Raw genomic sequence first — 461,759 nt, 5'->3', positions numbered from 1 at the left:
TCCCATTTAAGATTTTAAAGTAACCCCCCACCCCACCTCCGTGGGGGGTCATGTTTGGTGCCATTCGATAGATTTTTCAAAAATATTGAACAAGTGTATTTTTCAGTCTTTCGATCTGATGTTCATTTCCCGAAATATCGCGGGATTCGTATTTAAAATATTAAATTTACCCCCACCCCTCTCCGTGGGAAGTTGTGTTTAGTATCATTCGATAGATTTTTGAAAAATATTAAGTAAGTATTTTTTAGTTGTTTTTCGATCTGTCATTCATTTCGCGAAATATTAGCTTTTTCCTTGTGCAACTTTGGGACTCACCCATTTCCTTACGCCCCGCTCAAATCGTCCGATTTTTGAAATATACACTGTTTTGCATATACTTAACTTACCTTATCTTAATCTGACGATTTCGAGGTTTTCTATGGATAGATTTGTTTTTTCGGCCCTCCCTTAACGAACTCCTTGCATTAAGAACCAATATATGGTAGAGATAAATTTTCAGGGTACAAGGTTTCTCCCCATGTAATATTCTGACGCGCTCGAGTAACTGCAAAAATCCCCGCTTAAGCTCCCCCACCACAATGAAGTTTGGGGGGAGGAAATAAAAGGACGTAGACTTCTCAACTAGACATAGTAGGTGACGTAATAATCATAGATGGCGTTAGAGGGCCACTGTAATCGATAATATTAAATGGAATCTTATGGCATGTGATATTATCTCATTTGAAAGGTATTGAAAATACCTATGGTTTGTATTTACACCAGGAGGAGTAAATTAAAAAGATAGTTTCACATCCAAGAAAGTCACTAGAAAAATCACCATATACATCTTCTTTTTTGGTTAACCATATCGGCTTTCTACAGTCATCTATAAATATTATGTTATACGAATACGTTGCTAAAGCGTTCTAAAAACAACTTTTTATATAAAAGCAGAGTAAAAATCTAAGAATTAAAGGAATATCGCAGAAAACACAAAAAATCGCTGATTAACTTAATTAACCTATGAAATGCCAAAAGTGTCAAAATTTCATAAATGTCATTAGTGTCAAAATTTTATAACAGTGTAGTAAACTTGCCTGCGGTTGGACCAATTACAAACAAGCATTGCGGCGCAGTAAATTTGAATCACTCCTGGTTTAAAAACAAATCATATGTATTCAATAATAGTAATTTTGTGTGGGATTAATGTTTTGATGAATAAATTAAATCAATGCTAAAATTGTAGTTTCGCATTTCATTAAAAAGATCTATGAACTAGTTCTTATATTAAGTGTTCAAAATGTGCTCGATCTACTTCCTGACAGTAATGCCTTCTACTGCTAAACTCTTCTCGTACTCGTTCAAATATATCGGGGGTATTGCCCTATATTCTTCAAAAAGTCGTTGTTTCAAATGTCATTATTGTCGGGTGCTGTAGCGTAAACATTAGTTTTTAAGTACCTCTACAGAAAAAAATCTAATGGTGTGAGATCTGGTGACCGAGCTGGTCATTCTACCGAACCTCGTCGTCCAATCCACCTACAACGATATGTCTCGTCTATATAACGTCTGACTGCACCATAATAGTGTACACCTGCACCATTTTGTTGAAACGTTATTTAAAAGTTACCGAATTCATTCATCCGATTCTGGCTCAATTGCGTTTTGTAACATCTCCAGATACACTTCACAGTTAGCATTAAGAAAAATAGACCCAACTATGTGGCGCAAAATACCTGTCCAAAACATTTAATAATTATTGTTTTGGAAAGTCTTTCAAGAAAGGCATCAGAATTAATTTGTGTCATTTTGAAAAAGTACTTTCGCCACTAAAACAAATTGATTTTATGTAATCTGGCTATTGGTTAATTTGATTGGACATAATCTCATAGAATTCTAGTCTTCGGTCACGGTCGTCATCTGAAAGTTATTGCACAATTTTCAGTTTGAATAGATGAAATTTTTTTGTAGCCAACACTCGGTGTAATATCCTTTGACTAATTCCAAAAATGCACCAACTCCAAAACTCCAGATGCACCTTGGGTTGTAGAAGAGGTACGATATTGTTGGTCGACCTAATCGTTTGGCATCTTGAACACTACCTGTTTCCTGTTTCTTCAAACTTCCGAAGAAGCTCCTTTAAATAAGTACTCTATAAAAAACTTTCAGGTACCCCTCTTTAAAGAGACTTTGAATCCGTAAATGAAAAAGGAAAGTATAATCAGAGCTAGTGAAGTTTGACGTGGACAAAATATCGTACGGAGTGCAGGATTTGGTATACACGAGGGTTTTTAGTATGATTGTAGTTAGGGATGACACTCTTGATGTCTCTGTATGTCATAGTTTTGTTTGTGAATCTACGGATCAAGCTAGAAGAATCACGTACGCTTTTACAGCAGCTTTTCAAGATTATGGTACGAAGGTTAAGTCCGAGAATGGGGAAAGGACTGTTGAAAAGTTTACTATCGATTTACGAACGCCGGAAGAACAGGCTACTGCTTCTGATGGAGAAACTGACGTTTGATATTTCCTATTTTGTATTATGACAAAGCTGTTTTTGATATTTTTAGAACTTAATGTTTTCCTTGTTTCAAATATTAAATATAGTTTAGAATTTGGCGTTTCACTTCAAAGAAATCTATAATTATCATATCTCCAAGGATTAACAACTTTGGGATTCGCCCATTTCCTTACGCCCCGATCAAATTGTCAGATTTTTGAAATACACACTGTTCTTCATGTACAGGGTTATTCACTATATTTTGACTCCCTGTAAACCGCTTTATTTACAGAATTAGAAAAAAATGTAGAATACAAAAGTTATTCGATTTTTAAAATATGGTTTTTTGACAACATACTAGTGAGGTCATCCATCTGGGCGTGATGACGTAATCGACTATTTTTTTAAATGAGAATAGGGGTCGTTGCTAGCTCATTTTAAAGATAATTTTATTCTCTATTCAGTAATATAAAAATTAAGATAAATATTTATAAAGGGTGTCCAAAAAAATTTTTTTTAATTAAATTAATTGACACAAAGAGGAGAATGTATGTAATTTATTTAATTTCAAATACATTTTACTGCTGTTAAAAAACAGAAATAAAAGTTTATTGCACAAATAAACATTGATTTTTGCTTAAATTCAATATTCAAACTGCCAAGAGGCAGATGGGTGGCAGCTTGAACATTGAATTTAAGGGAAAAGTGATGTTTATTTGTTCAATAAACATTTATTTTTATTTTCTGACAGCAGTAGAATGTATTTTTAATTAAATAAATTACATACATTCTTCTTTTTGTGTCAATCAATTTAATTAAAATTTTTTTTGGACACCCTGTATAATTAATTATGTTAATGTTTACATTACTATATAGGGAATTGAATAACCTTTCAAATGAGCTAGCACTCGACAGCTATTCCCATTTAAAAAAAATAGTCGATTACGTCATCACGCCCAAATGGATGACGTCACTAGTACGATATAGATGTCAAAAAATCATAATTTAAAAATCAAATAACTTTTGTATTTTACATTTTTTTTTAAATTCTGTAAATAAAGCAGTTTACAGGGGGGTCAAAATATAGTGAATAACCCTGTACTTAAAGGCACCCAAAGTCCCATTTAACAACAATGTTAACATTATGCCACATATCTCTGTAACCAAAGCACTTAGAGACCTAATTCTTTTTTACTTTAAAAGTACATGCATCTTTTAGTGCCGTGTAGATTTTTGTTAAGTTGGAGTAAAAGAAACAGTTATTTTAAAAATTTTTAAAATACCCCTACAAAAAAAACCCAAAAAAGTTTAGGTTTTATTATTTGTTTTACTTGTTTTTGTACATTTTTCAATAAAACTTTACGCGGCACTTTATATTGTCTATCTACAACTACTGTAAAAATTTGGACCTTCTACCTTCTAACGATCCAGAGATATTTGACATCAAAAGTTAAAAACCTAGTATTCGGGAAATCATACAAATATAAAACACTTTACTAGGCTATAAAGCTACCGGTATACGGTAAGTTGAATGCAGACGTTCAGAAAACAAATAGTTTTGTAACCATTGATATTATATACTATAATGTGTTATATATCGTTAGAAAGAGAAGATTTCAGAGAATAATTTTCCATCATAACCCAAAAAAGTAAAAAATTCAATTTTCGGACTTTGGGTGCCCTTAACTTACCTTGTCTCAATCCGACACGCTCGAGTTTTTTAAGGATAGATTTTTTTTAATAATTTGACGGACTTCCCCTTAATCAGGTAGTCCAGAAAGCCACTGCGCATCCGCTAGGAAAAATATTCTAATTCGGATTTTTTGTACAATCTTACTCAAAAAGGACCCCTTTTAACAAATTTGCATGTTGCCAGGACCAAAAGTTGGTCAAAAATTTTTGAAACGTTTTTTTTTCCTAAAATTATTTTTTTTGCATGGAAAAATTTTTTTTAGATTTTTTGGATCATTCCAAACAGAAAAGCTCTTTAGTGACTTTTCTCTAAAGTTGATAGTTTTTGACATATAAGCGATTAAAAATTGAAAAATTGCGAAATCGGCCATTTTTAACCCTCAAAAACTATGTGAAAAACTGAAAATTTGAATGTTACCAAGGTAGGTAGATATTCTTTAAACATCGATTGATGAAATCACGAAGAGTTTTTTGCAATAAAATATCAAAAACCCCTTTGTTTTTTAATTGCCAATCAAGTGTGCGCGACACTATTTTCCACTGTTGCATGTGTATGCAGTATGGTGCAAATGAAAGGAATAAATTCGTTATTTCGTAAACCGGCGACTTTAAGGAAAATCCCGAAACAGGTCGATTTTTATTTAGAAGTTATGATATTGTGACATATATGGTATACTAGTGACGTCATCCATCTGGGCGTGATGACGTAATCGATGATTTTTTTAAATGAGAATAGTGGTCGTGTGCCAGCTCATTTGAAAGGTTCTTCAATTCTCTATTCAGTAATATAAATATTTACATAATTATTTATACAGGGTGTCCAAAAATTTAATTTTTTTGTCAATTTGCCAAATGATTTAATTTAATAAAAATTTTTTGGACACCCTGTATAAATAATTATGTACATGTTTATATTACTGAATAGAGAATTGAAGAATCTTTCAAATGAGCCAGCACACGACCCGTATTCTCATTTAAAAAAATCATCGATTACGTCATCACGCCCAGATGGATGACGTCACTAGTATACCATATATGTCACAATATCATAACTTAAAAATAAAAATCGACCTGTTTCGGGATTTTTGCTTAAGGTCGCCGGTTTACGAAATAACGAATTTATTCCTTTCATTTGCACCATACTGCATACACATGCAATGGTGGAAAATAGTGTCGCGCACGCTTGATTGGCAATTAAAAAACAAAGAGGTTGTTGATATTGTATTGCAAAAAACTCTTCGGAATTTCATCAATCGATGTTTAAAGAATATCCACCTACCTTGGCAACATTAAAATTTTCAGTTTTTCACATAGTTTTTTAGGGTTAAAAATGGCCGATTTCGCAAATTTTCAATTTTTAATCGCTTATATGTCAAAAACTATCAACTTTAGAGAAAAGTCACTAAAGGGCTTTTCTGTTTGGAATGATCCAAAAAACCTAAAAAAATTTTGTTCCATGCAATAAAAATAATTTTAGGAAAAAAACAAAAAAAAAACGTTTAAAAAATTTTTGACCAACTTTTGGTCCTGGCAACATGCAAATTTGTTAGAGTAAGATTGTGCAAAAAATCCGAATTAGAATATTTTTGCTAGCGGATGCGCAGTGGCTTTCTGGACTAAGGCCCTTGTATTAAAGGTCCATATGATATATTAAAAAATTATGGTAGAGGCAAATTTCCGGGTACAAGGTTTCTCCCATTGTGATTTTCTGACGCGTTCGAGTAATATGCAAAATCCCCTCTTGGGCTCCCCTAAGACAACGATAGCCAGAAGGTATGTATGTATGTAGGAGAATCGGATAAACGAAAGACATTGGGTAAAGTTATGTTCTAACGGAGGGTTTTACTACGATGTCCTAATATGAGAGGGGTCGGATTCAGCTGATCCGGCCACACCAAAGTTACGGAGGACAAGGAGGTCGGACTCAGGGTCAAGCTAATCCACGTTATTCTGAAGTGGTCTTCTTTTAGTTGAGGAACCCAGCACTAAAGGAAATGTTTACCTCTGGCAGGGCCCCCGTAAGGGTTACTGGCGCCTGTGTGCAAAAAAGGATTTTGGTACCCCTTAACGGCCGGTTTCACAAAGTAAAGTTAACATTTGGTTAAGAGATAACCGAAGGTTACCCCAAAATATGCGTTTTAGTCTCAGGTCAACGACAAAGTATGGTTAACTCACAGAATTTTTAACCAGAGGTTGGAGTGGGTTACCCTTATGGGTATACCCAGAAAGGTAACAATTATTTTGAAACTGAAACGCATATTTTGGGGTAATCTTGGGTTATCTCTTAACCACAAGTTAACTTTACTTTGTGAAACCGGCCGTAAGGCATTTTGGATGAACTTTTGAAGTTTTTATTATAAACATTAGAAGTCATATTTATTTTATAGTCCATTCGCTCACGGTAAAATATTACAAAATTTACGAATTTTAAAGAACCGCTTGGATCGACATGAAATTTGACATACACATCATAGCTAACATGAAGAAAAAAGTGATATTGTTCCGATTTTGCTTTTGCCTTAAATATGAGTTTAACCCCTTCTCGCGCGGGGGTGAAAAACATACGTCCAAAAAAGTCCGGAATTGGATAAATTGTCTAATTTTAAGCGCCTTTTGTTCTACAGAGTTTTTTCACTAAGTCAATAGTTTTCGATTTATTTGCAAATAAATATGTTCATTTTTCACCAAGAAAAAAACAGCTTCGACGGTTTTTCGCAAATAGCTCAAAAAGTAAGAACTTTATCGAAAAACATATTCTTCGCAAAAATATAGCTCATAAAAAAGTGAAAGAAATGTACAATATGAAGTCTGTATATCCAGTAGAAAGCAGAGCTGAATCTAATGAAAAGTATCCATAAATAAGCTTCATTTTTGTTTTTTTTTATGTTTATAACATTAAAAATAAGTACGTTACTCTCAAAATAATGTTGGTCCTTTTTTGGTAAAAAAATCGTGAAAATCACCCCCTAATTAGCATCCCAAACTACAAGTTACTTTACTTATGTATTGTTTATATGGATTAAAGTTTTATGGGTTCAAAATGTGTATTTTTGAAAAGGCTGTAGTTAAAAGGACTTGAACGAGTCACTAATCACAAGTGTATGCAAATTTCGAACAGCCATATCTTATCCAATTTTTGTCTTATAGGAAAACAAAAAATTCAACATATTCAGAAAAGCCAACCCTACATTTTTTACTTTTTGAAACTTTTGAATAATAATTTTTAAGTTTCTTTTAAATGGAATTTTTTTCAAAATTAAAAAGTAATTCTTTAAAACCAAATTTTTTCAAAAATGACCTCTTCGAATCGATGAAACTTTGAACCGATGAAACTAAGATCATATAAATAATACATATAATATAAATTAAATGTTAAAGCGATAATGATTAATTTTATTTGGAATGTTTCCCCTTCATTATGGGTGATTTTACGGTATTTTTTATCAAAAAGGGGACCAACTTTATTTTGAGCGTTGAACTTACTTACTTTTGATGCTAGAAACTTTTTAAAAAAAATAAAATACAGCTTTTTTAAACACTTTAAAGAAGTTGTAATTTTTTTTTCGATAAAATACTTACTTTTTGAGTTATTTGCGAAAAATCGTGTAAAAACGTGGTTCTTTTGTTGAAAAATGAACATATTTACTCGAAAATAAATCGAAAAGTATTGAATTGGTGAAAAACTCGATCGAACCAAAACTGCTTAGAATTAGTCAGTTCATCCAATTCCGGAATTATTTTGAATGTATATTTTTTCACCCCCAAGAAGGGGTTAAACTCACTCTCAGGCAAAACCCCTGGCACATCAGCACAATATCACTTTTTTCTTTGACATGTTAGCTATGTGTATGCCAAATTCCATGTCAATACAAGCAATTCTTCAAAATTCACAGCAAAAGCCGTGAGTACATGGACTATTATTTGAAGACTAAAATATCAAAATGAAATAAACAGAATAAAATCATAACAAAATAAATTAAAATGCCTGACTTCTGACATGTTGTCGCAAATGGGAATCGGCAGTAACTGGATGATAATATGCTAATAAAATTGCGTGTGTATTTATACCTTCTTCTTCTTTAGGTGTCGTGTCCATGAAAATTTCTTTCGACCAATCCATCTCTTTCCCTACACTTTTCCTTGTATTATAAGGAGAAGTAGATGGTATTTAGGTTCTCTAATTATATCGCCAAAGTATTCTATTTTTCTACTTGTTTTCTCCTGTTTATACTTAGCCTATTTATATTCCTCAACTATTATTTAAAAATTAATTTTTGTTTTTTGTGCAATTTGTGACCCCGGGTTTTGGCGCCCCTAAAGGATGGCGCCCGTGTGCATTGCACACTTTGCACATATGGTAGCGGGGGCCCTGACCTCTGGCATCAATTTGTAGATTTACTCCAGGGTAATAAGCTAGAAATAGACCATGTTCGGGACACTCAAAGATCCAGGTAGCTGACTACTTTTTTAGTTATTATATACCTATAGGATGAAAACCTACCTGTTTCCTGCCTAGAGTTCGCATCCGTTTTTTATTTATTAACAATATAGTGCAAAAATCGCGATTTTTTCGATTTTTTTCACCCCATTCAAAAGCTAAATATTTGATAAATAAAATTAAAAAATTTAATTCCTTAGAAAATTAAAAAACCTTCAAATGCCGATTTTTGAAAGTTAAAAAGTTAATTTGTTGCTACGCAAACTGCAAAATAAGTGAAAATTGTTATTTGTTAATAACTTTCACTAAAACTACCTTAGAAATTTAGTGTTTCGCCCAAAGTTGGGTATTGGGGTACTTAACAAACCCTTAAAATTTGAGACCGATCCATTAATTAGTTTAAGAGTTATTCTAATTGTTTTTTCCCAAAGACCTTTATTTTGCAATAACATAAGACAGAAAATAAAGAAGATAGGGCAATTCTGCGTATGCCAAATGAAAGTAGAAAACTGAAGTTATCAAAATGTGCTAAAAAAAGATAAAAAAAAATATCTAATATAGTAAAAAAATAATGCCAAGTTTGTGAAATTTTGTAGTTTATAAACATTTAGAATATCTTTAAAAATGTTATCCGTAGAAAAAATCATTTTACATATTAGAAAAGCTGGTATTTTACACGAATTTTTACAAATGTAGTTCAATTGGTGACTGTTATGTATCGAATAAGGCACAGAGTGACAAACGTAACTATTTATTTATTATAAAGACAACTACAAACAAATACATTTTAACAATAGCCGCGTGGACCGTTCAAGCTGCCTCGCGACATGACATAACCTCACTGACTCAACGTTGTGTCTACTATCCCGATGCCGGGTTCATATACAACATCTCCTCCCTCGATAGAGATCAAGCTTGATGGGAGCTTTTACTAATCTCCCTGCACGTGTTCTAATGTTGCCATCAGTGGATGTGTCATCTCTAGCTGGAGGTGGACTTGGTTCTTCTTGTGATGAACTTGGGATGGGCTCCTTTGGTTCTAATTCAACCGGTTCGTGTCTCACAGTTTGATTCACTGGTAATTCACTTGTAACACTGTCACGTATTACTGGCATATTACTACACACTATCGGAGTTTCTGACTTTTGAGTCTCGTTAGAATCTAGGATTCTATCTTCCTCTCTGTCTTTTTTCATATCATTTGCATGTGTAAATTTTATTACGCCATTACTACAAACTAAATAAGTACAGTAACTTAAAATTTTCATCACCTTACCTTTCTGCCATAATTTTGTTTGTTTGTTTTTAATATAAACACATTCATTTACTTTATACAAGGTATGCCCATTATTGATTGGGATTGTTGACTGATTACTATTATGGCAAGAAGGTTTCAACAGATTAAATCTATTTCTAGGACGAACTTTAAAAATACTTTCACTGGGAGAAATCCCTGTAGCAGTTGAAGGAGTTGTTCTGTAAGAGAATAGAAAGTTTTGAATTTTCTGAATAACCAATTTTGTTTATTAATTTCCTCTCTCTTAATAGTCAACAGGGCTTTTTCCAAGTTTTTCTTTACTATTTGAACACTACGCTCCGCAGCACCATTACTTTGAGGGTGATACGGAGGTGTCTTCACTGGTTTTATTCCATTTGCTTGACAAAATGCCACAAATTCACTGGAATTGAAAGGAGGTCCATTATCTGAGACTAATTCAACTGGAAGACCAATTATAGTAAACATATCTCTTAACTTTGATATTGTCTCTGATGCATCTGTGCCATTTGACATTAATTTAACATCTAACCATTTTGACTTCTGATCAATTAAAATCAAAAATGTGTATTTAAATTTAAAGAAAAAATCTATATATACTCTATAAAAGTTGTGTGGTGCTGATGGCCACGGACATAATTCCTTGTCTGAATTTGTGAAATTTTGACATTGTTGACATACACTACAACACGATATCATGCCCCGCGCACTCTAATAAAAAACATGTAATCGTATTTATTTTCCTTCCATTTTGTCAGAGGCGCTGATGTCGGCATTGTGATTGGTGGAACATGACTTTTGCCAAATCCTGCGCTATCTGTGAATCGCTGTTCAGTGTTCGTGTTTGTTCGTTCGTTGTCGTTCAGTTATTTTATATGGTCGGTTATGTGATGTGTTTGTGTCACCATAAAAAGCTGATAATAGAGAGATATTGCAAATTTAACACAGCCTACGTTGCGCTATTTACACCGCGCTAGTTTGACATAACTGACATTTCTCAGACGTGTCATAAATACAGATATTGCTCAACATTTTGGTGGCGGTATTTTTACAGCTCAATTAAGTTTAGTTGTTTGTCTAACTTGTATGCAATTTTGGATCAAGGTTTAGTTAGAAGCTCTCATTTTGGCCAATGCTAATGATGAAGACATCTAGTTTATCATCTTGCATAACATTCTGAAAGATGAACATACAACATACACCGATTACATGCTAAAAATAAATAATTTGATTTAAATGGAAGGAAGGTTTGAATTCTCTTCCAAATATCGGGCATGAGAAACAAAATTGATCCTTGAGTGTTCTTAAAATAAAAAAATTTCCTGTTGTACACTTCATGTTTTCCTAAACTAACGTCCAATTTTCTGAATAAGTCAATTGATTTTGACCTAAAACTTATTTTAATAAACACAAATCGTCATCAGATGTAAATCTTTCGTTTGCTACTGACTGAGGTGCTCATTTTAGAAAATTATTACAAATGAACTTGGTTTAAATGAAAGACAAACAACAAACATAACCTGAAAATAAAATAGCGCAACGAATACCGCACAGCGTAACCACTCCCCTAATAACCATCCTAATAACGGCAGGCACTATTTTCAATAATGCAGCGTAAGCCAAATGTCACATCTGCGCATGCTCTACTGTCAAAATAACGCGTGCTGTAATACAGCAAGTGCAAAAGTGACTATGCAATATATCTCTATTCAGTCGTGTTTTTGATATTTTTGTTATTTTGTAATCGAGTACTTTTTAAGTAAGTTTTTCTGATTGTAAGGTAGAGATTTTCTGATTGTAGGTACTGTTTATCCAACAGTTTTAAAATCCAAATTTTATTTCGCGTTTTGTTGTTAGGTCTAATGGCTCCCATCAGGTGTTCTGTGCAGACGGTGGAAAATTCAACGAGTAAACATATATTTAATCCAAATTAAATACTCATATTTCTATGTAAAATGTCACATTATTGTATAAATAAATAATTAAGAAACAAAAGTTGTTTGTGTTATACCTTTATTGTCCACTTGAATAAAATATTAAATATTGGAAGTACTGTATGGAGGCTATGATGTACCTAGCATGGAGGCTAGATTACGCCACTCTTCCTATCCAATCAACAACAAGAACGTTTAAAATTTCACACCTATCATGTCGAAGCTACAGACCACTTATGTGGAGGCCAGATTTGTAGTACCCTTCCATTTAACCAGGTGCTGCGATGGCGCTGAAATACGTGACATATTTTTTAAAGAGTAAGATCGCATTCTACCAAATCACACAACACTTTTTTCTATGCACGATATAAATTTTTCAATATGTTCATTTACATTTGGCCACCAACAATATGAACGTAACAACATTTTAGTACGAACAATACCATTATGTTGTTCATGAAATAAGCCTAATACCTCCTCTTGTAATTTTTTTGGAATAACTACTCTATTTCCTAACAGGATGCAATTTTGTTCCATTGACAATTCATTTCTACGTTTAAAGTAAGGTTTCAAAGATTCATCACTCATATCCCTGGGCCAACCCGACAAAATAAAATCTTTCACTTTCAATAACAACAAGTCCTTATTAGTTTCATTCGCAATATGACAAGTATTTAAAGGTATTTGATCTACCAAACTAAAAGAATACAAATAATCTGAAATTTTTGTATCATCACCGCAGGGTAGACGTGATTAACCATCAGCATTATTAATTGCTGAACCTTTTTTATACTGAATATCGTATTGATAACCTGACAGAGTAATAGCCCATCTTGTGATTCTTGCAGCCGCGGAAACTGGAATTTCTTTATTTTTTCCAAAGATAAACTGTAGTGGCTAATGATCTGTAATTAGCGTAAATTTGCGACCATAAAGATATTTATGAAATTTATTTAGAACAAACATAATAGCTACGGCTTCCCTTTCTAAATTACTATAATTTTTTTCCGTATTAGATAGTGTACTTGATGTAAACATGACAGGTTTCTCTATAAGACCAATTTTATGACTTAGGACACATCCGACACCATAACTGCTTGCATCACATGTAACATAAATTGGAAGAGACGGATTGTAATGTGTAATGACTAGGGAGCGGATTTATATGCGATCAATTTTGATGAAATATGCGCATATATATGCAGTAAAAAATTACGAAATATGCGCAAGATATGCACAAAAATTCAAAAAATGCGCATTTCGAGAAACCACAAATTGTTTGTTCTATTCTATTTAGGGGGGCTCTTTTATAGTGGGGCGGCAATTTTATTTATTATCTTTCAAATAAAATCATTATTTTTTATATATGCAATTTATTCACATTTTTTACAAAAACTGTAACCAATAGTTACCTATTTAAAATAAAACAACAATATCACTATATATATCTTCGATTATAATTCACTACAATGTGTTTTTCCAAATTTTTTACGAGGAAAGATTTTCTTTCATCAGATAAAATATTTTTATAACTTAAAAAACTCCTTTCAACATCAACAGAAGTAATTGGGGCGTATTTAAAATAACTTGAAAGCCGAAAATTCTGCACCAAAATCAATTACAAAATTTCCATTAAACATTTCGCATATTATGTCCTCCAAAGTTTTAAAGCCATTTAAAGACGGGATCTGATCTAAAGCATGAATATTTCAATTTCCGTTAGAAAATCGTAAAACTATGGTTAAAGGTGTAATTCTCTTAACAATAGGGGATTTAAAAGAACCACCAGAATTATAGGTACCTACTAAATTGGGATACAAATTGTACTAAATATAATAAAAGTAAATAAAATTCGGATTTCCCGGTAAACCATCCTTCATCATTTTAACATCCTACAATCATTTTATAACGGCGTACTATAGGCACTAAAGTACTTTGTGTAAAGATCCATGGTACACAGAGAATCATGTGGTAAAGATCGGGTATTTTCTAAGAAAAAATAAAAAGGCAGTGAAGGAACCGTCTGTCTTCAGGTAGTTCTCGAATTAATAGATACGACAGCCTGTGCGGGGAAATATTTTGTGTCGAATTAAAAAATTTAATTTTTTTTTGGACTTAAATGTTTTTAAATATGCACAAAATATGCATGTTTCTTTAAAAATATGCAAAATTTAGTAAAGTTCTCAAATATGCGAAATATGCATGCAATATGCATTTAGCATAAAATCCGCTCCCTAGTAATGACACTTTTGGATGTTAACCACTTCTTACTTTCTTGAAATACTTTTTCACATTCAGATGACCAACTATTATTGAAATCAATATTATTGTGACAAAGTTCATATAATGGTTTTAATTTGGAAGACAACATTGGAATAAACTTACCATAGTAATTGAGCAAACCTAAATATGACTTTAATTCAGTTACATTCTTTGGTGTTGGAGCAGAATTAATTGCTACGATTTTTTCTTCAGTAGGATGTATCCCCTTGGCATCTATAATATGACCCAAACATTCTACTTTAGTTTCGAAAAACTTACACTTATTTATATTAATCTTTACATCATAGTCATGTAAACGTTTTAACACTTTTCTGACATTCTCATAACAATCTTTAAGTGACTCACCATATACCAAAATATCATCTAAGTAACATTTAGTATCTTGTAAACCTGCCAAAATGCTATCCATCACCGACTGAAAAATACCTGGTGCCGAGCTGATATCATACGTTAGTCTAGTGAAAGCAAACAAGCCTATATGGGTGTTTATTACTTATAATTTTTGTGTATTTTTACTGACCTTTTGCTGCTGGTAAGCACCTTTTAAATCTAAAACAGTAAAATATTTATGTCCGCTTAGACATGCAAAGATATTTTCTGGTAGGGGTAAAGCACAATGATCACTATCTAAGACTTTGTTTAATGTTTTTTTAAAATCTACACAAATTCTTAGTTCCTCAGACGATTTTTTTGGAACTACTACTATAGGACTGGCCCAATTACTGTAACTAACTTTTTGTAAAATTCCTAACTCAACCAGTTTTTTTAATTCCTGTTCAACTTTATCTTTTAGGGCAAAAGGCATATCATAAGCTCTATGAAAAATGGGTTGTACATTTTCTTTTAAATTTAGATCAATTTCAAAATGTTTAATGAATGAATTACTATTCTCATCAAAATCAGATTCAAATTCTTTTTTTATTTCTGTTATTAAACTTGCAGTTTCAAGGTTTTCCAATTCCAGCTGACTAACAAATTCACTCTGTGAAAAATTGACTTTTTGTCTCCATTTAGGATGTAATACATTTAACCAGTTTCTACCTAACAGAGGAGTAAAATTATACTTACTTTCTAAAATGACTATAGGTAATTTTACAAAATTGTTTTTATATTTTACTAATACATCAGTTTCTCCCATAATTTTTACTCCCTGGCCGGTTAATACCTTTAAACAGTAATTAACAGAATAAATATTTAATTCTGACAAAAACTTTTTAAAATCATGTATATGAATTACTGTGCGACAGGCACCAGTATCAATGTCAAATAAAATTGAGTTACCTTCTACCTCTAATATTATTTTCTCTGGAGCTGAATTTTCTGGTTCCAATGAAGACAACAATCCCAGAAATAATGAATCTTCCTCCTTCACTTCACCTTGTATATCACCTTCTTCTAATAAACTAACTTTCGAACGACAGACCGTGCTAGTGTGGCCGACTCTCTTACAAAAAAAAACATTGCCATGCTTTGGCTGGACATTTTGACGAATCATGGCTTTTACCACATCTAAAGCATGACTTACGTTGGACATAACTTCTACCAGCTTCATGACCACCATCTTTCTTAATTGTAGCTTCCTGCTTTCTGAACATGACTTTATCTAACTTTTCTTCGATGGCTGCTACATTTTCTGGTTCCATTCTTCTTACTTGACCTTCTGTAAGTTCTATTGACAATGCTATCTCATATGCTTTATCAAAGGAAATATCGTCTTCTGCCAGGAGTTTGCATTTTATTGTGACTGACCTTACACCACAGACAAGTCTGTCTCTGAGACATTCTTTCAAAAACTGACCAAATTTACAATATTGAGCAACACTTTTTAGTTTTGCCACAAAACTTTTAACATCCTCTGTAGGTTCTTGACTTGTGTTGTAAAATTTATACCTTTCAGCGATAACTAACCGCTTTGGACTATAATATTCCGATAGAACTTCTTTTAACTCTTCAAATGTTTTTGAACTTGGTGGATGTGGAGCTATTAAGTCTTAAGACACTGTAAACTTCTCCACCAATTAACGTAATCAATAAAGGAACTTCCTTGACTTTTTCCACTCCATTACATAAAAACAACTGCTCAAGTCTCTCCAAATAAGACGTGATATCACTTTTAGCAGGATCAAATTGCTCGATGGCCCCAATTAACGACATTTTTGGACTTTTGCGTGGATTCTTTCTGTGACTCGTCGTCAATTATGTTATGTATCGAATAAGGCACAGAGTGACAAACGTAACTATTTATCTATTATAAAGACAACTACAAACAAATACATTTTAACAATAGCCGCGTGGACCGTTCAAGCTGCCTCGCGACATGACATAACCTCACTGACTCAACGTTGTGTCTACTATCCCGATGCTGGGTTCATATACAACAGTGACTAGTCGTGGTAAGTGACGGGGGAAGTTGGCAGCCGACAAATGCACGAGTTTAAAAACTAATAAAGGCAACTTAAAACTACTATCATTTTCTATATCTCGAGATATACTGAATATATTTTGATCGTTCTTTTCTTAATTTGCATGTAATTTTTCTGTACATTACAAATATGCAATTTGTCTAGACATTTATTAATTAATAAATAGTCTGATTTGTTTAAACAATTTTTGAAAAAATATTTCCCCAAAATTTTTTCCCAAAAATCCATGATTTTAATCATACTATCGTTATTAATCATATAAACAGTTAAGGTATAGTTTAATAAATAAATTATCTTCAATAAATAATTATCTAATTTATTTATTAAAGTGTAGTTTAACTTTTTCTATCATCATTAATGATACTATGATCAAAAAAATAGATTTTTGTAAAAAATTATTTTTTAAAGAATTGTTTAAACAAATTAGACTGTTTATTAATTAATAAATTTATAAACAAATTGCATATGTGTAATGTACGGAGAAATAATTACATACAAATTAAAAAAAGAAAGATCAAAATCCATTGAGTGGATCCGGAGATACAGAAAATTATATTCGATTGAAATTGCTTTTTCGGTATTTTAACTCGGTGGATTTGTAGGTTCCCCTAGTAATCGTTTGAACTAGATGTTTGAAAAATCGTAGAGGGTGCTGTGAAGGTACAATGTTTGTGCAAATTTTTTAGAAAAAACACGAATCCCATTCTTTAAAATGGCTTTAATAAAATTCCTTAATCATTATAAACAAATTAGCTGTGAATTAAAAAAAAACACATGGCTAACTTTTTTCCCAAATGAACCCAGGCAAAATTTTTTTATTTGAAAATTCGTGTTAAAATACTATCTTTTCGAGTATATTTAAAAATAGTGTTTCTACGGATAAAATTTTTAAAGTTATTATAAATGTTGATAAACTACAAAATTTCAAAAATGTGGCATTAGGATTTTCTAATTTCATTTGGCATACTCAGAATTGCCCATAATCTTCATTATTTTCTGTCTTATGTTCTTGCAAAATAAAGGTCTCTGGATAAACAATTAGAATAACTCTTAAACAACTAATCAATGGATCGGTCTCAAATTTTGAGGGTTTGTTAAGTACCCCAATTTTTGAACATTTTAGAATATTAAAGTTCTAAGGTAATTTAAAATTACCTTAGAACTTTAGTGTTTCACCCAACTTTGGGTAAAACTGTAAAACACTAAAGTTCTAAGGTAATTTTAGTAAAAGTTATTAACAAATAACGATTTTCAGTTATTTTGCAGTTTGCGTAGCAACAAATTAACTTTTTAACTTTCAAAAATCGGCATTTTGAAGGGTTTTCAATGTTCTAAAAAACTGAATGTTCTAACTTTATGCCAACTATTTAGATTTTGAATGGGGTGCAAAAAATCGAAAAAATCGCGATTTTTGCACTAAATTGTTTATAAATAGAAAACGGACGCGAACTCTAGGCAGAAAACAGTTAGGTTGTCTTCCTATAGGTCTACAATAACTAAAAAAGTAGTCAGTTACCTGGATATATGAGTGTCCCGAGAAAATCCTTATTACTCTGGACTAATTTGAAATAATGATTTTTTCTCTGATTACAAAATATGACTTTCTGTTAAATGAAGCCTTCTTTGAGTTTTCCCTAGTTTATAATAAAAATCTTAATCTTTACATTATTTGCATCTATAGATCACCTGACTCTCCTGTGGAACTATTTTTTCAGAACCTGCTAAATTTGTTAGATGACTTGCCTCATAGAAGCAGAAAAATTCTATGCGGGGACTTCAACATTAATTATGATGCTGCTTGTGCTACCCAAATGTCCTTGGTCAACATATTTGAATCATATGGTCTCTCAATGCACGTTAATTCTCCTACAAGGATTACAAAAAATTCATCTACCATAATTGACTATATTGTCTCAGATTTCTCACCCCTTGATGTCTGCTCTACAATTATTAATGCGGGATTATCAGATCATGAAGCAGTATTTACGAAGTTTAACATCTTCAGCAAACCCTCCTCGAAAACCCGACGTTTAGGTAGGATTTTTTCCGCTCGGAATTTTCATAAATTTCAAAATTTATGCTTAACTTCTGAGTGGCATTTTCCTTCTGCGTACGTGGACTATAATTTCAACGATTTTATAGAAAAGCTTGTCTCTATCTTCAATAAGGCATTTCCTTTAATTTCAATTAAGCCAAAACATCACAAACCCTGGGCTACCAAAGATATCCGCATATCAGCCAAAAATATTCGCTCACAATTGTATATCAAGAAATTTGCTACCAACGTCTCTGTCACTCAATATATCACCAAGTACAGGGTAACCTACCTAAAACTCATCGAATCAGCTAAAAAAGCCTACTATCAAAATCGTATGGAAAGCTCTAAAAGTGTTGCAAAAGAAACTTGGTCCATAATAAACGATCTTCGAAATAGAACTCACGCAGTTCAAATATTTGCCCTTCCAGACCCGGAAAATCTAAACGAATATTTCGTTAATGTGAGTAAAAATATAACTTCTACTATTTTGCCACAAAAAGATCTCATTTCCTATCTCCCCAATTCAGGAGTGTTCTCGAATTCATTCTTTTTAAGACCAATCGATACATCTGAACTGATCCAAACTATCAATAGTATCAAAAGCAAATCATCCTGTAGTACTGATGGACTATCCATAGAAATCTTCTCAAATCTCACAGAAAATGTGTTGGAAATCCTCGTCTCACTAATTAATGATTCCTTTGAAAGAGGCAAATTCCCAGTGCCTAAAGATAGCCATTATTATTCCCCTTCATAAGGGTGGTGAAAAATCTAATGCTTGCAACTATAGACCCATTGCCTTACTACCGGTACTTTCAAAAATTATTGAGAGACTCATAAAAACCCGTCTTATGTCCTTTCTCATTGATAACAACATCTTATCCCAAAATCAGTTCGGCTTTTTAACTAATAAATGTACCACTGATGCCTTGTTTTCTGTGCTTCATGAGGTTTACCAAGCACTAAACAATAATATTTATACCGCCACTGTTTTCTGTGACTATGCCAAAGCTTTTGATTGTGTAAATCACGACATTTTGATTAAAAAACTAAATTTCTATGGGATTCGAGGTATTTCTTTGAATTGGTTCCAATCTTACTTGAATAATAGGGAACAACTAGTTAGAGCAAATGATACTGACTCTAGTCTCAAAAACATTGTATGTGGAGTCCCACAAGGTTCAGTATTGGGTCCTCTACTGTTCCTTATCTTTATAAATGACATCACTAACTTAAAAATCTATGGAAAAATTTTTCTTTTTGCTGATGATACCAGTATCACTTGGAGCAACTCAACTATTGCATCTCTTCATGCAACTATAACTTCTGATTAGCTTACGATAAAAACCTGGTCTGACTCTAATTAACTCTCTTTTAACGTGGATAAGACAGTAGCATTATCCTATAAAAGTGCCCTTCAACCCCTGCTTGTTAATAACAGCCAGATCTCTACCGTTGATTCTGTAACATTTCTTGGTATTTTTTTAGACAGCAACCTCAAATGGTCCCTTCATATCGATTTGTTAAGTAAGAAACTCGCCTCAGCCTGCTATGCTATAAGATCTGTTTCGAAAGAACTCAATTTAGCATCTTCTAAACTAACATATTTTTATCTTGAATGGGTTAACATATTTTTCCTTGTTCGAGTCTCATCTTCGATATGGTCTTCCTTTTTGGGGTTCTAGTACAGCTGCCCAATTAGATGTTATTTTTAAATTACAAAAAAGAGCAATAAGTTATCTGTTTGGCCTCAGAAGAACAACACATTGCAGAAGTTACTTCAAAGATCACGGCATTTTAACCCTTACATCTTTATATATTTTAGAATCTGTTTGCTTAATTCGTAAACACATGCATGTCTTTCCAGCAAGGCCTGGTCATGACTACTCCACCAGAAATTCAAATTTTGATGTCTATTTACCGATCCCGTCCTCTGAGTTAGTAAAGAAATCTATATTATATTCCGCAAAAAAACTATACAACCATCTTCCTTTACAACTCAAATCTGCAACATCTTTCCCCAAGTTCCGTAAAATGACAAAAGCTCATCTATCTAAAAGACCATATTATTCAGTAGAAGAGTTTCTTAATGACTAACTAAGAAATTACAGTAATGTACAAGGTACAAGTAACCAAACTTATCTATATTTGGGTGTCACATGCAGCAGCTTAAACTTATTAGTTCCTATGTCTATAAATAGTTTACTTTGTTGTATGTTCACTTTGCAATTTCTATAAATTGTTGAAATATATCGATTTTGTTTTTTTTTTTACTTTATTAACTTATATTTTGTATTTATGTATATTTTTTTTATATTGACGATTTATCAAATTTCAGAAAATTGTATTTGTTATTGTTATTGTTAGATATTATTTATTTATTTTTTCTGACTTTAATTAAGCTTTGTCCATAAAATTTGTATAATTTTCAATGACAATAAAGCTATTTCTATTCTATTCTATTCTATTCTATTCTACTTCCCCACCTAGGAGTTCGTAGTCTAATTATTAGGATATTTACCTCATCAAGTAGTACTTAAAGCCGGCCACTCACGGTACTGCGGTGGCGTTCGACAAGATCGTCGATGAGTTCAATTCTGAACTACTGCAGCAGACAGGCCAATCTATCTTCGGTCAAATGGTACGATTTAGTTGGATGCACGGTCACACATGCATCCAACGTGCATCCAACGTGCATCCAACGAAATCGTACAATTTGACAGCATATACATAGATTGGCCTGTATGCTGCAGTACTGCAGAATTGATCGACGATTTTGTCGAACGACACCGCAGTACCGTGAGTGTCTGCAGTGACGGCTGGTCACAGGAAGCAAGGGAGGCTTAGCCTCCCCATAAATTTTTTACATATGCTACACTGTTTTGTTTACATTCTGCTTCGCGTTAGAGATATCGGAAAAAGTTATTTGAACAAGTTGTTTCAAATAATGTTCTAACCCCACATACCAAATTTCATCACAAAATTCGCACTTTTAGTTTTTTCATTATTTGTAGTCAGGATCCTAAAATTGGAGCGGAGGCTGCTGGCCGGAAAATCTCACTTGCTAATGCTCCTCGCAGCCCAGCAGCGTTTAAGGACACCCGATCTCCTTAGAGCTGCATTGGACGCGTTCACCAGACCAGTGCGCTGTGTCAGCGCTTTTGAAACTGTTTAAGATTTTTCGGGTGAACGTCAATGTCAATTTAGGCTAAACTTCAACGTGTTGACGAAGCGGTCGCCATTTTATTCAACGTAGGATTTGCATCGCTTCAATATTGAACGTGTTTAAGAAATGTATTGTAATGGCGCGCTTATTTGAAAACATACACTTTTACAATGGTTTTAATTATAAAGTAATTTAAACAGGAGATACATAATTGTATCTGCTCACGAAATTATAAATCTGTGTATTGACAAACAATATTTTCAACATAATTCATATTTCTCGTGACATTATTATTTCATATATCTCGTGACAAGTCCAGCACAGCAGCACTAAAAATTATTTCTTGTTCATTTAATTATCAAACAACAATAAAGGTAGTATTATCCATTTTTGAATTAAATTTGTTTAATACACGTCCAAGTTATCGTTGAACGATATAAATAAACAAAAACAACGAATCTCGTTTTAGGTTAAGTTCATAGAACAGGTGACAACACAAACAAATCCAACTATGAAAGTATCAAACGGAAAAATACCATTCACCAGACTGAACGTAGTTTTAAAGCGCTGAAACACAGCTGTTCAGTTGAAACTTAAACCGATTAATTCTGGTGAACGTAGCCATTACCGCTTAACGCACACGCTGCCTGGAGATTGGGCAAGGGCGCCTGATCGGCCAGCAGCCTCCTCTCCGATTTTAGGATCCTGACTACAAATAATGAAAAAACTAAAAGTGCGAATTTTGTGATGAAATTTGGTATGTGGGATTAGAATAATATTTGGAACAACTTGTTCAAATAATTTTTTTCGATATATGTCATGCAAAGCAAAATATCGGTAATTTACCGTGTTTTTGGGTTCGCAGTAGGCCGCTTTTAGAATTAAAAAAAAATTCAGTTCAGTATCTTAAAAAATGTGAACCTTCGACCTGTATATGGACTGCAAAACTTCAAATCTGTATTTATTTGATATGCATATCTACTTACAGAGATAGAATTGTTAACAAATAAACTACACAAACTTTGGTAATACACTTTTACAATTATTAGACTAACTATTTTTAAAATGATATGATATTATGAAATTATGAATTTGATGATGATATTATAAAATGTAAATAAAAAATGGAGCCTTAGATTAGATTTTTTGGCGGATTTTTTTTGCTAGTGCAAAGGACATCGCACACATCTTATGGAAAATATAATGTCACTCAAATTCAATAAAATTTATACGAATAGATTCGTTTTAAATTAACGGTCAAATCTTATCATTGCGCCAACTCTTAATTATGATTAATTACGGCGCAAATTGCAATTAAAGTTTATCGAAATCACATTTTTGGAGTCAGTAAAAGTGTCACTATTGCTCTGGGTGATATTCAAAAGGAGCTTAAACCCCGCTGGGCCTAAGCGGATTAGTGAAACTAATCCGCTGATTTATGGAGTACCGACAATTTGGGTATTTTAAAATATTTTTTCTCTCTCTAACTTATGTACGTACCCATTTGATTTCAGATTTATTTATATCAATTTCTGCTCTTTTTATTGAAAATATAGAGTTGGCGTAATGATAAGATTTGACCGTTAATTTAAAACGTATCTATTGGTATAAATTTTATTGAATTTGAGTGACATTATATTTTCCATAAGATGTGTGCGATGTCCTTTGTCTAGATATTTTACAGTTAGGTATAGCCTCCCCTATTGTTAAAATCACGTGCCGCCACTGAGTGTCTGGCTTAAGTCAGTTGAAGTTACGTCGAGTGCAATTATTTTGAAGCTACCAATTGAAGCATTTACTCCAGGACTTCGAATTATTTCACAACGTCGAATTATATTCGAATTTATACAGGATGCGTTTGGTTTAAACTAAGATTTCAGCATTTAAGACATTATATTTAATAAATATTCACATTAGATATTTACAATCATAAAAGAAAAGATACTTATCTACATAATTCCCTGAAGCAAAAATCACAGCTACATTAAAATACCGAAGGTAGAGTAATCTTAGTTTACTTTTTTCTTATCGTAATTCTGAAACATAAGTATGTATTTATTAGTTTTATCTTTAAAAGATAAGTTAAGTAGTATCGTTAAAATATCTACTACATGAACACTTTCTGATAACTTTTAAAAGGGAATAGATACAAAACGAGTGAGTCATACAGTTTTAGAATCGAGTATTGACAGTTAGACCGGGCTGTATCGTCGCCCCCCTTAGTGAAATTATTCCGATTCGATTTTTTTGCACAAACTTACTCAAAAAGGGTCCTTATAACACATCCACAGGGTTCCGGGCGGTGACGTGGTCGAAAAATGGTTTAAACAATTAGTAGCTTTTTTTGAGTAAGTTTGTGCAAAAAAACCGAATCGGAATAATTTCACTAACGGGGGCGACGATACATCGTGGACTATAGCACTAATTGTTAATAATTAAAAAAACAGCTTTGTAATAAAATAATGACAAAAATCTCTTCAGGGCCTTGAAGAAGGGGTTTGAAAATTGATATGGTCACTTTTTGAATTTTATAATAATAATTTTTAATCGAGTTATTAAGCCTTGAAAATGGCCATTTTCGCATTTTTCAAATTTATAATCGCATATAACTCGACAACAGAATTTTGCTCAGAATGACCCAAATTATGTAAAAAAAATTGTTCAAAATAAAAAAATTATTATTGTGAATTTGTTTAAAAAAATTGTTTGAACAATTTTTTGACCACGGCACCGCCCGGCACCCTGTGGATATGTTATAAGGACCTCTTTTTGAGTAAGTTTTTGCAAAATATCGAATCGGAATAATTTCTCTAGCGGGGGTGACGATACCGCCCGGTCTAAGTATTGTTCATAACAATTTTAGCATTAATTGAAATATAAAAACTCTTTATTCTAAAAATAGATAGACAGGTAAATATCAAGATTTTTGGATTTTTTAATAAATGAGGTAACTTCCATACATGAATCTTGCTTTCTGCCTTTTCGACTTGAATCGTCAAGGATGGTATAAAGAAGAAATTTTAAAATAAGACCATTTGACCCTGTAAGCTTGTATAATTTTGAACCACACTTATGTTTTTTGTTTTTAATATACTGTCTAAAATTGATTCGTTCTTCATGTAATGTCACTGGAGAGTACTGGGCCCACTGGTATCCTCGCCAGTCGTTCTGTTCGGAATGAACTCTTCGGGATGGTGACCTCTTAGTATTTCCAGTATACCTGAACCCCGTTCGCATCATTTCGTCTTTTTTTCTCGTCCTCAGCTGAATACAATGTCCGAGACTTACGTCTCGCATCTCCGCTCTTTATTTGAGTACACTCTTGCCTTAAAGCCTTCTTCAGTTTATGCACTCGCCTTTCCAGGTTGTTTGCCTGTTTGTGATAAATGGGGCTGAATTCTGCTTGAATCTTGTTTTTTATAAGGATCTTTTTCCAGGAGTCGGCCTTGAATTGGGCTGCGTTGTCCCTGATTATAACTTTCAGACGTTCCCATCTCTTACAGACCTCATCTTGGAGGAAACCTATGACCTATCTTCTCTTTGCTGTTGTTCAGCGAAACTCAACCCATCTGCTAAAACAGTCAGAGTTAAACAATATATGTCGATTACAACTTCCTATGGATTTAGGAAATGATTCCAGGAAATCGAAGGAGACCGTCTCCCACAAGTTCGTTGGTAGTATCGGAGTGACAGGTATATTTAGCTGTCTCACTGAAGCTTTGCTCACATGTTAGGCAGGATCTCACGAAGTTCCTGACATTCTTTTTGGTGGTAGGGCAATAACAGATTTGTTTTATTGCTCTGGCTGTCTTTTCGCATCCCGGGTGTTTGGCTCCCTGGTTGTTACGGTAGGTCTGCAGGACGTATTTTCTTCTGTCCGGGTGTATAACGAGCCTCCGTTCTCATCCAGCTGTGCAGTACACCGTCTCATCAGATACTTCTAATTCGACTATGGGGCTATCCTCCTTCCTTGTCTGAGGTACCCTCTCGGAGATTTGCAACCATCTTTTTTAAGGGCATAGGCGCAAAATGTCGCCTGTCAGAATATTCAATGTGTTTTAAATGTATTAATTTGTTTTGAATTCTGAGAAAACTTTTAAATAAATATTTTTGAAAAATTTAAACACAGAAAGAGAGTTTACATTATTACTGAGAGACGAAAGTCCCTGAAAACTTCTATAATATTTATTTTAACACATACTGAAAGGGGTAAAAATAAGAGAGAGTGTGATTTTAATTGCAAATATTTCATTCAAAAGAAACTTTTTATTTATTCTAAGGGACTTTCGGCCCTTGGTAACGTAATCTTTTATTCTGCGTTTAAATTTATCAAAAATACTTATTACTTTTCTCAGGATTCGAAAAAAATCAATACATTTAAAACGCATTGAAAATTTTAACAGAAGACATTTTGCGCTTTTTTCCTTAAAACGCAGCATGCCATGTCGTACCAGGTGGCTTCTTCGGATACGGTCCTGCGGTGGTATGCTGATTGAACGACAATACTTTGATGTTAAATTTCCGGAGGAGGAGCGTCTACTTTCGGTAAACAGGGTAAACTTTTGCTTCTGTAATAAGTGGTGGAACTTGAGGAGTGTCCATACCCAGGGTCCATACCAGAACGAGGCACTTCTTCTTATTGACGTGGTACTTCTCAGCGAGCCAAAGGTTGAGGAAGCGTATGATACAATCCTTCATTTTCCTGCTGTGCTGACAGTTCTCTGGAAGAGTACTACATCCATTCCCTTCTTCGAGGCGTCGGCGTCGATCTGTTGAACAGCAGGCTGAAGTTTGGTCTTATGAGTTGTAGTATCTCCTGGAGACCGTCTTTATTACCTACTTGGAATGACTGATCAGCTTAGTTGTCCAACTTGAGTTTCTTTATCCTAATAAGTTCCGTCAGTGGAGTAAAAATTCTTGGCCTTGATCCTGCATACCAAAAAAAGTTGATTAATAACAAGCTGAAAATGTGTTAATAGTTTAACGGTGTCTAGTCGAACAAACTTTGATGTATGGAACACTGGAACAGGGGAAGTTTTAATTGTTGAACAGGTTAAAAATTTGGAACGTCAAACTACGAAAACGTCCCATGGATTTTGTCGGACAGAACTTTCAATTAATTTGTTGCCCTTTCATTAAACTCTCATGCAAAAATCAGGCTGGTATTTATCACCAACATAATTCCTGACATTTGACATGTTCTACGTGCCGGACTTATTAAAATGCCCAGTTGATGATAAACACAAGTCTGATTTTTGCATGAGAGTTTAATGAAAGGATAACAAATCAATTGGAAGTTCTGTGCGACAAAATAGATGGGACGCTTTCGTAGTCTGGCCTTCCAAATTTTTAATCTGTTCCACAATTAAAACTTCCCCTGTTCCAGTGTTCCATACATTAAAGTTTGTTCGACTAGACACCGTTAAACTATTAACAAATTTTTAGCTTGTTATTAATCAACTTTTTTGGTACGCGGGATCAAGGCCTATTCATATTCCGAGCCATCTTGGAGACTAAACACGGTCACGGTCATAGACTGTTCGTGAAGAAAAATCTACCAAAACCCGCTATTCAGGTCCAGTGCGGAGAAGATCTTAGCGCTTCTAATCTGCTTGATGCTGGTCTTTTGCCACTCAGGCCCTCTGGTGTTTTGCTATGGGTTTGCCAGTAAAGGAATTTTGTGATAGAACTTCCCACGTGCAGACATCTTCTGAGTATTTTAGCAGAATATAATATGTTTGCTTCAACCGCGAAGAGAGTCATGATTTATAATACATACTACCGAAGCTGACATAGTAATCTGAGGTAATAAAAGCCATACAATCATCAAAAGATGAAATATTCAGCCAACTGAAATATACAAGCTTATAAATGATAGCAATGTTTTAGAGGCTATAACTTCGTTTTTCAATACCATTTATACCAGCGGACAACTTCCTAATGGCTGATCTAATTCACTGTTTATAGCTCTACCTAAGAAGACAACAGCAAAAACCTGTGCTGATTATAGAACCATCAGTTTGTTAAACCATTTATTGAAAATTTTTCTGAAGGTAACACATGGTCGTATCTACGATAAATGCGAGGAATACCTGGATGACACACAGTTTGGTTTCCGTAACGGGTTTGGAACGAGAGAGGCATTGTTTGGAATGAACGTACTTGCTCAAAGATGTCGAGATATATCTGTAGACATATACTGTTGTTTTATTGACTTCCAAAAAGCATTTGATCGTGTTAAGCACTCTATATTGATCGAAGCTCTAAAAGACATAGGCTTGGACGGCAGAGATGTTCGAATAATTGCAAATTTATATTGGAATCAAAAAACATCAGTTTTAGTAGATGGTGTGGAATCACAGGCTCTTAATATTAAATGAGGAGTAGGGCAGGGATGCCTCTTGTCACCACTGCTTTTCAACGTTTACTCCGAAAGAATTTTCAGAAAAGCTCTTTCTGAAAAACAAGAAGGAATACTTGTGAACGGTGTAGTCATCAATAATTTGCGATATGCGGACGATACATTACTCCTAGCTTCTAATCAAGAAGATCTGCAAATACTACTTAATAGTGTCGTTGAGAGTTGTAGGGAGGCAGGTCTGGATCTGAACATACGGAAAACCAAAATACTCGTAATAAGTAAACAGCAGCATATAAAACCGTCTATATATGTAAATAATACCAAACTTGAGCAAGTTAATAAAATCGTTTACCTTGGACAGCAACTAAATTGTAACGCAGAGAGTCACGGCGAAATTAGATCTAGGATAGAGCAGGCTAGAGCCGCTTTTAGAAGGATGTCCAAGGTTTTATCTAACAGAGACCTAAAATTGGCATTGAGGATCCGCCTACTTCGCTGCTACGTGTTCTCGGTCTTACTTTATGGTGTCGAGTCCTGGACTGTGAATAAAATCGATCTAAATCGCCTTGAGGCTTTCGAAATGTGGTGCTATAGAAGAATTTTAAAAGTTTCCTGGGTGGAGAAGATTCGAAACTCCACAATACTAGAACGTCTCAGCAAGACTACTGAGATCATAAAAAGCATCAAGCAGAGAAAGTTGGAGTACTTCGGACATGTAATGAGAGGTCCCAAATATAGGTTGCTACAAAATATTATGCAAGGAAAAATAGCAGGCAAACGCGGTCCAGGATGAAGAAGAACCTCATGGTTGAAGAACTTGCGAGATTGGTATGGTGTTGATACAAGCATGCTATTTAGGGTGGCAGTGAATAATATTAGGATAGCTATGATGGTAACCAACATTCTGAAAGGACATGGTACATAAAGAAGAAGAAGCTGACATTTCTGATTGACATTAAAATATCTTATGTGTATAGAATACGCCTATACTTTTGTTTTGTTAATAATTCTCCCGCATTGTGACTTACGAATGTAAAAAACCATCGGCGATCGTAAGAAAGTCTTCGAACCCTTAAAGTACTCTATATGTGGACGGCTGTAGCTCAGCGGCATGGTACTGGCTTCATAAGCCAGAGCGCAGACGCTAACAAAAACAGAAGTAGATAAATTATTGATGTAGGAACGTAAAACCTTCGAGTGACCTATGATGGTCCTTGCAGAGACAGCGTGACAAACGAATGGAGGCGCAGACATAATAACGCGTAGAGTCTCTCCTCGGATATGAAAATCTAGTCAGATATAATATAAAGGCCAACTGGCCAATAGACTAAGATGGGCAGAGCAAGTGATACGCAGTAGCGGCAATCGTTGTAAGATATGTGATTATAAAAAAGCATTGTGTTATATTATCGTTTATAAATAAAAGCCGTCTGAACCACTTTTAAGATAGATTGATGACTTTCTGCACTCTGCACTTTGCTTACCTCTTTGGCAGTCAGTTCCAAATGTTTAGCTGTAATATCACCAGTAGCATCTACCAAAGTCCTCAAAAGACCATTTTCTGACTGTAGCAAAATATAAGGATGGTCATATTCCTCAACAGTTCCACGATTCATTACCAGAATTCGGTCTGAGTCCATTACCGTATGTAATCTGAAATTTTAAGAGACATGTATAGGGGATTACCACTTTATTAGTTTTAATAGACAATCCTGTAAGTGCATTATTATGATTTTACATTATGCGTCACATTTTTGATATTTGGACAATAAAAGCAAGAAGAGTTGGACAGTTTGCAAATAAATACGTTTATCATGACACGCTTTGCTTCTGAGTTTGGAAATTAATGAGACTTACCATCAACATTGAACTACAATAATTATTAACTCCATGAGCATTAATTTTAGATATGAGGAACTTATACTATTTAAAGACAATCAATTCTTTATTTTGATAAAGTCTTATTAAAAACTATTAAATTAGTACGAAGTTCTAGGCATCATAAATCAGTATGAAGGCATGAAGGCATCCATTGTAGCCATATTAAAATAAGGAAAGGCAAATGATCATCCTCAAAAGTACCAACCGAGTACACTGCTGAGCTGTGTCTATAATAAACTGTTAGGCAAGCCGCACACCAAAGAATCATGAAACGTAAAACATGAAACATGAAACGTAAAACACGTTTCATGAAAATAAAACACAGGTAAACAAATCTTGAAGTCCGCCTACCAATGAAACGAGTGTGATTCATGCTCATAAAACATTTTTATTTTCAGAGAGTTTCATAAATGGCCTTACGTCTCTTTGTTTAGCAGTGTTTTATTTCCATGAAACGTGATTTACGTTTTATGTTTCTTTGATGTTCGGCCTGCCTTAGAATACTTAATCTACCACAGAATTAGTAGAAAGATGTCTTAATTGATACCCATTGAGCAAGCAGGGTTCAGGCCTAATCGTAATTGTACAAATCAGATCCAATCTCTCACAACACTTATTGAAGCGGGTTTTCAAATAAAGCTAAAAATATCCGTTGATTTCATTGACCTATCAGCTGCATCAAATACCGCCTGAAGACAAGGACTAATCTGTAAATTACTCCGTGTCATTCCGTGTAAAAAAAACTAAACTCATTAATAACATGCTCACCAACAGACCCTTTCAAGGCATAATGAACAATTTGGAAAATTGTCTAAATGAAGCTCAAACATGAACTGTCGCAAAGATCTGTTTTTGCACTCTTAAGGTAGAATTCCGCACCAAACGACCGAGACAGGAGACCGCGACAGGCGACAGATAGGTCGCGATAGACGATAGTTGGTCGCTGGTCTCGGTCGCGGGCTGCAGAACTACACTGATATAATTGCATTGAGAGCAGTCGTGGGGAGACCTCGCCTATCTGTCGCCTGTCGCGGTCTCCTGTCTCGGTCGCTTGGTACGGAATTCTACCTTTACTGTTTAATTTATATATCGCGGACCTGCCTAGGACCACTTCTCAAGAATTTGGCTAAGCTGACGACTGGGCCGTTGCAGCAAGAGATAATAACATGGATATTACAGAAACAATACTAACGGATGCCCTTGCCATTATGGGAGAATACTTCCGCAAATGGGGGCTACGACCTCATCAACGAAAACCGAAGTGTGGTATTTCCATCTAAACAATCCCCAAATCAACAAATAACTCTGTGTTCACTATATAAACACACTGCTGCCTCATAACGCCACACCAAAATACCTTGGAGTTTTAGTTTGAAGGAACACCTACAAAGAACGCAGCAAAACTAAAAGTGCGAAATAATACAATCCAAACGCTATGTGGTACCACATGATGTCCTCAACCTCCGTACTTCATCCGCTCCTGGACTTAGATAATAATCGGCAGCTGAATATGCTTCCTCGGTATGGCTCATATTAAAATCCAATTAAACCAGACAATACGAATGATCTTAGATGAAATTAGATAAGCACCGAACTACTGGCTTCCCACCATTCTGAGTCACGTCCCACCGCTGAAACTACGAAGAAGTCATTCTCTTCTCAGAGAATATAGAAAAATCGAGGCTAACCATCAACTACCCATCAACTAGGTGGGGCATAGTCCTCACTCCTGAGTACGACTGTGCAACGACAGACTGTCCGCAACATTGTTGAAGAATGCCCCCGAAGGCGCTTCCCTGGAGTTTTTGATGAGTTTCTGAATGCGACCGGAAATGCCCTAGATTATATTTATACAATAGATGTAGGTTTGTAATATTTTATTTAACGCATTTTATTATTTTTAATTTGTATGCCATCCGGTTAATAAAAAAAATAATTAAACAATTATATCTATATACCTATGAGCTATTGTTATCACCGTACAATCAGCGAACTTCTCTTTGATGGTGGTCTGAATGAATGAATCCGTATGAGGATCAACGCTTGCAGTAGCTTCATCTAACACCAGAATTTTATTATTCTTTATTAAGGCTCTCGCTAAGCATACTAACTGCCTTTGACCAACGCTAAAATTGGTTCCATTTTCTGAAACCATCGTGTTTAAGCCAGACGGAAACTCCTCAAGAACTTCTTTTAATTCTACTTGATCCAGAGCATCCCACAGAATCTCATCACTGTAGTGGTTAAGGGGATCTAGGTTTTGCCGCATTGTACCTAAAAGCTAGCTGTTAGTGATATCAAATTATTTAGTAAACAAGAAAATATTATAGAATAGAATTAAGTCTAAGGAGATTAGATAAAAATAGAAACTCTAAAATGCATAATTATTCATAAACATGCAGCACATCGTCTCCAAACTATCCGTTATATATTAAAAAAAATAGAGCAACAATAGCTGATAAGAGAATCTAGGATTCCCACATAGCCTACCAGCATACACAATACATAAAACGTTGAAACGACTAGGCCTGGATCCCGCGTACCAAAATAAAGTTGATTAACCCTTACTCGGCAACACATTTTACTTACGTAACCGGGCAACTCGGGTCTGTTGGGCCCACCACTGTTCTTTAATGTACTATTCATATTTACCCATATATTATGTCTAATATTCATTTTTGATTTTTTATTAAAGTTAAATTTAAATTATCTAGATTAAAAAAAGGTGCTACTATAGTACCTATGCGGTCTACCTCGAGGGTGCGATCTACCTGAAGAATTTGCACAAAATAATGAAATGCAAAAAAAATTTTGTAGAAAAAATATTTATTTACAAGTAATAAAGATTTGGAGCCAAAGAAAACTTAATTAATAAATAAATAACATCTTTTGTAAATCTAATAGGCCATTTTATTTGAAAAGAGGGATTGGTATTTACGCATACCCTGGAAAAAGATTACGGTGTTGTTGCCTTTCATTATTGTGTGAAAACCCTTCTGAGAAAAGATTATGGTAATTAGCAGCTCATGTATAAAGTACTGACAAAAACAATTTTTACAAAATGAATAAAAGGCATGTCAGAAAAATATTATTATTTGACTTTTACAAATTAATACTTTGTCATATAAATTTACTATTTTATTTAGGATTAAGCCACAAGATTAGCTTATTCCCAACTAGAATAGCAAATTGATTATGACATATTAAATTATTATTAAATACTAGTTGACCCAGCGAACGTTGTACCACCTTAGAAATATATAAAATTTACTAAAGTTCACATGCTTTTTAGTTCCAAAAAATTGCGCTTTGTTTATCGTCATGGTAAAAGCCAAGGACACGGCACATTGTAGATATCTGAAATCAAATGGCAAATCTGTTGAAATCATCGGAATACGCGGGACAAAGACATCCTCTCCTTTGTATTTCTCCTTGGTGATTGTGGCCCAGCAAATTAATAATAAATTTACTTGAGAGTTACATTGAGAAAGTAAACTACCAATTAATCGCCACTACTACTTTCGATACATAAACAACTATATTTCTGTTTACTGAGTAAGAAGTGACACCGTTAGACGCCTCTTGGGATGACCGGTCTTTCAACTGATAATTATTACTGGTCAGTTATCTAACTCGGTTAGAAATTATTGAGTTACTAATCTGGCTATTAACAAATAAGAGTAGGTCATAAAAGGGCAAAAATTCAGTGGTGTATGTATTTTTTAATTATTCTTGTTCCTTTGACACAATAAACCTGGATTGGTTTCTGCCTGTATAAATATGTCCTTGTCCATTGTCGTACATTCATAGTTTTCAAGTCGTCTTCAACGTCAAACAACCATATGGTTCTAGGCCTTCATTTATTTTGTTTTCATGTCGACATCTATTGTAATATTTTCGTTACTGTTTCTGTATCTTCTTGTCTCTAGACATATACCAGCCATAACAGTCTTTCACTTCTCACAAATTTTACAATATCATACCCTCCATTGAATTCATGAATTTCGCCGATTCTCGATACTCGCGGAGTTGGCATCTAGGTTCATGACTTTAATTAAGATCATCATACGATCAAATGCATAGTTTGCGAGTCTGTAAGGAACATACATACATACATACATACATACATACAAACATTCATTTTTATTTATATAGAAGAGGTAATATTTAGATGGCTCTTAAAAAATAACTGTTGGTGATAAAAAAGTGAAAATTTAGGATTGTATGTATCTTTTGATACTATATAATATAAAATTAACAAAAAACAGTTTGTCTAAAAAAATAAAAAATAATTATGGGGGGCAAGCCTCCTTTTTACTTACATTGGTCGTACCAACTCAGAAACCATCCCGGGTTCATGTACAACAACTTTGATTAAGGTCATCATACGATCAAATGCATAGTTTGCGAGTCTATAAGGAACATACATACATACATACATACATACATACATACATACATACAAACATTCATTTTTATTTATATAGATTATTTAAAAAAAAACAATAAAAATAAAAAGGAACCAGAGATAGTCATTTATTTTTCTTTATTGCAATGCTTACAAACTTTTTTAATTGTACAGTGATCGTTACATACATTTCTACTGCATATTTCACAAGTTTGTTTTTGTTTCCTGTCCTTTTTGTTGGGCACATGTGACACCTTTTCCTTGTTAAAACTGGAGGTTTTTCTAGTTTTGCTTTTTATTGTGCGGTTCAACTTCCTGTAAGCATTTTTCAATACACTGTTTTGTTTCCCGTTGTAGTCCCCTTGATTTTCTTCTCAAAATTTGAGGCAACACGAGTTGTTCTGCTGCCGTTGTAAGAAACAATCTTCGCTTTTCATTTTTGTTTTCGTTTCATTTTGGATGTAAATTTTTCCAAGTAGTAAATGAGCCTACCCCAGCCACGTCTAAAATATTCATAAAAAATGCAAAAGGCCAACGGTTGGTTCGTCTTTTGCACATATATTTATGAACCATTTGGTCCACCGTATCGACACCACATTTTGTACAATTGTAATAGAGTATCATATTTGGTTTTTGTCAACATCATCTGCACAGTAAGCATTGTGATGCATGGTAGACAGGACTAGGACACTTCTTTGTTTTTTCGGAACGTAAGAAACAAGAGATGCTTTTGAAGTGAATCTGAAGATTGAAGATTTCTCTAATCGGTTCTTGTTTGTTAGAAATTCCCGAGGAACAAATCTCTTATTTTTTTTCACTGTGCCCACAATTGTTAGTGAATTTGCCAGTAATTCATGTACAAGAGCAAGATCAGTGAAATAATTATCGCAAGTCATATTCATCTTGGAATTATAATAAGGCTCAACGAGTTGCTTTACAACTTGAGATGCAAGACCTTTGACTACTGTATTTCCGTTTTTTCCTGTATATGGTATTCCACCTAAAGGTAATATGTTTCCGAGTCACAGGTCCACCATATTTTCATGCCTTACTTATCTGGCTTGGAAGGAATATACTGCTTGAAAGGACACCTACCCCGATACGGAATAAGTTGCTCATCTACTGTTATGTTTGTTTCTGGTAAATAGTATTTCTCAAAGTTTTGGTTGACTTGATTCCACACATCGCGTATTGCTGCTAATTTGTGGTTTCTTCTTCGTTCAGACCTCGTGTCCATATCGTCAAATCGAACAAATATTAGCAAATTTTTGAATCGTTTTAACGCCATGGTAGCTTTAAATATAGTAGGGCCATAAAACTTACTCCAAAGTATATCTACATTATGATTGATGACATTCAGGTGCCCTGCAGTTAGTAGGAGTCCAATAAATCCATATATCTCTGTAGAGTCGCAATATGTCCAGTTCTCTATCCCCAGGACTTTTTCGGCTTCTTTATTTGTACACTCCACTATTTCGTTCACAATTTTTTCGTCCACAAACAAAAGGAATCAACAGGATCATCCACACTTTGATCAGGGGCTAACATTGCTTTGTGCACTTTGCTTTTTATTATGTCGCAGGATCGCATACGTCCTATCGGTTGTGGTTGACTCTTCCAGTTAGTTCAATCCTTAGTTTCAAAAATTACACACTCTGAAATCTGGGAACTGGTAGCTACACATTCTTCTTCATTATCACTACTCAATACTACTTGCTGATCATCCTCTTCACTTGCTTCCGAAAGATGATCTTCAATTTCAGAGTCACTTTCAATGCCAACTACTTCAGGAGATTCTTTATCATCGGAATCCCATAAATTATTAGCAATATCTTGCAGTTCTGCCGCTGATAATGGTTTTCGGGACATTTTATTAGCACTATCTACTTTCACTGTAATTCAATATAATTTTACTGGCTTAGTAGTTTTCGACCCTAACATCGGTATCAAACGACTGATAGCAGATGCATTATTTATTTCAAAATATGTATAGGTACCAACCTAAAAATACTATTACATTCCAACAATCATTATCAGTTTTTACAATTCATTTAGAATATATATAATACCTATTGTAAGCATCTCTTTGATGTTCACATTAAAGAGATGTTTAAAGTGTTTGTTGCACGTTTAGACTTTATTATTGGATTTCCGGAATCATACAAATCTTTTACATAATCCACAAAAACATTACCTTATTGCCAGATTAACTTCTGTAACAATGATTTAGACTTTAGGTATAAATACAAGTAGTACCCGACAGGCCAGTACTGCCTCTTTACGTGACAAAATTTTTTCGACACAATAATTTTAAAAATGATATTGAATATTTTGAATAGCTCATGACTATATTGAAGGAAACACACTTCTAAACAAATTCAGTGATGCATACAATTCAATAAAAAATTTTTTATCAGTTTATGATAAAAGAATTGGCGTCTCGGGCACCTTGCCCGGATAAGGGTTAATAGCAAGCTAAAAATTTGTTAATAGCTTAACGGTGTCTAGTCGGACAAATGTTGATGTACGGGAACACTGGAACGGGAGAAGTTTTAATTGTGTAACAGTTTAAAAATTTGGAACGTCAGATTACGAAAACGTCACATGTATTTTGTCAGACAGAAAATCCAATTGATTTATGACCCTTTCATTAAACTCTCATGCAAAAATCCAGCATGAATCCTGTCATTTGACATTTTGTTCGTATTCCACTCGTTAAAATGCCCAGTTGGTGATAAACACCAGTCTGATTTTTGCATGACAGTTTAATGAAATGGTAACAAATCAATTGGAAGTTCTGTTTGAGAAAATACATGGAACGATTTCGTAGTCTGACGTTACAAATTTTTAATCTGTTCCACAATTAAAACTTCCCCTGTTCCAGTGTTCCCATACAAAAAGTTTGTCCGACTAGACACCGTTAAGCTATTAACAAATTTTCAGCTTGCTATTAATCAACTTTTTTTGGTACGCAGGATCCAGGTCTAGACCCGAATACTAACCAGCACCGAATGAGAACAAATGCCTAGTTCAAACAGATGTATGGAGCTAGCGACGTAGCTGAAAAGAATTAATCCCAAAGCCATGTCCATAGACTACCTAATAACTACCTTACCAAGTTAATCTGGGATTTAGTCTCCTTAGGCACTTAGGACGTCCACGAATACGATGGAGAGATAACATAAGATCAAAATCAAGAAAACGGGGCTACCCACTGACTCAACTATCATGGACACTGTTTGAGATGGAAGCGAATTGTGCAGTCAGCCATGATCCGCCCCGTGTGGAGCAGATCATGGATCATCACTATGAGAAGAAGAAGAAGTGTTTCGCTTTACTGCATACTTAAATTTTCCTTAAAAATATAAAAGTTGGTACCTGAAAATAAAACTGGCTCTTGCGGAATTATAGAAATCCTCGACCTTATTATATCCACAGGTATTCGTGTAATATCCAGTCCATCTATAAGTATCGATCCATCCAAAGGATATAACTGGAACAAAGCCCCAATGGTTGAAGATTTCCCTGCCCCTGTTCTTCCTACTATCCCCACTTTTTCTCCTGACTTCACCAAGAAATTTAAATCTATAAGGACCCAGGGTTCTGTATCATCGTACTTGAGAAAAACATTTTTAAATTCAATTTCGCCATGTTCAGGCCAGTTGGCTGGTAATTTTGGTGGTTTTGTTCTAACAGGTTCTGTTTCTAGTTTTGTGCAATCCAATATTCTTTCAACTGATGTCATGTTGTTTTCTAGTTCAGTAAATTGTCGCATCCCCCATTGTAGAGAACCCATGAGGCTTAGATATTGAGTGATTACCAAGCCCATATCTCCACCATAAAAACCTGCAAAGAATATATGTAGAGGGTATGTAAATAAACTACTCTTTTTAATTAAAAATCGCACAATTATGTTTTTTATTTGAAAGAAGACTTATTCAGTCTCTATATTAAAAATTTATAAAATACCAGCGTGTTATTGGTAGTTCAAGGTACTTGCTTATTGATCTAAAAGCGCAAGTGTCAGTGAACCGCCAAAAATTCACATCAAAAAGAAGAATGACAAGGTTAATGATAGAAAATAAAAAAAATACGAACAAGCATTCAACAAAGAGATGGGCAAAACCAAAAAAGAAGAAAAGAATCCAGAACAAATGAGAGGAATAATTAAGGGAGGTGTGGTAAAATAAGCCAAAAACAGTAGTGAAGAAAGGACATCGCACACATCTTATGGAAAATATAATGTCACTCAAATTCAATAAAATTTATACGATTAGATTCGTTTTAATATAACGATCAATTCTTATCATTGCGCCAACTCTTAATTATGATTAATTACGGCGCAAATTGCAATTAAAGTTTATCGAAATCACATTTTTGGAGTCCATAAAATGTTAGTTTACAATCATTATTGCTCTGAGTGCTATTCATAACAGCTTAAATCCCGCTGGGCCTAAGCGGATTAGTGAAACTAATCCGCTGATTTATGGAGTACCGAAAATCTGGGTATTTTAAAATATTTTTTCTCTCTCTAACTTATGTACCTACCCATTTGAGTTCAGATTTATTTATATCAATTTCTGCTCTTATTTTTGAAAATAGAGAGTTGGCGCAATGATAAGATTTGATCGTTAATTTAAAACGAATCTATTGGTATAAATTTTATTGAATTTGAGTGACATTATATTTTCCATAAGATGTGTGCGATGTCCTTTAAAAAATGAATAAAACATGGTCCGATGACGAATGTACAAAAGAATTAAAGGAGTGAAGTAAATTAAGACTAAGAATGCTGAAACTAGGATCAAAAGATGCTGAAAAGATAAATAAATAAAAAAATGAAGAGAAAAGAATAGAAGATATAATGAAAAACTCTTGAAAAAATTGAGGATAATTACAAAAATAGATATACAAGGTGTTAGTATATAAGTATGACAAACATTAAGGAGCAATTCTACATGAAAAAATAATGACAGTTTTCTCGATAAACGCATGTCCGCAAATGCTTCGTTTGCGAGATATGGGGTCTTGAAATTTTTATTTCAAACTGCCAATTTATGTATTGCTCTAAGACCGGTTGAGCTATAAAAATGAAATTTGGCGGGTTTTAACAGGTAATTATTGCGCATTTTTTTGCATACAATTAAGAATTTTGTATTCATCATTGGCGCCCATAGGAGTAATGATCTGATTTTTTAAAGAAAAAAAATAGTACGCCACTGAGATATTTCAAATTCAAAATCATTTTTAAATTCCATGTTTAATTTTCCATAAAAACCTCTTTTTCTTATTTTTATGGGGCACCGTTTTTATGCAAAAAAATAAAACATCTTGGCGCGTATTATTCATTTCTTAATTAATATCAAGAACTATCCAAAATAATAATACTAAACTAAAACGATAACAGAAAATATTACTAGTAATATTTTAACTAGGTGCAAATCTACAATAAATGTTCAAAATTACCTCCTTCAGAGGTGACAGAAGAATTTTATATTCATCATTTGCGCGCGTACGGGTAATGGTCTGAATTTTTTAAGAAAAAAATAGTACGCCACCGAGATATGTCAAACTAAAAATCATTTTTGAATTCCTCGTATAATTTGTGACAAAAAATATATCTTGCCTTTTTTCATATGAGGCTCCGTTTTTATACAAAAAAAAAACAAAACATCTTTATTAACGCTTACAAAGTATTCGAGTTAGTTTCCATATGCATTAGAAACTTATTTCAAATACTTGTAAACGTTAAGATATTTTATTTTTTTGCATAAAAACGGCACTGCACATAAAAAAAGGAAAGAAAGATTTTTGTCGTAAATAGAAAGAGGAATTCAAAAATGATTTTTAATTTGAAATATCTCAGTGGCGTACCATTTTTTCTTTAAAAACTTCAGACCATTACCCGTACGCGCGCAAATGATGAATATAAAATTCTTCTGTCACCTCTGAAGGAGGTAATTTTGAACATTTATTGTAGATTTGCACCTAGTTAAAATCTTATTAGTGATATTTTCTGTTATTGTTCTAGTTTAGTATTATTGTATATTGTATTGGATAGTTCTTGATAATGTATTAAGAAATGAAAAATACGCGCCAAGATGTTTTATTTTTTTGCATAAAAACGCTGCATCATATCAAAATAGAGACCAAAGGTTTTTTATCATAAATTAAACGTGCAATTTAAAAATAATTTTTAATTTGACATACCTCAGTGCCGTACTATTTTTTTCTTTAAAAATATACAGACAAATTCGTAGTTGTATGTCAAAAAATGCGGAATAACTACCTCTTACAACCCACTAACTTTCATTTTCATTGCTCAATCAGTCTTTAAGCAATAACTAAATTAGTAGTTTGGAATAAAAATTTCAACACCCCGTATCTCTGAAACGAAGCATTTGCGGTCATATGTTTATGGAGCAAACTGTTATTATTTTTTCATGTAGAATTACCCTTAAAGTTTGTCATATTTATTTACTAACACCCAGTATAACAAATATTTATCGGAGGCAAAAGATGAAAGGAAAGGGTACTGTGTTAAATCTCTATTTATGAGAGACTAAAATGAAAAAAGTCTAATGAATAAAAAAGCCATTTTAAACAGATGGAAGGAATATTTTGAACATTTGCTAATTTGGCAAGAAAATCTGGAAGTAGACTTAGATAACGAGGAATAATATCCGAGTACACAATCAAATCCAAATCATATCGACGAGGTTCCTCCCAATAGGGAAGAAGTTAATAAGTTAACAATATAGAGATCCTAAAAGATATCGAAAGTCCAGGAAACGACCAAATAACATTTGAGATATTCAAATATGGAAGAAATCGCATCCATGAACAAATGCATATATTAATCGAAAAAACATTGAATGGAGAACGATTACCAAAGGAATGGTCAGAACCAATAATGTGTCCCATTCACAAGGTGAATACAGGACAATGCATATTATAAAGAATATACTAAAAAAATGGAAGATACAATTTGTGAATACTAAGCGGGTTTTAGACAGGGAACAAACATAATAGAATAGATTTTCTTGCTGAAAGAGATACTAAAGGAAAGCTATCAATACCAAAAACGGATCATGATATTTATAGACTTTAAAAAAGCATTTGATAAAGTAAAAAGGAAGGAACTGTATACATCACTTGAAGAACTAGAAATAAGCAGAACAATTATTAGAATGATAAAACTAACACTAAATCCATAAACTAATATAGAGTTGGAAAATTACTTACCCCTGTTGATTAGTAAAAGAGTAAATACTACAATAGCTATGAAAAATACACACACCAAGTCCAACCACAATGCAAAACATTTTCCGGATGCTAAGTATATGAACCAAGCTGAACTGTGAATGTCTTGCAGGTCATCGAATTGTTGGATTAACATGTTTTCTGCAGAAAATGCTCTAATTGTGTCCAAACCGTACATCGTAGATGACATGTGGCTGAACATGGGGCTTTTATCTGAAAAGGTAAAGTTTAAATTCTGAGAGTGATTATAACAGTGATACACAAAATTTTAAGATACAGTGAGTGTCGATAATGATTAAAGTAAACAGTGAACCTAAGGCATATCTATGCCATTGAGCGATGCTACGTATCTACTCAACTAAAGCTTCAGCAGTTTACCCATCTAAACCCCTCTCATTTTGTACTCTGGACCGAGTATAGTGTGAAACCAAATAAAAATAGACGATTTCGTTTTGATTCCATTCGAGTCTCTTGTCAACCCGTGACAAGTGTTTCTAGGTTTACCCGTTATCAAAGAGGCTTTGCAAGAAGACTGAACTGAATCAAAACGCACCGACTGGTTCACAGTTTACTTGAATCATTATCGACACTCAATTTATCTTTCCTCGTTAGAGGTCGCTAAAGGCATACGTTGGTAGAATATTTAAATATATTTACAAACCAGTAAGTGCGTTTTAATCCAGTATAGTGTTCTTACAAAGCCTCTTTGATAACGGGTAAACCCAGAAACACGTATCGGATGGTAAGAGACTTGAATTGAATCAAAACTAAACCTAGCTATTATAACGGTTATCGGATATCTGTTATATATATTATGACATGGTTATACTTCCTTTTAGGTTCTTAACACTGATGATGATTTTCTTAAAAATTGAAAACGTTGTGTGATGTAGCCCTTAACTCGGCACCTGCCACGTGGGGTGCTAGTAGCACCATATAGTATGCTAGTAGCACCCCATAACACATTTTTATCAAATATTTGTTATTTCAAGTTTGGTAACCGTGCTGTGCGTCATAGTAACTTTCCATAATATTATATAGCATAGATATGTTAGCGTTTAAAGTGGTTATTTAGTGTCACTCTGAACTTGTAGCTGTAAAGTCAAATTGGGGTGTCATCATCTGGCACTTTAAGTTTTAATTTTTTTTGTATTTTTGATAAACAGGTCAAATTTACATTATTTATTATTGAAATAACTGATTTAAATTATTAACATAGACTCTATACTCACTAAATCTCAATTTTTTTAGAGGGAATTAGAGGGAATTCAAAAACTTACAATTCACGACCCCGTCTGTTCAGCTGGTAAATTCCAACGGAAAATGGACCTAATTACTCAAAGGAGTGAAACTAACATAAAATGAAATAAAAATATATACCATTTTTATTCAGTTACAATGCGAAGGCGAAACTGTCTTATTTTTCACTTAGAACAGAGAGCGCAAACCAGCACTCTAAATCGACGATTTTTGACTCTAATTGGAGACATAATTAGAGAGGCTTAGGTTTCTTGCTCTCTGCCCCAAGTGACGAAACTCCGAGAGCTTATCCCCGCATTGCAACTGACGTTTATGGACTAGGTGTCTAGCGACATATGGCAACTGAAAGTCAAAATTTTCAACCTAATAGAAATATTAAAGATATTGAAAAATATTAAAAATATTCCTAAAATATATTTAGTTGAAAATTTATTGGACCATTTTCCTGCTAACACCTCCATGGCTTCTAAAAATTGCAAGCCAGGTGGATGCTGAAGCATCTGCTCAGCTGACGCATTCATTTGCCAGATGTCGCTAGACACCTACTCCATAAACGTCAGTTGCAATGCGGGAATAAGCTCTCGGAGTTTCGTCACTTAGGACAGAGAGCAGCAAACCTACGCCTCTCTGATGATGACTCCAATTAGAGTCAAAAATCGTCGATTTAGAGTGCTGGTTTGCGCTTTCTGTTCTTAGTGAAAAATAAGACAATTTTGTCTTCGCATTGCAACTGGATAAAAATGGTATACATTTTTATTTCATTTTATTCTAATTATTTATTAAATATTAGTAGTAAATGTTGTTCTGATGCTATTTTCTTGTGGCATTTTTATAATCAAGTACATATATTCAAATGGGAAATAAGCCTCAATTTTACCTAACAATGATTTTATTAACGTTTCGACGCCCAAGTCGGGTGTCGTTGTCAAAATACAAAATAATACTAAATAAACAAAAATGTTGTTGCTTAGTAAAAAATTCTTCTAATAATTTATTTAATCTGACTAATTTATATCGGCAATTCAGACAAGTATTATACATTTTAAAGTAGACGACTTTAAAATGATATTGCCAATATTGATGAGTTGCGTTCCTGGGACGACTTTACTAAAAGATAGTTCATTAGATTACATGAAATCAATCCCAACTCAAGAATATCCGCCACAAAAAATCATAGCATGTGATCTGTCTTTAAAAAGACAATCAAATGCAACGGTGGCACTGAAATTCTCGCGTTAGAGATTCCATAGTAAATCACGAGGGAAAACCAGGAAAAACCTCATGATACTATCCCGACATCGTAAGTATTTGGGTTTACATTTAGTTTACTCTCAAAAATAATACCAAATTCTGACTTGATATTTTAAATTTTAAATAATACTAAAATACTAAATATGTACTAACTCGATATGTTACTGATTTACTAATTGTGGTATTTTCTTTCTATTGACTTCCTCCTTTAATATGGGTAACCACATCCTACTGCATTCTACCGAGGAATTTGCGACACAATTGGTTTCATTTAGCATAATTAGAGCCGCTTCTTTGATTTTTCTCTTTTTACTATCTGCTTCTTTTAGGACTATACTTGAATCTCTCCACTGAACTCTATGTTCATTATCCCATGCGTGTTGACATATTTGAGATCTATCAAATTCTCTATTTTTTATATAAGACTGATGTTCATTTACTCTAACGTCTAATGTTCTTGACGTTTCACCTATATAAAATTGTTCGCATTCACAAGGTATTTTATAAATACAATTCTTTATTCTTTCTTGTTCACTGTTAGGTTTAGTTTTAGATAGAATAGATCTCAATGTGTTTGTTGTTTTGAATGTTGTTGATATGTTGAATTTATTTCCTATTGTTTTAAGTTTCTCGGATAGTCCTTTTACATATGGTATTGATATTTTCCTCGTATTATTTCTTGTGAATGTTGTAGGATCCCGTTCTAAGTTGTTCTGTTCCATTCGATCCAATCTTGGCAATTCCTTATTTATAAACGATATGGGATAATCATTTTTTAATAAAACAGATGTTAACAATTGTTTTTCTTCTAAAAATGAATTTTCGTTAGAACAAGTAATTTTGGCTCTATCATATAAGGATTTAATGATTCCCTTTTTAAGCAATTTCAATTTAAGCATCTCGTGCAATTTCAATTTTGTGTGTAACAGGATCTAGCAGTCTGTATCCGGCAGATGTTTCTGAATACCCAACAAAGACTTTTTCTTTACTTTTCTGGTTGAGTTTCTTCCGCTTTATTTTTGGAACATGAGCATATGCATAACATCCAAAGATACGTAGAATTGTAAGGTCAACTGTGTTTCCAGACCATTTTTCTTCTGGAGTTTTACCTTTCAGTTTCTTGGTTGGTGATCTGTTTAATAAATATATAAATATATAAATATATAAATTTTTTACTAAGCAACAACATTTTTGTTTATTTAGTATTATTTTGTATTTTGACAACGACACCCGACTTGGGAGTCGAAACGTTAATAAAATCATTTTTAGGTAAAATTGTGGCTTATTTCCCATTTGAATACACTTGATTAGTAGTAAAATTAGTATATCAAAATGTTACTTACTTACAGCTTCTAGTCTCTTAACGTTTCGACTGGTCTCTATATAAACCAATCGCATTAGATAAAATACTAGTAACAGACACGCAGATACAATCAGTAAATACGGCTCTACTATGGAAGACAAAGTAAGTACTCCTAGAAGTAACAAACCAATCTGAAATGAAATATGATATATATTACCAAACTGGTGGCCAAACTGTCGCTCGCGAGCTCTGTAAAGGATTATTTGTGGCTCTCAATAAATATACCAAAATTAATTTTAATTTTTGTGTTTCAAAATGTCTTAAATTACTCACAACAAAAATAAAATTAAGCGTTACATCAGAACTTGGACAAGGAGACCTCTTATCACTCTTGCTATTCAATCTGGCCTTAGAATATGTAATAGTAGTAGGGGAGCAAAGTATGCTAAATGTGCAGTCACTCGAGCGTTTTGGGGACCTATTGGGTTGTGAAGAGTAGGTCATAAAACCGAAAAAAAAGTTAAGTAAAGTTTTTCATTTTACTGGGCGCTTGCCATTTTTTTAGTTTAATTTTCCATTTCCAACAATCGCTTTTTCAGATTATAGCGCCATCTATCGATAATTCGAAAAAATGTTTCGAATAAATAAAAGTGGCTTATTTTTACGTAAAGAATCCAAATCTGGAATTAAAAATTTGAGCTCCTATTTACTATTTTAAAGTAAGCCCACACCCCACCTCCGTGGGGGGTCGTGTTTGGTACCATTCGATAGATTTTTCAAAAATACTGATTAAGTGTATTTTGCAGTTTTTCCATCTAATATTTATTTTGCGAAATATCGCGGGATTTGTATTTAAAATTTTAATATTACCCCCCACCCCTCTCCGTGGGGTCATATTTGGGATTATTAGATAGATTAAAAAAAATATTAAACACGCATTTTTTAGTTTTTCTATCTAACGTTCATTTCGCGAATTATTCGCTTTTTTTGTGAAACTTTTTAACTCACCATTTCTTTACGCCCCGCTGAAATCGTCAGATTTTTGAAATATTCACTCTTTTGCTTGTACTTAACTTGCCTTGCCCTAATCTGACAATTTAGAGTATTTTTAAGGATAGATTTTTTTCCGGCCCCCCCTTAACGAACTCCCCTGTGTTAAGAGCCAATATGTGGTAGAGGTACATCTGCAAGGTACCAAGTTTCTCCCCATATGACGCGCTCGAGTAACTGCAAAAATCCCCGCTTGGGCTCCCCTACCATATCAGGGGAAGTAAAATATCATCTGAGCTGACCGGAGGATTTGCGAATCGAGCATCAAAACTATTGTTGGCCTTTGCTGATGATATAGGTGCAGTCGCTCATTTTACAAGAGACGTGAGAGAGATGTTTTCACAACTCGACGAAGAAACAGGTGGTTTGGGCCTTCGAATAAATGAAGAGAAGGCGAAATACATGCTAGTAACCAAAAATCCAAGATAAAGACTATGGCAGAACATAACTATTAATGACCACAACTTCTAAGTAGTGAAAGAGTTTAAATTTCTAGGAGTGGTAATGATAGACTATCATCATTATTAAGATCTAAGCTGCTAAAAAGACAATCGAAATTAAGACTGTCCAGCCAGTTATTTGCCCAATTGTTGCTAAATGTATGCTAAATGTGCAGTTACTCGAGCGCTTTGGGGACCTATTCAATTGTGAAGAGTAGGTTCTAAAACCAAAAAAAGTTAAGTTTTACGTAAGGAATTCGAATCTGCAATAAAAAATGGGGGGTCCTGTTTAAAATTTTAAAGTAACTCCCCACCTCACCTCCGTGGGGAGTCCTGTTTGGTGCCATTCGATAGATTATTTTTTAATTTTTCGATCTGATGTTCATTTTGCGAAATATCGCGGGATTCGTATTTAAAATTTTAAATTTACCACCCACCCCTCTCCGTGGTAAGTCGTGTTTGGTATCAGTCGATAGATTTTTGATAAATATTGGGCACGTATTATTTAGTTTTTAGATCTATCGTTCATTTCGCGAAATATTCGCTTTTTTCTTCTGAAATTTTGTGACTCGTCCATTTCCTTACGCCCCGCCCAAATCGTCCGATTTTTGAAATATACACTGTTTTGCATGTACTTAACTTATCTTATCTTAATCTGACAATTTCAAGTTTTTTTAAGGATAGATTTTTTTTCGGCCTCCCCTTAACGAACTCCCCCGTGTTTAGAGAAAATATATGGTAGAGGTACATCTACAAGGTACCAGGTTTCTCCCCATATTATAATCTGACGCGCTCGAGTTACTGCAAAAATCCCCGCTTGGGCTCCCCTACCATAAGATAAGATAGTCAGGTCATGTGATTTTTGTTTTTTGCGGTGTTTTTTAAGAGACGAAGAAAGGTCAGTAGGCCGTTCCAGAAAAAGATGGAATGATGATGAAGAATCGAAGTACATATTGTGAATTAGTAAAGGCTGCTTGCAGAATTATTTGCATATTTAAAAAATCGATGTGAACCATTTTATTTCACTTTAAAATTCGTGAAATTCGTATTTTCGATTTACCTGTTTACTCTTATTGGAGTATGAAGGGAACCATTCTCGTTGGAACTTTACCGCGCTGAGCAGATGGGACGTGAATTATAAATTGTAAAATTCCCTCATCTTCTTTTGCTAGCAGTTGCCGCTAGGGCATCTATGCCATTTCGTTCGTTGCAATGTGGGACTGCACACCGGGGTTTGTTTTGGTTGGATCAGAGAGAGCAGCATATGTGCCTCCTGATGAGAGACTAATAAGTTTCGAAACCGGTAGAGGTGCTTGCTGCACTCTCTGATTGGACTCGAATATGATGCGGCTGTATTTTCGTTTTGCAACGAAATTGAAAATGGTTATTTATTTTTGATTTACCTGTTTACTCTTATTGGAGTATGAAGGGAACCATTCTCGTTGGAACTTTATCGCGCTGAGCAGATGGACGTGAATTATAAATTGTAAAATTCCCTCATCTTCCTTTAGTCTCAGCATCCGTTATGGCTTGCAAATTGTAGAAGCCTCGGAGGTGTAACCAGAGAAGGTTCCCATTGTTTTCAGTCTGGTGGCATGTAGTATAGCATTATGTTGTTTTATATGCCATTGTGAAAACTTGGTATTTTGCTAGCATTTGCCGCTAGGGCATCTATGCCATTTCGTTCGTTGCAATCCGGGACTGCACGCCGGGGTTTGTTTTGGTTGGATCAGAGAGAGCAGCATATGTGCCTCCTGATGAGAGACTAATAAGTTTCGAAACCGGTAGAGGTGCTTGCTGCACTCTCTGATTGGACTCGAATATGATGCGGTTGTATTTTCGTTTTGCAACGAAATTGAAAATGGTTATTCATTTTCAAAAATGTTAAAAGAAGACGAATGGATGGACAGAAAACGATGGCGGTCGAAATGCGAGAAGCGGCAGAGGTTGTAGGAACCTCGCTTATAGATAGATAAGAAATAGGTTTTGCGAATTTTTCTAGTTCTTTATTTTCTTTACATGCTCGGCCTACCTTCTCAATATAAAGTGCGTCCATAAAGTAACGCATAAATTCATTATTTCATAAACCGGCGATTTTAATGAAAAATCCCGAAATAGGTCGATTTTTGTTTTTAAATTAAGATTTTTTTGCATATATATCATACTATTAATGACGTCATCGATTATTTTTTTTAATAAGAATAGGGGCCATGTGATACCTCATTTGAAAGGGTATTCAATTCTCTATTCACTAATATAAACAATAACATAATTATTTATAAAGGATGTCCAAAAATTTTTGAAGTTATACTTCTTTAGACGCGATGGGAGTGAAATTTAGTATGCACGAATTCATCAAAAACCTTGTTCCCCGGCGCAGACGAATTATACCTTTGCTCTGATTGGGTGTTCAAATGACATGACAATAATTGTTCAATATGGAGGGTATGGATAAACAAATATTGTATATTAGTTTTTATTGTTGTGAGGACACAGACAAAAGCAAGTTTATAATTGTAGTAAATTTTTAAATAGTTTTTAAAAGCAACAGGTACGTACTTAATTGTAAATGTTTCAGTATTGTAATAAAAAATTACATAGGTAGGTACTTACCTATTTGGAAAATGTGCCTATCTATTTATAGTAGGTAATGCTTTGATTTTTATTTACATAATTTGATTACCAACAGAATTTCTACCACTCTTCATCTAATATACCTATTGTTTTATTACTCTATGTTTTGTTGTATTTTAATATTTTAATTCCCTTTGTGAACACACACACAAAAATCAAACTAATTTGATTAAATTCCGAACTGTCAAACAGTAAAACGTTCAGTTAGCCTACCTTCCCACATGACAAGTACGTGTAAGTGGTAAAGACGGGTGTCGTGTGTGTGTAAGTGGATTTCATGTCCAAGCATGCGGGTTCGAATCCCAATGCAAGCTTTTATTTTTTTATTTTTTTTTTTACATTTTATGGTTCTGAATATACATATTTGTTATATAATTTTTTTCAGAAAATGCGTATTTAGTTAAAATTTTTGCCAACAATTATTGTTCAGAAATCATTTCTTTGGTGAATTTTTCAATGTGTTTGTGTGTGTTTTATTCTTTTATTTTTTTTTAATTTTTGGTATCTATTGTTTTAATAAAAATGTTTGGAAAGTAATAAGTATTAAAATTAGTTTAATATTTAAATAAAATATAAATAAACTGTTTCATGTACATATATTAATTTCGTTGGAATCATATAATTGAAGTATAACTTCTTACGTGCGTACAAAGTACACACATTCTTTTTTTTATTAATTAGATTAATTGACACAAAAAGAAGAATGTATGCAATTTATTTAATTCCAAATACATTTTACTGCTGTTAGAAAACAGAAAAAAAATTTGTTTGAAAAATAAACATTGATTTTCGCTTAAACGAAATGTTAAAACTGCCAAGAGGACAAGAGGTAGGTGGTGGCAGCTTTAACAATGATCTTGGTGTATGGTCAGGCGTTGATTTTAAGAAGTGTTGCTGGCTAAATGGGCGCAGTTGCCAAAGGCCGGTGCTATTTAAATGTATTCATTTTTTTTTCGAATCCTAAAAGAACTAATAAATATTTTTGAAAATTCCACACCTGTAATTTTGAACCAATCAAAATACGTTATTTTGACAGATCATCATGGCAACGGAGGTATTTTATCGGAAATTTTTTGCTCGTGGGGTACCCAACAGCGAATTATAGTGGAAATTTTTTGACGTTTACAATAACAGAACATTTTTGACAGACTGGTTTTTATTTGTTTACATAATTTAGTTTTGATTCATTTTCTATCACTTGTAGTTACTCAAAACTTATGTAAAATTGAAGAATATACTATTTTCTATCTTGAAATGGTATTCCCATGCAACTACAATGAGTAGAAATTACGAATTTGAAAGCCTAAATAATTGCTGACAAAGCTATGGCGCGCTATTAATCTGTTCATGCAGCTTTGGATTTTCAAATGCAAATTTGGTGTGGAATTTTCTTACCGAATACCACGCGAAGTCAAATTAATATCCGGAAATTTTTTTTTGATCATGAATATTTTTAGAAAATTTCCCTCGTCTGCGACTCGGGAAATTTTCAAAATATTCATGATCTCAAAAAAATTTCCGGAAATAATTTGACCTCTAGTGGTATTACTAGTGAAAACTTTAAACGCAGAATGAAAGACTACAGTATTACCGAGAGTTGAAAGTCCCTGAAAACTTCTATGACGTTTATTTTAATTTACACGGGTGAAAAAAAAAAACAGAATATTTACAGTGATTTTTAATTTCAAATATCTCATTCAAGAGAAGCTTTTTAGTTATTCTAAGGGACTTTCGGCCCTCGGTAATAATTTAATCGTTCATACTGCGTTTAAATTTTTTAAAAATATTTATTAGTTTTTTCAGGATTCGAAACAAAATGAATACATTTAAATAGCAGTGGAGCCGAAAGTTTGCGCCTATCACCTTGAAAAAGAATGGAGAATTATGTAAAAAAATGTAAAATTTCCTAAATTGTGTGCGTGGCCTGTTTTCTCAGATTCGCAATGTATATTTAAAAGTAAAAGTATAGTTAAATACCTCAATAACATCTACCAAAATTGACGGTAGATATTCATCCACAGTGCCCAAATCCTTGGAAAACCTATTTAGTATCCTCCCAGACGGAATGTTGTCAAAAAAGTTCATGGTAGCGTTGATTATATTTGAAAACATTAAATCATGTAACTTCCTTGCAGCAATGGTTAGAAAGGTCAGAAAATAGACAGATTTAACAACAGCTATTATTATTGTGCCCACTGTCAGCATTGAATAGTATGTAATAATTTTAGGTCTGTCTAATGTTTTATTCAAGTATCTATTACTGGATCCTGATTGCCTTCTTGAAAATTCTTGTTCTAGATTAACCCTAAAAATGAATTCATATTAAAACAAATGATGACATTGGTGCTGGTATGATCATGAAAATATTAGGGTACAAAGAGTCTAATGCTCATAATCTTATTGAAGGTGTTTATTTATGGCAGTTTGCGGGCGACCGGTTTCCATGGCTGAGGCTAAGATATTAGACTTAATTTTTGCCCAATTTTCTTCGACTCCGTCATTTTCTGAACTCTCTATGGATAATTTTACAAAAATACAAAGATTGCGCTAGGCAGATCACCTCATAAGAATTGATAAAAAGAGAATAACTAGTAGAACGCTTAGTCAAACTATAGTAGCTCAGTCGGGATAGCATTTGACGTTGCCATTACGAGCTGCTCCAAATTTTATTTTTTATAATCTTTAGAGGGAGTCAATAGTAGTATAAATTTAAAATTTCGACTGAATTTGACCGTTGAGTTAGCCGCCATCTTGATTTTAAACGAGAACCGTTTTTGCTCAATATCTCCGCCATTTTCCACTTTTCGACAAAAAGTGTAAAAACTGAAATTATTGAAAATGCGATTTTCTATAATTTCATTTATCACAATTTTTTTCATGCGGTCGATATTTTCCGAGTTATGGGGAAAATAGTGACAGTTGGAGCAGAATTGTTGATTTATTGAATTATCTCGTTTATTATTAGTTTTACAACAAAGAATCTATAAAAAAATGAAAAAAATTAAATTTTGTACAATTTTGCTCTCTTTCATTTTTTTCATAAAATCAATATTTACGATAGTACGTATGAGGTAAAGGCGCGAGCCTAAGACCCGATTGATTTTATAGCAATTGTTTTTGTTCAATATTTCCGCCATTTTCAACTTTTAGACAAAAGTTTACGGACTGAAATTGTTGCAATTACGATTTACTACCATTTTTCGAGAGAACCAGTGGCGAGTCTACGAGGGGGGATGGGGAAATTCCCCCAACAGGGTCCAAAATTAAAAAAAAATTGTTGAAATATTAAAATATGTTAGCTGACATGAAACTTAATTATCGACAGACAAATTCAACCAATAAAACCCGCTAGTTAATTAAATTAAGTGAACTTAATTTTAATGCATATTTATTATTTATGTCTTTTGTGTACTTAGTTTGGATGTTGTTTCATTGGAAGTTGCAAAAATTGTATAAAATATAATTCTCTTTATTTTTGTTTAAGTACAATTATGTCGTTAAGTTAATAATAAATGCGACAATTCAATAATTATGCTTCCCCGCCGCTTCCACTATTTTCCCCCTTAACTCGGAGAATATTGATCGCATAAAAAATTGTGAAAAAGAAATTTTAAGTAATTGTGTTTCCAACAATTTTAATTCGAACCTTTTTTGTCGAAAAGTTAAAAATGGCGGAGATATTAAGTAACAACGGTTCTCCTTTAAATTCAATATGGCGGCTAATGCAACCGCGGAATTCAGTCGAGATTTTAAATTTACACTACTATTGATCTCCCCTAAAGGATAGAATTATAAAATTTGGGGCAGCTCAGAAACAAGATTCAATTCAGTAATTATGCTCCCCCACTACTTTTTACTATTTTCCCACTTAACTCGATAAATATCAACCGCATGAAAAAAATTGTTAGAAAGAAATTGTAGGAAATCATATTTGTAACAATTTTAGTTGAAAATGGCGTAGATATTGAACAAAAACAATTGCTACAAAGTCAATCAGGTCTTACGCTCACGCCATTATCGCATACGTACTATTTACCTTAAATTATATTAACTTAAGCAAAAAATGAAAGAGATTAAAATTGTGTAGAATTTAATTCTCTCTATTTTTGTATAGAAAAATTTTTGTTGTAAAACTAATAATACACGAGATAATTCAATAATTATGCTCTAACTGTCATTATTTTCCGCCATAACTCGTTGCTGACGCAACGGCGAAATTCAGTCGAGATTTGAAATTTACACTACTATTGAGTCCCCCTAAAGGTAAGAAAAATAAAATTTGGGGCAGCTCCTAATGCAAGGTTAGGCCTGTTATTCGTCTAACCCGACTGGACTATAGTGGGACGTCGGCCAGTAGGGAGACCAAAGAAGATGTGGATAGATGAAGGAAGATAACCGATGCTAAAGAGATATTGAAGGTGGAAAACTTAAAGAGAACAGCCATGAAAAGGAATACTTGGAGCCGGATGCTGAGGGAGACCAGGGCCCGACTTATATTGTAGCGCAATAGGGGAGAGAGATAGATAAGGAGAAAGAGAGAGAGAGAGAGAGAGATAGTCTAATGTGATTTATTTGTTCGAGGGGAACCTCATCGTTTTTTGGATTTCTGAATAGTAAAACACAATTAATACTGTTCAGAAATCCAAAAAACAATGCGGTTCCCCTCGAACAAATAAATCACATTAGACTCAACGGAGAAAGGCTCGTTTTCTCCCCGTCTGTAACATATCTGGGTGTCGAATTTACCAAGACACTCAATTGGGATAGAGACGTGAAAAACACTCTAAACAGAGTAAGAAACAGAGCCAATATTCTGAAGTGTCTAATGAGACGAGGGAGGACTAGCAAGGTTACTCTCCTACACACCTACAAAACATTTGTTAGACCGCTGATCGAATACAGAGCTGTCCTTTACTCCACACTAAGTCCGAGACTTATGAACTCAGTCTTGGCTACGGAGAGGAAAATCCTAAGAAGGATTATGGGCGTGGAATTTGACCACCCATCGGCAGAAATCCATCAACTAGCAAACATCCCCTCAGTCCGGGATAGAATAAAAGACCTTAGCAAAAGATACGTTCTAAAAACAATAAATAGCCCTAACACCAGAGCTATAATGAGGTGTTAAAAACAAGAGTAGACCGCAGAGGATAAATACTCACCAGAAATCTAGCAACCAAATTTCCTTTCCCGCCTGCTAAACTTCTAGACATAGAAGGCAACGAACTTCCTGATGAGCATTGGAACGTCCTAGAAACAATTCCCCCTATTTTATTGTAGAAAATAACCGTCTACACTCCAATTCCTGAATCAAGAGCCGTCCCTACAAAACCTGAACTTGTATGTTAGTAGCAGCACAAAAAAAAACCCAAAAAAATAAACAAAAACAAAAATCAAAAAAATTAGTAATTAGCATGTCGAACACCTCTCGCTGAAACAACCCAGTCCACTCGTCTAGACAACTAATCAACATGTCAAACATTTAAATCGCACCCAAAACGCAAACAAACTTCTAAATGACCCCCGCAAAAAAAGGGGGTATCTGTCCCTTGAAGAGGCTGCAAAAGCCTAAACGAGGTAAATCAACGAGATCGAGAGAGAGAGATAAAGAGATATCTAAAGTTACCTAGTTTAAAAATATACAATATTGGATTCATACATTGTTAGCTAGTAAAAGATATTAACGAAGACGACTTACCAGTAAGACAAAAAATATTCTCCTCCATTGGCAAATACCTGGCAAATTATAAACAGAAAAATTAGCAACGATATTGTTGCTATATTACCACCAGCCGTAAAATAGGACATGTAGGTTGCCAGCTTAATTTTCCCACTTATCAAAACTTCTTCTTCGATATCTTCATCCTCATAATAAATATCTTCTACTAAGAAACTAGATTGACGGGATCCAATTTTTCTCTTCTCATCAACTACATCTTCAAATTGAATAGTTTCGATCACATTAACAAAATATTGATCACTTTTTTTGAGATCACTATAATTTCCAACCATTTTGATTTCTCCATCTTTAAGGATTATAATTTTATTGGCGGTTTTAAGGAACTGCAGCTGATGTGTTACTAACAAACAGATTTTGTCTGATAAAAATGCCCTGATACATTTATCGTATAGACTTCTAGCAACTTTAGCATCAACTGCCGATAAAGGATCGTCCAAAAGATATATGTCAGCATTTTTGTAGACACATCTCGCTAAGCTGATTCTTGCTCTTTGGCCTCCACTTAAAGCCTTTCCTCTTTCTCCCACTAATGTTCCATCTCCATAAGGTAATAAATTAAAGTCAGAGGTTAAAGAGCACATGTCTACTACAGTCTTATATCTTGTTTCCACGTACTTTTCTCCAAAAAGTATATTTTCTCTAACACTTGAAGCAAATAACCATGGTTCCTGAGGAGCATACGATATGCTTCCGACTACTTCTAATACTCCTGACTTTACAGGTAACTCTCCTAAGATAGTGTTGAAGATGCTGGTTTTCCCACTTCCAACAGGACCTATGATTGTTACCTAAAACAACTATATTTTAATTTATCATGTCTAATGTATCACCTTCAATAAATAATAGCAAAAAAGAATGATAAAATATAGCCAAATGGTTTTTTGCAAGTGTTATAGTAGGTACAGTATATTTTACGAATTTGCGACTGTTTTGAATTATATCGCTAAACGCTTGACAGCCAATGGTCCACTCTACTGTCCAGCATAAGAGGTAAGAAAGTAAATTTATCTGTATTTTATTATATACTTGCAAAAAATATTGTCTATTATAGAGCTTCAAAAAAATAATTGTTTTATGCAAATTGGTGACGTGTTGTAAAATTTGTCTTCTTCTCTATGCCATGTTCCACGTAATTTAGAGCTCTATTAATTTGCCGGTGGTCGTCTCAGTTACTTTTCAAACGTTGTGTACACTGTGTACACTTTGAAGAAGTGTAGTAAATGAATATTTTACAAAATAGATACCTACTTCGCCAGTGAAGACGGTTCATGTAACTTACAGTTTCACGATATTCGATAAAAATATCGATATTGTATTGATATCGTATCGAAAATCAATACGATACCGATACAATACACACCTTAGCAATATTAATGTCGATACGATACTCATTATCTGAAATCAATACAATACTCTTGTATTGTCGATACGCTTGCGTCGATATTATTGAAAATATCGATATCGAGAGAAAAAAAAAATAAAACGCCATAGTTGTTTAATTATATTTCGTGGAAAAGGCATATAGATAAGTGATCTGCAACCCAAGCATCAGCTGTTATAATATTTTACACTTCAGTGCTTGAAATTGAAACTCGTGGGAGTGACTAAATGACTGTGATTACACTGTTTATATCATGTGGCATTTGTGGCAATATTATGGAAGTAAATGATGTGTGTGTGTGTGTGTGTGAAAAAATGGCTTGGATGCGAGTCCGTTAGCCACAGATTTTTATTTTATTTTTACCTCAATTTATTAGTTTTGTTATATTTATACGTATTTCACTTAAATAATTATATTTGTTTCTTTCAAGTAGTTTATGAGTAATTTAAATATTTCCATTTTATGACAACTTAGTAGATATTCTATACTAATTGGAAAATGAACTTGTGTTTGTCGTAAATTGTAATATAATTGATTTATATATCTCTTGTTAATTTTGCATTCCAAGAAAATATGGTTTAAATCTCTAATCGAAACATTATCACAAAAACATACTGATGAATTAATTATTCCTAATTTGTGCAGATGTGCCTCATATTTCCCGTGTCGAGTTTTTAATCTGACGATAGTAGAAATATCTTGCTTTGGCAGGTTATATTTAAATATGTATTCAGGTGGCGGAGGAAGTTCTTGATGTAAAGAAAAATATAAATTTTTTGACATGCTTGTAATATTTTTCCATTCTTTTTTCCATATTTTATTTATTCTAACTTTGACGTCATTTATTGTATCTGTCGATAAGATGTGAGTTAGTATCTCTCATCCACTTTCTCATTACCCAGTATACCGGCATGCCCTTTTGCCCATATAAATACTACTTCCACTTTAGACAAATTATTTTTTATATTACATAAAATTTTTGATTTGTATGAACTAAAATCAGTATTTTCAATTGCATATATTGCAGATCTGGAGTCTGTTATTATCACAGCTTTTTCAATATTATTCTCTTTGATCCATTCTGGAGCTTTTTCGATGGCTATAATCTCAGCTGTAAGAATGATACTAATACTAGATAATTTGTAATTATTATGTTGATGGGTATTTTGCACATACATAGCACATCCTACTCCTGTTTGATTTTTAGAACCGTCTGTATAAATTACTGTGTAATCCACAAAGTCGCTCAGTATAGATTTTACTAAAATATTATTTAAATGATTTGATTCTGTATATTTAGGAATTATGATTCTGGGTTTTTTTATCAAAGTTATACGGAGTTATACGGAAATTTATAAATTGGTAATAATTTACTCTTGTGTAAATCTGTATAATTCCTGGTTTCAATGAATGCATCTGTTAGTGGTGGTGAATTTTTTATTCTCCAATATTTACTAGTTAAGTTTTCCATGTTTAATAAAGCCAGATTTGTTAAAAGGTCTGACTCAGTGTTTCTTAGCTTTATGCAGTATTTTTGAGCTAAAAATTGTCTACGTAAATTTAATGGGATTTCATTACACTCTGCTAGCATAACGTTTATTGGAGTGGATACCATTGCACTTAAACATATTCTCAAGCAACTGTATTGTATCCGATCTAAAATTTTTAAGTTCGTATTGCTTGCTGATCCATATATCCAACACCCATAGTCCACGACTGACCGAATACAAGCATTGTAGAACAATAAAGCTGTTTTGGGATCTGCACCCCATTTTCTGTTGGTAATACACCTTAGTATATTTTTTTTCACACTTACCTTTGATGTATTGAATATGTTTAGTCCACAGAAGTTTATTATCTAGTACTATCCCTAGATACTTATACTGATTCACCACTGGTATAGTACGCCCACTCGAGGTTACGTTTCCCGGTGCGCGCAATCTATGCCTGGTGAAAAACATAATATTGGATTTTTCTGTGGACATTGTCATATTATTTTCATTTGTCCATTGTATAATAATTTCAACTATATGCCTCAATGATCGTAGACAGTCGTCGTAGGTTTTCAGTAAATGATGATGACGCAAAAATAATTTTCAACAAAAATAATGAATTGCGATTTATTCCGAATCTCCGGGATTTCCCTATCTTTTTAAAAGTAGTTTTTAAACAATAGATACAGAATTAGTAAGTATTAGTCGTTTGAAGGAAGCATTCAGCCATACTCAATTTTTATAAGAATTTATAAGTTATAAGAAATATTTGTAATATTTTTAGAATAACGCCCATTTGCCAAGCATGCAAAAGTGGGCATAAAGAGCCTACACAGCTCAGATGTATAATTATTCTTTTTATGTCGATATTTTATCGAGTATTGTATCGATCTCGTATCGAAATCAATATCAATACGATATTTTTATAAGAAAGTATTGCCGATATCGATTCTCGATACGATACTTCATTGGCATCACCAATACAATACTCAATACATAAAAAGCATCGATATTGTATCGTATCGTGAAGCTCTAATGCAGCGTTTCCCAAATGGTGGGTCGCGACCCTGTACCGGGCCACGAAAGCAAAATGCCGGGTCGCCGAACTATTTAAAGACAGTTTTCATGATGTCAATTGGTAGTACAAGAGAAGGTGGAAACTGCAACAAAAAAACTTAATTTGTGGACAGGTGGCACAGAAGAAGGAAATTGCTGGATGAGATTTCAGCGGCTTTCAAGGAACACCTGCTAGGACTGGAGGCAAATCTAAAGGAATAATTTCTCCCCGTCCAGAACAACAAATCATGGATAAAGAATCCATTTACAATGGACGTAGAATCCGAGACAAAACTTCCGGATTTAGATATTGAGTCAGTAAGTGAACTGTCGTGTGATAGGGCAATCAAAGACATATTTGACAAAATACTACTGATACATTTTTGGCTGTCTTTCCGACAGAAGTACCCAGTTTTAGCAGAAAAATAGATAAAGTTTCTGATTCCTTTTGTTACGACCTATAAGGGTGAGGCGGGGTTTTCAACACTGGTTTTCCTCAAAAATAAATATAGGAACCATTTGAAAGTCGAACCAGACCTGATGATAAAATTAACATATTTTCCTCCAAACGTCAAGTTTTTAGTTAACCAGAAATAATTGCATACTTCTCATTAATAAAGTATTTGATTTTTATTTTGTATTATTAAATTTTTGTTTGAGCTAATGATTCTTTATTAGAATATATAAAACTATAATAAATATTTAAATATGTTTTCTTGTACACACACACACCAGAGTATGCAAAAAAATTAGTGGGTCACCAAGGATAAGCACATAAATAACCGGGCCATGGAAAAATAAGTTTGGGAAACGCTGCTCTAATGTAACTTCATAATTGAATCGTTTATTTCAGAAAGGGGTCAAGTGACTAATTTTGACAAAATGAGTTTTTGGTGAAATTTTTTAATTTAAACGTAAATACAGCTTTTGTTGCAGAAAGGAATCAATTGCTGCCATTGGTGTTGCCTTGGCATCGCAGAGAAATTAGCGTTTAGTGCAGAAAGGAGCCATGCAACAACGCAACGCATGACTCCTTGCTTAAACATTGTGTAACCACCAACTTTATTTCAGAAAGGGGCCAAGTGCAAAAAATTATTTATTTTTTTCTTAAACAAATTAACAAGATACATTTTTGAAAAATATAATACTTTTTGGCAATCATTAGTGGTTATTAGTGAGAATTTTTATTTTATATAATAAATAAAATTTTTGTTGAATGTAAACACCAACTTTGTTTCAGAAAGGGGCCAAGTGCAACAAATTATTTATTTTTTTCTTAAACAAATTAACAAGATAAATTTTTAAAAAATACGATTCTTTTTGACAAACACTACAGGTTATTAGTGAGAATTTTTATTTTATATAAATAAAAATTTTGTTGGATGTAAACACGTTTTTTTTTGTTTTTCTCAAAAGCAGGTTTTTGTGACTTGGCCCCTTTCTGAAATCAACGATTCAATTACGAGAGGGATATAGTCAGGGTACTGTCGCCCATTGTCTCCTTATAACGCAGTCTGCAGTCTCACGGGCTTACCGTCGATACCAGGAGACCGTTACAGTCAACGACCAGATTCGGGTCGTCAACTCGTAATGACAGAGAGGGATGATCAATTTATTGTCCTGAGTGCCTTGCGGAATCATCACGTGAAAGGAATTAAGATTCAATAATCCTTGAGAAATGTTAGATGTGTCACCGTCACTCAGTGGATAGTTAGGAGAAGGTTTTGGGCTGCCACTTTGAATCAAAGACGAGCTAACACGTCAAAAACAAGCTCGACTTCAGTTTGTCCGAGAACACGTTAATTGGGTTGGCCAATGATGTAGAGTTTTATGCTCTGACGAGAGTCGAATGTGCTTGTAAGGCAATGACAGAAGACGAGGTTATGATAAAGCCATGCACCCATGATGGGAAAGTCGGCCGAGGAATTAAAATTGGAAAGCAATTGGTTAGGTTCTACTTTTGCTAAACCAATTCCTGTAAGACTAAATAATGTCAATGTTTACCTAATGACCACCAAGAAAGATACAAACGTAGGAACTTCTTTACTAGTGACGTCCATATTTCGTAAGACGACTACATCTGATAATTGCAATGATAAATTCGACCAAATTTTTGCAGTTGTGTGCCAGTCTATAAAGCAGGCAAGGAAAAGAAAATTAACGGAATCAGCGTTACCGTGCCATTTTCATACTGAAAGGAGTAAAGAAAGAACTAGGTACCATTGTCAAGCATAAAATCGATACTGGTAATGCCAAGCCAATTCGTTAAACAGCTCGAAGATTACCACAGGCGATAGAGAGGAAGCTGAAAGGATTGTTTGGAAAATAAAGATAGACGTGGTGTGATAGAGCCCATATATACCAGCCCATGTGCCCTTCTGGTGGTCCCGATCAAGAAGAAAGAGGGAGCTACGTAATTCTGTATGCCCTACCATTTGTTGAGTAATGTTGAGTAATGAGACACGTTAAATATAGTGGCTGAAAGAAAATTATTTTCTACATTGGACTTCCAGTTTGAATATTGGTACGTAGAAATGGACCCAATAGATAAGGAGAAGATAGACTTCATCACAGGATCTGAATTGTGGCAATTTAACATTATGTCATTTGAACACTGTAATGCTCCTGTGATATTTTAGAGGCTGATAGAAAATGTGTTGAGAGTGTTATATTGGAAAACGTGTCTGGTGTACTTAGACGACGTAATCGTCTTGGGGAAGACTTTTCAAGACCATCTGAAGAATTTACATGTTTTTAATCGACTTGTGTGTGTGTGTGTGTGGAGAGAAAGAGATGGCATTAGACAAAGAGTCTTTTTGCCACAGAATTTTGTTATAAATATGTTTAAATTTTTATCTTAGAATCATTTATAAACTTAATTAAGATGTTAAATATAGATTTGTCAGAATAAGATAAAAGATTGCTGATGTTAACTGGAAGGCTAATGTTAAGGTCAATTAAACCTAAATATAAGTTTCGAGTCTGATCCCTATGATTAAGACAATCAAAGAATACCTGGTTCAGATCCCCGATGGACTCATTGTTACACGAACAGAAGGGAGTTTCATAGATTCCAATCCTATGTAGATGCTCTGGAAAAATGCCATGGTTAAGTTTTAGCCGGGTTATTAATGAGGAATGTACTTTTGGGTAATAATGGGTGAATAGAAAAGTAATGATTTCTTGATGTCTGCTGAACATCTTCGTATTTGGACCTCCATCTTTCCCTGCCAACACTTCTGATAATAGAAAATAGGTCTTTGAAGTTGAAAATGTTTGTGATTTCTAGTATCTCGGATGTATTTTTTGCCATTCCATCCACTATTTCCTTTCCAACTACTCCACTATGTCCTTTAACCCACAGTAAAATCACTGTTTTTTTTTGTGGATTTTAGATTATGTAATGTTTTTTTTATATCAAGAATAATGGAGTTTTGGAAATTATCTAATGGATGGCTACAAATAGCTTGTAGTACTGCCTGAGAGTCTGAGACTATTACAACGTTCTCGCAATAATTAGAAGCACACCAAGTTAGTGCTTTCTGTATGGCAGCAGCCTTGGCTGTAAAAATAGAACAACAATCCGGAATTCGGTATTTTTCTGCATAATTTTTGTTTGAAACAAAAAATGCGAAACCAGTACTTTCATCTGTTTTTGATCCATCTGTATAAATTACTGTTAAATTTTTCCCTAATTTGTTTAGTATGGATTTAAATATAAGATTTGTTAAAGTTGGCAAGTATGAATAAGATGGCATTATAATAGTTGGTTTGTCTATCAGAACATCAAAGTCATGTTCGAAAAAAGGAAATTTTGGTAGCTGTAAAATATAAGGTTGGTAAAGATTCGTATCGATAAAAGATTCTGTAAGAGGAGGCGAATGTTTTATCCTCCAGTAAGAATTTGTTAAATTTTCTGTCGAAAGTACACCTATTTTGTGAACCATAGTTGTATTAAACGTTCTGTATTTTATTAGACATTTGTTTGCTAATATTTGCCTACGTATGTATAAAGGTGGTTCTTGAGCTTCTGCTAGAACTGCATGACTTGGTGAGGACATCATAGCTCCTAGACAGATTTTTATAGATTTATACTGTATTCTGTCTAATGTTAAAAGATTTGTTTTGTAAGTAGAACCATAAAGAATACAGCCATAATCTAGAATTGATCGTATGTAGGATCTATAAAACATTAAGGAAATATATTGGTCTGCACCCAACTTTTTTTGGAAACGAAACGCAGAAGGTTAATTCCACGCTCTGAATTTGGTTTCACATATTTTATATGGCTAGACCATAAGAGTTTTTTATCTAGGATCATGCCCAGATACTTATACTCTTCTGCTAAGGGAAAAGCATAATCACCTATATGGCATTTGCCTCTGATTTTTTGTCTACGTCTTGTAAAACATACAATCGAAGACTTCTCTTGTGATATGCTAAATCCTTTAATCGACTTAAAGCTGCAAAATTGATGTTAAATCTCAAGAAGTGCCAGCTATTTCAAAGTAAAGTAAATTATGTGGATCATATAGTCAGTAAAGAAGGATTGACTATGAATAAGGGAAATATCCATTCCTTAAGGAGTGGCCAAAACCGACTGACAAATATCAAGTTAGAAGGTTTCTTGACAAATTTACTTACTATCGATGGTTCATTAAGAAGTTTGCAGATATCGTTAAGCCATTAACGCGACTGACAGTGGAAGTAAAAGGTTACTGCTGGGGTAGAGACTCCCAAACTGCCTTTGAAACCTTAAAGAAGCATAGGGATTGGAGCAGTGCTATCTCAGATTCAAGGAGAATAAAAACGAGTCCTTGGATATTTTAGTAAAGTACTTTCAAAACTTGAGTGAAATTGTTGCGTCACCAGAAGAGAACTTCTAGCAGTAGTGAAATCAGTAAAACTCTTTTATCAATACCTCTATAAAAGTAAGTTTTTTATCCAAAACTACCATGCCGCCCTTAAGTAGTTAACGCAGTTTAAGAATCCAGAGAGTTAGATAGCCAGATGGAGATTGATCGACGCCAAGAATACGATTTCAAGATTGAGCATTGGACCGGAGTTGCCACAGGAACTCAGTTCTGAGTTGCTGAGATTCTCAGCCTCTTTCTAGAATATGTGACTTCTTCAGAGAAGAACAAGAGAAAGTTTCAATTTTACAGAAAATTGGAAAATGGAAAGAATAACATCATCGACCGTCTTGGCAAGAAATATATCAAGCCTATGTCAATAGTGAGACATATTGGGCCCAGTAGGACTCGTTTTTCATGGAAGCCAGCTTGCTTAAAAGAATACTGAAAAATCATGATGGTTCAGCGGAGATAACACAGTTGGTGATTACAAACCGAATAACCGAAGTTCTTCGTTAGTCGCACTACCGGTCATCAGGAGGGCATTTTCGTGTAAAGAAAACCCTTCAGAGAATTCGAGAACAGCTTTATTGGATGAATAGGTGCGATAATGTAAAGGACTGGTATAAGAAATATAGTATCTGTCCTACGAGTAACGGACCTGACTGAGAAAGAAAGGCTCATATCAGACAATAAAGTGTTGGAAGTCCATTTGAAAGAATAGTTGTGTAAATTACTGAGATATTTCCAGAAAGTAAAAATGGTGGTTAGTACATATTGGTCATGATGGATTACTTCATGAAGTTGGTCGAGATCTATGCAATTCTAGACTCGAAGGCGGTCAATATTGCCGATATGTGGATCGAAGAGTACATCAGCCGATTTGGGGTTACTTTAAAGATCCATAGTGACCAAGGAACGAACTTCGAGAGTGATATTTGCAACATAAAAATCTAAAACTTTAAAAAGGGGGTAAACCCTGTAGTTGGCTGTATACCTTCAATATAACAACGTGGAATGAAGTAAACACTTCTGTTGTATGTAGGCATATGAATTTATTAAAAAATCCTTAAAATTTATCCACGAAGGAGTGGAAGTACAAAACGTTTTCGGTCAGACTGACCATCATCAGTGTAAACTGGAAATAAGTAAACCACTAAGATTAAAAAGCAAAAGGGTGAAATTTTGACAGTTGAAAAATTTTAAGAAAATGTGGTTACTTACGTCTAGTGTACAAGTAATTGTAACTAGCCACTTGAATAGGTATAAAAACCTCTAAAATATTAAGTTTATATTTAGTATTTTCTTCGTTAAATATTTTTGTTTTTTATTTATTTTTTGAAATTAGATTAGTACCAGTTTTATTATATAAAATTGTCTAAAAGTATTTAAAAGACCAATGATATTGAAAGCATGGTTGGTTGCATATGTTACAGGAAACTAAGGAAACTAATTATTGATAGAATAAGAACATACTAATTACTATAGTACTACAGAACCTTGATTAGACCCGTAGTAACCTATGCTTGTGAAACCTGGGTAATTACTAAAAAAGATGAAGCCCAACTCAGGATATTCGAGAGAAAGATCGGCACATGGAGAATCAGGAGAAATGACGAGGTTAATGATCTGAATGAAGGGTATGACATTGTAAGATTTGTGAAAAGTCAAAGACTGTCATGGCTGGGACATTTTCAGCGACAAAAAGACACGAAGACGACAAAGAAGATGTTACAGTGGAAGCCGGTAGGAAGGCAGAAAAAGGGAAGGCCCAGGACGAGATGGTTGGATGACGTGGAAGACGACCTGAAAACCATGAATATAAGACAATGGAGGAGAAGGGCCCAAGAGAGATCTGAATGGAAGGACATAGCCGGATAGGCAAAGACCCATCCAGGGTTATGATGCCGAAAGAAGAAGAAGAATTACTATAGTGTAAATTGTGTGAAGTATAGAATGAAATGAGAGCTGAAATCAAAGAGGAAAATATCGTTAAAAGATATGTAAGTGTCTTAAAAAAAATTTATTTTCTTTGATTGTAGAAACCTGAATGTAAAAACTTTTTTAAGCTGCATATTGAGCTATTGAAAGTTATGATTTGAATATTAGGAATATTGATAAATGTTAGGATATTGGAGTAAAATTAATTAAATATTTCTAGCTGAGAATTTATTTAAAAAAAAATAAATGAAATTTTGAAATAGGGTTGGTTGCATATATATCAGGAAATTAATAAAGAAATAAAAGATAACTGTTGAAATCTGTAAATTGTGAGAGGTATAATATAGAAAGAATTAAGAACTGTTATTAAATGAGATATATTGAGTTAATGTAAATGTACACACCTAACCAAAAACACTTGCCAACTGTTGAACTATTAAAAATTTAGATTATAATATTATATTGTTAAATGTTGAGATACTAGAGTAAAATTAATTATTGTTAGCTGAGAAATTATTTATAATTTTAATAGTAATGAAAACAGAGTGGATGAGTGAAAAAAAGGAATTTTTATTGTTGGGCAATCAGCAAAAACTTTTGGTTGATATATTGGGAAGTCATATCTGAAAAGATCAAGGATTGTAGGTTGTGAACTAAATGTAGTGAATAGTAGAATTATATTGAGTAAATACTGAAAGAATGAGATGAAAGAGGTAGAGTATTGTGAGAAGCATAGGACAAAGAAACTAAAAAAATTTTTATTTATTTTGATTAATTAAATTGTTTGGATTTTTATTTAGGTTTGTAGTGGTATGTACAGAAAGGAAAGTCAATGTGAAGGTGAATAGAAATATAGAATTATGGAAATAATTATCTATGAATGGGGGTGAAGTCACGGTTAAGAGATAGTTGACGGTTAACACAGTTTGGACTTGTCCGTATGTCTCTGACAATCTCTAAGTCTTCATATAGATCTAGAAGAAGGGTATTCTTATCTTGGATGTTATGAATCAAAGTCACACCATCTGGGATGTTAAGGTGGTGTTTGTTGACTTTGAGATGGTGAGAGAAAGCAGATGTGCTGTCACGTTTAGTGTGTTCTGCGGCTCTAGTAGATAGTGATACAGTGGAACCTCGATTATCCGTCTCTCCATCAACCGTCACCTCTGTTAACCGTCAGTGTCCGTACATCATCAATTATTCATTTTGTTAGCATTGAGTTTTGAGCATTGCGATGAGCCAAACAAAATACGTTGAAATGTACAGTGATGCTACCATTGCATTTGCACAAAGATTTGTGTAAAGAAACCAGAGAAGGTGCATCGCACATGCAACAATTCATTAAGTGAAATTCTCTACAAGAAAAAGACTATAAAGTAGATTGTATGATCTTACGCGGATTGAGAAATTCTTCGTTGCAAAATTTGAATTAACAGTAAAACAAACAAGATTTCAGAATATTCTAAACCAAATTAATTGGATTGGACGAACACAAATCCCTCTTATATTATTAAACAAAACACAAATAAAATTTGAGAGTTGTACTATGAATTTTTTAACGTTCTGTTAACCGTCTTTTCGATTATCCGTCATACCCTTGGTCCGGTGCCCTGACGGATAATCGAGGTTCCACTGTATATAGGTTCTTCCTACATAAGAGGCATCACAATCAGAACAAGATGGTCTACAAACACCACTACGATTCAGAAAGTGGATTGGATCTTTTGTGTTAGATGAGATTTTGTTCAGAGTGTTATTGACTTTGAATGATATATGGACATTGTCCGAAGAACAAAGAATATGTTTGATCTTCTCAGATATAACTGAATTGTGAAAAAGTAGAGACCTATAGATCGGAGCGATTACAGGATTTGAATTGTAAGCAAGTTGCTGAAGGCGTTTGGATTCTCTTTTTCGGATGAGTGTGTGTTCACAAAGAGGGGATGGCATTAGATAAACTTTTTGCCACAGGTATTTGAAAGTTGAAGATTGAAGATGTCATATTAAATTTTTATTTTAGAATCTTTAAGAAATTGTATGATAATATCATTAATAGTTTTGGTATTGAAGCTTAGTAGATGTGAAATATTCAGCGGTAAACTTACATTCCGCTCCTGAAGTCTAGCAATTAGTGCTTTCGTATGGTTTTTATTAAGTTCACAATTAAAGATTATATGATTTAAATCTGCAGTAGAGTAGTTATCACATGAACAGAGAGAGTTGATACGCATTCCTATTTTAGCTAAATGTGCAGGAAAATTGCCATGGTTTAATCTTAAGCGACTTAGGGATGTGGAATAAAATCAAATAACGTGATAATCAAATATATGTGGGATATTTTGCGGAAGTTGTGGGTGTATGTAAGTGTATGGATTCCTCGAAATTTGTACAAACTTAAGCCAAATAATTTCCCATTTCTTTCTTAAATTTTTATGCAATTCTGGAATGTAATCGCTGGAGATTGTTAAATCTACTATTGGATTTAAAGTTGCTGAATTCTTTGCCATTTCATTCACGCTTATCAATTATATTAGGGTTGTAATCATTGTTAACAGCTATTTGTTTGATTATGTTAAGTTCCTTGTTAAATTCAACTGTGGATAGAGGTAGTGTATGTAATCTGTGGATGAAACTCCTAAAGGCAGAATATTTATGTGATAGTGGATGGTTGGATGAGCAATGAATAACATGGTCAGTTTGAGTAGGTTTACGGTAAATACCAAGTTGAACTGGTTGTTGAGTCTGGTAATAGAAAGGTCAAGAAAATTAATGGCATTAGATGACCAGTTCCATAGTAAATTTGATGTTGCGATGGATTTGATTGATTTTGAATATTGTTGGAGCAGATATTTGCTTTTTAAATTTAGTTTGTACTAAGGAAGGTATCACCTTAATTTCGAATTAGAACTCACATTAAACTTTTTAATACCTGCGTTTTTCAATATACCAATTAAAATTAAATATTAATCTCTTTGTCAAAAATTTTTCGGTTGATAGATGAAAAATCCACCTAACTTCTTTTGACATCTTGTCATACATTTCTGGCACCAAACTGTCTAATCAGTTGGTTCGTAACCTCTCACCTGAACACAAGTAGGTACATACGTTGTGCAATTTTCGAGCAAGGATGCAATAAATTTACATGTGATCTTTAAATCTTAAGATATCGACTTAATGTCGACCACTTTTTAATATAGAATGTAACAATAATATATTTTAGAGGTTTTTATACCTATTGAAGTGGCTAGTTACAGTTACTTGTACACTGGACGTAAGTAACCACATTTTCTTAAATTTTTTCAACTGTCAAAATTTCACCCTTTTGCTTTTTAATCTTAGTGGTTTACTTATTTCCAGGTTTACACTGATGATGGTCAGTCTGACCGAAAACGTTTTGTAATTCCACTCCTTCGTGGATAAATGTTAAGGATTTTTTAATAAATTCATATGCCTACATACAACAGAAATGTTTACTTCATTCCACGTTGTGATAAAAATCTAGTTCATCAAATTTAATCGATGGTTTTTGGAATATAATGATCCTTAGGGTATTAATAGTGGGGATAGGGAAGAATATTTGAAAGCAGTAAAAAAGGTAATGTTTTAAACTTACCAACATACTAGATGATACATCAAAACTTATATCAATCAAAGTATCTTCTGTAGCTTCATCTACCCATTTGGCACAAACACGGTCAAATACTATCCTAGGAGGATGTGTTTCTTTACTATAGATTATACTTTTATCATCCACCACCAGTTCATTATTTTTAGAGTCAATTTCATCAAATTTAAGCACATGGTGTAGTCTAAGTATGGATACATTGATCACCGCTAATGCAGAAACACTTAAGGAAAACAACATCGTGATTATTGGTCGCATACAGTTGTAAATCGCAGTAAGGGCAAACACCCTTTCAGCAGTTACGTAGTTACCAAACATAACGTATCCTAATATGCTGATAAATATTGATGTTCTAGAGATAAATATTTCAAAGGAAAATATTATTCCTATTAGGTAGGAGTGGAACATGATGGCTTTAACTTCATTCCTAAAATTATGATAAAAAGAAGTAATTTATATGACTAGAAAACGTCTAACTAATGGGGCAGTCAATGAGGTTATTTGGCTCCGAATTCCATCCTACTATATCGATTTACTTAATATTTTCACAATAAGTAGAAAATAGCTCAAGAAACAAAGTCTACCCTATGCCGATGTGCGCTTTTATCTTGGGGGTGGTTCCCACCCCTTCTCAGGGGTGTAAAATTTTTTGGTTACAATAACCACGGAAGTGGCTAGAGAACCCAATTCTAAGCAAAAACAGTTCAATATATTTTTTTGAAAACTCAATAATTTTTGAGTTACTCGTGGTTGAAAATTGGCCGTTTTCATTGAAAAATGACACCTTTTCGGGCGGTTTTTTGCGAATATCTTAAAATCTATGGTTGTTTAGAAGAAACTGTTCGCGCTATTCCGAATCGTGAACTCGTCATAATTTTAGGAGATTTTAACGCCAAAGTGGGGTCATCTAATGAAAATATTGAAGGAGTGCTGGGCAAAAATGGACTAGGACAGAGAAATGAGAATGGTGACCGTCTAGTGGAGTTCTGTGTAGAACAACATCTTACAATTACAAACACATTATATCAACATCATCCACGGAGATTATACACATGGCGCAGCCCAGATGGACGAACAAGGAATCAAATAGACTACATCCTAATAAGATCAAGATGGAAATCGTCGTCCATCAACTGTAAAACATATCCTGGCGCAGACTGTGGAAGCGATCATCAACTCTTGGTATTGAACGTTCGACTTCGTTTTAAAGTCCCCAAAAGAAGACCCCAGAGAAAAGTCATGTTTCTAAGTCCATCAAAAATCAATGACTTCCGACAAAACCTAGAAGATGCTCTTTCTTTAGACCAAGTAGATAATGACCCTGAGAGCACTTGGATCTATCTCAAAGATAAGGTAATCGAGGCTGCAAAAGACTGTGAGGCAGCGGTTTCCACTGGCCGTAAGCCATGGATATCCGATAATACGTGGACTGTGATTCAACGCAGAAAAGCACATAAAACTAGATACGGAACAAACGATGAATACAGAGCGTTATCGAGAGAAATCAGAAAACAGTGCCGCAAAGATAAAGCTGATTACATCTCTCAAATATGCAGAGAGATAGAGGAACATGGCTGTCGAAATGAACCGAGTGACTTATTCCAGAAGATCAAACTCCTTACCAGAGAGTTTAAACCTCAAACGTGGTCTGTAATAGATAAGGAAGGTAATTTAAAGACCGATACTGATGAAATATTGGAAACATGGCGAAACTACTGTGGCGAGCTATATAAAAATAACGAGGTATCAGCAGAAAATCAGTGGCCTTCTGACTACCCTAGAGAACCTACTGTCTTACTCGCTGAAGTCAAAGATGCAATTAAATCACTAAAGGGAAATAAATCCCCAGGCATTGATTCAATACCATGTGAAATACTACAGTTACTATGTGACAAAGGATTACATATCATCCATTCTATCTGTGTCGCTGTTTGGAATTCAGGAAAATGGCCATCTGATTGGTGTACCTCAATTTATATCCCACTACACAAAAAAGGAACTACTACCAGATGTGAAAACTACCGCACACTGTCACTAATAACACATGCTAGTAAAATCTTGTTGCATATCATCAAAAACAGATTAAAAACCTATCTACATTACCAAATACCTCAGGAACAAGCGGGGTTTGTAAAGGGTAAAGGTACAAGGGAACAAATCCTGAACCTGAGACAACTCATTGAAAAGTCTAGAGAATTTCAAGTACCTATGATTATATGCTTCGTTGACTACCAAAAGGCATTTGATTGTGTAAGCTGGATAAATCTGTGGTCAATTTTAATAGAAATGGGCGCACCAATGCACCTGGTGACACTTATTAAAAATCTATACCAGTCTAATATAGCGACAGTACGACTAGATCAGAAGTTCTCAAACCAATTCAAGACCGAGAGAGGTGTTAGACAAGGATGCGTGTTGTCACCTGACTTATTTAACATTTATGGTGAACATGTCATGAGGATGGTTTTAGAAGGATGGGCCGGTGGAGTAACAGTAGCTGGTAAGAAAATCTCCAATTTAAGATTTGCTGATGACACTACACTTATAGCAACAAATGAGCAAGAAATGTTTGATCTTCTGCGAAGAGTTGAGTACGAAAGCAAGAGAGTTGGTCTGAAAATCAATAAAGCTAAGACAAAAATAATGGTGGTCGACAGATTTGACACTATTCAACTGACTAACATATTACAGGAATACCAGATAGTAAACACCTTTGTCTATCTCGGGTCTAGTATAACTAACGATGGTAACTGTGAAGCAGAAGTTCGGAGACGTATTGGTATGGCAAAAAATGCGATGAGTCGCCTAACTAAAGTTTGGAAAGACAGATCTATCTCTCAAAATATCAAGATGAGACTGGTGAATGCCCTTGTATTCTCAATATTTCTATACGGAGCAGAGACTTGGACTCTTCGCGCATGCGAGCGCCAAAAAATTGATGCCTTTGAGATGTGGTGCTGGAGAAGAATGCTGCGCATACCTTGGACAGCTCATAGGACAAACGTTTCCATTCTAAACCAACTCAATATTAAAAAAAGGCTGTCCACAATATGTCTGCAACGAATTCTGCAATTCTTTGGTCACGTAGTTCGCAGAGGTGACGACAGTTTGGAGAGATTAATTGTTTCGGGAAACGTTCCGGGGAGAAGATCAAGAGGACGATCACCAACTAGATGGTCTGACCAAATAAAGCATTCAGCTGGAAACTCATTCTGCGCAGCTCTTAGAGCAGCTGAAGATAGAGACCAATGGAGAAACATTGTTAGGAATATTGGAAGAAATCACGATCCTCAGTAATGGGGAAACGACAGGAGAGAGATCTAACGAAAAAAACTATAAAAAACATTTTTGTAGCTTATAAAAAAGCAAAGAGACTCGTTCCTTTATTTATCTTCTAGTTATAATACAAAAAAGATATGGTAGGTGAGAAGAGTTTGTTTTTTTGGTGCATGCTGAAATCAGTGTATTTAACTTGAAATAAAAGAGAAACGGTCGATTTTAGTTGTATAATGATACCAATACCTTTTGTAGTGATTGAAAAAACCTTTAGAATGCGCAACATTAAATGTCGATTACGTTCAAAGTAAGCGAGATATGCTGCAAAAAAATTGATGAATAATGGAATTTAAAAAAAATGTGAAATACATTTAACCTCTCATCAATCAGAATTTAAATGCATCGTTTTCCTTCCACAATACTTTTTATTATAGTCTTATTTCTATGTTCAAAAAGTTGGACGGGTTTAAAATAAATAGTTTTTGAAAAAATAAGATCAAATTATAGAGCGCATTGTTAAATTTTCTTAAGAATCTTCCTTTTTTTCCATGTAACTCAAACATGATAAGAGATACGAAAAAAAGGCACGACACAAAAATGTAGGATTTTGTTGAATAAAAATTTTGTTTTTGGGTTTCATTATTGTATCTCTTATGATTTTCAAGTTACATGTAGAAAAAGAAGATATTTAAGGAAATCTAAAAATGCGCCCTATAAATTGATCTTATTTTTTCAAAAACCATTAATTTTAAACCCGTACAACTTTTTGAACCCATCCATAATACTATAATAAAAGGTATTGTAGAAGTAAAATGATGCATTAAAATTCTGGTGGATAAGAGGTTAAATATATTTCTCATTTTTTCTTAAAATACATTAATCATCAATTTTTTTGCAGCATATCTCGCTTAGGTTGAAGGCAATATATACCTTTAATATTGATCATTCTAAAGATCTTTTTAAGCACTACAAAAGGTGTTGGTAACAATATACACCTAAAGTCGACCGTTTGTCTGTTATTTCAAGTTGAATACAAAGTTTTGAGCCTGCACCAAAAAAAAACAAACTATTTTCACCTACCATATCTCTTTTTATATTATAACTAGAAGATTTATGAAGGAACTAATAGTCCCTTTGGTTTTTTATAAGCTACAAAAATGTTTTATATAGATTTTTCAGTTAGATGCATTGTTTTTAAGACTTAAGATATTTGCAAAAAGCCGTTTGAAAAGGTGTTATGTTTCAATGAAAATGGCCAATTTTCAACCACGCATAACTCAAAAATATTTAGTTTTCAAAAAAAAATATAGAACAGTTTTTGCTTAAGATAAAGTTCTCTAGCCACTTCGGTGGTTATTTTAACCAAGAAATTTTCTACCGCCGAGAAGGGGTGGGAACCACCCCCAAGATAAAAGCGCACATCGGCGTAGGGTAGACTTTGAATTGCAAGGTAAGTAGAGGCTATTCCCAAAATTTCATTAAAATCCATGCAGTAGGATAGACTTCGGAGGTAATATCCTATTTTTGCTCTCATTGACTGGCGTATAAGTGATATATACTATATATATATATCAACTTTTGTGACAAACTTCGTTATACCTATCTGTTACTACAGAAGATATCAAAAAAAATATTTGCACAAACAGGAGTTAGCACTAAGCTTTAGAAGCTTTAAATCATTTACAAATGTTATGATAATATACTCTTATCCTGTAGAGTATGCCTATGTCTTTAATAAAGCATGTTCTTATACCATCTCTGACAGTATAAAAGATTGAACAGAAGTATAGTTAGGGCATTATCTGTGCGTTTAACGGAGAATAACTACCTACATACCCATCGGAACAGGTGATCTGAACGTATTCCGAAGAACGTAGATTTGGTGCGTTGAACGATATTGATACATTCCTATCCTACTCAACGACTACGTGTGCTGAACGCAGTTATCCTACCATATGACGCGTTATCCTATCCTATATATCCTATCCTATACATGACGCGTTAAGTTATATACCTTCTTCCAAATGCATTTATTTTGCGTTGACAAATAAATGCAAAATGAACGATAAGCCGGACCCACTTGCCAGTGGAGAGGCAAAAGAAACATTCGTAGGCCCAGCTTAGTGGGAAGGTTGTACGGTCGAATAATAAAAGAAATAATAGAATCAGTTTACGAAGTGGAAGAACAAAGTGGATTTCGTGCAGGAAGATCATGCACTAATAATATATGAGTGCTGCAGCAGGTAATAGAAAAACGGAAGGCAAGGAATCTATATATCCACTTATTGTTTGTAGATTTAGAGGAGGCATGCGATACTGTACCTTTGAAACTATTTCAAACGAAAACTACGGAAAACTATTTCAAACATTGACGAATGCAGATCTCAGTAGAAAGTATGTGGATGCCATTGCAAATATATACAAAAATGCTAGAAGTCTCGTTAAAGAAGGAAACTTTATATCTGAATCATTTCCAATGCCAAAGGGGCTTAAACAGGGATGTTGTCTTGTCTCCGACTTTATTTAAAATATATTATTGTGTATCATTTTGTCAATCAAAGATAGAGTAAATATTTTTATTTTTTTTAATACAACGCGGGCACATAAATTTGATACACCCTGTATATTGATTTGTAACTATTTATTAGAAGTTAGCTTTTACGCAGTGGATTTATCCTTAATGAGTTTTTCCCTGAAGAATTAAAGACAGCAATAAATAAAGTGAAGTGAATAGACAATTTATTTCGGATTATAATTTTAAAACGATTGTTTTGTTACGGGAAAGGCAAAAGCCACAGGTAATTAGTTTTTAGAAATATAAGGTGAGAAATTTGGAATTTTAAGTCCTTTTGTTTAAGCCCAAAGAATATTTGTAGAATTCCCGAAAAGTAATTATGATGAGTAGAAGTATTTGTTGAAAGAATGCATGGGTTTTTTCGAATGAAAAACGAGGAGGTGGAGAGAGAAATGTTTCTGATTGACAATGGGGAGAGAGAAGTTTGAATGTTCAGACAGTTTGGAAAAGGAGATACTATTATGAGACCGGCATCCGAGAAGGGTAGTCAAAGTTTTCGTGAACAGTTCAGATGCAAGTACTAGTGGTTGTTTGATAGTGGAGAGTAGCTGAAAAGTGGAACGAGAGACAAATCAAATTAAGAAGAAATATTTCTTTGATTCTGTAAAGTCCAAGAGAGTGAGTTACAAGAATTATAGTTATTAAAATTATTTGTGACACCAAGTAAAAAAGATACTTGGGTCTCAGGAGATTATTATTGTGCGAAAGAGAGGAGAGAGTTTTGGAGTTTATTGAACGAGTACTGGTCAAAAGAGGCCTGGCTTGTGTTTTGGAGAAATAGTTGCTGGTATGCTGCTGGATTGATGCTGAGAACGGAGAGGGCTTTGATTGGTAGCCTAACATAATCAACTAGAAAGAGCTGTTTGGGTCAAGAGGAGACATCATTGTGTGGGAATCAAAAAGGTCAGTCAATAACTTATGTGATAGATTTTCTCTATAATCAGAAGTTAAATTATTTTGCGTAAAAGCATATTAATTAAGATTCCAACATTTCAAAAATTTAATAGGAAGTATAAGTAGTTTTGCGAATACCTAAATTTGTTTGTATAGCTTGTTTTATTAATGGTATCAAGAACAAAGCGATAAATATTTGTTTCAATTAGATTAATTATATGGTAAAAGTTTCATTTGGACAGTTACGCCCACAGGATTTAATTGATAAATTTTCAGAGCATTGCTTTTGATAATAAAGGTATTTGTATGTGCTTATTTATGGTATTTCTATTTATTTCCTTTTCCTATTTTATCCCGATAAGGATCAACTAAGAGATACTGAAGCCACGAGAAAGGATAAGTATAACCTAAGATAATTTAGTTATTTTTTTTATGACAAAAAGGCACCCTGAGATTTTTCTTAATATTTTTTTATGTATGATTTGCGTCAATTGAATAATTAATTAAATAAATACTAATTAATATAAAAGTAAGAAAAAGCAGATCATAACAACATGGCGAACCAACGTGGGACATGAAAGTATCTCTAGTTGTGAATTTGAAAGGATAGGAAACGGAAAAACAGGTGATGAAAAATTAATTTGCCCGTCGAAAAAAGTCGATATATTTAAAATTTATGAAATATTTTGAGTTATTTTTTTATCTAGGTACAATTTTACATATTTATTTTATTTTTGATTGATTTGAATTTTGATAAATTTAAAAATTTGTGTGATAAATTGATTATATTTGGGGAGAGAAAAATTTTCGTCTCGAGAGCATACAAGGTATTTTCGAATTTCTTATCAAGCGGGGATAAATTTTAACTACATGCCGATCAGCAGAAGCAAAAGCAAAGAAAACAAAAAACAAGAGGAACATTTAGAACAAGAAGAACATTTGGAACAAGAAAAACATATAGAACAAGAAGATATTTTCGAAACAACAATCATGGCAACAGAAAAACAGGAATTATCAGGAGTGGATAAATTATTACAACTGATTCAACTCCATTCACAAAAAATGGATACAATGCAAGAAAATCAGGAGGAAACAAAACAAGCAATAGAAGAAAACAACAGAAATATAGCGAGTATCAAGAAGGAAATGGTTAAAAAAACTGAAGAAATTGCAGAAAAGAGCGAGAAACAGGAGATCGAGATTAAAGAAATCAAAATGAAGGAGATAAACAATTGCCAGAAAAAGCAACTACAAAATTTGGAAAATGCTATTCAAGTAGACAGAGAAGAAGTGGAAAAAAATAATCACAGAAATAGAAAAAGAAGTCACCGAACACAAGACGCAACAGAATTTCGGAGAAAGAAGGGAAACGATTATCCATAGTACAGAGGATGTAAAAATAAGATTTAGCAGGGATGTAAAAAAATTACACCCAGCAATTTTCAAAAATAATTTAAAAAAGAAAGTACGATACATCGGTAACTTCGAAACAGCCAAAGAAACGATAAGGAACCATCTTAAAGATGAAGCGAGTTTATGGTTTGATAGCAAAGAAGAAGAATTGGACAATTGGCATAAATTCGAACAAAAGTTCCTGAGTTATTTCTGGGGAAAAATACAACAGATAGAAATAAACAAGGAGTTGCAAAATGGGAGGTGCCATGATAGAATGGGTATTTCAGAAAAAACATACGCACTACAATTATACAACAATGCAAAACACCTACATTACAATTATTCGTCCGAACAGCTAGTAGAACTGATAGCCAGACATTTTGAAGATACCTTAGAAGATCACATATCTTTACAAAACTACAAAGATATCGACAGTTTGTGCCAGTTCTTACAAATACGAGAAGCAAAAAGGAGAGAAAGAGAAATAAGAAGATCGCAAGAAAATTATAGACAACGCGAAAATCAAGAATATAGAGATAGAGGAAAAAACTTTAGGAGAGAGTATACAAGAAGAGAATTTATGCCGAGGAGGGAAAACGAAAATAGAGACAACGGAAGAGGAAACTATGAACATAGAAATCGGCAATGGAACGAAGACAGATATCGAGAAAACCAGAATAGAAATAACACCCGCTCATATCAAGAAGATAGAAATGACAATAGAAGGAATGAACAGGAAAATCGTGGAAACTTTACGGGTCCGGCAGACCAAGAGAAAATAGAAGAGCGGTAAACAATACGCAAATAGGTGAATATGAGGATGAGAGACAAAGCGACGGAAGAAGAAGCGAAGAAGAACAGCAAGCGTCTTTTCACGAAGGCGCTCACTAGTCACAAAAAAACAAACAGCGTCAATTTGCGTCAATTGAATAATTAATTAAATAAATACTAATTAATATAAAAGTAAGAGAAAGCAGATCATAACAATATATTCAATCATCGCTAGAGCAGTGGAGGAAACAAGTATCCGGAATGGGAATAGACATAGACGGTAGTAAAAATGTCTAACAACTTTGTTTTTCGCAGTTGATCAAGTAGTCGTAGCGAATGATGAGGAAGACATGGACTACCTGTTTAGAAACCTAAGGAAAGAATATGAAAAATGGGGCCTCAATATGAATGTGTCAAAGACAGAGTATTTTAAAATAGGGGATGATGAAGAAGGTCCAGAGTTAGAAATTAGAACCACAAAAACATGTAAAAAATATAAATATCTTGGATCTATAATATCTAAAGAAGGCACTGCTAAAAGAGACATCGAAAATATAACGCAGCCGAAAAAAGCGGTAAACATTCTAAGCTCTGTACGGTCTAAAGATATATGACAAAAACGAAATTGACAATCTATCGTATCTTGCTACAGCCTTATTATGGCTTATGGGGCAGAAGTTTGGCAGATCACGAAAAAAGATAGAAAAAGGATAGAAGTGGTAGAAATGGAGTATCTAAGAGAACATGTGGTATATCCAAAAAAAGATCACATTAGGAATGAAGATATTAGAAGGAGGACAAATACTGTATATTCCAATGCAGATAGAATTAAAACGAGACAACTATTGTGATATTGTCACATGAAACGAATGAATGAATATAGATGGCCAAAGACAGTTTTAATTTACATACCGCAACAAAGAAAAAGAAGGGGAAGACCTTAAGTTGCTTGGGAAGCAAATGTACGGCACATCATGAAAGATAGAGCCATCAAAGAAGACGAATGGATGGACAGAAAACGATGGCGGTCGAAATGCGGAAAGCGGCAGAGGTTTTAGAAACCTCGCTTGTAGATATAGACAAGGCGAAAACGGCGGGTTCATTGGAAAAAATATTCCCATGAGATTTTTTTGCATCATCACATTCGTGAGACACCCCAGAATAAGGTTCAAGAAGTCGCCCATGCGAAAAGTGGTGAAAATTTTTCTGAATAATTTTTATTTGTTCAAATTGGAAAAATCAATATTTTCGGCGCGGACTAATTTTTTTACGGTTTTTGGACCATTCTGGACAAAAAATATCTCTTATAATTGTTCTCTAAATTTGATATTTTTCGAGTTATAAGCAATTTGAAATTGAAAAAAACGAAAAATGGCGATTTTCAAGGCTTAATAACTCGGTTAAAAGTTATTATCATGAATGTCAGAATGTGATTAAATCAAAGTTTAAAGCACCCCCTACAAGATACTCAAGAAATTTCTGTCATTATTTTATTACTAAGTTGTTATTTATACGTAAAAATAATGAGCGCCATGCACGTACTAGGTGGCCTTCAATTGTGAGTGCGAAAGAGATGCCATTCCGGCAGTCCAATCGTGCATCTTACTCGCACTCACATTTACAGCCGCGTCAATACGATCTTACCTTCTTCTTCTTCTTTAGGTGCCGTGTCTGTATTCAGACGTTGACCGTCATCATGTTTACAATTTCCTGAAATCTCTCTCTATCGGCTGCTGCGCGAAATAATTCTTCTACTGTGCAGCCACACCATTGTCTAATATTACGCAGCCATGAAAGTTTCTTTCGACCAATCAATCTCTTTCCCTCCACTTTTCCTTGTATTATAAGGCGAAGCAGATGGTATTTAGGTCCTCTAATTATATGGCCGAAGTATTCTGTTTTTCCCCTCTTTATGATGCTTATGAGCAGACGTTCCGAATTCATCATTTGAAGAACATCTTCATTGGAAGTGTGCGAAACCCACGATATCTTTAGGATTCGTCGATAGCACCACAATTCGAATGCTTCTATTTTGTTTAGCATTGTGGTTTTTAACGTCCATGTCTCACAACCATACAATAGGATAGACCACACATAACATTTCAGCACCTTCTTTCGAATATTCATCGACAAGTTTCTATTACATAAAACTGGTTTCCAGGTCATAAAAGCCTTCCGTGATATTTCGATCCTAGTTATTATCTCTTCATCAGAGTCACAATTTACATTTAACCAGCTGCCAAGGTACTTGAAATGATTTACCCGTTCTAACTCCTCTCCATCAAGAGAAAGCTGACCTTGATCTATATTAATCTTTCCAACTGCCATCCACTTTGTTTTTGAAATGTTGATTTTAAGGCCTCTCCGATAGCTTGCTTCACTGACTAGATTTAGTAGTGTCTGAAGATCTTGTAAATTTTCACCCGTGTTGAGCTGCCCCCCCCCCACTTGCGAAAATTAAAAAACGAATAGCCCTGATTTATGAGCTATTTATGAGCTCTCATATTCCGCAAACTAAAAATTTTGAGCTCGTTCCACTGAGCAGGAATTTAATACTTTAGTGGGGGGGCTGAGTCAGCCCCCCCACTACTTAAAAATAGGAATATTGAATCGGTTTTTGCGGCAGAATTACGAGCTATTTATGAGCTCTTGAAATTATATAGTTTCGATTTTTGAGCTCATCCCCTTCACCCCCAAACAACCCTTTAATTGATTTAACTTAAGAGAAAAATGCTGAGAAAACTTTAAATATATCGTATTAAGGATATAATTCCTATAGCGTATATACTATAGAGCTACAACCCCTTCGCAAGAAAACCACCCTATCTTCCCGGCTTAAGAGAAAGTTGTACTTAAAATGCATTAAATTAATTATTTGGCGACTACATATCATTTAATAATTTATAAGCTTTCAAATTACGCGCATTTAAATCAGTAAATTGCAATTTATTTTATATAGTGCAGTCACTGAAAGTAAAAATCAACGATTACCTTCAATTTCGGTGAACCTTCATCGATTTTCACGAAAATTGGTCAGTGGTTAGAGGATACCTCAAGAAACAAAGGTGACATGATACCACCTTGCGCCTTTACCCTGAGGGTGGATACCGCCCCTTCTCGGGGGTGAAAAATTATTTTATAAAAAATAACTGCACAAATATATAAAAGAACAAATTATAAGCAATATGTATTATATAAAGTTGTTAAAATAAGTCGATACTTTTTAAGTTATTAAAGATCAAAAATTTTAATTATTCGTGAAAAAAATTCATGTTTTGAAGCGGTTTTTCGTAAATCACTGAAAAACTGTAAGTTTTTACAAAAAAGTTAATAGTAGTTTTATTCGTATAGCTTATATTCTAAGAATAAACTCTTAAATCACGCGCCTTTCGATTATTGAGATACAACCCCTTCGCAAGAAAACCATCCCATATTCCCGGCTTAAGAGAGAGAGAGAGTTGTACTTAAAATAATTAAAAATTAATTATTTGTCGACTAAATATCGTTTAATAATTTATGAGCTCGCAAAATATACGCATCTCAATTATTGAATTGCCATTTTCTTTCTATAGTGCAGTCACTGAAGGTAAAAATCAACTATGACCTTCGATTTCGGTAAATCTGCATTCATTTTCACGAAAATTGGTGAGCGGATTTTGATGCTATCAACTTTTTCTGGAGCTCATTTTGGATAGGTATTTCTAAGTACTTTGATAAGTATTTAGTACCTAAGTGTTATAAAATGCATCTCTTTCCCGTTATTTAAGCTTGAATCCTTAGATTTGAACAGTCGCAGAAAAAAATATACATTTAATTACCAATAACTTACTTTAAATTCACATTAAAGGGTTTTTCAAGTAAGCAATTTATTATATTTTTTATTGGCTTCAATTTTAGTGATAAACACTTTTTTGTAAAAACTTACAGTTTTTGAGTTATTTATGAAAAATCGCTTTAAAACATGCATTTTCTTTCACAAAAATTAAAATATTTGATCTTTAATAACTCAAAAAGTATTAATTTATTTTAATCACATTATATAACAAATTTTGCTTACAATTTGTCCCTCTCTCGATTTGTGGGGTTATTTTTAATAAAGTAATTTTCACCCCCGAGAAGGGGTGACATATACCCCAGGTTAAAACCCCAAGTTGTTATTGTTAATTCGTGAAAATGAATGGAGATTTACCGAAATCGAAGGTCATAGTTGATTTTTACCTTCAGTGACTGCACTATAGAAAGAAAATGGCAATTCAATAATTGACATGCGTATATTTTGCAAGCTCATAAATTATTAAACGATATGTAGTCTCCAAATAATTAATTTAAATTATTTAAGTACATCTCTCTCTTAAGCCGGGAATATGGGATGGTTTTCTTGCGAAGGGGTTGTAACTCTATAATCGAAAGGCGCGTGATTTAAGAGTTTATTCTTAGAATATAAGCTTTACGAAATAAACTACTATTAACTTTTTTGTAAAAACTTACAGTTTTTCAGTGATTTACGAAAAACCGCTTCATAACATGCATTTTTTTCACGAATAATTAAAATCTTTGATCTTTAATAGCTTAAAAAGTATTGACTTATTTTATTAACTTTATATAATAAATTTTGCTTTTAATTTGTTCTTTTATTGATTTATTATTTTTTTTAAAACAGTTATTTTTAATAAAATAATTTTCACCCCCGAGAAGGGGCGGTATCCACCCTCAGAGTAAAGGCGCAAGGTGGTACCACGTCACCTTTGTTTCTTGACGTATCCTCTAACCACTGACCAATTTTCGTGAAAATCGATGAAGGTTCACCGAAATTGAAGATAATTGTTGATTTTTACCTTCAGTGACTGCACTATACAAAATAAATTTTAATTTACTGATCTAAATTCGCGTAATTTCGAAGCTTATAAATTATTCAATGATATGTCGTCGCCAAATAATTAGTTTAATGCATTTTAAGTACAACTTTCTCTTAAGCCGGGATGATAGGGTGGTTTTCTTGCGAAGGGGTTGTAGCTCAATAATCGAAATGCACGTGATTTAATAGTTTATTCTTAAAATATATACGCTATAGGAATTATATCCTCAATACGATATATTTTAAGTTTTCTCAGCATTTTTCTCTTAAGTTAAATCAATTAAAGGGTTGTTTGGGGGTGAAGGGGATGAGCTCAAAAATCGAAACTATATAATTTCAAGAGCTCATAAATAGCTCGTAATTCTGCCGCAAAAACCGATTCAATATTCCTATTTTTAAGTAGTGGGGGGGGGCTGTGTCAGTCCCCCCCACTAAAGTATCAAATTCCTGCTCTGTGGAACGAGCTCAAAATTTTTAGTTTGCGGAATATGAGAGCTCATAAATAGCTCATAAATCAGGGCTATTTGTTTTTTGATTTTTGCAAGTGGGGGGGGGGGGCAGCTCAACACGGGTTAAATTTTCAGCAAGAATGGCTGTATCGTCAGCGTATCTAATATTGTTGATTACTTCTACGATCTTACCGCTCATTATTATTACTTAAAAATGATAGTTTAGTAATAAAATAATAACAAAAATTTGTCCAGGATCTTGTAGCAGGGGCTTTAAACTTTGATTTAGTCACTTTCTGACATTCATAATAATAACTTTTAAGCGATTTATTAAGCCTTGAAAATCGCCATCTTTCGTTTTTTTTTTTTTAATTTTAAATTGCTTATAACTCGAAAACGATCAACTTTAGAGTTGTTTTTTAGTTTTTTTGGACCATTGTGGACAAAATAGATCTCTTATTAAGAGATCCTATTAAAATATCTCTTATTAAGAGATATTTTTTGTCTAGAATGGTCCAAAAAGTCTAAAGAAAATTTGTCCGGGCCAAAAATATTGGTTTTTGCAATTTGAACAAAAAAAAATTGTTAATAAAAATTTGGACCACTTTTTGCGTGGGCGACTTCTTGAACCTAATTCTAGGATGTCTCACGAATGTGATGATGCAAAAAAAATCTCATGGGAATATTTTTTCCAACGAACCCGTAGTTTTCGGCTTGTCTAATAGATAGATAGATAGATCAATCAGATCCCTACGACTTCGTAGAAGTGTCACCTGAGACCATAATAAATTGTGATGAAACAGACTGAGCTGACAGGACAACTTTAAGTTAGATTAATAATCACTTACGATCAAAAAGTTGTAACCGAAAGTGACACATTATAGTCGCGGAAGGTGATACAGGGTGAGTTTTTATTGCGGGATTGGTCGATAATTCCATTACGGTATAGAATATCAAAAAAAGTTATTTAGAAAAAATGTAGGTAATGATATTCTCCATGCTTGGAAAATATGTCCATTTCTACAGGGTGATCAATAACAGCGTGGTATATCAAACATATAATTTTTTAAATGGGACACCCTATATATTTTTCATATTTACATTCCCCTCATAATTCTTGTTCATATAATATAGGGTTTTGCATTACTATACAGAGTATTCAACAAGTTATGACCATTTTTATTTCGAAATCCCTATGAGATTAACACCCTGTACATAAAGAAGTAATTCATAGACAATAATTTGTTTTATGTAGTAAGATAAACAATATACTGTAGTTTTTAAATTAAGTCCAATTGAAATCATTGACGAATGTTTGTATACAGGGTGAACTACAAAACCAAATTACGATTTTCTCTATTTTTTTAAATGGATCACCCTATATTTTATTTTTCAAAAATATTGTATTTATTATACTCTTTCATTTTTATACAGCATTCCCTATATCTAAACTTATTACTTTCGGAGATATTTTTAGTTTTCTTCAACTTTCGGGAATACATCCAATTTTTCTAATAGAAATAAGTTGGTATTGAATGATAATTAAACAAAATTATTTTTATTCAATAAATAACTAACACAAATTATAAACCATAGTAATATGCAATGAATGTATCAATAAATGTGATATTACCGAATTATCATATTTCCCTAATATACAAGAATCATACAATTCCTACAAAAAATATCAAAAGGTATCTTATGTATAATAAAATTACAAGATTATTTTTATTTAATAAACAACTCACACAAAACATAAATCAAAACAATATACAACTAATTTAATAGTTTTTAGATTATTATATTAACAGCATTCTAAGCCAAGAAATTTTTAGTAACACATTCCTAATTGCAGATTGTGACCCGTAGTTATTAATAATATAATTTTCATATTAAATTTCATTAATAGGCATCAAGGAATCCCTACTTTGTTAACACTCAAACTAGGTGATCTATAAATGTTTAAGGTGATATTGTTAGAGATTATGTGATTGGTCCACATTTTTTGACGGTTGAGGTTTTTATACCACGCACGGTGCTCCAGTTCTTCCAAAATTGATTTTTTTTCAAGTGGGGCTCTATAAAAAACCTTGTATACCAGAAGCATCCAACAACGCCTGATGATATAAAAATAGAATAAAAGAAGCTTTTAATAATATTGACTTACAAAAATGTTATAATAAATGTGGCTCGGTCATTTGAATATCGGTTGCAAAATTGCATAGACGTTGAAAGTGGTCATTTTCAACATTTACTTTAGACTTATATCCTTAACATCACATTAATTGGTATATTCATTAAATTTTGTTATGGTTAATTATTTTTTTATTAGTTATTTATTGAATGAAAATATTTGTTATATTATTACATAATACTCATTTGTTAAGTTATTTATATTTATAAGAATTGAATGTATTCCCGGCAAATGAAGAAAACTAAAAATATCTCAGAAAATAATAAGTTTAGGTATAAGAGATGCTATATAAAAATGAAAGAGTAGCATAAATACAATATTTCAAAAAAATAAAATATACGGTAATCTATTAAAAAAAATTGAGAAAATCGTAATTTTGTTTTGTAGTTTAAAGGTGCTTATAAAAATGAAGGTTCTACTAAAAAATTCTTGGCTTAGAATGCTGTTGATATACCAATCTAAAAACTGTTACGTCAGTTGTATATTGTTTTGATTTATGTTTCATGTAAGTTATTTGTTGAATAAAAATAATCTTGTTATATTAATATATACAATACAAAGTTTTTTTGTAGGAATTTTACGATTCTTGTATATTAGGGAAATATGATAATTTCTTAATATCACATTTATTGGTATATTCACTGCATATTGCTATGGTTTATATTTTGTGTTAGTTATTTATCTAATAAAAATAATTTTGTTTAATTATCTCTCGATACTAACTTATTTCTACTAGAAAAATTGAATGTATTCCCGAAATTTGAAGAAAACTAAAAATATCTCGGAAAGTAATCAGTTTAGATATAGGGAATGCTATATAAAAATGAAAGAGTATATTAAATACAATAATGATGAGAAATAAAATATAGGGTGATCTATTTAAAAAAATAGAGAAAATCTTAATTTGGTTTTGTAGTTCACCCTGTTTACAAATAATCGTCAATTATGTGAATTGGACTTAATTTAAAAACTAAAGTATATTGTTTATCCTATTACATAAAACACATTATCGTCTACGAATTACTTCTTTATATACAGGGTGTTAATCTCATAGTGATTTCGAAATAAAAATGGTCATAACTTGTTAAATACTCTGTATAGTAATGCAAAACCATATATTATATGAACAAGAATTATGAGAGGAATATAAATATGAAAAAATATATAGGGTGTCCCATTTAAAAAATTATATGTTTGATATATCACGCAGTTACTGATCACCTTGTAGAAATGGACATATTTTCCAAGCGTGGAGAATATCATTGCCTACATTTTTTTTAAATAACTTCTCGATATTTTATACCATAATGGAGTTATCGACCGATCCCGCACTAAAAACTCACCCTGTATATTAATCGACGCGTATTAAAAAGTCGAGCTCTAATATTTAAATGCGGTTTGATGTCACTTTCGATAAAAAGTTATTATTTTGGTAGTGTGGCAAAAATTATTTAAAAATAGTGAAATTGTATATTAATCGACGGAAAGTTACACAAAAACCAATAAAATTGCTTATTATTATACTAAACTAAAAACATCGCATAGAAATGAATCAGTAACTTACATATAAAAAAATTACCTTCTGGCCAAGTTGATCAGCTTGGAGAAATGTTTTTCCCAGCAGTACATCTTAATAACTCGGATTCCAGAAACAAGTTCATGCATTAATCGGACCCTTTCATCAGTTCTCAAAGCTGTCCTCAAACGAAGAACAGAAATTTTGTGGGCCAGCCAAACTATAAAAATAAATGATTTCTGCTTAATATATTAATCTTTATTTTAATTTATTACATTAACTATATATATTAAGACATATAATTTATATCTATAGTTATTATTTATATTTATTTTCGACATTATAAAACGCGCACCTTGCATCAAAATAATCAATGAGTCTATATCATATCTGGTGGTTCTGGTAAATAATTTCGGCGATTCCTTCTCAGATGTGTAGACGCATCGAAATCTTTCTTGAAGCAGGTAATATAGTCGAACCGGCTTATTAGAATACCGATTATAGGAATATTAGACCGGTCTAGTTAGACTCAAAAAATTTACGCGGGGTCAAAGGTCACCAAATATGGTTTTTAGCGATTTTCAGCGAAACGGTAAGTTTTATCGTAAAATTAGTTCTAACAAAAAATGTAAATTAGATAATGATTATGTATAAAAAATATCTAAATACTTTTTTTCCTAAGAGCCACCGTTTTTGAGATACAACGATTCAAAGAGTTGAAAGACTTCTAATAGTCATAATATAATATAAAAATGGAAGAAAACGATCTTCTGTGGCTTTCCACAGTTGGCTTTCACCTTTCTCTTTGTGAAGACACAGAAATCAACTCAACCACCCACATGCTTGTGGTATAGTCATATGGTGCCTTGAGGTATACCTTTTTAAATTTCAGCCATCGCCAGGGTTTAATAAATAATATGCCAATGTAAGACCTTTGATCGGCATTTTAAGGGTTTTAACCAATGTATTTTTGGTGGCTTAGCATATAGAGCTTGCTTAGAAAACTGATGATGCTCTCTTTAGAGCGAAAACATTCTCTATTTTAATGTAGCCCTTTATTGGGGTTTTCAAACTAATATACCTTTGACACAGAAGATCTTTTTCTTCAATTTTAGTAATTAATGGTATACAGCCAGTTACAGGAAAATTTTTCCTTATTAGTATGATATAATTGATCCAAATAATGGCGTAACCCAGACATCCAAAGTGAAAGTTATCCTCTAACACCAAATTGTTCTATATGGTCCACATAATGTTCAGAAAAAAGTCACACTATTATGAGCGTCGGGTTTGGGGGGAGAGGGGGGAGAAATCGGTAAATTCGTAGTTTTTTAGGTTTTTCGTCAATATCTCTAAAACTATGCGGTTTAGCATGAACAACCTTCTATACAAAAATGTTCTACATTAAATTTGCAATAAAAAAGGTCCTATACATAATCCTTATAAAATGAACGGTTCCAAAGTTACGGAGGTAGTATAGTATAATTTGTCCAAAAAAGGCCTAACCCAGACATATAAAGTAAAAGTTTTCCTCCAACACCAAATTGTTCTATATGGTCTACATATTGTTCAGTAAAAAGTTACATCATTTTGAGCGTCCGGTTTGGGGGAGAGATGGGAGAGAAGTCGGTAAATTTATATTTTTTTTAAGTTTTTCGTCAATATTTCTAAAACTATACTTTAGCGTAAACAATGGTCTATACAAAAATGTTCTACATAAAATTTAAAACAAAAAAGGTCCGATATATAATTGTTATAAAATCAACGGTTCTAGAGTTACGGAGGGTGAAAAGTGGAGGTTTTCGATACTTTTTATATTATCTGGGCAATTGATGATGATTTTGGGTGGTGAGGTTGACGTTTCTTCAAGGGCTTATCACTAACATATTATCGGCCACTGAAATAGCAAATTTTATTTACAAGACACAATCCGAAAATTTCTATAAATTGCCCAAAGAATATAAAAAGTATCGAAAACCTCCACTTTTTACCCTCCGTAACTCTGGAGCCGTTGATTTTATAACAATTATGTGTAAGACCTTTTTTGTTTTAAATTTCACTTAGAACATTTTTGTATAGAACATTGTTTACGTTAAAGCATAGTTTTAGAAATATTGACGAAAAACGTAAAAAAACTACTAATTTACCGACTTTTCCCCCATCTCCCCCCCCCCCAAACCGGACGCTCAAAATGGTGTAACTTTTTACTGAACAATATATGGACCGTATAGAACAATTTGATGTTGAAGGAAAACTTTTACTTTGGATGTCTGGGTTAAGCCTTTTTTGAATCAATTTTATACTATACTACCTCCGTAACTTTTGAACCGTTCATTTTAGAAGGATTATGCATCGGACCTTTTTTATTTAAAATTTCATGTAAAACATTTTTGTATAGAAGGTTATTCATGCTAAACCGCATAGTTTTAGAAATATTAACGAAAAAAACTACGAATTTACCGATTTCTCCCCCCTCTCCCCCCACCAAACCGACGCTACAATTTGGTGTGACTTTTTTCTGAACATTATGTGGACCATATAGAACAATTTTTTGTTGGAGGATAACTTTCACTTTGGATGTCTGGGTTTGAGTCTAATTATACCATACTATATGGAGTATAATATAATATGTATTAGTACACCAGGTATATACATCACTGAAGCTGTAATACAAGTAAACATAATATTCTATCGGTCAACTTAACTTATATTACACATAATAATATAAGATTATAAATATCATAATGTTTCTACTATACAGCTTGCGGTCTAGCTAGGGATGCAATGTATAAGCTGTATTATATTACAGTGCCAACAAAAAAATCTTTACAAAGTGAATGTAACGCAAAAATAATAAGAATTATTTGGATTTTACGACTTAATCCCAACAAAAATAGTAAATTGATATGACAAAGTATTAACTTATGATAATTCTTTTTATTTATGGGCCTTAATTCAATTTGTAAAGATGGGTTTTGTCGGAATAAACACGTTCGTTGGCTAATCTAATCACCCTACCTATTCTTTTCTTAGAAAGGTTTGAACATAATAATGAAAGACAACTTTCTAGGCAAAATGTTTATTGCTAAGTACTAATAAATATTTCAATATACAATAAACTTTATGCAAGTTTAGTTTGTTTACTATTATATTCAAATTACACCGTAATCTTCCTGGGTGGCGAAATCCTTCAGGTAGATGACACCCTCGAGGTATTAATTAGTCTTGAGTACTACTCCGGAGTGAAAATACGTGTTGAACCTATATTTTTTAACCTATTTCGTGTTATTTTCATTGTTACAACAAAAATGTCAGAAAATTGTTTTATTTGCGCTAAAATTTTAACTGAAGGTGAAATTGTTACCGTTGAACGTGGTATAAAAACATTAATCAATGCAAGTACTGAAAAGAGCTGATGAACTTTTATAATTTCTTAAAGAGCAGAAATCTTTGACCATGTGGAATGTCGTAAAAGTTATACTCGAAAGTGCTCTATTGCTGCAGCTATTAAAAGACAACATGAAAAACAAGAAGCCTGTACATCGACCAAAAGTCCTCCTCTTACTAGAGCACGTGTAAGTGAACCAGCCTTTTGTTTTAAACAACAATGCTTAATGCTTATTTTGCGGCCAGGAATGTAATGAAGAGCGTGAAAAAAATCCATTGTTAAAAAAAAACGCGCTAAGTAAACTACCTCAAAGGTGGTGTGGAAACGTGTGCGTATATTATGACGATTACCACTTTTTGAATCGTTATATCTCAAAAACGGTGGCTCTCAGAAAAAAAAACTAATACGGCATTTTTTATAGATAATTATCTAATCTACATTTTTTGTTAGAACTAATTTTATGATAAAACTTAGCGTTTCGCTGAAAATCGCTAAAAACTATCTTTGGTGACTTTTGACCCCGCGTAAATTTTTTAGCTCGGGTCGGATTTCTGAGGACTTTTTAGATTTCATTTGTGATGGTGTTTTGAATAATCCTGCCAATTTTCAGCTTGATGGTAATTTTTTTTACTCGGATGTGTAATTTGACCGGAGTATATCCCGATTTATGGAGTATAAATTTGAGGTCCCTAAACGTTTCAATTTACTACTTAATAAATTTACCCGAAATTAATAGAATATTTTTCAGGCCAACGAATACATTTTTATGTACAATTTTCTAAAAATTTAAATGATGTCTGGTTTATTATGGTTTATCTCCTCTAGTGCTAGAGCAGTGCTCTTTTATAATATATTATTATGGTTTGTCAGGTAATAAATACTTTATTATTTTGTCATGTCTGCAAATTTCTATATAATATACACATTGCCCACCCACTTTGTTGCCCAGTATAAAATTTTTAGAATCAGTTAATTTTGAATTCCCCCAGAGACTATCTGTTCGTTCATCCGTTAATTTGTTTACGAAAAGAGCAACTATAAAAATGGGCATAATTTTAGGTGATTTATAACTTTTGAAACTATGGGTATTCGCTCCGTACATGACTGACGCGACACCTAGCGTAGTCGCTTGACATTTTTGGCGACCACAATTTGACGTTAAACATATGATACACATATGACATATTTGATATTAATATGTAATACTTATTTACCATTTTTGATCAAATTTGTTATACAAACAATAAGTTCGAGTGTTAAATAAACGTCAAATTAAAAAGCGGATCTTTGGCAGTTCTCTGAAGAAAATATCAATTTTAAGGATTTTTCTTCACTTTTTCGTTATAGTTTAGTTGTTGGTGTTAACATTAATTAAGTGTACATCGAAAGCAATTAGGCAGTGTGAATTTTTAGTATCAGATTTTAACATTCCTCCTCCTAAGTGCCTTCTCTATTGAGGTTGGCGATCAATATGTCAAATTTCTCCCTGTTCTGGGCTTAATGGATTAAGTCATTCCCTGTTGTGTGGGTCCAATCTCTGATGTTTCGGAGCCAGGATTTTTTCTTTCTTCCTGTACCCCTTTTACCTTCGATTTTGCCTTTTAATATTACCCGAAGCTGCTCAAATTCCCTATGGCGCATTATGTGTCATAGATATGACGTCTTTCTAATTTTAATTGTATTCACCAGATGAGGACGTTTGTTCATTATTTACAGTACTTCTTCATTTGTAGTTTTGCTGGTCCAGCTTATTCTTATCATTCTGCGGTACATCCACATTTCGAATGAATTCAGTTTGTTGACGTCATATTGTTTTAATGTCCAGGTCTCACAGCCATATAGTAATAGAGACCATACATAACACTTTAGTGTTCTCAATTTTATTGTGACTGATATCTTGGGGTTACAGAGCATTTTACGCATGTTCATGAAGCCAGATCTTGCTATTTCAATGCGTCTTCTAATTTCTTTTGAGTAGTCTAGCTGACTGTTTAGCTCTCTGTCCAGGTATATGAAGCTCTTGGAACTCTGAAGGGTGATACCATTAATTTGTATGTTGGGTGTAATTTGTTCATGGGGGTTCTTGTAGAATACCATGATTTTGGTTTTGGGAAGATTAATATCCAAGCTCAGTTTGTGACTTTCTTTGATAATATGTTCATTAATATTTTTAGTTGGTCTTCTGTTTCGCTAATAATACGGTGTCATCGGCATATCTTACATTGTTAATGATATGATAATTCCATTGACTCTGGCACCTTCAGGGCGATCTCCAAGAGAAGCTCTGATGATATGTTCGGCATAGACGTTAAATAGTAGAGGGGACAGAATGCACCCTTGATGCACTCCTCGTTCTATGTTTACATAGTTAGTATTTCCGTTGTCTGTTCGAACACATCCTGTGTGGTTCCAGTATGTATTGCTTATTATAGCTATGTCGTGTCCGTCCAGCCCTACTTATTTTAGCACCTCGATCAATTTTTCGTGTCTAATGCGGTCGAAGGCCTTTCTATAATCGACAAAGCACACATACAGCTGTTTTTTAACCTCCAGATACCTTTCTGCCATTAGCGTCAATCCCATAATCAAGTATATTCAAATGGGAAATAAGCCACAATTTTACCTAAAAATGATTTTATTAACGTTTCGACGCCCAAGTCGGGTGTCGTTGTCAAAATACAAAATAATACTAAATAAACAAAATGTTGTTGCTTAGTAAAAAATTCTTCTAATAATTTATTTAATCGGAATCATTTATATCGGCAATTCAGATACGTATTATACATTTAAAGTAGACGACTTTAAAATGATATTGCCAATATTGATGAGTTGCGTTCCTGGGACGACTTTACTAAAAGATAGTTCATTCGATTACATGAAATCAATCCCAATTCAAGAATATCCGCCACAAAAAATCATAGCATGTGATCTGTCTTTAAAAAGACAACTAAATGCAACGGTGGCACTGAAATTCTCGCGTTAGAGATTCCATAGTAAATCACGAGGGAAAACCAGGAAAAACCTCGTGATACTATCTCGACATCGTAAGTATTTGGGTTTACATTTAGTTTACTCTCAAAACTAATACCAAATTCTGACTTGATATTTTAAATTTTAAATAATACTAAAATACTAAATATGTACTAACTCGATATGTTACTGATTTACTAATTGTGGTATTTTCTTTCTATTGACTTCCTCCTTTAATATGGGTAACCACATCCTACTGCATTCTACCGAGGAATTTGCGACACAATTGGCTTCATTTAGCATAATTAGAGCCGCTTCTTTGATTTTTCTCTTTTTACTATCTGCTTCTTTTAGGACTATACTTGAATCTCTCCACTGAACTCTATGTTCATTATTCCATGCGTGTTGACATATTTGAGATCGATCAAATTCTCTATTTTTTATATAAGACTGATGTTCATTTACTCTAACGTCTAATGGTCTTGACGTTTCACCTATATAAAATTGTTCGCATTCACAAGGTATTTTATAAATACAATTCTTTGTTCTTTCTTGTTCACTGTTAGGTTTAGTTTTAGATAGAATAGATCTCAATGTGTTTGTTGTTTTGAATATTGTTGATATGTTGAATTTATTTCCTATTGTTTTAAGTTTCTCGGATAGTCCTTTTATATATGGTATTCATATTTTCCTCGTATTATTTCTTGTGAATGTTGTAGGATCTCGTTCTAAGTTGTTCTGTTCCATTCGATCCAATCTTGACAATTCCTTATTTATAAACCATATGGGATAATCATTTTTTAATAAAACAGATGTTAACAATTGTTTTTCTTCTAAAAATGAATTTTCGTTAGAACAAGTAATTTTGTCTCTATCATATAAGGATTTAATGATTCCCTTTTTAACGTTGATGTTATGATTTGATTTGTAATTGAGATATCTGTTGGTGTGTGTTGGTTTTCTATACACTTGAGTCTCATATCCAGTATCCTTCTTTGAGACCAAAACATCGAGGAAAGGTAGGGAGTTATTGTATTCCTTTTCCATTGTAAACTTTATTGTCTCTTCTTGATCGTTTATAATATTCAGGAACGTATCCAACAATTCCGATCTATGAGGCCATATGGAAAACACATCATCTACATATCTCCACCATACTGTGGGTTTTAAATTTTGTTTAGAAATGATATTAGTTTCGAAATCCTCCATAAATATATTAGCCAATAATGGAGATAAAGAAGAGCCCATTGCGAGACCAAAATTTTGTTTATAGAATTAATTATTTAGTTGAAAATAGGTATTATTAGTACATAATGTCAATAACTCCATTATAGCTGATACATTTAGTTTTGTCCTAGTTGTTAATGTATTATCATTTTCTAATTTCGTTTTGATTATGTTTAAAGTTTTATCTAATGGCACATTTGTAAATAAACTGTTTATGTCAAAACTTACTAAAATATTATTTGGATTAAATTCAATATTTGATAATTTGTTTAAAAAATGTTGTGTATTTTTTTATAAATGTGTCATTATTATTTGCAAATGGTTTTATAATATTTAATAAAAATTTTGATAGTTCACTACAAGGAGAATTGATGGTACTACAAATAGGTCTAAGTGGAATATTTGCTTTGTGAATTTTCGGTACTCCATAAAAATATGGTGTCTTACTGTAATCAGGTGTCATTAATTTTCTTTGATAGTACGTTAGGTCATTTTTAAATTTGAATAAAGTTCTATAGATTTTGTTTTCCAGTGTCTTCGTTGGATCCTTCGTTAATTTGGTATAAGGTCCATTTGTAATTAGATCTGTAATTTTGTCCTCATATTGTACTTTATCCATTATTACAGTTGCATTTCCTTTATCCGCTGGTAGGATTGTTATGGAGTCATCATTTTTTAAAGTTTTTAAAGCTTTCATTTCCTCTTTGCTGATGTTCTGTTTAATTTTATTAGATTTTTCCAATTCAAGTTTGCATAGTACCCTATATTGTTCTTTTTCATGAGTTGGCAAACACTGGGATATTTTTTCCACTGCGCTAATTATGTCTAATTTTGGAGTAGATGGATGAGTGACAGCATAGTTTAAACCTTTTGACAATAACAAATTTTCCGTTGCATTTAAATGTCTATTTGATAGATTGACAACTGTCGCTAATAGGTCATTATTTCTATTTAGGTTATCAAAAGTATGTATATTATTTTGTTCTAAAAGAATATTAAATTTATTTAAATGTATATTTCTTTGTTTCTGATATGAATTTTGATAAATTATGTGTAAACTAAAAATAATTCGATCAAAATCAGAATTTGATATCATTCCGTAAAGCAAATCTATACTTACGATGTCTTGTTCAATAAAAAATAAATTTGATCTATGAAATTGTAACCTTTCCCGGATCATTGACACACTGGCTCTATGTAAAATATTTTGGAGTCTTCTGCTTGAGTATGCTGGCCGTAACCTCAAGCCTTTTGGTATTAAATTGTTGTCTCTACATCGTCTTAAAAGTTTAATTGAATTTTGACAGTGTGCCAATTTCTCGTACAAAGTTTCCAATCTCCTAAAATTTTGACAAACGCTAGGCCCATACCGGTTTCTTAATGTTGTTCTGAAGCTATTTTCTTGTGGCATTTTTTAATCAAGTATATTCAAATGGGAAATAAGCCACAATTTTACCTAAAAATGATTTTATTAACGTTTCGACGCCCAAGTCGGGTGTCGTTGTCAAAATACAAAATAATACTAAATAAACAAAATGTTGTTGCGTAGTAAAAAATTCTTCTAATAATTTATTTAATCTGACTCATTTATATCGGCAATTCAGACACGTATTATACATTTTAAAGTAGACGACTTTAAAATGATATTGCCAATATTGATGAGTTGCGTTCCTGGGACGACTTTACTAAAAGATAGTTCATTCGATTACATGAAATCAATCCCAATTCAAGAATATCCGCCACAAAAAATCATAGCATGTGATCTGTCTTTAAAAAGACAACTAAATGCAACGGTGGCACTGAAATTCTCGCGTTAGAGATTCCATAGTAAATCACGAGGGAAAACCAGGAAAAACCTCGTCATACTATCTCGACATCGTAAGTATTTGGGTTTACATTTAGTTTACTCTCAAAACTAATACCAAATTCTGACTTGATATTTTAAATTTTAAATAATACTAAAATACTAAATATGTACTAACTCGATATGTTACTGATTTACTAATTGTAGTATTTTCTTTCTATTGACTTCCTCCTTTAATTTGAATTATTCCATTTGAATATACTTGATTATAAAAATGCCACAAGAAAATAGCTTCAGAACAACGTCAATCCCATAATTGCTTCTCTGGTGCCTGTACCTTTTCTAAAACCTATATGTGGATGTTAGCCAGTCATGTGGTAGAGTGCTATGTTCATAATATAATGTTAAAGAGAAAGGTTAATTTCCTAACAGCATCGTCACTTAGGTTTTTAAAATGTTCGGCTGTTGTTAGATCTTCGCCAGGTGCCTTGTTGTTCTTTGCGTCTTTCTTGCCCACATAACTTCTTCCGTTAGAATATTTAGTTTTCCATCTGTATCTATTTGTGGGGGCTCTTCTTTTCTCTGATCACCAAACAAATCTTTTAAGATATTGTTCCCATATTTCTTCCTGTTTTCAGGGTCTAATTCCATTTGGTTTTTCTTGTTTTTTACAATAGATAAATGTTTGGGTTTCCATATTCCAGCGACTTCTTTAACCTTTTTGTGTAATTACTTTATGCTTCCTTTGCAGATCTTCTACCTCTTTACATTTTTCTTTCATCCACTCTTCCTTAGCTACATTTATCTTTCTCTCAATTCCCCTGTTGAGTTCTTTGTATCTTGTTAGGTTTTTGTTTTTACCATCCGTCTCTTCTCCATAATTTGTAATATTTCGTTTATCATCCATGGTTTTCTTTGTTTACGGTTTTCTTTCTGTCTATTTTGGTTTGCTGCCTCCAGGACAGTATTTTTAATTTTTACCCACATGTCTTCAATGTTTTCTTTTATTGTCTTCTCTTTAGTGGGAACTAATGTTTTAGACTCTAACTGCGTGTCTACCATGTCCTTATACATATGTTTTTGTCCTTGGTCAGCACTACTCCATGCTATTCTCTGACTGCGTTTAGCCTTGTCTACTCTTTTAAGTTTTATTCTGACAATTGCGACTACAGGGTTGTGGTCTGAATTCATGTCACAGCTTGGGTACGTTTTTACATTTAGAATACCATGACGGAACCTTTTGTTAATTGTAATGTAGTCGATTTGGTTCCTCACAATATTTCCTTCGCAATCTTGAGGAGACCTCCACGTATACAGACGTCTTTTAGGTAATTAAAACCATGTGTTAAGAACCACCAGGTTGTTCTCTTGGCAAAATTCAACAATTTTAAGTGTGTATGTGTGTAACATAAAATGGAAATAGATGACGATAGGAATATACCACCAGATCGGGGAAAGAAAGAAAGTCAGTATGAAAATATAAATAATAAAAATCAAAACGGCAATAATAAGGTAAGCGAAGTATCTATTGAAAAAACTAATTATTATTCAATCATTATTCGCCAAAATTGTCATATTTCGCCGCTGCATAGTTTCGTGTATCCCTACCATGGTCACGTACGGAGCGAATATAATGAGAAACATTTTGACATTGACGTTATCTTTATATAATAGCTATTTTTATTACAAGAATTTAAGCTTACTTGTTAAATAAATAACGAAGGCATTTTACACTTACTCTGAAGAGGTACGAAGAGCAGCAAAAAAGAAACTCCACAAAAAGCCCCCATTCCTATTTGTCTATACAGCAGCCCAGTTCCTACAGCTACTTGAATAGGTCCTATCCATGCAAAATGAACTATGTCAAAAACTTCATCAAACTTACTAACGTCATTCGATAACAAGTTCACTAGTTGTCCAACAGTTGTATTGCTTAGAGCAGCATGGCTCATCTTCAGTATTTTTCGGTAGATCAACGAACTGCAAGCAACTCTGATTTTCATGGCTATATGCTGTAGTCCCATATATGCTGAATGGATCAGAAGTGCATCTGTAAACATACAAATCACAAGAATGCCAGCATAAAAGTAGGCGTCTTGTTTTGATAGTCTTGCTGGCGAAGTCTCGAAGAAAGAAACCAGTTTTCCTATGCACAAAGGAATCATGACTCTAAAATAAAAAAAATTGTGGTTAAAAATCCACTTTTAAAAGTCCTTTTGATGATTCTTTTATTATCTGTGATTCATATTAATCTCAAAGATCCTAAACTAGATGATAGGTGACTAAAGCAGTTACCAGAAAATTCAGAAATTATCTTCAACTGGTTAATCTATCAATAATAAAACTAAAATACCGTCAAAGATTCTTCTTCTTTATGTGCCGTGCTTGTTTTGAAGCGTTGGCTATCGTCGTATTAACAAGTTGATGAAATTTTTCTCGGTCATCACCTATATGAAACAAATCCTCGACCATTCGACCTGTCCATTGTCTAATGCAGGGGTGGCCAAACCACCACCGTGTGGCACGGCGGTGTCTTAGAAGTGGCACGCGAGGACTTTTTGGAAAAAAAAATAAAAAAAAATTAAATTAAGTAAAACATTAGAAATTCGTCTTTTATTCTACGCCACTCTTTTATTGTACGCCACTGCCTCGCGCTAGACACGTTCACGTTATTCTCTGCTCAGTTTCAGTTGATTCTCAACTTTTGTGCGAGACGCTTCAACTCTGTTTGCCTTGTGAGATAGTATTTTTACAGTTTATTTCCTTTTAAAACAATTGTTTTCGAAATGACCACGAGTGAGCCATCAACTTCAAAACGTAAATATGAGGAGGATATCGCGATTCGTGAATTTAAAACTGAGTGGAACAATTCTTATTTACTCATCACAACACTTCCAAGCCTTGCTGTTTGATATGTGGAATTTGTGTGGCAGTGCCAAAAAAATTTAATCTGGAGCGCCATTATAAGCAAGTTCATGGCGATTTCACCAACAATTATCCTGTCGGATCACGCCTACGAACCGAATTCATCGCCAAGAAAAAAAAATCTTTAGCCGGGCAACAATCTTTGTTCCAAAAAAGAAGTAATGAAATGGAAACAATGTTGAAGACTTCATATGAACTCTCGCTGTTATTAGCAGGCAAGAAAAAGCCATATTCCGACGGAGAAGAGGTAATTAAAAATAGTTTACTAGAGGTAATTAAAAATTGGCTCAAAATGTCGGTGATTTAAACATAAAATATATGGTGGACCAAATCGCTTTGTCCAGAAACACCGTCATGCGCCAAATTGATGATATGGGCCTGGCTGTTGAAACACAAATTATCGGCGGACTACGAGACTGCAAATATTTTTCACTGGCTTTGGATGAAAGCTGTGAGCATCACAGGTAATGCTCAGTTGAGCATATTTGTACGCTTCGTCACAGATAGTTTCGATATTGTGGAGCTATTAGATTTGCGCCAACTGGTCTCCACAACAGGACAGGATGTCTTGGATCAAGTGAAAAATGTTATTGAAGGTAGCAAAGTGGAGTGGTCGAAATTGGAGTCGGTTTGTACAGATGGAGCGCCTTCCATGGTTGGTCGAATCAAAGGATTTGCAACGCTACTTGAAAACTTTTTAGGAAGAAATGTTTTCAAATTCCATTGTATAATCCACCAAGAAGCGTTATGTGCCAAGAAACTGGATCTATCCTCGGTGATTGAGCCTGTATCGCGGTGTATCAATAAAATACATGCTCGAGCTAGTAATCGACGACGATTCCGAGAACTTTTTCAGTAAGAAACGGAGGAGGCAGGTGAGTTACTCTTTATTGCAGTGTTCGATGGTTGTCCAAAGGGAATGCACTGGCAAGATTTTGGAATTTGAAAGAGTGTGTTTTGAACTTGAAGAGCAGCAGGCAAATCAAGAAGAGATCGGATACCGAACGAGAGAATACGAGAAATGATGGGAGTAACACATACAATAATTGATGACCTAAAAACAAAACAACTGGTATGGTACGGCCATGTACAGAAAATGCCAGATGACAGGATCCCTAAACAGATTTTGGCATGGACACCAAAAGGGAGAAGAAAAATAGGAAGGCCGAGAAGAAGCTGGAGGGAGGAAATTGAAAAAGAACTAGAGGAAAGAGAAATCCCTCCAGGTCTATGGCTAAACAGAGAAGAATGGCGGTTAGGAGTCGGAAGGCGTCGGAGAACGCTGTAAACCGATAGTAGTAGTAGTAGTAGTAGTAGTAGTAGTAGTAGTGTTTTGAAATTTTTGGAGGAGAATGAGGAATTTCCAAACGAGTGCTCTCTGTTGAAAAATGAAGACTGGCTATGGGATTTAGCTTTCCTTGCGGATATAATGGGACATTTGAACATATTAAATTTAAGATTACAAGGAAAATATTGTATTTTTCCAACCTTAGTTAGCCACGTAAGCTCGTTCAAAAACAAAATATCACTTTATATTCAGATTTTAATGAAAAAAACTCACTCATTTTAAATTCATGAAGGAATTAGCCATCAAATTAAGTAATGTTTCAAATTACGATAAGTTTAAAAATTTAATGTCAAGTCTTCAAAGCTCATTTATTACGAGATTTCAGGATTTCCAGGAGGAAAATAAAAATATTCAACCTTTCACAAATCCTTTTTCCATTTCACTTAAAGACATTGAAAATTATCCGCCGGAATTCCAAATGGAAATAATAGATTTGCAAAGTAATATTTTGTTGAAAAATAAACATAACGAGCTTGTTTCAAGTACAAGTAATTCAAATTATATTGAATTTTGGAAATATGTTTCCACAGCTGATTTTCCATATCTCCACAATTTTGCCGCTTTGCGGTATTGTTGTCGTTTTGGTTCGACGTATGTTTGTGAAGAAATGTTTTCAATAATTATGAATGTTATTAAATCACAATATCGTTCAAAATTAACCAATAATCATTTGAAAAATCTAATTTTATTAGCTGTAACAAAAATTGACCCCAACATTCAAGATTTAATTAAGAAAATTCAGATTCACAAGCCACATTAACCACATCAACCATAAACATGTACTGTACTACTAGTAATAAATTAATAAACAATCTCGAGTAGTTGATAATTATATTTTTTTACTATTTAAAATAAAAAAAGGTCGTAGAAAAAGTATAGTATTCTACTCGCATGTAATGGCTATTACTCACTCTGATGAATTACGACACTCGCTTTCGCTCGTGTCGCAAACTTCATCATCGTGAGTAATAGCCATCATTACATGCTCGTGGAATAATATACTATTGTAGCTACATATATTTTTTGTTATTTCATACAAATTCCACCTACCTATTGAATTTTTTGTTAGAAAATTTTTGGTGGCACGACTAACTTTTCATAAACAGATAGTGGCACACTGTTAAGAAAGTTTGGCCACTCATGGTCTAATGTTACGCAGCCAGGGCAATTGTTTTCTTCTAACCCAGCGTTTTCCTTTGATTCTGCCCTCAATGATCAACCGGAGTAAGCGATATTTAGGTGCTCTTATTATATGACCGAAGTAATGAACCTTTCTCATTTTTATGACGTTGACCAATTATTCTCGCTCTTTGTTCATGGTCTCCAGCACAGGTTCGTTGGATGTGTGTGCTGTCCATGAGATTCTGAGCATGCGACGGTAACACCACAACAAGAACGATTCTAATTTGTTGAGATTCTTCACTTTTATTGTCCAAGTTTCACATCCATAGAACAAGACGGACCAGACGTAGCACTTCAATACTCTTAGACGTGTGGTCAAAGAAAGACTTGATTGGATGGTTGTAATATTATACAGGGTGTCCCGAAAAGATTGGTCATAAATTTTACCACAGATTCTGGGGTCAAAACTAGGTTGATTGAACCTCACTTACCTATATACAATAGTGCACACAAATAAAGTTACAGCCCTTTGAAGTTACAAAATTAAAATCGATTTTTTTTCATATATCGAAAACTCTTAGAGATTTTTTATTGGAAATGGACATGTGGCACTCTTATGGTAGCAACATCTTAAAAAAAATTAAAGTTAAATTTGTGCACCCATAAAAATTTTATGGGGGTTTTGTTCCCTTAAACCCCCCCCCAAACTTTGGAGTACGTTCCAATTAAATTATTATTGTGGCACCATTAGTTAAACACAATATTTTTAAAACTTTTTTGCCTCTTGGTACTTTTTCGATAAGCCAGTGTTTATCGAGATATTTTGAATATTTGTCGAATCCACCACATATTTGTATATGGTTAAGTAAATACGATTGTAGCAACCTGTTAATAATCTGAAAATTTATTTATAATTTACATTTTTAGGTATATTTTGAAAAAGAAGCCACATCTCGATAAAAGGTGACTTATCAAAAAAAGACTAAGAGGCAAAAAAGTTTTAAAAATACTGTATTTAACTAATGGTACCACAATAATATTTTATTTAGAACGTACACAAATATTTGGGGGGTTTAAAGGAACAAAACTCCCTTAAAATTTTTATGTAAATATATTAAAAAAGAAGCCGTATCTCGATAACAACTGGCTTATCGAAAAAATACTAAGAGACAAAAAAGTTTTAAAAACGTTGTGTTTAACTAATGGTACCACAATAATGAATTAATTGGAACGTACACCAAAGTTTGGGGTGTTTAAGGGAACAAAACCCCCATAAAATTTTTATGGGGTGGAAAAATCTCACGATAATTTTGTTTTAAGATGTTTCTTCCATAATAATGATACATGTCCATTTTCAACAAAAAATCTCTATCTCTAATAGTTTTCGACTTATTGAAAAAAATCGATTTTCATTTTGTAACTTCAAAGGGCTGTAACTTTTTTTATGAGCACATTTGTACTAAGGTAAGTTAGGTTAAATCGAACTATTTTTGACCCCAGAATGTGTGGTATAATTTATGACCAATCTTTTCGGGACACCCTGTATAAAAAAACTGCTACATTACAAATATAGAATAATCGTGACAGGAAAAGACGAAAGCAAACATCTTCTTCTTCTTCTTCTTCTTCTTCTTCTTCTTCTTCTTCTTCTTCTTCTTCTTCTTCTTCTTCTTCTTTTTATATAGACATTACTCTGTCTATTCTTCAATGTGCCTCCAGTAAGTTGCCATTCCATCTGTTTCGTGGTCTTCCCACTGATCGTCTTCCTATTGGGGAACCGTCTCTCGCCGTCCTTACTACTCTATTTGTTGTCATTCGGCTTATGTGGTCGTTCCATTCTACTCTTCTGCTTTTCACCAAGTTATTAATGTTGTCCACCTTGCATCTCCTTCGTATATCTGCACTTCTAGCTCTATCATACAGCGTCTTACCATCGATTTTTCGCAATGTTTTCATCTCTGCTGTTTCTAGCATTATTTTTGTCCTTTCTGTATCAGGTCGTGTTTCTGCCGTGTATGTCATTATGGGTGTGATGACTGTTTTGTAAATTCTGCCTTTCACTTCTTTTTCGATGTTTTTATTTCTCCATATTGTTTCATTCGGGCAACCTGCGGCTCTGTTTGCTTTATTCACCTGATCTTCCACTTCTGTTTCGAGCTTTCCGTAGCTGCATAGTGTGATGCCTAGATATTTAAACTCCATGACTTGTTCTATTATTTGACCATCCAGCTCTAATTTACACCTTATTAGATCTGCTGTTATAACCATGCATTTAGTCTTTTTTGGGAAAATTAACATGTTTAATTTTCTAGCGGTTATATTAAATTCGTGCAGCATACGTTGTAAATCATCTTCGCTTTGAAGATTAGTATTGCGTCGTCTCCATAGCAGATTATTTTAAGTTGTTTTTCTCCAATTTGGTATCCTTTTTCTGTTCTTACTTTTTTTATTATTTCGTCCATGATCAGGTTGAACAACACAGGACTCAGGGAATCTCCCTGTCTTATCCCATTGCCAGCTTCAATTGGGTCAGTTAGTTCTTCATCTACTTTTACTTTTATTGTGTTGTTCTGGTAGATATTTTCGATCGTTTTAATTATTCCTAGAGGTACCTCTCTTGCGTACAATAAATGGATAACGTCCTTTAATTTGACCCTGTCAAATACCTTTTTAAGGTCCACGAAACATAATTATGCCGGTTTGTTGTATTCTAACGATTTTTCTTGAATCTGTCTCATTATAAATATAGCGACGGTGCATGATCTTCCCGACCTAAAACCTTGTTGTTCTTCTGCTAATGTTATAATTGAAGGCAAACCTAAACAATAACTAACATTCAATCTGATGAAAAATTCCATTCAAAGTTGGCTCTCGAGCCTAATTGGAGCCCAGGCCTTCTTCAGAAAATCCCGGTCTGTAGCCATTCTCCTCCACGATGGACTGCCAAGAAGATTTACTGCGTCCTTATCAACATCCTCCTAACGCTTTCTCGTTCTTTCAATAGGTCTCTTCCCCTGAGTTTACCAATATTTTCCATTATACTCCAGAAGGGATCCCATTTTAGTGAATTGGAAGTCTTTGTAATTGAAAGCAGCACTGTTAAATATCTGCTCATGTGTTCCTTTTCCTGGTACAAGTCCGTATTGTTCTTCGGCTATCTCAGGAAGAAGAAAGTTTTTTAACCATTCATTGATTATAGTAAGTGCAACGGTTCTGTAATTGCTGCAATTGGTTCTTCTTCTTCATGTGCCATATCAGAATTATCAGACGTTAGTTATTACCATTGCGAAGGCTTCTCGGTCTTCTGCAACATGTAATAATCGATTTGGTTCTCTCTCTTTAATCCTGACTCCCCGGAGGAAGTGTAGCGGTCGGCCTGATGTCGTATACATATTACCCGTCTCCAAAGATCTCTGTCTCTTGTAATTTCTTTTAACTCATGCATACCTAGGTCTTTTGCATACCTATTCCCGTAATTTGATCGAACTTGTTGGGGATCTTCCTCGTGATCTTCGGCCTTCCACTTTTCATAATGAGTCTTTTCATGTTTTTTGTGTTTGCCCTCATAAAATGTCCAAAGCATTTTAACTCTTGAAGATGGACTTTACTGGAGAGTCGTTGGCTAACTTTTAGCTCTCTTAAAATTGAATTATTTATCCTATGATCGCTCCAAGGAATTTGTAGCATTCGTCTCCAACAGAACATTTCAGTTGCGTCTATCTTGCTTCTTTCTGATTTTCTTAAGGTCCAAGATCCACATCCGTAGGTCAGTAGTGGGAATATTGGGCAGTTGATTAACCTCACGCTCTTGAAATTTGACAGTCCTTCCATATGGTGGTCATTTTTGCTGTGGAAACTTTTGCTAGATCACATATAGTCCGTCCGCTATAACTTTTCCCATGCGGTACGATTCATTTTCAATCAAATTAAGTCAAAACATAAATTGAAACGAACGTCGATGTGTATATACATTTTGTATACTGTATACTATATACTACACACATCGGCGTACGTTTCACTTTATGTTTTGACTTAATTTGATTGAAAATTAATCGTACCGTATGGGAAAAGTTATAGCGGACGGACTATATATGTTTTATTTCTTCCTGTAGTGACCCTGTGTTTGTGATTATTGATCCCAGATATAAGTATGAGCTCACAACCTCAAACTGATCAATTGTGGTTATGTGTGGATGATTGTTGTGTAGTCTATCCACCATCATGAACTTTGTCTTTGATATGTTTAATTGCAGACCAAATATTTAACTTACGTTTCCAACCAGTCGTATAAGATCAATCAGCTCTTCTATTTCAAAGAAGGGCTGTGTCATCTGCGAAACGTAGGTTGTTTAGGTGCTCTTCTCAGAATATGCTCCCCATATACATATCGCACACCTAGTTCAATTGTGCCACAACTGCAAAAAATTCGAATTTTGGGTTAAGGCTGTAAAATATTGCCTATATAATGGCCCATCTAATGCAATACAGCCTGAACTAAAATATTGTTTTGGATAAGTATAAAGTAAGTTATTTCGGTATTTCACTGTAGGGTTTTTGGAGGTTTTGAAAATGCAATACGGCCATAACTGGGAGATGTGGCGATAATATACACTGCCACAATACAACCGATGTAATTCAATACGTTCAATACGGCCACAACTGCAAAAATCAAGAGAGATGTGGCGATAATATACACTGCCACAATACAACCGCTATAATTCAATACGGCCACAATTGCAAAAATCAATTGATTTGTTCATTATATTGCCGCCGTATCTCCTAAGCATTGTTTTATAAATGACTTTCTTCACAATGCAATATCACCATAACTACCAAAACAATAATAACGTTTTATTTTTAATAAATTGTAATAAGATCCAGACAATAAGTGTATAATTTACTACCTAAATTGTAATTTTGAAGCCAGTCACTCTCAAAATAAATTATTTACAGGGCATAACGCATTTACTACAGAACGCTTTGCTCATTTCTCGAGAATATTGTGTTTTGCACTTGTGGCACTATTGAACTAGGTGTGCGATATATTGACTAATTGTGGAGATAGTATACATCCCTGTCTGACACCCCGTTCTGGATGAAATTCATTTGAAAATGTTTCAAGCAGTTTAACTGATCTAGTAGTATGTTCTTATAGTTTAGCTATAAGCGAAATAAGGTGTTTTGGTACGCCTACTTTTTTTAGTATTCGCCATAAGTGTCTCCACTTGACCCTGTCGAACGCCTTACGACAATCTGTAAAGCATATGTTCAGTGGAACATTGATTTTTCGATTATCTATCTTATATTCAACGGGTCTACCCCAAAATCCAGACAGCCAAAATCCTGACAGCCATAATCCAGAAGGCCAAAATCCCGACACGCCAGAATCCCGACAGGCCAAAATCTCGACAGACCAGAATTCCGACAGCTTTTAAGTTTCTTTTTAACATATAATTACATTTATTTCTTGTTTTTTGTTTATGGCCATCTGTTTTTCAGTTTTTTTTTACTAAACAAAAGTATTTACCATTTAGTATTAACTAATTTTCTAAATTAAATTTCTAAACTGGGGAATATGAATTAAATTATTTTTTTTTGCCAATATATAGTTCAATAATATAATATGTATAATCAAATCCTGAATTCAAGTTTACTTTTATAATATAATAGATATTATCATGTCACTTATAACCTTCCATTTCAGTAAGTATAGCATTTGTATTATAAAATGAAGTGTTTAATTATTTTTCTTTTAGATACATAATATTAGTACCCGTACTTATTAGCAAGTAATTAATTTTTTAATTTCAATACTGTATAAAACGATCAGGTATTGCATTTGAAAAGGAAACAATAAAAATATTCAAAATGTAGTGGTCGGGATTTTTGCTTATGCGAGGATTGTTGCATGTCGGGATTTTGGCCTGTTGGGAATCTGGCGTGTCGGGATTCTGGCGTGTCAGTGTTTTGGCCGTCGGGATTTTGTCTGTCGGGATTTTGGGCGCCACCGATATTCAACAAGTATTCTCGAGTATCTCTACATTTGGTAAATCCAGTTTGGTCTTGTGGAATTTTTTTGAAGGAATGTTTTTAGTCTCTCATTGATTTATATGTAGCACTAGTTTACTGTCATGTGATACAAGAGAAATAATTCTACTATTGTCGCATTTATGGAAGCTGCATTTTTTATGTATTGTCGTTATTGTAGATTTTGTCCAGTTTTCAGGCCATTGTTTGGAATGCCATATTTGGTTAGTAGATGAAGTAATTTTACGCCAGTTTTTTCTGTGGCTTTGAGCATCTCTGCTGCTATCATATCTGGACCTGGTGCTATATTATATTTGAGCTTACTGGTCGCCAGTCTTACTTTATTTTCAAGTATATTAGGTTTTTTTCCACCTTGTCAGGGATTTGGTTAACAAGTTATTGGCGTTGATCATCTTTGTATAGATCCCTGCAATACGATCTCTATGTCTCTGCTATATCTTAGCTGTTTGTTCTCAAAGTTCCAGTGTTGTCTTCAATGGCCCAAGTTCTGGCTTTGAAATCTCTTGTTAGGTAGCGTATTTTTCTAAATAGATCTCTCGGCTGATTACTCTCATCATTTCTCTCAATTTCTTTGCATATACTTGCATCTTCGTTTTATTTCTTGAGATTGAGATTTCTTATTGAGGTTTCTTAAACTAGATTTTTCCCTTTCACTATGCATACCACTAAGAAAGTTTTTTTTCTATTCTCAATGATTTGAAAGGTCTCATCTGTGAAAGTGTTTGCGTTTCCGTTTCACAGGATTATTTACCTTTGGATGATCAATTGGTGTTTTTGCACAATGTTTAACAGTCTCCCATATTTCTTGTGATGTTCTGTTACGAATAGAGGGCATTATTTTAGAGTATACTTCCTGGAGAAGGTCGATCTTCTTTCTTAGTCTCTTTTCTTGATTTTATTATATTAATCTAATTGATTTGATTAGTGATTCTTTTTATCGATGGGGATAAAGATTTATTCGCACCACTCAACAAGCCACTCACTTATGATCTGTATATTGAGTCACATGCTTGTTTCAAGTCTATAAAAATATTATAGCCATCTATGTCATCTTCTCTCTCTATTAAAGTTTTACTTCAAACTTGATTAATCGTGAATAGTTGGTCGCTGGTTGATAAAAATAAATAAGATACACAGAAAATAGAAGAAAAATTCCAATGTGTTGAACCGTTAAGGTACTTAGAGATATGAGCGCCGCGCACTTCGCGCCGTGTGTGCGCCGCGCGTTTGTGGCGCCGACAGAAGTTGGATAGTGCTGCACCGTGTGCGCACCGTTTGTGCCACTTGTTCCATGAAAACACGTACTAATCTAACGAACGCGCTGCGTACACACTGCGCGAAGTTCGCGGGTTGTATATCTATACGTACCTTTACGCTTGACCCATAATTTATATACCGCTGTTTATACTTACATTAACATCAACTGATCTACCAGCTTAATAACACCATATAAGATAAACCTAAATCCAAACATCCTAAACAAAGCTCTGTGCAACGCAGTTCTTTTATGTTTAACGAATTCTTCTTTCCATATTTTTTCTAATTGAGCGCCTAGAATGCTGGAAGTATGTTCTTTCAATGGTCTAAATAGATCTTCATCTATAAATTCATATTGATAAGTTTTCTTAAATATAGGAAACATATATCTGCAACAAAGATTGACATTATATAATTATTAGAATTGCAATAAAATTTAATAATACATTAGCTATATTTCTACAAAAAAAGAATGGCATACGAGACTGCAAGAAGAAATTGAATTGTAAAATCAATTATAATGATGAAAACAAGAGAAATTACAGAAATTAAAAAAATAACCATCACGATAGAAAACTACTACCAAACAAATCAAAAACAAAAACCACCACCAGGTGAACACGAAAGATGACGAAAGTTTAATATTATCATCACGATCTTTACTCTATCTACCGCTGCTCTGAACAGTTTTATGAAACTGCATTTAAACCAGTCCCTTAAAATTTTCAACCATATCCCTCTCCTTCTTCCTATACTCCTTCCTGCTTTTATATTTTCCTGTATTATCAGTCTTAGCATTTCATATCGCTGTCCCTTCATTACATGTCCCAGATATTGTAACTTTCTTGTTTTTATTATTTCGTATTCTTTGCCCATTTCTCGCAAACTTCTGTGTTCATTTTCTTCTGTGTCCATGCTATTGTAAGCATTCTTCCAGTTCCGGCGCTAGGGTATAAGGTAATTACCCGCTTGCAAAACTAGGATAGGCGCACTTCGTATTTTTTTAAATTAGTATTTTATATAACACCAACAGAAAGGAAAAGCTTATTTAGCGCCCCCAAACAAGGGCGACCGCCTTCAGTGCATCGCTTTCAGGCCCGTTATCGCCGGCCCTGCATTCTTCTGTAACACCACATTTCAAATTATTGTAGCTTATTTTGTGTTTTTGCTTTAATGTCCAGCTTTCAAGTCCAAATTTCAGTATCTCAAAGCTCTTACTCTCAGTTCTAATTTAAGGTCTTTGTTGCTAAGATTGTTTTAATTTTTACAAACGCATTTCTTACTCTGACAACATTTACTCCGGCAGAAGTTCGACAACAAATAAAAATGCTAAATCCTCAGAAAGCTCCTGGCTATGATTTGATAACAGGAGAATTACTTCAGAAGCTACCGAGAAAAGCAGTGGTGTTATTAACATTAACTGTAATATACAACAGCATACTACGTCTTCGCTACTTTCCAATACAATGGAAATTAGCTTTAGTTACTATGATTCCGAAACCTGGTAAACCCACAACACAAGCAAATTCATATCACCCTATAAGCCTACTCCCAATAATGTCGAAAGTATTTGAACGGCTACTATTACATAAAATCGAGCAAGTTGTCCCCATAAACGAAATTATACCACAACACCAGTTCGGATTTAGACGTGAACATTCAACCATACAACAATGCTACAGAATAGTAAATATAATTAAAACAACTCTTGAAGAGAAAAAGTTTTGCGCTGGAGTGTTTCTCGATATACCTACAACAGGCATTTGATAGGGTATGGCATCAAGGTCTACTCTATAAACTGAAATTATCCCTAACAGACCAACTATACTTTATTCTAAAATCGTATCTTACTGACCGATACTTCCAAGTCAAAATTGAAGACAACTTCTCAAATTACCACATCATCCAATCTGGCGTACTACAGGGTAGCGTTCTTGGCCCATTTCTGTATCTGATATTTACAGCCGACGTTCCAACCAGAAATCATACCTTCTTAGCTACTTTTGCTGATGATACGGGAATCTTAGCAGTGGTTGTCGACCCTAATGTAGCATCACAAAACGTACAAAATCATTTAGACCAAATTCAAAACTGGCTCACGCGATGGAAAATAAATGTTAATGCCAGCAAATCAGTACAAATTAGTTTTACAACCAGAAAATCTACATATCTTCAAGTTTCTATAAATAATACTCCGATTCCCATCAAACCAGTTTTCAAATACTTGGGAATGCGTCTGGATGAAAAACTCATATGGAAAACGCACATTAAAACTAAACGTAAACAATTACACCTTAAACTAAAAAATATGAATTGGCTACAAGAGGTCTCAGTTATCTCTTGAAAATAAACTTCTTCTGTACAAAGCTATGCTTGTACCAGTTTGGTCATACGGAATATAACTATGGGGCTGCAGTAAACCTTCAAATACGAAGATCCTCCAAACATTCCAGTCCAAAATACTCCGTATGATAAGTAAAGCTCAATGGTATGTATCCAACTAGACACTTCACAATGTTCTGGACATCCCACTAATCAAGGACTTAATAAAAAATCGTTCAATAAAATATAAAAATCGCACCACTGATCACACCAACGAATTGATAAATAATTTATTCACCCACATTTATTCAACCACTTGCTGAAAGAAGACTTAAGACAATATGGCCAGACGATCTACCACAATAATACTTAGAGAACTGTCACTGGATGGTACCTAACTCATGTTAATTGACTTCCATACCATTTACTTATCACTTTTTATATAGAGCAGATTGTATAAATGCAGTGTATCAAATAAAAAAAATTCTTACTATATCTATTCTTCTTTTATACGTATGGTCATAATGTATTTAGGTAACCTAATGCTTCTACTAAGTATGGACGCTGTTTACTTTATTGAAGTTATACTTCTTTACCGGCGATAGAGGGTGATTTTTTTATATGTTAAAACCTATCAGCCCGGCGCATGCGCATTATAACTTTGTTCTGATTGGATGTTCAAATGACATGTCAAAAATTATCCGATATGGCAGCTGTGGTTTGGAGGTAAAGGTAAAGGTAAACAAATGTATAATATATTAGTTTTATTGTTGTGAGGACAGAAACAAAAAAGTTTATAATATTGTAGTGACTTTTAAATAGTTTTTAAAAGCAACAGGTACGTAATAATTGTTAATGTATCATGGGTATAAACCTACCTATTTGATCTGCCAAAATACATAGTATGTAATACTTTTATTTATATAATTTGATTACCATCAAAATTTCTATCAATATTCACCTAATATATTGTTTTTTTACTCTATGTTTTGTTGTATTGGTTCAATTATAAATCATTTCAATTCAAAATTAAAATAATTTGATCAATTTTCAAAATATCAAAATATCACAAGTTTAATCCGTTTAGTTAGTCGATCTTCGTAAATAATGACACATAGTGTCCGTGGCTAAGCGGAGAAGGCGAATGAATTCCAGTACCAACCGCTCTTATCAGCGCTGGTTCGAGTCCCAATAGAAACTTTCTTTTTTGTTTTTTTTAATACATTTTATGATTGTAAGTATATTTATTATATAATTGTATTTTCAGAAAATACGTATTTAGTTAAAAAAAATTTCGACAATTAATGTTCAGACATCATTTGTGGCTTGTTTAATGTGTTTGTGTGTGTTTTATTCTTTTATTATTTTAATTTTTGGCACTGTTCTAATAAAAATGTTTGAGAAGTAGTAAGTATAAATTAGTTTAATATTTAAACAAAATATAAATAAAAAGTATATTAATTTCGTTTAAATCATATAATAGAAGTATAACTTCTTACGTGCGTACAAAGTACACACACATTCTTTTTTTATTCTTACTATAACCTTATATCTACCTTTAACGTCAATTGATAATGACAATAAAACATTAAAACCAAGTTCAAAATCCTCGAAAGTCAAAAAGTAATTACTTACAGAAAAAAAAGTCGAGACAAGGGGTTGGCCTTTTCAACAGGATTACGTTTTTTTATAATCTTGCTTCGTCTTTCCATTATCAGAAAACAATTGTTTCAAATTTTTATTTAGGTACAAGAAAAAATTATTGTTTCTAATAATTATACATATTTTGAGCGGCTTGCAATTTCCATTATTATTATTTCTAGGAATTATATTTTCAGCAGCTTGCGATTCCCATTGTATTCCCCAATACTTAATTGTAACGAAACAGGTCAGATTTAAGATGTGAATATTTACATAAAAGTCAATACCACCATATGATTCTTAACATCTGTCAAAAGGTTGTCAACTTTTTTGTATTACGATATCAAAGACAATGCAGAGAATCTATAGAATCTATAAAAAAGTTTTTTAACTAACAAAATAATAGTAAGTTACCATTTATTGTATTTAAAAAAAATATATCGTATATTAGAAATACTGGTAGATGTAGGTCCCTTAGAAATCAATTTTCCACAACTGATCACAGAAAGGAAATAGACACACTGTAATCTGAAGTCAGGAGAACAGGTGACAATTTTGGAGAATGTGTTTAATGAATAATTAAAGCAGTCAATGGGAGTATTTGGCTCCGAATTCCATCTTACTACATCGATTTACTTGATATTTTCACAGTAAGAAGGGAATAGCTCAGGAAACAAAGTCTACCCTACATCCTATGGCGCTTTTTCTTATGGGGTGGTTCCCACCTCTTCTCGGGTGGAAAATTTTTTGGTTAAAATAACCATGGATGTTGCTAGAGAACCTAATTCTAAGCAAAAACTGTTCTATATATTTTTTTAAAACTCAATACTTTTTGAGTTATTCGTAGTTGAAAACTGGCCATTTTCATTGAAAAATTACACCTTGTCGTACGTTTCTTTGCGAATACCTTAAAAGCTATGCATCTAACGAAAAAACTACACAAAATATTTTTGTAGCTCATAAAAAACAAAGAGACTTGTTTCTTTATAAATCTTCTATAGTGTAGGAAACAGAGGTTGAACCTTGCAAAATGGACACAAGTCCGGTTTAATTTTTTTTTCTGGTTTATTAAGGGGTGCTTATTATAGAACTAACTTTTTCTGAAAAAATTTCGCCCCGGAATCCCCCTTTTCACCCCTTTAAAGGGGGTAATTTGTAGTTTTTGCGGAACGTAGCCCTTCTTGTACATTTTACAAAAAATTTCTTTTATAGAAATATAAAGAGGACTATATTTTCTACGATTTGTTTTTAACAGCATATGTCTACCATCCACCGTTTAGCGGGGGTAGCGCCCCAAAGTTGACAAGTTTTTAAAAAAGATGTTTTAAAAAATATATATTTTTCCCTAACTGTAACGGAAATTAAGAAGAAATCTAACCACAATTATTCACAAATAATTGATTGATTTTTTGGTATAGGTTTCACTTAAGGATAATTGCCCTTTTTTTAATTACAGGGTGTTACATTTTAAAAAACCCCTTTTTATACCATCTGAACCGTTTATGCTAGAGTTTAAAGACTTTCAACGATTACCCATGTACTGGTGCTATTTACAAATTTGTATAATGCACCCCCATTTTTTCCCCGGAACCACCCCAAAAAAAGAAGAATTAATAAATAAAGTGATTTTCTTGGAATCCTTCGCACACAATGCCCTTTATTAATATGCTTCATATATCATTTTGTGCACGTTATTATTACCCATGCATGGACACCAAAAGCGATTTCTTAGTGCAACCCCTGCAGCCAAAAAAATAAATAAAATGGGGGGTTGAAATTTTTTTTTTGTTTTTTGCTTTTTGATCCATATGGGCATATGCTTCATCAATAGTGGTTTTCAAAAATATATATGGTTATTGCAACATCCCTGCGGAAACTACCCCTATCCTTGAAAATATACTGCAAAAACTACCCCTATCCTTTGGCGAGGATGTTTTTACGATTTTCTCATTACCTATGCATTCCTTTTAAACAAAAGTTATACAAGAATAAAGACCACTATTTACTCTAAAAATTAGGTTCTATTCATTTTTTTCGTATAAGCAACCGTTACGGCACAGTGGCGCCGTAAACCTCATATATGCTTTGGCGGGCTCCAGTTTTTGTTTTCTTTTTCGCCATCTGTTTGTTTTATTGATCAAGTACTTATATAAAATAAAACAACACAGTGTAACCTACAACTTATGACCTATGCACATTTTACTGTCTTTGCGCCCCAAAGCCACAGTGGTGGCCCAAAATAAATTTTTGCATATTTTCGCCACCTACACGCATTTTATTGCATTAATGCTACCTTAATAGCACAATATTCACCCTTAAGTGGTCGCTAAGTACTGGCGGATCCAGGAAGGGGTGATGGGGTGATCACCCCCCCTCTCAAACCAAGTGATATTATATTTAAAGATTATAAAAATACTCATTTATTTTTATAGAAATACTTATATTATATTATTATTTTTAAAAAAATGGCGTACTTTTTATGCTTTAGCGACAGTGGCGGATCCAGCATCGTTAAGAGGGGGGTGCCAATTGGTTAAATTTCTATAAAAATAAATGAATATTTTTATAATCTTTAAATATAATATTACTTAGTTTCACAGGGTGGGGGGTGATCGCCCCCATCATCCCTCCCTGGATCCGCCACTGCTTAGCGACCACTTAAGGGTGAATATTGTGCTATTAAGGTAGCATTAATGCAATAAAATGCGTGTAGGTTGCGAAAATATGCAAACATTGATTTTGAGCCACCACTGTGGCTTTGGGGCGCAAAGATTGTAAAATGTGCATAAGTCATAATTTGTAGGTTACACTGTGTTGTTTCATTTTACATAAGTACGTTATCAATAAAACGAACAGATGACGAAAAAAAAAACAAAAACTGGAGCCCGCCAAAGCATATATGAGGTTTACGGCGCCACTGTGCCGTAACGGTTGCTTATACGAAAAAAATGAATAGGACCTAATTTTTAGAGTAAATAGTGGTCTTTAACATTGTATAAGTTTTATTTAAAAATAATGCATAAGTAATGAGAAAATCGTAAAAACATGCTCGCCAAGGGATAGGGGTAGTTTCTGCAGTAAATTTTCAAGGATAGGGGTGGTTTCGGCAGGGAGGTTGCAATAACCATATATATTTTTGAAAAGCACTATTGATGAAGCATATGCCCATGTGGATCAAAAGGCAAAAAACAAAAAAAAATTTCAACCCCCCACTTTATTTATTTTTTTTGGCTACAGGGGTTGCACTAGGAAATCGCTTTTGATGTCCATGTATGGGTAATAATAACGTGCACAAAATGATGTATGAAGCATATTAATAAAGGGCATTGTGTGTGAAGGATTCCAAGAAAATCACTTTATTTATTAATTTTTCTTTTTTTGGGGTGGTTCCGGGGAAAAAATGGGGGTGCATTATACAAATTTGTAAATAGCACCAGTACATGGGTAATTGCTGAAAATCTTTTTACTCTAGCATAAACGGTTCAGATGGTATAAAAAGGAGTTTTTTTAAATGTAACACCCTGTAATTAAAAAACGGGCAATTACCCTTAAGTGAAACCTATACCAAAAAATGAAACAATTATTTGTGAATAATTGTTGTAGGATTTCTTCTTAATTTCCGTTACAGTTAGGGAAAAATATATATTTTTTTAAAACATCTTTTTTTAAAACTTGTCAAATTTGGGGCGCCACCCTCGCTAAACGGTGGATGATAGACATATGCTGTTGGAAATGAATCGTAGAAAATATAGTCTTCTTCATATTTCTATAAAAGAAATTTTTTGTAAAAGGTACAGGAAGGGCTACGTTCCGCAAAAACCACAAATTACCCCCTTTAAGGGGGTGAAAAGGGGGGTTCCGGGGCGAAATTTTTTCAGAAAAAGTTAGTCTTATAATAAGCACCCCTTGATATACCAGAAAAAAAATAAAACCGGACTTATGTCCATTTTGCAAGGTTCAACCTTTGTTTCCTACACTACTAGTTATAATACAAAAAGAGATATGGCGGCGAGAAGAGTTTGTTTTTTGTTTTATGCTCAAATCGATGTTTTAACTTGAAATAACAATCTTTGTAAACAATCCAAATCTCAGTATTCACTGATTCAACCTTCTGTTCCAAATATACACTCACCGGCACAAAATTCCGCCACCCAAAATTTTTGATTAAGTTTGACAATTTATAACTTTATTATTTGTGCTCCTATTTTCAAGATTCTTGCACCAGTTTGTAGGTACATGTATTCATATTGTTTGGTATTATTCCGGTAACAAAAAATTTTGCTTGCATGTCATTGTACCGGGTGTCCCAATAAGAATGGCTCTCGGCCATATCTCAGGAACCGTTTATACTACAGCTTTGGGAAAAAAATTTTATAGCAAAAGTGGCCCCGAGAAAAGCCTGGAAATTATTTTCATAATTGTAAGTCCACGGCTAGAGGGCGTAATTAAATATCAAAAATTAAAAAATCGAAATTTTACAAAATTTGCCTAATGAAAGGGCACTGGAAATCCAATCATCGTATTCTTCATACAATTCTGTGCATATTTTATTTGACAAGTTTAAGTCTACCTGTGCAAATAAGAGGTCGTGGGGGTGAGTGGGAACCTTATTATGAAAAAATCGCTGTAAATCCGGTTCTGCTTAATAGATTTTTACAAACTTGGTCTTGTTGAAAACAGCTCTTTTTCATCAATGTAATAGTTATAATTTGGAAACAGCCTATTACGTAATATGCCGGCTAGAAGGCGCTATTTATTTTTGTTAGAAATCTAGTTTTCTTTGGAAAATATTTAATACAAGTATGTATTTTTTTCCTGTATTACAAAATTAGACCAAATTAGCAATATAATACCGAAAACCGCATGTCGATACCTTTTTTCTATCTCGAGATATTTTAAGAAACGTGTAAATTTTAAACATAACTGTTGCTGTCATATAAGTGGAAATATATAGAAGCACGTAGTGTGCTATGGAAAAAAAAACAAAGGAACATTGTTCAGATGTCACCGTATATAATGAATCAAAACAATAAGACAAATAACACTATAAAATATAATAAAAAAAGAGTGTGTGTACTTTGTACGCGAGTAAAAAGTTATACTTCTATTATTATGATTTTAACGAAATAAATATATTTTAAACAGTTTAATTTTATTTTTATTTAAATATTACACTAATTTTAATACTTAAAATAATACCAAAAAAATAGCGTTAATATGTAAATTTGTATGAATTGTTGCCTCCGCGCATTTGCTTTTCTCTCGATGAATCGTAGAAAATGTAAAAACGTCAGATTTTCTACACAAATTTTTAATTTTAATTTCATTATATTTTAATATCAATTATCCTATTCCCAACTAAGATAAATACATAACTGTTATTGTCACCGGTAAACTAAGTTAAGAAAGTCAAAGTGGAAACAAGTAGTGTGCTATGGAAAAAATAGAACTATAAGAATTATTAACTTCAAGAAGTCATCATGTGTCACATTATATGTCAAATCAGTAAAACATAAAAATTTGTGCATAGATGGTTTGTTGCGTTTTGTTTCTATTAAATTTTATATAAAATTTATACAGAGTGAAATTCAAGATGATTCTTACAAACTAAGAAGCATTTGACATGATAGCCACATTCTTTGTATGCATAAGAAATGCAACTGTTGCGGCTAGAATTTATGCAATGAAATATCCCCAAAGACGTCACCCCAGTAGTAGAGTTTTTCATATTTTGTTTTGATTTAATATATACGGTGACATCTGGAAAATGTTTCTTTGTTTTTTTCCATAGCACACTGCTTGCTTCTATATATTTCCACTTATATGACAGCAACAGTTATGTTTAAAATTTACACGTTTCTTAAGATATCTCGAGATAGAAAAAAGGTATAGACATGCGGTTTTCGGTATTCTGTTGCTAATTTGGTCTAATTTTGTAATACAGGAAAAAAAATACATACTTGTATTTAATATTTTCCAAAGAAAACTAGATTTCTAAAAAGAAAATAAATAGCGCCTCCTAGCCGGCATATTACGTAATAGGCTGTTTCCAAATTATAACTATTACATTGACGAAAAAAGCTGTTTTCAACAAGACAAGTTTGCAAAAATCGATTAAGCAGAACCGGACTTACAGCGATTTTTTCAAAACAAAGTTCCCACTCACCTCCACCTCTTATTTGCACAGGTAGACTTAAACTTGTGAAATAAAATATGCGCAGAATTTTATAAAGAATACGATAATTGGATTTCCAGTGCCCTTTCATTAGGCAAATTTTGTAAAATTTCGATTTTTTAATTTTTGATATTCAATTACGTCCTCTAGCGGTGGACTTACAATTATGAAAATAATTTCCAGGCTTTTCTCGAGGAAACTTTTCTTACAATTTTTTTTTTTCCAAAAGCTGTAGGTACTATAAACGGTTCCTGAGATATGGCCGAGCGCCATCCTTATTGGGACACCCGATACAGTGGTGAAAGGAAGCGTTGTATTTTCTCCTAATTTTAAAAAATTCTGTGGAAAAATGGAATAGCTGATTTTGTTTCATAGTCCTGTGATATTTTCCCGGGGGCATCACCAACATTTTTTTTTTTAATTATCCGAATATCTTTTTTCTTGTAAGAGCTGTACCATTTTTTGTAAATAAAAACACTGATTGACTCATACAATTGAGGTTGGATTGATAAGATTAGATTGGCCCGCATGCTGCCCAGATCTTAATAATAATGAGCATTTATGGGATGAATAAAAAAAGCTATTTGCCGTCATCCTAGGCCTCCAAAAAATTTGGTATAGCTATGGCCCTGGTAGAGGAATATCGGTCTATTCCCCAGGCAAGGAAAACACATCTTTATTAGATGCTAAACAGATTGCGAGCAGTCGTTGTTGCAAGAGGTGGACATAACCGCTATTGAATTGTTTTATTTTGCTGTTAAATTTGTTTTGTTTGGTTAATTTTAGTGCGTTTGATATTTTTAATTAAATAAACCTTCAAAGCAGTGTATTTAAATACAGCTCTTACAAGAAAAGAGATATTCAGATAATTCAAAAAACAAGACCTTAGTGATACCTCCAGGATAATATAAAAGTAGTATGAACCAAAATCAGCCCTCAAATTTTTCCGCAGAATTTTTTAAAGGTAGGAGAAAAAACAACGCTTACATTCACCCCCGTATAATGCCGTCTAAGCAAAAATTTTTGTTATCGTAATAATAGCAATTGACACCAATACATGTACCTACAAACTCGTGCAAGAATCTTGAAAATCGAAGTACAAATAATAAAGTTATAGATTGTCAAACTTAACCAAAAATTTTGGGTGGCGGAATTTTGTGCCGGTGAGTGTATATTGGTTTAAAAATTATGTTGTACTTCGAAGATATATACAGTCGGAAAAATGAAAGAATACCCATGAACGAACATATAAAACACGCTGTATTTTCCTGTCACCGTGCCACAAAGAAAATTGTCCAGTGCAAGTGCATGTAACAATAATTATTACATGTACTTGCGCTGGCCAATTTTTTGTCTGACACGGTGGCAGGAAAATACGGTGTGTTTTATATGTTCGTTCATGGGTATTCTTTCATTTTTCCTACTGTAACAACATTAATCAGAAGAAGTTTGGACATGCATGTTTGCCTCAACATCTAGCAAGAATTAAAGATTTACAAATTACACTAAAATAGCAATTTCGTCAGTGGCGTAAAATTTGAGAAGGGTCAAGCAGCCACTATCCCCTGTCGTACGCCTCTGGTAGTAGGTAGAAACGTTTAATAATCTTAATTTAGTAGAGTGTACAGTACCTACACTTTCTGCCAAGTATAATAAGGATACGCCAAATAGTTTTAAAGTACTGGGTACAAATAATTTTTAAATTTTAATCATATGAATCATATCATAAATTAATCAAAATAACTGTGCCGTTTCATATTTAACTTCAAATATCTCGAAAACTAATGACTTTATCGTTACCAATGTGGATTATATTATTTACGTAGAAAGTATTGGAGAATCTAAAATTGGCACTAAAATAGTAATTCCACCAGTGGCGTAGAATTTGAGAAGGGTGAACCATTCACTATCCCCTGTCGTACGCCTCTGGTAGTAGCTAGAAACGTTCGTTTATCATAATTTAGTAGGGTGTATAGTAGACGCACTTTCTGCCAAGTATGAAAAGGATACGTTGAACAGTTTTAAAATGCTGAGCAAAAATATTTTTTAAATTTTTAGATAAAACACCCTGTAACTCAGTAAGGAACCACATTTTATTTAAGTGTTTTGGGTTAAATCTTCGTATTTCGTGCTAAGGTTTCTCCAGTTGCTATATGGACAATTATTAATGAAACACCCTGTTTATGATTGTTTAATGAAATTTATCTGGGAAACTAAAATTAGCCTCTAAATTTATTAGTCCTGATAATTTGATATATTATGTACATATGAAAAAAGAAGAAGATGAAGATGTATAATGGACAAATGTGGTGAGCAACTTGGATAGTCCATAGCGGCCAGCTGCAGCTTTTGAACTGAGTAGAGAGCTGTGGAAGAGTTTGCTATGGGACTCTAAGGGCCTCATTGCCTTCTTTTATGTATGAATAGAAAACAAAAAAGTTGTGACTGGCCAATTGACACCCAAGTCTATGCCATAAAAAAAACTTGAAATAACAGAGAGACGGTCGATTTTAGGTGTATAATGCTACCACTACCTTTTAGCTTGAAAAGACATTTAAAATGAGCAATATTAAACGTCGATTACATTCAAACTAAGCGAGATATGCTGCAAAATATTTATGACTAATGTATTTAAAAAAAAATGGGAAGTATATTTTTAACCACTCACCCATCAGAATTTAAATACATCGTATTCCTTCTACAATACTTTTTATTATAGTGTTATTTATATGTTTAAAAAGTTGGACAGGATTAAAATGAATGCTTTTTGAAAAAACTAAGATCAAATTATAGAGCGCATTTTAAAATTTTCTTAAAAATCTGCTTTTTCTTCATGTAACTCGAAAATGATAAGAGATACTGACCAAAAATGTAGGTTTTTTTCAGATAAATATTTTGTTTTTGTTTTTCATTACTGTATCTCTTATTGTTTTCAAGTTACAAGGAGAAAAAGGAAGGTTTTTAAGAAAATTTAAAAATGCGCTCTATAAATTTGATCTTATTTTTTTTTTCAAAAACCATTAATTTTAAACCCGTCCAAATTTTTAGAACATAAAAATAACACTATATTAAAAGTTATAGTAGAAGGAAAGCGATGAATTTAAATTCTGGTGGATGAGGGGTTAAAATATACTTCTCATTTAATCTACTAATAATGTAATCATAGAACAGGAAGTAAATCTACTAGTGAGATTGCAAACTCCCGAACAAATAGAAACAGAAACTAATAATCTAATCAACTTACTTCAAAATGCTGCCAAACAGTCTACCCCTGAACCTGGACAAAAAAAAAATTTCAACCAACATTCCTCTTGAAATAAAAAGACTAGTAGCAGAAAAACGAAAAGCCAGATCAATTTGGTAAAGAACTCACAGACCAGACGATAGGACAATTTATAATAACAAAACAAGAAACTTAAAAACAGCTCTAGAACAGATGAGAAACAACTCATTTGAAAACTATGTATCAAACCTTTCGCGTCAAGATAACTCTATCTGGAAACCAATCAAAAACAAAAATAAACCAATAAATACTTCACCTCCAATTCGGAAAAACTCATTACCACCAGGACCATGGGCAAAAAGCAACAAAGAAAAAGCTGATTTATTTGCTGAACATCTAACTGAAGTCTTCAAGCCACACGACAATGACCAAGTACAAGAAGTAGAGCAGGAACTAGCCTTACCAATTAATCAACGAGAGCGACTAACTTTAATTACACCGAAGGAGATCAAAGATGAAATTAATCATTTGAATGAAAAGAAGGCACCAGGCACTGATCTCATAACAGCAACAATGCTAAAACAACTTCCTAAAAAAGGTATAATGAAGTTATTGTACATATTAAATGCAATCTTAAGACTTAATTATTGGCCTATATCACTAAAAATTGCCCAAGTAATTATGATACCGAAACCTGGTAAAGCTTTAACGGATGTTTCATCATACCGCCCAATAAGTCTACTGCCAATAATGTCAAAACTTCTTGAAAAGCTGTTACTCAAAAGAATTATGAGCGACCTAGAATTCCAAAACTGGATCCCAGAACACCAGTTTGGATTCCGGCAAGGTCATTCTACAGTGCAACAATGCCATAGCATATCAAATGTAATTAATAGAGCTTTGGACAATAAACAGTATTGCACAGCAGCCTTTCTGGACATCAGCCAAGCATTTGATAAGGTATGGCACCCAGGATTACTTTATAAAATCAAAAAATCCCTACCCAACAAATACTTTGACTTATTAAAATCATATTTAAATCACAGAGAATTTGAAACTAAAGTGGAGGATGAACTATCAAACCGTAACAAAATTCAATCAGGAGTCCCACAAGGTAGTATATTGGGTCCACTTCTTTATGTACTGTACACATCCGATTTACCAACCTCTCCAAAAACCACCATTGGAACTTTCGCTGATGACACAGCAATATTTGCAACTGAAGAGGATCCGAGAGCTGCAGTATTAAAACTTCAAGAACACCTAGACCAAATTGGACAGTGGTTAAAGAAATGGAAGATAAAAGCTAACGAAACTAAGTCAACACATATAACTTTCACACTAAGGAAACATGCCTTAATCAAGTCAACATACCACAACAGAACATCGTCAAATACCTGGGGCTTCATCTTGATTCTAAATTAAACTGGAAACAACACATTTTAAAGAAGAAGAAACAAATTGAGTTGAGAGTGAAAGAAATTAATTGGCTTATAGGTAGAAAATCTCGACTCTCAATTGAGAACAAACTGCTGATTTATAAAACAGTCATCAAACCTATATGGACGTACGGCATAGAACTATGAAGTTGTGCCAGCAAATCAAACACAAAAATTATCCAAAGAACTCAATCAAAAATTCTACGCACCATCGCAAATGCCCCGTGGTACATTTCCAACCAAACCCTTCATACAGACCTAAACATCCCGTTAGTCAGCACAGTAATTCAAGAAAGAGCCAACAGACATCACGAGAAATTGGAAGACCACCCCAACCAATTAATATTACCATTACTACAGCCACTAAACAACAGAAAATTGCGAAGATTATGGCCCATAGATCTTCGCTGAAACTGAGGTGAAACCGCTGGGTGATGTACCTCATAACGCCATTTTAGTGTACAATAATACATTGATATATGTTATTGTACTTGTTATCAAATTAGCTTATAGAATATGTAATTCTGATTGTTAATAAATGCTTAAAAAAAAAAAAATATCCTAACAAAATTTTTGCCTTCCAAAAAAAAGCGAAAAATCCAAAATATTCATAACAGCAAAAACTAAATTTTTTACTCTTTGTGATTTTTAGTCACATTAATAAATTTTAAGTTATTTAGAAAAAAAATCATTTCTTTTTAAATTAAAAATTAAAACAGATTTAGTTTAAAACCATTTTTTTTTTAAATAAGCCCTTTAAACCGATGATACTTACAGATCATATAAATAATACATGAGCAAAGTAACTTGTGAAGCGGTAATGACTAATTTTATTTAAGATGCTAATTGGGGGTCGACTTTCGAGTTTTTTGACCAAAAAAAAAGAGATCAACTTTATTTTCAGAGTAACTTGCTTACTTTTGATGCTATAAACATTTTTTAAAAACAGATATATTTTTTTAAATACTTTAAAAAATTATTTTTCTCCAAAAAGTGCATGATTTTTTTATTATTTCACGTTAAAATAATTCACTTTGAAATTTGATGGATATTAACCTATTTTTCATTAGCTAGAACTTTGTTTATACTGGGTCTAGAGATTTCATGCATATATCATTTTTAATTTGCTATATAAATACATAATTTTTTTCAATTTTTAATTTGCTATATTTTTGTTGAAACCCATTTTTCCAATAAAACACTTATTTTTTGAGTTATTTGTCAAAAACCGCCTAAAAACGTGTTTTTTATGTTGTTGAAAAATTAAGGTATTTACTCGAAAATAACTCGAAAGGTATTGACTTGGTGAAAAAATGCTATAGAACGAAAAGAGCTTAGAATTACACGTTTTATCAATTTCCAAACTTATTTTGAACATATATTTTTTCACCCCTCATAAGGGGTGAAACTCACCCCCAGGACAAAAGCACACAGATGCCCAATATCATTTTTATTCTTTAACATGTTATATCTGTGTTTGCCAAATTTCATGTCAATCCAAGCGGTGCTTTAAAATTTAAAGGAAAAACCGTGATACAATGCATTATAAGTTGCTAGCCGTCTAAAGGCGGAGACAGATATCCGCGCCACGAACTCCGCGCCGTGTGTGCGCCGCGCGTTCGTGGCGCGGTTAATGTTCGTTAAAATTTTTCATTTTGACGATCCAGAGGAAACTTACGAACGTTTAGTAATTTTGTAGATAATCATGTCTCTGTCCTGTACTTCTACTACATCTTATTTTGGTATTGTTCTAAAACTATTATCTTGTGTCATCTTATGCAATTTACTATTTTATGTGGAATAAGCCACAGTTTGGGAACATTTCGGGAACTACCTTTTTCGCTTCCCGGCAACACAAATATAATGGTAGGGGAGCCCAAGCGGGGATTTTTGCAGTTACTCGAGCGCGTCAGATTATCATATGGGGAGAAACGTGGTACCCTGCAGATGTACCTCCACCATATATTGGCTCTTAACACAGGGGAGTTCGTTCAGGGGGGCCCGAAAAAAAATCTATCCTTAAAAATACTCGAAATTGTCAGATTAAGATAAGGTAAGTTAAGTACATGCAAAAGAGTCTATATTTCAAAAATATGACGATTTGAGCGGGCCGTACGGAAATGGGTGAGTCAAAAAGTTTCACAAAAAAGCGAATATTTCGCGAAATGAACGTCAGATTGAAAAACTAAAAACTACGTGTTCAATATTTTTCAAAAATCTATCGAAACATACCAAACTTGACCCCCCACGGAGAGGGGTGGGGGGTAGATTTAAAATTTTAAATGCAAATCCCGCGATCTTTCGCAAAATAAACATCATATCGAAAAACTGCAAAATACACTTTATCAATATTTTTGAAAAATCTATCGAATGGTTTCAAACACGACCCCCCACGGAGGTGTGGGGGGGGTTACTTTAAAATTTTAAAAGGTAGCCCCCGTTTCTTATTGCAGATTTGGATTGTATAAAAATAAACAACTTTTATTCGAAACATTTTTTTGAATTATGGATAGATGGCGCTATAATCGGAAAAAACATTGTTGGAAATCGAAAATTAAATTAAAAATATGGGAAGTCCCCACTAAAATGGAAAATTTTACTTAACTTTTTTGGTTTTAGGACCTAATAATCACAACCCAATAGGTCCCCAAAGCGCTCGAGTGACTGCACATTTAGCATACTTTGCTCCCCTACCATAATATATCTGCTTGTTCCTACAACCAGAAACAAAATTAGAGAACTATAGGTACTTCCAAGTCATGCGTTACCTTTTTCGTTTTCCGGTGACACAATTGTAATGTATCTGCTTGTTTCAACTGCGTAGCTTCACTAGAAACGAAATTAGAGAACTATAGGTTCTTCCAAGCCCTGTGTTAACTTTTTCGCTTTCCGGTGACCCAATTATAATATATCTACTTGTTCCAACTCAGTTGCTTCACCAGAAGCGAAGTTAGGAAACTATAGGCTCTTCCAAGATGTGCGTTACCTTTTTCGCTTTCCGACGACACACTTATAACATATCTACTTGTTCCAACTCCGTTGCTTCACCAGAAGCGAAGTTAGAAAACTATTGGGTCTTCCAAGTTGTGCGTTACCTTTTTGGCTTTCCGGTGACCCAATTATAATATATCTGCTTGTTTCAACTCAGTTGCTTCACCAGAAGCGAAGTTAGGAAACTATAGGCTCTTCCAAGATGTGCGTTACCTTTTTCGCTTTCCGAAGACACAATTATAACATATCTACTTGTTCCAACTCCGTTGCTTCACCAGAAGCGAAGTTAGGAAACTATAGGCTCTTCCAAGTTGTGCGTTACCTTTTTCGTTTTCCGGTGACCCAATTATAATATATCTACTTGTTCCAACTCCGTTGCTTCAACAGAAGCGAAGTTAGAAAACTATTGGGTCTTCCAAGTTGTGCGTTACCTTTTTGGCTTTCCGGTGACCCAATTATAATATATCTGCTTGTTCCAACTCAATTGCTTCACCAGAAGCGAAGTTAGGAAACTGTAGGCTCTTCCAAGATGTGCGTTACCTTTTTCGCTTTCCGACGACACAATTATAACATATCTACTTGTTCCAACTCCGTTGCTTCACCAGAAGCGAAGTTAGGAAACTATAGGCTCTTCCAAGTTTTGCGTTACCTTTTTGGCTTTCCGGTGAACCAATTATAATATATCTGCTTGTTCCAACTCAGTTGCTTCACCAGAAGCGAAGTTAGGAAACTGTAGGCTTTTCCAAGATGTGCGTTACCTTTTTCGCTTTCCGACGACACAATTATAACATATCTACTTGTTCCAACTCCGTTGCTTCACCAGAAGCGAAGTTAGGCTAGGGCTCCACGGGCTGGAAATTGACGCTAGCAGTAGCCGCAAAACGAACTTAAGGTTCCGCAGAACGGAATAGGAATAGCCGAACTGTACCGACTACAGGACTTGTGCGTAGTCGGTTCAGTTCGGCTACTCCTATTCCGTTCCGTGGAACCTTAAGTTCGTTTTGCGGCTACTGCTAGCGTCAATTTCCAGCCCGTGGAGCCGTAGCCTTAGGAAACTATACGCTCTTCCAAGTTTTGCGTTACCTTTTTTGTTTTCCGGTGACCCAATTATAATATATCTGCTTGTTCCAACTCCGTTGCTTCACGAGAAGCGAAGTTAGAAAATTATTGGGTCTTCCAAGTTGTGCGTTACCTTTTTGGCTTTCCGGTGACCCAATTATAATATATCTGCTTGTTCCAACTCTGTTGCTTCACCAGAGGCGAAGTTAGAAAACTATTGGGTCTTCCAAGTTGTGCCTTACCTTTTTCGCTTTCCGGTGACACAATTATAATATTCCGCTTGTTTCAACTGCGTTGCTTCACCAGACACGAAGTTAGAAAACTATAGGTTCTCCAAGTCGTGCGTTACCTATTTCGCTTTCCGGTGACACATAATATATATTCTGCTTATGAATGTTTTTTTGATATTGATAACTATTTCCGAAGTGAAAGTCGAAAGGCAAGTAAACTTGATTTCAAACTCGAATTGTGGCTTATGCCCAAATAAAATAGTAAATCTTATTTTTAATACATGTTATTTTTAGTACAACAATGAACTAACATTTTTTTTAAAAAGGTCCGCATGTACATTTTTTTATTTCAGCTTCTATTTCCGTTCAGATCGGATTTAAGTTGTTTCTTTAAATTAAATGGTTCTTTATTGAGGATCCCACAATAATGATTTTCCACGGTAAACATCAATAAGTTAGATATTTCCTTCCGAAAGTTCCGACCATTCCATTACTTACAAATATTCAACTCATGCGCGCCAAAACCAACAAACCACTCGCAAACCCGTCCAAATACGTATTGCGAACCATCAAAGCGTTTGTTGAAAAACCGACAGAATTTAGATCGTGGTGCGCCGTGTGCGTGCCGTTTGTGCGTCACTTGAAAACACGTACTAATCTGACGAATACGCTGCGCGCGAGCGGCTCGCACACCGAGCAGAGCGCATATGTATCTCCGCCTTAAGGGCAACCGACATGACACAATAAATCAGTCTAAACGAAAAATAAATCTCCACTACATTTTAAAAATCATTTTTAATAATTAAATGTAACTTTCGGTCAAAATAATTTTTATTTTAAGATAATATCAGTCTTTCTTTAGCGAATGACTGTGAAATAATTTCTTAATTGTTATAAATAAAGTCACTACGATTTAAGAAAACAAAAACAATTATCTCGGCTTCAGTTGGTCGTAGAAAATTTTTATTTGGTTTTAAATCTTTATTTTGTCTTCAGAAACAATAATCTGCAAGTTAAAAACTCATAGGATGTACAGGGGCGGCTTCAGTTCTAAATGTTTATAACGAAATTTGCCCCCTTATTTTCAAACCCGAAATAATAGGTTGAAAAATGTTATACGCATTTATTTACATCAGAATATGAAAATATAAGTCTTTAAAAGGAGAGTGGATCTTGGATTAACTCTGTACGATTTTTTTTTCAAAAAGTTATAACCTTGGACATTTGACCTCTTGGGATAAACAAATTATAATATCTAAACAACAAGTTCACCAATCGGGTACTACAAATTTTTTTTATATTTATTACTGAAAGATCTTTATTTTAAAGCCTTAAAAAATAGATAAAAGTTATTTGTACAATAAATACGGCAATTGCAAAAAACGGCCATTTTGGACATTTCGCAGGCTGTTTTGCAATAACGTATTAACGAAATTAAACTTGCCATATCTCAAATTGTAGGTTTTTTAATTTACTACAATTTTCTATTTAAAATTTTTTCTCTAAAATGAATATCCTAAGCTGCAAGATTAAAAATCTTTAAAAATTGAAAATTTAACAAATGAAAATCGTCATAAATAAAAAACCGCACAAAATTTTTGGTTACATTTTAGTATAAATTATTCCTGGCATCGTCCTTTACAACACCTGATAGGTTTCAAAAATTCCTGAATTATATCACGTTTTTTCACCCACAACCTGGGGTATGTATCCATGTTATTTTAAGCATCCTTCTGTAACACCACATTTCAAATGACTGTAGTTTATTTATGTATTCTTCCTTCAATGTCCAGCTTTCAAGTCCATATTGCAGTATCGAGAACACATAGCATCTCAAAGCTATTACTCTCATTTCTAATCTAAGGTCTTTGTTGCAGAGAATTGTTTTCATTTTTACACTCAGGTCCAAAACTACAAATGGCGATATTGACGTCCAGCCCACGAAACCATACAACATCTTACAGGGAGCTGTCAGGCATTTGCTGCAACTGAATACAAGGAACGGCATGACAGAGGACGGCATGATAGATATGAAGCTGGGACTTCTCCAAACGGACCATCTCCCATATTATCAATACGTCCCTGAGAGTGCTACTTGAGAATGCCAACTGATACAAGCTATACTAGGACCGCACTGTACTTACAGATCAAACAATGGCACATAATATAACAGATCTCATTCTGGTTAATAAATTAACAAGACAAACAAGATTTATTGATATGGAGATACCTAACAACAATATAATCTATATAATCTACATACTACGTTTACTGACAAGATCGCCAAGCACAGAGATCTGTAAATTCAAATACGAAGATAATGCAGAATGCAAAGTGCCTAGACCATACCTATTATTATGTCTACTACTGGAGTCATTCCGAAAAATCTCCTTACCTCCTTGAAAACGTAAAAAAGGGTCTAAATGAACATCTTTATAAGACCATGCAGAAAGCTGCACTACTCGCGACGACCAGATGTGTACGAAAATTTTTGGGAGATGCTGCAGCATACGAAGTCACTAGGACACAATAACACGGAAAGAGTCCCACCAGAGCTCAATCCTTTTGATACCCTAGGTATCTGGGATGAGTCAATTTTCCCCTTAGAGGGAGTGTGAGGCGCATGGCTAAATCTGGACATAAATATAAATGCGTTTCCTCAAAAACAGCCTACTTACTTATTTTAACTATCAACTAAAATCAACGCTAAAATTCTCCGTTGTTAAGTCACTAGATGTCACCGCTCCCCGGTAATATCTTCTTCTTTTTGTATAGACATTATTACGTTTTTCAATGTGCCTCCAGTAAGTTATCGTTTCATCGATTTCGTGGTCTTTCCACAGGGAAACAGTCTCTCGCCGTCTTTACTACTTTAATTTTTGTCATTCGCCTTACATTTATAATCGTTCCATATATTCTACTCTTCTATTTTTACGCAGTATTTGATGCTTTCCACCTTGCAGGGTTTTTGTCTCTGCTGTTTCTAATATTCTTTTTATCTTCTCTGTGTAAGGTCGTGTTTCTGCCGTGTATGTTATTATTGCTCTGATGACTGTTTTTTAAATTTTTACTTTCATTTCTTTCGCCAATATTTTTATTTCTCCTTATTTTTTCATTAAGGCAACCTGCGGCTCTGTTTGCTCTATTTACTTGATCTTCCACTTCTGATTCGAGCCTTCCGTATCTACATAGATAGTATGATATCTACATATTTAAACTCAATCACTTGCTCTATTACTCGACTTTTCAGCTCCTAGTTTACATCTCAGTAGATTTACTGTTATAACCGTGCATTGTCGCTATTGTGGGGAAATTAGCATACGAAATTTTCTTTCCTTTATATTAAATTAGTTCTGAATCTGAAGCATGCGTTGTGAATCATCTTCAATTTGAGAGATTAGTATTATTTTAAGTTGTTTTTCTCATATTTATTATATAAACATGTATTGTGAGAGGGTCATCTTCTTCTTTTGGCATCATAACCCTGAATGGGTCTTTGCCTGTCTGTCTATGTCCTTCCATTCAAATCTCTCTTGTGCCATTCTCCTCCATTGTCGTATATTCATTGTTTTCAGGTCGTCTTCTACGTCATCCACCCATCTCGTTCTAGACCTTCCTTTTTTTCGCCTTCCATGGCAATATTTTCTTTGTTGTTTTCTATCTTCTCTCTGAACACGTCACAGCCATGTTAGTCTTTGACTTTTCACAAATTTGACAATATCATACTGTTTAATTTATTAACCTCATCATTTTTCTTTATTCTCCATCTGCCGTGTTTCTCTCGAATGTCCTGATTTGGGCTTCATCTTTTTTTCGTAATTACCCAGGTTTCTCAACCATAAGTTACTACGGGCCTAAACTAATCAATGTTCTGTAGATAGTCATTTTGGTTCTTTTGTCTAATAATTTCGATGTCATCAATCTTTATTAGCATAGTACCTATATGTACGATTCCCGCTGGAAATACGTATAGGCCCGGATCCCGCGTACCAAAAAAAAGTTGACTAATAGCAAGCTGAAAATTTGTTAATAGCTTAACGGTGTCTTGTCGTACAAATTTGAAACACTGGAACAGGGGAAGTTTTAATTGTGGAACAGTTTAAAAATTTGCAACGTCCGATTACGAAATCGCCCTATGTATTTTGTCGGACAGAACTTCCAATTGATTTGTTACCGTTTCATTAAACTCTCATGCAAAAATCAGACTGCTATTTATCACCAATATAATTCCTGTAATTTGACATGTTCTTCGTGTTCCACTCATTAAAACGCCCAATTGGTGATAAATACCAGTCTGATTTTTGCATGAGAGTTTAAATAAATGGTAACAAATCAATTAGAAGTTCTGTCTGACAAAATACATGAAATGTTTTCGTAGTCTGACGTTCCAAATTTATAACCTGTTCCACAATTCAAACGTCCCCTGTCCCTGTGTTCCCATATGTCAAAGTTTGTCCGACTAGACACCGTTAAGCTATTAAGAGGAAACAGTAGCGATCAACAGGTAGCGAAAACCCGTTCCAAGATTGCGGCTGTAATTTTGAATATTTTTTCGAGATATTTGGCACACGTATTCGTAATATAATAAAGAATGGCGGTACAGAGCCCAATTTGAAAAATATATTAATATGTGGAAATTACTCTGCAATTAAATACAATATTAAAAAAACGAGCCTGTACCGCCATTAAGAAGAACAAAAAAATACGTTTTCTTCAAATAAACTTTGTTATCCGATGCCTAGATTTTGTGTCATTTTGGAACTACTAAAATTTTTTATTTCATTAGTAGTTCCAAAATGACACAAAATCTAGGCATCGGATAAAAAAGTTTATTTGAAGAAAGTGTATTTTTTTGTTCTTCTTAATGGCGGTACAGGCTCGTTTTTTTAATATTGTAGTTAATTACAGAGTAATTTCCACATATTAATATATTTTTTAAATTGGGCTCTGTACCGCCATTCTTTATTATATTACGAATACGTGTGCCAAATATCTCGAAAAAATATTCAAAATTACAGCCGCAATCTTGGAACACGTTTTGGCTACCTGTTGATCGCTACTGTATCACCTTAACACATTTTCAGCTTGCTATTAATCAACTTTTTTTGGTAGGCGGGATCCAGGACTAGTACATTCATTTCGCACAACATTAATAATTTCTGATTGATTTTTGTGCCCAGATAATATGTGAAGGCATCCACACGTTCAATAGTATAGTTGTCTACTGCGATATTATTTTCATTGTGAGGTGTTCTTTTGATAGTCATGTATTTAGTCTTGAACGCTTCTGTAAGAAGGTCACCGCGAAACTAATATCCGATATATCTGGTCACTGGTTACGGTCATCGAAGTTAGCCAGAAGTGGTAGTTACCGGTGATTTCTACATCACCGTGATTAAATCACCGGTGATGGAATCACCTCCCAACTGGAAGGAGACCACGCGGACGCCATCGACTCCGGTGGCGAGATAATATAGCAGGAGACCTAAGCACTATGGGCGTGGAGAATTGGATGGAGTTTGCTCAAGACAGAAAACAGTGGAGGCATGTTGTCGAGTCGGCTAAAACCCACGACGGGTTGTAACGCCACGGAGTAAGTAAGTAAGTAAGTAAGATGGAATCACGTTCATCATTATTTTATACATGTTTCATTCTTCTTCTTTGTCTACTGTGTATACACCTTCACATGTTTCAGCTGCAGCTAAATTGGCTTTATTTTTAGCTTCACTTCCAAATGTTTTTATGTGGTTATTCTGTTTGGTTATTTTAGGTTAAGCAAGAAAAAACAAAAATAAAAAGGAAATAGTTTTATTTTTAAATACTTAATAAGTAGATCTACCTAATAATAAATTGGCAAGTAACAAAAATTATAACTGGTCTAAATACTGTTCTTGAAAAGTATGAAAAGATCACAGCAATCTTAAAATTAATTCCATGAGATAAAATTCTTAAACTCTTTTCTTCTCGTAACTCTAAAACAAAAAAAAAATAATTAAAAAGGATAAAAGTGAAATTAGTGACAATAATAATACGAGAGTAGTTCACGTAATCATTTCTCTAGACAGTAAAAAATGAACTAAATACTTCTCTGCTCTGTATTTAAACTAGAGCAGAATAATGGTTTGATTCTTTAATATAATATTTCTTTGGTACAATATAATGGTTATACAAATACTAAATTGTTTTTCCCATTCTGTCTAGTCTATCTAGTTTATAGTATATTTTAACTCATATAACAACTGTGAAGAGGGACACAAAAAATAAAGAACTGGCCAGAAGGTGCTGTCCACGAGACAGAAGAATAGGCAGCCGCCCATATTGGTGGACGAAGGGGCTTGTTTGAACACCAACACGGGTTTAGGAAAGGGAAATCTGCAATAGACGCACTCAGTAGAATCACAGATTATACTGCCACAGCAGGAGCAAGTGGCTGGTTGCCTTCTTTCTGAGCAAAAAAGATGCCTTCAACTGCGCGAGCGGGGAGTAATAACTGGAAGACTGCAGAAATTGGAAGTACCCTCCATAGCTACAAAAAATATAGAATCACGGATTATACTACCACAGCAGTAGCAAGTGGTTGGTTGCCTTTTTTCTGAGCAAAAAATATGCCTTCGACTGCGCGAGCGGGGAGTAATAACTGGAATACTGTAGAAATTGGAAGTACCCTCCATAGCTACAAAAAATAGTAAAGGAATAAGTACTTCTCAAGTAGGCAGATTAACATAGCGGGTGGGATGTTATGCAGACATCGGCAGGGGTGCCACATGGCTTGGACCTAGGACCGTTGCTCTGAAACATCCTCTACAATGATATACTAAAACAAGATTTAGAAGAAGGGACATAGTTAAAGGCTTTAGCTTACGCGAATGACCTGGTCATTTTAGTGTAGCACAATGAAAATAGGCGTATAATGAACACAGCCAATGCTGCACTGGAAGGGGTAATAAACCCCAGCGCAAACTGATCCTAAGCGAGACACAACCTGCACCGGCGAACTGCGTAGACAGTTTTGCGCATCCTACGATCAGTGCATGCGTTCGCAGGTCTCGCTTGGAACGTTTGTCATCGGCGTACAGTTTTCTTGGGCCGAGGGACGCGTGACTCACCGCCAGATGTTGATTTTTACTTGTTTTTGTTTGCGAGATGGACGTAGGTATCTCAAATGAATACGGATGGCACCTAAGTACAATTTATTATGATAAATAAAAATATTAGCATAGTCAACACCCCCGAGTGAAAACTGCGTTGTCTTTGTCATTAAATTCTGAAACTTTTGGTAGACTAAATAAGCGGCGATACGAAATTAATAATCAAAGTTATGCCTTTACAAAAACACATTATTAGAAAAATAAGGTGAAAAATGATTCATGTTACCTAAAACCGTGATCGATAAAAATATCGTATTACCCTCAAATTCAACTTGTCGGCATATTACATTTTTGTTTATTATATATTACATTTTTGTTTATGCTTAAAAATTAAAAGCGAAATATGCAGATAGTGTTATTTTTATGACCGATCAGTAGCGGAGGGATTATGAATTATTATGACCTGCAGTAATTGCCCAGATAGCACAAGTACGTTTTATGGACATCCAATGGACGTACATCTGTGTACATTGGAACGTCCAATGGACGTCCCGCTAAGGTACAATGGACATCCGATGGACGTCCAACGAACGTCCAGAGTTCACAAAATTGGACGTCCATAGAACGTCCGCTACAAACGTACAGTGTACGTTGTTGAAGCTTTCAGTGTACATTTTATGTACATTCAATGTACATCTGATGTACATTCAATGTACGTCTTATGGACATTTTTGTAGGCCAATTTTCAGAAAGTAATCTAGTGTCCATAATTTTTTGAATACATACATAGCAAAAAGCCTTTAGGTATAGGAAATAGTTCCTATAATACTAAACTTATACTTTAAAATATTACACAAAATACCTTTTTTATTTCTCTTTATTATGTATACTTTATTATAGGAACTTCATTAATGCACGACTGCACTTGCACGATAAACAGCAAACACAAAGATATCACAGGATGCATTATATTTTATGTAATAACTTAATAAAGACTAAATTCAGATAATGGCGCCCTATGATGCATGCACATTAAAAGAGGTTTATTTCTGTTCTGTTCCTTCCAAAGTTCCAAACATTATTTCTTAGAACTTAGAGTCAGTACGGTTGTATATTGCAAGCGGGTTTGCCATTCTGTGAATTATCATAAATAAATCCTCCTTCAGTATTCCACAACAATTACAGCGATAATCCCCTAAAAGTACCTGCCTAGTACTACCTTTTACGACCGATAGCGTGAAGAGCGACAACGTTGTCAAGAAGATTCTCATTTAGTTTGGCGGGAAATTTAACAGTTATGTAACAAAATGCACATTTAAGATTTAAATTGGTAGTGTCTAATTACTGTAAGTTCTATAATTACCGATGCGCGATGTAGCTCCGTTATTCTGAAAAAGTTTACCATCGTTTTATCATCATCTAATATTATATAGGTTTAATTAAAATAATTTTAGTGGTTCAGTGTTTTAATTCGATGATGAAAAAATATGTGACTACATTTATTAGAAGCTTCTTGTATTCTATTAATAATATGGCTTTGATTAAAACAAGAAGCTATATATAATTACTCATAATAATAGTCTTTAATGACTTAATAGTCATAATTTTGTGTAAAATCTTCATGGACCACAAATGGATGTCCAATGTACGTTGAAATCAAACGTCCAATAGACGTCGCGTAATGGACGTACATAGTACGTCCAGTTTTGGTCCATGGACGTTTGGACTTTAAATGTACGTTATATGGACGTCCATCGGACGTTGTGTGCTATATGGGTGTATATGATTGTGATCTGAGCAAAATGAGGAACATGAGTTATGACCGAGCAGTAGGGGAGAAATTATTTTAAATATGTAGGTATTATGTGCAGAAATAAAATACTCAGTGTAAGATATTTTTTATGCACCCGCTTATGATCAAATTCGATGTTATCGAAAATCATACCGCTACGACTACTAGGGACGTGTAAGATATTTTTAAAACGTTACTAGTTATCAGTACGGAAATACCGATTTTAAGTTGCCTACTCAATTCAGTACAAGAATCAGATACATCAGTATTTTGTGATCAGTACCACTGAGAACCGGTATCAAAAGTAACCGTTACATGTCCGCACTGATTTTGCCCGTCTCTATTCGCCACGTCGATAGCCAATGGTTGGGTTGGGTTGTGTTCAATATGCGGCACGCTAGAAAAATAAATGCACGGGTCACCCGTCCCGCCGGCGCAGGCTGTGTCTCGTTTAGGTTCAATTTACGCCGGGCCTAACGCGGCTGGACCGAGAGTTGAGAGTGTGGTGTCGGTACGAGGATTTTATCAAGGGTGCCGACGACGCACGAGTGTCGGCAGTAGTATTACGTTACTAAATGAACCATTACGAGATGGGCACGTCAGTTATACGAGTGATGTTGGAATTCTTCTTCTTCTTCTGATGCCTATTCGTTTCGAATATTGGCGATCATTCTGGCTATAATAATTTTATTAACTGACGCTTTATATAGATTAGTTGTTGTGGAGAACCATTTCCTCAGGTTCTTTAACCATGATATTCTTCTTCTCCCAATTCCTCGCTTTCCGAATACTTTGTATTGAAGTATTACCTTCAGTAATCTGTATTTATATGTTGGACAGTAAATAGATATTTGGCAACAACTTCAAATATGTTGCAAACAAGGTCGAACAGAAAGCAACAGCCTTGGCAATAATGATGCAAATATAGAAGGTCCAAATATGAGAAAAACAAGGATTCTGATGGAAGTGGTACATTCCAAAATTCTACATGCGGCACTAGTGTGGCATGAAGTAAAAAACAAACAAAAGTATACATTTATAGACTTTTAGAGAGAGAAGGCCCAAAGAAAAGCCTTATTAAGGGTCGTATGCGCCGTTACAACGACGTCGATTGAAGCCCTATAAATTACAGCTGGAGTACCACCAATACATCTACAGATAAAAGTGAGAGCCAAAACATACGGCCAGAGCAATCAAGAGAAGACAGAAAAAAAAGAACAGAATCGATCACAAAACGGCAGGAAGAGTGGGTAAACGGGTGGAGGGCCGCATGGACAATGACTCTGATGCCTGTTGTGGAGGAGTGAAAGGAGTGCAAATATAGAAGCATAAACTACCTACTTCTTCGTGTAATTCCTTACCAGACACGGGTCGTTTAGAACATATCCTGAAAGGATAGGGAAGGAATAGCTGTATGGACTGCTGAATAAGCGACACAGCAGAACACTGCGTTCGAATGCATTAAGTTCAATGATGAAAGAGTGGAGCTTTATGCAAAAGTGGGCATCTTAAGAGCACGTATTTTTATGACATATGTGGGTAGGGCATAGGTATTATAAGACAATAATTCGTCCCACAATAACGTATGGAAGCGAGACATGGACTCTGAACCAGCGGGAAACAACAAAATTACTGGTACTTGAAAGAAAGATACTGCGGATATCTATGGGCCTTGCAGAGAAGAGACGACAGGAGAATGGAGAAGAAGACACAATGATGAACTCCAGACAATATATGGAGATGAAAGCATAATACGCTACATCAAAGCAAACCGAATAAGATGGGCGGGTCACGTGCTAAGATCGAGTGACGAAAGACTTCTGAACGCCACATTCTGGGAAAGGCCCGATGGCAGAAGGTCAGTTGGTCGCCCAAGAAAGAGATGGAAGGACGCAGTAACCAGTGATCTACGCAAAATGGGAGTTCATCAATGGGAAATAGCTGCTCAGGACCGACAACAATGGAGGGAAATAGTAAACGCGGCCAAGACTCACATAGAGTTGTAGAGCCAAATGATGATGATGATGATGAGGTGGGTAGGAGGGGGGAATGAGTTTAAAGAAGTGCTACAGGCTGTGACAAAAATAGTTAAAGAAAAGAGATTTTAGCAGGAGAGGGACAGCGGTATACTTAAGTAACATAATAAAGAGCGAAAAAAAAAATAGAAGGGAAAGGGTGGCTGCGCAAAAGAGAAAACAATCTGGAAAGACGTCACACGCCCTTAAATTAAGATTGGTTTCAATTAATAGAGAGGGACGATGAAGGCATCCGAAGCCAATAGGCAAAAGGGAAATATAGCCTTCAGATATATTCCATATTCCCTCTACTGTGAATCCAACTCACTCCAGGTACCTGGTATGGTCTTTAGAAATTTGGTGCCTTCAATCTCATTTCCACTTTTTGTATGACACTAAATTAAGTAAACATAATGATTGATATAAAAATTGATTATATCACCTATTAAATAAAATTATCCTTACTTCTTTGGCTATGTTTTCTAAATTCTTTGCAGTAGAAGGCCCAGTAGCGTCAACCAAATTGTGAAGCACACCATGTACGTTTTGTAGAAGAAGATATGGATGATTAAATTCCTCCACTCTGCCGGAATTCATAACCAATATTTTGTCAGAATCCATTACCGTATGTAGCCTTAAAAATAAAAAAACAAATTATATTAAAATGTAAATTTTTATGACTATTATGACTCAATACGTTAATACACACACCGGCAAAATTAGCCGAACACCTTAAAAATGGGACATGTTTGATGTCTCAAATTTCTTAAACCTGTAGTCCGATTTGAGTGATTCTTTTAGTATATTATATCCTTATTATTTAAGAATATCGGTGTAATAATATTGTTGCTAGACAGGTAAATATCATTTTATACCGAGTGTAACAAGCATACGGTGTTTTTTTCTTAAAGTTCACACCCTGTGGAATATTCTAGATTCTAGCATATATAAAATATTGAAATTAAAACTCGATTATAGCATTAGGCTTTCTTAACATTTCCTTTTTGTGATTCATTTGCTTATGTTGGAAAATAAAAAAGTTATGTGCTTTAACAACTAGCCATGTTTTTCATCAATAAATCCTCATAGTAGGGGAGGACAGTATGCTAAATTTGCAGTTACTCTAGCGTTATGGGGACCTATTGGATTGTGAAGAGTAGGTGCTAAAACCAAAAAAAGTTAAGCTAAGTTTTCCATAAAGTGTGGGACACTTATTTTTTAATTAAATTTTCCATTTCCACCAATCATTTTTTCCGATTATAGCTCCATCTATTCATAATTTGGAAAAAATGTGGCGAATAAAAGTTGCTTATTTTTACGTCAAGAATCCAAATCTGCAATAAAAATTGAAGGCTCCTATTTAAGATTTTAAGTAACCCCCCACCCCACCTCCGTGGGGTGCCATTCGATAGATTTTTGATAAATATTGAATATGTGTATTTTGCAGATGGAATTCATTAAGGAGGGACCGAAAAAAAATCAGATTAAGACAAGGTAAGTTAAGTACATGCAAAATAGTGTATATTTCAAAAATCCGACGATGTGGGCGGGGCCTAAGAAAATGGACGAGTCATAAAGTTTCACAAAAAAAAAGCGAATATCGCTTTCACAGACGAAACGCTGGCAAACACTCAAAGATAACATAATCAACACTGCAACAGAATCACTTGGAGAGAGAAAAGTAATACTCACATATTAAAGAAGAAACCCCCGTGGTTTAGAGAGGAAGTGAAGATAAAATGTGAACAAAAGAAGAAAGCCTTTTTACAATACAGAACAAAACAAACACAACAGGTATACAATCACTACAAACGAATCAGAAACGAAACGAATACTTTAGTGAGACAAATAAAAAGGGAGCACTGGCAGGGTTTCTCAAAACACGACTTCTACGGAAGACAAAAAGAAGTATGGAGAATGATCAGAGGGCAAAGAAAGGAGATGAACGAATTAATAAAAGCGAAACACATTCAGAAGGAAACATGAGCAGACTACTTCCGATCTCTATTTGCTAAAGGCGACGATAATGAACCACCAACACCTGAAGTTACGACAAACGAAGAAATAAACATCGAGGGGGGAGAGGTAAAGGAAGCATTAAGAAAATAAAAAAAAAAATTTAAGCACTCATGGGAGTGCCGACAGAAGTGAAAACTTCTTATAGTATATAAATTACAAGCTCATTGCTTTTCCACATCCAAAAGAAGTGCTATACCTATATTATATAAGCGTTGCGTACGTTCTATTCTATTTTTGTATACATACACATAATATATATTTTATGTACGTACGAAATTTATTTCGGCAAAGTGATGACGGTCGCAAACTCAATATTTTTTCCTAACTAAAAAGTGCACAACGTCCCTACAGAAGTTTTCACTTTAAAAATTTATTTCGTCAAACAATGACGGTCGCTAATTTAATACTTTTTCCCCATCAAAAAGTGCACAACGTCCCTAAGAAGTTTTCATTTGAAAAACTTATTTCGCCGAAGCCATGACGGTCGCTAATACAACACTTATTCCCCATCTAAAAAGTGTGTAACGTCCCTAAAAAAGTTTTCGCTTCAAAAATTTATTTCGTCGAAGCAATGACGGTCGCGATGACGGTCGATAATTCAATACTTTTTCTCCATCTAAAAAGAGCACAACGTACCTAGAGAAGATTTCACTTCAAAAATTTATTTCGTCGAAGCAATAACGGTCGCTAATTCAATACCTCTTTCCCATCCAAAAAGTGCACAACGTCCCTAAGGAAGTTTTCATTTGAAAAATTTATTTCGCCGAAGCGGTGACGATCGCCAATTCAACACTTTTTCTCCATCTAAAAAGTGTATAACATCCCTAAAAAAGGTTTCGCTTCAAAAATTTATTTCGTCGAAGCAATGACGGTCGATAGTTCAATATTTTTCTCCATGTAAAAAGGGCACAACACCCATAAAGATTTCACTTCAAAAATTTATTTTGTCGAAGCAATGACGGTGGCGATGACGGTTGATAATTCAATACTTTTTTCTCCATCTAAAAAGAGCACAACGTACCTAAAGAAGAGTTCACTTTAAAAATTTATTTCGTCGAAGCAATAACGATCGCTAATTCAATACCTCTTTCCCATCCAAAAAGTGCACAACGTCCCTAAGGAAGTTTTCATTTGAAAAATTTATTTCGCCGAAGCGATGACGGTCGTTAATTCAACACTTTTTCGCCATCTAAAAAGTGTTTAACGTCCCTAAGAAAGGTTTCGCTTCAAAAATGTATTTCGTCGAAGCAATGACGGTCGCGATGGCGGTCGATAATTCAATATTTTTCTCTATCTAAAAAGGGAACAACGCCCATAAAGAAGATTTCACTTAAAAAATTTATTTTGTCGAAGCAATGACGGTCGCTAATTTAATACTTTTTCCCATCGAAAAAGTGCAAAACGTCCCTCAAGAAATTTTCACTTCAAATATTTATTTCGTCGAAGCGATGATGGTCGCGATGACGGTCGTTAATTTAATACTTTCGCCCATCCAAAAAGTGCACAACGTCCCTAAAGAAGTTTTCACTTCAAAAATTTATTTCGCCGAAGCGATGACGGTCGCTAATTCAATACTCTTTCCCCATCTTAAAAGTGCACAACCTCCCTAAAAAAGTTTTCACTTCAAAAATTTATTTTGTCGAACAAATACCGGTCGATATTTTAATACTTTTTACCCATCTACAATCTGCACAACGTACCTAAGGAACTTTTCACTTCAAACATTTATTTCGCTGAAATGCTGACGGTCGCTAATTCAATACTTTTTCCCCATCTAAAAAGTGCACAACATCGTTAAAGAAGTGTTCACTTCAAAAATGTATTTCGTCGAAGCAATGACGGTCGCTAATTCAATAATTTTTCCCCATCTAAAAAGACCAAAACGTCCCTAAAGAAGTTTTCACTTCACAACATTATTTCGTCGAAGCAATGACGGTCGCGATGACGGTCGCTAATTCAATATTTTTGCCTATCTAAAAAGTGCACAACGTCGCTAAAGAAGTTTTAACTTCAAAAATTTATTTCGCAGAAGCAATGGCGGTCGCTAATTCAACACTTTTTCCCCATCTAAAAAGTGCACAACGTCCCTAAAAAAGTTTTCACTTCAAAACTTTATTTCGCCAAGGCGATGACGGTCGCTAATTCAATACTTTTTCCCATCTAAAAAGTGGACAACGTCCCTAAAGAAGTTTTCACTTCAATAATATTAGTATTATTATACGTACATTATAATAATACACGTACAAAATCTATTTTGTCGAAGCGATGACGGTCGTGAAATCAATCTTTTTTCCGCATCCCAAAATAGATTTTACATTTATTTTAAATTTAAATACTTTTATACAATTTATGTATACATACTCATAATATAGATACGTACAAAATTTCTTTCGCCGAAGAGATGACGGTCGCGATGACGCATGACGGTCGCGATGACGCATGACGGTCGCGAAATAAATCATTTTTCGCCATCCTAAAATAGGTTTTACATTTATTTTAAATTTAAATACTTCTATACAATTTGCATACAGGGTGTCCCAGACTAATTTAGCCACGCTATATCTCTTAAACGAATAGAGATTTTCGAATGGGACAAAAAGTGGTATATTATACTTATAATACACTTTAATATGGCGTACAAAAAAATCATCCCCTAAATATACATCCCTTAGTTACAACCCCTAACTTAAATTTTTTAATAGCACCCTGTATATTTTTTTATAGTTTTGGATGTCGTCTTTTATCGTCTATTCAACACATTTTTTGAAAATAAAATCGGTTCGTAAATAACCAAGAAACTATCAGTTTATTTTTGTTAATTGTGTGTCCCAGACTAATTTATCCAGGCTATATTTCTTAAACGAATAGAGATTTTCGAATGGGACAAAAACTGATCTATTCCATTTGTAATACACTTTCATATGGCGTAGAAAAAATTCATCCCCTAAATATTGATCTTTAACTTACAGGGTGCTATTTAAAAAAAATAAAGTTAGGGGTTGTAACTAAGGATGAATATTTAGGGGATAATTTTTTTTCTGCGCCATATTAAAGTTTATTACAAATGTAATAGATCAGTTTTTGTCCCATTCGAAAATCTCTATTCGTTTAAGAAATATAGCCTGGATAAATTAGTCTGGGACACATAATTAACAAAACTAAACTGATATTTTCTTGGTTATTTACGAACCGATTTTATTTTCAGAAAATGTGTTGAATAGACGATAGAAGACCACATCCAAAACTATAAAAAAATATACAGGGTGCTATTAAAAAAATTAAAGTTAGGGGCTGTAACTAAGGGATGAATATTTAGGGGATGATTTTTTGTACGCCATATTAAAGTGTATTACAAGTAGAATAAACCACTTTTCGTCTCATCCGAAAATCTCTATTCGTTTAAGAGATATAGCGTGGCTAAATTAGTCTGGGACACCCTGTATATACATACACATAATATACCTATATATGTACAAAATTTATTTCGCCGACGCGATGACGGTCGCGAAATCAATCCTTTTTCCCGATCCTAAAATAGGTTTTACATTTATTTTAAATTTAAGTGCCTCTACACAATTTATATACAGGGTGAGTTTTTAGTGCGGGATCGGTCGATAATTCCATTACGGTATAGAATATCGAAAAAAGTTTTTTTAGAAAAAATGTAGGCAATGATATTCTCCACGCTTGAAAAATATGTCCATTTCTACAGGGTGATCAATAACAGCGTGGTATATTAAACATATAATTTTTTAAATGGGACACCCTATATATTTTTTCATATTTATATTTGTCTCATAATTCTTGTTCATATAATATAGGGTTTTGCATTACTATACAGAGTATTTAACAAGTTATGACCATTTTTATTTCGAAATCCCTATGAGATTAACACCCTGTATATAAAGAAGAAATTCATAGACAATAATTTGTTTTATGTAGTAAGATAAGCAATATACTGTAGTTTTTAAATTAAGTCCAATTGAAATTATTGACGAATGTTTGTATACAGGGTGAACTACAAAACCAAATTACGATTTTCTCTATTTTTTTAAATAGATCACCCTATAATTTAGTTTTCAAAAATATTGCATTTATTATACTCTTTCATTTTTATATAGCATTCCCTATATCTAAACTTATTACTTTCGGAGATATTTTTAGTTTTCTTCAACTTTCGGGAATACATTCAATTTTTCTAGTAGAAATAAGTTGGTATTGAATCATAATTAAACAAAATTATTTTTATTCAATAAATAACTAACACAAAAATATAAACCATAGCAATATGCAATGAATGTATCAATAAATGTGATATTAAGGAATTATCATATTTCCCTAATATACAAGAACCATACAATTCCTACAAAAAAATTATAGGTATCTTGTGTATAATAAAATTACAAGATTATTTTTATTTAATAAACAACTCACACAAAACATAAATCAAAACAATATACAACTAATTTTAATAGTTTTTAGATTATTATATCAACAGCATTCTAAGCCAAGAAGTTTTTAGTAACACATTCCTAATTGCAGATTGTGACCCGCAGTTATTAATAATATAATTTTCATATTAAATTTCATTAGTATGATCAAGAAATCCCTACTTTGTTAACACTCAAACTAGGTGATCTATAAATGTTTAAGGTGATATTGTTACAGATTATTTGATTGGTCCACATTTTTTGACGGTTGAGGTTTTTATACGACGGTGCTCCAGTTCTTCCAAAATTGATTTTTTTCAAGTGGGGATATATAAAAAACCTTGTATACCAGAAGCATCCAACAACGCTTGATGATATGAAAAATAGAATAAAAGAAGCTTTTAATAATATTGACTTACAACAATGTTAGAAATGTGGCTCGGTCATTTGAATATCGGTTACAAAATTGCATAGACGTTGAAAGTGGTCATTTTCAACATTTATTTTAGACTTGTATCCTTAACATCACATTAATTGGTACATTCATTAAATTTTGTTATGGTTTATTATTTTTTTGTTAGTTATTTATTGAATGAAAATATTTGTTATATTATTACATAATACTTATTTGTTATGTAAGTTATTTATATTTATAAGATTTGAATGTATTCCCGGCAAATGAAGAAAACTAAAAATATCTCAGAAACTAATAAGTTTAGGTATAGGAGATGCTATATAAAAATGAAAGAGTATCATAAATACAATATTTCAAAAAAAAATAAAATATAGGGCGATCTATTTAAAAAAAAATTGAGAAAATCTTAATTTTGTTTTGTAGTTTAAAAGTGCTTATAAAAATGAATGTTCTACTAAAAAATTCTTGGCTTAGAATGCTGTTGATATACCAATCTAAAAACTGTTACATCAGTTGTATATTGTTTTGATTTATGTTTCATGTAAGTTATTTATTGAATAAAAATAATCTTATATTATTATATACAATACAAAGTTTTTTTTGTAGGAATTTTACGATTCTTGTCTATTAGGGAAATATGATAATTTCTTAATATCACATTTATTGGTATATTCACTGCATATTGCTATGGTTTATGTTTTGTGTTAGTTATTTATCTAATAAAAATAATTTTGATTAATTATCACTCAATACTAACTTATTTCTACTAGAAAAATTGAAAGTAGTCCCGAAATTTGAAGATAACTAAAAATATCTCGGAAAGTAATCAGTTTAGATATAGGGAATGCTATATAAAAATGAAAGAGTATATTAAATACAATAATTTTGAAAAATAAAATATAGGGTGATCCATTTAAAAAAATTGAGAAAATCATAATTTGGTTTTGTAGTTCACCCTGTATACAAATATTCGTCAATGATGTGAATTGGACTTAATTTAAAAACTACAGTATATTGTTTATCTTATTACATAAAACAAATTATTGTCTAGGAATTACTTCTTTATATACAGGGTGTTAATCTCATAGTGATTTCGAAATAAAAATGGTCATAACTTGTTAAATACTCTGTATAGTAATGCAAATCCATATATTACATGAACAAGAATTATGAGGGGAATATAAATATGAAAAAATATATAGGGTGTCCCATTTAAAAAATTATATGTTTGATATACCACGCAGTTACTGATCACCCTGTAGAAATGGACATATTTTCCAAGCGTGGAGAATATCATTGCCTACATTTTTTTTAAATAACTTTTCTCGATATTTTATACCATAATGGAGTTATCGACCGATCCCGCACTAAAAACTCACCCTGTATACATACACATAATATATAGCATAAGCGATGACGGTCGCTATGACGGTCGCGATGACGGTCGCGATGACGGTCGCAATGACGGTCGCCAATTCATAGCTTTTCCCCTATCCAAAAATCGCACAACGTCCCTAAAGATTAAGGTCGCGATGACGGTCGCGAATTCAATGCTTTTTCCCCTATCCAAAAATCGCACAACGTCTCTAAAGAAGTTTTCACTTCAAAAATAGAAAATCTCCAGGAGAGGACAGAATATCGAACGAACTCCTAAAGTACGGAGGACAAGATCTAACTATAGGTACTAAATTTGTAATCAAGATGCAGTAGAAATAAACAAACCAAGACACGTTAAACGCTACTAAGAGCACTCCCGAATCATAATTTACAATGTATATTATACATTGTCAATCCCAAATCATGATTTCCAAAGTTTTACATTGTAAATTATGATTCGGGAGTGTTCCTAGTAGCATTTAACGTGTCTTGGTTTGTTTATTTCTACTGCATCTTCTTTGCAAATTTAGTATAAGCAAATATTAAAACTAATACAAAAAATAATAGAACAAAACAGAATACCACAAGAATGGAGATCAAGCATCCTAATACCCCTCTTCAAAAAAGGAGACAAATCGGACCCGGAGAATTACAGAGGAATTAACTTTATTAAACACAACATTAAAATTAACAACCAAAGTGATAACCAGACAAAAATGAAATTATACCATTAGCAGAAGAACAACAAGGTTTTAGGTTGGAAAGGTCATGCACTGACGCTATATTTATAATGATTGCCTCAACAGAAATCGTTGAAATACAACAAACCGGCATATTTATGTTTCGTGGACCTTAAGAAAGTATTTGGCAGGGTCACATTAAAGGACGTTATCCATTTGTTATACTCGAGAGAGGTACCCCTAGGAATAATTAAAACGATCGAAAACATTTACCAGAACAACACAATAAAAGTAAAAGTGGAAGATGAACTAACTGACCCAATTGAAGCCAGCAATGGGATAAGACAGGGGGATTCTTTGAGTCCTTTATTGTTCAACCTGATCATGGACGCAATAATAAAAAAGTAAGAACTAAAAAAGGATACCAAATGGGAGAAAAACAACTTAAAATAATCTGCTATGCGGACGATGCAAAAGGTATAATACTAATCTCTCAAAGTGAAGATGATTTACAACGTATGCTGCACCAATTTAACATAACCGCCAGAATATTTAACATGATAATTTCCTCAAAAAAGACAATATGCATGGTTATAACAGCAGATCCAATAAGATGTAAATTGGAGCTGGAAGGTCAGATAACAGAACAAGTGATGGATTTTAAATACTTAGGCATCACACTATCTAGCTACGGAAGGCTCGAAACAGAAGTGGAAGATCAAGTGAAGAGAGAAAACAGAGCCGCAGGTTGCCTGAATGACACAATATGGAGAAATAAAAATATCGGAAAAGAAATGAAAGGCAGAATTTACAAAACAGTCATCAGACCAATAATGACATACGCGGCAGAAACACGACCCGACACAGAGAGGACAAAAAGATTGCTCGAAACAGCGGAGATGAAAACCCTTCGAAAAATCGATGGTAAGACTCTATGGGACAGTTTTAGAAGTACAGATATACAACGGAGATGCAAGGTAACATTAATAACTGGGTAAGAAACAGAAGAATAGAATGGAATGACCACATAAGCCGAATTACAACAAATAAGATAGTCAGAACAGCGAGAGACGGTTCACCAATAGGAAGACGATCAGTGGGAAGACCACGAAAACGATGGAACGACAACTTACTAGAGGTACATTGAAAAAACAGTCAGAGTCATGTCTATACAAAAAGAAGAAGAAGAAGAAGAAGAAGAAGAATTTGTTGATAAAGCGGTAACAGGAATTCTGGTAGATGTTCTTTGCGAAAGAAACACTGGGAGGTTTTGTATTACCACGTACCTATATCTCAATGGAGAGACTCTCTGGATCTTTTAGAGATAGAACTTTCTGTTATTTGTGACATTAGATACTTGATCAAGCCAATTTTTATCTCTCATCAGTTGGTTAAGTTTATTTTTTAATCTATTGAATCTAATAATAAAGCCAGTAGTTTCCAGCAAATGAATCGTACGTTACCTTGAGTTTAAATATAATGACCAAATGGAGAAACGAAAATTTCTCCGAAACAAGACAACGAAAAACAAGAAGCAACTTGCTTTGTTTTAAAACTATTACACCTCTGACGTGGTACTAGGTCTGGTGGCTGAGCTATTGTGCCCTAAGTGCGGGATGTATAATAATATACCATTTTCACTTTATAAATATATTTGAACTTCACAGCGTTCGTTTAAACAATTAAACAACAGTATATATGTAAACAATAACTAAGGTATTATTGCTTCATCGTGACTAATCGATTGATCTGAATGTCTCGTCAATTCTTTGGTTCGTTTATATACAATAAATCATAAGGTCAATACCGGTCAATGCCGAAACATATTTACATTACTATAAACTATACTTATAATATTTTATTCAATGCTAAGGGTTAACGTACTATGTTACATCATCCCCTTTTAGAGAGGAGGGCTTATATCGTCAGATATAAGTCCTCAACTATATTATCACCCTAACTTAACAGAAATCCTATTTTTATCCAAAATATAGCAATAAAATATTTATATTATTCCTTATTCTAATAAATTGGTACCTATTTTATAAGCAGATTAAATCTTATTTACAAATTAAATATATTTTAGTCTTTCTTTCACACTAATTCACTTCTTGTATGAATATAGCCTATTCTTATGAACTTCCTTTATTTTTCCCGGTTTTAACTCAATTTTGCAATTTACTTTACCTATCTCTGATATCCTATATGGACCTTTGTACAATGAATCGAATTTGGTGTTCTCTTCGTTTTTAATTAAGACTAAGTCACCTACTTTGAATTTCTGAGGTGATGCTACGATTTGGCTTTGCCCCTGCCTGTTTATTTTTTGTTGTATTAAAATTTTGCGGGCTCTGGTATGCGCAAACTGAAGTTTATACTTAAGCTCATTATAATATGCGTCTATATTGTAGCATGGTTGGATGTTAGAGGTGAGGTTCTCAGGTATATTTGCTGGCCTCCCATATACTAATTCAAAAGGTGTGTACCCATGGTATGAATTGGGGGTGGTGTTGTAACAGTATGTGAACATTCTACACCACTCATCCCAGTCATCCTTACCTTCGTTGATGAAACACCTGACGTACTCGTTAAGTGTGCGATGTAATTTTTCGCAGCTTCCTATCGATTGAGGGTGGTAAGCTACCGAGAAGTTATGTTGGATGTTGAGCATTTTCGTCAAACTCGACATTATTTCGTTTTTGTATTCCGTCCCTTGATCCGTCCTTATTTGTTTCATTAGCCCGTAGGTGGATATGAAGTTTTCGAATATACCCCTAGCTATTGTATGCGCCTCCTTGTCCTGCACCGGGATACTTACTGCGTATTTCGTCAGTTCGCAGAGCATTGTTATGCAATACCGATTTCCTTCTCTGCTCCGTGGGAATGGGCCTACCGTGTCAATATACACTATATCCCATGGTTTCTCGGAAGTGTCCGTTACTACGAATTCCTCTGTATGGCCTTTCTTTGGTTTGTTTACTTGACATTTGTGGCAATTCTTGATATACAGTCTTACTTCGTTTTCCATATTTTTCCATTTAAAATTGGCTTTTAGTTTCTTTATTAGTCTATTATTCCCTACATGGCCTCCAAACATCGGGTGGTTATGATAGGTCTCTATTAATTCCTTTTTTTCTTTTTTCTCCGTTATTGTTCTAGGTACTTCGCAAATGCATATTTCTATATTTTTTAATACTTTATTTCCTTTCTCTATAAATTCTGTGATTGTGCAGTTTGTGAAAATAACGTCATTCGTATATATTTTTATTCTTTTGATTCCTCTAGCCTCCGCAAGCTTATTAAGCTTTCCCAACGCTTGACCTAAATCAAAGTTGGTAAAATTGGTAGGCAGTCTTTCGCAAACCCGTATCCTGTTTCTGATCCGTATGTTCATCTCGAGAGAAATACGGTTATCTACAAAAGACAGAATTGGTAGCTTATGTGCTTCTAAATTATTTAGTACCTTCCTTACAGCTTTTCCCTGACTGTGAGTGTTAATCTTTGCTTGATTCGGGACGGGCTTTCCGCACTCTACCTTAGACCCCGCATTTCTTTTTGCTTGGGCCCTTGTTATTGCCAAGATATGAGTATTATCAATATATAAGCCTTTCAGCTGATCCACGGATATTCTTGAAATACTATCCGCGTAGTTATTATTTCCTGTGATGTAGTGTATGTCAAAGTTGTATTCCTCCAAATCTAGCCTAATTCTTGTGAGTTTAGATGTAGGTTCTGTCATGGAGAAGAGATGGGTCAATGGTTTGTGATCTGTTTTAATAATAAATTTCGGTGCCCCATATAGATAGCATTTAAAATGATTTATGCCCCAATGTATAGCTAGCAGTTCTTTCATAATTATAGGCTTATTGATTTCACTTTTCTTGAAGGCACGTGATGCATATGCTATGGGTAGATCTATACCATCATAGTTTTGACTCAGAATTGCTGAACATGCTGTATTAGATGCATCCGTTGTCAAAATAAATTGTTTGTTGAAGTCCGGATATTGAAGTATAGGAGGGTTTGTTAATGCCAGTTTTAGCTTCTGAAAAGAATTTTCGCACTCTGTCGACCATTCAAATTTCACTTTTTTCTTTGCCAATCTATTTAGCGGTATACAAATTTCTGCAAATTTCCTAATAAATCGTCTGTAATAATTACAAAAAGCTACAAATCTTTTTGCTTCATCAGCGTTTGTAGGGGTAGGATAATTCTCAATTACCGAATATTTTGCTTTATCTGGTCGTACGCCGTCTTGAGATAAATCATGCCCTAAGTAAGTAACCTCTTTTCGGAAGAATTGGCATTTTTCAGGATTTAGCTTTAGGTTGAATTTCCGGCATGTTTCGAATACCTTTCTTAAGTTAGTTAAGTGATGATTTTCTGATATGCCTATTACAACTATATCGTCCATATATAGGAATGCTTTTTCGGGTGTCAATCCTGAGAATGCTATCGACATCATTCTTGAAAAGCTATTTGGGCTTATGTTTAACCCAAACGGTAATCTTGTGTACTGAAATGATCCTTTCTCTGTACTGAAGGAGGTGTATTTTCTTGAGGCTTTTTCTAGTGGGATTTGGTGGAAACCTGACATTAGGTCCAGGACTGAAAACCACCTAGATCTTCCTAATTGATCTAGAATTGCATCTATGCGCGGTAACGGGAATTTATCTGTGACTAACTTCTTATTAAGTTGTCTAAAATGAATGCACAATCTCCACGCCTTGCTTCCGTCTATTGATTTTTTAGGTACTAAAACTACTGGACTGTTGTATTCCGACGTTGAAGGTTCTACGATACCTTGCTTTAGCATTTTGTTTACCTGCGCGTTGACTTCCGATGTTTGAAAATGTGGGGTATGATAATTTTTAATATATACTGGGGTAGTATCCTTCACCCGTAGCTTCTGTTCGTAAAAATTATTATGTGTTAATATGTCGTCTTTTAATGCAAAGATGTCTGCAAAATCTTCACACAAGGCTACTAGTTTCTCTTTCGCATACTCAGGAACTTCTAGATTCAGTGATTCCTGCAATATTTTCTTCCTGTTTTCCATAACATTCTCCACCTTATATATGTTGAATAGGTTCAGCTCCAATGTTTTGATGTCATTTGTATTGATAATCGCACTCTCATAGTTTGTATTCAAAATTTTGATATATGGGTTTCTCCTTGAAATGATCGATCTTGCTATGAAAACTCCTTGTATAATTTCCTGTTGTTCTACGACTATATTCTCATTTATACCTTTAAATCCATTGATTAATCTATAAATTTCGCATCTCGGTGGAATTGCTATGTTGTTCTGATTTGTGTTATCAAGAATATTAAGACTAATGTAATAATCATCGTCAGTTTTTACGTGTAGTTTCAGGTTGGAATAGTCTAACATACATTGATATTTGGTTATGAAGTCTCTCCCGATTATTCCATCTGTGGGTATCGGAAAGTCTTTCCTAACTACCTGGAAGCTATGAAGAAAAGTTTTTCCATTTATGTTTAGTAAAGTGTCTACTCTCCCTAACGTTTGTAATTCTCCTTGCGTAACTCCCTTTATTTTGACTATTGAGTTTCTTTGTATTGCTTGGCGTGGGAAATCATCCTCAATTTTTAATAAGGAAATATCTGCTCCTGTATCCAGTATAAATGTGTGTATTTTATTCGATATTTTTGTGTAAATTTCTACAAAGTTAGAGAGTGTTAAGTCAAAGTTGTAAATATAATGGCTACTTTCTTTTGTGAGACGGTTGGGATTGACCCTAACCCTATTTCCATTCAAAACCCCAACTGCGTTTCCTCAGGCGAATTTTCGCTTGTACTCTCGCTTTCGCAAGTTCTAATATTGGCATTATTTGCTCTGTTAAAATTTGATCTACTGTTTCCCCTATTATAATATTCCTGATTTCTCCTATATCTTGGGTCTCCTCTATATCTAGTACCGTTGTTATTTCGCCATTCTCCTTGCTGTCTCTCATAATTGTTTCTATTCCAATTTCTGTCCTGACCTCTACTACTGTTTCCTCTAAAGTTGGTCTTATAGTTCAGCACTCTATTCTGCTGCTCATCTGACGTGTCTATTGACAAAAATTTTGTCAACGCCTCCTGTGGTGTGTCAAACTTCCCTGCTTCCATTATTATCCTTACCCTTTCCGAACTTGCATTTCGCGTCAATGTATTGACTGTTGCTTCTGCCGCGTATTTTCTAACCAGGTCTCCGGGCATTCCTTCCGCTATGTACGCTGTTTTCAGTTGTTCTACCAATTCTTCTATTTCTGTAGCGTATGTTGTCGCGTCCCTATGGGCTTGTTTCTTCCTATTCAGCTTGGCTATTACCAATTTAGGACTATCTCCTTTTATATTTTTCTTTAATGTGTCTATAATTTTTTCGATGGAATCCTCTGTCGTGATTAGACTTCTCGCTTTTCCAATAAGCCTTGATTTTACCAGTGTTATTGCTGTATTTTCGTGCCCTTCTTGTATCGATTTTACGAATTCTAATGCATCCACGAATGCTTGCAACTTCCCGATTTCTCCATCGAATTCTCTGGGCAACACCCTACTCGCTGTAGTTAGAAAGTCGTTCATATTTAAGGCCATGTTTTCCTCAGTTTCGCTGTGGTCCTGTGCTTCCACTATATCTTTTCTTATATGTTGTGTAATCGTCTCGGGAACTATTATCCTTGAGTCTAGAGCTTGGAAAGTTCTGATAACCTTATCCCTGATTTTGCAGAAATAATTGCTACAAATAGTACGCTGAGCGTCGTTAAGGATTCCTTCGTTTTTGCTTACCAGTGCAATGAACTCGTTATATGTAGTGATTAGGTTGCTGATTATGTCCAATCGTACTTCTATATTTTTGGGTATTGCTTTTTTCAATGCTCTTTTACTCTGTTTATCACTTTCTTTTAACAGGCTATCTAATTTATTTTCAAAAGTTTCCCAATTAGCCGACATTTAAAGTAAATCTAATCATTGCTCATTATATTAAAAAAAAATGTTATGTTATATTAAGTTAAATCATTAGTAAAATGTCATGTCAATGAATATTAAAGAATATTATATTTTAGAATCCCTATAAAATAATGTCAATACCTTAAACTCGGTCCATCATGATAATAAAAATTTGAAAATAATAATAAAAGTTCGATAAAGGAAGTATAAAAATAGGATAAATTCTTACCTTGTCTCTTTACACCTGGATTGCTTCTTTGGATTGTCCTCTTAAAGTTTCTCCCCTGTGTCGACTTTGGTTCGTTTCTCTATTGGATTGGTTTTACTTCCCATTTCTAGTTTATAACAACTATTTTCTGCGTACTTTCCTTCGGGTCCAAAAGGCTGGAGCTTAGCATGCTTTTCCAATTAGGCAGATGATCGCCATGACGTGGTACTAGGTCTGGTGGCTGAGATATTGTGCCCTAAGTGCGGGATGTATAATAATATACCATTTTCACTTTATAAATATATTTGAACTTCACAGCGTTCGTTTAAACAATTAAACAACAGTATATATGTAAACAATAACTAAGGTATTATTGCTTCATCGTGACTAATCGATTGATCTGAATGTCTCGTCAATTCTTTGGTTCGTTTATATACAATAAATCATAAGGTCAATACCGGTCAATGCCGAAACATATTTACATTACTATAAACTATACTTATAATATTTTATTCAATGCTAAGGGTTAACGTACTATGTTACACCTCTTATAAGTATCTATTTACCTGTGGGCAATTGTCAGCACCGTACAATCCGCAAACTTATCCCTGATGGTTTTCTGAATCAAAGAATCAGTGTGTGGATCCACATTCGCGGTAGCTTCGTCCATGACCAAAATCTTATTATTTCTAATAAGAGCTCTCGCCAGACAAACCAACTGCCTCTGGCCAACACTGAAGTTGTTTCCTCCTTCTGTAACTTCTGTATTGAGGCCTGCTGGCAGTTCGGATATTACATCTTTCAGTTCAACTTGATCTAAGGCGTTCCATAATACGTCATCACTGTAGTTTTCGAAAGGATCCAAGTTTTCACGCATTTTACCTACAAAAAAAAACAATAATGACTAATAAATTAGCAAATGGTGCTACAAAACATAATAATATTTTGTTACGGTTACTGCTATGTTGGGTTAAAATGTTAAATGCCTTTAAATACATTTTTTGTTTTGCTCATCATACAAACAACATTAATAAAATAGGTAATAATTATTTTAAAACAAGAAAGTTGAGGACATAACAAAACAACCAAACACTAAGAATGGAAGATGAGACCGGAGAAGCATATAAATTCCTGAAACAACTCGCAGTTGGGATATACGCTCTGAGCTTCGCTGGTGTCGCTCCTGGCGGATTACTAGTTCAACTTTCACCGGTAATTTTGAAATTTATTATTTAACTGTTATCACTTAATATTTACAACGCTAAAAAGTAATTAAATTGTAATAGATTTTTTTAAGATTTTGCTAATCATTTTGACGTTCTATTGATGAAAAATTAATTTCTTACTTCGCATGCTTTCACAATTATCGTGTAGATGGCGCTAAGATTATTAGAAGAATTGATAATTACATATTACGGAACATTAAAAAAACGTAAATTCAGTATTTAAAACGTAAGTATATTTAAGGTAAAAATATATACCACAGCTTTGACCAACTAATACTTTTTATAATTAATGTTTTTAATTTTAATTTTAAATTATTCACTTTGACATTTATGTCAAATTTCCGGTAAACGTTTACAGACTTGTCACTACTGGCGCTCGCGATTTTATAAATATCCCCTCTACGTACGAGCTCACAGCGTATAAACCACGCACTGATCTTTTTAGAAATAGTGAAAAACAAAATATCAGTGACCATGCAGCAATAGGGCTTTTCATCGATTGTCATTTGTTTCGAGCTTCTGTCATGTGTCACATAATATTAATATATCTACGTCATACGTCTTCGGTTTGTATCATTGGTAATACCAATAACGTACGACGTAGATATATTAATATTATGTGACACATGACAGAAGCTCGAAACAAATGACTGTGAATGAAAAGCCCTATAAAAGCAGCCTGGAAAATCTATCTCAAGTGTCTGATAATAGAACAATTACAAACAAACACAGCCCTGTTCGAGATAACAGAACATTAGAGCCAGAGTAATGAATTTAACATACCCACTCACAAGACAGGAAATAATGGATGCCATTAAAGCACTGAAGAGTAATAAAGACCCAGGATTGACAACATACCAGATGAAATTCTCAAAATTAGAGGACACACGCTGATAGATAGATTTCATATCATTTCAACTAATAGCAGACGTGTGGAACATAGAAGCATTCCAGAAAGAATTCCAGGAGACTGGAAAAAAGCAAGTATATACCCAATTCACAAGAAAGAAGACAAACTCAGCTACAAAAAACTATAGAGGCATATCCTTACTCTGTGTAGCTCTAAGGTGTTGTTATTCTATGTATCTATACTCGAAGTCAAACAATTAGGAATGCACAATTAACGGCAAAAAAATTCAACAAATTTTTATTCATTTATTAGTTTTTTCGCTACCGTCATAAGTTTGACAGGACAGCGCTGTTGCCAAATAAAAAACCATATTTATTTACCAAAGCTGCTGCAGTCTACACTGTTTCTATTTGTCTTTAAGAGTGTGAAACAAAGATAACTATCTTTACTTCTTCTTCTTCAGGTGCGGGAGCACGCCAAATAGAATTCTATTTTAGTGACGTCCCAGCACGCCAAATAGAATTCTATTTTGCTGACGTCACAAAATAGAATTTCATAATGGGAGAATCGACGGTTGCTAGGCAACGTGACGTCACTAAAATAGAATTCTATTTGGCGTGCTCCCACAGCAGGTTCCGTCCCCTATCGGAGGTTGGAAATCATCATCGCTATTTTAATTTTATTGGCCGCACTTCTATACTATAAGTGTCACTATCTTTACGATAAGTGTCAGTGTCAAACTGATTGTCAGATATAAGTTTATATAGAGTGTCCCAAAAGTAGTGGAATGGTCGAATATTTCGCGAACTAACATCGGATCGAAAAACTGAAAAATACGTGTTCAATCATTTTCAAAAATCTATCCAATGACACCAAACACCAATCCCCACTACACCCCCTGGAGGTGGGGTGGGGTTAACTTTAAAATCTTAAATGGAAACCCCCAGTTTTTCTTGCAAATTTGGATTCGTTACGTAAAAGTAGGCAACTTTTATTCAAGACGTTTTTTTGAACTGTGGATAGATGGCGCTATAATTGGGAAAAACAATTTATCCTGATACCATAGGTAAATTATAGAAACGGTCTAATATCTCACGAAATACACTTCCAAATGAGAAACCAAAATACAGATTTTTAATCTTTTTTGAAAACCTATCGAATAACACCAAACATGACCCTCCAACCCACCCCCTGGATGTGGGATGGGGGTAACTTTAAAATATTAAATAGCAACCCCCACTTTTTATTGCAGATTCGGATTCATCATAAAAAATTAAGCAACATTTATTCGAAACATTTTTTAAAATTTCTGATAGATGGCGCTAATAAATCGAATGTTTCCAATTAAGGCGCCATCTATTAACAATTCTAAAAAATGGTTCGAATAAATGTTACTTAATTTTTCATGACAGATCCGAATCTGTAATAAAAAGTGGGGGTTGCTATTTAAGATTTTAAAGTTATCCCCACCTCACATTCAGGGGGTGGGTTGGAGGGTCATGTTTGGTGTTATTCGATAGGTTTTCGAAAAAGATTAAAAATCTGTTTTTTAGTTTCTCATTTGGAAGTGTATTTCGTGAGATATTAGACGGTTTCTATAATTTACCTATGGTATCAGGATAAATCGTTTTTCCCAATTATAGCGCCATCTATCCACAGTTCGAAAAAATGTCTTGAATAAAAGTTGCTTACTTTTATGTAACAAATTAAAATCTGCAAGAAAAACTGGGGGTTTCCATTTGAGATTTTAAAGTTACCCCCCACCCCACCTCCAGGGGGTGTAGTGGGGGTTGGTGTTTGGTGTCATTGGATAGATTTTTGAAAATGATTGAACACGTATTTTTCAGTTTTTCGATCCGATGTTTAGTTTGCGAAATATTCGACCGTTCCCCTACTTTTGGGACACCCTGTATAAGATTTTTGATTTGTTTATTTTTTTTCTTCTTTTTTTATAGCCTTTGTGAGCTGTGCCCATTTAGTCAGCAACATTTCTTAAAATTAACGCCTAATTAAACTTACCACACAACAAGACTATGGAGACCTGTAAGAAGGAGTGGAAACGCAATGCATCGTTTGTGGGCTAACTTTTCAACCTCTAATTCAATTTTCAGCAATCGCCGCTAGAGGCGCAAGTGTTCGAATAGGTGCTACAAATACATTAGCTCTTATGGACTTATTTATTATTTAACTCATTTTATTATTGTTTTTAGCGTAATTAGACATTAATTTATTGGTCGATTGTAGCTGAATATGTTTTATGCCAAAAATAAATTATTTTAACCTTATAACATATCGACGTGTGGTAAAAAGTGTATTCTTTATATACCATTGTAGATGGAGATGTGACATCAAATTTAAATTTGTCATTACTTTAATATGTAGTGTAGGACATCTTATTTTGAAGCGGAAATATTTTGTCACATTATCTAACTGACACATTTATATACCAATGGTATTTCAACTGCAAATTAATTTGTTAATATCTTTGTAAGTGATATCAAAAAGTTTGTTAGTTGAAAAAATTGAACTTAACTGTACGTAATTGTTTTTAAAAAGTTTAAAAAGTTATTTAAATAATTTGAAGTTTATTGATCAATTTTTTTTTAATTATTCTTTTTATCAAAATTTAAAATGCTTTTTCTTTTGAACACTTCATTTATCTATATTCTGAAAGCTTACCTATCAGATGTTTAAATTTAGTTAATAAAAATATATGTAAATTAACTACAGACGACAGTCTGACTTTTATAAAATTAATGTTAATTTTTGTGAAATATTTTGTCTCAAAAAATGCATTGTTTCGACAGAAAAACTTTCAAGATCCTCCTACTATGATCACTTTAATTTTCAGGTTAAAATAAAAACCAATAATAGGTAATACACAAATTTTATTTACACCAAAGGAAATAACACACAAACGAATAGGTATAATCCATGAACGTTATAAATAACATAAAGACAAATCTTTATAAAAAGTCTTTATTAACTTCGTTAAGTTCGCTTTTGAATTTTTATCGGAACGATAACTCGATATAAATCCCGGTACGAAGCAAGTTCTTTTAGTGTAAGCTTTCTTGGCACTCATATTTAAATAATATTAACCACCAAAATTAGTAATCTTATATTAACTACGAATAATTAATTATTTTCGAAATTTTCACATTCACTCCAATGCAAAACTAGCATCTATCTCTACGCCACCGCCGCCCTAGCGAGATACCAAGCAAACAGGCAAAATGGTGTAAACAAATTTCAAGGTCGTCCTATCTCGATTCCTCTCCTCTGTGTAGGTCTCCATAAACAAGACCAATCAAGGATAGAGCAGGGAAAGTGAAGTTGGTGAAAAAATAAACTGTTGTTAAAATATAAACTAAATAAAAATATAATTTGAAAACAATGACTTGACATTATATTTAACCTACAATATTATGACAGACGTCAGTTACTACATAGCATCTGACCAAATATAATATTTACGTCATATATAATCGTCACTACTTCTAGCCAATAACGTGCTCGCTGTAATAGGAATGGCATGGCAAAAAAATCTGATTATTCCTTATATACTTTTTCAAATTTAAAATATAGCAACAAGGGGAAAATTACGTGCATTCCTTATAGGGCTTTTCATCGATTGTCATTTGTATCGAGCTTCTGTCATATGTTGTATAATCTGTGTATAATATAATAATGATATAATATACACGGATTATATGAAATTTGACATAAGCTCGAAACAAATGACTGTAAATAAAAAGCCGTATTGTTTGACTTCGAGTTTATAAGGTTTTAAGCAGAAGATTAAATCACTTCACAGAGTAAAAATAGGAGAATACCAGGCCTGATTCAGACCGGGACCGTCTACTATTAACCAGAGATTCAACGTAAAACAAATATTAGTTAAGATCGTAAGCGCAAAATTTCGGGTCTATGCTAAGCGCAAAATTTCGGGTCTATGCTATTTAAATGCAATTCATTTCAATTCATTTCATTCATGAAAATTATGTAAAAATACAAAGATTACACTGGACAGGTCACCTTATAAGAATGGGGTAATAACAGAACATCTAGTAGAACGCTTAGAAGAACTATAATGGAACGTCAGCCAATAGAAGGACCAAGGAAGAGGTGGATAAACGAAGTCAGAACCCATATTAAAGAGATATCGAGGCTGGATAATTGGAAGAGAGCAACCATGGGAAGTGATACTTGGAGGACAATGCTGGGGGAGGCCACGTCCGACTTGGGTTGTAGCGCCATAGGAGAAAGAAAATAATAATTTATATCCACTTGAAGAGACTGTCACTTAGAGAGTCTATTCATTATGATTTTCAGTTAATGAATTATAATACATGGGGAGCATGGTAACATTGTATATTCGAGAGGTCGATATTTAAAGAATAGAACGACCTGACCAAAGTCAGGATCTTAATTCTATTAAACATCTTTGGTACTAGTCCAGAAAAATAAGATTTTTCTCATGACATATCCCCCTCCAGGGCGAAACCAAACTTTTTGGATATTTTTCCTTATTTCTCTGAACTCAATCACATGTAAAAAACTCTTATTGGGATATACACTACTTTTCTCCAAAGAAATAGGCAGAATATTCTGCTTTAATGCTATTTCGCATAAAAAGTATCATTAGAAATCGATATTTCATTGTGAGTGACATGTCACAATAGCAGCTGATGTGGTTTAGTCATTTCAGTAAAATTCCGGAGGATAGACCGCTCAAAAACGTATACCATCCACCGACAGAAGAACATGAAAATTTAAAAAATACTTGAAGGATATTACGAGAATAGCTCTTAGGTAGCTAGAAATTTTTCATTCTTCTATTGTATTGAATTCTTTGGCAACTTGTAGAAAAGTTATTCGATCATAGATCAGATTTTTACTCTAAGGCAGCTGTTTGAAAAAGCATGGGAATTCTACAGAACTATCCATAATCTCTTCATAGATTTCCAACAGGCATACGACAGCATTAAAAGGGATCACATATGTGGAATGCAATGGCAGAAATTTCAGTAAATGGCTGTAGATCCAGTGTAGGGATAGGTAACAAACTCTCAGAATCGTTTAAAATAAGCAATGGGCTGAAACAAGGAGACGAGCTGTCACCTCTCCTCTTTAATACAATCCTGGAGAAAGTAGTAAGGAACTAAGTCAAAACTACTGACAGTAAATGGACCAAAATTACTTCTGGCATACGCGGATGACATTGACATTGTGGGAAACACAGTCACCAACGTAAAGACAACTGTAAACAAAATAGAGATAGAGGCAAAAAAGACGGTCCAAGGGCCAATGAAGAGAAAACCAAGAATATATGCATTAACAGACAAAAGAGACAAGATGGAATAGGGCAAAATGTAACAATAGACCCATGTAACTTTGAAACATTGGTTTTAAAGATCTCACAGCGACAATCATCGTAGATAACGATATCACAGAAGAGTTAAAAGGGGGAATTCAGACAGCAAAAAGATGTGTGAATAGTGTCCACAACACTATTATAACCAAGAGCCTAACATTATAACGTTTAAGTTTTCTGAATGTAGATTTTAATTCTGTTTTCATATCTTCACGGTTTTTGTCTTAACTGCATGTGTTGCTATCGATAGATGCGATTCCCAGGCAAAGTTTGAGCCTTTAATAGCTTTTTGGGTAAAAGATATCGTCTTTGCCCTCTCATAACTCATTTAAGAGTTAGGGTTGCTAAGCCCTTTAAGAGTGTTAACGAACCTGTTTTTAAATATTTCGCACATAACATCCATAAAAAGAACAAATTCTGAAAAATTGGCGTCATTCTTGTGAGCTGAACTTTGATACAGTGAGTTGAGTTGTCTCAGTCATGTAGTGAACTCTGATATTTTGTGATCTTAAGGCCAGCCTGGATTCGTCTGGTAAGTCTTTAAAAAACTATTTTCTTCATAGAACACTCGCTGTGAATAATTAATTTTGTTCATAGGGCTGGTTCCAGTCCCAAGTTATCACCTACCGCTAATATCTGGGTCCACGTTACGCTGTGGTCCAAATCTATTTGTTGTCGCTCCTATTATTTCGACTTTGCCGCTGGGTATATGGCCTAGCACTCTTTCTTTTTTTTATTGTTTGTAAGTGAACGTTAAGATTTTTAGATTTTATTTAGAACATCACCTTTTTATTTTTTAATTAACTATTCAGTTTATTTTTTTGAGTTAATAAGAGTTATATTCGTTCACTTACATTTCGTATTTTTTTTAGTTCTACTGTATACCCTTTTATATGCAGTAATAATAATAATTACATTCGGTAGTTGTTGTTTCGTCAACATTTTGTTTTACAGATTAAGTGTATACCTATTTTTTTGGTTTCTTAATTATGTTGTTGACGATCTTACACTGCATATATACGTATTGTGTAAATATTGAGCTTTCGTTGAGAATTTTAATAAATGTTTTATTAGAGTGTACGATGTTGCATTTTATTTAATTATTATTTACAGCTCAAGACTAGAACATTGGTGTTATGTCGTAGCAGTGTTGCTAATTCTTCTATTGTTGTTTTATGTTTCGTTAATTATTCCTTTGAGGCTTTAGAGGTAAAATCCCAGGCGCCCAATTTCGTTTGTGTATTCAATATTTCCGTTTTCTTTGAGTCCAAGTGTCAAACCATCAGTTTATGTTATCTAACCATATTTTGTCTATTACCTTTTCAGTAGCCCTATTAGCATATCATTTTATATTCATTTAACATCTTTCATTCAACCCAAAGAACCACGTCCACATCTCTTCCGACTGAGCAACGTGGCCTTTGTTTCGTCAATGTAGGCGATTGGACCTTTCCATTTTCGGTCATTCCTTATTCCATCTAAGAATAATATCGTCTTGATCCTTCTGGTTCAGCCTTCATGACCTCTTGTACATCCGATCGTTATAACATGAACATCAAAAATCAAGATATTTAACACAGTGATTAGTTAGACCAGTGCTCATGTATGGTGTAAGACGTGGACGCTGCAATGGAAAAAATCTCACATGTTTTGAGAGAGAAATCTTCAGAAGGATCTTTGAACTCTATCAAGACCAGAATACTAACCAATACAGGATGATAACAAATGCCGACGTCAAACAGATGTATAGGGCTAGCGAAGTCCTCCAAGAAATTTTAATCCCAACGTGCTAAATTAACCTGGAATAAAACCGCGACAAGAAGAAGGCTCTAACGTCTCCGAATGCTATGGAGAGATAACATATGGTCAGATTTAAGAAAAATGGGGCTACCCACTGACACAACTATTATGGACCATCGTTCGAGATGGAAGCGATTTGGGAAGTCAGCCAAGATCCACCCCAGGTTACAGTGCTACGAGAAGAAAATGAAGAATATTTATTTAAAATTATAAAGCTCTTACCTGAGAAAAGCACTGGTTCTTGTGGTATAATCGAAATATTAGTCCTAACCAAATCCAACGGTATTTGCGTCGTATCTACACCATCGACCACAACAGTTCCTTCAAGTGGATAGAGTTGAAAGAGAGCCGTTATGGTTGACGATTTACCAGCCCCAGTCCTTCCAACTATGCCAATTTTCTCCTTGGGCTGTACTGTAAAGTTCAGTCCCTTAAGTACAGGCGGATCCTGTGGACTGTATCGCAAACTGACGTCTCTGAATTCAACAAGACCCTTCTCCGGCCACGGCTGAGGAATATTTTTAGGTTCTTTCCGTTCAGGTTCTGTTTCCAAACGGGTGTATTCCAAAATTCTTTCTACTGACGTCATGTTGTTTTCTAGTTCGGTCCATTGTCGCATTCCCCACTGGAGTGAGCCCATTAGACCCAGATACTGAGTGATGACTAAACCTAAATCACCTCCATGGATTGCTAAAAATAAAAAGATTGATATTAAAATTTTATATATCACTGACTGAATTTAGATTCGGCGGACTTGAAAGTGTTAAAAAAATAGAATTTTGTCGCGAATGCGTAAATTTATAAACATTTTCTGAACAACGAATTGTCAGAATTATTGGAAGCAGTATCGTTGAACACACGTCAGAGAAGATGCATATTCTATCTAGTTAGTATTCTTCGGTCCATCTCTGGACATAGGTCTCCCCAATCCTTTTCCATTCTTATGTCTGTCGCTACATTCATCCACCTAGAGCCCACTGGCTTCTTGATATAATCTGCCCAGGCACGTAGCCAGAAAATGTGCTTGAGGGAGGTCCAAACACAACTCAAATTTTTCTATCAATTAGACCAGAGGTCGGCAACGCCGCGCCCGCGGGCGCCACTGCGCCCTTCAATAAATTTTAATGCGCTCTCAAACAATGGTTAATTTCGACAAGAAATTCAAAACGCATATTTTTTATACGTTTATATTTATATATTTGTTAGGTCAAAAAATAGTTGGCGCCCGCCATGAATTTTTAATTTAGTATTTCACTCTTTACATTAAAAACGTTGCCGACCTCTGGATTAGACGGTAAGGTACAGCTGGTTCCAAAAAAAAAACTGATACAACTATTAAAGCGTATTTTGTAGAAAATTGAGCAGTGTACTTTCTTCTTCCTCTTCTTTTTGTTTTTGGTCTCGCTGCAAGGCAATTACCAGCACGATTTATAGGCGATCTTGATGTAGTCTGGCTCTAAGGCATATCAAAATCGCTGACTATGTTTTTGTAAAAAGCTTTTGATGAGGTGTGATATAATGAATATGAGTTTAATTATATTTAATTGATTATATTTTGAAGGATAAATACTTATTATTTACATACTGTCACTGTTACTCCCAAATCTTAAAATTGGTCAGATAACTTCAACCTCAAAAAATGGCTGTTTGTTTGTTTATTTTATTATTTGTCTGTCATAATAAATATAATATAATGCCAGACCAATCATACACTGCTCAAAATGATCAAATCTTACTAAGAGTCGTATCAGTTTTTTTAGGAACCAGCTGTACCTATTGAAAAAAATATTCAGAATAAATTTTACGTCCATATGCAAAATTTGAAAAACTATTTTAACCCTAGAATAGTAATACACGTAAAATATAGGACGCCGAATTATTTTCTGCAAAATTTCTCATCAACGGAAAATCTCAACAACTTGGGTTTAACAGTTCTTTAGTACTAGAGTAAACGTTGGTGTATAAACGTCAGTTAAATTTTGTGAGAAAGTGTGTAAAATTAGGTATCCTGTCGTAAATATTACGACGCTATAGTGTTAACGATACGATACTTTAGTGTTAACGATAGGAGAATACAGAACAGCATGGAGATACTGGATTCCATCAAAATAATAAAACTTCAATACTTGGGTCATATAACACGTGGTGACAGATATGAACTCCTAAAATTAATTATGCAGGGAAAGATTCAAGGAAGGCGCAGCATAGGTAGTAGAAAAATGTCCTGGCTGAGAAATCTCAGAGAATGGTTTGGATGCAGCTCAACTGAACTCTTTCGGGCTGTAGTATCAAAAGTGAGAATAGCAATGATGATTGCCAACCTTCGTCGCGGAGATGGCACGTAAAGAAGAAGAAGTGTTAACGATAGTAACATAAGCTGTGTAAGTATAGCATAAACATTGCTATGCTTTGCGATTCATTCTCCAAATATATGATTGATGCCAGTCCCTATCTTGGCAAAAACAGCGATATCGGAGGATTACCTCTTATAAATTTTTATACTAAGGAATTTACAAAATCGGTCCATGGTAGTAACCGTAACATTACCATGGATACTGTGTGTTTTTTATGGATTGATAAACATAAGTACTATAAATTCGTATGTGACATACTGCCATAATTCGCACAAAACAAATACTCTGGGCTAATTAGCAAAATTCATGGAAAAGTTATTTACCAGCAATTTTATTGCTGGAATCGCATTATAAGATCCTATATAATAATAATATAGGTATGCAAAGTCCGCAGATAGTGTGCTACTTTTTTTATAAACAAAATGGCGCCGACAAATCGTATTTTCTTCAATTATTGCTATATAACTCCGAAGATTTTAACTTTACAACAAAAACACTCAAATAAAAATTCACCGCAATTAAATTCTGCATAGAGATATGTTTTTCACGATTTGCTCCGACGAAAATTTTCCTCGGAAAATGCGGGTTTTCCTAACAAAAACTATAATTTTTAAATAAAGTTTTAGGTAAGTAATTATTAATCAATAATTAAATAACTTAGTGACATCAAAGATTTCTTGGTATAGATTGTAATTCCAGAAGCTGGTGAAAATTAAACGAATATTTTAGCAACAATTCAATTGTTAATTAACAAATTACGATCGCAATAATAACCAAAATAATCATGATACATTGATCAAACTTATAAAGAATATAAAGATGAGATGCTTGTTTAATATTTTATCGACAAAATATAAATTTTTCTTTTTTTTTGCATAATCTTTAAATTTAAAAAAAAATAGTTATAATACGTTGGTCTAATTAGTAAAGTACAAAGAAAGGTTATTTACCAGCAATTTTATTGCTTTAATCGAATTATAAGATCCTATATAATATTAATATAGGTATGCAAAGTCCACAGATAGTGTGCTACTTTTTTTATAAACAAAATGGCGCCGACAAATCGTATTTTTTTCAATTATTGCTCTATAACTCCGAAGATTTTAACTTTACACCAAAAATACTCAAAAAAAATTCACCCCAATTTAATTCTACATAGTGGCATGTTTTCCCGATTTGCTCCGACGAAAATTTTCCTCGGAAAACGTGGGTTTTCCCAACAAAATTTCGAATTTTCAAATAAATTTTTTGGGCCAGTAATTATTTATCAATAATTATATAGCTTGGTGAAATAAAAGCTTTCTTGGTATAGATTATAAATTCAGAAGCCGGTTAAAATCAAACGAATATTTTAGCAACAATTCAATTGTTAATTAACAATTTACAGTCGCAATAACAACCAAAATAATCATGAGACATTGATCAAATTTAGAAAGATTATAAAGGTGTGATGTCTATTTAATATTTTGTTGACAAAATATAAATTTTTTATTTTTTTGCATAATCTTTAAATGTTTTAAAAAAATTGTTATAAACAAATTAACATTTCTTAGAAACTGTTTATTATATTCTAATTTTAAAAAATACTTAAAATGCGTATTTCATAGGTCTTGAAAATGAATGCTTTAAGAAAATTTTCCAACCATTTGCAAAAAAGTTGGGAAACAGCAAAATAAATATACGATATCTCCATTGTTTATAATTTGTTTTAATTGTTTCAAAGCTTAAAAGTGAGTCTATGGTACCATCTAATTACTCACAAAAAATGTCAAAAATTAGTGCAACGGTTATATTTTAATCAAAGATTAAAAATACTTTTTTTTGTAATTTTTAGCGCGAAAGTAGGCTTGATACAGAGCCGGAGATAAAATGTTCACTCGAAGCGACTGACACGCTGAAGACGAAACAGTAGCGATCAACAGGTAGCGAAAACGCGTTCCAAGATTGCGGCTGTAATTTTGAATATTTTTTTGAGATATTTGGCACACGTATTCATAATATAATAAAAAATGGCGGTACAGAGCCCAATTTGAAAAATATATTAATATGTGGAAATTACTCTGTAATTAAATACAATATTAAAAAAACGAACCTGTACCGCCATTAACAAGAACAAAATAATACACTTTCTTCAAATAAACTTTTTTATCCGATGTCTAGATTTTGTGTCATTTTGGAACTACTAATGAAATAAAAAATTTTAGTAGTTCCAAAATGACACAAAATCTAGGCATCGGATAAAAAAGTTTATTTGAAGAAAGTGTATTTTTTGTTCTTCTTAATGGCGGTACAGGCTCGTTTTTTTAATATTGTATTTAATTACAGAGTCATTTCCACATATTAATAATTTTTCAAATTGGGCTCTGTACCGCCATTCTTTATTATATTACGAATACGTGTGCCAAATATTTCGAAAAAATATTCAAAATTACAGCCGCAATCTTGGAACGCGTTTTTGCTACCTGTTGATCGCTACTGTATCACCTTAAACTCGCGCGAGTTGTGTATGTGGGCGGGTAGCCACGGTACTGTATTATTCTACTTTCGCGCGTGTAAATTACAAAAAAATATATTTATAATCTTTAATTAAAATATAACCATTAAGCTGATAATCTATATTGTTTTATAAATAATTAGCTTGTACTTTAAACTCACCTCTACGCTTTGAAAGAATTAAAAAAAATTATTAACACCGTAGTAATCGTATGTTTACTTTGCTGTTTCATAACTTTTTTGCAAATGGTTGCAAAAAAGTTTTAAAGCATTCATTTTCAAGATATTTGAAATACGCATTTTAGCTATTTTTTAAAATTATAATATAATAAAAACTTTCTGAGAAACGTTAATTTGTTTATAACTATTTTTTTAAACATTTAAAGATTATGCAAAAAAATAAAAAATTTATGTTTTGTCGACAAAATTTTAAATAGGCATCTCATCTTTATAAGATTTCAAAGTTTGATCAGTGTATCATAATTATTTTGGTTATTATTGCGACCCTAAATTATTAATTAACAATTGAATTGCTGCTAAAATATCCGTTTAATTTTCACCAGCTTCTGGAACTATAATCTAAACCAAGAAGGCTTTTAAGTCACCAAATTATTTAATTATTGGTAAATAATTACTTATCTAAAACTTTATTTGAAAATTAAAGATTTTGTTGGGAAAACCCGCATTTACCGAGGAAAATTTTCGTCGGAGCAGATCGGGAAAAACACGTCTCTATGCAGAATTTAATCACGGTGAATTTTTATTTGAGTGTTTTTGTTGTAAAGTTAAAATCTTCGGAGTTCTAGAGCAATAATTGAAAAAAAACACGATTTTCGGGCGCCATTTTGTTTATAAAAAAAGTAGCACACTATCTGAGGACTTTGCATACCTATATTATTAATATATAGGTTCTTATAATTCGATTCCAGCAATAAAATTGCTGGTAAATAACTTTTCCCAAAAATGGCCTATTCTCCGATAATCAGCCCAGACTAAAATAGGAAGCCAGCTTTCCACTCTCAGTTTATGATTTGGGCAACAGCATTGCTGAGTCATAGAGGCGCAAAAGATTAAACATATCAAATTTACGGCGCCATATTCGACAGGATATGAACGAAATCCTAAATATACAATCAGTTTCTCAACCGAATAATCCTATCGAAAGAAAACGGACAGTATGCTACTTATGCCCTAGCCGTCTATGAAGAATGACAACAAATTTTTGTGTAGAGTGTAAACGAGCAATCTGCGGACAGCACAACAACAATTGCTGTCCAGTATGTCCAAATTATGTGAAAATATAAATTGTTTTAAATGTGTTTTGAATAATGTCGTAAATTTTACGATGCATTAGTATAAAAGGAGATTCAAATCGTATTAGTACTCTAGGGTTAATATTTTAAAAATTGCAATGTGTTATTATTTTCTCATTTAATTAAAAAATATGTTTAAATATAAAATATTTTAACCATGTAAAATTTACATTTTTAAAAATTTTCAAATTACTTTTACTAAGTGCAAGATATTGTAAAAAACGGAATCATACATTTCGTTTGTAGTCACTAACATCATCAGGGACGCTAAACTGATATTAAAGATACAATGGTGAAATTAGGTATTAAAATAACTTACTAGGGTGAGATAAAACATCTACATCACCCTAGTAAGAGCGAGGCCCCATTAGTACGTTGCGCTGCGTTGCGTTGTCGCAGCGTCGTTTTTATATAATTTTTGGCGTGTTCTTTTGTTACTATTGTTACGCCACCGCCGAAATAAACGTATATAGAAACTATAGAAGATTCAGGATATCTCCTTTGATAGCATTAAGACATTGTGAAATTATATGAAAATGATGGACTATCTACAAAAATTTTCTCTAATCTCACAGAAAATGTGTTGGAAATCCTCCTCTCACTAATTAATGATTCCTTCGAAAAAGGTAAATTTCCAGAGTGCCTAAAGACAGCCATTATTATTCCTCTTCATAAGGGTGGCGAAAAATCTGATGCCTGCAAATATAGACCTATTGCCTTACTACCGGTGCTCTCCAAAATTATTGATAGACTCATTAAAACTCGACTTATGTCCTTTATCGTCGATAACAACATTTTATCACAAAATCAGTTCGGCTTTTTAACAAATAAATGTACCACTGATGACATGTTTTCTGTACTACATGAGGTTTACCAAGCACTAAACAATAATCTTTATACTGCCACTGTTTTCTGCGACTATGCCAAAGCTTTTGATTGTGTAAATCACGACATCTTGATTACAAAACTAAATTTCTATGGAATTCGTGGTATTTCTTTGAATTGGTTCCAATCCTACTTGAATAATAGGAAACAACTAGTTAAAGCAAATGATACTGACTCTAGTCTCAAAAACATTGTATGTGGAGTACCACAAGGTTCAGTATTGGGTCCTCTACTGTTCCTTATCTTTATAAATGACATCACTAATTTAAAAATCAATGGGAAAATTTTTCTTTTTGCTGATGTTACCAGTATCACTTGGAGCAACTCAACTATTGCATCTCTTCATGAAACTATAACTTCGGATCTACTGACGATAAAGACCTGGTCTGACTCTAATTTACTCTCTTTTAACGTAAATAAAACAGTAGAATTATCCTATAAAGGAGCTCTTCAACCTTTGCCTCTTAATATCAGCCAGATCAGTACCGTTGATTCTGTAAAATTTCTTGGTATTTTTTTAGACAGCAACCTCAAATGGTCCCTTCATATCGATTCGTTAAGTAAGAAACTCGCCTCAGCTTGCTATACAATAAGATCTGTCTCAAGGGAACTCAATTTAGCATCTTCTAAAATAACATATTTTTCGTTGTTCGAGTCTCATCTTCGATATGGTCTTCCTTTTTGGGGTTCTAGTACAGCTGCTCAATTTGATGTCATTTTTAGATTGTAAAAAAGGGCAATAAGATATCTGTTTGGCCTCAGAAGATCTACACATTGCAGAAGTTACTTCAGAGATCACGAAATTTTAACACTTTCATCTTTATATATTCTAGAAACGGTTTGTTTAATTCGTAAACACATTCATCTCTTTCCATCAAGGCCCAATCATCTTTACTCCACCAGAAATTCAATCTTTGATATTTATTTACCGATTCCATCCACTGAGTTAGTAAAGAAATCTATATTATATTCCGCAAAGAAACTGTACAATCATCTTCCGTTACAACTTAAATCTGCAACATCTTTCCCTAAGTTCCGTAAAATGACAAAAGCCTATTTATCCAAAAGACCATATTATTCAATAGAAGAATTTCTCAATGAATAACTAAGAAAATTGGGTTTCATACGCAGTAGCATAAATTTGTCAGTTCCTTATGTTGTACCTATTTTTTTTTATTTGTTGTATGTTCAATTTGCAATTTATATAAATTTTGCAATAAATTGTTTTGTCTTGGCTTTTATATTTTATACTGTATATTATTGACGATTTATCTAATTTTAGTAAATTGTAGTTGTTATTTATATTATGTTTTTCTTTTGACTGTATGTAAGCTTTGTCCATAAAATTGTAAAAATTTTCAGTGGCAATAAAGCATATTTCTATTCTATTCTATTCTAAAACGACGCTGCGACAACGCAATACCCAATTTCACCATTGTATCTTTAACCCTTAAACGCCCAAGGGTGGGTAAAAAATGTCCACCTATTGCGTATTCCCTTGTAACATATTTATTACGTGTTTAAAATTTTTTAAAAAATTATTTATGTTTAAAAAGACAGCCCTTTATCGAATGTTAATTTGGTTCTACCGATATTTTTGAAAATAAAAGTAGCATCTTGAGTTAAATATGGGTGGGCATAAAAAGTACACCTGGTAAAACTTGTTCCTAAAGGTTTCTATATAATTTCTCGTTGGTAGGAAGATAATCCATATAATTATCGACGTATAATTACATAATCTACATAATTATCCGCCAATGAGGAGGCTGAAAGGAAGAATGTGGAGAAAATCGACAAATCTGAAGTACTGACTTTTACTGGTATGTTAATTTTGATGTACACTTTAATTTTGTTGTAAAGTTTGTAAATTATTTATATTAATATTTTAGAAGATGCTGTGTTTATTAAGCATAAGATTCTAAAGTTTAATCCATTTCCAACAACTCTCAATAAATATATTAGCTATTTTCGAGGTGGACATTTTTTACCCACCCTTGGGCGTACATGGAACCTAAAAAAGGTTGGGCGTTTAAGGGGTAATATCATTTTAGCGTCCGTGATGTTAGTGACTACTAACGAAATATAGGATTCCGTAGAAAAAGTAAGTATGTACCTATACCTGGTCTTCTATAAAAAGTAAAAGGTAAAAGAAATTGAAATTCTGATAGAATGCTTTCGTTCTTGTTAAATATGATGTTTGAATTGGATATAAGTGTATACTGAATAAAAACATAAATAATCCTAGTAAAAAATAATAATAATTTCGTTCACTTTTTCAAAAAAATAATAATAACTTAGGAGTAAACTTCGTGCCTTGGTACCAAAGCCGAGACAGTTTTGGGAGGGGTCCGGACCCCATGGACCCCTCCCTTGGCTACGTGCCTGCATCTGCCCATCTCATTTGGGGCCTTTCTCTGTCTCGTCTATATTCACACGGTCTCCAATTTATAACAATTTTGTTCCATCGGTCTTCTTTTTGTCTTATATTGTGTACATCAGTTGGTAATTTCTTGTATAACATCCCTCACTTTTGTTTTCTCTCTTATCCACTCGTTTCTCTTTTTATCCATTAGTCTTATGTTTGGATTATGATTTTATCCATGTTTACTGTTTTAAACGTCCACGTTTGAAAACCATAAGTGAGAACAGGGAGTACGCATTGATTGTCTTGGTCTTAAGATGTTGTGGATAATTTTTGTTTTTAACACGTTCAGTGCCACATGTATCCAACATGGATACACGCGTCTCACTGATTTAGTGGCCGCGTGTATCCAATGTGGATGCACGTGTATTTTTGTATTTTGAGCCGTGTACATCCGCACCAGATACACACCGTCTAAATATCTTTATGGGTGCTTGTAAGCAGTGGCCTACAAAATCCAAAACTCTGGTTGGCCTGCAGGTACTGCGATGATTTTTGTCTAGACATATTTTTAAACAAAATAAAGGGAAATGAAACAATTTATTTATTTTAACAGAAAAAAAAAATATAATAAAACATTTGTGGGTTAAAAAACAAATTAAAAGATAGTATTTTTCGATACAATGAACGAAATGAAACTGTTAGGTTCATAAAAAATAGGTACATAAAAACGTGTGGCCGGATACATGTGGACGTGTGTATCAAATGCGGATACATACTAAAAATGACGTCATATAACAATTAAATCATGTTTTTACAGGTTTTTCTTAAACTGGCATACTAAGACCATGTTTTATATTTTTTTTTCTTCATTTTGACAACTTCGGCCTGTGGAACCCTATTTTTGTGTTACCATGGTGGCACTCAATGTGTTGAGGATGTAGCTTAGTTTTCCAAATGCCGCCCATGCCAGTTTAACTCGTGTTTTGATCTCTGCTGTTTGGTTTTCCTTGTTAAGTTTTATAATTTTACCCAGATATATTATATAATCGTAAACTTGTTCTATTTCATCTTGTCCGATCCTCGTTGTGATGTCCTCATCTGTATTTGTTATGATTTTGGTCTTGCGGTAATTCATATTAAGGCCCATCTTTCCAGCTGATATGTCCAGTTCTTTCATAATTTCAAACAATTGTTCTTTTTTATCAGTTACAATACGATGTCATCAGCGTACCTTACATGGTTTAAGCGTTGTCCACGTTGGTGTAAAAATTTGTGGACAACGCTTGAAGGTGCATATTACTTAGTCACTTTTATAATATACTAACACCGATATACTTACTGTCTCGGAACAACAAGAGCGAAAATACTGCCACAGCTATGAAGACAATACAGATTATATCTAACCAAAGTCCAAAACATTTACTGGAAGCCAAATATAAGAACCATGCTGCACTGTGGCTATCCTGGTAGTTGTCGAATTCTTCCGTTAACATTTTTTCAGCGTGGAAAGCCCTAACTGTGCTCAATCCATTAACTGAAGCTGTGAGGTGACTCAACATTGGACTTTTTGCTAAAATAAAAAAAAATGTTTAAGTTTTAATAACTTGATAATATTCTGGGAAGTCATTTTAGTTCATTACTTGTGATTAGTGCACAGTCTCCCAAATTAATTGAGGTACATACTTCTGATTTTAGTGAGGATACCACAAATAAAAAACTAAAAAATATTATTGTTCTAAACGTTAATAGCAAAGATCAACAACAAATACACCAGATAAAAGATAAAAATGGAATAAGTATAAACGATAAAAACCAGATAATAAATCTCGTTTTGAAGATTGCTATACATAATTTATACTCTTCCAGCGTATTAAAATCCGAAAACAGCGATATGGTACAAAGAATACTAAATGTAGGATCTGAAACACTACCAGAAAATGGAACAACTCCTGTAGACCACGGGGTAACAAAAGAGATAATTACAGCTAAGCACCTCTTTGGGGGTGCTATTCCAACTTCTTGGCAAAATGCGCAGGTACTTTTACTACACAATAAAGGAGACAAACACAAACACAACTCGAAAATTACAGACAATAAGCCTGTTACCACATCCTTGCGAACTGCTTACCAAAATAATTACCAACAGACTATCAAATAAATTAGGTAGTTACCAGCCTGTTGAACAAAGGGATTCCGCAAAAGTTATAGTACCATAAAATGCCTACAGACAATACAGTCACTTATTAAAAGTGTAACGATGAACTTCTTTATTTGGAATTTGTAGATTACAATAAGACATGAGATTCCTTAGAATTCGGGGCATTACTATAATAAGAAATGAATAACGCAATGATTGATTCCAGATATAGAATACTCCTAAAATACATATACGATAATGCAACTATGAACATAAATGTAGCACAAGGTCTAGCAACAAGCAAAATAAGAACGGAGAAGTTAGAGAGGGAGACACTATCTCTCCAAAATTATTTACGATTGCATTAGAAGCTGTGTTCAAGAAGTTAAATTGAGAATAACGCCGAAATAAAATTGATGGCAGATAACACAAACATATTCCAGAGCAGAGAGAAAAGGTAGAGGTAGACCACCTACACGATGGACAGACGACGTCAAATGGATTGCTGGGAATTGGTTGCAGGAAGCCTATAGAAAATAACTTTCGAATCCGAAGATTGCAGGTTCACAGTAGGCAACGACAACATCAAGCGTCTTCAGTGGCCCTTAGGAAAAGTTATTGAACTTTTATCCGGTAGAGATAATCAGGTGCGGTTAGTTCGTCTTGCGACGGCACAAGGCCAACTTCTGAGACCGTTGCAAAGGCTTTACCCAGTGGAAGTCGTGGAGGCAGTTACTGCTGGCGAGAATATCCAGGGTATTACCCTACGGGATGCGGCTCCAGAGACAGTGCCTCAAGAGAACGGTTGTCAGCTCCAGGCTGAGGAAGAATCAAGTGAAATAAGTGCGGGAGTAACAAAAAGCAGAGCAACCGATTTAAATGAAAGATGTACGCGAAGTGGCCGGGTAGTTAAAACTCCTGTAAGATTAACGTGACATTTTCTTGACTGGATTTTTCATGACTCTGTTTGTTTTTTAATATTTTACTTTTCAGTTTATTTGATATTTTGTTGTAATTTTCCGTGATTCTCTGTATTTTTTAAGAAATTTTGTCAAATTCCCCAAGGTGGGAGAATGTCGAGTCATTATATGGATACGGCAGTGTCCGTGTTTAAAAGATATTTCTGCTTTATACATACGGCGGGCCATATGGTTTGTTTTTCGTTGTTTTAAGGTGAATAGGGATGTTGGGCATATTAGCCCACTTGAGATTGAAACCTTTGATAAGAATGTATTGCAGTTTTAAGGAATGTGTAGATATTGTATATGTTTTTAAAGTCAGTCGAGTTTGTAACATTCTTCAAATAACATCCAAATAAAAACTTTGTTTTAACCACACTTGCGTATTTTTAATAGGGGTAATTTTCTGTAATCGAAAGTTATTTTCTATAATTTAATTTCGAACCTAGGGATCTTTGCGTAAAGTAACTCGTGGACATCCCAACGTAACATTTGGCGACCGTGACAGGACTTTTATACGGGTGTGCTTAAAAGTTAGTTGTTTCCGCTTATTTTAGTGTAAACTTTTTTCCGGCGTATAATTTAAGATCGTTTGTCGTGAGGCTCGGCCGAAGTTATACAAATTAGTGTACAGTGGGAACTTTTACAAGTTAAGTACAATGAGCTTTGTGTCGTGGAAAGTGCGGTATTTGAAGCTATGGTCGAAAAGAATTCCGAAGCAGAATTAATCAGTGAAATGGAGCCAAAGGATAGATACAGCACACGCTACTATGAACTTAAGTACAAATGTGATGACAGACCCAGTTTAGTAAGTTCAGAGTCATGAAATGTAAAAGGTAAGCGCAGTTTTAAATTACCTCCAATCGAATTCAAGAAATATTTTGGAGACTTGATAGATTGGCTTCCATTTTGGTCGCAGTTCAAAGTAGTGCATCATGATCCATCAATTGATTTAAACGACAAAAGAGCTTATTTGAGACAAGCCACTGTAGACGGTAGTAAGGCCAGACGTTAAGTGCAGAGTTTTCCTGCAGTAGTCGATAACTACTTAAAAATTATAAAGAGTTTGAAGTCTAGGTTTGGCAGAGAGGATCTCCAGATTGAAGTATATATTAGGGAGCTCTTAAAGTTAATTTTGAGTCGAGTTTCTAGTAGTTCTTGTAATGTTTCTGCACTATGTGATATGATAGAGAGTCAACTTCGTTCACTTGAGACCTTAGGCATAACTGCTGACAAATATGCGGCAATATTGTATCCCCTTATTGAGTCATGTTTACCGGAGGATATGATGAGACTATGGCATAGATCTTCACAGTTTTTAAGGCCTTCTGGTTCCGTATCCATGCACAATGTCGAAGAATCTGCAGAAGTTACAACTTTGGAGACAAGATTAAGTGGGCTAATGAGTTTTCTACAAAATGAAGTTTAAAATGAAAAAAAATTATTTTAGCAACGGAAGGTTTTGGTTTATCGACTGAAAATAAAAATAAATCCAATAACCTGGTTGAAAAGAAGAATATAAAATTACCAAAGCAAGGAACTGATCAGCCATCAGCGACCGCTGCTGGGTTGATAAATTATGAGGTTGGGAGGTGTATTTTTTGTGAAGGACAGCATGACAGTGCCAATTGTTTTAAAGCACAAAAATTGTCTATGGAACAGAAACGACGAACATTTTCAGAAAAGAAAGCCTTATTTCGATGTTTGAAAGTAGTACATTCTTTGAAGAAATGTAGAGGAAGTTTGAATTGTATTTTGTGTTGTAAATTCCATGTTGTTTTGATGTGTCCTGATTTACCTGTTAACAAAATTGATACATCGACCTCAAGTATTAGCTGCTCGGAAGAAAATAGGACTGAGGATCAGACGCTTGCGAATTTGAATAATACACAGGTTTTTTTACAAACTCTGCGAGTAAACATAAGAAGTGCACATGGTACTAAACAAGTAAGGGCACTTATTGACACTGGATTGCAGAGAACATACTATATTTTACAGCGTACCGCACAAGAAATGGGTTTTTCTGCTAAAGGAACGGAAAATATCGTACATACGTTATTTGGCGGTAAAAGTACTTCTGAACAACGATATAAATTATACAAGGTAACTGCGAGCGAGGGAGCTTACTCATGTTCATTTGATGTCTTAGTCTTAGATCAACCAAAAATTTGTGCAGATGTCTCTCCTGTTTATCACGGCCCTTGGGTTGAGGAACTTAGTGACATGAATATTTCGCTCAGCGATGTCGGACATATAGCACCAATTGAGATTTTGTTTGGAGCTGATGTAGGCAAATTGTATACAGGGAGGAAATATCAGTTACAGTGTGGTCTTGTAGCAGTTGAAACTTTGTTAGGTTGGACTCTTATGGGCAAGGTGCCTGCAGTTGCCTCTAATTTCAGCACATCTATGATGTCGATTGCGTTGTTTGTTGATAGTTCTTCCGTAGCGAAACTCTGGGAGCTTGATATTATTGGGATAACCGATCCTGTAGAAAAATTGACACGAGAGGTGGCGGCCAAGGAGGCTAAGAATTTTTTCTATGAGACTATCCGATGTGACAACGAAGGTAGGTATGAGGTTATGTTACCATGGTTGAACAAGCATCCTTTAATTTCAGATAATTTAGTTGTCGCTACTCTATGATCCCACAATTGTAGATAGTGACGCATACTTTAAATGTGGACCTTTGCGGGTCTGAGGGGAAAGGAAACTGATGAGTCATGGGCGTGCGGATATTTTAAAAAAATAATCAGAATTTTAGAACAAATTAATTGTCATAAACATTGTTTTTTAATTTTTTATAGATGTCTTAAATGAAGAAAACGCTGCTACTGTAGTATGCGGTCTACCCCGAGGATGCGATATACCTATGAATATATTATATTATAGTCTTTTGTGGCTTCTTCCCAACTAAAAAGTAAATTGATATGACAAATTTTTAAAATTAAGATATTTCTACTGATTTATGCGCTTTATTTACTTTGTAAAGATTTTTTGTCGGCACTTTGTACTTATGCCGCTAAACAACACGATACTCTTTTCTCGGAGAAGGGTTTGCACACAATAATGAAAATCTTTACTAAATGAATACATTGCATAAATCAGAAGAATTATTATTTCAATTTTATAAATGAATACTTTGTCATATCAATTTACTATTTTAGTTGGGAATAAGTCATAAGATTGGCTTATTGCAATAACTGCAATTGGCATAAAAATTTTTTTTGCCAGCACTGTAATATAATACAGGTTATACCCTGCATCCCTCGGTAGACCACGAAGTATAGAAGAAATGCGATGATAGACTGAATATTATAGTAGCACCAAGCAAGCAATTTGATTAAAGCCGGCCTGAGAGACTTTTTCACCCCTTAAAATGACATTCGGGTGTAACAATTTATTGGAGCGAGGTGTATTAATTCGTATATAAAACAGGAATCACTCCACCGCTCTCCAATGCTCCAGATCATCCCTTTCCCCCCTATAGCACTCGTGATACGCAATAGGGGCACACCATCAGCCAAATGCTCTTCATGTGGAAGTCCTGGGTAATAGAACTCCAACATTCATAGACCCAGCTCGGAGACTTGGAGCTCAATGGTGCACTTGGGCCCTACGTGCCTGGATTTTTTGTTTTTTTTTTTGTTAATTTTTTTGGTGGCTAGCGTCGGTTTTTTGTTAGTATTTTTTTTATTTGTTTTTTGGTGACCGAAGCCTTTTTTGTGTTTTTTGTAATTTTTTTGGTAAGATGTCTCTGAAAAAGAAAATCTGATTAGTGGGGCCTACACAGTGTTGCGCTATCTACATTGGTACAGCTACGAATTATCCTCTTTTGTTTATTTCACTTTCTCTCTGGAGTATTATTAGCACCAAGAAAACTAATCCTTGTCACATATATTTTTGGGAAAAACCCGCAACCTGCTTAACCCAGGAGCAGTCGCGCTCACTTCTGTAACGTGAACAGTCGCGTGTTAGATTTTATCTCACAATACGAATTTAAATACGAATTTACAACAAATTTTTATTTTATAGTATTTTTATTTACTTGCTATGTTAAAAATATTATTTCTAACAATTATTAAAGCTAATTGGCTCTCCCCAAAGCCATAAGTTCCACAGAAAGAAGAAGAAAAAAATACCTACGCATTACTACACCCTTCCTCGAGGCACTTACGAAATTTTTCATCAAGTTATCGCGAAAAAGGATAAAATGTTAGATTATTTCTAACGGCACGACTGCTCGCGGGTTAAATTAACAAACTTGTGCCTGGTTCAAAGATTAGATTTAATTCCTATTGTCGGAGACAGTACTAGTAATAAATGGGTCACCTTAACTGAATTCTTATTTCCACAAAATATAAAAAATAAAAAACATAAAGTCGCCTGTCTGGTGTATGAAATCCAGATTCTGCAATAATCCACTAATTTGTTTATCAAACATTAATTAAATTTTCTCATTTTGTCAGTATTCTAACAACAGAAATATTTTTTTATAATGGGTAAACGTCTAATTTTACTGGCCTATGAAAAATTCTTAAAACATGACTCACTTTCTACAATTGTGGGATTTGATAGTAGAAGAAGGTTAGATACTACTTTATATAAGTTGAAAAAGTCCAATTTGTTTGAATCGTATAGTTTAATATTCAATGAGTGATTGAACGAGGGTGTGATCGAAATAGTAAATAATCCCGAAGAGAATAATTGTGTGTACTATTTGCTTTACAGGCCCGTTATTAAGAATACTAGCGAAACCACGAAAAACAAACCATATGGCCCGCCGTATGTATAAAGCAGAAATATCTTTTAAACACGGACACTGCCGTGTCCATATAATGACTCGACAAAGCCCTAGATCGACAAAACTGGAAAAAATTAGGGGAGGCCTATGTTCAACTTGGATGCAGAAGCATGGATGATGATGATGAACACAAACATATTCCAGTTGTAACAGCCACAAGAAAATAATTTTATAATATTTACATTTTTATAAGATAACATTCATACTTACTAATTGCTTCAACTCTTTTAACACTTCTACTGGTTTCAGAATACACTATTTTCAATAAATAGAAAATTATCATTAGCACCACTGCAGGTACAGTCAATAAGGGCTCTACTATTGCAGATAGTGTAATAGCTCCAAGAAGAAGTAATGCAATCTAAAAAAAAGTAACAGAGATATCAGTAACAACTTTTGAGCGTAAGTACTTTGAGAAATGTAAACGCATAATTAAAGATTACATTGTTACCGAGAGCCGAACGTCCCTCCACATTTAATAAGTTCCGCGGGTAGGGCGGATGTAATTTCGGCCGGAAAAAGGGCAGGTACTAAAAGCCGGTAGGTAAATTCGGCCGGAGGTTTTAAGTTGCTTCTTAATTACTTCTTATTCGTTTTGAACCGAAATTTTGCTAATTTTAAAAAATTAATATATTATATATATTACACAGTACAATTTTCAAAGGAGGAAGACCTAACGCTTCGTCAAAACCTAACTTTCGGGTATTAGAGTGTAGAGTACCCCAGGAGTGTAATTACCAATATTTTAATCTCATCGTAAACATCAACCCCTCGGCCGAAATTACCCCTGTCATAAATGGTACCCCTTGATTTATGCAGGTAGGCCAAGGGATTACCGGCCGAAATTACGCCCGCCGCCGCGGGAATACCATAACTTCCTAGAGATTTATTATTTTTTAGTTGATTTATAGTGTAGGAAACAAAGGTTGAACCTTGCAAAATGGACACAAGTCCGGTTTTATTTTTTTTCTGGTATATCAAGGGGCGCTTAATATAAGACTAACTTTTTCTGAAAAAATTTCGCCCCGGAACCTACCTTTTCACCCCTTTAAAGGGGGTAATTTGTGGTTTTTGCGGAACGTAGCCATTCCTGTACCTTTTACAAAAAATTTCTTTTATAGAAATATGAAGAGGACTATATTTTCTACGATTTATTTCCCGACAGCATCTGTCTATCATCCACCGTTAAGCGGGGGTGGCGCCCCAAAGTTGACAAGTTTTTAAAAAAGATGTTTTAAAAAAATATATTTTTCCCTAACTGTAACGGAATATAAGAACAAATCCTGCGGCAGTTATTCACAAATAATTAATTGATTTTTTGGTATAGGTTTCACTTAAGGGTAATTGACCTATTTTTAATTACAGGTTGTTACATTTTAAAAAACCCCTTTTTATACCATCTGAACCGTTTATGCTAGAGTAAAAAGACTTTCCGAGATTACCCACGTACTGGTGCTATTTACAAATTTGTATAATGCACCCCCATTTTTTTCCCGGAACTACCCCAAAAAAAGAAGAATTAATAAATAAAGTGATTTTCTTGGAATCCTTCACACACAATGCCCTTTATTAATATGCTTCATATATCATTTTGTGCACGTTATTATACCCATGCATGGACACTAAAAGCGATTTCCTAGTGCAACCCCTGTAGCCAAAAAAAAATAAATAAAATGGAGGGTTGAAATTTTATTTTGTTTTTTGCTTTTTGATCCATATGGGCAAATGCTTCATCAATAGTGCTTTTCAAAAATATATATGGTTATTGCAACATCCCTGCGGAAACCACCCCTATCCTTGAAAATATACTGCAGAAACTACCCCTATCCCTTGGCGAGCATGTTTTTACGATTTTCTCATTGCATATGCATTCTTTTTAAACAAAACTTATACAAGGTTAAAGACCACTATTTACTCTAAAAATTAGGTCCTATTCATTTTTTCGTATAAGCAACCGTAACGGCACAGTGGCGCCGTAAACCTCATATATGCTTTGGCGGGCTCCAGTTTTTGTTTTTTTTTTTTCGTCATCTGTTCGTTTTATTGATAAATTACTTATGTAAAATAGAACAACACAGTGTAACTTACAAATTATGACTTATGCACATTTTACAATCTTTGCGCCCCAAAGCCACAGTGGTGGCCCAAAATAAATTTTTGCATATTTTCGCCACCTACACGCATTTTATTGCATTAATGCTACCTTAATAGCACAATATTTACCCTTAGGTGGTCGCTAAGCAGTGACGGATCCACGGAGGGGTAATGGGGTGATCACCTCCCCCCCCCCTCTCAAACCAAGTGATATTACATTCAAATATAAAAATATTATTTTATTTTTATAGAAATTTAGCCAATTTGCACCCCCCTCTTGACGATGCTGGATCCTCCACTGTCGGTAAAGTATAAAAAGTACGTCATTCTTATAAAAATAATAATATAATATAATTATTTCTATAAAAATAAATGAATATTTTTATAATCTTTAAATATAATATCACTTGGTTTAAGAGGGGGGAGGTGATCACCCCCATCACCCCTCCCTGGATCCGCCACTGCTTAGCGACCACTTAAGGGTAAATATTGTGCTATTAAGGTAGCATTAATGCAATAAAATGCGTGTAGGTGGCGAAAATATGCAAAAATTGATTTTGGGCCACCACTGTGGCTTTGGGGCGCAAAGATTGTAAAATGTGCATAGGTCATAATTTGTAGGTTACACTGTGTTGTTTTATTTTACATAAGTACTTTATCAATAAAACGAACAGATGACGAAAAAAAAAACAAAAACTGGAGCCCGCCAAAGCATATATGAGGTTTACGGCGCCAATGTGCCGTAACGGTTGCTTATACGAAAAAAATGAATGGGGCCTAAATTTTAGAGTAAATAGTGCTCTTTAACCTTGTATAAGTTTTGTTTAAAAAGAATCCATAGGTAATGAGAAAATCGTAAAAACATCCTCGCCAAGGGATAGGGGTAGTTTTTGCAGTATATTTTCAAAGATAGGAGTGGTTTCCGCAGGGACGTTGCAATAACCATATATATTTTTGAAAAGCACTATTGATGAAGCATATGCCTATAAGGATCAAAAAGCAAAAAACAAAAAAAAGATGTCAACCCTCCATTGTATTTATTTTTTTGTGCTACAGGGGTTGCACTAGGAAATCGCTTTTAGTGTCCATGCATGGGTAATAATAACGTGCACAAAATGATATATGAAGCATATTAATAAAGGGCATTGTGTGTGAAGGATTCCAAGAAAATCACTTTATTTATTAATTCTTCTTTTTTTGGGGTAGTTCCGGGAAAAAATGGGGGTGCATTATACAAATTTGTAAATAGCACCAGTACGTGGGTAATCTCTGAAAGTCTTTTTACTCTAGCATAAACGGTTCAGATGGTATAAAAAGGGGTTTTTTAAAATGTAACACCCTGTAATTAAAAATAGGTCAATTACCCTTAAGTGAAACCTATACCAAAAAATCAGTCACTTATTTGTGAATAATTGCCGCAGGATTTGTTCTTAATTTCCGTTACAGTTAGGGAACAATTTTTTTTTAAAACATCTTTTTTAAAAACTTGTCAACTTTGGGGCGCCACCCCCGCTAAACGGTGGATGATAGACATATACTGTCGGGAAATAAATCGTAGAAAATATAGTCCTCTTCATATTTATATAAAAAAATTTTTGTAAAAGGTACAGGAAAGGCTACGTTTCGCCAAAACCACAAATTACCCCCTTTAAAGGGGTGAAAAGGTAGGTTCCGGGGCGAAATTTTTTCAGAAAAAGTTAGTCTTATAATAAGCACCCCTTGATATAACGAAAAAAAAATAAAACCGGACTTGTGTCCATTTTGCAAGGTTCAACCTATGTTTCCTACACTATTATTGCATCCCGTATTTCTTGAATTGATTAAGGCTCTAATGGTGTAGTGCTGCTTGTTCCTGGGGTGGTTGATTTGTATATTCTACTTCGATAGATAGTAAGTTCTTTATAGTGTTCCACCCAACTTTTCAATACTTCTTCTTTTGTATTGAATATATGCATCTCCTTATTTACATAGTCTGAGGTCTGAGCCATGGTTTGAATTCCTTTTTTGTATTTTTAAGAGTTTTACAGAATTTTCATGTTTGATTTTCCTTTTTTAATGCCTCAAGTTCTTTTAATATTCATGAGTTCGCTTTTATAATATATGAATGCACTTCTCTTCTCTTCTGAGATCTTTATATTTTTACTGTTTTTGTCAGGTTCTTCTTTGCTGCATCAGTTTATGTATATGCATCGTTTTTTCTTCTTGTAATGTCCTCACACTCAGCATCGAACCAGTTATTGGGTGGTGATAGTCTTTCTGGTTCTAGAGTATTATTTACTGCGTCTTTAATATTATTTTTACAATTTTCCCATTGTTCACTAATCGTTAGATTCTCATTAATTATGAATTTAAACTACGATCACGATAAAGATGCAGTAGAAATAAACAAACCAAGACACGTTAAATGCTACTAGGAGCACTCCCGAATCATAATTTACAATGTATATTCATTGTAAATCCCAAATAATGATTTACAAAGTTTATATATTGTAAATTATAATTCGGGAGTGCTCCTAGTAACATCTAACGTGCTTTGGTTTGTTTACTGCCGGTGCATCTTTACCATGATTTTAGTATAGTTTCGATATAGCTTTAAAACCTTTCTACCGTTTGCGGATTTTTGAGTTCAATATTAAGGCGCGTTGTTTTGGTGCTTTTTTTCCTTCTTTTAATTTGAGATTCTATCTCGAATTCTTGTGCCAACTAGAAAGTGATCTGAATCAATATTGGCTCCTCGATAAGTGCGGACATCCAATTAGGTAATTAGGTTTGAGAAGTGTCTAGCATCTATGATCACATGATCAATTTGATTGTTTGTTAATCCATCAGGCGATGACATATCCACATATGTATTTTTTGTATAGAAAACATGTGCTTCCTACGATCATGTTCTTTGCGGTTGCGAAGGAGACTGCTCAGTGTCTATTCGAATTGGTATTGTTATGGAGACTATATTTACCGATGTGCGGTATATATGTATTGATGTGATCTTGATTATTGATATGAGATAATATTCTTATATGTTACTTAATTTAATCAATGTATTAATACTAATCCAATTAATTAACCAGATCACATATCAATATGTTTTCAATCTCAGGGCGAATTATAAATTAATTACTTACTTCCGTGGCTTCTAAATATTTCTTAATGGTTCCTAATCGGGATAGAAAAGAAAAGAGTAAAAAAAAATACACATATGGGTCACAATTATAATCAAAATATTTTTTATTTTATTTAAAAGGCAATGAATGCTTAATATTTGCTATTTCTTATTATTCTTAAACATAACATTTACAAATGGGAATCTTATTTCCTTTTGGTTTTCAATTGAAAGTTTTTATTAACATTTAACTATTAGGAGTTATTAGGAACAACTCTATTTAAGTTTGATGAAGCTTTTCTGATATTATTGATTATGTTATTCAATTTTTTATGTGGAATTTAATACGAAAAACCCATACATTCATGTCCAAACAAATGAGACTGACCTTTTCCTGGTGAACTGAAAATGTCCTCACACAAGACCCGTTTCCTGCTATCCTTGGCTGCGATCAAACCTCGTCCTGGCTTCCAGTAATGTTCTCCTTTGAAAAACTAGCTCGAATAGCTCTCGTTCCTGCTTTTGTCGTGATGCTGTGTTCTACCTTTTTCGAAACTGCTATCAGCTACCGGGACACTCTTGGCTCAAGGAGGTTCTTTTACTCTCGACCTGGCCTACTTCTCGTTCCACGATAGATACTCCACACTCACGGAACTACCGGCTTTCTCACTCTCCGTACACTACCGTCTACTACTCGACTTCACTTCTCGACAGCTCAAAACATTCTGCTCTCTATTTTTCATTAATTCCCCTACTTTCTAAATATCCCTTCCAGATTCACAAATCAACCTTCCACCACCAACTCTCATTCGCAGTATTCCTCAAAACCAATTTTTAAACTTTCTAAATATGCTTAATGGATTTCCAAAGAAAATATTAAATTCCCATTCTAAAATACTTTCTAACTATTTACAAATTTTAATGACCTATTCTCTCTTTCAAATGAGTCTTATTTAGCATAGGCTAATGATCGAAACCTTCCGCGAAAAACGATAATGAACTATCATCTATTTCACTGAGTTTTATTTAGCATAGGCTAATGATCGACCTTCCGAGAAGAACGATAATGGTACGCGTCATTCACTTTGTTTATCTAAGCACATTGTTCCGAGTTTCGTACGCTTATTCTAATCACTTCTTAAAATTAAATATAACAATTTGTTGTATACAGGTTGTTCTAAATTTATATGCCCGAGGTTGAGAAAATTAAAAATATTTTATATTAAAGTGAATTTTGTTTATAATTATCAAATTTTAATTTTTATATCAAATAGAAATATAACAAATCCCCGCCTTGTATTCGATAAAATTTATCTGCATTTTTAAATAAATTTTCTCGAGGCAAAACCAACTCCCTGTATATTTCCTTACTTTAATCTACGTCTTATACCCCTTCTTCTTGTCTTACTCTAATTAGTCCCACCTGTAGAGTAATTGTTTCCTTATTTTCAGTGTCCTCATCCTGTGTTAGAGTGTCGGCTATTATGTTGTCTTTCCCTTTTTCCCATATTAATCTTCTGTCTTTTTCCTCAGATTTTTCACATACTTTTATCGTGTATTCTGCATCCTCGTTTTCATATGCCTCCTCTTCAAATGCCACTGTTTCGATCATATCTTTTTCGCTTTCATTTTTTTGCTTTATTTCTTCTTCTCCTGAGCTCGTCTCTTCTTTTGAGGAATCCCAGGTTTCCTTTGTTTCTGATACTCTCAAATTTTCTTCTTCTGGGCTCAACTCTTCTTTTGAGGAGCCACAGGTTTCATTTTCTTTTGTCTTTTTCTGACTTTTTCTCCCTTTTCTTCTTTGTCCTTGCTTCGTTGCCAAATTCATTTCCACTGTTTGTTCTTTAACTGATTCGTCCGTATTTTGTTTCTCCTGTTCCTTGTCCTGTTCTTCTTCTTTTTCTTCTGTTAGATTCATCGTATTATTTTTAAAATCTATCACTACATGTTTTTCTGCCAATTCGTCAACTCCTACTATCATGTCATGTGACATGTTTGGCATTATTACACATTGTAGTGCATACATCTTCTTACCCAGTCGTACCATTACTCGTATGCCTTCATTTATAGTTGCCAATGTCCGTTTGTTTGCGCCCACTAAATTTACCCTAGGTATTTTGTAAATTAAATTTGTTAAGTTAACTTCTTCTATTAGTTTTCTGTTGACCAATGTTATTTCAGATCCAGTGTCTATCATAATTTTAATTGGTTTCTCGTTGATAAATCCATCCACAAATTTTAAATTAACTCCATTTTTCTTTTCGTTGTTTCTTGCCAATTTAATAAACTCCTTGGGGTTACAAAAGATTCCTGTTTGATTTTTGGTTTTTAGTGAGCGCCGTCGTGAAAAAACGCCGGTTGCTCATCGTTGTTTATATTTTCGTCATAATGTCTCTCTCCGTCATATCCATCTGTCTGGGTATTATTTACTTCTCTTCTATTTTCTCTTGGTCTGTCGGATCTGTTTCGGTTTTCTTGATATCCCTGTTCATTTTGTCTACCATTATTTCTGTTTTCTTGATTTGAGCGTGTGGTGTTTCTATTCTGGTATTCTCGATTTCTGTCCTCATTCCATTGCCTATTTCTTTGTTCATAATTTCCTCTTCCGTTGTCTCTATTTTCGTTTTCCCTTCTGGGATTAAAATCTCGTCTTGTATAGTCCGTCCTATTTTGATTTCTATCTCTGTAATCCTGTGTTTCTCGGGGCCTGTAATCTTCTCGCGACCTTCTTGATTTTGTTTCTCTTACACGTAATTCTCTTATTTGTAGGAATTGGCATAAACTATCTATGTCTTTGTAGTTTTGCAATGTGATATGGTCTTCCAGCGTTTCTTCGAAATGTCTTGCAATCAGTTCGACTAATTGTTCCGATGAGTAATTATATTGTAAATGTTTTGCGTTATAGTAAATTTGTAATGCATATGTCCTTTCTGATATACCCATCCTATCATTGTATTTCCCATTTTGCAATTCCTTGTTAATTTCCAATTGTTGCACTTTTCCCCAGAAATAATTCAAAAATTTTTGTTCAAATTGTTGCCAACTGTCAAATTCTTCTTCTTTGCAATCGAACCATAGGCTTGCTTCATTTTTGAGATGGTTTCTGATAGTTTCTTTTGCTGTTTCGAAATTTCCGATGTGCTGTATTTTCTTTTTCAGGCTATTTATGAACGGCACTGGGTGTAATCTTCTTACATCCCCGCCAAACCTTATCTTCACGTCATCTGTGCTATGTATAACCATTTCTCTTCTTTCTCCGACATTTTGTTGCGTCCGGTTTTCGGTGACTTGTTTTTCTATTTCTGTGATTCTTTTTTCCACTTCTTCTCTGTCTACTTGAATAGCATTTTCCAACTTATTTTCCAAATTTTCTAGTTCCTTTTTCTGGCCATTCGTTAACTCCTTTATTTTATCTTGAATTTTCATTTCATACTTTTCTATGCGTTCCTCCAGTTTCTTGTTGTTCTCTTCTATGGCTTGTTTTGTTTCCTTCTGATTTTCTTGCATTATTCTTTTTGTTTCATCCATTTTTTGATCCAATTTTTGTTGTGTTTCATCCATTTTTCGTTGTGTTTCCTCCATTTTTTGATCCACTTTATCCATTTTCTTTGATGTTTCTTCCTGATTTTTCTCCATTGTTTGTTTTGTTTCTCTTTGATTGTCATCCAGTTTTTGTTGTGTTTCATCCATTTTCTGTTCCATTCTTTGTGACTGGAGTTGCATCATTTGTAATAATTTATCTATTCCTGATAATTCTTGCTGTTCTGATGCCATGATTGTCTTGTCTAAAATATCTTCTTGGTCTGAATTATTCTCTTGATTTGAATGTTCTTTTTGTTTTTTGTTGTCTTTGCTTTGGCTTCTTGTCACAGACATTTGTTTTCAAGAAGTACTGTCCCCGCCAAATATGAAATTTTACTAGTATGTTACCAAGACGACTTTTTCTCACCCAAATATTATAAATTGTCAATAAATATATCAAATGTAAATATCGTAAAATAAAATATTAAATCAGTTATGTAAAATTTGTACCTAAAGAGATCTAAAATTTTATGTTATCAAATGTAAGTATCTCACTTTTTACCACAGGCATATAAATTTTCAAATACCGGCTTTACTCTTTCTATCCTTCAAATTTGCCACTAGAAATACTTTACAATGCTTTCCACGTTGGACGACAGTTGATGTGATCTTGATTATTGATATGAGATAATATTCTTATATGTTACTTAATTTAATCAATGTATTAATACTAATCCAATTAATTAACCAGATCACATATCAATATGTTTTCAATCTCAGGGCGAATTATAAATTAATTACTTACTTCCGTGGCTTCTAAATATTTCTTAATGGTTCCTAATCGGGATAGAAAAGAAAAGAGTAAAAAAAATACACATATGGGTCACAATTATAATCAAAATATTTTTTATTTTATTTAAAAGGCAATGAATGCTTAATATTTGCTATTTCTTATTATTCTTAAACATAACATTTACAAATGGGAATCTTATTTCCTTTTGGTTTTCAATTGAAAGTTTTTATTAACATTTAACTATTAGGAGTTATTAGGAACAACTCTATTTAAGTTTGATGAAGCTTTTCTGATATTATTGATTATGTTATTCAATTTTTTATGTGGAATTTAATACGAAAAACCCATACATTCATGTCCAAACAAATGAGACTGACCTTTTCCTGGTGAACTGAAAATGTCCTCACACAAGACCCGTTTCCTGCTATCCTTGGCTGCGATCAAACCTCGTCCTGGCTTCCAGTAATGTTCTCCTTTGAAAAACTAGCTCGAATAGCTCTCGTTCCTGCTTTTGTCGTGATGCTGTGTTCTACCTTTTTCGAAACTGCTATCAGCTACCGGGACACTCTTGGCTCAAGGAGGTTCTTTTACTCTCGACCTGGCCTACTTCTCGTTCCACGATAGATACTCCACACTCACGGAACTACCGGCTTTCTCACTCTCCGTACACTACCGTCTACTACTCGACTTCACTTCTCGACAGCTCAAAACATTCTGCTCTCTATTTTTCATTAATTCCCCTACTTTCTAAATATCCCTTCCAGATTCACAAATCAACCTTCCACCACCAACTCTCATTCGCAGTATTCCTCAAAACCAATTTTTAAACTTTCTAAATATGCTTAATGGATTTCCAAAGAAAATATTAAATTCCCATTCTAAAATACTTTCTAACTATTTACAAATTTTAATGACCTATTCTCTCTTTCAAATGAGTCTTATTTAGCATAGGCTAATGATCGAAACCTTCCGCGAAAAACGATAATGAACTATCATCTATTTCACTGAGTTTTATTTAGCATAGGCTAATGATCGACCTTCCGAGAAGAACGATAATGGTACGCGTCATTCACTTTGTTTATCTAAGCACATTGTTCCGAGTTTCGTACGCTTATTCTAATCACTTCTTAAAATTAAATATAACAATTTGTTGTATACAGGTTGTTCTAAATTTATATGCCCGAGGTTGAGAAAATTAAAAATATTTTATATTAAAGTGAATTTTGTTTATAATTATCAAATTTTAATTTTTATATCAAATAGAAATATAACAGTATATACCGCACATCGGTAAATATAGTCTCCATAACCAGCAGTTCCGTATGACTTTGAACATAAACATACTTTTAAGGTGTTTCAAATTATTAAAAACTCATATTTCTAGGGTGAGTCTAATAAATTGAGCAGGGACTGTATACTTTTTCCCTTCCGATTTTTTCGCTCGGATCTCCGATTACTATTTTAATGTCATTTCTGAGACAACTGTCATATATGTTCTTCCTAATTCATCATAGAATTATTCTTTTTCTTCGTCTTCCTTGTCCTCTGTTGGGGCATGTACATTCAGACTACTATTAAAAAGCTGCCCTTAACCCGCCATTACACGCGCTATGAGGAAATCCCTCACCATATTTGTTTATAACCAATGAAATTGTGTAAACTAATACGATAACCTTAAGCACCCAGGAATGCCTTTAGCATGGTTTATGAGAGGGTATGAAAAAGTTATAGAATATTTCAGGCGGCCAGTGTGCCGTGTGATAGTTGAAAGAAGAGACACCCGTCTTCAAGTGAGGGAATTCCTCACTGCGCGTGCAATCACAGTGAAATCACGTTTCTATTATCTCAAAGAAACTTTTAGGTTTTTATTTAATATTTAGGTAGGTTTAATTAAAATATTATTGTTTGGATTAGGTTAGGAACACTGGCACACCGAGGGGGGTTTGGGGGTTAAAATCCCACCCAGAGCATATAGAAATATATATAAAAGAAAGTAGGAAAATGCAACTTGTCTTTCACAAATAATACAAAAAACTTTCGGTGCCCAAGCAAACCCCCCTCCCTCCCCCCAGAGAAAAATTCTAGGTGCGCCACTGGTTAAGAACCCATTTTTAAATTTACCTATTCTAATTGGGAAATAAGCCACAATTTAACTTGAAAAATTGATTTTATTGACGTTTCGAATTCCACCTCGGACGTCGTTATCAAAATACAAAATATTAATAGTTAATTACATAAATGCCACAAAGAAATAGCTTCAGAACAGTTTTTAATTTTAATTTGTATTTTTAGTAAAATGAATTCGCGTAAAGAACGTTAATTTCTTCAGTGGCTTGCTGAAATTGAAAATTAAGAAAACTTGCTTTTGATCTATATTATTTTTACTTTTGTTTTGTTAAATTAATAAAAAAAATTGGTTTGCGAGACTTTCTATAATATGTAAGTACAACCCATTTTATATTTATATATGTTGACAATCATTCTTCCTCGAAATAAGTCGAATTTATGTAGGTGAGGGCGACGCTCATACGCGTGCAACCACGTCACAATAGAAGACGCGTGTAACGGCGGGTTAAGCAGTGGCTTACTATCTACTTTTTTATGACAACTAAAATTAATAGTTTTGTACCATGGTGAAGGAAATAAAAATCTCTACAAAATGAAAGAAAAAGTAGTTTCTGTTTCTACGATGATCAGACCAAAACAGGGACAAAAACAAATTATAAATGAAACGAAGAAATAATGAATGAAGACCATAGCTCATAGGATTATTAAAGATTAGGCTATAAATACCAATGGTAATTAAAGACCAATGGTAACACGTCAAAGCCAATTGAAATACAACGAGGTGTCAGATAGGGTTGTATGCTATCACCGATACTGTTTAATGTCTACTCTGAGGGAATATTTGCGAATGCTTTATCGCGAATAACTTTATCGCTTTAACTCTTCGGAAGGAATCAGGATAAAAGGTCAAAGAGTAAATAACATCCGCTATGCAGATTATACTGTTTTAATGACTGATGCGGACTATAGTCTCCAGATACTGTTAAATAGGATTACTGAGAAGTGTGAAAAAATTTGGATGAAGGTCAATACAGCGAAAACCAAACTTTTATGAAAATATCAAGGACCAAAAATTTACCCCTTACAATATAGGTATGTAAACCACAAACAGTTTGAATACGTAAACCAATACAAATGTCTTGGCTGCTTGTTCAACAATCAACTTAATTATAAACAAGAAGTAAGAACCAGAATAGAGGTAGTTAGAGGTAGCCTGACAAGGCTTTATCAACATGTCTCATTTATTAAAATGAAAAGCTTATTTTGTAACAGTAGCATTAATATCAGCCTTAGATGTCGTTTTCTGCATTACTATGTATGGTCAATACCTTTTTATGAAACAGAGGCCTGTACTCCCAACATAACGCTGATGAAGAAGTTAGAAACCTTTAAACTCTGGCCTTGTAGAAGATTCTGGAAAATACCTTTGGACAACTCACACCGCCAACGAAAATGTTCTGTATAGGTACTAAATGGGGAGCTACTAAAGATCATGAAAGTTAGAAACGTTAGATATCTGGGACACGTAATGAGGAACGAAAAGTACCGCCTTGCGCAACTGATCATCCAGGGTACGATTGAAGGAAAGCGGGGTCCCGGCAGGCGACAGATTTCATGGCTTATAAATATCATAGACTGGAACGGCCTTGAATCAACATCTTTGTTTAGAACCGCATTGGACAGAAATAGATTTGCCAGTGTAGTCGCTAACCTCCACTACAGGAAACAGCACCACAAGAAGAAGACGTCTATAAAGTGGTTGTGAGAGATAATCAGATATGTAGATAACTTACCTCAATAACATCAATGATAACAGAAGGCAAATATTCATCCACAGTTCCTAGATCCTTCGAAAATCTGTTTAGGATCCTTCCAGATGGATTTGTGTTGTAAAATCTCATTGTCGCTTTGATTAGTTTGTCAAATATATATTTATGTAGATTCTTAGAAGCTATTACGAAAAAAATCATAAAGTACACTGCCTTGACTACCGATATGATTATGTTACCAACGATAAGGGCAGTGTAAGACCACATGATCAGATCCCTGTTTATAGTTTCATTGGGGGCGGTTAAATTCATTCTTTGCTTCTCGCTAAAATCTTGTTCTAAGTTCACCCTGAAAATTTAAATAAAATATAATACAATAAACATTAACTTTAATGGTACTAACTTTAAAATAAGAAGTTCGAATATATTTTTTGTAGAACTGAAAATATTCTCCGTTTGTCTAATATAAAAGGCGCGTCGCTGTTTTACTGGTTGCTTATTATTGACAAAATCAATATTCTTCAAAAAAATTTTTCTTCTATTATTATGTCGACTACAGCATTAATAACAGATATGAAGGCATATATACAAGAATATAGAAATAACTGGAGTGCGACAGAGCGACTATCTATCAATGCCACTATTTTATGTCGCTCTAAAAGGACCATAAAGAGGAAAACTGACAGAGCGTGTTGCGACATTATGAGTGAAATAAAAAAATGTAACAGAAAAAGATAAAAACTGAAGACGCGATTCAACCCAACGTGAAAAAGATTAAACCCAAGAAGAGATGGAGAAATTTCTGTCAAAATTTGGTATTTATGACCCTTAAAATAACACCAATTGCTAAAATTTATTAGCCTGTGGATAGTGTGGATGTCTCGTCAGCCGAGGGTACGATCAGTGGCGTGGTAATTTTATGGTCAAACTACGTTTTGTTCTAATTTTTATCATTGTGAGAATTAAAAAAACCAACTAATATTTTTATCTCCACCACTGAGGACGGTCAACTTTTTGGTTGCCTGTATTCTTCGGGACATATTCGGGACATTTTATCACAAAGTAAATATTACTAATTTTACCGTCTTGTAGGGTATCTGCGTTCTCTTTCTTTTCCACTATTATATATATTATATCTCTCTTTGCCGACGTTTAAATTAGGACCCACTTGAAGCTCGCTTCAACACGCGCCTCGACCTCGTCGTGAGAATTCTCCATAAGAGCTACCCAAATAAAAGGTACAATTTTGCCATCGACTTGTGGTGTACGCTGACGACATAGCATTGATGAGTAGAAAACAGAATAATTTGCGAAAATGTGCAAGGAGGCGTCCAAGATGGATTTATCAATAAACCAAAATAAAACAAAAGACCTAATAGGCTCAAAAAAATAGGTGCAGTTAGTGTTACAAGGTTAAATATCGACGAATAGGAGTTTGAAAAGGAATAACCTTAAATGGTAAGAAATGGAAATAATGGTAGAAGTATAGTAATCAATAAGAGAATCCTGACAGGAAACAAAACCTACTAACCTATTAGAAATGCAACAACTTGCTTAAAGATATGAAGCTTAGAATATAGCTTCAGAATATACTCTGAAAATTTACAGAGCAGCAATCAGACTAGTAATCACATATTATGGTGCTCAAATAATATCGACGGTTGAAAGGCAAAAGTTACCAAACGCCAATTTGGGCGATATTGAGTTATATATCACTGAAATTAGAAAAATTTTCTGCGTCGATTGGTTGTATCCTTATATGACTACGATGAATTGACATTTTTAACAATTTTCGCCGACCAAGCGACTAGAATTTTGTAAATTTAAGAACAACTTCCATTCGGTACCTATTCCAATTTAATCCTTTACAGTTAGTGTTTTTGTTAGATTGTATTTTAAATGTTTGAGCACTTAGTGATTTTTTACAAACAATGTCTAGAGTTTTTAAAATGCTTAAGAAATTTTACCCTATCCAAAAATATTTTTTTATCATTTATTACTTTTTTTCACACATTAATTAAATGCCATTTTTTGTTTAATTAATTATATCTAGATGTAACTGTCTTAAAGAAGATAAATAGTTCTTTCTGTCTACCTAAAATAGGTGGAATTTGTCGCTTAGTAATAATTTACCTGCCGTTTTTTAATGTTTTTGTTGTTTAGATAGATATAATATAAAGGGTGTTTCATTACTAATTGTCCATATAATAACTGGAGAAACCTTAGCACAAAATACGATGATTTAACCTAAAACACTTAAATAAAATGTGGTTCCTTACTGAGTTACAGGGTGTTTTATCTACAAATTTAAAAAGTATTTTTGCTCAGCATTTGAAAACTATTCGACATATTATTTTCATACTTGACAGAAAGTGCGACTACTAGACACCCTATTAAATAATGATAAACAAACGTTTCTAGCTATTACCAGAGGCGTACGACAGGGGATGGTGAATGGTTGGACCTTCTCAAATTCTACGCCACTGAAGGAATAACTATTTTAGTGCCATTTTTAGATTCTCCAATACTTTCCACGTAAATAATATACTCTTCATTTGTAGCGATAAAGTCATTAGTTTTCGAGATATTTTAAGTTAAATATGAAACGGCACAATTATTTTGATTAATTTATGATTATGATTCATATGGTTAAAATTTAAAAATAATTTGTACCCAGTACTTTAAATCTATTTGGCGTATCCTTATCATACTTGGCAGAAAGTGTAGGTACTGTTCGCCCTACTAAATTAAGTTAAATAAACGTTTCTAGCTACTACCAGAGGCGTACGACAGGGGATAGTGGCTGGTTGAACCTTCCCAAATTCTACGCCACTGACGAAATTGCTATTTTAGTGTAATTTTTTGATTTTACAATACTTTTTATGCAAATAATATACTCTTCATTCGTAACGATAAAATGATTAGTTTTAGAGATATATGAAATTAAAAATGAAGCGAACCAATACATTAATCAAAATAACCGTGTCGTTCCATTTTCAACTTCAAAGATCTCGAAAACTAATGACTTAATCGTTACGAATGAAGAGTATATTATTTTCATAGAAAGTATTGGAGAATCCAAAAATTGAACTAAAATAGCAATTTCGCCAGTGGCGTAGAATTTGGAAAGGGTCATCCATTCATTTTCCCCCGTCGTACGCCTCTGGTAATAACCAGAAACGTTTGTTTAACACAATTTAGTAGTTTGTACAGTGCCTATACTTCCTGCCAAGTATGAAAAGGATACGTCGAATAGTTTTAAAACTCAGTAAAGAACCACATTTTATTTAAGTGTTTTAGGTTAAATCTTCGTATTTTGTGCTAAGGTTCACTTACTATATGGACAATTATTAATGAAACACCCTGTATTTCTTTAAAAAAGAAATTTTAAAAGGAAGCTAGCTTATTATTATTGCACGTAGCCTGTTCCACCGTTTAGAACGACTCCAAATCATACACTCCTGGCCAAAAAAATCGGGACACCTTAAAAATGGGTCATTTTTGAAGTCTCGAATCTCCTAAACCTGTTGTCCGATTTTAGTGATTTTTTTAATATGCTATAAACTTATTCTCTAAGAATATGGATGTAGTAAAAGTGTTGCTGAACAGGTAAATGTCATTGTATACCGAGTGTAACAATAATACTGTGGTTAAAAAATATTGAAATTAAAACTCAATTGTAGCCTTAGCCTTTCTTAACATTCTGATTTTTGACTCATTCACTTATGTTGGATAATGAAAAAGTTAGGTACTTTGACAACTATCCATGTTCTTCATCAATACAGGGTGTTTCTAAATGTGCGACAGACTTTAAGTGGTAATTCTGCATGAAAAAATAATGACGGTTTGATTTATAAACATATGTCTGCAAATGCTTCGTTTCGGAGGTACAGGATGTTGAATTTTTTCTTACACACGAACGATTTATTTGTTGCTCTAAAACCGGTCGAGATATGCAAATTAAATTTGGTGGTTTTTAAGAGACAGTTATTGCGCATTTTTTGACATACAACTATGTATTTTATATTCACCATTGGCGTGCATACGGGTCATATCAGCCGGTCATATTACCTGTATGCACGCCAATGGTAAATATAAAATTTTTAGTTGTATCTCAAAAAATGTGAAATAACTACCTCTTAAAACCTACCAAATTTCATTTGCATATTAGTCCATTCATTAACGGTAAAATATTGCAAAACCTCTAAATTTTAAAGAACCGCTTGGATTGACATGAAATTTGGCAAACACCTAGCTAACAAGTCAAAGAAAAAAATGATATTGTGCCGATATGTGCTTTTGCCCTGGGGGTGGTTTTCACCCCCGCTTGGGGGGTGAAAAAATATTCGTCCAAAGAAAGTCAGGAAATCGATAAACTGACTAATTTTAAGTAACTTTTGTTCTATAGAGTTTTTTCACTAAGTCAATACTTTTCGAGTTATTTGGCAGTGAATATGTTCATTTTTTCAACAAAATAACCACGCTTTTAGACGGTTTTTCGCAAGTAACTCAAATAGTAAGCATTTTGTCGAAAAAACATTCTTAGCAAAAATATAGCCTGTAAAAAATTTAAAAGAATGGTGTATATATCACGGCTCTACACCTAGTACAAGCAGAGTTATAGCTAATGAAATATAGGTTCATATTCGTCAAATTCCAAATTATTATTATTATTATTATTATACATAAGCAAGGGCAGAGGGACAAGTCCCTATTATGCCCAAAAACAAAGAAATTACATAACTAACCTACTAGTAGATACAATATAAAACAAAAGAAAAAAGATATAATTTTTGTTTACATAAAAAAAAAATAAAATAGTTCAGCTATAATAAGAAACGGTCAAGTCTGTTTTTAAACGTGTTAGTAGAGGGGGCCGTGACAATGTTATCACTAAGGTTATTCCAACTCTCGAACACTCTATTTGGTAGGAAGTTCTGCCTTGATCTCGTAGAAAAGTTCTCTTTTTTAAGTTTGAACTGGTGACCTCTGAGGCGTTCATCTTGGTTTATAGTAAACATTTCGTCGAGATTTCCGAAACTGAATTTTAATATTTTAAAAGTGGTTATTAAGTCTCCACGTTGTCGACGAAGTTCGAAGGAAGTTAGATTGGCCATACTAAGTCTCTCTGCATAGGAGGGTCTTCTCAGTCCCAATGGAATTCGAGTTGCTTTTCTTTGGACGTTTTCCAACAATGTTTTGTCTCGAACCAAATCAGGATGCCACGTTGGACCAGCGTATTCAAGAATCGGTCTTACGTAAATAGTGTAAAGTTTACAGAATGACTGCATTGAAACTCTCGAAAAACACCTCCGAATAAGATATAGTCTGGAGTTCGCACGTTTACAAATAGAAGTAATGTGGTCGGACCACGTTAGACTGCTGTTTACGATAACACCAAGGTCGTTATACGAGAACACTGAATCTAATGGTCGCCCGTTAACAAAATACGGCACAAGTGGGTTATTTTTACCAATTCTAAGCACTACACATTTTTCCGCGTTTAAGGGTAGTAACCATTGGGAACACCAAGTAAAGATAGAGTCCAAGTCCCTTTGGAGGGTTAACTGGTTTGTCATAGGATTGGCATATATTTTTGTGTCATCAGCATAGAACGATATTTTACTGGAAACATAATAAGGAACATCGCTGGTATAAACCGTAAAAAGCAGAGGTCCGAGGACAGAACCCTGAGGCACTCCACTTTCCACTAACCTGTCCTGTGAGAAAGATTCGCCAACTCTAACTTTGTAATGTCGATCTGTCAGGAAATCATCTATCCAACGAAGTAAAGTACCGCGAACTCCGAAATGTTCTAGCTTATGTAGAAGTCTTCGCTTAGGGACACGGTCAAAGGCTTTAGAGAAGTCTAGATAAACAACGTCGACCGGCTGCGAACTGTTAAGGGATAGCGTCCAGTCGTTAACACAATGTAGGAGATTGGTTAGAGTAGAGCGGCCAGACACAAATCCATGTTGTTGTGTTGGAATGACATGTTCCTGGAGAAGGAATTTAGTCATCTCCTCGGAAATAATGGCTTCCATGACCTTACCAACTACTGACAGCAAGCTAATCGGGCGATAATTGTTGGGATCGAGTTTGTTGCCTTTTTTAAAAATAGGGGTGACGGATGCTAATTTCCAACTAGGGGGTAAGGAATTCTGGATAAAAGAAGTCTGCATAATTAACGTTAAAGGTATTGCAAGCGTGTCTGCGCATCTTTTTAACATTTTTGGTGTTAAACCATCTAAACCAGGTGAAGCGACTGTGCGAAGTTTCATTAAATGTTGTTTGACATGATCCACTGTAAATTCGACTTGCTCTAAGGATGCGCCGACACGGTTACACCTAATAGGAGGTAGATTGCCATCATTCGATTCTTTAGTAAAAACCTGTGAAAATGCTAAGGAGAGAGTTTCGGAAGAATCTGTGTCAGAAGAGCATAAAGTCTGATTAGGTTTTTGTAGTAAAGGTATGGACACTTTAGATGTCAATGAGGATCTTATGTATTTGTAAACTTTTTTAATGTTACCGCTTTCAATAACACTTGTTTCAAAATTACGTCTTAAAGTTTTTAGAAATGTTTGTAAATTATTTGAAAATCTGCGGTGGTTTTGAAAATCGCTGTAAAGCCCGGTCTGTTTAAATTTCCGCCAGAGATGTCGTTTGTGATTAATTTTTTCTGTTGCCGTTTGATTAATCCACGGTTTAAGACTGTTTTTATAAGTCTTACGGATGGTAGTATTTTTAGAAATTATATTGTGGACGGTATCGAGAAATGCAGTCCACATTGATGAAGGGTCGTTTAAGTCAGCAAAAAACAAATTCCAGTTGATTTGAGAGAATTCAGCGTCGACTTCAGAAAAATCTGTTGTGGTGTATGTTACAATATTATTTTTGCGGGGTAGAATTTGATTGAATTGGATGTGAGCCGTTATAACTGCATGATCTGACTTTCCTATAGGAGAGCTGATTTCGAGAGATGAAATCAGCTGTTCGTCGTTAATAAGCACCAGATCTAAAGTAGATGGTTGGTTATTAGTTCTAAATCTGGTAGGTTCTGTAATGAGCTGTATTAAGTTCGAATTTACTACAAAACTTTTAAATAAATTATGAGAGTTTTCGGTGTCAGATAACGAAGTTATTGGCCAGGTGATCTCCGGAAAATTAAAATCTCCAGTAATAATGAGATTATCGAGAGATGATAGTTCTTCAAGTTTAGTAAACATAATATTATCGTGTGCAAGTACTGTAAGAGGTGGACGGTATATACAGACTAAATTAAGGCAAAATGGATTTTTAGTAATAGACACGTGAATAGCATCTATTCCAGGAATATCTAATGGGTTAATGTTAATTTTGAAAGTTGTGGTAATAATATTAGATAAATAAATGCATACACCACCACCGACACGATTTTCTCTGTCTTTACGATAAATTGTATATCCATTGATGTTAACAGAAGAATCAGGGATTGAGGGTTTAAGCCAGGATTCAGCAATACACATAATGTGTGGCTGAAGAAGTTGCACTGTGCATACAAATTCATCAAATTTTGCAGAAAGTGAATCTAAATTCGTATATAGAAATAGCCAATCATTAAATCTATCGGTAGAAAAATTATGAACGAAATTTCGTGATTCTGGGAATGCCATTAATGTATTTAATTGTTAAGTCATGTTCACCGTTATTTTTGCGAATTTCTAGTTCATTTCGGAGTTCTTTTAAGCGTGTTTGTTGGATGGGCGTCTTATCGTCAATTATTGAGAATTTTTCCGTGGCTTTGTTTTCCAAAAGTTTTGCTTTATTTCTCAAAATATCTTTAACGTGGTATTCCGAACTCATTACTACCTTTATCATTCGGGGAAAACGTTGGTTCGCTTTGCCGACTCTGTAGAAAGTGATTTGCTTTTCCTGACAGCCAACAGTTGCCAAGACAAGGTTAATCTTATTTGCGTCGTCATCTTTCTTGCGTTGTGCATCCCCAGAGGAAGATTCTGGAACGCCTCTGATTAGAATATTCTTCGCACGTGTCATGCGATCTACAGCTTCGTTTGCAATATTATCCGTGAATTCGGTAGACTTAAACAAGTCAATTTGGCTGAGCTTGTTATTTAACTCAGTTATTTTACTTTCAAAATCATTAATTTTCGTACGAATTTCCATTTTAAAGTCCAGCAAAAGATCTTTTATTTCCGAAAAATTAGAGATATTTGAGCTGCAAGAATTACATAGGATACTTATCCCACGAATTTTCTGTCGAGTAACGCGATCGTCGGAAGAAAGATCCGTGCATGTGATATGTATTTGTCGCTTACAACCATCGCACTGAAGTTTACGGTCAGCTGTTGCTATGTTTTTGGAGCAGTTAGAACAAACTGAGGTAGAAGGCATGATCGGGTTTTTTACTAGTATGTAATTAGTATAGTTTGTTTTATTATTAATAAATTGTGAAATGGTACTCACAGTTGTTTATGTTCACTGTAATTGCACTTTTTTTACACAAAATTTTTTACAACCACTAATGACTATTGGTATATGGAAACTGGTATGCAAAATTTCTTTGCGAAATTATTATTATTTACAGCGTAATCTTGAAAATTACTAGGAGCACAAAAATGTACGTGTGTCGTTAATCTACTAGCGATAGACTCAAAATAGAGTACTTTAACGTAAAATAACCAAAAATGAAGCACATTTCGGGGAAAACTCATTTCAACTTATTTAAAGTGTTTAATAAAAGCTTCATTTTTGTTTCATAGAAAAAAATTCTAGTATCAAAATTAAACAAGTTACGCTCAAAATAAAGTTAGTCCCTTTTGGTTTTGGTAAAAAAATCGAGAAAATCACCCCCTAATTAGTATCTTAAATGAACTTAATCGTTACGACTTCACAAATTTCTTGACTCGTGTATATATTGTTTATATGATCTGTAAGTTTCATCGGTTCAAAGTCCTTATTATTGAAAGTGCTGTATTTAAAAGGGGTTGAACGAGTCACTGATCACGAATGTATGCAAATTTAGAAACACCAAATCTCAATAAATTTTTGTCTAACAGAAAAACAAAAAAATAAATGATATTCAGAAAAGCAAATCTGACTTTTTTGTTTTTCGAGATTTTTGGTATCTCTAACAAGTTTTAAGTTATTTTGAAAAAAAGCATCTTTTTCAAAATTTAAATTTTTAAAAATTTTACTTTGAAACCAAATTTTTTCAAAAATAAGCACTTTAAATCGATGAAACTTACAGATTATATAAACACAACATAAGTAAAATAATTTGTGGAGCGGTAACGATTAATTTCATTTAAGTTGCTAATTAGGGGGTGGTCTTCCCGATTTTTTTTTGCAAAAACAAAAGGGACCAACTTTATTTTGAGCGTAACTTGCTTAAATTTAAAGCTAGAAACTTTTTGTAAAAACAGAAATAAAGCTTTTTTTAAACACTTTAAAAAATTATAATGGGTTTTTCCCAAAAAGTGCTTAATTTTTTGGATATTTTACGTCGAAATATTCTATTTGAAATTTGGTGAATATGAATCTATTTTTCATTGGCTATAACTCTGGTTCTACGAGATCCAGAGACCCAACGCGTACTCCATTTTTTTTACTTTTTTATAGGCTATATTTTTGCTAGGTACGTTTTTTTCCACAAAATACTTACTTTTTGAGTTATTTGCGAAAAACCGTCTAAAAATGTGGTTATTTTGTTAAAAAATGAACATATTCACTCGCAAATATCTCGAAAAGTGTTGACTTGGCGAAAAAGCTCTATAGAACAAAAGTTACTTAAAATTAGTCAGTTTACCCATTTCCGGACTTATTTTGGACATATATTTTTTCACCCCCAGGAGGGGGTGAAAGTCACCCCCAGGGCAAAAGCACACATCGGCACAACATCACTTTTTTCTTTGACATGTAAGCTATACGTATGCCAAATTTCTTGTCAATCCAAGCGGTTCTTTAAAATTTAGAGCAAAGACCGTGAAAGAATGGACTATATGTCAACCGGTTTTAGAGCAATAAATAAATCGTCAGTTTGTAAGAAAAAATTCAACATCCCGTATCTCGGAAACGAAGCATTTGCGGACATGTGTTTATAAAGCAAACTGTCAATATTTTTTCATGACGAATTAACCGTTAAAGTTTGTCGCACTTATTTAGAAACACCCTGCATTGATGAAGAACATGTCTAGTTGTCAAAGTACCTAACTTTTTCATTATCCAACATATGTGAATGAGTCAAAAAGCAGAATGTTAAGAAAGGCTAAGGCTACAATTGTGTTTTAATTTCAATATTTTTTAAATGCTAGAATATTCCACAGGGTGTTACGAACTTTCAGGAAAAAACACAGTATTATTGTTACATCCGGTATACAATGACATTTACCTGTTCAGCAACACTATTACGACACCGATATTCTTAGAGAATAAAGCTATAACATATTGAAAAAATCATTAAAATCGGACAACAGGTTTAGGAGATTCGAAAAATCAAAAATGACCCATTTTTAATGTGTCCCGATTTTTTTGGCCAGGAGTGTAGTTTGATTTGGAATATCGGTAAGTGTACTCCGAATTGTGGAATAGTCAAAATCTATATTTTTACTATTGGGTATTACTTACAACTCATTTTTGGATCACTGTAATCTTATTGTTTTATTAATATAATAGATAGTAGAAAACGAATACATAATAATAGCTTTGGCAAGCGCATGGGCATCTACAAAAGATTAACTTTTTCTAAGTAGTGTAGCAGTACATATATGCCAAGAAATCAGTACATATTGCAAATAAGAAATTTATACAGTGTGTCAATTTTAAAACTTACAATGGCTATATCTCACGAACAAAAGCTGAAAACGAAAAATGCTTGAAACCGTTTCTAGGATAGTAAGGGGGAACTAAAATGGCATGAAAGAGAACTCACCCCCATCAACCCCCTAGGCCCCATCCACCACAACCCAAAAAGTTTAAATTGCAAACCCCTACTTGTGATACATCATTGAAGAGGCTATAAAAAATGCTATCCAATGGTATAAACAATAATTATACAGGGTGAAACAATAATTGTGAAACATTTTGTTGAATTGCAAATTTGATAAAAATGTCAATTAAAAAAATTTGCAAAGTGGGTTCCGTTGTTTTGTAAACAATAATACAGTCTATTTTCAAATTCTGCACGAAATTTGGCAAATGTTGTTCTAGTAATAGGGAGACCTGCTTGAGTAATTATTTCTCGCAATTTCCCAAGTGACGCAAGTTAAGTTTTATAAACAACTGATTTAAGGTAAAAATAGCAAATTAAGTTTTAATTCAACAAAAAAAAGTTCGAGCGGACATTTACCATTTAAAATAATAGTCCGGGAGATAGCATTACAAATACAAAAGTCATAGTAAGCCAGCTGATATTAACACCCTGTATAATTAATTTTTATACCATTGGATGGTACTTTTTATAGTAGAATAGTATATTACTTTTTTCTATGGGGTTACCTTAAATCAGTTGTTTATAAAACTCAACTTGCATCACTTGGGGGATTGCGAGAAAGAATTACTCAAGCATGTCGCCCTATTACTAGAACATTTGCCAAATTTCGTGCAGAATTTGAAAATAGGCTGTATTATTGTTTACCAAACAACGGAATTCACATTAAATATTTATTTAATTGACATTTTTAATCAATTTGTAATTCAACAAAACCTTGGTAAATTTTTCATTTAAGCCAAAGTTTCACAATTATTGCTTCACCCTGTATAATTATTATTTATACCATTGGATAGCATTTTTTATAGCCTTTTCAACGATGTATCACAAGTAGGGGTTTGCAATTTAAACTTTTTTGGGTGTGATGGGTGGGGCCTAGGGGGTTGATGGGGGTGAGTTCTCTTTCATGTCATTTTAGTTCCCCCTTACTATCCTAGAAACGGTTTCAAGCATTTTTTGATATCAGCTTTTGTTCGTGAGATATAGCCATTGTAAGTTTTTAAATTGACACACTGTATATCTCACTGATCATGCATGTCGTTTGGATAAAGAAGAGACGATTCAAAGGCCTGTTATTAATATGATAATTACTGTATATTATATTTCTTTGATTTCTAGTTCAACCATTTTACCTATTACAAAACATGAATGGTTTTCGGATAGATTATATTTCTTAAAATACAGTCAAAAATTTATCGGGTTTAGTCAATTTTACCAGTTCCGATAATAAAAATCAGTCACCTTCAGTATTTTTCCAGTTGAAGGTAAAAAATATACTCGGTTGGTAACTTTTTCCTGGTTGCGATTTAGCAGAAAATATTACTAACCGACACTATTTCATAAACTATTAAAAAAATACATAGTCTACAAAGGGTAGTTTATAAAGTATCTAAACTGCATTTAAAGTTCGTTGGAATTATGACAATAAAACCAGTAAATCATGTTTTATGATTTTTTTTTTTCAAAATTTCAAACTTTAAACCGCTCTAGTGTAAAGTTAGCCAAATGTCGCTTGGTAATTTTTGCCTTTCAGGCGTCGATATGTTTAACTGTATGTAGACAGATGAGAAAATATTGAGGAACTACGAAGTAAGAGAACTTTTGAAAGGAGAAGACATCATCAGATTTATCAAGGCACAGAGACTTGGGTGGATTGGACATATAGAAAGGAGAAATCCAGAAGCAGTTATCTAGAAAATCATCAAATGGAGACCAGTATCAGGAAGACCCCGAGGAAGAGAGAAAACTGTCAAGTTGAGTTAATGTTTCATGATAATAACGCTGTAAAATAAACATCAAACTTACCAATAAGTAACATAGTATTCTCCGGCATTAGCAACTACTTGACAAATAATAAACAGGAAGCCCAGTGCTAACATCGAACAAATCCCACCGCCTGCTTTTAAGTACAAATAATAAGTAGCTGCCTTAATGGTACCCTTCTCCTGCATTTCCTTCTCCAGAACTTGGTCCTCTTCATCTTCCATTGGCTCATCGTAAATTGACGCTTTTGATTTAATTGACTTCATCCGTTTGTCTTCTTCGGCTTCCTCGTTAAATTCTTCCATAACTTTGGCGAAATCTAGACCGCTCTTCTTTAGTTCTGTGTAGCTTCCAGTCATCTCCATCTTACCATCTTTCATGATAATGATCTTATCGGCGTTTCTTAAGTACTGTAGCTGATGTGTAACCAGAACACATATTTTGTTTGACAAGAACTGTTTGATGCATCTATCGTAGAGATGTTTTCCTACGTTAGCATCAACAGCCGATAGAGGATCGTCTAGAAGATATATGTCGGCTTTTTTGTACACGCATCTAGCCAAATTCACTCTAGCTTTTTGCCCTCCACTTAGAGCTTTTCCTTTCTCTCCAACCAAAGTTTTATCTCCGTGGGGGAATAAGGCAAAATCTGATTTTAAGGCACATACTTCTACAACCAGTTTGTATCTTTCTTCGTCATATTCCTCACCGAACAAGATGTTTTGACGTACGCTCGCAGCAAAAAGCCATGGCTCCTGGGAGGCATAAGACACTTTCCCATCTATTTCTAGCTTTCCTGATTTTACTGGTAGTTCTTTTAGTATCAAGTTTATGATGCTGCTCTTGCCGCTACCAACTGGTCCAATGATCGCGAGCATTTTATTAGGAGGGACATTGAATGTTATGTCACTTAGGTTATTTTCAGGAGACTGTGCTAACCACTTGGCAGAAACTCCAGATAGCATCAATTTAGGCTCTTTGACTTTTTTAATTAATTCAATAGCTGTACCGTTTCCGTTAATACCGTTCTTCATGCCATCTAGTCCGTTCAGTTTAGATTGATAGTTACCATTCATCTTTTCATAACCATCTTCAGAGTCTTGTTCTCGTTCGTCAAATATCATTAGCTTATGTATCCTATCTATAGTAACGTGCATCTCGGCCAATGCTGTTATACTTAGAGAAAATATGATGGTAATGATTGTTCTCATCTGGTTGTAGATGGCGGTAATAGCAAAAACTTTATCGGCTGATACATAATTACCGAGAAGGACGTAGCCTACGATGCTCACAAATATAGCAGTTCTGGACACGAATACTTCGAATGAATAGAGTATTCCTAATAGGCAGGAGTGTGATCTGATTGCACGCATTTCGGATCTGAAAAAAAAAATTAAGTTAAAAATTAAAGTAAAAAAATTAAAAAGTATGCTGTAGATGAAGTAGCAAAAGAATGTAAAGTTACGGTGTTAGTCGAGGAAATGAAGCTGAAAAAATGGCAAAACCTCGCAATTCTTTCGTCCAGCATCGATTTGTACAAAAATTTGGGATTAGGCTCATTTCACCCTCTAGTTCATTTTCTATATTGAGTTGTTGTACGCTTTTGGTTTTTTTAAGGATGAAAACTACCCCTAATTGTAAAAAATTATAAAATAACATTTTAAACTTTAATATTGTCAACATTTGGTTCTTATTAGTTACATAATGATTGTTTTATTCTTTAAGATATACTTTCATAATATTTTAACTCTCAAAACTACCCTTGTTGGAGCTATATATAAAAAATTTACTTATCCTAAAAGAATAATTTCGGCTTACATCGATTTACATAAAAATTTGGGATTAGCATCATCTCACCCTGTACTTCATTTTCTATATCATGCTTAAGGGCATTGATTATTTTTAGGGGTGTAAACTACCCCTTATTGTGAAAAGTTATATAAAAAGATTGTAAACTTTAATATGGGTAAAATTTGGTTTTGATTGGTTAAATAATGATTGTTTTATACTTTAGGATATAATATCATAATATTTCAACCCTGAAAAATCACCCTTAAGGCTATGGGTACATAATTCGCAAATATTTTACGTGTATCCCTACTTTTTCTGTCTTTACACGGCAAATTACGTGTAGTAAAATTCACACTGGTATGGATATGTAAACATTACTAGAATGTCATTCTACTTGAAAATGTCATCATTAATTTAAAGAGATGGGTTTTGAATGTTCTTGGATAACTGTTATTTTTATAATTGCAAATTATTAATTCAGTTAATAAATGTGATAAGTTTTTCACTAACTATGTATTCAGTGAATGTAATAATTTATTTGTACAACAAAGACTAATACTCAATCGGGAAAAGAGGAAAAGTTTTAAAGTGATTTTTTAATAATATATTGTTATGGAACGCTTACAAATTTGAACATCTTTAACAACAAAATACTTAATGTTGTTCTGAAGCTATTTCCTTGTGGCATTTTTATGATTAATTATTTATATGGGAAATAAGCCACAATTAAAATGAAAAAAATAATTTTATTAACGTTTCGACGCCCAAATCGGGTGCCGTTGTCAAAATACAAAATATTACTAAAATAAACTAAAGTGTTGTTGCTAAGCAAAAAAAATTCTTCTAATAATTTATTTAATCTCACTCATTTATATTGGCAATTCAGACATATATTATACATTTTAAAGTAGAAGACTTTAAAATGATATTGCCAATATTTATGAGTTGCGTTCCTGGGACGACTTATTGAAAGATAGTTCATTCGATTACATGAAATTAACCCCAACTCAAGAATATCCGTCATAAAAAATTATAGCATGTGATATGTCTTTAAAAAGACAACCAAATGCAACGACAGTAAAATTCTTGCGTTAGAGACTTCATAGTAAATCACAAGGGAAAACCCTGTGATACTATCCCGACATCGTAAGTATTTGGTCTTACATTAATTTACTCTCAAAAAATAATACCAAATTCTGACTTGTAACATGTTTAAATTATAAATATTATTAATAATACTAGATATATAAGTAATCCTAAAATATAAAATATGTACTAGCTCGATATTATTGACTTACTAATCTTGGTATTTTCTTTCTATTGACTTCCTCTTTTAGTATGGGTAACCACATCCTACTGCATTCTACCGAGGAATTTGCGACACAATTGGTTTCATTTAGTATAATTAGAGCCGCTTCTTTGATTTTTCTCTTTTTACTATCTGATTCTTTCAGGACTATACTTGAATCTCTCCACTGAACTCTATGTTCATTATCCCATGCGTGTTGACATATTTGAGATCTCTCAAATTCTCTATTTTTAATATAAGATTGATGTTCACTTATTCTAACGTCTAATGGTCTTGATGTCTCACCTAAATAAAATTGTTCGCATTCACAAGGTATTTTATAAATGCAATTTTTTGTTCTTTCTTGATCATTGTTAGGTTTAGTTTTAGATAGATTGAGATCTATTCTATCTAAAACTAAACCTAACAATGATCAAGAAAGAACAAAAAATTGCATTTATAAAATACCTTGTGAATGCGAACAATTTTATTTAGGTGAGACATCAAGACCATTAGACGTTAGAATAAGTGAACATCAATCTTATATTAAAAATAGAGAATTTGAGAGATCTCAAATATGTCAACACGCATGGGATAATGAACATAGAGTTCAGTGGAGAGATTCAAGTATAGTCCTGAAAGAATCAGATAGTAAAAAGAGAAAAATCAAAGAAGCGGCTCTAATTATACTAAATGAAACCAATTGTGTCGCAAATTCCTCGGTAGAATGCAGTAGGATGTGGTTACCCATACTGAAAGAGGAAGTCAATAGAAAGAAAATACCAAGATTAGTAAGTCAATAATATCGAGCTAGTACATATTTTATATTTTAGGATTACTTATATATCTAGTATTATTAATAATATTTATAATTTAAACATGTTACAAGTCAGAATTTGGTATTATTTTTTGAGAGTAAATTAATGTAAGACCAAATACTTACGATGTCGGGATAGTATCACAGGGTTTTTCCTGGTTTTCCCTTGTGATTTACTATGAAGTCTCTAACGCAAGAATTTTACTGTCGTTGCATTTGGTTGTCTTTTTAAAGACATATCACATGCTATAATTTTTTATGACGGATATTCTTGAGTTGGGGTTAATTTCATGTAATCGAATGAACTATCTTTCAATAAGTCGTCCCAGGAACGCAACTCATAAATATTGGCAATATCATTTTAAAGTCTTCTACTTTAAAATGTATAATATATGTCTGAATTGCCAATATAAATGAGTTTTTTTTTTTTTATTATCTCCCTTTATTGACAATCAGATATAAAACAAACATCTATAAGTCAATTTGTTGGTCTTACATTAAATTAAATTATTGTAAATGTGGTGACGTGGAGAGGTAAACATCCAGCGATGTTTCCTCAGTTACCTCTTAGGTCGGAGGGCCAGCTTCTTCTTAGTCTTCTATTGTGGACAGGTTGCAGTAGTGGATGAAGTAGTGGATTAGGATGGTCTTCTAGTTTGTTGTGGTGTTTTCTGTTGTTTTCTCGGATGACTTCGGTTACATATGGAATTTTTAGATCTGTGTGTAGAGTTTGGTTTGATACATACCATGGTGCATTAACTATTGCTCGAAGTATCTTGGATTGCTCTCTCTGGATAATCACAGTATTGGATTTGCTAGCACAGCCCCACAGTTCAATGCCATAAGTCCAGATTGGCTTTATCACTGCTTTATATATTAGCAATTTGTTTTCTATTGAAAGATGGGAATTTCTTCCAATGAGCCAGTAAAGTTCTTTGGTTTTTAGGTCAAGTTGCATTCTTTTCTTTGTTATATGGTGTTTCCAGTTGAGTTTATTGTCAAAGTGTAGCCCTAGATATTTGACTTGATTACTTTGTGGTATTTTTATTTGATTGATGGTTACTGGTGGGCAGGTTCCAGTCCGGAGAGTGAATGTTATATGGGATGATTTTGTTTCGTTTACCTTAAACTTCCACTTCTTCAGCCATATTTCAAGTGAGTTTAGATGCTCTTGGAGATTTTGTGTTGCTGCAATAGGATCGTCATGCTTGGCAAAAATAGCAGTGTCGTCTGCAAATGTCCCGATGGTTGTTTTATCATTTGTAGGCAAGTCATATGTATATAGTATGTACAATAATGGTCCTAGTATGCTCCCTTGTGGTACGCCAGAGTGAATAGGCTTGTATTCCGAGACTTCTTCATTAACTTTTACTTTAAACTGCCGTTCGTGTAGGTAGGCTCTCAGTAGGTTGTAGTAACTTGCTGGAAGAATTCTTTTTATTTTGCATAACAAGCCTGGATGCCAGACTTTGTCAAAAGCCTGACTGATGTCTATAAAGGCTGCTGTGCAGTACTGCTGATTTTCAAGTGACTGGTTAATGGCGTTGACTATGCGATGGCATTGTTGTATCGTTGAATGGCTTTGTCGAAATCCGAACTGATGATCTGGGATCCAATTTTGTGGATTTATTTCTGCATTTATTCTGTTTAGGATAAGTCTTTCAAGCAACTTGGAGATTGTTGGTAATAAGCTGATAGGCCTATATGATGAGACATCTAGAGGGTTTTTGCCAGGCTTTGGTATCATAATTATTTGTCCAATTTTGAGTGCTTTGGGCCAGTAGTCACATCTAAGTATTGCATTGAATATGTGCAGTAGTTTAACTATGCCCTTTTTGGGTATTTCTTTTAACATTTTTGCGGTTATCAGATCTTCGCCTGGTGCCTTCTTTGGGTTTAGGGTGGCAATTACGTCTCTAATTTCTTTTGGAGTAAATAGTTTTATTCGGTCCTGTATCTGTAGTGGTTCTTCTAATATTTGGTTCGCTTCTGGTACTTGGTCGTCATTTAGTGGAGTAAAAACTTCTGCTAAATACTCGGCAAATAGGTCAGCCTTTTCTTTATCACTTTTTGCCCATGGTCCTGGTGGTGTTGAATTTTTACGTATTGGAGGTAATGCTGTTATTGGCTTTCTCTTACTTTTTATGGGCTTCCATATAGAGTTGTCTTGTCTTGAAAGATTGGTGATATAATTCGTAAATGACTCATTTTTGACTTCTTGCAGCTTTGATTTTAATTTGTTGCTGATGCGATTGTATCTTGTTCTGCTGTCTGGTGTGTGTGTTCGTTGCCATGCAGATCTGGCCTTTCTTTTTTCAGCTACCAGTTTTTTTATTTCTAAAGGTATATTACTTATGTTTCTGTTGGGACTACTTTGTGGGGTAGCTGATTTAGCTGCATACTGTAGTATGTTTATAAATTTGTTATAGTCCTCTTCTATTTCTTCCGGTTTTTTCAGCCTCGTTGTTATTTCGATAGTATCGTGAATTATTTGTCGGTAAGTGTCCCAGTTTGTTTTATTGTTGTGCAGGTGGAGTTTTGGTTTTTTAGTGATAACTGTTGTACTTACCGTTGCTATTATTGGGCTATGGTCAGTAGTTAGGTCATAGCTTGGTGTTATATCTGTATAAGTTATACCGATACCGTTTGTTATGAAGAAGTCCAATAAATCTGGTTTTTTGTTGGGATCGGTCGGCCAGTATGTTGGTGTTCCCGTTGAGATAAATGAGTAATTCTTATTTTGTATAACATGTGCCAGTTCTCTGCCTTTTGTTGTTATAAGTCGTGACCCCCACAAGGTATGCTTGCTGTTGTAATCTCCCCCAGCAATGAATTTTGGTCCTAAAGTTTGGAAAAATTCTTCATAGTGTTCTCGTTTTAGATTATGGCGAGGAGGGCAGTACACAGCTGTTACGTTGACATTATATGGAAGTGCTTCAACGCTTACTGTCGTTGCTTGTATGTGTTCTTCTTTGTACTTCAGTAGTTCATGATGTTTAATATTTTCTTTGATGAGTATTGCTGTACCTCCGTGGGCTGTGCCGTCAGGATGCTCAGTATGATATAGTTTATATTTAGGTATGTTAAAATAAGTTCTGTTTGTGAAGTGTGTTTCACTAATTAAAAATATGTCAATTTTATTTATGTCTAGAAATATTTTCACTTCTTCTGTATGGCTTGGAAGGCCGTTGGCATTCCATTGGGCTATTCGAAGAAACTTAGCCATTTATTTCATTTTGTTCATAAGCATGGTAAGCATGTTGAGGACCATGCTATTTTGTTGGATTAGTTGGTTGAATAGATTCTTGAATTCTTCCAAAAACTTGTTTAACACAGTGGTTGTATCTTCTGTTTGGTTGCGTTTAGTTACTTCAGCATAGCTCATGCCCTGGGGCAGTGGATTGGATAGTTGTTGTGTGTTTCTTGTGTATATATCATTTGTGTAGATTGCTGATGGGTTTTGATGCTCTCCATTGTTTTTATTGCTTCCTTTGGTAAGTTTCTTATAGTGATCACATCCCTTGTAATTGGCTGGGTGGCCTCCATTGCATAACGCACATATGGCTGGCGTCTCCTTTGACTTTTTGCACGTGGTGGTATTGTGTGAGCCTCCGCATTTTACACAGACGTATGGTTTATTACAATATGATTTGGAATGTCCATATTGTTGGCATCTCATGCACTGTATTATACTGTTTTTTTGAGTTCGTGGAGGTTCTATGTGTACTACTCTGTTCTGTAGGCCTGTTATATTATAGACATCTTTGTTGTTTTGCGCGGGTTCTAAATCTACAAAGAAGAGATTAAGTGGTTCTTTGGTTTTTTGTTGTTTTACATTAACTATGTTTCTCACTTTGTGCCCTAACTGAGATAGCTCACTTTTTATGTCATCAGTATTGGTTGAGTGATGTAAGTATCTGATCACGATTCTGTAGGCTCGTTCTTCTTTTAGTTGGTACGTGTGATGGTATATATTTTTTTCCTTGAACTCCTTAACCAATTTTCGGTATATTTCTGGTGTTTCACAATTTATTTTGACAACGTTGTTTATTAAACTTTTTGTCTGGTATTCTTCTTTTTTGGCTATTTCCTCTAATTGCTTTGTCATCTCTTTGAAATCCTGTACCCCGTGTACAAATATTGGTGGAGGTTTTGGTATTTTGTTGGTTTCGACGTTTCCAATATTTTCTTCTGTTTCTTTCGACAGCGGTTGGAATCGGTTACCTGTTTCAATTTCGCTTGGATTTGGTTTGTTGTTATGTATTTTCTTTCTTTTATTGCTTCCCATGACTTGCCAAGCGTTTTTACTGTTTGTCTGATTTTCTTCTTCATCTTCGCTGGTTGATGTCATATAGTGAGTTTCTCTGTCTTCGATATTTGCACTATTTTTACTTGATGTCGGCATTTGCTGCTGAACTGGTTGAGAGCTGAACTGGTTGGTATTTACTGTCTGTATAGGAGTTGTATGATACTGTTGTTGCATAGTTGGCATATTCATGTTCATTGCATTTTCTGGTTGCTTCATCATTGTTGGCTGCCACTGTAGTTGGTTATTGGTTGCTTGTGGTATTTGTAAATTTATTGGATCACTCTGTATGTTTTGTTGTTGATAAACTGGTTGTCCATTTCTGAACCCAATAAGATTCCCCGAAGGGAACATATTGTTTTGTTTTTCTCACTTATTGCTAATGGGTTTTTTTTTTATTGTTGTTGATAAGATAATTAGAATTCTTAATCACCGGTTTTTCGGAGCGCTTTAACGATGTTTACACCTCGATGGCCCAGCGACGACTATATAAATGAGTGAGATTAAATAAATTATTAGACGAATTTTTTTTGCTTAGCAACAACACTTTAGTTTATTTTAGTAATATTTTGTATTTTGACAACGGCACCCGATTTGGGCGTCGAAACGTTAATAAAATTATTTTTTTCATTTTAATTGTGGCTTATTTCCCATATAAATAATTAATAACAAAATACTTGGATCACGATCACAGAATATATTATCCTGATGTATTCTCTGCTTGGATCTTCCACAAATAATACACAATAAATAACTTTTTATTAAGTTCACGTCTTAAATCAATTATTTATCAAATACACTATACAGTGAGCACGTAAAGGTTGGAATAAATTCATTTTCTCGAGAATGGACAATTTTGGAAAAAAATCCCGAAATAGGTCAATTTTTATTTTTAAATTACGACCTTTTGGTACATATATCATACTAGTGACGTCACCCATCTGGGCGTGATGACGTCATCGATGATTTTTTTAAATGAGAATAGGGGTCGTGCAATAGCTCATTTGAAAGGTAATTCAATTCTCTATTCAGTAATATAAACACTATCATAATTATTTATACAGGGTGTCCAAAAAAATGTTTGGTGAATTAAATTTATTGACATAAAAAGAAAAATGTATGTAATTTATTTAATTCAAAATACATTTTACTACTCTCAGAAAACAGAAAAAAATGTTTATTTAACAAATAAATATTGTTTTTGCTTAAATTACATATTAATGCAGCCACCCACCTGCCTCTTGACAGTTTAAACATTAAATTTAAGCGAGTAGCGATGATTATTTTTCAAATAAACATTTTTTCTGTTTTTTGAGAGCAGTAAAATGTATTTTGAATTAAAAAATTACATACATTCTTCTTTTTATGTCAATAAATTTAATTCAAAAACATTTTTTTTGGACGCCCTGTATAAACACTTATGTTAATGTTTATACTACTGCATAGAGAATTGAATTACCTTTCAAATGAGCTAACACACGACCCCTATTCTCATTTTAAAAAATCATCGATGACGTCATCACGCCCAGATGGGTGACGTCACTAGTATGATATATATGCTAAAAACTCGTAATTTAAAAATAAAAATTGACTTGTTTCGGGATTTTTTTCCAAAATCGTTCATTCTCGAGAAAATTAGTTTATTCCAACCTTTACGTGCTCACTGTATATCAACAATATTTAATCAATAACTCAACATATTCCCGATGCAATGTCAAATATTTAAAATTGTCACTGATTGTCAGTGTCTGACTGACAATATATGCTGACAATATTATATTCAGCTGAGTGCGTTGTAAGACAAAGATAGATTTGGAAAATATTACCACGGGATTGTGTTCATTTTTTTCAAATCCTGAAAAAACCAATAAATATTTTTGAAAAATTTAAACGCAGAATGAAGGGCTAAATTATTACCGAGGGCCGAAAGTCCCTTAGAATAAATAAAAAGTTTATTTTGGGTGATATATTTGAAAATAAAAATCACACTAAACTTTCTCTTAGTTTTTCACCCCTGTAACTTATTAAAATAAACATTATATAAGTTCTCAGGGACTTTCGGCCCTCGCTAATAACGTAATCTTTCATTCTGCGTTTAAATTTTTCAAAAATACTTATTAGTTTTCTCAGGATTCGAAAAAAATGAGTCCCCATTTGAATAGCGTTGCAGCCGAAAATACGTACCGATCATCTTAATAACATTACAGTTTTTATAAGTAAATATTTTAGTAGATTTATACAGAAAAAAAGTAGAATTAAAGAATTACAAAAACATTTATTTACACAAAAATGCGAATCAACAAATATGTACAAATACAAATACAAATAGTTTTTTAGTCATCTTCCAGTATACGAACCGGTTCTGTGGTATTATACATACATTGAAAATTATCCATTTTAAGGCGCGTTTACATGTATCCAGTAACTGGCGCCAGTCGCACTGGAACGACAGTGCTGGCATCATGTAAACGCTTTTTTGTTCCAGTCCAGCGCTGTCTGCCAGCGCTGTCTCGAATAGAAGGCTGGTCTATTTTTCGTGCCAGTGGCACTCGTCCGCGTCCCCTCTAACCCCGTGCCATTGGATGTAGACACGTGTAAACACAGCGTTCCAGTCGCTGGCGCTGTCGTACCTGTGGTTTCAGTGGCTGTATTAGGATTTTTAATAAGAGTGCCAGTGAGATTGGCGCCAGTTACTGGATACGTGTAAACGAACCTGTCCAGCGCTGTCTTAGTCAAGCACTCGCATTCCAGTGAGACTGGCGCCACTTACTGGATACGTGTAAACGTTACTTAAGCAGACTATCCGAATTTTTCGAAAAAAAAATCGTTTTATAAACATATCTCCTTCATTTTTGGCGACAAAAAGTTTATTCAAAAATGAGTTTGTAGGATTTTTGAAGAGTTATAAGACTGTGTAAACTAAATTTCGTAATATCCCTTAGTTTTTAATTAGGTTGGGTTTAAAGGGCTCGAATAAGGGGGTGTTTGCTCGTAAACAGAGGTTTTAAACAGCTATATCTCGCTAAGTGTTTACTGTAATGAAAATCTATGCACAAGAGAATTTTATTTATTAAAAAAGCTACAATTTAGTAATCTATCATTTTTTTCGTATCTCCAGTATTTTCGGAGATATTTTGAAGTAAAAGGTGAAAAATGGGAAATTCCAAAAAAATAATTTTCCTTTAAACTCCAATGTTTCTAAAATTAGGCCTTTTAAATAGGTAAAACATCTTAAGTGTATTGATAATACAAATATAAAAGGAATTACAGAAAGGTGAAGACCAGTTTTTAATTAGGAGGGTAGTTAGTGGGTTGTTTTCACTGATTTTTTCATAGATAAAAGCAGATATCGACCTTTTTTTGATCATAAGTCGCCTAATTTTCAGGCTAGAAACTTTTTATTATTATTTTTTGAGAGGTCCAACTATATGCTTGAAAAAAGATTTTTTAAGTTTTCCTCGAAAAATGCAAAGTTTTTCCGTTATTTTACTTTGAATATTTCAAATTGTGCATTTGACGAAAAAATCTAACTTTTAACATGCCGTATCTCGGTTTGTGTTGGTCTTAAAGATATTACAGAATAAGAGTTTGGTTTGTGTTACTAAAAGGTACAATTTTGATATCTACAGTTTTTTTGATTAAATGCATATTTTTCGAGGTATTCTCAAAAAACCCTCTAAAAAGTCGATTCTTTCATCGAAAAACTGTTACCTTCAAGCCTGAATAACTCAAAAAATATGTTTTACGAAGAAAATGTAAAAAACATTTTTTTCTTAGAATTACCTTTTACATCGATTTACATAGTTAAATTGTAAAAAAAATTCCCGCCCCCGAGATGGGGTGGCAACCACCCCCAAGGTTTTAGCGTACAGCGGCATGATATAGAAAATGATCCTTGGACTATTCCCTACCTTCTGTGAAAATTTCAAGTAAATCCATGCTGGACGAAAAAATTGCGAGCCAAAATGCTTCATTTCCTCGACTATGTTCCGATTACTACTTAATTGCAAACTTATCACATTATTCTTATCGTTCAAATAAAAAGATATGTCGCGAAGAACAATATCAGATATAAGATTGAAAAAAAAGTAAGAACTAAAAAAGGATATCAAATGGGAGAAAAACAACTTAAAGTAATTTGCTATGCAGACGATTCAATACTAATGTCTCAAAGTGAAGATAATTTACAACGTATGCTGCACTATAATAATTTAATATAGCCACCGGAAACTTTAACATGTTAATTTATCCAAAAAAACACAAAATTCCTGGTTATAACAGCAAATCCAATAATATGTAAATTGAAACTAGAGGGTCAGATAATAGAACAACTGATGGAGAAAATATCTAACCATCACACTACGAAAAGCTCGAAACAGAAGTGGAAGATCAAACTGAGCCACAGGTTGCCTGAATGATACAATATGGAGAAATAAAAATATCGGAAAAGAAATGAAGGGCGTATTTACAAAAACCGTCATGAGACCAATAATGACATATGCGGGAGAAACACGATCTGACACAGAGAGGACAAAAAGATTACTCGAAACAGCGGAGATGAAAACCCTTCGAAAAATCGATAGTAAGACACTATGGGACAGAGCTGGAAGTAGGTACAGATATACGACGGAGATGCAAGGTGGAGAACATTGGGTAAAAAACAGAAGAGTAGAAAATACTGACCACATAAGCCGAATGACAACAAATAGAGTAGTAAGGACGGCGTGAGACGGTTCCCCAATAGGAAGACGATCAGTGGGAAGACCACGAAAACGATGAAACAACCACTTACTGGAGGCACATTGAAAAAACAGAGTCTATTTCTCTATAATATCTATTTTTCTGTAATAACGTAAACTTATGTTTTCCACAACTATATCGGACAGTTCTGGTTTAAATCCTTAAGGCATGCTGATTTGCATTTTATATTGTGGGTACTGAAGTTTATCGAAGTGGCCATACTATTTATAAACTCTTCTATAAAAATCTTGAATCTTGAATGGGTCTTCTATAAAACTCAATGCCGGTTTTCACGCTACGTTTTGTACGTTTTATTGGGCATTTTGTCGTATATTCGTACGCATAAGAGAGATTATTTTTTAATGATTTTAACTTCCAATCGTATAGTAAGATATTTGATCACGTGTTTAATTATGTCCAATCAGATTAAAATTATACTGAGAATTATCTACTGTAGAAAATTACCGATATAATTTTTTTAAGTAGATTGTTTCTGTTTAATGGCAACCAGTTTCCTAGTTTTGACAACTGTCACATTTAAGAAAATATCCATAATATACTAAGTATTAAAAAATAATCTTACGAATATCACACGACAGTAAGAATAAATAAGAAAATAATGCTTCATTTTTACTCAAATTTGTTGTCATTGGGCAATAGCCACTCGAGCCCTGCGGGCTCTCGTGTCTATTGCCAGACAACAAATTTTCGAAAAACTGTCGCATTATTTTCAATTTATTCTCACTCTCTTGTGATATTATACCCGAAAATTTTGCCGGCAATATTTTCGACTGGTATGAAAATTTGTTGCCTGGCAATTTTTGCGAATTAAATTTTGACAGCTAAATCACGAGACGTCAGTCGAGTGAGGGGGAAAACGATAAAGAGTGAAAAGACAAGATGGTCAAAGGAGCAGCTTCTGAATAGGATACAGTATTTCGACGTCGTGTTACTAAAAAAACTAAGATACAGATATCGATATTTATAACTTTTCTGCTCTTAACAGTTCTGTGTTTTTATGCCTTTTTATATCGACTATGATAACACAGCACTTTCAACGAGCAGTTCATTTCACTTTAGAAAAATGTCTTGGCACCGAAACAATCTTTCGCCAGTTAATTAACAAATTTCATTTATAAGACAGACTAAGAGCCGCTATAGGTGAAAATTCTTAATCATTTTAGGCACGACGGGACCCTATAACTTAAATAGTAGAACCTAAAAGAAAACGTTTGAACACTGTGCCGTCACTTTTCAGTGGCACATGCGTCTACAGTGGCGCATCAAACTTTCCACTTATGGACGGGATACATAAATTAAAAAATACCCTCCCTAATTACCAGAATTTAATTTTTTTCATTTTTTTAAGTTTTATGTGATCAAGACATAAGATTCATCGTAATTTTAACCCACCACCCCCTTCTCCCTGCCCCCACCATCAAAAACTTTATTTTTCGATTTTATTTTTTTTGGTGGGATGCAATCAATTTTAAAATTTCAAAAAATTTACACGCATAGTTAAGGGTTTTATAAAACACGTCTATTTTTTATAGACCTGTAGGTTGAGTGTACTTAACCTCAAAAAAATTTTAAAATTTTTTTTTGAAAAAAAGTATATAACTTTTTTTTTGGGGATAGCTGCAGATCTAATTTTTTAATAGTCTTGTGTATTTTATCAAACACTATATTTCTAATTTTTTTCAGATTTTTCTGTAACGTTGGTCATCTTCAAAAATCCAAAAAACTGTTTTTTAAGGGGGTTTTGAACGTGTTTTTCTGATTTTTAAATATTCTAAAGAGCTAAGTTACTTCAAGTTACATATAACCTATAAAAACAAAATTGATTTGATATATTATGAAGTCTATAAAATAGGGAAAATTCCCCAAAACCCCCCAAAAAAACGGTTTTTCGGATTTTTGAAGGTGGGGAGACTTACCGAAAAATCCGAAAAAAATTTAAAATATAGTGTTTCATAAAACACACAAGATTAAGAAAAAATTAGACCTGCAGCTATTCCTCAAAAAAAGTTATACGCTTTTTTGAAAAAAAAAATTCTTTTAATTTTTTGAGGTTATGTACACTCTACCTATGGGTCTATAAAAAATAGGCATGTTTTATAAAAGCCTCAACTATGCGTGTGAATTTTTTGAAATTTTAAAATTGATTGCATCCCACCAAAAATGAAGTTTTTGATGGTGGGGGCAGGGGGAAGGGGGTGGTGGGTTAAAATCACGATGAATCCTATGTGTTAGTCACATAGAACTTAAAAAAATAAAAAAAATTAATTCTGTTAGTAAGTTCTGTTAACTTTTAATTTATTTATCCCGTCCATAAGTGGAAAGTTTGATGCGCCACTGTCGACGCATGTGCCACTGAAAAGTGACGGCACAGTGTTCAAACGTTTTCTTTTAGGTTCTACTATTTAAGTTATAGGGTCCCATCGCACAGTGGTTCCAAATGCTGAAAACGTGGTCATGAGGCGAAGGAAAAAGTCCCTATCTAGGGATTTTCATGTTTACAGTTGTTTTCTCATACTATCGTAAAGTCGTAATACGCAGGTATGAGGATCAGACTGGATGTATTGTGGTTCACAGCTCAGGAACAAGTGAGCCATGTCCGAGGTTATTTTGGCCGGCAGAGAAAGTGTAAAAGAACGCGTATATTGAAAACGCTGTAAAACGTTTTGTGGTTTATCAATTTTATCGCTATAAAGCAGATTCTTCTTTTTTAAGTATGTAGTAATGTAAGATGTAAGTTAACTTAAGTTTTAGTAACAATAAATGCCTTAAATTTGTTACTACATAAATAGTGAAAATATACTTGAAATAATCAAAATTTTGTAAAGATACATTCAAAAAGTACAAAATTCTGCATAATTCTGCGACTAATGTTTATTAGTCTTAAAATATATTGTAAGAAGATACAGAATCACTTTGGTCTAGCTGTCTATAACTGCCTATGCATTGCTGGCAGTTATTTGAATGCAAAAGTGGAAAATGACGCATATTACACTATTCTGGCGATTGTGGAGTATTTATGGGTGGTTGTACAAAAGTAATAGGTTCTGAATATTGTACTTCATAATCAAAATGTATTGGTGATCAGCAATTTTAAAAACCCCTTATAATATAAATTTTTAAACACATATGCATTTAAAATAAAATTTTCGAAATTCTTTCGGCTATATTGGATCCGCCATTTTATTTTAATAAAAAGTAATGTTAGATTTGTAATCAATGACCTTAAATTACCAAATTTGACAAAAAAATTTGCGTTTTGATTGATACTTTCAATTTCTTTCCGCCATGTTGGATCTGCCATTTTGTTTTTCAGAAAAAATAATGTCAGATTCGTAATCAGCGATGCAAAAAACCCCTAAGAACGAAAGTAATTCCGAAATGTATAAACAATATACGCTTTTAAAGGTTCATGACTACGTTTTCAGCATTTGGAACCACTGTGCATCGTGCCTAAAATGATTAAGAAATTTCACCTATAGCGGCTCTTAGTCTAAGTAATTATAGTATAGTCCATGTTATGAGGCAGTTTTTTGCGGATTCATGTTCAAAAATGTTACCTTTTAAATAAGTAAGAAGAGTGTTGGACGAAACTTTTGGGCAGAAATCGTATAAACTATTGTTTTCAACAAATTCAAAAAATCACCTTTTTGCTCCGCAAATTCCAAAAATTTTTGTTTGGGTTTTTGAGTAATTTTAAACAAAAAAGATCCTTTGTCATTCTTCTCAAAAGTTGATATAGACGGGACTCTACCGTCGCCTCCGTTAGCGAAATTATTCCGATTCGATTTTTTTGCACAAGCTTACTCAAAGAGGTCTTTATAACAAATCCACAGGTGCCAGGCGGTGCCGTGGTCGAAAAATTGTTTAAACAATTTTTTTTAAACACATTCACAAAAAAAATTTTTTCATTTCGAACACATTTTTTAGGTAAATTGGATCATTTTGAGCAAAAAAGGTCTTTTGTCATTTTTCTCTAAAATTGATTTTTGTCGAGTTATACGCGATTTAAAATTTGAAAAATGCGAAAATGGCCGTTAGCGAAATTATCTTGATTAGATTTGTTTGCACAAACTTACTTAAAAAGAGTACTTATAACAAATCCATAGGGTGCCAGGCGGTACCTTGGTCGAAAAATTGTTTAAACAATTTTTTTTAACAAATTCACAAAAATAACTTTTTTTACATCGATCAAATTTTTTTTAGATAAGTTGGGTCATTCTGGACAAAAAAGGTCTGTTGTGATTTTTCTCTAAGATTGATTGTTGTCGAGTTATACTCGATTTAAAATTTGAAAAATGCGAAAATGGCCATGCAAGGCCTCGATTATAAATAACTCGATTAAAAATAATTATTTCCACCTACCTCTACCGAAAGTATACTTTTCAGGACCTGATTGTAGGGAGCAAAGTTGTACTTTTCTTCCCTAGGGAGGAAAAGTAAAAGTGACGGCATGGTATTTCATTCATGAAATATAACTTATTGACGCCCTGTACAATATCTATTTCTATTACGTAAGTATCTATACATTTTAACGTTTATTTATAAAACACCCTGTCTTTTGCAGAATGGTAAAAAACAGTAAATTGTTATTGTGATTTAACAATGTTTACATTAATAATTTGACTTATATTTGACAGTTGACAGTTATATTGTACCTACTTGTTAGTTTTAGTTTTAATAAATTTTGTTGGTTAGTTACATAAATAAATTAAGTAAGAATGAAAAAATGACTTGTTATTTGAGGAAGGTGGAAAAACCATATGTATAACATGGGAGTAAAGTGCCTTTTCCTCCCTTGAATGATTACTGCCCTCCGCTACGCGTCGGGCAGTAAACTTCATTCTCGGGAGGAAAAGTAGCACTTTCCTCCCTTGTTATACAACTAGCTTTATATAGAGCTTATTGTTAATAAGTAACAATAACAGCTCTGTAATAAAATAATGACAAAAATTTCTTCAGGATCTTGTAGGGAGGCTTTACAATTAAACTTTTGGTCTCTTTCTGACTTTTCTAATAATAATTTTTAACCGAGTTATTAAGCCTTCAAAATGGCTATTTTCGCGTTTTTCAAATTTTAAACCATGTATAATTCGACAACAATAAATTTTAAAGAAAAATCACAAGAGACCTTTTTTGCTCAGAATAAACCAAAGAATCCAAAAAAAAATATTTGCCCGAAGTAAAAAAATTGATTTTTTAAATTTGTTTAAAAAATTTTTTTTAACAATTTTCCGACCGCCGTACCGTCTGGCACACTGTGAATTTGTTATAAAGACCTCTTTTGAGCAAGTTTGTGCAAAAAAAAACAATTCGGAATAATTTACCTAACACGGGCCTGGACGAAATACGTCTAATACGAGAATACAGCCTGGACTAAATGTTTTATTACTTTAGTTTAACGTCATCCTAAATATTCGTCTTTATTGCATCCTCTGGCAACATCTAGATCGTTTGGCGAACGGTTTATAAGAAACACTTAATAAATAACTTTCATATTTACTTACCTCCGTGCCAAATCAATAACATGAGCGAACGGTTTTTCCCAGCAATACATTTTAATCACCTGAATACCGGAGATAATCTCGTTCATTAGTTTGACCCTTTCGTCCGTCCTCAAAGCTGTTTTCAGACGCATCACAGACATTTTTTTGGCTAACCAAACTGAAAATAATAATAAATACTTGATTTTTCTGATAATAAGATGAATAATGGCAGTTTTTTTAGAAAATATTAAAAAACTACCTTGAATAATTATGACACCTTACGCTTCGATTGAATCAAAGCACTGCAATGATTAAACGAAATTTGTGTCTAGTTTTAAATAAAGTCACAAAACCATTATATACCCCATTCCACGAATATACGACTCTCTTGGATTATCGCGACAACGAATATTTTACTGTGCAAAATATAAAGAACAAAAGTAAATTGCAAATTATATTGTTGTTTATTGGAGAAATTATCGGAGCAAAATACTTTCGTACTTCTTCCAAAGAAATCCAAAACAGCCGTATATTCGTGGAATACACCACAGCTGAAATTAATACAAAAAACTGGGGTTTAAATATCTTCGTTTCACCTATATAGTTCAAGTAATGAATCTTAAAATAGGGCAACACCTCGCAATTTTTACAGAATGGATAGATTTGCTTGAAAATTTGAGAATAAGCAGTGAATAGTCCAAGGATCAAAATATATATCATGCCAAAAGGCGCTTTTACGATGGGGGTGGTTGCCACTCCATCTCGGGGGTGGAAATTTTTATTATATTTTGACCGCAAGAGTTGGTAAAAGCATTCATTATAAGCAAAAATTATTCTAGACATTTTTTTGATAAAATTAATAGTTTTCGATTTATTCGCTATCGAAAAAGTTAGTTTTGTATCGAAAAAATCAATGTTTTTAATCAGTTTTCTTCTAATAACTCAAAAAGTTTTCCTTTTATCAAAACAACTTTACTTAACAAAAATGTACCTACCTTTTGAAAAATAAACAGAACCGTTTTTTTTTTAATTTTCTTTAAGACCAATATTACTCGAGCTATACTTTATTATATATGTTGGATCTTCTTCGTCAAATACTAAATATTGTAGTTTCAAAGTCAAAGGACGGGAAAACTATGCATTTTTCGAGAATAACTTGTTGAAACTAATTTAAAGTATTTAAAAATATGTGTCTCCAGAAATAAAAAAAATATCTAGCTAAAAAAATTAAGTGACATAATGAAAAGAATGTCAGTCCCTATTTTTTTCAGCAAAAAAGTGATCGTAAAAAACCCCCTAATCACCACTCTAATTAAAATTTGTCATTGACCTGATTTGGTTTTCTTGATTTATGTATTGTTTATAGGTTCTAGAAGTTTTATCGGCTTAGAATGATTAGTTTTTAAAAAAAGATGGAGTTACAAGCGAATAATGTGTTTTTGTAGGTTGGTAAAAAATGCCCCTTCCTTCATAATAGAAAAAGTAGCATCAGAGATACGACTAAATATTTAAATATGAAATTGTAGCTTATTTAATTCCCAACAACTTGGTTTGCAAAAAATTTTTTAAGACAAAAATTTAGTGAGCTGTTGACAATTAAAACTTGTAATATCATGCAAACACCACCTTTACCAACCCTTTCAATGCCACCTCTGTTTATGACTGAGAATTTTAAAAGGATTTATTATTAAAGCCTACAAAATTCTTTTTTAGAAAACTTTCTAAGATAAAAAATAAAAAGTTACGGTTAAAAGATCAATATACCTACTTTTTGAAAAAAAAAGGAGAAATCCAAGTGGAAGCATAATAATGTAAGTTAGCGACGTTTTTAGTCATTGGCCTTATTTATTCCTTTTTATTTATGTATTATTAATAGATTCTAGAAGTTTGCTGGCTTAGAATGATTAGTTTAAAAAAAAACTAAAGTTTAAGCGAATAAGGAATGTTTGCAATTTGGTAAAAAATGCAATTTTCTTCAGAATAGAAAGATTAGCATTAGAGATACGAAAAAATGTTTAAAAATGAAATTGTTGGTAATTTAATTCCCAAGAACTTGCTTTGATAAAATTTGTTCTACGGCAAAAATTGAGTGAATCGTAAATGAGTATACCATCGAAAAACATTGATTTTTTAGATATAAAACTAACACTTGTGGGTCAGGCCATGGAATTTGGGTGTCTACATTGTAAAAATGGCGTGCACCCATCCTCCATGCTATGGCATGCTGGACGAGCCATAGAGTCTGTAGTCAACACGCCGATGTATGAGCGGGACCACAAAGTGTATCAATACTCATACCTTTATGGAACGCACCTGGCGGATCATAAGGGCCTTCACATTTTACTCTTCTTCAACTTGTCTTGAGTGAAATGTGTTTAATCTTTCCTATCAGCCTCTCTTGGCTAACTCTTGTTTTTTCCGACCCCGAATGGCTATTAGGTTTCCGAGGGCAGACGGGTCACTATATTTCTTTCTGTTACATACTCTTGACTAAGGGAGTAAACCCTAACAGAAAATCCTGGTCCTCCTGGTAGGGGGTTAGGGCGTAGGGCCTGCTCCTCTACACCTGTAAAAAACTAACTGCAAAAAATTCTAAAATCCAGCCTCGGAATACGGACGGAAAAAAACGAAGACGACGTAGCAAACGAACAAGGACTCTGAATATAAACACATGGAATATCCAAGGGTGGAGAACTAAGTAAGACGAAGTCATGGCAGAAGTAAAGAAAATAAAATCAGATATCACAGTTCTCACCGAAACAAAGAAAAAAGGCCAAGGAAGTGAAGATATAGGAGGTTTTATCCATATTTATAGTGGAGTAGAAAAAGACAAGAGAGCACAAGCAGGGGTATCAATATTGATAAAAAAAGACTTAAAAGGAAACCTGAAAAGCTGGGAACAGATCAATGAGAGAATTATTAGAGTATCTATTACGTGGAAAGGGCACGACCTCGAAATCATTGGAATATATGCTCCGTCAGAAAATGCATCAAAAACAGCTAAACAAATATTCTACGAGACCTTATCAGAACTTATAGAAAATATAAATAGCCGCAAAGAAATTGTGCTGTTGGGAGATTTTAATGCTTGGACAGGAAAAAAAATAAATGACAAAGTTGTGGGAAAATACGGTGATGCTAAAACAAATGAAAATGGGGAACATTTAATCGAATCTGCGAACAGCACTCTCTGAAAATTCTAAACGGATTCTACCAACATAAAAACATACATAGGTATACCTGGGTCCAACCAACGAGAAATACCAAGTCAATTATAGATTATGTTATCACCAAACAAGAAACACACATACAAGTTGAAGACGTAAGATTATTAAGAGGACCGGAATGTGGAACTGACCACTTTATGGTAAGATCAAAATGTTTTCTACAGTATCGACCACGACTACTACATCAAAATGACAACCAACCAGCTCAATCAAAATCACTCGAGACGGATCTACGTAAATACAATATTAATGCACTGCAAAACGACTCAACATCATTTTTATATAAGCTGCGGCTTAGCCAAAAATTTTCGAACCTGACCTACTCCTCAGCCCAGAATACATATAACGAGATATTAAATAAAATCAATGAAGCAGCTTATGAAGCGCTCGGCACAGTGGAAAGGAACAAAAAGAATACTCCATTCTGGTGGACAGATGACATTGCTAATGCAGTACATAACAAGAAACAAGCGTATCAAAAATGGCTGCAAACCAGATGACGCAGATGATAGACGAACGTATGCAAGATCAAACAGAGAAGTAAAAAATCTAGTAATGAAAGCAAAAAATAATTCCTGGGAAAGTAAATGCGAAGAGCTCAACAAATATATAGGGTCAACAAGATCAAGAGAAGCATGGAAAACGATAAAAAATCTGAGAACAAACAGAAAAGAGACTAGTAGAAGAAAGATCTTGGATCGAACATTACTCGCAACTTTTGACTGAAACAAGACCGCAATTCACGAACATCAGTACAACAACATATGAAGTAGAATACGATGAAGACGATGAAATAACAGTACAGGAAGTCGAGAATGCAATACGAACTCTAAAAAATCGAAAGTCATGCGGACCACAAGGAATACCGAACGAATTACTAAAACACAGCCCACAAGTATTACGAGAACTACTTGCGTATGTTTTCACCTTATTCTATAAAGGTCATGATTTACCACATGAGTGGACAAAAGCACATATTAACAATATATACAAAAAAGGAGATAGAAAAAATTGTTCAAACTACAGGGGGCTTAGTGTCATAAACTCACTCTCGAGACTCTATGGAAAAATAATAAAAAATAAAATTGAAAAAGAGATGACAGATGTAGAAGAACAAAATGGCTTTCGTGCAGGCAGATCCTGTATGGACAGCATATTTTCTATAAAGCAAGTTATTGAGAAAAGATTAGTCCACAACCTTTCCACCCATATAGTTTTTATTGATCTGACAAAGGCATACGATAGTGTACCACTTTCAATGCTCTGGATAGCAATGGAAAAACAAGGAATAAGCAAAAAAAAATATACAAGCAGTACAACAGCTTTACAAAAATATGACGGTAAACATTAAAACTGGAAACAAATTAACGAGAGAAATTCCTATTAGTAAGGGCCTAAAGCAAGGCTGCTGCATGGCACCTACACTCTTTAAAATATATTTAAATGAGGCACTCTCACTGTGGAGAAGAAAGTGCTGCAATATGGGCATCCCAATCGATGACGATAGATTGTACACAATACACTTCGCTGACGACCAAGCCATTCTAGCTGAAGACGAGAGTGATATAGACTATATGCTCAGAAAACTGGAAAAGGAGTACACTAAGTGGGGCCTTACAATTAATATACAAAAAACCGAGTACTTAGTTGTAGGAGAAACACCAGAACGTCTACAAATTGAAATGGGAACTATAAATCCAACAGAAGTCTTCAAATACTTAGGAGTCCAAATATCTTCAAAAGCAGGGAGTAACGACGAAATACATTCCAGGATTGGCCAAGCAAGATCAGCCACCAGACAGCTACACGGACTATTGTGGAGTAATAAAATAACAAAAGAAAATAAAAGAAGAATGTATAAAACAATAATAGAAAGTATTGGGTTGTACGGCGCTGAACTCTGGGAAATCAACCAAAGAAACAAGTCAAAAATCAAGGCGATGGAAATGAACTATTGGAGACGATGTTGCCGACTCACTAGACTTGATAGGGTGAGAAACGAAGATATTAGGAGACAAATGGAAATCGATCTAGATATAATAGACACAATCGAAGCCAAAAGACTTAACTGGTATGGACACCTTCAGAGAATGCCTGAAAATAGATGGCCGAAAAAAATAGAAAAATGGACTCCACCCACAAGAAGAAAACGAGGTAGACCAAGACGATCCTGGAGAGAAGATGTCGAAGATGCAATGACCGACAGAGACTTAAAAACTGAAGATTGCTTCGACAGAAATCGCTGGAAATTAGGATGCGAGAAGCGGCGACAGCTGTAGAAGACTCGCTTATTATATTATATAACTAACACTTTCGATAGTGAATAAATCAAAAACTATTAATTTTATCAAAAAAATGTATAGAACATTTTTTGCTTAGAATCAATGTTTTTATTACCGTTTGTGGTCAAAATATAATAAAAAATTTCCAACCACGAGATGGGGCGGCAACCACCCCCATGGTAAAAGCGCCTGTCGGCATCATATAGATTTTGATCCATGGACTATCCACTACTTACTCTCACATTTTCAAGCAAATTGATCTATTCTGTAAAAATTGCGAGGTGAAAAATTTCAGTTTCTGGACTACTAATTTTTTACCCGCTTTTGTACTTTCCACATCGACATCATTAAAATAGTTTCTTCTTCACGTGCCATATCAGAATTATCCGATATTGGCGATCACCATTGCGAAGGCTTCTCGATCTTCTGCAATATGGAATAATTGTCCTGCATTTGATATCTGAGTCCATTCACGAATGTTTTTTAACCAAGAAACTTGTTTTCTTCCTACAGGTCTACGGCACTCTATTTTGACTTTAAGGATCAGTTGTAATATTTTATATCGACTTCCCCTCACTATATGTCCCAGATAAGACATTTTTCGATGTTTAACACTCTTTAGCCGTTCTCTATCTTTGTTGGCCCTCTTTAGTACTTCTTCATTAGTTTTTCTTGCTGTCCAGGGTATCTTCAGCATCCGTCTATGAATCCACATTTCCAATGCTTCAATTCTGTTCATGATAGTTACGATACCGTTTTTATCGATTATATCGTTGAACTAATACAAACCAGACTACAAATGCCTTCATTGTGAATATGTACAAATACAAACATTTTTCTAATGTTTTTTAGATGAAACTATTGCTCATCCTAGCGCATTTACTTTTGCTCTAGCATAGTGTAGCTTCAGGTATTTCACGCCAAGTGTGCCAGCCTTATCTTACCCACTAAACATCTCTATCTCTTATGCCGGATTTATACTCAGCATTTGCCACTGTTAATGCCACTGTCAGAAATATTGCCCGAAATACGATATCGACGCGAGTGAAGTGTTCACACCAGTCCTTACCAATGTCGGCAATGTCCACATTCATGACCTCACAAGCAGCGGCAGCGCGAGTGAGCTATTTACAAATTCACGCTGCCCACTTCCCTGTCCAATTCCCTGTCCAACAGGACTGAGTGTAAATCCGGTATTACGGCATACTCGGGACTACTCTTATCGAGTGTAACTTCAAGTACATATGTCGCTTTTGTCTTTATCCTATTTGTTCAGTTGCTTATGTTCTTTTAGCTTTCACTCCGAGTATGTCGCTTTTGTCTCTGTTCTGTATATTATGTTCTTTAGTTTTGCCTATTTTGTTGCATCCTCTAATATTCATTTTATTTTTTATAATTTCCGTGGTACTCTTTACTGTTATGTTAAAGTATTCTGTGCTAGCTATAACTTCCTTCGTTGTGTTTTCAGGTGTGACCCTTCCTATCTTTTTACCAGTTCTTCGCACACACATTATACATCGATCATCAGTGGTCTTTTTAATTCTAATATAGTAGGTCCTATGACCTGTCAAAAATTGTGTGAAATAAAAATTGGTAGTCTAAATTTGCAGTTAATCCAGGTTTCTTTGTTGGGGATGAGCGTCCTCCTCCAATTTGTTTTAGTTCTTTTTACGGACCCCCCTCTCTACTAATGTGTCACACTGTTTTTCTGCTTTCCTTCCTGATCTTCTTTATAACCCTGTTATTTTTATTATATATAGTCACCCTATCATTTACTATTAACTGGATTGGTGCAACTCCTCATATAACTTGTACTGTACTTCTTTGTCCTCAGCATTCTTCTTCTTTCAATGCACGCCTCACCACACTCTTACTTAAGCAGCGTTTAGACGCCGTGATAAATGAGAGCAATTTATTGTGACGGTAAATTGCTACTGTTTATTGATTTTTTTAGAGCTTGTTTAGACGCTGCGATATATTGTAGCGATTGATTATAAATTGAAACAACTCGATCGTTACATTAAATTGCTCGCATTTATAGCGGCGTCTAAACCAGCGATAAATCGCTGCGATGTACCGTTTACACACGACGATAAATTGAAACAACTCGATCGTTACGATAAATTCCTCGCATTTATCGCGGCGCCTAAACGCTGCCTTATCTTTACTTTCAGGCCTTCCTCAACTATTCGATCACATATAGACAACATTATTTTTATCCATTTTTTGTTGAACTTATACATACTAACTTTTCGTTTTACATTATTACCGGTTTCTGCACAATAAAGACAAACGAGCAATACGCCTAACAACTGAAGTTAACAGTTTTCGTGCAACTTCTTTTGATTTTTTCCAATTTGCGCATATATGACTATTTATCTTCATCCAGATTAGGAATATCATTGGTAAGGGTAAAGTACCGGTCCCAATACAGTACCCTGTGGTAGTTCTGTCTTGATCTTTTTTGGTTCTGAGTATGTATCCTCTTGTTTAACTATAAAGAATCTTTTTTAATAACTATTTAAGGTGTAGGATTCTAGTAGTTGAAAATATTGTATTGTAAATATAATTTGTAAATGGAGCCTTCATGTTATTCTATATCAAATGCTTACGCTATATCTAGAAATACTGATGATTTTTTTCTTCCAATGTTTTTTCTGTTAAATGTGTTATTCTACGAACTTGCTGATATTTTGAAGATGTGAGCTACATGCATTATAATTTTAAGTTATTTTTATATTAACACACATATATACAACACATAAATATTGAATGACTACTCTGTATTCCAGTAAAATCGCAGTAGTAGAGCATCGTGAGCGGCCGTGGAGTAACGGCAATACCGCTGGCCTCATACGCCAGTGCACGTGGGTTCAAGCACTGCCAAAGACAAACCATTTTCATTTCCAATAATGACACGAGCCGTCTCACCGTGCCTCGAAGAGCACGTTAAGCCGTCGGTCCCCCTGGGCTAGTGTACATCGGCACTAGTTACTTGAAACAGGGTTAAATATGTAAATGCCGCCGGAACTGTCCGAAAGGATCTCCCCGGCAAAAATGCCATACAATATTATTATTATTATAGTAGAGCTGTGTCTAAACTGTTGGAACGATTAATCTACAACAGAATTAATTAAAACATATTTGGATTGCTACTTATAGAGCAAGCAGGGTTCAGACCTAACACCAGCTACACACATCAGATCTTATCCCTAACAACACATATTGAGGCAGGTTTTCAAAGAAGGCAAAAAACATCCGTTGCTTTCATTGACCCATCAGCTGCATGCGATACCGTCTGGAGACAAGGACTAATCTGCAAACTAATCCGTGCTATCCCGTATCAAAAGGTGACCAAACTCACCGACAGACCTTTTTAGGTCACAATGGGCAGCTTAAAAAGTACCCAAATGAAGCTCAGGAATGATCTGAGACAGGGAACTGTTTTGGCACCCTTACTGTTTAATTTATACATCGTGGACAATTTCGCAGAACTTTGGCTACGCTGATGATTGGGCCGCTGCAGCAAGACATAATAACATGGATGTTACAGAAACAATAATGACGGATGACCTTGCCGTTATGGGTGAATACTTTCGCTAATGCAGGCTACGGCCCAATGCAACGAAAACCGAAGTATGCTGTTTCCATCTGAATAATGCCCAAGCCAATAAAAAACTCTCCGTTCACTTTGAAAACAGACTATTCACTCATAATTCAATACCAAAATATCTTGGAGTGACTCTTGACAGAATTTCAAGTTTTTAAGAACACCTACAAAGAATGGCAGAAAAACTGAAGACGCAAAATAACATAATCCAAAAGCTGTGTGGCACCACATGAGGATCCTCAGTCTCCGTACTCAGGTCATCCGCTCTCGGACTTGTATACTCGGCGGCTGAATATGTTTCCCCGGTATGGCTCAATAGCAAACACACGAAGATTATTGACACCCAATTAAACCAGACAATTCGAATGATCTTAGGTACAATTAGACCAACACCGTACTATTGGTTTCCCATTCAGAGTTACATTCCAGCTCCTAAACTACGAAGAAGTCACTCATTCTCAGAGTATATCGAAAAATCGAGGCTAAGCATCAACTAGCCATCCACCATGATAAGCTTGCTATCGAAATGAACAGACTATGCTCCACATATCCTCCATTGTTGAGGGCCACCTCCTTACATCAGGAACATTTCGACCTCACCAATGCTTGGATAAGACAATGGGAGAGCAACTCACCACAGGAAGCACATCCAATGGCCTGTATCGATCAGAAACTGCTAGGCTTTGAACTGTCCCGCAAAACATGAACAACGCTAAACAGAATAAGAAAAAGCAGACAGCTGACAGCTTACACAGTTGTGGAAAATCCCTTACTCTTGAGTGTGACTGTGGTGCGCAACGACAGATCGTCAGTCACATTGTTGAAGAATGTCCCCGAAGGCGGATTCCCTGGAGTTTTTGATGAGTTCCCGAATGCGACCAAAAGTGTTTTACATAATACTAATGCATTAGATGTTTCTTTGTAATACTCATGTAACGTTTTGTATTGCTTTTTAATTAAATGTTCTTATTGTATGCCATATGATAAAAATAAAATCGCAATAGTATACTTACTTTGAAGCGGGACGAACGCCACTAGGAACGCCATACCAAAAAAGGCACTCACTCCAATCTCTCTATACAATAGCCACGTCCCAAGAGCGACTTGGATTGGCCCTATCCAGGCGTAATGAGTCAAACCAAATAACTGGTCAAATTTGCTTACGTCATTGGATAATAAATTTACTAATTGACCTACAGTAGTGTTTCCTAAAAGAGAAAAATACTTTTTCAGAGTTTTTTTTATGAATATTCATTCAAATTACACGATATGTTTATTAGATTTTAAACAAGTCTAATTTACCAACCCCATGCACGAATACTATATCCACCATTGGGCACCACCCAAGATGGCAGATATAGGAATGCCTCTCAGATATGGGTGGTACCGAGGAAATGAAATACTCGGGGTGGACAGGGAATTTCATGGTAAACGGATAGGTAAGTACGTAGTTTCTTTTTCTTGAAACCAAGACAAAATAGCCACAATTTTGTAAGGACACGGAGTTCACTGATGATGGACTGATAAGTCCGAAAACGTTCCTTCTGAACAATGAATGTAATCCTTTTGGATTTTTAGAATCTTAATTCTTAATTACCTAAATTTTATACCAACTACACCAGTTTACGTTAAGTTATTTAACTAGATGATATACTGCCAACTTCCGGGAACTATCCCGTTTTATTAAAAGTTAAAAGTTGACCATGGTTAAAATAAGCAACAGTGGATGACGGAAGAGACATTGAATTTAATGTATGCAAGAAGAAAATATCTTCTTCTTCTTCTTCATGTGCCTTGTCCGTTGCGGACGTTGGCTATCATCATAGCAATTTTAATTTTGTTTGCGTCGTTTCTAAATAACTCGATCGATGTTAGTCCAAATCATTGGCGTAAGTTTTGAAGCCATGAGTGTCTTCTTCCGGGTCCGCGTTTGCTTTTTATTTTACCCTGTATTATCAGTTGGAGTATATGATATTTATCATGTCTCATAATATGACCGAGGTATTCAAGTTTCCGTTTCTTAATTGTGAAAGAGATTTCTTTTTGTTTTCCCATTCGGCGCAGTACCTCTACGTTGGTGATGTGACTCGTCCAGGATATTTTGAGGATACATCGATACACCCACATTTCGAATGACTCCAGGTTTCTCATTAATGTTTTCGTCAGTATCCATGCCTCTGCGCCACGCAGCAAGACTGGAAATACATAGCACTTTAGCAGCCGCATTTTTAGTGGGAGAGATATGTCGGAATGGGTGAATATATTTTTCATGTTGTTAAATGTTGCTCTGGCTTTCTCAGTTCTAGATCGTATTTCGGTTGTTTGATCCCATTTCGAATTGATGACTGTTCCAAGGTATATACACAAGTAAACGTGTTCAATTAGTTGGTTTTTTATTTTCAATTGTCTGGCAGGTTTTTGAGTTTTCCTGACCAGCATCCATTTTGTTTTATTTATGATGAGGTTAAGTCCTCTTTCTTCACTCGCTCTTTGTACTCTGTCCATAAGATACTGAAGTTCATCGATATTACTGGCAAGGACGACTGTATCGTCCGCATATCGGATGTTATTTGTCAATTCTCCATTGATTTTTATGCCTTCGTTTGCTTCATCCCGTGCTTTTTTAAAAATTTGTTCGGAGTAAATATTAAAAAGGATAGGGGAGAGAACACATCCCTGTCGCACACCTTTTCTGATATCAATGCTCTCTGTGGACGCATTGCCGACTTCTACCCTGGCTGACTGATTCTAGTAGAGACTTGTCACAATTCGGATGTCCTTATCATCAATTCCTATGCTTTGTAGAATTTCAATTGGTTGGTCATGTCTCACATTGTCAAAGGCTTTCGAGTAATCTACAACGCACAAAGCGTTCCTAAAACCAAATTGTGACTCATTGATTTTCGCTTTACACTTGTTGTAGTATGATTTTGGTGAAGACTTTGGTGATATGATTAATTAGGCTTATCAGTCTATGTTGGTCACACAATTTAGTGTTTGGTTTTTTACGAATGGCCACGAAGGTTCATTGTAGCCAATTTTTTCGGAATTCTGCCGCCTAAGAAAATATAAGAATGCTAATCTGACAGAATACAAAAAGTTAAATAGTATTATTCGAAGAAAGATAAGATCAGCTAAGTCAGAGTTGCATAAACAAAAATGTAAAGCGAGCTCCACACTCTAGCCGAAGTCGATCGAGGTTTAACAAGTACGAGAGTGTAGACGGCCACTTTGTACAACTTTGCCTCACTTCGTTCTAATTCCATTCTCTGTCGGTCTGGCGCGTCCGAGTCAAAGGGATCTTGGTCGGTATCGCACCGCTCTTTCTCGGTATCACACTTCCTCGCGAAGTAGAACGAGTGGGTATTGACGGTACTTCGGACTTCGGCCAACTTTGGCGAAGTAACTTCGCGCCGAGAGTGTGGAGCCCGTTTAAAGAAATTGAGAACTACGAGCGTATCTACGACCCATTCAATATGTACAAAAAACTGAAAGAAGTTGCAGGACTAAATAAAAAATGTAAAACTCCACTAATCTCGAAGATAAAAATGGAAAAATTATAATCGATATCGAAGGACAACTAATACGATGGACTGAATATATAAAAGAATTATTCGATGATGAAAGAAGCGAACTGGAAACGCTAAATGACATAAGCTGTCCTCCAATAACTAAGGAAGAAGTGCAATACGCTATAAAGAATGCAAAATGGCAAGGCGATCGAACCACATGGAATTTACGTAGAAACACTAAAGCTTTTAGGTGCCGAGGGCATAAAGATATTTACGAAATTATTCAACGAAAGCGGAAAAATTCCTAAAGACTGGCTTAAATCCTCATTTATTGTTGTACTACCAAAAAACACACAGCAACAAAATGCAGCAACTATCGCACCATTAGCCTAATGAGTCATGTATTGAATTGAAAACTTTTCTCAGAATAATGCATCAAAGAACATATAAAAAAATTGAGGACAGAATCTCAAGTAGGTACTCAATTCGGTTTTCGCTGTGGCCTTGGAACGCGTGATGCACTATTTGCAACCCACGTTTTAATTCAAAGATGCAGAGATGTAAGTCATGACGTTTTCATGTGCGCGATTGATTTTGAGAAGGTTCTTGATAAAGTTCGCCATGAAAAAATATTCTCAAGACTTGCGGTCTGGACGGTAGGGACATTAGAATAATCGCAAATTTGTATTGGGGCCAGAGTCCAGGCTGCATGAGTTAGGGTTGGAAATCAGTGCTCTGAAGAAGTAAAAATCAAGCGTGGAGTTCGACAAGGCTGTAGATTGTCACCAATGCTGTTTAATCTTTACGCTGAAGCAATCTTAAATGAAGTGTTGGAAAACGCAAAAGAGGGCATACTCATTAATGGCGTGCTTATGAACAATATCAGATACGCAGATGACACCTTGTTAGTGACAGGATCAATTGAACATCTTCAAGCGTTATTGAACCAAATGGTGGGTATATATGAACGTAAAATACTGGCGTGATATATTGGACTCAAACTCAACGCAAGAAAAACAAAGTTTATGGTTATTAGTAAACAGGCAGCCGTAAATAATAATAACTATAATGTAACAATTGGTAATGACTCTATTGAACGCGTAAGTTATCTTTTATATCTGGGTACTCATATTAATGAAAGCTGGAACCCTAGTACAGAAATAAAAAGTAGAATTGCCAAAACAAGAACAAGTTTTATGAATTTTAAGAAAATCCGGTGCAGTCATGATCTCCAATTTGGAAATCAGCATAAGAATAGTTCGATGCTATATATTCCCAGTAATATTTTACGGGGTTGAAGAATGGAACTTGACAGAATCGCTTTTAAAAAACCTAGAAACATTTGAGATGTGGGTCTTACCGCCGTATTCTGAAGATCAGTTGGGTAGAAAGAATCACAAACGAAAGGGTTTTGCAACGTTTGAATAAAAGTTGTGAAGTAGTGAACACGGTTAAATGGCGTAAATTGAAATACTTTGGTCATATAATGCGTCACCCAGAAAAATATGATATATTTCACCTTGTCATGCAAGGTAAAATAATGGGAAAAAGAAGTGTGGGCCGCCGTACAACTTCTTGGCTTAAAAAGCTACGCCAATGGTTTGGGAAAACTAGCACTGAATTATTTCGTGCGGCTGTAAATAAGACAATGATTGTCAACATGCTAGGAAATATGAGAGTCAACGATCGGCAAGCGGTCTCGGCACCTTAAGAAGAAGAAGATGGTTAAAATGCAAAGTTTATTATACTTACAGCTTGGATTATAAAAAAAATACCTGGGTATAAACTCATTAAATTGTTTAAAAATGTGTTAAATTTACATTGTTAGTTAAAATTCCAAACGATGGATGAAATTGATAAAGATATGGCCCTTAGTCGGCGAACACAGTGGAAGCGGTTTCCGCTTACGGTTAAACCGCGCGGACCCGCTTTTAAACGTTTTCAAAATGAATGCACATCTTTAAATGTACACGAACATAATCAAAGCAGGTTCGCGCAGGCCAACCGTTTTAAAACGCCTGTAGTCCATTCTTTCACGGTTTTTGCTGTAAATTTTAAAGAACCGCTTGGATTGACATGAAATTTGGCATAATATGCATAGCTAACATGTAAAACAAAAAAAAGTGATATGGTGCCGATGTGTGCTTTTGCCCTGGGGGTGAGTTTCACCCCATCTCGGGGGTGAAAAATTATATGTCCAAGATAAGTCCCGAAATGGATAAACTGACTAATTTTAAGCAACTTTGGTACTATAGAGTTTTTCACCAAATCAATACTTTTCGAGTTATTTGCAAGTGAATATGTTAATTTTTCAACAAAATAACCACGTTTTTGGACGGTTTTTCTCAAATAACTCAAAACGTAAACATTTTGTCGAAAAAAATATTCTTAGCAAAACTATAGCCTATAAAAAAGTGAAAAAACGGTGTATATACTAGGTCCATATACCTAGCAAAAGCAGAGTTATAGCTAATGAAATATAGGTTCATATTTGAAAAATTCCAAATAGAATAATTCAATTTGAAATATCCAGATAATGAAGCATTCTTGGGGAAAACACATTACAACTTTTTTAAAGTGTTAAAAAGCTTTATCTCTGTTTTTATAAAAACAATTTCTAGCATCAAATGTAAGCAAGTTACGCTCAAAATAAAGTTGGTCCCTTTTGTTTTGGCAAAGAAAATCAGGAAGATCGATCACCCCCCAATTAGCAACTTAAATGAAATTAATCGTTATCGCTTCACAAGCTACTTTACTTAGGTATGTTGTTCTTATATTATCTGTAAGTTTCATCGATTCAAAGTGCTTATTTTTTAAAAAATTTGGTTTTAAAGTAAAATTTTTAAAAATTTTAATTTTGAAAAAATTTTTTTTTTCAAAATAACTTAAAAATTGTTAGAGATACCTAAAATCTTAAACAATAAAAAAGTCGGCTTTACTTTTCTGAAAATTTTGTATTTTTTGTTTTTTTGTAAGACAAAATGTGGTTAAGATTTGGTGTTTCCAAACTTGCATACACTCGTGATAAGTGACTCGTTCAAGCCCTTTTAACTACAGCTCTTTCAGAAATAAGGACTTTGCACCGATGAAACTTACAGATCATATGATCAATACATACGCGAGTAAAAAACTTGTGAAGTGGTAACAATTAAGTTCATTTGAAATGCTAATTGGGGGTGATTTTCCCGATTTCTTACCAAAAAAAGGGACCAACTTTATTTAGAGCGTAATTTGTTTACTTTTGATGCTAAAATATTTTTTTAAATAAAAATAAGCATTTTTTAAACACTGAAAAGGTTAAAATGAGTATTTCCCAAAAAAGTGCTTCATTTTTCGTTATGGCACGTTAAAATATTCGATTTGGAATTTGACGAATATGAACCTATTTTTCATTAGCTATAACTCTGCTTCTACTAGATATAGTGACCTAATATATACACCATGTTTTTCACTTTTATACGTGCTATAATTTTGTTAAGAATTTTTTGCGACCAAATACTTACTTTTATGAGTTATTTGACAAAAACCGTCTGAAAACGTGGTTATTTTGTAGAAAAATTAACATATTCACTCGCAAATAACTCGAAAAGTATTAACTTGGTGAAAAAACTTTATAGAACAAAAGTTGCTTAGAATTAGTCATTTTATCCATTTCCGGACTTATTTCGAACATATATTTTTCACCCCCAAAAGGGGGCGAAACTCACCCCTAGGACAAAAGCACACATCGGCACGATATCACTTTTTTTCTTTGACTTGTTAGCTATGTGTATGCCAAATTTCGTGTCTATCCAAGCGGTTCTTTAACATTTAGAGGTTTTGCAATATTTTACTTTTAATGGTAGGGGAGCCCAAGCGGGGATTTTTGCAGTTACTCGAGCGCGTCATATTATCATATGGGGAGAAATGTGGTACCCTGCAGATGTACCTCTGCCATATATTGGCTCTTAACACAGGGGAGTTCGTTTAGGGGGGCCCGAAAAAAAAATCTAGCCTTAAAAATACTCGAAATTGTCAGATTAAGATAAGGTAAGTTAAGTACATGCAAAACAGTGTATATTTAAAAAATCTGACGATTTGAGCGGGGCGTAAGGGAATTGGTGAGTCACAAAGTTTCACAAGAAAACGGCGAATATTTCGCGAAATGAACGTCAGATCGAAAAACTAAAAACGACACGTTCAATATTTTTCAAAAATATATCGATAGATACCAAACACGACACCTCACAGAGAGGGGTGGGGGGTAAATTTAAAATTTTAAATACAAATCCCGCTATATTTAGCAAAATAAACATCAGATCGAAAAACTGCAAAATACACTTATTTAATATTTTTGATAAATATATCGAATCGTTCCAAACGCGACCCACCACGGAGGTGGGGTGGGGGGTTACTTTAAAATATTAAATGGGAGCCCCCATTTTTTATTGCAGATTTGAATTCTCTGCATAAAAATAAGCAACTTTTATTCGAAACATTTTTTCGAATTATGGATAGATGGCGCTATATTCGGAAAAAACGATTAATGGAAATGGAAAATTAAATTAAAAAATGGCAAGCGCCCGCTAAAATGGAAAATTTTACTTAACTTTTTTGGTTTTAGGACCTAATAATCACAACCCAGTAGGTCCCCAAAGCGCTCGAGTGACTGCACATTTAGCATACTTTGCTCCACTACCATAAAGAACGTACTACTGGCCGCTTTTACTCAAATGAGAATTTAATTTATTCTCGCTTTTTGTCGCGCGAGTTCAGTGATTGTACAATGAAAAAGGAGACATTGATTGCTGCAGTTTTTGAACGACCTCCTATTTGGGACAAGAGGGAAAAGTTGCATTGCAACCGGAATGTCATTGATAAATGTTGGAGGGAAATAAGCATTCAAATGAAAGAAGATGGTAAGTGTTTACAGTATTTATTTATATATTTATGTGTAAGATAAAGGATTTTGTGAAAAATACGTTACAAACATATCACGAATGTTTTTTGCTTCATTGAGAGGTCTTCCCGTGATTTGTCTCTCGGTATTTCCCCTGTAATGTTCGACAGATACATCGCTTAGATGTCGTTGAAAACCTTCCTTATCAATATTTATATTATGTAAAATACAAATGCATTTAATAGCCTGCGTATATAAATTACACCAGTTTTTAGTTAAACGATATTCTACTTTCTCCAAAATATAATTAAAAGTCTCTTGATTCATTCTCATATACTGGAAGAATCGTTCATTATCTTCTTTTGATTTTTGAAATAAATGATGATATTCTCCATAAATTAATCTTTCTCGATTAATAGGATGTACAGCAAACCTCTTTCTTTTCAGTTTAGTCTAAACAGAATCTAAAGCAATTATATCGTCATCAGAAGACGAAATTTTGCTATAAGTTATAGACGCGACTGACAAATTTGAACCATTTTTCTCGCTTTTACCCGTCTGCATATTTACAGATGCTTGCTTGTGTACACACCAGGGTGTTGAAATCAGTCAGGGTTTGGAAAAACAGTACATTTACACATGCTAGCGCGTGTTGACACCACGGTGTTGAAATCAGTTAGGGTTTGGAAAAACAGTACGTTTACAGACGCTAGCGTGTGTTGACACTAGGGTGTTGAAATCAGTTAGGGTTTGGAAAAACAGTACAGTTACAAATACTAGCAGATTTGGACACCAGAGTGTTGAATCCAGCTAGCTTTTTTAGTAATTAATATACATGCATAAATGCTAACGGCTATTGACTTTGATTTTATATACCTACTGCTGTGGAAAAATATTTAAGTGATTTAGGTATTAGTAAATAATTAAACGTTGTTGGGATATAAACAATAATATATTAACACAAACGAACAACATAAAAAATAATGTTGCTCTGAAGCTATTTGCTTGTGGAATTTTTATAATTAACTATTTAGATGGGAAAATATGCCACAATTAAATTGAAAAAAATAATTTTATTAACGTTTCGATGCCCAAATCGGGTGTCGTTGTCAAAATAAAAAATACTACTATATTAAACAAAAATGTTGTTGCTTAGTAAAAAATTCTACTAATAATTTTTTTAATCTGACTCATTTATATTGGCAATTCATACATACATTTTAAAGTATTTTTTACTAAACAACAACATTTTTGTTTAATTTAGTAGTATGTATTTTGTATTTTGACAACGACACCCGTTTTGGGCGTCGAAACGTTAATAAAATTATTTTTTTCAATTTAATTGTGGCTTATTTCCCATCTAAATAGTTAATTATAAAAAATAATATTAGATTAATGAGCAGATCCATGCCCTTTAGCGTTAGGTTGGTTCTTTGTGATGTTTCTCATCAGGTTTCTGCTTCTTGTTTTTCTTTTTGTTGCCTCGGTTTTGAAAAAATAGTACGTTTACAGATGCTAGCGTATGTTCACACTAGAGTGTTGAAATCAGTTGGGGTTTGGAAAAACAGTACATTTTACAAATACTAACAGATTTGGACACCAAACTGTTGAAACCAACTAGCTTTTTTAGTGGTTATACATGCATAGATGCTAACGGCTATTGACATTGATTTTATATACCTACTGCTGTGGAAAAATATTTAGTGGTTTAGGTATGAATAAATAAAATTAAACGTTGTTGGGATATAAACAATAATATATTAACACAAAAGAACAACATAAAAATAATATTAGATTAATGAGAGCAGCCCTTTAGCGTTAGGTTGGTTCTCTGTGATGTTTATCATCAGATTTCTGCTTCTTTTTTCCTTTTGTTGTCTCGGTTTTGGAAAAACAGTACGTTTGCAGATGCTAGCGTGTGTTGACACTAGGCATACACGCATATTAGATGTGTGTTGACATACATACATGCATAGGATGCTAACGGCTATTGACACTGCTTTTAAATGCAACTGGCATGGCGGCTATTGCGTTGCTGGTTTGCGAAAAATATTGGGAGAATATAACAGTCTACATAAATTAGTATAAAGAATTAGTTAATAAACAAAGTTAATTACATTAATCAATAAGCGAGATAAAATATTTAGACTTTTATCATTATTACTTAATTTTGTTATTATTAATTAGTATAATACATAATTATTCAACGAGCATACATTGATAGGCAGCTACTACTCACGATGAAGTTTGCGATACGAGCCGAAGGTAAGTGTCGTAATTCATCAGAGTGAGTAATTGCCATTACATGAGAGTAGAATACTATCCTTTGTCTACGATCTCTTTTATTTTAATTAGTAAAAAAAATAATATTGTCAGCTAGGTACTCAAGATCAAAATTATAATATACAAAAATAAATGTTGCTTTATAAAATTAAAAAAGAAACAGCAAATACTGTCTTATGTATTGTAAAAATATGACAAGAAATAGTCAATTCAAATTATACTCGTTTCCGAAAATTTTAAGCACTTTGTACCTATTGTCAACGTAATAAATAAGAAATGGCTATTATTGGTGGACGTATTTTATAAAGCTATAATGTACGTTTTTAAATTTAACTATATAATATAATATAAAATAATAATATAACTATATGTTATAATATATTTAAGACAATATAACTTTATAAAATAAACACAATAAGTATAGGTAAGTTATAAATTATAGCGCACAGCAAATGCGCTAATGTCACTGTCACTAAAAATGGTAAACGTCAAAATTCATACATATTAAACAAGGTATAAACGTAAAAGTATATTCACCCATTGTTACATTTTTTATAATGCTGTATAATTTTAATCTCGAGTAGTTGATAATCATGTTTTTTTACTAATTAAAATAAAAAAAGGTCGTAGAAAAAGTATAGGATTATACTCGCACGTAATGGCTATTATCCATTATTATCGCAAACTTCATCATCGTGAGTAATAGCCATCATTACATGCTCGTTGAATAATATACTATTAATCTGCGGTTTATATAGGGTGAGGCAGATAACTGGCCTATTAGAAATATCTCGAGAACTAAAGGCAACAGAATCATGAAAATTGAAATAAAGGGGTTTTGAAGGATGATCTATTAAATGAAAATATTTTCATCTCTTTGTAACTTCCGGTTTGGTTTTTTTAAATGGGACACCCTGTATATTTTTACATTTTTGGATTCTCTTCGATGTCTTCTTTCTTAAAATATGAGGTTTTGTAATATTATACAGGCTATTTTAAAAGATAATTACGTTTTTTTATTAATTTCGTAGCAACATTCACACCCTGTAGAATTGTAGTAGTTTGACATCTAAAACTCTACTTACGTTCAAATGATTTTTAATATAGTCTACTAAATATTTTATTTTTATTATATATATTTTTTAAACAGCAGTCTACTGTTAAAATATCCCTCACTTAAGGAGCATATTGTTGGACTTTGGGAACGAAAGACTGAATGGTGCTTATGCTTCAGGTCATCTTACTTAACTCGAGGACATAATACTAATAATATGGTGGAAGTATCAATTAGAATATTTAAAGATAATATTTTACAACGATGCAAAGCATTTAATTCTGTATCTACTATTGACTTTGTGTCCAATCAGCTAGAACAACATTATGTAAGGCGTATACGAAAATATGCCCTTAGCCGTGTAACAAAACCCGAATTGTTACACAATAAATTTTGTTTAAAAGCAAAGGACTTAAAAGTAATAAAGTTAACTGATAATATGTACAACGTCACTTCCTCCAATAAATTTTATATATATGTAGTTCATACTGATATTGCAATGTGCGACTGTCCACGAGGTCAAGGGGGTGCATTTTGTAAGCACCTGTGTGCAGTTGAAATAAAAGAACATATATATTTAAGTAATTGTCCTAGACTAACTTTTAATGATAGAGTTTTACTGGCGAAATTGGCAGAGGGACCAGACATTGACGAGACATTTTTTAAAACCATGACCGACTTAACTAACAACGATAACAACATATTATATATGTCAGAACAGCCAATCGCATACAATAACAGCTTCTTCGATACAAATATGGATTTTTCTGTTTAAAATTTACCAAAAGATTCTTCTAATAATGAAAGCCTGTAACGAAGAAATAAAGAATTTCGAGACAAATCTAGACAACGCGCAACGTGAGGAACATAATTACTTCTAATCAAGGTCCTCACATGAAGAAAATGCTAGGGCTACTTAACACTAAGCTAAAGAAAATCGAGAATCCATCAGATTTTTTTGATTTTTGTACGTTGGTCAAAAAACAGCCAGTATTCAAAGGCAGAAAAATTAAGGTTCAACCAACTTCTGTCAGCAGAAGAAAGCCTCGAGAAGGATTGTCTTGCGGATCTCGTAGGATTCAATCTGGACGTCCGTCCAAAACCGAGGCAACAAAAGGAAAAAAGAAGCAGAAACCTCATGAAAAACATAACAGAGAACCAACCTAATGCTAAAGGGCATGGATCTGCTCATTAATATTATGTTATATAATGCTCATTATTTTTTATGTTCTTCTTTTGTGTTAATATATTATTGTTTATATCCCAACAACGTTTAGTTTTTTATTAATACCTAAATCACTTAAACATTTTTTCACAGCAGTAGGTATATAAAATAAATGTCAATAGCCGTTAGCATCTATGCATGTATAACCACTAAAAAAGCTAGCTGGTTTCAACACTTTTGTGTCCAAATCTGTTAGTATTTGTAAAATGTACTGTTTTTCCAAACCCTAACTGATTTCAACACTTTAGTGTGAACACACGCTAGCATCTGTAAACGTACTGTTTTTCCACAACCAAGGCAACAAAAAGAAAAACAAGAAGCAGAAACCTGATGAGAAATATCACAGAGAACCAACCTAACGCATAAGGGCATGGATCTGTTTATTAATCTAATATTATTTTTTATAATTTGACTATATAGATGGGAAACAAGCCACAATTAAATTGAAAAAAATAATTTTATTAACGTTTCGACGTCCAAATCGGGTGTCGTTGTCAAAATACAAAATACATACTACTAAATTAAACAAAAATGTTGTTGCTTAGTAAAAAAATACTTTAAAATGTATAATAATATATTATGTCTGAATTGCCAATATAAATGAGTCAGATTAATAAATTATTAGAAGAATTTTTTACTAAGCAACAACATTTTTGTTTAATTTAGTAGTATTTTGTATTTTGACAACGACATCGGATTTTGGCGTCGAAACGTTAATAAAATTATTTTTTTTTAATTTAATTGTGGCTTATTTCCCATCTAAATAGTTAATTATAAAAAGGCCACAAGCACATAGCTTCAGAACAACATTATTTTTTATGTTGTTTTTTTTTGTGTTAATATATTATTGTTTATATCCCAACAACGTTTAATTATTTATTAATACCTAAATCACTTAAATATTTTTCCACAACAGTAGGTATATAAAATCAAAGTCAATAGCCGTTAGCATCTATGCATGTATAAGCACTAAAAAAGCTAGCTGGTTTCAACACTCTGGTGTCCAAATCTGTTAGTATTTGTAAATGTACTGTTTTTCCAAACCCTAACTGATTTCAACACCCTAGTGTCAACACACGCTAGCGTCTGTAAACGTACTGTTTTTCCAAACCCTAACTGGTTTCAACACCGTGGTGTCATCACGCGCTAGCATCTGTAAATGTACCGTTTCTCCAAACCCTAACTGATTTCAACACCCTGGTGCCCACACACGCAAGCATCTGTAAATATGCTACCCATCTTCACGTGTTAACCATACCCGCGCGCGACAACCGCTCAGACTCGCGCGGTTTGCCCGTAAGCGGAACCCGCTTCCACTATGCGTGCCGCCTTAGGCACCGCATGACTCTCCCATCATGTGGGTTGCTAAACAGGCTGATCTGTCTTTACATTAGGGATGATAGATGACAAATTAGCTGAATCAGCCCCCCCCCCACTAAAATATTAAATTCCTGCCCAGTGTAACGAGCTCAAAATTTGTAACTTGCGGGATATGACAGCTCATAAATAGCTCGTAAATAGGCGGTATTTGTTTAATTTTTGCAAGGGGGGGCAGCTCAACGCCCAGTGTAACGAGTTCAAAATTTGTAATTTGCGGGATATGACAGCTCATAAATAGCTCGTAAATCGGCGGTATTTGTTTATTTATTGCAAGGGGAAGGGCAGCTCAACAAGGCTTATATAATATCGATTCTTACCTAAAGCTTCTCGGCTAAACCTCAAAGTTTTCCTATATATCAAAGACGAGCAAGCCACCCGTATCTTCATGGCGATGTGCTGTAAGCCCATATAGTTTGGTTGTTGCATCACAGCATCTAATAAAAGTGTAATCACAAGTGCAGCTGCATAAATTAACGCCTCATCTTTCGTTATTTTGGTCTGTCCTGCTTCCAAATATGCAACTAGCGTTCGTATACAGTAAGGCATTACAACTCTGAAATGAAAAAAGAAAACAATTGAAAAAAGATATGAAAAAAGTGCCAATCACAAATTAAACCCCTTATTTTGTAATCTCAAATTAGTAATAACTTCCCAATTTCACTGTATTTAACCGTAATAGATAGATATCTATACGAGGTTATGTATCATCATCCGGTTCGAAGGACCAATGTATAAAGTCGATGTATAATATATTTCGAATATGTATGATAGAGAGAATTGAGAAAAATCATGAAAAGAAAATGTAGAAGCAAAAAGAGAAAATACAACGAGAACAAACTGAAAGAAATAGAAGAAAAATTTCAAAAAAAAAAAGAAATAAGATCATTCTACCAGGAAGCAAAAAAAATGGAAAGAAGATATCAAAAAAACAACCCATATATGAGAGATGATAAAGGGATGTTGATAAATGAGCCGGAAAAAATAATGGGAAACTGGCAAAACTATTTCACAGAACTGCTAAATAAAAGCGAAGTACAAAATGAAACAAACCATGAAATTGAAGATGATCAGATAGAAATAGAAATACCCACAGAACAAGAAATAAAAAAGGAAATAAGGAGCTTGAAAAATAACAAAAGCCCAGGAATAACAGAAATATCAGCCGAAATGATAAAATCAGGAGGGAAAAGACTACAGAAAGAGATATATGACCTGACAAAAAGAATATGGGAAGTAGAAAAAATGCCAGAAGAGTGGACCATAGCAAGGATATGCCCTATACATAAAAAAGGTGATAGAATGCTATGCGAAAACTACAGAGGCATCGCACTATTAGAAATAGTTTACAAAATCTTGACACAAAGTATAAGAAAAAGGCTAAGTCAATATTCGGAAAAAATACTGGGAGAATACCAGGCAGGTTTTAGAAACAACAGATCAACGACTGACCAAATATTTGCCTTAAAAGAAATACAGACTACCTGCTACGAACATAAAACAGTACTATATGCTCTGTTTATACACTTTAAGCAGGCTTACGACACAGTAAACAGACAGCAGATGTACGAACTGATGAAATAATTGGGGATACCAAGTAAAATTGTCAGGATGGTAAAGATGACGATGGAAAACATAACAAACGAAATAGCTTGGAAAGGGTATACATCCAAAAAGTTTGAAACCAAGGAAGGATTACGACAAGGAGACCCACTATCAACAAGGGCATTCAATCTAACATTGGAAGGAATAATCAGGAAAAGCAGAATAAACATGCAAGAAACGATATTTAAAAACGGCCACCAATGCATAGCATTTGCAGATGATCTGACGCTATTAGCAACAAGCAAAAAAGAACTACAAAAGTTAATGAAAAACATAATAAGAGAAGGCAAAAAATTCGGACTTAAAATAAATGAAGAGAAGACAAAGTATATGTTAATGGGAGAGATCCAAAAAGAAAAAGAGAATAACATCATAGTACAAATAGATAAAGAAAAAACATACTCGTTCCAAAGAGTCAAAGAAATTATTTACCTGGGAGCCAAAATAGATGAAAATGGTCATGAAGAAGGGGAGATAAAGGCAAGAATAGCCAAAGGAAATAAAAAATATGGAGCATTACGCACATTATTGAAATCCAAATACGTATCAAGAAAAACAAAAATAAGAATTTATAAGACTGTTATCAGACCTACAGTAACATACGCATGCGAAACATGGGTGCTCAAAAAGTCAGAAACAGACCTTTTAGAAAGATGGGAGAGAAAAATGCAAAGAGCAATATATGGAGGTGTGAAAATAGAAGGTCAGTGGAGAAGAAGAACCAATAAAGAATTGGAAGAACTATATCAAGAGCCAACGATCACGAAGGGTGGTCAAAGCACAGAGAATACGATACTTGGTGCACATCAAGAGAATGGAAAGTAAACGAATGCCAAAAATGGTACTTTCACGAAGACCAATACAAAATAGGAGGAAAGGCAGGCCAAGGAAAAGATGGAAGGACAGTGTGTATGAAGACTTGAAGAAAAGTAACATTGAGAGATGGAAAGAACTAGCATTGGACAGAAGGAGATGGAGAGAGGTGGTGAAGGAGTGTATAAAAAGACTGAAGTGTAATTAAACAACATTTATAAGTTTTATAAGTTATGTAAGTTATATTAAGTTATTTATCATATTATTTATGTAATCATAAATGTAAACATTTTAGCCCTAGGCCTACAAGGCCTGTTGCGCTCAATAAATATGTATGATAGAACTCCCAACAATAATTGGCAAGCTAGTAGTGTACACGATAAGGGAAACCAGTTGGTTGAAACTGATGAGCACACCGAACCTCTGACTAGTTGTTCCACTATACACGATAAGTTTAGGTATAATCTGAGATGGTTCTTGATTTGAACATATAATAGATCAAACGAGTTTTATAAAGCTGTCACCAAAATCCATTACAGATACACAAAAAGAAATCGAAGGTGTATAAAGTCATTCTAGCGTCAGCCGCAGAGTTTCCTGGTATTGCGAAAATATCGTGGTGTTGGAGGTCAATAGATATTCACATTCAAAGTAATTCCTCAAAAAGAGACAAAAAAAGGCAGCAACCTAAGACAAAGTTAATAGAAATTTCGAAAATATCATTCTGTACCAATAAGTAAAAAATATCGATTTTGACAACTTTTTTCGTACGTTAAAAAAATCGATAAAAAGTATTAGAAATCGATATAAATTTTCATCTCTATTTTGAAATTAACTATTAAATTGAACTAAGCATTAAAAATCCATCGCGTTTCATCGGTTTTTTAACGTACAAAACTTAGTCAAAATCGATATTTTTAACTTGGGACCTTTTTACTTATCAGTACTAAATTCATATATGGGTCATATTAAATTTTACAGAAAAAAATACAATTCAAATAAAACAGATCTACTTAAAAAACACTACAGTTTTAATTATTACTTTGTTTCTCAGTGTAACTAAATACACTTACCGGCAGGGTTGGCATAGAATTTCCCCATCTTATAAAACCCAGCGGGTTTTTTCGGGTTTTTTCAATTGATAAAACCCACTATTATTGGGTTTTTTAGGGTTTTTTCAAAAATAGCAAATTTTCAGTTGAATGAACGTCATATTTATTTCTGAATAAAAACAAAAACTAACATAAATACCATGAAGTAAGTAGTAGGTGAATACAAAACGAGAGAAACTGAAACTAAACTAATAAAACACTTATTTTAAACATGGTATATAGACAAATAAAAAAACAAACAAGTTTCTTGTTAAACAAAGCATCAGCAAAGCATATTAGTTATCAGGAAAATCAGAATCTGTATTTTTGTCATTCCCAATTCCCATTCGTTATTCGTTAGACTCGGTCGAGGACGAGGGCTCGGTTCTTAAATGATTATATATTTTTACCAAGTTTGCAGCTCTATCGGCACCTAATCTGTTGTGAAGCTTAGTCCATATTAATCCATATGAAGAAAAAATCCGCTCAATAGATGCAGATCAAGCTGGACATGAGAACAAAGATAACATATAAATACAAAATTCATATGGTATTTTATTTGTTTTTTTATTTTTTTATTGATATCAGCTTCCACCATTTCTTTGTTGAGAATTTTTTGACAAGTTCTTCTTTGAAAAGTGTTGCGGGGAACATGTCTGTATCCTTAATCTTGAATGATAACATCACTGCCAAAAACTCATCAGAAAGATTCGATGCAACCCATTGTTCGACTGTTTCCTCTTCTTCCCCTGGAAGTCGTCTTCCCATGTATATGTAATCCATAGTATTTGCAAAAAGGTGAAATGGTTGAATGGCAAAGTCATATCTCTTTTTTATTTCTTGTCTGTATGACTGTAACAAATCATGGTCGAGGGCATCTTTCCATATTTCTACTGCATCAGAAATGTTTACAGAATCACTTTGGAATCTGTCTAGAGCTTTCACAATAACGGCAAGTTGTTTTTGCAAATACAGAGCCTCTCTATATATGGCGACATTATCTAATATTTGGGAGATATTTTTATCAAATTCTTGCTCCTTCTCTGTCCTAATTTCAACATATATGTGATAGTTGCTTATAAATTGCTGACATTGTCAAGTTGCTTTATTTTGTAAGCATATTTTGTTATTTTATTATTTTTGCAATAAAATTCATAATTTTTGTAACTTCTGATAGAGCAGAAACTATATATCAAATCTAAATAAAAAACTGAAAATCCCCAAAAAAACCCGAAAAAACCCTAAAAATCCTAAAAACCCAAAAAAACCCATCGGGTTGGGCTTTTAAAAAAAAACCCGGGTTTTTTCCAACCCTGCTTACCGGCACTAAAAATGGGCACCCCAAAAATTGGTCATTTTTGAAGGCTCGTATTTCCTAAACCTGTTGTCCGATTTAGCTGATTTTTTAATACATTATAGCCTTATTCTTTAACAATATCTCTGTAATAATATTGTTGCTAAACAGGAAATTGTCATTGTATACCGGGTGTACCAATCAAACTGTTTTTTTTTTCTAAATGTTCGGAACAACTTGTGGAATATTCTAGCATGTATAAAATACTGAAATTAAAACCCAACTATAGCCTCAGGTTTTCTTAACATTCTGTTTTTTGATTCATTCGCTTATGTGGGATAATAAAAAAGTTAAGTACTTTAACAACTAGCCCTGTACTTCATCAATTCAGGGTGTTTCTAAATAAGTGCGACAAACTTTAAGAGGTAATTCTGCATGAAAAAATAATGACCGTTTGCTTCATAAACATATTATGTACGCAAATGATTTGTTTCCGAGATACGGGATGTTGAATTTTTGAAGTTATACTTCTTTAGGCACGAGGGTGAATTTTTACATTCCCTGGCGCATGCGCACACCGACAGTATGGTATTAGTCGCTACATCTTTTAAGTTATGTAGCGCAAATAAGGTGTGCGTGAAAAGAATATATTATTAGTGGTTTTAGTAAATATATTTATTATAATTTTTATGTCTGTGGATTTGTCTTCCTCCTTATAAGTATTATTGAAAATGTTTATTTTCAATTAATGTATCTGTCACCGTGATTGTAATTATGTCCGAGAAATGATCGACTGAATACAAAAGCGGTGGTAGCTCATCGGTAGAGCATTCGCCTAGGGTTCGAATCCTGACAGTCATATCCTTTTTTTTTTTAATTTTTGGTATTCTTTTTGTTCTTTCTAAAATTAGTTTAATATTTAAATACAATACAAAAAAACTGTTTAAAGTAGATAGGTATATTGATTTCGTTGAAATCATAATATGAAGTTAGATTATATTATAATAGAAGTATAACTTTTTACGTGCCTACAAAGTACACACACATTCTTTTTTTCTTACAAAATTTATTTATTGCGATTTATTTATTGCTCGAAAACAAGTTGAGGTATGCAAATGAAATTCGTAGGTTTTAAGATAAAGTTATTGCGCATATTTCGACGTACAATTAAAAAAAATTTATTCACCATTGGCGTGCATACGGGTCATACTACCCGGTCATGTTACCCGTATCCACGCCAATGATGAAAATAAATTTTTTAATTGTACGTCAAAAAATGCGCAATAATTCCTTTTAAAACCTACCGAATTTCATTTGCATATCTCAATCGGTTTTAGAGCAATAAATAAATCGTCAGTTTGTAAGGAAAAATTCAACAAACCGTATCTCGGAAACGACGCATTTGCGGACATATGTTTACAAAGCAAACGGTCATTATAGTGTAGGAAACAAAGGTTGAACTTTGCAAAATGGACACAAGTCCGGTTTTTTTTTCTGGTATATCAAGGGGTGCTTATTATAAAACTAACTATTTCTGAAAAAAATTCGCCCCGGAACCCCCCTTTTCACCCCTTTAAATGGGGTAATTTGTGGTTTTTGCGGAACGTAGCCCTTCCTGTACCTTTTACAAAAAAAATTCTTTTATAGAAATATGAAGAGGACTGTATTTTCTACGATTTATTTCCCGACAGCATCTGTCTATCATCTACCGTTTAGCGGGGGTGGCGCCCCAAAGTTGACAAGTTTTTAAAAAAGATGTTTTTAAAAAATATATATTTTTCCCTAAGTGTAACGGAAATTAAGAAGAAATCCTTCGGCAATTATTCACAAATAATTGATTGATTTTTTGGTATAGGTTTTACTTAAGGGTAATTGCCCTTTTTTTAATTACAGGGTGTTACATTTTAAAAAACCCCTTTCCATACCATCTGAACCGTTTATGCTAGAGCAAAAAGACTTTCAGCGATTACCCATGTACTGGTGCTATTTACAAATTTGTATAATGCACCCCCATTTTTTCCCCGGAACCACCCAAAAAAAAAGAAGAATTAATAAATAAAGTGATTTTCTTGGAATCCTTCACACACAATGCACAATGCCCTTTATTAATATGCTTTATATATCATTTTGTGCACGTTATTATTACGCATGCATGGATACCAAAAGCGATTTCCTAGTGCAACCCTTGTAGCCAAACAAAAAAAAAATAAAATGGGGGTTGAAAAGTTTTTTTTGTTTTTTGCTTTTTGATCCATATGGGCATATGTTTCATCAATAGTGCTTTTCAAAAACATAAATTATTATTGCAACATCCCTGCGGAAACCACCCCTATCCTTGAAAATATACTGCAAAAACTACCCCTATCCCTTGGTGAGCATGTTTTTAAGATTTCCTCATTACCTATGCATTCTTTTTAAACAAAACTTATACAAGGTTAAAGATCACTATTTACTCTAAAAATTAGGTCCTATTCATTTTTTTCGTATAAGCAACCGTTACGGCACAGTGGCGCCGTAAACCTCATATATGCTTTGGCGGGCTCCAGTTTTTGTTTTTTTTTTCGTCATCTGTTCGTTTTATTGATAAAGTACTTATGTAAAATAAAACAACACAGTGTAACCTACAAATTATGACTTATGCACATTTTACAATCTTTGCGCCTCAAAGCCACAGTGGTGGCCCAAAATCAATTTTTGCATATTTTCGCCACCTACATGCATTTTATTGCATTAATGCTACCTTAATAGCACAATATTCACCCTTAAGTGGTCGCTAATTAGTGGCGGATTCTAAGAGGGGTGATGGGGGTGATCGCCTCCCCCCTCTCAAACCAAGTGATATTATATTCAAAGATTATAAAAATATTCATTTATTTTTATAGAAATTTAGCCAATTGGCACCCCCCTCTTTACGATGCTGGATCCGCCACTGTCGCTAAAGCATAAAAAGTCATTCTTATAAAAATTATATTAATATGATATAAGTATTTCTATAAAAATAAATTAATAATTTTATAATATTTAAATATATTACCACTTGGTTTGAGAGGGGTGGGGGTGATCGCCCCCATCACCCCTCCCTGGATGTGCCACTGCTTAGCGACCACTTAGGGGTGAATATTGTGCTATTAAGGTAGCATTAATGCAATAAAATGCGTGTAGGTGGCGAAAATATGCAAAAATTGATTTTGGGCCACCACTGTGGCTTTGGGAAGCAAAGAATGTAAAATGTGCATAAGTCATAATTTGTAGGTTACACTGTGTTGTTTTATTTTACATAAGTACTTTATCAATAAAACGAACTGGACGACTGGAAAAACTGGAGCCCGCCAAAGCATATATAAGGTTTACGGCGCCACTGTGCCGTAACGGTTGCTTATACGAAAAAAATGAATAGGACCTAATTTTTAGAGTAAATAGTGGTCTTTAACCTTGTATAAGTTTTGTTTAAAAAGAATGCATAGGTAATGAGACAATCGTAAAAACATCCTCGCCAAGGGATAGGGGTAGTTTCTGCAGTATATTTTCAAGGATAGGGGTGGTTTCCGCAGGGATGTTGCAATCACCATATATATTTTTGAAAATCACTATTGATGAAACATATGCCCATATGGATCAAAAAGCAAAAAACAAAAAAAATTTAACCCCCCATTTTATTTATTTTTTTTTTGCTACAGGGGTTGCATTAAGAAATTGCTTTTGGTATCCATGCATGGGCAATAATAACGTTCACAAAATTATATATGAAGCATATTAATAAAGGGCTTTGTGTGTGAAAGATTCCAAGAAAATCACTTTATTTATTAATTCTTCTTTTTTTTTTGGGTGGTTCCGGGGAAAAAATGGGGGTGCTTTATACAAATTTGTAAATAGAACTAGTACATGGGTAATCGCTGAAAGTCTTTTTACTCTAGCATAAACGGTTCGGATGGTATAAAAAGGGGTTTTTTAAAATGTAACACCATGTAATTAAAAATAGGGCAATTACCCTTAAGTGAAACCTATACCAAAAAATCAGTCACTTATTTGTGAATAACTGCCGCAGGATTTCTTCTTAATTTCCGTTACAGTTAAGGAAAAATATATATTTTTTAAAAATATCTTTTTTAAAAACTTGTCAGCTTTGGGGCGCCACCCCCGCTAAACGGTGGATGATAGACATATGCTGTTGGAAATAAATCGTAGAAAATATAGTCCTCTTCATATTTCTGTAAAAAAAATTTTTGTAAAAGGTACAGGAAGAGCTACGTTCCGCAAAAATCACAAATTACCCCCTTTAAAGGGGTGAAAAGGGGGTTTCGGGGCGAAGTTTTTTCAGAAGAAGTTAGTCTTATAATAAACACCCCTTGATATAACAGAAAAAAAAAATAAAACCGGACTTGTGTCCATTTTGCAAGGTTCAACCTCTGTTTCCTACACTATTATTTTTTCATGTAGGTTCACCCCTTAAAGTTTGTCGCACTTGTTTAGAAACATCCTGTATTGATGAAAAACATGAGTAGTTGTTAAAGTACCTAAATTTTTTATCATCCCACATAAGCGAATGAATCAAAAAGCAAAATGTTAAAAAAACTTGAGGCTATAGTTATGTTTTAATTTCAGAATTTTATAAATGCTAGAATATTCCACAGAGTGTTCCGAACTTTTAGAAAAAAACACAGTTTGATTGGTACACAGGAAATACGAGCCATCACAAATGACCCATTTTGTGGGGTGCCCGTTTTTCGTGCCGGTGAGTGTATTTACTATTGTTTTGAACGAATTCCTCTATTAGTTTTCTTAGTGTAAAATGTATGTGTCCTATCATTCTCCCACTGATATTTCTGTCCTCTGGACATCAAAGGTATTTACCGACAAGGATTTCGCTCCTTGTTGGTTTTGGGATTCTGTGCTTTAACCTTCGGATGACCAAGGGGGTAAATTTGGACCCCAACTTATGTTTTTCTTTAATAAAAGTATTTTCAATTGTTAACTCATTATTTTTTTATTTGACTATAATATAATTCTAGATATCCTCATATTTTGAAATAAAAAAATTCCCTATATTTTACGAATAAAAAATATATTCTGAAGTTGATGTTTAGTAAAATACCGTCTATTATGTGGAATTCCAAGTAGTTTTAGACTGCGCGTTATCAAAATCTATTTTTAGACTGTGGTGCCTGTTATGTAGGAATCGTGACATTCCTGTCTGCTACAGTTAGTCATGATTATTATTTCCTGGCGTATATTATTATAGTTTCTTAGTATGTTGTGTACATATAAGATATGGCCCGCAAATATCTTACTGAGGCTGAGTTACAGGAAATTGTTACTGCTGGCGATTTTTATAATGATATAAAAGATGAAATAGTATCAGAAAACGAGGATGTATTGTTAGATGAAGATTTAAATGCTGAAAACATTCATTCCAGGTCATTTTTGAACTGGGGTCACTTTTTACCCCCGTTGGTCATCCGTGTAACAAAAAAAGGTTGGTCATCGGAAGGTTAACGGTCGGAAGTCGGAGTGTAAGCATTAACAGAAAACCAGAGAATAGTGAGATATTAAGGCACGTATCTATTACGTAGTTGTTCTGTGTAACTGCTTCATTGGAAACGGCATGCACTCCTTGGCATATAAACCGCCACCGATTGGATCGCCGAGGGTGAGCGACCCTCCGGGAGCACCTACGTATCCACTATGTGGAGCAGCTACACGGAGCACGGAGCCCCAACGTAATGGGTACGTGCCTTAATGTTGAAAGTTTATTTTTTGTTGTTAAGCAATAGTTAATTATAAATGAGATAATAAGAGGACACCTTAGGATGGGTTTTTAGAAAATCGGCGATAAAATTATGTTAAAGATAAATAGCTGATTAGTCACTTGATCAAATTGCAAAACATGTACTTTCCCCAGTGCCTCTTATGGGTGTGCAAAACCACGCTTATTTTGTGGTTTTAATAGATTATATGTTTATGTTATTGTTGTGGTTTATGGTTATTTTATTGTATATAAATCGTAATAATCATAACATTTTACATCCACAAAGAGTCAGTAATTATTATAAATAGTTACATAAAAATTCGAATATTTAATACATTATACACATGCTAAATATATTTACACCAAGTAGATAAATAAAAATACTTGCAAAATTAAAAAGTATAATTATTGTGGTTAATTTGGTTTGAACAGACAGATAGTCATGCTACAAATGACTGTGTCAAATTAACATAAAATCCTCCAATTTTCACGCATGTGACTGTACACTAAGTTGTTTATTTATAGGTAACCAGCGAAATATACAGAGTGAGTTTTATGTATGGAACTCTTCAATTATCTCGGATACGGCTTGCATGATTTTTATAGATAGTCTTCTAATGCGGCCACCACTACGGCCGCTATTATAGTGGTATTTACATTGTTGTCAGATCTTCCGATTTTCTGGAAATCTAACGAACTTTATTATTTCAAATGGAAAACCCTGTATATTTTTTGCATTCAACGGCCTTCAAGTCCTTCAGAAATACTGATTATTATTCAAGTAATATTCCCTATACCTTAATGCCGTGATACCTGCAAAATAAGTGAAAACCTTTATTGTTTATAACTTTTACTAAAACTAACTTAGAACTTTAGTGTTTCGCCCAAAGTTGGGTATTGGGGTACTTAACAAACCGTCAAAATTTGGGACCGATCCATTGATTAGTTTAAAAGTTAGTCTATTTGTTTATCCCAGAGACCTTTATTTTGCAATAACATAAGATAGAAAATAATGACGATATGGCAGTTCTGCGCATGCTAAATGAAAGTAGAAAAGTATTACTCTCAAAATGCATTAATAAAAGATAAAAAAATTATCTAATATAGTCAAAAATCCTAATGCCAAATTTTTGAAACTTGGTAGTTTTAGAAACATTTAGAATAACTTTAAAAATGGAGCCGACAAATGTACGAGTTCAAAAATTACAAAAGCAACTTAAACTATTGTTATTTTCTATATCTCGGGATCTACTGAATAGATTTTGATCTTTCTTTTTAATTTGTATGTAATTTTTCAAACAGTCTAATTTGTTTAAACAATTTTTGAGAAAATAATTTTTTCCCAAAAATCCATGTTTTTAATCATACTATCATTATTAATCATAGAAAAAGTTAAGGTTTACTGTAATAAATAAATTATCTTCAATGAATAATTATTATCTAATAAAAATAATTTATTTATTTAAGTATACCTTAACTTTTTCTTTGATTAATATTGATAGTATGATTAAAAACATGGATTTTTGGGAAACAATTATTTTTTCTAAAATTGTTTAAACAAATTAGACCGTTTATTAATTAATAAATTTATAAACAAATTGTATATTTATAATGTAAGTTACGTAGAAATTACATACAAATTAAAAAAAGAAAGATCAAAATCCATTAAGTTGATCCGGAGATACAGAAAATTATAGTAGTTTGAAATTGCTTTTTCGGTATTTGAACTCAGAGGATATGTAGGTTCCCATTAGTAACCATTTGAAATGCATTATTAAAAATTCTTAGAAGGTGCTGTGAAGGTACAATGTTTGTGCAAATTTTTTAAGAAAAAATACAAATTCCTTTCTTTAAAATGGCATCAATGATGCCATTTAATTCTTTAATTATTATAAACAAATTAGCTGTGAATTAAAAAATACACATGGCTAACTTTGTCCCAAATGAACCAAGGCTAAATTTTTTATTTGAAAATTCGTGTTTGTACTAGCATTTCGAATATATAAAAAGATTGTTTCTACGGACAATATTTTTAAAATTCTAATTGTTTATAAACCATTCAATTTAAAAAATTTGGCATTCAGATTTTTGACTATATTAATTAATTATTTTATCTTTTTTTAATACATTTGGAGACTATCACTCTTCTACTTTCATTTGTCATACTCAGAATTGCCCTGTATTCGTTATTTTCTGTATTATGTTGTTGCAAAATATAGGTCTCTGGGATAAACAAATAGAATCACTTTTAAACTAATTATTAATGGATCGGTCTCAAATTTTGAGGGTTTGTTAAGTACCAAAATACCCAACTTTGGCTAAAACCCTAAAATTCTTAGTTACATTTAGTAAAAGTTATTAACAAATATTGATTTTCATTTATTTTGCCATTTGCGAAGCAACAAATTGACTTTTAACATTCAAAATTGGTATTTTGAAGCTTTTTCAATGTTCTAAAATATCAAATTTTGTAATTTTATGTCAACTATAGAGCTTTTTAATGGGGTACAAAAAATAGAAAAATCGCGTTTTTTGCACTTAATTGTTAATAATTAAAAAACGGACACGAATGCAGTAAACAAGTAGTTTTCTTCCTATAGGTCTACAATAACTAAAAAAGTAGTCAGCTACCTGGATATTTGAGTGTACTGAGAAAATCCTTATTTCTCTGGACTATGAGGCTTATATTAAAAGAAAACAGATACTAAACATTAAATGTATCTATTGAATACTCAACCGAGTTGTCAAGGAAACGTAAGTAAGTTCACGTTAACAAACAAGGAATTGTCGTGAAAATTCCACACCTGTAATTTTGAACCAATCAAAATACGTTATTTTGACAGATCACCATGGCAACGGAGGTATTTTATCGGAAATTTTTTGCTCGTGGGGTACCCAACAGCGAATTATAGTGGAAATTTTTTGACGTTTACAATAACAGAACATTTTTGACAGACTGGTTTTTATTTGTTTACATAATTTAGTTTTGATTCATTTTCTATCACTTGTAGTTACTCAAAACTTATGTAAAATTGAAGAATATACTATTTTCTATCTTGAAATGGTATTCCCATGCAACTACAATGAGTAGAAATTACGAATTTGAAAGCCTAAATAATTGCTGACAAAGCTATGGCGCGCTATTAATCTGTTCATGCAGCTTTGGATTTTCAAATGCAAATTTGGTGTGGAATTTTCTTACCGAATACCACGCGAAGTCAAATTAATATCCGGAATTTTTTTTTTGATCATGAATATTTTTAGCAAATTTCCGGAAATAATTTGACCTCTAGTGGTATTACTAGTGAAAATCATTCGGTTTACCATAGCGTAAGTAAAGCATTACGACATAATGTAATTCACACAGTGGGAAATCACAGTTTTTTATGGGATAGAAACCAAACAATTAATCAATAATCTTGAATGGCATCATTGTTCGAAAAAGTGCATGTGCAAATTTTATCATTAAAAATTACCGACAAATCTTTAGTTATATAGATTATTTCATTCATAGGAGATTCTGACCAATAGAAAGCTACATAAATCTAAATTAAATCGATCATTTTTGATAATTTCCCGTCGTCAAGTATATTACGTCAGATGCCCTTCGTTGCTACGAAAAAATACATTCAGTGACATGAATGACAATTAATGTTTTAAAAATTATAAAAGTGATGACTTTCAACCGTCAAATTAATATTTATAACAACTGTGTGTTTAATTATACTAATTTGTACTTAAATAAATAGATTACAATAAAATTTTGGTGTTGAACAGTTTTATCCATGAAATAATCGCAACAAATTGCACTCGATCTCTAAAATTAATATAGAATTTTTGCCCTCGTAACACTTTGACATAATTAAAGACAAAATTAAAACTGTCAAAGTGTCACTCGGAAAATTCAATAATTTTAGAGCTCTTGTGCAATTACTACTAACAATTTATTACTTTATTAGAGGAAAAAACCCGTTTTTGGGAAAAAACTTAGAAAATACATATTTCTATAAATCTTAAAAAGACGGTGACATTTCTATTTCGTTGGAGTATGACCATTTCATCGCATTTAATACGTATTTCGTCGTTTGTCATTTATCAAGGAGGACCTGTGAGGAACTCAAATTGAAAAGAGATGGTCCGTCTCATCATCATCATCATCATCATCTAGCTGTTATCGTCCACTACTGAACATAGGCCTCCTTTAACCGCTTAATGTACGCGCTCGACTCTGACACGAGCGTCCATTAAATTTTAATTTTTCAATTTTTCAAGCAGTTGCGAAGCTGGTATTTGTTTAAAAGCGTATAAATATCTAAATAGCGATAACATCTTTTCTACATTTTTTCTTCTTCTTTTACATCTATACCTTTTTTATAGCCAAGCCAGTGTTATCATTATAAAAGGATGTTTTTTATTGATCTAATAAATTGCAGTAGGAACCATTGAGAATTGATACATTGAATTTTGTAGAATTGTTAAAAATCTGTTTTTATTCGAAGTGTAGTGTACTAAATAGCGGTAGGTACATAAATACCTTTTTTCTACGACCGTTTAATAATATGCTCATTATTCGCTATTTTTTCATAGATAATAGCATTCATTACTGTACCCGTGAGTAATAATTCATTACTCACGGGCTGAAGTTAGAGTCAAGTGACGCATGCCACTTTTAATATTAATCGTATATAAACTGCAAATAAAATTACTTAAAGTTGTTTATTTAATACACTAATTATTGTAATTTATATCAATAATTAATTTCAAAAATTTTTTAAAGGAATTTTAACTGTAGCAATGTCAGTATATTTTTTACGTTTATATCTTGTTTACTAAAAATTTTGACGTTTATCATTTATTTTAGTGACAGTGACATTAGCTCGTTTTATTTATGTTAATTGGAATTTATAACTAATACTGTGTTTATTTTTCAAGTTAAATTGTGTTAAATATGTTATAATATATTATGTATAGTTACATTATTATATTAGATATAGTTAAATGTAAATATACTTACATTATAACTATTGAAATACGTCCACCGACAACAGCCATTTCCTATTTATTAGATTAATTGACAGTAGGTGCAAATTTAAGCTTATAATTTTTCGGAAACGAATAGAACTTTTATTGACTATTTCTAGTTGTATTTTTACAATAAATAATAATTTGGTAATAGTAGGCAACCAATTATTCAGCCACGCACTAGGGTTAAATAGAATTTAGGTATTCTTGTAAATTATTAGGTATAATTTAAATCTTGAGTAGTTGATAATTAAGTTTTTTACTAATTAAAATTAAAAAAGGTCGTAGAAAAAGTATAGTATTCTACTCGCATGTAATGGCTATTACCCACTCTGATGAATTACGACACTCGCCTACGGCTCGTGTCGCAAACTTCATCATCGTGAGTAATAGCAATCATTACATGCTCGTTGAATAATATACTATTATCTACTCTGTCATATTATGTATAAGTTTTTAGTTTGTGAAAACTGTCATTATAGATAGCAGTGCGTGAAGGGTTTAAAGTGTGCGTGAAGTGACAATGTATTTTAAATGGGATTTACTTTTTCGCACACTTTCAATGGGTTTTTTGGCACACTTTCATATAATCAAATATCCTTAACTTTCGCGTTGTCATGGTGATCACAATATGAGCAATGATTTACAACACAATTTTTGACAGTTATGTGGTTTAAAAGTAGTTAGGATTTTTAAATGTCAAAGTTTTAAAAATTGTAGAATAGAAATGAATTCCAGTGACGAATCAAACTATAGAGCGCGATCTATCTGTATACGATACGGTTTGAGTTGATTGCCAAAATGAATTCTGTGAAAGTTGTTCTTAGTGAAAAAGGAAAACAATTGATTGTGTTGAACGGCTTCAAATGTCGTTTTCACAAATCTTTAAAAAATGACGGCATGATGACAAGCGTTGAATTTGTTGTGCTCAGACGAAAGAAAAATATAAAGCATTTTTAAAAACCCAAGGGGACAACGTAGTGACGGAAATTATGGATCACCACAATCATTGTGAATTAAACGAAGATATGCTCAATCGTCAAATGTATGAGATCGGTATGAATACGCACAAGAAGATACCACTGGTCGCAGAGCGTAGCCGCGTCATACTGAAGCTCGTGGAGTCGGTCCCGGCGTCAGGGCATAAGGTCCCGTCTGCAAAATTAGCATAGACGCCCTTCGTTTTTTTAATTAGTACAATATTTTGTTTAACATGTATACAGAACAAAGCTCATTTTGGAGCCCCTCAAATAGGAGCGCCCGCCTGCAATGCATCCATTGCAAGTCCGTTATCGCCGACCCTGTATGGAGCCACTACAAACGAAGATGCGGTGCTATGCATGTTGTAAATTGTCGTTCTCGTGAAGCCAAGATTTTACAGCTGTGATGCTGCCGTAATTTTACCGCTACTGCTAGCGTCAATTTTGCGCACGTGGAGCTGTAGCCTAAGGCTACGGCTCCACGGGCGGGAAATTGTCGCTAGCAGTAGCAGTAAAATGAATTTAAGGTTCCAAGGAACGGAATAGGGATAGCCGAACTGTACCGATTACAGGACTTGTGCGTAGTCGGTACAGTTCGGCTATTCCCATTCCGTTCCGCGGAACCTTAAGTTCATTTTACTGCTACTGCTAGCGTCAATTTCCCGCCCGTGGAGCCGTAGCCTAAGGGTCACTGCTCTTCATTTTTTGCTTAGAAATACATATACAGGGTGTTAGTAAATAAGTATGAAAAATTTTAAGGGCTAATTCTACATGAAAAATTAATGCCAGTTTGCTTTATAAACATATGTCCGCAAATGCTTATTTTCGGAGATACGGGGTGTTGAAATTTTTATTTCAAACTGCCAATTTATTTATTGCTCTAAGACCAGTTGAGCAATAAAAATGAAACTTGGTGAGGTTTAGGAGGTAGTTATTACGAATTTTATGACATACAATTAAGAATTTTGTATTCATCATTGGCGCGCCTACGGGCAATGGTCTGAATTATTTTAAAGAAAAAATAGTACGCCACTGGGATATTTCGAATTAGAAATAATTTTTAGATTCCACGTCTAATTTATGATAAAAAACCTTTCTTGCCTTTTTTTCATATGATGCACCGTTTTTATGCAGCAAAATAAAACATCTTGGCGCATATTTTTCATTTCTTAATACATCATCAAGAACTATCCAATATAATAATACTAAACTAGAACAATAACAGAAAATATTACTAATCCCATTTCAACTAGGTGCAAAGCTGCAAGAAATATTTAAAATGATCTCCTTTATAGGTAACAGAAGAATTTTATATTCATCATTGGCGCGCGTATGGGTAATGGTCTGAATTTTTTGAAGAAAAAAATAGTACGCCACCGAGATATGTCAAACTAAAAATCATGTTTGAATTCCTCGTTCAATTTACGATAAAAAATCTTTCTTGCCTTTTTTTCATATGCGGCGCCGTTTTTATGAAAAAAAATTAAACATCTTAACGTTTACAAAGTATCTGAACTAAGTTTCTATGCACATGGAAACTACCTCAAATACTTGGTAAGCGTTAAGATGTTTTATTTTTTTGTATAAAAACGGCGCCTTGTATGAAAAAAAGATAAGAAAGATTTTTTGTCGTAAATTGAATGAGGAATTTAAAAATGATTTTTAGTTTGACATGTCTCAGTGGCGTACTATTTTTTCTTCAAAAAATTCAGACCATTACCCGTACGCTTGCCAATGATGAAATTCTTCTGTTATCTGTAAAGGAGATCATTTTAAACATTTCTTTCAGCTTTGCACCTAGTTGAAATCTTATTAGTAATATTGTCTGTTATTGTTCTAGTTTAGTATTATTATATTGCATAGTTCTTGATGATGTATTAAGAAATGAAAAATACGCGCCAAGATCTTTTATTTTTCTGCATAAAAACGGTGCATCATATGAAAAAAAGGCAAGAAAGGTTTTTTATCATAAATTAGACGTGGAATTTAAAAATAATTTTTAATTCGAAATATCTCAGTGGCGTACTATTTTTTTCTTTAAAAAAATTCAGACCATTGCCCGTAGGCGCGCCAATGATGAATAAAAAATTCTAAATTGTATGTCGAAAAATTCGTAATAACTACTTCCTAAAACTCACCAAATTTCATTTTCATAGCTCAACTGGTCTTAGAGCCATAAATAAATTGGCAGTTTAAAATAAAAATTTCAACACCCCGTATCTCCGAAACTAAGCATTTGCGGACATTTATGTTTATAGAGCAAACTGGTATTAATTTTTCATGAATAATTAGCCCTTAAAATTTTTCATACTTATTTACTAACACCCTGTATTATTAACCAGAAATTTCAATAATTTATTTCGATAAGTCTGAAAAGTCATTTAGGATAGAAATTATTTGTATGTGTGTAATTAAATAAAAAAAAATTGATACCATTGAATTGAAGCGATAGAATTTCTTTGTATATAATTAAATAAAAAATTCATGATTCATTTGATATTTTTAGTTAAGTTGAAGGAACCGAAAACTTTTAGTTTTGTTTAACAGGTTGTACGCTACTCAATAATTTTTGAGTGACAATTAGTGGTTTATTTAGGTTCAAAATAATCTTTTATTTTGTTTTAATCAAGGACTGAAACTTATTTAGTAATAAGATTTTTTATACACTTAGTATGTGTATAAATTTTAAGAGTATTGAATAAATACATAATATTTTTGAAAGTTGTAAAGCAGGAAAGATTTATGAACGCCCGGCACGGCACAGCCTGGCACGGCACAGCACAGGTCGGCACGTTCAAAAACCCATTTGTAACGGCCGGCACTGCACGGCACCGGAAAAATGATCACTTGCCATGGAGACCTCGTCGGAAGAAGAGGCTATAATAGTAAGTGAAATTTGTGCTGATATTGAAACAGACGAAAATGCACAATTACGGCAGAAACATCGGTTTTGGGTTCACGAAATATTAAAAAAAGAAGAGAATATTATGGCGATTTTCATCATCTTTTCCCGCATAAAGATGATCCAAAATTTCTCAAATATTTTCGAATGCCTCAAACCAAATTTTTTATTTCCATATTTCAAAACAAACAACGCGCTTTTAATTAAAAAATCAACAATATATCTGCTTACTACCAACAATTATGACGCACTGGCGCCGACTGGCCGTTCCGTTTGCGTGAAGGACTGTGCCGGGCCGAGCTGGCCGCTCATGGTTACGTTGCATTTAAAACTATACAAATGAATTTGGACTGTCCTGTGCCGTGCCGGGCTGTGCCGTGCCGAGCGTTCATAATGGGTTTCCTGCTTTACGCACTATGCTTACAAACTAATTCCTTACGCTACGCTTCTGGAGAGAGACTGTAATAATTACGGTCGTCGAGCCCCAACATATGGCTTTTCAAGGGCCCTGTACTTTGTGAAGTGACCTACATATATCCTGTGTGTGGTCTTCTAACGATTGCCTGTATATTTTGCAGATTTGAATAGAGTAACACTAAGACAATCAGTCCTGTGATGGATGACCGAAGTTAAGTTTAACGTTTGAGTTAAAGTTAAGATAACTCTCAGGAATAACGTGCCAATAACTATATAGGTAAAATTTGGTGTGATGTATCGCTCGCAGTTATGAGATAGTTATATCATCAACGTTATATTAGAAAGAAGTTTTGAGGAACAAATTTTGAAGTAACAAAGAGAACCTTATGTACAAATAGTACAAGTTGGAGTGAGCGCATGAGATTGTTCCGAACATACCCGTCGTCGGCTACCGCCGATGACCGAACAGCAAACAGCTGTTTGGGTTCCTTGGTGTTTCTAAGTTGCTTTCAAACGGTAGATAGAAACAGGGTTGCCAGATTGGTGTATTTTCCCAAAATTTTGGGTTAATTTGAAAGCGTCTATTGAAATTTTTCTAAGCAGAAATTGTAGTGGGATTTTTTGGGGGCGGAAAATTATGGATGATTTTAAGGGGTCATGGTAAATTAAATTTGCGAATGTACATAGAACTGTATATTATACTCCCATATAATCGAAGACGATAGGAACTATGAATTATTTCCATGGCCCTCGTTGATATTGTAGTATGAATTTTGCTTTACTGTTCTCTTCATTTGACTAATAATTTATTAAAATGCGGCAACAATTTAAATTTGGGGACTTTGGGGTATTTGAGCTTCAATTTCAGGGAATTTCAGTTTCTAAGTGGGGGATTTATAAAATATCATCTGGCAACTCTGGATAGAAAGCTCAGTAGGTACTTAAAATAAAATTTCAACTTATATCGCTCGATTTGATTTTTGTATAATTTTTAAAATTGTATTACCCTTCTATTCTTAATTATTAAATTACTAGCTTCTAAATTCACTTGATTTCTGTCTAAAAACAAGTCAAAAGATGAACCTAACCTTGCATAACTACAGAGTTATCTCATAACTTGAGGTTTAACGTCGCGTTATAAAGTGACCAGATAACTCAAAAACTGTCAAGAAATAACGCAAATAGTTAAGTATGATTCATCACACCAATTCGATGGTTATAACATAACTACAGGATAACTTTACGTTAACGATAACTTCGGTCATCCATCACAGGGCTGAATATTATGTATTAGCTTTTGCTTTCAGTTGTTCAACCTTTGTATCATAAAGACGAAAATACACGAAAACTCCAAATTTTCATTGTAAACAACCCCAAAAATCTGAGATTAATTACCTGAGTTTACCTTTATATTGGCGCACAACTAGTGGCTTGAAAATTACGGGATAAATCGTATGTTTCGGTAGTTTAAATGAAAAATCACCTCAGAAAAAGCGTGCTTCAGCATAATAATTACTAAATTACTTAGTGTTGGACCCTCTTTCGCCGGCGTTCGCGTGAAAAGTGAGTTTCGATAGCTTAATCGGACTATTTTCACTATAAGCTCGCTAACTCAAATTAAAATAATTAATTGCTTCGCTGATTAAATAATTAAGTGGACCTACTGTTTGTTATGGTAGGGGAACCCAAGCGGGGATTTTTGCAGTTACTCGAGCGCGTCAGATTATCATATGGGGAGAGACCTGGTACCCTGCAGATGTACCTCTACCATATAATGGCTCTTAACACAGGGGAGTTAGTTAAGGGGGGCCCGAAAAAAAAATCTATCCTTAAAAAAACTCGAAATTGTCAGATTAAGATAAGGTAAGTTAAGTACATGCAAAAGAGTGTATATTTCAAAAATCTGACGATTTGAGCCGGGCGTAAGGAAATGGGTGAGTCCCAAAGTTTCACAAGAAAAAAGCGAATATTTCGCGAAATGAATCACAGATCGAAAAACTAAACAATATGTACTCAATATTTTTTAAAAATCTATCGAATGATACCAAACACGACTTCCCAGGGAGAGGGGTGGGGGGTAAATTTATTATTTTAAATACGAATCAAGCGATATTTCGCGAAATGAACATCAGATCGAAAAACTGTAAAATACACTTATTCAATATTTTGGACATATCTATCGAATACATAGGCGTAACCAGGATGATCCTAAGGGGGGGGGTTACAACTACCTGAAAGGGGGGGGGTTACAACTACTGGAAGGTCTCTGAGGGCTATGGTGTTAAGCGTATAGAGCTCAAAGTACATCCCAATGGGGGGGTTACAACCCCCAAAACCCCCCCTGGTTACGCCTATGATCGAATGGCATTAAACACGACCCCCCAAGGAGGTGGGGCGGGGGGTTACTTTAAAATCTTAAATAGGAGCCCCCATTTTTTATTGCAGATTGGGATTCCTTACGTAAAAATAAGTAACTTTTATTCGAAACATTTTTTTGGATTATGGATAGATGGCGTTATAATCGGAAAAAACGATTGTTGGAAATGGAAAATTAAATTAAAAAATGGCAAGCGCCTGCTAAAATGGAAAACTTTACTTAACTTTTTTTGGTTTTAGGACCTACTCTTTACAACCCAATAGGTCCCCATAACGCTGGAGTGACTGCACATTTAGCATACTTTACTCCCCTACCATTAACAAATAACAAAGTGATTCGTTTTAGTTATTCGGGCGCTTTTGTATATTTTTATTATTTATTAGACAATTGACTGCTTTGGTTACGTGTGAAAACCTTCTGTTTTGTCTTTGTCGAACTCGGAAGTGATTTAGTGCTAGTTGTTCCAAGAATCGTACAGGTGGTATGCAGAAAGGTGCTGGAGGTATTCTTTATCCAAGCGTGGACACAGATATTTACTGGCAAGTATTTTCCAATTTTTACATGAGAAATCATCTGTAAAATTTGCGTTCTACGCAAAACATTGAACATTTGAGTGTGATAAAAAATAATTCCGAGTCGGACTATGTTTTTACAAATAGATCTGTGGCTATAAATATTAGGGACATGGCTCAAAACGTAATGTTGACCAATAAACAATTTCAAAAGGTGTTGTCGAGAATGTCGGTACAAAGTGCTCCCGTTTCGGCGTCGTCTTAAAGTGGCAACTTGTCGAAATGCCATTCGCGCTTTTATGGACACAAGGACACCGACGTAAATGCCATTAGCGCTGTAGAAATCTATAAAAATTGCGCATTAGTGTCTGAAGAAAGTGCTTTTCGGGGAATCGCGATACTTTTTGATAATTTCGCGGCGAAATGGTATCAAGGAGTTAAAGATACTATTTCGACATGGAAGGAACTTGTTAGTTTGCTGAGAATTACGTTCGGTACGAAAAAAACGGCATATTATGGTGTGTACCGCGAGTTATTCGCCGAGGAGCAAGACGGAAAAACGACAGTTCACGTCTTTGTTTGCCGCTGCAGGGCTGTCCTCGCGCAACTAGAACCAGGCAGCCTTGCCTGGTTCTAGTAGAATGTTGTTTTTCAATGCTAAAATGAATTAAGACATTCCTCAGAAATACCATGAAGGAAGAACGACTAAGTGCTTTAGGTATGCTGTCTGCAGAAAGACATTTTGTAAATGGCATTGACAATTTTAATAATTAAGTCATTGAAACCTTTCCACCAAAAAAGAAAGAAGGATGGACTTCACATATCGTAAACTTTAACAGTGATATTAAATAACTTTGTGCGTGTGTGTAAATAATAGAATAGTGTTATTTTTATATTTCTAAATAGGCTCTAGAGACCAAATCGTAACAACAAACTTCAAGTACATCAGCAGTGGTAGGAAGAATGAAAGATTGACAGCATAGGATTAAGGGACGTAGTGGTCGGATGAGTGCGAGAGACGGAAGCTGATGCGTGATGACGAGCGACTGAGAATCGGGCAAAAGAAGGACATCGGGGAGAAATCATGCCTTAACGGGCGATTCCACCCTGATGTCCTAGTATGAGAGGGGCGGGGTTTAGCTGGTCCCGGCCACATCGGAGTTACGGAGGGCAGGGAGGTCCGATTTAGGGCCAAACTGGTCGACGTGACACTGATGAGGTTTCAGCTCAGGAACCCAGCACTGTTGGAAATGTTTACTTCCGACGTCTGTTTGCAGATTCCCCACCTAGTGATGAAAAAAAAAGTACATCAGCAGTAAATACTGGTGGTAAGTTGAGTTTTTTTATTGTTAATTACTTAATTTACGGAACTGTTTTGATACATTTTGGTCAGTTTCTTGGCATCCCAAAAATAGTAATATAAGATAAAAATATCTGCACCTATTTTTGAAGATATTCTTCTTTAGCGGCGAATCGATTGAGGGTAAAATTTGATTTATCCGCGCGCATGCGCACACCGACAGTATGGTATTAGTTGTTATACGGGCTCTGATTGGGTGTTGAAATTTTGAAATGATCTGTCAATAATTATTGTTCAATATGGAGGTTATCGGTAAACAAAAATATTGTATATTAGTTTTTATTGATGTGTGGACAGAAATAAAATCAAATTTATAATTATAGTGACTTTTTAAATAGTTTTGAAAAGCCGCAGGTACGTAATTCTAAATGTTTCAGTTGGAAATACCTAATAGTTTCAATACCTATCTATTTGGAAAATGTAAACAAAATAATTTAGTTACCTATTAGTAGGCAATGCTTTAATTTACATAATCTGATTACGAACAAACTTTCTACAAATCTTCATCTCATGTATCGTTTTCTTACTCTATATTTTGTTGTATTTTATTTCGACAAAAATCAAACTAATAATTTTATTAAATTCATATAAATTTACGGTGTAAACGTTTAGTTTGTGTATATTCCCACATGACGTATACGAGAGTTTGGTGCAGTTTGAAATGGCGTCAACTTTCGTACGGCGCGGTGGACGTGAAGTGGGTTCAAGCCCCAAGCAAGTTATTATTTTTTTATTTTTTTTATAGATTTAATGATTGTAAGTATATTATTATATAATTTTTGAAGATATTCTTCTTTTTTGAAAGTGGTAGATAAGAAAGTTAGTTTGATTTTTAAATAAAATAAGTACAAATAACCTTTTAAGTATATTTACTTCGTTTAAATTACTTATTATATAATAGAAGAATATCTTCTTACGTGCGTACAAAGTACACACACACATTCTTTTTTTTTTAATTTCTATTTTATATCCTTTTTGACAATATCGTGAAACCGTCACTAAAAATTTAGGCAGCTGCCCGGATTCTGGCACTACCTTCCTAAAGTTATACAAGCCGCCACTGCACGCAATCTGTAAGTACGCGGGTTTAAAGATCGCGGACTTACTCGGCTCGCCGTCGGTGATACACAGCGGACTTAAAGTACGCGGTTTTAAAGATCGCGGTCGCCGTCGGTGGTTTGTGCTATTTAGGAATTTTATCGTATTATATACTTCGTATCGTATCCTGTCGTGTTATATATTTTTAATACATACTAATAAAAAAGACGAAATCGAAAAGTATGGATAACAAACAAAATATCATAGATAAGAGGGTAATATTTTTATCAGGAGGATAAAACAGCCTATAAATAATTAGGTTTACTCAAAAACAAATAATCAAAAATAATTTAGTATAGCTTAAAATAGTATTTTACGGTTTTCTTAAAACTTATAAAATGTAACTTGTCTCCTTTAAACAATAAACAATTGAATTATTTCTAGACAATTTGCTTAATTAGTGAAAATATAAGTGTAACTTTAAACGCAATAACATATGATGGCTCGAGGCTCGCGGCTCGTGGCAGTGATACACGTACGGGTTACGAGTAAGATTTCAAACTTGTTGGATCGACGGCGTACTTACTCGGCGGACTTAAAGTACGCGTACTAGCTGTGATACACGCGCGAAAAAGGTCGTCGAGCCATAAGTTCGCGTACTTACTCGCCTGTGTATCACCCCTTTAGGGATTCCGTTTCCACTTTTACGGAGCATAGAGGCATAGATACAAATAGACTTCCGAACGGTAAGGTTGTGCCCGAGACGTTCTTATCAACGAGTGGTTAAATTAGTAAATTAAGGATATCATTTATGGTGAGTGATGTCCGACGATCCAATTAAACTGTCGTTATGTTATCGCGAAACCAGAAACCAAAAGTCGATTAATAAGTAAATTTTTACTTTTATTTTTATTAAAAATAAAGGAACAATTATTATTTTAAAATGTTTCCTATTTAGACTCCAACTGAGGCAATATTAGTCCAGGAAAAGAACGTTTTATTTTCAGAAAAGACACAACGTTCGCAAAATGAACAAGCATTATATAATGCATGGGTTCAATCAGAAAATAATGTTAAAAAACTTAATATAGATAATCAGCGGCTAAATCAAATAATTATCGCAATGGAGCAAAGATTAGCAAAGCTTGAGAATACCCAACAAGATATAGGGTCAACAGCAAGCGCCGATAAAACAAAAACCGAAGAAAAAACATGACAAATCTGAATATTTTACCGATAAAGAAGATTTAGTCAACGAAACGGAATGGATAAGACAAGAGAACAGGAAGACCAAAAAGCGCAAAATGGATACTTCATTATCTCCTTCCTCTCCAGAAAAAGCAACAGCAGTAAAACAAATTCAAAAGCCAAAACTGCCACCACCGGTTGTAGTAGAAGGTTTCGAAGATGCTGCCAACTTAAGTAAGACTCTAGTCGATGCTGGTATTAAATCCACCATGAAAATAATAAACAGTGAAATCATAAAAATCAATACACCCGACAGTAATGAGTACAGAAAACTAATAAACACTTTAAACATGAGTAAACTTTCCTATCACATATATGAAAATAAACAAGAAAGACCAATCAGAGTAATGGTTAAGAAACTACATCATACCTAACAGCCAAATGTCATAGTAAAAGAGCTACAAGGAAGAGGATATAAAGCTATAAAAGCTGATAAGAAATTGAAGTTGGGAACTAAAAAACCTCTTGATATGTTCATCCTGACGTTCAGACAAGATGAAGATATAAACAAAATCTTTGGAATAACTGACATTTTGAGCATGAGAGTAGAGATTGAACCACTAAGAAGCTTGAAGCTAGTACCACAGTGCAAAAGATGCCAGGCCTATGGTCATACCTGGAAATATTGTAATAAGGAACCAATATGTGTTAAATGCATCGGTAAGCACCTTACCAAAGATTATCAGAAACCATTAAAAGAGGAACCAAAGTGTATGCATTGTGGTGAAAATCATCCTGCAAGCTACCGAGGATGTTATGTAGAAAAAAAAATACAAAAGCTGAGAAATCAGAGAACAAATAAGGCTAGTCTACCAAAACCACCACAAAGGTTCAATGAGAAGGAAAAGCCAAAAGCACAAAACGTCACTTCAAATAGAAAATACAGTGATGTAGTTAATAATGTGAAACAAACGGAACAAGAATCGGAAACTGAGAATACATTAAAAATAATATTAGAAAAGCTCATCAAGATAGATGATAAAATAACACAAATAGATATACGAGTTACTAGATTGGAACATAGCGCTAAAAGAGCTATAACGAAAATTAGAAATGGCTAAGCAGCTACGAATCGTGGAATGGAATGCCAATGGGCTTCTACAACATATGAATGAACTGCAAGCCATCCTAGATACAGAAGAAGTTGATTTATGTCTCATATCTGAAACACATTTCACGAAACAATCTTTTATAAAGTTTAGAGGATACAGGGTATACCACACTATACATCCTGACAATGCAACAAAAGGAGGCAGCGCACTAATAATAATAATATCGTATGGCATTTTTGCCGGGGAGATCCTTTCGGACAGTTCCGGCGCCATTTACATATTTAACCCTGTTTCAAGTAATTAGTGCCGATGTACACTAGCCCAGGGGGACCGACGGCTTAACGTGCTCTCAGAGGCACGGTGAGACGGCTCGTGTCATTATTGGAAATCAAAATGGTTTGTCTTTGGCAGGGCTCGAACCCACGTGCACTGGCGTATGAGGCCAGCGGTATTGCCGTTACTCACGGCCGCTCACTAATAATAAAAGATAACATTGAACATTATGAGGAGCTAAAATATGAAACAGAACACATACAAGCAACTACGGTATGTGTCAAACTCAAAACTAATTGCGAAGTTAATGTAAGCTCAATTTATAGCCGCACTAGGCATTCCATTAAAAAAGAACAGCATGTAGAATATTTGAAAAGTTTGCGAAAAAGATATATCATTGGAGGTGACTTTAATGCAAAGCACAGCCAATGAGGATCAAGATTAACAACAACTAAAGGAAAAGAATTACTGGCAGCCATAAAGAACAGAAATGTGAAGTAATATCAACACCAACAGTTAGACCGACTTATTGGGCAACAGATAGAAACAAAATAGCGAACTTAATTGATTTCTTTGTTATTAAAAATATTTTATCCAATTATGTAGATATTAATGAAGGTTGGGATATGAATTCAGATCATTCACCCATAATACTTACTGTGAGTGACACGATTATCAGAAAGGATTGTAACCCAATACTAACAAATAAACTAACACACTGGGAAAGTTTTAGATCAATCCTTGAAGATAGAATTGAATTAGCAGTACTATTAAAAAAACCTGAACAACTAGATGATGAAGTTAAGTTGCTTGTACAAAATATACAAAAATCATCATGGGAAAGTACTCCTACTATAAGATCAAAGGTCAAAGGAAACAACTATCCGAAAGAAATTAAAAAGTTAATTAAAGAGAAAAGAAAACTTAGAAGGAAGTGGCAACAAACCAGAGCACCCCAAGATAAAACAAATTTAAACAATGCTAGTCAAAAACTTAAAAGAGAGATTCAAAATATAAAAAATGAGTCAATTAGTTATTACCTGAGAGAGTTGACGGATGATAACAGCACGGAGTACTCTCTATGGAAACCAGCAAAAAGGCTAAAAAGTCCAGTAACCCATTCTCCACCCATTAAACTAGAAGATGGTAACTGGGCTAGAAGTAATGAGCAAAAGGCAGAGAGATTTGCCACATATTTAGAAAATACATTAAAACCGCATGATGACCAAAATAATGAGCAAATATCGATAGAGCCTAATCAGACATAGGAGAGAATCAGACCAACATTCCCGAAGGAAGTAGTTGATGAAATAAAAGATAGTATAAATCCTAAAAAGGCACCAGGATATGATCCAGTTACTGGAGAATTACTAAAAAACCTGCCTCGTAAAGCCATAGTCAAATTGACCAACATCATCAATGCTGCATTTAGATTGATATATGTTCCAAATTTATGGAAAATAGCTGAGGTTATAATGATACCAAAACCAGGAAAATCGCCAAATGAAGTGTCTTCATATACATAGACCATTATCACTTTTACCAGTCATGTCGAAGCTTTTTGAGAAACTTCTGCTAAAAAGAATGAAACCAATAATAGAAGAGAAAAAAATTATTTCAAACCACCAATTTGGCTTCACAAATAAGCATTCTACGATTGATCAGGTACACAGAATTACTAACATAATTGAGAAATCATTAGAAAAAAAAAGAAAGTCTGTTCTACAATCTTTTTAGACGTAGCTCAGGCCTTCGACAAAGTTTGGCATGAAGGTTTAGTCTACAAACTCAAAAATCTTATGCCTACACAATATTCAGAAATTATTATATCTGACAGATATTTCAGAATTAAGCAAGAAGACGTGTACACTGATCTAAAAGAAATCAGAATAGGAGTCCCTCAAGGATGCGTATTAGGTCCTGTTCTCTACCTGTTATACACATACGATATACCTGAAATGGAAAATGATGCTATAGTCACATTTGCAGATGACACCGCTATCTTAGCAGTAGGTGATACCAACGAAGAAGCAGCAGAAAAATTACAGTTGGCAATAAATAAAATACACAACTGGACTAAAAAATGGAAAATCAAATTAAATGAATCTAAATCTATTCATGTTAATTTTACAAATAAAAAAATCTAAAACATTCCAATTAGAATAAATGATGCCCAAATACCATATGCATCTTCTGCAAAATATTTAGGTATCACAGTTGATGCAAGGTTTCGCTGGAAAGTCCACATTAAAAAGAAAAGGGAAGAATTAGGTATCTGTTACAAAAAAATGGATTGACTGATGGGAAGAAACTCTGCATTGTCCACATATATAACAAAATATTTCTATACCAACAAATACTTAGACCAGCATGGATGTATGGTTGCCAACTCTGGGGCTGTGCCAATTCAAATAATATCCAGATTATACAGAGATTCCAGAATAAAGTATTAAGGAACATCGTTGATGCTCCTTGGTATATCCGAAATGTCGACCTCCACAAGGATCTTGAGATGGAAGATGTAGACAAAGTTATCAAGAAGATGGCAGGTAGTCACCAACAACGGCTCCATAGTCATATAAACATCGAGGCCATCCAGCTGCTCGATCATACTGGGTTAGAAAGAAGGATCAAACGAAGAAAAACATTTGAGTTAGTGTAAAGTGTTAGTGTAAAAGCAGAGCATAGTGTTGTATTGTGTGTTAGTTTTAGTTATAAAATGCATACTTGTTAAAAAAATAAGAGGATACAGCAATAAAAAATTTATTGCTGTAATTTATTGCTCATTATGTCATCACCATGACAACGCGACAGTTAAGGATATTTGATTATATGAAAGTGTGTCAAAAACAGTGCGAAAAAGTAAATCCCATTTAAAATATATTGTTACTTCACGCACACTTTAAACCCTTCACGCACTGCTATCTATAATGACAGTTTTCACAAACTAAAAACTTATAATATGACATAGAGTAGATAATAGCTATTTATGAAACAGTTCGTGAAGTATGCTTTTTGCGAACGCACGCGATGTTTAGAGCACAAGCGACAACGTAGCGAGTGCTATACATCGCGTAAGTTCGCAAAAAGTACTTCACGCACAATTTCATACAATATTTTATCTACGATAAACAAATAAAAAAACTGTAACTCTTCGCCACTGGAATTCATTTCTATTCTACTATTTTTAGAACTTTGACATTGAAAAATCCTAATTTCTTTCAAACCACAAAACTGTCAAAATTTTTGTTGTAATTTATTGCTAATTTTGTCATCACCATGACAACGCGAAAGTTAAGGATATTTGATTATACGAAAGTGTGTCAAAAACAATGCGAAAAAGTAAATCACATTTAAAATACATTGTTACTTCACGCACTGCTATCTATAATGACAGTTTTCACAAACTAAAAACTTATACATAATATGACATAGAGTAGATAAAATTTTTTTATAATATCACGTTTTTTTTTAGTTACATATGATATTATATAAAATTATAAACTATTTTGTTGTTTCAATTCCTCTGTCATGAAAGAATTTTGTAATCGATTTTAAACAAATATAAATCAAAGAAATTGTTTAAAATGGTTAAAATGGTAAAAAACTAATGAATCATGTTTCGAAAGAATAATTGTAATGTACGTTAATATATCTAATTAAACTAAACTAAATAAAAAATAGGAAACACTCCGGTTTGAACCGGGGACCTCTCAATCTGCAGTCGAACGCTCTACCACTGAGCTATATAAGCTATTGACTAACGTACTTTACAACGGGATCTTAATGTCATTGCATTATTTGCATTTAAAATGACTAAAATTTAAAATCAAACTCAATACATCCATGTAAAAGCTGTTGAATATTGCATTGTCATCGAGTTCTGAGCTATTCTGAAAATTTCAGATGTCTAGCTAGTCGGAAAATATGTTTAAAATCGATAACAAGATTTTTCTCGACACAGTGACAAAGAACAAGTGAGGTATACGAAAACGTTTTAAAAATACTTACATTAACAAGAGTTCGTCGAACAATCTGATTAACCCTAAGACCGTATATCTAAGTCCAAATATCCTAAATAAAGCCCTATGTAGTGCAGTCTTTTTGTGTATCCTATATTCTTCTTTCCATGCTTTTTCTAATTTTGATCCTAGTCTACTAGATGTGTGCTCCTTCAACGGAGAAAATAGTTCTTCTTCTGTTAATTTGTACTTGTACGTTTTTTTGAAGATAGGGAACATGTAGCTGAAACAATAAAGCAGGTTAAGTATTTGGTTATTTCGGAAAATGTCTTTTTTTTTCAATTAATATATAAATATAAACATATTTAATTAATATTATAACTATAAACATATGTAATTAATAATATTTTACGTGCTGTAAAAAAGTTGGGACAAGAAAGTGTTAACATTGGTACGGATCTATTTATAATTAAAAAACTTACTAAGGAAGTAAAACTTCGCTTGTAGGTAAATGGTATATAAATTTTTATTAAAATTTTATCTAAAATAATCCAAATTGGATAAAAGTGGGTACATCTATAGTACAAAATCACACAAACGTTTTCGGACCAATCAGTCCATCATCGGGTGGTAGAAACTTTAGATCCAAAGTAGTTGGAACTAGCTACATAGATAGGTCAACAGACCTTCATTTTACAATAATTATGCCATTTCGGCTCTTCGACAGACTCTGTCAGTTTGAAGCCAAGATGAAGACCACATTATAATAACGCTGCATTTTTAAATCCTTTTAACATCGACTTATTGTCGACATTGTTGTAGCCGAAATGGCATAATTATTGTAAAATGAAGGTCTTTTGACCTATCTATGTAGCTAGTTCCAACTACTTTGGATCTAAAGTTTCTACCACCTGATGATGGACTGATTGGTCCGAAAACGTTTGTGTGATTTTGTACTATAGATGTACCCACTTTTATCCAATTTGGATCATTTTAGATAAAATTTTAATAAAAATTTATATACCATTTACCGACAAGCGAAGTTTTACTTCCTTAGTAAGTTTTTTATTATGGTATACAGCCAATGAGAGGAATCTTTTCCTTTTTATTTTATAATTAAAAATTAACGGATACTAAATGGCATTATAAAAACTTTGTTGTCAGACTTTTTCTTAACAATGTATAAAAATATGAAATTTGTTTAGGCATATAGTAAGTATAACTTCTTATTCTAGCGTTACTATTATGTCGTAAGGCCGGATAGCTCAGGATGTCTGACTTCCATGCAGAAGGCCAGGGATCGAATCTAAGCGCACGCGCTGGTGAGGCAAACTCTGGGCTAATTAGCAAAATACAAGGAAAAGTTATTTACCAGCAATTTTATTGCTGGAATCGAATCTTATGATTCTATATATTAATAATATAGGTATGCAAATTTCGCAGATAGCGTGCTACTTTTTTTATAAACAAAATGGCGCCCGAAAATCGCGTTTTTTTTCAATTTTTGCTCTATAACTCCAAAGATTTTAACTTTACACCAAAAATACCCAAATAAAAATTCACCGTAATTAAATTCTGGGTAGAAACGTGTTTTTTCCGATTTACTTCGACGAAAATTTTCCCCGGAAAATGCGGATTTTTCCAACAAAATCTTTAATTTTCAACTAAAATTTTAGATAAGTAAGTGTTTATCAATAATTAAATAACTTGACAATATAAACGCTCTTTTCGTATAGATTATAATTACAGAAGCCGATGGAAATTGAATGAACAGTTTAGCAACAATTGAAATGTTAGCAACAGTTGAATTGTTAATTAAAAATTTACGGTCGCTATAACACCCACAATAATTATGATACATAAGAATATGATTTTTGTATAAAAAGGCACTATGTCTATCTAATGTACTTTAAAGAATTGAAATTGGACTATTTAAGCGGTCTCAGGGATATTTTAAAATTATAAACAATTTTTTGGCTTATAAACAAATAAAATATCTCGGAAAATATTAAATTAAATTAAACCATGAAAACAGTATTGGAAAGCATGCGACAGGACGCTTTTTACAGAAGGAAAAACGTTTAATTGTGATACGTGGTTCCTGAGATACAACCGGTCAAAGTTGACCGGCATGTACGGCAACGATATAAACAGTAGGATCATAACTTTCGAACCATCACCTTTTTATTTCGGTCCTCTTTCTCTACACCAATTTTCATATATTTAAAGTACTCATAACATATATTATAATAATAAAATCTATCGATATTACGAGTGAAAAATGACAAAAATAGCAAAATTCCAATCAAAAATTAGGTTAAAGAAAATGGAATCTCAAAGTTCAAAATCGATATACGTTAAAAAAAAATACATTTTCTCGGCTTCCCATGAAGCAATTTTCTTCATTTTTTTTTTGTTCCCAAGTAACTGGAGTAGATCCATCTAACTAACGCATTACTAAATGTCGAAGTTGCTTGTATTTTGTCATAATAAATTAATATATAATATACATAACTAATTATACAGCTTTCAAATGAGAATATTTGTATTTTTAACGTTAAAAGATACACTTGTGTTAAGTTTATCTAAAAAACGTCTACAACTGGAAAAAATATGTAGTTTTCTTTTCTTATAAATAAATTAATTTATTAGAACAAAACAAAAGCAACTTTCACATTTAATAATGCATTCGTTAGATGGCTCTACTCGAGATACTTGGGAACAAAAAAAAAATGAAGAAAATTGCCATGGGAAGCCGAGAAAATGCATTTTTTTAACGTATGCCGATTTTGAACTTGAGATTCCATTTTCTCCAACCTAATTTTTGATTGAAATTGCTATTTTTGGCATTTTTCACTCGTAATATCGATAGTTTTTATTATTATATGTTATGAGTATGTAAGATATGAAAATTGGTGTGGAGAAAGAGGACCGAAATAAAAAGGTGATGGTTCGAAAATTATGATCCTATTGTTTATATCTTTGCCGTACATGCCGGTCAACTTTGACCGGTTGGATCTCAGGAACCACTTAACACGATTAAACATTTTTTCTTTTATAATAAGCGTCCTGACGCATTTTTCCAGTACCGTTTTCATGGTTTAATTTAATTTAATATTTCCCGAGATATCCTATTTGTTTATAAGCCAAAAAATTGTTTAAAGTTTAAAAATATTTCTGAGGCCGCTCAAATAGTCCAATTTCAATTCTTTAAAGTACATTAGATAGATATAGTGCCTTTTTATACAAAATCATAGTTACACTTATGCATCATAATTATTGTAGTTATTATAGCGACCGTAAATTTTTAATTACCAATTTAATTGTTCCTAAACTGTTTATTCAATTTTCATCGGCTTCTGGAATTATAATCTATACGAAAAGAGCTTCTATATTACCAAGCTATTTAATTATTGATAAACAATTACTTACCTAAAATTTTAGTTGAAAATTAAAAATTTTTTGGAAAAACCCGTATTTTCCGAGGAAAATTTTCGTCGAACAAAATCGGGAAAAACACGCAGAATTTAATTACGGTGAATTTTCATTTGAGTGTTTTGGGTGTAAAGTTAAGATCTTTAGAGTTATAGAGCAAATATTGAAAAAAAAACACGATTTTCGGGCGCCATTTTGTTTATAAAAAAAGTAGCACACTATCTGCTGACTTTGCATACCTATATTATTAATATACAGAATCATAAGATTCGATTCCAGCAATAAAATTGCTGGTAAATAACTTTTCCCAAAAATGGCCTATTCTCCGATATAATCTGCCTACTAGACTAATATGTTTTTAAATATCTACAGCTCCCAGGTCGACTCAGAATGAATAAAATGAGTACATTGGGTAAGACCAACTAATTTTGGTCCACGCTGGACATAGGTCTCCCCCAATTGTTTCCACACTTTTGTGCTGATTATTGTCAGTTGTTACTAAAGTATAAGGGATTATACTCATATGTAAAACATTCGGAACAATGGAAAAATACCTTGCTAATGACACCTAATTTAGATTAGACACACTGATACACTGTTCATCATATTTTGACTGCATCAGATATGAATCATTATATGCCATTCTGAGAAAACATTTTGTCATATTGTTTTTGTTTGTTCAAACTGTTGTTAATACGAAATTGGTAAATAAATTCTATTGTTTGGTGCAAAGCTATTTGATAAGAATAAAAAAATGTTTGAGGAGTTTATATCTAGCCAATAATCTTAATGTAAGTCTCTAGCCAAATAAGATTTAATTCTGAAGGCTTTGCACAAAACATTGTTAAATTAACATTGACTTTACTATGTGTATTATTTGATATTCTGTAAAAAGAGAAATAAATATATTTTTTTAATAATAACTTTATAGCAATTAGTAGGTAATTCTTTATTAGCATAAATACTTTCTTCTGAAAGGATTTTTAATTTAGGAACAAAAATTATTCGAATGACCTGAACTGAATGATTCGAACTGAAAGAATTACATACATAAAAAATTTATTGAAAAATCTTTTATAAAAGGTATATATTTATTAAGAACCCACAGAGCCACACCTAAATCACAGAACGTTTTAGATCGACATAGATCATCATCAGTAATGATGAGGCAAATCATATGCTGAGCCACCAAAAATACATAGGTAAAAACACTTTAAAGGTTAACAAAATATGGAGTTACATTATTATTAAAAACTCCAAGTGATGGATAAAAAGCCGTATGGATATGGCCTTTGGCATCTTATGACCCCCACAAAGCACGTGTGTTGCTTGTTTGAAGTGTAGTATGTCTTTACATTACGGACGGTCAGTAGCCAATGTAAAGACATACGTAATTACATACAGCATAAACGAAAAGCCTGTGGGGGCCGGGTTGTTCCACGGCCAGCGTCGTGCACAACCCGTCCTAGCACAGAGGGTTAATCAAAGTCAATAAACTCTATCTAATCAGCCCTAAACATCCATCCTTGGATATAGGCCTCCTCTTCCTTCTTCCACGCCTCTCTATCTTGGGCAATTTGCATCCATTTTGACCCAGTGTGTTTCTTCAAGTCATCTGACCATCGCATCTGTGGCCTTCCCCTTTTTCGTTTGTGGTTCCATGGTCTCCAATGTATTACCATCTTAGTTCATCTTTCATCCTTCTGCCGTAGGGTGTGTCCGGCGAACTTCCATTTAAGCTTTGCTACTTGGGTAGAGACGTCTTTCACTTTTGTTTTGTTACGGATCCATTCGTTTCTTTTCCTGTCTGATAATTTAATGTTCAGCATTTGTCTTTCCATGGCTCTTTCTGTCTTTGCTATTTTTTCCATATTCTCTTTTGTAAACGTCCATGTCTGAGACAGTTTTCCGAATGATGCCCAGGCCAACCTTATTCTTCTCTTTATTTCTTCGGTCTGATTTTCTTTATTTAATCTAGTGATTTGTCCTAGATATATATATTCTTTTACTTGTTCTATTCTTGTTTGTGCCACTGTAATTACTAGTTCTTCTTGTTGATTGGTCATGGTTTTTGTTTTACTGTAATTCATCTTCAGTCCTATCTTTGTCGATTCTCTATCTAGTTCTTCCATCATTCTTTGTAATTCTTCACTTCTTTCTGCTATTAATACAATATCATCAGCATATCGTAAGTGATTCAGATATTTCCCGTTTATGTTTATACCCAAACCATCCCAGTGCAGTTGTTTGAACACATCTTCTAGCGCTTGGTTGAATAGCTTGGGCGAGATGGTATCTCCTTGTCTTACTCCTCGGTTTATTTTAATAGGCTCCGTTTGTTTCATTAGCTTGATAGTTTTTGTTGCCTTATCATATATATTTGTAATTAAGTCGGTATATCTGTAGTCTATTCTGCTGTTTTGTAGGGAATTCTGTACTGCCCAGTGTTCCACATTATCAAATGCTTTTTCGAAGTCAATACATGCCATGTATAGCGGGATGTGATATTCGTTAGCTTTTTCGATTAATATCTTCATCGTTAAAAGGTGGTCACTTGTACTGAAGCTTTTTCTAAATCCGGCTTGTTCTCTTGCCTGGTATCCATCTAATTTAGTTGTTAATCTGTTTGTTAATATCTTGGTTAATAGTTTGTACATCACATTTAGTAAAGTTATGGGTCTGTAATTCTTTAGATCCTTTTTAGCTCCTTTCTTAAATAGTAACAATGTTACTGCTTCGTTCCAAGTGTTGGGTATTTGTTTTGTCATTAATATTTTATTCATAAGTGTGTACAAAACTTCTCTAGTTGTTTTCCCACCATTTTTTAGCATTTCTACAGTTATCCCGTCTTTTCCTGGCGATTTATTATTCTTCATCTCCTTGAGTGCTCTTTTTATCTCATTCTTACTGATTTCTGGTTGTAAGTCGGAATTGACATTTTTTATTTTTATTTGTAATTGCTTAAGGATTTCTTGTGTTGGTTTCTGTTTTGTATTGTAGAGGTTTTTATAATATTCTTGTGTTATTTGTATAATTTCTTCTATATTATTGGTCTCTATGCCTTCTTTGTTCTTTATACTATTAATCTGTATGCTTCCAAGCTGTGGTTTTAAGCACTTCATATTTTTATTTTGTTCAATGGTTTTTTCTATTCTTTCTTCCTGTACTATCCTTTGACTTTCCTTGATGTTCCTTCTGATAGCTTTGTTTGCCTCTTTGTAATCTACTGTGTTTCTCTTATCTTGTTCTATTAATGTTTTTCTTTTGCTCATGAGGTTTTTTGTTTCCTGGGATATATAGTTTTCCTTTTTTATTTTTGTTTGTGCTACCTCTTTTCCCGCCTTTGCTAATGTATTGGTTAATAGCTGATTTATTTCATCGATATTTTTGTTTTCCAAATCACTAGTGGCCGGTATACTTTCCCTTATTTTTTGTTTATATTCCTCTTTTGCTTTCTTAAGTTTTCCCATATCTAGTTTCGATCTATTTTCCATTTTCTTTTTTGTTTCGAATTGGCTATTAATGCTGAGTTTGGCTCTGACAAGTCTATGATCACTACCGGTTGAGAAACGATTCAGCACTGTAACATCTTTGATGATGGCTTTTTCTGTTGTAAGGATGTAATCTATTTCGTTTTTAGTATTGCCGTTGGGACTTATCCATGTCCATTTTCTTTGCGGTTTTTTGTTAAAAAACGAGTTCATAGCAAAAAGTTGTCTTTCCTCCAAGTAGTTCAGTAATGTATGTCCTCTATTATTTCTTTCGAGGTATCCATATTGTACTATTCTGTGTTCGTCTTCGTCTATTCTTACCCCTAATTTGGCATTGAAGTCTCCAATTATTAGCGTCAATTTAGTTTTCTTTTCTTCCACAGCGAGTGTTATTTCTTCGTAGAAGTTTTCAATATCTTCATCTTTATATGTGCTTGTTGGTGCGTATACCTGTATAATTTTCAACGACGTTCTTTTTAATTTAAGCATAATGTAGGCTACTCTGTCTGATATACCCTTGGTGGATTGTATGTATCTAACGATTCTCTTGTTTATTATAAAACCAACTCCGTTGTTGGTGTTATCTTCATTACCTTTGTAGTACAGCATGTTTCCCGAGTTTAATAGTATTTTTTGTTCTCCTTTTCTTCTTATCTCTGACAGACCGATGATATCCCATTGTATATGAGTTAGTTCTTCTTCTAATTCGTGGAGTTTAGTGTCTTCATTCATGGATCTGATGTTATATGTACCTACGTTTAGTTTAGTCGAATGTTTGCCTCCCCCAGAATCCTTGAGGCGGACCGGTTTGTCGGTGTGGGACTGTGAGTTGTTATCTCTACCCACCTGGGGGTAATATTCCGTTTGTTTTGTGATTCGACATGTTTTTCTTTGAAGAGGGTATTTTGACATTAAAACGCCACGCTTGTCAGGCGGGTTGGCGAGTTTTCATTCAGCCGCCCATTCTGGGTCAGACGCTGTTGTCAGCCGCTCATTCTGAGTCAGACGCTGCTCTGTTTTGATTCCATACAAACCCTAAAATCAAGGGGTTGCCACGTCCGCCATCCATACCGTACCGAAGGTGTTCTTCTCCGCCATGGCTGCCGTTGTGGACTTCATCCGTAACCCTGGACAAGGGACCCTAAACAGGTACTAGTTTCCCGGGTCAGGAAACCCCTGGAATCTACGGAGGGCAGGGATTGATTCATTTTCCCAGGTAGGACTATCCAAAGGAGTTCCTATCCGCTACCCATACCGCAATAAACTCTATGTTGCTTAATATCAACAATTTATTAAAATTAGTTAACACGTCGGGGTAGCGGGTAGGAACTCTTTTGGATAGTCCTATCAGGGAAATTGAATCAATCCCTGCCCTCCGTAGATTCCTGGGGTTTCCTGACCCTCCATCTCCTATCCCTCACCCTCCTATCTCCATCAGATATGCCGATGATACGGTGTTGATTGCGGATTCCGACTTGGGTCTACAACGACTCATCGACAAGACCAACTCGACCTGTGAGCAGTTTGGTATGAAAATTAACATTAAAAAAGCCAAAGTGATGTCAATCCGAAAAAACCAAAACCTACCTCAACCTTGCACAATAAATGTGCACATTTTAGAACAAGTCAATAGATTTAAGTACTTGGAATGTTGGATCGATAGCAGCCTGAATCCTGATCTAGAAATAAGATCGAGAATAGAACAGGCCAGAAAATCTTTCGAAAAAATCAAAAAACTACTTTTAGACAAGGCGAAAACGGCGGGTTCGAAGGGAAAAATATTCCCATGAATTTTTTTTGCATAATCACATTCGTGAGACATCCCAGAATAAGGTTCAAGAAGTCGCCCACGGGAAAAGTGGACCAATTTTTTTTTAACAATTTTTTTTAATCAAATTGCAAGAATCAATATTTTTGGGCCGAACAATTTTTTCTTTAATTTTTTTAACCATTCTGGACAAAAAACGTCTCTTATAATTTTTCTCTAAAGTTGATCGTTTTCGACTTAAAAGCAATTTAAAATTGAAAAAAACGAAAAATGGCGATTTTCAAGGCTTAATAACTCGGTTAAAATTTATTATTATGAAAGTCCATATATGACTAAATTAAAGCTTAAAGCCCCCCCTACAAGATCCTGAAGAAATTTTTATCGTTATTTTATTACTAAGCTGTTATTTTTAAGTAACAATAATAAGCACCATGCACGTGTGCGGGGCTGTAAATGCTGAGTGCGAGAGAGAAGCCATTCCAGCAGTCCAATTGTGCATCTTACTCGCACTCACATTTACAGCAGCGTCAATACGATGTAACCACTCATTGTTATTAATTAAAAATAACAGCTTAGTAGTAAATTAATGACACTGATTTCTTCAGGATCATGTAACGGAGACTTTAAACTTTGATTTAGTCACTTTCTGACTTTCAAAATAATCATTTTTGACCGAGTTATTAAGTCTTAAAAATGGCCATTTTCGCGTTTTTCAAATTTTAACTTGCTTATAACTCGAAAAAGATCAACTTTAGAGAAAAATTATAATAGACCTTTTTTGTCCAGAATGGTCCAAAAAACCTAAAAAAAAAAATAGTCCGGGCAAAAAATATTGATTTTTACAATTTGATTAAAAAAAATTGTTAAAAAAAATTGGCCCACTTTTCTCGTGGGCGACTTCTTGAACCTTATTCTGGGATGTTTCACGAATGTGATTATGCAAAAATATCTCATGGGAATATTTTTCCCAACGAACCCGCCGTTTCCGCCTTGTCTATTTGTGATTCTCGAATAAAACGCGAAATTCTAGTACGTTTATCCAAATGATACGTCTGGTCGACTCTTCTCTATGCAGTTGAGACATGGACCCTTAAAACATCAACCGTAAATAAGTTGGAGGCCTTTGAAATGTGGATCTACCGGAGAATTCTCAAAATTTCGTGGACATCGCATACCTCAAACGAAGAAGTGCTGTATAGAATAGGCAAGGCAAGAGAACTTTTCAACACAGTGAAAGTTAGAAAAACATCATACCCAGGCCACATACTGAGAAATAATAAGTACCAATATGCTCAACTTATAGTGAAAGGAAAGATCGAGGGAAGGCGCGGACTAGGAAGAAAAAGACTATTGTGGCTCAGAAACATCCGACAACGGACAGGGCTAAATTTTGAACAGCTAATAAGAACAGCTGAAGACAGAGAAGAGTTTGCAATTGCAGTAGCCAACCTCCATTGAGGAGACGGCACCTTAAGAAGAAGAAGTTAACAACTTAGTAAAGTTAGTACAGGACGAAACGAAGAAAATATTAAAGAAATGATAGTAAAAGGGAAACACGCAGTGGCGTGCGGCGACATTTTCGGAAGAGGAAGCGATTCAATAAGGGTTTAACAAATATTTTTTTACGAGGGTCGAGATCAAAACATATACCTACTTAATAGGTGTATACCTAATGTATTACCTGTTAACTTATATCGACTAAAAACAAGAACTACAAAAAATTAGGTATAGTGTTTAACCCAGTCTGAGAGACATGCACACGCCTTGAGAATGAGATTCGGGTGATACAAATTCATTGAGGCAAGGAGGATTTACTCTTATAAGCGGGCGTCACTCCATCCCGCCCCAATGCTTCATACTATCCACTTCCCCTCCGATAGCACTCTGATGCGCTATATGGGCTCTCTATCAGCAAAGTGCTTATTATGTGGGAGTCCTGGATACAAGGACTCACAAACGAAATCCTACCCCGATCAATGCAGGTTAGTGACTCTAGTGACTTAGTATATCGTATATCTAGTGACTTATCATCGATCTGTACTGCTTGCTCAGGGTCGAGTCCCTGAAGAGTTCTTTCAAAATTGTTTTTATATTCCGATTTCGAATCACCTTCCATAACACACAACTTTCAACAATATGACACTTATTTACTTATACTTGAGTCCTATTCTCTTATCAACCAATGCAAATTTTTTGTCGATAACATCGTCGTAAAATTTTGGATTTTCTGATAATTGTTTAATAAATGCACTCTTTTTCAATGGATAATAGGGCTAACTTGGAAAGTCTGTCTTCACTTGTAAAATTTATTGTAAAACTTTTGATGCGTTTTAATACTGAAAAAATTCGTTCAACTGATGCACTTGTAGCTGGGATAGTTAGTACCTACTACTTAATTCACATAACTTGCCCACTTCACACAGAGACTGATTTAAACCAGTAGTATTCAAAAAATTCAACCAATTCCTAAGTATTTCTTTATATTTCTTTATCACTAATTTCAGGTGTTTTATAAATGACATTTAACTGAGAATGCAAAGCTAGATTATAAAAAAAATCATAATTTAATCGTACTGAATTAAATAGGTACATACCTCTGTGGGAGATTTTAATGAATTATAATTAGACATATTAAAATTACATAATTCTACATATTTTATTTCTTTAAAATTTTCAAAGTGATAATTCATTTGTTGTAGAATATTATCAAAAATTTCGATGTATAATCGTTGATAGGTCTCTCTTTCGCCGACAATATCAATCATCATTATTTTTCTTTTAGATTCGAAGCCCATATTTTCAGCTTTATCCCAAATATTTTTAAACGGCTCATTTTTTTAATCATCATAAGTCATCAAATTGTCTTATACAAAATGCAATGTCACTTGACTTCGTCTGTAAAATGTCGTAGGTACTATAAAATATCAGTAAAAGGAAAAATCTCAAAATGTCAAATAAAATATTAGTAAAAATATTAAGCAAAAAATTGAAATCGAGCCATTTGTACCTAAATACCTACCCCTTATAGCAGCAGTAACAGACTCCGCATCTCGTTTTCGAATCGGAAGCGGTCGGACCAGCGCTTCCAGGCGTATCAAAATTCGCGTGAAAGGAACATGACTAGCGAGTGAGGTTATTAAACCCTGACCAATTTTTGAACGGGGCAAATGCATGACAAGCAGCGATTTTGAGATGCGCTTCCGTCAGGACCGGACTGAATCGTTGAATTGTGTGCTTATTTGAGACCGTTCGTATGCGATCAAATTTTAATAATGTTTCAATGCCTATTAGTTACATAATAGATTACTTAGATTAGGGAAACATTGTTGGTAATTAAATACTAATTAATAATATATGTATTTTCTTATATGGAAGTATAGGGAAGCGGTGCTTCCACCGCTTCCATGGACCGCACGCCTCTGCAAACACGTGATAGGAGCTCTGAATTCTGTTCTGTGGCAAAAAATATAAGAACAGGAAATAAACAACGACTTTACAACGCAATATTAAAACCAATGTTAACCTGTGGAGCTGGAGTCCGGCAATGAACCAAAAAGTACAAAGATAAATTACTAGCCACTTACATAGATGGATTTTTGGAGATGGTCAGCAAGAAGATCTAGACTGGAACACATAAGAAACGACGACATTAGACAACAAATGGAAATAGAAAGAACAATCATAGATGACATAAAAAAACAGCTAGTATGGTACGGACACTTAAGACAAATGGATGAAAGAAGAATGCCTAAAAAAGTGTCAGAATGGACACCCACAGAAAAACGAAAACGAGGAAGACCAGCAACAACATGGGTAAAGGGCACCTCAAAGGCGATGTCGGAAAGAAATTTAAGAGATAACACAATATAATGGAGTGGCGATTAGGAACGGAAAGGCGTAGAATGCTATAAAACCGATTTAATATACAGTGCTAGTCAAAAGTCCCCCTCCCCCTCGTATCTTTTGAACGGATATACCTGTAATAGTGAAATTTGGAGGGAGGAAATAAACGGACATAGGCTTCTTAACTAGTCATGACAGGTGACGTAATAGTGGCAGATGACTTAACAGCGCCACTGTGACAGATAATTTTAAATGGGACCTTATGGCAAGTGATACCTAATTTGAAAGGTATTGAAAATACCTATTCATTCATACTAATTATTTTGAGTTTAAGTTGATTTTGATTTTGGCAAATAAATATAACATTGTAGTTTCGCATTTAGTTAATAAAAATTCAAATGTCTGCCTATGGTTTTTTTGTCAAAAACGTTGACGTTTTTCAGCTCTCTAGTAATTTTTGCGTCAACATCAACCTTTTTGACAAGCAACTATAGGCGGAGGTTTGAATTTTTATTAATTAAATGCGAAACTACAATTTTATATTATTTCATTTTTCATCAAAATGAGCTTAAACTCAAACAAAATTATTATGACTGGACTCAATAGGTATTTTGAATACCTTTCAAACGAGGTATCACTTGCCATAAGGTCCCATTTAAAATTATCTGTCACGGTGGCGCTGTAAAGTCATCTGTCACCTGTCATGACTAGTTAAGAAGCCTATCTATCTATATAATCAGCTCTAAACATCCATCCTTGGATATAGGCCTCCTATTCCTTCTTCCATACCTCTCTATCTTGGGCAATTTGCATCCATTTTGACCCAGTGTGTTTCTTCAGGTCATCCGACCATCGCATCTGTGGCCTTCCCCTTTTTCGTTTGTGGTTCCACGGTCTCCAATGTATAATCATCTTAGTCCATCTTTCATCCTTCTGCCGTAGGGTGTGTCCGGCAAACTTCCATTTAAGCTTTGCTACTTGGGTAGAGACATCTCTTCGTTTCTTTTCCTGTCTGATAGTTTAATGTTCAGCATTTGTCTTTCCATGGATTTTTCTGTCTTTGCTATTTTTTCCATATTTTCTTTTGTAAACGTCTATGTCTGAGAGCCATATATTAGAACAGGGAGTACACATTGATTGAATACTCTTGTTTTTAGGTATTGCGGGTATTTTCTGTTCTTTAGAATATAAGACAGTTTTCCGAATGATGCCCAGGACAATCTTATTCTTCTCTTTATTTCTTCGGTTTGATTTTCTTTATTTAATCTAGTGATTTGTCCTAGATATATATACTCTTTTACTTGTTCTATTCTTGTTTGTGCCACTGTAATTATTAGTTCTTCTTGTTGATTGATCATGGTTTTTGTTTTACTGTAATTCATGTTCAGTCCTATCTTTGTCGATTCTCTATCTAGTGCTTCAATCATTTTTTGTTAATTTTTCACTTCTTTCTGTTATTAATACAATATCATCAGCACATCGTAAGTGATTCAGATATTGCGCGTTTATGTTTATACCCAAGCCATCCCAGTGCAGTTGTTTGAACACATCTTCTAGCGCTTGGTTGAATAGCTTGGGCGAGATGGCAATGCCTATGACCGTTTATTTCCTTCCTCCAAATTTCACTATTATCAGTATAACCGTTCAAAAGAAACGAGGGGGGACGGACTTTTGACTAGCACTGTATAACAATTTATTAAAGCAAGTTGGCTTAAATCGTAATATTTTAAAACTGTTTCATAGTGGAAAATAACACTAAAGGACCACCCTGTACATATAAGTACATCAGATTGGAGTTGTATAATAATATGTTTTCTTGAACTCATGTGACTTACTTATTTGAAAACTAATTAATTCAAAATTCATTAAAAATTTTTGCATATAAAGAATAACTTAGTCGGACATTAAACGTTGAAGGCACCACAGATATTATAGATAATAACGCTTTCGGTCAACGTATATCCCTCGGGCCAAAGGCCCTCGGTATATACACCAATGACCTCAAGCGTTATTATCCTTATAATAACCTTGGTACCTTAATAACTATTACCTTCTATTTTAATAATACCCCATAAATATAAAATTTTGTCCAAGGGCATCTCCTAGGCGATGTCATAAAGAAATTTAAGAGAGAACACAATAGAAAGGAGTGGCGATTAGGAAAGGAAAGGCGTGGAACGCTGTAAAACCGATTTAATATACAGTGCTAGTCAAAAGTTCGTCCCCCCTCGTATCTTTTGAACGGATATACTTATAATACTGAAATTTGGAGGGAGGAAATAAACGGACATAGGCTCCTTAACTAGTCATGACAGGTGACGTAATAGTGACAGATGACTTTACAGCGCCACTGTGACAGATAATTTTAAATAAGACCTTATGGCAAGTGATACCTAATTTGAAAACTATTGAAAATACCGATATTCATTATAATTACGTATGTTTTATGGGAAATAAGCCACAATTTTACTAAAAAATGAATTTATTAACGTTTCGAAGCCCAAATCGGGTTTCGTTGTCAACATACAAAATACTATTAAAATAAAACAAACATGTTGTTGCTAAGTAAAAAAATTCTTCTAATAATTTATTTAATCTGACTCATTTATATTGGCAATTCAGACGTATATTATACATTTTAAAGTAGAAGACTTTAAAATGATATCGCCAATATTTATGAGTTGCGTTCCTGGGACGATATATACTATGTAAAATAAAAATAAAATAAAATAAAACAATATACTATGTAAACTTGAATTAGAAAAATCTAATAAAATTGAACAGAACATCAGCAAAGAGGAAATGAAAGCTTTAAAAACTTTAAAAAATGATGACTCCATAACAATCCTACCAGCAGATAAAGGAAATGCAACTGTAATAATGGATAAAATACAATATGAGGACAAAATTACAGATCTAATTACAAATGGACCTTATACCAAATTAACGAAGGATCCAACGAAGACACTGGAAAACAAAATTTATAAAACTTTATTCAAATTTAAAAATGATCTAACGTACTATCAAAGAAAATTAATGACACCTCATTACAGTAAGACACCACATTTTTATGGAGTACCGAAAATTCATAAAGCGAATATTCCACTTAGACCCATTTGTAGTACCATCAATTCTCCTTGTAGTGAGCTCTCAAAATTTTTATTAAATATTATAAAACCATTTGCAAATAATAATGACACATTTATAAAAAATACACAATATTTTTTAAACAAATTAACAAATATTGAATTTAATCCAAATAATATTTTAGTAAGTTTTGACATAAACAGTTTATTTACAAATGTGCCATTAGATAAAACTTTAAACATAATTAAAACGAAGTTAGAAAATGATAATACATTGACAACTAGGACAAAACTAAATGTATCAGCTATAATGGAGTTATTGACATTATGTACTAATAATACCTATTTTCAACTAAATAATGAATTCTATAAACAAAATTTTGGTCTAGCAATGGGCTCTCCTTTATCTCCATTATTGGCTAATATATTTATGGAGGATTTCGAAACTAATATCATTTCTAAACAAAATTTAAAACCCACAGTATGGTGGAGATATGTAGATGATGTGTTTTCAATATGGAATAATAGATCAGAATTGTTGGATACATTCCTGAATATTATAAACGATCAAGAAGAGACAATAAAATTTACAATGAAAAAGGAATACAATAACACTTTGCCTTTCCTCGATGTTTTAGTCTCAAAGAAGGATACTGGATATGAGACTCAAGTGTATAGAAAACCAACACACACCAACAGATATCTCAATTACAAATCAAATCACAACATCAACGTTAAAAAGGGAATCATTAAATCCTTATATGATAGAGCCAAAATTACTTGTTCTAACGAAAATTCATTTTTAGAAGAAAAACAATTGTTAACATCTGTTTTATTAAAAAATGATTATCCTTTATCGTTTATAAATAAGGAATTGACAAGATTAGATCGAATGGAACAGAACAACTTAGAACGGGATCCTACAACATTCACAAGAAATAATACGAGGAAAATAACAATACCATATATAAAAGGACTATCCGAGAAACTTAAAACGATAGGAAATAATAACGGTCGAATCCATCAATTATTGATAGGAAATAAATTCAACATTTCAACAACATTCAAAACAACAAACACATTGAGATCTATTCTATCTAAAACTAAACCTAACAATGAACAAGAAAGAACAAAGAATTGCATTTATAGAATACCTTGTGAATGCGAACAATTTTATTTAGGTGAAACATCAAGACCATTAAACGTTAGAATAAGTGAACATCAGTCTTATATTAAAAACAGAGAATTTGATAGATCTCAGATATGTCAACATGCATGGGATAATGAACATAGAGTCCAGTGGAGAGATTCAAGTATAGTCCTGAAAGACTCAGATAGTAAAAAGAGAAAAATCAAAGAAGCGGCTCTAATTATGCTAAATGAAACCAATTGTGTCGCAAATTCCTCGGTAGAATGCAGTAGGATGTGGTTACCCATACTGAAAGAGGAAGTCAATAGAAAGAAAATACCACGATTAGTAAATCAATAACATATCGAGTTAGTACAAGTTTTATTTAGTATTACTTATTGTATATCTATGTAATATTATTATTATTTATAATTTAAACATATTAAAGTCAGAATTTGGTATTAGTTTTTTGAAGGTAGATTAAATGTAAGACCAAATACTTACGATGTCGGGATAGTATCACGAGGTTTTTTCCTGGTTTTCCCTCGTGATTTACTATGGAGTCTCTAACGCGAGAATTTTACTGTCATCGTTGCATTTGGTTGTCTTTTTAAAGACAGATCACATGCTATGAATTTTTGCAACGGATATTCTTGAGTTGGGATTGATTTCATGTAATCGAATGAACTATCTTTTAGTAAAGTCGTCCCAGGAACGCAATTCAGAAATATTGGCGATATCATTTTAAAGTCTTCTACTTTAAAATGTATAATATACGTCTGAATTGCCAATATAAATGAGTCAGATTAAATAAATTATTAGAAGAATTTTTTTACTTAGCAACAACATGTTTGTTTTATTTTAATAGTATTTTGTATTTTGACAACGAAACCCGATTTGGGCTTCGAAACGTTAATAAATTCATTTTTTAGTAAAATTGTGGCTTATTTCCCATAGAAAATACGTAATTATAAAAATGCCACAAGGAAATAGCTTCAGAACAACCGATATTCATACATACTAATTTTTTTGGGTTTAAGTTGATTTTGATTTTGGTGAATAAATATAACATTGTAGTTTCGCATTTAATTAATAAAAATTCAAAAAATGTCCGCCGATGGTTTTTTTGTGAAAAACGTTGACGTTTTTCAGTTCTCTAGTAATTTTTGCGTCAACATCAAGCTTTTTGACAAGTAACCATAGGCGGAGGTTTGAATTTTTATTAATTAAATGCGAAACTACAATTTTCTATTATTTCATTTATTCATCAAAATGAGCTTACACTCAAACAAAATTAGTATGACTGCATAGGTATTTTGAATACCTTTCAAACAAGGTATCACTTGCCATAAGGTCCCATTTAAAATTATCTGTCACAGTGGCGCTGTAAGGTCATCTGTCACTATTACGTCACCTGTCATGACTAGTTAAGAAGCCTATGGCCGTTTATTTCCTCCCTCCAAATATCACTATTATCAGTATAACCGTTCAAAATAAACGAGGCGGGACGGACCTTTCACTAGTACTGTATAGACCAGGGCGCATCTGTAAAAATATTAGTACATTTGGATGTTAAGAGGTGACTCATATTTGTTTGCAGAAATTGCTTGAAAATAACTCATATAATAATATTTGAGTTATCCTCCCACTCAAAAAGGTCCGAAACATTGTTTAAATAATCCAAATATCAAAAAATGAAGGAAAAATTCGATTGTTCTCTTCGTTTTTTGATTATAACTTATAAAAGTATTCATTTCCGAGAAAAATTTTACTGACATAAAAGTTGCATAATTAGGTTTCCTACATAGGTCTGGATCCCGCGTATGAAAAAAAAGTTGATTAATAGCAAGCTGAAAATTTGTTAATAGCTTAAGGGTGTCTAGTCGGATAAACTTTGATATATGGGAACACTGGAACAGGGGCAGTTTTAATTGTGGAACAGGTTAAAGATTTGGAACGGTCATACCACGAAAACGGCACATTTATTTTGTCCGACAGAACAGACTTAAACTCTCCGAATAGAGATTCAACTCTCATGCAAAAAATCAGACTCCTATTTATCACCTGTCATAATTCCTGTCATTTGACATATTCTACATGTTCCACTCATTAAAACGCCCATTTGGTGATAAATAGCAGTCTGATTTTTGCATGAGAGTTTAATCTCTGTTCGACGAGTTTAAGTCTGTTCTGTCGGACAAAATACATGTGCCGTTTTCGTGATCTGACCGTTCCAAATTTTTAACCTGTTCCACAATTAAAACTTCCCCTGTTCCAGTGTTCCCATAAATCAAAGTTTGTCCGGCTAGACACCCTTAAGCTATTAACAAATTTTCAACTTGCTATTAATCAACTTTTTTTCATACGCGGGATCCAGACCTAACAGTATAGGATTAGTTAAAAATTTTAAAAATTGTCACCCTTGTTGCAAAATAGCCATAATTGCGAAAAAACCTATAAAAAACAAGTATTCGCATTTTACGTTTTTCAACCATTAATGCTACACTTAGGACCTTCATATTTCACCCAGAAAAACTTTATGATATAATAAAACAATACTGTAAATTTCGCTAAAATTGGTTTAATAGATTTTGCAAAATAAATTTTGCAATCCAGCTTTCGCAAAAAAAATTATTTTTTCAAAATGTTGCAGGACTGAAAATAAAGCAGACAGCAAGTTGAATTTTTTTTACACGTAGAAGAATACTGCACCTATTATTTGCAAGTTTCAAAATTAAAATCGGTTAACTACCACAGTGGTTCCAAATGCCGAAAAAGTGGTCATGAACTTTTAAAAGCGTTTATTGTTCATGCCTTCAGAATTACTTTCGTTTTTAAGGGTTTTTGGCATCGCTCCATCACTGATTACGAATCTGACATTATTTTTTCTGAAAAACAAAATGGCGGATTCAAAATGGCGGAAAGAAATCGAAAATATCAATCAAAACGCAATTTTTTTTATTAAATTTGGTAGTTTAAGGTCCCTGATTACAAATCTAACATTACTTTTTTTTTTAAACAAAATGGTGGATCAAATATGGCTGACAGAAATTCGAAAATTTTATTTTAAACGCATATTTATTTAAAATTTTATATTATAAGGGTCTTTTAAAATTGCTGATTACCAATAGATTTTGTTTATGAAGTACAGTATCCAGAAACTATTACTTATGTACAACCGCCCATACATACTCAACAATCGCCAGAATCATGTAATGATAATCGCCTCATTTCCCACTTTTATATTCAAACAACTGCCAGCAATGCATAGGCAGTTATAGGCAGCTAAATCAAAGTGATTCTGTATCTTCTTACCAAATACTTTAAGATTAATAAAAATTAGTCGCAGAATTATGCAGAATTTTGTACTTTTTGAATGTATCTTTATTAAAGTTTAATTATTTCAAGTATATTTTCACTATTTATGTATTAACGAATTTAAGGTAATTATTGTTACTAAATCTTAAGTTAACTTACATCTTACACTACTACATACTTGAAAAAGAAGAATCTGCTTTACAGCGATAAAATGAATAAACTATAAAACGTTTTACAGCGTTTTCAATATACGCGTTCTTTTTCACTTTCTCTGCCGGCCAAAATACCCTCGTACATGGCTCACTTGTTCCTGAGGTATGAGCCGGTAAGACCCCATTTTAACAGTCCCCATTTCAGCGGTTCTGGATTCCACCGACCCTTTTCAGCAGTCCCCGGTTCAGCGGTACCAATTTCAGCAGTCCCCGTTTCGGCGGTTCTCGATTCCACCGACCCGTTTCAGCGGCGTTTGGTTCTGCAGCATGCCATTTGAGAGGCATCGTTCAGGAAAATGAGTAAAAACAGGACCCTCTTGGGGACAGTAGTTTTAACAATAAAAAATGAATTTTATAAAATAAACAATAAATTGTCCCAAAATCACCCTATATATAGCTTTGCAATTGCATAAAAAGTAGGGTAATATGGTAAATAATTTGCTAAAAATTTTATGTTTTATTTACGTATTTTCAAAATAATACTACATTATGCAACGAGCATTTTTAATGATGGTCATTTATGATGCCAGTATGAAAAATACGACAAGCCTGGAAGAAGAAGAGAAAAACCTATTTCAATCGAGCTGCAGTCATTCTTGACGAAGTTGAGTTAGATGATTTATTTAAAGAAATAAATACACTTTGTAGAAGATGAACTATAACTTGCAAAGAAGCAATTTGTAAGTTGTAGACGTTGACTAGAATAATCAAATTAAAATTCATTAACATTCTTTTATTTTTAATTTTTGTACTTAATTATATATATTTATTCAAATAAATTACTATTAAAACGAATACAGAAATTTAATTCTAATTATTTAACTTACACATACATCATTAAATAATGCAAAAATATAATTTATACTTATTAGATGCTTACCTAGACAAATATTAATAGATTCATCAAATAAAATTATAATAAAACAAAAATTACTTTATTAAGGCAGTATCAAATTAAAAAAAATTATGTATTGCATTAATTTATAATTATTATAGAATGTATCTATCTTTATTTAATAAAATTTACAGAATCCTTACAAAATAATAATAATTGTAAAATTCAATAACTTTTATAATAAATGTAATCAATTTACTTTTCAGGGATTTTCCATTATTTTAAAGGGCCCTTACTTTTTATTATTTCACTGCATGTACAATCCATAAATTGGATTATAAAATATAGATGCTTATATAAAATCTGTACAATTTTCACCTCTTAATATTTGTAAACAATTGAAATATGATTTATTAAAAAACAAATGTTAACTTGATTTCTACTGGTCATATAAAACTATTTTTTTCTTTTTTAATGTATATTTTTTATTATATATTTATCTTAATAATATACTTTATTTAATAAAATTTACAGAATTCTTACGAAATAATTGTAAAATTAAATAATTAAAAAAAATGTAATCAATTGATTTTTCCATGATTTTCCATCATTTTAAAGGGTCACAACTTTTTATTATTTCACTGCATAGGCAGTGCATAAACTGGATCATAAAGTGTAGATTCTCATATACAATCTGTTCAATTTTCAGCTCTTAGTTTGTATGAACAACGGAAATATGATTTATTAAAAAATAAATGCTAACTTGATTTCTGTTTGTCATATAAAATTATTTTTTCTTTTTTTATATGAATTTTTTCATCAGCTTTTCATTGAGCCTACATGCAAGAACGGAACATAAAAAATATCTAAGTTATTCTAATTGTTTATAAGCTAAAATGTCAGGTCTTTTTCAAACAGTTTTTTTAATAACAATTTCAGTAAAATGTTAAAATTTTTTAAAACGTCTTAAAATTGAAGTCTCAAATAATCGACTGCGATGTGCTAAATATCTCACAGAGTCACTGTAGGGCAAGAACAGTTGTATAAACAATTGCTCTCTGGGATAAACAAATTGAATAACTTATAAACTATTTGGTCGATCTGGTTGAAATTTAGCACACTTAAATAACTCATTAATTGACATAATTTAAAGTCATTAAATTTTACGTCATTGTGCAAAAAATAAAGTTATTAATATTTATAATTTACTGCAAAAATGAGGGTTCTTTGCAATTATCTCGGTCAATTGTTTATATATTACAATATGCTTACCACCAAATTAAATTAAACATTTTTCTCTAAAATGTACAAGAAACGTTTTATAGTCAAAATACTGCTTTTTTTCATTCTTTACCATTGTTAAAAAAAGCAAAATCAGCTGTACGTCTTCACGGAATTATCATCAGTTATCCCTCATCTACCGTTTAAAACTTTAAAAACCCTGTAGAACATCTTTACGTGAAATCTATGATTTTTTTCCCTATTAACTGGGGTATATACCAGATACTTAGATATTACCTGTATATTTTCAAATAAGAATAGGTTAAAATAATATCCTACAATAAAACTAATTACTTATCATTGTCATATTATTATTTTCTTATTGAGACCGCTCTATTGGGGACCGCGTTTATGGGGACCGCTGAATTGGGCACCGCTGAATCGGGGTACCGCTGAAACGGGGACCGCTGAATTAAGACTGCTCAATCGGGGACCGCGCTTATGGGGACCGCTGAATAGGGGTGAAACCGTATGAGCCACAATAATATCCAGTCTGATCCTTATACCTGCGTATTACGACTCTACGATATTATAAGAAAACAAATGTAAACATGAAAATCCCTAGATAGGGACATTTTTCTTCGCCTCATAACCACGTTTTCAGCATTTGGAACCACTGTGCGACGTCAGAAATTTTTTTAAATAAACATTAATTTTTGGTGCTACGCGCAGGACAGCGGAAACGTTTGGTCTGATTGGGCATTCCAATTACCTTTGATAATGATTGATAAATTTTAAATTTTAGTACATTTCGATATAAATAAATAAATTTGTTTATTGCAAAATAAAAACATACTCTGTCCTTTGAAATAATAGTTATTTTAGCAAAAACTTTCTTTCTTCATATATTTTAACTGAGAGAATAAAAGTTTATTATTTTTAAACATATGCAATTGTTTAAACAATATTTCATGAACAATAATCAAATTAGTTTAATTTCTGTGGAATTAAAATATTAAAATACAACAAACCATAGAGCAAAAAAATAATATATTAGATAAAAATTGGAAGAAATTTTGGTGGAAATCAACTTGTGTGAATCGAACACCGCTGTCCTGCGCGTAGCACCAAAAATTAATGTTTATTTAAAAAATCCTTGTTTTCTCCGCAATTATTGCTATTTTGCAACAAGGGTGACAATTTTTAAAATTTCTAACCAATCCTATATTGTAGTAAATTTAATTACGCAACTTTTATGTTAATGCAACATTTCTCGGAAGTGAATACTTTTAAAGTTATTATCAAAAAACGAAGAAAAAAAATCGAATTTTTCCTTTATTTTTTGACATTTTGATTATTTAAACAATGTTCCGGACCTTTTTGAGTGGGAGGATAACTCATTTATTATAATATGAGTTAATTCCAAGTAGTTCCTGCAAAAAAATATGAGTCACCTCTCAACGTCCATCTCAAAACAGATGCGCCCTGGACTAGTATAACAATTTATTAAAGCAAGTTGGCTTAAATCGTAATATTTTAAAACTGTTTCATATTGAACAATAATACTAAAGGACCACCTTGTACATATAAGTACATCAGATTGGAGTTGTATAATAATGTGTTCTCTTGAACTCATGTGACTTACTAAGCAATGTTGGTTTTCCCGGAAAAGCTAAATAAAATAAGAATCCAGCCTTGGGGATCGATATTTAAATGTATAGCGAGTTTTATAATGACATTATTTTTGCATAATCACAGCCGATTGTGTAATAGACCTTGTAATTTTCGTGATTCTCGATTAAATCGTTTCAATTGTTTTTTGTTGTTCCAGTAAACCACAAAAACGTTAATCACATCTTTATAGTTGTTTAAGTATTTAAATGACGCGAAATGATAAGCCATCGTTAAGAAAACTGATTGGTTAATTCACGGTGACAATTAAAATATAATAGATATCAGCGAAAATACGAAATTAATAGAAAACTAATGATTATGTTCTTTATGAAGTATGAATTAAAAAAGTTCTAATACTACTCCAGGGAAATAAGGCAAAAATATACCATGTTCGGGACACTTGAACAGCCAGGTTTCAAATAGTTTTTTTGGATACTATATACCTAATACATTATACATACAAAAATGCCCGTCACAGTTCGGACGAGAAATTTAGTTATTAACAAGTAAGTGTCAAAAATAGCAGTTTTTTCGTTTAAATCGCTACGGGTAAAAATAGGGTAATTAAATATCTTATTTATACTGTTATTCTTTTAGTAGATGAGCCAAGGTTTAAAATGGCAGTTTTTGAATTTCGGTTCGATCATTTGTTGCTTCAGAAACTGCAAAATAAAACAAAAATTTCTAAAATAAAAAAATTGCTATAACTTTTGCGAAAATGACCTTAAGACTTTCATATTGCAAGAAAAGTTGAGGCAAACAGTCCATATAATGCACAAAAAATTTTAAGACGATTCGTCAATTAGTTTAAAATCCCAATGAGGGATTTAAACCACATGAAAGAAGAAAAGTCATGATTTCAAAGTATTTTAAAAAAATCATTAAAAAGTCATTTTTATCATTCCGAAAACATTTTACTAAGTAGGGTCATTTTTAGTTCATAAACGATTTGAATAACGTTGTTAATATTGACTGTAGATTAAAACTGCTTTGGGATTTGAAAAGCTGGTATTTTTATACGAATTTTCAAAAAACACTTTTTGCCTAGGTTAATTACAGTCAAAGTTAGCCACTTTTTTTATTTAATTGACAGCTACTTTGTTTATAACAATTAAGCAACCCAACTGGCGCCATTTCGAAGTTGAAGGTATATAGTTTATGTGTAAAAGTTTGAGTAAACTTTAAACTTTAACAGAGTTGTTAATAAAGCTTTAAAAATACCGTTCTAACGAAATCGATTTGTGGTCGGTGGAAATAAATTATTAAAATCCGTGCACTCAAAAAATGAAACTGATTCTTCAAACATATGCTGCGATTAATATCTCCAGAGCTTGTTGATGGATTTTGAACATAATTTTTTTAAATGGTATATACTCGTAGTCTTGTAGAGTACGTTATGTACGTAAATCCCCACCTAACATTTCAAAATGTTAGGGGGAGCTCCCCTTATCACTCAGGGATATGAAAAATAGATTAAGACCGATTCTAAGACCTACCGAATATACATATATAGGGTGAGGCAGATAAAGGGCCTATTAGAAATATCTCGAGAACTAAAGACAATTGAATTATGAAAATTGCAATAAGGGGGTTTTGAAGACTGATATATTTAATGAAAATATTTTCATCTATTTGGTACTTCCGGTTATACCGGAAGTTGCTTATAACTTCGTTTTTTTAAATGGGACACCCTGTATATTTTTACATTTTTGGATTCTCCTCGATTTCTTCTATCTTAAAATATAAGGTTTTGTAATAATATACAGGGTAGGTTAAAAGATAATTACGTTTTCTTATTAATTTCGTAGCAATATTTCCACCCTGTGGGATTGTAGTAGTTTGACATAATAAACTCTATTTATGTTCAAATGATTTTTAATATAGTCTACTATTGTTAACAATTATTAGTGTAGCTAAATTTTTAATTTTAGTATACAGGGTGGGTCGAAACTCGGAATGAGTATTTTCTGAGTTTTCTTAAACGGAACACCCTATATTTTAGTATTGTAATGAAATGATATTTCATGGTACTTTTTACTTCTTAAGCATTCCCTATACCTAGCTGTTTTAGTTTGTGCTTAATTGTTAATCGCACCAACAATCTTAACTTCGATGGTATTTTGATACCTCAACCACTATTGGCAATTTTAAGTATCAGTATATATTAATATGTATTTATTTCCAAAAAATTATTTGTGACTGAATATTTTCACGGCCAACCTAATACAATTTCACCTATTTTGTGTTGCAATTAATGTTTGGCTTTAAGCACCAATAACTCACAAATTAAAGAAGTTAGGTATAGGGAATGCTTAAGAAATTAAAAAGTACCATAAAATAACATTTCATTACAATACTAAAATACAGGGTGTTCCATTTAAGAAAACTCAGAAAATACTCATTCCGAGTTTCGACCAACCCTGTATACTAAAATGAAAAGTTTAACTATACCAATAACTCTTAACAATAGTAGACTATATTAAAAATCATTTGAACATTAATAGAGTTTATTATACCAATCTACTACAATCCTACAGGGTGTTAATGTTGCTACGAAATTAATAAGAAAACGTAATTATCTTTTAACCTACCCTGTATAATATTACAAAACCTTATATTTTAAGAAATAAGAAATCGAGGAGAATAAAAAAATGTAAAAATATACAGGGTGTCCCATTTAAAAAAACGAAGTTACAATCAACTTCCGGTATAACCGGAAGTAGCAAAGAGAAGAAAATATTTTCATTAAATAGTTCATACCTCAAAACCCCTGTATTCCAATTTTCAAGATTCTCTTAGCTTTAGTTCTCGAGATATTTCTAATAGGCCCTTTATCTGCCTCACCCTGTATAATTTTATAAAAATCGGTCAAGCGGCCTCGGAGGAGTATGACAACTAACAATGTGACAGGAGAATTTTATAGATGTAAATATATAGATGGGTATTAACAAATAGTGGTTGGTGATGGAAAAGTGTAAATTAAGGGTTGTATGTATTTTTTAATCCTACATCATATAAAATTAAGATAGACAATTTTGTCAAAAAAAAATAAAAAAAAAAATGTCAGGGGGGCAACCCCCTTGTAACTTATGGGTATGAAAAATAGATTAAAACCTATTCTCAGTCCCATAGGATACACTTGTAAAATTTCATAAAAATCGGCCAAGCCGTTTCGGAGTAGTATGGTAACTAACACTGTTACAGGAGAATTTTATGTATATTGAAGTAACTGTGAATTAAATAATAAAAGTGGCTAACTTTGACCGTAATTAACATAGGCGAAAAGTTTTTTTTTGAAAATTTGTGTAAAAATACCAGCTTTTGAAATTCCAAGGTAAATTTACTGTACAGTCAATATTAACAAAGCTATTCAAATTGTTTTCAAGCCAAAAATGACTCTACTTTAGTAAAATGTTTTCGTAGTAACAAAAATTACTTTTTAATGATTTTCTTCAATAAATTGAAAACAGAACTATTGTTCTTTCATGTGGTTTTCACAGAATTTCAATATAATTATTATTTTCTGAACAATAACATTACAAAAAAAGCTCTTTGGGATAAACAAATTGAATAAAATTTAAACTAATTGACGAATCGTCTTATAATTTTTTGTGCAGTATATGGACTCTTTGACTCAACTTTTTCTGAAATATAAAAGTCGTAAGGTCACTTTCGCGAAATTTATAGCAAATTTTTTATTTTCGAAATTTTATTTTTATTTTGCAATTTTCGAAGCAACAAATGATCGGACCAAAATTAAAAAAACTACCGTTTTAAACATTGGCTCATCTACTAAAAGAAGAATACTGTAAATAAGATATTTAATTATCCTATTTTTAACTGTAGCGATTTAAACGAAAAAACTGCCATTTTTGACCCTTATTTGTTAATAACTAAAATTCTCGTCCGAACTGTGACGGACATTTTTGTATGTATAATGTATTAGGTATATAGTACCCAAAAAACCCATTTGCAACCTGGCTGCTCAAGTGTCCCGACAAAAACCTTATTTCCCTGGAGTATACTGTTTTCTTGTGGCTTGTGGCAGTGCCGGATTTACCACTAGGCCGACTAGGCCTCGGCCTAGGGCCGCAAGCAAAAGGGGGCCGCAGCGTTTTGTAAAAATTTTTACTAATGGAATTGAAATCACTAAACAATTTTTCAAATTAGAGAATGCTATTGTACTAAACACGTGGTACGATATTTTACAACTAGTCGAGGAAATGAAGCATTTTGGCTCGCAATTTTTTCGTCCAGCATGGATTTACTTGAAATTTTCACAGAAGGTAGGGAATAGTCCAAGGATCATTTTCTATATCATGCCGCTGTACGCTAAAACTTTGGGGTGGTTGCCACCCCATCTCAGGAGCGGGAATTTCTTATTACATTTTAACCATGTAAATCGATGTAACAAATAATTCTAAAAAAAATGTTTTTTACATTTTCTTCGTAAAACTATTATTTTTCGAGTTATTCGCGCTTGAAAGTAACAGTTTTTCGATGAAAAAATCGACTTTTTTAGAGGGTTTTTTGAGAATACCTCGAAAAATATGCATTTAATCAAAATAACTGCAGATATCAAAATTACCTTTGAGTAACACAAATCAAACTCTTTTTCTGTAATATCTTTAAGACCAATACAAACCGAGATACGGCATGTTAAAAGTTAGCTTTTTTCGTCAAGTGCATAATTTGAAATATTCAAAGTAAAATAGCGGAAAAACTTTGCATTTTTCGAAGAAAACTTAAATAATCTTTTTTCAAGTATACAGCTAGGCCTCTCAAATAATTATAATAAAAAGTCTCTAGCCTAAAAATTAAGCGACTTATGATCAAAAAAGTTCGGTACCTGCTTTTCTCTATGAAAAAATCAGTGAAAACCACTCCCTAACTACCCTCTTAATTAAAAATTGGTCTTTATCTTCCTGTAATTCCTTTTATATTTATATTTTCAATACACCCAAGGAGTTTGACCTATTTGAAAGGCCTAATTTTAGAAAAATTGGAGTTTAAAGAAAAATCAATTTTTTGAAATTTTCCATTTTTCACCTTTTACTTCAAAATATCTCCGAAAATACTGGAGATACGAAAAAATGACAGACTGCTAAACTCTAGCTTTATTAATAACTAAACGTCCCTTGTACATAGATTTTCATTACAGTGAAAAGTTAGCGAGATATAGCTGTTTAAAACCTCTATTTATGAGCAAACACCCCTTTATTCGAGCCCTTTAAACCCACCCTAATTAAAAACTAAGGGATCTTACGGAATTTAGTTTACAAAGTCTTATAATCCTTTAAAAATCCTACAAAGTCATTTTTGAAAAAACTTTTTATCGCCAAAAATGAAGGAGCTATGTTTATAAAACGAATTTTTTTTTCGAAAAATTCGGATAGTCCGCTTATGGATAATTTTCAATGTATGTATAATACCACAGAACCGGTTCGTATACTGGAATATGACTAAAAACCTATTTGTATTTGTATTTGTACATATTTGTAAATTCGTATTTTTGTGTAAATAAAAGTTTTGTAATTCCTTATTTCTACTTTTATTTCTGTATAGATCTATTAAAATATCTACTTATAAAAACTGTAATGTTATTAAGGGTGGTTTTTAAGGGTTGAAATATTATGATATTATATCCTAAAGTATAAAACAATCATTATTTTAACAAATCAAAACCAAATTTTACCCATATTAAAGTTTACATTGTTTTTATATAATTTTTGACAATAAGGGGTAGTTTACACCCCTAAAAATAATCAACGCCCTTAAGCATGATAATCGATGCAAGCCGAAATTGTTCTTTTAGGATAAGTAATTTTTTTATAAATAGCTCCTACAAGGGTGGTTTTAAGGGTTGAAATATTATGATAGTATATCTTAAAGCATAAAACAATCATTATGTAACTTATAGGAACCAAATGTTGAGAATATTAAAGTTTAAAATGTTATTTTATAATTCTTTGCAATTAGGGGTAGTTTTCACCCTTAAAAAACCAAAAGCTTACAACAGCTCAATATAGAAAATGAACTAGAGGGTGTAATGAGCCTAATCCCAAATTTTTGTACAAATCGATGCTGGACGAAAAAATTGCGAGGTTTTGCCATTTTTTCAGCTTCATTTCCTCGACTAAACGTTTTGGCAAGAGTAGCAAAACATTTGAAAAAACTGCTACAGACTTGAATGTGTCTTTCAACATACAAATCTCTAACGCCCGATTTCATAATCAACTTTGAAAAGTGAACATTAACTAAAGTTCACTTTAAAGTTGACATTTACCCATATGAATTGCATTGATAAAGGTACCAGCTTAAAATTTAAAGTCCACTTTAACTGATGATGAAACCGAGCGTAAAGGAGTACGCAAACAGCAAAAAAGAAGAAAAGAGTTGTCTAAAAATAAAACCTATATTCTTGAAATTAAAAGACGCCCGCAAAGAAAAGCTCTCCCTGGCGAAGACAAAGAAGATGAACCCACTGACACTGAACCCCACTTTAATGGCAAAGAAGACAAAGATTAATACATTCAAATGTTGTAATTGACAGGCTTTATTCAGAATTGAATGAAGGTTCCGAAGTTTATTTCAGTCTTAATGAAGAATTTGGATTTTTAAACAACTTATCATCAATTTCCAACGAAGCAATCAGGGAAAAAGTTTCTATTTTGACTAAAAAGTATCGAATCGACCTAGATGGTGACTTTGGAGAAGACTGTGTACAGTTCAAATGCTTTGTTGAAGGTATATTTGATGAAGAAAGAGAACCTCACGATATCAAGATTACCAAGCCTCCGAGGAATACACTTTTGGGGTATCTGAAACTCATTCATCAAAAACAGTTAACAACATTATTCCCGAATATGGACACGGCTTTGCGCATTCTACCATGCATGATGACATCTAATGCATCTGGAGAAAGATCATTCTGCTTCTTCTTCAGGTGCCGTGTCCGAATTCAAACGTTGGTCGTTATCATGTTTACAAGTTCCTGAAACCCCTCTCTATCGGCTGCTGCGCGAAATAATTCTTCTACCGTGGAACCACACCATTGTCTAATATTACGCAACCATGAAAGTTTCTTTCAACCAATCCATCTCTTTCCATCCACTTTTCCTTGTATTATAAGTAAAGCTCGGATTTATAAGCAACAAAAATTGAAGAAAAAGGCGCCTATATAGGCAAAGATTTTTATTAAAAAAGGCAGGAATATTAACATTTAGGCAAAATATAGGCAATAAAGGAATATAACTTATTATTTATTGTACAAAGTGAATTAACGTAATATTAACTTAAGGCAGGTATATTTACACATCATAATCATAGCATTAGTATAAATAAACTAGTAACTAAATAACTGTTAATTAATAATTAAACATTGTAACCACTTAAAATTTTATCATTAACAGAAACAACTAAATGTTTTTCAATATTTTCGGTCTTAAAACTATGTCTTCGATCACTTAAAATTAATTTGTACATTGAAAACGAACGTTCGACATCGACAGATGTAATTGGAGCATATTTCAGAGCGGATAATAAATCTGGCATAATTTGTAATTCCTCGGAAAATATCCCATTCAAAACTTTAGCAACGTTAGATAAAAACGAAAAACCTTCATTCTTGTCGAAAACATATTTCATTTTTTTTTAAATTAATTGACCGTTACTTCCAGGTGCCGATTTAATTTTCGTCTTTAAATTATCTATTAATTTTACTGACTCACATAAATTTATCTCTTGTTTTTCTAATAAGGTAATTGTGGTAACTATTAATTTATAATTTTCATTGATATAAGCGAGTTCCTGTTTCAATTTGGGATTTTTTAATATTTTTTTTGCTTCTCGAATGGCTTCGGAAATATCATCATCAAATTCTGACATAACTAATTCTATTTCATTGCAGTGTTCAAAGTAAAAAAAAACTGCTTCGAGCCAGGTTCCCCACCTTTTAATTACTGGTTTAGGCGGCAAAGGGACACCGGGAAGTCTTTCTTTATATATTTGCACCCTCAACGGAGCCTTTACAAAAACTTTTTTCATAAAATTTATAAAATTATTTACCAACGGAAAGAGATTTCTTATTTCTTCAGCAATTCTATTTACCCCGTGGGCTACACAAGTGCAATGAATTAAATTAGGATAAAAAATCTTTAAATTAACAGCAGCTTTTAACATATATGCCGCAGCATCTGAAAGCATTAAAACTATTTTATTCACTGGTATAGGGTTGGGTAAAAAGAGGTTTGTTAAACTATCTTGTATAAATCGACTTATTGTTAAATTGTTTGTTTTTTCCAATTCTTTAACGGCAACTAAATAAGGTTTTCTCGCAAAGTTTTCGTTCAAAATTCCAATCATTAAATTAGCTATATACCTGCCGCATACATCTGTCGTTTCATCCACGATAATATACAAAAATTGCCCTCTAACTCCCGCTTAATTTTTGAAATACATTCCACATAACATTTTTCCACAGTATGTTTTCTCAATGTACTCTCGTTCGGTAAGGATTTATTAAGATATTTTTCGAAAAAGCATTTAAAACTAGGGTTATTAACTTTATATAGAGGAATGTTGGATGCAATCATCACCTGGCATAAGTCAAATTTAAATGCATCTTCCTCCTTTTTTTTGAACTGCTTAAACTATCCCGCAGAGATATTTGGGCTAACTTAGAGGAATTTAATTTTTCCAAATTACGTTTATGAAGTGGGGTTCCACAATGCTGGTCAATAAAGTACTTTTTTCTACTTGAAATCTGAGAATTTAAAAAAAATAATTAGAATTCTAAAACCGCTTTAGAATTTAGTTATGTTGTGGGACGAGAAAAAATAAAACTTACCGATTTGCCGCATGGTTTACAAAATGCTCCATCTCCTTCTAGAGAAAGTTCCGAATAAGGTGCGATCCATAGCCTTAATTTAGATGTCATCTTTTCACACAAATGTCTAAAACGTTTTAAAACGTGTTCTTTGCTTTTCGGTATACGCAACAAAACTAAACTAGGATATAGCAATTTGTGACTAAACTCTGATACAGTAACCGACTGTACAACTGATAATAAACTAATAAAGCTTAGGGATTTCCAAATAGTTAACCCTCAAGTCTCGATCAGGTACATTTTCCTAGAAATCTGTTATATAAACAAACCATTGATATTTTATTATTGACCCAAAATTTTATTATAGAATGGTTTAGTAATAGAATAATATCATGGGTAGTACCATGAAATTTTAAAAAAGGCACAAATAGGCGGAATTTACGAAAAAAGGCAAAAAGTGCAAAAAACAATTATAATAGGCAAAAAAAGGCATTTTGCCTATAATCCGAGCTTTAATTATAAGGCGAAGTAGATGGTATTTAGGCCCTCTAATTATATGGCCGAAGTATTCTGCTTTTCTCCTCTTTATGATGTTTATGAGCAGGCGTTCTGAATTCCATTTGGAGAAAGATCATTCACCGTGTTGAAAAGAATCAAAAACTACTTGAGGAACTCGACTTCTGACGAAGATTCTAGATTGTCTAGTTCGGCTAGTTTTGTTTCAAAAGCTGAGATTTTTCAAACCTTAGACTTTAACATTGTTCTGAAGCTATTTTCTTGTGGCAATTTTGCAATTAACTAGTTTTGATGGGAAATAAGCTACAATTTTACTAAAAAAATATTTTATAGACGTTTCGACGTCCAAATCTGGGGTCATTGTCAAATTACAAAAAATATTAATGAATTAAACAAACATGTTGTTGCTTAGTAAAAAAAAAAACTAAAACTAAAACTAACTTTTTTTAACTAATTAATAAAAACTTTTTTATAAAACTAATATTTTTTGTAATTTGACAACGACACCCGATTTGGGCGTCGAAACGTTAATAAAATCATTTTTTAGTAAAATTGTTGCTTATTTCCCATCAAAACTGGTTAATTAGACTTAAACGATTTGATTAAAGATTTTGCAGCCAAAAACGCTAGAAAAGTGAGTGTTTGAGTTTAGATATGAGATTTATTATGAGTATGGAGTGGAGTGAGTGTTAATGTTAACCTCTACTCCAACTTTATCCAAATTAAGAACATGACAGTATAAGAGAATAATGTGAAAATTGAACGATCTAGAAGTTTATTTGTTGTATTCTTAATATTTTTATTTTTCAGTACCGTAGCCTATTACTAGTACAGTTCATATTATTTTGCTTGTTCTCTTACTTATAATGTCTTTTCAACTCGGCTTTTTTTAGTCTTTTGTTGTCATCTGTATTTTTCTTTCCGAATGAAACAAATTATATTTAATTTTAACAATTAACTGCAATACTAATGTATAATATAATCATCATTATCAGTAGCTCGACAACCCTTTTCGGGTCCTGGCTTGTTCTAGGATTTTCCGCCAGTGGGTAATCTCAAGTGTTTTCAGATCTTGTTCCACTTGTTCCATGTATCTAAGTTTGGGTCTTCCCTTTGACCTTCTCAGTACTGGTGTTTGCCTCATTATATGTTTTGGTGTTTCGGTCTCCAACATTCGTTCAACATGGCCCATCCAGCGCAGACGTCCGATCTTTATGGATGTTATGACGTCGGGTTCGTTGTATGCTGCGTATAGTTCAAAATTATATCTTCCTGCGCCATACGTCTTTTTCTTTCACCCCCTTATATATGTGTCTAAGGATTTTTCGTTTAAACGTACCTAATAAGTTCTCATCGCTTTTCGACAGTGTCCATGTCTCTGATCCATATATAAGAACCGGTTTTATCAGGGTTTTGTGTATTTTGCATTTGGTTTTTCTCGTGATGCTGTTGTTGTTTTTTTTTGTTGTTGTTGTTAGATCTTAGATGTTTAATTAGTAATTTATAATATAATCATTTTAGCAACATTAATAATTTTACACATAACTGCTGTTTGCTAACATTTTGAATTATACATATAATATTTCTTCATATATCTTCTACATATATCTTCTTCTTAAGATGTCTTCTCCATTACTGAAGGTTGGCTTTAACTACAGCAAACTCTCTATCTTGAGCGGTTCTTAGGATCGAATGTGTGTTCATGCCTGTCCAGTCTTTTACGTTCTTCAGCCAGGAGCATTCTTTTCTTCCTGAACCTATTCTTCCTTCCACTTTCCCTTCTATTATGCGTCGTAAACAGTTATATTTTTCTTCTCTGTAAATATGTCCTAGATAACTCGATTTTCTGTTTTTTACAATATTTAGGAGTTCTCTCTCAGTCCCCATTCTTCTCAGCACCTCGACCTCGTTGTTGGGGTGTACCGTCAAAAGGACGCGGAAAAAAGGACGCGCGACAAAAGGACGCGGACAAAAGGACGCGTGACAAAAAGACGCCTAGGAAATAAGGACGCGCGACAAAAGGACGCGTACCAAAAATGGACCTGTGGTCAAATACCTCTCTCACTCTAATACCCGAAAGTTAAGTTAGGACCGAAGGGTTAGGTCTTCCTCCTTTCCCTGACCGCTCTATTACATAAGTACATAAATATCCATGCTACATTTACATTTTTGATACGCGTCCTTTTGTCGCGCGTTCTTATTTCATAGGCGTCTTTTTGTCGCGCGTCCTTTTTTCCGCGTCCTTTTGACGTAGATTCGGTCACATGCTATATCCAAGAGATCTTTAGCATCCTACGAAAAACCAACATCTCAAATGCCTCTAGAAAGCTTTCTATACATTTTCTTTTTAGAAATTTCTATAAATATAGAAATTGTTGTTTGAGCTGTTTTGGGGTTTTAGCCAAATTTGTAAACCAAGATTATTTAATTAGTGAATATAACATTTCAACCTATTTATGTACCGTATTCAAATAGAACATTAGTGGCATTTCTATTCATTTATGTTATGCTTTGCATGTTGTACCGATTTTAAAAAGTAAACTTAAAATAAACGTTATGTATTAATATGAAATGTGCTTTATGCTTTAATTACATAATCGTGAAGTTCTCGGGGGCCGCTCGGGGTGATTTGGCTTAGGGTGTAGGGCCGCAAGTACCCTACATCCGGCACTGGCTTGTGGCATGTTTAAGTTAAATATTATTAGACCAGAAATAAAAAAACGCTAAAAAATCTTATAAAAATGTTTTTGAAGGTTCTAAAAGATATAAGAGGAATGGCTGATGATAAATATTTGAAGACGTGCAATTAATTTGGCTTAGCTTTTCTTTATGATTGTTTAAATCATAAAAAGTGAAAGAATCATTTTTTGTCTGTAAACTGTTTTATATACAATCTAGAGAAACACAGTTCAAATAAAAGTTGTAGATTTTAAAATAGTTATTTATGAAACAGTTCGTGAAGTATGCTTTTTGCGAACGCACGCGATGTTTAGAGCACGAGCGACAGCGGGGCGAGTGCTATACATCGCGTAAGTTCGCAAAAAGTACTTCACGCACAGTTTCATACAATATAGTTTGTCTACTCTACCATAAACAAATAAAAAAACTGTAACTCTCCGTCACTGGAATTCATTTCTATTCTACAATTTTTAGAACTTTGACATTTAAAAATTCTAACTTCTTTCAAACCACAAAACTGTCAAAACTTTTGTTGTAATTTATTGCTCACATGTCATCACCATGACAACGCGAAAGTTAAGGATATTTGATTATATGAAAGTGTACCAAAAACAGTGCGAAAAAGTAAATCCCATTTAAAATACATTGTTACTTCACGCACACTTTAAATTCTTCACGCACTGCTATCTATAATGACAGTTTTCGCAAAATAAAAACTTATACATAATATAACATAGAGTAGATAAAGTTCTTTAAGTTACGAGTTCTAAATTAAAATATAACAATTATTGACCGAGGTATGTAATTGCAAAAAAACCCTGATTTTTGCAATAATTTCTAAATATTAATAACTATGTTTTTTGCATAATTACATCTAATATAACTACTTGAAATTATGGCAATTAAGGAGTTATTTCATTAAAATTCTCTAAAAAATTTGGGTCTAGGACGTTTCATTGCCGCCAGTTCATCGCCGCCAGTTCATCGCCGCCAGTTCATCGCCGTCAATTCATCGCCGGCCGATTCATCGCCGGCCGATTCATCGCCGGCCGATTCATCGCCGGCCGATTCATCGCCAGTCAGTTAATCGCTAACTGATTTATTTCCGAATTTCCGACCAATTTTCGACAGTTAATTTATTATTTATTTTTAATATTAATTAGGAATTCTAGTAAATGGCCTAACCTAACCTAACTCAACCTTCTTTTTCAGGTTCCTTCCCCTATCGGAGGTTGGAAATCATCATCACTATTTTAATTTTATTGGCCGCACTTCTGAATAATTCTAATGAGCTGCAACTGAACCACTCTCTCAAATTTCTTAGCCAGAATATTTTGCGTCGTCCTAGCCCAACCTAACACTACATAAATTTGAACATATATATTATTTCTACAAAGGCCATTTAATACTACAAATTTAGTACTATCTATATAATATATAAAAGAAAGTCGAGTTATGTTAGTTACACCATTTATAACTCGAGAACGGCTCAACAGATTTTTATGAAATTTTACACGTGTATTCTACCGGACTGGGAATAGGCATAACTCTGATTTCATGCCCGTACGTCATAAGGGGGCTTGCCCCCCTGACATATTTTTTTAATTTTTTGACTAACTGCTTTTTCTTAATTTTGTATGATGTAGAAGCAAAAGATACCTACAATCCTAAATTTTCACTTTTTTATCTTTAACCGTTATTTTTTAATAGCCATTTAAATATTTTACATCTATATATATAAAAGAAAGTCGAGTTATGTTAGTTACACCATTTATAACTCGAGAACGGCTCAACAGATTTTTATGAAATTTTACACGTGTATTCTACCGGACTGGGAATAGGCATAACTCTGATTTCATGCCCGTACGTCATAAGGGGGCTTGCCCCCCTGATATATTTTTTTAATTTTTTGACTAACCGCTTTTTCTTAATTTTGTATGATGTAGAAGCAAAAGATACATACAATCCTAAATTTTCACTTTTTTATCTTCACCCGTTATTTTTTAATAACCATTTAAATATTTTACATGTTTGTTGCCATACTCCTCCGAAACGAATTGACCGATTTTTATGAAATTTGGCGGGTAGACTCCCTGCTTTCTTCTCTAGCGCATTCCGTTTCCGAAATAGCGAACCGTAAGCCGTAGCAAAATTCTGAGCACAGAAGAAGAACGAACGCGAAATTTCATAAAAGAAAAGTGCAACAGATTAACTTTTGGACTCAAATTGGATAAAATATGAATTTTTTAATTTTACGCAATTTTCAAAAAATCTTGCTTTCGACTGGGCAAACCATCCAGTTTATTTATGTTTATTAGATGAACTAACGAAAAATATCATTAGTCCTGTCGCCAGGGGGGGTACAACGGCCTCGTTAATTCAGATGGACTTACTCAAGTTTTTTTTATGTATTTTGACCCGTAGAACACGAATTTTTTGGGTAACAGTTGATCCGGATGTCGATAAGATTGTTATAGACCAAGAACTTGAGGAATCAAATAACAGCGATTTTTGGCAAAACAAAACAATATTTTGTATTTTTTGGGCCATTTTAAGTAAAAAATATTTCTACAAGTTTTTTCGTAGGATGCACAGTTTTCGAGATAAACGCGGTTGAACTTTAAAAAAATCGAAAAATTGCAATTTTTGAACCCGAATAACTTTTGATTAAAAAATAAAATAGCAAGTCTGCTTACCGCATTTGAAAGTTTAAGTCAAATTATATCGGTTTTGATTATTTGCATTGGTAAAAATTTATTTTTTTATTGTTTAACAAAGCTATAAACACGTAGGGTTTCCCGTGCTTTTACATGCGTTTTAACGCATGTAACGTAGAAATAGTCTTGATTGCACTAGTACCTATTCTACCTACTCGTTCGATTTTAAATGAGAAATCATAGAAACATCACTCACGCACTAGTTGTTTGTAGCTTTGTTTAGCAATAACACAATAAATTTTTAGCAATGCAAATAATCAAAACCGACATAATTTGACTTGAACTTTCAAAGGCGCTAAGCAGAATTGCTATTTTATTTTTTAATCAAAAGTTATTCGGGTTTAAAAATTGCAGTTTTTCGATTTTTTGAAAGTTCAACCGCGTTTATCTCGAAAACTGTGCATCCTACTAAAAAACTTGTAGAAATATTTTTTGCTTAAAATGACCCAAAAAATACAAAATATTGTTTTGTTTTGCCAAAAATCGCTGTTATTTGATTCCTCAAGTTCTTGGTCTATAACAATCTTATCGACATCCGGATCAACTGTTACCCAAAAAATTCGTGTTCTACGGGTCAAAATACATAAAAAAAATTTGGGTAAGTCCATCTGAATTAACGAGGCCGTTGTACCCCCCCTGGCGACAGGACTACATGTACACTATTGCATGTATTAAATGATTGATAATATTTTTTGTTATTGTCATAATTAATTAATATTTAGAATTTTAACCTTTAACTACCCGCGCATCAAAATATAACATAACTACACGCGTGGCGTACTTTATACGCCACAAGAAAATACACTTAAAAACAGCGGATTTGTTTACTTCTTTTTTTTTTTTTGAAAAATTACACTTATTTGTTTGTTATAAACCTTACTCGACGTCAGCGAATATTTGGAGTTCCTTCTCAGTAAGCAAATTGGGATATATAACTGGAATCTGATTCCATGATAAATAAAATTGGTAATAAAAATTTTTTTGAAATGATATTTTTTACCTGAGAAAAAGTATTGTTTATAAAGAAAAATATATTTTGTGCCATAATGACTAAACAACATTTGAAATATGTAGCCGGAAGCAACAAATAATAAACTGTAAATTACGATCTTCCTAGAACGCTGATTCTAATGAAGCTAAATCCAGTGTAAAGAACATTCCAGTGATAGGTTAGATTAATAAACAAAGAGAAAAATTAAATTTTTAAATACATTTGTAATAGAATTCTTATATATGTGGTGTACAAAAATACGCCAGCACGTGTAGTTAAAGGTTAAGGTATGAATTAAAATAATAAAATTTATTTTACTTTAAAAACTAAACAGTTTTTCCATTCTCTTAGGCCAAAAATATTTAGCTACCTGCTACATTCTCATATTTTGACGTTTATTTGTGTCAGTCGAAATGATTTGTCAATTTTGAGGTTAATGCCCCTTAATGCTAACAACCATATTGTCATCGAGAAAGCTCAGTTGCCTCAATTATCTCAATATAATACAATGTATGTTGTATGTATTTATGTATCTAAATCTATATATTGTATGTTCCCTATGTCCAGCTGAACGACTTACGTACTGTATACGTGGAATATCATATAATTTGTCATATTATGTATCTTTTTATGTATTGTACCCTCGGAGATCGCTGGGAAAATTTACACTCAAAATAACAAAATCCAGTTTGGCAACACTGTGTGAATGTTGATAGTAACATATCCCTTTTAAGATAAACAGAACTGTAATTTAGTCCAGACAAATTAATATAGTTTTTGCCAGCAAAAATGAGATTTTTCAACCAAATACTGTTTCAAATATGATGTGCAAAATAATTTTTAATTGGGCTCTGCTAATGAGTTTGCTTTTTTGTCATTAAAGTAGAAAAAATTTAAATTTCACTCATTAAATCGTTATCGTTCAGTTATCGTCTTAATTATTTGAACTTTTAATAACCGTCGACTATTTCTTAATGATTAATGAGTTGTTAAAACATTTTATCTGTAGCGGCTTCTGGAATGCCTTAAAACTATCGAATTTCATACGACCATACCTACAAATTTTGCATTATTGTGAAAAAATATTTGGACATATAATTTTCTTTTTTATTTGAGCAAATTGCATTTCGATCAATTTTCATGTCTAGCAATTCATTTTCGATCAGTTGATTTTGAGTAATTGATTTTTAGCAATTGCGTTCAAGCAACTGATCTAGAATCAAAATTATAACAGATTATCTAATTATGACACGCTATCTAAGGTGCGACGAAGTTCACCGGGTCAGCTAGTTTAGTATAAAATTTAAGGAAGTAGAAATAGAACAGTAAATATAATAATATTTTTTATCTGTTTAATTGACAAGTTTTGAACTGAATTTAACGTCGTGTCGAGTTATCTCATATAATACAAAATCAACTAACTAACTGGCGATTAAACGGACGGCGATGAAACGGACGGCGATGAAACGGACGGCGATGAAACGGACTGGCGATGAATCGGCGGCATCGAAACAGCAGCGATGAGCCGGCGGCGATGAAACGTCCCATTCCGAAAAAGTTTTAGTATATCTCGTTACCTTTGTTTTATTTCTTTTGCGTCTGGCAGTATGACGGTAAGTCTAAATAAAAAAAAAGTGCAAAATCTCAGCTAGACCGGCCAAATAGTTTGTAAGTTATATAATTTGTTTATTCCGGAGAGCAATTATTTAAACAACAGTATAACTTGTCTCTGTGGATGCCTTTCTGTCAATAGTTTGGAGGCCTTTGAAATGTGGCTGCACATACGTACATTAAAAATAACATGGACAGCTATGCTGACAAATGTGGCAGTCCTTAAGAGAGCAAATGAAGAGTACAGGGGAAAACAAGGAATGTCACGTTTTGTACATATTGAGATAAACACCAATAAAGGTTTAATTCTTATGATACCTAAAAATGACTTACAAGGTTGTGTGTGTGTGTGTGTGTGTGTGTGTGTGTGTGTGTGTGTGTGAAAAAATGGCTTGGATGCGAGTCCGTTAGCCACAGATTTTTATTTTATTTTTACCTCAATTTATTAGTTTTGTTATATTTATACGTATTTCACTTAAATGATTATATTTGTTTCTTTCAAGTAGTTTATGAGTAATTTAAATATTTCCATTTTATGACAACTTAGTAGATATTCTATACTAATTGGAAAATGAACTTCTCTTTGTCGTAAATTGTAATATAATTGATTTATATATCTCTCGTTAATTTTGCATTCCAAGAAAATATGGTTTAAATCTCTAATCGAAACATTATCACAAAAACATACTGATGAATTAATTATTCCTAATTTGTGCAGATGTGCCTCATATTTCCCGTGTCGAGTTTTTAATCTGACGATAGTAGAAATATCTTGCTTTGGCAGGTTATATTTAAATATGTATTCAGGTGGCGGAGGAAGTTCTTGATGTAAAGAAAAATATAAATTTTTTGACATGCTTGTAATATTTTTCCATTCTTTTTTCCATGTTTTATTTATTCTAACTTTGACGTCATTTATTGCATCTGTCGATAAGATGTGAGTTAGTATCTCACCTTTTTTTATTGCATCTTTGGCCAACTCATCCACTTTCTCATTACCCAGTATACCGGCATGCCCTTTTGCCCATATAAATACTACTTCCACTCTAGACAAATTATTTTTTATATTACATAAAATTTTTGATTTGTATGAACTAAAATCAGTATTTTCAATTGCATATATTGCAGATCTGGAGTCTGTTATTATCACAGCTTTTTCAATATTATTCTCTTTGATCCATTCTAGAGCTTTTTCGATGGCTATAATCTCAGCTGTAAAAATACTACTAATACTAGATAATTTGTAATTATTATGTTGATCGGTATTTTGCACATACATAGCACATCCTACTCCTGTTTGATTTTTAGAACCGTCTGTATAAATTACTGTGTAATCCACAAAGTCGCTCAGTATAGATTTTACTAAAATATTATTTAAATGATTTGATTCTGTATATTTAGGAATTATGATTCTGGGTTTTTTTATCAAAGTTTTATAAGGAAATTTATAAATTGGTAATAATTTACTCTTGTGTAAATCTGTATAATTCCTGGTTTCAATGAATGCATCTGTTAGTGGTGGTGAATTTTTTATTCTCCAATATTTACTAGTTAAGTTTTCCATGTTCAATAAAGCCAGATTTGTTAAAAGGTCTGACTCAGTGTTTCTTAGTTTTATGCAGTATTTTTGAGCTAAAAATTGTCTACGTAAATTTAATGGGATTTCATTACACTCTGCTAGCATAACGTTTATTGGAGTGGATACCATTGCACTTAAACATATTCTCAAGCATCTGTATTGTATCCGATCTAAAAATTTTAAGTTCGTATTGCTTGCTGATCCATATATCCAACACCCATAGTCCACGACTGACCGAATACAAGCATTGTAGAACAATAAAGCTGTTTTGGGATCTGCACCCCATTTTCTGTTGGTAATACACCTTAGTATATTTATTTTTTTTTCACACTTACCTTTGATGTATTGAATATGTTTAGTCCACAGAAGTTTATTATCTAGTACTATCCCTAGATACTTATACTGATTCACCACTGGTATAGTACGCCCACTCGAGGTTACGTTTCCCGGTGCGCGCAACCTATGCCTGGTGAAAAACATAATATTGGATTTTTCTGTGGACATTGTCATATTATTTTCATTTGTCCATTGTATAATAATTTCAACTATATGCCTCAATGATCGTAGACAGTCGTCGTAGGTTTTTTGGGTGGAGTATATACAGATATCATCTGCATATTGTAAACATTTAATATTTTCGTCAAACAAACTAAGAATACTAGCAGAATATAAGTTGAATAATGTTGGACTTAATACTGAACCCTGTGGCAGACCTTGATTTACAACTCTTGGTCCATGTAGTATATTTCTATGATCTTTTAACCATACTGTTCTATTAGTATATAGATTTAATATATTATTACAGATTTCATTATTGAAACCAAGTGAACACATTTTATATTTTAGTATGTTAAGATCTACTGAATCATAAGCTCCTTTTATATCCAGAAACAAAAAAAACTAGGTACTCATTTTTAGATAGCGCAATTTATATATCTGTAACTAGCTTTGTTACTACATCCAATGATCCAAGACCTCGGCGAAATCCATACTGTGTACTAGGTAAAATACAATTTGATTCTAAAAACCATTCTAATCGAGCTTTGATTAATCTTTCAAAGGTTTTACTTATACATGACATTAAAGAAATTGGTCGATATGACTTGGATAAATTTTTGTCTTTATTAGCTTTTAATAATGGTTGTATGATATATTTTTTAAAATGATCTATGTATTGCTCTCCTACCCACCAACTATTGAAAACTTTAATTAATTGCTCCTTAGTTATTATGGGTAAATTATAAATTAATTCATAGGTAATAAAATCATATCCAGGAGTAGTATTCTTCGCTGTTTTCATTGCAACCTCCAAATCTTCAAGATCAAACGGAATTTGAAGCTCATTGCAATCTATTACATGCATATTATTATCAATAGTCTTTAATATATTTGGTACATAAGTTGGTGCATATGTATCTAATAATTCCTCAATAATTGATTGCGTTAGTGGAGGTTTTTTGTGAGTGTTATTCTTATTTGATATTTTTTTAATAAAATTCCAAATTTTTGATATTGGTGTGTTTTTATTTAGTTGATTGATAAATTCTACCCAACATTTTTTTTGTTTTTGTTTGAATAGTAGTTTACACTGTGCTTTTATTTTGCGTAGATCTATATAATTTTGAAAATTTGATACTCTATTATACTTCTTTAAAGCGTCTTTTCTATCTCTCACTTTCTCGTCGCAATCTCTATCCCACTACACTGGTCTTGTGTTTTTCTTACTAGCGGCTGTGCGGCATTTCATTGCCTCACAAGCTGCTTTATTAATATTAGAGACTAACTGTTCAAAATTGTCTTCAGTGGAAGTAATACTTTCATTTTCCATGCTGTGTGTTAAAATATTTTGATAGTTTTCCCAGTTGGCCGAAGATTCAATCAATTTTCTACTTGGTTGTATTATGCTGTTATTATATCTCCTTGTTAAGATTGTACTTATGGGAAAGTGGTCTGAGCCTAGCGTATCATCTAAAGGATTCCAACCTATGTAATCGATCAAGCTTGGTGAACTAAGTGTTAGATCCACTGGAGAAGGATTTTCATTTGGTCTAGTAATTTTTGTAGGTCTACCATCATTTAAAATAATAAAATTGAGATTTTCTAGAGCGTCTGCTAAATTTTTACCTTGAATATTGTCGTGCACCGAGCCCCATATGCTATGATGTGCATTGAAGTCCCCACAAATTATACTTTCTCCTTGTATTTGTGTAAATATGTTCGTCCAATCATTTTTTGTAGCTTGTACATTTGGTGGTTTATATATACATATGATTGATATTATGAGGTCTTCTATATATATATTGCACAAATTTCTATTTTTGTATTAAAGTTGTTTCTAAATTTTATTTCAGAATAACAAGAATGATCTTTTATCAGTATTCCTACGCCACCATATCCATCTGCTCTACTTTTATTTATAAAATTATAATTATTTAATCTAAAACTTTGGTTAGGTGATAACCAAGTTTCATTTAGTGCAATTAAATCAACGTTTTGTGTTTGGTTTATATGATTTAAGAGATTTGCTTTATTTTTTATTATAGACTTTGCATTCCACTGTAATATATTAAACTCCTTATTCATTTTCTTGATTTCCAGCATCTTGTTGAATAGATCCTAATAAATTTTTTAGTTCATTTTGTGTCTCTTTTATAACCTGCATTTCTGTGACATCTAAATTAAGTTTTTTATATATATTTTCACACATTATAGGTAGTTTTTGCATTACTATCATTTCTAATTTTTCCTTGTATATCTGAAAGTCTTCTTTGTGCGGATTAGGTAAGATTGAATTATTTATTTTAATTTTGTTTTGAAAATTTGGTGTTTCTTCTATAATAATCGGTGAAATAGCTTTACGCTTTTTTGGTTGTGATTGTGGTCGTGGTACCCAATTTTTATTTGAACTGGTTGGCGTAGATGATATGTCAGAGTTATCAATTTGACTCATTTGTGGAAAATTTTCCAAATTGTTCAATACATCAAATCTATTATTAGAAGTTACTTTAGAGTAACTGCAATTTTTTTCTAACAATTCCGCTTCCTTAAAAGATAAATTTTTTTGTGACATAATCTTTTTTATATTTACCTGCTGCAAATATTTGGGACAATGTTTGGAAATAGACTGATGTCCATTTGTTTCACAATGTATGCAATATTCTTCTTTTGTGCATTCTTGAGTGTCTGCATTTTCGTGTATTTGGCCACATCGTTTACATTTATTTGTGGTACTTCTACAGTACTTTGCTGTGTGTCCATACCTTATACATTTGAAACACTGGACCACTGGATAAACATATGGTTCTACTACAAACCTGACCAAATTTAGTTTTACATATTGTGGTAAATTATTACCTAAAAATGTCACGATAAGCATTTGTCTAGGTACATATTGTACCTCCTTATCTGGGCCTAGTATTTTCTTCGTCATTCTTTTTACCTGTACTACTTTTCTTTCGCTCTCAATATTATCTAATATATATTTGTCAGTTAAAAATGTGTCAATTTCTTTAATTATACCCTTCTTGTGATTAAAAAACATAGGTATGTAAGCAATTAAATTATTTTTTTTAATAACCTCATGTTCAATGATTTTATTTGCTGTATGGAATGTTTTAAATATAACTTTTACTTTGTTTCTACCTGTTAATTAATGTCAACAACCTCGTTTTTAAAATTAGAATTATTAAAAAGAAAATGACCTACTTTTACTGGTGATAAACGATAGCTATTATCTACTGGTTCAACAATGACATAAAAGGGACCTATATCTATTGCTGCATACCTGTTCTGGATATCATAAACTTTACCATTATTTTTTGTTATATCCATTTCTGAGTTCATAACGCTTCTATCAGGTGGATCCTGTTTAGGCGGGGGCTGATCCCCGCCTATTTTATCGTCCATATTACCTTAATACTATAGTATAATAACATTTCCAATACCCTACCTAATCAGAAGAACTAAATTGTCAGTAAACTATTCTAAACTGCAAATAACAAATTAAAAAACCAAACGGGAACACAAACCAACACACTATCTACGAAAAAACCGCCAAAATTCAATATTTTCTGTAAGAGATCCAAAAATTATTATAACTTTGGCATTTGTCAACTTGACACGACTTACAAGGTTCTTAGCAGAATTCTAGCAAGTATTATGCTATAATGTTAATATCATATTAATCTATATTAACTTATTAATTTAATAATGCACCAAAAAACTGCTAACATTCCTTATTTTTGTTCAGTGGCGTGCGGAAAATCCTGGTTCTTCTCCTGGATACAAATTCTTAGAAAATTTATGTAGACTGATCTTTCTGGTTATTGTTATAAATTGATAGGCTAGACGATAGTACTCATTTTTTGCTACCACTTGGCGAGATAATCCAAAATTCATGAAAAAGTGACATTCCTTGTTTTTCCCCTGTACCCTTCAAACGCTACTCGCGAGCTGCTTAATAATATCAAATGTAGAAAGCTGGCCTATTTTGGACACGTAGTAAGGGGAGACCGATATAATATTCTTCAACTTATTATGAATGGGTAAAATCGAAGGACGCAGAGGAATTGGTAGAAAATAGGCCTCTTGAGTAGATAACCTATGTATGTTCTGGCACATCCCCTAAATCGCAACCCTTAAATATTAATAAATGCCAAACGGCTTAACGTAGGCTGACGTGTGACGTATCGTTGGAAAGCGGATGAAAAAGGGGGTTGAACGCAGTATGTGGCGTGCGCATCGGAATATGCCAAAAGGGCATTACGTCATATCTTCGTTTCTATTGGTCCGATTTTGACGTAAGAGGGCTCGTCAGAACGTGGAGGGGGTAACGAATAAGTTGAGACAAAAAACAAAGATGGCGGCAGTGCCAAAACGGCATTACAGCATATCTTTGTTGCTATTGGTCCGATTTTGACGTATGGGGTGTCAAATAAAAGCGGTGGTGACACAGAAGCCAACTGTCAATTCTTCTTCTTCTTTTCGTTTGTCACGTCACCTTCTTCTTCTTCTTTTCCGCAGCCGTCAATTCTTCTTCTTCTTTCCGGTTTGTCAATTCTTCTTCATTTTGTTAAGCCATTGTCACTTCTTCTGTTAGTTGTCATGTTGCTGTCAATTCTTCTTCTTCTTTTCCGCAGCCGTCAATTCTTCTTCTTCTTTCCGGTTTGTCAATTCTTCTTCATTTTGTTAAGCCATTGTCACTTCTTCTGTTAGTTGTCATGATGCTGTCAATTCTTCTTCTTTATTTCGTTTGTCACGTCAACTTCTTCTTCTTCTTCGCGGTCACCGACGAATTTTCTTTTTCGGACCCGTCAAAATCGGACCAATAGCAACAAAGATATGCTGTAATGCCGTTTTGGCACTGCCGCCATCTTTGTTTTTGTCTCAACTTATTCGTTACCCCCTCCCCGTTCCAGCGAGCCCTCTTACGCCACGATCGGACCAATAGAAACGAAGATATGACGTAATGCCCTTTTGGCATATTCCGATGCGCACGCCACATACTGCGTTCAACCCCCTTTTTCATCCCCTTTCCAACGATAGGTCACACGTCATCCTACGTTAAGCCGTTTGGCATTTATTAATATTTAAGGGTTGCGATTTAGGAGATGTGCCAGAACATACATAGGTTTTCCACTGAGGCTGTACTGGTAGATAAATTTAACAACTTCGTAAGGACTATTAGTCTAGTGAGACAGTTTTGAGATTTCAGTTCTTTGTTATTAAATAGCCAGTTAAGATATGTCTATTTTGTCAAAAAGTGACTATCTGGCTCTTTTGAGTGCCAGTGGTATTAAAGCTCTTTCGCCAGCGGATATGGCAAAAGATTACGAAGAGTCACCAAGAGAATGGTATCATTTACTCTTAAATGAGAGTGACTTTACTCTTCTAGCATGTGCTCCTAATGATTTTTTCCATTTGCCGTTGTCATTTAGTAGCAGACGACGGAAGTACTGCACACGAACATCTGCATTCATTAATTCACTTTACAAATGGATCTACAATGTTGGCTTACAAGAAGAAAATACAACGTGCAGGGAAAAGACTACATCCAAAAACTACGTTTAGAAAAATTATTTGTTTGGATCATTGTGTTGGTGTTTTAAGATACATTGCATGTGCTGATGGTCAAGAACCCCTTCGTCGAGATGGAGATGGACTTTTAGGTAAACCTCACTCCCATTACGAGAGAAGTGTATTTAAAATAGAGTGGTTACATTCGAGAGGAAAATTCTGTCGAAGTATACGTAATGAAATTTCTACCCTAGCGAGCAGAGGCGTTAGCAATCTAGAAAAATATGCTTCAGTGCATGAACTACACGTAAAATCAACCTGCAAGTGTGAAAGAGGTGAGGAAGGTATTAGAAGAAAAGATGAAGCCAATGAAAAGAGAAGACAATTTTACAAAACTGAACGTGGGATGACCATACGAAAATCATACAAAGAAAAAATGCTTCAGAAACGTAAAATTATTACTGAACTAATGAATTTAGGTTTAAATAAAAAGGCAGAACTGCAAAGAAAAACTATCTTAAAATTACTGGAACTATTGTAATATCTTTAATAAATAATAAGTAATATCTTGATATTTTATTTCCTAGCACAAAAACACTTTTTGAATGCGACTATCTTAGAAATTTTATTTAGAATAGTCCAGTCCAACCTAGACTGCATAATGTGTAACAAAGAATTGACCCCATTTAATTTGTATTGAATTTTTGTCCAAGTTTGACTAAAATGTTCACAAAGGACTTTACTGTCCATGGTAAACTTTCCGTTTTCCATGCTTTTTATATGGGTGTCCAGGATCCTATACGGAAAAGAAGAATAATTGACAAACGAAAAGAAGAAGAAGAATTGACAGTTGGATTCTGTGTCGCCACCGCTTTCATTTGACACCCCATACGTCAAAATCGGACCAATGACAACAAAGATGTCGAATGTCACGTTCTGTTAGGCACTATACGGAAAAGAAGAAGAATTGACAAACGAAAAGAAGAAGAAGAATTGACAGTTGGCTTCTGTGTCACCACCGCTTTTATTTGACACCCCATACGTCAAAATCGGACCAATAGCAACAAAGATATGCTGTAATGCCGTTTTGGCACTGCCGCCATCTTTGTTTTTTGTCTCAACTTATTCGTTACCCTCTCCCCGTTCCAGCGAGCCCTCTTACGCCACGATCGGACCAATAGAAACGAAGATATGACGTAATGCCCTTTTGGAATATTCCGATGCGCACGCCACATACTGCGTTCAACCCCGTTTTTCATCCCCTTTCCAACGATACGTCACACGTCATCCTACGTTAAGCCGTTTGGCATTTATTAATATTTAAGGGTTGCGATTTAGGGGATGTGCCAAAACATACATAGGTTATCTACTCTCTTGGTTGAAGAATATCAGGAAGTGAACAGGTACATATAAAGAAAGCAGAGGAACTATTTAGAATAGTTCGAGACAGAGACAGTTTCGCCATGTTAATCGCCAACGTCAAGGGGACTTGATAGGGCACGTTAAGAAGAATAACTTGCCTATTAAAATTGTTATTAAAAAAATCGGTCGGAAAAGGGCTAACTTTTTAGCTTATAAAAATTGATAATAATAACTGATATTTCTATGTTACGCGCTTGTAAGAAGGCTCACTGAAAAGATGGTAAATAAAAATACAAAATCTTAAAAAGGAACACTCTATGATCAATACTAACCAAGATGGTAATTTTTTTCTTAAAATCATCTTCCACTGTTTAATAACATTAACAGCTGAAAATAACAATATCAAAATATATCACTTATATTTTTGCAATATTATATATTAAAAAAAATAATACTTCATTTTTACCATTGCAAAAACCTTTTACTAAAGTAGAGTCTTTTTTGGCTTATAAATAATTTGAATAACTTTACTAATATTGACTGTAGAGTAAATTCACTTTGATAATTTGAAAAGCTGGTTTGAAAATTTTTACATGAATTCTGAAAACAAAAAACTTGGTTTATATAAAATTCTCCTGTCACAGTGTTAGTTGTCATACTCATCCGAGAAGGCTGGACCGAATTTTAATGAAATTTTATATGTATATTCGGTAGGTCTGATAATCGACTGTAAAGATATAAGGGGATTTCCCCCTAACATCTTTTTTTTGACAAAATTTTTTAAATTTAATTTTTTATGATATATTAAATCCTTACTTTTTACCTTTCTATCACCAACTTCTATTTTTTAATACAATCCTCCTATCACAGTGTTAGTTGCCATACTATTCCGAGACGGCTTGAACTATTTTTATAAAATTTTACATGAATAATAGTATATTCGGTAGGTCTGAGAATCGGTCGTAATCTATTTTTCATACACCTGAGTGAAAAGGGGGTTACTCAAATAACATTTTGTTATGTTAGGGATAACATTTTGTTATGTTAGGGAGGACAAATTAAAAAAAAAATTATGAAAATTTATCAACAAGTAACGGAGATAGGCGTCAAAAGCAGCATGTTTGTGGCAAAAAAGCCTAATTGATCTAGGCAATTTTTAAATGTGTGTAAAAATGCACGCTTTTCAAATACTAAAGCGAATTTAGTTTAGTCAATATTAACAAAGTTATTCTAATTATTTATAAGCCCAAAATTACTCTACTTTAGTATAATGTTTTTGCAGTGGTAAAAATGACTTTTGTTTTTAAATATGTTGAAAACCTAAAATTTTTTTTGTGAATTATAAGGACTACTTGACTCAACTTCTCATGCAACATCCAACTAATAAGTTTATTTTTGCAAAAGTTATAGCAAATTTTTGATTTTCGAAATTTTAGCCTTATTTTGCCATTTCCGAAGCAACAAATGATCGAATCAAAATTCAAAAAACGCTATTTTAATCCTTTGTCCATCTACTAGAAGATGAATACTCTAACTAAATACTATATTGAATTACCCTATTATTTCTACCTGTAGCGATTTAAACGAAAAAACTGCCATTTAGTATATGCCTGTGACTGCCGAACTGTGAGGGGCATTTTTGTATTCATAGGTAATATATTAGGGGAGTGCAATTAGAACGAAAAGATACAATGTTTCGGAAAAAATCAAACAAGGTTATATTTTTCTAAAACTTTTTTTGTTAGTTGATAAATATGTTAAAGTAAAAAGTTCTACTCACAAATTTCGCCGCTAATTGTTTATTAATTGTTTAAACAATAACCATTGTTTTGTATAAATAATGTTAGAATATGGGTGAATTCAACATTTTATTTTGATAAAAAATGTTTTTATTTTAGTTTTGATTATGCTGAACCTGAATCTGACATTACAATTTGCAAATTCAAAATGGTGGATTCAAAATGGCGGATTTTTTCCTAAAATTCCTTAACAAGCAGTTGTAAAATCCGAATTTTTTTTATAAAACATGTTTGTTTACATATATGTGGATATTTTTGAGTCGTTGCTGAACCTGAATCAAATTTTGATAATTTAAATTATAAAATGGCAGATCCAAAATGGCGGATAACTTAAAAATAGTTGTAAAATCATAATTTCTTTACAAAATGTATTTATTTCTACATATATTTATTTTTGAGAGCTTTGATAAACCTAACTTAAATGTTAACATTATAAACTATAAAATGGCGGATCCAAAATGCGGATTTTCTAAAAAGAACATAAAAAAGAACATTTTTCTAAAACATTTACTGTCTTTATTTTTAACAGGTTGTTGAATCTGAATTAAAGATTAAAAATTTAAATTTCAAAATGGTGGATCCAAAATGGCGGATATTTAAATGAAAAACAAGTAGAATACAATCAAACAAATATGGAATTTCATTCTTAAAAAAAAAAGATAAACAAATAATTTTCACAATAATATTAAAAATTAAAATGTATTAGAAAGAAAGAACAAATTATTCAAAATCTATCTCTTCAATATTCAAAAAATTGTTGCAATTGGATCATAAATAAAAAAGTTATTCTTAGTAAAAAGCTCTGCATATTCTGAAACTTTAAATGCAATTATAAAATATCAATTTTTATCAATTTTGTACATATGTCAATAAATAAAAATTTCAGTTAGGAGTAAAATACCTATATTTTTCATAATACTGAAAATTGTTATTATGGAAAGTTGTTCAGAATTAAAAACGATGTGTCAATATGTAATTACACTCTTCTAATCGAAATATTGTGAACTATAAAGGTACATATTTATTGCGCGAAATATAATTTTTTTACATAATACCTCGTATAATATTGATAAAATATAATATTTTATATTTGCATATTAATTGTTAGACCATGTACAGCTATTTATGACGAATAACTTTTTTCGTAAAATTAATAATAAATCAGTTATCGTAAATAATAAGTGAGAATTTAATGATGTTGGGTATAATTAATTTGAAACAATATTTAAAAAAAAACAAATTTTCGATTAGAAGGATATAAAACTACATATTGGAACATAGTTTTTAATTCCAAACAACTTTTCCTTATAAAAATTTTCGATATTGTGAAATATAAAGGTACTTTACTCTTGAGTGAAATTCATATTTTTTGACATACCTCGTACAAAATTAACAAAATTTGATATTTGATGGTTGCCTTATGTTAAATACGATGCAGAGTATTTTATAAAGAATAACTTTTTTTCGTAAAACTGATATTAAAAAAGTTATCAATAGGTTCCAAGTTACGCAGACATACTGTATAAGAGCTAAAAAAAATTTTTTTTGTTGAACATATATTATTGTTGAAGCTTATTATTAAATATATTTTAGGTAAGTTTTACAGAAAAAAGTTTGGATCACTCTGTATATACTTTTTTCAGCTGGTAATTTTCGGTATTTGTATTACATTTTTGTTATCTTTCTTAGTTTTCTCAAAAAGAAATTGTTTATTTCATTTTTAAACTAAAATAATTCAGTGTTTTTTAAAGACTACATCCTAAGCTTTAAAAAAATATCAAAAAAATTGTATTAGATTTATTCAAACTTGAGTAATACCGTCTTAAAATGGTGGAAATTCTGTAAAACTACGAAGTTTTCAAAAATTACATTTTTTGAGACAGCGTATTATTTGAATTAAATTTTTGAGATTTTTTTTGAATGAAACATCGTTTAGTAAGATGATTGAGAAAAAAGTTGTGCAAATTTGACAGTTTTATAAGTAAAATTGTATTAGTTACACATTTTTAAATCATTTTTCAACAAAATTCATGTAAGGCTCATTTTCCGCCCACACCGTACTTATGTCCATATATTTTATTTCTTTTTATTATAACGATAAGATAGCTTATTTCATCTTCTTTCATGTCCAATTTGTAAAATTTCTTTTGATCCATTAGTTAAATAATTACATTAAAAAAACTCAACCGTGCACTTCTTCCAACGCTAGTTTACAGTGCGCCAATGTGTGTGAGAAGGGTGGCTTTAGCGTTATAAATAAAAAATTACAGAAGCTAGAGATTTAATTTTAGAAAAATCTTTATATAAGGTTTTTTTGTAAAATTTTCTGAATTTTTCAATGGTTTTTTTCTAAAAATTATATTTTCGGAGTTATTTAAAAAAACATCTAACTTCGCTGTTCATTTGTTTAATAAAAAATGAAGCACCCACTTCTCGAGTAGAACTTTTTTATATGTTGTTTACTAACCATTTCTTAATGAAATTACAAAAAGTTTTATCTTGTTTGATTTTTCCGAAGTGAAAATCTAAATGCACTCCCCTATATTATTAGGTATATAGTCCCCAAAAAACCCATTTGCGACCTGGGTGGATTAGTGTGTCCCGAAAATGGTATTTTTTGCCTCATTTATCTGGAGTAAATATGCACATTTTCTTATATATTTCTTTAGGATTTAAATAGTAACCAAAATGGTATTACTTCGGAGATTGTAAGTGACTATATTGTATTCGATAATTGGCACTATTAGAAGTATCAATAGTCATTAAATTTAATTTAATCATAATATGTATAACGTGTGTTTGCGTTATCTTCCATTCTACTTTACCAAAAAATTTGATATTTATAGATATTATAATTAAAGCACTCTAAAATTTACACAAATCATGAGATAAATGTATTACAATGCTATTAATTATTACATAATACGATTAAATGTTAATTGGTTATCTTCACGTTTACTATTCGTATCGAATATAGAACAGGGCGCATCTGTAAAAATATTAGTTCATTTGGACGTTGAGAGGTGACTCAATTTTTTTTGCAGAAATTGCTTGAAAATAAATCAAATAATAATATTTGAGTTATCCTCCCTCTCAAAAAGGTCCGGAACATTGTTTAAATAAACAAAATGTCAAAAAATTAAGGAAAAATTCGATTTTCTTCTTGGATTTTTGATTATAACTTTAAAAGTATTCATTTTCGAGAAAAGTTGTACTGACATAAAAGTTGCGTAATTAAATTTCCTACAATATAGAATTGGTTAAAAATTTAAAAAATAGTCACCCTTGTTGAAAAATAACAATAATTGTGAAAAAAACATACAAAAACAAGTATTCGCATTATACGTTTTTTAAACATTTATGCTACACTTAGGACCTTCATATTTCACCCTGAAAAACTATATGATACAGTAAAACAATACTGTATATTTGATTAAGATCGGTTCAATAGATTTTGCAAAATAAATCTTGCAATCCAGCTTTCGTAAAACAAAATCATTTTTTCAAAATGTTACAGGACTGAAAATAAAGCAGATAGCAAGTTGAAAATTTTTTGCGTATAGAAGTGTACTGTACCTTTCATTTGCAAAATTAAAATCGATTAACACCACGGCGTCAGGATTTTTTTTTTAAATAAACATTAACTATTGGTGCTACGCGCAGGACAGCGGATAGTTTGTTTTGATTGGGCATTCCAATGACCTTTGATAATGATTGATACATTTTAATTTTTATTACATTTCGATATAAATAAATAAATTGTTTATTGCAAAATAAAAACACATACTCTATCCTTTGAAATAACACTTTTATTAGCAAAAACTTTCTTTGTTAATATATTTTAACTTAAATAATAAAAGTTTATTATTTTTAAACATATGCAATTGTTTAAACAATATTTCACAAACAATAATAAAATTAGTTTGATTTTTGTGGAATTAAAATATTAAAATACAACAAAATATAGAGTAAGAACATAATATATTAAATAAAGATTGGAAGAAATTTTGGTGGGAATCAACTTGTGTGAATCGAACACCGCTGTCCTGCGCGTAGCATCAAAAATTATTGTTTATTTCAATAATTTTCTGACGCCGTGGTAATTAATCGATTTTAATTTTGAAAATTGCAAATGAAAGGTACAGTACACTTCTATAAGCAAAAAAAGAATGTGTGTGTACTTTGTACGCACGTAAGAAGTTATACTTCTATTATATGATTATATGATTATAAACGAAATTAATTTATACTTACTACTTCTCAAACATTTTTATTAAAACAGTGCCAAAAATTAAAATAATAAAAAAATAAAACACACACAAACACATTAAAAATGCCACAAATGATTTCTGAACATTAATTGTCGGAAAAATTTTGAAACTAAATACGTATTTTCTGAAAATAAAATTATATAATAAATATACTTACAATCATAAAATGTATAAAAAAAATAAAAAAATAAAAGTTTCTATTGGGATTCGAACTAACTTACCACGCGGTTGGTATTTGCGTTGTATTGGCATTCACTCGCATTAAAACTGCGCCACAGAGACAGGTTGTCATTATGTGCGAAGATCGTCTAACTAAACAGATTAACCTTTTGACATTTTTAACTTATGTAAATCAAATTATTTTGATTTTGAATTGAAATGATTTAGAATTGAAAAAATACAACAAAACATAGAGTAAGAAAACAATATATTACTACTTATGTATTTTGGTAGGTTCAAGGTAGGTATCGGAGCCCGGATAACGACTAATAAATTTCGCAATCACTTGCGTCGTGCAAAGTGGCTATGTTCAAATATCATAACAAAATTTGATCAACTATTTATAAAACACTTACCAGTGAAAGATTCTTTAGCTTTGAATAAGCGAGATCTGCGGCACTCATACCTACTAGTCACAGTTTGATGAGCTTTCACATTTGCATGCAACAATCATCTCTTCTATGTAAATAAGTCCAAAAATATAATATGAAAACTATTTAAAAAGGCAGTATAACCATTAACTAACTTTTTTTTGTTGTTTCTCTTCCTACAAATTTTAAAACGCAACAAGCATACATTATAACCAAACCACAGTCCCACAGCTGTGCCACAGCTGCCATATTGGATAATTTTTGTCATGTCATTTGAACATCCAATCAGAACGAAGTTATAATGCGCATGCGCCCGGTCGCTAGGTTTTCCCATATAAAATTTCACCGTCATTACGCCCGTAAAGAAGTATAACTTCAAAAAAAATTCAACTTGCTATCTGCTTTATCTTCAGTCCTGTAACATTTTGAAAAAATGAATTTTTTTTGCGAAAGCTGGATTGCAAAATTTATTTTGCAAAATCTATTGAACCGATCTTAATAAAAATTACAGTATTGTTTTAGTATATCATAAAGTTTTTCTGTGTGAAATATGAAGGTCCTAAGTGTAGTATAAATCGTTGAAAAACGTAAAATGCGAATACTTGTTTTTGTATGGTTTTTTCGCAATTATTGGTATTTTGCAACTAGGGTGACTATTTTTTTAATTTTTAACCAATTCTATATTATATAAAATTTAATTACGCAACTTTTATGTCAGTACAACTTTTCTCGGAAATGAATACTTTTAAAGTTATAATCAAAAAACCAAGAAAAAAATCGAATTTTTCCTTCAATTTTTGACATTTTGGTTATTTAAACAATGTTCCGGACCTTTTTGAGAGGGAGGATAACTCAAATATTATTATTTGATTTATTTTCAAGCAATTTCTGCAAAAAAATTTGAGTCACCTCTCAACGTCCGTCTCAAAACAGATGCGCCCTGGACTAATACCAATTTCCGTGCATCTGTAATAGCCCAGACTGTATGCTTGCACCCGTTAGGTAAATTATTCCGGTTCGTTTTTTTTTGCACAAACTTACTCAAAAGGAGGTTCTTATCACAAATCCTCAGGGTGTCAGGCGGTACCGCGGTCGGCAAATTTTTCAATAATTTTTTTTAAACAAATTGAAAAAATCAATCTTTTCACTTCGGACAATCTTTTTTAGATTTTTTGGGTTATTCTGAGCAAAAAATGTATCTTCGTGATTTTTCTCTAAAATTGATTGGGGTTGATACGTGATTTAAAATTTGAAAATGCGATATTGGTCATTTTCAAGGCTTAATAATTTGGTTAAAAATGATTACTGGAAAATTCAGAAGGTGACCAAATCAAAGTGTAAAGACCTCCCTATAAGATCCTTTTTTATCATTATTTTATTACAAAGCTGGTATTTTTAATTATTAACAATGAGTGCTAAGCGCGTATTGAGGCGGCCGTCCAATGATGCACCTCTCTCGTACTCACGCGTGTGTGATAAAGCACTTTACATGATAAATTACTTTCTGGCGCTTGATGTTGTTAATGGCAAGTATATTGTTTATTTTTATTTATTACTGTTATTTCTGTTATTAATTTTTTTCATCAACTATCGTCAAATTAAAAGTCTAATATTTTTATAAATATAGAATCAATCACCAACAGGCAGATGTGACTGTGGAACTTCCGCGAGGATGAATCGGATTTAGTTCTTACCGTAGTGAAAAAAAAACAAAAAAAAAACAAAAAAAAAACAAAAAAAAAACAAAAAAAAAACAAAAGAAAAACAAAAAAAAACAAAAAAAAACAAAAATTAATATAGTTGTATTTATTAACATAGTAAGTAGGCATAGTAAGTAGGGATTGTTATTTGTAAGCTTTATTTTTTATTATTCTTTATTTTTAAGTGTATACTGGGCAATTTTATACTTATGAACGAATAATAATTTTATATGTAGTTACGTGGCTAAAGGTTCTGAACCAAGGCCAGAATAAAAAAAAAAGAATCAATCACGACAATCGCGCTTAGCGTTCATTAAATAACATAACAGCGATTTTTCACAAAACAAAACATTTGTTTGTACTTATATTTTGGGTCATTCTAAGCAAACAATGCTCTTGCAAGTTTTTTCGTAGGATGCATAGTTTTCGAGATAAACGCGGTTGAACTTTCAAAAAATCGAAAACTATGAAACCGAATAACTTTTGATTTAAAAAAAAAAGAATGTGTGTGTACTTTGTACGCACGTAAGAAGTTATACTTCTATTATATAACTTCAACGAAATAAATATACTAAATAGTTTAATTGTATTTTATTTAAACATTAAATTCATTTTAATACTTACCTACCACTTTCAAAAATGTTTTATTAAAACAATACCAAAAATAATAAAAAAAAAGAATATGAATCGTCCGGATTCGAACCCGGTACCTCTAGATCTGTGGTCGAATGCTCTACCAGCGAAGCGATCATCGCTCTGTTTACGTGATATCTCGGACATAATTACAAATCGCGGTGACAAATAGATCAAGTGAAGTATAAATATGTTATAATAGAAACTTATTATCTTACTCCCGAGGAAGACAAATCCAAAGACACAAACATTATGATAAATAATATATTTAAAACACTAATATCTAACGTGCTATGTACTAAGAGTATAAGTCATAAAAAATATTTTTCGGGATTCTTCTATATTTTGAATTATATAATTAATAAGGTATTACCAAAGTAGAAAGTAAAATAGTTAATTACTAATTTATTAATCATATTTCGTCACCATTTTCATATTTAGTTGTAATAGTTATTTCATCAGTGGTAAAAAAAACTTTGAAAAGTCCTAATAAAAAATTTTCATTTTTGACTTATACTCCTAATACATAGCACTCTAGAATATATTCTTTTAATAACTTATTTGCGCTGATAAATACATAACTTGAAAGATTAGCAACGAAGTCCATACTGTCTGTGTGCGCATGCGCGTGGCATAATAAAAATTCACTCCCAATCGCGCCTAAAGAAGTATAACTTCAATAATGGTAGGGGAGCAAAGTATGCTAAATGTGCAGTCACTCACGCGTTACGGGGACCTATTGCCCTATTGGTTTGTGAAGAGTAGGTCCTAAAACCAAAAGAGTTAAGTAAAGTTTTCCATTTTAGTGGGGACTTTCCATTTTTAATTTAATTTTCCATTTCCAACAATCGTTTTTTTAGATTATAGCGCCATAACTCTAATCTATCCATAACTCGAAAAAATGTCTCGAATAAAAGTTACTTATTTTTATATAAGGAATCCAAATCTGCAATAAAAAATGGGGGCTCCCATTTAAGATTTTAAAGTAACTCCCCACCCCGCCCACCTGGGGGGGGGTCGTGTTTAAAATATTAAGTGATTCGTATTCCCCATCCCTCTCCGTGAGAAGTCGTGTTTGGTATCATTCGTTAGATTTTTGAAAAATATTGAGCACGTATTTTTTAATGTTGTTCTGAAGCTATTTCCTTGTGGCATTTTTATAATTAAGTATTTTCTATGGGAAATAAGCCACAATTTTACAAAAAATTAATTTATTAACGTTTCGAATCCCAAATCGGGTTTCGTTGGCAAAATACAAAATACTATTAAAATAAACAAAAATGTTGTTGCTAAGTAAAAAAAATTCTTCTAATAATTTATTTAATCTGACTCATTTATATTGGCAATTCAGACGTATATTATACATTTTAAAGTAGAAGACTTTAAAATGATATCGCCAATATTTAGTATTTTTTAGTTTTGGGATCTGTTATTCCTTTCGCGAAATATTCGCTTTTTTCTTGTGAAACTTTGGGACTCACCCATTTCCTTACGCCCCGCTCAATTCGTCAGATTTTTTAAATGTACACTGTTTTGCATGTACTTAACTTACCTTATCTTAATCTGACGTTTTCGAGTTTTTCCAAGGATAGATTTTTTTCGGCCCCCCTTAACGAACTCTCCTGCATTAAGAGCCAACATATGGTAGAGGCACGTTTTCAGGGTACACGGTTTCTACCCATGTAATAATCTGACGCGCTCGAGTAGCTGCAAAAATCCCCGCTTGGGCTCCCCTACCATAAACTAGCAATTCTACTTACCACATTTGAAAGTTCAAGTTAAATTTGGTTAAACCGGTTTTGATTATTTGCATTGCTAAAAATTATTTTTTTTATTGTTATACAAAGCTATAAACAAATAGTGTTCGAGAGTTTTGACCCGTGCCCAATGCATGCGTTTTAATTCATACTACGTAGAAATTGGCTCGTTCGATTTTAAATGAGAGATGCATTGAAAATATCACTCAAGCACTATGTGTTCATAGCTTTGTTACCAATAAAAAAAATTAATTTTTATTAATGCAAATAATCAAAACCGGTATAATTTGACTTGAACTTTCAAATGGGGTAACTAGAATTGCTATTTTATTTTTAATCAAAAGTCATTCGGGTTCAAAAATTGCATTTTTCGATTTTATGAAAGTTCAACCGCGTTTATCTTATACGAAAAAACTTGTAAGAACATTTTTTGCTTAGAATGACCCAAAAAATACAAAAAAATGTTTTGTTTTGCGAGAAATCGCTGTTATGTAGTTCCTCACGTTCTTTGTTTATAACAAACTTATCGACATCCGGATCAATTGTTACCCAAAAAATTCGTGTTCTACGGGTCAAAATACAAAAAAAAAAACTTAAGTAAGTCTATCTAAATAAAGGAGGCCGTTGTACCCCCCCTGGCGAAGTTATTAAGCCTTGAAAACGGTCATTTTCGCGTTTTTCAAATTTTAAATCGCGTGTAACTACACAACAATCAATTTTAGAGAAAAATCAAGAGAGACCTTTTCGGTCCAGAATGTCCTAATGAATTTAAAAAAAATGTGTCCGAAATGAAAAAATTGATTTTTTAAATTTGTTTAAAAAGATTATTTTAACAATTTTTCGACCGCGGTACCGCCTGGAACGCTCTGAATTTGTTATAAAGACCTCTTTTGAGCAAGTTTGTGCAAAAAAAAACATTCGGAAAAATTTACCTAACGGGGGGCGAGCATACAGCCTGGACTATAATTCCTGATAACAATAACCTTGACCCAGTCAAGGATTGCTTTTACGTAAAAATTATTATCGCTTGTGTTAGCCTTGATTCGAGAGTTTCAGAGAAAATTGCGCGTAGTCTCTAATCGGTAAAAAATTTGTTGACGCATAGAAACCCAATCTACAAAATACAAAGAAAATGCAATAATATAAGTTTTATAGTGTTTTGTATTCTTTGTGTTTTTTTTTATTGCCTTTAAATTAGTATTATGACACATCTGGATTATTTTTATTAAGCACATATTATCGTTGTTTGATTACATTTTGGCAACAAAATTAGTAACACAAACCACATTATCAGTCGGAAAATTAATTATAAAATCAGGTCAACGAACGCTACAAATCATAAAATGGGTCACACTATAAAGAACAGACATGGGCAAAGTACGACCAGCGAGCCAAGTTCGGCCCTTTCGGCTATTCAACCAGGGCCCTGATTCTAATTCATTTCGACAGTCGCAATTTCATTTCGACACCGCCATGACAGCCGCAGAATATAGCGATTCTTATTCATTTCGATATTAGTTACAACTGGGGATATTAACCGTATCATGTTGAGACCGCTCAGAATTTGGGTTGGCGCTCCCGTTTATTGGAACTTGTTGATAGTCTGGGAAAATTATCGAAAAAATGCCATTTTTGGGAAAAATTATTTACCAGCTATTTTATTGCTAAAATCGAATCTTAAGATTGCATATACAGTGCGTCCATAAAGTAACGCATAAATTCATTATTTCGTAAACCAGCGACATTAATGAAAAATCCTGAAAAGGGTCGATTTTTATTTTTAGATTCAGATTTTTTTGCATATATATCATACTAGTGACGTCATCCATCTGGGCGCGATGACGTAATCGATGATTTTTTTAAATGAGAATGGTCATGTGATAGCTCATTTGAAAGGGTATTCAATTCTCTATTCACTAATATAAACATTTACATAATTATTTATACAAGGTGTTCAAAAAACATTTTTTTAATTAAAATAATTGAAACAAAAAGAAGAATGTACGTAATTTATTTAATTCAAAATACGTTTTACTGTTGTCAGAAAACAGGAAAAAAATGTTTATTTGAGAAATAAATATTGTTTTTTGCTTAAATTCAATGTTAAAGCTGCCACCCACCTGTCGCTTGGCAGTTTGAACATTTCGTTTAAGCGAAAATCAATGTTTATTTGTCAAATAAAATTTTTTTCTGTTTACTGACAGTAGTAAAATGTATTTTGAATTAAATAATTACATTATATTCTTCTTTTTGTCTCACTTATTTTAATTAAAAAATGTTTTTTGAACACACTGTATAAATAATTATGTTAATGTTTATATTCTTGGATAGAGAATTGAATACCCTTTTAAATGAGATATCATATGACCCCTATTCTCATTAAAAAAAATCATCGATTACGTCATCACGCCCAGATGGATGACTTCACTAGTATGATAAATATGCCAAAAAACCGTAATTTAAAAATAAAAATCGACGTGTTTCGGGAATTTTCCTTAAAGTAACCAGTTTACGAAATAACGAATTTATGCGTTACTTTATTAGTAATATGGGGTATGACAAGTCCGCAGAAAGTGTGTTATTTTATTTATAAACAAATTAGCACTTCTAAATCTTCTTTATTTTTCAATTAGTGGTCTGTAACTCCTAAAATTTTTCCTTTGAGCCAAAAACACTCAAATAAAAATTCACCGTAATTTAGTTCTGCACAAAGTTATTTTTTTCCGATTTCCTTCAACAAAAATTTTACTCAGAAAATCCGAGTTTTCCCAAGAAATCTGCAATTTTCAATTAAAATTTTAGGGAAGTACCTAATTATTTATCAATAATTAAATAATTGATGACATGAAAGATTTATTATAGTAGATTATACAGAGGGGCTAAATTATGGAATAAATTCATTTCTTTAAAACGGACGATTTTGGAGCAAAATCCCGAAAGAGGTCGATTTTTATTTTTAAATTACAATTTTTTGGCATATATTTCTTACTAGTGACGTCATCCATCTGAGCGTGATGACGTAATCGATAATTTTGTTAATGGGAATAGGGGTCGTGTGGTAGGTCATTTGAAAGGGCGTTCAATTCTCTATTCAGTAATATAAACATTATTATCATTAGGTATTTATACAGGGTTGCCAAAAAAAATTTTTGAATTAAATTAATTGGCGCAAAAAGAAGAATGTATGTAATTTATTTAACTCAAAATACATTGTACTGCTGTCAGAAAATAGAAGAAAAGGTTTATTTCACAAATAAGCATTTCTTTTCGCTTAAATTAAATCACAAACAGCCTCCCTCCTACCTATTGGCAGTTTGAACATTTAATTTAAGCTAAAAGCAATGTTTATTTGCAAAATAAACATTTTTTTCTATTTTCTGACAGCAATAGAATGTATTTTGAGTTAAATAAATTACATGCATTCTTCTTCTTGCGTCAATTAATTTAATTCAAAAATTTTTTTGGCCTCCCTGTATAAATAATGATATTAATGTTTATAATACTGAATAGAGAATTGAACGCCTTTGTAAATGAGCTACAACACGAACCCCTATTCCTATTTAAAAAAATAATCGATTACGTCATCACGCTCGGATGGATGACGTCACTAGTTTGAAATATATGCCAAGAAATTTAATTTAAAAATAAAAATCGACCTGTTTCGGGATTTTTCTCTAAAATCGTCCATTTTAGAGAAAATGAATTTATTCCATAATTTAGCCCCTCTCTGTATATCAGGAGACCGGCGACAATCTAACCAATAGTTTAGCAATAATTAAAATGTTAATTAAAAAATTTCGGTCGAAATAATAACCAGAAAGATTATGATACACCAGAATAACTATGATTTTCGTATAAAAAAGCACTATACCTATTCAACGTACCTCACAAGATTGAAATTGGACCATTTGAGCGGTCTCAGGAATGTTATAAAGAAACATTTTTTTGGCTTATAAACAAATAGAACCCCTCAGAAAATATTAGATTTAATTAAATTAAGTTAACGCTGTTGAAAAGGGCACGGCTTCTGTGTCCTTTTCGAAGAAAAACAAATTGAATTGCGAGGAGTGATTCCAGGTATAACCGGTCAAATTTGACCGGCATTTGCGACAGAGTTATAAACAACAGGATTTTAATCTTTGAACCATTAGATACCTTTTAATTCCGGTCCTCTTTGTACATACAAATTTTCATATCTTCAAGACACTCATAACAAACAAGATTTATGTCACTGTCACCAAATTATTTAATTATTGATAAATAATTACTTCCCTCAAATTTTAGTTGAAAATTAAAGATTTTGTTTGGAAAACCCGAATTTTCCGAGGAAAATTTCCATCGAAGGAAATTGGAATAAATTATCAATGTGCAGAATTACTGTCAATTTTTATGTGAGTGTTTTGGTTTAAAGTTAAAATTTTCGGAGTTATAGAGCAATAATAAAAAAATATTTCGGAGCGCTAATTTGTTTATAAACAAAATAGCACACTTTCTGTGGACTTTGCACAATATATTACTAATATATTACTAATATATATATATATATATATATATATATATATATATATATATATATATTACTAATATAGGAAATCTTAAGATTTGATTTCAGCATGTCCAGCAATAAAATAGCTGGTAATTAATTTTTCTTGTTTTTTACTAATTTTCCCAGATTATTACCTTACATCTTTCATTGAGTTGATGATTCATGTTGTGGACATTCTCAATTATTATATTTCTAATTTAATACTATTCTATCTAATTCCTCAAAACAAGCAAATTTCAATTAAACCCAGCTATATTATAATACCTTTTGCTTTAGTTTTCCTTGCAAGAAATAAACAAAACACATCTAAACTAAACCTAACCTCGCTTTTGGCCATTCATTCATCTCCGTGTCAAATAATTTCGACAGTCGAAATTATAATATCAACACCCTTTTTAAAGTCGCTATTAATTTCGATAGTCGCTATTTCATGACGTCACTTCGTTAGTTTAACTAAAATCCACAAGGCTCGCACAATCGCATTTCAACCGTCGCCATATTGAAAGCGACTTGTTTAGTGTCGAAATTTGATTTAGAATCAGGGCCCAGGCCTGCGACATGGTTTTGAGTACCACCAAAAAATACGAAACAGGACAGTATTTTAAATTTTTTCCATCTGTTTCCCTCTGTTGTATCTTCGACCTAGTATGATGTACCTTCCATAAAAGTTTGTCCGACTAGACACTGTTAAGCTATTAATTAACAAATTACAGCTTGCTATTAATAAACTTTTTTTTGGTAAGCGGAATGCAGGCCTAATATAGACTGGGAGATATTATACAGAAGTTCAGCCACGATTTTCTAAGTCCTGCCTTTTGCAATACTGGAAGGGTAGAAGATTTACTTACAATCTGTGGAAACATCCACAAATGTCCTGTGACATTTTCCTGTAAAAATTAGATTTTCCCAAAAAATAAAAATAGGATTTTGCGATGAATTTCCAAGTCCTGACATATCCGTAGATAGACAGGATACTATCGATTTTATGAAGAAAATTTTTTGGGCAGGAGGGTTGCAGACGGGGTAACGGAGTATATATGTATACAAACATGTAAGGAAAATAATGAAATTTTCATGATTTTCTAGGTCCTGCCAACTAAATAAACTAAACATATTTATTTCAAAATGATCAAAAAAAATATTGGCATGACGTCTCCTAATGTTTAAGTATACTTGTCCCTTGGAAAATTCTGCGGAAAATTTTCACCCTGATTTCGTAATTTTCTTAGTCCTGCCTTTAAAAAGTTATAATACTCAAATACAATCAATACCTTTTCGGTACTCGGCAGGAAGGTTAAACGGTTCTTGTAAGACGGCAGGAGTCCTAGATTTGTAAGAAAATTCGTGAAAAAGTCAACGATTTTCTGAGTCATGCCATTTTGCACATGTTTCAAGAATCTTAATATAAGTCTATTTATAAAGAGGCAAGATGGTTTTATGGTTATTTTGTATACAGGGTGGGGCATTAGTGTGACAAAGTCCAATTACTCGTTTGTCGTAAGATATACGAAAAAAATTATTTAGGTAAAACATGGGCCACAGATAGGACTATGATTTAACAGTATTTTCTAATATACAGGGCTACCCGTTTTCACAGGGTGACACAAAATTTGTTTTTTTAAATGGAATACCCTGTATATTTTTACATTTTTGGATTCTACTCGATGTTCTCTTTAATAAAATATAGTGTTTTGAAATATTATACGAGGTAGTTTAAAATATAATTACGTTTTTTTGTTAATTTTGTAGGAACATTCACACCCTATACATATTGTTAGTGATTTGATATCCAAACATCTATTAATTTATGTTTAAACGATTTTTAATATAGTCTACTATTGTCAGTTATTAATAGTATACCAAAATGTTTAATTTTAATATACGGGGTTGGTTGAAACTCGGAATGAGTATTTTCTGAGTTTTCTTAAATGGGACACCCTGTATTTTAGTATTATAATAAAATGGTATTTTATGGTACCTTTTTATTTGTTAAGCATTTTCTGTACCATATTTATATATTAATTTCGGCAGTAAATTGATACAGACAGATTACTCAGGTGGTTTTTGGGGTTTCTGAACAAGAATGTCACATTAGAATAGATCTTTACCTAGTGCTCGGGGTGACTAATATACACGCCATATTCTTAAATTTTGAGGCTTTCAGATACTAAAGTGATGCAAGTAGATTACTCGAGGAGTTTTGTGGTTGCTGAACATGAATATGCCATCAGAATCGACCTCCAAAAACTCTCTAAATTCGAGATCAGTCACCCTGGGCACCAGGTGCTCCGAGGGTCGGTTGTAATGTCATATTCGTGTTCGGCCATCCGAAAAACCCTCGAATAATCTGTTTTCTTTAATTTATTGCCGATATCCCACGAAACTCCAGATGACGTGCCTTAGCAGCAACTCTGGGCACTATGTGATTCGGAGGTCGGTTTTGCTTGCGTATTCGTAACTCCATAAACCTCCCAAATAACAAAATTTTGCCCTTAATACACTGATTTTGACAGGTTTAAGCACTTTTGGATGCATGTTATGCACTAAAATTGCAATTTCCACCCATTTTTATATTGTACACCTTTTATTTGAATTTGAAAAAAATTTAAAAAAAAATAAAAAAAAAATGGTGTATTTGCCGACTTAAAGCAAGAGTAACTTTTAGTACTGGAATACGTCATAATTCTCTACTCTCAAAAATGTCTAAAAATTTAAAGACCAATAAGTTATGAGGTAAAATATCCGTTGATCTACCCAAGACGGATGCCTATGACCAGTATTAGAAATTCATAATTGATAAAATCGATTCACCTCTGGAAGAGAAATAAACGTAGCAGTTTTCGTTTTCCTAAATAGAATTTTTATAAATTCTTTTAAACTCAAAAAACCAAAAAACGAAAAATTTTTCAAATCGATTTTTCTAGAACACTGCGTATTTTTCTGAGTTAAAGCAAAAGTATCTTTTAGTACAAAACTATCCCAGAATTTAATAATCCAGTGTCAGAAATGCTTAAAAGTTAGACAGAAAAGTTATTCGATAAAATATCCGTTTCCGTACCCAAAACGGACCCCTATGACCGGTACTAAAAATTGACAATTGATAATTGACATTTGACAATTGACCTCTGGAAGATAAATAAGTGTACCAGTTTTCGTTTTTCCAAATAAAAGCGTTCTGCAGCTATTTTAAAGAAACTAATTACAAGACTTCGATATGCTTCTTCTAGACGAAGCATATCGAAGTATAGGTCGTCCGCCAACCAGATGATCTGATGACATCAAACAGATTGACAGAAACTTGATGCAGACAGCACCGGACAGAAATGCATGGAGAAGACTGAGAAAGACCTATATCCAGCATTGGATAGATCCGGGTTGAATTATGACGATGATGAATTACAAGACGCCATCTTTAAAGAGCTTTAGCTTTCCACGGAAGCATTTTTGAACTGGTGAATTGAGTTAAATTTTCTTAAAACTATCTGAGGAATCTCCGGTTTTCGTTTGTTATGAGAGCTTCTGGACACCCTGTATAATATAATGGGTAGGTAAATTCCCTACTATAACCAATAAATTGTAAAAATTGTTTATTTACTTTTATTGCGTTTACTTAGATAAAAATATGATCTAATCACTTAAAATAAAGATGTTACAGTTTGCTATTAGATTTGAAAAGTGTGTAAAAATTCCGAGACATTATTCAGGAAAATAATATTTAATAGGATACGATTGTTTTAATGATATACAAATTAATTTTTTGTATTATTCATCTTTGCGGTTATCCTGCTAAGTTGTAAACGGTTTTAGATTAGTGTTTTTAAGCATACTCGACATGATATGACTCAGAAAATTGTGGTGATATGAATATGTTTGTATAACACCCTGAAATAATTTTACAGACACACAATTTAATTTTTTTATACGAAATAACTATACAACCATCCTGCCTCTTTGAAAATAGATTTATATTAACCTTCTTGAGATATCTGCGAAATGGCATGACTTAGAAAATCGTGTAATTTTCCACGAATTTTCTTACACATTTTTTAACTATATATAGTAAAAAAGGTGTAACTAAACATCCTGCCATTTTGAATAATGTCTACTGAAATTATTTATTTTATAACAAAATTTATTTTATGACAGAAAATCACGGAACCAGAGTGAAAATTTTATACAGAATTTTCCAAGAAACAAGTGCAGTTAAACATTAGGTGACGTCATGCCAACATTTTTTTTGGTCATTTTGAAGTAAATATGATTAATTTATTAAGTTGGCAGGACTTAGAAAATTATGAAAATTTCATTATTTTCATTACATGTTTGTATATCTGTATACTCCCTTAGTCCTTTTGCAACCGTCCTGCCCAAAAAATTTTCTTCATAAAATAGATAGTGTCCTGTTATTCTATGGATATGGCAGGACTTAAAAATTCATCGCAACTCCCAATTTTTTTTTTTCATGGAAAATCTAATTTTCACAGGAAAATGTCACAGGAAACCCATGGATTTTTCCACAAATTGTAAGTACCTTCTCTACCCTTCCAGTATTGCAAAGGGCAGGACTTAGAAAATCGTGGTTGAACTTCTGTTAATATCTCCCGGTTTAATAGGGCGTCTCGTGACGGTCACAAATTTTCATGTATATATTCGTGACCTCTACCACTATCGTATAAGCTATCGTAGGTCGTAGGTTCCTATATTTTTACTAATTATATCTATTATTATAACGTTTATAAGTAGTATGAAATATAATTTTGTACTTATTTTAAATTGCTTGCGTTTCAATGATAAAACAACTAGTACAGTCACTGATGGTTTTCACCTCCGACTTCGTTGAAACTTTGGTGAGTACTTAGAGGATACTTCAAGAAACAAAAGTGACATGGTGGCAATATGTGTTTTTAACCTGGGGGTGGATGCCACCCCTTTTCTGGGGTGAAAATTAATTTATTAAAAATAACCCCGTCAATCGATAGGGGGACAAATTCTAAGCAAAATATCAAGTTATTAAAATTTATTCTTATCTATATGTTTATATTAACTTATTAAAATAAATCAATACTTTTTAGCTATTAAAGATAGCGAAGATCTTAATTTTTCGTAACAAAATGCATGTTTTATGTTTTATAGCGGTTTTTCATAATAACTCAAAAACTATAAGTTTTTACACACAATTACTATACAGTGCGTCCATAAAGTAAAGCATAAATTCGTTATTTCGTAAACCGGTTACTATAAGAAAAATTCCCGAAACAGGTCGATTTTTATTTTTAAATTACGGTTTTTTGGCATATATCATACTAGTGACGTCATCCATCTGGGCGTGATGACGTAATCGATGATTTTTTGAAATGAGAATAGGGATCATATGATAGCTCATTTGAAAGGGTATTCAATTCTCTATCCAATAATATAAACATTAACATAATTATTTGTACAGTGTGTTCAAAAAACATTTTTTAAGTTAAAATAAGTGAGACAAAAAGAAGAATATAATGTAATTATTTAATTCAAAATACATTTTACTACTGTCAGTAAACAGAAAAAAATTTTATTTGACAAATAAACATTGATTTTCGCCTAAACGAAATGTTCAAACTGCCAAGCGACAGGTGGGTGGCAGCTTTAACATTGAATTTAAGCAAAAAACAATATTTATTTCTCAAATAAACATTTTTTTCCTGTTTTCTGACAACAGTAAAACGTATTTTGAATTAAATAAATTACGTACATTCTTCTTTTTGTCTCAATTATTTTAATTAAAAAAATGTTTTTTTGAACACCTTGTATAAATAATTAGGTTAATGTTTATATTAGTGAATAGAGAATTGAATACCCTTTCAAATGAGCTATCACATGACCCCTATTCTTATTAAAAAAAATCATCGATTACGTCATCGCGCCCAGATGGATGACGTCACTAGTATGATATATATGCCAGAAAATCTAAATCTAAAAATAAAAATCGACTCGTTTCAGGATTTTTCATTAATGTCGCTGGTTTACGAAATAATGAATTTATGCGTTATTTTATGGACGCACTGTATATTACAAACCAAAATTGAACCTAACCAAAAATCGAATATGTATATTCCTTACTAAAAAAACAAACAAAAGTTTTAATATTAATTAAAAGTGAACTATAGGTAAATTAAAAAAAAATAGAGGGTTGTGTAGAGAAAAAAAATAACCTTTCAAATGATGTGCCACTCGACCACACTTTCTATTTAAAAAAAAGTGGGGGTTGTTACGGGGCGATAGGGGGTTACATTTGACGGCATGAATTTTACATGAAGATTCGTCCCCCTCCCAATATAAATTGACATGTTTTTTTAAACATTGAAGAAGCTCTTGGTTTCTGAGTTTCTGGGGGGTGAAATTTTCGTTGGAACAAACTGTATATTTTTTTCGGCGAGTACTCCAATCTAAATATAAAATACGGGGAAATGACCGCCATTTCCACAAAAATTAAAATTTATAGTAATCCCTATAAAACTTCCTTTACTATAGCAAGTAATGACCTCAAGCATATTGACCGGTATAAAATGCATATTTTTGAAAAAAAAAAGATGATTTAAAAAAATTCGGAATTTTGCAGCTTTTTGTTAAGTCCATTTTTTTGATAATAACTCCAAAAATACCCGGTTTACGTAAAAAATGACGTAACAATGAGACTTCGCCGTCATAAATTGTAAATTTCCTATAATATTCAATATCGGTCGATAAACAGATAGAAGTTTATTACAGCACTGACCTCGATAATAAGACAGATGTTGGGCATTTCTATGTACAGGCAGTTGGGGAATTTATTTATTCATGACCATTACAACGCTAAAAACAGGTAGAGACAAGTATTCTTCGATTTCAATTTTCCCCGTTGTAACCAAATATGCCTCGTTATAGAGTGTTATAGTTCAATAGGAATTTCATGGGACACCTAATGTACCTCGTTATAAGCGAAACCTCGTTATACTCGTGTTCGTTATAGGGAGACTCTACTGTATATATTGTCATCCGAAATATACAAAATGTAATGTGCAACATCTTCACGTTTGGCCCCCTCCTAAAAATTTTTATATGGGCGCCCTTGGCTCTGATCACACACCGATTTTCATGAAAATCGATGGAAGTTCAACGAAATCGGAGTTAATAGCTCACACCCACCTTCAGTGACTTCACTAAACGCGTTCTAAGGCTAAGGCCAAACGGGTGATAATTTACGGCGCCGTAAGAGCAGTAAACCTGACGAGGCATTGGTTGACTAACTCCGATTTCATCTAAAAAATTGGTGGAGAAGTAAGTCAACCAATGGGTTTGCTGTTCTTACGGCGGCGCCGTAAATTTATCGCCCGTATGGCCTTAAGAAAGAGTACATGTGCGTAAGTGTGAGTAAGTGAGCGTAGAGAAAAGAGTCAAGAAAATCGATGGAAGTTCAACGAAATCGGAGTTAATAGCTCACACCCACCTTCAGTGACTTCACTAAACGCGTTCTAAGGCTAAGGCCAAACGGGTGATAATTTACGGCGCCGTAAGAGCAGTAAACCTGACGAGGCATTGGTTGACTAACTCCGATTTCATCTAAAAAATTGGTGGAGAAGTAAGTCAACCAATGGGTTTGCTGTTCTTACGGCGGCGCCGTAAATTTATCGCCCGTATGGCCTTAAGAAAGAGTACATGTGCGTAAGTGTGAGTAAGTGAGCGTAGAGAAAAGAGTGGGCAAATTCGAAGCAATAAGAGAAATATCTTGTGAAAACAACATTTAAGTTGATTTTATTCAGTTCGCATTTTTAATATTTTGGGACAAGCCAGTGCTCCCAAACGAAAAAAAAAAAAAAATCGGTGAAATGTTGTCAAAAATTTGTTAGATTGTGGAGCCAAATCGGTAGTAGCCTTGTAGTAGCTTTGTTCGCACAGTCCATGACTGGTTTTTGACTTATGCGCATGCGCAGTTCCGTTTTCAAGCGCTTGAAAACGGAACTGCGCATGCGCTTCAATCAGAAACCAATCATGGATTGTCTCCACGAACAAAGCTATAATATTAGTGAAGCTGAAAATGGGAAGTTGGCATTGCTGGCTTGTTGACAACTTGACAAGTAACAGTAATGAAGTGGGAAAATACAAGATTACTCTCTTGTCAGATTTTCTTTTAGTGCATATATTAAGGTCGGGATTCGTTTTGTCATGTTCATTTCACACTAGTAAAAATTGTTTGTGTCTTATTTCTTCTCAGATTTAGGAATAAGTAAAGATTTCTATCTGAATATAAAATTAGGTAGAATTTCAGTATATTTCGTTAGATCGGTAGCAATGCGTCGAAATCGTTAGATCTACCGAATTTTCGGTAGGTTTGGGAACACTGGGACAAGCTGACTTTTGCTAGAAATAATTTTATAGTTTTCTTAAGTGTACTTTAGACAATTATAGACAGTGTATAGACAATTCATAAAAAAATTAGTAATCATAAATAAATATCTATTGATTAAATGCGATTGCTGTTATTTTTTATATTCGAAATAAATTTATTATGAATATTTTGCAAAATGATGTCCATGCTAAAAGCCATATCAGTTATTTCTACCAAAATTCTTACTACCAAAACTACAACTACGTACTGGTTATCATCGGTTATTAGCATTTTAAGATAGTTGCCGATTGCCTAATTTCAAAAATAGTTTTTAAACATGTTTTAGGTGAACGAACATCATTTAGTTAGGAAATATTTTAATTTGTGCGGTATCACTGAACTGCCATAAAAATAAAGCATTTGGTTGCATATGCATGTTAATAGACTCAGCATTTTAAAAGCCTTTCCTAGCAAAATTACATCAGATTTAAACAAATGGTTAAATGACCCTAAATTCTTAAGTTTACTTAGCACGGTTAATGATAATGATGGATTGCGTATTTTTTTTTTTTTTTAATGGGGTCGCTCTTCTGTAACAACAACTTCGGTAACGCATGATTAAAACAAAACCTTTGATGAGCATCTGAAAAACTTAAGCGAGGTATTATTTGCAAGATTGAGAAATGCCAAGTTAAAGCTAAATTTTAAGAAACGCTTACTATTCAAAAGAGAGTCGGACTATTACATATTGTGAATGTATGTATTATAAAATCAGTACCTAACAAGAAAGTTTTTTATTAAATACAATCTTATCGTGGATGACAAACTTGTTGATATTTAGATACCCACCGTATACACATACATTACATATTAATAATCACTTGAATAATGTGGAATATTTTAACAAGTTATCAAAGAAGATTATTTAACATGTTGGTGTTCGATGTATGTATCAAGGTCAATTGTTTTGGTGAATAAGGATTAATTACCATCACTTATATTTAAATTGATCTCTAGGAAAACATGTGTTCCATCAGTTCCATGAGTATGACCTTTGTAAAAGACCATGTTTGGGGAACTTCCTATCGACTTTTTAGGATTAATTTGGTCAATTATTCTATTTGTACGCATATTAAAAGCCTATAGCTTTTAATTATTATGATTGATGCATTGTTCAAGATGGAGAAATAATATTACCTCAAAACAATCGACATACGATGATTATTTATCTTTATACAGGAGTAAGTTAAAATTATATATAATACTGCTTAAATTTTCTCGTATTTTTTAATATTAATTTATTAATCATCGGCATGCCAAATCCGTATCTATATTATGTATGTCGTGTATTTCCCCATTTTTTATTATATCGCCAGCAGGTGTAATTTAAGAACTTTCTTCTTTTTTGTTTGGCCGAACCATGATAACCAGTGTTGTATTTTTATGACGTAAATCTAATTTTGCCTTGAATTGTGGCTTATTCTTATTCGCGGTGTGCAAGTACTCGGAAGGGATACGCGAAACGATCGTGCGCGAATAGCGGAGAAATATTGCAACTTTCTTAAATAATTCATATTGTCAATTGAAATTGTCAAATTTACGTACATTTCATACCTATTGTCGTTTAAGAAGAAAAATTATATATTGCTCCACAATAGGGCTTTTCATTCACAGTCATTTGTTTCGAGCTTCTGTTATGTGTCACATAATATTAATACATCTACGTCATACGTTATTGGTATATTACAATGATACAAACCAAAGACGTATGACGTAGATATATTAATATTATGTGACACATGACGGAAGCTCGAAACAAATGACAATTGATGAAAAGCCCTATATTAATATGATATGCAATTATTATATAAAGGTAAATTTAATTAATTGTATTTTGCTTGCAGTACTGCATTTTAATAACTAATTTTATTTACTACATACAATTGTTTACGTTTTAATAACATAACCTAAATCTTATTTTTTCTTCTTATTATTTTTTGGACTATGGCCTTGACAATTATCCAGTAATCAGGACCATATGATTGGCCAATATAATTAAAAGTGCGAATAAAAGTGCAGAGCGTAGAAACCAGGTGTCGCTTTTCCCAACTTGCACGGTCCCAATACAGGACATACTCTGTGATTCCCGGCATTTTATTGTTTGTTTGATGTAGAGACTAAATGCATCCAGGTTCGATAGGTCAGAACATCACCATCGATGACTAATGTTGTTCTGAAGCTATTTCCTTGTGGCATTTTTATAATTACAGTAGAACCCTGCAAATCCGAACCCCGCTAATCCGAATGTTCGGCAAATCCGAACCAGTGGAAAGTGAAAAAAATTTAAAAATTTAAGACAAACACTTAAAAACATGATTATACAGAGTAAAAGCAGAAAATTGAACAATCTAGGATTAATAGGTCTTTGAAATCCGAAATTTCTTAATAATTAATACCTATACTTGATACGTAGTGCTTTTACGTCGGTTCCCTTGTAGTCAACTTGAGTCCAAAAATATTGTCCACACTCTTGCGAGAACGTTTGGAGCCCTAAGAAGCATTCTTAAAGAAGTCGGTCACTTTCTTCTGATGCATGGAGGTGTAGCGAATTGACGCAGCAATGTTAAACCATTTACGCATAAACCGGTAACGCAGCAGAGTTCTGCTCCACGTAACGTAAAGCCACACCCAGAGCTTTAGTGGCATCTGCATGTGACACTCGATATGGCAGGGAAACTTCTTCCACGCTTTCTTCATCTTCATTAGGGTTGCCTTGAGGCTGAACCAAATCTACAATGTCTTATTCCATGAATTATTGGTGCCCATTGTCGTCAGCTTCAATCCATTCTGTAATTGCACTTTATTTTTCGTTCTCTCATTCTGTTGTTGTACGACTTCTATCTTGTAATGGAGAGTGGAAAAATGGATCTTCTTCAAATTGTAAATCTAGCCAGCGAGTTAGCGACTAAACACAAACAATGACACTGGCTCTGCATCAGTGACATCAATCTGAGATGGGTGGAAGAGGGAGAGAGGGAGACAAGTGCATCAACCCAAAATCAACGACAACGAAAGCTTTGAATTTGAATTATTAGTTAGGCTAACTTCTGGATAATCCGAACTTTTCGGAATCCGAACAGGCTGTCCCCCCAATTAGTTCGGATTTGCGGGGTTCTACTGTATCTAGTTTCAATGGGAAATAAGCCACAATTTTACCAATGAAATGGTTTTATTAACGTTTCGACGCCCAAGTCAGGTGTCGTTGTCCAAATACAAAATAATACTAAATTAGGCAATCCAAACCACGTGATTTTTAATGACAGGACGTATGGCAGGCAATTCAGTGTTATCAGAGTTGTTACAATTGTACCAATTTGATACAATTAACAACCAAACTTTTGATAATAAAGTCTCCTAAAGTAAAAACCTAAACTCTTGTGATAGGTATAAGAAATTAGCTTCAGATAACATTAAACGACGTTTTTTTAAGTTTTTTTACAAAATGTGTTGGTTTAGTACATTTTGTGTCACTATTCGAGTCATTCCGGTGCATTTACAAAAATTTCTCTGGCAACACTGCACACAAGCGATTTTTATTGGATACTTTATATTTAATATTTAAAATACAATATTTGATTGATCGATATTATTTTTTTTTCTCTGATTCTGGCTTTGGTTTAGAACTAGAACCTTTAACAACGTAATTGTATAACTTATCACTAACTCAGGTGTAATGTGTAGTGTGTGTGTTGAGTAAGTGTCTTGTTACTTTGCAAAGTCGACGTCATTGTCTTTGCAAAGAGACGCTAATTGTATCCGAACGTCTGCTATTTTTTCATTATAGAAAATAATTATTGACTATTTATAACATAACGTTGAATAAAATGTTGACTTTTTCACACACACTTTTTCATATTTTTATTTTGTGAGGTCTGCTGGCTCTTCTTATGGCTCTTTTATCCATTCTTGTCTGTGTTTAGCAGATGATAAGTGGGTGGGGTAGCATGTTTAAAATTCAGTGGTTTGGAAACATCAAAGAAAGATACTTTATCTCTATCCAATTCCACAGTTAACTACAATAAGTCAATAAGTCAGTCGCATAACAACTATTACTAGGTACCTAAAATAATAAAATACATAATTACCACGATGATTTTACCTAAAATCTATTTTAGGGATGCTCAATATTAATTTTTATTAAACTTTTGAAATATAAAATTTGTTAACCTACCTTTCTTCAATCTCCCAAATTACTTAGTTAAAACTTTTTAACTACTTATTTAAGTTTATTGACGTAAGCAATATTTTTTAGTATGTCACAGAAGTATTTAGCAATACTTACACGGACATAAAATACGAAAATATGCCTTCAATGTATTGCATGCCATAGGCCAGACATATTAGAATAGTTTGACAGATCGTTGGATTCCCTAATTAAGGAGATATTTACGCTGCAGTCAAAATAGGTGGTGATTATGTAAACTAACGTTTAACAATTCTTTGAATAGATGGCAGCACGTACATATATTTTATTATTAAATTTAGTTTTCTGAACGACACAGCATTGATGCCACGTATTGCAACTTACGCTCGGCACAGCTCGCTATCAATCGTACTTTGTATTTACAGACGACAGTTCTTAATCCTTTCTTTACCTGCCAGGGGTAAATTCTCATTAATAGATACTAAACGTTCATTCATTATTAGAGAATTAGCATAATCCTTTTTTGATCATTTAGATAGACACTTATGCTTGTATATCAACTAATTGCAAATTTCTTTATAAGTTTGAAATAAATATTTTTGAGCAGGTAAAGCATTACGAATTGCCGTCCGTATAGGTATACATTATTATTATTAAATAATAAACTATTTCCAAATGAATGAACGTTTAGTATCTATTAATGAGAATTTATCCTTGGCAGGTAAAGAAAGGACTAAGAACAAGAACTGTCGTCTGTAAATACAAAGTACGATTGATAGCGAGCTGTGCCGAGCGTAAGTTAATATATGTACGTGCTGCCATCTATTTAAAGAATTGTTAAACGTTAGTTTACATCAGGGTTGTCCAACTGGCGGCCCGCGGGCCGCATCCGGCCCGCGAGGCTATTTGTTGTGGCCCACGTAAGATTTTCGAAAATCATATATTTTCTTTAAATGCTGCCACTGTGAAAAAAGATTTTTTAATTTATATTTTATGGTTTAGCAGTGTTTTTACATCACAAGTACTGTACCGCGTGCTGCTTCGCGGACGTGTAACGAACACAATCGTCCTCCACCACTATGAGAACTGCACTGATTACTGCGCATCACAGTTCACGCAGGCCACACCTCCCACTGCTTACCATCCGCGGTGCCATCCGTCGCCAGCCGCCATCGTGCCAGTGTGCTACTGACACGTAGGCTAATCTATTACGTTGCTAGTGAACAGTGAACTTGATTCATTCTTTGTCTTGATTCCTCTTATACAATAATGAGTGTAAAACCAGTAAAACGGAAAATTGATAGTGAGAACAGAATTTACAAAGAAAGTTGGGAGAGTGATTACTTGATTGCTAACAATAATGGAAAGTTGCAGTGCTTAGTGTGCATGAATGTCGTTTCGAAATTGAACAAGTTATTGATGAATTCAATACAAAATTTGAAGAAATTGAAATTCTCAAAAGCAGTGTACTACTTTATAATAACCCTCTTGGAGCAACCATTGATGATCAACCACCCAATTTACAGTTTGAGTTATGTGATCTTCAAGCAGACATGTTCCTAATCACCAGACAAGAAAAGGGACCTGAATTTTTCAAATTACTGTCAAAGGAGAAATTCCCAAACCTGCGAGATTTTGGACTGAAAATGACGTCAATGTTCGGAAGCACATATACATGTGAAAGTGCCTTTTCCTCCATGAAATACATAAAAAATAAAAACAGAAGCAACCTTACCGATTCTTCCTTACGTCATCTTATGAGACTGTCTACAACTGAACTGCAGGTGGACATTTCTTCATTGGTGGATGAAGCAGATCGACCACAGTCCTCACACTAATTGGATACATCTTTTTCGTTGCTTTTGAAATGTTTGTCTTGATTATTGAAAAGTGTTATCAATAAATTTTCCGTTTATAAAAAAATGTAGTTGTTGAGCAATAAAAGAAATAATACTCTTTTTTGTTTTAATTATTTTTATACCTCACTTTATTTTGTTATTACTTGTAACAAAATTATTATATGGCCCGCGACAACATCAAAGGTTTTAGTTTTGGCCCTTGAGGCATTGCAAGTTGGACACCCCTGGTTTACATAATCACCACCTATTTTGACTGCGGCGTGAACATACCTCCTTAATTTAGTATTACATATTTTGTATTTTGGGTCAAAACGGCAGTATACCCAACAATTTATGAAAGTTTTTTGAACATTACTTTTAGGTATTCTTGAGTTTTCGTTCATTTTTTACATATTTTTAAACAAATAAATATTTGTTATTTGTCTGAATTAATCAATACGGTTTTTTAAAATTTTTTTAAATAACAGCTTTCGAACTCTGAGCTTGTCAAATGATATTTCTCCTAGGTTTGATTTCATCTAACTTCTTCTACACTTGGTCGAACTATAACAGTTTTGTTTTTGGGAGAATTTTGATAACTTATAATATACACGTTAACATTTCACTTCAATAGTAATAATAGTAATCTTTTGAAAATTTAACTTTAAAATTTAGTATCTTAACTTTAAATTCATTTAACCTATACATGGCTTTTTAGCCATTTTCAATTTTTTAATTAATATTTATGAATATAGAGGTCGCATAAGATTGTATTTCCTTCTTTACCATTTTAATAAATGACAGTCTTCCTCAGCTGATCTGCTGTTCACCTGGGCTCAAAATGGTCTGACTCAGCCATGTTGTCTTTATAAATTAATAAAAGAATTTAGATGTGATTCTATTCACTGTTAAGGGTTATTACCCTATATCTGTGGCTTTTGCCCAGTATTCATGTTTTTTGTTGTGTTGTTAAGCAATTGCTCTTCTATGAAGGTATTTTAAGAGGACGTAAGTTTTTCACTCATTTTTTATATGAAAAAAATCTTATCTTAAATATGTCCATTTAGGAAGCTCTGATGATGGCACGTTATGTGTTGAAAGTACTTAGCTGATATAAAATATATTTTTTACACACTATCAAAAGTTTTTTGAAAACATACACCTGTTTGCCGTTTTGACCTATTTAGAAGTGTGTACAAGTCTTGTAGTCTTTTCCAATTGCAGTCTTTTCCAATTTTTTCCAATTTTGTATTTTGACAACGACACCCGACTTGGGCGTCGAAACGTTAATAAAATCATTTTTTTTTAAATTGTGGCTTATTTCCCATTGAAAATAGTTGATCGATGACTAACTTTTAGCGCTCTGGAGAATTTAAATATCTTGGAACAACAATAACTGGGGACAATAACGGATCACAAGAAATAAACATTAGGATACAAGCCGGCAACAGATGTCTTTATGCCCTTCAAAACCTTATAAAATCGAAACAACTAACAAGATGTACAAAGGTACAAGTATATAAAACAATCAAACTACCCCAGGGCCGCGTTTAGGTCAAATGACGCCCTAGGCAATTCTCTAGTAGCCGCCCTTCAAACATTTACCATTCTTGCGAAAAACAAATGCAAGCAGAATTTTTATTTAAATAAGAATGTAAGGTTCTTCAAATAATGTTTGGAAATGTGTTAAAAATATTCTTTATTTTACATCAGGCGTAATGTTACATATTACTATTATAAGTATGTTTGAGCATTTTGACCTGTGTCCAATGCATGCGTTTTAATGCATGATACGTAGAAATTGCCTGTTTGTAGGCGCGCCTACTCGTTCGATTTTAAATGAGAGATGCATTGAAAACATTACTCAAGCACTATGTGTTTATAGCTTTATTTAACAATAAAAAAATTTTAGCAATGCAAATAATCAAAACCGGTATAATTTGACATGAACTTTCAAATGCGGTAATCAGAATTGCTATTTTATTTTTTAATCAAATGTTATTCGGGTTCAAAAATTGCAATTTTTCGATATATTGAAAGTTCAATAGCGTTTATCTCGAAAACTATGCATCCTACGAAAAAAGTTGTAACAACATTATTTGCTTAGAATGACCCAAAAAAAATAGCAAAAAAGGTTTGTTTTGCTAAGAATCGCTGTTATGTAATTCCTCAAGTTCTTTATATATAACAATCTTATCGACATCCGGATCAACTGTTAACCAAAAAATTCGTGTTCTACGGGACAAAATACATAAAAAAAACTTGGGTAAGTTGAATAAAGTAGGCCGTTATACCCTCCACCCCCCATATATGCCCATAATTTTTTTGGCTTTTTATTATAACTGTAAGATAGCCTTAATGTTTTTCTTTCATTTACAATTTGACAAATTTAGATTGATCAATTAGTTAAACAATTATGGTAAATTAATTTAAGCGCGCTTCGCAGAACGCTGTAATATTAGTGCGCCAATGTTTGTGAGAGGGGCGACTTGAGCGTTATAAAAGCTGTAGTTTTAATTTTAGAAAAATCTTTATACAAGGTTTCTTGTGTAAAATTTTATGAATTTTTCAATAGCTAAAATATTGTTCCATAGAACAAAAATCACAGTATGAATTCACTTTTTAAATACCAGTGAACACAGAATGTTTTACAAACTATGCACTAATAATGAAAAATTATGATTATGAATAATTTGCACTGGTATAAGATAGGGATGTGTTGCGATAGCAGAAGCGGTTATTTTTTAACTGTTATTTCACTGATGTAGACCTATAGCAAGAAAACCAACCCATTTCCTGTCTAGAGTTCACGTTCGTTTTTTTAATTATTAACAATTATTTAATTTGTATGTAATCTTTTTTAAATTTTTATGTAATTTCTACATACATTACAAATATGCAATTTTATTATAAATGTATTAATTAATTAATAAAGGGTCTAATTTGTTTAGACATTCCTTGAAAAAATATTTTTTTCCAAAAATCTATTTATTTAATCATATCATTAATGATCACAGAAAAAGTTAAAGTTTATTTTAATAAATAAATTATTTTATTAAATAATTATTTATTGAACATAATTTATTTATTAAAGTATACCTTAACTTTTTCTATTAATAATGATAGTATGATTACAAAGAATGGATTTTTGAGAAAAAATTATTTTTTCAAAAATTGTTTAAAAAAATTAGACTGTTTATTAATTAATAAATGTCTAGCCAAATTGCATATTTGTTATGTACACAAAAGTACATACAAATTAAAAGAAGAAAGATCAAAATCCATTGACTAGATCTCAAGATATAGAACATGATAGTAGTTTTAAGTTGCTCTTTTATTTTTTGACTCATTGCTCTATAGGATGAAAACCTACATGTTTGCTGCCTAGAATTCGCGTCCGTTTTTTAATTATTAACAATTTAATGCAATCAAAGCAGTAGCTCCCCCTTTACTTACCATGATTAGTCACCATTTGAACTACATTTTTAAAAATTCGAGTAAAATATCACCTTTTCAAATATGTAAAAAGATGTTTTCTACGGACAATATTTTAAAGTTATTCTAAATGTTTATAAACTAGGATTTTCTACTATATTAGATAATTTTTTATCTTTTATTAATACATTTTAATAGTATCACTTTTCTACTTTTATTTGGCATACGCAGAATTGTCCTATCTTCATTATTTTCTGTCATTTGTTATTGCAAAACAAAGGTCTCTGGGATAAATAAATAGAATAACTTTTAAACTAATAATTAGTTTCTGTTATCTTAACACTATTTATTCAAAATGAACGGAAGTCATAAATTTAGTGATTATTAGGCCGCCGGCAAAGCGGGTATTAGGGCAAAAGCGGTGGGCCATTGAACACTTCAATATTGCACATTTTGCAGAAACTAAAGATTTGACTTGTCTACAGTAGGACATCGAGTTAGAGTTGGGATTTTCAAACTGTATTATTACAAGTAGATAAGGTTCGTGTCGTCGCACAGATATACTCCAGGGAAATAAGCAAGAAATAGACCATGTTCGGGACACTGAAATATGGAGGTAGCTGACTACTTTTTTAGTTATTGTTGACTGTTGACCTATAGGATGAAAACCTACATGTTTCCTGCCTAGAGTTCCGTCCGTTTTTTAATTATTAACAATTTAGTGCAATAAACGCGATTTTTTCCATTTTTTGAACTCAATTAAAAAGATAAATAGTTGACATAAAATTAAAAAATTTATGTTTTTAGAACATTGAAAAACCTTCAAATTGACGATTTTTGAAAGTCGAAAAGTTAATTTGTTGCTTCGTAAACTGCAAAATAACTGAAAATCGTTATTTATTAATAACTTTTACTAAAACTAACTTAGAACTGTTGTAGTGCTTCACTCAAAGTTGGGTATTGGAATACATAACAAACCCTCAAAATTTGAAACCGATCCATTAAATATTAATGGATCGGTTTCAAATTTTGAGGGTTTGTTATGTATTCCAATACCCAACTTTGAGTGAAGCACTACAACAGTTCTAAGTTAGTTTTAGTAAAAGGTTTTAATAAATAACGATTTTCAGTTATTTTGCAGTTTACGAAGCAACAAATTTACTTTTCGACTTTCAAAAATCGTCAATTTGAAGGTTTTTCAATGTTCTTAAAACATAATTTTTTTAATTTTATGTCAACTATTTATCTTTTTAATTGAGTTCAAAAAATGGAAAAAATCGCGTTTATTGCACTAAATTGTTAATAATTAAAAAACGGACGGAACTCTAGGCAGGAAACATGTAGGTTTTCATCCTATAGGTCAACAGTCAACAATAACTAAAAAAGTAGTCAGCTACCTCCATATTTCAGTGTCCCGAACATGGTCTATTTCTTGCTTATTTCCCTGGAGTATATCTGTGCGACGACACGAACCTTATCTACTTGTAATAATACAGTTTGAAAATCCCAACTCTAACTCGATGTCCTACTGTAGACAAGTCAAATCTTTAGTTTCTGCAAAATGTGCAATATTGAAGTGTTCAATGGCCCACCGCTTTTGCCCTAATACCCGCTTTGCCGGCGGCCTAGTAATCACTAAATTTATGACTTCCGTTCATTTTGAATAAATAGTGTTAAGATAACAGAATGCTATGTTTGTTTTATTTTTGTTATGAATGCAATTTGTTTTATTCTATTTAGAAATGAATGCCCACTTCTATTTCATTAATGGACGAATATTGAACATACATACTTGTTATTCGATTTTAATTTTTATATACAAATATTTTTTGTACAGTATTTTTGCCGCCCTCTCACAATTTGCCGCCCTAGGCAACTGCCTATATTGCCTAATGGATAAAGCAGCCCTGAACTACCCTTTGTGATGTATGGAAGCAAAACGTGGACGATAACAAAGGCAAACGAAGAGAGACTACGTGTTTGGGAAAGGAAAATATTGAGGAAGATCTTTGGGCTTGTGCTTGATAAAGCAGCAGGAAAATATAGGATAAGAACTAACAAAGACTTCGAAAAACTATGCCCAGACGCCATCATAAATGAAAGAAAGTCCAGAAGACTCAAATGTACAGAACACCTCAGAAGACATTATGACCAAAGAACTATAAGGCTGGTATGGAAGGAAGTCCCAACTGGAAGAAGACTACGCGGACTCCCTCGACTCCGGGGGCGAGATAACATAGCAGGAGACCTGAAAGCTACGAACGGGTGTGCCACGGGCGTGGAGAATTGGATAGAAATTGCTCAATACAGAGAAGAGTGGAGGCACGATGACGAGTCGGCTAAAACCCACGAAAGGTTGTAACGCCACGGAGTAAGTAACGAAATAGATAATTTTCGTTTTTGAAGTTATACTTCTTTAGGCGCGTAGGCGAATTCATCAAAAGTCTTGATCCTGAGCGCAGCTGACACGTTAAGCGTACTCTGATTGGGTAATTACAATGAACTGTCAATAATTGTTCAATATGTCGGTTATGAGTAAACAAATGTGTATATTAGTTTTTATTTTTGTGAGGACAGAGAAAAAGCAAGATTAAAATTGTAGTGACTTTTTAAATAGTTTTTAGAAGTAACAGGTACGTAATTCTAAATGTTTCAGTATCGTAATAAAAAATTACATAGTTACCTACCTACCTAGCTATTTGGAAAATGTAAAATAAACCTACCTACATAAAATATGGTGTATTCGACGAATATACGACTGTTTTGGATTATCGCGACAACGAATATTTTAGTGTGCAACATAAGAAGTACGAAAGTATTTTGCTCTAATAATTACTCCAATAAACAACAATATAATTTGCAATTTACTTTCGTTCTTTATATTTTGCACAGTAAAATATTCATTGTCTCGATAATCCAAGAGGGTCGTATATTCGTGAAATAGGGTATAGTATGTCATGCTTTGAGTTACATAATTTAATTACCAACAAAATTTTTACCAATATTCATCTAATACTGTTTTTTTACTCTATGTTTTGTTGTATTTTAATATTTAAATTCCACAAAAATCAAAATAAGTAATTTGGTTAAATTCAGAACTGTCAAAAGTTTAAAACGTTCAGTTGGTCTATCTCCAACATACATAATGCATATGTTTCCGTAGCCAAAATCTAAAGTTGTTCGTCCGCTATAACTTTTTCCATGCGTCACGATTCATTTTCAAACAAATTAAGTCAAAACATAAAGTGAAACGTACGCCGATGTATATAGTATATATTATACAGGGTGTTTCATTAATAATTGTCCATATAGTATCTGGAGAAACCTTAGCACAAAATACGAATATTTAACCTAAAACACTTAACTAAAATGTGGTTCCTTACTGAGTTACAGGGTGTTTTATCTAAAAATTTAAAAATTATTTTTGCTCAGCATTTTATTACTATTTGACGTATCCTTTTCATACTTGGCAGGAAGTATAGTTACTATACAAACTACTAAATTATGTTAAACAAACGTATCTGGCTATTACCAGAGGCGTGCGACGGGGGAAAGTGAATGGTTGACCCTTTCCAAATTCTACGCCACTGGCGAAATTGCTATTTTAGTTCAATTTTTGGATTCTCCAATACTTTCTATGAAAATAATATACTCTTCATTCGTAACGATAAAGTCATTAGTTTTCGAGATCTTTGAAGTTAAAAATGAAACGACACGGTTATTTTGATTAATGTATTGTGTCGCTTCATTTTTAATTTCAAATATCTCGAAAACTAATCATTTTATCGTTACGAATGAAGAGTATATTATTTACATAAAAAGTATTGAAAAATCAAAAAATTACACTAAAATAGCAATTTCGTCAGTGGTGTAGAATTTGGGAAGGGTCAACCAGCCACTATCCCCTGTTGTACGCCTCTGCTAGTAGCCAGAAACGTTTATTTATCTTAATTTAGCAGGGTGTACAGTACCTACACTTTCTGCCAAGTATGATAAGGATACGCCAAATAGTTTTAAAGTACTGGGTACAAATATTTTTTTAAATTTTAATCATATGAATCATATCATAAATTAATCAAAATAACTGTGCCGTCTCATATTTAACTTCAAATATCTCAAAAACTAATGACTTTATCGTTACCAATAAAAAGTATATTATTTACGTAGAAAGTATTGGAGAATCTAATAATGGCACTAAAAAAGTAATTCCTCCAGTGGCGTAGAATTTGAGAAGGGTCAAACATTCACTATCCCCTGTCGTACGCCTCTGGTAGTAGCTAGAAACGTTTGTTTATCATAATTTAGTAGGGTGTATAGTGGTCGCACTTTTTGCCAAGTATCAAAAGGATATGTCGAATAGTTTTAAAATGCTGAGCAAAAATAGTTTTCAAATTTTTATATAAAACACCCTGTAACTCAGTAAGGAACCACATTTTATTTAAGTGTTTTAGGTTAAACCTTCGTATTTTGTGCTAAGCTTTGTCCAGTTACTATATGGACAATTATTAATGAAACACCCTGTATAGTATACACTATACAAAATGTATATATACACATCGACGTTCGTTTCACTTTATGTTTTGACTTAATTTGTTTGAAAATGAATCGTGACGCATGGAAAAAGTTATAGCGAACGAACAATACTGGAATTTCAAAACTAACCGCGCCCATGGTCCGCGGGTTCAATCCCCAATACAAACTTTTATTTTTTTATTTTTTTTATACATTTTATGATTGTAAGTATATTATTATATAATTTTTTTTCAGAAAATACGTATTTAGTTAAAAATTTTGCAACAATTATTGTTCAGACAATCATTTGTGGCATTTTTAAATGTGTTTGTTTGTGTTTTGTTCTTTTATTTTTGAAGATATTCTTCTTTAGCGGCGAATCGATTGAGGGTAAAATTTGATTGATCCGCGCGCATGCGCACACCGACAGTATGGTATTAATCGTTATACGGGCTCTGATTGGGTGTTGAAATTTTGAAATGATCTGTCAATAATTGTTCAATATGGAGGTTATCGGTAAACAAAAATATTGTATAATATTAGTTTTTATTGATGTGTGGACAGAAATAAAATCAAATTTATAATTATAGTGACTTTTTAAATAGTTTTGAAAAGCCGCAGGTACGTAATTCTAAATGTTTCAGTTGGAAATACCTAATAGTTTCAATACCTATCTATTTGGAAAATGTAAACAAAATAATGTAGTTACCTATTAGTAGGCAATGCTTTAATTTACATAATCTGATTACGAACAAACTTTCTACAAATCTTCATCTCATATATCGTTTTCTTACTCTATATTTTGTTGTATTTTATTTCGACAAAAATCAAACTAATAATTTTATTAAATTCATATAAATTTATGGTGTAAACGTTTAGTTTGTGTATATTCCCACATGACGTATACGCGACTGTGGTGCAGTTTGAAATACCGTCAACTTTCGTACGGCGCGGTAGACGTGAAGTGGGTTCAAGCCCCAAGCAAGTTATTATTTTTTTTATTTTTTTTTATAGATTTTATGATTGTAAGTATATTATTATATAATTTTTGAAGATATTCTTCTTTTTTGAAAGTGGTAGATAAGAAAGTTAGTTTGATTTTTAAATAAAATAAGTACAAATAACCTTTTAAGTATATTTACTTCGTTTAAATTACCTATTATATAATAGAAGAATATCTTCTTACGTGCGTACAAAGTACACACACATTCTTTTTTTTTTAATTTTTGTTATTGTTTTAATAAAACATTTTGAAAAGTAGTAAGTATTAAAATTAATTTAATATTTAAATAACATATAAATAAACTGTTTAAAGTATATTAATTTCGTTGAAATCATAATAATAGAAGTATAACTCCTTACGTGCGTACAAAGTACACACACAGGCGCGGATCTAGAAATTCATAATAGGGGGGGGGAGGGGCAGACTTACCTCAAATATATTATATTTTCCAGATTTAGCCATACGACTCACACTTACTCTAAGGATAAAATACATTATATAATCCCAGATACCTACGGTTTGGTAGACAATACACGACTATTAATCTCACTGGTCGTTCTTTAACATAAAGATTAACCTTTCTACCATCAATGGGTAGGTACGCATGGATTATCTAGTAGAATACAAATTTTTATATCTTTCTTGTATCGCAAATTTGAAACGCGACTTTTAATTAAATAAGGTTTATACCCAGTTTATTGTATTTGCATTTTAAAATATCATTTTTGTTATTCTTTGAATTAAGAAAAATATTTCCGTTGTTTATGGTTCCACCGGTACCCAAACAAATGCGCCTGCACATTATTTTTCAGAGAAGGGTGTTTCATTAGATTTTATGGCTTCTTTCAATCCTTTGGAAGCGGTTGTCGTATAATTTAGTGTTGTACTGACGGCTTAAAGTTTAGAGTTAACAGAAAAAAATATAAAATAATAAAAAAATACTTATAGACTAAATACAATAGAAGGGTCCCGTTGACCCCTCCTGTATCCGCGCCTGTACACAAATTTTTCAATTCGTCAGATCCGTCCTGTGAAATAATTCGTTACGAACTTAATTGACCCCAGATTTTTAACGTAGAATTATTAATTAAATACATATACTGAGAACCTTACTGAGGAAAAAAAGAGAAGATTAGATTAAGCAGTAATAATTCTTAAACTCTTTTTTATATCAAAGAATAACAAATAACCTCATTATCCAAAGACAAGGATCATCAATTAGTGTCTATAACCTGTTCTCGTATAAAACTTTCGATAAAAGTTCGTCGAAATCCTTATGCGGAAAAATATACACTTAACCGCAAAAGTTTTGTACTACCCAAAATTATGCTAATTTTAATAGTTGATTTATCGGGAACGGATTAACGGATCCTATTTTTTATATATAATTTACATATTTAAACATTTTATATAATACATAGTAAAATTACCACGGCACTAATCGTATCAGCTTCTGCTCAGGACCGTATGTTACTACCTGTATATTAAATCTCTTTGAACTGTGCCATTTTACCGACAATTCATCGGAAAATGGTCCACGCTTTCCAGGACAATAAAAATAGGGTAAAGAGGCAGTGAATTATTAGCTTAAATCTAAAAGATTCTCTCTTAACTTTCAGAAATTAGCACAATGTCTAACCACCTAAAATTATTTTTCCACGCTTCAACAACAACGGTTTGTTTAACAACCATCAATTTCAGTCTAACCAATCCTATATTAACGACTATTGACCGGCGGAATTAATTATTCACGTTGGAATATCAAACATGTCGTTCGCATAATTCATAGGTAACGTTATAAACTACAAATAATAGTACAGTCACTGAAGGTTTTCACCTCCAAATACTTTGAACCTCCATCGATTTTCATGAAAATTGGTGAGTAGTTAGATGATACCTCAAGAACCAAAAGTAATATGGTCCCAACTTGCGCGTTTACTCTCGGGTGGATGCTACTCCTCTTTGGGAATGAAAATTATTTTAAAAATAACCCTATAAATCGATTTAGTGGCAAATTTTAAGAAAATATTGTTACATTAAGTTATTAAAATAAATCAATAGATTTTGAGTTAACAAAAATCAAAAATTTTAATTTTTGTGAAAAACAAAACGCATGTTATAAAGCGGGTTTTCATGGATAACTCAAAAACTATAAGTTTTTACAAAAACGATAGTATCAACTATATTAATAAAAAATCGAATAAATTCCTTACGTAAAAAACGTTTTAATATTACTTAAAAGTGAGTTTAAAGGTGACTGAATGTACTTATATACAGGGTGTCCCAGACTAATTTAGCCACGCTATATCTCTTAAACGAATAGAGATATTCAAATGGGACAAAAATTGTAATACACTTTAAAATGGCGTACAAAAAATCATCCCCTAAATATTCATCCCTTAGTTACAATCCCTAACTTTAATTTCTTTAATAGCACCCTGTATATTTTTTTATAGTTTTGGATGTGGTCTTTTATCGTCTATTCAACACATTTTTTTTAAATAAAATTGGTTCGTAAATAATCAAGAAACAATCAGTATATTTTTGTTAATTGTGTGTCCCAGACTAATTTATCCAGGCTATATTTCTTAAACGAATAGAGATTTTCGAATGGAACAAAAACTGATCTATTCCATTTGTAATACACTTTCATATGGCGTAGAAAAATTTCATCCCCTAAATATTCATCCTCAACTTACAGGATGCTATTTAAAAAAAATAATGTTAGGGGTTGTAACTAAAGGATGAATATTTTATTTAAAATTATAATTTCTTTTCTACGCCATATTAAAGTGTATTACAAATGTAATAGATCAGTTTTTGTCCCATTCGAAAATCTGTCTTCGTTTAAGAAATATAGCCTGGATAAATTAGTCTGGGACACATAATTAACAAAACTAAACTGATATTTTCTTGGTTATTTACGAACCGATTTTATTTTCAAAAAATGTGTTGAATAGACGATAGAAGACCACATCCAAAACTATAAAAAAATACACAGGGTGCTTTTAAAAAAATTAAAGTTCGGGGTTGTAACTAAGGGATGAATATTTAGAGGATGATTTTTTTCATGTCATATTAAAGTGTATTACAAGTAGAATAGACCACTTTTTGTCCCATTCAAAAATCTCTATTCGTTTAAGAGATATAGCGTGGCTAAATTAGTCTGGGACACCCTGTATATATTTTTTTAGTGAGTACTCAATCTGAGTATTCAAGCTTAACTAACGGGAAAACGTTGCATTTTATAAAATACTTATTAAACACTAATTGTCAAAGTATTCAGAAGTACCTACCTACCTACCTATCAAATGAGCCCCAGAAAAAGTTGATAGTATCAAAATTACGCAAATTATGATGAAGAGGACCTTTTGAAATTTTTTAGGAAAAAGTGAAAATGAAAACATACGCTATTTCCACAAAATTTTATATTTTTAGTTAGTAGTCCCTATTGGGACCGTGCAAGTTCGGCAAAGCGACCTCTATTTCTACGCTCTGTACTTTTATTCGCACTTTTAATTATATTGGCCAATTATATTAGTCCTGGTTGCTGGATAATTGTCAAGACCATAGTCCAAAAAAATAATAAGAAGAAAAAATAAGATGCAGGTTATGTTTAGCAAACGTAAACAATTGTATGTAGTAAATAAAATCAGTTATTAAAATGCAGTACTGCAAGCAAAATACAATTAATTAAATTTACCTTTATATAATAATTGCATATATCAATATTGTGGAGCAATATATAATTTATCTGCGTCAATGACAGAAGGTATGAAATATACGTCAATTTGACAATTTCAATTGACAATATGAATTATTTAAGATAGTTGCAATATTTCTCCGCGACTCGCGCACGGTCGTTTCTCGTTTCCCTTTCCAAGTACTTGCACACCGCGAATAAGACTTTCTTTACTTTAGCATAAGTAATGATCTCAAATATTTTGACCGGTTTAGGATGCATATTTTTCTAAAAAAAATATGATTTAAAAATCAGAATTTTTAAAATTTTTGAAAATTTACTCGATACACGTAAAAAACAATACAGAACGAAATTTGGGTTCTTTCTTTCTTTGAGATCTTCCTTTTTTTTTGTAGGATAAAAAATAATCGAACTAAAAATATTTTAAGCCTAAATTTTATGGTAGGGGAGCCCAAGCGGAGATTTTTGCAGTAACTCGAGGGCGTCAGATTATCATATGGGAAGAAATCTGGTACCCTGTAGATGTACCTCTACCATATATTTGCTCTAAACACAGGGCAGTTCGTTAAGGGGGAGTCGAAAAAAAATTATATCCTTAGAAAAACTCGAAATTGTCAGATTAAGATAAGGTAAGTTAAGCACATGCAAAACAGTGTATATTTCAAAAATCTGACGATTTGGGCGGGGCGTAAGGAAATGGGTGTCACAAAGTTTCACAAGAAAAAAGCGAATATTTCGCGAAATGAACGATAGATCAAAAAACTAAAAAATACGTGCTCAATATTTGTCAAAAATCTATCGAATGATACCACACACAACTGCCCATGGAGAGGGGTGGGGGTAAATGTAAAATTTTAAATACGAATCCCGCGATATTTCGCGAAATGAACATCAGATCGAAAAACTGAAAAATACACTTATTCAATATGTCTGAAAAATCTATCAAATGGCACCAAACACGATCCCCACGGATGTGGGGTGGGGGTTACTTTAAAATTTTAAATAGGAGTCCCCATTTTTTATTGCAGATTCGGATTCCTTACGTAAAAATAAGTAACTTTTATTTGAAACATTTTTTCAAATTATGGATAGATGGCGCTATAATCGGAAAAAACGATTGTTGGAAATGGAAAATTAAATTAAAAATGGAAAGTCCCCACTAAAATGGAAAACTTTACTTAACTTTTTTTAGTTTTAGAACCTACTCTTCACAACCCAATAGGTCCCCAAAGCGATCTAGTGACTGCACATTTAGCATACTTTACTCCCCTACTATTACTGCGAGAACCATGTAACCGGGGCCCTTTAACATTTATCTTTAAAAAATAAGGTATTTAAAAAAATAAATTTATTACAATTTTATAGCCCTTGAAATTACGTTGCAAATAGTTTTTGGACGCAAAAATTAACGAAGTTACTCTAAAAGAAAACAATAACAAACTAATGAAAAAATTTTGAAGCATAAATTTTGAAAAAAAATTCGGAGTCTAAAATTTGATTCTACCAACTTCTTTTGTAGCTCATTTCATATGTATCTATTTCTGAGTACTTTGGCAAGTGTTTAGTATGTTATAAAAGGTAATTTTGGTAATGTTTCATTTTGGTAATATGAAATGACTTTTTTTACTAAAACTTATACCTATGTAGTTTTTGAGTTATTTATGAAAAATTGCTTTAAGACAAGCAATGTTTTTTCCCGAAACATTAAAATCTTTGATATTTAATAAATCAAAAAATATTTATTTATTTTATTAATTTTATATAACAAATTTTGCGTAAAATTTTTCACTCAATCGATTTCTGCGGATATTTTTAATAAAGTAATGTTCATCCCCCAGTAACACCCCCAAGGTAAAAGCGAAAGTTGGCAACATGTCACTTTTGCTTCTTGAGGCATCCTCTAACCACTTATCAAATTTCATGAAAATCGATGGGGAGGTCCACCGAAATTGCAGGTAATATGTAGTTAATTTTTATGATACTATCATACACTACGGTACTAAAATAACATTCAGAAACCTAGTTAGACATAATGGCTAATTTGCATATCTAGAAATTATAATGAGAAGTCAAGTTTGCAGTTTGTCTTTCTCAACGATGGTTTTTCCCGCCGCCGGTTATTCAGTTTTTTGCTACAGGACGACAGGACGGTTTTTACATTTAAAATAATGTTTATATAATAGTTATTGATCATACCGCAACATTGCCACGTGTTTACGAATTTTTAGCGAGGCAATGAAATTGTACATTAATTACCCATAATGTTTAAATTTCAACTTTTTTTTAAATTGAGTTTATATTAAAATATTTGATATACTTAATAATAACTCTTCATCCCAATTCCTAAAAAATGCAACGCTATAAATTGCAGGACCACAAATTAATTAAATTAATGAGTTCAATGATCTAAGCATTCCTTAACGTCATTCAATCTCGCATATACACCAAATTAATAGAATAACTAAGCGAAGTGCAGTTTGGAATCAGGTCAGGCCTTGTACCAAGGGGATGCATCTCGATGAAGCTTGTTGCATTCAATTCGTAGAGCCTTAGGAAATTTTGGAAACCAAAGTGATGATCACGAAATGCATTATTGAACAAGGAAGAGTGGTGAAAACAGTTAGTAATTCTGAAATAATTGCCGGAAATGAGATCAGTATTACATACTACACGTGGATGGTCTCCGAGGTACCTGGTGCCCAGTACTAATATCATGTCGGCGATGGTCACAGAGATAATTGGTACCAATAATGGTCCTCGTCTGGAGTTTTATGGAGCTTCGATACAAAATCAGTGCAAACTGATTTTGGGGCACCGCTGAGTACGAATATCATAACAACAATGGTACTCATTAACTCGTATACTCATTACTCGGATGTTTTTGTGATCACTTTACAAGAATATCATGTCAGATAGTCTCCGATGCACCTAATGCCCAGGACGAACGAATTTTGATTCGAATTTTCATAAAACTCCAAGAGAAAAGTGCACCAGGTGTCTCGGAGACCAGTGCCGTCATGATATTCGTGATCAGTGTTTTCAAAAGAAAAAAAAAAGAATAATAATATTCAAACTGGAACATGAAGTAAAACCACTTCTATGTAAAAGGTATATTTACTATATAAGTGTTGGTGCGGTGGAATAAGTGTTGCCCCGCCCCCTGTTAACTTTTTTATTTTAAGAATATAAGCAAAACGCTCGGACAGGTCGATTTTTAAACTAACCATAGTATATTATAGCATCAACGTTTCGAACTTTACGCGATCCCTCTTCAGGTGACAGCCATAACTTTGATTTTTTTAAATAGGAAAGTACATCATGTGACGCCTCATTTAAAAGCTCTTAAAATACTGATTTCAAAAATGTATAATACTTTAATCCTGTTTGAGAGCGTAGGCGCAAAATTTCGGTCGAATTTTTTCTAAATGCAATCATTTTTTCGAATCCTGAAAAAACTAATAAATATTTTTGAAAAATTTAAACGCAGAATGAAATATTACAGTATTATCGATGGTCCAAAGTCCCTGACAACTCCTACAATGTTTATTTTAATAAGTCACAGTGGTGAAAAAAAGAGAAAATTTAGTGTGATTTTTAATTTCAAATATATCATTCAAAAGAAACTTTTTGTTTATTCTAAGGGACTGTCAGCCCTCGGCAATAATATAATCTTTCATTCTGCGTTTAAATTTTTCAAAAATACTTATTAGTTTTCTCAGAATTCGAAAAAAATAAATTCGTTTAAAAAGTGTTCGACCGAAATTTTGCGCCTACGATCTTAAAAAGGATTAAAGTATTATACATTTTTGAAATCAGTATTTCAAAAGCTGTTAAATGAGGTGTCACATGATGTACTTTACTATTTAAAAAAATCAAAGTTATTGCTGTCACCTGAAGAGGGATCGCGTAAAGTTCGAAACGTTGATGCTATAATATACTATGGTTAGTTTAAAAATCGACCTGTCCGAGCGTTTTGTTTATATTCTTAAAATAAACAAGTTTACAGGGGGGGCAACACTTATTCCACCGCACTGTATAAAAGGTATATACAGTAAAACCTGTCAGTAACGGCCACTAAAAATGAAAGGACTATTGGCCGATATAGAAAGGTGACCGCTATTGCCAGTTTTTGTAGTCTACATATAATTGGTTTGGGAAATTTTTAAACTGGCCGTTAGGACAGGTGGCCGATGTTAACACAGGTTTTACTGTAATAATAATATTGAATTTATTGTCGTCAATTATTTCCGAATTACTTTATCACTTACCATCAATTCGAAATAGGGATGGGAAAAACCTACCGGCTATAACCTAAAACCGGTTTTTTACTTAAAGACAGGTATTAAAAGATATTAGTATCAATATTAATCAGCTGTGGGATGTGCAGAATGTGCAGTCATAGTTGTATGATTTATAATAAATGCTTAAATCACTTAAAAAAAATTAAAAAAAAAGTAGTTTGTGTATCTTGTATAAAATGCGATTTTTTTTTTCAAATATACAACAAATTTGCAAAGCTTTTAGGACAATAAAACATACTTTTGTATTTTTCAATTATTTGGTATTATTTGGAACCGAAACTTTCATTCGGTTAGTTTATTATTATAGAGGATGTAACAGAAAGGAAGGTCAGAAATCATATCGCACTCTCAGTGCAAGATTGCAGTAACTCAAAATTTTATGAAAATGAAGTAATCATGAAATTCGATTGTAAACATGCATATCTATCCCCTGTAAAACTTTAGTAACTTTCAAATGCTTAATGGGCTAAATATTACAACAACAACAGTTTAACTATTTTGCGTTTTTAACAGAAGTTCCGTGCAAAGTTCCGTTCAGTTTTGCACGGAACATTGCAACGGATTCGACAACAAGCAATGAAAAAAGTAAGATATTTGTTATTTTAATATCTATATCTATGGTGTTTAATTGTAATATACAGCGCGTCTACGTAATCCCTTAACGGCAGAGGCAATAAACAAAGATTTTCGAGACCAATCTATTCATGTAAATGTTATGTCCTTTGTATGATATTATATTTATTTTCCATAAGATGTGTGCGATGTCGTTTGACCATTTATTTGTTAGATTGGATTAAAACCACATAAATTAAGACTAATTATTTACGACCAAAAAGTATTTTTTCTCATGAAAGGAAAAACAGTTATCTTAAAACTTGTGCATTGACAACACTGAGAGGTCAAAAATATCTATTCTCAGAAAACTTACCAAAGAACAGCCAAAAATTCAAATGGCCAAAAAGAAAGATTTGGTACACTTATGCCATTCGGGTATGATATCAGAAGCCCACCATAGTTTTTATAAAAATATTTTGGCACAAGATGATGTACGAGAAGAGGACAACAACTACGGTAAAACCTGTCAGCAACGGCCACTAAAAATGAAAAAACTATTGACCGATATAGAAAGATGGCCGGTATTGCCAGTTTTTGTAGTCTATATATACATAATTGGTTTGGGGAATTTTTAAACTGGCCGTTAGTACAGGTGGCCGATGTTGGCAGGGGGCCGGTAACACAGGTTTTACTCTAAAAGTAAATGTGTCTACACTTTTTACAATTTTCTCCGTGCAAAACTGTTGTAACTTTGAAATTCTAATACTAAATGTGTAGTGATTAACAATTTTTTCCGTGCAAAAGTGTTGTAACTTTGAAATTCCTAATTTTTTTGCATTCATATTATTTTATTTAAATTTCTATTTTTGGTTAATGTAATATAGGCTGAAAAGCATGCAAAATCATAATTAAATGTTAATTTTTCTTAAAACTTGTGTCTTATTTCACCGATATTAGCACGAAAATAAACAAAATCGTCTTTATCTCGAAACTTACTTATTTTGACTTACTGCAGTCTTGCACTGAGGGTGCGATATATTCTGGGACCAAAAATAGATCTATTTAACCTAATTTACCTTAGTACAAATGTGCACTTAAAAAAGTTAGGTCTCTTTGAAGGTACCAAATGAAAATTGATTTTTTCCAATATGTATATCGAAAACTGTGAGATTTTATATTGAAAATAGAGATTGTAGAGTATCCCAAACTAAAGTGCAATATAAATGTGGCGTTGCAACTTATTGGGTACTGAATATTGATCCAAAAACATAAAACCGTTTTTTTTGGCCGGTTATAACCGTCAGGTTAAACCGTAAGTTAAAAAAAACCGGTGTTTTGTCAACAACCGCCATCCCTAATTCGAAATGAAATTTGGAAAATGCATTTTCGTTCAATAATGCATCATTTTTATTTAGTCATCATCACTTTCGTTCACAAAGTTTCCCAAGGCTCTTATGAATCGAATGCAACAAGTTTTATAGACGTCTATATCCAACTGTAAAAATTTGGTACATTTTGAGATTTTTACTGTTTCATTGCCTCAAACAAAGACTACCAATGAGATGAAAAAACTAGTTAATTTTTATTTATATAATATCTTCATTATGGCTTCCAGAATGATATCCTTTTTGTAACTGCAGTGTATACCTGATTAGTCAATACATTGTCCCCCTTTGTTTTACTCCTGAACGTCTGTCAGTATAAATATATCAGACGTAAGATTCTCTAAACATTTTTAACACGATTCACTATTCAGATGCCAATGCCAATAAACGGAAAACTTTTTGTGTCGTCACCGTGAAGTAAGCTGCCAAATGAAATTAAGTGGAAATGTATGTCGTCATCAATGAATGACGTCAAATAGAATAATAAGGTTCTTGGCAATGACTTTGTACCTCTAAAATATTAGGTTATGAGATATTTCAGGCAGTGCTGAGTTATTTCAGTCAGTCATAGTTGCACTGAAATAAATCGACTTTGTTAAATTGAATATTTAATTAGTATATGAACATGCATAGAAATCAGCCCACTTTAAACTTTTGACTTCAACTATATTTTTTTTTCTCGGATAAAAAAATAGGGATATACCTACTGTTTGAAAGATAATTTAATATGCTTTAACATCAGGATCCATTTATGAAAATTTATTTCGACTTCTTATGTTTAACATTAAAAAATTAACTGCATCGAGCAAATTAACTTTTTTTTTACTTAGCAAATTACACAAAAAGGGTATTTGGCAATTAAAAATTTAACACTTAATGCTTTAATAATGGATATGACGTCTTGCATTAATAACTGCTCTGATACGATTAGGTCTAGATCTAATCGAGTTCTCTAATGTTTCTTGTGAGATATTAAGCCACTATTTTTCTATTGCGACAATAAGCTGTGGGATCGAGTTTGGGTTATGAAGTGTAGCTCGAATTCTTTGTTTTAGCTCATCCCATAAATATTCTATATTCTATGGGATTGAGGTCTGGACTGCACGCTGGCCATTCCATGACCCAAAAACCGACTTTGATAATATTGCACGATTTTTGAGGTTGCCTTGCGTTGTCCTTTGTCCTACATAAAAATAAAATTATCTCTGATTTAGTCAACGTAAGGTAATACATGCGTTGATAGAGTCTCCTAGATGAATCTAGCACCCGATAAACCTCCTCACTCATGAAGATGGTTACCCTACGAATGAAAACAAGGTCGGTTCGTATTTCCATAGAAATTGCATCCCAGATCATGCAGGAACCACCTCCATAAGCATTCCGCTCTTCAATGCAGCATTCTGGAAATCGCTCTCCTCGTCTTCGGTACACTTTCCTTCTTCCGTCTCTACTATAGAGAAATATTCTGGTCTCATCTGAGAACAGAACAAATCCCTATTGTTCCAACGTCCAGTTCAGATCATCCTGTACAAAACGCACGTGTGCTTGACAATGAGCTGCAGTAAGTTTTTGACCAATTGCAAATACTCGAGGAGTGAGATTATTTTCCTCCAGTCTTCGTCTTACTCTCCACTGACTAATAAATATTTAGTCCTATACAGTTGACAAACAGTCTATGACGTCACAGCATATGAGTAGAATTTTGCCTTTGTTTTCGGTGCATTAATGAATATATTATTACAGCTTATTAACCTTTATTTACAACTTAGAATTCATAACAAACATTTTTAATAGTGGCATATTCCCAATTTAATAATTAAGTTAAATATTAATTCACTCTGTCAAATTTTCCGGTTGACATTTGAGAAATCCACCTATCTTCTTTGACATCTTGTCATGAATTTTCAGGCACCAATCTGTCTAATCAGTTGGTTGTTAACCTCTCACCTGATCACAACCTTGTGTAAATTCCGAGCAAGGATGACATACATCCACATGTGATATATTTTTAATCTTAAGACATCGACTTATTGTCGATTACTACACAGCTCATAATGTAGCAATAATGTTATTTTGAGGTTTTACACCTATTCAAGTGGCTAGTTTCAATTACTTGTACACTGGACGTAAGTAACCACATTTTCTTTTTTTTTTTAATTGTCAAAATTTCACCCTTTTGCATTTCAATCTAAGTGGTTCACTTATTTCCAGGTTTACACTGAGGATGGTCAGTTTGACCGAAAACGTTTTGTTGTACTTCCACTCCCTTGTGGATAAATTTTAAGAATTTTTTAATAAATTATATACCTACATACAACAGAAGTGTTTACTTCATTCTACGTTGTCTTAACAAAGGTATACAGCCAACTACAGGGTTTACCCTTTTAAAGTTTTAATAAATATTTCTCTTACTTCACGGAGCTGTTTTTGAACTTGAACGACATTAAGGTGATGATCTTAATATTGTTGACACAATAAAGCGATCCTCACGAGAAATTTAAGTCGATTTCTACTTGTTCCAGTTCGTCTACGAAAGGCTCCAGTCTCCTCATAACGTTGAAACACTCTTCGAGTTCCACGTTCACACAAGATCTTGGTTCAGTTCACGACTAGCTTCACTCCAGTTCGCTTCCTTCTTCCTCAAAAAATCTAATTGCTAATACTGTAAGACTTTCAATCACGATTTTTTCGGCGAATTCATTGAACTATGTGTACAGTAGGGAAAATGAAAGATTACCCATGAACGAACATATAAAACACGCTGTATTTTCTGTCACCGTGTCACAAAACAAAATTGGCCAAAGCAAGTACATGTAATACTTATATAAGCTGTTCTTGTAGTACTGGTACTAGTTCATTATTTTCTGGAAGATAGAAAAGATGTGTTTAATGTGATCGCTCATGAGTATTCTCTCATTTTTCCTACTATATAAAAGTTTTACGTGTGTGTGACAAGTAAAAAATAACCACTATAGTGACTTAAAAATCGCCTCGTATGAGGATGTTATAAAAAAATAAAAAGAAAAAAGACACGATGACAAATAAAGAGACAGTTACAACAAAAATAAACTATTTGAAATCAGTTTATAGAAGAAAGTTGAAAATTGAGGGCATGAGTTAACTCTGGAACTGGAGAAAAAGACAAATATAAAAACCATATTTGTGGTACTTCGACCTATCCAAATTTTTAAATGATTAAGATCTACCAAGGATGCCACGAGAAACAATAAACGATGACGAGGAGCTTGAGAAAATATCTGAAAGTTGCTGTGAGTCCTTCAGACGGTCTAAGTCTAATGGCTTTTCTCATGCAACTGTCTTTTATGTATGTTCAGTGTGCATATGCATGGTGTTAAGAACTCTACCATTTGACAATAGGCTGACGACGTGTCCATTCGCAATCATTGCGCCAGTCATCAGGTTTGTCTCTCAGTTTTTTTCAGTCGAAACGTGGGAATTTGAGGAATACATAATCAAAAATATTAGCAAAAGATTCAATAAACAAACTTCACACTTCTCAAGACTGTGGATTTGAACTGATGTAGAAAATAAAGGAGAAAACACGTAGTGTGTATATGTTACAGTTCAAGTTGATTATCCAGTTGGAGTTGACTCCAACTAGTTGGAGTCAACTCTAACGGCTGGTTTCAGTAAAAGTTGATTATAAATATAAAATAAAGATTTATATTCAACATTTACTAGTAAAAGTAGACTCCAACTAGGAAAAGTATACTCTTCCCAATGCCATTTAGTAAAAGTTGATTCTGATTCACACAAACAGCCGATTCTAGAAATTAAATGTTACTGAATATGTTCAAATTAGTCTAGGCTGTATTGTCGCCCCCGTTAGGTAAATTACTCCGATTCGAATTTTTTGCACAAACTTACTCAAAAAGAGGTCCTTATAACAAATCTACTGGGTGCCAGGCAGTACCTTGATCGATAAATTGTTTAAACAATTTTTTTAGACAAATTCACAAAAATAATTTTTTCACTTCGAACAATTTTTTTTTAGATCATTTGGGTTATTCTGAGCAAAAAAAGGTATTTTGTGATTTTTCTCTAAAATTGATTGTTGTCGAGTTATACGCGATTTAAAATTTGAAAAATGCGAAAATAGCCATTTTCAAGGCTTAATAACTCGGTTAAAATCCATTATTATGAAAGTCAGAAAGTGACCAAATCAAAGTTTATAGCCCCCTCTACAAGATCCAGCAGAAATTTTTGTCACTATTTTATTACTAAGCTTTATCTTTAATTATTAACAATGAGCGCTAAGTGCGTATTAGGCGGCCGTCAATGGTGAGTGCTAAAGAGATGCACCACTCCAGCCGTCCAATGGTGAATCTCACTCGCACTCACATTGACGGCCGCCTCAATACACGGTTAGCGCTCATTGTTGATAATTAAAAATAATATCTTATTAATGAAATAATGATAAAAATTTCTTTAGGATCTTATAGAGGTAGCTTTAATCTTTGATTTTTTTTTAGTTTCTGACTTTCATAATATATAATATCGTATGGCATTTTTGCCTTTCGGACAGTTCCGGCGCCAATTACATCTTTAACCCTGTTTCAAGTAACTAGTGTCGATGTACACTAGCCCAGGGGGACCGACGGCTTAACGTGCTTTCTGTGCAACTGTGGCCAGTTGGTCTGTGCTAATTCAAATGGCAAGTACCTAGTTTTTTCGAGCAGGGAAGCATGTTGCTCTTTAGGCACATACATATTTTAATCTAGTAACATCGACTTGTAGTCATAATATTTTATCATAAGGTATAATGCAAGCCATATATTTTGAAGTTACCACCTTCATTGGTGTGCTAGTTACAACTACTTTGCGGAATGCACTGAAGATGTTCTGTTCAGAACGAAAACGTTTTGCAATCCATGTGGATGACTTTTAGAAGTTTTAAATAAACTATTTTATACCAAAATACAATTTGAAGTTTTTACTTCTGTATAGGTTTTTAAAATTTATTTACTTTAATTATTAAAAATATTGTACAAAATTTATCTTATTAATAATAAAATTTATGTCAAAAAGTAAAATTCTGTAGTGTTTCGCAATTATATTCATACAAAATAAATCAAAACTTTACAGATTTAGTAATTAGGTAGGTATACAATATTGATAACTATCGATTAAACATCAAAACCGGCCATCATGCAAAAGTCATCTGGGATTACTGTCATTACTGTCATACGAATTTTTTATTTCGTCTAACATTAAAAAAATTTCCTAAAAGTTGTAAGTAAGTGTTAATGTTTTTTTTTTATGATTGAAGATACAATTTTGTACGCACCACCTCAATACTCTTTATCGAACGCGTCTGTTCCTCTGCTCGTAATATCAGACTCGTTCGATAAAGAGTCACTTTACTGACTGACTTTACTGAAATTGGTTAAACAATTTTTCGACCGCGGTACCGCGTGACACCCTGTGTATTTTTTATAAGGATTGTTATACGGATGTATTTCTTTGAGTAAGTTTGTGCAAAAAATCGAATCAGAATAATTTACCTAACGGGGGTGACGTTACAGACTATACTAATAAGCAGTTGAAACGGTCAAAACAAAGAAACGCACACTCATTAAAAATGCACTTGAGATTCTCGTATAATCAACATTTACTGAATCGATCCAGGAAGAGTCAACTCCAACTAGTAAAAGTTGATTTAAATTTTTAAAATCAACTTTTACTGCTCGTTTCAGTTGGAGTTGACTCCAACTAGTTGGAGTCAACTCTAACTGAGAATCAACTTGAACTGTAACATATACACTTAACAAAATGTACATTTTGTCGAAGTCTCGTATGCCAAACAAAATGTAGAATATAATGTAGAGTGAAAAGCCTTAATAAGTTATCCACGTTTTTATATTTTTTCGCTTCTGTTACCCAAGGAGCTTTGCAGTTGCTGTTCGTATATTCGTTTTGAGCGTCTTCCAGATATTGAATGCATTATTAAAACAAATTGGAAAGCTGAATTCGTGATATAGCTATATTTTTGTGGTAATGTATAGTGATGGAAACTTGGGAACAACAAATATCATGATAATGCCAAACACTTTCACTTGAGATTTTATTTATTTGACCGTTCTAATGGGTAATATTGCTATAATGCGGTATCAAAGTGATTGAGGGGTACAAAACAAATATTTTCGCTCCAGTTGACGTCATATGTAAACGCAAATATTTACATATCTCAAACTCATCACGAATTATTATCATACATTATTATAGATCACCACAAAACGAGACCTTCGGATGATTATTAATAATAACGCAGAATATAGCTTTTCGAGCAGATTAAAAATATTGATCCATCCAACGCCTACAAGTTTTGTATGTAGATTATTCTAAACACGAGCTCATGGCAAGGACACGTTGGATGATTAGCATGACTTTTAAGTACGAGATAAAACGAATGCCAAGAACATCAAAAATCAAGACAAGAACGAATTATGAATTTTGATGTTTTATATTGCAGACTAGATTGGTTGCTATGCTCTTAAATAGGAGAGAGAGACAAAGAATATTATTTTTTTAATAAATTTAATATTCTGGATTAAAAAAATGGTAAGGGAACAATTTTTATCAGGTGTAACGGTACGGAAAATCATCGCTTCACCCTGTATTTTAAGTTCGTTAAAATTATGTCTCACAAGTCTATCGCTCTAGAAGTTGTAATGACCCGTGTTGAGCTGCCCCCCCCCCCCACTTGCAAAAATTAAAAAACAAATAGCCCTGATTTATGAGCTTTCATATTCCGCAAACTAAAAATTTTGAGCTCGTTCCACTGAGCAGGAATTTAATACTTTAGTGGGGGGGGGCTGAGTCAGCCCCCCCCCCCCACTACTTAAAAATAGGAATATTGAATCGGTTTTTGCGGCAGAATTACGAGCTATTTAATGAGCTCTTGAAATTATATAGTTTCGATTTTTGAGCTCAACCTTTCACCCCCAAACAACCCTTTAATTGATTTAACTTAAGAGAAAAATGCTGAGAAAACTTAAAATATATCGTATTGCGTATATAATTCACGTGATTAAATCACGTGCATTTCGATTATTGAGCTACAACCCCTTCGCAAGAAAACCACCCTATCTTCCCGACTTAAGATAAAGTTGTATTTAAAATGCATTAAATTAATTATTTGGCGACTACATATCATTTAATAATTTATAAGGTTCCAAATTACGCGCATTTAAATCAGTAAATTGCAATTTATTTTGTATAGTGCAGTCACTGAAAGTAAAAATCAACGATTACCTTCAATTTGGGTGAACCTTTATCGATTTTCACGAAAATTAGTCAGTGGTTAGAGGATACCTCAGGAAACAAAGGTGACATGGTATCACCTTGCGCCTTTACCCTGAAGGTGAATACCGCCCCTTCTCGGGGGTGGAAATTATTTTATAAAAAATAACTGCACAAATCTATAAAAGAACAAATTATTAGCAAAATTTATTATATAAAGTTATTAAAATAAGTCAATACTTTTAAGTTATTAAAGATCAAAAATTTTAATTATTCGTGTAAAAAATGCATGTTTTGAAGCGGTTTTTCCTAAATCACCGAAAAACTGTAAGTTTTTACAAAAAAGTTAATAGTACTTTTATTCGTATAGCTTATATTCTAAGAATAAACTCTTAAATCACGCGCCTTTTGATTATTGAACTACAACCCCTTCGCAAGAAAACCATCCCATATTCCCGGCTTAAGAGAGAGATGTACTTAAAATAATTTAAATAAATTATTTGGCGACTAGATATCGTTTAATAATTTATGAGTTCGCAAAATATACGCATCTCAATTATTGAATTGCTATTTTCTTTCTATAGTACAGTCACTGAAGGTAAAAATCAACTATGATCTTCGATTTCGGTAAATCTCCATTCATTTTCACGAAAATTGGTGAGCGGATTTTGATGCTATCAATTTTTTCTGGAGCTCATTTTTGATAGTATTTCATAGGTATTTCTAAGTACTTTGACAAGTATTTAGTAACTATAAGTGTTATAAAATGCATCTCTTTCCCGTTATTTAAGCTTGAATCCTTAGATTTGAATAGTCGCAGAAAAAATATACATTGAATTACCAATAACTTACTTTAAATTAACATTAAAGGGTTTTTCGAGTAAGCAATTTATTATATTTTTTATTAGCTTCAATTTTAGTAATGAACACTTTTTTGTAAAAACTTAGAGTTTTTGAGTTATTTATGAAAAATCGCTTTAAAGCATGCATTTTCTTTCACAAAAATTAAAATATTTGGTATTTAATAACTCAAAAAGTATTGATTTATTTTAATCACATTATATAACAAATTTTGCTTACAATTTGTCCCTCTCTCGATTTGTGGGGTTATTTTTAATAAAGTAATTTTCACCCCCGAGAAGGGGTGATATATACGCCAGGTTAAAACCCCAAGTTGTTATTGTTAATTCGTGAAAATGAATGGAGATTTACCGAAATCGAAGGTCATAGTTGATTTTTACCTTCAGTGACTGCACTATAGAAAGAAAATGGCAATTCAATAATTGAGATGCGTATATTTTGCAAGCTCATAAATTATTAAACGATATGTAGTCGCCAAATAATTAATTTAAATTATTTTAAGTACAACTCTCTCTTAAGCCGGGAATATGGGATGGTTTTCTTACGAAGGGGTTGTAGCTCTATAATCGAAAGGCGCGTGATTTAAGAGTTAGTTCTTAGAATATAAGCTATACGAATTAAACTACTATTAACTTTTTTGTAAAAACTTACAGTTTTTCAGTGATTTACGAAAAACCGCTTCATAACATGCATTTTTTTCACGAATAATTAAAATCTTTGATCTTTAATAACTTAAAAAGTATTGACTTATTTTATTAACTTTATATAATAAATTTTGCTTTTAATTTGTTCTTTTATTGATTTGTGCAGTTATTTTTAATAAAATAATTTTCATCCCCGAGAAGGGGCGGTATCCACCCTCAGGGTAAAGGCGCAAGGTGGTACCATGTCACCTTCGTTTCTTGACGTATCCTCTAACCACTGACCAATTTTCGTGAAAATCGATGAAGGTTCACCGAAATTGAAGGTAATCGTTGATTTTTACCTTCAGTGACCGCACTATACAAAATAAATTGCAGTTTACTGATCTAAATGAGCATATTTTGGAAACTTATAAATTATTCAGTGATATGTAGTCTCCAAATAATTAGTTTAATGCATTTTAAGTACAACTTTCTCTTAAGCCGGGAAGATAGGGTGGTTTTCTTGCGAAGGGGTTGTAGCTCAATAATCGAAATGCACGTGATTTAATAGTTTATTCTTAGAGTATATAAGCTATAGTAATTATATCCGCAATACGATATATTTTAAGTTTTCTCAGCATTTTTCTCTTAAGTTAAATCAATTAAAGGGTTGTTTGGGGGTGAAGGGGATGAGCTCAAAAATCGAAACTATATAATTTCAAGAGCTCATAAATAGCTCGTAATTCTGCCGCAAAAACCGATTCAATATTCCTATTTTTAAGTAGTGGGGGGGGGGCTGACTCAGCCCCCCCACTAAAGTATTAAATTCCTGCTCAGTGGAACGAGCTCAAAATTTTTAGTTTGCGGAATATGAGAGCTCATAAATAGCTCATAAATCAGGGCTATTTGTTTTTTGATTTTTGCAAGTGGGGGGGGGGGGGGCAGCTCAACACGGGTGTTGTAATGTGTATTTCGTGGTTCGTTCTCGATTCTCATGGATATTCATATATCTTTTATCCGAGGGACCTTAATACTAGTACACTTTAGAAGACCAAAAATAATAATTTTTTTCAAGAATTTTTTTGTCAGAACCTTTATTAAAAATTGAAGAAAAAAATCGTCTGTGTAAGAGGTATATTTATTTGAAAACCCCAATAAAGGGCCACATTAAAAAACAGAACGTGGCCCGTTTAATGTGGCCCTTTATTGGGGTTTTCAAATAAATTACCTCTTACACAGAAGATCTTTTTCTTCAATTTTTGTAATTAATGGTATACAGCCAGCTACAGGAAAAATTTTTCCTTATGGATTTTATTAAAAATGAACATATATCTAACTCTTTAAGCCGATGCCGCACTGCAGGATGCTAGATGGTGGCTTGGAGGGTGGATTTTAAAGGTGGATGGTGGAGGGTCGCTGCATCCTGGACGCAGTGAAAGAGTGAAATGAAGTCAGAAGTCAGTATCCAACTGATGAGGAATCGTTTGTTTCATTTGTTACGTTACATTTGGTTTGTTTTTTAGCATAACGTCATATTAGAGGTAAAACTCACTCACTAAACTTTTCAGAAAGTGGAGAAAAATCGACTTAAAGGCAAAAATTGTTTTTTAAATTCACCTGACTTGAATATTGGATTTTTTTTAATGCAACTGCAAAGAATAAATAAAACAGATACTTTAAGCCATTTTTCGTCACATATTTGGTCTGCTGGGTCCCAAATTGCCCTTATTTTATACACAGCACTTATTACGCTTTCATCCATAGCGAGGCTACCCGGATGGATGGATTATCAAACACGACTGATAAGGGTGGATAGACGCCTGGCGGACCACCGGGTGGGTAGATGGTAGTGGGAGGCCACTGCGGCTACCGTCGTTGTATTAGTATCGTTCGCGGTAACGATCCCGTACTTGTCCAGGATTACTTCGCATGCGCACTTTAAAAAAGAGGACGCTCTTTTTTAAAATGCGCATGCGAAGTAGTCCTGGACAAGTACGGGATCGTTACCGCGAACGATACTATTATTCGTGGTATAAGTAGCTGGATGGTCGCCAGGCGGGTATCTACCATCCACCATCCTAGCGAACTTCCTGCACTGCGGCACCGGAGAGAGTACAAAAAATATATCTTTTTTCATTTATGCGCGTACACTAATATTGTAGAGGGCGAAAAATTCGAGGCCTCGTAAAATGATGGCTGACAGTTATTCTCAGGATTGGGATATCTGAAACAAAAAATCGTGCTGCATTTGAAGGTTTCTTACGTGATAATTTACCACAATTTGACCAAAAAATAAAAAATAAATATTTTTTAACCATGAAAAACTGAAGAAGAACGGGCGATTGTTTCACAATTTTTTTTCAAATTTCCGTAAAATCTTTTTTTGCGGAATTTTTCACTAACGGTGGTAAATTATCACGTAACAAACCGTCCTTTTTTAAATGCCGTACGATTTTTTGTTTCAGATATCCCAATCCTGAGATTAACTGTCCGCCATCGGAACTACTTTTTTCGAGGCCTCGACTTTGGCGCCCTCTACAATATTAGTGCACGTGCATAAATGAAAAAAAAAAAATTTTTGTATTTTCTAAGAGTTAGATATTAATATGTAAAAACTTTTATGTTCATTTTTAATAAAGGTTCTGAGAAAAAAAATATTGAAAAAAGGCTTATTTTTAGTCTTCTAAAATGTACTAGTACCTTGTTGATTTGTACCGTCAAAGGAATCAGAGTCGTCAATATTTCACTAATGTGTGTTTGGCGACTGTGAAACTGTGGAATTTTTAAGTGGCGATAAGGGTCAAGTGTATTTTTGCTGAATTGTCTGGGAAGAAACACGGAGTTTGATCAACGAGTCCAAGTGTCTTTTTTGCTGAAAAACAATTGTTAATGTGAAAAACATTCTTTTTGTATAACTCAAAATCTTAACAATGCAGGAATAAAATTTAATCGTAAATATAATAGTTTATTTTTAAAAATATTTAAAAATTTTCTTTTTTCCAATTTAGAAAGTAAAACTCGCCTTAAGTTACTACAGCAAACTTAAAAAATAAAATAAAACCCCTTATTAATCACGGTTTACGCTGCCTGATTTGAAATCAGGGTTGGCATAGAATTTCCCCATCTTATAAAACCCAGCGGGTTTTTTCGGGTTTTTTCAATTGATAAAACCCACTATTATTGGGTTTTTTGGGGTTTTTTCAAAAATAGCAAATTTTCAGTTGAATGAACGTCATATTTATTTCTGAATAAAAACAAAAACTAGCATAAATACCATGAAGTAAGTAGTAGGTGAATACAAAACGAGAGAAACTGAAACTAAACTAATAAAACACTTATTTTAAACATGGTATATAGACAAATAAAAAAATAAACAAGTTTCTTGTTAAACAAAGCATCAGCAAAGCATATTAGTTATCAGGAAAATCAGAATCTGTATTTTTGTCACATTCCCAATTCCCATTCGTTATTCGTTAGACTCGGTCGAGGACGAGGAGTCGGTTCTTAAATGATTATATATTTTTAGCAAGTTTGCAGCTCTATCGGCCCCTAATCTGTTGCGAAGCTTAGTCCATATTAATCCATATGAAGAAAAAATCCGCTCAATAGATACAGATGAAGCTGGACATGAGAACAAAGATAACATATAAATACAAAATTCATATGGTATTTTATTTGTTTTTTTATTGATATCAGCTTCCACCATTTCTTTGTTGACAAGTTCTTCTTTGAAAAGTGTTGCGGGGAACATGTCTGTATCCTTAATCTTGAATGATAACATCACTGCCAAAAACTCATCAGAAAGATTCGATGCAACCCATTGTTCGACTGTTTCCTCTTCTTCCCCTGTAAGTCGTCTTCCCATGTATTTGTGATCCATAGTATTTGCAAAAAGGTGAAATGGTTGAATGGCAAAGTCATATCTCTTTATTATTTCTTGTCTGTATGACTGTAACAAATCATGGTCGAGGGCATCTTTCCATATTTCTACTGCATCAGAAATGTTTACAGAATCACTTTGGAATCTGTCTAGAGCTTTCACAATAACGGCAAGTTGTTTTTGCAAATACAGAGCCTCTCTATATATGGCGACATTATCTAATATTTTGGAGATATTTTTATCAAATTCTTGCTCCTCCTCTGTCCTAATTTCAACATATATGTGATAGTTGCTTATAAATTGCTGACATTGTCAAGTTGCTTTATTTTGTAAGCATATTTTATTTTATTATTTTTGCAATAAAATTCATAATTTTTGTAAAACTTTTGATAGAGCAGAAACTATATATCAAATCTAAACAAAAAACTGAAAATCCCCAAAAAAACCCGAAAAACCCTAAAAAACCCAAAAAACCCGTCGGGTTGGGCTTTTAAAAAAAACCCGGGTTTTTTCCAACCCTGTTTGAAATATGGCAACATGTGAAATATAATTTTAGACAACACCTGGCATTTTATTTAAATTGATGTTCGGATAATATTGTAAAAATCAAAAATATTCAATCATTCATCATTTTAACAGTGTCTCATATTTTTTGTAATTATTCAACAATAATAATTATATTAATTATTTCTAGTTTAAGTTCAATGAAAGCTGTTTTTTCCGAAGTTCAAGGTTACATTAACAAGGAATCAGGGGTATCCTGAATTGTACAGGTACAAAGAATACAAAGGACTCTTATTCACAAAGGAATATCAATAAGACCCTAAAGAAAAGGAAGATAATATATCACCCGTTATAATAAAATAAAATAATATATTTTTTACTATTTATACAGTAACAAAAACAGTAAATTCATTATCAATAAATAAATAATGGGATTTTTACAAAAATAAAATACTTGTGTGTAGGAATAAAAGGATTGTCCAAACACAAAGACACATTGACTATCAATTGTGACCTTGAAACAACACCCTGTATATTGAAATTTTGAAAATTTTTTTGCGTATTTTAAAAGAGCATAAAAAACTGCGTTAAAAGGTGCATGTCAAATTTTTGCGCAGATAATTTAATTACGGCCATTTTGAAATCATATTGATTAATTCTGTCAAGGTCACAAGAAGCTGCCAGAAAAATTAAGAACAATCCCAATGTAATTAGAAAATCGATTCCAAATCTTTTAAAACGAGCAAGGAAATGCATCGAACAAAATGGCAGGCATTTTGAGCAACTGATATATTTATAAACGAATTTTTTTTATTAGATATAGCTGTTTTTTAAATTCTTTACTAAATCATTAAAATATCCCAATTCTCGCAATTCTAATTTTTAATGATGTGGATACAGCTACAAATCCAGAGAATCCATGAAGCCTACGTAGTAAATAAGAATTAAGTATTTTTAAAAGAAGTATTGATTCATTAACATTAAATAATTAAAAGTTAATAATACCTTGTTTTTAAGCTCAGAGTTCTTTAAAATTTCAATATAATTTCAAAATTGTTGTAATTAAATCAACGGCGAAAAAATTAAAATGAACCTTTAATCACAGTTTTTTATGCTCTTTTAAAATGCGCAGACAAATTTCTAAATTTCAATATACAGGGTGTTGGTTCAAGGTCAAAATTACTTTATATTTTTTTGTTAATCCGGACCTGGATTTTTCTTGTCATTAGTAATTGGGTCGTTCCAATGTGGAAAATAAGTATTGAATATTTTTAAAATGAGTATTTACTCATTAACTTTAATAATTTATAACTAAAACTTAATAATATCTGCTCTTTAATGTCAGAGTTCTTAAAAAATTCAATACAATTTCAAAATTAAGGTTATAAAATTTTCTGGCCGAAAAATTGAAGCGAACCATTAAACTTACTTTTTGTGCTCTTTTCAAATATGCAACAGATTTTCAAAATTTGAATATACAGGGTGTTGTTTTAAGGTCACAATTACTTTATAATTTTTTGGGATTGCGTTTTGAATGAAACATATGTGTACCAAATATCAAAAAAATATACAGGGTGGTTCTAAAGTTATGACTTAAGAATGAAATGGGCAATCGATAAAATACCCTGTAACTCGGTTATAAAAGTCGGAAAAGCAAAAAATGTAGTATATCTAGAACCGGCTCGGTGACCTCTATTCACCGTTAAAGTATTTCCGTTTCCCAATGAAACACCCTGTATAATACTTAGCTGACTTCGAAATCATGTCATTATTTGTCAAATAATATACCAGTCGGACATTAAAGACCAAAATGGGTCGCCTGCAGTTTCTAAACTGTCATCAATACACCTAACTTCACGCGTAAGTTTGATATGAGAATTATAAAAAAAAATATGCATTGAAATGCAGATCCCGTAATTTTTTTATCATTATAAAGTAAGTACAGTAGAACCTCGATAACTCGGATTAATCGGGACCGCGGCCGATCCGGGTTATCGAAAATCCGGGTAAGCCGGAGAGCATGGTAAAAATTAATAAAATACGGTTTACTTATAGATGTGGTACGGATGCACATTAACCGAACTATTCAGAGCAGCAGCATCTAAGATCAGAATACCCATGATGATTGCCAACCTCCGTCGCGGAGATGGCACGTGAAGAAGAAGAAGATACTTGATAAAGTCCGTTATAATTAAAATAACATGAAATATAAATATATGCACAGTACACATCTAACTTACCTATAGTTGTATAGAGATAGAGTATAGTATAGATAGACAGTATAGAGTATTGTTCATTTCTAGGTAAAAAAACTCGAGTCAGTTTCCGGTTGTGTCAATTTCGTCTGCCATCGGAACAATGTTGTGTTATTTAAGAACAGTGGCTCTTTCATTGTTTAAAAGACCATTGTTTAAAACATAATTTTTTAAAAGACAGTTGGAAATAAATAAAAGAATAACAGGTGCCTGTTGTTTGCGATAGCCCCAGATAATTAACATCGTTCTGCCGCCGCCGCCGTGTGCCATGAGTCATTTTTACTATCATATAGTTCAAATTACACAAATACCCATTATCTCTCAAATATTATATTATGGTGGAAGCCAAGTTTTATCAATGAAACTCGATATTTTTAAGACATTCCAGAAGAGGCTACAGATAAAATGTTTTAATATAATACATACATTTTTATTGTTGAAATGTTTGTCTGATGAAAATCGGTCCGGGTTAGCCGGACTTCCGGGTTATCGGGGGCCGACTTATCGAGGTTTCACTGTACAAAAACATACATATTTTTTTGTAATTACACCTTCATTTTACCGTGGACTTCTCGTAGACTCTGCTGATAAGGTAGATAGCCCAATAAATGACCGTTTTGGAGTGTAATTTTCAGGGGCAACTCCGAATTGCATGAAAATTTGGATTTAGGTTCTACTTACCCTCCACTTCAATGTTGAATTTGTGCCGTTGGTTGCTTTTACTTGGGGGGGGGGTGACAGTCACCCCTTCTCGGGGGTGAAAAACTCGTGTATAAAATAAGCCCGGAAATGGATAAACTGACAAATTATAAGTAACTTTCGTTCTATAAAGTTTTTTAGCTAAATCAATACTTTTCGAGTTATTCGCGATTGAAAATGTTGATCTTTCGACAAGAAAACTACGTTTTCAGACCGTTTCTCGCAAATAACTCAAAAGGTAATAGCCAGGGAGGTAGTGTCAAATTTGACCGGAGCATTTTAGCATGGCTGGTTTTTTATTATTTAGGTAGGTGCTCCAAAGCTTATTAACAAATGATGTGTCAGCTGGCCCAAAACCGGGGATATTAGTCAAGAAAAGGTAAAACATGAAAGTTGATGGACCAACGCTACAGCTTAAATGTCAAATATTTATATACGTTACTCAGAACATTTAATGGACTTGCTTACTTGGCGCCTACCTTTCACTCAGGAGATCGGGGTTCAAATCCTGGCGAGGAAAATTCTTTTTGTTTTTTAAATTGACATTTTATTTTGAAAAATATTTATTTTTCTAATACCACGTTTTTATTATTTATACGAGACAATATAAAAAAATCTGTATGTCTTTTATAGAATTATGCATAGAACTTATGAATAGCATAATATATACATTTGATCATAAATAGTATGATTCACCTTAATAAGCAAAATTGCTGTACATGAACCCCTGAAGCTTCCTGAGTTAGTACGACCAATCTAAGTGAAAAAGGTGGTTGGCCTCCGCACCCCACCACCCTCCTGACATTTTTTTATCTTTTTAGACAAACTATTTTTTGCATAATTTTATGTGATGTAAAACCAAAAAATACATACAACCCTAATTTTTCACTTTTCTATCACCAACCCCCATTTTTAATAGCAATCTAATTATTTCCCTGTTCTCTATAATATATAAAAATGAATTTTTGTCTGTATGTCCGTTATAGAATCGTAAACTATGCATTTAATCATATAATGACCTCAAGCAAAGTATTTGTACTTACATGAACCCAGGAAGGAGTTAATACGACCAACCTAAGTAATCATTATTTTGTGATGTCTGCGTAAATAAATTATTTACGCAGACACCACAAAACAATAAGTATGTATTGTTTATTAGAAAAAAGTAGACGCAATATTTTTGAGTACTTTTTGGCTTTCTGGTAATTTTTAGGTATTTAACTTTTAAACATTATTGGGTTCTAAGGCGGTACGAAGTTTGCCTGGTCAGTTAGGTAATACTAAAAAAATATTCTTGGACTAGTTTGGCAAAGACTAAAAAGTATAAATCATTAATTTATGAATTTTAGATTGTAAGAAAAAAGCGTCCACATGGAACAAGTGGAAGAAGGTCTGAAAACAATTACCAGTTGGAGATTACCAATTGGAGGAACAAAGCAAGGAACAGAACAGAATGGCGGAAAATCTTAGAACAAGCCAGGAGCCAAAAAGGGTTGTCGAGCTACTGATGATAATGATGAAGAAAAAATCGTCAGCTGCATTATGTAGGTACATGGCAAAAAATGTTAGCTGGCCAAGTGAACGTGACAGAAAAATACGGAAATCCCGTATCATTTTTTCTTCATCATCATCATCAGTAGCTCGACAACCCTTTTTTGGCTCCTGGCTTGTTCTAAGATTTTCCGCCATTCTGTTCTGTTCCTTGCTTTGTTCCTCCAATTGGTAATCTCAAGTGTTTTCAGACCTTCTTCCACTTGTTCCATGTGGACGCTTTTTTCTTACAATCTAAAATTCATAAATTAATGATTTATACTTTTTAGTCTTTGCCAAACTAGTCCAAGAATATTTTTTTAGTATTACCTAGCTGACCAGGCAAACTTCGTACCGCCTTAGAACCCAATAATGTTTAAAAGTTAAATACCTAAAAATTACCAGAAAGCCAAAAAGTACTCAAAAATATTGCGTCTACTTTTTTCTAATAAACAATACATACTTATTGTTTTGTGGTGTCTGCGTAAATAATTTATTTACGCAGACATCACAAAATAATGATTACTTAGGTTGGTCGTATTAACTCCTTCCTGGGTTCATGTAAGTACAAATACTTTGCTTGAGGTCATTATATGATTAAATGCATAGTTTACGATTCTATAAGGGACATGCAGACAAAAATTCATTTTTATATATTATAGAGAACAGGGAAATAATTAGATTGCTATTAAAAATGGGGGTTGGTGATAGAAAAGTGAAAAATTAGGGTTGTATGTATTTTTTGGTTTTACATCACATAAAATTATGCAAAAAACAGTTTGTCTAAAAAGATAAAAAAATGTCAGGAGGGTGGTGGGGTGCGGAGGCCAACCACCTTTTTCACTTAGATTGGTCGTACTAACTCAGGAAGCTTCAGGGGTTCATGTACAGCAATTTTGCTTATTAAGGTGAATCATAATATTTATGATCAAATGTATATATTATGCTATTTCATAAGTTCTATGCATAATTCTATAAAAGACATACAGATTTTTTTATATTGTCTCGTATAAATAATAAAAACGTGGTATTAGAAAAATAAATATTTTTCAAAATAAAATGTCAATTTAAAAAACAAAAATAATTTTCCGCGCCAGGATTTGAACCCCGATCTCCTGAGTGACAGCTAGGCGCCAAGTAAGCAAGTCCATTAAATATTCTGAGTAACATACATAAATATTTGACATTTAAGCTGTAGCATTGGTCCATCAACTTTCATGTTTTACCTTTTCTTGACTAAAATCCCCGGTTTTGGGCCAGCTGACACATCATTTGTTAATAAGCTTTGGAGCACCTACCTAAATAATAAGAAACCAGCCATGCTAAAATGCTCCGGTCAAATTTGACACTACCTCCCTGGCTATAAATATTTTATTGAAAAAAAATATTCTTAGCAAAAGTGTAGCCTAATAAAAAACGAAACAAATGGTGTAGCAGTAAAGTCTATAAATTGAGCAAAAGCAAAGTTGTAGCTCATGAAAAATACGTTCTTATTCGCCTGATTCCAAATCGAATAATTCAACTCGAAATCACCGAAAACCTTTTCCGGGAAAAGCTTATTAACATTTTTAAAGTATCTAAAAAAGCTTTATATTTGTTTTTTACAAAAGTTTCTAGCATCCCAAATAAACGAGTTACACTGAAAAAAAAGTTGGCCCCTTCTTTTAATAAAAAAAATCGTGAAAACCTCCCTCTAATTAGCACCCTAAATAAAATTAATTGTTACCGCCTTATCATTTATTTTAACTATATGTGTATTGTTTAAATAATCTGTAAGTTTGATTGGTTTGTAGTGCTTATTTTTTAAAAAATTTGGTTTTATAATAAAAACAATTTTCTAAATTTTTTTTAAAAATTTCCTTTTTTCAAAATAACTAAAAAAGTATTAGTGATAAGAAAAATCTTAAAGAGTAAAAAAATGTAGGTTTTGCTATTATAAATATGCTAGTTTCATTTTGTTTTTCCGTAAGACAAAAATTGGTTAAGATATGGGTGTTCAAAATTTGCATACACTCGTGATTAGTGACCCGTTCTAGCTTTTTCAACTATAACCCTTTCAAAAATAAGCACTTTAAACCGGTGAGACTGACATCATATAAAAAATTGATAAGTAAGTAAATTTTTTGTAAAGCGGTAGCGATTCATTTCATTTGGGGAGCTAGACACGGGTAGATTGTCATGATTTTTTTACCAAAAAAAAAGTGGGACAACTTTATTTTAAACGTAACTCGCATATTTTTAACCTTTAACTACACGCGCTGGCGTACTTTGTACGCCAGATATAAGAATTCTACTGGAAATATATTTAAAAATTTAATTTTTGACCTTGCTTATTTTTCTAACCTATCACTGGAATGTGCTTTACAATTTGGTTTTAGTTTCGTTATAATCGGCGTTCTGGAAAGATCGTAATTTACATTTTATTATTTGTTGTTTCCGGTGGTGGACAATATACCCCAGGATTATATTACTATAAGTCGTAATATAAGTACATATTTTAATTGTTTTTTAGTCATTATGGCAAAAAATATATTTTCCTTTGTAAACAATACTTTTTCTCCTGTAAAAAATCACATTTAAAAAAAAAATTTATTAGTAATTTTATTTATCATGGAATCCAGTTATTCCATGATTCCAGTTATAAATCCCAATTGGCTTACTAAAAAGGAACTCCAAGTATTCACTGATGCCGAATAAGGTTTATAACAAACAACTAAGTGTATTTTTTCAAAAAAAAAAAATTAAACAAATCCGCTGTTTTTAAGTGTATTTTCTTGTGGCGTACAAAGTACGCCACGCGTGTAGTTATAGTTATAACTTGATGCGCGGGTAGTTAAAGGTTAATGCTACAAACTTGTATAAACAATCAAAATAAAGCTTTTTATAAACACTTTAAAAAGTTTGAATGGGTTTTTCCCGAAAAGTGCTTAATTTTTCGGTAATTTCACCTTAAAATATTCGATTTGGAATTAGACGAATAAGAACGTATTTTTCATAAGCTACAACTTTGTTTTTACTCGATTGATACGCTTTACTGGTACACCATTTTTTCGGTTTTTTATAAGCTACACTTTTTTAAGGATATTTTTATCGATGAAATATTTACTTTTTGAGTTATTTGCGAAAAACCGTCTGAAAACGTCTGAGAACGAGATGGTTGGATGACGTAAAAGAAGACCTGAAAACCATGAATTATAAGAAGAAAGACACAAGAGATTTGAATGGAAGGACATAGCCAGACAGGCAAAGACTCATCCAAGGTTATGACACCAAAAGAAGAAGATTCCAAGAATTGGAATTAAAACGATTCTTTAATATCTTCTAAATTACGTTCACCATTAACCACTCTGTGTAAGAGTGTTTCTTAAGGATCGATTAAAAAAGCAAGACACAAACCTCCAATTATTGTAATTGAAGAGGTTTTGCTTGGAATTCCCACATCACAGAGTTCGTTGAATGGTTAAACAAGAAAATAGGTATATTATAACGGCGTTATCGAAATGCCTCCCACTTTTTCAGGTAAATATTTTCATACATGAAATGCCTCCCAGGTACAATCGAAATGCCTCCGGTTTGTTAAACATTTAGGCTGATATTTTGTCTACTTAATCTCTGTATAATGAGACAATGTTGCCAATTCATAATTTAAATAGGTACTAAAATATACATAAAATATGGTAACATAAATAGAAAAGAAACTTGTTCCGACAATCTAATAGCCAGTTTTTCTGGGTAATTCCAATTCCAATTCTTATCTCTTCTTAACGGTTCCATGAATAGGTACTTTTACCTTAATCTTCTTGTTTGTTTATATTGTACTAAATATGTACTAAATATGTACTAATGTACTAAAAAAACCTCCAAAGCGTGAGCGGCCGTGGGTAACGGCATAAACGCTGGCCTCATACGCCAGTAGACGTGGATTCGATCCCTGCCAAAGACAAACCATTTTCATTTCCAATAATGACACGAGCCGTCTCACCGTGCCTCGGAGAGTACGTTAAGCCGTCGGTCCCCCTGGGCTAGTGTACATCGACACTAGTTACTTGAAACAGGGTTAAAGATGTAATTGGCGCTGGAACTATCCGAAAGGATCTCCCCGGCAAAAATGCCATACGATATTATTATTATTACCTCCAAAGCATTTGTGAAAACACAGGGATGTGAAAATACGATAATATTGAATCAATATTAGCTCATAACCACGAGAAGTTGTCTGCCGAAGTTTACAATAGAAAAGCCGTAAGCAATCCAATAAAAAGAGCAGCCGTGGAAGATCTCAGCGAAAAACCAATGAAGCTCATCTGTAAAGAACTTAAGAAGACAAATATAGAGACATTTACTATCAATGATATCAATAAGGTGAGACAACATTTATATTATGCTAGAACCACTAATTCTTTAATTAAACTTCCCAAAAATATATCTGAATTTCATCAAGCTCTTGATTTATCTTCTATTATTACAAATAGAATAATAGAAATGAAAATTTTATAATTAAAAATGACAAAGATAATCATATTGTTATATTAACATGCTTTTCAAATCTTCGTTTTCTTTCGACTGTTTCCAATTGGTATGTTGACGGAACTTTTGAATACTGTCCTCGTTCATTCACTCAATTGTTTAGTATACATGGCTTGAAAAATGGACATTATATTCCTCTTGTCTTTTGTTTACTTGAAGATAAAAAGTCGTCGTCATATTATCTCGCTTTTAAATATATCATAGAAGAACGTTTTACAATTAATTGTCTAACAGTAGGGCGTTAGGGCCTTATTTTTAAAAATAATTCCCTAGGGCATTATATCATACCTACTTAACTGACTTTGAAATCATGTCATTATTTTTTGTCAAATAATATACCAGTGGGACATTAAATTATTAATGTCCGACTGGTTTATTATTTGACAAATAATGACATTATTGCGAAGTCTATTAAGTACGATATAACGCCCAATAGTCTAAGAGCTGGGAGCGGATTTTGTGCGTGATAAGTAATATGGAAAAACTATATGGAGATATGTTGAACTAGTTGCGTACATTACTTTCCCCAACGGCCGGAAACCAGAGTGGGGCCGAGGGTAGATATAAGGGGTCAAAGTCGCGGTTTTTATTATTTTTTTTTTGTGACGCTCTTGATAGAGACAGTGCACCAAAATTTGGGAATAAATAGGTCATGACGTAACTAACTAAAATCTCCAGGGGCGGAAACCTGCGTGGCCGACAAAGGGGTGGGGGAAGGGGTGAATATAAAAATTATAATTGGGTTTTTTGTGGCGTTCCTGATCGAGATAGTGAACCAAAATTTGGGAATAAGTAGACCATGACATAACTAAGTGAAATCCCCAGAGCCGGAAACCAGAGTGGGGGACGAGGGTAGTTATAAGGGGTCAAAGTCGCGGTTTTTACTATTTTTTTTCTGACGCTCATGATCGAGATAGTGCACCAAAATTTGGGAATGACTAGTTCATGACGTAACTAAGTAAAATCTCTAAGGGCGAGCGCTGCGTGTCCGATAAAGGAGTGGGGGCAGGGGTGAATATATAAGTTATACGTGGTTTTTTGTTACTTTCGTGATCGAGATAGTGCCCCAAAATTTGGGAATAAGTAGATTATGGCATAACTAAGTAAAATCTCCAGAGGCGGAACGCTGTGTGGGGGACAAATGGGAGGGGGCAGAGGTGCATATAAAATTTATAAGGGTTTTTTGTGACCTTCGTGATCGAGATAGTACACCAAAATTTGACAATAAATAGATCATGACATAACTAAAATCTCCAGAGGCGGAACGCTGCTTGGGTATAAAGGGGTGGTGGGTAGGGTTGAATATACAAATGTAGGGTTTTTTGTGACCTTCGTTAACGAGATAGTGTACCAAAATTTGGGAATAAGTAGATCATTAAAAAACTAAATAAAATCTCCAGGGGCGGACAAGGGTGAATACGCAAAATTTTTGGGTTATGCTCGTCATCGAGAATATGTCCATAACTTGCACAATTGATTCATTGTAGAATCAAAATCCAAAAGGGCCGACAGCTAGGTGGGGTCAGCTAGTTTTGTTAAAAACGGTGTCACAATATTTTCATAAAAAATGTAGAGAACAAATTAAAATTTCTTATATTTTTCAAAAAAAATTTATAACATTGATTTATGCAAATAATTATAATTATTGTTCTCGAAATTTTTGCGGACATATTCTCGACGACGATAATCACCCAAAAGTTTTGCATATTGGCCCCTGCCCGCCACCCTTTGTTCCACTATGCACCATTACGTCCCTAGAGATTTTGATAAGTTACGTCTTATTCCCAAATTTTGGTGCACTATCTCGATCACGAACGACACAAAAACCTCTTATAATTTTTATATACACCTCTGCCCTTACCCCTTTGTTCCCCACACAGCGTTCCGCCCCTAGAAATTTTGTTTAGTTACGTCATGACCTATTTATTCCCAAATGTTGGTGCACTATCTCCATCACGAACGTCACAGAAAACCCCTTATAATTTATATATTCACCCCTGCCCCTACCCCTTTGTCCCCAAAAGCAGCGTTCCGCTCCTGGGTATTTTACTTAGTTACGTTAGGAACTAGTTATTCCCAAATTTTGGTGCACTATCTCGATTATGAGCGTCAGAAAAAAAATAGTAAAAACCGCGACTTTGATCTGGAGATTTTATTTAGTTACGTCATGGCCTACTTATTCCCAAATTTTGGTGCACTATCTCGATCATTAGCGTCAGAAAACAAAATAATAAAAACCGTGATTTTGACCCCCTATAAATACCCTCGTCCCCCACTCTGGTTTCCGGCTTTGGGGATTTTACTTAGTTATGTCATGGTCTACTTATTCCCAAATTTTGGTGCACTATCTCTATCAGTAACGTCACAAAAAAACCCTTTTAATTTTTATATTCACCCCTGTCCCCACCCCTTTGTCGGTCACGCAGCGTTCAGCCCCTGGAGATTTTAATTCGTTACGTCATGGCCTACTTATTCCCAAATTTTGGTGCACTATCTCTATCAAGAGCGTCAAAAAAAAATAATAAAAACCGCGATTTTGACCCCTTATATCTACCCTCGGCCCCCACTCTGGTTTCCGGCCGTTGGGGAAAGTAATGTACACAACTAGTTCAACATATCCCCATACAGTTTTTCCATATTACTTATCACGCACAAAATCCGCTTCTATCTCTCCGACTACAAGGGCGTGTTATTGAAAAATAACGCCCTAGGGCCTATTAAATTTAAATAACTAGTTAAATACAGTCAAGTTGACAAATAAAACTCTAAGTAAAACTATGATTACCACAATTACGTTACGACTATTTCTGGTAAATGTACTTATTTGAAAACTAATTAATTCAAAATTCATGCAAATTTTTTGCATATAAAGAATAATTTAGTCGGACATTAAATGTTGAAGGCACCACGGGTATTATAATACCTCGGGCCTAAGGCCCTCGGTCTATACACCATTGACCTCAAGCGTTATTATCCTTATAATACCCTTGGTACCTTAATAACTATAATAACAAAAAATAGTGGTTATTTTAAAATGTATTATAATAGTTATAAAACTAATTGTATACCTATTATGTATAAGTAGTTAGTTGAAATTTATAAATACCGCCTAGTGTGAATAATGTTTAATACATAAAGGTTGAAAATTACATAACAAAATACCAATTTTGCCAAAAATTTACAAAGGGACGAAGATATGGCAACGTTTCATCTTCACATAAAGATTAAAAGCATGTAATTTATTTAAAGCTTGGGAGGCAATTCATATGTAAGATACCCTTTTTCGGGAGGCATTTCATATGCGGCATATAAAGCAGTCAATTCCAGGTGTTCGGTATAAAATTTAAATATACAGCGTGTCTCAAAAGTACCGGGACGGTCGAGTATTTCGCGAAATGAATATCTGATCGAAAAACTGAAAAATACTTGTTCAATATTTTTCAAAAATCTATCGAATGATACCAAATACGGCCCCCCACTCCACCCCCTGGAGGTGGTTCTTGAGCAGAAAACGTTTGAAGAGTTCTTCGGGATGAAATAACAACAAAAACCACCATTGGAAGAAACATAATCTGCTCTGGTGCTAAAGTAATCACTTCAGAAGACGATGTGGCTATGGAACAAATCCAAAACTGCGGCTTGAAAACCCATCACAATAAACACGCTTTCAAAAAATACCTGATGGTAATTAATAGTAGCGAATATGACGAATCAAAAAAAGAGAATATTGAACAAAAATAAAGAAAAACAAAAAATGTTTATGAAAACGAGGTCCATATTTGAAGAAGCCGGTAGTGATAAAACAGTAAGTATTGAAGATAAACAAAGCATCTCAAGAAATTCTACCATAGAATGAAGTGGAAGAAATGAACGAAGAAATTGAGTTCATCAATTAAATTAGCTAGACTTTACAAAAATAAACGTGGGTGATTGGAAAGTGGTTCACAACCACAACTTCAATTAGAATAACAGGTTAAAATGCATGTAGGTCAGCTAAAAAAAAAAGAACTTTGTCCATATGCAAAGTTTGTCCGCGGGGTAATGTCTGAGTTTGTTAATGTCACTTCAGTAATCTTGCCAAAAAGTGAAATTTAAAGATACACGGATATTTTTTGGTCAATGAACTTCAAACAGGAACTCCTGAAATTCACTGTTCCACTCACCCCGGGTGTACCTTATTTCAACAGATGTTCAGGATAAAAAGGCTCATTTTTTATTTAAGTACATAGCTTAAATGCCTCGACAACTAAGGCCATTGACATGGTACAGTTGATTTCGCAATCAGATGTAGGTAATGTGTAGTCTGTAGTGTGTGTTGAGTACATATATCTTGTTACTATCTAAGTAAAATCGACTTCATTGCCTTTACAACGAGACGCTAATTGTATCCGAACGTCTGCGGCCCCTCCGGTGGCAGGGCCGCCGCTAAAGTATTGGCCGCCCGTGTGCAACTTAATATTTGCCGCCCCCCTTTTAACACTTTAGCTGTTTCAACATAGGTACTAGTATTTAAAGAAATGTGCAGGAGATACATTGCAACCGTAGCGCGTATATGAATAAAAATTGCTCTGATCTCGACGTTACTTTTAGACCTGGATCCTGCGTACCAAAAAAAAGTAGATTAATAGCAAGTTGAAAATTTGTTAATAGCCTAACGATGTCTAGTCTGACAAACTTTGATATATGGGAACACTTAAACAGGGGAAGTTTTAATTGTGGAACAGGTTAAAAATTTCGAACGTCAGACTACGAAAACGTTCCATGTATTTTGTCGGACATAACTTCCAATTGATTTATTACCATTTCATTAAACTCTCATGCAACAATCAGACTGGTGTTTATCACCAACTGGGCATTTTAATGAGTGGAACACCAAGAACATGTCAAATGACAGGAATCATGTTGGCTAGTAATAGCAGTCTGATTTTTGCATGAGAGTTTAATGATAGGATAACAAATCAATTGGATGTTCTGTTCGACAAAATAGATGGGACGTTTTCCTAATCTAACGTTCCAAATTTTTAAACTGTTCCACAACTAAAACTTCCCCTGTTCCAGTGTTCCCGTACATCAAAGTTTGTCCGACTAGACACCTTTAAGCTCTTAACAAATTTTCAACTTGCTATTAATCTACTTTTTTTTGGTACGCGCGATCCAGGCCTATTTGAAATAAAGTAGTGTGCAAAAGAAACGGGTACACCGCTATATAATAATTACAAACAAAATCGTTTATCACAAGCATGTCTAAAATCATCAAATTTTCAACTTGGCTGAGCTATAACCCATTTATAACCATACATAAGCATAAAGGAACAATATTATAACAGAGCAACCATCGAGTAATTAAAAAGATTTTTCCACCTACCTCTACCGAAAGTATACTTTTCCGGACCTGATTGTAGGGAGCAAAGTTGTACTTTTCCTCCCTAGGTAGGAAAATATTTTTCCTCCCTAGGGAGGAAAAGTAAAAGTGACATCATGGTATTTCATTTATGAAATATAACTTATTGACGCTCTGTACAATATCTATTTTCTATTACGTAAGTATCTATACATTTTAATGTTTATTTATAAAACATCCTATATTTTGCAGAATGGTAAAAAACAGTAAACTGTTATTTTGATTTAACAATGTTTACATTAATAATTTGACTTATATTTGACAGTTGACAGTTAAATTGTACCTACTTGTTACTTTTAGTTCTAATAAATTTTGTTGGTTAGTTACATAAATAAATTATTTAAAAATGAAAAATTGACTTGTTATTTGAGGAAGGTGGAAAAACCATATGTATAACATGGGAGTAAAGTGCTTTTTCCTCCCTTGAATGATTACTGCCCTCCGCTACGCGTCGGGCAGTAAACTTCATTCTCGGGAGGAAAAGTAGCACTTTCCTCCCTTGTTATACAAATAGCTATTTTTAAACCATCGAATAATAAAAAAGACTTTTTTATTACTCAATGAGAGCAACTTAACAAGCACTTATCTAAATTCTCGGAAAGTATCCTATTGTCGTATCGTACTCTCTTAACAAATCATAAATGTTCAGAATTTGAAAAATGGCATATGGACCCGTAGGTCACACAGGCGATAATTTACGGTGCTGTAAGAGCAGTAAACCCAATGGTTGACTAACTACTCCACCAATTGTAGATGAAATATGAGTTAGTCAACCAATGCCCCGTCAGGTTTAAAGTTTACTGCTCTTACGGCGCCGTAAATTATCGCTCGTGTGGACTTAGCCACAGTCAGTTCGAAAGCCGCCAGTCACTTTGAATTAAAAAACATTCCGGAACTACTTTATGACTACAACTGCAAAAGGGCAGTTCATATAATAAATAATATTTTCTGGCATTTTTGTTTAAATTGTTTGAAATATTACGAGTTTATAGAAATATCTGAATCATTACTATGCATTTAATTTTTTGAATTTATTTTCGTTTAAAAAAAATTATCATCAGTGGCCTGCTTTTGGCCGCCCGTGTGCGATGCACACTTTGCACACATGGTAGCGGCGGCCCTGCAGGTGAGGATTCCATAAAAAAGGCTAATAAAAAGTTTACAAATTACAAAAAAGTATTTTACAAATATCAAAATTATTAAAAAATGTACCGAAATTCGGCCGGTATATTTTGTGCAATTGGTATCATAAAAACTAGGTTAAATAAACCTGTACAATACCCCTGTTCTTTTAACCGATCATACATTTTAGGTGAAAATTAAAAAATAGGTATATGCCTGGGTAAATAAACAAAGCTGAAGAATAGTCTGGACTGCGTTTGCAAATATATTTTGCTATCTAAATAATAGAAAATATCCACAGTGTCTTCCAAGAATTGGAAGGAAAACATTTAAAAAATAATGAACAGGCAAAGAGCAAATTTTACACAGAAATGTCAAATTAATGTCCAGAGTTTATAAATGATGCTGGAACACGAAAGGATTCTTTAATTCCTTTTCCTTGGTCTGTTATTTTACTATAATGCCCAACCAGCTGGTGCGTTTTGATTCAGTTGTCTTCTTACAAGTCTCACTGATTACGGGTAGACCCAGAAACACGTCTTACCATTCATTTTGATTCTTTAATACTGAATTATGCTAACCGTATCTAGGAATGCCGAATAGATTTTGTATGATAATGAATCAATTGTACGAAAGTAAAACATAAATAAAATGAGGAAAACTTCACTAAACACTCTCTGTAAAAGTGTTTCTAAATAATTAAGGACCGAATTAAAAAGGCAAGAAACAAACTTCCATTCATAAGTGAAGAGATTTTGCTTGGAATTCCCACATCCCACAGTTCGTTGAATGGTTAAACGAGAAAATAGGTACATTATTATAAAGCACTAAATTCCAGGTATTCCGTACAAAAAATTTGAATATTCTATATACTTATGCATAACATTATGAAACATTTTTACTTACAAAAAGAAGAGAAAAGAAATCGGATTGGTATTTTCCGCAGGGTTGCGGGGCTTAGTGGTCTTGTTCCCCGTGTCCATTGTTGCTTTAAACACGGTATATCACAGTAAAATTCGTAAGTACACTTCGTATGTGTTTCGAGAGTCCGCGAACTGCAGAGCGGACAATCGCACACATCTGTCCCAATTTTACCACCGACTGCCGTAGACTGATCGAATCCGCCGAGTACGGTCTGGGCGATGCGGTGTTGCCGGGTTGGCGGCGCTTAGATCTTTGGCGACTTCGCGGAAACCTCGAGCATCTGGAATAGGATTTTTATTTTTTTAAAAGATAAGTATTGCATGTATTGTGAAATGTTACGCTAATAATGAAAATGAAGAACAAATAAAAACAAGCTGTAAGCTGTATCAACATTAAAATTCATCTAAAACTCGAAAATTATTATCAACGCCTTATAATCTTTGTAGGATTATACAGTCGAACCCGCTTATTAGAATCCCTGTTATAGGAATATCCCGGTTTATGGAATATAAATTCAAGTTCCCGAAACATTTCCATTTACTCCTTAATAAATTTATCTGTTTATTGGAATAGGATCTAACTAGATAATACCGCTTATTAGCATATTTTGCAGGTCAAAGAATATTTTTTTTACAATTTACTAAAAATTTAAATTATGTTTGGTATTATGGTTTGTCGTCAACGGCCGGTAGTGCTGGATTAGATATTATTAGGGTAATAAATATTTATTACTTTGTTAGGAATACCAATTCGATCTTTAGCATAGCCGACAAATGCATGGGTCATAAAATAATTTTTATTTGTCTACACAAAGGCACTGTTGCCTGTTATAAAATTGTTAGAAGCAGTTTAGTTTGAGAGTACCTACTTGTTTGTAAGATGGAATTATGGCTTTGTTAAATTCGAAAAGAAGAGAAAAGAACAAGAATGTAACAATCCATTTCTTGACGCCAATAAAACTTCTATTCAACCAATGGATTAAGGATGACCACACGGATTAACAACGAAAAAGCTATAATTACCAATAATTTCTCAAGAAAAAAAAAGTAATTTTGTTATATAGGTATGCATTTTAATAAGAAAATATTTACATATCTACATGTTGCATACATTTCATATTAATTATATAATGTATTCATTCACTTACATGTAATGTAATTTGGTATTTAACACATACATAAATAAGTACTAGTTACACTACTGTATTATTGACGTAAAAAGACCTAAAACCATTTACATACACTGAATATGTAGGTACATATAATATGATATACATATTGGCATAGTATGTAATAAAACTACATATTGGCATAGTATGTAAAACTACACATTGGCACAGTATGTAAATAATATTATTACGTATATTCGGTAACACTTATTTCGACTAGCCACCAATGATCGGTTATTAGAATATCCCGGTTATAAGAATATTTTTGCCTTGCACAAAGGCTATTCCAATAAGCGGGTTCGACTGTAGTACAAGGAACGTTTTTTTAGTTAATAGGGGCCTATATTATAAAGGAAACCTATCGTAGACTTACCGTACCTACCTATATTAATTATTTTTTGACTAATAGTCTAGGAAACAGAGGTTGAACCTTGCAAAATGGACACAAGTCTGGTTTTATTTTTTTCTGGAATATCAAGGGGTGCTTATTATAAGACTAACTTTTTCTGAAAAAACTTAGCCCCGGAACCCCCCTTTTCACCCCTTTAAAGGGGGTAATTTGTGGTTTTTGCGGAACGTAGCCCTTCCTGTACCTTTTACAAAAAAAATTTTTTATAGAAATATGAATAGGACTATATTTTCTACGATTTATTTCCCGACAGCATATGTCTATCATCCACCGTTTAGCGGGGGTCGCGCCCCAAATTTGACAAGTTTTTAAAAAAGATGTTTGTAAAAAAATATATTTTTCCCTAACTGTAACGGAAATGCGGCAATTATTCACAAATAAATGACTGATTTTTTGGTATAAGTTTCACTTAAGGGTAATTGCCCTATTTTTAATTACAGGGTGTTATATTTAAAAAAAAACCCCTTTTTATACCATCTGAACCGTTTATGGTAGAATAAAAAGACTTTCAGCGATTACCCATGTACTGGTGCTATTTACAAATTTGTATAAAGCACCCCCATATTTACCCCGGAACAACCCAAAAAAAAAAGAAGAAATAATAAATAAAGTGATTTTCTTGGAATCCTTCACACACAATGCCCTTTATTAATATGCTTCATATATCATTTTGTGCACGTTATTATTACCCATGCATGGACACCAAAAGCGATTTCCTAGTGCAACCCTTGTAGCCAAAAAAAAATAAATAAAATGGGGGGATGAATTTTTTTTTTTGCTTTTTGATCCATATGGGCATATGCTTCATCAAGAGTGCTTTTCAAAAATATATATGGTTATTGCAACATCCCTGCGGAAACCACCCCTATCCTTGAAAATATACTGCAGAAACTACCCCTATCCCTTGGCGAGGATGTTTTTACGATTTTCTGATTACCTATGCATTCTTTTTAAACAAAACTTATACAAGGTTAAATATGTACCACTATTTACTCTAAAAATTAGGTACTATTCATTTTTTTCGTATAAGCAACCGTTACGGCACAGTGGCGCCGTAAACCTCAGATATGCTTTGGCGAGCTCCAGTTTTTGTTTTTTTTTTCGTCATCTGTTCGTTTTATTGATAAAGTACTTATGTAAAATAAAACAACACAGTGTAACCTACAAATTATGACCTATGCACATTTTACAATCTTTGCGCCCCAAAGCCAAAATCAAATTTTGGTGGCCCAAAATCAATCTTTGCATATTTTCGCCACCTACACGCATTTTATTGCATTAACGCTACCTTAATAGCACAATATTCACCCTTAAGTGGTCGCTAAGCACTGGCGGATCCAGGAAGGGGTGAGGTAATCACCCCCCCCCCTCTCAAACCAAGTGATTTTATTTTTAAAGATCACAAAAATATTCATTTATTTTTATAGAAATACTTATATTATGTTATTATTTTTATAAAAATGGCGTACTTTTTATGGTTTAGCGAAAGTGGCGGATCCAGCATCGTTAAGAGGGGGTGCCAATGGGTTTTATAAAAATAAATGAATATTTTTATAATCTTTAAATATAATATCACTTGGTTTGAGAGGGTGGGGTGATCGCTCCCATCACCCCTTCCTGGATCAGCCACTGCTTAGCGACCACTTAAGGGTGAATATATTGTGCTATAAGGTAGCATTAAGGCAATAAAATGCGTGTAGGTGGCGAAAATATGCAAAAATTGATTCTGGGCCACCACTGTGGCTTTGGGGCGCAAAGATTGTAAAATGTGCATAAGTCATAATTTGTAAGTTACACTGTGTTGTTTTATTGTACATAAGTACTTTATCAATAAAACGAACAGATGACGAAAAAAAATCAAAAACTGGAGCCCGCCAAAGCATATATGAGGTTTACGGCGTCGCTGTGCCGTAACGGTTGCTTATACGAAAAAAATGAATAGGACCTAATTTTTAGAGTAAATAGTGGTCTTTAACCTTGCATAAGTTTTGTTTAAAAATAATGCATAGTTAATGAGAAAATCGTAAAAACATGCTCGCCAAGGGATAGGGGAAGTTTCTGCAGTATATTTTCAAGGATAGGGGTGGTTTTCGCAGGGATGTTTCAATAATATTTTTATAAATATTATTTTAATAAATAAATATTATAAATATTATTTTATAAATATTATTTTAATAAATATATTTTTGAAAATCACTATTGATGAATCATATGCCCATATGGATCAAAAAGCAAAAAACAAAAAAAAATTTCAACCCCCCATTTTATTTATTTTTTTTTTTTGGCTACAGGGTTTGCACTAGGAAATCAGTTTTGGTGTCCATGATGAGTAATAATAACGTGTACAAAATAATGTATGAAGCATATTAATAAAGGGCATTGTGTGTGAAGGATTCCAAGAAAATCACTTTATTTATTAATTCTTCTTTTTTTTGGGTGGTTCCGGGAAAAAAATGGGGGTGCATTGTACAAATTTGTAAATGGCACCAGTACATGGGTAATCGCTGAAAGTCTTTTTACTCTAGCATAAACGGTTCAGATGGTATAAAAAGGGGTTTTTTTTTAAATGTAACACCCTGTGATTAAAAAAAAGGCAATTACCCTTAAGTGAAACCTATACCAAAAAATCAATCAATTATTTGTGAATAATTGAGGTAGGACTACTTCTTAATTTCCGTTAGAGTTAGGGAAAAATATATTTGTTTTTAAAACATCTTTTTTAAAAACTTGTCAAATTTGGGGCGCCACCCCCGCTAAACGGTGGATGATAGACAGATGCTGTCGAGAAATAAATCGTAGAAAATATAGTTCTCTTCATATTTCTATAAAAGAAATTTTTTGTAAAAGGTACAGGAAGGGCTACGTTTCGCAAAAACCACAAATTACCCCCTTTAAAGGGATGAAAAGGGGGTTTCCGTTGCGAAATTTTTTACCCCTTATATACCAGAAAAAAAATAAAACCGGTCTTGTGTCCATTTTGCAAGGTTCAACCTTTGTTTCCTATAGTATAATGTTATTACAAAAAAGATGTCTGGGATGAACAAATAAACTAATTATTGAATCGGAAATAGTTACTTATGAAACAGTTCGTGAAGTATGCTTTTTGCGAACGTACGCGATTTTTAGAGCACGAGCGACAACGGACCGAGTGCTATCAATCGCGTAAGTTCGCAAAAAGTACTTCACGCACAGTTTCATACAATATTTTATCTACGATAAACAAATAAAAAAGCTGTAATTCTTCGTCACTGAAATTCATTTCTATTATACAATTTTTAGAACTTTGACATTTAAAAATTCTAACTACTTTCAAACCACAAAACTGTCAAAACTTTTGTTGTAATTCATTGCTCATATTGTCATCACCACGACAACGCGAAACTTAAGGATTGTCACCATGACAACTCGAAAGTTACAAACAGTGAGAAAAAGTAAATCCCATTTAAAATACATTGTTACTTCACGCACACTTTAAATCCTTCACGCACTGCTATCTATAATGACAGTTTTCACAAACTAAAAACTTATACACAATATGACATAGAGTAGATAAAGGTTTTTACTTTTTAAGACGTAGATTGCATTGTGCATATTTTGAAATGTTACGCTAATCGCTAATCAATGAAAAACAAATAAAAAAGCTTTGTAAATATTACTGCCGTGCTAATCCCAAAGGTGGTAACTCACAACCCTGACCATAGTAGTTAAAACGTGTTTAAAATCAAACTCTGAAAATTAATTTAAAAAACCAGTGTAATTCTAAAAAATATTTCATTAAGGCCATCGGTACATAATTCGCATATATTTTACGGCTATCCCTACTTTTACTGTCTTTACACGGCAAATTACGTGTAGTAAAATTCACACTGGTATGGATATGTAAACATTACTAAAATGTCATTCAACTAGAAAATGTCATCATTAACTTAAAGAGATGGCTTTTGAATGTTCTTGGATAACTGTTATTTGTATAATGGCAAATTATTAATTCAGTTAATAAATGTGATAATTTTTTCACTAACTATGTATTCAGTGATTGTAATAATTTATATGTACAACAAAAACTAATACTAAATCGAGAAAAGAGGAAAAGTGTTAAAGTGATTTCTTAATAATATATTGTTACTATGGAACTCTTACAGTTTTGAACATCTTTAACAACAAAATACTTGGATCACAGAATATATTATCCTGATGTATTCTCTGCTTGGATCTTCCACAAATAATACACAATAAATAACTTTTTATTAAGTTCACGTCTTAAATCAATTATTTATCAAATACTCTATATATCAATATTATTTAATCAACAACTCAAAATATTCCCGATGCCATGTCAAATATTTAAAATTGTCACTGATTGTCAATGTCTGACTGACAATATTCTATTCGACTGAGTGCGTTGTAAGACGAAGATAGATTTGGAAAATATTACCACGGACATTGTGTTCATTTTTTTCGAATCCTGAAAAAACCAATAAATATTTTTGAAAAATTTAAACGCAGAATGAAAGACTAAATTATTACCGAGGGCCGAAAATCGCTTAGAATGAATAAAAAGTTTATTTTGAATGAGATATTTGAAATTAAAAATCACACTAAATTTTCTCTTAGCTTTTCACCCCTGTAACTTATTAAAATAAACATTATAGAAGTTCTCAGGGACTTTCGGCCCTGGCTAATAACGTAATCTTTTATTCTCCGTTTAAATGTTTCAAAAATATTTATTAGTTTTCTCAGGATTCCAAAAAAATGAATCCCCATTTGAATAGCATTGCAGCCGAAAATACGTACCCATCCTCTTAAGTAGTGATAAAATAGTGAATATCAAACAATAAACACAACAGTCAGTATAGTACGTTCTTTAACGGTAAAATATTGCAAAACCTCTAAATTTTAAAGAACCGCTTGGATTGGCATGTGGCATACACATAGCTAACACGTCAGAGAAAAAAAGTGATATTGTGCCGATGTGTGCTTTTACTCTGGGGGTCTGGGGGTGAGTTTCACCTCCTCTTGGCGGTGAAAAAATACATGTCCAAAATGAGTCCGGAAATGAATAAAATGACTAATTTTAAGCAACTTTTGCTCCAGAGAGTTTTTTCGCCAAGTCAATACTTTTCGAGTTATTTGCGAGTGAATATGTTCATTTTTTAACAAAATAACCACGTTTTTAGACGGTACTATAACTTAAACTGTAAAACTCAAAAAGTAAGTATTTTCTAGAAAAAAACATTCTTAGCAAAAATAGAGCCTGTAAAAAATAAAAAAAAAATGGTGTATATGTTAGGGCTCTATACCTAGCACAAGCAGAGTTATAGCTAATGAAAAATAGGTTCATATTCGTCAAATTCGAAATCGCATATTTTAATGAAAAATAATCAAAAAATGAAGCACTTTTTGGGGAAAACTCATTTCAACTTTTTTAAAGTGTTTAAAAAAAGCTTTATTTCTGCTTTGTAAAAAATTTCTAGCATCAAAAGTAAACAAGTTACACTCAAAATAAAGTTGGTGCCTTTTGTATTAAATGCGTGCGGAAAAGTAAAACTTTCTAAACTAAAACGCGTGCGCGAAAGTAGACATTTTTGCACGCTCGTAGAAAAAATTATTTTACTGTTGACTACGGAAGTTTGCTAGGACCGTAATCTGATTAAACAAAAATGATGACTAAAAATGAATAGTTTTATCCAATCTGAAATTTTTACTACTAACAATACTCCAAATAGCTCCTCTACAAATCAGTTAAATGGATCACCTACATATACTTCCGTAACCAAACAAACACCACACACCAACATATTTCCATCAAGAAAACAAGGAATTATATTTGATGCCATTGAAAATACCAAACTAGAAGATTACCTGTCTGCTCTGAGTCTTTTGCTACAACCAACCGACATTATTTTCTGTTCAAGGTTATCAAATAACAGAGTATGTATATATTTAGCAAACGAAAAACTAGTTGAGGATTTTATAAACGAAAATGAAAAAATTAAAATAAACCAACAACTCTTACAGGCTCGTAGTATTGTCCAATATCTGTCCCTCAATCCCACACTCGGTCCTAATATCTGCAATAGAATCATCTGGATTAAATCTTCAGTCACCTTTAACATTCCTAAGAATAGGTACATCTACACCGCAATTCCAACACATTTTGAGTTTCAGACGCCAAACCTACATATCTCCACTAAATAACCAGACACTACCAAATGCATTCCTTATCACACATGAGGAAACATCATACAGCATTTACCTATCGTTAGATAACCAAGCCTGCCAAACATGCAAGCAAACCAACCATTTAACAAAAAACTGCCCAATGTTTACTTCGATTACAGCAGATAATTCAACATCAAATAACCTTTTTCCAAACCATTTACCAATTCTAAAAACCCAAAAAAACAATGATTGTTACCAACAACAATCAAAAAAAGAAAGTACTATACAACAAAAAATCCAACCACTAACTACACAACAAGGACCACACATACATCCAACCAAAGAAGAGTCACAAGCAACAAACGACTTAAAAATTGATCTAGAAAATAAGGCAATGCATATAACCACAGGCAAAAAACAAACCAAACGCACAATATCCCAAACCTCTCCATCGGCTACTACACCTACAGAGGAACATACTTTTATAACACCAAAAAATAAAGAGAAGGAAGTCAAATCAGATCAAAATATCAAAACAAAAGAAAATAGAAGAAATGCTAAGTTACAATAAAAGATTATATGTTGAATGGGTGGCATGTGAGAGTTCATTTTGAATGAAGTAAAAAACAGACGTACTCTCAATCATTTACTGTAACTTCCGACGACCGGTTTCGCTCTCTATAATATGCAGAGTATCTTCAGATCAACGGTTACAAGTCACTAAATGCTACAAATACAAATCAGAGTTAGAACAATGTCTGGTTGTAAAAGATGCTAAAGATCCATAAGATCAAGCCAATATTGAACAACATACATAAAAGTAGTTTAAACAGCAGACAAATAGATATGCATGTACAATCGGGAGCGGCAACAAACGTCCCCCAAGCATAACAAGCACATGCACATGTATGCCGTCTGTAATCGTGCAATGATAACGTGTCGTACTTACATTCGGCTACAAGGAGCTACCTCATGAGTATTCATTAACATGATCTCTTGCTCAAGTTATGCTAACGGGATATGGTGGAGTAGATGGAGAATGTTGTAAAGGTTAACAAATTTATGGAAATTCTTGAGGGAGGTGGGATAATGTAGCGCTGTTGCGCATTTCTTCTCCTTTTTATGTATCGAGGTTATATGTGCTTTGGACCATTCATCTGGTATTTTGTTCAGGTTTATAGCGTTACTGAATATTTCGTGTATAATTCTGTATAGTTTTTCTGTTTCGTACTTAATTAGTTCATCAACGATTCCTCTTGCATCCCCTGATTTTTTGTTCTTAAAGTTCTTACTGCATTCTTTAATTCGATTAATGTTATCTCAATCTGTTCTTCATTCTGATTTCGTTGTTGTTCATGTTCTTAGTCGGTCTCTATGAAAGGGCAGTTTTCTGTGAGTAGTTCTTTAAAGTAGTCTTCCTACTCTTTTTCGCCATTATAATAGCGAAAATATTCGCTATTATTAATAGTGCATTCACTGAAGGTGGATATGAGCTATTACCTCGGATTATAATGTATTTTTTGCAAATAAGCAAAAAACACCATGTTCGGGACTGTAAAAAATCCAAGTAGATATCTGATTTTTTTTTAGATATTATGGGCTATATTAGAAAGAAAACCTATAGGTACGTTTTCTGCAGAGATTTAGGCGTCTCGTTTATTATCAACAATTTAGTGTAAAAATGGATTTTTTCTATTTTTTCTTACCAGCAAAAAGCTTAAAATTTTAGGTGAAATTTTATCTTTTAAAACATAAAAAAGCTTTACAGTAGCCATTGCTGAAAATTATAAAAAATAGTTCTTTATGAAACAGTTCGTGAAGTATGCTTTTTGCGAACGCACGCGATGTTTAGAGCACGAGCGACAGCTTAGCGAATGCTATACATCGCGTAAGTTCGCAAAAAGTACTTCACGCACAGTTTCATACAATATTTTATCTACGATAAACAAATAAAAAAACTGTAACTCTTCGTCACTGGAACTCATTTCTATTCTACAATTTTTACAATTTTGACATTTTAAAATTCTAATTTCTTTCAAACCACAAAACTGTCAAAATTTTTGTTGTAATTTATGGCTCAATATATCATCACCATGACAACGCGAAAGTTAAGGATACTTGATTATATGAAAGTGTGCCAAAAAACCGTGCGAAAAAGTAAATCAGACTTAAAGTGCATTGTTACTTCACGCACACTTTAAATCCTTCACGCACTACTATCTATAATGACAGTTTTCACAAACTAAAAACTTGGCAGGCCGCACATCAAAGAAACATGAAACGTAAATTACGTTTCATGGAAATAAACCAATGCTAAACAAATATATGTCCGGCCATTTATGAAACTCTCCGAAAATAAAAATGTATCATGAGCATGAATCACACTCGTTTCATTGGTAGGCGGACTTTGAGATTTGTTTAGCAGTGTTTTCTTTTCATGAAACATGTTTTTCGTTTCATGTTTCATGTTTTTCGTTTCATGTTTCTTTGGTGTGCGGCTTGACTTATACATAACATGACATAGAGTAGATAAAATTATTTAACTTACGCGATGTATAGCACTCGCTCCGCTGTCGCTTGTGCTTTAAACATCGCGTGCGTTCGCAAAAAGCATACTTCACGAACTGTTTCATAAATAACTATTTTGCTTCAAAAACTACCAAATAGGTTAGGCAAAATTATTATTTATTTATAACTATTGTAAACAATTAACCCGGATATTTGTTATCCCGTTGACGCGACTGTTGGATATTGTTAATCGGAATAGGTTTTTTTTTAAATAGATATTGTATATTATAGTATATTGTGAAATGTTACGATAATAATTAAAAACAAATAAAATAATAGAACATTCTTTCACGGTTTTTGCTCTAAATTTTAAAGAACCGCTTGGATTGACATGAAATTTGGCATACGCATAGCTTACATGTCAAGGAAAAAAAGTGATATTGTGCCGATGAGTGCTTTTGCCCTGGGGGTGACATTCACCCCCTCTTGGGGGTGAAAAAATATATGTCCAAATAAGTCCGGAAATGGGTAAACTGACTAATTTTAAGTAACTTTTGTTCTATAGAGCTTTTTCGCCAAGTCAACACTTTTTCAGTTATTTGCTAGTGAATATGTTCATTTTTCAACAAAATAACCACATTTTTAGACGGTTTTTCGCAAATAACTCAAAAAGTAAGTATTTTGTCGAAAAAAACGTTCTTAGCAAAAATATAGCCTGTAAAAAAGTAAAAAAAATGGTGTACGCGTTAGGTCACTGGACCTTGTAGAACCAGAGTTATAGCCAATGAAAAATATATTCATATTCCCTAAATTTCAAATAGAATATTTCGACGTGAAATATCCAAAAAATTAAGCACTTTTTGCGGAAAACCCATTATAACTTTTTTAAAGTGTTTATAAAAAGCTTTATTTCTGTTTTTATAGAAAGTTTCTAGCATTAAATTTAAGCAAGTTACGCTCAAAATAAAGTTGGTCCCTTTTGTTTTGGCAAAAAACAATCGGGAAGACCACACCCTAATTAGCAACTTAAATGAAATTAATCGTTACCGCTCCTCAAATTATTTTAATTATGTTGTGTTTATATGATCTGTAAGTTTCATCGATTCAAAGCGCTTATTTAAAAAAAAATTGGTTTTAAAATAAAATTTTTAAAAATTTTAATTTTGAAAAATATGCTTTTTTTCAAAATATCTTATAAATCGTTAGAGATATCAAAAATCTCGAAAAACAAAAAAGTCAGAATTACTTTTCTGAATATCATTAATTTTTTTGTTTTTCTGTTAGACAAAATTTGATTAAGATTTGGTGTTTCTAAATTTGCATACATTCGTGATCAGTGACTCTTTCAACCGCTTTTAACTACAGCCCTTTCAAAAATAATGACTTTTAACCGATGAAACTTACAGATTACATAAACAATACATACACGAGTCAGGAAACTTCTGAAGTCGTAACAATTAAGTTCATTTGAGATACTAATTAGGGGGTGATTTTCCCGATTTTTTTACCAAAAAAAAGGACTAACTTTATTTTGAGCGTAACTTGTTTACTTTTGATGCTAGAGATTTTTTTTATAAGACAGAAATGAAGCTTTTTTAAACACTTAAATAAGTTGTTATAAGTTTTCCCCGAAATGTGCTTCATTTTTGGTTATTTCACGTTAAAGTATTCCATTTGGAACTTGACGAATATGAACCTATTTTTCATTAGCTGTAACTCGGCTTCTAATAGGTATAGAGATGTGATATGTACACCATTTTTTTTAACTTTTTTACAGGCTATATTTTGGCTAAAATTTTTTTTCGATAAAATACTTACTATTTGAGTTATTTGCGAAAACCCGTCTAAAAGCGTGGTTACTTTGTTGAAAAAATGAACATATTTACTGTCAAATAACTCGAAAAGTATTGACTTGAAAAAACTCTATAGAACAACAGTTACTTAAAATTAGTCAGTTTATCCATTTCCGGACTTACTTTGGACGAATATTTTTTCATCCCCAAGAGGGGGTGAAAACCACCCCCAGGGCAAAAGCACATATCGGCACAATATCACTTTTTTTCTTTGACTTGTTAGCTATGTGTATGCCAAATTTCATGCCAATCCAAGGGGTTCTTTAAAATTTAGAAGTTTTGCAATATTTTGCCGTTAAAGAACGGACTATAAGCTGTATCAACAATACCGTAGTATTACGGCAGATATTCATTATAGTAACTTGTTTATTCATGTTGTAAGCTGAATTTTCTTAGTTACGGATGGGTCATAACTTCGCTAAAACATAATTATTATATTTCACACTCTTGTAGCTCTGAAGAGCTTAGAGCGAAAATGTAGTGGACACAAGCAGATAAAAGAATAAGATGCAAATTGAAGATTGTAGGAGGTCAAAAACTGAAAAAAATTAAGTAAGATAAGGTTTTTAAATTTATAAATATAAAAAAAGAGAAAAAATGTGGTAAATTTATAGTTTACTTAACAAAATTTTAGTTTTACCTTAGCTTCTGTAGCAGTAGCTTCAAATAAATTAGGTATAAACTTAATATATTATAGGTAAATATTTGAGTTTCAGTATATTGTGTCAGTTTTCAAACGTCACATTATTTTAACGTCAGAACATTATTTTTAAGGTTACCTTATTTTCTTCTTGTTCTATTTGTGTGCTCCATTGTTAACAATAATTCACCCAGCTAAATTTGAAAAATATGTACTTTTCGAAGCTTTTTCTATCATAATTCGGCTTTTGCGAAAGCAAATGTGCTTTTCAATGTCTTATTTTAAAGCTTAATTTATGTATTATTAAACAAAGTTTATTAAATTACTTTATATTTATTTGTGTTCAAGTTATATCCGTTTGAAATTATAATTTTCTTAAAACATTTGTACATTAATTTGTTTATAAGGGTTTTAAGCAAATTTGAGGAATATAAATTTATACTTTAATTAACAGTAATCATAGAAGAACACAAAATTAACATTCTGAGCTTAGGAAAATGTTCTTAGATTTATTTTATCCAGTTATAGATATATTAAGAGCGCGCTCTGAAACTCAAAATCGGCTCACAGCGAAAAGCGCGCGCGAATCTTTCGACAAATTATAATTTAAATAATACATAATATAATACGTTATCTTCCATTTTCATTTTTAAAGATCTTAGTACCATTTTATTGTATAATTCTTATAATTATACCATGATAAAGTACCTCGTACCACCTTTTATTCTTTTTATTTTTCTTGGATTTCTTGTAGGTACTAAATGAGAAAAAAAAACATGTAAAATTAAGATTTCAGAAATGTAACTTAAAAGGCAGTTGTTTTTATTTTTTATTACTACTATTTTTAAAATAATTTTCTTTCATGCATCTGCATCGAGTTACATGGTGGTACTAAGTCGGTTCTAGGAGGCGTTAAAATTAAAACTTTTTGGGACTTCAGAGTCTCATTATCTGTATGATATCCATAATATGAAAGTGGATAAAGTTCTTTTCAGTATCATCAAGGCACGTCAATAGGGAACTTGCATAAATTTTTAAATATTAAAATAATATTAAAAAACATAAGGTAACATGATCTTAAAACGCTTGCATGCAAAAAAAAAACAAATATTTAAACCCATACGTTTATTACGAGGCTTTGAAAATGCTATGAAATTCAAATTTCTTAGGAGTCGCTTGAACGTCCTTCTATTGGTCTGACGTCACGGACCACGGTCAAGCGAACTAGGAGTCGAAAACAACGCGATTAGAGTTTTACGGTAATTGTATATTACATTTTAATCGTATTTAATTGGAAATTACCAGGTACTATTTGTATTATTGTATAGTTCCACAATCAGTTTATTTAGTTTCAAAATGAAATTTATAAATGTTTAGAAATTGCTTCTTTCTAAAGCGATTGCGAAATTGCTTCTTTTTTCAAAACAAAGCGATTAGGTTATTCTGGGGATTGTATAGTACATTTTAATCGTCTTTAATTGAAATGCTAAGGGTAAGTTTAATTTAACCGAACTAAGTGCGCACCTACATTGGATCCGTTTTTCTCCGATCCGATCAGATCAGATCAGATCAGATCAGATCCGATCCGATCCGACAGGCGGCACCTACATAGGGCTTTTCATCGATTGTCATTTGTTTCGAGCTCCTGTCATGTGTCACATAATATTAATATATCTACGTCATACGTCTTTGATTTGTAACATTGTATATACCAATAACGTATGACGTAGATATATTAATATTATGTGACACATGACAGAAGCTCGAAACAAATGACTGTGAATGAAAAGCCCTATTGGATCCGTATTTCTCCGATCATATCAGATCCGATCAGACCGGTTTTCCGGCGAGGGTGCCTACATTGGTTCAGTAATCTTCCGACCACCGGCCACCGACAATGAGTTCCGATGAAGATAGGTTAATGTGTTGGCTGTTGTTGGAAAACAACGTTCTTAAAAGACGTAGAAAAAACGTAGATGGATGCATCAATTTAATAAAGACAGATCTTCAGGAGAATTTAATAGACACAAAAATCTACGTAACTATCCTGATAAATTCAAAGAGTACCACCGCATGACTGTAGAAACATTTGATTACATTCTTGAAGGGATAAGAGACAATATATCCGGCCAATCCAACTTCAAAGAATGCATCAGCCCAGAAGAAAAATTTAGTATCACAATAAGGTATGGACTTAGGGTTACGGAATTTTCGCAAATAAAAAACATGAATTTCGCATTTACTTTTTTTATAATTGCAAAATTTCGCATTTATTTAGCCTTTTTTTTTAACTACGAGTAAAACAAAAAATATTAATTAAAACCTAACATTTAACATGTAATTTCGACATTCGACTCTTTAACCTTCCGATGACCAACCTTTTTTTGTTACACGAATGACCAAGGGGGGGAAAATTACCCCAGGTCAAAAATGTCAAAAATGACAATTAACAAACATGTTAGCTTGCAATCCCCAACTTGTAACCAACTTGCAACCATCTTGCAACCAATTTGCAACCAACTTGCAACCAATTTGCAACCAACTTGCAACCAATTTGCAACCAACTTGCAACCAATTTGCAACCAACTTGCAACCAGTTTGCAACCATCTTGCAACCAATCGGAATGAAACCAAACACTTCTCGATGAGAATAGGAGAAGCTACTCCCGACGTCGGCCGATATCGGATCTGATCTGATCGGAGAAAAACGGATCCAATGTAGGCACCCTCATTTAATACTATGGGTTTATTTTTTATTCCGACGTCGGCCGACGTCGGATCTGATCTGATCTGATCGGATCGCAGAAAAACGGATCCAATGTAGGCACCCCCATTTAATACTATGGGTTTATTTTTTATTCCGACGTCGACCGACGTCGGATCTGATCTGATCGGAGAAAAACGGATCCAATGTAGGTGCGGCCTTAGGCATTGGATCCGATTGGCCTAAGGCCGCACCTACATTGGATCCGATTTTCTCCGATCCGATCAGATCAGATTAGATCCGATCCGATCCGACAGGCGGCGCCTACATTGGACCCGTCTTTCTCCGATCAGATCAGATCCGATCAGACCGGTTTTCCGGCGAGGGTGCCTACATTGGTTCAGTAATCTTCCGACCACCGACCACCGACAATGAGTTCCGATGAAGATATGTTAAGGAGATGATGACATTGAATTTATTTAAACATGTTAGCTTGCAACCCCCAACTTGCAACCAACTTGCAACCAGTTTGCAACCAGTTTGCAACCAGTTTGCAACCAACTTGCAACCAACTTGCAACTAAAATTGCAACTCTGAAACCAAACACTTCTCGATGAGAATAGGAGAAGCTACTCCCGACGTCGGCCGATATCGGATCTGATCTGATCTGATCGGATCGGAGAAAAACGGATCCAATGTAGGCACTCCCATTTAATACTATGGGTTTATTTTCTATTCCGACGTCGGCCGACGTCGGATCTGATCTGATCGGAGAAAATCGGATCCAATGTAGGTGCGGCCTAACTTGGGGATTAAAAATACAAGATCTTAAATATTTACTAATTAACGGAAAAATTTTTGCAAATATTCTCGAAGCATTTCTTTCGTTTATGGCGAAATCATCTCCAAGAGACATAAATGTGTGTCCTGTTATCTTTTTTAGAGTTAAAAATAAATAAAAAATAAATAAAAAATAAATAAAAATTGTTTGTGTTTTACAATATTTTTCCATTAACTAAAACGTATGAAATGAACCGTATACAATCTAGGTCTGTATTGAAACTTCATCGCTCTACAATTGAGAGACAAACTTTTAAATTGTTTTGCTTCCTCTTCTTTCGCATTTTCATCACAAGATACAGACGCACGTTCATTGTACCAATAGTCATCACTACCACTATATTCACTATTATCTTCAAATACAGAACTTCCTGGTTCACTGTTTGTATCTTCAAATATTGTTTCAAGTCTTTTATAGGTGAAGTTCCTGCATCCCTATTATGTATTTGCAATGGTGACAACCCGACTGTAACACTCCTTTGAAATTTACACTGAATACCTTTATTGAGATGCCGTTTTTGAGGTAATGCTGGTTGGTTTAATTCAGGTCCTGATGGAACAAAGTTTGTGAAATTAGGATCACACTGTCTCTTATCATCATTGTCCTTTAGAACAGACTTAGATGTAGAAGCGGCATCTTCAAGTAGCTGTCGTTTAACCCTTTTAAGGGCTGCTTCCCTCACAGGCCGAAAAAAGCTCGTTTTCTCTCTGGTTGACAATCAAATGTGTGCTTGACAATACCTGAAATAATAATTTTGGGGCCACCCATAATCTTGAATTATATAAGTATTTATAGTTATACATGTCTTGTTCCAACTGCAACCAATACCTAAACAAGTTTAAGCAGGCACATTTCATGAAACGACAACTTTTTTCTTGAAATAGAAAACGTCTTATTAGGTACCTAATTAGATAAATAATCACATCGAAATGATACTCACAGACATAAAGACCTTTGCTACTTTGTGAAATATCCTTTTATCTCGCAAGCATGCCTTTAGCCATTTTAATCGACGTTTTGATTCTACTAGTAGAGTCAGGCCCGGCCCTAGGGATTTTGCCGCCCTGGGCAAGCTGGGCGACTGCTGCTGCCCCCCCCCCCCTTGGTAGAGCCATGACTCACCACCTTCCTTCAGTCATCACCAAGATTGGATTTTTTTGTTGTGTGCATTGTGCTAAATTAGTTAATACGCCATTTTCCACTTTATTTGAACGATACACGCTTAAAAACATATATATTTGCAATATTTTTATGAAATTTTACTACATTACTATATTAACATGCTTTAATATCCAAAAACTCACTATCCATATCCATAATTACACACTTACTTTTTTAAGTAACACCCTTCTTGCCTTGGTACGGGAAAAGTCTTAATACTTCTCCAAGATCCAGGTACCCAGCTATTTCGTGTTCAATAGAGATTGTCGTTAGAGCACTCAAACGTTGACATAGTTGATCTTAAGTAATTTTTTATTAGTTTCAGCTTTGAAAAGCTTCTCTCTCCAGAGCCCACTGTCACTGGTAGGGTTAATAAACTGCTCGTCAAAAGTTAGGGATATAGAAAATTCTGCTGAATTTTTATAGTAGATTTTTTCGTGAACAGATTAACGGATTCCGCTATTTTTTTTATTATTTTAAACTTTTCTTTAGTATTTACACAGTTATGCAAAGGTTTACTTAAACTTTTTTTTGTACTTATACCGGGTGGAAGAAAAGAAATGTTTTCCTTATGTTAAGTTTGAGACGCTCTGTAGGGAGGACGAGGTACAAATGGGAGTATATATTGAAATCGTATTGTAGTCTTATGTTTTGTGAACATTATGTTTTTTAAATGTCCCTGATATCTTTAGAAATAAAAAAAATAGAGGGTTTGTTAATTTAACATGTGTTTTAACCGAAACAAAAGTTTGAGACACCTTGTAGGGAGAAAAAGGCACAAAGGTGAGTATACCTTGATATTTTGTTGTAGCCTCATATTTTGGGAATATTTTATTTTTTAATTTCTCTGATATCTTAATTAACAAAGAAACTATACAATATTACTGTTTAATATGTGTTTTAACTGACGACATGCGTCACATCACACATGTGAAACATAGAAAAACATATTAAAGAGTAATACCGTCTAGTTTCTTTGTTATTAAAGATATCAGAGAAATTAAAACAATAAAATATTCAAAAAATATGAGACTACAACATAGTACCGGAGTATACTCACCTTTGTGCTTTTTTCTCCCTACAAGGTGTCTCAAACTTTTGTTTCGGTTAAAACACATGTTAAATTACAAAACCGTCTATTTTTTTTGTTTCTAAAGATATCAGGGACATTCAAACAACAGCATGTTCACGAAACATAAGACTACAATATTATTCTGATGTATACTCACATTTATACCTCGTTCTCCCTACAGGGTGTCTCAAACTTAACACAAGAAAAACATATTTTTTTCTTCCACCCGGTATAAGTACAAAAACTAAGTTTGAGTAAACCTTTGCACAACTGTGTAAATACTAAAGAAAAAGCTAAAATAAAAAAAATAGCGGAATCCGTGTGTTCGCGAAAAAATCACCTATGAAAATCAGCATAATTTTCTATATCCCTAACTTTTGACGAGCAGTTTAAAATCCTCAAAGAAACACTAACGTTGGGTGCGAAATCAAAATCATACTCTCTAATCAATTTCAGGGTCTTTAGAGGTGTACTCTTGGGATTCACAATCGTAGAAAGAACTTTGAGTTCATCTTTGAGATCAGCATAATTTGGATTTTTTGACTCATCAAAAGTTAAAACATCACATAGCTTAAAATCTGATAAATCACTAGCAATTATATCCTTAATTTGGTTTATGTCGTACAAAAACTAAAAAATTTCACCATGGCTCTTAATTTGCTGAAATATATCACTTAATACATTAACGGCTGTGTCTATAATTATTAAATAGTAAGTCATTTTAGATATAATAAGTCAAACTTATATCGTGTCTCTGAATCCTAGGTGCACACTTTTATCTTCAGCTTCAGAGCCAAATTGTCTTTTAACTTTCCTATTTCTTGCTATTACTGTAAAGTAAAATGTCATGCCATATTACCACAGAGTAAAGAAAAGTAAAGTCACTGATTTGCCAAAGAGCTTCTTCATGAGCAACCATTTTATCGTTGTTTTTATTGACAGTGATTTCTACAAGAGCCTCGTAGATTTCTTCAATTTGGTATCTAATCGGAGTAATTGCATCAACTCTATTTCCCCATCTAGTTTCGGACATAGACTTCAACATGCTAGAAATATGATTTTTCTGTATAGGTCAACATTGAATAGATGCTGAGAAAAAGTTTTAAATTTTTGACACTAAGGAAAAGAAAGAAACTGCAAACTGTGATGCTTTAGCAGCATCGTTAACGACTGAGTTGGGTGAATGGCTAGAACATGGGACAAAAAGTTCTTCCCTTTCATGTTTGCCCCATTATCATACTCTTGTCCTCTCATATCTTGCAAAGGTATTCCCAGTTCATTCGGTTTTTGCAAAATAACTTCTGTAAGTCCAAAAACTGTGATTTCCAGTACAGGCACAAATACAAGAAAATATTCTGCAATTTTTACACTTTGTGAATAGGAACCTAAATCAACAAAACGTACAAAACGAGTCATCTGTTCCACCACAGAAATATCAGGTATGCAATCTAAAATTATGCTCTAATACTTTGCTGATTTCAAAAAGTTTAAAATTTTATTTTTGGTTTGGTCATGGATGAGTTAAATAATTTCGTTTTGAATACGTTTTCCCAAGTAGTGATGCTGCTTGTTACTATCATTCGTTGTTCTCCTAATTTGCTCTTGTAAAACATAATCAAATTTTCCACAGAGCTCAACAAGCTTTAAAAAATTAACATTGTTGTGGAAAAAATTTATCAGAATCGCCCCTCAATGGAAGACAATGTTGTGCTAAGAACTGTATTATTGACATAAGTCGTTCTAAGCCAATTTCAAAATTGGCTGTCCTCTAAAATTTGCCGCTCCTAATTTTGCCGCCCTGGGCGGCCGCCCAGTTCGCCCACCCCTCGGGCCGGGCCTGCGTAGAGTAAAAAATTGTTTGTTGGATGTTCTGACAGTTGTGCTTTGGCATTTTACTTATATTATAGTACTTATATTACGCTACGCAGATTTGTTTTCAACTTTGATAAAGCTAAAATACAATAATATAAACACCGAGCAAACAAGACAGTTATTCGACACGCACAACTAACAATGGCAGAAAGCATTCAATGCAATAGCTCACCGAACGCGCGAACGAGAACGCAGTGGTTGGTGACGTCAGACCCCAGCTCGCGCTTTTGAAGTTGTTTGAAACGGAAATTTTGGGGGCGGAACTTTGATCAGTTGTTATACGTACACCATTCATTGTTAAGACGTAATATTTTGAATATAACATTTTTAAACATAAATTACCAATTTTATGCAAAAATATTTTTATGTGCAAGTTCCCTATTGTGTGTACTGTACGCCACATAAAATGCTCGTTTTATATGCAATGATGATGCTTCATACAGTGGCGGCTCGTGACCTCAGTATGCTGGTAGGCTACACATATACTTCGGGTAGGCGACAAAAAATATCCTACAATTTGTACTACATTTTGAGCCGTCTTGCAATACTAAATGTAATCTATGAGCGCAACAATATTTAAAAATTGCTTTTGGAGCATCTACTTTAATTTTTGATTGTAATCCGTTTAAAGAGCCAGCCATTACACTTGCACCATCGTAAAATTGAGCAATTAATTTATTTTTGTAATCATATGACTCAAGCACGTTTGAAATTAAACTATATCGAGCGTCTGCAGATCTATTCTCGCTAACATCAAAAAACCCTAAAAATCTTTCTGTTACCTGACCAACTTTGTTAACAAAACGGATTGTTAAAGTACACTGTGATTTTTCGGTTATATCAGTAGTATCGTCCGCTAGTATAGAAAAAAATTGACTTTCATTAATTTCTGTTGAAATTTCATTTTTTACGTAATCGGCAAGACAATCTATTAAATCATTTTGTATTGTTTTTGACAAACCCGTGAACACCCCTTCTATTTTTTAACATGATCCTGGATTTCCTGATCGCGTTTAACTACTAAATTAAAAATTTCTTTAAAATTACCCATGTTTGAAGAATTATGGCTCTCATCACGACCGCGAAATGCAAGTTCTTGTTTTGCTAACAGAATTGTAACATCAATTTCTTCAACTTCTTCAATCTTTTTCAACTTTTTCATTATATATCTTAGATATTATTATATATATTAGATAGAGAAATATGTCCAGCTAAAGCACTGTCAATAGTTTGTTTATTTTTTCTAACCGTTCTAAAACTTAGCAATTGTTTAAATGTTCTTTCGAAGATTCATGTTTTTTTACACTAGCTGATAAATTTTTCAAATCTGAATATCCCTGACTCACCCAAACATTTTGCTTCAAATTTGAGAGCAACAGACAAGGCCAACAGAAAAGTGAATTTTTAAAATAACTTCCGCTTAGTCATTTATGATTTTCATGTTTCATTGTTTTAAACGATCTCGAAAATGGTCGATTGTCTTTTGTCTTATCTGTGGATAAAATTGTTAAATTTGGTAAAGGCCGGCCCATTGAAATAATTTCTGATCTTTCTTGATTTTGGCGTCTTGAAAAAGGCGTCTCGACCAAACTGCATATTACATCGTTTAAAATATTCATATTCGATGACTAAAGTTTTTCCACCAATAAAACTAACACACCTACGTTCCAACAACGTCAAATATTACTTATTTTATTTATGTGTCAAATAATAATTTACTCTTCGAATAAATTGATAAGTTAACAATTAACCTCGCTTTAAATTTTTAATTATCTATATAATCTAATGTGACACTATTTAGTCCGCTCACAAATTGGCCTATTTCTTCCCGAAGCTTCTCGGCGTTACGAGACAATACCATTCCTATCCACGGCGTTCGGAGCGACCGCTGCCGAAGTATATATAGAACCGAGATTCGAGCACAGGCCAGTCATTCATTCATCGAAGCGCGTCGCGTAATTTAATGTATTCGAATCGAAGATATGAAATGTATTTATTAGTTATCGGAATTATTATGTTTAGTTAATTAAATCATAAATTTGAGTTTGTAAATAAATTAGATGTGTTAGTTGGTGTTATTTGTAATTATTAAAATAAATAAGTGATGTAAATAAAATAATATAAGTAAGTCTTCCTTTATTTAAATTAAACTTAGTGCCTAAAAATATAAATAAATAAAATAGTAGTCAATCGCGTAAAAAGGCAATTACATTACAAATGGTGCAGAAGTGAGGATACTTGAAATACATAAATTCAACGTAAATTTTCGGTTTAAATAGAGTGTGGAACCTTTAAAAATAAATAAAATATAAATCGTAATAAACAAAGTGTGTGATCATGCCTTCCTTGTGTAAGCTAACAACTGCAGATCTGAGGCTTGAATTGGAAGAAAGGGACCTGGACTCTACTGGCAAAAAGGCTGATTTAGTCAAACGTCTGAAGGACGCCCTAAAAGAAGATGTCATGATCCAGAAGCCTATTTATTCGAGGACAAGCATGCTGATTTGGTTTCATTAATTTCGAAAGTTTCCTGCTGTGTGACCAAACTCTATGGACTAGTATCGTTGCTACAAAACCAAGTCTCTGCTTCTGAAGTAAAGATCAAGGAGATAGAAAAGAAGATAGAAGAGGATAGGCCCAAATACAAATCGGAGCCACGGCCGATAACTGAAGGCAGTGTAAGTTCTGCTCGAGTCAAAATTCCAACTTTCGACGGAAAGTCTTCCTGGAACAGTTATGTGAAACAGTTCGAAGCAGGTGCAAGAGCGAACGGATGGTCTGAAAAAGACAAAGCTGTAAACCTGGTTATTGCTCTTCGAGGAGAGGCTTTAGATGTACTTGAGACCGTAGCAGTAGAAGAAACTAATGATTATGAACAACTTATGAAGAGACTAAACATGCGCTATGGGCAGGAACATTTGGAGTATGTCTATCAGGCGCGGCTTAAAAATCGACGACAAAAGAAAGATGAAGCTCTTCAAGAATATGAGCTAGATATTGCCAGGCTAGTGCGATTTGCTTATCCAACAGCTCCCGAAGACATGATGGAAATGTTGGCTGTTCAAACATTTACCGATGGTCTTCGTGATTTTGAAATGCAGAGAACACTGCGATTAGCTCGTCACAAGACGCTGGTCGATGTATTGTCCGCGGCCCTCGAGTTCGAATCAGCTACGCAGGCCTCTGGTGAGTACAGTGCAGTTCGAACTGTGAAAGAAGAGGATGAAGACAAACTTGACCAGCTGGTAAATATGGTGAAAGGCTTTACATCGAAGAAAATGAAGACCATGAATTGCTTCAGTTGTGGCGAAAAGGGCCACGCACGTAGTTTAAGTAAGAACGCAAGTCAAGAAACTCGCCAGCAGGAAATAAGAGAACGGACAGACCCTAGGGGGGCAGCCTCGACTCGGAACTCCTCTAAAGACCATCTAATACTAATAGCTTCTTTGAAATGTCGTGAAGATAGTGTATATGTAGATGGAGAAATAAATGGTAAAAAGTATACATTGTTGCTGGATACCGGAGCGACCAGGACCATTATACGACCGTCAGTTTTAAACAGCCGTAAGAAACTCTTACCAACGAGGTTGCGACTGCGGACTGCCACAGGTGAAAACGCCAACACCCATGGAGAAATCCAGATACAATTAGGGATTGGAGCAGAAAAGTTCGTCCATACTGTCATAGTTGCAGACATCGAAGAAGATGTTATATTAGGAATGAACGTAATGAATTTGCGTGGATTTCAATTGGATTTTAAGAACAGGGTAATTAAAGTTGGCAACGAGGAGGTATTTCTTCATCCACATGATGACAGCACTATGCTAGCAGCTATTAGAGAAGATACAGTTGTGCCTGCGAGGAGTAGACAGAACGGACAGACCCTAGGGGGGCAGCCTCGACTCGGAACTCCTCTAAAGACCATCTAATACTAATAGCTTCTTTGAAATGTCGTGAAGATAGTGTATATGTAGATGGAGAAATAAATGGTAAAAAGTATACATTGTTGGTGGATACCGGAGCGACCAGGACCATTATACGACCGTCAGTTTTAAACAGCCGTAAGAAACTCTTACCAACGAGGTTGCGACTGCGGACTGCCACAGGTGAAAACGCCAACACCCATGGAGAAATCCAGATACAATTAGGGATTGGAGCAGAAAAGTTCGTCCATACTGTCATAGTTGCAGACATCGAAGAAGATGTTATATTAGGAATGGACGTAATGAATTTGCGTGGATTTCAATTGGATTTTAAGAACAGGGTAATTAAAGTTGGCAACGAGGAGGTATTTCTTCATCCACATGATGACAGCACTATGCTAGCAGCTATTAGAGAAGATACAGTTGTGCCTGCGAGGAGTGAAACGATCATCGTAGCGCTGTTACAGGGAATTGTAGAAGAAGGAACACCTGTTATGATGGAGCCATGGAACCACGACGAGGAAGTTGGCCGAGGAATCATAATTGGAAAGGAATTGGTTACTTCTGCTAAAGAAATTCCCGTGAGATTGATTAATGTCAATGACTACCCAGTGACCATCAAGAAGGAGACAAAAGTAGGAACTTGTGTACCCGTGACGTCCATAATCCGTCAGACGACAACATCAGATAATTCCAACGATAAGTTCGACCAAATGGTTGCAGTTGCAGGCCAATCTCTAAATCAAATGGAAAAAAGGAAATTAAGGGAATTTCTTAGGCAATATCGTGACATATTCGTACCGAAAGGAGGAAAGACAGGAAGAACGACAGTTGTCAAACATAAAATTGACACTGGTACCGCTAGGCCAATTCGTCAATCAGCTCGACGATTACCACAGGCGAAGAGAGAGGAAGCTGAAAGGATTGTTCAAGAAATAAAGAAAGACGGGGGGGGGGGGGTGATAGAAACTTTTACGAGCCCATGGGTCTCTCCGGTGGTCCTGGTCAAGAAGAAAGATGGAACTACGAGGTTCTGTGTGGACTACCGTTTGTTGAACAATGTTACCAAGAAAGATAGCTCTCTACCTCGGATCGACGACACGTTGGACATATTGGCTGGAAGTAAATTATTTTCTACGTTGGACTTGAAGTCTGGATATTGGCAGGTAGAAATAGATCCAGTGGACAAAGAGAAGACGGCCTTTACGACAGGATCTGGATTATGGGAGTATGTCATCATCTGGATTATGAGTAGCCCTCTGAAGTCAAAGTTTCCAGACCAGTATTCATCCTTTAAAGTGAGTATTTATAACCAACATTTTGAGAAAGCTATGGACCCTAGCATATGGCCCCAAGGTGCATATGTGCGGCGTTTTTTAGTGAAGAAGATGCCTTTACCTCAAATAGGATAAATCAATCTCAAAAGTTGACGGTTTGTCACTTAAATTTTAGAAGTTTGAGGTACAAAATTCAATATTTGGAGGAATTGACGGTGTCTCTAAATTACCCAGAAGTATTTTGTGTTAGTGAAGTGTGGTGTGATAAACATGAAATTTTAAATTTGTTCTTGGACTCTTATGTATTAAGCGATTTCTTCCATCGTTCTGACTCAGGTGGGGGAGGGGTCGCAATATTTGTAAATGTAAGTTGTGCATATACTATTAAAAACTGTTCGCTTGCTAAGATTGATAAAATATTTGAGTATGCTTTGATTGATTTTTTTTTTTTAACTAAGTTAATGGCACTGACGTAGCCAAAAGGCCAGTCATGTTTTCTTATAGTTTTATCAACCATTGCTTACTTATACTTACATTTATATACGTGGTACATTGAGTAACAATAATTTGTATACAATACAATATTGGTATGTTAGTAAATGCCTAATGATTTTGTTTGCATATTTTTATTTTTTTTATGTATTTTTTTTGTTTTTTTTTTGGTTTTTTTTTAATTTTTTTATTTCTCTTCGTTTTATTAGGATTTATGTATTTTTTTATTGTTTTGTTTTTTTATATTATTATTATTATTTTTTTATTTTTTAGTACATATTTTATTTTGTTGTTTGTCTTTTTTATTTATTTTTTTAATTATTTTTTCGGTTTAGGCTTACAATGAAAAAATTTTTTTTGTCTGTCGCAATACTGCTTACAATGTAATGTTAGTAGATTTTACATACTGATATATAATATTATAAATACTATTATCCTCTAATGTCAATAGATTTGAAACATTTATTGGAAATTTCATATTGTAAGATATTAAATTTTGATAAAGCTTGTCAATTTCTAATTTTTTTAAAGGACATTCTAAAATAATATGTTGTAAATCGGCAATTTCATCACAAAGACATTTATTATTATCTAACAAACCTATTTTACATTTATACACGGGAAATAAGGCATGATTACAGCGCATTCGACTTATAATCCGAATAATTGAACGATTACATATATTCTCAAACCATGGTTTGTCCCTTATTTTTGGTTGTATATTCTTAAAAAACTGTCCCTTCTCTCCTAATTCATATTTTAGCTGCCAATTTTCCTTTAGTTCCTTTCGAAAAATTGGAATAAAGTCAGACTCTGGTATTTTTGATCCGAGTATTCTTCCATTTTTCGCACCATTTTTTGCTAAAGAATCCACTTCTTCATTTTCTTCTATACCTGAATGGGCTTTGATCCATGAAATATAAATTTGTTTTCCCATACTTAATACATTGTGATACAATTCCAAAATATCAAGAAGTATATAATTTAAATTAGGATTTAAACAAAGGTTTTTAAGTTTTTCTACAGAACTTTTAGAGTCTGTGAATATAACAAATTTATCATCTTCTTGTTCTAAACACATACTAATTGCTAGTTTTATGGCAATAAGCTCTGCACTGAAAATTGACAACATTTCTGGTAGTTTGTATATTAACTTAATATTTTTAGAAGGGTAATAAACGGCACAACCAACTCCATGTTCCGATTTCGATCCATCAGTATAAATTTTTCCATACTCCTTCCACTTAACTGTACATTCCCGATAATGTTCTTTTTGTATAATATCACTGTTTTGACACAAGTATCTAACATTAATATGAGTCTTTACTGGATATAGAAACATTTCATAGGGATAATTCCATAAAGGGATACCATTGGATTGATAAAGTTGTTCATATCTGTGTACATTGGTAATAAAACTTTCAACTAATAACGGTGTTTTTTTCTTCTCCCAATATTTAGATGTCAAAACCATACTGGCTAAACTGGATATTTTAGCCAACACCTTAGATTTCTGAGAACTTAACTTTAATACGAATTTGTCAGACAAAAATCTTCTACGCAGGTTCAGTGGTGGTTCACATGTTTCAGCTTCCATGACGTCTATAGGCGTGCTTCCCAAGTATCCAATACTGAGTCGAAGACATTTGTTTTTTATTTGATCTATTTTTTTAAGATTTGATTCCGCTGATGAATGGTAAAATAAAGAACCATAATCTAAAATAGATCTGACAAGTGTTTTATAAAACAGTAACATTATTTTTGGATCTCCTCCCCAGGAGGAATGACTGAAAGTTTTTAATAAATTTACACTATATACATATTTTGATAACTTTATTTGAGAAGGACAACGAAATCTTTTTCTTGTAAAAGTAACTAATACTGATTTTTCTTCGGAAATTGATAAGCCATTATTGAAAGTCCAATTGTCTAAATTTTTTACTGCATAATTAAGTTGCTTATGGCCTATCTCAATGGATTTGTGACGAGTGTAAATAACAATATCATCGGCATATTGCAAAATAGATACATTTTGTGGGATGTCAACAATTAAATCACTTGAGTAAATTAAATATAATATAGGACTTAATATTCCACCTTGTGGCAGCCCCATAGATGTTTGTCTGCATTCAGAGAATGAGTTATTTTCTCTGAAAAATAGATTTCTGTTGTTGTATAGAATATATACGTGTTTAGCTAGACTTTGAGGAATTCCCATTTGACACATTTTTAAATATAATATATCTAATTTTACGTTTTCATATGCCCCTTTTATGTCTAAAAATAAAGCTGATGTTGACTGGTCATTGGAAAGTGATAGTTGAATATCTGTAACAATATTGGCCAGGTTTTCATATGCCGATTTTTTTTTTCGAAACCCAAATTGAGAACTATGAATAAGGTTATTAGATTCTAAAAAAAATTCTAGTCGTGATTTTATCATTCTTTCATATGTTTTTAAAACACATGATGATAAAGAAATGGCCCTATATGACGATGCTTGATTTTTTGGTTTTCCTGGCTTAAGTATGGGAACTAAAATATAGTTTTTCCATTGTGAAGGTATGTCGATTTTATTTAACCAAATATCGTTTAGTACATTTAGAAGCAAAATTTTTCCTGGTTTAGAAAGATTAAACAACATAGAATAATGCATATTATCAAAACCTGGGGCTGTATTGGCAGACTTTTTAAATGCAGTATCTAATTCTTGTTTTGAAAACTGATTGGTGAGATAATTGACACTACTATGATGTTCTGTCACCCCTGGACAGTCAAGAAAGATTGGATCAGGTGATACATATGGAGGAGTTAAAATGTTATGAAATTCCGCTCGCCATTCTTCTTGATCTGATTGAGTTTGATTAGAGATTTTGCGATTTTTAAAGTTATTTACCTTTTTCCATATAGTCTTAAGGGGTACTGATCTATTGAGAGATTTACAATAATTTATCCAGCTATCTTTTTTAGTTTGCTTAAAAGTTTTTTTTGCTATAGCATCAGTTCTTTTATATTCTAACAAATTATCTAATGTGGGATTATTCATATATTTATGAAAACTATTTTTTCGTTTCTGTACTAAATACTGGCATTTTTCATTCCACCATTGTTTATTTTTATTTGAACATTGATTGGATTTAAATTTAGGTATAGAAAGGTTTGCTGTGGTTTCTACAATTTGTATAAAAGAATTGTAATCACCAACTTCTGTTTTACTAAACTGTTCATGGGACTCCATATAATATAGATCCCAGTTAGCCTTTTTAATATTCCATTTTCTACAAGATAATGATTTATTAATTTTGGGAGACATATATATTTGTGTAATGCATGGAATATGATCAGACCCGTAAAGATCCTTCAATGTTTGCCAATGTAGTAAATGTTTTATACAAGGAGAACAAATTGTCAAATCGATAGCTGACTGAGTTTGTAAATAATTTCCTATAAATGTAGCTGTTCCATCGTTTAGATAGACAAGATTATTTCGATCTAGGGCTTTCATAAGTGTTATGCCGTGGCAGTCTGTGTTTGGCCCACCCCAAGCAATATTATGCGAATTAAAATCTCCTGTAAAGATTACAGGTGGCTTAAAAGAACTGAAGAATTTATCCCAAATATGCAAAGAAATTTTAGTTTTTGGTGGAACGTATAGCGATACAATAGTAATATTTTTTTTATCATTACATTTTACAATAATGGATGTTTGATTACAATTAGGAAGGAGAACAGAGATCGGTAGTTCCGTATACAAAAGTTTCGACTTAATAAGGATGGCCGTTCCACCACCACTGCGGTCTAAACGGTCATCCCTCACAATATTGTAGCCTGGAAGATTAAAATATTTATTGGATGTAAATCTAGTTTCTGACAAGCAAGCTATATCAATGTTTTTCTCATTTAACAAATATTGTAAGTTTTCTTTATTTGAATTTGCCGATTTAAGATTCCATTGACAAAGAGTTATCTGATCCATGTTCAAAAAGGTTATTTAAACTAGCTTTAATAATATTTGTAATTTCGTTTTCTTGTATATCGAATTTATTTTTGCTCTTTATTATATTTATGGTTGATAAAACTATCTGAAAAATTAAGTTTGAAATTTCATTACCTTCGTTTTCTGAATTATTTTCTTTTTGGATATTGGAAAGATATTGTTCTGTGCTCAAAATTCCTCCTTTTTTAAACGGAAGGTTAACTGAACTAACAATGGACTGGTGCTCTGACAATGTAGGATCGGGAGATAAAGGATACGATCTTTTACTTTTTTTTGGAAAGCTATTTAATTGTGCTTGAGAATATGAATGTGGATTTGATCGTTGAGAAATGGGTCGCGTATTGGACTGGTACGATATTGGTGGAAATGACTTGGACGATGTAGACGGTACATGAACATTAACTGAATTTAATAATGAATTTTGTTCTAGATTAGAATTAACTATTCTATTATCAATTGTGGTTGTAGTTAAATGCTTAGATACTATATCAGCGTAACTTTTTTTAGGAACACTACTATTTGCATCCTTGAAGGAACAATTTGACTGTGACATAATTTGTTTAATTTTTTCTTGTCTATTGTATTCTGGGCATCTACTAAAATCGTTTGTAAAATGGCTTCCATTGCAAGAAAAACACTTTACTGTAACTTCTTCTGATGAGCAGGTTACTGTGTCATGATTCTGAGAGCATTTCAAGCATCTTATTTTAGAACGACATTGCTTACCAATATGTCCGTAACGATAACAATTATTACACATTACAACCCTTTGTTTATAAACTTCTACTTCGTAAAGAACCTTATTTATTTCTACATACTTAGGTAGAGTTTGACTTTTGAAAGAAACCAAAATGGTACTTGTGGGTATTAATTCTATTTCGTTATTTGAATTTTTTATTTTTCGATTCAATCTTTTAACAAATTCAACTTCAAATTTACGATGAAAATCATAGGCCCTAATTTTATTTTTCAAATAATCAACTGGTAAATCTTTATCAATGTGTCTAATAATTCCCAAACGAAATATTAAAAATTTAGGAATGTATGCAGACAAATTTTTATTTTTTAAAATGTGTGATTTTATTAATATATTAGCACTTAAATAATCTTTCAACAATACCCGAATACGATTTTTCCCTATAGACTGTATTTGTTTTATTTTATTATCTAATTGCGGATATGATGTTAATATTATTTCTCCAATTTTTATTGCATTTAACTGCCCTGTATAATTATCCGTATTGTTTTCAATATAAATTTGAAAAGGAGCCGTGTCCGTAGACTGATAAAAGAATGTTGTTTTATCTTTTTTATCGTTGTCATTAGAAACCGATAAACTCGGTGTTGGATTTAAACTAGAATCTACAAACTTTTCTTTCGATACAAACTGATTTTTGTTGTTTTGTTCATTTGCATGTTTATTTATTAAAGGAGAATCTATAACTAAATTTAAATTATTTGAACCACTTATCTGATTTACAGGATCTATATTTTCTCCAGGATCTGGTTGAGGAGGGGGTTTCCCCTCAGTATCCACCTCCATATAAATGCACTAGGAACTCACAATATCCTTATAACTCTAAATATATTTATTAAATAATAATTAATATTACTACTACACTATTAATAATTGTTCTATACTTTAACGATGTTCTCACCTACGCTGTTGAAGTACGACTGCTTTGATTGATTTGGAATATCAAAATAACATTATAACTGTTGGCTGTTTTTACAGATCATCAAAGGATACACAAACTTTCATAAATAAAATGGACGAAATGTTATCAGAAATATTAAACAAAAGTAATATAATTTTCATCTGTGGTGACTTCAATATAAATTTTGATCCAAAAGTGCACAATATAGATGCATTAAGATTAAAAAATGTTTTTACCTCTTATGGTTTAAATCAATGTATTTTTGAATATACTAGAATACATAATGACTCTAAAACTGTGATTGATAATATTTTCTGCAATGTGAATATTAATTTTTTATCTTGTTCTGTTGTTTATACCGATGTGAGTGATCATTTTTTACAGAAAGTTGAATACAACTTGAATGCTTCTTTTTCGGGGGATAACATTGTTTATAAACGTGATTTTAATAGCACTCTTAATATTAATTATTTTAATCAATTGCTCTCTAGGGAATCTTGGTGCTTTCTAAACTCACATCTATCTTCGGATAACAAGTTTTGCATATTTTATGAAAAAATTATGGAACTATTCGATAAGGCATTTCCTTTGCAATCGGTAGATACTAGACGATTTTCTAAACAGTCTAAAAATAAGGGCTGGTTGACTTCTAATTTAATAAATGAGGGGGATTTTATTAGAGACATTTTCAGATCTATAAAATATTCAGAAAGTCATGAGCTCAGAATACGGTATAACATTCTAAAAAAAAATCATGAATACAAAGTTAAGTTAGCCAAGCAAACTTATTTTAATAATAAAATGATAAATGCGCAGAATAGTACGGCTGAGGCTTGGCGCATCATAAATCGAAACACTGTCGGAGGTAAAAATCGAAACTCTTCTAAATACCCAAGTAAATTTAAAAATAATTTGGGAATTTCTGTGGATGACCCTCATGACATAGCAGAATCTTTCAGTCAACATTTTTCGAATTCCGTAAAAAATTTAATTAGTCAAACTTCACCTGACTATAATCCTAAGAATCTTTCTTCGCCTATACACTCCCTTTTCCTTTATCCTGTTAGTGATGAAGAAATGAAAAGTATAATTAAAGATATCTCCAAAAAATCCTCGGCTGGACTGGATGAGATCCCGTATTCTATGTTAACACATGTATCTCATAACATATATAAACAATTAACATTTCTCGTAAACCTTTCATTTCAGGAAGGGATTTTTCCTCAAATTCTAAATACTGCTTTAGTTGTGCCTATACATAAAAAAGGTGACAAATCAAAATTTGATAACTATCGAGGCCTGTCACTTTTATCTGTGTTTTCAAAGATATATGAGAAGGCATTTCATACACGTCTCCTCTCATATATTAACAAGCACAACATTATAGAAAAGTCTCAATTTGGTTTCCGTGAAGGTATAAGTGTGCAAGATGCACTACTAGCGCTGTGCAATCATATTTTATCGAACTTTGATAAGGGTAATAAAGTTATCTGTTTGTTTTTTGACTTAGCACGAGCTTTTGAAACTGTAAATCATCCAATACTGCTGGAAAAACTTTATCATAGTGGTGTTAGAGGTACTGCGTTAAAGTGGATCCACACCTTTTTATCGAAAAGGTTTCAAAAGGTTAAGGTCAATGTGAATGGGAATATAATATTTTCTTCAGAAGAAAGTGTCCTCTCCGGAGTTCCACAGGGAAGTATCATTGGCCCTCTTTTATTTTTGATTTTTGTCAATGATTTAAATCAACTGATAAACGATAGCTCAACATGTTTGGCTCGGAATCCATTAAATAATTTTTCTGATGCAATAAGCGTTCGAGTAGAAAACGTGGAACAGCAATCAGGCTGTTATGTCACTCAATTTGCTGACGATACCACAGTTGCACTAAATTCCAATAATTTTTTTCATGTAGTACAAAAAGCAAACTGTCTTGTAAAAAGTATGACTCATTACTGTTTAAATAATGCCCTAATCTTAAATGGATCAAAGACCAATATGGTAACCTTTTCACTTTCTACTATGCAGATGAGTCCATTAGTAAAACTTGACAATGGGTCAGTGGTAAATAGCCACTCCACTAGGTTGTTAGGTGTTTACCTGGATTCTAATTTGTCTTGGAGCTCTCACGTTGATTATGTAGTGGGAAGATTGTCTGTGCACTGTTATGTTCTATGGCAACTTAGGAATTTTGTCTCCCTAGATATCTTAAAACTTTACTATTTTGCTCATGTTCAGTCAATTTTGCAATATTGCTTGGTTTGTTGGGGAAATTGTTCGCGAATTAATGAGGTGCTTGTTCTTCAAAAAAAAATTATTCGTACCATGACGTTTAGAAGGCGCTTGGATTCCTGTAGACCAGTTTTTAAACAATTAAATATTTTAACTGTAATTTCACTATACATTTTCAGTTGTGTTGTTTATGTACAGTCACATATATGCAATTTTATTAGCAGAAGTGATGTTTCCTTAAAGAGTGGCTACAATTTTCGTTACGGAAATGATTTGGTGACCCCTGCTCGCCACTTGACCGTTGTGGGCAAGGGTCCTTACCCAACATGCATTCGTTTGTATAATAAATTGCCTAATTATGTTAAAGAGTCAAATATTTATGTATTTAAGAGAACAGTTAAGGACTTACTTCTGGTAAACACTTTCTATTCATTAGAGGAATACTTGCAGGCATCTTTTTAACAATTTGTATGCTTTTGTGTATATTTTATATGTATTTATGTTAACTGTTTTTATGTACTGATAGATTGTATTTGACGCATTTCAATACTTGTAAAAGTCAGATGAAATAAAGATTATTGATTGATTGATTGATTGATGGGAATTCAACGTTATGCCGTTTGGACTCTGTAACGCTCCTGCGACATTTGAGATGCTTATGGAAAATGTGTTGAGAGGGTTATATTGGAAAACGTGCCTGGTGTATTTAGACGACATAATCGTTTTGGGAGAGACGTTTGAAGACCACCTGAAGAATTTAGAAGACGTTTTTAATCGACTTAAAGCTGCCCAGTTAATGTTAAATCCCAAGAAATGCCAGTTATTTCAAAGTAAAGTCAATTATTTAGGTCATATAGTCAGCAAAGAAGGAGTGGCCGTGGATAAAGGAAAAATCGATTCCATTAAGGAATGGCCTGAACCAACTGATAAACATCAAATGAGAAGTTTTCTGGGACTATGTACATACTACCGGAGATTCATTAAGAAGTTTGCAGATATTGCTAAGCCATTAACGCGACTTACAGAGGAAGCAAGGGATTATTGCTGGGATGGAGACTGCCAAACGGCCTTTGAAACTTTGAAGAGGCATTTAATTACAGCGCCAATATTAGGGTATCCACTGCCAGAAGGAGAGTTCATCTTAGATACGGATGCAAGCAATGTGGGAATTGGAGGAGTGCTGTCACAGATCCAAGGAGGACAGGAACGAGTCCTTGGATATTTTAGTAAAGTGCTTTCAAAACCTGAACGAAATTATTGCGTCACGAGAAGAGAACTTCTAGCAGTAGTCAAATCAGTGGAACACTTCTATCAATACCTCTACGGAAGGAAGTTTCTAATCCGAACCGACCATGCCGCCCTTAAATGGTTAATGCAGTTTAAGAATCCAGAGGGTCAGATAGCCAGATGGATTGAACGACTTCAAGAATATGATTTCAAGATCGAGCATCGGGCCGGAGTTAGCCACAGGAACGCTGATTCTCTATCTAGAAGACCGTGTCCAGCAGAATGTTCCCATTGCAACAAAACAGAGTCAAAGGAAGCAGCAGTACTAAGAACAACAGTGGTCAACGACGAGTGGACGCCTACCAAGATCAAGGAAGAACAAGAAAAAGATCCAGTTTTACAGAAGATTCGAAAATGGAAAGAAGAAAATCGTCGACCATCTTGGCAAGAAATATCAAGCCTAAGCTCAGTAGTTAAGACGTATTGGGCCCAGTGGGACTCATTTATCTTGGAAGACAGCTTGCTTAAACGAGTAATAGAAAATGATGATGGTTCAGTGAGGAGAACGCAGTTGGTGATTCCAAAGAGCAGAGTAGCCGAAGTACTTCGTCAGTTACACGACAGTCCTTCAGGAGGACATTTTGGTGTAAAGAAGACCCTTCAGAGAATTCGGGAACGATTTTATTGGATGAATAGTTCCGACGATGTGAAGGACTGGTGTAAGAAATGTACTACCTGTGCTACAAGTAACGGACACTACCGGAAAAGAAAGGCTCCTATGAGACAGTACAATGTTGGAAGTCCGTTTGAAAGAATAGCTTTGGATATTGCCGTGCCATTTCCAGAAAGTGACAATAGGTCCAAATACATGTTGGTGGTAATGGATTACTTCACGAAGTGGGTTGAGATCTACGCAATTCCAGACCAGAAGGCCGCCACTATTGCAGATGTGCTAATCAAAGACTGTATCAGCCGATTCGGAGTACCTCTGGAGATCCATGGTGACCAAGGAAGGAACTTTGAGAGCGATCTATTTAAAGGAATCTGTGATAAACTAGGCATGAAGAAGACAAGAACCACGGCCTATCACCCGCAATCAGATGGAATGGTGGAGCGTATGAATAGGACAGTCGGCAAGTATTTGACAAAGATGGTGTCCAATCATCAACGAGACTGGGACCAGTACCTTCCGTTCTTCGCAATGGCCTATAGATCTGCTGTTAATGAATCAACTGGCCAAACACCAGCAAAAGTCCTATTTGGACGTGAGATGCGTCTACCCTGTGATCTAGAGTTTGGATGTCGACCTGGAGAAGATGTTGCTGGTGAGGATTACCTGAATGAATTACGAAGAAGAATGGACGATATACATGAGTTGGTCCGTTCTAATCTTCAGATCGCTAGCGACCGAATGAAGAAACGATACGATACCCAAGCCGAGAAGGGATGTTTCAAGGAGAACGACAAAGTCTGGCTTTATAATCCAAAGAAGCGAACAGGTTGTTCTCCCAAGTTGCAGCAGTTCTGGGAAGGTCCGTACCTCATTGTCAAGAAAATCAATGACGTTATCTACCGAATAAGCAAGATTCCTAGGGGAAAGCCGATGATAGTCCACCATAACCGGTTGGCGCCATACGAGGGAGACCACGACGTAGATAAAGAAGTAGAAGTCAACCAAGTTCGATAAATACCTGACCTCACGTTTGAAGAGTTCATGGGGGCTTACGGAGGTACCGGTAAAGCGAGACATGGTGTTACCACTGAAGAAAAGCGAGATCTACTCGCACTTCTCGATGACTATTCACTGGCCCATACCATCCCGGCCAGTATCAAAGACGCACGAGGGTTGGCATCCGCCTTCCGAAGGAAGTTTGGTCGAGTTGCAGAACTTCAATGCCAACTGCCAGCTTCTGGCAAAGCATTGAAACTCCAAGATGCATCACGTTACCTATTCTATCTGGTAACAAAAGACACTATCCATGACCAACCTACCTACCAAGATGTATGGGATGCATTATTTCAATTGAGAGAGCACGTGTTGGAGTCCGACGTGCAAAAGTTAGCCATGCCAAAGTTAGAATGCCGCCAATTAGACTGGAGAGTTATCCGAAATATGGCAGAAGAAATTTTTAAAGACACTGAGGTCCGGGTGTTAGTCTGTTGCAATCCGCATAGTTACTGGTGCGGAGCGAAGACCGTCCCCTGCCACTTTTATACAACTGGGAGTTATAAAAGAGGGTCCAGTTGCAGATACCAGCATCCAGTTCCAGTCCCGACAAGGTTCCAGGAGGAACCATCTTTTAAGGAGGGGGCAATGTGACACTATTTAGTCCGCTCACAAATTGGCCTATTTCTTCCCGAAGCTTCTCGGCTTTACGAGACAATACCATTCCTATCCACGGCGTTCGGAGCGACCGCTGCCGAAGTATATATAGAACCGAGATTCGAGCACAGGCCAGTCATTCATTCATCGAAGCGCGTCGCGTAATTTAATGTATTCGAATCGAAGATATGAAATGTATTTATTAGTTATCGGAATTATTATGTTTAGTTAATTAAATCATAAATTTGAGTTTGTAAATAAATTAGATGTGTTAGTTGGTGTTATTTGTAATTATTAAAATAAATAAGTGATGTAAATAAAAGAATATAAGTAAGTCTTCCTTTATTTAAATTAAACTTAGTGCCTAAAGATATAAATAAGCGAGTCAATCGCGTAAAAAGGCAATTACATTGCACTAATAACACAATTCGTCAGTTTAACTTTAAATTATCCAAATTGTATTGAAACACAATAAAAATATAATGAACGACTGACAAATAACTATTCACAGATTTATTTGTCGTTAGTGAATTATTACTAAATTAATATAAAATTAAAATGCCCTTCAATAGACCGATCTCAAATTTACCTGTTTATTATATTCAGTTTTCATAAACCAATTTAAATTGTCCTACCTAGTTTTATTCAATACTTAACCTACTAATAACAGCCAAAATCAAAAAACAATTATTTAAAACAGTTTCACAAGACACAAGAGAAGCAACTGATAAAATTTTGTAGGTTCGGCCCGGCTATAAGACTCTGTGCCTATCCGCGCTTTCAAAATCGTAGAATACGGTCGCTAAGCAGGCCTTTAGTTCTCGTAAACAGAGAGAGATCGCACGTCAATTCGGTGCTGGCGTCGTTCTATTTCAGGCTACGTTTTCAAGTGCCTGACCAAGGAAGAATATAGAATCTTATACAGTTCTACTGATACTACAAGGAGCGTACAATAATTATTACTACGGAGAAAATTTTTTGGATATTTTTAAAAATAATTTGGATAATTTTTGCTATTTTATTGTAGGTATTGTGTCAAAATTTATAAATTACAATTTTGAAATAAGTAATTTATATTAATCATTTATATTCTTGTACTACATTTGAATAGGGTAGGCGGCGCCTACCTTGCCTACCCCGACGGGCCGCCCCTGGCTTCATAAGAACTTGATCCCCTTTTATATAGATATAATATAGATAATGAGACTCTAAAATCCCAAAAAGTTTTAATCTTATTGCCTCAAAGAACAGACTACCATAATAACTGTAAAAGTTGCGCTACAATGTTATGCAGATGTAAAAAAGCTGATATTTCCTGTATATCTCGATGCAGATGCATGAAAGACAATATTTTTTATAAAAATAGTATTAATAAATAAGAACAACTTCGTTTAAAGTTGTACTTCTGAAGTACATACTAGTTTTTTATAAAAATCCACGAGGAAAATAAATTCCTGTAGTTGAATGTATACCCTAAGTCACAAAAATACTAAATTCCTTTGTAAAAGGTATATTTAAAAAATAAAAAGGGATAGATCACCGAACAGAACGTTTTCGAAATACTAATTCCATCACCAGTGATAAATTCCCCAAAGTGCTGGGTCTAAAGTATTTGTTCCCTTTTCTTTATTTTATTTTAATGACTGATACAATTTTTGTTGGCTCTGTAACCCTTTGTGCGCTAACCTACGCCAAGATCAGTTTCCATTCCTTCATATTCTTTGTCTTGGTTTTCTTCTTCGGTAACTGTATCGTTCTTACATTTTTGTCACATTGTTATTAAATCTTGCTATTAACTTACTCATCTACTTCCATCCATTTTTTCTGCCCTATTCGTTCTTCCTATATGACCTTGTTATCAAAGCCTGTTTTTATGACTGTTAATATTTTCCTGATGGTTTATTGCGGTAGAGCTCAAAATTGCGCTATAAAATCTACGCTATATTTTGTTCTCATACACACATATTATTATTGTTATATGTGCCGCGATATCATTATCTACTAATCGAAGTAATTAATCAATGATTAAGTATACAAAAGAAACTAATAGAAAAACTATTACAAATAATCGCGTGTTTAGTGTTTACAAACACCTAAATTACAATGGTTAATAGTCCAAGTGTGGGTGAAAAATAGTTCGATTTCAGGATATAATTCAGGAATTTTTGAAACCTATCAGGTGTTGTAAAGGACGATACCAGGAATAACTTATACTAAATTGTAACCAAAAATTTTGTGCGGTTTTTTATTTATGACGATTTTCATTTGTTAAATTTGCAATTTTTCAAGATTTTTCATTTTGCAGCTTAGGATATTCATTTTAGAGAAAAACTTTTAAATAGAAAATTATAGTAAATTAAGAAACCTACAATTTGAGCTATGGCAAGTTTAATTTCGTTAATACGTTATTGCAAAACAGCCTGCGAAAATTCTAAAATGGCCGTTTTTTGCAATTGCCTTATTTATTGTAAAATAACTTTTATGTATTTTGTTAAGGCTTTAAAATGAAGATCTCTCAATACTAAATATAAAAAAAATTTGTAGTGCACGATTGGTGATTTTGTTGCTTAGATATTATAATTTGTTTATCCCAAGATGCCAAATGTCCAAGGCTATACCTTTTTGAAAAAAAAAATCGTACAGAGTTAATCCAAGATCCACTCTCCTTCTAAAGAATTGTATTTTCATATTCTGATGTAAATAAATGCGTATAACATTTTTCAACCTCTTATTTCGGGTTTGAAAATAAGGGGGCAAATTTCGTTATAAACATTTAGAACGGAAGCCGCCCCTGTACATCCTATGAGTTTCTAACTTGCAGGTTATTGTTGCTGAAGACAAAATAAAGATTCAAAACCAAATAAAAATTTTCTACGACCAACTGTAGCCGAGATAATTGTTTTTGTTTTCTTAAATCGTAGCGACTTTATTTATAACAATTAAGAAATTATTTCAGTCATTGACTAAAGAAAGACTTAGGGCCAGTTGTTCGAACGCTAATCAAAAATGTTCATTATCAACTATTTAATTACAATTACATTTGATTAAGCGTACTTCTGACAGATGTCACATTTTGAGGTTATGTTGACATTTTTTACTGATTTATTTTATTATTTTGGTTTTAATTGGAAATAAACCATAATTAAACTCTTTCTGATGTTAATTTCTTGTTTTTACTTACAAATCAATAATAATAATAAGCAATTTTTAATAATTTAACAGCTGCGGCTATATTTTAATTACTGCTTTACCTACAATCAATGAATGGTTAGTGTTTTACATGTATTTTTGATGTCTCGATTGATTCCCATCAAGAAAATTGATTACAATAAACTGATTGATTATAATTAACTTCTTGATTAGCGTTCGAACAACCGGCCCTAAGGGCCGGTTGTTCGAACGCTAATCAAAACTGATCATTATCAAATATTTAATTACAATTATATTTGATTAAGCGTACTTCTGACAGATGTCGCATTTTGAGGTTATGTTGACTGATTTATTTTATTATTTTGGTTTTAATTTAAAATAAAACATAATTAAACTCTTTCTGATGTTAATTTCTTGTTTTTACTTACAAATCAATAATAATAATAATAATAAGCAATTTTTAATAATTTAAGAGCTGCGGCTGTATTTTAATTACTGTTTTACCTACAATCAATAACTGATTAGTGTTTTACATGTATTTTTCATGTCGCGATTTGATTCCCATCAAGAAAATGTATTACAATAAATGATTGATTATAATCAACTTCTTGATTAGCGTTCGAACAACCGGCCCTTATATTATCTTAAAATAAATAGTATTTCAACCGAAAATTACATTTAATTATTAAAAATGATTTTTAAAGTGTAGTGGAGATTTATTTTTCTTTGCGACTATGATTTATTGTGTCGGTTGCCATTAGCAACGGCTAGGAACTTATAATACATTGAATCACGGTTTTTGCTTTAAATTTTAAAGCACCGCTTGGATTAACATGAAATTTGGCAAACACATGACATAGATAACATGTTAAAGAATAAAAATGATATTGGGCCTCTGTGTGCTTTTGTCCTGGGGGTGAGTTTCACCCCTTATAAGGGGTGAAAAATATATGTTCAAAATAAGTTCGGAAATGGATAAAACGTCTAATTCTAAGCACCTTTTATTCTATAGAATTTTTTCACCAAGTTAATACCTTTCGAGTTATTTTCGAGTAAATACCTTCATTTTTCAACAAAAAAACACGTTTTTAGGCGGATTTTGACAAATAACTATTATTATATATTAATAACTTTTACTCCTACAGTCAACCGACTTGGTCTAAACCAGCAACAATGCATTTAACCTTTCAAATATCACCAAATTCAACTAGTACATACCTAATAACATACCATATTTACCAAATTGATACCTAATAATATACCAAATTGAGTCCAACAGTCAACCTTTCAAATATCACCAAATTCAGCTAGTACGTAATAACGTACCATAGATACCAAATAAAACAAAGATAAATCAACTACTACATATACTTTACAATTAAGATGCAGTAGAAATAATTAAACCAAGATACGTTAAATGCTACTAGGAGCACTCCCGAATCATATTTTACAATTTATAAACTTTGGAAATCATGATTTGGGATTTACAATGTATATATATTGTAAATTATGATTTTGGAGTGTTTCTAGTAGCATTTAACGTGTCTTGGTTTGTTTATTTCTACTGCATCTTGATTGTAAATTTAGTATAAGTACCAGTTGATACACAATTTGATAACAGAAAGGGTCAGGTCAGGATGCAAGCATCTGCTGAAAGGACTTTGTGGCTTAGTGGCTCCACAGCGGAACCACCTTAAAACCTGTAACTACACGCGCTGGTGTATTTTGTATGCCAGATACAAGAATTCTACTGCAAATAATATATTTAAAAATATAATTACTCACCTTGTTTGTCTATCTAACTTATCACTGCGAAACGTAGATGACGTAAAACAATAGTCTAAGAGCTGGGAGCGGATTTTGTGCGTGATAAGTAATATGGAAAAACTATACGGGGATATGTTGAATTATTTGTGTACATGACTTTCACCAACGGCCGGAAACTAGAGTTGGGGCCGAGGATAGTTATAAGGGGTCAAAGTCGCGGTTTTTATTATTTTTTTTTATGACGCTCATGATCGAGATAGTTCACCAAAATTTGGGAATAAGTAGGTCATGACGTAACTAATTAAAATCTCCAGGAGTGGAACGCTGCATGGCCGACAAAGGGGTGGGGCAGGGGTGAATAAAAAAAAATGTATGGGGTTTTTTGCGACGTTCGTGATTGAGACAGTGCACCAAAATTTGGGAATAAGTAGATCATGACATTACTAAGTAAAATCTCCAGCGGCGGAACGCTGCGTGGGGGACAAATGTTGTGCCGGGTCACAAAAAAAATAATACACGCTGCGATTTTGACCCCTTAAAACTACCCTCATCCCCAACTCTGGTTTCCGGCTCTGGGGATTTTACTTAGCTAAGTCATGATCTACTTATTCCCAAATTTTGGTGCACTATCTCAATCTAGTACATCGCAGAAAACCCCTTATATTTTTCATATTCACACCTACCCCCAACCCTTTATCGGCCACGCAGCGTTCCACCCCTGGAGGTTGTACTTAGTTACCTCATGACCTAATTATTCCCAAATTTTGGTGCACTATCTCGACCAGGAGCGTCACAAAAAAAATAATAAAAACGGCGATTTTGACCCCTTATAACTACCCTCATGCCCAGCTCTGGTTTCCGGCTCTGAGGATTTTACTTAGTTATGTCATGGTCTACTTATTCCCAAATTTTGGTGCACTCTCTCAATCACGAACGACGCAAAAAACTCCTTATATTGTTTGTATTCACCCCTGCCCCACCCCTTTGTCGGCCACGCAGCGTGCCACCCCTGGAGATTTTACTTAGTTACGTCACTACCTACTTATTCCCAAATTTTGGTGCACTCTCTCGATCATGAGCGTCACAAAAAAAAATAAAAACGTCGAATTTGACCCCTTGTATCTACCCTCATCCCCAACTCTGGTTTCCGGCTCTGGGGATTTTACTTAGTAATGTCATGATCTACTTATTCCCAAATTTTGGTCCACTATCTCAATCACGAACGTCGCAAAAAACCCTTTATATTTTTTATATTCACCCCTACCCCCACCCCTTTGTCGGCCACGCAGCGTTCCGCCCCTAGAGATTTTACTTAGTTACGTCATGACCTACTTATTCCCAAATTTTGGTGCACTATCTCGATCATGAGCGTCATAAAAAAAAAATAATAAAATCCGCGACTTTGACCCCTTATAACTACCCTCGGCCCCAACACTGGTTTCCGGTCGGAGGTGAAAGTCATGTACACAAGTAATTCAACATATCCCCGTATAGCTTTTCCATATTACTTATCACGCACAAAATCCGCTTCTCTCTCCGACTACAACGGATGATGATGAAACAAAACATTGTTTATTTTATGACCATTTATTGAAATTTACTTTTCCCATCCTTCAAGTGCTCTTCCCATAATATGCTCCCCATATATATTAAATTAATTTTGGAGATAGTATACATTCTTGTCTAATACCTCGTTCTGGGTGAAATTCGTTTGAAAGGGGCTCAAGCACTTTAACTGATCCAGTAGATCCCATTTTTGGGCCAGATCTTTGAGATCCATTCAACAGCAAAAAGTTGGTAGGTAGCTATTGCTTCAATGCCTCGCCTAAACTACAACATTATATTTTAAAATCCGGCTTTCAACTTGAAAACCCTACTTACTTACTCCGTGGCGTTACAACCCTTCGTGGGTTTTAGCCGACTTGACAACATGCGTCCACTCATCTCTGTCGTGACTATCAAAGCTGTCGTACCACAAGGTAGCGTGCTGGGACCTACCTTGTATCTCTTGTTTACCGCAGATATACCTCCAACTCTTCAGGAACTACTAGAGGAGAGACCACCTACAGAAGAAATGATGCTAGGAACATTTGCTGACTATACTGCAATCCTAGCCTCACACACAGACCCTATTTATGCCTTGAATCTCCTTCAAGCGTATCTAGACAGAGTACAAGTTTGGTTTTTGGAATGGAAAATTAAAGTCAATGGAGGAAAATCTATTCATGTTACATTTACAACACGAAGAGGAACTTGTCCTCCTGTAACTTTAAACAATCACCAATTACCATCAGCCAACGAGGTAAAATATTCATAGGTATTCATTTGGACAGAAGTCTCACATGGAGGAAACATATCTGGATCAAGAGAAAGCAACTAGGTCCCAATTCAGGAATATATATTGGTTAAGTGGCCGTTCATCAAGACTATCTCTGGATAATAAATTGCTGCTCTATTAGGCAATACTTACGCCAATCTGGACATATGGGTTGGAACTATGGGGAACAGCCAGTCACTCCAACATCGAAATCATCCAACGCTTCCAATCAAAAACCCTCAGAACCATCACTAATGCACCTTGGTACATCAACAACAGAATTATTCATCGAGACCTTAAAACTGATATGGTACAAGAAGTCATCACAAAACGCAGCGCTGCATACATTGCCAAGTTGGAGGATCATGAAAACCAGTTTGCACTTAACCTTCTAGACAATTCCCAAGAACAGCGCAGGTTAAAGAGGTTCAAACCATTGGACTTACCATTTAGAGTAAACTTTTAAACTAATTAGTTAGTAGTTATGAAATGTAATTATTTTGTACACAACTTTATAAAAATTGTACTTTGATTTTGCCAGTGGGTAAAATCTTTCTTGTCATTAGTCAATGTAATTACTTTTGTTTATTGTTGACACTCAACAGATTGCAAAATACTTTTAAATAAATAAAAAAAAAATCTCTGTCTTGAGAAATCTCCATCCAGTTCGCCAAAGCCCATAATTTTCAGGTCTCCTGCTATATTATCTCGTCACCGGAGTTGAGCGTCCACGGGATCATCTTCCAGCTGGTACTTCTTCCCATACCAGCCTTACTGTTCAATCATCAGAATGTCTTCTAAGATGTCCTGACCATTGGAGCCTTCTGGACTTTTAGGTATTTCTTTTATTATGTTGGCGTCTGGGTATTAGAGTAAAACGAAAAAAATGATTTTATAATTTCAATGTGTAATAGTGATAGAAAGTTGCCTATAGCCATTGTTAAGCCACAAATAAAATATTTTTCCAAACAAAATATTTTTAGAGGTGCCGCAAAAGGGTTGAAAGTTAGAATTTTTAGTTAAATTTTGCGAAGTTTGATGATTTTGGTTTGGTAAATTCTTGTAATGGTAAAGACATTGTAATGTCTTAATTCCTATTTGAAAATTACTCTAAAGTTACTCTTTCAAGATCATCCAATGTTTATTTTTACTAAAACTGGCAAAGTTTGAACTTGAATTCCACACTTAAAGAAATATTTAATAGGAAATATTTATTTTATTCCTTAATACAATTTAACATTCTGACTATAGTAGAAGAGCACATTTCAATTGTAGAGGGACCTGGATCAACCTTGCTAGGGTATATAACTTCTGCTTCCGGAACAGGTAAAACTATAAAAGATAATGGAGCGTTTTCAAGAGGACAGTCCTTTGAACATTTCCAATTTATCAGCTGTTGGATTTGATGGAACTGCCACTAACATCGGTATTAACAATGGTGTAATTGCTGCTTTGTTTGTTCTATGCCAATGAATAATTGCCTTTGCATTATTTGTTTTGCACATTGGATGGAAAAACTAAAGGCCCTAATGAATTTGGAGGGCATTTAGGCAAAGAACTTGAAATCTGTAACTAGCTTCATGTGGTTAATAATTTCGTTCCCATACAAAACAACCTCCCTATTCTAGAAATTAAGGATGATCTAAGCATAGATAAAAAATATTTACTTGAAATGTGCAAAGCAATCTCTAGTGGTGTATGTCCTTCTGAACTTTTTTAACAACCCATGGGAAATTAGCTCATTCACGATGACTTACTTTGGTCAATCGCCTTCTTCGGTTATATGTTGCAACAGAGAATCCTTCAAATAATCTGAAAACTGTATGTAACTATGTATGTGATGCCCCAGTCTGGTTTCATATCAAGCTGAAACCATTTTATGTAAATGGATCAAAACATCTAGGGAGACTCATCAAATTTTCACGTTATCTTTGTGAGGAAAATCTCCAAATAATTAATCCAGTAATTCAAAGGAATGGTTATTTCTCTCGCCCAGAAAATGTGCTTCTCTCCATGTAATGTGACAAGAGAAAACACATAAGGGAGCTAGGTCTGCGCTGACTTTTGAAGGCAAGATCGGAACTCATAAATGGTGTAAGGAAGTTTGTTGTCCCGAAGCTTAACTTTAGTGCCAATGACTACACTGATATAGATATAATTAACTGAATGGAAGAAGAAATTACTGAGCCTCCAATGACAAAACATATAACTGACGAGGACTTAAAAAGGTAGAGTGAAATAGTGAAGCAAGGGAGCGAAGTATAGTTGTCAGGTGCTGTGTGTGGATTTTCCGTGTTTCCCCTGTCATACAAAGGCAGTCAAAAGAGTCATAATGCTCGTGACTGAGTTATATCTTACTGTTTGTGGTCTTAAAGCAAAAATGACTTTGTTAGAGTAAAGATTGCTTTCCAAAAGATTATGCCCAAGTTTGAGACAAAAAACCATGTTATTTAAGTACATATCAAGATGAATATTGTAACTAAAAAATCTTACAGAAATGTGTACATATAGCAATGAAAGCAATGTTAGCTGTTATTATAAACAATATTTGACTAAGAAATGTTAGCTACGGCACCAGGTTAAATATATAAAATATTTGAAATTTTCTGTATTTTTTTGTTAAAAACCTATCTTTTCAAAGCTTTTGCGGCGCCTCAAGATGTAAACCTAGAACAAAAATATTTTGTAGTTTTATTGTAGACATGATAAGGCAACTTCTGAGTGCTATTAGAAAGTTGTATGAAAGAAATTTTTTTTTTTCTATCCTTTTGATCCACCCTACTGGGTATAGTGCTTCGAGCACTTTGTTAGTTCTTATCCTATATTGCTCTGCGGCTTCATCAAGCACAGGCCCAAATACCTTCCTTAGGGTTTTTCTTTCCCAACCTGAATACCGTTTAATAAAAAGTCTACTAACGGCTTCGTCAGACATAGCTTTTATTTAATTGTTGCTGTTTATCGTTGAATTTACTCCAAGGAAATAAGCTAGACATAGATCATGTTCAGGACATTCAAATATCCAGATAGCTGACTACTTTTTAGTTACTGTAGACCTGTAGGAAAAAAACCTAGCTGTTTCCTCCCTAGAGTTCGCGATCCAAAATCTAAATAGTTGACATAAAACTACAAAATTTAATTTTTTAGAACATTGAAAAACCTTCAAAATGCCGATTTTTGAAAGTTAAAAAGTTAATTTGTTGTTACGCAAACTGCAAGGTAAGTGAAAATCGTTATTTGTTAATAACTTTTACCAAAACTACTTTAGAACTTTAATGTTTCACTCAAAGTTGGGTACTGGGGTACTTAACAAACCTTCAAAATTTGAGACCGATCCATTAATTAGTTTAAAAATTATTATATTTGTTTTTCCCAGAGACCTTTATTTTGCAATAATACAAGACAGAAAATAATGAAGATAGGGCAATTTTTCGTATGCCAAATGAAAGTAGAAAAGTGATACTATCAGAATAAGATAAAAAAAATTAACTAATATAGTCAAAAATCCTAATGCCAAATTTTTGAAATTTTGTAGTTTAAAAACATTTAGAATAACTTTAAAAATATTGTCCGTAGAAAAAATCAGTTTTACATATTCGAAAAGCTGGTATTTTACACGAATTTTTAAAAATGTAGTTCAATTGGTGACAAGTCATTGTAAGTGAAGGGGGAGCTGGGAGCCGATAAATGCACGAGTTCAAAAACTAAAAAAGGCAACTTAAAACTATTATCATTTTCTATATATCTCGGGATCTACTGAATATTATTTTGATCTTTTTTTTTTTAAATTTGTATGTAATTTTTCTGTACATTACAAATATGCAATTTGTCTAGAAATTAATTAATTAATAAATATAGTCTAATTTGTTTAAACAATTTTTGAAAAAATTTTTTTTTCCCAAAAATCCATGTTTTTAATCATACTAACATTATTAATCATAGAAAAAGTTTAGCTATATTTTAAGAAAGAACTTATCTCAATAATAGTTATTTATGATATAAGTGTTAAAAGGCATGACGTTTAAGACGTCATGCATGTGAAAGGCATTAACGTTAACGACGTTTAAGGCATACATGTGAAAGTTTGTGAAAGTTTAAGTGCCTTAAAAATGTACTTTTTAACACGCATATCATACAATATTTTTTCTACAAACGTAATTACAGGACAATATCTACAATAGCTATTTGTATAACAAGGGAGGAAAGTGCTACTTCTCCTCCCGATAATGAAGTTTACTGCCCGACGCGTAGCGGAGGGCAGTAATCATTCAAGGGAGGAAAACGCACTTTAATCCCATGTTATACATACATATGGTTTTTCCACCTTCCTCAAATAACAAGTCATTTTTTCATTTTTACTTAATTTATTTATGTAACTAGCCAACAAAATATATTAGAACTAAAACTAACAAGTAGGTACAATATAACTGTCAACTGTCAAATATAAGTCAAATTATTAATGTAAATATTGTTAAGTCAAAAGTACTTTTATTTTATTAAAAATACTTTTTAGTTCATTGTGGTAGTTTATTGATATACATTAGGTTATGAATATTGTATTAAGACCTTGCTGATATTTAAGCTAACAATTTACTGTTTTTACCATTTTAAAAAATACAGGGTGTTTTATAAACAAACGTTAAAATGTATAGATACCTACGTAATAGAAAACAGATATTGTACAGGGCGTCAATAAGTTATATTTCATTAATGAAATACCATGACGTCACTTTTACTTTTCCTCTCTAGGGAGGAAAAATATTTTCCTCCCTAGGGAGAAAAAGTACAACTTTTCTCCCTACAATCAGGTCCGGAAAAGTGTACTTTCGGTAGAGGTAGGCGGAAAAAACTTTTACTTGAACTTGACTGACATTCCATTTTTATATTTTTTTGACATTACATCACAATTGCCTATATAGCCCAGTCGGGATAGCATTTGACCTTGCGTTAGGAGCTGCCCCAAATTTTACTTTTCTAATCTTTAGGGAGGGTCAATATTAGTAAAAATTTAAAATCTCGACTGAATTCCACCGTTGCGTTAGCCGCCATCTTGATTTTAAACGAGAACGGTTTTTGCTCAATATCTCCGCCATTTTCAATTTTTTGACAAAAAGTGTAGAAACTGAAATTGTTGAAAATGCGATTTTATATAATTTCAATTATTATAATTTTTTTCGTACGGTCGATATTTTCTGAGTTATGAGGGGAAAATAGTGACAGTTGTAGCATAATTATCGAATTATTGAATTATCTCGTTTATTATTAGTTTTACAACAAATATTTACCTATACAAAAATGAAGAGAATTAAATTTTATACAATTTTGATGCCGTTCATTTTTTTGATAAAATCAATATTTAAGGTAGTACGTATGTGGTTAAAGTGTGAGCGTAAGACCTGATTGTGTAGCAATTGTTTTTGTTCAATATCTCCGCCATTTTCAACTTTTCGACAAAAAGTGTAAGAACTGAAATTGTTGCAATTACGATTTACTACAATTTTTCGAGAGAACCAGTGGCGAGTCTACAAGGGGGGGAAATGGGAAAATTCTCCCAAACAGGGTCCAAAATTTAAAAAAAAAATTGTTGGAACATCACGATATATTAGCTGACATAAAACTTAAAATATCGACAGACAAATTCAACCAATAAAACCCGCTAGTTAATAAAATAAAATGAACTTAAAGTATATAATGTATTTTTATGTCTTTTATATATTTAGTTATATACTCCCTATATACTCCCCTAGACTTAAATGTGCTATTAAGTGTGGATACCATTAAAATTTTTAAACTAATTATGACATTTCTTCAAAAAATTAAATTAAAATTGTGAATGTAAAACTAATCGTTTGAATGAATAGGTATTTCTTTTGTATTATGTAATGTATGAATGAGATATTTACTATAATTAATTATATTATTTTGTAACCTATGTATGTTTTTAGTTCTTACCGTAGTGAAAAAGAACAAAAAAATTAATATAGTTGTATTTATTAACATAGTAGGTACGTAGGCATTGTTATTTGTAAGCTTTATTTTTTTTATTTTTTATTTTTAAGTGTATACTGGACAATTTTATACTTATGAACGAATAATAATTGTATATGTAGTTACGTGGCTAAAGGTTCTGAACCAAGGCCAGAATAAAATAAAAATATATATATATATATTTAGTTTGGTTGATGTTTCATTGGAAGTTTCAAAAATTGTATAAAATATTTTTATTTTTGTTTATGTACAATTATGTCGTAAAATTAATAATAAATGAGACAATTCAATAATTATGTTTCCCCTCCGCTTCCATTATTTTCCCCCTTAACTCGGAGAATATTGATCGTATAAAAAAATTGTGCCAAAGAAATTGTAGGCAATTGCATTTCCAACAATTTTCTTTGCCACCACTTATGTCGAAAAGTTGAAAATGGCGGAGATATTAAGCAACAACAGTTCTCATTTTAAATCAATATGGCGGCTAATGCAACCGCGGAATTCAGTCGAGATTTTAAATTTACACTACTATTGATCTCTCCTAAAGGATAACA

General features: G+C 33.3%; 4 protein-coding genes across 5 annotated transcripts; 1 reads left to right on the top strand and 3 right to left on the bottom strand.

Annotated features, from left to right (window-relative positions):
- The first annotated feature begins 1,988 nt into the window (after positions 1–1,988).
- Positions 1,989–2,711, top strand: LOC114325187 (uncharacterized). The gene is made up of 2 exons (XM_050660142.1): positions 1,989–2,034; positions 2,205–2,711. Exons 1-2 carry the CDS (start codon positions 1,989–1,991, stop codon positions 2,501–2,503), a joined length of 345 nt encoding a protein of 114 aa, XP_050516099.1. The 3' UTR covers positions 2,504–2,711.
- Positions 2,712–9,344: 6,633 nt separating this feature from the next.
- LOC126892486 (uncharacterized protein K02A2.6-like) lies at positions 9,345–16,453 on the bottom strand. The gene is made up of 2 exons (XM_050662014.1): positions 14,205–16,453; positions 9,345–12,109 (listed from the first exon to the last, which is right to left on the bottom strand). The coding sequence occupies exon 1, from the start codon at positions 15,661–15,663 to the stop codon at positions 14,596–14,598; it is 1,068 nt and encodes a 355-aa protein (XP_050517971.1). The 5' UTR covers positions 15,664–16,453; the 3' UTR covers positions 9,345–12,109; positions 14,205–14,595.
- A 7,159-nt stretch (positions 16,454–23,612) lies between these two features.
- LOC114325184 (ATP-binding cassette sub-family C member 4-like) lies at positions 23,613–113,882 on the bottom strand. Of its 2 annotated transcripts, XM_028273179.2 has the most exons (13): positions 113,641–113,882; positions 109,839–110,072; positions 98,722–99,152; positions 87,658–87,814; positions 69,658–70,096; positions 55,279–56,108; positions 51,558–51,885; positions 45,497–45,647; positions 41,625–41,855; positions 37,758–38,225; positions 31,930–32,245; positions 29,575–29,743; positions 23,613–23,765 (listed from the first exon to the last, which is right to left on the bottom strand). In XM_028273179.2, exons 1-13 carry the CDS (start codon positions 113,715–113,717, stop codon positions 23,739–23,741), a joined length of 3,858 nt encoding a protein of 1,285 aa, XP_028128980.2. In that variant the 5' UTR covers positions 113,718–113,882; the 3' UTR covers positions 23,613–23,738. The 2 variants fall into 2 exon arrangements, with proteins under 2 accessions (XP_028128980.2, XP_028128981.2); XM_028273180.2 differs by lacking the exon at positions 37,758–38,225.
- Positions 113,883–134,555: 20,673 nt separating this feature from the next.
- On the bottom strand, positions 134,556–410,720 carry LOC114325185 (probable multidrug resistance-associated protein lethal(2)03659). Its single transcript, XM_028273181.2, has 13 exons — positions 410,450–410,720; positions 282,040–282,273; positions 250,619–250,854; positions 236,982–237,176; positions 226,871–227,027; positions 208,446–209,783; positions 195,677–196,001; positions 182,515–182,665; positions 175,744–175,974; positions 165,217–165,684; positions 156,308–156,623; positions 140,124–140,292; positions 134,556–134,735 (listed from the first exon to the last, which is right to left on the bottom strand). The coding sequence occupies exons 1-13, from the start codon at positions 410,524–410,526 to the stop codon at positions 134,712–134,714; spliced, it is 3,921 nt and encodes a 1,306-aa protein (XP_028128982.2). The 5' UTR covers positions 410,527–410,720; the 3' UTR covers positions 134,556–134,711.
- Between the last annotated feature and the right edge of the window lie 51,039 nt (positions 410,721–461,759).

Source organism: Diabrotica virgifera, chromosome 9 (assembly GCF_917563875.1).
Source record: "Diabrotica virgifera virgifera chromosome 9, PGI_DIABVI_V3a".
Classification (NCBI taxonomy): Eukaryota; Metazoa; Arthropoda; class Insecta; order Coleoptera; family Chrysomelidae; genus Diabrotica; species Diabrotica virgifera.
This window is presented reverse-complemented; position numbering and strand designations above follow the sequence as displayed.

Bases quoted from the DNA above. Each gene is read 5' to 3' on its own strand.
- LOC114325184 (XM_028273179.2), bottom strand. From the start codon at position 113,717: ATGGAAAGACGAAGCAAGATTATAAAAAAACGTAATCCTGTTGAAAAG. The intron at 51,886-55,278 runs GTAAGTCGTCTT...ATTCATTTTTAG, and splicing joins GAATATTTTTTGTCTTACTG to GGTTAATCTAGAACAAGAAT. The intron at 29,744-31,929 runs GTATATAGATAT...TTAAAATTTCAG, and splicing joins GTGATAACAATAGCTCATAG to ATTACATACGGTAATGGACT.
- LOC114325187 (XM_050660142.1), top strand. From the start codon at position 1,989: ATGCACCAACTCCAAAACTCCAGATGCACCTTGGGTTGTAGAAGAG. The intron at 2,035-2,204 runs GTACGATATTGT...AAGTATAATCAG, and splicing joins CACCTTGGGTTGTAGAAGAG to AGCTAGTGAAGTTTGACGTG.
- LOC114325185 (XM_028273181.2), bottom strand. From the start codon at position 410,526: ATGGACACGGGGAACAAGACCACTAAGCCCCGCAACCCTGCGGAAAAT. The intron at 209,784-226,870 runs GTAAGTAAATAT...TTTTTTTTTCAG, and splicing joins GTTATTGATTTGGCACGGAG to ATCCGAAATGCGTGCAATCA. The intron at 140,293-156,307 runs GTAAATAGATAC...TTTATTTTTAAG, and splicing joins GTGCTGACAATTGCCCACAG to GCTACATACGGTAATGGATT.
- LOC126892486 (XM_050662014.1), bottom strand. From the start codon at position 15,663: ATGGTGGTCATGAAGCTGGTAGAAGTTATGTCCAACGTAAGTCATGCT.